This window comes from Notechis scutatus, chromosome Z (genome assembly GCF_049901735.1).
Source record: "Notechis scutatus isolate UNSWTSFEM ecotype Mainland chromosome Z, rNotScu1.2, whole genome shotgun sequence".
NCBI classification, from domain to species: Eukaryota; Metazoa; Chordata; class Lepidosauria; order Squamata; family Elapidae; genus Notechis; species Notechis scutatus.
In genome coordinates, this window is record NC_142025.1 from 45,836,444 (window position 1) to 46,336,155 (window position 499,712).

Sequence of the window (499,712 nt, forward strand, 5' to 3'; positions counted from 1 at the left end):
GTACCTTATGATTCTTGATGAATGTATCTTTTCTTGTATGTATACTGAGAGCATTTGCACCAAGACAAATTCCTTGTGTGTCTAATCACACTTGGCCAATAAAAAATTCTATTCTAGTCTATCCTCTCCACATAGCAAAAAGCACTTAGAAGATGGAAGGAAAATGAGAACTCAAGACTTTGTGCATCCCACTCTCCATATATACACCAGACTGAAACTGCTGCCTCTCTACTAGGCTAGGTGTGTAACTAATAAGTTCAACCCACACTGTGACTTGGGGATAAGATTTTTTGTTTTGGGAAGAACAGAGCCATGGAGACAAGACTGGTCATATTCTATTTATAGTCACTCAACTGCTGCAATTCAGAACACTCCAACAATTTTCTATTTACAGAAATGATTGAATATTTAATAAGTCAACCCAAGTTAAGGCAGGTGAATGAATGGATCTTCTCAGCTTTTCATGTAAATAACTCCAACATTTAAAAAAAAAGGGAGGGGGAGGAAACAGCAGGAACTTGCCTTCAGCAAATAAGGTGCAAGCAAGGTGATAACTTTATTACAGTAGAATGACTTTAAACCTAGAACTCTATACCTCTTTAACATGGGTTTTGTAGAGCAGGTCTTCTTGGAATAATGTAACTGCTGGGAATCCAATCCTTCCCAACCCATTATTATAAATCAGATAAGACACACAAATTAGATTTATATTCTCATTTATTAGATGATAAAGTAAAAAATGGTGAAATCAAATATATATTTTAAAAAAGGGCAAAACTGAAACACAAGCATATCTAAAAAGTGTAGAGCTATCTACAAAGATATGTTACAGTTAAACAAGCTCAACAGTTTTTATTGCACACGAACATGTAATGTTATCTAGAAAGTAAAAAGTCCATTTCTGTTTGATCAAACATATATCACAATTCCATTAAATAAAACCAGGAAAAAAGATCATCATATAGCCAAAGAAGCAAACATTTTATTTTCTTCTTCAATCCAGTTGATTGCCAAGTCTGTAATTATAGTTGAGTTGTTCTTTCTAGACTTTTAGCTGCATCTTTTAACTTTCCCACTAAATCCTAAAATATAAAATAAGAGCTTAAGAAATGTTTTGCTGTAAATAACTAATTATATGCAATACTTGAAGTTTTCTTTATACCAACATTTCCAAAGATTCCAAAATGCATTTTTTGCCATTTATATTTTTAAGAAATACTGAAACATCTTTATTAGAGTATATCATGAATGTGCTTTATTACATACAAAATTAAGGAGTTTAAACTGGGACAGATAGATTGATAATTAACATAAACTTTACTTTTCTTATTTCTCAAATAACACAGATAACAATATAAATTCTACTTTAATTGAATATAAAGAAGTAAACAATCCCAACAATTTTCTGAGCCTATATTCCTAAAGATATCTAATAAACCCAACAATTTTCTGAGCCTATATTCCTAAAGATATCTAATATTATCCATTGAAACATATGAAATTTTAGATAAATGTGATGTGTGTGTGTGTGTGTGTGTACACACACACACACACACATATAAACAAATTTTGAAACAATATGAAATTGTAGACAGTTGTTTATTTCTTATTTCTCTGGTTTTGACTAGTTTATTCCTTTTTTGTTATTAATAAGTTTTATTAGATAATGAAGCTTACTCCTAATACATGGGACTGCAATGTTACATTATTAATTATTCTCAGATTAGTTGCTTTGATTTTAGAGTAAATTAGCTGTGAATAATGGGGACTCAGATATCAATGTAATTTAAATAAAGCCAAATAAGTCAAATTTCATGTTCATATTATATTATATTACACATTCAAGTATTTATAATATAGGAAATGAAGTTCATCTAATTTAACACATTTGAAAGAGGTTCCACCCATTCTGCCAAAAATAATATTTTTGTGTGGTGCAGTCCCTTAATGTGAATAAACTTGAAATCTCATATTGAAAAAGTAGAAAAGCTAGTATTTTGGTAGCATTTTATATTTTAGAAGATGAGACACATTGAAGCATTTTATATTTTTAAAACTTTTATAAGAACTGGTACTACTGAATATTAGTACACAAAAAAGTGAGGAATAAATACCTGCAATTGCTCCATAGTACAACTAAAATTAATGTCCTGATGAGATCTTGAATCATTCTAAAATAACAAAATCCCAAACATTAATTCCTAATAAGTAACAAAAATTAAAACAATCATAATCTAATATTTGAAGTTCTGGATTGATGTAATACCTCTACTTTTAAGGTCATCAAATAGGCAGGGCGATAATTTTTATGAAGTTGATTAGTCTAAAATGGTAAGACAGAAAGAAAAAATTAAGTTTTGCAAAGAAAAAAGAAAAAAAGAAATGAATACACATTTTATTTAAATTACCTTGATTTGATATTCCAAACGCCAACGAACATCAGTTATATGTAGTGGACATCTGCCTATACTGAAAACATAATGAATATCTATTAGGCTGAGATATGTTGAACCACAAAACTGTAGAGATTTTACAGGTAACAAAGAACAGTAGGAACAATGTATTAATTGTGGTTTTATGGATTGTTACTCCAATTGGATAACTTGTGAAGACATTTATTATTTTTAAGATGCATTTGAAAGTTGGATGATCACTATAACTTCCTTGGACATACCTTCCCAATATGATTTCCAAAGTATCCTTATGTTTCTACAAAAAGGAAAAGAATAAAAATAGAGCATATAAACTACTACAGGTTAAACAAAACTTAATGGATGGTATTAAAAAGGATAAAATGTGTTTGAAAACCTGATATTCAGTGCAAAAGTTTTCAATTCTTTCTCTGTCAAGTTTACAATCTTCCAGATAGGTACTAAAAGGAAAAGTAAGATGTGTTAACCAATAAATCTAATATAAGTCAAACACATTTTTTTTTAAGTTGAAGAATTTTAGGATACCTTATAATAGATTGGTCAGCTTTTTGTTTTCCAGCTTCTATAATACAAGTGGTAGTTGCTGCATGGCAGTATTTTAATATTGCTGGATCAATATTGTCCAAATCTGGGTAATCTAAAAATAAATGAATGGTTGATGACATATTTCAGGATAGATAGATAGATAGATAGATAGATAGATAGATAGATAGATAGATAGATAGAATATCCCATATATACTCTCTCTCTCTCTCTCTCTCTCTCTCTCACACACACACACACACACATATATATATATATACACACACACACACACACACATACATCATGCAATTATAGCAGCTGAGCAAAAAACTATTATATTGACACAATTTACAGTTACCATTTTAAACACAAAATTGGGTGAAGGATTTCTTTTTATAGATTCCCCCTTATAAGGAATTAAAATATTGGAATTTGAGGTTCCCTTCATTTCAAATGTGAATAATTTCCCCAAGATCAGAAACATGATAGTTATTTCTAGCAACTAGATTTCAGTTTATCCCCCAACAGCCAGAAAGTATCGAAGAAAGGAAAGGAACTCAATACAGCAGTGCCCCCTGTTACTTTCCCACTCATTGCTTGAATTCTGGCAAACAGAATTTGGGAAGATTGATGAACATCAGTACACATTTATATTTTTAGAATATTGCGATCTTCTTGCTCTGGAGGAGAGGAAGAAGAGTAAAAAGCCTTTTGCTAACTAAGGAGGAGACTTTCTCGAAGTCTAGATAACAGTGTGAAAATATTGTTTCTGAGTAGTAGAAGAACTGTTAATTTCGCTTTTCTAACAATAGTGCTCAGAATACCGTGTCTCTACTCGCCCCCCTTCACAGCTCAACTTTTCCGATTTTTCCTTTCCTTTTTTTCGCCGCGTCCCATTTAAGAAATCCGAACTGCTTTTCCAAAGTTGCAGTTCAAACGAGCACCTATCGGAGGCCGCACGTATTCAGCCCCCGCTCCCGCAGAGCTCTTATCCAGGCAAACTCGAGCCGTTTTTCTCTTGCGAGAGACGGCCGGCCTACTATCAACAAGCCGCGCAGTTTGGCAAGCAGCTGACAAAGCCCAATCGCCGGAGAATTTCAATTCGAAGAAACAAAATAAATAAATAAAAACGAGAAACAAAAGCATCAAAACAAATGAGCGGCGCCTTTCAGCTGCGAGATTAAGAGCAATTCATGTATTACTGCCACTGAATAATTCGAAATAATATCACAGTATCACATGATCAAAACAAAGCCTGCAGGATCCAGGTCCCAAACCCAACTCGGTGCTTTCCTCAAGTCTATTCACCTGCTTGTTACTTTGACTTTTGCAAAAATTATTCCCGACTATCAATGTACCGGGAATGCCTCGTCACAGCAGGAAAAGTAGAAACAAAACGGCGGAAACTAACCGACCGCGGCCGCCAAGAAAGGCGATCTCCAAATGGCACCTTCTCTCTCGGTCTGCTTTCGGGAGAGTGAGAGGCTTTAGCTTCGCTTTTAGGCCATAAATAAGCGAGAGGCAACGCTTGCGTTTTGCAAGGAAGTGACAACCGCAGGGAAATGGAGGAAATCAGCAACGAGCAAAACCCCGAAAGAAACAAAAGGAGGGAGAGGGCGCAGCGCACCATCTGAGCCCGGCTCAGCGCGGGGGAGACTTCCTGCATTTGACGGGAAACGGCTGTGGCCACCGCAGCGAAGCAGCCAGGCATCAGGACTGGCTTTACAGAGCAGCACCGAAGCAAGCCACCAGCCGTGCCGCCGCCGCCACGCTTCCTTTGACAAGAGCCCAAGTCCCCTTTTCAGCGAGCAGCTAGCTCTCTTCCTTGCCGGCGGACGGAAGACAGAGCCCGGGATCTAGCACTCACCGAAAACGGCCTCCTCGGCCTGTCCAGTGAGCAAGCTTCGGAAGGCAGCCTGGAGCAGAGCCTGGAAAGCTCGTAGCGAGAAGCTACCCGGATCTGCCAGGATCTGTAAGCCGCTTTGCACAGGCTCCGAAAGCTCCATTGTGAGCCGAGCTGTGACCTTCGACACGCCGCCCACGTGATAGCCGCGCTCAGCTGATCCTGCAGCCGAAGGAAAGCAGCGGCGGCGGCCGTTTGTTGCAGATCCGGATGGGTGACTCCGGCTCTGCTTCCTTGCTGTGGCCTACATATAACTAAACCCTAAACCCTTTCCCTGCGATCTCATCTACCCGTTTCCATTAAGCTCTTCGGTAGTGTTGTATTACCTATCTCAAATGCAAGGTCAGCCATCTTCCTTTTCTTCTTGGTGCAAAAGACTTGTCTGGCTACATCTCTCACATTTTGACCTTTTAAAAAGGGTCGTGGTCGCGATGCAATAGATGAGGACGATGGAAACCTTAGTTTAGATTCTTTTATGGAATCGGCCCGGAAAATAATTCAAACAACGTGGCTCATAATGGCTATCTCTGAACGCTCAATAGGTTCCTCCATGCACGCAACAGGCCTTTTGTGTTTTCGTTCTGCAACTTTGGAACTGAATTTAGGGCAAACAATTTTATACGTTCAGAACGGTAAAATATATCCCACACCTCAAAAGACATTGCAAATTAAAAATGATAACTGTCGTTAAATATCTCCTTTCATTTTTTTGCGTCTAGTTGTTATTATTTACATACTATTTTCTTAGTCTCTTTTATATGCTGAAAGGTTATAACATAGAAATCCCAATAAATGACCATATTTCCTTATTTTCTTTTCTCTGAATAATACAAATATTTTGGTTATCATTTATCATCTAATAGCAGCATTTGAAATTTAGTTTTACATAGAACATTAAAGGGCAAGGTATTTTTGCATACAGTACTTAGTTTTTTTGAATTCACATACTCTGAATATAAAACTTTACTGATTTTTAAATAAAGATATTCTATGATTATGTCCTGCTTCATAGTTGCATTTAGGTTTACAGATAAATTGATATAATTAGTGAAATTAACACAGAAGTATGCTTGAAAATCAGGAGAGTAAAATTTATGTTCAGATTAAATTACTTACCTACCTTTTGGAACTATACTCCTAATTAAACTATTATGACCAATGTAGTTGAACATATAACTATGAAAACATTAAGGCAAGTTGACAGTTATATTTGATTATTTTTTATGAAGCATCTTAAGGACTTGCAAAGATGGTTAGTGAAATATTGTAATTAGAAAAAAAATGTTACATTAAAAATCAAATTATGAGGCACATTCAAGAGATAATAGTATTTGTTTCTTGCTAGAGCATGAATTATGTGGACTAACGCAATTCCCCTTAAATCACTTTTGTAAATTTCAAACTGGATTTTATAAGGGATTTATATATTTTTTTATTTGTATGACTACTCAGCTTGTTGACTTTTCAACAGGTAGCCCATCATGAAAAGTAGGGTGTCCTGATTGATATTTGGAGGGGTGCCCAAGGAAATTCCTTTTGATTGTAAGCTTTACTAGGAAAGTGAAATGAAGAGGGCGGTGACAAAGTACCTCCAAGAAAACTACACCAATATGTCCATGATGGAACTTGAATTGAAGAAGACATTTTTGTTGTGGTTGTTCTAAATAACTAAACTAACTTGGTAGAACCCTACTGGTGAATAAGTACATTGAATTATAAATAGCAATATCCACTATTTTCTTGTGGATGTGTGAAATCATTATTTTTATATTATGCAAACCTCAGGTATTATTTGATCCTTGTTGTTTATTTGTTTATTTCTTCATATTTATAGTAGCCCTGTAATAAACAGATGTCAAGGGCACTGAATAAATGTTGCTATACAAAATAATTCAGGCTGCTTTGGGAAGTCAATCCTGTTCAATTTAGTAGAACTTCTACCTAGTTCATTTAGTGATAAGCGTTTCATTACTTTGGAAGGGATCATGGATTCCACCATGATTAGGGTGTTCCCATGGCAAAGGTAACTCATTTTGCATTCCATATCTTAATGCATCTGATATATATAGTCTGTTTGTCTGTGTATGTGTGTATGTTTAAAATGTCATAGGTATACCTGCCAATACCCATCATAAATAAATCACAAATCCCCATGTTTTGCTGAAGCAAAATATCCTTTAGATGTGTTGGTTTAAGTTTCTGGGATTCAAAGACCTTTTGTTGTATTTGCGTTACCCTATTTTACCAATATTGTGACTAGTCTCTACAATGCATACTGTCTCTTTTGTTTTACGTATTGCTCTGCCTACAAAAGGAAAACAAGCCCTCCTTACATTATGACTACCACATGGAAATCCCCCGTAATGAAATATTTAATGCTACTTTGAAAACTTAATAAGACTGTTACACATCCTAAAATTCTTTCAGACAAGCCTAAGGAAATAAAAATAGACAATGGCTGCATTTATTGTTATTTAAAATTAACTATCAGCTTGCAGCCTGTTTTCTTCAAGGTAATTATGAAACAGAATCCATGCATTTCTATTGAAAATATTGCACGCATGAGCTGATTAAACAGTGTGGAATTGCCCATATCTGTAATTTTTAAAATGACTGTTTTGATTCTTTGCTAGTTAATAGGGAATTAATATTTCAGTAAATAGGATCTGACCTTCTAAGTATAAATAATGGCAGGGATTTTTGTTATTCAATTTTAGATTATTTCAATTTTTTTCATCTCCAAGGGAAATTTGTATTTAAGTTTTTATACTGTTATTGACACTGTTGAAATGGAACTAATAGGTTAAAAGAGAAGTTATCAGTCAGCAACAATTCTAGATACTCCATTTTAAATACAATACTGATTTGGGCTTTTGGTTCTTATTCATTCGGAGGACAAGAGGATCTATATAACTTGATTCTCAAACATTAATGAGTCATTGATGAATCAGTGATTCCATAAACTTTTAGCCACTGACTTAGTGATTTTATTTATATGTACATGGCATTGCTTTAATATTTAAAAACTATTTAACAACGTGGAACTTTTTAAGTTTTCTCTATCTCTACAATTGAGTGTTGAAATTATGAATAAAATAAAATCCCCCTTATAATTTATACTTTTTATTGGGAAGAACAGAGCAATTTTTAATATACACACATGTTCATAACTATAATTGCAGGATTTATAATTATAATTCTTTGATATTATACAAAGTGTGAAGTCTCTCACTATTAGTTATCCATAATATTTTCCTCAAATTAACATTATAAAAATATTAAAAATTATCCTTAACTTTGAAAATATTTGCCTTTCAAACTGTAGTGCAATTTAAATTCTGAAATGCTTACATTAAATTGATATAATTGGAACACAAGAAATTTTCCCAGAATTTTAATTTTTAATCTGAACTCATTATTTTTAATTTGTCAATTAATGTTTTATGTTAAATTTGGTTTTTGTAAGTAGCCTAGAAATACAGAGACCATAATAAAAATATTTGTAAACATAACAGTTTTAATTTCATTTTAAATTTTTGAAAGTGTAGCTTTGATTCTTAAAGAATAAAAGTATTGTTAATTACACAAAAGAGACCAGGTGAGAAAAAGGAATTTCAAGAGCAGGAAAAAGTGAATACTAGGGAACATAGGCTCAGATCTTACATAGGGATTCAGTAGAATAGGATCATGCTAATCTACTGAATAGGATCATGCTAATCTTAACTATTTTGAGATTATGGACCATAAACACACTTGTCTCATTTTCTATCTCTCAGTATATAGAATGAAGAATACCTATGACTGTTTAAAGAAATAAGGAGGGACAGTTTAAAGAAACGAGAGGCAATTTAAAGGAAATATTGATTGAAATTCAGCATTATTTATAATACCTTCTTATCTTTTCTTACATTTGATGCTTAACAATAAGAATGTCTGAGGTTATATATGATGGTATTTTTACTCACTGTCTGGAATGGATTTGGTTAAAGAGAATCCTAGAATTGGTGCAACTCTGAGCCTCTTTACTAGAGTGAATTCTAAAAACACCATTTTGTAAAGTTATTGTGAAGGAAATAGTGACATGAGCAAGCCAATTCATAGAACCTTCTCAGATTGTTCTAGGGCAGAAGGACCATGAAACACCATTTAAGAAATGCTCACCAGATCATTTCTAGCAAAGCATTTTAAAGTAGTTTTGAGGCTCAGAGTTCTTGGAAGGAAGTCAATAATAAAATAAAAGTATTATTCAGTGGATTTCCCCCCACATTATCAGAGATGGTGATTGTTCAACAATTTTGCTTAGACTGATACTTTTTGATATAAAGTATGTTCCTTATGATGTAGTTTATTCTTCATGCAAATCAACCAAGCCTTAGTACACGTGGATTATGTATTAGATTGCTTTGATATGTACATTTACCTTGAAATCAAATTTATAAAACATACAAGAGTGCTTTGTAATTTATCTTGGAGACAGTGCAAACTCTTTTTAAAAGATAACAAAATAACATTGTTATTATAGTATCTTAGATTTAATATGATTAAAGCTATTGGAGAAAAACATTTTACTATGATTAAAGGTAGAAAAAATATTAAGCATTTTTAAAGTTAAAAAAATATTCATTGTTTTTTTAGCTAGACCCTAGTGCCCATCTGTCCTGCCCAAGATCTTTATTTCTAAATACATATGGTGTAGCCACATTATATTTATGTGTCTCAAAAATAGATCCATTATGGGATTTTTTGTTAACTTTTTAATTTTTCCCACTTGAGGTTCTTTGATCCATAGGACATACTATGAAGGAATCTAATCATGAAAAAGTATGAGCACTCTTATTTTTATAATTACAATAGGAATATACTTCTGAAAGAAAAATGCAACTAAGTTGGCACAGTTGGAAGTCTGATTGTTCAAAGGTAGAAGTGACCAAGGATTGCCAGAAAAATTACATATACAAAGAATGTTCACAACTAAGAAATGCATCAAAGTTTCATATTCCATGTAGGACACAATTATTAAAATAATAATTAGCAAATCAGTGGCAGCTACTATTTTGCTAGTAAGTTATCCTGTTTTATAGTATTTGCTGCCATCATTTTTTCACTTGCCAGTGACTGTTGACAGGTTATTAGGGTTTTCTTTCAACAGATTAGTTTCCTTTCTGTGCAGCCTTTGAAATTTATCATTTTTATACAGATTCTTAAAGGAACTAGTCAGAAATATCAGAGAAACCATAACTGTTCAATTAGTAAATGGAAATTGTATTTTTTTTTACATGTTTAATGGGTTAAGTGTGGGAGCAATTTCTTACAGAAGTCTAAGAATTACAGTATATCTTATCTTTTAAGTAAAACCACAATATTGTGGCCTGTTTAAATACAACATTAATTGCAGTTGGAAAGCATCACTTTGTTCAGCACAGACACTAATTTGAAGGAGTTTAAGATAAATACTAAATAATGTTAGATTTGTTTGGAGAAGTGTGAGACCACACAGTAGCCACAATATTTTCTAGCAAAGACCAAACCTATTTGCACTATGAAGACAGTCTAATAATTATACATCAGCACAGAAAGTAACACACGCAATTATTTTTCAATAATCCATGAAGAATTGGCAGATTTCAAGGGTCATAATTTTTTAGAAAAATTATGGACCCTCTACAGAACATGAATTTACTTTCCTCTGTATCTTTTAATGGCTTACAAGAAAGCTTAGATTCCCATCTGTTTTTGCTAATGATCTCTGCACCAAAGAGAAGGTAATAATCATGGAGAATGTCCTACCCATAATAATTTATCCAAAGAGGAACAGTTCTCAACTCCAACATCTGGGACTTTATCTTCTCTGAATTAAACTTGGTGCACACAACATAATCTTTGTTTATTATAATTTCATGAAGCAAAAATATCACTTATACACATTGAAATAATATTTTTATTTTGATACTTTGTTGTCATCAAAATGCAAATTGAGGAGGGAAGGACTTTGAAGTCACAAATCTGTTGATGCTGCTGAGTTTTATTTTTTTACATCAGAAAGAAAAAGAAAAGAATCCTCCAAATATTACAGACCCTGTAATTCTGTACAAATGTACCCATGTAGGAAAAAAAGATAGGAAAATTGCAACTATAAATCAGAGATGTATAGAGTGGAATAGACATTATACAAAATTAATACAGCACATTGTTCTCAAATTTTGGGAGACCTAACATCTCTGTTTAAGTTTGTTGTTTAATAAAATGTTATATAGCATGTGTGCATGCTTTCCTAGTTGGGTGGGCCTGTTGCAGGATAAAACAAATGAAATACTGTATGATTGTGCACAAATTAGCCAATTGAGCAGAGCATTTTTCACACTCTAAGAAAACAGTGAAGTTAAAACTGAATATTTTGATACTTTGTATCAAAATATACAAATATAAGACATAAATGTTGAAATAAAATTACCACAAAGTAATAGCAATAAAGCTTATAAATCAAAATAAATATCTCTGAAAGGCTTATTTCTTATGTGTAATTGTATGGAAAAGAATTGGAGGAGCTAATTTTGGTAAAACAATTGCTATCATATAATATTTGAGAAAAAGACCATTTTTAACTGAATATGATTTCTTTCTGAGGAGACTTAATGAAAGATTCCACTATTAGTGATGTTTTAAAAGGCTTGATTTGACTGATGGAATGCTCTGTTCTTTTGGCTAGAAAATTCTTTCTCTCACTTTGTATTGTAAAAAGAAAAGGATGTCACTCTCCTAATCACTTGAAGCATAGCTAAACAAAGACAGAAACACAAGCCTATGAACAAATAAAATGAGTCAGATTGCATTCTTTTTTTCTTTAGAACATATGCATAAGATAGAAAACTTCTTCCTTTACCAAAATAATTTGGCAGCAGATAAATAGCAATTTCCCCCCGAAATATAAAATGTAAGACATGAGCCTAAAATCTTGGTTCTGTTTTTTTTTACTTTATATAAATGAACAATGAATCACTACAACTAGACATTTAGAAACATAATGTTATTCATCAATTTTTATTGAGTTTAATTCTTTGTGTCCTTTTATGAGTTAGACTACTCACTTAAATATTGCACAATATTTTCAAAATAATTAACTCCTATTCCACTTCATTTAATTTTTTACAATATCATTATTACTTTATGGCATACCAATAGAGAAAGGACATACAAGAGGTATTCTTTATTTACAAGCAATGGTCCCACACTTTATTTTCTCTTAGTTAAGGAAACTACATATAGATCTGTTTACTTTCTTGAATGGGAATAAAAATACTCTGGAAGAGGTGGTATGTATTCTTGAATTAGTTATTTTCTAGCTATTTTAGATATATTCTTTTTAACAATTTTTTAAACAAAACTCATGGGACCATTGTGAGTTTTAGAAATGTCAAAGTTATTTTCAGAGCTTAACAATGTAATTATATTACATTGCAAATAATGCATATGTTTTTGCTTAAAGAATTAATGTGAAACAGCAGAATAAATAAAGAATTAACAAAAATAAAATAGTTGAATTATTTTATTCAATTATAACAAATTCAACACAACTAAACTTTTAATAAAATTTAGTATACTTGTAAATATTTAGGCCTCATTTTGCAGTGGAGATATCAAAACAGATAAAATAATTTTCACTAGAAAGTTGTTATGAATATAGATGTACCTTCAAAATTAAAAGAAAAATTGAATTGTCAAGAGATTTTCCATGCAGGAAAAACAATAGAGCTGAAACCGTATTTGGGAAAAAAAATCCCTGTTTTATCCTCATGGTAACAATTTGAAGATCCACAGAAGTAAAAAAACATATATACATAATTATATTTATTGGTAATGCTATAAAATTCATGGGAGAACTAATTTTGGTGAACTTAAATGAAATATTTGCTTATGAAATAACTAGAAGTTGAAAACTCTTTAATGGAACATAATTAATACTTTTAAAAATAGTTGTTTATTAAGTTGTATATCTGACTGTTTCTTCTCTTCCCCTCAGCTTTGTAATTCATAGGTCGAATTTCTTAAAAGCAAAAATTCAGAGAATATCTGAATTTACAGAAAAGTTCCAGTGAGGCCTATAAGGTGCTCTAAACTTTCATTGGGATGAGAAAAAAAAAGATGTAAAGAGTTCTATTTTATATAAATGTTAAATTTCAAGTAAACACACATATGTTCTAAATATATGCTCATAAATTTTTCTCTTACATATTTAGCAGTATAATCTGAGCATATTTCAATACATTTAGAATAGTGAGCATAATGGTACGTTTTTATTTGCAAATAAGAACGACTCTGAATTAGCTCTGTCTAATTACAGTTCTTAAATCTCAGTATAATTAAGAATTCCTTCCATGTGCAATATTTTGTACATGTTGAATTATTGAGGGAAGTGTTTCAAAACAGTATCATGAATTTATATATGTTTATAACTTTGATATGTATAGTCATTTAGCTTTCTTCTAGTTAAAGTAAAAATAAAGGGACAACTAAAAAAAAAAGAGGGAAAGGCAGAGGAACCTCAAAGGGAGGAAACCATCACGCTTAAAATCTAGGTTTGTCATGGTGCTACAATGTGATTTAGCATTAGGCCAAGCTGGTAAAATAGTTTGTGTTTATATAATAAACAGAAACATTGTTTTCTTAACTCTGCTTCTAGTTAACTTTTGATCAAGTGACAGAATGGAGGATCTGCAATGCAGAAAATGAAGCTATGTTTTCATTAGTACTTTCATTGGGGCCAGTAAGCAAGAGTGTATAATTAGTAAAAACCATCGTAAAAGATTTTTCGTAAAATCGTAAAAGAACTTCCTAATAATTTTATTTTACTGAACTATTTAATAACTATTTATTTTGCAACCTGACTTTCTATGGATGTTTGATACTATCACATAATAAAATTTTAAAATGTGCATAATGACAAACCATTTATATCAATAGCAAAACAATGCTTCTAAATCAAATACTTAGGCCTATGCCACTGACCTGTAACCTAAATTATAAGTATAACAACTAGGAATTCTCAAGAATTTTGATCCCAACGTATCTGGGAGAGTACCAAGGTGAGAAAGGTTGTAGCAAAGGACTTTAATCTCAAAACTGAAAACAGGGTAACACCACAAATAAATAAGCCCAGATTTAGGTATATTTCATCTACCAGAAACTACCTGAATTCTGATGGAAGAGGTTAAACTGAATTGTCCTTGAAATAATACACAAATCATTGCAAAATAAGTGCGTGTATGCATTTTACAAAAGTGTATAATTGGTATAATTGGTTAGTCCAGAGATAAACTGCTTAATGGACAATGGGTAATTTAAGCATAGATATCGATAAGATGTGTGTATTCAAATTAAGGTAGGAGAATTGGATCTTGCAGACTGTCAAAAAGGATATTGTCTGTTTTAAACGCATCTTTTTTTTTCTTTTTTCTCTTTCTCTTCCTTTGTTTCTTTCTTTCTTTTACATCTCCTCTTCTCTTTTCTTTCCAGTTTGTAAGACCGAGTGTTCTTTTTTTGTTTTTTTCCTTTTGTGTATGTAATGTCGATATGTTTTTAATTGTAAATTTAATAAAATTTATTTAAAAAAAAAAAAAAAGAAATAATACACAAATCTTTGCAAAATAAGTGCGTGTATGCATTTTACAAAAGTGTATGTATTTGTTTTGCCTTTTTCTCATTTTTGTTTGAACAACAGAAAAATGAAAAGATGCAAATATTTGCAATAACTACCGGTACTATATATTACAGTACTGGAAAACCAATACTATGTCTTGTACAATGATCACGGTGGGTTTTTTTTGAGAATACTGTAATCTAGTTTCCACATTTTTGAAATGATTCACTTTAACAATTTCATACCAATCACAAAACATAATCTTGTATAAGTGGTTATTATTTAATAAAACAATCCACAAGGAATATGAGGTGAACACATTAGCTATCCTGTTATATTATTGCCTATATTTCATTTTATACCAGGCTTGTTTCACAGTGCATAGCTATTTGCTAGGCATAATCCCTAAAATGCAAATCATTAATGGTGGTGGAAATATTAAGATATAACATTTGTTTGAGAATATTATTTGCACACATGCTTACATTTTCTGCAAGAAAGACAGACATTTACAACCTAGTATAAAGCAGTAAGAATTCCCTAATCAGCTACTTGTCAAAATTAAGCTAATATATATACTGCAATTATAATACACTACATTTTTAAGCTCATTAAAATCAATAGTATAAAACAGTAACACAGCAAGTTCATGTTTAATTTTTTTAATTAGGTTGGACATTTAAAAAAAACTACATATAATAGGAGGGAAAGTACTGTAGAAATTTTCACTTTTTAAAAATTGGTGTTGAGCAATGATTTTTAATTGGTGTACTGCAGTATTTTCCAGAGTTTATTTGCAAAAAACTACCCTGACTTAACTGAATAGTTCTCTGTGCTGTGAAACAAGAAGTTTCCTGAAGTAAAATCTTCAGGATTTAAAAAATGCATCAGTTTCTCTATTTCTATATGGAATTATGAAAAACTGACAAAACCAGCAGCTTCACTAATGTGCTTTCCAAAATGAATATGCTTGAGTAGTTCTTTGAATAATTCAAATAATTATTTAACTATGCTTAATTCCTTGCCTGATTTTGAAACAAGAAAGTGATGACCATTTAAGTATATTTCTTTATAATCTTTCCAATGTTTCATTGTAAACTATAAAAATATAGAAAAGAGAGGGGGGGAGAGAGACAGAGAGGGAGAGAACTGCTAGATTTATTATTAGTATTAAACTATGGGCTAGCATCATCCATTTGAAGTAGCCAGATGAATATTTTTCCATCTCCAAAATAACTTTTTAAAAGAAAGTTACTTTTAAGACATTTCTGCCACAATATATATTTGCAATTGTTTAAATGTCAGGGAATTAGCCAAATGTGTATTATTACAATGGAAACCATAGAATAGTCAATTGAGTTTGTTTGCTTTTTTAACTATCCTGCCTTCATTAGTGGGGAAATCTCTCCAGGTGAGTTCTTCTTTTGGTAAAAGTTTTCCCATCTTTTGGTGCCTCTGGAAATTTGCAATAGAGATTGGGAAAAAATGAAAAAGTTACTGGATAAAGAAAAAGGCAGAAAAGGAGAAAGATTTGCATTTTTCTGTTCTGTCCTCCTGCTAGTAGGCTCCAGTGATAGATTTCAAGTTTTCTGAGAATAAAAGAAACTCTCATTTGCAACATTGAGGTTGAATTCAAGTTACTGAATTCAAATTGTAAGATACTTTGGGTTTGAATTCAGGTTAAGAAAAGTTGTGTATAAATTAGTAAGTATATAAATGCAACAAAACATTTGATAAATAATAATTGCTAAAAGTAGCCCTAGGCAAAATATTAGCAATACAACTAGGTGGGGTTCAATGAAAGGTAGTAAAATAATTTATGACATTTCATTCTATTAACTTCAGTTTGGCTGTGAACTCTAATTTCAGTATCTGCTGGGTCCCACTTAAAAGCCTTAATCAGGACCAGATGTAACCTGATTAGAGCCAATCTTTCTAAAGAGAACACATGAAAAATGCATGAAAAAATGAATCCTTCACACACACACACACACACACACACACACACACACACAATGTCCTGAAAAATCAACTTTTAATGAATTGAAAATCCTTGATGGATTTATTATTATTTACTGTTACTTTTATTCCGGAGGCAATGCTAATATAGTACACACAGAAAGAATAGAGAAAGGCCCACAGATCCCTCTTGTGCAGTGTTAGGCCTGTTCAAAAGCCTCGATGTTCCCAGAGCTTTGTTTAAATTTTCCTTGAATGTCAAGCTTCCCTCCCCTTTTTGCTGTTAGAAATTGTTAAAACTGTTTGTGTAGATGTAGGTGCATAGTTCTTTGAATCTCTAATGAGGCCGAAGTCCAATAGGCAATAATTTGAGAGCCTATTTTTGCTCAACTGATATTACTGAAAGGCATAAAAGGCATTTAAAAATAAAAATGTGACATGCAGTTCTGTTTGATACTTCAAGATTTTAATTCCTTTTAGACTGATTGCTTCTTTTTTTTCAAATTGGCCTCAAAGCTTTAATTATTGTTCTCAAGATCTATTCTTGGATTGCTCTATATGGGCCATCATTGGAAACAACACATTAGTCTGATGAAAAAGGGCTTTTCTTAGGTTACATTGCATATGATCTGATATTCCTTTTGTATAGTAATTAATTTTAAATATAGTTTGGTAGATATGGTCACCCTGCACTTTCCTTTATTGTCATACAAATACAGCCTGCCAAATAACTTAGTAAAGTGAACAATTAGCTTTGGGAAAAAAAGGACATGTGGGAACCCCTGCAAACATAGATGGCACAAAGAGTGATTAGGTATAGATGAAACTAAGACATGGCAGGACTAAGTATGTGGCATGTGACCTAGACTTTGGTTTCTGAGTCCTGGATCTTCAATGTGTTCCTATGATCAACTGCCACAGCCATTACCAGATTTCTTTTATCTCAATCTTTTTTATTTTGGATTTTATGCTTCAGACCAACGTATCAGCCTCAGATATAATTTGTATCTTCAAAAATATGAAAATGCCCATTTCCATCGATCTGAGAGGCATTCTTAGAAAACAAAGGTGGGAAATTACAATCCAGAAAAAGTTAAAGTAAGACAGTTGGCAGGATTCTGGTAAGCTTGAAAAAAAGGTTGGGGTATGACCTCAGTAGTTTGCTTTCCGGCAGGGGCACGCGCAGCAAAGGTGATGTGGCTGGTGGATGGAAACCCTGGTTGTTCTTATTTGCAAGCATAGCAAGTGAAGGGTGCTAAAATAGGGAGGGGCTTTCAACACCTAGTCATATTGATCATTTTGAAGCCAGTATTCTTTGCTATGAATGCCAATTTGAAATATTAATATGTGGCTACACACTACTATGGCAGCTATCTTATGAAAGTGCCCATAACATTCAGATGTGAGAATCACAGAAAGATTTGGGGATTTGCTCATAAAACAAGTGTTTACTGTCAGCTGAGATGATTTCTATATAGATTTTGTGAGATTGGCAAAATTTTGATAAGTATCTCCAAGGGATCCAATACTGTCAACTCTATTGATTTTCTTATTTTTGTATCATTAGGAAATGTTTGACTTTGGATTTACAGAGGGGATGTTTTCATATGCACGTTTCTTTGATTTTTTTTCTTAGGCCAAAACAATTTGGGGGAAAAATGAGTTCTAAAATCTCCCTGGTTAGCTACTGTTCCTTAGATTTAAGTCAGTTTTGCTCTAAAGCAGTATTCTTCAAACTTGGCAATTATAAGATGCATGGATTTCAATTCCCAGAATTCCCAGTCACCATAAGAGTAAAGTCCACATGTTTTAAAGTTGCCAAGTTTGAGAAACACTCAATCCTATTTAGACTGCTTTTGACCTATCTACATTTGGGAAGAGTTAGGAGTTGATTTTTCTAGCAAGGCCATGCTTTATTCAAATTTCTGTACAGTCTACTGTATACTTTCTATAAATAGTCTAATTAGTGTTGCCCTTCCCAAATGTTTTATTTCTCCTTCCATAGTCTGAGTTGCACTGAGAATTTTAGCAAGTATCCTTATTGATAAAGGATAGGCTGATGGTTGTTGTTTTTAGTCAAATTAAGGTTGTCTGGAGACTGAGGCATTGAAATGGTGCTACTCCAATGCATTGAGATAGAGGTATGGATCTTTCCCAGCATATGGTACCCAGATTCTTAATTGGAACAGCAACTGCCCAAAATGGACTGACTTGTGGGGGTGAAATCCAGTATGTAGAGTGACTTTGATCCAAATAACATCAATATAGGGAACTATTTTGTCGCACAAATGTCTTGTACATAAAACATTTTTACTTATAGTTTCAAACAACTTTTAGTATCTTTGCTACTTGCTGTCATGAAAGTAAAGTGTAAAGCAATTTTATAATGGAACATGAACCATAAATTCTGCATCTTATATGCATTTTAAAAGTTTGTGTTATGTTTAGATACAGCTGACTTTATTAGGTCACACACTTATAGTGGTTATATACTGGTCACTCCGGAATGAACTAAGCTATTCAAAAAATGATTATTTGTTGCTAAAACAAATGTTATGTGCAATTTTCTCAAAACTGTCCATTTGTCTAAAGCACCAACCAATGCTCAAAGGACAGAGACTGGGATTGTAACAATGTTGAATTCCGCTTTTTTTGTTTTGAAAAAACCCACCTGTTCATTATTGCTTACTAGCTTACATAGCTTCGCAGCTTCCAAAATAATTATAAATAGTATTGCATTTGGCTACCAACGAGTCCATGGTGAATTGCCCTTGATCTAATTCTAATCCAGAAAGTTGCGTTTTATGTGCTTAAATTCGGCCATATGGAAGCAGAATGTAGGAGTTCTCGTTTTCACATATGTTGGAAATCAGTACATCCAAGAAACAAACGTCTCCGGGCTGTAGCTGAAATGGCTCCAAAGGAAAAGAAACAATGCACTAGATAGGAAAGATGCGCCGACTAAGGCCATTTCGGAGAGCTGCTATGCGAAGTCCGGACTTTTCCAAAAAGCCAGTATTGGCAATAATTCTGTTGTAAATGGGTTGAAAGAAACCTCAAGCCGAACAAACCTGCAAAGGCGTCGAGCTCCCAAAAGATGGGAAAGGACGGATCGTTGGAAGCGAGGGCGAAAAAGCTCGGTTTTCCTTTAACCGAGTGCAAGAGCAGCAGGAGAAAAAACAAGCCAAAGAACTACGTAGGCAGGCGAGAGTGTGCGAAGAACAAAGGCAAGAAAGAGACAAAGGGGACCCAGGAAATGCTTCAGCACGGGGTGCAGGAGGCGGAGGCTGAGCTGGGGCGAGTGGAAAGGTGAGGCAAGCCAAGGCGCGCTGAATACTAACGGGACGGGTGGGATGAAGCTGTCTCTGCCCAATTTGCATGATAAAAGAAAGGTAGTATTTATGCGCCTAGATTTATTCACTCCTAAAGCTTGAATTTGTTAATCTGATCTTTGTCTAGCAAGATTGGAAAGGTACGATTTAGGATAAAGGCGGATGCAGTTCTTAGTTCCCCTTTGTTCCTGCAGCAAGCGGTGGCTCTTGCTTTTCCTGCCGGAGTCCTTGGCGCTCTCTAACCCTAGTTGTTCATTTGCAGATGTTTCATTTGTGTTTATCCTGCTGAAGCCCCCCCCGTGCCCCATTCAGACTCAGCCTTGCTGGCTACAGGTAATTGGTTTTCTTCCTAGACCAGCCGATTCTACACGTGTTAGCGAAGGTCCATGGTCTTTCATTTTAGATCTGCTTCTGATCAGGCCTGGCTGAGAAAGTCTGAAGGGCGTAAAAGAAGCCAGAGAAGGAAGTGAAACTTTTTGCGCCATGCTTCCGAGCCACGTGGTGGTCAATCCTTTGTTTCAAGCACCAAACAAAAATCGCTGCAAATAGGATAGGAAATGCATTTACTACATTAGATAAATCGGTCATTGGGACCTGAACTGTGGAACCCCTGGCATTTTCCCAGAATGTGCTTACTTAAAAAAGGTGGAATAATTTTCAGTTTTGGTTGTTCAGGCACTTTATTTTTTTGAAACATGCCACTTTCAACTAAAACATTCAAACCGCTTGCGTTGCACGCCACTTTTCTTCTGCCAAGGAAAGCGGGGGAGGGCGGAGTTAAGGATCTGATCAGCCTGAGGACACGTGGCAGGAGGGGCGAGGCCAAAGCCAAGAATGGGAAAGGCCAGCGTTTTTATTTACGCTTCTTTTCTCTCTGCTCCGCTTGCATCTTTGCAACTTCCATCTTTTTTTCCTCGCTGTTGCCATACAGAGGTGAACTTTGAAAACATGGATCGGTTTGATATATTCAGTTGAAGCAGAGAAGGCTCAAGTGCCGGTATTTGCATTCCTGGCCTCCAGATTTAAACCTATCAAGCACCACCTCTCCAGGTTTTCAAATAGTTACACCTGTGGGTATAATGCCTAATACAACATTTTGAAAGGCAGAACATCGGTGATCGCTTAGCTATCTTGTTATGACATGTTAAACTTTTCGAGTGAAATAATGCACTATTTAGTTCAGCTTTAAGCACCATACAACCCTTGTGGAACTAATTTCTTACTTTTTTTTTTGTTCACCATTTAAATCTGGAAATAAACAATGGGTTTTGACATCCTACTTCGAGGGAGGAAATTTTGTATGAGAGCTCTCCTCTCCTGCAGGAGTTCAAGACTTCCCACATATCTTCCTAATAATTAAACCTAAAAGATATGTGGCTGAGACTGCCTAACCAAAGGTCTTGGCTGAGAGTGAAACTGAGCTTGCCTTTCCCCAGTCCTGTTTCAACACACGAATTGCTTCAGTCCAATCCAATTCTACAGATGCCGTAGAACAAAAGAATCATCAAATCAGCTAGGCTACACAGAAAGAGCCTATATATTTTCAGGAGCATTTATCTGGCTCTCCCCAATCCCAACCCTTGATTATGTGTTATCAAGTTTGTATTGCCTATTAATGACAGCATAAATAGACTGTCTCAGGATAATCTTTCATCAATCCTTCCACTTTTCTGACAATGTTCCCATCTAATACAGTCTAATGTTTTGTCCCTGGTTGCCGTTATTTTTTTAAATTCCATGTTTCCTGGCATTACTGACTTCTCAAAAAAAAAAAAAATCCAAAATATGATTTCAGTCTGGTCATTTGTGCATTGAGTGAGAATTTTGGATTAATTTTTCTATGATTTAGATTTTCATGACTATATATGGTATTTTCTAGCATCAAAGTTCAAAAAGCCATAATCTTCGTGCTTTTTAAGGGCTCATGGGGATTATAATCGCATCTGTACTGTTTCCAGACCATTTAGATCCTATAGATCAAACATAGTTTACTGTGTTAGAATACGTTTTGAGGTAGCATCAAAGAAAAGTCACACTGAACAATGTTCATTAATTTATTCTAAAAAATATACAAAGGATTGCTAAATTTTCAATAAAAAGGATGCACTTTAAATATCAAATTTTGGAAAAAGAACTGAAGTAATGACAAGAATTAAAAAAAATTCTTAACAATTTATCTGGACTTCTTAACCTTCACCCAACTTAAAGTTACCCAGGTTGAGAAAAACTGGTCTACTTAAAATCTTATTTATTATATATGATGAAATAAATTTTCAGTCACAAAAAGGGTAAAAAATAGGAAAATAGATACTATGCCTTTGAATCATACTGTATAACTGTCAGAATGTATTGACTTCTGCACGGTCCTTACAAGAAGTTTGTCTATTTTTATTTATATCCTGCCTCTATTATTTTACAAATAATCCAAGGCAACAAACATATCCAACACATTTTCCTTCTCCTATTTCCCCCAAAATAATCCTGTGAGGTGAGTTGGGCTGAGAGAGAGTGACTAGTTTAAAGTCATCCAGTTGGGTTTCACAGTTAAAGTAGGATTAGTACTCATGGTCTCCCAGTTTATAGCCTGGTGCCTTAATCACTAGACCAAACTCTCTCTCCAGGTTGAAAAATAAAATTTAATATTGAAGTTTTATAAAGCTTTATGAGTAGGGGTGGGATGCTACCGGTTCGGCCTGGTTCTATAGAACTGGTAGCTCTGAAGAGCAGCAGACACCAAACCGGTTTGGTGTCTGCTGCTCTGTTTGGCCCAGCCACCTGCCCAGGCTCTTACCTGTCCTTTATTTCCTGCTTTTTCAACCTCAGCTACTTTGTGCGGTACAGCTGAGGTTGAAAAAGCAAGAAAGAAGAGGAGTTTCAAATGCTGTGTACCCGCACGCAGCGCTTGTCAGCTGTCTGGGTGGCACAGCTGAGTTTTTTGGAAACGGTCTACATGTGCACACAAAATGCACTCTCACCAGGGATGGGATTCTACGTGCTGGAGAACCAGCAAATCGCGCCGCTGGTCTGCCTGCTCTGCCTGATTTTGGGTAAAAGTTGCACTTTTTAAATAAAAAATTCAATATTTACATGCATGGTGTGTTGTGAGTTAATTTTGTGAGTTTGCATGCTAGCAAATTTTATGACTTTGCTAGCAAACACATTTTATGTGACTCAGGTAGCCAATTGCAGAAAGATAGATATCTCAATGAATCTGTGATTTGTAAGCAATTCAATCTGCCTGCCTGCTTTGCCTGATTTTGGGTAAAAGTTGCTCTTCAATATTTACATAAATATTTATAATATTTACATACAAGCCATGCCCAGCCAGTCACATGACCACCCAACCACACCCACAAATTAGGCCACACTCATAGAACCGGTTGTTAAGAAATTTGAATTCCACCCCTGTTTATGAGGCTAAAAAAACTCTTTTAAGGTCAGTTGGCTGATTATAAACCAGATTGTCTTATCAACGCTTTGATAAATACATCTTTAATCATGCAGACTTCTGGATGAACTCACCCAAAGTAATGAAATCAATCACTTTCTACCAAATTGTATGTGATTACTGATACTAGACAAAAACTCAACAATTATTCCTTACTCATGTTTTTCAAGAGTTTTGTAAGTTTTTAAAAATATATAGATTTTAAGATTTTATATGGTTATATAAATATATACATACATACCTGCGCGTGCGCGCACACAACACACACACATTGTGTGCATGTTTGTATGTGTATACACACATACAGAAATTTTAACTCATGTAGCATCAAATTTTTGCTTTGTCTTTATTTTGGATAAATTTTACAATGTACTATATTTCTTTGTTACAATTTGCTTTTATCATGCTTTGTTTTTGCTATGCTTTTAAGACAGCTTCAAGATATTAATTATACCACTAGTTATTAATTATTAATATTTTTTTATGTTTGAACCAAAATATAAAAAGATTTCATAGTTGTAATATTGTTAGAAAATAATGTGTCCATAAATAAGATAAACTGTAAAAATTATTCCTTTAGCCATATTAGGCCGGATGCGTCACGCTTTGGCCACCCATGCCCGGTTTAGTGAAGGGGAGAAAAGTCATGATATGTCACGTCACACCACCGTGATGATGCGAGTTTGACCCCCTTCTCCAGACCAGGGGTCTCCAACCTTGGCCACTTTAAGACTTGTGGACTTTAACTCCCAGAATTCTGGAAGTTGGTCCACAAAAGTGGCCAAGGTTGGAGACCCCTGCTCCAGACCACGGGGGCTTCAGTGCGCAGCCTGTGGGACATTCCTTGATTGAAGAATAATAAGAATATAGGCATTGGGACTATCCCACTTTTATTTCAACAGCATTTACCTTAAACGGTGGTGTTCTTTTTCAGAAAAAGAAAAAACTCATAAGTAGCAACCAGTGGATGGAGAAGCCAAAGGCAGATAACCAATTTTTATATGACTGAGTCAAGCTTTTTATTTTCCAAGTTTTCTAAGGTCATTTGAAATGGAGCAGGACTTAAACAGATTATTTGGATGATTACAATTCTACAATGCTCCAGGTCCTAGTTTGCTAAGAGTCTGTAATGCTTGTGGAGAACTATTACAGGTAGTACTGTTGAACTTATAGCCATTTGTTCAGCAACATTCAAAATTACAGTGACATTGCAAAAATTGCACTTATAACCATTGTAGCATCCCTACAATCACAATTTGAATGCTTGGCAACTGGCATCTGTTTAGTATGGTTGCAGTGTCCCAGGAACATGTGATCACCGTTTTGTGATTTTTCTAGCTGGCTTCTCACAAGCAAAGTCAGATACGCTTAATGACTGCATGATTCAATTAACACCTTCACTGATTTGCTTAACAACCATGGCAATAATGGATGTACAATTGGGTGTGATTCACTTAATAATTGCCTAGCTTAGCAATGGAAATTCTGGTTCAAATTTTGGTTGTAAATTGAGGACTACTTGTAATCATTTCCTCCTCAATATATATTTTACCCAACTCTGGGAAGCACTGAGTATTTCAACCCTATCTCCTCAATTTTGCCCTAAAATAAAAAACCTGTGAGTCTCTCATCTGTTCATTGTGATGGGAAGTCTCCTAGCGCATTGCTTCTGCATTTTGTTCTCTTGCCATATTCTGGCAACCTGTCAATTCATTAGAAGTGCAGGAACTGGAAACCAGCTATGCCCTCCTGTGTGGCTGCGTGACAGAGCAGTTAAACATAATACTGTGGACTGCTACAGCAGCAACAATTCTTGTTTACAAATAAAAACTCCCAGCTGGGACAAAACTTTGCAACTGCAGGGGGAAGGAGCTGGGATTGAATGTAATGTCAAATTATACAAGTTTTGTGCAGAGCTCAGTCTGCTAGAAGAATGGAGTGGTAGCAACCTCTTGAACTGACAAAATATGCTGTTTCCTTAGCTATTTCCTTATTTATTTGTTGTTTAAATTTTCTCATATTAAGTTTTGCATTTTGCAGAGATCTCACTTTTGCAGAGTTCTCTTTAGCTGCTGTGTGATCACAGAAGAAAAGGTTTTATTGTTCTTGTACACCACAGATCATCTTTTGGCCTTTGAAACTAAAAGTGCTGCACAGCTCTGAGGATATTTAAATATGCCAGCATAGGTGCCTCCAGAAAAGGAAGGAGAATATTCCAGAGGCCAAAATCCAGTTTAACAAGGATCTTCCTTCCTGCAAGTTAATAATGAAGGCAGCATTATGAAAAGGAGAGAATACTTTACAATAGAAACTAATTGTTTAGCCTCTGAAATACCCACAGCAGAGGAACTGCTGAAGATGACAATATTAGCAGAAATGGAAAAATTGACTTTTTGAGTAGAGAAAAGACAATAACTGCATTTATTAGTAACTGGAAATCTCTAATGAACTTTTTACTGAAAAAAGATGAACTTGAGATTTATGGGTTTGATATCAGAAAGGATAGACTGTTGAAAGAAATTATGTTGTAATGTTAGAGAGAAAGGGTAAATATAAAATATATAATGTACCTGTAACTTCTGTTAAGAAATTTGGAAGCTGCTTTTTTACCTCTTTTTCTCTCTTTTCCATCTCTATTTTGCACACACACACACACACACACCCTGATGATAGCAACATCAGGAAGAACTGGTATGAGAAGCTGTAGAAGTAAAAAGGGCTGAAGGAGGAATTACAGAGGAAAATGAAGGCCAAAAGCTAAGATTGCTCAAAACCCTCAAACTCCCAAACTTCTTGTAGGGGATCTGATATTGAGGAAGACTCATACCAGTCATAGATAAGAAGGAAATTTTTATACACTAATTTTAGGGTTTGTGGACTAATCTTTAAATCAATCTGTATTGCGCTTTATTTTCTAGATCAGCAATGTTTCCTCTTCGTTATTGTTCCTATATTCTGTTTCAGTCTGTATAGCAAGATTGTCTTGAGGAAGATACAAGAATTACAGCATTACAATGTTTCCTAGGATGCAGCCAACATAATCATCAACATACATTGCTCATTCTCTTTTCCACTGCTTTTTAAAAAAAATCTGACGAATCTTTCAGGTAAGGAAGATGCTTCCAAATGGTTGTTTACAACAATGTCTCCTAAATCCTTGTTAATCTGGTAACATACATTTACATACCTCTAGCATTGCTCTAATTCAACATTTTTCAAAACTAGCTTTTCTAAGAATCTACGACATCAACTTCTAAAATTTTCAAGGTAGCATGCTGGCTGGGGAATTCTGGGAGCTGAAGTGCATACATCTTAAAAATTGCTAAGTTTGAAAAACATTGTTCTAAATCATTGACAGTTTATTACTTGGTAAGTTTATTTCATAGCTGCAACGTGGTAGCTATCTAAAGCTCAGCCCTATCTAAAGCTCTATTATCACTCTTACTTAGCTCTTCAACATGTTCTGGCAAGTCATTATTAGCATTGAGATTTTTGATTTAAAAACAAAAAGTGAGTTCATTCATTCAATCTTTTAAAAAAACTGATTTTTAAAATGTATTTTTGTTTGATTCTTTAAGCAGCATATTTAACTAGAAAAGGGAGGTGATTTAATTTTTTTGTTTAGCTGAGATTGATCTTATTTGCCTGCTTGGCATGTGTATTACATGGAAATTTTAATAGAGGTAAAATTAAATGTTGGAAAAGAGGCTATTGTTCTTTAAAAAAAAAAAAAAACAAGATTCTTACAGATTCAGAAAAAAAATATTACCAGCACAGTCTCCAATCTCCTTCTTCCTCTCACAGAATTGGGGTGATTATGCTAATTTATTTTAAAAAAAAAAAACAGAAGACAGATCTCCAGCATTACTCTTTCATGTTTCATTTTTCATACATCATCTGCATTTTACTTGCCAAATTTATCTTTTCTCATTCTGCAAGCAGGTTAGTGTAACTTATTATGATACTCTACTTTCAAAGACTGTATTAACTTCCTGACTCTATAAAACAATGTGATACAGCTGGTTCAAATAACACTGTTACACAATTTTTATGTTTAATAATAAAGGCAATGTTAAGATGTTTTGTTTTTATGCAGAAGAAAATGTTTTTAAATGATAATTATATTTTATTAGTTCCCCCTCATCTTCTTAATTATAGGTGGATTATATTTTCCCAGCACACAAAACAAAGGGAGGGAGAAAAAGAGAAAAGGAAGAGTTCATATTAATTTTCATGCATTATTGCATAGATCAATTTCATTTAAACTCCATCTTTATTTTTTTCATATTTCAGATAAAATGTCCCATTTTTTTAGTACTTGTATCTATTTATGGAATTCTGGTTGCCTCTAATACTGTCTTAATAATAGAGAGTTGATGAGGCTAAAAAAATAATTCGTTTTGTGCATTCATGGAAACATTCTGCTCTAGCATCAGAATTTTGATTGACAGCTAATGTGCTTTTTAATATACCATCTTGTGAAAGAAACAGTCCTGTTGAACATGTTCTCTAAAGACAAACATGTTAGAAGTGTAAGAACTGGACTACCATCAGAAAACACGTTGAATCATTGTTTTTCATTAAACAATAACATCGACCTCAATAAATTCTGGGAAATATTCAGGGATTATTATAACATACAGCTGTCAAGAATTGATCTGCAACAATAAATGCCATAGAAAGCTGCAAATTTGAGTAATTTCTTGCATGGATCATTAATTTTTTCATAATTTAGCCATGTCAAAGCAGAATACCCTCAATCTGGTATCCTTCAGGTGATTTGTGAATGTAGCTCTTAGAATTTCCAGCCAGGATGACCAACGTCGTCTAGGAAGATTAGGCAACAGTAGCTCAGGATAGGCAATTAGGTGCCTTTCTGGTGTTCTGCCTTACAGGTGCCATCACACTTGCTCTTTGGTTGGCTGGTTTTTAGGTGATGAACCCAATTTGGCTAATATTGGCCTTCTGGCTTTGATATTATTTTCCTGCATTCTTACACAAGTTTTGTTGCCTAAGCCTGTAATGGTTGAACAAAAGATTCCCTGAACTCTTTTTAAATTAACTCTGAAGCAAAAACAAAACAAAAATAAACCCTCTCTGTGTTTGAAGAGAATACACACACACACACACACACACACACACACAAACACACACATGATCTATCTCCCATTCTTTTTTGGCATTTTCTTCATCTCCAAGTTAAACCCACAGTTGTACTGTATGGCCTGCATCCAATATTTTGCCTTCAACACAATACACTAGCCTAATCCAATTCTCAATACAGAATTTAGCCAGTACTCTATGTTTCTGGACTGAAAATTGGTTAACATGCTTTATATAGTTCATCTGGTGTATGCTGCATTTTGGGCCAACTAAATCAAGTGGCTTCTCAATGTTGCCATATTTGTGGGGATACAAGTATGCTGAAAAGATTCATATACAATATATTGTTGGGTGGTAGTGGTTATGATTTACACATATTTTCACATGAAATGCAATCATCTTTCCAAATGATCTCAGTGCAGCTGACACTTATAAGATGTTTAAAGTTTAATGAGTGTTTCCTGATTTTCCAATGTTATTGCTGGTTTTCTGGAAGACTCTATTCTGCAAGACTCAACATTTCTTTAATCTTTCTTCTCCAATTCTTTTTCTTTTCCCTTTGCTTTTTACAATTGAACATTACCCTTTAGTAGGTAAGCTGGTAAGTCCCCAGCATCCATCTTTGCGCTTAAAATGGCAATGCATTTAGAAAGGAAAACCAAATCTTGAAGGCTCTTTGAAGCATGTGCATGCTGTCTCTTTTACACACAGAATTCTAAAGCAAAGGAACATGATCGTACATTCTGCAGTTTTTGTGCTAATCCAAAATTGGAATGGAGAAAATAGCTGAAAACTACTAGTGTTAATGTTCCCTGCATCTTTACACAAAGAGATTAGGTTGCCAGCAAAATATGTCTTTAAATCAACACTGTTTTACTTAGTGAGGTATTTTTTATTTTCTGTTTATTTGCTTTGTTTAATGCATGTTTTTTCAAGCTACACTACAGGTGAAAGAGAAATACATTACCATTCAGTAATTCAATATAAATATTTAAGTCTGGATAAAGGCAACTTAGTTCCCATCTTATGGGAGCTCAGATAAAATGTTATAGGGGCTACAGATCTCTTCTTCAAAAGGTGAAGATGCAAATGAGATTTTTCCATTTCTTTGTTTTCCCCAGAATGTTTGGCACAACAGCATTTGCTATACAGAAAAGTGGATAAGTTTGAAATCTAATTTTATAATGTCATCAGACAATTTGTATTTGAATATATTTAAATGCTATTGTACATATTGATTTTTAATACATTTCTGAATTTTATTATATCTGCCAATTCTCGTTAAAAATAGAACATATTTAGAACAATCTCTATGATTGCAGCATAAACATCGGTTATATTTTACCATTTCAAAAGACACAAACGCAACAATGATAGAAGTATGCCTAGATAAAAATGGAGAATAAAATGAAACTTAGCAATCAGTTTCATAACCTCCCCCTGGAAGAAAGTATGTAGACATCTAGAAAAGAGGCATCATAAAATGTTCCTGTGATAGGAAAAAAAGTAGCCCAAACTTCCCTGGGGAAAAAAGGTGAGTGTTGGTGATAGGAAATTCAGTTCTTAATAGGTATGTTGTTTTCCTGGAGCAAAAATCAAAAGATGTGGCTGAAAAAAAAAACCTTTACTAAAATAATCAAATCACAGACTACTATCCCTTATTATGAACATCTTGTTAAAAAAGTTAAGGAGTTAGGAACTCAAGTGGTGTCTTCATCTGTACTTCCAACAAAAGGTCAGCATCCTATGAGGGAACAAAGGATTTTAGAAATGCTTAGCTTAAGAGTTGGTGTCACCAAGAGAACTTTGGATTCTTAGATTGTGGGCTGCAGCACCCTTCCATGCTCCATTTTGGGGTCTTCCTGGCCCCAGGGGAGCCTCTAGGGGGTGTTTTTTCTCCCAGAAGGCTCCCCTGGGGCTCAGGAAGAAAAAAAATGGAGCATAGGAGGGGCATACAGCACCCTTCAGCACTCCGTTTTGGGGCCTTCCAGGCCTCAGGGGAGCCTCTAGGGGGACATTTTTGCTCCCAGGAAGCCTCCCTGAGGCCCAAGAAGGCAAAAAATGGAGGGGAGGGCCCTCTCATTCATAATTCAGTTTTAAGCAGTAAGGCTTAAAAAGGGTTTTTAGACCCACACATAATTTTAAATCAAAGATTGATTAGATCCTTCCTCTTTTTCTTAGTATCACATACTCCAGTCATGACTTTGTTTCTCTCATTTATTCGTTTTTTCTTTAGTAAACATTTAAAGAAAGTCATAAACAAATGCAAGAGATATATGAAAAAAGAATAAAGGAATGTAATACAAATAAATAATTTTATTTAAAGTACCATGCAGATATTAATTTTCTAAAATATAATTAGTTATGAATAATTAAACATATTAAAATGATTAACAGTGCAAATCAAATGAAAGTTACCATTGGGAGTAAGTTCAGCAAATAGTACCAAAAATATATTCTGATTTAAATATCCATACAATTGAAATATAGATTCAATACACAAACAGTATCACATGTTGAATGCAACATTAGTTCTTTAGTTATAATCTAAAACTGGCTCCAAGTTCAAGTTGAAATCTCTGTCAGTTTTGCTTTTAAGATAGGAAATTATTGTAGAAGCAGATTCCCTTATTCTTCCTTCGAAAAGTTCAGACAATCTGAGACTATATAATATCCTTGCTAGGGCTGCCATATTTAAACCTAATAAGTATATTTTGATGGGGGAGGTGGTTTAGGGAAGTTTAGAAGAAGAAGGCTAGTAGGAAGACACTATGCACTTATTTTTCTGTTTATAAGAATCACCTCAGATAACATCTTAAGCATTAAAAAAAGTCCCTAAATTGTATAAAGGAAAAAGACTCTTAAAACATTTGGATTTCACTTTTTTTTTAAACTTTGCTAATTTAAAAAGTACAAAAGCCAACTTTATTGCCAATGAATCTGGTGATATAGCATTACTGACTTCTTTAAAAATAGATTCCCGGGTTGCAATTCCATCAGATTTTTCCAAGTTTTACATTTGGATATTGTTTCAGCATCAAACCAAATAAATATGTCAACTGAGCATCTTCTCTCTCAACCTCAGCTACACAATACCTGGTTTCTTATTTGCATCACCTTTCATCTCAACACATACTTCCTAGAATCAATTTTCTTTATTCCAATTTTTAAAAAATGAATTAATATCCAATGTGCAAATCCATTGTATCAGAGCTTATGTTCTGAATTGATTTTAAGAATGAAACAGCAAATGCTACAAAAAGCAGATAAGCTTATTTTATTTTGAGACAGAATCGAGAAAATTGTCTTGAATGAAAATAAAATTCCTTAGGCAAATCTCAAGGCTTGGAAACCATAGATATAAACTGTTGCATTATGCCTACATATCTGTGTAAATTTACCATTTTACAACTGTGACTTTTTAACTTTTCTTCAACATCTTTGGTAACAAATTTACTTCCCTTGTAATTTTTCCTCTCTGAGGCAACAAATAGCTTGGAAAGAAAATGCTGAAAGGACAAATAATGGAGGAAAGGATTAAACTGTCCCTTTTCTTGCCTCCCCCTCTCCCCTATGATAAACTGGCTACTTACTCTTCTGTAATTGATTTCCATTGCATTCATACATTGTTGCCTTTATAATCTGAGAATCCTGGCACATAGCAAAATGTAATTTTACTGGTATTTGACTAGGACTATGCAAACTCTTTTATAGCCTAATATTTTCCTTGGAGATTGAAGGCAGCCACATGGACCTCAGGTCAATGTGGGGTTCTGATTCATTCCTCACTTTGAGAAAAGACAGTCTTGGCTTTCCATTAACAGGAAAGTCTGCAATTTTATTTTTTTTAAAAAGGTGAAGATCCCACCATTGCACCTACTATTTTAAATCAAATCTAGCCTACAGCCTTGAATTTTGGGAGGAAGAAGTTGGGGAATCTGCCCAAGAAATAAGCAGAACAAACTCTTTTCAGATTTTCCAGACCATCCCAAAATTATTCTACTGCACTGTGACTTTGAGTTCTCATTGAACCTAAGCATTTTCCCAAGAAAAGCTAGTAGAAATTTATGATCATTTTCTGTGGAATTCTGTGGAACTGCAACAGTACACCATTTATTTATTTGATTGCTAGGCCAGTCAACTTCAAAGTAAGTCTGCATGGCTTTAAAAAGTTTACACTAATATTGCATTAAAACAACAGCAATATATAAAACTGTCCAAGGGATCAACAAAAAGTTATTAAAATGTAAAAATATGTATATGGTTGTATATGTAATACATTGGCCAAAATACCTCAAACTGTCTGATATTGTCCTTATATGCATGTGTCAGGAGTATGATTAAATCTAGTCTATATTTTCTGTATTTTAGAAAGCGTTGCCAAGGGTTCAATTGAGCAAAGCAATGACAAGCTGCAGAACTTAATATCTATGAGTCCAACTTGAAATGGAAGAGAAGTCAATGATAATGGGCATAAATTATCAAACAGCTTGCATTAATTTGTTTGGTTCAATGTAAACAAGAATAGGCTCTCTATGACAGATGATACAATAAGTAATACATTGTTTAGTAAAAGGTAAAGGTTTCCCATGTCCAGTCATATCTGATGCTAGGTAAGTTGCTCATCTCCATTTCTTAGCTGAGGGAGCCAGCATTGTCTGTAGATATTTCCATGGTCATATGGCCAACATGACACGGTACATGGAACAATTACCTTCCACCAAAGTGATAGTTATCTATTTACCTACTTACTTGTAATTGCATGCTTTTGAACTGCGAAGTGGGCAGGAGTTGGGGAAAGTAAGGGGAGCTCACCCCATTGTACAGCACTCGAATCTTGAACTTGGCTGTCAGCTTTCTAGTTCAGCCTCTAACTGTTGAGCCATTGTGCTCCCACTATATTGGTTACATTATTATAAATACAAGAACAGAATGAATCCAGTCCAGATGTCTCCTTTACAATATTGTTAAATTTTAGTTTTATGAAGCAGAAAGTACCAAGAAATTAGTTCAGTAGAGAGCCAACAATTTGTTCATATAGACAAAGATTAAAGATACTTGAAAATTCTAATCTCATAATAGCCTAGTTTGTGTGATAAGTTTCAGTATCTTCAAATATGTAGTATATAATATCAAAAGAATTGAAGAAACAAAAGTGAATATTAAGAGACTTGATTGAAAATCTTATTATATGTAACTCAGAACATTAGTTGGACTATGTATAGACTATTGGGATTTTTTATTCCGATACCAATCAAATGTACATTCAAATAGCTGCAGGACTTAAATATAGCAGTAGGGATGCAAAAGAAGTTTCAATGGAAGAAAACATTAAACTTACTCTGAACATTATATTTGAAAAAAACTAATATTAAGATGATTTATTGCTCACTTCTGATTAGTAAAAAGGATCATTTATTTTCAAAAATTGCATAAGATATAATTAAAATGTCAACTCATTTTTTAATATTTGGTAGCAATACCATAAAGCTCAATAGTTCTGGAAATTATTCTCATTCATATGTAACAAATATAAAAAATTGAATTCCCATTTCAAATATCTCGATAGTGTGAAATTTAAAAATCTTGCTTAGAATTCTTGTAGCTGTTTTCCCATTATTCCCAGTCTAAAGGAATGTGACTGCAGAAGTAAATGCAGTTAATTAAAATGGGCTGGCTATTAAAGTGCATAAAATGTACATATTGGTTAAATTGAAAAATAAGCCATATCAATGTTATGATCTGGTTTTAGAGAAAAGAGAGAGGAAACAAGATATGGGAAAACAAGATTAAATAAATTAAAAACATGAGATTTGAAGGCACCTGTCAAGTGAAGACATCCAGAGCTGTTGGATTCTGATCCCAAGTTTAGGCGCTCTCACTTACAGATTCTCATTTGTATGAAAAGTGGGTACAGTTAGCTGTTATATATAGTTTGAACCTGTGTATGTGATATTTGCTTACCATCAATGAATTCCATCATTTAAAATAGATATCAACTATTATTAAAAGTCAGCAATAAGATGATTTAAAAAAAGCTAAGTAGGTCCCCTGGTAAGTGTAAGGCAGGGAAATAAGAAATGACTGGTAGTTATTTTTTTCTGCCAACACAATATGAGTATTCTATGCGTTTGCTTTGTCTGAAGTATTCATTTGTCTTTTTATTAATTTACTATTCTTAAAGTTATTGTTAATGAAATTTTACTCCTGGTACATTATCTCAATATTCACTCAGAAAATATTGAGGCTGGATATTGGTGTAAATAAAATCAGCAGGTCTAATTTACTCATGTCTAAGCATTTCTACATTTCACATAAAGCTTATTTCAGGCTGAAAATGTTGAAGCACATTAACGATTTCTAGCTATATTACATTAGAGTTCTAGTATTTCTAGATACAATGGTTTGGCCATGTTAGCTGGACTTTGGTTAGTTTAGTACAAATATTATTCTGTTGAGAGAGGGCTGTTCCATTTTAACATAGATGACCTCTTTGACCCCTCTTGCAAACCAGTAGTCCTCTCAGTCCAGAATGTGGACTTTGCTGTCTTCAAAAGAGTGGTCCTTGTGTTTCAAATGCTGATGGTCTGCTGAATCTTGTCCTGATAGGTTTGTTTTCCAATGTTGTGCCATGCATTTGTGAAATGATTGTTTTGTTTCTCCAATGTATAGATTTTCACATGTGACACTGCATTGTACTGCATATATCACATTTCTCAGTTTATGCTTAGATGTTTTATAGACAAGCTTCTGCCTTAGTGTATTCTTGGGCTTAAAGTGTATTTGTATGTTTTGTTGGTTGAACAGACAAAGAAGAGAACAACAAATGAAGCAACATTGTCATTCCATACTTTGCAGAACTATCTGAAAAGGTCAGGAGGATTTTCAACCAACACAACATTCATACTAACTCTGCTGTTGTTCAGAAGGATGATGGAGGACTTTAGCAAGGGAGAGTGTGATCCCTCTCTTTTAGTTCATCTGACTATTACATTTGCCATTGTTTATTAATTTGATTATAATTTGTTTGATGTGAGCTACTTAGAATCATTGAGTGTCTGGTAGCATACAATTTTAGTTCATCATCTTCATCACTGAATGCATTGACGGGCTTACACATCACACTTAGAATATAAAAATATATAAAATATCAAACTGTCTACCGTGAATCTCACCCCATTCCTAAGAGGTCCATAAAAGGGACGTACATAAGTGCCCCAGCATGCCTACCGTCCCTGTCTTACTGTCCCCATTTATCTGTATTTACTTCCTTTCTTCATGTTTATGCTCATACCTATACTTGTTATCTTGTATATGTTTGACAAACAAACATGCAAATATGATAAAATGGTGAGAATATTATACCACATGTTTATTAAATGTGGACTTCAGTTGCCAGAAGTCTGAAGAACACCCAATTGAAACAGGCAACATTAAAATGTGTTTGTTGGTTAAAGTTATAATCTTCCTTTCCTCCAGAGCTCATGTGGGATTAATTATATTCTCTCCAGCATTTTCCCAGATAGTAAGATAGGTTCCAGAAGGTAGGTTGAACTATGAAAATGTCACTGGTCTGTTGTACTTCCATGACTGAAGGTGAATTTGAACTACTCCAGTCCTAAGCCAGCACCATATTATCAGATGGACTTAAGACTCCTACTCAAAAGTGAAGTTCACCTTAAGTGAATCACTATCTAAGCTTAATCTATCCCACAAGATTCTTGTGAAGATAAAATGGAAAAGGAAAGAGCAATGTAATGTGCTAGAAATAGCAAGTGTTCTTTAGGAAATAGTAAAGAGTTGTAAGAATCAGTTCCTAGATGACTTCCTTCTCATATGCATTCCTTATTTTTCTTTCTTTCTGTTTGTCTTTCTCTCTCCCTCTTTTACTTTCCTTGCTATTTCTTTCCTAATTCCTCTTTTTCAGATTAAGTAAGATGCTTTCCTAAAAGTGACCCATGTTAAATTATTAGAGCACAAATAAAAACTACCCTTGTACTAATCTTGTTTTATCTATCTAGGTCTATGGCACAAGAAGATAACCTATAGCTCTTTAGATATAGCTGGGCTTCAAATTCCATTAACCTTTACTACCACTAGTCAAAAGTAAGGGAATCTGGAAATTATATTGTGCAACATTTGGATTGCCACAGGTTATCACACCTGAGGTTATGCAATGAGGCTAAGTGAAGTCCCAAGTGATTGAGAGAGAACATTGACTTGAACTTCAAAAAAAAAAGGGGGTGAAGACGTGACAATTTCTAGACCAGTAATATTTGTATCTAAGGAAAATTTGAGTATACTTTATACCAAAAGAGGACTGCTTTTCCATCAATAAAGCATGTCCAAGAGCTAAAGCATTAACCAACCAAACTTGTTACAATTGTATTAACAAAATACATGTTGATGTTCTTTTAGAAGGCAAACCTTGCCAGATGGAGGTGGATACTGGCTCTCCCCTTTCCATCCTGTCCTGGAACAGCCTGAGGCACCTGGTTCCTAACATTTCAAGAAAACAACTGATACCTTGCAAGCTGTCACTGCAAGACTACCAAGATCAAGCCATCGGAAAAGGCAAGTTTCATATCCAATTTCAACACTTCAAAGGATACCTCCCTCTTGTTATAGTGGGTGGATGCTTACCAAGTTTGTTAGGACTTGATTGGTTTGCCTCCCTGGGCTTACAGGTGACTGGTATTAATTCAGTTACAACACAAGATTTAAACCAATTACTTTCTGACTTTGCTGAGGTTTTTGATTGCAAACTTGGTTGTTATAAAGGCACACCCATCTCACTTAATTTGGACCCCCAGGTGGCTCCAATCAGACTCAAACTGCACAGAATACCTTTAGCCCTGTGCCCCAAAGTTGATGCTCAGCTGGACAAGCTTATTGCCCAGGGAGTGCTAGAGCCTGTGGATTTTGCAAAATGGGAAACCCCCCATAGTCATTCCTTTAAAACCGGATGGCTATATCAGGATATGCGCAGATTATAAATCCACAATAAATAAGGGGCTCCAGCCCAATGCCTACCCAGTGCCCATTATACAACACCGCTTCATTCACTGGGCAAAAGTTCATTTTTTGTGAAATTAGTTATGACTCAGGCATACCAGCAATTCCCTGTGGATGATGAAACTGCTGAAGCACAGACAATAATAACACAGAGAGGCGCTTTCAGATGCAAGCGCCTCCAATTTGGCATAAGCATAGCAACAGACATCTTCCAATACATAATGGAACATTTATTATACAACATCCCAGGAGTTATCCCCTACTTTGATGACATCCTTATTGCAGCTGACAATACCAAAGATCTTTTAAGTCAATTAAAAAGAGTATTGTCTTGTTTCAAAAAGACAGGGCTTAAGATCAGCAGAAAAAAATGCAAATTTGTTACTGATCAGATAGACTTTTTGGGATACCACATTGATTCTGCTGGCATACACCCAATTGAATCTAAAGTTAGAGCCATTCAGGAAGCCCCTGTTCCTAGTACAAAAACTGAATTGCAAGCATTTTGGGGCCTCCTAAATTTTTACAGTTCATTTTTGCCCCATAAAGCAACTGTGGCAGAATCTTTACATAGGCTATTGGATGCTAAGAAATGGGGCACTAAGGAACAATCCTCTTTTGAACCCGTTAAGTCATTATTGACTTCACAAAAGTTCCAATTCAACAATTCACTCCCTTTAGTTTTGGTATGTGATGCTTCACTTTTTCGGATAGGTGCTGTTTTATGCCATAAGCTTCAAAATGGTCAAGAAGCTCCTATAGCATTTTTCTCTCAAACACTATCCCAAACAGAGAGAAACTACAGCCAAATAGATAAAGAGGCCTTCAGTTAAAAAGTTTCATGAATACCTTTATGGCCATCATTTTTAACCTGTCACAGATCACCAATCTTTGCTGGGCATTTTAGCTGGAAACAGACAAAGTCCTCCTATCCTATCTCCATAAATGACACGTTAGACTTTATTTTTGGCTGCCTAAGTTACACCCTTACTTACAGGCCTGGCAAGAATGTGGCACATGCAGATGCTTTAAGCAGGTGCCCTTTACCTGTTCCTGTATCTGACCCTGCCCCAACATCCTCTATTTTCCTCATTGATGAACTGCAATTGCCACTCAATGCTGCTGACATTGCTCAATTTACTTCCAAAGATACACAGTGGTGTCAAGCTTTGGACTGGGTGTGGTGTAAGAGGGCCTGTAGCAGTGGATTTGTGCCATTTTAAAACACACCAGTTTGAGCTGAGTGTTCAAGAAGGATGCCACCTATGAGGGAGCAGGGTAGTTGTTCCTTACAAATTTTAGGCCTCGTATTTTAGATGTGTTACATAAAGGGCATCCTGGGATAACCAGGATGAAAACTTTGGCCTAAAGGTATGTTTGGTGGCCTGGGTTAAACGAGACAGTAAACAAGAAGGTACAAGGGTGCCAAACATGTCAATTTTCAAGGCCAGTATCTCCTGCTGCCATGCCTGGGGAGTGGGAGAATACCAAGACTCCTTGGTCCCGAGACCATATAGATTTGTCAGGCCCCTTCCAATGGAAAACATTCTTAGTTTTGGTTGACTCCTATTCTAAATGGGTTGAGCTATCCCTGCTAAAGTCTACAACTTTAGAAGCTGTTGCCTAGGGCCCTTGATAGATTTTTGGGACTCATGGGTACCCAGATACCCTAGTTTCTGACAATGGCCTCCAGTTCATTTCCAGCCCCTTTGAACTATTCCTAGCCCAAAGGGGAATCAGACATGCCCTTATCTCTCCTTATCACCCAGCAATGAATGGCTTGGCTGAATGAGCTGTTAGATCAGCCAAAGAGGCTTTAGGCAGAATAACTGAAGGGGATTGGCCTTCCTGGGTTGCCCTATATCTCCTAACTCAACACACTACCTCCAGCTCTGCAACTAATCTCTCACCCGCGGAACTACTAATGGGCAGGCGGCTGAGAACCACCATTGACCATCTGCATCCGGCTTATGCCTCTGCAACCCCCTTAGATTCGAGCAGCAGAGTTAGAACCTTCAGCCTAAACAACCCAGTCTACATCAAAATTATGCGTGAAACCCACTGTGGCTGCCAGGGTGGATAGAGGGGGTTACTGGGCTAAAATCTTTATAGAATAAGATTGTCCGATGGGAGAATTTGATGATGGCACGTTGACCAACTGAGAAGTCATTGGAGTGCCCCTACAGATCCGTCCCTGGAAGAAGCCAAGGCCAAAGCAAGTGATGTGAATTCCCCAGTGACCTACGAGAAAGAACTGGAGCTGAATTCCGAAAAGTGGTGTCTTGAGGCAGGCCTACCTTTAGAAAACTCCCTGCCAGTTCCTGATGTACTCCCGTGTGAATTTTCAGCATCACCCCCAGTTCTGCAGCAGGTCCTCTCCCTTCAAATGCTCTGGCCGGAGTGAGGAGATCGGGGTGATAGTAGGCAATGTCCCGCCTACTATCCTACGTATAACTACAGGGAAGGAATGTAGCGTTCTACTGAAGTCTTCACTCCGGTCCGCTCTTTGAGCGGGAGCCAGAACCCTTCCTGATTGGCTGATTCCATTTGACAGCTGAGTATAAAAGGAGCTGTCAAATAGAATCAGCTGTTCTCTATCAGCCGGCCACCTGTTAGTTAGCAGCAAGCCGTGGCTGCTTTACAATGTTACAATAAACCTTGTTAGCCTTTCACTCTCGCCTCTGCCTCTTTATCCCCGTGCACCAAATACAAAAGTAACCTTTCTATCAGCCTTCATGAACACCCTATGATGACATTGTGGCTCACGAGAGATCCGCAGAGCACAGGTTGAGAACCACTGATGTACAGAATTTAACATCCAAAGTATCCCATGATATTCTAAATATATTTGTACTTATAACTGTGACGAATATTGAAAGCCACTTTTTAATATTTTTTTCTTTCTTCAATTTTTTTGACTTTTTACTGCTCTTTTGTTATATTTTTTCTTCCTTTCTGTTATTTTTAATGAAGTTTTAATAAATGTGTGTGTGTGTAGTATCTCATGATTGTTGAGTTCTGATTCTAATCCTATTTAACAATTTTTATTAAGGAAAAAAATAGAATATTTTTTTATAGATGATAAAAATATAGCATGCAGTTACTTAACACTCTAGTTGAAATGAAAATCAAAATTGTCTTGACTAAAAGACTGAAATTACCAGAATAAAGTTTAACAGAGAAAAATACAGACTTATTCATTTAAAAAAATGAAACCAAATGCATGAAAGGGTTTTGGGATTGTAGCTGATCACAAGCTGATTATGAGTCAGGTACAGGCATAATGTGGCTGCCAAAAATGCAATTTTATGTAATTTTTAAAAAAATATAAACACTGGGTTCTGAACAGATCAGATCTTCTTTAAATACTTTGTCCAGTTCTGAACCCCAACTGTTAAGGAAAACCCATAAAATAAGAATAGGTGCAGGATAGAGCAATAAGGAGATTGGAAAATTACAAGAAAAGTGTATTTTAGGAAGTGGAATATTTAGCCTTGAAAAGGGTGATGACAGAAAATATGATAGCTTTAAAAAAAATACCAAAAGGAGTATCACACAGAAGAAAGCTACAACCTCTTCTCTATCCTTTCAGAATGCAGGATGTGGAATAAAACTATTACTTTAGAGGAAAGAATAATCCAATTGTATGTTAGTTTAACAAAAAGAGTCAATTACTGAGAGAGCTGGTAGAGTCTCCATCACTGCAAGTGTTCAAGGAGAAGCAAACTAGCCATCTATCAGGGATGCTTTAGTTTGAATTTTTGCCCTAAACAGGATGTTGCAGTCAATTGTCCCTTCCAATTCTGTGATTCTATTTTGTACCCCAAACATTTTAGAAGAAGTACAGTTACATAAATGGATGAGGGTGGAATTGTGGAGAAATATAGGTAGGGTATTTATATGTACACTATTTCAGGATCTACATATTTACCTGCAGGATTTTAATATTGTAAAAACCTGAATCCAGTATTACATTTGAATTCAAGAACTTCCTAGGGGATTAGCAGGATTAGCTAGTTTGTGTAGAAATTTATGTAAATTAATTTCCAATCTACCTACAAAATTAATTTATAACCACCTATTTCACTGTAACACAATCTGAAATGTTAAGATGCTCCTCTTTTATTCTTTTTCCATATCATCCATCTTGATAAAGCAAAAATATTTAACACAGATTTTTGATCCACTAAAACAGGGGTCCCCAACCACCGGTCCGTGGACTGGTACCGGTCCATGGAACAACTCCTACCAGGCCGCTGGCTTGCTGGGCGCCGCCATCTTTTTGATGAAAAGTGCTTCCGGTGAGCTTTTCGGGTAGAAAGCTCACCGGAAGCACTTTTTCATCAAAAGATGGCGGCGCCAGCTGATGCCGATACCGGGCGCGGCGCCCAGCTGATGCCGGTACCGGGCCGCGGCATAAAAAAGGTTGGGGATCACTGCACTAAAATACACTTTAGGTTGCTCTTTAATAAAGAAAATATTGTAATATTATAGATGAATCATGTAACTGGGACTCAATGTGTACTTCATAAAAAGTGTATTTACTATATTAAAGATATGGTGTTGTTTATGTTCAATTTTGGGGAATTAATGGAAGTAATAAACAGAAATGTATGCATACCGAGGACTGAAATCTGAGTTCATTTATAACTCTGGGTAAAACAAAAAACATTTGCACTTTTTTATTTCTCCTCTTGATAATTGAAAATCTATGGGAGGGAGGTAGTTTCTTCTACTGCTATAATCATCAGATTTCTAGTTTTTAAAAATCCTTCTAAAAGCTGACCTTTAAAGCAAAACCTGTGGTCACTTTTCTGCCCTATTGATTGGTTGAATTTATATAGCTACCCATTTCACTTACATGTGACACCTGGTAACGTATACAATTTAAACACAAAATCAACTTATTCAACCATTAAAACCAATTAAAATGGTTAAAAACTGTATTTGGTAAGAAAAGACTCTAGTCTAGAGTACAGATGCCTTTGAGCGCAGAGAACTGAGACAGTGTCATGGGAAACAGTGAAGTTAAATGGTAGAATTTGCTGGAAAATCAAGAATCAATGTGTGCCTTTTGTCCAGATCATATGTGATTTGCATGAACCAATGAGAAGCAAAACTAATACAGAGCAAGCAACAGTGATCAGTGAGTGTCCTTGTGTATTTAAACTCAAACTTATACCATAGTTGCATCAGAGATTTTTTTAAAAGTTGACTAGAGCAGGGATCGCCAACCTTTTGGACCTCAGAGACCACCAAACTCATGATTTTAAATCCCGAGGACCGGAGACCTTGAGAAAATCCCCCCAAAAAGTCTGCAGGAAAATTCCCCATCCCGTTTTCCTACCAGTCGATCATTCTTTATTTGGGATCACAGGATACCATCTCCAGCTCTGTTCTCAGGGGGAGAAAGAGAGAGACTTTTAGCTTCATGCAAGGAAAGCAGCAGAAGTCTTTCTTCCTCTCTCCCAAACTCCACCAGACCAGGAGGCAGTCTTAAGAAATATAGAAAATAAGATATTAGAAATAAAACTGTATTTCATGTAGTTTGTTACTGAAGAGATAATGTCATCATTTTGAAGTGCATTCAACAAGATGTTGATAATCTCAAGCAAGTTCAAAATAAACAAATGTGTTCAGACCTAAATGCTTACTATCTACAAGAGAGCCACTTTTTTAAAAAGTGGATATATTAAAGATGTATACATTTCAAATAACAAAGCAATAATAATCTTACATTTTATATAATTTTAATATGTTCACTTCTCCGTGCACGCTTAAAGTGACTCGGTAACTAGGTTTTCTTTGGACGTTTTTCTGAACTAAGTAGACAGTAGTTTGTGTTTGAATACAAAAAGATATTTTTCATCTTGAAACCCGATCACATGGTTGGTTTTAAACATGTTTCTTTTAATTCACTTATTTAAATAGCGAATGCAGTGTAACGAATAAAAGCGGCCGAATTTATCCACGATAAATGGATATTTCATAATGAACATACCATAGAACTTTTTTTCGGGGGGGGGGGGAGTATCATTCTATCAGCAAACTTTTTGAAGCTAGAAAACACAGATGTCCCTGAGGCGCAATCGGTTAGTGCGTTCGGCTGTTAACCAGAAGGTTGGTGGTTCGAGCCCACCCAGGGACGCTTTCCACTGTTTTCATGTGCAGAACCATGAAAAAAATGCCTGTTTTATCGACTGAAGAGGATAATGCAGGGGGTTGATTTGATGCGCGCGCGCGCACACACAAGCTCTACACTCCCGTTTATTCGAAAGCGTGCATGAAATAAAAACCATACGGTGCAGGCATAGTATAGAATCTGCTCTGCAATAATTTAAAGGGTGGTTTTTGTTGAACCCCCTTTCCGTGCCTCGCCTTCTTCCTCGCAACACCTACGTGCTTTTTTGCAAATGCATTATAGAAAAGAGCCCCTCTCCGCCCAAGAAGCAGCATAAGTTACGTCTGCACTGTTGATTCTCGCCACTTTTCCAGCCGCAGCAGTCCTTTCAAAGAGGGGGCCCGCAAGGGGGATCCGGTTGCCGAAGCCCTCCCTGTTCTTGCCTGGCCACAGCGACCAACCCTCCCACTGCAAATTCTCCCTTTCGCAGCTCCTTTCTTTCCGGCCGCAGCATTGCAGCGCTTTCCCCCTGCCCAGTTCTCCCCAGTAAGGGAGGGGCTCTTCACAGTAGCCGTCGCCTCTTCTTTCGACTCTGGCAAGAGCCTCGCAGGGCCAGGAGGCTGCCGCTTCAGGCAGATTTATTCGCCTCCTTCCTTGGGGGTTTAAAAACAACAGAGTGGTGCAGCTGGGCATTGCGAAGGGACCGCAGCAGCGCCCGAGTTTCCTGCGAGAAACTGAGTCCAGCGGCAGCAGCGCCCAGCCAAATAATCAGTTACAGACCCCCCACCCCACTCCCGGTGGCCCTCTTGCGTCATACAGTTTCTCTCTTTAAAAAAAAACAACTTGTGGGGGGGTGGAGAAGACAACGCTGGGACAAATGCCAACAGGAGAAACAATTATGTAACAGCATCGAGAGGAAGGCAGATCCAAAACTGTATTTGCCTTTTAGTTTTGTGTTCCCTTCTCCTCCCCTCCCCCCTCTCCTAGTTTTTCTGCCGGAATAAGCTTGGATCTGGCTGCACTTTGCGCCCTGGAGTTGAATTTGTTTTCAGGGCCCGCCCGGTTGCAACATCTCCCTTCGTTCCCGCCGCAGAGTTGCTGAACGTCCTGGGAAAGAGGAATCTTTCCACCGAATTTGCCTAGCCTTTTCCCCGTCCTCTTTCTCTTGTAAAAAGTGCGGTGGACCCGCGAATCCTCCTCTATCATAAATTGCCTTCCGAGTCCAATCCACTTTTCCATCCAATGTTATAATTACCCCGATTGTAAGAGAGAAACCCGTCGGTTTCTTGCCGACATCGAATTCGTAATTCTCAACCCTTGAAACACTCAGCTGCTCTTCCTCCAAAAGATTTCTGGCACTCTCAGGATTACCCATGCAACCACCCCTCCCCCCCGCGCGTGCCTTTTTCTTATATCAAGCTGCCTCTGAATTTTATCCCTTTTTTTTGTTTAAAAATTAAGTTTTAAAACCAGGACCTGTCTTTCAAATAGAAACCTACCTGTAACAAAAATACATCTTAGCTGGGAGGGATTTTTTTTTTTTTTATGTTTTATAAGTTCAAAACGAAAACTTTGGCTTAGAATCTTTTTTAACTATTTCATTCTGTACAAAATGGCTTGGTGTTTCCAGAATCTGCTCAGGAAAAAGATACACTAGGCTTTCAAAAATCTAACTCAGATGTACTGTACTGTTTGCTCAACCAAACTGATCTAGGATCAAAACAGTAAAATTTGGTTAGTAGATGACAAATTGTTAAAGCACTACATTAGTAAAGCACCATTTAATAATGCACTATAATTAAAGCACTACATTGCTTTGTATTGTTAGCAAGAAAATTACATGAATGGCTCTAAGGTGGCAAAGTGGTTCCTCTTCAGGGAAGACTTTATTTTTCCTTTACTTTTTAGGTAAAGAGATCAGCCACTTGTTGCTACCTATAAGTAGCTCTCCTGCTTCTAAATTATAGAAATGGAGCAGGTGCCTGACCATGAGAGGAGGCTGACATAAGCTTTCTGAAGTCAAACTCCAGTTGGAGAGGATTCACTCAAATCTACCTTCTATTCATAAAGTGCTGTGTCCTTTCTGAATTCCTAAGGCATAATTAATTAAAATACAATGTTACACTCAAGTGCAGTGCATTTTTTAATTAATACATGTAAGAATCAAGCCTAAACATATATTTTTAAAGATATTAAAAGCTAAAAGTAGATGAATGCTTTTGAATGGAATTCATTTTTATTTTGATAGCAGAGATCTCTTCCCTATTTTATACAGGACTATAGTTTTATTTAAATCCCTGCAAATAATATGGTACTTCAGAGAAGTTGTGCAAAACAGTGAGCTGCTGAAGTGTTCACCTTTCTTGACTGACTGACTTTGGAGATAAAATGCTGGTCTTTGGCAGGATTATACTCATATTTTTCTGGAGGTTGTGTAGCATTGGAGGATATGGACACAGAGGTGCCTAATATTAAGTACTGAAATAATGTTTAAAAGATACTTGTAATCTTCAGCCTTTGTTTCTTGTGTCCCTTGATTCATTTCCATTGTTATCCCTCATCACATTTTCCAATGTTCCACTTCCAGCTAGTCACACACCCAGAATTCACCCTCTCCCGACCTCTTCTTTCAGCTGTCTTGGATCTCCAAATCAAAATCTCAAAAGACTTGAACTTCTCCTCTGCTTCCTGATTCTCTGACTCAGGAATACCATCCTTGAAAATTCTCAGAAGGGTGCAAAGGATGAAGATTGTACAGCAGTCATTCACAAAAGAGGCATTCTGTTCTCTGTACTGTTCTTAAGTGTACTTAAGATTGAAAGCAAGCTTCACTTTAAGCAACCTTAATCAGCTTTGCCTAATTTGGTGTCTTCTGGACAGAGACAGTTGTATATGATGGGGATTATAGGTTAACCCATTGAAAAGCTCTGCGGGAAAGCTGATCTATAGGAAGCTTGAGGCTTCTTCTGAGTGGTATGGTTCATTCTCTCCCTCCCTCCCTCTTTCCCTCCCTCCCTCTCTCTCTCACACACACTTTTTATAGTTAAACAAATGAACTAAAAGAGATCCTGAGTTCTAGTTCCCACAAGTTGGGTACTGGCTTGGGAGGAATGGATGATTTAAGACAGTTTGCAAGGCATGTTTGCTGACCCACAAGGACAGTAGTCTGAGCATAGTAACTCCCCCCCAGCATTAGACAGCTCTGCATCTTCCACATCTGCCAGGAAAGGAAAGGGAAAATGGGAAGGAAGGAAGAAGGAAAGCAAAAAGCAGGAAAAAGTGCAGAAAAGGAAAAAGGAGAGAAGAAGAGGTAAAAAGAGGAACAAAGGAAGGGAACAGAAAGGCAGAAAAAAGTACAGTAAAAAGAAATGGTGGAGAAAACAGGAAAGAAGAAATATGGAAAAAAAAAGGAATGGAGAGGAAACCAGGTAGGGGAAAAGAAAAAGAAAAAGAAGGAAGGGAAAGGAAGAATGGGGGGAAGACTGATGCAGAAAATATAGAAAAGAGGAAAGAAAAACAGAAGGAAGAAAAGAAGTGGGTGGAGAGGAGGAGGAGGAAATGAGAATAAAGCAGGCAGCGAGAAGAAGGAGAGAAAGGAATAAGGACCCTGGGAAGAAAGCATCTTCTCTCTGCCAATCCTCCCCGCTGGAACGGCGCAGCCATTCTCCCTATTTCTCCGGCCTCGATGAACCCTAGAGGACCGTGACCGAGGACCGAACATCAGGCGACAGCGAGGCAGAGAGCAGAGAGCCCCAGCGAAAGAGCGACTCGGGGTTAATTAGATCGGAAGAGGCTCTAGGGAAGCTGGGTGCAGGGGACTGGGATCTATTTTCTCTCAAAGGTCCGAGCTTTAGTCAAAGGAAATGAAAGCAGAAGTGAGCTTCGTACCCTACCGCTCGGGCTCGGAAAGCCAGGAACAACTCCCCACTGGCGATGGCTCAGCTTTAGTCGCCAGTCACGCGCTTACACGTCCCGCGGGACCCCGGAGCCCTGGGCCAGAATTTGTCCTGCCTCCTGTTGGGACGGGTGGAAACAGGCCGGTATCAATGCAAGGGGTTTAATCAAATGTCCTCTCCATCCATGAAAAGACGAAAGGGAAATAGTATTTTAGACGCTAGCGGATTGTTCCATGCCAAGAAGAAATACACTGTTATGATTGGCGGTACAGTCAGCCAGATGTTTAGATTTGGCATTTTGTCCACTTATCCAGTAGGATAAGGCAAATGTTATTTAATAATATTAAATGTATTATTATTACCGTGTATGTAGTACACGATAAAATTCACACTCGGATGAAAACTTAATAATTCAAGTCCTAATCAAAACATTTAAAAAAATATGAAAATAAAAAATAAAACTATTTCCCTGCATCGTTATGGCACCACATGGTTTGCAGGAAAAGTAAAGGCAAAGCAAAGCAAGGGCCTTGTAAAGCTCTTTTCAGAATACACCAGTACAAATAACTGGAACTTCAATTAACTATCTCTAAATTGAACTAATAACATCTGACTATTATTTTCTTCCAGGCCTGCCAAATGTGTGTGAGCAGGGAACCAGCATTTCCTGCAGCATTCATTATCCTACTCAATTTCATAAATATTGTTAATATAATAGTGGATCCCTATGAAAAAAAATCTGGGAGTTTATGATAAACAGTTTCTCTAACAGCAAGCAGGGTCCGCTAATTTTGGAATCCTTCTATTCCATTATTTGAAAGATTCAGTTAGCAAAGTGTAATGATTGAAAAGAAAAATACAGTTCTTCAAATTAAATATTGTAGTGCTAAATTAATATTAACAGAATTATAATATTAATTTTCTCTCAGTCTACAATTATTGGTTGTGATATGATCTATTTTCATTTCTATACATCTACACAGTGGACTCATAAGAATAAAAGCCATTTTAGAATGAGTCATGCCTATGAAACATTTTAACATCTGGTTTACTTAACCATGATTCACTGAATTAAGCCAGTGCTCAGGATTGCTTATTAACTTGGCCATAAACTAAAGTTTCTGGCTGAATTTGCATAACATTGAGCCACAAATAAACAACCTTAAATTAGGATTGTGATGTTGTTCAAATATAGGAAAAAGTGATTTTCCCTCAAATTTTCATCATATAGAGATTATAAACTGAATTTGTTTAAAATTTGAATTGCAGGTCTTGAATTTCAGATTTGATACAGAGCATTCCTCCTACCACCACAAGACCATAATGGGAATCAAAGTTTATATTGTTCAAGTATTAGATTATTTGCTTATCGGTGCAAAGTTTTGATCTACATTTAATTAAACCATGATTAGGGAACATGATATTTTCAATCTAGATATGCCCCTAGAGATCCAGGTTGAAAAGTTTGATCTGGAACAAAAATATTTTTATTTAGATACTATAGATAATAAAGCACAATTACATAGTTATCTAGGAATGTCATATGTGTTGACATCTAGGGTTTTAATCTGTGAAAACTAGAAAGTATTGGTGAAAATCTATACAAGTTCCCAGTTAATCTAAGATAGCTACATTTCTTTCTTCTTATCGATGAAAAATTGTGTGCTCCCAGAACATCTGCATATTTTGTAACTAATGTCCTTAATAAATTCAACTCAGCTTGCAATGGTTTGTAAGTTAGAAAGTTAAAAACCAAGAAACAAGAACAATGTACCTGAAATTCTAGGGATTAGAATCTGCATATGAAAATTCTTTTGTTTTTATATCTAAAGTTTCAATTCAGAAATAACAAATAGTGCTTTGTACATTTTAGTTTTAAAATAATGATTTCAAGTCAGGCATAGCTAACTTGGGTTCAAAATAAATAAATATAAAACTATGATTTAGCCTCATTCTATTTTTACATCTGTGGAAATGAATTATAAAAGGCAGTTTGGAATATATTGGTATGGTGGTTTGACATTGAAATGAGACACAGGGAACTGTCTCTGAGAAAAATGCCAACCCTGAGAGAACTCAGGTAGCAGTATTTATTGAGAAAAAACACAAGCAAAATACAGTATGCATATTCAGAAAACAATGACCTCAACAGGAGATTACTTCACCAGCATGAGAACACACAATCTTGGAAAGTCCCAGATGTTACCTTGCTAGGGTGAGATCATTCAGCCACGGAAAGTCTCATGGGAAAGTTTGGAAAGTCCCATGAGAAAGCACAACTGTGTATCTTGTACCTTGAACTTTCACCCATTTTCCTATTCCTTCTAAACTGGCAGAATCAAAACAGAATGAGGCACTCTGAGCAAAGATACTCCTACCCCCACCAAGAATGCCCACATCTTCCTAGACTTACTGCTAGTTATACAAAGGCCTTACAGAAAATGATAAAATGATCAATAGGTTATATTACCACATTCCCTCCTTTTTTATTTATTCAAAGATAGGGGGTGTTTAGTGGCATAGTACACAGTTCCCTCATGACCTGATCCCTCACGCCGGAAGACTGAGGTACACATTTGTAATAGATTAGGAATACATTGAATAAAACAACATAATAAGATACATATAGCAATAATAATAACAACCCCTTGCAATAAGGAGCGAAACCATGATCCATCAGGAAGCCAGGACCACAGACTGTCCCAGAATGATGCATTAAACCCATCAGCTCCAGATTGATGCTGAGCAATACGATCTTCCATGTCCTGAACAGTCTTTGTAATGTTTGGCTCATAATTATGTATAAAAACACAACAATGTGAATGAATTAAAGCACAAACTCCTCCTTGAGCAGCTAACATAATATCTAAAGCATATCGATTTTGCAAAGTAACTGTACGAATTTCAGACATTTCTACATTAATCATCTTAATATTCTTTATAGTATCATTAAACATAGCAACAGTAAAATTATTTAAAATATGAATATCTCTATAGTTCATAGCAATTCCCAAAGGCGGGATAAGACCTCGAGAAATTTGTGTCCATAGATTACCTCCCATGGTTAGGATCTGGAATTGCTCTGTTGTAGCACAAGACAACTGTTTTCTCCAGGTTGCATTCTTTATTAAATCTTTTTCCTCAAAAGGCACTCCATGCAATGTTAGTCCTTCTCCCACTCTCCCAGGAAGGTGCATACACAACCAACAATTGGTGATGTTCAAGTTTTTGGCAGTTGTGCGCAAATCTTTAATGTAATTATTATCTGTCCACAAATCATCGCCCAAATCTCCGGCACGCTGAACATGCTGTCGCTGCTCTCTCCGCACCCGAGCAGCCCAGGACAGATTAGGCAGAATCAACAGGATCAGGAACCACAGATGCGCCATCCTGCTCCTCCGAAACTTCCTTCACAGGTGCCTGCGAATGATCAGGCCGAACACACCGACCAGGAACCCAACGAATTTGACCAAGATGTTCAACTGCTGCATAACCACGTCCCCATGTTATCAACTCAGCAGGAACCCATGCCGGATCCGGAAGGAACCGCACCAACACCCGAGGTCTCACTGCATCTGTAGAAGGAGAAGAAAAATGCCTGCTGGCGCGCTGCAGGGGGTTACCAGACAAATTTAAAAATTTAAAGTATATAAAGCTAAATTTAATTGATCTTGAATCGCCGGAAGCCCCAGGAGCTTCCCTCCTTTTTTATTTAATTTAGTCAACATGGTCTTAAGCGTGGCATGTGAGCAACAAAACACACATTCACATGCTGCTCCAAACATCCTTGTAACAACAAAAGCAATCTTAAAATATCAGGTGATATTCCAGGAGACAAATAAGAACCTGCTACAAAGGGTAACAAATTATACACATACAATGAATCCACTATTAAATTAAAATCCTGATTGTGAAAATTTTGAAAAGCCAAAACTACAGCAGCAAGTTCTGCCTGCTGGGCAGACTTCTGCTCTGAAGTCACTTTTGTATGCCAAATTCCAGATTTATCTTTCCAAACACAAGCACCAAAAACTTTCCCTCCATCAGTAAAAACTGTAGGAGCATCTGATATGCCCAATGGTATCCTTTCTTACATTTTGGACACACTGATTTAGGACGAACACCCTGTCCCATTGATCTCTTATTCTGCTGACTTTGACCTCCTCCAGGAGCCCGACATTGCGCTTTAAAATGTCCAGGCTTCCCACAATTGAAACAATTCCCTTTTGAGCATGTCCTGTTTGTAAAGCCAGAGCTAAAGTTTCCATGTTAAAAGACTGACTCCCAACCTTCCTACATGCATTAATCAAATCGCGATTTCTCGCTCCCCACTTGCTACCAGTGGATTTAAAATCTTTTGCAATCTGTGTTAGCTTGTTCTACTGCTAACTTAAAAAGTAACTCTTTCTGGGCGAATTGATTATCAATTTGTCTTTCAATAGCCAATTTCAATCTGCTAATGAAATTTTCATAGGGTTCATTGTTCCCTTGTTTGATGTTAGTAAAGGTCTTCTCACCACCTTCGCCGTCAGGGAGAGACCCTATGGCTTGAAAAATTATTTGTGGGAGAAGAATGAACCCTTCCTCAGGCATACCATCTCTCTGTTGTTCCACTGTTGTAAAATTACCAGCTCCATAAAGCTGATCTGGGGTAACATTTGCTGTTCCCCTCTGGACTGCCAGCTGTCTCCATTTCTGATCTAACACCAAATATTGAGCTGGAGTTAAAATCATATTCAACAGAGCTTTCCAGTCAGCCGGAATCATTTTATTTCCATAACCAACTGCTTCTAACAATGCCTGAGTATATGGCGTTCTAACACCATATTCTTTTGCTGCTTGCTTAACTTCCCTCAAAATTCTGAGCTGTAAAGGCTTCCACTCCTGCTGCGGATTTAATGCAGCATCCATGACAATTTCCACTGGATTAAGTTGAACTTCTACTCCAAACTCCACCAAATCATCTCCTGATAATTCCCCTCTATTCTTTGCTTCTTGAATAGCTGCAGTAACAGCATCCACCTGAACCCTTAAAGGTAAACTCTTATCCTCTGACAAAGTATTTCTAGCGCCGGACAGTCCCCCAGATTTATCTGGAGGTGCCGTCGGCGGCAACAAACGTACCGCATGGTAAAGCGGCAAACCTTCTTCGGGGGGTGATAGGAGCGGTTGTTCATAAGTAGCTAATGCATCCATTATCACCCTCCAGGTTAACAAAATTGAAGAAGGGGCACGAGGTTCCTCGTGCAAAAATTTCCCTATCTTTTTCCAGGACTCTACTTTAATACTACCTCCCTCCGGATATGACTTAATATTTTTCCAAACATACTGTAGTAAGTCCTCAATTTCTTTCTTTCCTACAGCACAACCCCTACTGCCAATTCCAAACCCAAAACTATTCCCAATGATCCCTCTCAATTCCCTGATGTGCTCTTTCTGAGCCTTCGAGAGATCTCCCCCCATACTCACGAAAGAATCTATCTTCGTCCAGCGAAGAAGATGAGGGCCCAGTCGACGTCCGCGACGATGAGTATAGGATGCGGGAAACGTATAGCCTTCCAAGCTATCACGTCGGGGTCACCATTTATGGTGGTTTGACATTGAAATGAGACACAGGGAACTGTCTCTGAGAAAAATGCCAACCCTGAGAGAACTCAGGTAGCAGTATTTATTGAGAAAAAACACAAGCAAAATACAGTATGCATATTCAGAAAACAATGACCTCAACAGGAGATTACTTCACCAGCATGAGAACACACAATCTTGGAAAGTCCCAGATGTTACCTTGCTAGGGTGAGATCATTCAGCCACGGAAAGTCTCATGGGAAAGTTTGGAAAGTCCCATGAGAAAGCACAACTGTGTATCTTGTACCTTGAACTTTCACCCATTTTCCTATTCCTTCTAAACTGGCAGAATCAAAACAGAATGAGGCACTCTGAGCAAAGATACTCCTACCCCCACCAAGAATGCCCACATCTTCCTAGACTTACTGCTAGTTATACAAAGGCCTTACAGAAAATGATAAAATGATCAATAGGTTATATTACCACAATTGGTTCCTCTGTAAATGTAAGGATTTAATACCTGCAAATTGACAGCTAGAAGAAAAACCTTTCTTGCCACAAGTAGTCATTAAAAAAAGTTGTACTGAAAGGTTGCAGCCTGAACACTCTGGTAAGAGAAAGGAGGGGAGGAAGAATATATTAAGATGAACTAAACTCAACCAATTTTCTGGATAGCTTGTTTATGGAAATGGTTTGACATAGAAATATGAAACAAAGCTTTAAGCGAAGTATAGCATTCAAAGAACCTCTGAAAACTAAGTTGTTTTTTTTTTACATATATAAATTATTTAGGAAGGGAAGAAGGAAGGAAGGAGTAATTTCCTAGTATTGCATCTTTTCAACTATTCTATGTATATATAAAATAGAATTATCAAGCTCAATTACCTCTTAGATTTATTTTGGATTAATTTAGGAAACAATAATCCAGTTATTTAGATTATTTTCCTTCTTAAATATCACATTTCCTCCTGGATCATTAGGATAGCACTGGAGGCATGGACTACCCAATCCAGCCATATTGCCTCCAGAAATGGCCATCACCTGCCATTGGGAAGTTAATCAAATTGGTATGGTGAAACATTTTTTTCTTGAGTATGCTGATCTCAGATGTATTGCTTTCAAGCATAGAAAATCCATTTCAGACATGGCAATAATTAGCTATGTTTTCCGCATGATCAACAAATGTCACCTATCAAGAATTTTCCATAATCAATAACAATTGTTCTAATCCATTTCAAATTGCAGTCCTTAACTTTATCCAACCTAATATCCCACATATATGTTGGGCATTGATTCTCACTAAGTCTGTACAGGTAGGAATGATGAGAGCAAATGCCCAATGTGTTTGACGAAAGCTTTAGCGCACATTAACTTGGGAGGAAAAGCATTTTACTGGAAGAAGACTAGAGTGCAGTCTTCAGAATTATATTCTGTATTTAAATATGCTTTGATTCAGCGCAGTGAGGTACATTTATTGGATAAAGAATATATAAACTATAATTAATTCACAATATAGTAAATTAGATTATTTATTGCTCTTGTTGAATTCTGCTATGAGCATCATGTCAAATTGTCCATTTTACTACTCCAAATTAAAAAACAGTAGAAAAATATTACAGTGCTCTGTATAGTTTCAGATATACTGTAGTTTTCTTTGATTTTAATACAACTTTTTGCTATAGATTTCATTTTACTTAAAACTCTAACATTAAACATTTAGTTATTTCTTTGTACTCTTTTTTTTTGTTTAAAAGGTTGTACCTGGTGTTTCTCCATTGATGCAGATTGCAGTAAATTCCCTATCTCAAGATTATTAACCCAAATTGTGAATCATCTCTCACATCAAACCATATTTTGCTATTTTAGTTTCTAATTTAAATTTGTCTCTATAACCATCATAGACTAGGAATTTATGACTTTTTCATTTTTTATACATAAAACTTCTAGAAGCAGAACTGTTAAATCAATATTGTTTGATTTGGTCAATCAAAATGTATTAATTAGGAATTTAATGTAAAAAGATAGTAAGGTTTTTTGCAATAAATATCTTACGAGGCAGTGGAAAGTTATGTTAAGAACACCGTTATAGCTACATATTCCAGTTTAAAAAGTGGTGTTTGGAGAACTACTTAGATTTGCTGAGTGTTATTTACAAATTCTTACTGGAATAATTTATAAGAAATTCTAGAACTGCAACCAACTAAAGATATGGGATTGTTTGAATCTATTTCAGCGGCTAAAGGCTACATGAATGAATCCATGAAGTTTTCTTACAAACAGTTCAAAAGCAATTTGTATTGTCTTCTTCGGGATATTTTCTATTCCCCAGTTTAACCCAGTCCTATTTTCCTAATTATCTCCCACCCAAACACTAATCAGATTAATCCAGATTAATAAACCAAGATTAGTCATATCCTGAGTAGTATGCATTAACAACTCTTATTATAATTTCAACAGTTTTCCTTAGAAAGTTCCATTTATCTGAATTGGAATAAACTATATTTAGTAGCCTTTGACCATCTATTTTGTAAAATAACCTCTTTATGATGAGGTCAGAAATTGTGCTTAGTGTTTGTACATGGACACATGCATCCCTCCAAACATGCCCATGCGTACAGATTTACTCAGACAAAACCACTTTTAAATATTAGGTTGGATTTAGATACAATTAATTCAGAGTTATTAAATTATTTTAAAATATTAGCTGAAAAAGTACATGTATGCAGATCTGCATACCATAGAAGATTTTAAAATTGGATGTTAAAGGAGTAATGTCTAAACTTCTGAATCAGTTTGTCTGTGATGGCTTGAGGTTTCTTCTTTTCTTATCTTGAGAAAATAATCCAATTATGTTAAATTCAATGGTTGTTCTGTTGATTTCAACAGTGGGAAGTTTTAAAAAATAAAGCAATGTTTTAACTTTACATAAATAAAGAACCCTTTATTTACTCTTCTAGCATTATTTAGAGTGGAATGCTTTCTTTAATAACTCCTTAAATTACTGCACTACACATTTCATCCATTTTGGGTAAGTACAATGGAGTAGGCTTGTGGCACAATAATCTTAACCCCTCTCAAGTTTCCATTATTCTAAACCTCTGGCATTCTTATTTCTCAGCCAAGAACCACCTTGCTTAGCTTCCGAAGAAAGACAAGATCACCCAACTATTATGCTTAAAAACTGCAACAACGAATTCTTAGATTTATGAATTATCTGCAAGAAGAGCAAATTGGTTGGAATTAAAGTCAATAAAATACAGTATATAGCAACAGCCTAGTTATGACAAATCTGGATGACAGGACTACTTTGAGTTTGAATGGGATTGCCGAAATTTAGAAAAAAGTGAATTTATAATTGAATATATTCAAATTAAGAGCCAGTTTGGTGTAGTGATTAAAACTAGAAACCAGAAGAGCATGAGTTGAAACCTCACGTTGAGCACAGAGCCAGCTGGGTGATTTTGGGGTAATCACTTTCTCTCAATCCTATCTCTCTCAACTTTAGAAAAAAGGGAATGGCAGACCACTTCTAAAATCTGAGAATACTGCAGGAACTTGTCCAGGCAATTACCAAAAGTCATAATGACTTGAATGTGAAAGAAAGAAAGAAAAGAAGGAAGGAAGGAAGAAAGAAAGCAAAAAAAGAAAAAAGAAGGAAAGAAAAAGGAAGGAAGAAGGAAGAAAGAAAGGAAGGAAGAAAAATTTAATTTCAGCATTTAACTCTTTGGTTTTGGGTACTTTTTAATCTGCTTATATAGTCTATTTTTTTTCTTTTTTGTCATATATTTTATTCTTTACTAAGTTATAAAAATAGTTATGCCCAAAGTATTTGAAATCAAAATTATTCTTCTATCCATGACATTAAGTTGCTTCATATGTAACTTAAATAATACCAAATCTGCACAGTTTATTCAACTGCTGGAATAATATATGAAGAACGTTTTGAACATTTAAAAGGTGCTCTATAAGTGCTAGAGGCTCACAGATTTATTATCATTAATAATAATGATATCTTGAAAGGAAGATGATTTATTCCATCTATATTTGTGAAAGTGTTAACTGGGTTGATGAATATGGTAATAAAGAATAGATTGGTTTCAAATCCCCCTAAAATATGGGTCAATTCCTGAGTGATAAAGAGCCTAGCCCCACTTCTAAGCCAGAGACCCCAAAATGTTAGGATGGTGAATGTGTATGTACTATTGTTACCTGGCCTCGACCTAGCAAGTTCACCAGTTAGCAACAGACCCAGGGTTTTATTATTGCCTTCTTATTTAACTCTATCAATCTTTCGAAATCATTTTAATCATAAGCCAATCAATGTCATTCATTTCCGGTGTTTTACTCACTTCTCTGCCTTTCCTTTTATGCCTTTTTTTCTGGATTTTGCTGAGGAGGTCATGTGACGGAGGCACCCCTGCTGTTCCTATTTCCAGTGCCTGTGAATTAGCTCTTGTGGGGACAGCATTTCCTGTCAGTGAGTGACAAGAGATACTGTATTGGGGGGAGATGAATTCATTCTTTCTTTTCTCAATCCCTTTCTCTTTTCTTCTTTTTCTTTCTCTACCTATATCTCTCCTTTGTTTTTGAACATATTGCTTCTCTCCCTCCTTCTCTCTCTCTCTCCTTATAACCAATCTCTTTTTATCCCCCACCCCCTTTCTGTTTCCTCTCCTGTCCTCCTTTTGTATTTTTTTTTTCATTCCCAGCAGGGCTCATGCATACAAATTGAGCCCCCTCCTAGCCAGTAATAGGACTGGAGCTCTTTGTGGCTCCTACCATCTCTATGGAAACTAGGGGAGGGAGTGTCTCAAGAGTGTCAGGAGACCTAGCACTTAGGCCCAACTATTGTTGCCCTTGCTAAAATTGCAAAGCATCCCTTGGGATCATCTATATACTTTTTAAGAAAGCAGCTGTTTTGTTTTCACTAGGTATGTTAATGTTAACGCTAGCTTTTAAAAGAGAATAAAAGTGCAAGATTTCCATAGATAGGTATCTGAAATAGGGCAGAGGGGACCTTTTTTTTTTTTTTTTTGAAAAAATCTATTTTGTAGGATCATACTTAGAAAACCATTATGTTAAGTAGGTATTATCTGCAAAACCAACTACTGTAATTGTAAATTTTAAGCAGGAATGGCAGATTTTAATGTCAGTTGGAACCTACCTCCCAGTATTAACTTTTACTCAGAAAATACCATTGCAATCCTGATTTTACTTGCAAATACTTCTAATGAGCATCTAAATCAGTGCATGCAATATGAGGTTTTATTCTTTTTGGTTACTGCACCCAAATGATTAGATTTTTTTAAAGTATATGCATAGGCTACTGAACATTTCTCTATTTTAACTCAAATATGGGACTATGCCTTCAGCAATAATATCTAAAAGGAGCCAGCCTATATATAAAACTATAGAAGTGAAGATTTTATGGATTTATAGTTTTTGTTAATCTGCACATTCATTGTTAAGAACTAAATAATGGAGGCCTAAAATATGACATATGAAATATTGCAAATAATTTCTAAAATATAACAACCTTCAGGAGTGCTTATATAGATTAACTTTTAAACTCTCTTAATTTAGCCCTTCACAGTGATAACATTATCAATTACTTTCCTATGTTGTATAACATGTGAAAAGACACAGAGAAAGTTGAGATTATTATTAGTGAATCTAAGAATACAATCACAAGGTTATAATTACTTGACACTAATTACTAAGTAATATGGTAGTGAAACATGAAATATACCGTATTTGCCGGCGTATAAGACGACTTTTTTGCCCCGAAAAACATGCCTCCAAGTGGGGGGGTCGTCTTATACGCCGGTATATCCACTGCCGGCTTTCGGATGCTTGTTGGACGCAGCGAAGGCGCCTCTGGCTTCCTGGATCCCCTGCGTCGCTTCCGCTTCATCCCGCTCGCCTCGCTCCGCCCGAGGCTGCAGCCTTCCTGCTCTTCCCACGGCCCCTGGCACTCTGCCCTGCCGCTGCAGCCCCGGGGATTTCTGGAGGGCGTTTCCGGTGGTGGTGGGGGGTCGTCTTATACGCCGGGTCGTCTTATACGCCGGCAAATACGGTATCTCAAATTTTATTTAAGAGCTTTTCCACAATAAACTATTAATCTTGTAACATGCAGCTAAACAAGTGACAATTGAATTTTATTTCCAATGTATATAGATCAGACTGTTTGTATGTTGTTATAATTTATGTAGCAATATATTATCCATTGCAATCTTGCCAAAGCTGTTGCAACTTCACCCAAGTCCCTTTCGCCAAGCTGTTTCAAGGTGGCCTAGGAAGGCCTTCACAGCTGCTGTAGTTCAAGGCCATAGTTCACTCAATCCTTATTTTGTCCTGTTGCCAACAACGTCAGTTAACAATGGTTGAAGCTGTCAGAAGAGCAAGAGTCAGAAGTTTGTATCTCCCTCAACATCCAAAGTGGTAAAAGAGGAGGAGGAGGAGGAGGAGAGAAGGAGGAGGAGGATATATAGATTTCTGAAAGAAAAAAAATATAAACATAGCATGACCATTTCAAACCTATGTTTTATCTCTTAGAAATGTTGATTAAGGCATTCTAGATTTCAATTACAGATATGTCCTTGTTTTCACTTTATTTTTTAATCCTGATTTGGTTCTTATACTTTAATATCAAATATCACTGTAAGAAATGGATTATTTATTAGGCAATTGCATTTTATTGCCTCTACCACTGCTGGAAAAATATCTATTGGTAAATTCAAGAAAACTTCACTTCCTCTTCATATTATATGAACCATGGGTCATTCAGCATTTAATGTTTTTTACCTTAACTCTTAATTTAAAATGTTAATAAATATCAGTATTGTTAATATAATCTAAATATAATGGGAATATTTAATGTTGATATGGGAAAAAGAGGCAGGAGTTTAGGTATATTTGTTATCCTGAATGTCAACAATGAAAAGGTTAACATGGGCATTTAACTAATGATAATTGAGCATTTAGTAAAATGAATATGGAAATTTTCATTTTGGGTAGCTGTAGGTTCGTTCTAGTGTTTCAGGCTCCTAAAGACATAAAAGTATGTTGGTGCTAATTTGTACAAAAGAAAATAGTTAAAAGCCAAATTCAGTACTATCAGTTTTTGTACTTTTGAACATTACTATACAAAGTAGATGATCTGTGTTAACAACAGCCTTCTGATATCTTATATAGAGAGGCACTCTCTAGCCATCATTGGGTATCAGATCACTGCAGACATGATTGAACTTTGGACTTTCTGTGTACAAAGCAAGACTCTAGTGCAGTGTTGGCGAACCTTTTCGGCACCAAGTGCCGAAACAGGAGCACATGTGCACACGAAACCGGAAGAACAGCTCTCCAGCTGTGTAGTTTCCAGTGCGTGCGTGCATGCTGGCCACCTGGTCTTCTGGTTTCTGGCATGCATGTGCATGCGAAGACCAGCTGACCGGCACGCATGCATTTGCCAGAACACGGAAGAGCAACGGGCGATGGCTGGCATGCCCAGAGAGATGGCTCTCCATGCCACTTCTGGCACACGTGCCATAGGTTCGCCATCATGGCTCTAGTGTGTGTATTTCTCAGATAGAATTGTCAAATTATTTGTATAATGTCCTTAGAAAACTGTGGGCACGTCCAATTCTGGCTCTGACTCTTAAGTATTTTTAGACACAACTAATGGGCCTACTCTCTCATTAGCAGCTCTGGAGCAGCCATAGTAATATTGGGGAGCCTCAGAAAGTTCCTCGGGTTTCTGGGAAATTAGTGCAACCACAATACAGCTACTAGACTAATAGAACTAGTGAGGAGAACTTAAGCATCAGTTATGTAACTTCTCAAGATAATCTGCTGCTACTGATTGCCTTGGTTTGATAATCAAACAAACTTGATTGGGTTTATTTCATTTGCCCATTTTTTGAGCATGGCAGAATGACTTATTTTTATTGAGGGAGAGATATTTCATCTCTTCTAATCAGAAAAGATGAAGAATTTTGTGTTTGTTTGTTTTTCATTCCATTTCTATAACCTTTCTGAAAAGTTTTATTTTTCCTAATAATTAATTAGCTATCCTGCCTAGTTTTGCATCATCAGTAAATTTAATTAGAATTAAAAAAATGAATCTCAAACAATCATTTGCCAATTATGTATTAATAGCAAGAAAAAAAATGAATTATATTTGTTTTGTTAGATATACTTACAACCTGTCCTTCAATACAAAATAATTCAAGGATAAATTACATAATTGTTATAAAGCAATAAAATAAAAAGGAAATAGAACTATTATGGCAAAAAACTTAAGATTGAGGAAAGACAGCTTCCTAAACATCAAAAATTCAACATCTGCAACAGTATAAAATATGAAAATAGTTAAAAGACTGAGAAAGTAAAATATGTGATGCCAAAAGGACATCAGTAGATTCAACATATATCTTCTCCAGATTTATGTATTTATGGAATATTTCCTTAACAATATGAAGTTTGAGATTACAAATTAACAGAGTTGGAAGGACCTTGTAAATCATCCAGATTCTAGTCAGGGGTGGGATTCAACCAGTTCGCATCTATTCGGTAGAACCGGTTGTTAACATTCTAAGCAGTTCGGAGAACCAATTGTTAGAAGAAATTACTGGCCTAATCCTGTAAGGAAGGCAGGAAGGAAACATTCTGGTGTTGCTTACAGAAACTGCCTCTCTGTTAACCCTTATTACATTCTTGGCAGGACTAGACTTCCTGTCTCAGGAACATCACTGGAGTTTTTTTCCCTCCTTTGCTGGTACTTTGCTTGTGTGGAGTGACCATTTAAAGTTACAATGGCACTGAAAAAAGTGACTTATGACCGTTTTTCATACTTACGACTGTTGCAGCATCCCCACAGTCATGAAAGGCCAGGTGAGGAGATGCATGCCTCAATGATATTGAGTTGGCCACGCCCAGCCAATAACATGACCACCAAGCCATGCCCACCAACTAAGCCACGCCCACAGAACCGGTTAAAAAAATTTAATCCCATCACTGATTCTAGTCTAACCTCCCACCCAAGCAGGAAACTCTACACTATTTCTGACAAATGGCAGTCCAATCTCTTCTTGAAAGCTTCCAGAGCCAAGTGTTCTGTTGATTGATTGTTCTCACTGTCAGAAAATTTATCCTTATTTCTATGTTGAATTTTTCCTTGATTAGTTTCCATCCATTATTCCCTGTCTGGCCTTTGGGTGTTTTGGAAAATAACTTGACCCTTTCCTCTCTGTGGAAGCCCCTCAAGTATTGGAAGACTGCTATCATGTCTCCTCTGGTCCTTCTCTTCACTAGACTGTGCCCAGTTCCTGTACCTATTCTTCGTATGTTTTAATCTCCAGTCTTTTAATCATCCTGATTGCTCTTCTCTGTACTTTTTCTAGTCTCAACATCTTTTTTATTGTGTGGTAACCAAAATTGGATGCAATACTCTAGATGTGGTCTTACTAAGGCTTTATAGAATGGTGTTAGTACCTCACTTGATCTTGATTGTATTCCTCTGTTAATGCAATTTAGGACTATGTTGGCTTTTTGGCTGCCACCACACACTGCTAGCTCATATTTAACTGGTTGTCCACTAAGACTCCAAGATCCCTCTCACAGTTACTGCTATTAAACCTGGTTTCTCCCAGTTATATGTGTACTTTTGGTTTTTCTTGCCTAAGTGTAAGACTTTATGTTTCTCTACATTGAATTTCATTTTGTTAGATAGGGCCCGTGTTCCAGTTTGTCAAGATCCATCTGGATCTTGAGCCTGTCTTCTAGGGTGTTAGCTATTCCTGCCAGTTTAGTATCATCTGAAAATTTGGTAAGTACCCCTTCTATTCCTTCATCTAAGTAGTTTATGAAGATATTGAAGAGTACTGGGCCTAAGACGGAACCTTGTGGTACACCACTGCTTACTTCCCTCCATGAAGACATAGATTTATTAAGAACTACTACAGTTTGTCAGCTAGTTACAAATCCATCTGATGCTATCTATCCCACTTTTTTCCAGTTTACCAAGAAGTAGGTTGTAGTCTACTTTGTCGAATGCCTTGCTGAAGTCTAAGTATATTATGTCCACAGTATTTTGCTGGTCTACTAATTTAGTCACTACGTTGAAGAATAAAATAAGATTGTTTTGGCATGATCAGTTTTTAACAAACTGATGCTGACTGCTAGTTATTATTTTACTTGTTTCTAGATGTTGGCAGACCTGGTTTTTTATTATCTTTTTTTAAAAGAATTTTTTATTTTTGGACAAACATATACAAACAAAATATAAAACATAAAACCATCTTCCAGTTACATACATGCAGTGTGTCGGTCGGTTACAAATTTTTTGTGCATCCTCTCCATAGTCCTCACAATTGTTTGTATAAATTCTCAGATTATCAATCTAATATATATGTATACATTATTATCATTGTTTAATCATTTATTTGACTATTATTATTTCATTTTATGCGAGATATTCAAAATTTTAAATTTATTTATAGTATAACAATTCATATTATCATCCTAAATCCATCCAATAGTAATACATCTTTATATTATATCCTATATAATTCTATTATCCTTATATTGTAAAATTATCTAATATATTTCATTTCCATATTTTTGTTTCTAACCATTCACAAAATAAATCCCATATCTTATAAAATTGTTTATCTTCTTCTCTAATTTCAAATGTCAATTTACTCATTCCAGCACATTCCATTATTTTCCTGATAACTTCCTCCTGCATTATTTTCCTGATAACTTCCTCCTGCATCCTCTCATTTTTCCAAATTTTAGCAAATACAATCCTAGCTGCTGTTAATACATTTACAATCAAATATTTCAATTCCCTACTATATATTTCTGGTAAAATCCCCAATAAAAATATCTCTGGTCTATGTGTTTCTTTGTCATTTTTTCCAACCATGTGTGGATTTTAGTCCAATATCTTTTAGCTTCTGCACACATCCACCACATATGGTAATATGAACCCAGTATCTGATGACATTTCCAACATTTTCAGATTTATTCTTAAACATTCTTGCTATTCTTGTTGGGGATAAGTGCCACCTGTAAAACATCTTATAAAATTTTTCTTTATATGCTATTGACATTGTCATTTTATAATTTTGAGACCACAATTTTTGCCATTTCTCTAAATCAATCCCATATCCAAAAATTTTTTCCCCAAGCTATCGTTGCTTCTTTAACTTGTTCCTCTTCTAGCTTAACCTCTAATAAATGTCCATATAGTTTTTTAATCACCTTTTTATCAGTACCTGTCAAAATTTTATCTTGTCAGTCAGTTTATCATAGAAACCTTCTGTTTTAAAAACTTTGTCATATCTAGAGTGTATTTGCACATATGAAAACCAATTCATCCTTATACCTTGTTCTTCTAGTTCTTGCATAGATTTAAGTTCACCCTTTCCATTCAATACTTCACCATATCTAACTGTTTGTTCCTTTTTATATGTTATTGGATAAGAAAATGCTTCAATAGTCGATAACCAGACTGGAATTTTTAAGTAATATTGCTTTTTAATCTTCTCCCAGTTTAATAACAAAGCCTCTTGTATATAATGTCTTGTGTTTCGGTTCCCTTGTACCATAAGAAGGCGTGCCATCCCAACAACAAATCATGTCCTTCTGATGTCAATAATCTAGTATTTCTTAGTGTTATCCATTCCTTAACCCACATCAAGTTTGTTGCCTGATAATATAATTCCCATTTATTATCTTTTTCAGTATCTTTCTGAGTGTTGAAGTTAGGCTGATTGGTCTATAGTATCCTGGGTCTATTTTTTTCCTTTTTTGAAGATGGGAATCACGTCAGCTCTTTTCCAGTCCTCTAGTAGTTCCCTGGTGCTCCAGAATTTTTGAAAAATGTGGTACAGTGTTTCTGAGATGACATCTGCCATCTTCTTTAGAACTCTGGAATATAACCCATCAGATCCCAGTAATTTGTATTCATCAAGATCAGACAGATATTGTCTTACTATTTTTTTGCTTATTTTAACTTTTGTTTCCAGTCTGTCTTTTACAGTTATGTTTTTGGTAGGTTAGGCTATAGTTTCTTTTTGCACACCAATGCAAAGAATGAGTTAGAGTAGTTTTGAAGACTGATGCAAAGAATGAGTTAAGCAGCTGTGCTTTCTCTCTCTTGCCTGTTACTTCCTTGCTGTCTTCTCTCTTTAGTGGACTGACGGTTTCCTTGATTTTTTTTCTTGTTATTTATATGTTGGAAGAAACTTTTTTTATTATCTTTGACTTTTGTTGCAAGTCTTTGTTCATTCTGAGCCTTTGCTTTCCCAACTTCATCTTGCTATCTGCTGATATTCTGCCTTAGTTGTGTGTCCCTCTTTCCATTTTTTGTGCTTGTTCTTTTTGTCTTTCAATTTGTCAGAGAGATCTTGGTGAAGCCATGCTGGTTTCTTCTTGGATTTCTTTCTTTCTTTCTCAATGGTATTGTGTTGGACTGGGCTTTTATAATAATATTTTTCAGAATTTCCCAAGATTGAGTTGTTTTCCTCTTTAGGATTTTCCAAGTTCTCTCAGTTTATTAAAATCAGCTCTTTTAAAATCTAAGACTCTTGTATCATTATGTTCTATTGCTTGTGTTTGCATTATGTTGAATTCTAGTATGATATAGTCACTCTCACCCAAGGTTCCTGCAGTTTCAATCCATCACTTCTTGTCTGTTTGTAAGTCCAGTATGGCTGTCCTTCTAGTTTCCTCCTCTGCCTTTTGGACAACAAAGTTGTCAGCTAGGTTGGTTAAGAACTTATTTGATTTCTAGGTGATGTGGAACTATGAGCTGCTTTTTGTTTTTCATGTTGTAGCAGACGTTGACCTTGACCCAGGTGTCTTCAATCACCAGTTTAATGTATTAACTCATTGACTTTCATGTTATTTGGAATCTAATTCACATTACTCTCTAATTGTAGTCTTAACATACTGCATAGACCCAACTTAATGATATATTAACTCATGTTTTTGTTTAAGCATTATATGTGAACCTAGTCAATAATTGATTATTTAACAAGCTATGGCTTATATTGTATCTTCCTAATAAACAATGCTGATTATTGTTGTTGATGTTTTAGCTCTCCATGATACCCTGTCAAGCACAGCTTTTTTCAATTGTTGGATGTTCAACTTTGTATCAGATTTGATGTTATCAAGCCAGCGTGTTCTTTACTTGCCCCTTCTTGTTCCACTAACCATTCCTAGCATCAATGCCTTTTCCAATGAATTTCCAATGATTATAAATTACTAAAAAGCAGCTAGGAATATTTGTTTATGAAGATTTCTTGCTAAGGAAAGAGAAGGAGATAATACTAGTAATGAATGCAAATATGTCATAATTGCAGCTCATTTATGAAATTGGCATGCATTATTTTTTTACAAAACTCTATTTTGCATAGGGAACACAAGACCAGCTTTTAGAAACTGGGAAAGTTTGAAATGCTTTTGTGGTTTACCAGTGAAAAATCCTTTGAGCAAAGATTCATTATTTTACATTTTGTAAAGAGTCCTTCATATATAGATAATTAAATTAGTCTTATTTCAAAATTTCAGAAATTTCCAGGGGACTTTGAAGAGTCAGAATATATACTACTTCCAATGCAAGCCTTAGCTGTAATTGTAGTAAAGTACAATATACTTTACAAAATTCACCATAGAAACATATGAAGAATCATGAAATCTACAGAATACAGTGATAATAGATCTGGTGGAGCTGAATTGAAGTCAGTTGTTAGAATCAGAAAATAAATGACATACATTTTGGTTGTAGAGTTTGCAGACAATCCACAAGGTCACACTCTACAAAAGTTTGAATGATTACTATTGTGAAAACAATCTACTCATGTCAAAAATATTCATTCTAAGGCTATGTCTATTGGATAGAGACTTGGAAATGGAATTCAAAGGTCATGAATGAGATAATTCTCTTCATCAGCTGAATTCATGAAAGCCCATTGCATGAACTGAAAAAAACAGAAATCAATAATATATTGACAGTTTCCCCATAAGAAAAGCATTAATATTTGAGCCAGACAGAAGGACCTTTTTAAAAAGGGCTTTTCTGTGTTATCATGTCTATTCTTAAGCATACTGTTTGAGTTCCATAATAGAAGGGAGATGCCAAGTTGAAAATACATAAAACTGAGCAAGTTTTTATAACAGTATGATACAATGCAACATATACCTTTGACTACATGCTTTTGTTTTGGGACCTGTAGTCAACTTCCAGAGTGTTCAAGTGCAACCCATATTACGCATTGTGTAAGACAGTTCACATGCTTCCCTCTACCCACACATATAGGTCCACATACAGAAGTTATTTGGAAATACCCCAATCAATGGAATAACTACTTAGTGAATGGATCTTAGTCTTGGATCTTATTTGTGTATAAGAATTCTTGAATGGGGTAAACTGAATAACAGTGCAGACTGTCAAAGCTATGCCCTCTTGATTTCATTGATAAGAGAGCTGAATAAATAATTTGGAAATAATTAATGTGAATCATTTGCTTCTTTGCCTTTGTGAAAACAGTCCACTCATGCAAAAAAAATTTCATTTTAAGATTGTATGCTGGATGGATGATACGAAGACAAAAAAGAGATGTTCTCCTTTTGCTGGACATCTGGTAACCTTACTAGATCCTAATAACAAGTGAGTTCACATGACCATTGCCATATCCACCACATAAATCTAGAGTTTCCCACCATGCTTTCTTTGGTTTTATTTTGGTTATACATATCCCACATATATGAACACACACCTTATACAGAGCATACAAGTGTGAATTGCAGAAAAGATTTACAGCACAATAATGGTATACATCTGTGATGGCGAACCTATGGCACGTGTTCCACAGGTGGCATGCAGAGCCATTTGTGCTGGCATGTGAGCTGCAGGCAAACTTACCTCACTGTGCATGCACATGCCTCACAGTTGATTTTCGGCCAGTTTGAGGCCTTTTTCGGCCTCCCAAAGGCTTGAGGAAGGCTTCTGCAGGCTTCTTCAGGCTTTGCAGGCCGAAAACTAGCCCTATTTCATCATTTCCTGTTTTTCCAAAAATAACGGAAGTGATGAAATGAGGCTAGTTTTCAGCCTCCAAAGCCTGCAGAAGCCTTCCTTAAGCCTCTGGGAAGTCGAAAAAAGCCTCAAACTGGCCGAAAATCAACTGTGAGGAGCAGTGCAAGTAAAGGGGTGGCGGGAGTGGGTGGGTGGGGATTGTGCGTGCATGTGTAGGGGGTATGTGTGGGGCACACATTGCCTTCTGGGTGCTGGCACGCGAACGCGAGCATGCAAGCACATGCACAATTTTTGGCACAGGAGCCCAAAAAGATTAGCCACCACTGGTATACATCATCAAAGCAACCTACTTTTCTTCTGTGGAACAGCACAATGAAAGAACCCTTAAAAACAGTTGTAGAAAAGTCTTTATAACAAAGTTGAGCAACCCATCCTCCATTTTTCTTGCCCTTGTAATCATCATTGATCATTATTACTGAAACCTGACAACATAATTTCCTACATTTTGAGTGAGAAAATGATGAAAATAATAATGTAAGACCTAACATAGATATGACAGAAAAAATAATCATCAGTTTCCAGTATCTGCTACTAATGTCTTACTGACAGAGCTTAGCAAATTGGTAGATAGCAAAAGTACAATTTCATTGTGTGACAAACCTCAATCAACCTTGTTCTAAGATACATCTCTTTCCTGAAATATTGGATTTTCAGTCATTTTGCTTGCAACCCATTATGGTTAGCTAGTGTTTCACAGCATGCTCAATTTTCATTGGGATATTTTCGGTTTTTCCTTGTTTTATTCCATCTTCCCATCTCCCAAAAAGTTTCGGCTACTTATCCAAGCTGATGAGTCTGCCTCAAATATCTGGCAATATCTCTTTCTTAACTGTGGATGATCTTGTTTTGACTATAGAAGGATCTACACTGGAAGGGGTATTCTACTAGCAAAAAGAATTTTGAGCCATTCTAAGTAACAAAGTGCATGTTACAAAAATTCCTCACGACTGTATCAGCTTAACCCTTAAAGAAAAAAAATAGCCTAAAGAGATGAATTTGAGCTCAGATTCTGGTGATAGGCATAATTTTATATGGGTGCGGCAATGTTTTTCTGTGTCTGGTTGACATAAAGAATAGAGATTTTAGCTTGTTAGGAAAGATGTTACCTTTTTAAGGAAACACAATCCAATTTAATCTATACAATGCATCTGTTCAAGTGAAAGAGTATGTTATGCAAATAGCTCTTTAACTCTCTCCTCCCCCTCCTTGTGTGAACTGTGTGTTGATTTACATGTATCTATTACACTTACATGGACAGCCAGTTGTTCTCAAGACTATACAGGATAATTAATTCTTATGCCTGTGAAATACATTTGCTCTGTTTTGAGTATAATGTTTTACAGTTGAATTAAAGGGCTTCTGACCTCTTCACTGTAGGGAGATGAGACTGCAGCAGTTGCTAATGCAACCACCAGATCATAATTTGGGATTTATTAAGACTGCTCTAGCATCTGCTGTGCATTTGAGTCACACCAAGAATACTACGTTTCTTCCATACTAGATTTGTTTTCCAGACTGATGAATTGTGAAGAAAACATCTGCAATTTGTAATTCATGTTATAGAAGGCGGATGCTTTATACTAAACCAATACTATCTAATCTGGAAGCCAAATTGTTTTAGAATTTGATCCGGGTGAGATGTTTAAAAAACTTACTGTGGTGATTTAAAGCTGCTGTCCCTAACCTTTTGGGCTCTGTGGATCAGCAGTGGTGGCAATGAGGAAGGGAGTGGGGATAGTTTTGTGCATGTGTCGCTTGCACAAATGGAACTTTGCACACTTGCCTGCTCACCTGCCGCTTGTGTGATCTGGTTCCCAATAGACCATGGCCTGGCACCGGGCCACAGACCAGGGACTGGGGATCCTTGATTTAAAGCACCCACATTGCTCTTTAACGTGCACCCCAATGGAGAAATCAGTGGGATTATTTTGGCAGAAATGCAAGTTCTTGGTCTTGATGGGCTTGTGGACTGAAGTTCTTATTTTTTATTAGATAAGTTTATCAATTGGCACACTCCCAGTTTTTTTTATTGCTCACCTACTTAAAAGGCTCAGCTGCTGTTGCAAGGGAGGAAATAATTCACTTTTTAAAAAATTCCAAGTAAATATTTTTTATTCCTTTTCTTGATCTTTCAGCCATCTAGAACTTTTGGGAATGAAAATAGCTATTATATTTCATTTGATATTTAAATCAATGCATTAGCAAAATTCTTTTCCTTGTATATTTGATGCCATGGTTGTTATTTCTGTACCAAAGTCTCTTGGTACTAAGAACTGCTGAAGCAATTTTATTTATTATTAGAGCATGTCAGAAATTTAGTAAGTACAGCCCTGATTTTTTTCCAAGCACCTACAAGTACTGATCATGTCACTTTTCAAAATCTCCTTTTTACATGAGGTACCTGTGTCTTGGTTCTGTTTTACTCTTAACTCTTCACCGTTATTCTGAAAAGGTGACATGTTAATTATAGCAACATTTTACTCATAATTTGTGCTCATATGGTGCTACGCACTGACATAAAACTAAAAAGGATTAAAGAAAATTAAGTCATCTACTCAACGGCTTAATGATAATTTTTTTGTCCATATTTACTTTGTGGCTTAAGTAGTCTCATTTAACCCTCATAAAATGTAGTATATGTTTGGTTTGCTATTACTTACCAGTATGTTTTTTGTCAACTATTTATATAGCCATCTTAAGTTACAAATGAAGTGATATTTTATAATACTGGTATTAATACTAGTATTTTTACTTTAGCTACAGATAATCAGAGTTGAAAGGGACCTTGTAGGTCATCTAGTCCAACCCCCCCCCCCCGCACAAGCGGGAGACCCTACACCATTTCTGACAAATGGCAGTCCAATCACTTCTTGAAAGTCTCAACTGATGGCGCTCCCACAACTTCCGAGGGCAAGCTGTTCCATTGGTTGATTGTTCTCACTGTCAGAAAGTTTCTCCTTATTTCCAGGTTAAATCTCTCCTTGTTCAGTTTCCATCCATTATTCCTTGTCTGGCCTACAGGAGCTTTAGCAAATAGCTTGACCCCTTCCTCCCTGTGGCAGCCCCGCAAATTATTTCAATAGCTAGACTACACATTATACTGAATTATAATATTTTTAAATGTGACATATTGAGCAAGCATTAACACTTGGTTCAAATATATCACTTAATTGTATCACATGCTAAATGAAAACTATTGATTCATACTCAGCCACTAAGGATATATCACTTTCAGTCAAGTGAAAAAAGCTTGGGCAATCCTAATTATTTATTCTAAAAAAAAAACTCTCTCTGAATTTAACATGATATAATCTTTGAAATATATAGTTACAGCTATAGTCTGAGAATCATTTGCATACTTTCTACTGAGATAATTGACAGGTTTTTGATCAACTCGTGCTGGGTTTTATCTGGAGTTGGCTGTGTAATGCCAGTGCTATAAGTTGATATAGATTCTATTTTAAGTAAAAGCATGTTTTGGTTAATAACTGGAAAAACTTTCTAATAAAAAGTGCTGGAGTATAGAAAAGTGACATATTATGCTAATATAGTAGGTAGATAGCTACTGTACAATAACTTTTTATAAGATTGCTGTATGAGCATGGAGAATTCCAGTTTTGAATAGCTGTTGTTCTATTGCTTCTGTTGAAGGCTGTAATGAGAGGAACAATAGAGCATATTGATGATTTTTCAGCATTTTTATGTGGGACCCTAGGAATATTATTTTATGTAGGACTAATCCAACAGTGAGCTTTGCATTGCTGCTGAATTAAAGTGCTCTCTAGCCATCCTTAAGTGGACATGAAACAATTGTAGCATTACATTTGCTATTCACATTGCCTCTGTTCCCAGGCATTGCCATTCATCTTATGTTCCTCCCAAGTAATGGGTAACAAAGTCTAACAGATGTTATACACTATTGGACAGTTTTGGTCTATGGGGAAAACACTACTTTTATATGGATACATTTAAGGATGACTTAGTAGTGCCTCTATCTGGAACTGACAGTAAGAAGGCCATTCATGGAAGTATTGAACAAAAAGATGTTACCAGGTAATGCTTGTGTCATAATTAATCACAAGGGTGGAAAGACCCTTGGTGACTGACAATTTGCTGAAGAGAAATTAAACTAAGCACTTCTGTTTTTTGATTGATTTAGCACTCAGGACTATAGGACTCCCCAGCTTAGTCTTCAACTTAGATTATAATATTCTTTCAATTAAAAAAAAACTTGTCAGGGCACATGAATGCCATACAGTGGAACCTTCGGTCATGAACGCTTCTATTTGCCACCAAATCAGGTGACAACCAAAATTTTCTGAAAAGTTTTGCTTCTGGTCGCGAACACATCTTTGGGTGGCGACCGACACAGCCATGGCAATTTTCCCTGCTGCGGCGATTTCTCCTTTGGCGCTATATTTTTTTGGTCTGCGCATGCGCAATTTCCCCTTTGGTGCCAATTTTTTTGGTCCACGAATTTGCAGTCAGGAAGTTGTCCATGCTGGGACAGTTGTTGCCATAGGAAAATGCACAGATAGAAAGTTATTCCCAACCGAAACAAAGGTAAGTCACGTGGTTTGTTTGGCACTTATAGTTTTTAGTACTTGTTGTGCCTCCAGTAATTAATTAACAAGGTACTAAGTACCACTATTTGGAATGCCACATTTCAAAACTGTCCATTATCTGTTCTCGGCAGTTCCCTATGGTATCTAGCAGAAAGGATCTCTTCCATATATTTCTTTAATACAGCCTTCTTTACTCCAACTGACTGCCCTTATGGGTTGCAACTGTTTCTAGAATTCTAGAATTCCCCAGATGGCTGGGTAGCAATTTGAGGATATCCCAACACTTTAGAAGACAATAGGTTCTACAGCTTTGGAAAAGTCTTGATGGACATCCAAGTGATGTCCTGGATGCTGGCCATTAGTACCATCTTCAACAGTTTTAGAGCTCATCCTGGAAAGGAATAGGTATATTTAAATTAAATGTGGGGAAATGGCTTCCAGTTCAACCTGCCTTGTATGATTGGAAAGAATAAAATATCACTGCACAAACAATTCTGAAAAAATTATTGGCATAAGGCATACGCCCATATACTAGTCAATAAAGAAGCTGCATTGATATGATCTCTTCAGGAACATCATCTGTGGGATTAAGCTAGAATGAATTATTTATTTCTCACAAGCACTTAGATCCTCTCCAGATCTAAAATCAAAAAAAGAAAATATAGAACCATATAGAATTATTCATTTAGGGATAACACTGAAAAAATGACTTATGACTAACCTCATGATTATGACTGTTGCAGCATTCCCATGGTCACGGGCACTTGGTAATAGGAATGTATTTAGGATGGGTTGCAGTGGCCTTTGGCCATATGATCAATTTCCCACCCAGTTTCCAAAAGCAAAGTCAACAGGAAAAGTTGGATTTGCTTAATGACTGCATGATTCATCTAACACCCATAGCAGTTTGCTTAACAACAGTAACAAGGTAGGTTGTAAAACTGGATGCAATTCACTTAACAACTGTTTTACATAATAATGGAAATTCTTATTCCATTTATAGTCATAAATCAAAGACTACTTGTACCACAGTAGGTTTATGATATTTATTTATGATAATTTGTACAAAGCTATAATACTTCAGTATAATACAGGTAGTCTTTGATTAGTGGCTGCCTCATATAGTGATTGTTCAGTGATAGAGTCATTGATGACAAAATAACTTTGTGACGTCTTCATATTTATGTGACAAGGAAAGTGTCACAAGATTGTAAGCACAGTTGTAGTTTCATTTAACAGCTGCTTTGCTTAACAACTGAGTTGTCTATTCCAATTGTGGTCACTAAATAAGGATCACCCATAAAATCAACCAAACAGGAACATTAATTTGCATATATCCTAGAGGCATACATTCTCTAGATCTCAGTCTTCTTAAATAACCAAGAATTAAATAATCAAGAATTTTCTAAATACTAACCATGAGGAATGTGATCATATTTCTCCTGGGAGTTGATTCTATAGGAAAGGAATTGTTATAATGCTTATTTGTTAAGTACACAGAATATATTTTGCACTCCTACAGCTAGATATAGTTTATTTGGCTCAACAAAGTAGGAAATTAACTGGACTGATCAAAAGCAGCAAAACTTAATTTAAGTGAAGAATTGTTAATTAGTTCTCCTTCAAGACAGAACATTATAATTTAATGAGAATTAATAATTTCACAATGCATATTGCCTCTAGCCAAATATGCTGCAAGCACCATATTATAAATAGCTATTTAAAATTAATGTCCTGACACTATTACATTTTGTTAAATTACCCATAATGATTTTTGTGCCATACCTGTAGGTAAAATGTTTAGGTTCACAATGGACAGTAAGGAATTCTTTCCAGGGACTAATTGAAATTTCCATTGAAATCACTGGGACTTTGCTGATAGAAAATGTGGAAATGGGTCTGAGATTTCTAACAACAATTTATTTTCTACTGTTACAGTATCGTTAATGAATGGATATGTCAATTTTCTTTCATGCTAATTTCCCATATGTTCATTCCTAAATTCATTCTGTCATATTTCAGCACTAGTCTTAAATAATAATCAGATTCCCAATTGTAAAGATATATTCTAAACTATACAGTATTATCATGGCATATATTTACGTTTCTAGAAATATTTTTCTTGAAATATCTTTCTAAAGACCTTTTATCTTTATTTCAGAGAATAAACTGGTAAACTTTTTGAATTGAGAATGAGATTACAAAATTGGGATATACAATTTTCCAATTCTGGAAAAAGAAATTTCCAAAGAACACTAATTTTTTTTGCTCTAATTCTAGAGTATATTGATGTGACTATATTGACAACAGTCCAGTAATTTTTTGAAAATTCCAGAATCAAGAAGTAGTTTTTTAGGTCTGAATATTTTGGTGGCAGTAGACATTGGGTGAAGAAGGGTGATCTGATAATTAAAGGTAGTGCAGAAGTTGCATTTTAGTTACTCAGTGAACACTAGCTATTTATAAGAGACCTGTACTATCTGACAGTTAGTAATGGAGCTGTTTTGTCTGAGTTTTTATTTTATTTATTATTATATATTTATCACACTTTTATTGCTTTATAAGTAACTCAACAATGCATAAAACTAAATAATTTTGGATAGGTTCTTTAAGAAAATGCCCTTTTAATACATATGGCTACCCTGTTTTTTTCAATTGGAAAAAATGTCCTACTGATTGAATCACAATATGCTGAAATTGACTCAGTTGGGGTACGAAAATAGTTATGTTTTGTGGGGATATCTATCATACACCATGGTTCAACACAAATTCGCAATAGTTTTTAGGAAATTGAAAAGAGATGTATATGTGTAAAAATATGTCCTTAATTTCAACAGCTATCTTAATTGCTGTCTATATTTTACATTTTAATTTATTGATGCTTTTGACATTTTTGTATGCATTTCATTTTTAATTAATATTGTATGCTGCATTGATTTTTTAAAATCCCATCTTTATTATTTTTATAAACAACTGAAGGTGATGAACATATCTGATACTACTTTCTCCTCCTATTTTCCCACAGCAACAACCCTGCAAGCTGAATTGAACTGAAAGACAATAATTGGCCCAAAGTCATCTAGCCAGTTGTCATGTACCTAAGATGGGACTAGAATTCACAGTCCTACTCAACATCTCCCTAGCTCAAGTCCATAGGAAGGGCTTGATAGATGAACAAAAATGCCAAATCCAGTCTAAATATTTGTGTAACTAACAATAATAAACTCAAAATCCTTAGTGCTTTGGAGAGCATTAAATTAGGGTTGGCTGTACTAGCTACTGTAGCCAGTGATGTATTCTTTAACTGTGTTGGAGTGTACTGCTATTCAGATTATCCAGTAAAGATTTGGATTATAGATTAGACTCTCTTCAATTTTCTATTTTTCTTTCCTCAAGCATACAAATACATAACAAAAAACCTATTTGGGTAATAAACCAAGACTGTTTTTTTCTGTTCAATTTGAAACTGTTCTTTAATTTGGTTTATGTTGGTTCAGGATTTAATTAGCACTTTCTGGGAATCAGCAGTTGAACACTAAATCATCTGCTCACATCTATCTACTTAATCTTATAAAATGATTAGCATCTTATTACAGTCCTTTATTAAATATTGATGCCAAAGATTTCCATTCAGCATTTGCAAATCCTTTTAGTCAATTAACAGAGGAATAAAAAGCAGTCAATTCTCTGTAAGAGCTATTGTAACTATGTTCATTTTGTTCATTAGTTGGTATGCCAAAATGTGCATGGGTTTGTGTTTCTATGTATAAATTAACTTTAGGGTGTAAATGTTTCAGTTTTCTTACTTATCTCCAAATGTGTTTACTTACAGATTACCCTATACTTATGACTGTTTTATTATTTTTAATGCATTTGTACTTTTAAAAACCTTTGAGAATGTTGGAACATTTTATAAATTTTGTTTTCAACTCCAATTCCAATGTTTTTAAAATAAACCTGATAGGAGATCTGTATCTTATTAAATTGCAAAAAAATATTGGAAATTGTTTTAGGATTAATTTCTTCATGGGTAGTTTACAATGTTTTCTTTTCTTACTGGTCTCAGAGAGTTGGTTGTGTTGGTCATTTATAGCAAAATTGAGGAAGAATGTTGGGTGAGAAGGGGAAAAAGAAAAATATACCCATTCTTGAAAAATGGGCAAATCTGGAAAAAGTTCATAAGAATATTTTTTAGTTGCTTATAACTTTGCTTCACAAGGGAAAATTCAAGAGCAAGCCCAAGAAAATAAATAATTACATCAAATTAAATAAAAGACATCTTCCTGAAATGGACATATGGTCACTGAACACATATTATGTATCTTTTTAGCAAGCTCAGCAGGGCAAATGTACTTAAACGGAGATTTTTTTAAAGCATTCTTTGTAAACTCTTCAGGTTTTCCCATGGGAATAACTTTAGAGAACTGATAAAAATCTGAATTATGGATTGTCCAAAGAGGAGACTATTCACTGGTGTTATGGAGAAGAATCTTCCAAATATTTAGCTGCTTGGGAAGAAGGGAACTATGACATATAATATGGGGGGATGGAAAAGGCAATTGCTGTGTTTGTAACTGCTGCAAAGAAAGATGACAGTTGCTACTTTTGATACATTTCTTTTTCTTTCTCTTTCTTTTTGGTTATTCTTCAGCTTTCCCTTTTATAATCTTTTTGTTCTGTATTTTTATACTTTTAAAATCTTTAAATCTTTCTGATTTCTGATCAGGGCTTAGTTTTATGCAGTTTTAGGCTGGCCTTTGACTTTAAATTCACAATTGCCTCCTCAACTCCAAAAAATGACAATTATCATTTCTTGATTCAATCCTTGGAATGAGATGGGATAGGCAGCGTGGATAATCACAATCCAGCAAGACAAGCTTTTTTTTCTTCAGAGAGAAAATTAAATCATTAGCAAATACAAGGGCTCCCATAGTGGGCTACAAAAATATGAATGACCAGTAGATGGAAATAAGAGTTCAATTTTCTGTACCCTTTTGGTATCATTTTCTGAATATGTGTATTTTTTGCAGCCCCCATTGTGAGGCGTGCAAATTTCTAATGGAATGATATTCTCCCCGTTGCAGGTAGATTTCTTTATGCATACAATTCTTCTAAAATGGATGAAGTAAGAAACATTGTTGGCAGCTAAATCAGAAGCATGTTTACTCAGCAATTCATTCATAGACTTGTTCTATATATGAACAAAACGGATATTACAGAAATTGTTCTTGTGTGTATGTGTGTGTGTTTGTGTGCAAGTGTGTGGAAGTATCACCACTCACCTCATCAACACCCCAATCAACAAATAAAAAGCCACACACAAACAATGACCATATAAATACCACACACAAAAAAGCCAAAAACATCCACTCTGCTAGAGAGAAATTCCTGAGGATGGGTTCCAGCACACTTTCAAAAGCTTGGAAGATTAAACTCCTGGTCCCAGTGACTGATCTAGATTTTATCCTGGAACACGATATTGGGACATATATGTTTGCCTTCATTTGTGTGTAAGTATTCCACATATATAAGCCTAGGATGTTATGAAGGTTACCTATTATGATAATAAATTGTGATAGTCATAAAGAGAGTCATCATGTGATTTTACAATCTTTTTTTGTGGTAGTCATTAAGCAAATGCCACAATCATAAAGCAAATACCATTGCCATTTAAGCAAACTTAAGCAGTGTCAAGTGACAACATCATCAGAAAGGAGAAGAAGAAGAAGAAATTGGAGAAATGCCATAACCTGAAGGAGGAACTGGAGATGTGGAAAGTAAAGATCAAAGTAGCCCCACAAGTGGTAGGAGCACTGGGGCTGTGCCTCCTAAGCTGGGAGAGTGACTCCAACAGATCCCAGGATTGACATCAGAGCTCTCTATCCAGAAGAGTGCAGTGCTAGGAACAGCTAAGATCCTCTAACTCCCAGTCCTCTGGTGTAAGACCCGAGATTGAGGAAGATGCAGACAACACTTAAGGTTGAGAAGGGAATATGTATGTGTGTGTGTGTATGTCTGTTTTAAATGCTTTCAAATTTCTGTATTGGAGAAGAAGACTCTTCCTTGGACTGCAAAATCAGCCAACCTTAAAGGAAATTGACTTTTTTTGGAAAGACAGATTCTAAAGCTGAAGCTCAAATAACTTGCCCATCAAATGAGAAGAGAGGACTCATTATAAAAGATTCTAATGTTAGAAAAAAGGAGAAGGGATGGCAGAGGATGAGATGGTTAAACAGTGTCACTGACACAATGAATGCAAATTTGGGCAAACTTCAGTTGAGAATAAAGGACAGGGGGCCTGGCATACTATGGCCAATGGGTTCACAAAGAATCAAATATGACTTAGTGACTGAACAACAACAATTGATTTAAAATAACTGAGTAAGCATGTAGGTGATAAGTGTATGTAATCAGTATTTCAAATGATTATTTTAATAAGCTACATAATCAGAACTAACTCATTTCCAGTTTCAATAGAGATTGTTAAAAAAAATAATAAAATTCTACCTTGAATCATAATGGCAGGAAAGGAGAAATGAATAACAATAAATGTCCAAACTGGTACTTTACAAATGTGTTACTTGTGTTTCCCATAAATGGTTAAGTGTTGTGAACATCATACATAATGTATCTGGAAGCTTATTCTGGGAAAGTTGAATAGGACAATATGCCTTTAACAGAAAAAAAAAAACTTTTCTCTCCTGTTTTGCATGGCTATATTATTTTCTTTGTTGTTGAGAAGGGCAAGTGGCTCCTCTGCCAATGCATTGTTTAAAATCCCATTTACCATATCTATTATATCAGATATAAGAAAAACATATGTCTTTAATCTTTGCTTCTGTGGTAAAATATACAGGATTGCTAACAGGCTTCCCACATCCTTAAGAAACTGAAGGTGAGGAAAAAATGGTATAAACATTTTGCTTTCTTTCTTCTTCAAGAACCTGTAAGAGGAACAATGAACTTGACTCTGGTGCTTTTCCTTTGGGTATAATATGACCTGCAAGTGTTAATAAGCCTGAGGGTTTGCCTAAGGCTATCAGTTCTAGGAACTAGCAATTAATCCTGAGCCCTCATCATTACCCCTAAATGGGATCTTTGAATTGGAAATGATTTTAGAAAGTTGAGCTTCACTAATAATTAAGAACTGGTTTCTGCTGCGAGAACTTGGTGTATTTATTTTGCTGAATGAAATTGGTTGGAAATATCTTAAATAGTAAATAAAAGAGATTAAAGGATTGGAAGTCAATAAAAAGAGAGATTAAAGGATTGGAGAAGTAGAGACCCTTGCTGTAAGAATGTTTCACTGGTAATTTCAATCATTTAGCAGAATGTGTCAATGTCTTCATGACCATCCTATGGCAGCAAGGGAATCCTTGTTTATGAAACACTTCCTTAAGATCAGTTTACTAGTATGTCTGGATATAAGTATTTGGGACCTATACATTTCACTGTTGTCTGGAACACCTGATTATTACCTTTGCTAATCACAAATCTGTGTGTTTTTATTGTGAGTCAACATTAGTTACTATAATTTTTATCTTTATGTTTTATATGTATGCTGATAGGGTACTCTTAAGTATAATATTATTCAAGAATATGTATTTAAATAAAGAGAATAACTTTTATATTAGTTAAGAAAGAAGTAAGACAAATTATATAAAAATGCTTCACCTTCTGGATTGATATACCTATGATGTCCAAATTCTTACTGTACATTACACTTTCCTTAGGTAATAAAAGGTGAATTGCAGTTTATATTAATGTTTTCCCCCAAACTTACATTTATAGGATGTTGCTTTAGCATCTGAAACCAACTTAAACTATGACAAATCAAGTCCCATTGCTAGACTGGAAATAAAACAATGGTACATTATTGCTGCAAAACAAAACAACTATCCCTCAAGCCCTACAAAAATGTGTTATTGAAATAACAAAGAATCAAGACTAAGGGGTGCAATGTAGACTAGCCTCCTTGTGGTGCACATCCCCAAGAGGCTTATCCTGGGCAACGTGATTTTGTCATGGCTAAATATTCTACACATTCTGGCTGCTGGGCTCAGAAGCAGGGCATGAGTATTAAAAATAAAAATAGCAGTTCATGTTATATTCTGTTATGCCGTACAAAATAAATTAAAAAAAGACTAAGAGGCTTTTAACCTTTTACTCATTATTATCAGTAATAGGATATAAGTCACTATTGTTAGTACTATCAGAATAATTGTTTATTACCGGTAATGTTGTACATGTTAAGAATTAACATAGAGGTTAAGAATTTGACAAGGATTGTCAAAAACATAATTATCTTATTCATTTATACACATAAACCCTTATTACTGATGAATTTGAAACTCTCTTCCAGTTTTCATCTTTGCACAACAATTACTGCCTAATAATAGGTAATAATGCTTCCATTTGATGGGAAGGGCTCAATATTATAAAAAATAATAATAATAATTTAAAAAGTGACCAGAAAGACATACTTGGCAAATGCCACTCTTGGAGATGTGTATTTACCTAAAATGGAATTGCAATTTCATGATTAATGAAGAGTAGGGAGAATTAGTTTTTCCAGCTTCCAAAAGCCAGCTGGGAAAGAGTATTAATTGGTTGATCCTGATATCAACATCACCTAATTCACATTTCTTTTCCCTACTTGGTAGAATATTAACTGATCGGTCTCATCACCGTTTGTATGATTGGGATTGCTCTATTGGCACAAAACTAAGTGATTAAGAACATGTCACTATTTTTTCTGAATATGGTACAAGCCTTGGCAATATTTTTTTCTCTCCCGCCATGTCTCCTCAATGACGCCATTGCCTTGTTCCCAGCCCATGAATGACAGAGGCTTTAATTTCTTCGTAGCTGTTACTAGCATTGAAGAAGAACTGGTATTACCCCAATAGTCACTTATGCCACCTCTTTATTCCAAAACCACTAATAGCTACTGTAAGGGGTATACAATTTGTTAGGCTTTGTTGCCCATTGCCTTAGATGACAATCCAATGGTTGACAATACTGTAACTAGGAGAGATACTAAAGACAGAATGTGAAATTGTGACAGGGCCAGCTATAAGTGACCAAAGGAGGAACTAAGTGTCACGCCCATGTCAGAATCCAACTCAGAGGGTGAAACTGAACAGCTGACAGGGAGTGGGAGTGTGGCTCGGTTAGCTGTGAAAGGCTGGGGAAGGGCAAAGTCCAGCTGGGTAGAACAGGGGAGAGGTAGAGCAAGGGAGAGGGAATTCAGAGGAAGACCTAGGCCCACCCCCTCTTCAACCTAAGGCATGCAGGGAGGAATGGAGAAGGGAGCAATGTGAGTTGCATGGCTTATGGGGGAGGAAAGGGCCCTGATTCCCTTCATTAGCTGCAGCTGGGAACACAGTGTATAAAAAAGGAAGCTGTGCGCAGCAAGCTGTTGGAAGCAAACGTGAATTTATCTTGTATTATCATGGCTTATCTGTGTTCCTGGCGTCTTCCCAACTGTGTGAGTTTTGCCGTGCTTTCAAGTCTGAAATTCCTTCTCCTGCCCTGTCAAGCTAATTACTTCAGCTTGGTTTGTTTCGATTTTTAGTCACAGTTTGTATGTACCTTGTTTTGGACTGAATTTTCTACAGATAAAGGCTGTTCGTGGGAGAATTTTTCTCCAGCTGAAGGTAACCTGGACATTGGGGGCAAAGTTGGAGATAATAAAGGGATTCTTATTGCTTATTTGATTGTATTTGCCTTTGTGCCCCGCCCCGGGTCATCACACTAAGTGGTAAAATGTGCATTGTGAGTGTGACATCATAACATAAATTCTGTGCCTACATACTTGTGACATAAGGTAGTTACAAAGATGACCTTGTATGTATGCAGAGACAGACTCAACAACCATACTTTCCTCCTCTAGTTTTAAATATTAGTTAATTGTTTTGTTTTTGATTAAAATGAATTTATAAATCAAACAAAACGTACAAGAACATTTGGTAAACCTGAAAGCAAAGAAAATGTTACGAAGAAACTTATACTTGCACTCCCTTAATGTTCTGGAGTATAAACAGAAAGGAATAGAAAACACTCAGAGTTTTAAAGATATTTTAAAGATATCACTATACCCTGCATCAGTAATACAGCTTCAGTATTACTTTTGGAGTCTCTTTTCTGTCTGGCTTTCCTCTTAAGAACTGACACACAAGTACAACAGCAGAACATGCCCTGGAACACATATTTTAGTATGGTTATAAATAGGTATTTGTGGGGCTAGGAGAGACCATAGTAGCATAATTTTCTGTTGATTCAAAGGCTGATGGATAGCACTAACTGCTGGATAACTAAGAAAAAGCCATTAGTATGCTTGATAGAAGATCCCCCAGCAAAATAGGGATACCTGCTGGATATACTAGTGAAAAAGTCAAGATGGTAGTCACAACAATGTGATCAAAATGCAATATTTTATATGCCCTTAAACTGCACATTAAGAAAGGCAGAGCTTCAATCATATTGCTGCCATTGCCATTTTCAGTGGCATAGTTTGAAGACATTTATAAGCAATATTATAAATACAACAGAACTAGATTCTTCATATGCTTTGAAGATTCTTCAGAAGTTACACTGACCAATCGTAGATATGGAACTATACAATTTTCTATAATCAGTAAAAGAGCCAAGTACATGTTCAAGATTCACACTTTTTGTGCTAGTTCATTGACAGACAATGTGGCATCCCACCATTTGCTTTTTTTATAGATTAAAAAAATTGATTTTCTTTAATAAAAATAAATAAGAACTCATTACAAAGTAATCTTCGTTATAACATTTTTTGTGTAATATCTCAAAGCTCCCACTAGTATTGCAGTGACCTATTACTAAAATACTACTACTACTACTACTACTACTACTACTATTATTATTATTATTATTATTATTTATCATCCATGTTGTTTTGTGAACTGTCTTCTTACAGAATCATTTTGTGTGCCCTCTCATGCAATCCAAATTGGCTCCATTCAAAACAGCTTGTGAACCTGCCTATCCTGTGCTCAACTGAAACCAAACAAATCACACTTTGCAGCTTAGTGTGATATGCGAACTAGGCTTTGAATGGGAAAATATAAACTCCCTTTATGGTAAGATATTTAGGCATACTACCTTTGCAAATACGGTAGAATTCTTTCTTTAAAAATCTATCAGAGGACAGTCCTTGGTTAGAAAGTATCCTTTATTAGGGGGACTAACCGGGGATGGGATCCAACCGGTGTAACTACCGGTTCATTGATTTATGTTTTGCTGCACACATGTGTGAAACGTCGTCAGCTTGCAGCCTGGACAGCTGAGCAGCGCTGCACACAAGTGTGCAGCGTTTGAAAAAGCGCTTTTTTCCTGCTTTTTCAATCGCAGCTGTACTGTGCAAAGCAGCTGAGGTTGAAAAAGCAGGAAATGGATGACTGGATTAAAAAGTCATCCAAGTAACACTGCAGACATACTGGAATGGTATGTAAATATGCTGCTGCTGCCAACACCTTTGTAAAGACCTGAGGGCTGATGACAGCCCAAAGGGCAGGGCCCTGTACTGGTAATGTTGACCAGAGTAGCAGATATGAAGGAAGCACAGGTGTAATTGACAAATCAGATATGAAGGTACTATAGGCCTCAGTCAGGTCGATTGATATGAGGAAGTCATCCTCCTGAACACTCTCCAGAATTGTTTGGAGTGACTGCCCACAGTAGTCAACTGTAATTCTGCAGGGTCCTCAGCATCATCTGGGGACTAGGCCCGAGCATGAGGCCTACTCTGAGGAACAGGCCCTGCCTCTGCCTGTAGGCCACTGGCCTGGTGAGCTGAAGTTGAATCACTCATAGGAGAAGACTTTTTACTCCACCCACCTGCAGCTTTCTGATTTTTTTCAAGCTGCCTTTCTAGTGCCTTCTGGTGCCACATGGCATCCTTTGCCTCCATTTTGGAGGACTTTTTGGAGGCTGGAGCCTTTTTAGACACTCTGTTCCTAAATGTTCCTTTGGAAATTGAGGGGCTGTGGCTGCCCTCCCTTGGGAGCTTGCTTGAAGACTGGGCATCCACCATTATAACCTGAAGGATATGGATACATGTGGCAAAGGAGGAGAGGATGGATTTTGGAATGGATTGAAGCCCCCCAAGCCCCAGGCCCCCTGCTTGATGATTTGTCCTTAACAGTCCATCGACTGGTTTCAGGCCTTGCAAGGCCTGTAGCTAGGGCTGTGACCACGCCCTGCCAGATCCTGTCATTCAGGCCTTGGGCGGGCTCATGCCGAGCACTTCACACCCAAAGAGGCTCTTCAGAACCTGATCAATGAGGGCCAGGTCCTCAGAGGCTGACTGAAGCCATGTCGCTCGATCCCCTACCTCAGCGCTGGGTCATCTCCCCCTAGCACTGGCACTAACATAAAGAGTACAGCCGATCAACTATTCTGTGGGCTGATTCCTCCCCACAATGCAGGCTCATCACTACTACACAGCCACAGCCTGTGCTCCTGGGGCCAAAACCTGAGAACAGCTGGGGCATCTACAGCTCTAGCCGTCGGTCTGCAACACCAACCTCCTTAGCTCTCAATTTCCACAAAACTCACAGCGAAATTGAAAATAAGAGAAGCAAAACAACACGTCCGTCCTGGCTGAGGGACTGAGTTGAAGCTGGGGAAAGCCGGCAACAGAGGCGGAGCTAAAGCAGCTTTGACAGACTCAGTCCAATCAGCAAGGAGACAGAGTTAACCCTTGGACTGGACTCTCATAACCACATAAAGGAGAACAAGCAAGTTCACAGAGTACCAAGAGAGCCCAACAAATCAATGCAGTAGCCTCTTGACAGGGGGTGGTAATGAATAAGAAGTCACTTCAATGCATGAGTAGAAAACTTCTGAAAAGGAAGGATCCTGGGATTTATGATGCAAGACTCCTTGGCTATTTTATAGTACTACATGGTGTTTTAGAGTTCCTTTATTTTTCAATGTCACCTGAACAAACTATTTGCTAAATTTCTAACACCACTGCACTTATACTAAAGGGCTATTTTATAGAGATGCAGTTCTTTTGTTAAATTGGTTTGATGACTACATATAAATGAACAAAACTGAATCTATATAGGGTTACCTGAAAGGAATTCTCATTGTAGAATGAGACGTGAAACTATCTTGCTCAAATTTTCAATTATTCATAACACTTTAAATGGGAAAACTGTTTTCCAGTGATCCATTCTAAGTTATATAGCTTAGGTTTTACAAACTAAAATTTTAAATTCATTGTTCAGTATTTTCATTTTTGAAGCACCTGACTTCAAGAAATAGCAATTCATTTGGAGAAATGATGTCAAACTAAGTTTGCATAATTATAGACTATGGAGGTGATCTAGTCTTTGAAATATTACTAAATAAAACGTGTGAAGAAAGCAGTTATTACACTAATTGAAAATCATGGAACAAAGAAGAAAAAAATTATAGGAACAGAGAAAGGATCCTGAAATGCCTTATGCTTGGAGCTTAAAGAAAAGGCCACAATTCTTTAACAAAAATGGCTGAGATTAACAATTAGTCCTGAAAAGAGGGAGGGATTTGAAGAAGCATAAAAGCAAGGTATTTGAAATGTATTTAAATCAAAACATGGGCTTTTTCAAAGATTCTACAGCCTAGTTATTTGAACAAATAAAATGAATGGCACGTAAGCCAACAGCAATGCAATTGAGAGGTACCATCTTATAAAAAAAAATCAACTTTCAATCATTTCATTATTATTGTGAATAGAAATACTGTCCTATTCCCAAAGTACATTGACCCATAATAAACCACAATTATCTATGTTTCTATAGTATTGTAGAAAGCCCACCATTCCTATAAGAATGAAATATTTTGGGAAATATTAAAAAGGCAGGATAAAATATTTCCCCTAAAGGAGAAATATTTTTTTTAATGGAGGCAGAAACCAGCCCCAGTTTCCCTGCCCCAAGCAGAAACTGAGAATGCCAGTTTTTAGAAATGCAGATTTGGTAATCCATTCAGAAAAACTGGGTCAAGACAGAAACTCAGATAAGCAACAAAGAAAAGGTTGACAAAATCTCAACTCAAACACCTAGGATTTGCATTTCCTCTTTTGCCTATAGAGCCAGCTATGACCCCTACATGACCCCCATAGGAATCCAGAAGGTATAAAAACCCAACCACTCTAAATTCCATTTTGTCAGCTGCCCAGAATCACATATGGTTGGTGGTTTGCTTCATCAACAAAGAGAACCTTTCTTTCCAATCAGCCTCCAGCCTCCATGTTGTTTCCAGTGCCTTTCTCCCAGCTCGGAACTATGGATTTTTCTTCCAACAGTATTGTAACAGACAACATTTATATACTACAATAGCTGAGCTAACACAACACATAAACCAAAACTAAACAAGCCAGGCTGTAGGTCAATGTGCTTAATCATGATGTCACTTTTCTCAAAGAACTTCCAAATCATTGAGGATTTCAGTTGTCCAACTTCTTCCAGCATCACACAAAAAAAATTATTTCCATTTTCTTTGACTAATAGAATAGGAATCTAGCTAGTAGTAGTAGCAGCATGAAACTATTTTTCTTTAAAATGCCAGTTTCCAAGTAGTTAATGGAAAGGTACACTTACCAGCAATGTTTTGGCTTCTTATCCAAGTAGCTTTTTCAATCTGAACAAGTTGCTTAGGGAATTTGAGTAGGCAGAAAGTAATTGGAATGTACCAGCTCCTAAAATTCTTAGGGGTCATTAAATGTGGAATCTCTGATAAAACTATGAAGTGTTCTTGAACTGATAACAGAGCAGCATAAAAAATGGGGGACAAGTTGTTTTTGGGGCTGCTGCCTCTATTGCGGGAAGGATCTTCCACTTTTGCATAAATGGATTCCTTCACTCTTTTCTCAAACCATTTATTTTCTTTGCCCAAATGTGAATATTATTGTCCTCAAAAAAGTGTCCTTTTTCTTTTAAATGAAGGTATACTGCTGATTCTGGTCCTGTGTTGGTTTCTCCTGTGCTGAGCCATCCTCTTGTGTAAAGGCTGCTTAATTATGTTTTTTTCTTATGTTATTTATGATGGACACAGAAACACAAGAATAATGTAATGTATGCAGTCCGAAGCAGTGAGGAGTGTTCAGAACATTACATTGGAGAAGTCTTTACACAGGAGGATGACCCAGCACAGGAGGAACACCACCACAGGACCAGAATCATCAGCATACCTTCATCTAAAAGAAAAAGGACACCCTTTTGAGGACAATAATGTTCACATTTGAGAAAGAAGATAAATGGTTTGAGAGAGGAGTGAAGGAATCCATGTATGCCAAAGTGATGATGACAACATTATCCATTCAGTTTTGTCTGACTCTTGACAATTCTATGGCCAGATTTCTCCATTTCCTCTTATCTTGCACTTCTTATTTGAGTTGTTCTATGCTCTGGCTTTGATGGTGTCCAACCACCATGTTCTTTGGTGGCCTGGTTTCCTTTTATTACTAATTCTTCAAAGCATAATTCCTTCCTCCAGGAAACATGGCCAAAATAAGAGGGATTATTTCTTTTTTAAATTTTGCCTTCCAGTGAGCTGTGTGGTGTTACGTACTTCAATATTTGCTTATTAATTATCCTTGCTATCCTTGGAATATGCAACAGCCTTCTTCAGGATCATATCTCAAACCATTTATGAAAAACCTTGCTAAGAAAACTGCTGGGACATGTCAAGTAGTCTCTGATAAGTCCTGAACAGAAGAAAAAAAAAGATTATTTAAATTGTCAAGCTTAAAATAGGAGTCTGGTATTTCTTTTTTGTTTCTTTTTTCCTTCTGCTTTTTCTTCTTCCTAGTCCTCTCTTCATGATGTTTCTGTTCTTGGTGTCCTTCATTTTGACACCATTTCCATTTTCTAAAAAGAAAAACATGTTTCTTTTTCTACTGCTGCATCATATATAGTATTTTAACTTATAGCATCTGTGTATGTGTTAGATCATGGGAATGAGACTCAGGACACCAGCATGATCATCATTTGTCTTTACTTCCTTCTAGGATTGAGCGCCAAAGAAACCGCGGCAGCCCTTTTACAGTCGGGCTGCTCGTGGACGTGGCCAGTGACGGCTCTTCAAATTTCCTGCCACCACGGACCAACCAATTGCAGGTAAGTGTGTTAATACATAACACCCCTCCCCACCTGGTCCGGTCCAACCAATCTGAGCTTCGCCTACTGTACATAATCATGTAGGTAGGCAGGGCTTTTATGGGTTCAACTGGACCTGCGCAGCTCAGTCGCAGTTTGGCCTCTGGACTGCTCGGACGGATCTATTGTTCCTCCCATCTGTCTTCTTGGAACCTCCTGGAAGGTTGAATCGGCCATGCCACTCCCACCAGGAATTTCCTGGCTGGTTGAGTTGGCTTGGCCGCTCCCGCCAGGGCTGCTTTCTCACTTTCCTTCTGCATCTGTTTCTGTCTCCCCGACCTGCCTTCTTCCCTGGTCTCAGGTACGTGTTTGCGTTTCCCGACCGGGGCTAATGCTAGTAGTGGTTGTTGTGTAGTTGTCAGGGCTTGTTCTATTGTTTCTCTTGCTCGTGGAGGGTCCTCCCCTCCCTCTCTACTTGTGTTTTGTCTGTTTGAGGGTCCCCCCTTCTCTGGTTGTGTTTTGTTTGTTTCAGGGGTCTATCCCCCTCCCCTATGGTCATGTTTCAGGGGTCTCCCCCTTCTTCCCTGGGTTTGTTTTGTTTGTTTGAGGGGTCTCCCCCCTCTTCCGTTGGTTGGTTTGGGTCACCCTTGGTAACTCTAGTTCTGAGCTGGTCTATGTGCCTCTTCCAGCTCCTCCCATCCGCAAACAGGGTCCAGTTATCTGGGTCACCTTCGTTGGTATCCACAATGGTTCCCCCATAAGATTTTTTGCGTATACTAGGTCCCCTGTTTGAAATGTGCAGCAATTACTGGAGGAGTCTGCTGGTTTTTCTGGGCTATATGTGGGATGCAGTCTGTCTAGGTGTGATCTTAGTTTCCTCCCCATTAGTAACTCTGCTGAGCTTTTATTTGTTGTGGCACTGGGTGTCATGTGCTGTATGCTTAGTAGCTTATCTATCTTTTCTTGTGTGTCCCCAGGCCCCAGCTTTTGTAATGTTTCCTTTGTGTAACGTACCATGCATTCTGCCCATCTGTTCATGGATGGGTGTCCTGGCGCTGTCAGTGCATGGGATACCATGTTGTGCTAGAAATCCCTCGAATGTTGTTACCATGAATTGTGGCCTGTTGTTGGATACAATTAAATCCGGCTATCCATGTGTTGCAAAAAGTTTCCTGAGCTGTCTAATGACGGCTTCCATTGTGGTGGAGTGCATGATGCTTACCTCTAACCATTTGGAGTAAGCATCTACGACTATTAGAAATGTGTGCCCTTTGATTGAGCTCGCAAAATCAATGTGTAATCTTGACCACGGTCCCCTTGGTGTTTCCCATTCGTGTTTTGATGCTGTGGGGGGTGTTGGCCTGGATTCCTGGCAGTGTTTACACGTTGCTACCCAGTCCCCTATTTCCTTGTCGATCCCTGGCCACCATACATAACTCCTTGCCAGGGATTTCATTTTTACAATACCCGGGTGTCCCTCATGTAACATTTCTAGTATGCGTTTCCTTAAAATGACCGGTATGACCACCCGATCCCCCCACAGTATGCACCCCTTCAGCACTGAGAGTTCTGTTTGTCTATTCCAGAATGGTTTGCGGTCTCATCGATCTCAGTTTCTGGCCATCCTTTTCCTACCCAATTTAAAATTCGCACCAGGATTTTGTCTCTAGTTGTTTCCCTAGTGACGTCTGTTGCTGTTATGGGTAGGTTTTCTAATGTCTCTATTTGGAGGGTCAATGTGGTTGGTGCTGGGTCGGCTTCTATGTCAGGTAGAGGGCAACGGCTAAGCGCGTCAGCATGATTTATGTCCTTTCCGGGTCGGTAGGTTAATTTGTAATTGTAGGCAGCCAAGAATTCCGACCACCGCATCATTCGTGGTGACAGTATGTTAGGTGTAGCTTTGTTTCCTGTGATGATGCCCAGGAGTGGCCTGTGGTCTGTGACTAGTGTGAAAGTTCTTCCATAGATATATTTGTGGAAATGCTTTATTCTGGTGATAGCAGCCAATGCTTCTTTGTCTAGTTGGCTGTAGTACCGCTCCGGCTTTGACAGAGTCTTTGAATAGAATGCCATGGTTGCTTCTTTCCCATCTGGTAATACGTGGCTGAGTATAGCGCCGACGCCGAAAGGTAATGCATCGCAGGTTAGTGTTATTGGGAGTGTTTCGCTGTATTGTATTAGTACGCGGTCTGATATAATCAAATTTTTTATTTTCTGGAATGCCGTTTCTTCCCATCGCCCCCAGGCCCAGGTTGCTTTTTTGTCAAGCAACCTGTGTATTGGTTCCACAATGGTTGCTTTCTGTGGTAGGAATATATTATAAAAGTTAATGAGTCCTAAGAAAGCTTGTAGATCAGTTTTATTTGTGAGTCTGGGGTCTTCCTTGATTGCTCTGACTTTATTTTCTGTGGGGTGGATTCCTTCACTGTCTATAAGATATCCTAGGAATTCAACTTTGCTGGCAGCTAATTGGCACTTCTCCTTTTTTACTTTTAGTCCTGCCTCCTTGAATTTACTTAGGACTTCCCTTCAGCGATCTCGCAATTGTTCTTTGCCCTTGGCTGATACTAGGACATCATCAAAGTATGGTACCACCTCTTTTATCCCTTGCAATAGGTGTTCCATTAAGCTCTTGAACACCCCTGGGGCGACACTAATGCCAAATTGTAATCTGTTGCATTTGAATGCCCCCCATGCGTCACGATTGTCTGGGCTTCTGCTGTTTCAGGGTCAACGGGTAATTGTTGGTAGGGCTGTGCGAGGTCTAGTTTCATGAAGATTTCTCCCCCCAAGGGAATGTAATAGATTCTGTACCACTGGGACTGGGTATGCGCTTTGTTGGAGCATGTGGTTAAAGGTTGCTTTGTAGTCCCCACAGATGCACACAGACCCATCTGGTTTAATTGGTGTAACAATTGGGGTTTCCCACTGTGTGTGGTCAATTGGTTCTAAAACCCTTTGTGCGATGAGTTTATCCAATTGCTCATCGATTTTTGGTTTTAGTACGAAAGGAACCCACCTCGCCGTTAACCTTTTAGGAGCTATGGTTGGGTTTAGATTAAAGGAAATTGGGGACCCCCAGTACTTGCCCAGCTCTCCGTTGAACACATCTCGGAATTCTTCCACCAGGTCCTCTTCCCACTCTGTCTTGGTGATGCTGTTTATCCCTGTAACTTCAATTCCTAATGGTGCAAACCATTCGAGTCCCAGGAGGCTTGACCGATTCTGGTTGACTATTGTTAGTAGGAGGACTCTGGTGTATTTTTTGAATGTTACCTTGAATTGTCCGGTGCCCACTATGGGTATTTTGTTTCCTTGGTAGTCTTTCAGTGTCAGTGTTTGTCTTTTGAGTCCTTCCCAGTTTATGTTTGGTATCAATCTTTTTATAGTGTCCCATGATACCATTGATAAATATGACCCGGAATCCACTTCCATCCGACAGGGTTGGCCCTCTATGGTGACCTGGACATATACTTTCCTGGTGTTTGTTGTGTTGGAGTGTCCAATGGTCACCATCTGGTGTATTTCATCTCTTCCATTGCTAGTCTCTTTCCCTCGCCTGTTTCTGTTGTCTTGGTTCCAACAGCTCCCTCTCTTTGTTTCTCCCTCTCTCAGGGGGGTGTTCCATCTTTGTCTAGGGCCGTAGTTTTTTCTTGCTCAGCATGCCCTAGCAATATGTCCCTGCCGTTCACAATGTTTGCAGATTGCTTCTAGGAAACGACACTCAGAACGTGGATGGTTCCCCTCGCAGCTGGCACAATGAAATTCCTTCCTTTTTCGTTCTGGTCCCTTCTGCCTTGGTCCGAACCAAGTTGATTTACCCCTTTTTCTTCCTCACCATCTTATGATGAGGACTCGATGTCCTTGTGGTGGTGTTTTTAGGGGTTTCCGGTAGCGCTTTGTTCATTTTCTGTATGGCGGCCAACAATTTCTGCATTACTTCTGCTGCAGTAGCCTCTTCTATTGCTTCATTCAGTGTTATTTTGGGTTTCGTTAATAATCGACCTCAGATCTCTCAGCCCCAGGACCACTCGGTCTCTCATGGCTTCATCCATGTTTAGAAATTCGCATGCTCCTGTGATGTCCCTCAGAGTTGCAATGAAATAACTGATGCTCTCGCTTTCTTTTTGGTCATGCCGATAAAATTCATGTCTTTTGATGAGGCAGGAAATGGTTGGTGTGTAGTAAGCCCTTAGTGTTCTTTCCAGGTCTGGCCACACCATCATTTTCACATCGGTGGGTGCCACTAATGCTTTGGCCATCTTGAATACCACGGGACCGCAATGTGTGAGGACAACGGCTCTCTTCCTGTGTTTGGATATATTATTGAGGTCGCTCCCTTGGAGGAACATGAGGAATCGGTCGATGTACGATCCGCAGTCTTCGGTTGCTGGATCGAACGGTGCGGGTGGCATGTTGTTTCTGGCCATTTGTCTCGATTCATTGCCAGTGCTCGTCGGTCACCATGTGCTTGCTGGTTCCCTTTGTCCCAGTATCCCATCCTTGTTGCCAGTGTTAAATCGCAGGAATGAGACTCAGGACACCAGCATGATCATCAGTCGTCTTTACTTCCTTCTAGGATTGACCGCCAAAGAAACCGTGGCAGCCCTTTTACAGTCAGGTTGCTCGTGGCTGTGGCCAGTGATGGCTCTTCAAATTTCCCACCGCCACGGACCAACCAATTGCAGGTAAGTATGTTAATACATAACAGTATGGTTTGCCAACTGCACAGTGGCAGATAGGACAGTACTCCAGAGGGTTATCATCATTGGCCAGAGGTTCATTGGTTGCCCTCTCCTCTCTTTGAAAGAGCTTTATAGTTCCCGCTGCCTTAAGAAAGTTCAAAACATTCTTAAAGATCCATCTCATCCTGGGCATCCCTTTTTGAACTATTACCACCTGGCAGATAGTACAGGATAATAAAAACAAGGACAAATAGGCTGAAGAACAGCTTCTTTCCCAGGGCAGTAACTCCATTGAATTCTACTGTATAGTGCAATATTAAAGCAATATCAGGGGTTTTCAATTCAATGTATAGAATATGAAGGATGTGTGTTTGTGTTTATTTTCAGTCATAATGTACACTGAAGATGGTATTTAATTTCATTGTACAAGGTGCAATGACAATAAACTAAACTAAACTAATATTGAATTTTACTGTAGTGCAATATTAATGCAATATCTGGTTTTCAATACAATTGTATATAATGTGAGGGATGTTTGTGTTTTATTTTTATAGTGCTAGGCTTACTACCAAATATCATCAGCAACTTATATTTGTGAACCATCTGAAATACTACTACCATCAACCTGTTCAGTATTAAGGCAACAGGCTAGAAACTGGAAGACTGTGAGTTCTAGTCTCATTTTAGGCATGAAGTAAGCTGGGTAACATTGCACGCTCTCTCCCTCCTTCCCTCTCCCTCCCTCCCTTTCTCTCTCTCTTTCTCTCTCTCTCTCTCTCTCTCTTTCTCTCTCTCTATCAGACCATAGCCAGGAGCCAATACAGACTCGGGGGTACTAAACAAAAAAGCAAATAAGATACCTTCTTATTTAACTTAATCTCAGCTGCAGCAAAGCATGCTATAGGAAACTGCCAATGGCCATTGCGTATTTGAAAACTTCAATTATTTGTACATGTGAGTACTATCTGTGGCACATAAATGTTCAGTAATATTAGGAAGAAATATATATGTGGTCTCTGCATGCAATCTGAACCTGCTGACCTTCCTCATATTATGCATTCACAGAACTATTTTTCATACTCTAATCTGTAGCAGCAGCAGCAGCAACAACAACAACAACAACAATAATAGAAAAGTAGATAAGGAAAAGACCTGGTTATGGCTGACCAACAGAACACTGAAGAAAGAGACAGAAGGCCTGATTCTTGCAGCCCAAGAACAAGCCATTAGAACGAATGTAATCAAAGCCAGAATAGGAAAATCTGCTGATGATCCCAAATGCAGACTCTGCAAAGAAGCGGATGAAACCATTGATCACATACTGAGCTGTTGCAAGGCAATCACTCGGACTGACTACAAACAACATCACAACACAGTTGCTCAGATGGTCCATTGGAGATTGTGTCGCAACTACCATCTGCCTGTAGCAAAGAACTGGTGGAATCATAAGCCTGAAAAAGTGGTCGAAAATGAGCATGCAAAACTACTGTGGGACTTCCGAATACAGATTGACAAAGTTTTGGAACACAATACCCCGATACCACGATTGTGGAGAAGAAAAAGGTGTGGATCATCGATATTGCCATACTTGGTGACAGCAGAATCGACGAGAAACAACTTGAAAAAAATCACCAGATATCAAGACTTGAAAATTGAACTGCAGAGACTCTGGCAGTGCAGGTGGTTCCAGTGCTACTCAGCACACTGGGTGCTGGGTGCAAGCACTTAAAAACAATTGGCACTGACAAAGTACCATTGGTCAGCTGCAGAAGGCCACCTTACTGAGATATGCTCGTATAATCTGCCGATACATCACGCAGTCCTAAACCCTTGGGAAGTGTTTGACTAGTGATTTGTGATACGAAAGCCAGCATAGTTATCTCATTTGCTGTGTACACTGTCATTTTTTGTGTAGAATAATAATAATAATAATAATAATAATAATAATAATAATAATAATAATAATAATAATAATAATAATAATAATAATAATAATAATAATATGGCAGGATATTTTATTAATATGGTTTTATAGGTCAGGGCCCTCAAGCAAAGGGTATAATTTTCAAATGTGCTTTATTTTTGTCATCTCTGCTTTTACAAATTAAATGTTGGAGACACCCATTCGGATCAGTTGAATAAATAGATCATTAGGTTCTTGGAGTACAGAGTGTTCAGCACTTTCTGTGCTCAATTTTTCATAGTTTCATAGTTGCAAAAAAACAACAACCTAATGCTGGGAAGGATAGAAACAAGAAGAAACAGACAAGCAATGAAATGCAAATAAAAGGTGCTTTCATCATATAAATCCATCATATGGTGTAAAAAAGTCAGCATTTGGAGTCAGTCAGATGTACAAGATTACATTTCTGATAGAAACTGAAAGTAACTGAGATTGTTATAAAAGCTCTGGACATAATAAGTAACTAAAACAAGACAGCTTTTATTCAAGTTTTTTTTAGTCTCTTAGGAACAGAGCTCATATTACAAGCAGTGACTGCATAACCTCTTATTGGCTGGCATCCACTGTTTATTACATATATAGGCTTCAATTTTGAATTGGCCTGAAGCAGAGAAGGAAACAAAATTTTTGTTTCCTGGATAACATTTTAGAAAAACTGAGTCACCCTTTCTCATTTGGAAGACTTCATCTATAAGACATGCTACTCTGCTACTAAAGAAACCAGTTTGGAGGGTGCGCTCTTCCAAGTAAGAGGCAGTTTGGAGATTATTATTTTTATTTATCCAGTTTTAAAGTCTCCCATCTCCCTTATAGAGGATCTCTGGGAGATGTACAATGAAATATTAAAAACATAAAAACATTATATAAAATGTAAAGGAGACAAGCAATGTTAAACTTTAATTAAAAAGACAGGGGAGGGTTTTTAGGGGATGAACCAGCCAGCCCCATGGCTGTGTGCTCCAAGTCTGTGCTCCAAGTAAGGTCGCAGAGCCATGTTTTCATGCTTTTCTAGAAAATCAAGAGATGGAGAATGCCTCACTTCTGAGAGGAGGATGTTCCACAGTATGAAAACAACTGCAGATATGGCTTTCTTCCTGAATCCCTTCAGTCAAAATTTTTTGCCCGATGGGATCTGCAACATGCCTTCCCTGCCTGCCTGAAATGGGCTGGTGTAGGGCTTTATAGGTCACAATGAACATATTGGAATGGACTGAGAAATAGACTGAAGCCTAATGTAGGTTGCACAGCAGAGGTGTCACATGTACTATTTTTTCCCCTTTTTTTGTGCCCAGATGCTTTGTTTCAGCTGAGGCTTCCAGATACTTTTTTATGATAGCCCATGTGGACTGCGTTACGGTACTCCAAATAGGAAATGACCAGGGCATGAGTGACATGAGTGGACAGCCTCCCTATCCAGGACAGGGCATAACTGACACAAAAATAAAGTTCAGCAAAAAACATGGCAGCCATTTGCTCTTCTGCAGAAATTATGTACTATGTCTGGTTGGTAGTGAAACCCTATCAAAAATCAAAGATAATAAACTCCCAGAAACAAAGTGGGGCACTTGTGCAAGTTTCTCTGTCTTTACTTTTTTTTTTTTCTGTCTTGAAAACTATCTAAGAAAACTTGTGTTTGATTGTTTTTTTTTTACTAATCATTATAATCACATTAGCAGTAATGATAGCTGGATCAACAATCATCTACATTAAAAAGAGGGGCAGGACACAAGACCAATCCTGCTAGTAATTAATGTACTGTGATTTTAGTGATGTAGCTATTTCATGGGTGTCAAACTCGCAGCATCACATTGCTGTCACATGACATTTCATGATTTTTTACCCCTTTGCAGAGCTGGGGTGGGCATGGCTCGCACATGATGCATGCAGCCCAGGGGCCGCCAGTTTGACAACCCTGAGGTATTTCGAATAGAAACTCACAATTTCCTGTCATTCTGTCACTTTCAGTTTGGGCTCTAGAGTTTCTCCATAAGTTATAAACTAAAATTTAGTGCTGAATTGGGGGAACCCACACCTCCCACCTTTTTATTATTTGTTTTATATTGCGCTTTTATGATGTTGTAAGCCACCCAATATTGCTAAGCAGAGACGTGTAAATGTAATAAACAATACATTAGCGGAATCAGTTTATATCAACACAATTCACTATACCCTTCTGTCTTTGCGAACTATTTTTCTACCATGTCTGTAGATTGCTTTTAGTTTTTTAAACTTCTCACCTCTCTTTGAGGACCTCATTAACAATTTTCAATCACAATTCAATCAATTTCCCCCCTCCCTTTGACTTTATTCTTTCTTCATAAACTTATTTTGCAATTTCACTAAAATTCTTTTTTTTATATGACAAATTACTTCATACTGGTCATATGAGAATTAATGAGGATCAAATTGCAATCCAAGAACCAACCATCTTTAGGACCTCGAGACGGTTGTCAGAAGGATGGGGTAGCCTCCACGACGGAGAGATTACCGGGTTACCCAGGAATACCCAAAGAATATAAAATTTTAGCAGAAGCTTTCAGTGAGGAAGAATGCAACGTAGTCCCCCCTACCGACCTAGACTGCAGAATAGAGTTCGTCCCAGGGGCAAAACTACCCAAACCAAAAACGTACTCAATGTCCCCAAGAGAAATGAATGAACTTGAGAAAGTACAGTGACACCAACTTAGCTAGGGGTTTCATCGAACCAGCAAAATCACTGGTCACAGCCCCAATGCTCTTTAAAGAAAAGAAAGATGGAGTCGGTTGGGGGGAGGTGTTGATTTTCACGGAATAAATGCTGTCTGCAGACAAAATACCTTCTCTCTCTTATGAAGGATCTGCTCAATTATTTGGCAAAAGGCAAAGTATTTACCAAGCTAGACCCAAGGGAAGCATATTATTGGGTTCACATAAGAGAGGGCGATGAATGGAAGACTGCATTCAATTGTCTGCTAGGCAGTTTCGAATTCAAAGTGATGCCTTTTGGACTCCAAGGAGACCCCGCAGTATTTATGCAACTCATTAATGAGGTGCTACATGTGCACCTAGACCAGGGAGTCTTAGTTTACTTGAATGAGACATCTTCTGTGAGACATGGAGGATAGTATGGCAGGTTCTGAAAAAATCCTAGATGCCAAGCTTTATAGCAAACTGTCAAATGTGAATTACATAAGACCTCCTTAGACTATCTAGGCTACCGAGTGTCAAGTGATAACATAGAGATGGAGTTCGCCAAGGTCAAAGTGGTGCTCAACTGGCAGCCCCCTTGCGCCCAGAAACAGCTTCAAAATTTCTTGAGGTTTGAAAACTTTTACCAACAATTCATTCCCACATTTGCTGAGATAGCATTACCACTGACTGAACTGTCAAAAACCAAGGGATTCGGCCCCAGCCAAAACCTAGCCGGCCACTGAACTGGACCCATGAGTGTCAGCAAGTGTTTGAGGAGTTGAAGGGAATGCTTCTGAGGGAACCAATCCTTCTGCACTCTGACCCAGACAAGCCAGCAATGTCGCCATCGCTGCAGTGCTCCTACAGAAAAATTCCCTGGGCCAGTTGCAGCCTTGCGCTTATGTGTCCAAAAAGCTGGCCGATGCTGAGAGACAATGGGCCATATCAGAAAAAGAGGCCTTTGCAGGGAGGTGGGCTCTCTTCTCCTGGAGGCATTACTTGGAGGGGGGAGGGGCCTTTCAAAATCTGGACTGATCATAAGAACCTAGAAGCTCTAAAAACTCCTGGAAAACTGTACCCAAAACAAGTCTGCTGGGTGCAGTACTTCAAACATTTCAATTTTGAGCTGAAGCATATTCCAGATGAGAAGAATAAGTTAGCTGATGCACTATCAAGAAAACCTCCTTTTAACAGCAAGTGGGAGGAAGTAGTACATGCAGTCATACCCCAATCTCAGCCAATGGCTTGTCACCACCCGAAGCCAAGCTAGAAGTAGGGGTGACTACACAACACCCAATCACCACAAAGATGAAATTTGCAATTCCCATAGACCAGTGGTTAAAAGACAACCCCCTAATGCCCTCATGATGTAAGATGGGTTAGCCTGGAAGGGACCTAAGTTGTATGTTCCTGCCAGCCTAAGGCTGAAAGTACCACAGTAATACCATGACTCATGGTTGGCTGGGCACTTTGGATTCCTTGACTCTCTACTTGATGAGGTGATGGTTCTGGTGGCCAAAGATGAAAGCCAATGTTGAGGATTACATAAAGAGCTGCTCCACCTGTGTGGCGATGAAAATGTGGACTTTATAGTGAAACTTCCAGAGAGCGGCAGGAATACCATCATTTGGACACTGGTTGATCTATTCTCTAAGCAAGCACATTTCATTGTGTGTCCTAGATTACCATCAGCTAAGAAATTAGTGAAAATGTTCATCAAGCAGATTTATAGGCTCCATGGCATGCCGTGGTGGATCATCTCAGATCAGGGAGTGCAGTTTACTGCTCAGTTCTGGAGAGAGTTCCTACGATCCGTTGGGTCCTCTCAGGGGCTGAGATTTGTGTTTCATCTGAACATGAACGGGGCTGCAGAATGGACAAATGCATTGCTGGAACAATACCTGAGCTGCTACATAGACTATCAATAGGAGAATTGGGCTGATCTGCTGCCTTTTGCGGAAGTAGCCTACAACAACACTATCCATAGTAGCACCAGTTTAACCCCTTTCCAAATCACTAGCGGAATGGACTTCGTGCCTATGCCTGAGTTGCATAGAGAGCCTCCCACCTTGATGTCCTTGGCCGAGTGGATGGACTTGCTAAGAAAAGGGTGGGAAAACACCAAGCAGGCTCTTGCCCAAGCAGCTGAGAAGTACAAGCATCAAGCAGATAAACACCGGTCCCCACAAGCCCCTTTCAAAATGGGTGACCGGTTCTACCTGTCCACTAAATATCTTAGACAGGCTGCCCATGAAGAAGCTAGGTTCAAAATTCATAGGGCAGTTTCCAATAGTGAAAGTGATAAATCCCGTAACTGTGCAAGTAAGTCTTCCTTGCTTATTGGGGGCAATGCATCTGGTATTTCATAGCAGCTTATTGAAACCCAGCTGATACATCCCAATTAAGACCAAGAGATCAGCCAGCTTCCAAACCAATAGTGGTCCAGAGTGAAGAGCATTATGAAATGAAGAAAATCCTAGATTCTAGGTTACATAGGGGTCGATTACAATATCTCGTTCACTGGAAGGGATACCCTTTGTCTGAGGCAACTTGGGTAAAAAGTTGGGACATAAAAGCAGATAGATTGGTAAAACAGTTTCATGAAAAACTTCCCGATAAGCCAAAGGGGCCACCTGGGGTGGGGGAAAGAGGTAGTTAGTTGATGTTGATTCTAACCCCGTCACTTGAATCATTTCAGGATGTTATCGCTTGAGGGGAGGCAGCCTGTCAGCCTCAGATCCATCTTGATTCAGATTTAGGGCTGCCATAGTGTGGGGTGGGCACAGTGTGGGAACCGGAGAGTAGTGAAAAGGGAAGATAGCCACAACAACATTCTTTCACCAGAGCTCAAGTTCGAGCCCCTGGAGTTTGGAAGGGAGTGACTGGACTTGGTGGGAATTCAGAATTGAGGTGGATTGGAGAGTGTGACTTGAAGGTAATCAATAGGGGCAGGGTATGAGTTTTAGTGTAGAGGGGGCAAACCACAGGAATTCAGATTCGGATTTCCCCCAGACATGCCAATATGACTTCTGTGATGACCCGAGGCATGGCACAAAGGCAACACAACCAGAGAACAGGTATGAAGGTGTGAACAGGAGGGGGTGCGATTTTCATCTGAACCCCCTGTCCCTTGTTCTACCTCTTCCCTGCTCTGCCCAGCCTGACTTTGCCCTTTCCCAATTTCCTCCACAGCCAACGGAGCCACTCTCCTGCTCTCTGTCAGCTGTTTGTCTTTCCCCTCAGATTCAGACTCCAACGGGGGCATGACACTTCTCTAATAAATTCTTACTTGGATAGAGTAAGTAACTTTGTCTCTGAGTGCTTTAATTCAGGATGGAGAGTTTAATTGGAATGCTGACATTCTTTATGTGATTTTGTCGCTCCCTTTGTGGCTTACCCCAAAATGAAGTATCATGATGACTAAATATATATTTTTAAATTTTTGCTCTCAATCTAAACTGTCTTTATGTGGCCACATAACATTACAATGTCTTACCATTTGTTAAACAAATGATCATGTTGAGGATCATCTGTACATAGACAAGAATATGTATCCTTAGCCTCTATTTTTTTTTCTAATGAAGCATTTTGATGGATATCCCTAGCTAGATCAGTGAAACATTGCTTTACAATGATAGTCTGAAAAATCAAATCAAACCTACAGTAGCTTCTATCACCCCCACCGACATTCCGTTCTAAGTCCCTTCTTCATTCCCAAACCCTCTGCCTTTTAGAAAAGGAGAGTAGGTTCGAAAGCCAGTTCAGTTAGAAACAATCACTTCAAGGTAGCTGGAGTATTTCAGAAAGCTCATTTTTCATCACCCTTTTAGCTGAGTCTAAAATATTCTACTGTCCGTCAGCCAATGCAGGAAGTTGAACCTTCCTTTCCACCATCATTTTTAGTATAAATCAAAGGATTCTTCCTTTTAAATGCAAAAAAGAATATATTGAACTAGCAACAACTTTGTTAGAGTTGAAATGGGGCTTATAATTAAGAGATTACTTCACAACACAGAAGTATGAGTCTCTTTTTAAGATTCAGTTTTAAATCCTGAAACTTAGAGAAGTGAGGTGAAAACACTCAACAGTTTTTCTCCTCTAAATAACATCTGAGTAACCACTTGAAGGAAAATAGAACAGGAAATATAGTTTTTCACTCAGCAAATTACACACACACACACACACACACACACACACAATATTTGATTTAATATTATTTAATATTTAATATGAATGAATATGAAGAAGATATTAGAAACACCAATCAAGCAGAACACAGCAAACTCCAAGACCAATAAACACAGACCAAGACTCCTAACCAATCAGGATGAAGAAAAAAACATTCTAACTTAGCAATAGGCTAGCATCAAATTTAAAACAGAAACGGCTATGAAAGCCTGACTCACAGATGAACACAATACACAAGCCTGATGATGGCATATGAGATTCTGCCAAAATGTTGCTACAACTTTAAAAGCACAACTATAATGATGTGGGAAAATACCTGAACAAAGCTGAATACCATGCATATAAATACCAGCGAAAACTTAAGAAAACAAATATTAGACCTCTAAGGGGAGGAAATAAACAGCCAGACCAAAACCTACGAGAAGCTGGAAGTTAAAAGAGCAGGAATACTATGTGACCTCAAATTCCTACACAACTGCAGAGACAACAATGCAACACTGACCTGCTTCAAATTAACATTTCATCACAGCACAACAGCTACCAAACGTATCCTGAAAAGAACTGAAATGGCTCCACTCAGAAACAAACTCCACAGAAGGAGATTCCAACTCGACCAGTTAAACAAAGACCTCCTAACCCTACACCTGGAATTAAGCAACAAAATCCACGCTCTACTTTGGTACAAGATAAAGCAACTTACAACTTGGAGAGCTGAAACTGAAATCACTTACAAAAATGACAAACTCCTGAAGAAACTAAAGAAATTAGAACATGACAAGAAAGCCCCCAACAACTCACAACAACACCTGAAACAATCAGCATACAACATTTCCAATAGAGAATTCACCAAAACAGAAACAGATGTCCTAACCAAAGGATTCGATTATGCTATAACACCCAAAAAATCCCCACAGAATCCACCATATGCAGAGTGGAATCCAGCCTAACTAAATTAAATACAGATGAAACTGATAGAATAAGACACCAAGTCACTAACATCCTATGCACAAGCAAACCACCCAAAAGCAACTTACACAAAGAGGAACTAAAAGCCTTGCAAGCCCTAAGGAACGACAGCAGCATAATCATACTTCCAGCAGATAAAGGTAATGCCACAGTAGTAATGGATAGAAAAGACTACAAAACAAAATTGACAGACCTACTCCAAGACTCCACATACAAATCCATAAACATGGACCCAACCACATATCTGGAAAAAATAACCAAGAAGAAACATGAGCAAAGAGATCCAACAAGACGATCATCCCAAGAGAAAAATCTTCCAGATGCCCCAAACTATACGGCCACCCAAAAATACACAAAGAAGGCATACCTCTCAGACCCATAGTCAGCTCCAGAGGAGCACCACTACAAAAACTAGCCAAATACCTAGCAAAGCAGCTACAGCCCAATGCTGAAGCAGCAGCTTCACATGTACAAAACTCATACCACCTCTTGGAAATGATCAAAGATTTACACGTGGAACAAAAAGATCTGCTTGTAAGTTTCAACGTGGTTTCACTATTCACTCAAGTCCCGATAAAAGAAACCCTAGAAATCATCAAAAATAAATACCAACCACCGAAACACCTCACGGAATTAGCAGAACACTGCTTAACCAACACATATTTCATATACAAAGGACAAAGATACAAGCAAATTGAAGGAGCTCCTATGGGATCACCACTGTCACCAGTTATTGCAAACCTGTTCATGGAAGAATTCAAATCCAGAGCCCTAGCCAATGCCACCCACAAACCAAATTATGGTTAAGATACATCGATGACACAGTTCAGATAGCACAATAAGCCAACCAAAACCAAATAATTCTTTTTCTGGCTTAATATGATACCCAAGCCTACATTACCTATGTGTTTAATAAGGCTTATCCCTACATTTATAAAACTTTTAATAAAAGTTTTGTAAAAGTGTGCTAATATTCCAGGAAAGCTCACAAGAAAATAGTATCAAACCCACAATAACAATATTAATTAAAATAGTATAATAATATTAAGTAAAAGCCGCAATTGTGACAACATTGAGTCATTGCATGTTCCATGTTATGACCAAAAACAATGTAAATATTGTTGTGAGGTTGAGGTTAGCTGAGAGAAACTTCCCCTTGTCCCTTGTGGTCAAATGACATCTAAAAAATCTGCAAATATCTGTGAAATCTACAAAATTATTTGTGAAATTTAGCAATGAATAACTGGCATCACAATCTGTGAAGCTGGATACACATAAAAATCGAATTATTTAAATAAAATCAATAGCAGCAACAGGTTTGGGCCTGTTATAACACAATGACACTATATTTTTATTGACTGTTTTCTAGTATGATTTGATTGCTTATTTTACCCTATGACTATTATTAAGTGTTGTACCTTATGATTCTTGACTCTTGACGAATGTATCTTTTCTTTTATGTACACTGGGAACATAAGCACCAAGACAAATTCCTTGTGTGTCCAATCACACTTGGCCAATAAAGAATTATATTCTATTTGTTAAGTCTGAAATCTGCAAAGGAAAAAGAAACATTTACTAGAATGAGTATGTCTTATATAATTTTTATGGGAAAGAAAACCACAGTGAAAATTTGAGTCCTGTTGCTTGTTAAATTGTGGAATAAATTGTCCTATCAGAGTTGTATTATTCTGGGTAAAAAACTTTCTAACTATATTGCATAGTATGTACAATGCAGTTTACTCAAAATTGGCAACTTCCTTAAATACCTAAAGGGACTGTGGCACAGTTTGCCAACATGTTTTTCTTGTCAAGACTGAGCAATATATTGCTGTCATCACTGAATAAAGGAATTAAAGGGGAGAAATGCATAGAAAATATACACAGTATGAGTAAGCCTGGGCACTTTTTTTAAAACAAATTCATACCCCAAACCCCAAAAACTTTAACCTTAGACTGTCTACTATTGACCCCACCCCTTTCCTAAGAGGTCTGTAGGGGGCGTGCATAAGCGCACCAACGTGCCTACCGTCCCTGTCCTATTGTTTCTCTTATTCTTCTATTTTTCTTATATGTACCCATTTCATGTATTCACAACTATGTATACACTTATACTTATTATCTTGTAAACAATTGGCAAATCAAATAAATAAATAAATAAATAAATAAATAAATAAATAAATAAATAAAATAAAAACATTAAACAGCCTTTCTGGTCTAAGATGAATGTGATAGAAAGCCTAGCAGCTCCTAACTCTATGTGTCCCTTGGCTGTGTTTTCTTAGGAAAAGGAACTCAGACATTCAGGAGTAACTTTGTGAGAGGAGGGGGAGTGGGGAGGGTTGTAAAAAAAAATCAAGATGGAAATCATGACTAGTGATGGAAGTGCCAACTCTTTTTAAATCTGCTCTGGAAGCCTCTGAAGATCACATGAACCCAACTAGATGGTTGACAACTTACATGACGTATGTATTAACATGCATCCCCTCATAATTATTAGATTGAATAATATTTTATGTTAAGTGACAAGTGAATCTTTAAACTTTTCAAGGTGAAAGTTTTAGAAATCATAATGCTTTAGAACACTCTTAATTTTTAATCCTTAAAAGCAGTCTAGAGTTTTCCTAGGGGCAGCCTTTACATCTCTAAATTCACTCTTTATTGAACATTACATTATGACTGGACTCTGGAAGCTGTAAGGCCTAAATTTGTCATTTCTATAAGGTATACTAGACTGAGAAACCAATGTCATGTAACTCAGGGCTACTTTTATTGTAACAGCTATAATAACAGAACTTTGCAAATATGAATGTACTCTCCCTCCCTCCCTTTATTTTTATGTGAAGTAAGGAGGGGTTTATCGGAGACATTTTTTCAAATTACTTTCTTGGCCCCTGTTCAGGCTCATCTTATTTGACGATTGCTTTGAAGTGGCTTTTCTTCCTACTCTTTAAAGCCATCCCCTCTCCACTCTACTAAATTTAATTTTAACTATTGGTTAAAACAGAATTTAAGTCTACAGTGTATTGGATTTGATTCACCTTATATTGATACAGTGTTTTAAATATTCTTTGGAGGTAACATTATAATTGAATGGGTGTTTTCTTTTTCTTTCTTTTTCTGCTCTTGATTTAACCTTAGATTAACCAAATGTTAGAGCCGATCTTAAGAAAAAAAAAATAAGGGACACAGATCACTAATTAGATGTATCCCCGATTTCAAATTACTTTAAAACAGATAGAATCAAATGTTCAAGACAAATTATTTTTCAAATTACTGCCTTCATACTGGTAAGGTACAATATTGCCATGTTGTAAAAGACTTTGTCTTTGCAGCTCTGAGAATTTCAATCAATAAAATCTGTATTCTGTAAGAATATATAGTTCTTTATTATCAATCAGATTTTATGGTCCTTCTGATATTGCCTAATATTGTAGATTGTTTCCCAATCCAGTTATGTATGTGCTTACAGTGACTATCATCCAGTGACATGGACAATTAGAGAAGAAAAATATTGTGTTTTTTTCAACTGTTCATATAAGGTTTGCATTTTTGGCTTTGGTATATTTTATATTGCATTTTGCAAATATTTGTTTATGATCTGGCTGTTGACAAAATGAAGTGACTTGATCTGATTTAATACTGAGAAAATTAATTTAAAATAATTATATAGAATCCGCATATAAAGAATCCGCGTATATATGAATTGAACCCCAAGTTTGTGTGTGTGTGTGTGTGTGTGTGTGTGTAAACTGGTACATAGTTGCAAGTCTCACAGCAGTGACCCTGAGTGACACGCAGGTTAAAAATTCAAAATTCAAAATCCTTGCTCAAAATAATAGTAATGATTAATAATCTTAGCCCAAATACTAAAGGTATTTATTTTTGTAACGACATTTATAAATTTCTCCAATCCTAGTAGATCCTGTGCAAAGAAAAACAAAACAAAAATAAGAACTATAAAGACACAATAAAATAATTTTGTCTAGATCTTCATACATATGCATCAAAATAAGAAATATATTCAAATTTACTAGTTAGTGAAGTTTCAAGAGAATTATTTTACAAAGATAAATAAGGGAATTAGAACATAATCTAGAACCCAATTCTTAAAATTGTTTTAATTATTCATAACACCAGTACACATTAAGTCTAATATAATTTATATAATAATCAGGAAGAATTCAAAATTCAGATTAATTAAATGAATTGAGAAACAAAAAATTCTGGTCTAGCCATAATATATGTCATCTGCATATTACAGTATTGTCTATGCTCTATACAATTTGCCTATGGTATTCTCCACAGCATTTGAACACTGTAACCCCATCCATGTTACGGTGTTACCCACACACCAGCCCATGCTCTAGGCCAGTGATGGCTAACCTTTTCGGCACCAAGTGCCCAAAGTGTGTGTGTGTGTGTGCGTGCACCCCCAAAATGTAGTGCACGTGCACACCCTGCACATACATCCTGTCCCACATGCATGCATGGGTGACCCCATCCCCTGCGCATGCACATGGACTCCCCATGCATGTGTCCTGCTACCCACACATGCACGTGTGACCCCCAATGTGCCTTGACCCCTGCGGATACATGGCAGAGATCCAAAAATCAGCTGGCCGGTGGGAGGGGCACATGCACATGCGCACCGGTGCTGAGCTGGGTCGACAGTTCACGAGCCCAGAGAGAAGGCTCTGTGTGCCATCTCTGGCATGCGTGCCAGAGGTTTCCCATCATAGCTCTAGAGTGTCTACCTATGCCACTCCTGATTCCCAATGTCATCAGCCTGCTTGCTTGGGACTCCTACCTCTTCTTACTTAATGCCCAACATATTCCTGGAGATACAATGGAAATTGGGACTGCTGAGATTATAGTTGCTAAGTGATTGGTCATATGACATCACACTTTTCAACTGCATTGCTTAGTCATGGAAATTTTGCTCTCAATTGCTTGCCCCAACCTGAGGACTACTATAATAAAGCAAAGATCATAGAATTCCTATAGGTGATTTAGGGAGTGAAGAAGCAATTCATCTTAAAAACTTTAAAAAACTAACCCTTATAAAACCTTTTACAGAATTTAAATAGGTTGTGGCTGTTACACCTTGTTGATGTTAACTTTGAGCAAAACATTTATTCAAAATGGGTATTGTCAGAAGTTTTTTATGTTAGTATAAATACTGCCTTAACCGGGTGTTCAGCAGCTTGAATAATAAGTTGTAACCTCTATGATCAAAAATCTTTTAAAGCCTTAACATCCTCTTGGAAATAGCAAGAAAACAGATCTATAAAATATAGTAGGTCCTTTACCCTGATTAGGAATGAATTAATGGGGAGGGAAAGAGAGAGAAACACAGACATCATGTGTAGACCCAGCTCTCTGAAAAAAAGCTCTAATTCTTGGAAAAGCATAAAGAAAGATAAGAGGATGACTAGCAGCAAGATAGATGAATTTAGCTACAGTGGCCATGAGTGCATCGATGGAAGACCTGATACACCAGGTTAGGAGTAAATAGTCATGCAGAAAATCTATTCATGTGGTTGCTAAGAGTCAACAATGACTTGGTGGCATATAATCAATCAAAAAAAGCAACACACCTAGTAATGAACATATATTTAAAGGTTTGGGAAGGAAAAGCAAAGAAATAGGGAAAGGAAATAATAAGCTGTAAAAGAACCTGAAATCTGTAAACTTTTCTGTACCTCAAATATATAGATATAACAAGCAAAATGCATATAAAAGCTAGAGATAAATAAATGTAATAACTTGAATGTAAGCAAGCATAATAGCAAAATCTGATAGTTTTAAAAAGCATCTTCTTTCAATAGAAGTTTAACGAGATATAACTTATTTTAACTTTTATTCTTATGAGTGCCTTTAAAAAAATCAAAACAAAGAACTGGAAATCTGATAAAATTTGGAAGATTCTTCTTTGATATCATTCATTGTGTTGATCATCTTTCTCTGTATATCTATCTTCCTTACTGTGATATGGGAAAATATGAGTCTTTTATCTCCTCCCCATTCAATTATTTGATTACTTTTTGTTAAAAACATTCATTTTATCAAGGCAAAATCTAAGGAACTCCACAATGAGTGAGAGTGAGGCATATTAGTTGTACAAAAATGAAGTCTTCTCAAGAAGCCACTTAATATTTATCTGGTAATCTTTATACAAACCTTCCCATCTCAGAGTTTTCATAAAGAGAACCAGCTGGCCTTTCTCATTTTCTTTTGGAATTCTAAACACCCATAAACTGTTTCTAGTGAGAGTGAGACTTCCATTGTTTGATCATGAAGAATGTTCACAGCCTTTAGTCAATCAATTTTAGATGTATTCACTATCTTCCCATGATCTTTCAACTGAGATATTCTGTTTTTAGCTACATTCAATCTGATATTCAGTTGTTTACAATGCCTTTAATCGCTTTTATTTGTTCTCTTGGTTAGAATAGCCATCTGACTAAACTCAGTTTAGAACAGGAGTGTCAAACTGGGGGCTCGCAGGCCAGATGCATCATGCGCAGGCCATGCCCGCTCGTTCTGCAAAGGCAAAATACATCGCGATACGTCACAAGATATCAACGTGACACGCGAGTTTCACATCCGTGGTTTAAAAGGAAAAAAGATGATGGGATGCCATTCAGACAGATAAAATTAGCTATCTCCAATAAACAAAACACAAAATAATTACCTGTTTCTGGTTACAATAATAGCAACTTGAGTAGTAAATAAATGCTTATCAGAAAGAAAATATTCTAGGATCTGATAGAGAATATTGATACCTAATCTAAAAAATTACCATCTTCTCTGGAAGACTGTGGGTTGTACAAAATTGTATTCTCCAAGTCTAAAATAGTCCATCCATGTTAAACTAGTTTCATTTTTTTAAATCTACAAATATTATTTTTCTTCATGTTCCATTATGATGATGTCTGTGCCAGGCATAACAGTACATTCTTGGACTGGATATGATAGCATCCTATCTTTACATTAGAGTCCTGATCTAATTTGGATGTTTTAGAAGAAATACTGATATCAGTATAGTTAGATCCTATAGATGTGTTCAAGATTTTAAAAATCTGGCTAGAAAATCTCATGCTTTTTAAAGTCTCTTTAAGGAGTTATGAATGTGAAGTCTAAAATAGAGGTGAACCATTTCACACTTCTTTATGACAAGATATTTTTGAGGATGTAAGCCTAAATTCCTTAATAGTCCTGTAATAATAATGTCATATAATAATGAAGGGACAACAGAGACATGTCTAAGCTAACCCGTATCAGTTTTGATTCCCAGAAGTATTGTATGTACACAGGCATACAGGTACTACAGGTTTACAAATATGCCCCATTCATTGCATTAAGTGTGAGATGAAATTTGAGTATATTGTATCAAAAAAAAGGACGAATTTGTTTATTTTTTCTTCCATGTCCCCAACACTAGGCTAGGCTTTAACCAATAACTGCCAGGCTCATAAAAGTGAGGGCTCAAATGACAATTTTATAAACATTCAATTTAATGAGCAGAAGGGCTTCATGGATTAATATTATCTGTAGTATATTTTTAACATTTCAGAACAGCTTAAAAATTAAAGGCATATTATGGCATAGTCAGGGTTCTATTATAAATATTGTATTGTTTTTCTTGATAGTGGCTGATATATAAAAGATGTGCTATCTATTGTTAGCTGAGCCCTGAGGTTTTACAGCAAAATAAATATATACATTGCCAAATAACTTTATTTTTATAAAAATAAAAGTTATGAACTTGATTAAAAAGAGTGATATGTTTCAATTATGTGACACGTGAGTTTGATATCCGTGGGTAAATGTGAGTGAAAAAGCAACAAAAGAAGAATAATTTCTAGTACAGAAAAAAAAAACTAGAGAGAAAGGGAATTAAGAAAATGTGTCCCAATGTACTGGCAAAATTCATAGCGTGCAGAAGTTGTTTTTCATTTAATAATAAAGTTGGAAACATTAATTTTAATATTATTTGAATCACTTCATGAGGTCAGTCTACTTCTGTGTAGAGAAGGGTTATGGAATGCAGTTCAGCATCCACCAGATGTAAATGCTTGGGATCCAGAAAATGAGGATGATGCCAAGAAGCTTGCTGACTTTAAACAGAACAACGTACAAGCTCTTTGTATAATTGGACTAACACTGAGTGACTAGCACCTAGTCCATATTTGTGGAGAAGAGTCTGCTGCTAGGTGTTGGGAGAATTTGAAGAGGATTTATGTTTGTGACAGTGTAGGTGCACACATACATCTTACACGTAAACTGTTTAGAGCACGTCTTCTGAAAGGTGGAGATATGTTACCTCATTTGAACTTCATGAAAATAACTTTTCAGGAGCTACATGAAAAGGAACTGATATTTTCAGAGCTGCATCAAGTTTACATCATTCTTTCCTCATTGGATGAAAGTTATGATGATTATGTATCTTCACTGGAAGTCCTGCCCAGAGATAAACTGACATTGACTGACATAACCGGAAGGTTGTTAGAAGAAGCAAGAAGATGACCGGATAGGGACCAACTGAGAAAGAAACAACCACAAGAAGAGGATTTGTCTTCAACTTCCTATACTGTTAGGAAATGTTTTTCTTGTGGGGCTAGGAGACATATAGCTAGATTCTGTAAGAAAGGAAAATGACAGAATACTAGTAATCACCAGAAGGCTAAGAAGAATGTTAGTTTAGCTATGTCTAACAATTCAACTGTAAACCATGATTTGTGGGTTGTTGATAGTGGAGCATCGCAATGCATTACTAAAGATAGAAAGAGGTTTGTAAAGATGTCCACGAGTAAGCAACATGTATCATTGGCAAATGGATGGAAGATGAAGGCTTCTGGTGAAGGTACTGCATATTGTTCTTGTATAAACAACATTTAACTATGTTATATGTACTAAACTGAAATTTAATTTGTTATCAGTAAGGGCTTTAGCTAATATTGGTTATGTAGTAACCTTTAGGGGAGATAACTGTATAATAGAGAAAGAGGGTAAAAGTGTTACTGCTACTTTAGAAAATGATTTATATGTGATACATGATGATCAGTTGAAGATGGCTAACTCGGTTTATAACAATGTTAAGCCACATGATGAATGTATACATTTACTGCATAGATGTCTGGGGCACATTAATTTCAAAATGCTCAAACAAACTGTTGAATTGTCAGAGGGAGTAAAATTGAAACCCTGTAGCAAGTATTTAAACTGTAATGCTTGTAGCCAAGAGAAAAGTAAGGTTACTCCTGCAAACAGACTAAATGGGTTTAAGACCAAAGAACCTTTAGAGGTTGTTTTTGCTGACATAATTGGTCCTAAAAAACCTAGTTTGGGAGGTGCCTGCTATATTTTGAGTATTATGGACCATTACTCACGATATGGTTTCTGCTATCTCATGAAAAACAAAACAGAAACATTCCATCCTTTCTTTAACTGGCTAAGGTTTGCTGAAAGAAAAATGAGTAGTAAAGTAATTACTTTAGTTACTGATAATGGGACTGAGTTTGTTAACAAAAGATTCCAAACAATGCTGAAATTGGCTGGTGTTGAGCATAAACGTTCTGCACCTTACAGACCACAACATAACTCGTTTGTAGAATGAAGAGGGCAAACATTACAAGCCATGGCTCACACTATGTTATCTGATTCAGGTTTGCCTGAAACACTGTGGGGTGAGGCCATAATGTGTAGCAACCATGTTTTAAACAATGTAGTTAACACAACAACTGGAGAATTGCCATTCACTTGTTGGCATGGCAGCAAACCAAATTTAAGTTACCTACACACATTTGGAGCTCCAGCATGGGTGCATATTCCCTCACAAGTAAGACTGAAAGGGCAACATAGAGCTAAGAAGTTATTTTTTGTAGGTTACGAGGCCAACCATAGATGGTTTAGATTTTGGAATCAAGGAACAGCTCATGTTTATTGTAGTGCTAGTGCAAAATTTCTTGAGCACGTTGGGTGGGATAAACTGGAACAGGAATCCAGCAATTATATTATTATTGACACCCAAATAGTCCCTAAAGATGAAATAAGTAAACCACGAATAGCCATTAAAGAGGAAGCACAGGTGGAAGTAGTAGAACAGGCACAGGAAGAAGTAGAAGAACAGGAGCAAGTGGCACAGGAGAGTCCCCCAGTTAGCCCTGTATTACCAAGGCGTTCAACCCGAGTAACACGACCAGCTGATAGATATCAGGTTAGTGTTGTATGCCAAGTGAATACAGTTCCAAATAATTATAGTGAACTAAAACTGTATCCTGCTAAGGATCAGGCTGCTTGGCAGGAAGCAATGGATAAGGAATTGGAATCATTAAAAAAGTTGGAGGTATATGAAAATGTTAAGTTACCACCAGGTAAACATGCCATAGGATGTAAATGGATTTATAAACTGAAGACTAGTGTAGATGGGACTGTTACCAATAAAGCCAGGTTAGTAGCACAAGGATTCAATCAGACAGCAAATGACTATGATGAGGTGTTTGCACCTAGTCTGAAGGCTACTACATTAAGGGCAGCATTAGTGTGGGCAGCTAAGGAGAAATACATTTGGATGTAGAGATAGCTTATCTGCATGCACCGTTGCAACATGCTATTTATTTAAAGAAACCTTTAGGTATCAAAAATGACAATACAACTGATTGCTGGAGATTGAAAAAGAGTCCTTATGGCTTAAAGCAATCAGGATATGAGTGGAACCAATGTATAGTTAAAGCATTAACTAAGATAGGTTTTGTAGCTGGCATGGCTGATCCATGTTTGTTTAAAAGAGAAAGTAATGGTGTAATTTTATTGTTGCTATTGTTTACTGATGACATAGCATTAATCACCAAAACTGAACAAGAAGCTACTAAAATAATATCACTGTTAGATAAAAAATTTAAGATAAAAAGGTTAGGAGAAATTAAACAATATCTTGGTTTAAAGATAGATAGAACTAGGGGAGGATACAAGATCTCTCAGGCAGATAAAATTAACCAATTACTAAAAAGTTTTAAAATGGAACTTTGTAAACTGGCTAAAACACCGATGAGCCAGGAGTTTAGCAATGTTCAAAGCCCTATTTTTGATAAGAACATTTATCAGTCCTTGATTGGTAGTTTATCTTATCTCAGTAACTGGTCAAGGCCAAATATAGCATACGGTGTTAATCAATTAGCAAGATTTAATGCTGAGCCGACTGAAAGGCACCGGCAAGCTGCTAAGCGTGTGTTAAGATATCAGAAACAAACAATGCATTATGCATTGTATTTGGAGCCTAAAGATGAACTGAGTTTAACCGCATATGCTGATGCAAGTTTTGCTACAGACATAAATACACGAAAATCTACATCGGGTACAGTATAGTATTATTGGGAAAAGCATTGATTGGATAGAGATCTATTAGACAGAAACATCTAAGTTTGTCAACAATGGAGGCTAAATTCTCATGCTTATCTTTATTATGTACAGATTTAGTTTTGTATAAGCAACTACTAATTGACATGGGAATTGATGTAACAGATTACATTGTTGTTTATGAAGATAATCAGCAATACAGATGGCTTCAAATATTGCGGTTAAAACAAGAACGAAACACGGATTTAAGATATTTAAAAGTGAGACAATATGTGCAAAGTAAGATGATTAAGCTAGAATACTGTATGTCAGAAAACAATATAGTAGATCATTTTACAAAGGCCCAAGGCTCTATAAAGCATAAGGCTTGCTGTGAGGATTATGGACTTAGAATGTAAGGTTGTATATATTGTCCTACCCAAAGGGGAGAATGTTAGGAATGTAAGTCACCTAACAGTTATTTGGGTTGGAAATATATAAACTAGGATAGACATTTTAATACTATGTCTTTAAGAGAATCCTAAAACTGTAATTGGGTGTGGTTTCTCAAACGACCAAAAGATGGAGCCAGAAACCTGGGTTGTTTAGTCTCAGAAAAGAGTCTCAGTGAGTCTCTGTTACTTCTGTTGGAGAGAGTTGCTGTTCCTCCTAATGACTGTTACTGATCGTTGATGTAAGTCTGTTACTGAACTGTTTTTTGATATTTGGATTATCCCTGAACTGAACACTTACTGCTTTACCTGTGAATGACTTGGACTGCTTATCTTGGACTGTACTTAAACATTTATTGGAAGTAAAAACCTACATTTACTGTACAGTGTATCTGTGTGCTGTGTGTATGTTATTCAACATTACTCTCACTACGTCTCCCTGTATGCACTCATTCTCCTAACGGGGAATTACCTCAACAGTATGCCACTTTAACTACATAAGTTCGTGCTGGTTTGGCCAGTTTTTTATTTAGTTACAATATTAAATAACATAGGTAGATAACAATAGTAATTGGAACCACAATTTCTATTACTAAGCAATGCATTATAAAGTGCAATGTCACATGATGACTGTCAAGCACTGGAGAAATCAGGAAATTCAGGCAGTTTAAATGAGTATAAAGATTCACTGCAAACTTTATCTCTCTACAAGAATCTGAGCTACTAACACTCAAAGGAAATTAGCAGGAATTAAGAAAGGCATTCAAGGCAGGCTGGACTTAGATCTCTTGAAGGTGCATACTGTTTCATGACTGATGACATGTTTGACCGTTTCTCAGGCTTAGCCTGGTCATATCCTACATTACCCACCCCTCCATCTAAAAAGAAAAGAGCAATCAGACTTTCCAAGTTCTGGGGAGGAAACGATCTTGTGAAGTTGGAAGATATGATTGAACTTTTTTTTTTTTATCAGTAGTCCCACAATATTTTGTTGTCCTGCATATGGCAGCAGAGAACAGAGCTGGAAATCAGGTTAGTGAAGGGATGATCTGGGGAAGCGAGGGGAATTGGTTGGGAGCTGGAAACCAGGTGGCAGGGAAAACCCCCAAGGACTCCAGGACACTGGTGGTGAAATGGGAGTGGTAGCAGGAGGTGCCCCACTGGCCACCATCAGGTGAGACAGGGAGGGGACTGCTACAGCTGTCACCTTCTCATTCCACCAGAATCAGGGCTGCGCAGGCCGGGTGGCCAAGGATACTATTGGGGCTTCATCCTCCACCCTGCCACCACCACTTTGCTTAGTGGTCATGTCACCAGTGCATCGCTCAGCCTCCTGCTTTGTTGATGCAGGAGCAAGGAGAAGCTTTGTCCTCAAACCCCCTCCAACCCATCTTGCTTTGTCCTCCACCCCTCCACCGCCTCACTTAGTGATTGGAGCACCGGTGCATCACTCAGCCTCCTGTTCTGTTGCAGTGTTGAGTAAGGAGAAGCCGGTGATCTGCACAAGGCTGCTAGAACCACTGCCACAAGGCCAGGGATTTGTCAGCACATTGATGGCCTGGCTAGGGGCCCTCTGGTAAGCCGGTGTGGAGTACACCGGAAAACTCTGCACTGCCTGCTTTGCTTTATCCTCCACCTCTTACTGCCTTTTAGTGTCTCTGGCACCAGTGCACTGCTTCGTCATCCATCCCCCCCAGTGTCTCACTTTGTCCTCCACCTCCCTTGCCTTCTGCTCCACTGTGGCCATGAAAAAAAGACCTAGCTGAAAATAAGCCCCGGTGCTTATTTTGATGACCAAAAATATAAGACTGGGTCTTATTTTCAGAGAAACACTGGTACTATGGGTGTGCCTGTCAATGGGCATCTGGTAAGCCTGGTTTGCTTTGTTAAGTTGCTATTTCAAAAAATATTGGGCTGCAGGGTGTTCTTGTAAGAAATCAATTGCCCCTGGAACAATGGAGTCCATTGTTAGGGTGGTTTTGCAATCTTAGGGTATGTTCCAGACATGATTTGAAATGGCATCATTGAAGTTGATGAGTGCAGTAAATTGTTGTAAGAAAATTCTGTGAGTAGTAGTAATGATGGCCAGTTCTATTTGCTGCAGGTGCAGTAGCAACTCAAGTACTGCTGAAGGCTTTTTAGGCTTTTTAGCCTCCCCATTCATGCCAGAGTGATGAGCTGAGAACATTTAATAGCTGGAAAAATATTTTCCAAAATCTAGATTGGAATTCCGCATCTCTGTCTAATATGAGTGCTGAGAATATACCATGATAGCAAAGAAGAAAAAGTTGGGCTGCATCTTTGATATTGGGTAACCCCTTGCAGAGGATGAAATGGGTCATCTTGGTGAAAAAAATCTATCACCACTATTATGTTAGTGAAGCTTTGGACAGAGGGTAAATCAGTAATGAATGAATGAATTCTTTATTGGCCAAATGATTAGACACACAAGGAATTTGTCTTGGTGCATATGCTCTCAGTGTACATAAAAAGAAAAAGGGCATTGGTACTTACCTGACACGCCCGTTCTCCTTGAGCTGCGAAGAGCATACAGTAGTGGGAGGTGCTTCAGTCTCTGCTTATCTAGGCTGGGCTTAATTTGTGGAATACTCCTCCTCCTCCACAGAACTCCTCCCCAGTGTTCCCCAGTTTTGGCGAAGATGAGAGAAACAAACACCCTCGCCCTTAATACTGTAAAAATTCGTTGGCCAAAACAGGATCCCACCAGACGGAAGAGGGTGGGGCTGGATGCTCTTCTCAGCTCAAGGAGAACAGCGTGTCAGGTAAGTACCAACGCCCTTTCTCCCATGAGCTGCTCAGAGCATCCAGTAGTGCGACATACCAAAGCTTGGCCTGTCCTATGGGAGGGACTCCTTCTGTCTTGGGATCCCCTCCTGGTCCCTGTGGACCCATTGCATTCTGCCAAAGGAGGCCTCGGCTGATGCAAACACATCTATTTTATAATGCCTAATGAAAGGCGATGGAGAGTGCCAGGTTGCGGCATGACAGATGTCTGTGATTGATGCCTGCGTGGCCCATGCTGCCGATGTTGCAGCGCTCCTTGTTGAATGAGCTGTTATGCCCCATGGCACCCAAAGTGCTTGAGTCTGATACATTTTTGCTATTGCAGCCCGTAGCCAATGGCCTATTGTGGAGGATGAGACCTTGCATCCCTGATTGTTGGGCTGAAAAGACACAAAGCCTCCGTTTTTCTAAAAAAAGGCTGTGTGGTGAATATATATTCATAACACTCGCCTCACGTCCAGCCGATGCCATTGTCGTTCCAGCCCTTGGGATGGCCTGGGACAAAAATTAGGAAGTATCAGTTCTTATGACCTGTGAATGGCTGAATTAACTTTGGGTATGAATGTAGGATCGGGATGAAGGACGACCCTGTCAGAATGGAAGACGCAAAGATCTTGTCTGATCGACAAGGCTGCCAGTTCCAAAATACGACGAGCGGAAGTGATTGCTACAAGAAAAACTACTTTATACATCAGAAATTGGAGACTTGACGATTGCAAAGGCTCGAAAGGGCACTTAGTGAGTGCAAGAAGGACCTTGTTAAGGTCCCAAGTGGGATAACGGTGAACCGTTGGTGGGTATAAGTTTGTGGCTCCTCGAAGGAAACACTGTATGCATGGATGATGGGAAAGAGATAGGAGACCTTCATAAGTGACTGACGCCAAGGCTGCCACTTGTCTTTTCAACGTATTAGGTGAAAAACCCCTGTCAAGCCCCTCTTGTAAGAACTCTAGGATCTGAGCCACAGATGGAGAAATGGGATCAATTTGAGACTTGGTACACCATTTGCAGAAACTGGACCACGTGGCATTATAGATGCGAGTTGTTGAGGGGCGTCTGGCAGCTTGGATGGTGGCGATAACTCTGTTGGAAAACTTTTCGCTCTTCAGATGACTCCGCTCAACCTCCAGACAGTCAGGTGCAACCATTGAGGGTCCGGATGTTGAAGGGGTCCTTGGGTTAACAAGACCCTGTTTGGCGGAATTCTCCATGGTGGTGATATAGATAGACTGCGGAGGTCTGCAAACCATGGCCATCTGGGCAGGTAGGGAGCTACCAGAAGCAGTTCCGCCCTCTCGTCGAGCAGCTTCTAGATGACCTTGGGGATCACTGGAAGTGGTGGGAATGCGTACAGAATCCCCAGGGGCCAACAGCAATGGAGCGCATTGAAATTCTCCACTCCTTGCAAGGGGTATCTGGAAAGAAATCTTGGGAGCTGAGCATTGAGGGGCGAAGCGAACAGGTCTACTACTGGCTGCCCAAATGTCTTGACCACCTCTTGAAAGAGGGTCAGATGAAGGCACCACTCCGATGGATCTATTGTGGCCCTGCTTAGCCAATCTGCCTGTGTATTCAACAGTCCTGAAATGTGTTCTGCTCTGATGGAAATCAGGTTGCTCTCTGCCCAACGACACAAACGCTCCGCTTCTCGCATGAGGTGTTTCAACTGAATTCCCCCCTGTTTGTTTATGTGAGCTTTCACGGTTACATTGTCGGTCAATATTAATATGTGTTGGTTGTGTACCTGTGGAAGGAAGCTGCGGAGAGCCAGGTGTACTGCTCGAAGCTCCAGCCAGTTTATGCTGCGCGATCGTTCTATGGTTGACTAGTGGCCTTGGGCTGTGAGTGATTGAAAGTGAGCTCCCCATCCAATCAGGCTGGCATTCGTAGTGATGGTAAGTCTGTGGGGCTCTTTGAATAGGCAACTGTTTATGGCTGGTCTGGTCCACCAGAGGAGAGATATGAGGACTTGTGATGGAACTTTGACCTTGTATTTGTATTGCTTCGGCCGGTTCGCTGGTATGGGAGCAGGAACCACTGGAGGGATCTAGTGTGGAGCCGGGCCCAAGGAATAATAGATGTACATGAGATGATCTTGCCTAACAATTTTGATAGATCAGCTAGGGACAACCTCCTATGAACCCTGATCTCCTTAACTAATTGATGAATGCTGTTTTGTCTATCTGGTGACAGGAAAACTTTGCCTTCCACTGTATCTATGACTGCCCCCAGATGGATTAATCAAGTCGAAGGTGTTAAATGACTCTTTTCCCATTTGATTGAGAACCCGTGTAGTTGTAGGGAGTGTAATGTGGTCTGAGTATCTATGACTGATTGATGAACAGAAGATGACAAAATTAAGATATCATCGAGGTAGCACTGCAGTCGTATGGGGACACCCCGGAGATGAGCAACGAGGGCTGCGAGAACCTTTGTGAAGGTCCTGGGGGCAGAGATGAGTCCGAAGGGAAGAGCCACATATTCAAAATGGAGATTATTATAACAGAATCATAAAAATTTATAGTGGGAAGGCCGAATTGGAATATGTAAGTATGCCTCCATCAGATCTATAGATGGAAGGACGTCACCTTTTCTGATACCAAGTAAGATAGATTGTAGGGTGTGCATTTTAAATTTGCCATATACTAAAAATTGATTAAGGCGTTTCAAATCCAAGATTGCTCTCCACCCCCCTGAACTTTTGGGAACAATGAAAAGATGTGAATAGAAACCTTGCCCTCATTGGTCGGTAGCTACTGGTTGGATGGCTCATATGTCCAGTAGGTGCTGAATAGCTGTTTCCATAAGATTTTGTTTAACCGTATCTCTGGAAAGAGGGCATGACATAAAGAAGTCTGGGGGAGCGGACTGAAACTCCAGCGCAAGGCCGAATCTGATCATGTCTCTGACCCAGGAATCAGACGTTGAGGAGTCCCATTGGTCCACGAATAATTTAAGGCGGCCGCCAATGGGAGCCGGGTCCATGGGGTTATCTTGGACGCCGGAAAAATCTATTTCCCGCTCCTCGGAAGGATTTCTTGGGTTGGCCACCCCTTCTGTTCCTATTCCCAAAGTCTGACCTCTCTGGCTGTTGCCCTGGTCGGAAAGGTGGGGGTCTGGTATCTGTTGAGAATGGTCCCTGATAAAAGGACTGAAAGGATCCCCTCCGAAAGGACTGAGTGTTTCTAGGGTCTGACTTCCAAAAAAGGGAGGGTAAAATTTTCTTTTTGTTTTGAGTCTCGATGAGTAGTGGGTCAAGGGAAGGGCCAAACAGTCTGTCTCCCACTAGAGAAGATGAAGCAAGCTTGCATTTATGTTTAATATCCGCTTGCCAATTCTTTAACTATAGCAAGCATCGCGCTGTGACATGTGAAGTGATGGCTCTGGCTGAAAACTTAACTGCATGAAAGGCTGCGTCAGCTGAGAATTTGGCAGCTGCTATAAGCTTTGCAATGTCTTGGTGTGCTCTAGTGTTGGAATTGGGGACATGCTCCCGTAATAGCCGGAGCCATCTAAGGGAAGAACGGGTAAAGAAGGAAGCGGCCGTGGCCGCTCTGATGGCCCACGCATCAGACTGATGGGCCCTGCGTAGGGCTAGCTCGGCCCGTTTGTCCTCCGGCTTTAATGTCTCCAGCGCCTCCCTGGGAAAAGAGGACGAGGATCCTAATCCCACAATGGGTTCGTCTACCTCAGGAGTATTCAACAATTTTAAGAAATCTGGGGCCAAATTAAAGAATTTCCTGTTGTAACCAGTGGGGGCCGGGTACACTGCTGCAGAAGCCCACTGTTTCTGTACCAGGTCTGCAAACATGTGAGGGACTGGAATCATGTCTGCCTCAACTACAGGTTGGGTGAAAATGAGATCCTCTGGTCCCTCGTCTGACGGAGTTGGAATGGTAGAAGGGGCCGGCTTGTCCAGTAGCGCAGTGTTTTTGGCCTTGAACAATAGAGATTTGAAAAGTTGTGGCCAGAACAAGCCTGTAAATACAGGTTGGTCAGGAATGAGGCCCTCATCCTCAGACATCCCCCTTCCTAAGGGGTCTGCTTCTGACATGGCCGGGTCAGTATCATGCATTGATTCTGATTCACTCTGGTCCATGTGCTCAATGTGTTCCACCTTCCGCGTTCTCCTCCTGCTCCTCCTCCTGTGGCTCCTGTAGGAGCATACCCCCTTGACACTCTACCTGGGTATAGTGTAGCTCTGACTTGGCCAATGACCGAACGGATTGCGAATCATACTCAGCGAGTGCGGGATGATCCCTGGTCAGAACCACATGTTGCAGGCCTACTGCGATTCCCTGACGGATAGCCATCTCCATCCAGGTCTTCATTTGCTCTGGCACATCGTCTGGAAGAGATTGTTCCTGTCAAAGACCGGCAGCCGTTGGTGTGAACGTCGCTTCAGGTATTCTTCGCATGGTTGGTGATTGAGCTGACTGGGCCTATTGACTCGGGGAGCCACGCTGCGCCTGGATGAGAGGGAGAGATCTAGGGGGGTAGGAGGGAGGAAAGAGGATGGCTCTGGAGTATGGGGTGAGAAGGCTTGAGAGGTCCTGTGTGCCTCCCGTGTGCACTTATCTATTTGTTTCTCCAGTGCCTTGTGGTGCCTGTTGGCATCCTTTTGTGATGCCTTAGAAGTCCCCCCCTTTTTTTTGCTTAGGATTGTGTTGAGATTTGGACTTGCCCCTTGAAGTTGAGGAGTGTGAACCACTACCCCCTGCCATTGTGATTGTGGAAGGACCAGTACGCTTGTTATTTAATGCTATATTGTGTAGGCAGTTGGCGCTCCGAGGGACCTGGCCAAGAATGGACAGGATGCCCTGAAATCAAATCCCCCATTTTTTTTAATATGGATATCTGCTTCAAAATTGAGTAGTATCTCAACAAATAATTTATTATTGTTATGAAATTGCAAGTATTATTATATTGGTATGATTAATATTATCAGAGCGTATGGGTATGCAAATATATATCAAATTTGGATGTCCCAATCAGCCAAATTGAGAATGCCTAGCAGGCCAAATAATCACTCACAGGCCTTCAACAGCTTTCCTGCACAGGCGGATGCTGGCCTAGGTGCTCGCTGTTGTGCCGCTGGATAGGGAGAACTCTTAGGGTTGAGCCAACAACACAAATTAACAAAAGCCTCAAATATGTTAGAAACGAGGTTGTAATGATTCCTTGGGGTATTTTGTTTTAAAAACCCCTTCAATCCGGAATAAGGATTACCTCACACAGTCTATTGAATTAGCACTCAACACGGCCACGCGGTCCCTTTACAGTAAAAAAATGGTGACCAGACATTATTTGTGGTGCGCGCGCCAGCAGCAATCTCCCGCCAAGAAAAAGGGATAAGCTCCAACAGCCTTCCCTTAGGGCTAAACTGGTGGGGAGGGGTGAAATAACAAGGCGATTACACCTCCACCCCCAAACGGCGTTCTTGGGGGAAAAAAGAAACTGCGATATGACTCAGGAGAGAGCGGGGAAAAAAAAGCCTCGCCGTTTAAATGATAAAGTGGCTTGGCGATCGTAATGGCAAGGGTAGGGCTAGCGGTTGGGGGTGCGAAATGAAATCGAAGCCCCCCTGCACTTAGGAGTGCAAGGAGCGCTTCCTGATAATGTGATCCCCGGCGGCCAGATGGCAAGGGCAGCGTCGGTAAGAAAAGAACAATTGATTATCTGCAAACCTTAAAGAGAATTATCCTGTTTCGGCCAAGGATTAACGAGAAGCACTGCCTATTTCTCATGAGGCTGAGCCAAAACTGGGGAACGCTGGGGGAGAGTCCCATGGAGGAGGAGGAGCGTTCTGCAAATTAAGCCCAGCCTAGATAAGCAGAGACTGAAGCACCTCCCACTACTGGATGCTCTGAATAGCTCGTGGGAGAAGATACATTCCTGAAGAATCATAAGGTATAACACTTAATATAATCATAAGGTTCAAATAGGCAATCAAATCATACTAGGAAACAGTCAATAAAAATCATAAGGGTACAGGCAACAAAGTTACAGTCATACAATCACAAGTGGGAGGGGAAGGGTGATAGGAGTGATGAAAAAATTAATAGTGATAGTAATGCAGACTTAGTAAATAATTGGAAAAGTGTTGTGGGAATTATTTGTTTAGCAGAGTGATGGCGTTTGGGAAAAACTGTTCTTGTATCTGGTGTGCAGTGCTCTATAGCATTATTTGTTTAGCAGAGTGATGGCGTTTGGGAAAAACTGTTCTTGTATCTGGTGTGCAGAGCTCTATAGCATCATTTTGAGGGTAGAAGTTGAAACAGTTTATGTCCAAGTTGTGAGGGGTCTGTAAATATTTTCATATCCCTCTTTTTGACTCATGCAGTATACAGGTCCTCAATGGAAGGCAGGTTGGTAGCAATTGTTTTTTTCTGAAGTTCTAATTATCCACTGAAGTCTGTGTCTGTCTTGTTGGGTTGCAGAGCCAAACCAACAGTTATAGAGGTGCAGATGACAGACTCAATAATTCCTCTGTATCAGCAGCTCCTTGGGCTTTCTGAGTTGACACAGAAAGAACATTCTTTGTTGTGTTTTGATGACGTTTTGATGTTAGGTGTCCATTTTAGGTCTTGTGATATGAGAGAACCTAGAAATGTGGGAGGTAGTGTGGGAGGGTTTCTCCTAAATCCAAAGAGATTGTATGACAAAGATTGGAGGGGGCATAGGCACTGGCTGCAAAAGTCCTTCAGGCTTCTGATAGAGGGGTTTGGCCCACCTGGATGTGTGGCAAGAGATATCCCATATTCTTTGATGCCTGTAGCCATCTTAGGCCACCAAAGTCCCTCAATGTTCTGTGCAGGATTTTGAACATCTGCCATGCCCAGCCATTTGATTATAATGGCAAAATTATAGTACTTCTTCCCTGCATGGGGGAAACTATTATTCTGCCTTTGTGTTCAGGGCATCTGCAAACAGATTTATAGTACCTGCTGGGGGTCTCCTTGAAGTAATCTATCCTGGTCTATGAGAAGCAACCTAGTTGTTGCTGTGTCTTTATCTTTGTAACTAAATCCTGGTGCAATTAAACAGCCCCCAACCTCCCAGTGGTTGGTAGTGATTGGTGGAGCTGGAAATTGAAAGGTTGTGGGGTTTTATTGTTTTTGGAGTCTCTTGAACAAGGGAATATTATAGTTTGTAAGAGAGCACATCTGGCATTAAGTTCTTGGAGCCTGGGACATATTTAACATAAAAATCAAAATGTGAGAATTGGCTCCATTTGTTTGTCTGAGTGAAAATGGCTTGGATTTTTGCAGGATGTGTAGATTCTTGTGGTCAGTAGTGACTTCTGTTAGAAAGGAAATGCCTTCTAGGAAGTTTCTCCAGTATTGGAATGCTGATTTATTTGCAAGGGATTATTTATTAAAGATATCATAATTGTGTTCTGGACAGTCAGGGCTCTGGAGAAGAAGGGACAGGGCAAGAGGCTGTCTTTTGTGTTCCCCTCCTATAAAAGAACAGCTGTAATGGCAACATCTGAGGCATTGGTTTGGACAATAGATTTCTTTGGGTGCTGAAGGAGGGGATGGCAAGCAAAGAGCTGCTTTAACTCTTCAAATGCTGATTGACTGGAGAGATCCAAGCAAGTTTAACTCCCTTCTTCATCAGTTGCATCAGTGGTGTGGCTTTATGAGCAAAGCCTGGTATAAATTTTCTGTAGAAAGTAGCAAAACCCAGAAGCATTAGCTATCTTTGGGTGTTTGAGGAGCTTGCCAGTCTAGTACAGTTTGGATCTTTTGGGATCCAACTGAATGCCTCTTGTGAAATTATGATAGCTCAAGAAACCTATTGCTGCAAATCAAAGGCACACTTTTCTGGCTTGGCAAAGAGGTGGTTATCTCTTAGCCTAATGAGGACTGTACACAAGTGGTCTGTGTGCTGAGCTTCATTCTCAGAGTAGATTAATATATCTAAATATAAGACAACAAATTTATCTTGTAAATCTGCAAATATTTGATTTATGAATCTGGAAGATACGGCTTGGACATTACATAGTCTAAAAGGCAGCACTATGTATTCAAATTTGCTGTATCTGGTGTCACAGCAGGTGAAGTATTCATGGCCTTCTTTGATTTGAATGAGGTTGTAAGCATTGCAGAGCTCCAGTCTCAGAAAAATGCTTGCTTTCTGCAGTCTATCTAATAGGTCTGGAATTAACAGCAGTGGATAATTGTCTCTTACGATGAGATCATTACATTTAAAGCCTTGTAATCATGGACCACTCTCAGTGGGAGGAAGTTCTCATTGTTATTTGACTCACTGGGGTCTTACTTCTTGGGTATGAAGAAGGTGGGAGCCAAGGCAGGAAGCTGGAAGTGTCTTTTGCAAATTAAAGAGTCCAAACATTGTTTTAAAGTTACTAATTCTGTACAAGTAGCCCTTGAGTTATGACAATAGACCCCAAAATTTATGAAACACTTGTTAAATGAGTTTTGATCCATTTAATATTTCTTGTGGTAGTTGTTAAGTGAATCACTGCAGTTATTAAATAACATGGTTAAGTGAATCTGGTTTCTCCATTGATTTTGTCAGATCACAAAAAGGTGATCACATGACCCCAGGACACTGCCTCTGTCATAAACATGGACCAGCTGCTAAACATCTGAATTTTGATCATATGATCATGGAGATGCTGCAAAAACTGTTGTGTGAAAAACTGTCACTTTTTTCAGTGCCTTTATAACTTTGAACGGTCCCTAAATGAACTGTTGTAAATTGAAAACTATCTATAGTAAACATTGAGTATTGTTTTTTGGTGTGAATTTTAGTGCCAGGGACCAGATTTATGGTGCAATTGTAGTCTATATGTGGAGGGCCCAGGCTTCCTCCTCTCTGAAAACATCAACAAAGTCTGCATATTTAGTTGGCAGATTGGGAATCTCTCTGTGAACCTTTAGGGAAGGCTGATGAGAGACTTTGGAGGGCCGATTGCAATGAAAAAGGCATTCAGGATTTCCAAAGGCAATAGACTAGTCTTTCCACCTAAATAGTGTGGTCATCATGTTGTAACCAAAGGGGTTCCCAGCACTAGTGGAAGATCAATGTGTTCAGCTACGAAGAGGGTTAACTCTTCAGAATGCTATTTTGTTAACTTCAAAGGCACTGTGGCAGTAATGGGGCCCACTTTTAACATTTGGCCATCACTGGCAATGGACACTTCAGGGAAACCATGGAGATCTTAATCTTTTTGGGTGTGGCTAGACTTACAAAGTCAGAGGTTGAACCAAATTCTATCAAAACAGGGATGGTAGTTTCCTGACCACTGGAAAGTGTCAGGATAGAATCAAATTTTATTTATGTACCTGAGTTTGAAGGTAATTGAGCTCCGTTAGGTGTTTGGATAGTCCCCATGAGCTCATTTGTCTCACCTTGGGACATGTCCAGTTGGTGAGTAGTGGAGATATTGCTAGTCTGTCAGTTGCCTTTCCTGGGAGGTTTAGTAGGGCAATTCTTGACCATGTGGCCAGGCTCTCTGAAGTAGAAACAGAGGGCAACCTCTCTGTGCCTTTGCTGTTCTTTGGCTTTTTTGGCTGCTCCAATTTGCATCAGTTCTTAAGTGTCCAAATCAAGAGGTAAGGAGGCTAGAGGTAATGACAGAGGAAGTCAGCTTTGGTAGCGGTTGACAGGGGCTGCAAAAAAATGCTTTAAGTTCTGTGAATCAAAATGTGACCTAGGCTTCCCCAACAGCACGAAGCTGACTCCTCATCCCGATAAACCCCTTTTATTTAGTTTATAGCGAATTCCTCTCCAGCAAAGTCCCGGTCAACAGTCTTTCAAGATATTTCACAATTACAGACCTTTATCAGGCTTGGAGAGTTGCCAGGCCGATATCTTTCAGATGCCACACTGTAGCAGACAATACTTGGCAAGAATGCAGGGACAGATCTTCACCCAAATGAACTAATTATCTCCTGCAAAACTTCTCTCTTTTCACTCCTCTTTTATTCCCTATGGGAAGGGCCATTCACCATCCACCTGTGGCTTTACTCCCATTGACCCTTGTTCCTTGGCTGTTCCCTTCTTCTGGCAGCTTTGTGCGTGCGCACACTGGGAACAGGCTCCAGCTATTCTTCTGCTTCACTGATGTCTGACTCCAAAGGCAGCTGATAACTGTCAGATGGCCCTGGCTCCATCTCTGCCTCCAATGCAGAGCACTCATCAGTCTTCCCTAGAGTCCAGGACTGGCCCATGTTCCTCCCCAACCTCACTGTCTGAATCTGCTGCCAGCTCTGCTGACCACTGGTAGGCCACAACACAAGAAACAATTGCTATAGTGGCTATTAGAGGTCTTGTAGACCCTTGAGAATACCTTGTTGTATGATTATGGCCTTGTTAAGCTCCTTCTTGAATTATGCTCTTAAGGCTGTCTCATTCCAATCCAGATCTTCTGCAATTATCTTGAAATCTTCAATGTATGCTATCACAAAGTTGTTGCCCTGATGGAATTGGAAAATGTGTTGTCTGGCAGTTTCTTTCCGAATAGAGTCCAAAATACTCTCTAAATCTAGTGAGAACGTTTGGTTAACTACCTAGGGTGGGATCGTTGGTTTCAATCAGTGGAAGTGCCCATTTGGCAGCAAAGTCAATGAAAAGAATGAGGATGAGGGAAACTTTTGAACTGTCTGTTCGATATTCCCCAGGTTGGGTGCTGATGAACACATCACACTAGGAATGTTCTCATCTTATCAGGCTCACCAGTGAATCTTTGTGGAATCTTTATTGTCAGAGTACAACATATGTACAATGAGATTGGCTGAGCCTCCCTTCGAGCACCCCCCCCCCCCAATGATGGTAGGAGAGTGAAGAAGTGCTGACCGAAATGTGAGTTGTCCCTGAGAATTTTCCTCACTCTTCTAAGGCAGCGAGCCCGAGCGATGTCATTTAGTGGTATCAGGGAACAGCCCATGATGTTTTGTGCTGTGCTCACCACCCTCTGTAATGTCTTTCTATCCACGGCTGTCAAGCCAGCATACCACTCCGTAATGTAATATGTGAGGACGCTTTCTATTGTGGACCAGTAAGAGGAGGTCATCAGTTGTTGTTCCACTTTATTCCTTCACAAGACCTTAAGAAAATGGCCACCTAGTTGTGTTGATTTTCCAAGTAAGAGCTTCGCTGAGGTAGACTTGGTGTTCTGCATATTAATATTTGGATGGCATAAAGCAGACAGATCAACTCCACAAAGCATCCATACAAAGTCTTTTTAATTGGTTCATCAGGCATCCTGTCAACTCACATTTATGATGAGGTTCTTCTTAATGTCCAATCCTTTGCATATCGGAATTGTGGTGTAGAAAGATAATAAACTCTCATCCCCATGATGATGATTAAAACAGCTGCATGGTAATGGCTTCAGGCAAGAGTGAGGGAGCCTCCCCCAACCCAATAAGGGTCAACTTAGTGACCAATCAGGATTACAGATGTGACCACATGACATGGACTACATTTCCCAGGATACCTTAACTACATTTACCACGATACATTTCCTTAAGGAGACAGCTCTCAAATCCTAACTAACTATCCGAAATCCCACTAACTCTAAACTGTCTTGACAGCACACTCCCCGCCTGGAATTGTAAATTCCACTAAGTAAAGAGCAATTAACTAAGATAAACAGTAAAGAGTAATACTAACTGAATAGCAGATAACTATATAACTAAAATAAACAGTTAGCTATATAACTAAAGGAAACAGTGAATAGCAATAAAGCATCAAACAAACCAAAGCATGCAAAGCTTGAGGTTCAATCTTCAAGCTCAGCCGTTCTCCACAGCAACACTAGGTTGGTGACCTGTCAGGTGTAGAACTTCTTGGTGCAAGTCTGCTGGTCACCTCTGATGGCCTTTTAGGGTGGACAGGTACTCTTGGTGCCAATGGTTAAAGTCTGATGGTTGCTTCTGGTGGCCTTTTAGGGTTGACAGGTACTCTTGGTGCCAATGGTAAAAGTCTGGTGGTCGCTTCTGGCGGCCTTTTAGGGTTGGGGCGGTACTCTTGCTTCCACGGTGTCAAAGGGCACCAGGAAGCTGTTGGAAAGGGTGTTGCAGAGGCATATGCCCGTATAGAGTGTCTTAGTGGAAGTCTGGTGGTTGTTGGAGACCGTTTAGGGTGTCCTAGCAAAAGTGTACTGGTCACCAGCGGCCTTTTAGGGTGGAAGGGCAATCTTGTTTTCGACGGTGCTAAAGGGTGTCGGAAGGCTGTCGGAATGGATGGTGCTAAGGCATCTGCCTGGGTTGGGGCCTGCATTCGATCAACACTGACAAGTCCTGAGATTCCCCAACCCAGGTCTGTCTTGAAGAGTGAGTATCTCGGGCCTCTGACTACTTCAGTTTGCGCTAAGGTGTCAGGGGCATCGAATCACAGCAAGAGCAAAATCTTGGCTTCAGGATCTAGGGCGGGAAATAGATGAGCCATATGCTTCAGGTGAGGTATGTTGCTAGCTACCTCTGGTGTTGCAATGCGGCTGCGGTCATCTGGTATCCCGTTCCATTCCAGCATGGGTGGCAGTAGGAACTGGGAATTTCCATCTAATGACTCTAATACAGAGTCCAGTAGCTTCCCTCCCCTCCGTGCATCTTGGTGCGGTGCACATTGATATCATGAAGTGCACTTCTTCCTTCTGAATATCAAAGAGGTCGAAGAATGCAGAACTGGCTAGTGAGCGATCGCTTTGAGGATCCAGTATTACATACATCTTCACTGCTTCTTCTGGGTGTCCATCTGGGTATACTTTGGCTAAGCAGATCTGACGACACGGGCAAGGGATTGGTGTGCCATTGCACACCGCTATGCAATTGACACTCACCACTGGCTCTGGGTGTGCTTCTCTAGCACGTTGAGTCTCCTTGTTTAAAGGAGGACTATGAGATGTCTGCAGTGGATTGGCATCTGGATGCAGTGTGGTTGGGTGTGTCACTTTTGCAGATATTACATTGCACTTTGGCTGTGCAGTATTTGGGCGAGTGTTTGGATTTGCAACCCTTGTTGCAGAATTGGAGCTCTTTTATCAACTCTTTCCTTTTGGTCAGGGATTTCACTGCAAACCCGTGGCACCTGTTCAGTGAATGTTGAGTGTGGTGCAAAGGACAAAACTGGCTTCTCTTTGGAGTCAGAGAACTAAATTCGGTTGTGTCTGATGAGGTCTCTCCTGAACTGTGTACGGATGAGGAGTCAATCTCGGTTTTATGGACAATCATGAAGGGTTTTCCCCTTGCAGTGGGCGTAGGGCCTGTAGACGGTATATAGTTGCTGCCATTACGATGCAGCCGCTTCAATCATCATCATGGGGATGAGAGTTTATTATCTTTCTACTGTTCTGCATATCAATATTTGGATGGCATAAAGCAGACAAATCAACTCCACAAAGCATCCATACAAAGTCTTTTTTATTGGTTCATCAGGCATCCTGTCAACTCACATTTATGATGAGGTTCTTCTTAATATCTAATCCTTTGCATATCTGAATTGTGGTGTAGAAAGATAATAAACTCTCATCCCCATGATGATGACTGAAGCGGCTGCATTGTAATGGCTTCAAGCAAGAGTGAGGGAGCCTCCCTCAACCCAACAAGGGTCAATTTAGTGACCAATCAGGATTACAGATGTGACCACATGACATGGACTACATTTCCCAGGATACCTTAAGTACATTTACCATGATGCATTCCCTTAAGGAGACAGCTCTCAAATCCTAACTAACTATCCCAAATCCCATTAACTCTAAACTGTCTGGACAGCACACTTGGGGATGAGTGCGGTAGGAATAGGCAGTTATGACTAGATAGGTGGAGCAGGTGGTTGTAGTTTCAGAGGAATGTCTTGTTGAGTCCGGATCTGTATTTGCTGCAACATTTGTTGAAAATTGGCTGCAAGGTTCCTGATTTTGTTTTCAGTGCTGTCCTGGCATTTGCTGATAGACTGGAGGTTTGTTTGTCTGCTATTGCTGCAGCGTTGGGATCTGAGATCATGGCTAGGGTATTTCGGAGCTTGTGAAAATTTTTGGTGAAGATGAGTAATGTCGAGCACCAGGGAAATCAGGAGATTCAGGCAGTTTAAATGAGTATAAAGATTTATTGCAAGCTTAAGCTGTGTACAAGAATCTGAGCTACTAATAATCAAGGGAAATTATTAGGTGTTAAGATTTAAATTAGGCTGTACTTAGATCTCTTGAGGTGTGCAGAGACTCATGACTGATGATGCATTTGACCTCTCCTCTCCTACAATCACATTGCTTAATAATGGAAATCCTGGCATTCCTGTTTGTTATTAAGCAAGGATCATGAGTCGCTAAGTGAGACCCTCCCTTCAGTTTCCTATTGGCTTCCAAAAAGCAAAATCAGTGGGAAGGCAGTTCATATGGAGGCTGGTGGGCAGGTATGTGACTGCTATCCAGTGAAGGCAAGTCCTGGGGGATTGGTGAATTTTGGTGTAAGAGAAAGGGTTGCCTTCCACTGAACAAGGGAAAGTATGTGGATGGAGGGCAGCTATCCACAGAAGCAGAAGGTAAAAGATAGTTGTTGCTGAATGGGTGGGGGTATGAGTGACTTATTGGAGTGACTTGTGATCTGCCTTCCTGGACTCCTCATTGATTTTGTTTATTGGAAACTGGTTCGTAAAACTGTGGAACACTGCAATTTCTTTGGTCACAAAAGGTAGACATTTATTAGGTTTGATTCCTTATTTGAGATTAGAGAGAGTTCTTGAGTTACAATGCAATTAAAATGGTAATTTCTATTGCTAAATTATGCGGTTGTAATCTGCAATGTCACATGACCACAATTCCTGTAGTTCCCATTGCTAGTGTTAAACGTGCACCTCTTTGCAAAGTCCTGCCAGTTTCTAAAACCAAAATTAGTAGGGAAACCAAGAGGAAGTTGCAAGTCTCAGATACCTTGCAAGCAAGCCAACAGGCAAGTGCTCCTGCCGGGCGGCAAAGGGAGTGAGGGGGTTAGTACAATGGCCAGGAAGATGCTACACAGCTATGGTGGGGTTTGAAGTGGTTCTTGCTGGGTGAGAGAGGTTATGCGCGTGGGAAGTCATAAGCATAATGAGTCTTGGGATGGCTGCTGTTGGGTGGAGGGTGAATGAAGGTGCATGTTGGGTGGAGGGTGAATGAAGGTGCACAGATGGCTGTGGAGAATACCATGAGTGGCTGTAGTGGCATGGTGTAAGCACAACAACGCTCCGGAGGGTACACAGACTTACCAATTTGAAACCTTGCCTGCCAGTTTGACTTTGCTTGTGGCAAGCCAACAGGGAAGGTCACAAATAGAGATCACAGGACTGCAAGATGTTGCAGCTAGTTGCTCGTTGCCAAGTGGCCATTGCTATCATATGGTTATTTGACCAAGGGGTGCTGGGATGGCCAGAACTTCCAAGACCAATCATAACCATAACTTGTTGGGTAGTTATAATTTCAAACTGAATGATCACTGAATGAGTGATTGTTAACTGAGGACTTCCAGAGCTTTGGATAACAAAGTGTATAAATTCTTACAGTTCACTAGAATTTTTGACTTGTTTGTTGCTCATATCCAACCTTCTCTCATCTCACAGATGGCTTTAATCAATCATGGCTTCAAGGAAGGATACAATCCACACTGCAGAAGGCTGTGTCCAACAATGGGCTCAATATGATACCAGCTCATTTCAAAAGTTGGAGGTCAGCTTATCTGGATTCTGAGTGATTTTGCCCACCTAATGTGGCAAAAAAAATTTTTTACAGCAGACTTTCATATGGTTTGGTGAAGATCTTCAAGTCACCTTATAAAAGGTTTCTGGATAACACTTATGATGCAATTGGGACAGCAAAATATTTATTTTTGCCTCTTAAATTGTCACTGTGTAGCTGAAGAACTCTTACCAATGTTGGGTCAGGCTTGAAACAAATCCTTCTCCAGCAGCATTCCAGGTATCTGCCACATTATTTCTCCGAGATTCTCATCTTTCTGGTAACATATTTCAGACTAACAGATTATTGAAAATCATAAGCTTTCTTTAACTTCATCGGGTGCATGAAATGGTTACCCAGAACTTTTCCAGGATCGAATACGTACGTGCAAGTGGAACAGGGAATCCAGCAAGTTATCTCATGCGACTTCCAGTAGACTACAGGGTCGGTTTAGTTTACCACCCCGGAGGCCTCACTTCCAACCACCGCCCCAGTACCTTCCTTTTCTCCCAGCCTGGGCAGCCAAACGACAGCCTCTTTACAGGCCTCTTCCCGAGTCTTGTGGTTGTTCAGCTTCATGACGCACCGTATAACGATCGCCCATTGGCCGGGCCCGTCCTGGTTCTCCCTCGTGGGACTCACAGAGGGAGGAGCAGAACCGGCGTGGCGAGCGGAGCATGCGTAAGGCAGCCTCCTTTCTGGCCACGTCTGCCGGGTTGTGTTGTGTAGCTGCAGCGCAGCAGTAGCAGCTGCTCTGGGTTAAACTCAGCCTAGGATCGGGGATGCGGGAGAATCCTCTGGGCTGCCGTGCGCGCCCCTGGACGGGGTTGCATTGGCTGCAGCTGGTGGTGCTTGGTTTGCTCGTACTTCGTACCTTCGCCTGGGAGAGCGGCGACTTGGAGCTCTTCGACCTCGTGGAGGAAGTCCCGCAAAACTTCTATGCTTTCCTCGGCGTTGAGCAGGTGAAGAGAGAAGCGCGTCTAGGCTATTCGTGGCTTTAGGCTGGGCCTTGGAAGTTCCTTCGAGTCCCGGGGCGCCTAGAGGCACTGGAGAGACCAAAGCGGGTTCTGGGGCTTCTCCGCGGGACATGGCCTGCAATGTCTCTGGTATTAGACCACAAGTCTGTGGTTTCTTGTAACAGAGTGGGATCTTTAAAGTTGCTTTTTAACAAGCTCAACAATAAGTCTTCTGGAACTTTTCGTAGCTCATGTGCCCCACCCTGTAGCTGAACACTACTGAAAGGTGTTGGATTGAAGAAGGCCAGTGTTTAGTACAAGGGTCTTCAAACTCGGCAAGTTTAAGACTTTGTGGACTTCAACTCCCAGAATTCCTGAGCTTAACATGACTGGAGGAAGAATTCTGGGAGTTGAAGTCCACAAGTCTTAAAGCTGTCAAGTTTGAAGGCCCTTGGTTTAGTAGGAAGACATCATGTGTTTTTTTCCTGTTTATGTTTCCATTCACTGTATCCTGGCTCTTCTGATATTCTGTATACTCTGGTTTAATTGATTTCTTACTATTCAAACTTTCAGTGGTATTGCTGGTATTACTAAATGCAGAGTTTTCACTTTTTCTTGAATACTGGGACCAAATACAGTGTTGACCTTGAGTTACGACCACAATTGAGCCCAATATTTTTGTTGTTAAACAAGACATTTGTTAAGTGAGTATTGTCCCATTTTATGACCTTTCTTGCTACAATTGTTAAGTGAATGACTGCAGTTCATTACTTAGTAACCTGGTTGTTAAGTGAATCTGGCTTCCCAGTTGACTTTGCTTGTCAGAAAGTCGCAAAAGATGATCACATTACCTTGGGAAATACCAGCAGTCATAAATATGAACCAGTAATCAAGCATCTGAATTTTGATCACATGGTCATGAGGATGCTGAAAAGATCATAACTAAAAAACAGTAATAAATCTCTTTTTTTCAGTGCCATTGTAATTTTGAATGATCACAAAATGGACTGTTGTAAATTGAGGACTATATCAGTTTTGCCATTTTTACATACATGTCAAAGTGTAGCTGTCTCCACTTACCCCTTTCATATATTATCCCACCATTTTATTTATACATCACTGCAGTTTCTGCAGTTTACAGAATATAATGAAGTACAATAACATAGTAATATAAAACATAAACAAAGCTGATATGCTTATTTTTGAATGACTCTGCTCACTGTTAGCAAAGGGGGAGATGAATAATATTATTAATTATATTAATAATATTGCTCTATGGAGCAAGCTTGTTAGTGTCTTTAAGTTTATAACCTGCCCATCCACTGAGAACAACTTCGAAGGCTGGTCTCCCGAACTATTAAATGAAACTTGGACCTAATGCCTTTCCTGTTATCCTGTTTTGTAACTATCTAGAATTTCTTGTTCAAAGTTGCCTTCTGTTTTGAATTCCTTGATATTAGATTTAATGATTTTTTTTGTTTCCATACCTGGCTTTCGTACATAGTGCAATGGTTGCTGATTGTTTGGATATGGTTTCATTGATTTTATTTTTGATTTGATATTCTGCTGTTTTGTGTACTTTGACTACAGGTTACCATAGCCTGAAAATTGGATATAAATAAATACATAGCAAATGTGAAAGCTTTGGACCTGATTAGTTGGTGGTGAAACTGAAAGTTAAAAGGATTAAGGATTAACTAAATAGTGTTGAAGTTTGGGTTTATTGCTCTGAAAAAGATTTGTTATGTTGATATTTCTTAGAGAAGGGGATAGGAAAAGCTTCATCCAAACACTATGCCAATTTGTGAAAACTGCCAGTTTCTATTGTTTAAATTAGGATTTTTAAGTGAATTTTATCATATGAAGTAGTAGTATGAAACTGGAATTCTTGACAGATTACCATTAAACTTAATCGAAAACTGAATTAAAATATAACATTTATGCTCTTTCCCTTTTCTTTCTAAAAACCTTTTTAGTGGTTAAGTAATTGTTTTACTACTTTAAATATGTGATATTTCATCATTACAAAGAAAATAATGGAATATGTTTATGAGGGGGAATTCTACTGGGACTAGCCAGCCCCACGGTATTGTGGGCCTCTGAATCCCCCATGTAAGGTGTTATCCATGTCCTTCTTTGGGCACCCAATATGGCTTGTGTGGCTACATTCTGCACCAGTTGACACTTCCAGATACTTTTCAAGAGTAGCCTCATGTAGAGCACATTGCAATAGTCTAATCGGAAGATAACCAGGGAATGAGTGACCAAATGAGTGGCCTTCCTGTCCAGGAAGGGGTATAATTGGTGCACAACACGGAAATGGGCAAAGGCCCTCCTAGTCTCAGCTGCCACCTGCTTTTCAAGCAGGAGTCATGAGTCTAAAAGGACTTCCATGTTACGCTCTGTCTAGAATAGAGTAATCCCATCCAGGACCAAAGATGATAAACTCCTGTATACAACGGGACCAACTCACAGCCATTCTATCTTACAAGGGTTCATTTTAAATCTTCATTTATTTCACTTTGCATTTTGTTGAATTGTTCAGATCCTACTTTTGAAAATGTCCTTAAAATTAAAATGTCCCTAAATGTGTCGGTTTCCTTAATATTGTACAATTAAATGACCATAAATCTTTGTAAGTGGGAAATGGAGTCCAGTATGAATTTATATGGACATTGCTGTACAATTTTCTTCAGGTTTAGAAATAGATGTGCTTTCTTTATGCAGTGAGATTTATGTATACATTTATTTACTAGATTTTTGTGACTACCCAATTCACAGATGATATGGTAAAGAAAACTACTTAGTATTAGATTCAGGTGGATGGATTTAAATACCTTTAGGAATCAATATGCGGTGCAGTTATAGCAACTTTTCAGCAATCTTTTCTAATTTTTGTTTTGTATAGTTCCATTTTATTTATTCCATTCAATCTGTATAGTCTCTCATCTTACTATATGACTCTGACTGCCTTATAAGAGAAAACTGTATAGATATATAAATAGCATTCAAAACAAAATGATTAATCAAAAAAATATAAAAGACCAGGAGAGTGCCAAACACAATTCACAAGCAATATTTTAATATTGATAGTATAATATTTTTGTAATACATCCTGTGTCAGTGTATCACTATCTTGGGCTTATGTAGAATTTTAAAAACATGTAATGATGCTGATCTGTGATCTAGCACATAATACTAACTGAAAGGAAAATGGGTAAAGTTACACATTTCCTATAGCCCCCCCTCCCCAATTGCTTATAGAGCCCCTCTGACTGTTCATTTGGATAGCAGGAAGGACGTACATTCAGAAAGACTGTAGTGTGGCTATCTACCAGTTTTTTATTTTTGGGAGTGTAAGTGAACCCTTAAGCGTTCCTGAAAATATGGTATTTTGCAACAGATGCTTCTCTCTCACTCATACTTTTATACCTAGCAGAAACTTTAGGCATTTAATAAAAGCAACCACATGAAACATTAAAACAATAAACAGTAACGCTAAAATTAATTAAAAATTAAGGAGGAGGTGGAGTCTTCTCTTACGGTAGTTCATTAACCACCTCCAGAATGACATCCTCCATTGCGGCCCCGGGCCAGGTTTTCAGTTCCTTTAGGAAGGCCAAAAGGGTCAATACAGATTTTATCTTGGGAAACACAATTGTCCGGGGGTGAGAGCTATGGCAGAAAAAGACCCTACCAGCCACAGTTCCTTGACAGGTTCCATAGCGCCCCACTCTGCAGTGAGATAGTTCCTGAGGTAATCTGACCCATGCCCTGAAGAGCTTTAAAGGCAATGATTTCAATTGGGCCTGGAAGCAAACTGGCAAGTTGTGCTCCCAAGAACTGTCCATGTAATTGAATTCTGTGCTAGCTGCAGCTTCCCGATACTGTTCAAGAGTAGCCCCATATAAAGCACGTTCTAGTAGTCCAGGCGTCAGAAGATCAGGACTTGAGTGACTGAGCACAGGAATTCCTGATCCAGAAAAGAGAACAACTAGTGCATGACACGAAGTTGTGCAAAAGTTCTACTGCTATCTGCTCATTGAGCAAGAGTTGCAAGGCCAGGAGAATCCCCAAGTTATGTACCAAGCCTGTCTGGAGCAATGCAACTCCATCCAGAACTAAAGATATTAAATTCCTAGATCCCATTCAATTTTACCAAGGTTCAGCCAAAGCTAGTTGTCCCCCATCCAGACCCCCAAAGACCCCAGGGCAGCAACAGGATATCTTGAGTCACCGGAGATTTAAAGTTGAGATAATCAGCATACTGATGCTAATTTATTCCATGGTAACAAATGATCTCATACAGTGACTTAATGTAGATATTAAAAAGGAGTGGGGAGAATACTGACCCTTGCAATACATCATAAAGGAGTGACCATGAACTCGATTTCTCACTCTCTATCAACACCAGGTAGGGCTGGCGTTGAGAAAGGAATGCAGACTGTGCCACCCAGCCCCAAACCTCGTAGCCGACCCAAAAATATACGATAGTCAATGGTATCAAAGGCTGCTGAGAGGTCAAGGAAAGCAAGGAAGGATGCACTCTCTCCAATATGCTCTCACCGGATTTACTATGCAGGATGATTGGGTAAAGGCTCATTTTTAAAAAATTGTAATAAAGAAACCCTAGGAGGCATAGAACCTTGTAGGGCAAAAATGGGTCTTCCTGGATGAGTCAGTGCTCTCAGATATCCTGAATGGAACACTGGGATTGGGAAATTTAGTATTTATTACCATGAGTTAGTTAGCATGACCAGTGATCAAGGATATTGGGAACTGTAATTAAAAATGATGTTTTTGATCCTGTCCTAAGCAATTCTTGACAGGTATCTAAATTGGACTTATCCTGAAAGAAAATATCTTTATAAATGATATTTTAATTTGTAAAATAACTTCTGAACAGTACATGTAAAAAAAATAATCTTGAATTTTAAATAAATAATCATTCACTGAGCTCATTTCATTGACCATAGAACAGGATTGCCTCTGATTAATACTTGGTTGAGAAACCATTTGGAATGCCAAGAGTTGCAGATCAAATTGGGAAATCAGAAAATATTCTGCAAGAAGACAATGCTTAAACCACATTCATATTGCTGCTTCACCTGTGTCCAAATAAGTTACCAGAAGTTGAACTTGACTCAAAGAAGAGTTTATTTCTATGCAATAAAAAACCCAGAACTGCTTGGTCTTTCACACTCTTATTGTGCTTGCTCAGACAGCAGGGATTGAACAGTTCTTGAGTGTACTGAATGAATAACCTTCAATAGAACTAGACTGAAGTACCAATTATTGTAATTGTAAATTTCTCAAGCCTCCTGCTAAGTTACTTTGCATGAAATTTTAATTCTCAGGGTCTGAACCAGTGTATGAAAAACTCAGCAGGGTTCCTCCCCCCCTTTTGTGTTCCAAATTCATGAAAATGGATCGATTTCTTAAATTCTTCAATGCCTATCATACCCATTGATGCTTTTTTATTTAAGAAGGAGATTAATAGTACTCTGGTACATTATGGTAAATGTTTTATTATATATTTAGAAGTCAGCATTTGCAATACAGATGAATATTTTATGCTATGGTTCTTTACTTCATCCTGGACTTATTATAATGACTGAAACCCGAACTGCAAAATGTCTCACAATGAAATGTTGGTCTACTTTTTCCCCCGTCCCATATTCAGAAAATATAAGGTCAGAAGATGCACTAATTTTTTAACAAGGCCAATACTTGTAAACTTATTTTCTTCTATTCTGCATAGTCTTGTATAGTAGATGTATGTTTTTCTTTATAGAAATACGCACAACATTGAAGACTAGGACAATACACATCTATACATGCTTGTTGATTTAGCAGAATTGATTTTTAAAACACCAGATGTTTGTGCTGCTTTTTCTACCAACTATTGTTAGTCAAGACAGACTTTCAGTGAGAAAAGAGCCCTTTCCAAAGCAAGTTGGTAACTGCTTCAATCCAATATTAGAGTTGAAATATATCTGCTGTTATGTACTGAGAAAGATGAATACCAAGGTATGATTGTGATTTTTATACAGTATCTCACTGATTCTAGAAACAAAGCAACCTATTACATTGCTGTTATTTATTTAAAGCAGCTTGTCTTATGTGCAGTTACTAAAAACAAGATAGCTTCATGCATTTAACCAGTGCTTACCACGATTGGTAGGATTATCACATTCTGTGTCTGTGAATTCCTCCAATTAAATGTGTGAAAGAACCAGTGCTTTGGGGTTTTGACGAAAGGCAATGGTATTGGTACACGTATGAGTAGTTGCCTAGCAACTGCCTGCATGAATCCTCTAATTCCACCCTTGTATTATTAGAGCTTGTTTCATGTTCACAAGACATGGGAAACATACACTGGTCCAACTTGAAAAAGATGCTTGCTTGAGTTGACAGTCTGCTTGGATCATTTTTTTAAAAAAAATATGAGTCACTATAATTCATTATTAGCACAAAGAAAGTGTTTTCTCATCTTTCCTTTTGAATTGTGTATAATTTGTTCCTATTCTTTGCTATTTTTTAAGACCCAATGGAAGTGATTGCCGATAAAACGGGGTTTCAGTAAATACAGTTTTCAAATACTACACAGTACACATTTTCTGCCAGAGTTGGGTGTGGGGAGATAGCTTTTAAAAATTTGCTTTATGGATCCTGATGCCATGAATTAAGGAGAAGTGCACAAGGATGGATTTTTCTCCATCTTACTGTGCTGCTTTTAGGCAGGACTATGAGAAGCAAAGAACATTTTTTTTTTATTTTATTTGCAATATCTATCATGAACTATATTACTACATTAAACGGTATGGTTTAACTAATCCGAAGCACATTTAAGAAGCAACCGTTATTGATTGCTGATCTAGCTGAGGCCTCCTTAAGAGAGAATGTGGTCCTGTTGCTCAGCTTTTCTCATTGTACCTCTCATTGGTCAGCTTTTGAAAATTTGCTGCAAATAATACAACTGGAAGATCATTTTTCTACAGGGAAATTGATGCTGGGGGGATTTAAACTTTTTACTCCGCTACTTTTTCTTTTTTATGCTACAAATTTTATCCTTGGAAAAGACTGATGGGAGAGAAGTCATTATTTTAAAAATGGAAGTAGAGAAGCTAAATGATGATGATTTTATTCCAGGGCATCAATGACATTAATAGAACTTGAAGTCTCTCAGCCTCTAACCTGAACACTTTCAAACATATTAATTCCTCATATTTCTTTCCATTTATGCTATGCAATAATGGTTTTCACCCAAAAATATGTTGATGTTGCCATACTAGACAAGATACATTTCCATTTTCTACTAGTGGCAACATAACTTCCATCATGGAGATATGCAGCCTGAAGATGCTGTTTTAATAAAATCTAACAAAGATATAAGAATAGTTGTTCTTAATCATGCCAAGGATTTTGATAGTGTTCTATTATCCATGGTGACCAATCGTACACCTTTAGGAACATTATAAACAAAATATAAAGATACTGACAGTAAATATTAATCAAGATTACTTTATTGATTAGCCCATGGGCCATATCAAAATACAGAGTTCCAAACACAAATTACTAATAAAATCCTATAAAAACAATTTAAAATAAAATTGGAGTTAAAATACAATAATTTGATATATAGATAAGTAAAATAAGATAAAATTATATTTCAGTATCAGCAGTAAATATGAGATAAATGAATACATCTCTATCTCCCATATAAGGAAACGCTTCCTTTGGTCTAAGCTGAATCTCATGTAGTATCATTGCATTAGTTGCAAATTCTGATATTGTGAGAGAACTAGAAAAAAATGGCTATTCGCTTTCTCCACATAGTGCAAAAGTTTCAAGAATTTCTCTATCTTAACTGCATGCTGTATTTTCTATGGGAGTTTTTCCTTTCTGCATTCTTCTTGGCAGTGATTAGCAGTACTCATTAGCATACAAAGAAAGGCTCTTTTTGAATAGCCCCTGCTTTCTGTTTGATTAGTCTACATGAGAGAGGGCCTTTATAAGTTGCCCCAACTATAAGTTGCTTGGGATTTCCTTCCTAAGGTGACATGTACCTAGTCTTCCCAATTTAGTCGAGTGCTTAGAGTAGAAAATAATGGAAAAGATGTTCCTTTTGTTTAAAGGTGCTGTTAATTGAATTTCTAATTGGTCTACATGGTTAAAAAAAGAGGAAAATACATAATAAGTGATGTGCATTCAGCCTTACAGACAGCTGTCTTGCCTTGTTGAGACCTGTTGTTTGCATATAACGTGGTGGTGAACCTGTGGCATGCCTGACAGGTGGCGCGCAGACCCCTTTCTGTGGGCATGTGAGCCATTGCCCCAGTTCAGCTCCATCGTGGATGCATGTGCGCCTCCCACCAGCCAGCTGGTCGTTGGGTCTCTGCCACGCATGTATTGCATTTTGGGGATGCACAGGCACGCGGTGCCGAAAAAGTTAGCCATCACTGGCATATAATATTTGTGAGTGCATTCCTTTGGAAATTGATAAATTTAAAAAAATCTTTGAAGTTAGAATTCTTTGCTATATCATAAGTTCCAATGTAATGAGTTTTTATTAACTTATACTGAGTCTCATTTATATCTTTATTGGCTATTAAATATCATTTTAGCTTCATTTGTGAGCAAGATAAAACATTGGAATAAATATTGTGTTTAACATATGGATGCAAAGAAAAGAATGACCTCTATCAATTGCATTATGATTTAAAAAAAGCTAAGATTAGTATTATGGGTTAGTGATTTTATTTTCAATATGCAGCTTAAACATGGTTAAACAGAACTTTTTGAACTACTGAAACTTTCAACTTTACTCCTAGGGCATTGTTACATATTGGTATCTCTAGTTGTGCAGTTAAACTATGTATAAAGAGATTAATTTTTAAAGAATCAGTTTTGACTTCTTACCACTTGATGGCAGTGAAGGAGCTAAAGTTGGTAGGAAAAGTTCAGCCAAGATTCTTTTATGGATTACAAAATGTGGACCTAACAAAGGAAGTTTCTGACACTTTAATATTATCCCTAATTGTAGATGATCCTGCAAGTGAAATTAATGAAAAAGAACACCTCTAGATGGAGCTTCAGCACTTTCTAAAGGGAAAGCTGCTTCTTAGCCTTAAATTGATTTTTAAAACAAGTTCATTCAAAGTTATTTTTTCCTTCTTTGTGTGTAGAAAATAAGTCTGCAATATCTTCAGAAATATTGCTTGTTTTCCAATATAAATAGTCTCAAGAGAAAAAAACTGAAAGATTTAGATAGGAAGGAAAATGCATATAAAATTAATAGTATAGAGATTATTAAATGTTCAAATGAACTAGTTTTAAAGGCTTACATAATTCAGATTGAAGTTAGAAAATCAAAAGAAAGATATACTTCAATGGCATTTTGGAAAAAAAGATGGAACATATTTTAAAAATGTATTTTTAATTAATGAATTGTTTTAATTTTGGTTTCATTAAAAAATGGATTGGCATTTTACAAATTTGAATTAAGTTCAATTTCTTATTCCTGTACAATTTTGTTTTCTTTGTCCTGTTACTGTTTTTGTCATCCTTTTTTCTTTCTTGAAGACTAGGATTGAAAATGCTCTTTGCTCAAGTAAGCATTGCTCTAATAGCTTTATTTTCTGCTTGAAGATGGTCTGTACAAAACCACGCTACAGAAAAATATATATGGGAAAAAGACTCTTCTAATAATGAAGTCTTTATTACAAATAGGCACAAACTGATACTGAAACTAAAAATAAATTATATTATCAGATTTTTAAAGGATAAGTTTTGTGGATCTTTTGGTGACAAAAAGCAATGAAAAAAATCAAATTTATTTGTGCTGTGCTAACACTGGTAGTTACATAGAAATTCACTGTGGCTGCTGCAAAAGTCTTTTAAAAAAACCCCATTTAATTATACTGATAAAATAGCAAAACGGTAAATAACCATCATATTTAATGATACGAGATTGGCCTTAATGGAGAAAATGATTGATGTTGCCTTAGGGTACAGCCAACAATCCAAGGCAAAAGGCTCTAATAATAAATTATTTGGAAGTACTGGGGTAGGTTAACAACTGATCTCAGTGATGTGAAAGACATTAGAAAGGTATGAATTTTTTCAGAAGAACATTTCATATGCATCTGCCATTAACAGTTGAAGATACAACACCATAGTTGTGGACTCGGGTCTTTGCTAATAACATTCAAGAAAGTCTTCTTGCATTTGTAATTATATTAGTGTGTATGTTACAATATCATGCATCTTTTGTTACACCATCAACTTTTTTATAGCTTTTTCAGCAGCAAGAATTTTGTTTCAGAGCCATTCAATAAATTTAAAGATAAATTCCTGGATGGATCCTGAAGCAAACATAATTTCCACAGCAAATGTTTTTTCTTGTTTTAGTACATCCCTTTTCTTTCCCAGAGATGTTGCGTTGGCATTTTTAAATTACTGAAGGTATCAATATGTCTTCAGCCTTTGGATGAATGTTAAAATTCATCTTGACAGACTGATTTGGAAAATAGTGAAGTTTAGACTTTGGTGAATTTACAGGGAAGGGATCTTAGAAGACAACTTGATGATGAGAGTTTATTTCTGTCACCTTATAAAGTACAATTATTTAAGCAATAAACATAAATGATTATAAGGTCCCATTTATAGTGGTTACTTCTTGAGTGGCCTGTTAAAAGACTTAAGAAGAGTCTAGTTTTCTAGATCCACAATTAGAATTACCTAAATGTTGGAATCCTCGTAAAAAATGCTTTGCTGTAATGAAACTGGTGTAATATTCTGTCAGATTTCATAGCCTGTCAGCCCATTGATCTTCCTCTACAACGTAGATTTAGTTGTAGACTGTTTGCTCTTATGTTTTCCATTACAGAAGGAACTGAATTAATGCTCAGATGACAGGGCTGCTGGAAACAAAGAAACAAACAAACAAAACACCTCATCTGTGTGGACAGCATATCAACCTATCTGAATAAACTCCCATTTCTAGATTATAGTATATGAAGAATTAAAGAAAACAATTTAATTTAAACTAACATAAGGGGCTATTTGGAATAAGACTTTTATACATTTGTACTGCAGAATATTTATTCCTAAAATTAATTTTCTTCTTAGTACTTTCCACATGCTTCTTAGGTAGGTATTTTGTATCAGTGCCTTTTCTGGAAATATAGCATAATTGAAACAATATTGGACTTTAGCTATTAAGCTGTTTTCTTCAAATGTGTCACATGATATGGTGAATATTAGTGAATAGATTTATGGCTATGAAATATTCCTTACTAAGTTGTAGTAAAGGAAAAAGGGGGATATGCTAATTTTTAAAAACATGTTTGTGCATTATATTGAAAATTTGTTCCAGACATGCAGAATTATATTATATAGACTGCTTTTCTATAAATAAAATTTCAAAAGAGGTGGTGTGCAAATTGGAAATGGTGTTTTAAAGAGTGCATTACGTTTCAACAGCATGGAAATGATGGAGCAGCATCAGATGAACCAATAATAGTCTTTCAATTCATTTGCTGAAAAAAATTTCTTGCCACAAAAATGAAAGCAAATCTCCAAAACACCACTGTGTCTGAGCAGGGCTATATCTAAAAAAAACCAGGTGTAATAAAGCATTGTCATTGTGCTGTCCAGTCATGCTATTTGGTTGTACTAATGCTAATTCAGACATAAATATGAGTTGTTAATTCTATAGAGTTGAGTCAACTGACTACTAAAGTATTATGTACATTTGCACAAATATTTGAAAGGTTTTGGTAACTTCTTAACAATTCTAATGTCTTAATTCTGTGCTTTGGGGGATTTTGTAGGAAAAGAAACAGTGCTGTTTTATGAATCCTGATGAGGAGACATTTAGGTATCTAATGAAGTGGAATAAACTGTCACCTGCATGGGGTGCAGTGTCAGCTTATCTCCTCCAGAATGCAGATGAAATCCTTTGTGAGCATGACCTTTATGTTCATATTTATATTCCCTCCCACTAATTTTTTAAACAAAATAAAATCCATGAAAGGAACATCTGCAAATCTAGTGTTTTTATGCTCTTCATGCTTGAGTTAGTGCGTTCCATCAGAGTTCTTAAGCTAACAGAAAGCAATATTTGCATAAAATTTTCTACCTCTACTTGTGATGCTACTCTGTTTAAGACATATCTTAAAATAGAATTGTTCTTGTTTATGGGGTCTTGTACAGGACACTATACATGACAGACCCACTGGTATCTATTTGATACATCCATTGGTTTTTCTTCTAATCAAACTTCATCAGCTGGCAGACTTTGCCAATTACTATATTTGAGGCTGAGGGTAGAAGAAGCAAGTTTTAACAGATGCTTAGACAAGCATGTTTAATCTCCCAAATTTTGCTCAGGTTTCATGCAGGTATTTTGTGAAGGAACACTCAAAAAGAGTCCACTTATTAGTAAATTCAAATGTTTCATTTTCGAATAGCATTTAAATTGTATTCAAGAGCTGCCTGAACAGCATCTGACAGGCAGAGGGAGAGCTGAAGCATCAGAGAAACAACCATTCTTCTGTTTTCTAGTTTACCATGTAATGCTTTCCACCACTAATGTTTGTGTCAAATATCTAGTGGATAGAGGGGGATCCAGTTTGAAAGAATTGACAGTCCAGTTGCACAAAAAGCAGGGTATCCATGGAAGACAGTGGAGTGGAGGAGCTATGCCTGCATCAGCTTAATGTAGAAGTAGATGCCGGTCTGATCCTGCAACCTAGGAATCTGATTCTGATAACAGATTATATGACCATAAAATATATCCTTTGCAACCATCACATAATTTGCAGCCCACTTAAAGGAGAACACTATTTTATGGATTAACTAAGGACAACATTAAACAGTTTGAGACATCAGTGGAAGTTGAGATGAAGGCAATGTCATATCACAATGAGAGAAATTGTTGCAGTGGGTTTGTGTTATGGTAAGATACAAGTGGGGAAAAGCATTGAATGCGAAGAGACTGAGCTGTGGATAAAGAAATCTTGGTTGGAATTTTATCTCTGTAATAAACTCTGTATGGCTGCAGGCATCCTAAATATTATGTGGTGCTGCTATATTTTCTGGCTTGAGCTCTGCCCAAATCCTCAGACAATCTGTAAAGATGGATTGGGAGCAGCTAAAAAAGAAGGAAAGAGAATCAGGCATTGACTGAACATGAGATAACTACTTATGGTTGCTTGCAAAATTCATACTAATATTTCTGACTAATGCAGAAAAATATGTTTAGAGTAATCCAGGATGCTCTGCTTGGTTTCCTGGATCCTTTTTAAAAATAGAAAGTGTGTTTCATGTAATTATTAGACACAGAGGTTGTTTGAAGCAATGAATTTTGTATTAAAAAAACCTTCAGTGATATATGGAAATTTCTAATTTGTTATTTATTGACAAAAATTTTAGATGCCTTTCCAATTATAGTTTTGTGTTGGGAGGAATGGTAATGGGTAATTTTAATTCATTTGAATGTGAGATCAATTGAATCAATTGAATGTGTGATCCTTAATATAAAGTCTGTTTATTCCATTATTCTCCCATGTTCTGTAGTTTGTTTTAATGCATGCCACCAAAATGAAGAATAATCAGTTTTTGTGCTTAATAAATCCCCACTTTTGAGGGTGAATGAAGAAAATGATAAAAAGGGGGGGGGGAAATAGGGAAAAAAAGAGAGAGAGAGAGATTGAATTTTGTATTTACTTATAGTATATAAACACAGGTAATCTTCAATTTAAAATGAAATTGGCCCTGAAAATTTCATCACTAAGTGATGTGGTTGTAAAGTGAGTGTGAGAGATGCCAGTTGAGACTGGGATACCATTGTAATCAATGTTCAGTGCCATTATAATTTCAAATAGGGGGTTCTTGGTGCTCTCTGAGCTTATTTTCTTGCACATGTTTCATTACCCAAACTAGCTAATATCATCAGTGCTAGTTTGAGTAATGAAACATTTGCATTTCAACCCTGAGCTATGAATATTCTCCTTTATTGGTAACTTCAAGTGGTTGTGAACAAATGGTTATAAGTTGTGGACTGCCTGTAAAGACAACATTGAAGCATTCATACTTATGCTTACCCTATTGTTCTTTGATGGTGTAAGTAACGTTATACAGAGTGTAGAAAACTAAGCCAAGAAGTTAAAGGCATGAGATAAGAAAAGGAATTGCAATTGTCTGTGAATATTTTTAGTCATTCAAGTCAGAGTTGTCTCAAAGGTAGTTTTTCAAAAGGCAATTGGATTTTTTTTGGGGGGGTGGTGGTGGAAGAAAACGTTGCTTTCTCAGTGAGGATGAGAAGCAAAATATTTTCTTCCTCAAGAAAAACAGTTCAGTTGCCTTTTGAAAAAGCATATTTGAAACAAAAGGAAATATAGTTAAAATTTAATTAACAATCTCTCTTCATTTATTTCTAACCATATTGTTCTTGATTCCATCACATCTATACACTCTTTTGTTTCCCCTTTCTCTTTAAAGTTCTGTCATTTCTCTTTTTGAGGATTGTATTAACTTCATGCAACCACAGCTTTTTCAATATAAATTTAATAAATGAAGTAGCTCTTCCACTCAACTAATTCTTTCATATACTTCCTTTGCATTTTGCTCCTCTTTTTCTTATATGATCAAACTACCTGAATTGACTTATTACAGAAGATCACACTTTTATTTTTACATCGATTCAACATCTATTGTTTTGCCCTCTTTCTGATTTACTAAACATGTTTCTTAATTGCTTCATTCCAATGATGCTCAACTTTTTATGTTGCTTCTGACGTATTTCTCATCTTTATAGCAAAATGGTCAAAAGAATACTCTTACAAATTTTCTATTCTTCCAGTAAATAGTTATTCTTTGCAACAGATCACACCATTCTACCAACATTTTCATATCTTAAATTATCCCATATCTAGTTAAAATTTTATGAAGGCACATGAAGTAATCTTAAAATCATTTGTTCCATTTTTTTCCATCTAACATTACTGTTTGGTCTTTGACACCATTAATTATATTTATAATACTTGTTACAAAATGTAATCTCCTTAACATTTGCTGCAAATTATGCACACTCTCAGCTAAGAATTTAGCATCAATTGCACATAAAAACACATGTATCTTCATATCTCCAGAGGTGATATCTCTGATGTCACCTAAACATTCTTTATAATTTATCTGTAACTAAATTGGATAGTGAAGGAAACATCAAACATTTTTCTCTTAATCTCTGCTCAGTATTGAATAATTCTCTAAACTTTGCACTTGTTCCCGTGCCTGTTTTATTCCATCATATATCAATCTTCAATTCTATATTTGCACAAAACATTCCATGACTCAAGCCCTACTCAAGCAAATTTAGTTTTCATGCACATGTTGAACAAATTGTACTGATGCCTATTAAAAAAACCTAATCTGTACTTAAGAATTTCCAGTTTGAACACTTGAATCCATGCATACTTACCATGTATATTTTCGTAGCATTTATGTTTTCCGTTTCATCCATTCTATCTTCAGGTTCTTGTATACCTTAATCCAATCAGTAGTTAGATGAAGAAAAAGGCTTGAAAAAAGAAAGAAAAAAAAGGAAAAGGAAAAATTCTTCAGGTTCTTCAACACCTTAATCCAATTGAAAGGTCTCAAATAGAAAAGAGTGCATAAGAATAAACCATAAAGGTAGATGAAAAAACAAAAATACCAGAAAAGGAAAAAAAGGCTGTTCCCTTAAAAAAAAAACATTAATACTAAAGCTTTCCCTTTAAAATAAAAAGCAAACGTAGAGATTGGACTTCCAAAGAAAAAAAGAAAAACAAAGACAAGCTCCAACAAAGCCAAAAACCCAAATAGTTATTACAAGAAAAAAAAATACAATAAAGCTGGTGAGGGATAGCACAACTTAGAAAAAGTAAAAAGAGCACACTGCACTTTGTTTAATTATCCAAGGCTCTTATTATAGCTCTCTTCTCCAAAAATTTATCACCTTTTTTCCCCCTAGGTTTCAACACCAGACTCCAGCTGTTGATAGAAACCCAGAAGAGCACCTGCAATAATACTCTCCCATGCTCTTCCCTCTATCGTATCAAATAGTAATGTCCTTGAAAAAGAGTTTCAGTTCTTTCTTTCTCAGCTTTGTCTGGTCACAGGGAAACAGAATATTTTCAAGCCTCTAGTTGGCAGTGTTACAAAGTTTCTTTGCTCTCACTTTCCCCCTCCTTTTCCAAGCAAGATATAATAAGAATTAATATAAAAAAGAAAAAGATATTTTTAAAAAAGAAATAACTAAAAGGGAGCCTCTAGCCTAAAATATTACAAAATCAAAAAGGAGGGAAAAAAAAGATGTAAAAGAAAAAACCAGTCCAGTTTAAAAATATAAGATCGTGTATAGAAAATCCAGCAATGAGAAAAAAACATTACTTTGACATTCCTGTTTAAAATCGCCGCTTAATCACTTCTGTCAAAACTTTTACAGATTCTTTCTTTTCCTTAGGGTGTCCTTTCAGATCTTAGAATAAAGAAAAAGTTCTCACCAAACCGGCACACTCTCTCTTTCTGTTCTCTTCCGTTTCGGAGCTGTCCCAACTTCAGCAGCTTTAATGGCTGCCTCTTTGCCGCTGGCAAGAAGAGCTTCCTCTGGATCTACCAGGGACTTTGCGGTATCCCTGGGATCGACAGGATGTGCTCTTCACTTTCACCATCTCTTCGGGATGGTTTAGATCCGATAGGACCGTCCAGGAACAAAGATATCGGCAGCGATCTCAGACCTCCAAGATCGCATGTATCGTCGAGACGCCAGCTCCGCCCTCCAGTTTCTCATTTTTATTTCTATCTGGTGGGAACTCTAGTTTAGCCTTCTTCGCTTCCAACACTGTTTTTCTTTTAGTCAAGATTGCTCTGTATTTTTTTCTGCTTCCTTTGTTCTTAGCTATTCATTGGGGTCTTTAACCATATTCTTTGCAACTGTCTTTTTGTCTCTCTATACATACAATATTTTACTGTCATTTTTGAAGCAATAATTTTTATATGCCTGTTTCTCATTGATAGCCTCTTTTATCATCCCATCAAACATATTTTAATAATTTCCATTAGCATAATTCCATACTCTTCTGTGGCATACTATAACATAAATATTTTAGTTATGTTCTAAACTGCTTCAAAAACATGTTTCCTGGTGTCTGCTTTCCATTAATTGTGATAAGAAATTAACTTCTAATACTTTTTCTCTTCCTACGACAGTTCAATTCAACTCTAGTTTATTTTGTTTATTTCCTTCTATATTTCTTTCCAAGATCCAGTGTTGACACTACACTAAAAAGGGGTTTGTTCCTCATTTAAAAATCCTATTTTTTTCTATCTTTTATTAGGATAGAATCTCAATTTTACATAAACAGTTTAAAGATGTATGCTTTTCTATTTGAAATCATTTAGATATATTTTAAATTTCATTTTATTTTTTAATTCCTATTTTTCATTTACTCATTACAATGTTATTTATACTGAATTCATCATTAGATATTTATATATTTATCTTCTGCCCAACATGGCTTTGATCAATCAGGTTTTTACACAATGCTTAGGAAAGTTTTGTAAGTCAAGATGATATTGCCTATAATCTACCAGTTGAAAATACTAGTATACTGAACATGCGCTGAGAATGCAAACTCTATTTGCATTGATTAAGTTAAACTGATATTCTCAAATTTTCCATTCAGAGTTCCTCATTAGACAGAAATAAGGTACAGAATAAGAGACTATGGGTTAAGTGCTGGATTTGGTACAACATCCAATATATTTACTAAATGTAGAAAGCCATCCAGTTTCTAATGATCTGAGAAGTGGTCTGATTTGGATTTATAACAGTAGACATTAATGTCTTAATAATAGAAAAATAGTAAATAAATGAGGGACCTAGTGCTAGCTCAGTATGAACATTAATTAAATTCCTAATGTGAATTTATTTATCTATTAAACAAATTAATATGGCCACCTAACCTATACACAGGTGATTCCTGGCAGCTTACAACTTTAAAAAATGACAGCATAACAACCAGATGCAGCCACCCTTCCATGGACCAACTGCTTGATTTGGCATTGGTAAATTTACCTTTCTATCTATGCTGTTAGAGAGCCCAGGATGGGTTAGACTCCTCACGAGGACATTATCAAGCTAAGTGTCTTGTATAAAAGGAGCAGCCTATGGGAGTGACCCCAGCTTTGGCGAGGGTACTTGACAGACTTTAGTGAGTGTCTCTGAAATCCAAACAGAATCTTGAACAGTAACATATCTTACCATAGTCCAGACAAAACAAGGGAGGGGTTGGGCTCTCTAGCAGCATAGATAGAAAGGGCATTCTCAGATAAATTTACCAATGCCCATTCTCCTCCATGCTGCTGCGAGAGCCCAGGATGGGACATACCAAAGCCTGCATGTCCTCGGGAAGGCCCTCGTCCGGTTAATCACTCCAAAGTTGGAATCACTTGCTGAAGCACCTGTCTGCTGAAAACTGCACTCATTGAGGCATAGGAGTCCAGGTGGTAGTGTCTGATGAATGGAGACGGGGATGTCCATGTAGCCGCTCTGCAAATCTCTTCTAGGGGTGACTGGGTGGCCCAGGAAGCTGAAGTTGCAGCACTTCTAGTGGAGTGTACTGTCAGGCCCTGGGGCACCGGCGGAGCTCTGGCTTTGTAGGCCTGTGCGATATACGCCCTGATTCACCTACTTAAGGTGGGAGGTGAGGCCTTGTTTCCCCAGTGGGAAGGGGAAAAAGACACAAACATGGCCTCTGTCTTTCTAAACGTTGAAGTACGTTTGATGTAAATTCCAAGCGCCCTTTTAACATCTAGGGTGTGCTACTTGCGCTATAGGTCATGGTGCAGAAGGAGACAGAAATCAGGTAACACTATGTCCTGGAATCTGTGGAACATGATATTAATCTTAGGTACAAAGGTAGGGTCTAGACGGAGAACAACTCTGTTGTCGTGAAAGGTGCAGAGGTCCTGCCTTACTGAGAGAGCAGCCAACTCCGACACCCTTCTAGCTGATGTGATAGCTATTAAGAAAACCATCTTCAGGGTTAAGAATTGAAGGGACACCTTTCTGAGGGGTTCGAAGGGAGGTTCTGTTAGACCCTGGAGAACCTTGTGAAGGTCCCAGGATGGAAACCTGTGTACCATAGGAGGGCGGAGATTGGAAGCCCCTTTTAGAAATCTCCGTACTGAAGGGTGGTGAGACAAGGAAGGAAATGAGTCCCAGGAGAGGACTGAGGAAAAGCTGCTACTTGACGGTGTTAGGTGTGAGACCCTTCTCTAGGCCGTCTTGAAGAAAACGGAGGACTTCTGCTACCTCAGCTAATGTTGGAATGACACCCTCTTTCTGACACCAATGACAAAAAACCCTCCAGGTGGCATCATAGATGCGTGTCGTAGATGGTTTACGAGATGCCTGTATAGTAAGGATGACCCTTTCTGGGAGATTAGCCTCTCTTAACAGTTGCCGCTCAATCACCACATGGTCAGCTTGAACCACTGGGGATCCGGGTGGAGCAGGGCTCCCTGATGAAGGGAGATCTTGTGGTCTGGGATCCTCCAGGGAGTGGCTACAGACAGGTTCACCAGGTCTGCAAACCAGGGTCTCCTGGGCAAATGGAGGGCCAGGAGAATCAGCTCTGCCCGTTCCTCCAACATCTTCTGAATGACCGCTGGAATGATGGGAAGAGGGGGAAAGGCATAGAGACCAGTGGGCCATCTGCTCCAAAGTGCAGTGGTCCCCTCCGCTCCCTGACAAGGAAACCTGGTGAAGAACCTGTTTACTTGAGCGTTTTGGGAAGAGGCGAAGAGGTCTACCTCCAGGGTCCCGAACCTGAGGAAGAGATCTCTGAATATGGACTGAGGAAGGGACCATTCTGCATGGTCGACTAGGCTTCTGTTCAGCCAATCGGCTTGGGAGTTGTCGACTCCCGAGATGTGGTCTGCTGTGGTAGACAGCAGGTGTCTCTCTGCCCACCACCCCAACCATTCAGCTTCCTTCATAAGGGCCCTGGATCTTGTTCCCCCTTGCCTGTTGATGTGCGCCTTTGCGGCCATATTGTCTGTCAACAGTAGCACATGGGATCCAGCTATCCTGTCCCTGAAATGTTTCAGTGCTAGATATATGGCTTTGAGTTCTAGTCAGTCTATAGGGCCGGTCCTGTCCACCCAGGACCAAATCCCTTGAGCTATGTGCCCATCCATGTGGGCCCCCCAGCCCAGGAAACTTGTATCGGTGGTGATGAGCAGTCTGTCCGGTTCCTTGAACAGGAGTCCCTTCCAAAGGGCCGTGGAGAGTGACCACTTGAAGGAGTGACAGGTCTGAGTGAGCTGGACCCTAGCAGACATGTCGCTGGTTCCTGCTCATTGAAAGGGGAGCAGGAACCATTGTAGAGCTCGGAAGTGTTGCTATGCCCATGGAACGATGCCGATGCATGAGATCATTTTCCCTAATAGTTTGGACAACAGCAACAGGGAGACAGTGTGTTGATGTTGAGCCTGTCGAATGATCTTGGTAAGGCTCTTCCCTCAATCTGGAGACAGAAAAACTTAGCACAGAGTTGTGTCGATGACAGCTCTCAAGTGGAGCAATCTGGTTGGGGGCAAGAGATGGCTCTTCCTGGAGTTGATGGAAAAGCCATGGTTCTGAAGACAATAGAGTGTGGTTTGTAGATCTTGATGGGCAGAGTGGGTGGAGGACGACAGTATCAAAATGTTCAAGTAGCATTGGATCCTCACTGGAACAGGCCAGAGCGAAGCCACCATTGCCATTAGTATCTTTGTGAAGACTCTTGGAGCCGATGAGAGCCCAAAGGGAAGGGCTCAATACTGGTAGTGGGAATTCTGGTAACAGAAATGGAGAAACTGGTGATGATGAGGACAGATGGGAATGTGGAGGTAAGCCTCCGTGAGATCAATGGAAGAGAGATCGCCCTCCTGATGCTCTCTAGAATAGAATGCAGAGTCTGCATTTTAAAGCGCCTGTATGGGATAAACTCATTCAGAAATTTTAGGTCGAGAATGGCTCGCCACCCCCTCTTTAGGGACCATGAAAAGCCAAGAATAAAAGCCACGTCCCAGTTGGAGTTCAGGAACTGGTTGAATGGCCTTTATGTCGACCAGGTGTTGAATGGCTGATTCCATAAGGGCCCTTCATAAACTGTCCCTGGAAACAGGGCAGAACACAAAATTTTCTGGGGGGGATGATAGAAATTCTAGTTGTAACCCTGACTTTACTGTATTGAGTACCCAGGCATCCATCGTTGACTCCTCCCATCTGGAAGCGGAGAAGGCAAAATGACCTCCGATGGGAGGGGAGAATGAGGGATTATTTAGAGTGAAGAAAGGAGCGACCCCCTCCCCCACGAAAGGGCCATTTACCCGCAGTTTGCTGTTGTCTGCCGGGTGCCTCAGGGTGTTGCTCTTGGCACTGGGAATATGCTCTCTGCGGCCTGGAGAAGCGAGAAGTATTTTCGGGCCTGAATGGAGGTGGCCGGTATGGGGCCGGGCGGAAGTCTGCCCTCCTCCCTGTTGAGGAAAGAACTTTTCTTTTGTCCTTTGTTTCAACGATGAATGGATCAAGAGCATTGCTGAACAGCTTCTCACTGGTGCAGGGGGCTGAAGCCAGCTTCCACATACGCCGGGGCTCCGCTTGCCGATTTCATAACCATAGCAGTCTCCTCGGTGCCATGGACGATGCCATGGCCCTGGAGGAGAACTTGGCAGTGTTAAAGGTGGTGTCTGCTGTGAACTCTGCTGCTGCTATAATTTTATTGAGATCTTGATGTGATCTAAATTCTGATGGGGGTATGCGGCCTTGTAGTTGGTGCAGCCAGCGGATGGAAGACCTTGTAAAAAACAATGCAGCAGTTGAGGCCCGGATGGCCCAAGCAGAGGCTTGATGGTTACGCTTTAATGTTTGTTCAGAGCGTTTGTCCTCTGCCTTTAGTATGTCCTTGGGCTCAGTTGGAGTGCTTGAGGAGAAGGAAGCCATGACTGGGGTGTCTACTGAGGGAACTGCAAGAGTGGTAGCTAGGGATGGGCCCACGTTGTAAAACTGCCTATCATGGGATGATGGGTGGGGGCCTGAAGTGGGGGAGGCAAATTACTCCTTTATGTCCAGAAAAATGATGGGGGATGGAAGGACCTCCGAGTGAACAACGGGCTTGGAGAAAAGGGAATCCCCATGCCCCGATTGCACCACTTGAGGTTCGGGGACAGCTTCCTCCAAGGACAACTGGGCTGTGACCAGTGCCTTGTGGAGGATGGGTTTAAATAAGGCAGGTTTGAATACTGCGGCTGAGGGAGATTGATCAGGCCCCAGATCCTCCTCTTTCTCCGAGAGGTTGGGGTCCCAGATTTTACCCTCTTCCCATTCAGATGCAGAGGAGGGGCTACGCTCAGATGGTTCTGCATAGTCTCTCTGCTCGAAATCAGCCCATTCTGCGTGGGTAGGAGGGCCCTGTGCTCTACAAGGTAAATAGTCCCCTTTGGGGATCCGGGCCTGAGAGTAGGCTGGAAAAGTGGGCTGGGACCTGTCTGAGGGCCTAAAGTTGTGTTGAAGCCCTTCTGCTAGGCCCTGTCTGATGGCTATGGAGATTACATCATGGATGTCAGAGGGTCTTCGATGGAGGATCTGGGGGCCGAAGGCCTGCTGCTGTTGGGGCAAAATTAGCCTCTGGTCTTGGTTGAGAGCTACTTTGAGCCACAGATGGCAGAGAAGAAGAGAGGTCCCAAGGGGCCTGTATGAAGTTGGAGCCTGATCTGCTCAAGTCTTGAGGCCCAACTTGGGCCTCAAGCCTCTCTGGGGACCAGGATTGGAGGTGGCTAAGAGGGGCTGGAGTTTCCCCCACCCCCTAGAAGTACCTGCCTGAACCACCAGAGGATTGGCTGGTTGGGAAGCCTGTTGCAGTTGTCCCCTCATTTGTTCAATAGTCTGTTGAACTGTCTCTCCAAGGCTGCATGTCTTCGATTCTCTGCTTTTAGTTTGGCCTGGGAAGTTTTCTTGGGGCCCAAGGCTTTGGCCCTGATCTTGGCCGCTACCTCCCTTTGAACAGATTGAGAGCATTGTCTCCTTCTTTTTCTTTTGGCAGTCTTGAGGCCTTGGGTGTCTAGGCCCGAAAGTTCTGTGTGGATCTTGCCTTGATCCATAGTTGGCATAAGCAGACACAAGAGGTGTTGGGAGTGACCCTTGCTATGTGTTGCCTATGCAGTAGCCTGAATTAGGGCCCTTTTTGGGGATAGGAGCAGGCTGTTGGTAGATGAGGCCACCTAAAATGGCCGCTCGCTACATGCGTTGGAAGAGGAAGCTTTCAAAATGGCCTCTCACATGAATTGCAGGCTACAATGGCTGTTAGTTGCTCCCTAGGCTGAAAACAGCCTCAAGCGGCAAAATCGGCTAGAAAGGGAAATACTGTGGTTTTTTGATCAGCTGTGAGGCGTGGTTATCGCCAATATGATCTTTACAATTGCAGCGGCCGAAATCACAGAGGGAGAGCTGTAGGGGAGGGCCAGGGGCTTCTCCCTTACTTACAGTCTCCCTTGGGTTGAAAACATTGAATCCTCAGCATTGCAGGAGAGCGGAGCCCCACTCTCCTGAAGGCACAGCTGCACCAGGTCCCCGGGAGCTGTGCCAATGATCTAAGATCACTGTTGATTTTTGCTGCTGACTAAAACTGCTTTCAGAGACACCAGCTAATTGTCATCGAAAGAAGCCAAGTCAAAGCTAGGGTCACTCCCATAGGTTGCTCCTTTTATACAAGACAGACTCAGTTTGATGATGTCATCAGGAGGAGTCTAACCCATCCTGGGCTCTTGCAGCAGCATGGAGGAGAATGGATCCATCCCAATTCTAATTAATTGAAAAATATCAAAATAATACTCTGCATGGTTTGCTTTTATTTTCAGTTTGTCTAATTCTAATGATTTTTAAATTTTTATATGAATAAGAGAATTTTTACCATATACAGAAATTAATAGCAGACAGTGGAATTGGAAGTCTTTTAAAGCAAAATAGAAATTTAGAAAAAACAGTCATTCTCCTCAATGCTGCTGCGAGAGTCTTGGATAGGTTAGGCTCCTCCTGATGATGTCATTGAGCTGAGTCTGTTCTTACATAAGAGGCCAGCCTCTGGGAGTCTCCCCAGCTTTGACTCAGCTTCTTTCAATGACAATTAGCTGGTGTCTCTGAAAGCACTGCATGTAGCATAAGATTTCAAAAACATTCACAAGAAGCAATCAAGCTTCAGCCACAGCTCCTGGGTATCCAGTGCAGCTGTGCCTTCAGAAGAGAGGGGCTCCGCTCTCCTGCAATGCCGAGGACTCGACGTTGCCAGTCATTGAGAAGGCTGCAAGTAAGGGAAGCGTCCATCCAGACTCCCCCACAGCCTCTCATCGTGAACCCAGGTGGCTGCAATCGCAAAGATTGGCACAGTGATAAATGCCAGCCATGATAAATGCCAGCCATTTACTGCAACAGCTTTTTTCGACCAGATTTCACCGCTCAGGGCTCGTAGAGGCCTAAGGAGCGGTAGCCATTACTCCGGGGTCAGAGCAGGTGCGAACAGCCATTTTGGGGAGTAATCCTTCATCGCATGTGGCGAGCAGCCATTTTAAGTGGCCACACGACTTCGTTACCGGCCCTGAAGCAGCCATTCTTGATTTTTCCGGAGCAAGGCCCCTGCAATAGGCAGCACATACCGAGGGTTGCTTACAGCACCTCTTGTGCTTGACCTATTTTCACCATGGATCAAGATAGGGCCCAGGCAGAACTTTCTGGCCCAGAAGCCCAGGGTCTTCATCCAGCCAGGAGAAAGAGATGCAGACAGCACAATCAATCTGTGCAGAGAGAGGTGGCTGCCAAAATTAGAGCTAAGGCACTGGCCCCCAAGAAAACCTCACAGGCCGAACTCAAAACTGAGAAACGTAGGCATGCTGCCTTGGAGAGACAGTTCAACAAACCCATAGAACAAATGAGAGGGCAACTTCAACAGGCTTCCCAACCAGGTGAACCCCAGGGTTGCCATGGAGGGCCTTTCAGGGGGGTAGCAGAAATTCCAAGCTCCTTTGGCCACCTGCAATCTTGGTCCCCAGAGAGGCTTGAGGACCAACTTGGGCCTCAAGACCTAAGCAGGTCAGGGCCTAATTTCAAACAGGCCTCTTGGGGCTTCCCTCCCCCTCCTATTGCCCAGGGTATATCGCGGCCTAGGCCCGAGGCTACCTTTCCCCCCACCACTGCGGGCCTTCGCCCCACCAACACTTCCATGAGTGGCAGACCCAGTGAGATTCAAGATGTGGTCTCCATTGCCATCAGACAGGATTTGGCAGAAGGATTCCAGCAAATCCTTTGGCGTTTAGAAAGGGCTCACTCCTTTTTCCCGGCTTACTCCCATGTTTCTCTATCTCAGCAGAGGGGGTATTCTCAACCTCAGGAGCAAAGGGCCCGCTCCATCCACTCAGAGTGGGCAGGTTAAGGGGAAGGCAACTGCGCTAACCCATTCGAGCGCAGTCACTCCTCTGGTTCAGATCGGGAAGAAGGGGAGATCTGGGACCCGAATCTTTCAGAGGAGGAAGATCTGCAACCAGATCAACCACCCTCAGCTTCAGTCTTTAAACCAGCCTTATTTAAAACTCTCCTTCACAAGGCCCTGGTTACAGCTCAGCTGTCCCCTGAGGAGGTGGCATCAGAACCACAAGGGGAACCTTCTGGGCATGGAGATTCCCTCTTCTCCAAGCCGGTAGTCTACATGGAGGTCCTACCCTCACTTCTATTATTCCTCAGCCTGGTCAAGGAATAGTGTGCTTCCCCTGCAGCAGGTCCTCGCCACTCGTCTCAAGATAGGCAATTTTACAATGTGGCTCCTTCCCTAGCTAATGCTCTTGCAGTGCCCTCTGTTGGCGCTCCTGTCATCACCTCCTTCTCCTCTGGCACCCCCACCAAGCCAGAGGATGTACTTAAGGCTGATGATAAGCGCTCCAAAAAGACTCTCAAACACAACAACCAGGCAGCTGCGTGGGCTCTCCGGGCTTCAACTGCTGCATCGTTTTTCATGAGGTCTTCACTCTGTTGGCTGCACCAACTACAAGACTGTATACCAGCATCAGATTTCAGGTCATACCAGGACCTAAACAAGATTATAGCAGCAGTGGAATTTATGGCAGACACCACCCTTAACTCGCTTCCAAATTCGCTTCCAGAGCCATGGCCTCCTTGGTTGCAGCGAGAATGCTCTATGGCTTTGGAATTGGCAGGTAGAGTCTCGCCGGAAGTGGAAGCTGGCTTCGGCTTCCTGCACAAGCGAAAAGCTCTTCGGCAACACATTAGAGCCATACCTCATTGATACCAAGAACATAAGGAAGGTTCTTTCCTCGATGGGAAAGAAAACAGACTACCGTCCAGCTCCTTACCGTCCACCATCCTTTCAGGCCGAGACTACCCCTCATTTTTCCAGACCACCGAGGTCGTATTCCCAGCGCCAGGAGCAATGGCTTGATGTCCCCAGTGGACAACAACATGCGAGGGAATGGCCCTTTTGTGGGGGAGGGGCTCATTCCTTCCATCACTCTAAGTAACCCCTCGTTCTCCCCACCCATTGGAGGTCATTTGGCCTTCTTCACCTCCAGATGGGAGGAGTCAACGACAGACGCCTGAGTACTCGATACAATAAGGTTCGGTTTACAGCTGGAATTTCTCTTGCCACCCCCTGAAAATTTTGTGTTCTGTTCCATTTCACAGGACAGTTCAAAAAGGGTCCTAATGAAATCGGCCATCCAATACCTAGTGGACATAAGGGGCATTCAACCAGTCCCCGAACATCAATTGGGGGCGAGGGTTTTATTCCCAGCTTTTTGTGGTCCCTAAGGACTTGGGGGGGTAGCGAGTCATTCTCGACCTAAAATTGTTGAATGAGTTCATCCCATACAGGCGTTTTAAGATGCAGACTCTGCATTCTATTCTAGAGAGCATACGGGAGGGTGCTCTCCTTTTGCTCCAGCTGCCCGAAACCCCCCGTGGACCTTTCCCCCCCTTCTTTAAGTTTTCTTTACTCTCATTCCCTCCGTCAGTTCCCTAAGAATACAGACTGACCGGGCAGTTTTCTTCCCACCCCTCCTGATAGTTTTAAAAGAAACCATCTATCCACTTTGTCCTTCGAGCAGAGGCAAACCTTCCAGTCCAAACAGAAGAGAAAGGGAATCATCCTACAGACCCTTAGCACCAAGCTTCCCAGAAGATTCTCTCGGAGGATCCAATCCTCTCATGAATCCTCGTTTTGGGGGAATCCTCTGATGAATCCTCCTTTGGGGTTCTCCCAAAGGATCCACCCCAAAGGAGGATTCACCCCCTTAAATGCACCCCCCTCCTTTGGGGTGAATCCTCTGATGAATCCTCCTTTGGGGTGGATCCTTTGGGAGAACCCAATGGAGGATTCATGAGAGGATTCACCCCAAAGGAGGGGAGTGCATTTAAGGGGGTGAATCCTCCTTTGGGGTGGATCTGTTGGGAGAATCCTCTGGGAAGCTTGGTGCTAAGGATCTGTAGGATGATTCCCTTTCTCTTCTGTTTGGATTGAAGGTTTGCCTTTGCTTGAAGGGCAAAGTGGATAGATGGTTCCCTTTTAAAACTACCGGGAGGGGTGGGGAGGAAACTGCCCGGCCAGTCTGTATTCTTAGGGAATGGAGTAAAGGGAGGCAATGAGAGTAAAGAAAACTTAAAGAGGGGGGAAAAGGTCCACGGGGGGGTTCAGGTGGCTGGAGCAAGAGGAGAGCGCCCGACCGTACAAGGGACAAGACCACAACCCAAATCTCTGGGGCAGGAAGCAAAACGAGGCGTGTGGGGGGAGAGAAACGAGATAATGGAATCACCCTCCCACTGCCGCTTCCACCCACCCAACCCCTTGGAATTGGATGGTTTACAAATTCAAATAAATAAAATAAATATTTTTTGGATTTTGAATGACAAAAATTCTAAATCACAAATGTTAGAAGGACCAATGGGAACTATACCATATAGTTGGAAAATAGTAAGATGGGAAACTTGATAGGATTGCTGAAATTTTAAGAAAGGGATTGTAAAAGTTGAAATCCTTAAAAAAAATAGAGGACAAGGAATTGTCTACTTTGTCAAGATTTAGAATAAGAATAGTTTTCTTGGAGCAAGAAAAGCTGCAGTTCTGATAAGTATTTTTGGGTGAAAATTCCCTTGTAAAAAGTGTTTTGATTTATTTTCATTTGTCAAAGGCTGTTAATCCAAATTAGGTTTACTTTATCCTTTTGTATATGCAGAAAATATTAAATGGTTGAAATGATAAAAACCTATTCAGTGCTGGCTGTGTTATGGAAACAGATTATGTATGTTTGGCAGTAATATGATACACGAGAAAAGCAATTCAGTATTACAAAATTTGAATTTTACAGAGTTTGATATACACAAACGCTAGCGTTGATCAAAACATGACTGAGTACTAAATATGCATCTTCCCTAGTTTACCCTCATTCCCACCTTCCAACCTCCTTCCTCTTAGGATTTCATCACAATTAAGTGACAGGTGCTGAATGCAATTTGTCATAGTGTAATTGACTGCAAAGTCATGGTCAATATTGCCTTGGCTAACTCAACCTCATAGCCAAGTCCAAACATAATGAAATTGTGTTAGTGAGACATCTTGCCAAAGTAGTATGTGGAGAGTCAATTCTTAGCCTTTAAATTACTTAATTTACATATATTACAAATTGGCTTTCTATAAATAAGGTCATTTTTTACTTCATACTGACATGATTGGATATTAAAGTGAACTAACTTTGTTTCTTTTCCTCCTTTTTTGGCAATATGTAACTTTTTTTCCCCAAGTGCTATTACTGTTTGAATATTTGAATAAGAGAAGCCAAAGTCTTCTACAAATAGACATAAATTGGAATTATATTATAGGCAGTTGTCATAAAGATAGGTTGCAAATGTCTTTTAGTCCCATCATTTATACAAGTTTCTAGAAGCATATAAACTTCTTTAAAACCTATATTGGTAGAATATTCATTTATTTGCATGGAATTTAGTTTTTAGTGAGAACAAATTTATGTTCAAGTGCCTTCATAAATGTGCTTAGGAATCTAGATTTTCAGTAAATTTTTATTACTTAACTATTGGAGTTAGAAATTCTGTTTGAATTTTGGATACTTTTTTCTTTATCTAAAAGTTTTGGTACTCATTCTCTCCATTGATTAGTCAAAAATGCTTCAAACATTGTGCACTTCTTATATGAAAAACACTTCAGAGTAGGAGCTGCATGAATGAAATCTGCAGATGTGTAAATCATATATCTTTTTCAAGAATTTGTTTTCATGGCATATATATGATTATTGGATGTAGCTTTTCAATGTATGTATGCTACATGGATATAGACATTCCCTCACACTTAATACACCCCACCATACCATTCCCTTCTGGCCTCAAATATCTTATATTATCTTATATTATGCTATAAATCTGTAAAGTAAACATTGCTTTGTATTGGAAGGCTTGACAGACAAATTACAGTGTTGCTATAATTGCCTTAATTTTGGTTTACAGTTTTAGAGGATCTTTCTGCTTTGACCGATTATAGTTACTTTGCACATACAAACTTTATTTAAGAAAGTGTTCAGCATACATACATTGAGAATATATTAAGTATATTGACTGAAACTTAAATAAAAACATTTCTAAAATCAAAACCTTAATGCTTGATTTTCATGACAAAATTTTAATCCTGTTCCAAAATATCTTTAGGGCTTGTCTCAAAAGTGCTTTTTCAAAAGGCAGTTGGATTATGTTTTTTTCCTTGAGGAAGAAGACATTTCGCCACTCATCCAAGAAGCATCATCAGTTCATGATTCATGATTCACTGATAAAGTTTCTTGGATGAGAAGCAAAACAACTTTTTCCTCAAGGGAAAAAACATAGACTAGTTGCCTTTTGAAAAAGCATCTTAGAGACAATCATGACCTGAATGACTGAGAATTTTGTGCTTGAGATCCCAAAATACCAACTATTCATCAAGGACTCACCAATTGAGAAATATTTAACTAAATTGATGTGATGGTTCTGCATTCTACTCAGAATATTATATCTTTGAATATCTTTGACACAATGACTATTAAATAACCTTAATTTTTCCCCATAGTACATCCAATGATATTTTGATCAGTTGTGGAAGGCAACAGGCATAGTATCTCTTAAGAAAAGCACTAGGAGTTAGATTCAGATACTTCATTCTGTGCCTTTTTAGAAAAGAAGTTCAGAACTTTTAATGTAGTTAATAGGCCTTTTCAAGATTAAATAATAAAATAAAATTGAACTGCAATTTGGGAATTGCTTTTGTTAGTTTGTCTGAGTTGTTTTTTTAAAAAAAATGCAGCAGCACTCCTTACAAGTCCTCTTTAGCAGCATTAGTGTCGGTGGTTGTTTGAAAGTTCTGCAAGAAATTAAAAAGATATATACATTTAGTAATAAAGCCACAGCTTTAGCCTGTAGTGCAGTTTATATAAATAAGAAAAACCCTGATTAAAATATCATATTTTTGAAGACAGGCAGACATATATTTTAATTTATTTTAATTTAATTTAATTTGCCTCTGAAAATTTATTTGCTCATTTTAAGGAAATAAGTGTTTGAAAGTATCTTGCAAATACTGTCTTCTTGTAATGAGCACATGGTACTGAAACAAGTTAAGAGGAGAACGAAATTAGACTGACCGATTGTTCAGTCTTGTGGGCCTAACTGGCTGCATATCCTGGCTGTAAAGAATGATTGCTCAAATTACATTGCCTCAGGTCCCTGTGCTTGGTTGGCTGCCTTCTCCGATCTTAACAAGATTCTGGAAATTCATTTCTGACAAAGTTTGCTTTGTGTTTTGTAGGATGCTCCATCGGCAGATATTAGGAAAGCTTATCGCAAGCTTTCACTGATATTACATCCAGACAAGAATAAAGATGAAAATGCTGAAACCCAATTCAGACAAGTAAGTGAATAAGTACTATTAAAATTTAAATGATCATTAAAATATGAAAAAAAATGTGTCTCATTATGACTATGGTATTATATTTAGAAATGAATTCAGGATTTTGGAAGCGTTTTTCCTAAATATTTAAAACAGGGTTCAGATAAAACAAAAAGATGAAAGGTACATTGTATAAAATAGAACCTTCTTAGATGACGATTCTTAATTTGGGGAGTTAGACATTAAGGGATCCTTTTTTTGTTAGGACAAAGTCACAAGCTATATTTTTTAAGAAAAGGAAAGCAAATATTTGTACAAGATTGGTTTACTTTACATTAAAATTGAGTTCTAGTTATATTGAAATATTTTTTCCTCACCATTTCACATGGAATCTGTTGGTAGATTTTATGAATATTAGTGAACCAATAAAATGTTTTAAAATCTTTAATATTTTTATTTTAGGTTAAATAACAATTAAATTAATATTACCTTAATTGTGGAAAAAATATTTAGAACTGCCAAAGTTGGAATATTGGTAGAAATGTTTGAGAGTTTTAAATATTTTCAAGAAATGATTTGTATTGTTCTTTGTTTGATTTTTAAGAAAGATAGTCTAGCATTTTTGCAATTTTACAGCAAAACTCTATGGTTTTTCAGTGCAGAGTTTTTGAACATAAAAGTACCTTTTATTCTAGTTGGTGGCCATATACGAGGTTTTAAAGGATGAAGAGAGAAGGCATAGGTGAGTTTATCTTGAATATATTTCAGAACAATATTTTCAACTGATGTAGCCACTAACGTGAGCCAGGATTGTTACACATATTTCTAACTGTTACTGAATTCTCAGTAAGTATGAATGGGTTTCCTCTTAGGGAAATTGCTTACAATATGTATTTGTATTTTTTTTATTACTAACACATTCTTGTGTAACTGTTATTTTTCTGATTGTTAATTTGATCCTCAGAACAAGTCCCCATGCCATCTTCAGGGTTTCCTCTCTCCCACGCCTACTTTATCAAACTTAGCTTTCAATTGTTTTATGTTATTCAGTAATTTCTTTAATGGGCAAAACACAGTAAATATTTTTGCTCTCCATGAGAAAAGAACATAATCAGGCAATCACTTATGCTTGGTTTGCTTTTCTCAATTCTTGTGGAATAAGAATTGGGACTTGCACAGTTTGTTAAGATGCACAGTTTGTTAAATTTGCTCAATTTAATTATTGGTCACTCAGATATTTTGGAGGAAGGAAGAAAAGGCTTACTACCAGCATAGGAGATCTATTTGAAATATCTGTAGGTTTTCAATATTCTGAGCAGGGGTGCTGAATGTTCTCTAGGGGTTCTTGGCTTTGTAGACGCCTTGGCATGACTCCAGGTCTCATAGTAGAGATTATCTACTTTCAGATAATCCTCTGTGTTGAAAGAGCCAAGGAACAGCATTCAGAGGAGTTTTGGTGATTTTGTGTATGGTTTTTACCCTGCCTCCTACTGCACTCTTTCAGCTTGGAGTCATAGATCAAGGAAGTTTAGGAAGTTAAACAATGGGGGGGTGGGGGTGTCAATGTCTTATGTCATCCTTTTTGCTATTTTTTGTAGTGGCTCATTTTATATGCATATTGTTCTTTAAGCTAACTAATACTAAAGATATAGATTCTAAAATTTTCAGCCTTCTTTCTTTAATACAGCTAGAATGTCAAGGAATTGCCTTTTATAGTTGCTGTATATTAAGTTATTTAGAAGTTTCATGTAAATATTTACACATGTTCTTTTTAATGCACCTACTAAAAATTAGGTTAGAAATGTGTGGCATTACAGGAGTCAAATCTCTGCCCATTTTTAAGAATGAGTTACATTCTTAATTGAGTTACAATTAAACAAAAATTAAATTTTATGATAGTTTAAACGCCTCCTAACCTCTTATGATGATCTCTTCCATGAAGCTAGGAATGTGCAGTAGCAGCAGGTGTTTCCTCTTAAAAGCAACAAACAAAACATCCATTCTTCTATGAGAAATCTTTCCCCAGGTATTTGCCTGCAGGAATTTTTGACTTTGGTTCACTGATTCAGTTGAAAAACTGCTGGTGTTGATTACAATATGCAGGATATTTATCTTCCTTAAATAACAGCTAATCAAAAGACAACCAGTGCTTTTTAAAGGCCTTTTCCTTCTTAAAAGTATATTTTTCCCAATTGCACAATTTAATTAATATCCTCCCTAATAATATTAAAGTTTGAACATTATAAAATCTTCAGCTATTTCAATTTTCAGCCTCTTTTTTTCCTCATGAAACAAATATTTTGCTCAGGGTGCAGCAGTTCCATTTATTTTATATGCTGTAAACAACATTTTAAATTTTGCTTACCTATTGAATATCAATAGTGTAAAGAAAGCCAGAATATTTAAAATATATACCAGAATTTTAAAGAAAACTTGAGTTTCTGGTTCTAAATCTGTTTGTTCAGAATCCAGTTCCCAATTCACAAGAAATTTGAACCTTTGGTTCCAGAGCATGTGAAAGAGAAGCTGGTACAGAGGCTGAACTTTTGAATTTCCCTTTGAATTGTTTACGTGTCAAACAATCTGCATTCTGAAGTTGGAGGAAGATAAATACTAGTTTGTAAACTGTTGCACAAAGCCCAAATGTTTAATATCCTACTGCACATGGTAGTGAACAGCAGGTAAAATAATATTTAAAATTTCCATTATCTCTATTATATGTGGATTGATAGTAGGAATTACTTTCAAGATAGTTACTTTAGTTGCCAGGTTAGAATGTAAATTTGGTGTAACTTACTGCCTAGCTTTAATACGTAGATGAAATTGATTTCCAATAAATTACTTCTTTTTCATTAGAAAAACTTAAAAAAATATAACCCAAACTTGTTATTTATTTAAAAATGTTAATTATTAGAACAACATCATTTTGGTAATCTTTTCACAGTGTTCTTTTCAACATCAATAGCTTTTTAAAATTCTTGTGACCAAAATAATTGGTGGAGTACCAAACTCCACCAATTCAACACCAGGCTTGTATATCCTAGCACCTTTTTTGTAATGAATAGTTTTTTGCAACTACCATATGGAACATATAGAAGTGTTCTGAAACTCATTTACATTGTGTGTGTGTGTGTTTGTGTGTTTGCAAAACAAATGGAAGAAAAAACAATACAAAAGGAACAATATAAAAGGAAATATCCTTTCCCCACCCTGTAAATATATATTAACATCCTGTATACATCCTTGTGGAATGATGTTGAAGATTCAGTTAAATTTGGTGATAGGTTTTCAGTTCTAATCTTGTCACAATTTTAATTAAAAAGTAGGGACTATAGCTCTGGGTTGAGTGTTCATATGTGATAGCCAGTTACACTATAGTACCTTGAGCCACCTAAATAAGAAGAACCAAATTATTTGTTTAGTAACTGCATCTTTTGCAAAATAAATCTCTAGTTTGATGAAATAGTTTAGGGGGAATTTATTCTGATCTATATTAGTTATGAATGTAGTGAATTATTTTCTCTTTTTGTAATTCATAATTTGAAATGAGGAAATTAGGAGAATGGGCAAATGGAAAGAACAGAAAAACTGCTTTACAATCTGCTTATGTGTTTCATTCTCTTTGAAGATTCATTCTATGTGATAGATTGATTTCTACAAACAAGGGCTGTAATGAATTGTCTGTATACTTCCTAATTATCTAATTTCCTAAATGTGAAAAACAAGATTAAAATTATCAAAGCATTCTGACTAACTAAGGATCATTGTTTATATGTACTCCTAAAAATTGAGCAGATAGCTTAATTTTTAAATATAGTGCTTAATTGCCACAGAACACAGTGATTTATCTTTTGACAGTATATATTCCAAAAAGTGGGATATAATAGAAGCTATCTTCCCTTAAAATGGCCTGTCATGTGAGCCATAATGTTCATTGATAGTAAAATCAATAGAGCATTGATTCTGGAACTAAATCCTTGGAGACTTTTGTTCAAAATAGCAGACAGAGCTTGGTAAATACTTAGTGTTTAGTGTATTTTAAAAGCATGTGAAATTTTCTTGCATCAGATCTGGAAATATATTAAACATGTTTTAAGAGGTATAACTACTATGATTATTGTTTCTTTCTTTATAATTTTAATTGTTGAAATATGTTTCTGAAAAACTTGGCCTTGAAGAATGGCATATAAAATTTAAAAATACATGTTGTAAATTGTGCAATTTTAGAAAAACAACCTTCCTGGTTTCTTGCTTATTAGTGAACTATATTTGTTAGATATATTGGAATGAACTTTTGTTTTGGTTTAACTTCTGTAATTTTAATCTGAAATTTATAATTCATGTGCAAATTGTGCTATTTTTTGTTAAATGTGTGTCAATTTTAGATTTGATATAATCTAACAAATATTTGATTGTTTTTAAAAACTCATTTAACATTTTAAGATAGTTTGAATCTCAAAAAGTATTGAGATTCTTATTTTTGGAAGGAAATTATTTTTTGGTGAAAACTTATGCAAGTTTACTTGAAAGCATATCCATTTAATGCTATGGAAATTGCTGGGATGTGTATTATTGTAGGCTTAAACTACAATAATAAACACCAGCAATTTCCATAGCATTTTTAGTAGTGGTATCAGCTAGACTTCAAGTGAATTTATAAAGGTATATTTTATTCTATTTTTTTAATCTTATAGATAGCATGAAAATAAGGTAGTTTTATCATATGTGTTCTATTAACATTTAACTATAGAAATAAAATAAAAAACATTTTGCTTTGATGAACAGTATGAGTGTTTAGTTAAAATTTGATTTGATTTTTTAAAATAAAAATATATTTTAAAAGTTTGACTTTCTCTGTTAAGATATCTCTCTCCAAGGTATAAATTGAATAACTGTCAAAGTAGCTACTGCAGTTGTTGCATTTAAATTGATTTACATGTCAAGACTGGCAGTTTAGCAGCTGCACTATTATTCCTGGATCGGTCAATTTACTTGAGAAAAACCTACTACTGAGTCCTACTGACCTGCATGACAATATAGGCCCTATTGCTATTCCTGTAATTAGGCCTGCGACTAACTCAGAATATTTTTAATTAAAATATTTTGGTCAATGTGTTGCACCAAATTAGTCCTTTAGTGCAGATTTAATACTGGAAATAGTGTGATTAGAATATTCAATGAGCTGTGCTCTATTTAGGATTAATTTGAGCATTCAATATGTCTCCATTTGAACAGTTTTCAATAATAGACTTGTCTATTTTTTTTCAGAGAAAATTATTTTTATGCATGTAAGAAATTTATATTGTCTGGCGGGTGCTTAAATCATCCATTTAAAACACTTACAAGAGTAAATAAAAACAGAAATTATGCAAATTATTTTTTAATGTGAAGTAATGCACATTTCAGCCTTTAAATGAAAATTCGTACTAGGCTAAATTTATTCTTTTTTATATTTTTAAAATGACAGTTTTTTTTAAAAAAAATTTCACAATTAAATTACTAGTCATTCCTAAATTAGTTTCTACATCAAAGTTTTTAAAAACTGAATATGTTTTGGAGAATTAAGGCTGCTGCTCCCATGAGCTGTTCAGAGCATCCAGCAGTGGGGAGGTGCTTCAGTCTCTGCATGTCTAGGCTGGGCTTAATTTGTAGAATGCTCCTCCTCCTCCACAGGACTCCTCCCTAGCGTTCCCCAGTTTTTGCTCAGCCTCGTTGTGGATAGGCAGTGCTTTTTGTTCTTCCTTGGCCGAAACAGGAGTATTACTCAGCAGGTTTGGATATAGTCCAGTTCAGTTTTTCAGGCTTTTAGCCTCCAAATCACTTTACGATCTCCCGACATTAGCTCTCTCCATCTGGTCATCGGAGATCATTTGCATTTTCGGCCAGTGCTGTTTCGTGCCCGAAGCGGCGGGCAGCTTCGGCATTGCTCCTGTTTGTTCTACCCCCTGCCATTGTGATTCCGCATTGCCTTTCTCTATATTGGCAATAGCAGCATGGGCATTTTCGCTCTCATCCGAGTTGTATCATTGAGTTTTCCCCTCAGAATGCCGTCTTGGTGTGGAAAGCAGTAAGAATTCTTTCCACCCCTTCCCCCGCCATTCCTTTTAGCCACAAGGAGAAGCCGTTGGAGGCATTTCCCCACATGGCGGGAGTTTGTTGCTGGGAAGCGCGTGTGCGCCAAAAATAATGGCCATTGTTTTTGCCTTTACTTTAAAAAAAAAAACTGCCTGGCCACGCTATTTGTAACTTGAGCTGTGTGAGGTAGTTTTCCTTCCCAATCAGAGGTTTTTCCTTCTGATAACCTAAGGAATTATTACACCTCGTTTTCTTATTACATTCGAGGCCATCCGTGTATTATTGTTGGCTTAACCCTCACAGCCTTACCCAGCGGCACAACAGCGAGCACCCAGGCCCGTGTCCACCTGTGCAGGGAAGCTGTTGAAGGCCTCTCTTTATTATCTTGGCCTTTCAGGTGTTCTTAATTTGGCTGTTTGGATATTCACTCTATCAAGCTGTTTCTCTATTAATTTAGATATATATATATTTATATCTATGGTATTCAGCTTTGTTCGGGTATTTTCCCACGTCGTTATAGTTGTGCTTTTATATCTATATCTATATCTATCTATCTATCTATCTATCTATCTATCTATCTATCTATCTATCTATTGGTGACTTTCATTCATTCTAATAATAATAATAATAATAATAATAATAATAATAATAATAATAATAATAATAATAATAATAAATATCTTAATAAGAAAAGATATTATTACTGTGATACGACTCATATTATATATACATATATCTTAATTGAAAAAAACAAAACAAAACAAGGGGATTATTATCAAGCCAACCAGTCCCTTCTTGGATCAGGCCCCTGGGCGTGCCAACCGCCTCAACAGTATCGCTTTGAATAACGAGCATAATGCATCTCTTTCAATTCAAAATGGCAGGCGGTAGTAGGTTTCAACCCTCAACATCAAGGGTCAAAGCTAAATCTCAGCACAAATCCAAGCAGACAAAAGGTCATTCTAAAGCTTCAGAAAAGGATGCCAACAGGCGCCATAAAGCATTAGAAAAGCAAATAGATAGGTGTGCAAGGGAGGCACACAGGGCCTCACAGGACCTTCTGCCCCCAGTCCAGTACCGTCTACCTCTTCCCATCCTCCTCCTCCCCTAGATCTCTCCCTCTCATCCAGACACAGCTTGGTTTCCCAGAGTCAACAGGCCCAGTTACCTGGAACACAGACCACACAAAGGGCTCCTGAAGCTACACTCACTCCGACAGCTGCTGGTCTTCGACAGGACGACATTCTTCCAGAGGAAGTTACAGAGAGAATGAAGGCGTGGATGGAGCTGGCAATCCGCCAGGGAATTGCAGCAGGTCCTCAACACGCAGTTCTGACCAGGGAACACCCGGTAACCACTGACTATGATTCTCAATCTCTAAGATCATTGACCAGATCGGAGCAACACTATACCCAGGTACAGTTTCAGGGGGACATGCCCCTCCAGGGGCCGCAGGAGGAGGAGGAGGCAGAAGAAGTGGATCACATTGATCAAATGGAACAGATTGGGTCAGGATCAATACATGACAGTGACCCGGTCTTGTCAGAAGCAGACCCCCTAGAAAGTGGGATGTCTGAGGATGAGGACCTTATTCCTGATCAACCGGTATTTTCAGACTTATTCCGCCCACAACTATTCAGATCACTTTTGTTTAAGGCAAAAAACATTGCACGCCTGAACAAGTCGGCCCCTTCTACCACTCCAACTCCTTCAGAAGTGGGACCAGAAGATCTAATTTTCAACCAGCCGGTAGTCAAGGCAGATGTGATTCCAGTTCCTCACATGTTTGCAGACCTGGTATAGAAACAGTGGGCGTCTGCAGTGGTGTACCCTGCCCCCGCGGGATATGACAGGAAATATTGTAATTTGGCCCCTGATTTCTCAAAATTGTTGAATACTCCTGAGGTAGACGAACCTATAGTGGGATTAGCGTCCTCGTCCTCCATTCCCAGTGAAGCACTGGAGGCATTAAAGCCGGAGGAAAAACGAGCCGAGCTTGCCCTACGCAGGGCCCATCAGTCTGACACGTGGGCCATCAGAGCGGCCACGGCCGCTTCCTTCTTTACCCGTGCTTCTTTCAGGTGGCTCCATCTCTTATGGGAGCATGCCCCTAATTCCAACATTAGAGCGCACCAAGATATTGCAAAACTTATAGCAGCCGCTGAATTCTCAGCTGACGCAACTTATCATGCGGTCAAGTTTTCAGCCAGGGCCATTACCTCACATGTCACAGCGTGATGCTTACTATGGTTAAAACATTGGCAAGCAGACATTAAGCACAAATGCAAGCTGGCTTCATCTCCTATTGTGGGAGACAGACTCTTTGGCCCTGCCCTCGACCTGCTGCTAATCAAAACCCGAAACAAAAAGAAAATTCTACCTTCCCTTTTTCGGAAGTCAGATTCTAGAAACCCTCAGTCCTTTCGGAGGGGATCCTTTCGGCCCTTTTATCAGGGATTCTTCTCACCCAGATACCAGAGACCCCCATCTTTCCGACCAGGGCAATAGCCAGAGAGGTCCGACTTCGGGGATAGGAACAGAAGGGGTGGCCAATCAAAGAGATCCTTTCGAGGAGCAGGAAATAGGTCTTTCCGGCATCCAAGATAACTCCCCGGACCCGGCCTTAAATTATTTGCAGACCGATGGGACTCCTCAATGTCTGATTCCTGGGTCAGAGACATGATCAGATTTGGTCTTGCACTGGAGTTTCAATCCACTCCCCCAGACTTTTTCATGTCATGCCCTGTTTCCAGAGATCCGGTTAAACGTAATCTTATGGAAACAGCTATCCATCATCTACTGAACATATGAGCCATCCAACCAGTAGCTACCAATCAACGAGGGCGAGGTTTATATTCACATCTTCTTGTTGTTCCCAAAAGTTTGGGGGGGTGGGGGTGGGGGGGTGGAGAGCAATCTTGGATTTGAAACGCCTTAATCAATTTTTAGTATATCGCAAATTTAAAATGCACACCCTGCAATCTATCTTACTTTGCATCAGAAAGAATGATGTACTTACGTCCATAGATCTGATGGAGGCGTACCTACATATTACTATTCGGCCTTCCCACTATAAATTTCTGAGATTCTGTTATAATAACCACCATTTCGAATATGTGGCCCTTCCTTTCGGATTAGCTTCTGCCCCCAGGACCTTCACGAAGGTTCTCACAGCGCTAGCTGCTCATCTCCATGATATCCCCATACGACTCCAGTGTTATCTTGATGACATCTTGATTTTGTCATCTTCCTATCATCAAGCAGTCAGAGATACTCAGAACACATTACAATCCTTACAATAACACGGGTTCTCAATAAATTGGAAAAAGAGTCATTTAACACCACTGACTCCGTTAACCCATCTGGGGGCAGTCATAGATACAGTGGAAGGCAAAGTTTACCTGTCACTAGATAGACTAAATAGCATTCAGCAATTAGTTAAGGAGATCAGGGGTCTTAAGAGGGTGTCCCTAACGGAACTATCAAAATTGTTAGGCAAGATGATCTCATGTATATCTATCATCCCTTGGGCCCGGCTCCACACTTGATCCCTCCAGTGGTTCCTGCTCCCGTACCAGTGCTCTGGCCGAAGCAACTCCAAATACAAGGTCAGGGTACCATCAAAGGTCCTTATATCTCTCCTCTGGTGGACCAGACCAGTCATCAACAGAGGCTGCCTCTTCAAAGAGCCACACAGACTTACCATCACCACCGATGCCAGCCTGTTTGGATGGGGGCGCACGTTCAATCGCTCACAACCCAAGGCCGCTGGTCCGCCATAGAACAGTCGTGCAGCATAAACTGGCTGGAGCTTCGAGCAGTACACCTGTCTCTCCGCAGCTTCCTTCCACAGTGCACGCAATCAGCATATACTAATATTGACCGACAACATAATAGCCAAAGCTCACATAAACAAACGGGGTGCACACAGTCGAAACATCTCATGCGGGAAGCGGAGCGCTTGTGTCGTTGGGCGGAGAGCAACCTACTTTCCATCAGAGCAGAGCACATTTCGGGCCTGTCGAATACACAGGCAGACTGGCTAATCAGGGCCACGATCGATCAAGCGGAGTGGCGCCTCCACCCGACCCTGTTTCAAGAGGCGGTCAGGACATTTGGACAGCCGGTGGTGGATCTGTTTGCTTCCCCCCTCAACGCTCAGCTCCCGAGATTTTTTTTCCAGGTACCCCTCGCAAGGAGTGGAGAAGTTCAATTCACTCCGCTGTCATTGGCCCCCAGGACTTCTGTATGTATTCCCGCCATTTCCACTGCTTCCCAAGGTCATCCAGAAACTGCTAGACGAGAGGGTGGAGCTGCTTCTAGTAGCTCCTTACTGGCCCAGACGGCCGTGGTTTGCAGACCTCCGCAGTCTATCCATATCAACACCATGGAGAATTCCACCAGACAGGGTCTTGCTAACCCAGGGACCCCTTTAACATCCGGACCCTCAATGGTTGCACCTGACCGTCTGGAGGTTGAGCGGAGTTGTCTGAAGAGTGAAAAGTTTTCCAACAGAGTTATCGCCACTATCCAAGCCGCCAGACGCCCCTCAACAACTCGCATTTACAATGCCACATGGTCCAGTTTCTGCAAATGGTGTACCAAGTCTCGAATTGATCCCATCTCTCCATCTGTGGCTCAAATCCTCGAGTTCTTGCAAGAGGAACTTCACAAGGGATTATCACCTAATACGTTGAAAAGACAGGTGGCGGCCTTGGCGTCAGTTCTCACTTGTGAAGGTCTACTATCTCTTTCCCATCATCCACGCATACGGTGTTTCCTTCAAGGAGCCACAAATTTACGCCCTCCAGCGGTACACCGTTATCCCACCTGGGACCTTAACAGGATCCTCGTCGCACTCATTAAGGGCCCTTTTGAACCCTTGAAATCATCAAGTCCCCAATTTCTGATGTATAAAGTAGTTTTCCTTGTAGCGATCACTTCTGCTCGTCGTATTTCGGAACTTGCAGCTTTGTCTATCAGACAAGATCTTTGTGTTTTCCATTCTGACTGGGTGGTCCTTCGTCCTGATCCTACGTTTATTCCCAAAATTAACTCAGTTTTTCATAGGGCACAAGAGCTGATACTTCCTAATTTTTGTCCCAGACCATCCCAAGGGTTGGAACTACAATGGCATAGGCTTGATGTGAGGTGAGCATTGTGAATATATATTAACTGCACAGCAACTTTCAAAAAAATTGAAGCCTCAGGGATGCAAGGTCTCAACTTCTACAATAGGCCGTTGGCTACGGGCCGCGATAGCGAAAACGTATCAGATTCAATCACTGCAGGTGCCCAGGGGCATAACAGCTCATTCAACAAGGAGCGCTGTAACATTGGCAGCATGGGCCACACAGGCACCAATAACTGAAATTTGTTGAGCTGCAACCTGGGCCTCTCCATCGCCTTTCACTAGGCATTATAAAATAGATGTGTTTGCATCCGCTGAGGCCTCCTTTGGCAGAAGAGTTCTGCAACGGGTCCACAGGGACCAGGAGGGGTTTCCAGGCCAGACGGAGTCCCTCCTGTAGGACAGGCCAAGCTTTGGTATGTCCCACTACTGGATGCTCTGAACAGCTCATGGGAGAAAGGGCATTGGTACTTACCTGACACGCCCATTCTCTTTGAGCTGTGAAGAGCATCCAGCCCCACCCTTTTTCCGTCTGGTGGGGTCCTGTTTCGGCCAACAAATTTGTTAGGGAATTGAGGACGAGGGCCTTTATTTCTCTTGTCTTCACCAAAACTGGGGAAAGCTGGGGAGGAGTCCCGTGGAGGAGGAGGAGGAGCATTCCACAAATTAAGCCCAGCAGAGACTGAAGCACCTCCCACTACTGGATGCTCTTCACAGCTCAAAGAGAACGGGCGTGTCAGGTAAGTACCAACGCCCTTTCTACATATGGCTATAAATAAGGAAATATAGCCAATAAATGATTTTGGTAGTCTTTGCCTTTCCACTTACAATCATCCTTTTGTAATTCTTTTATTCTCACAACATGACCCTTGATTGGCAGGTAGGCTGAACACATGTGGTTTATTGTTGAGAAAAAACACTTCTCCCGTGAATCAATTGGGGGAGCTGTAAGAACAGTAGAGTCACCATTTTTAAAGTAATCAGTGGTAAACATTTCCATAGCAATCTGGTTCGAAATTTTATCCTAGGAACTCAGATTAAATGTCAACAAGGTATATAATTGTAGGAGTTTTCTGTTAAAAACAAAATATCTGATGAGTGAAACAAAATAGCCATATCTGTCTCATTAAAAAAGAAGGAAATAGGTTAATTTTAAATGCATTATGAGAGCTTGTTTGTTTTTACTGCCCTAGGTATGATGATATTCTGATCAATGGGCTACCAGATTGGCGACAGCCTGTATTTTATTACAGGCGAGTGAGGAAAATGAGCAATGAAGAGTTGGCATTACTTCTGTTCATTATCCTCACAGTAGGACATTATGCCGTGGTTTGGTCTATCTACCTGGAAAAACAACTGGTAAGCTTGCTCTAAAATCATCAAGAATTGTTCAGTGTTCTGAATTAAGCATTAATGTCTCATTATTAACACTAATAGTTAATCTGTTGGGAGGCAAAGAGAGAAACAGGTAGCTTTATCCGGGAAATGGGGGATGGAAGAGTGAGGATTGGAAGAGACAGCAGAGAGGGCTATAAATGCAATACTCCATTAGTGTAGTGGAGGACATTGATGATAGGACAATGTTGAAAATTAGATTCCTCTGTCTGTCCAGTCAGCTTCTTACTGTCTCTGTCACCATCTTGTTTATTGCTTCAAGCGGCAAAATGTCTTGGCACAGCTCAGGAATCTTGATCATGCTCTGTCTTTTATACATGCAGATATAAAGGCTCTTGTCTGAATTAGCCTTTCAGATTGCATGCTGACAACAATAGTCCTAAAAAGAAAAGAAAAAGTATTTTCTCCTTCCCTCCTCTAGAAGCTTTTTAAATGATTATGATCATTTTGAAGTACATAAATATTTTACTTTTTGTTCTAATATCAAGATCTGATGTCAGAGGAAGCAGAGTTGAAAAACCAATTCAAGCTTAATTCCCTTCCTTGATATTTAGTTTAAATTTTCTTTTTTTTTCTTTTCTTTCTTTTTTACTCCTTTCTCCCCCCCCCTTTTGAAATTTATACTCACTCTTAATGGAGGGTCCCCTCTACACCCCACAAATTGTACATAAATAGTCCGGGGTTCAAATGGAAAATGACAGAAGTAAAGAAATGTTTTAAATGCTGGTTCCTTCCTGATTACCAGAAAGAAAAAAAGAACATTCTTATTTATGTTTGAATTTGGTTTTGCATTTTCAATACTCTTCAGGAGTTAAGCTATCTATATATTTTTTAATATTTTCAGAACCACGTTATACAATTTTGAATGAGAAGAATATGTTAAAACTGTAAAAAAAGGGACAGTTTTGATTAATGTGAATATAACATACCTGACTGTTGGAGATCATATGTGTTTAAGAAAGTCCTACCCAAACTTGGGTAAATTATACAGAGTTGGATAAAAGTAATTTTTCTTTGGGTAATGACACATGAACACATCCAATTCCAACAGGGACATTTAAATTTACTTAAAGTTTTATCTACTTTAAGAACTTTCTGAAAAGTAGTTTTGGAAATGAAGAAAAAAGTTTGGGAAGCAGTGTTTTAAAGAGTGACTAACACGGAAACACTTATTGTTAATGATTTCTTTAAAATAATTAGCAGCCGCTGCCCTTTTTTATTTTTATTTGCAGAGTTTTCCTAACAATTTTGGAACCTTCTTTCTTTTCTTCTTTTCTTCCATAGGATGAGCTGCTTTGTAGAAAAAAGAAGGAGAAGAAGAAAAGATCTGGAGGGAAGAATAGTGATGAAGTGAAATTTGGTGTAGAGAAGAGTGAAAGGTGGGAACTTAGAAAATTCTTCTGGAAGAATGCTCCTTCCATACAAGAGGAACACACTAAAAATAAGATTTGGGAATGTTTTTGTTTTTCTTGAAATATGTTTTATATTTTATTTTTTAAAAGTGCTGAAGTTATAGATGATAATTGATAGAAATGAATTTTGAAAATATAAAGAAATGAATACAGATTTTGGAAGAATTTTCAGGAGGCACAAAAGTCTGTATAGAATTTTAATAAGAAATATTAATTTAGATTTTCTTTTAATTTCAGGAGAAGAATTAAGAGAAGGCTGATGTTCAGTGATATTACATAATACCTGATCCTTGCTATGGTCTTTGCTATGATCCTCTCATTACTTTAGTTTTGTTCGAAACAGTTTAGCTTTAAAAGTAAAAGATTAGTAAAATGTTTTACTTTTACTTCACTTTTGGAGCTAACAAACCATAGGGGAGGAAATAGTGACATTCAGAATGCTCCAGAAGATACCATATTTTCTTTTGTTGAATTATAGAAAGAAATAAAAGTCTTAAATAATTCACACAGCAGGAACATGAACTGAATCAATGCAGGGAAAAAGAGCAGAAAACATTCTTCCCATCCTCCATTCTTATGACATCATTAAGTAATGCTTCAGTGAATGGCAAATGACATTAATTTTTATGTATTGGCTTGCTTGTAGTACAGTCTTCATAACTGGTTGTCAACACTTGAAACTGGTTTGGTGAAGCGTAATATCCCTCCCTCCCTCTCTCCCTCCCTCCCTCTCTCTGCAATCATCAAAAAAAGCTGAATACTTTTTTTTTGAGAGATACAAACAAGCCTAATGTGCAAAACCAATCTTAAGAGAGATCTGTCTTTGTAGTTACACACTGAATAAAACTACCTACATATTCCCATGATATGCTGCTACTTACTTTGAATCTTTATTATTCCTAGTTGGCTGAAAAAGCACCACTGGTAATTTCTGTTTTTTTCTTTAAATGTATTTTCTGCAGACTGGTGGAAAAACCACAGTGGCGGGACCTACTTCCATGTAAAGTGGGAATATGGTGCTACACAATGGTAAAAGCATTGCCTCAATTATTTCAGGTAATAATCAAAATACCCTATTGCTGCTGTTTTTGTGGATTTGTGTTTTCAAAGTTGTCCCCATTTTTATACTCATTGTTTGTTGTAATGCCATTCTACTTTGATTGAAGAAATGTTTTGATGTTGGTGTTAAACACATGGAACTTCAATCATTCCTATACCTATAAATATGGGACACATTGAGAATTCTGCTGCATGCGTGGAAAGACAAAACTATCAAAATTAAATCTAAATAAAAGAAATTCAATAATTAGTTTGGCCTTCTTGCCTGCCTTATTGATTTAAATTATTTCAAGGATCTTTAAATGCTTAAAGCTGTACTATTTGGAAAATGGTGGCCACAGCCTCAAAAGCCTTTCCAAAAGCAGCACATACTATTTGAAGAAGGGTGCAGATGGCCTCTGGAAGAAGGCCTGATATAGCCAGCAGCTATTTCACATAGGTCCAAGTCAGGCACGTCTCAGCAGCAGCCAGAAAAAATGGGAAAGATTAGTTGGGTGTGATAGGCCTATGGAGGACAGGACAATGTGCTGGTGAGTCTTTGTGCTGTGGTGATAAAATGGCTGGCTACATGCAGTGCTTGAGATGGTATTCCTTGGTAGCAATGTTGAGGTTAAAGTAGAGGCCTTGGGTGCAGGGGCAGCTGGCTGAGATTGCTGAAAGCCCCAGGCCCATACTTCAATCCCAGCTGAGGAGTACCACTGTGCAGGGTGTCCAACAGAGTAGAGATCTGTGTGTGTATGTGGGGAGGGGATAGATAGACAGCTGGGGAAAGTTGATTGCTTTGGTTGTCATTGTATGCTGTTTGCCAAACATCCAAATTTTGGCCATATGACTGGGAGCCATAACTTTGAGGACTGGGCATAAGTACTATTTGTTCAGCATCTCCACAACTTGGAACAGTTGCTGAATGGTCATTAAAGGAAGATTACCTATTTAAAAAAAATCACCAGATCATTTTCTTGGTTTATCATTTACATTTCCTTTAATTTTAAATTTCATCCAGCTTCTTTTGTATATCCACTAAAAGTTCACAATACTCAGCAATCATCGTCTTGTTGAGAATTGTGGAATTAAAGTCCACAAACTAGTGAAGGCCTAGGTTCTCTGTTAAATTGACTTCTAAACTATTGATATTTGACAAAGCAAACTTTTGCTGGATGTCTTAAAAACAGTGTAGGACTGCCTTACTGAACATGACATCCTCCAGATATGCTGGGATGGGAATTCCCAGCCATGATGGATCGGAATTGTGGAATTGGAATGCCAAAAGATTAGAAAAGCATAGCGTTGAGGAAGGCTGGATTATAGAAATTTTGCCCTTTAGAAACAGGGTCACTACAGCTATTCCAGACTTCCTATTAAAATTAGAGGATTTGTCTTTTTTTGAAAAGAACATAAAATCTGGCAAAAGACAAAGGATGAACTTGATCAAACATGGGTAATAGCTGCTATTAAGCCTACCTTCTAGCAATTCATCCGTATAAATAACTCTCCACACTAATTGCCTCTGCAGATAATGGATAAGCAACCTGCTTTAAGGTGAGCCATCTCCACTTAGGGAAGGAGGAGATTGAGGTCCGTCTGAAGGGTGTGATGAGGAATTTGTGAATTTTATGGAAGACAGAATAACTCAACTTTTTCCCAGTTAAATGCCAGCATGATATTGGTCCAGTGGAGACCCCTGGGGGCAGGTACCTGCCCTGTTATCTGGGAACATTTACCCTGTTGTTCCTGAGGAAGTAGACAGGACCCATGTTCCCTCCTGGCTTGTGAAAGCTTCCTGGGAGGCGACATGCAGGTGGTGTTTGGCAGAGATTAATGCTTCCTTACAGGAGGGGAAAGTGCCCCAGCAGTTTAAGGAGGCTATGGCCACCCTATTTTAAAGAGGCCATTGTTGGATTCCACCCTGTTGGATAATTTCAGACCTGTCTCCAATCGTCCTTTTGGGACAAGGTGATTGAGAAGGTGGTTGCGCGGCAGCTTCAGAGGTTTCTAGATGAAACAGATTATTTAGTCTCCTACCAATTAGGATTCAGACCTGGATATGGACAGAAACGTCATTGGTCGCACATTTTGATTATCTCTGGTGGGAGCAGGATTGGTGTAGTGTATCCATCCTTGCTCTACTTGACCTTTCGATGGCTTTTGATGCCATGATCATGGTACCCTTCTGGAGCGACTTTGGGGGTTAGGAGTGGGAGATTTTTTGCTATCCTGGTTCACTTCTTTCCTCTGTACTCTCATTCTGTGTTAATAGGAGATGAGAGATCCAGCCTTTGCCCAGTGTTTTGCAGGGTCCCACAAAGATTGGTACTCTCTCCACTCCTATTCAACATCTACATGAAGCCGTTGAGTGAGATCATCCACCACCATGATTTGAGATATCATCTGTATGCTGATGATACTCAGCTGCATATATCAGTCCATGTTGAGTTAAGTGATGCCATGATTTCTCTCACAGTGCCTGGAGGCTGTTAGGGGCCAGATGGGGAATAATGGGTGGAAACTGAACCCTGGCTCTGGGTTTGGAGTTCTTGGTTCATGGAGAATTGCCATCTTTGGTCTTGGATGGGGTGGCACTGCCCCAAATAGACCCTATGTGTACTCTGAGGGTTCTCCTGGACTTGCAACTCCTACCCAAAGAGCAGGTGGCAGTCATGGCCAGGAGAACCTTTGTGCAACTGTGGGTTGTGAGCCAGTTACAGCCTTTCCTGGACCAACAATTCCTACTCGTGGTCAATTATGCCCTGGTCATCTTCTGTCTTGAATATCGCAACACCCACTGCAGGGAGCTACCCTGGGAAGTATCTGGAAGCTCCAGTTGGTGGAAATTGCAGCAACCTGCATGGTTTTGTGTAGACATTGGTGTGCATATGTATCACCTCTCCTGCTGGATTGGTTGCCAATTTGGTTGCCAATTTTCTTCCGGGTGCATTTCAAGGTGCTGGTTGGCAAAGAATGTTGTGAGTCCCATCCTCTAAGGAGATAATATCTGTCGGAACTCAGAAGAGGAGTTTCTCTGTGGTGGCTGCCTCCCTCTGGAACATCATCTCTCTGGACTCTGTCTTTCCGAAGGCCCTGGAGACATGGTTCTGCCCAGGAACCTAGGGTAGAGCCCATTAAATGGCTGTTATGAGTATGTGTTGTTGCCGGGGGTGGTGGTATTATGTTATTTTTTTTACTTTTCATTACTTTATATTTTGTTTTATTTCTGTAAGCCACTTTGAGCTACCATGGCGGCAATATACATTTCCCAAATACTATAGAAATATATTATATTTGGCAAATCAGAATGTTTTTTTTAGACTTCCGGTTTGCAAGCTTTTGGCGGCGGCAGGGATTCGCGACCGCGCGATCCCTGCTGCGTTCACCACCAAGGTTCCCCCGATCCATTTGGATCTGGGGGATATAGCTGCCCTGTAGAGCCAGCTGAAGACAGGGGGGATCCGGCAAGGGGTCTGGGGGGTGTCGCAAACCCCCTCCCCAGCCGGCTAAACCCCCTTTTCCTGAGGCGGAGGAATGGCGGTCAGTAATGGCCGCCACGAAGAAAGCTGCAGCTGGACAAGCAGGTGCAGGAGGGAGAAAGCTGGAAGAACAGTGAAAGTTGCTTCTAACCGGGACAAGACAAGAGAAAGTGACCTGGAAATTTGAAGGCTGCTAAGTATGTATTGTCCCTAGTGAGAGTTACAAGCTGCGGATACTTTACAAGGGAAAGTTTTTCTTTGTTCTACTCTCCTTCCTAAAGTGACAGCGGAGAAAAAAAAAACTTTTTTGGCTGTGAGTGGGAAGGGAGAGGAAAATAATTGGAGCAAAATTTGAAAATAAGGAGAAGATTGCCTAGAATTGCAAAGAGTTGTTAAACATTAAAAACTTCCAAAAATATATTTGAAAAGGAACTTTGTGATTACTTTAACCCCAGAAAGAGAAAGTGAAGAAGAAGAAGGTATCTAAAAGAAATAGTCTGTTTGGATTGTTTGGTGATTTTGGAACCTTTGAGAATTACTTCTGATTAAAACATCTGGGTGGTTGTTTGGAAAAACTTTTTCTCTACACAATAGCATCATCTGTGGATGGATTGAAACTTATATATCAAAAATATGAAAGAGAAAAACAAGGAGGGAAAGATGGTCTTGGCACTATTTTTCAATACTTAGAAATGGTGGTTTATACTTATGTGAAGCAGAATGAACAACAGGATGATGGGGACAAAGAAGAAGAAGAAGCCATCTTTGATGAACAAATGACTTTGATTGGAGAAGGGGAAAAGCAAGAGAAAAAGGAAAAGAGGTCTTTAAGATCTGAAAAAACAGCCCAAAAAGAGAAGAATAAGGTGAAAAGGGGACATTATGTTAAGAAACAACAGAAAGGGGGAAAGCAGAATAAAAGGGAGGTGGAGAGACAAGGGGTTAAAGAGGACAAGGAGAAGAAGAAGCAAGGGAGAAAGGAAGGGATGAGAAGTTCTAATGGTGGGGAGCAAGATGTTAAGAAGCAAAAGTTTTTCAGAGATAATGGATAAATCTTATTGTTAAAGGGATTCTAGAAAGGTACATAAGACTGCATTTTTATACCTGTATTTAGAAGTAATCATAGAAAATTAGAAATAATATGTAACTTAAAATGTGATAAAATATTTAACATAAACTAGTGAAATTTTTGTTAAGAAAAAGGGAGTACTGTAATGAAATATGATTCAAGATTGTGATGGGGGGGGGGGGTAATAATTTTTGGAAAGTATAAGTGTTCCCACAAAGGCATGATATTTAATTGAAATGGATAAAATGTTTAAGATATAAATGATTGTTAATATTAATGATTAGAATATGGTATATTAGCGAAATTTTTTGTGAAATGAGAGATTTGAAGTAGAAGAGGGAGGAACATTTTAATGAAATATTGAGCTATAATATGTGATGGGGGGGGGGGGAATAATTATGGAAAATAGGGCTCCCATAAAAGTATGTGATTTAATTGAAAAGCAATGAGTTAAACGTTTAAGATATGAATGAATATCAATACTAATGAATAGATTTGTATTATTTTTTGATAACATAGTATAATTTTAGAATGTACCAGACAGAATCCCAATGTATGTCATGTGTTTTATATTAAGTATTATAAATATAGGGGAAAGAGATAAAGGCATCATACTCCATATAGTGTACAGGAGAAGTCTTTCTTCTTTTTTTAAAGAAGAAAAATAAATGGTTGGCTGGAATAGAACAGACAAAGAATAATAAATATGATACGAATTGAGAGGAGATAAATAAAATAAAATAAAATTGAGAAAATTTAAAGGAGAGGAGAAGTCATATAGAAAATTGAAAATGTTAATAAGATATGAAATGGTATTTAAAAGGAATATGAATTTGAATTTGTGTCTGTACCAAGAGTTATAACCCGGGACTAAGCAACTTTCAGAAAAGAGATTTTTTATGCTTTTATGTTTTGTGTTTATGTGTATTTATGTATTGTCTGTCTTGAAAATAAAATTTGTTTAAAAAAGAAAAAAGAATGTTTTTAGAGGTTCACTCCTAGTCTTGGACAAGGTACAGCATGAAAGCATATATGTATTCTATCTGAATCAATGCCTAATTAAAACATATGGGGGGGTGCTTCAGAAAGGGAATACAAAGTTATTTTATTTCTTTAAACTTTTAAAGAGTTATATATATTACATTAAATAACAATAGAGACAATTTTTCACTCTTGAAGTCAAGAATTCACACTTTTTCCTTGCCCTCCAATTAAATTTGTTTTTTTCTTACTGCAGTTTCTGTTTCCATCATCTTTCCCTGATTAGCACCATTGTATCCCATATTATTTTTTGAAGATGTAGATAAAAACAAGTCTCAGGCCAAAGCAGGATTTGAAAATATATACTCTGATTGTGAGCAGAAGGCCTGTCTGTTTAGGCAGGGGTATGTTTTGATCCTACCCTGTATTTTTTTAATATTTACTGATATTAGCCATTAAATAGACTGACTAAATATCTATTTACACAAATCATATTGCAAAACTGCTATTCACATCTGTTTGTCATTTATGTATCTGAATATTTTCTATTACTCCTGTCCCTTCTGTTCCTTTCCCTTAACTCTAACACATGAAGGCACTTAAAATAATTAAGGTGGTTCTTTACCTCAGAAAACTGTTTTGTATGCATGTCCACAGGTTAGTTGTTGTCATTTTTCTCTTCTTTGCTATGCCAGCTGTTCTCTAGGGTTAGAAGAAAAATGGCGCAGTTTCAAAGCACAATATTTTTGAGAGCTTTATTTTTAATTATTTTTTGGATGATGGGAGGAAGTAGATTAAGATGGATTTTTGAAGTGAGGAGAGGTGATGTGAATATTGCCAAATGTCCCCAGCCAAAACTTGGTTTTGTACATATTTCCAGATGCCATTTCTAAACAGAATTCTAATGTCAGGACATATTTTTTTCTTTCAGAAATAACTTCTTTAGCACAGAGATATTTTTGTCATACAGGTGTAATACTAAGTATTTTTAAGTATGGTTATTGAACAAGCTACAGTGATGAATTTGCATATCATGATAAGCAAAAAGATGAACTATATAGCTAAATGTCCTCTGTGAATGAACCTACTATGAATGGCATTTGTAACCTGTTGATAGTGTTGGGCATTCATCTTTCAGCTCCAACAGCTGAGTGTGTTATATTTTTCTTTAGTTTTTGAAGATTAAATCTAGGATATTGTCTCTGGACAGAACTATTAAATCATGGTCTCTAGAAACAGGAATTCATTGCAAAGGCACGGTTGTTCCTGCAGTCCCTGTTCTGTAATGTATTATTCCAGTGGTCCCCAACCTTTTTTGTACCAGGGACCAGTTTCAAGCACAAACACTTTTCAAGGACCGGGGGGTGGGGGGGAGAGAATCCGAGTTTGGTGGTTTGCTTGCAGACATTTTATTACCTGACTAGGTAACATCTGATATTGTTACCTAGTCGGGTAATAAAACCACCAAGTTCAGGGAGTGCCTCAGCCCTGCCTCCCTCAGCCCCATCCCTCAGGTGTCTCCCTCCCTCCCTCAGGTGTCTGCCTCGTTCCTCTCTCAGTCGCTCTCTCGCTGCTCCACCAGCCCAGGAAGAAACTGCTTCAAAGAAGCCGGGGGTGAGTGGCTTTTCCTGTCGCCGCAGCTCCTCCGAAGCGTCCGTATACCCCCACCCCCGCCCGCCAGCGCGCGGTTCAACCCAGTGCTCCGTTCTGCCTGCCTGCCTGCCTGCCTTCGTTTGGGCAGCTTCGGCTGATAAAAAGAGGCGAATAGTTATTATTCTCAGCCGAAGCTGCTCCCAAACAACCAGACAGGCAGGCAGGCAGAACGGAGAACTGAATTGAAGCACACGTGCGCGGGGCGGGATGGGGGAAGCGGGCGCCGGAGGAGCTGCGGCGACAGGAAAAGCCACCACCACCCCGGCTTCTTTGAAGCAGTTTCTTCCTGGGCTGGTGGAGCAGCGAGAGAGCGACTGAGAGAGGAACAAGGCGGGAGGAAACCGAAGCTGCTGAGCCAGAGAGCAGGGCAGGCTTCGGTTGCTTCCTCCCTCCCCTTCTTTCATTTGTGTCCTTGATCCCGATCCCAGCAGCATTCACCGAAGGCGAAGAAAGCCGCCATTTTTCTTTGCGGCCCGGTACAGAGTGCTCCACGGACCGGTACCGGTCCATGCCCGGTGGTTGGGGACCCCTGTATTATTCAACTTGCATGTGTAATATTCTCTCTGAATTATTTGGATAGCTTGTTTTATCCTGGAATCATGCCAACTCTTCCAACTGTAATTAATTACTTAATAAAACTGCCCTGGTGTCTCAAACAGGACAGTCAACTCCAGTACCTATAACTACTGAAGCATTTTGTTAGCCAATCTAAATAGGAAAACTTTCTCCCTGATCCTGGATCTGGTTCTAATCTGTTGATTCATATATTTAGTAGCTTTCATGTACATTTAACTACTAACATGGATAGTGTATACTATGGGAGCATCATGTTTCCACTCAGTTTCCCAAAATGTAGCTTTTTCTCTGCATTTATACCTTATCTATCACCAATTTTCACTTTCAGGAGTTGCTAAGGAACCCCGGAATACAATCTGTGCAAGATTTTTATTCTGAAGAGAGAGTAGTCTTTTCTTGCTTTAAATTGTCTTCTTAATGAAATATTAAGTGCCACTAAAACCTTGTGCTGGCAGAATGATATGGAAATGGAAAAGCTGCTCTATATCAAATCTTATTTTGACCATGGTAAATGAGAACTCTCTTGACATGTGTAAAGATATGTCAGGGAAGCTCAGCACTTATCCAGTGTGGAATGAAATATGTCTGTCCTTAAAGAATCCAAAATCTTGCAGTAAAAAAAAAAAAGAATTGATTTTCTTTTATTTCTTAGGGAAGGAAGCAATTATAATACAATGAAAATAGTTTATTTTGAAAACTATACATAGAGTTATAAGATTGATTAATACTTCCTGAAAATTTCAAATGAAAAATTGAAGTATTTCATCAGATGTCATAAAAAGTTAAATTGGCTATCCTTTATATTATGTTATTGTGCATTAATATTACTCATCACCATTCTGAAATCTTCAAGGCTTTATAACATCTATGGCACATATATATTTGTGCGGAGGTTCTACTAAAAACAGAACTATAGATCCTGGAGAGAATTTGATGATCCTGAAGTGGGACCATTAGCAAAGAAGATAGTTTAAAGAACAATAAGTTAAGAACCTAAAGCTACTAAAAGTAAATCATATTATCTTATCCTAAAGAGTAAAAAGAAGCCCTATAAAATGCATGTTGATAGAATGGCTTACTTGCATGAACCATTGTTTTTAAGATGGATATTTTTTGTATTGTAGTTCTGCATTTTTCCTTTGTAGGGAGAAAGTTTCTTTCTTTCTTCAACTATTCGCACATCTTCCTGTATCTTTCATTTGTAAATCATAAACTTCCATTCACTTTTCTTTGAATTTCTGGAAAAGCGTTGTTATGTCTCTTATTTTAGCTTACATAGCTGAAACAATTAATCTTGAGGCATATACATTAGAAAGGTAGGACAGTAATTTTATATAAGTAATTAAAATAAAAATAAATAAATACAAATTGTTGAACCTACATATTGGAAAACATATAAATAATACCATGGGTACTGATACAAACATTACTGAATGAATAGAAGAACATTGGGCTGCTCTCTTCTCATTCATTACAGTTTCTGGATTATTGCTTGGTAGTATTTATATTAAATAAACATGCATATAAAAGCAAAATATTTTTGTACTTGAGAAGTTCTAAATCAGAATTTCCCAAGATTTCCAGCTTTGTGGATGGGTGAGGGGAGGGGATGGTTCTGTGTGAGCCAAGTGAACCAAGAACCAAGTGTGTGCGCAGCTCCATTTTTGTGAGTGATGAGTACACGAGCCTCCACTTAAATGGAGCATGTGCACACATCAGCTATTTCTACAGCCTGGTTGCACAGCCCACTAGCAGACTGCAGTCCACAGGTTGGAGAACCCTGTTCTAAATTTTATCTATCTGTCTATGCCTGTGTGTCTGTCTGTCTATATCTGTCTGCCTATCTGTCATCTATGTGCTTTGATTATCTTAAACATTTTTCTCTAGTGAAAAGATTTCGCTGTATTGTTTTGTATGAATTAAATAATTAGGAAAGGTAGCCTTTTTTTCACCGATTAAAAAATCATGTTAGCACATCTTTATTTGACATTCAAGTAAACTCTAAGGTGATAATAATTTTAATGATTTATTAGTTTTGATGCTGTTCAACTCTATAGCTTGTTCATTAATATGGGAGATACATGTGGCCAGTCAGCAGTGGTTTTAATTTTATTTAATTTTATTTGATCAGTTAAATTGCAAACAGATTCTCAGCGTTTATATGGAAGATTTTCATCCAGATTTGTCATTTTCCTTTTCATACACACATACCTATATACACACACACACACTGCATCAGACCTATCTGATAGATTATAACCCATAACCTTCAATGAAGAGATGTTTTGCAGTAAATTGATATAGAACAGTGATAATGAGAAGGAGGAAGAGGAGAAGGAGTTAGCTAGCAGTTCCTAGCCAACTTTGACCTATCCTAAAAAAGCAAAGCCCGGTGAGGCCTATTTAGCATATGAGTGGGGACAATAAAGCAATTTTAATGTGTCAGATGGGAAAGAAGACAGTGGCAAATCGCTTCTGTACTTCAGGCAAGAAATTTATACGGACATGTCCATTAAGTCACTAAGAATCAAGCTCAATTAAAAGAGATTTTGGGTTTATAGTTGTGAAATATTTTGAAGGATTATGTTTTATAATACATCATACTTACTACTGCATATATTTGTTGATAGATAGATAGATAGATAGATAGATAGATAGATAGATAGATAGATAGATAGATAGATAGATAGTCAGATAGATAGTCAGATAGATAGTCAGTCAGTCTTTCTTGCTTGGATTTTATAAATTAGATGCTCCAGGGAAAGTCATGTTATTTGAAATTTGATTAGTTGGCAGTTCAGCATAGAAATAATTGAATGTGGCTGATCAGCTTCATCCTATGAAAAAAACCATCCCTGGTAGCATTATTAATCTTTAATCATGGTGTGGTTACCTGGAAAGTATTTTGAATTTTTGTTTTTGAATATTTATAAACATAAATATCCTGTAGATTAAGAATATAAAAAAGTTGATAGTGAACTTCTGTTGGAGTGAAATGACTTCATTATAACACAAATGGCTATCCAGAGTTAATTTTGCAAAATAAATAAAAATATATATTCAAGGATGCATCTGAATTTTCAGATAAAAAAACTGAATAATAAATTAAAGATAAAAGAATAGCATCTGTTTGGTATTATTTTAAAAAATAAGTAACAATCACATTTAAAGTTGGGTTTGCAAATCAGGTTTTGAATGGAAAAAATAGTTTTAAGTGAGAAAATATTAAATGAAATATTTTAAGAAATTCAGTTAATTAGAAGAAAATAATGAAAAAGTCTGAATATAAACTACATACCATATTTTATGGATCTTTACCTACAAAAGTGTTTTGCTTACTATTTGTTATAATACTTTAGAATGATAACATTTGTGAATTTTCTATTTTTGGTTATTGCTTTGATGGCTACGTGCCAAATCAGTGTTGATTCTTAGCATTGTAGTATTATTGATTATCCTGTTACATCTTACTTTTATTATTTGTATAAATTAAGGTGGTGAGCACACCTAATATTCCTTCCTCTTTCTATTTTCCCACAACAGCTCTGTATGGTGGGTTGAGCTTAAAGAGAATATCAAAGTCATCCTGCTGACATTCATTCCTAAAGCCAGGTTAAAACTTATAGTCTCCCAGTTTCCAGCCTGGTGCCTTTAACCCTTAGACCAGACTAGTTCTCTCAATATAGAAGTAGAAAACTTTTTCTTGCCTTCCATCTTCCCCAGCATTACATGTATTTTTTGACAAGTAAGTCCTCACATGTATTTAAAGTACGATCCTGTTAATTGTGTCTGTAGGTTGATTTATTTAATGAACTATTTGTTTGTTTTCTTGGCTTCATTGTATTGACAGGAGTCTTCTCCAATATTAAAGTTCAAAAGTGTTATTTTTCTATCCTGCTTCTTTTAATTTCAATTAATCCCAAACAATTCATAACTTTTACCAATTCTGATTATTGAAAACTTTATTTGTTTTTCTCCTCTATTCTGTCATTTTCATCTGAGCCTTACTTCCAATTGCTGCATGATTGACACACTACTGAGATTGACAGATACCCCTTGGAGTCTGATGTTTAGAGGTCACATAAGCAGTAATAGATTCTGTTCCAGAATTTAGCATCAAATATTGGCTTTCGGTGTCAGAAGGGTTAGAGTTAAATGCCAATTAACTCTTTCTAACCTGAACTCACAGGCAAAGCATCCATGCCTTATTGGTTTTGTGCTTTTGATATACTCTCTAAACCTCATTGTGGATACTGATTTCTGATTGTGTTTTGGTAATTTGCTAACATGAATTAAGGCTCTATATTGTGTCCAAATACTCTTGTTTGAAATTGGTCAATTAAGAAAAGTAGTGCTGTATAACAGTGCTAATACATCTAAACAGCTTGAATTTGTCTTATTTGGGAAGTATAAACAACTATTAAACTTGTTATCTCAAATGTTTAATATACAATGTTATTCTTCTTGGATTGTACTTAATGTATATACTGTGGTTCTGTTTCTCTTTAGCTTGAAACATGTGATTTGTGAAGAGATGATTTGTATCAAATATCTCCATATGAGTTAAACATTCTGATGTAACCATGATAGGAAATCCCATTTTATAACCTGTTGCAGGAAAGCCTCAATCTGCAAAGACAGAATTACCTCTTTCTTACTGCTTAATGACTTTAAATGGACGTATTAGCCATTGTAATTTGTGTATAAGCTTGTATTTGCTGTTGGATTTACCCTCCCGGATGCCCTGGGCTATCCTTTTTCACTGCAGCTGAAACGAAAAGCTGGGTATATGCATTGGTGCAGGAGTGGGGCATAGGGGGTGGTGAAGAACCTGCAAGCTGGCTCCTCAATTTTTTTTCTTTTTTACCTGTTCTTTGTCTCTTAAAGAAACATTAATATAATTTTCTACTGACAGTAAAGGAATCTATAACTGGCCATTAGGGTGGCTAGATGACTGAGGCATTTGGGCTGTTGTGATACGTTAGCACTAAAACAAACACTATGAAAACCTTCATCATTCTCTAATAGAAAGGTTTCTTCTAGTTGGATATTAATCCTAAATGCATCAGCTAGATCAGTTTGATATATAGTTTTTTGCTGAATTTACTTACAATTGCAAGTGTGAGTGGCTTGACTGATCTGTGCTTTTAATTTCCAGCCAAGCAAGGAACTTTGCTGGGATGATTTGTTGAAGTGATAATTGATAGGACATCTTGCATACTGTAAAAACTAGTGGGCAATGTTGCATTTCAAATCTGCAGTTGAACCATTTCATTCATTTCCTTTTCAATAATTAGGACCATAGTAGCTTGTTGCTAAAATGCTTCTTTAGAATTTGTTTTCATTATGCTGCATTGTTATTAAGAAATATCACTCTTTAATCTTAAAAAATAAAATAAAATAATTGCCAGGCTTGAAATAAAGTGTAAAACTTCAATATTATGCTTTCCAGAGTTGGTCTCTCTGAAATGCTAATATCATTGCTTTCTCTTAAAGGAGGCCAGGCAACTCTACGTAGAATATAAAGAAACAAAAATAAAAGAGAAAGAAGAGGCTTTGGCAAGAGCTGAACTGGAAACACTTCAGAGTGAGTTTTTTTTTAGTGCAGTTTTTATTGCATTTATCCTTTCTAAAATGGTATGTGTGGGAGGCAGGGGGGTGGGTGGGTTTTCCACCTATCACAGCATGTCCCATTTTCTACACAGATGGAGTCTAACTGAAATCTAATTCTATAGATGGAGTCAGATTCCATCTGTGCAGAAAATGGGTTTACTAAGGATCAGATTAACTGCAATATGAAATTCCAAAAATTACTTCTGAATTCCTGTTGTCTTATTGCATTCAAATCAATTAATCAGGTAAGAAATAAGGCTGGATAAAACGCGCACAAATATATTAACAATTCCAAAAGATGTGACTTATATAATGTCTTGAAGAAATAGTAATCAGTTTTGTGCCTTCCTGGAGAAAAATAATTGTGGTAAACTTTATAATAGTTCCGAATGGATTTGATTACTAAGCACTATAAAATGTGCTCAAAATGATGTGAACCTACCAAAAATGATGTTATGCGTAACTTATTCACAAAAGATGTGGTCCTTTGATCATTTGAACATTTGAGACTTTTCTGTTTCATTTTTATTTAATTGCAATATGTAAACTGCTGTGTATAAAAGCTGTGAATTTATTTCTCATTTTCCTCATCTTATTTATTTTATAATTGTTCTGCATCATAAAATGCTTAGCAGTATTATTTTGCAGGTATTATTGCCTCTTAATGGTATTATAGATTTTCCAGTTTGCCCCATTTCTGTCATATTAAGGAGTAGGCAACATGATAATGTCAGGTATTCTTCCTTAGTGTTCAATTGACTCCATACCCAACTGACTTTTTAAAAAAGGTTATGATTTTTTATATTAAGCCAAAAGAAGAAGGGAATAGCAGAAGATGAGATGGTTAGATAGTGACATCAATGCAATGAACATGAATTTGACCAATCTCTGGCAGGCAGTAGAGAATGGGGGGCATCATGCTGTGGTCTGTAGGGTCATGGACACAATTTAGCAACTGAACAACAACAGTCTCTTATGAAATACAAATCCGGAAATTTGCAGAGCAAAACACTAGACTATAACATTGTAGGTTTTTCAGCCGTGCCCTTGGGCACTAGAATGATTTTTTTAATAGTAGAGAGTATCCTCTGGCAAATTGGTTTTTTTTTCTGATTAGGCATGTCCATTGTAGTTTTGGTCTTAGTAAATAAGCATTTTGCTGCAGCAGCTATTTTGTAAGTATATCTGCCATATGTTCTGAAAATGCCAAATGTGCTCAGTGCCCAAAATTTGTCTACTCCTCCAGTGAATTTATCTGTTTCCAGTCATATACATATTGTGTTAGCAAACCCCAGTACGAATTTATTTCATTATTGCTATCTTTTATCTTTCAATTCCTATCTAACCCCAGCTGGGTTTTTATTTATTTATTTTGTTTTATAGAAAGGAAAATAGGGGATCAGGCTATTAATTAATTTCAAGTATTTTTATATGCTACATTTCAAGATGGGTTTACAAATCAAAACAGCAAAATAATGAAAACCATAAACAAAATGTGACTGGTAGCTGACTGTTAGTCATATAGGGAACACAGAATAATCATCTCCAAAGAAAAACCATATTTCCATTGCTTTTTGGAAGCTGACTAAACTGGCTACCAGAAGAATCTTGGTATGGGAGTATACAGTATTCCAAAGAGTCTGATCAGCAGTGGGACTGCAGTGAAATATTAGGGAGTATTAATTGGGTTAATAATAACTTTGCAAGCAATTAGTAAATACATAAATTACTACTAAAGCTGTTGTCTGGTTTAATTACATTTTGATCCCACCTTTCTGCAAGCAGCTCACAATGACTTGACAGGGATTATCTCTATTTCTTTATTTTGTAAGGTCGATTAGCATGACAGTGAACTAACCATTCCAAAGTATAGCTGTGTAAGGCATTCTGCTTCAGGTGGTAGTTCTTGCTGAATTAGGATTATCCAACAGTAAAATGGAAGACAGATTTTGATTTCACTATATGAACAATGGCACATATCACAGTCCTTCACAGAAATAAACTTCAACTTTTCTTGTGTGGGAAAAAGTTAGGGACTCTTAAGAGAGCATTGGTGTGAAACCCATCTAATGAGAATCAAGCTTTCTGTTATCCATAAAACTTTTTGATGATCCACGTTTTGATATATGGAAGGTCAGTGGTAAGCAACCTGCTGACCTTCAGTTGTTTTGGACTTCTATTTCCTTGACCTTAATTGGCATTATTAATGCTAAGGAATTGTGGGAGTTGTAGTCAGAGGATCTCATATCTGATACCCTTTAAGTAGAATGTTCCAGAAAGTCTGTTTGCCCTCAAAAATAGAATTTAGTTTAATAGATAGAAAATGAAACATGCTTCTCTTTCTTTCCCTGGTTGTGAAGAGATCTAAAATATTTCTCTTCTCTAACGTTATGGAACCTATAATTTTGAATCAGATGAACTGTATTTAGTCTCCAATATAATTCAGAAAACTGGGCACTTTCAAGCATTAATTTCTGCATCATAAACATTTATTGCTTTTTTCTGTTTGAACTGAATTCCTAGATTGGGAGACCCCAATGATGGTCACTTATGTCTTACTCATCTCCCAATTGGATTATTGCCACATTCTCTATGTGACCTTGTGCTTGAAGAACGCTCAGCTCAGAAGCTTCTGGTGGTCTAAAGTGCAATGAATGGCACATGCAATTTGGGAAGTACAGGAGTCCTTAACTTATGACCACAATTGACCGAAAATTTCTGTTGCTAAACAAGATACAGTAGCTGTTAAATTAATTTTGCCCTATTTTACAACCTTTATTGCCACAGATATTAAGTGGAAACTGCAGTTATTAAGTTAGTAATACATCGTTAAATGAATCTGGCTTCCCCATTGACTTTGCTTGTTAGAAGGTAACGAAAGGTAATCCCATGACCCTAGGACACTACAACCTCGTAAATATGAATCAGTTTCTTAGTGTCTGAACTTTGATCATGTGACCACCACGGTTGCAATAGTCATAGATGTGAAAAACAGTCAAGTCTTTTTCCTGTGCTGTTATAACTTTGAACGGTAAGTTGATGACTATCTGTATCATGATACACTCACATAACAATGCTATTACTAGTGTTGCATTGGCTGCTAGTGAGCTTCTAGGTACAAGTTAAAGTATAAAGTATAAGTTAAGGTATATCTTTAGAGCCCTGCAAAGATTGTAACCAGATTATTGCAGAATTTATTTCCCTGTTGGCTTTTGTCACGTATTAATTCTAGCAAAGTGGATGTGATCTAGATCAGGGATCCCCAACCTTTTCGACGCCGCGGCCCGGTTCCGGCGTCAGCTGGGCGCCGCGGCCCGGTTCCGGCGTCAGCTGGGCGCCGCCATCTTTTGACGAAAAATCACTTCCGGTGACGTCACTGGAGTGATTTTTTCGTCAAATAAGCGGCGCCAGCGCTTTGGTGAGCTTTTCGGGTAGAAATGGCTTTCTACCCGGAAAAGCTCACCAGCGCTTGGCGCCGCCATCTTTTGACGAAAAATTGCTTTTTTACCAAAAAAGATGGCGGCGCCCAGCAACCAGCGGCCCGGTAAGGCTTGTTCCGCGGACCCGGTACCGGTCCGCGGACCGGCGGTTGGGGACCCCTGATCTAGATCCCTTTTGTGAAGCAGTATCACCTGTTGAATTTTCTCTGTCATACCTATCTTATTAATTTATTTTTATTTATTTAGAAAATATGTATTACTGGCTACTCCACATGGTAACTCAAGGCAGCTTATATAACATAAAGGTACAATATAAAAGAAATAACAACAACAACAAAAATAAATAAACAAACAAATAAACAAACAAGCAAACTCAAATCCCACCCTGGTGACAACACACATTCATACCAGCCATTTAATGGGCTCCATCTCGTTCTGGGTTCTCCAGGTCCACCGGCAAAATCACATAGTCAGGGCTTCCGAAAGAGAGTTAGAGTAGGCCCTATCTAATTTCCAGAGGAATGATGTTACAGAGGGAGGGAGCCACCACAGAAAAGGCCCTTCTTCTGGATCCTGCCAGGTGTATCTCCTTAGGAGACAGGACCTACAACATTCCTTGCCTCCCTGCTCTAGAGGGCATGATCTCTCAGATATCTTGGTCCCAAGCCCTGAAGGGCTTTAAAGGTGACAGCCAGCTCCTTGAATTGCACCATTTAGCAAATTGGCAACCAGTGCAGTTCCTGCAGAAGAGGTAATACATGTGTATACCGAGGTCTGCACAAAACCATGTGGGTGCTGCATTTTGCACCAACTGGAGCTTCCAGATGCTTTTCAGGGATAGTCCCATCTAGAGTGCGTTGCAATAGTCAAGATGGGAGGTGACTAGGGCATGAGTGACTGTAAGTAGGGATTGTTGGTCCAGGAAAGGGCGTAACTGGTTCATAACCCACAGTTGCACAAAGGCTCTTCTGGCCATGACTGCCACTTGCTGTTTGGGCAGGAGTCGTGAGTCCAGGAGAACCCCCAGATTACACACAGGGTCTATTTGGGGCAGTGCCATCCCACCTAAAACCAAAGGTAGTAATTCTCCCTGGGCCAAAGAATCCCAAACCCAGAGCCACTTGCTCTTGCCAAGGTTCAGTTTCAACCTGCTACTCCACATCCAGCCCCTAATAGCCTCCAGGGACTTCAAGAGGGAAGTCATGGCATCACTTAACTCACTATATACTGAGATATACAGCTGGGTATTGTCAACATATGGATGATATCTCAGACCATAGTGACAGATGATTTCACCCAAAACTGTTGAATAGGGGCAGAGAGAGCACCGATCCCTGCAGGACCTCACAAAGCAGCGGGTGAGGCCTGGATCTCTCACCTCCTATTAACACTAAGTGAAAATGGCCACAGAAGAAGGAAGTGAACCAGGATAGTACAGAGCCCCCCCCTCCCAATTTCCAAAGCTGCTCCAGAAGAATACCATGGTGAACTGTATCAAAAAACGCCAAGAGGTTAAGTAGAGCAAGGATGGATGCACTACTCCCATCCCGTTCCAACCGAGATAATCACAAAGGGGGACCAGTGCCATTTCTGTCACATATCCATTTCTGAATCCTGACTGGTAAGGGTCTACATAATCTGTTCATCCAGAAACCTCTGGAGCTGCTACACAATCACTTTTTCAACAACCTTCCCATAAAAAGGGAAGATTGGAGACAGGTTGGAAATTATCCACCCAACACAGTAGAATCCAGTGATGGCGTCTTGAAAAGAGGGTGGACCATAGCCTTTTTAAAGTGCTGGGGACTACGCCTTCTTGTAGGAAAGCATTAATTGCCGCCAGAATCCACCCACTTTTCACCTCCTGGGAAGCTTTCACAAGCCAGTAGGGACATGAGTCTAAAACACAGGTGCTTGCACACATATTCCCTAGGATCCTATCCACTTCCTCAGGAGCAACAGGGTCAAACTGTTCCCAGATAACAGGGCAAGAACCTGCCTCAGCCCCCCGACCAGCACCCATGCCAGCATCTAGCTGGGAACAATGTCCAGTGATTTTGCCTTCCAGAAAATCTGCAAATTCCTTAGTGCGCTCTCTCAGGTGGACCTCAGTCTCCTCTTTCCCCAGGAGGAGACAGCTCACTTTAAAAAGATTTGCTGATCAGTTATCAGCAAATGCAATTAGTGCAGAGAAGTATTTACACTTCACTGCATGAAACACCATGAGGTAGTCTCTTACCCATGTTTGATCAAGTTCATCCCTCGTCTTCTTCCAGCGGCGCTCTAGACATCTCTTCATCCATTTTATTCCTCTCTGTTCTTTTGTCTACCACGGAGGACAGAGAAGTCTATGAGTGAGGAGAGATCGTAGGGGTGTAAAGCACTATAAAGCGGTATATAAGTTAAGTGCTATTGCTGTATATGCACTGCTCTGACAAGAACACCAAATCGGCTATGTGAGCACTGTTCCTAATCGGTCCCTTGATAATCTGGGACAGGCCCATGGAAGTCATGGTTTCCATGAAATATTGGGCTACATCTGACCCCACCCCAGAGATGGCAGATTGAAATTCCTCAGAACTATAAGATTGGAGAACTCCACTGCCAACTCTGCAGTAAGATCTAGGAGTCTGGATAGGAAAACTGCTATGAAGCAGGGAAGGTGGTACCACAGCAGCAATCCTACCTGATCCCTTGAGCCCAACCTAATAAAAATGGTCTCACCAACTGGGTAGTTGTGGAGCCATGACCCAGAGGCAGCCAGAGAATCCCTGATAACAACAGCCATACCTCCTTCCCAGTCCTGAGGTCTAAGCTGGTGCCATGCTCAGTAAGCCACTGGGCACATTTCTAAGATGGAAACACCTCCCTCTGGGCCCAGCCAGGTCTCAGTTTATACAAGCCAGATCAGCCTTCTCTTCAAGAATCAAATCAGCAATAAGGGTAGGCTGATCTGACAATTAAAAGCAGCAGCCTAAGACCAGGGCCACCATGGATCTGCAAACATTCCATCCCCCATCTCATACTCTTTTTTGATATAAAAGGAGAACCTCCTCCAACTGACAAACAGTCAGGGGCAACATGAGCCCAACAGGCACTATAGCACTTGCTCTCAGCGCCCTCAAGCTCACACCACCCCTTCCTCACTTTTGCAGAGGGGCCGCATCCTGCAGCCCCTTATCCCCTAACACACTCATAATACATTGACTCAGTGCACAAACAGTACCCTGCCCTATTGCTCTCACCCACCAAGCAGGGAGCCACTCTTCCCCCGCAGCTTTCACCAGGGGAGAGGGACTAACACACTCACCTGGCTCTCACCCAACATATACCTATATTGGAACAGCCTCTGTCCAAAATATAAATAATTCCAACCATCTTTGCTTTTGAAAAGGCTGTGAAGACCTGACTCTTCTGTCAGCCATTGGAACCAGGATACTGATGGAGATCAGAGATGGATGTGATTTGTTGAGGACCTCAGACTGTGATTTTTAATGGGTTTATATAGTTGGTATGTTTTTATTTCTGTTCATCACCTCGATTTTCTTGGTTAGATGGGCAACTATATAAACTAGTTAAATAAATTATTATTCTATTAAATTATTAAAATCATTATTGTTTAAATTTTATTTAAGCATAATACAGTATCCAATTAATGTTGGATTGCTGAAGAAGAATGAAGAAAAAGAAGTGATGAAAACTGGTTTGAGTACATAATATGAAATTGTAGTTAAACATTCATAGTTGTTGAGAAGTTTTTTGTTATATGGAAGATATCTTTACCAACCAAATCCCGATGTTCTTAATTCATTTTCATGATAGGCCTTATTCATTACTCGAACAGAAATACTGTATATTTCAATTAGAAATCTAAGTGTGCATCTTTCTAGAAACTTGAAAGAGCTTATGATTTTAATTTTTTAAAAATGGTTTTAATTACTTTGCGTTATACTCAGGGGTGGGATTCAAATTTTTTAACAATCGGTTCTGTGGGCGTGGCTTAGTTGGTGGGCGTGGCTTGGTCGTGTTATTGGCTGGGTGTGGCCAACTCAATATCACTCACATTGAGGACGCAACAGTCATAAGTGTGAAAAATGGTCATGTCACTTTTTTCAGTGCCATTGTAACTTTGAATGGTCACTCCACACAAGCAAAGTACCAGCAAAGGAGAGGAAAAAAACCCAAGAGAAGTTCCTGAGACAGGAAGTCTAGTCCTGCCAAGAATGTAATAAGGGTTAACAGAGAGGCAGTTTCTGTAAGCAACACCAATGTTTCCTTCCTGGCTTCCTTACAGAATTAGACCAGTAATTTCTTCTAACAACTGGTTCTCTGAACTGCTTAGAATGTTAACAACTGGTTCTAGCAAATAGGTGCGACCTGATTATACTGTATACTGTTCCAGTACCCATTAAGAACTGGGTTTGCGATTTCCGGTTTGCAAGCTTTCGGCGGCGGCAGGGATTCGCGACACCGCACGATCCCTGCTGCGTTCGCCGCCAAGGTTCCCCGATCTGTTTGGATCTGGGGGATATAGCTGCCCGTAGAGGCAGCTGAAGACAGGGGATCCGGAAAGTGGTTTGGGGGTGTCGCAGACCCTCCCCAGCCGGCTAAACCCCCTTTTCCTGAGGGCGGAGGAACGGCGGTCAGCAATGGCCGCCACGAAGAAATCTGCAGCCGGACAAGCAGGTGCAGGAGGGAGAAAGTCGGAAGAATAGTGAAAGTTGCTTCTAACCGGGACAAGAGAAAGTGACCTGGAAACTTGAAGGCTGCTAAGTATGTATTGTCTCTAGTGAGAGTTACAAGCTGTGAATATTTTAAAAGGGAAAGTTTTTTCTTTGTTCCGCTCTCCTTCCTAAAGTGACAGCGGAGGGAAAAAATCCTTTTGGCTGTGAGTGGGAAGGGAGAGGGAAAAAAATTGGAGCAAAATTTGAAAATAAGGAGAAGATTGCCTAGAATTTTAAAGAATTACTAAACATCAATAAGACTTCCAAAAATATATATTTGAAAGGGAACTTTGTGATTAAACTTTAACTCCAGAAAGAGAAAGTGAAGAAGAAGAAGAAGGTATTTAAAAGAAACAGCCTGTTTGGATTGTTTGGTGATTTTGGAACTTTTGAGAATTATTTCTGATCAAAACATCTGGGAAAACTTTTTCTCTACACAATGGCATTACTTGTGGATGGATTGAAACTTGTATATCAAAAATATGAAAAAGAAAAACAAGAAGGGAAAGATGGTCTTGGCACTATTTTTCAATTTTTAGAAATGGCGGTTTATACTTATGTGAAGCAGAATGAACAACAGGATGATGGGGACAAAGAAGAAGAAGAAGCCATCTTTGATGAACAAATGACTTTGATTGGAGAAGGGGAAAAGCAAGAGAAAAAGGAAAAGAGGTCTTTAAGATCTGAAAAAACAGCCCAAAAAGAGAAGAATAAGGTGAAAAGGGGACATTATGTTAAGAAACAACAGAAAGGGGAAAGCAGAATAAAAGGGAGGTGGAGAGACAAGGGGTTAAAGAGGACAAGGAGAAGAAGAAGCAAGGGAGAAAGGAAGGGATGAGAAGTTCTAATGGTGGGGAGCAAGATGTTAAGAAGCAAAAGTTTTTCAGAGATAATGGATAAATATGATTCAAGATTCTGATGTGTGTGTGTGTGGGGGGTGTAATAATTTTTGGAAAGTATAAGTGTTCCCACAAAGGCATGATATTTAATTGAAATGGATAAAATGTTTAAGATATAAATGATTGTTAATATTAATGATTAGAATATGGTATATTAGCGAATTTTTTTGTGAAATGAGAGATTTGAAGTAGAAGAAGGAGGAAGGAGAAAGGAAGGGATGAGAAGCCCTAATGGTGGGGAGCAAGATGTTAAGAAGCAAAAGTTTTTTAGAGATAATGGATAAACTTTATTGATAAAGGGATTCTAGAAAGGTACATAAGACTGTATTTTTATATTTGTATTTAGAAATAACCATAGAAAATTGGAAATAATATGTAATTTAAAATGTGATAAAATATTTAACATAAACTAGTGAAATTTGTGTTAAGAAAAAAGGAGTACTGCAATGAAATATGATTTAAGATTGTGATTGGGGGGGTAATAATTTTGGAAAGCATAACTGTTCCCACAAAGGCATGATATTTAATTGAAATGGATAAAATGTTTAAGATATAAATGATTGTTAATATTAATGATCAGACTATGGTATATTAGCGAAATTTTTTGTGAAATGAGAGATTTGAAGTAGAAGAAGGAGGAATATTGTAATGAAATAATGAGCTATAATACGTGATGTGGGGGGGGAATAATTATGGAAAATAGGGCTCCCATAAAAGTATGTGATTTAATTGAAAAGCAATGAGTTAAACGTTCAAGATATAAATGAATATCAATACTAATGAATAGATTTGTATCATTTTTGATAACATAGTATAATTTTAGAATGTACCCGACAGAATCCCAATGTAAGTTATGTGTTTTATATTAAGTATTATAAATATAGGGGAGAGAGATAAAGGCATCATACTCCATATAGTGTACAGGAGAAGTTTTTCTTTTTTAAAGAAGAAAAATAAATGGATGGCTGGAAATAGAACAGACAAAGAATAATAAATATTATGATCTGAATTGAGAGGAGATAAATAAAATAAAATTGAGAAAATTTAAAAGAGAGGAGAAGTTATATAGAAAATTGAAAATGTTAATAAGATATGAAATGGTATATAAAAGGAATATGAATTTGAATTTGTGTCTGTACCAAGAGTTATAACCCGGGACTAAGCAACTTTCAGAAAAGAGATTTTTTACGCTTTTATGTTTTGTGTTTTTTTGTATGTATGTATTGTATGTTTTGAAGAATTAATAAAACCTGTTTAAAAAAAAAAAGAACTGGGTTTGCAAGGAACAATACTATAGAAGAAATATTTTAAGTACATAAAGTGGAAAACATTTGTCATTTTTAGTAGTTTTATCGCATTATATTTTGCAAGATAATCTGAATTATAATTATAATTTGAAAAGTGCTTTAATCTTAGCTCCATATTTCAGATTGTGTATGATTTAAATCCTGTAGGTTCAAATACTTAGCTTTTGTTTTTTTCTGATCTTCACCATATGGACAACTTATATTTGAAACATTAGATGTAACATTTATATTGTTTTTGTAATACGATATGTGGCCATTGAGAATAATTTTTATTTTCACTGTAACCTGTTTAATTAACATAATGAAGCTTATGGGGTATGTCACTCCTTTTACTAGTGTGCTAGTTTCTAGATTGAAATTCCTGTCACTCATCGTAACTTCTGTGATAGTACAGAGTCTCCAATTATTTATCTTGCCAAACATTTTTGAAACAAAAGTATGGAATCATAATTCCAGTGATACCAACATTCATTTCTGAAGGAACATAATGCTTTGATTAATGAAGTAAAACACCTCTGCTGATTTACTGTCTAAAATTCAGAGTGCAAACTAGCTGATCTCAAACAGCTCTTGTTAGGAATGATAGTCACCTAACAGTTGGGTTGGCAATATATAAACCAGGATAGTTGTTTAATGCTGTTGTATCTTTAAGAGAGTGCTGTAATTGTGATTGGCTGAGGTTCCTCTGACAGCCATAAGATGGAGCCAGAAACCTGGTTTGTTCTCTTCTTGAATTTTCCCTATTGCCTTTTGCCTGATCGTCGTTCTGCTGGAATTGCTGTGAGTCTTGCAAACTGTTAGCAAACTCCGTTTACTGAACTTTGTTTATGATACTGGACTTCATTTTTGGATTATCCCTGGACTGATTGTATTGAATGCTACCTGCTTTAACCGTGTATGATTTGGACTGTTTGTTGGACTTTGTTTACCCGTTTACAGGAAGTAAAACCTACATTGTACTATTCAGTGTATCTGTATGCTGGTTGTATGTTATTCCTCATCACTCTCACTACGTTTTCCTGAGTGCACTCATTCTCCTAACGGGGAATACTTCAACACTGGTTATGCGCCCAGTTCAGATAACTCAGATAATTGAGAGTTAGTGTGAATACACGATACTGTATATTTGAACTTTATGAAAATAACTTTTCAAGAACTACATGAAAAGGAACTGATTTTTTCAGAGCTACATCAGGTTTACATTATTCTTTACTCATTGGATGAAAGTTATGATGATCTTCACTGGAAGTCCTGACCAGAAATGAACTGACATTGAGTGACATAACCGGACGATTCTTAGAAGAGGCAATACGAAGGCAGGATAGAGACCAACTGAGAGAGAAACAACCACAAGAAGAGGATTTGTTTTCAACTGCCTATACTGTTAGGAAATGTTTTTCTTGTGGGGCTAGGAACATATAGCTAGATTCTGTAAGAAGGGAAAACGACAGAATATTGGTAATCACCAACTAAGAAAAATGTTAATTTAGCTATGTCTAGCAATTCAACTGTAAACCATAATTTGTGGGTAGTTGATAGTGGAGCATCACAGTGCATTACTAGAAATAGAGAGAGGTTAGGGTTAGGGTTAGAGTTATCTACGAGTAAGCAACATGTATCACTGGCAAATGGATGGAAGATGAAAGCATCTGGTGAAGGTATCGCATATTGTCCATGTGTAAATGAGCATTTACCTATGTTACATGTACCTAAACTGAAATTTAATTTGTTATCAGTAAGGGCTTTAATTAATATTGGTTATGTAGTAAGCATTAGTGGAGATAACTGTATAATAGAGAAAGAGGGTAAAAGTGTTACTGCTACTTTAAAGAATGATTTATATATTATACATGATGACCAGTTGCAGATGGCTAACTCAGTTTATAACAATGTTAAGCCACATGACGATTGTATACATTTACTGCATAGATGTCTGGGGCACATCAATTTCAAAATGCTGAAACAAACTGTTAAAATTGTTAGAGGGAGTAAAATTAAAACCCTGTAACAAGTACTTAAACTGTAATGCCTGTAGCCAGGAGAAAAGTAAGGTTACTCCAGCAAACAGACTGAATGGGTTTAAGACCAAAGAACCTTTAGAGGTTGTATTTGCTGACATAATTGGTCCTAAGAAACCCAGTTTGGGAGGTGCCTGCTATGTTTTGAGTACAATGGACCATTACTCATGGTACGGTTTCTGCTATCTAATGAAAAACAAAACAGAAACGTTCCAACGTTTCTTTAATTGGCTAAGATTTGCAGAAAGGAAAATGAGACATAAGGTAATTACTTTAGTTACAGATAACAGGACTGAGTTTATTAATAATAGATTCCAAACGATGTTGAAATTGGCTGGTATCGAGCATAAGCGTTCTGCACCTTAAAGGCCACAATATAACTCGTTTATAGAACGAAGAGGGCAAACGTTACAAGCCATGGCTCGTACTATGTTACCTGATTCAGATTTGCCTGAAACACTGTGGGGTGAAGCCATAATGTGTAGCAACCATGTGTTAAACAATGTGGTGAACACAACAACTGGTGAATTGCCATTCACTCGTTGGCATGGCAGAAAACCAAATTTAAGTTATGTACATACATTTGGAGCTTCAGCATGGGTGCATATTCCCTCACAAATATGACTAAAAGGGCAACATAGAGCTAGGAAATTATTTTTTGTAGGTTATGAGGTCAACGATAGATCGTTTAGATTTTGGGATCCAGGCACAGGTAATGTTTACTGTAGCACTAGTGCTAAATTTCTTGAGCACGTTGGGTGACATAAAGTAGAACAGGAATCTAACAATGATGTTGTTATCGACACCCAAGTAGTCCCTAATGATGAGATAGTTAAACCATCAATAGCCATTAAAGAGGAAGAACAGGCACAGGAGGAGGTAGAAGAACAGGAGCAGGTGGAACAGGAGAGTCCACCAGTAAGCCCTGAGTTACCTAGACGTTCAACCCGTGTAACACGACCACCAGATAGATATCAGGCTAGTATAGTATGCCAAGTAAATATAGTTCCTACTAACTATAATGAACTGAAACTGTATTCTGCTAAGGATCAGGCTGTTTGGCAGGAAGCAATGGATAAGGAACTGAAATCCTTACACAGTTTGGAGGTATGTGAAAATGTCAGGTTACCACCAGGTGAGCATGCCATAAGGTGTAAGTGGATTTATAAAATTAAGACAGGTATGGATGGGACTGTTACCCATAAAGCCAGGTTAATAGCACAAGGGTTCGATCAGTCAGCCAATGACTATGATGAGGTGTTTGCACCTAGTCTGAAGGCTACCACATTATGAGCAGCATTAGTGTGGGCAGCTAAGAAGAAATACACAATAAACCATTTAGATGTGGAGACGGCATATCTTCATGCACCGTTGCAATATACTATATATTTAAAGAAGCCTTTAGGGATAAAAACTGATAACAAAACTGATTGCTGGAGATTAAAAAGAGTCTATATGGCTTGAAGCAATCAGGCTATGAATGGAACCAATGCATAGTGAAGGAATTAACAGAGATAGGTTTTGTAGCTGGCATGGCTTATCCATGTTTATTCAAAAAGTAAAGTGATGGTGTAATTTCATTGTTACTATTGTTCACTGATGACATAGCATTAATCACTAAGACTGATCAAGAAACTACTGGGATTATTTCACTGTTAGAAAAGAAATTTAAAATAAAACATTTAGGTGAGATTAAACAGTATCTTGCTTTGAAAATAGATAAAATTAAGGGAGGCTACAAAATCTCACAGGCAGATAAAATTAACCAGTTACTGAAGAACTTTAAAATGGAACTTTGTAAGCCGGCTAAGACGCCAATGAGCCAGGAGTTTAGCCACAGTGATGTGCAGTGTCCTGTTTTTGATAAAGATATTTATCAATCATTGATTGGTAGCTTATCCTATCTCAGTAATTGGTCTAGGCCAAACATAGCATATAGTGTCAACCAATTAGCCAGGTTTAATGCTGAGCCTACTGAAAGGCACTGACAAGCTGCTAAGCATGTGTTGAGATATCTTAAACAAACGATGCATTATGCATTATATTTGGAGCTTAAGGATGAACTAAGTTTAACTGCATATGCTGATGCAAGTTTCGCTACAGACGTACCTACATGTAAATCAACGTCAGGTACTGTAGTGTTATTAGGAAAGGTGTTAATTGGATGGCGGTCTATTCGACAAAAACATCTAAGCTTATCAACAATGGAGGCTGAATTCTCATGTTTGTCTCTATTATGTACAGACTTAGTATGTTATAAACAACTAATGATGGGAATTGATGTAAAGGAACCTATTGTTGTATATGAAGAGAACCAATCAGCAATTCAGATGGCTTCCAATCTTGCGTAAAGACAAGATCAAAACACACCTATCTACGTTATCTAAATGTAAGACAATGTGTTCAAAGTAAAATGATTACACTGGAGTCCTGCATGTCAGAGAATAACATTGCAGATCATTTCACGAAAGCCCAAGGCACTGTAAAACATAAGACTTGTTGTGAGGAATATGGACTTAAACTGTAAGGTTTTATATATTGTCCTATACAAAGGGGAGAATGTTAGGAATGATAGTCACCCAACAGTTGGGTTGGCAATATATAAACCAGGATAGTTATTTAGTACTGTTGTATCTTTAAGAGAGTGCTGTAATTGTGATTAGCTGAAGTTCCTCCGATGGCCATAAGATGGAGCCAGAAACCTGGATTGTTCTCTTCTTGAATTTTCCCTATTGCCTTTTGCCTGATCGTCGTTCTGCTGGAATTGCTGTGAGTCTTGCAAACTGTTAGCAAACTCCGTTTACTGAACTTTGTTTATGATACTGGACTTCATTTTTGGATTATCTGTGGACTGATTGTATTGAATGCTACCTGCTTTAACCGTGTATGATTTGGACTGTTTGTTGGACTTTGTTTACCCGTTTACAGGAAGTAAAACCTACATTGTACTATTCAGTGTATCTGTATGCTGGTTGTGTGTTATTCCTCACCACTCTCACTACGTTTTCCTGAGTGCACTCATTCTCCTAACGGGGAATACCTCAACAGCTCTTTTTTCTTTAGTTGTTATCTGTATCTACAAAAATAACATCTTAGACATATTTGAGTGTAGTAGGTATTGTAAGCATGCTTTTCCCCAAAATTTGTCATTTAATTTTTTTCTTATTTTTCACAGAGGAAAAAAAACCTAAAATCAAGAAACCAAAAACTGAATTTCCTGTATATACTGTGGTTGAAACAAATGCATATATACCATCATATGATCATGGGACTTCTATTGAAGAAATTGAGGACCAGATGGATGATTGGTTGGAAGACAGGAACAAATCTCTTAAAAAAAAGGCAAGTATATATTTGTTCTAAAAGGATAAAGAAAATGAAGACCTGGCAAGGAATTATACATATTTATTCTAATATTTATAGGTTGCATTTGAGTAAGCAGTCAAAATAATGATTATCAATTCTGACAGAGGCAAAGTGTCTCTCATATAGCATGTCAGGGCTGAATTATTTAACATATATTTAATATTTATAATTATATGTCTGATCCCACTATTTTTTTAGAATAAATATATTATTAGAACAGCTGCTCTAATTCTGCACTTTGTTTTAGTTATCTTCTTTGTTGTCTTATGCAGATGAGAAGTAACATTGAATGAACACTCCTTTCTTCCTGGCCCCAAAAAGAAGTATATACATTGAGCTCTGTGTAACCAAGTTGTTACCTGAAACGAGTTAGGGTTCAGTCCTTTAAGTGCTGGGTTTATAGTATATAAATTCTGATTTCCTTGTATTTATTTTTCTAATTCTCTTTATATATCAGAAAAGTCCTCAAGACAATGCAAATGTCAAAGCTGTTTCTATTATGCTTTGCTACCATATGCTTTATATTGTAATTTGTTACTATATACATACTATTTTATATCTGGCATGTTAATCCGGCCCCTGTAAAAATGCATGGGTCCAAGGTGAAGTGCTAAGAAGTGGAAACGTGTTGGGTGAATCATTTATTTGTCATTAGAAAAATTGGCATTTCTAAAAGATGAAAGACAAGTGAATTCTACATGTCTAAATCTACTGTATATAAGCACAATAAGAGAACCATAATTGGCAGCAGTTAATTTATCACACATTGAGGAAATGAATCTTGGCTTCTGCAAGGAAGCCAAAATGACTATTATCTTAGATTTCCAGAGCACACTGCCAGTTACCAATGCATGAAAAAAACTCCTAACTTTTCAAAATTTAAAAACTGTTAATGAACTATATGTCTTTCTGAAGATTACAATATGTCATCTGGGTCTAATCTTGATGACCAGTGATATTCTTGGAGAGTTTCATTAAAATATTTCTAAACACAGTGAACTTTTAAAAGATTATGTATTGCTTTTTCTCACATGGAAAATTTCATGGCTGTAATTCTTAGCCAAATTCTTAGCCACATGCTCCAACACTGGAAGTTTTTAAGAAGAGATTGGATAACCATTTGTCTGAAATAGTATAAGGTTTACTGCCTAAGCAGAGGGTTGGACTAGAAGACCTCCAAGGTCCCTTCCAACTCTGTTATTCTATTCTAAATATATAGAAAGGAGTCTTGATAAAATAAAATTTAAAATAAAATAAATTTACTGTTAAATGTGTAACTGGTGAGAAAAAAATCTAAATGGGCAAAATCTTTGCATTTAAGTTTATGTAAATCTTTGAATTATTTTAAATAATTAAAATATATTAAAATATATTTCTATGCTTATATTCAGTCTTTCTTTGTTGATTGAATACAGTGCAGCAATCTGACCAATAATTTGTTTCAGAATATTACAAATTGATGAGCAAAGGACACATGGGTGTGTGGGGTCTCTAATGTTTTGAGCTCTAAGCACATAGCGCTTATAAGCAAGCTTCCTGTAATCTTCTTGATTATCCTTACCAGTCTCTGTGGTAAGATATTTCCTTAATGTGACTTCAGAAGCTACTTTTAAAGTTCTCTGATCTGCTAGGTGCCATTTCAGACAAGCTGGTGTTTGTGTACATTCTTCCATTCCAACCAGAATTGATCCATTTATGAAAAAACATTAAAATGAACCCTCCTATAGCTATAATGCATATGCATTTTCATGAAATAAGAGCAGTTTTGAAACTCAATCTGTGGTCCACAAACCTGGGTGCCATGATGTCATCACAGGAGATTTGCAAAAGCTTGTAGCGATGTTATGATTTAACTATTGAGTTGTTGTGGTGTCTATGACCACAAAAGGTATTTAACAGGTCTGTAGTAAAGAAAAGGTTGAGAACCACTGCTCTAGAGTATCTGTGACAGATAGTGATTCAGACTTCGTTTGAAGACCTATTATATCACATCATATGACAACCTGTTTCGCTGGTTGATCAGTCAACGTAGCTAGGAAGTACTCTGGGATCTAGCCCGAAATTCCTTCTTTTTAGTGGGGTAATAGCGAATGAGCCCATTTCTTCTATGGGATAGTTCTTCAGATATTTGAAGATTGCTATCATATTTTTCCTTAGTCATTTTTCCTGACGGCTAAACATATCTGTATCATTGAACTGTTCCTTATAGGACTTGGTTTCCAGACCAATCACTGACTTGAGGGCTCTCATCTGAAGTCACCTCAGTTTGTCCTTAACCTTTTTTGAACTGTCTTACCTATATCTGGGCATAGTACTCTAAATAATATTGACTAGAATGGACTAAATTAATTACATCTGTAAACCAGATTCTTTACTCCTGTTCATGCACCTGAAGGTAGCGCTGCCATTTTAGCAGCTGCATCACACAGCTGGCTCATATTTAATGTGAAGATGACAAGGATACTCAGATTCTTTCCACATGTTTTACTGCCAAGTCAGGTTATCCAATGCTATACTTGTGCCTTTCATTTTTCCTATCCAAATGCAGAACCCTACATTTCTCCCTACTAAATGCCACACTATTTATTTCAGCCATTGGCCATGCCTGCCCCGATTTTTTTGAAACTTTGGTCATTCATTTAAAACTCTGTTCATCAAACTTGACAATGTTAAATAGGCAGACTTCAACTCCTAGTGGGAATTGGTTGGCTGGGGGGTTCTGGAAGTTGGAAGTCCACACATCTTAAAGTTGCCAAAATTAAGAAATATTGATTTAAAGTTTTAGCCATGGTCCTTAGTTTTGTATCACCTGCAGATCTGAGAAGTTCCTCTTCAATTCCCAAGTCATTTTCAAAGGTTACTGAGAGTAGGTCCATGAATTCCTCTGTTATTGCTTTTAGTGCCTTAACATGTAATATATTTGGTTCTGGAGATTTGAATTTAAATCCATAATATCTTGTCCAGTGTTTTGGAATAACTCTAAAAAGTTTTGCCCTGGCTTCTACATGACAGTCTTTCATACACTTAAAGACAGTTCTCATATCTCCCTATGGTATTCTCTATTTTTCTTAATCTTTTTTCCAGGCCCCTCTAAATACTCTCTGTACATTAATTTCTTTTTAAAATGTGTTTCCCAGAACTGAATACAATATCCTAAGTATAGTCTGATCAATGCAGAATAGAGAGGAACAGTGACTTGGCTTCATTTAACTAGCTTCCTATTCTGACAGAGTTTTTTATACTTAAAAGTAGCCTAACCCAACTTAAAAATAAGTAAGCTATAAGAAATTTTGTTTCAACCAATAAGGTTAGCAATTAAATATTTTACAAAATTAAGAAAAAAATCCAACATGTTATAGATGTGTATATAATAAATCCATACTTTATTGGACAAAATTTATATGAAGATTTCTGGGACTTCCGGTTGCAAGGCTTCGGCGGCGGCAGTAATCCGCTTCTCTGCGGGTCCCTGCTGCGCTCGCTGCTGAGGTACCCCCGATCCAACTGGATTTGGGGGTTGTCGCTGCCCTGAAGAGGCAGCGGAAGACAGAGGAGATCCGGGCAGGGGTCTGGGGATATCGCACCCCCTTTCCCCAGCCAGCTAGACTCCTTTTTCCTGAGGCGGTGGAGCGGCTGTCAGAAATGGCAGCCACAAAGGAATCTTCAACCGGATAAGACTGTGCAGGAGGAAGACAGAAGGAGAAGTTTTCTTGGCTGAACTGGGACATTAAGTTACTTTTAAAACACCCTGGAAGCCTGACTTTCGGATTGATACATTTATTTCCAAAAGAAGTTTGTTACGGGCGGCGAAAGTGCTGAAAGAAAGTTCACTCCCCTTCCTTACGGTGAAAGCAAATGAGCACAGAAAAACCTGCTGTTTTGAGGTAAAAACAAGCTCTTTGTTATAAGTGGGAAGGAGAGGACTAAAAAAAAAATTCTTTAAAAACTTGTTGGAGGAGACGCTTTGAAGATTATAAGACCAACAACTAATTGTAATACGGCTTTAAAATATATTTGGGATTTTGCCCCAGGAGGAAAAGTTGCAAAGAGAAGAAGAAGAAATAATTTCTGTCTGTTTGGATTGTTTGATAACTTTGACATTTGCAAATTACTTTAAGATTAAAAACATCTGGGTTGTTCTTAAAAATTTACAATGGCACCATCTGTGGATCAACTAAAAATGGAATATGAAAAATTAAAAGAAAGAGAACAAAATGGCAAGAATTCATTGGGAGCTGTCTTCCACTTTTTAGAAATGGCAGTTTCTACGTACCAGCAAATACTTGAGGAAGAAGGAGAAGGAGAAGAAGAAGAAGAAAAGGAAGCCATTTTTAATGGACAAAAAGTTCGATTAAGAAAGAAAATAGGAAGAGAGGAAGGAAAAATGAGAATTTAAGATTCAATAAAACAACCAAGAAAAAGAAAAATAAGGTGAAAAAAAAGGTATAATGTTAGAAAGCAATTGAAAAGAGAATTACAACAGAGAGGGAAGCTAAAAAGGTGGAGGTTAGGAGAGGGGGGCAAAAGATCAGACTGGAGAAGAAAGGGAGGGAAAAAGGAAAAAAAGCCACGGTCTGAAACAAGATATCTTTTTAGAGATAAAGGATAAAGGACAGTGTATAATTTAAGAAAGATTCTGCAAGAGTACATAAGATAGTATTGTAGTATTTGCATTTGAAATAGTCTATTGGAATATTATAAGATTTAACAAAATATTAAAATATTAAAATGTTTTATAATGATAGATTTCAATATTTAATAAAATATCAAAGAGAATGTGTAAAATGATTAATGCTTAGTTATACTATTAATTAGAATTAGAATGGAAATTATATACTTAACTATATTATAAGTTTATTATTCTTTTTTTCCAAAATGCAATATGTAGAATGTACTAAGCAGAATCAGAATAGAAATTATGTATTATTTTAAGTGTTACTTTAGGGAAAGGCGTCACACCTTAAAAGTGATTACAGGGGAAATTCTTTGCTAAAGACAAGAGATAAATAGATGATTGGAAAAGAACGGACAAAAGATACAAACATAATGATTTTGAAATAAGATGAAATAAATAAAATATAATTAAGAGAGTGAAAAGAAGGGAGAAGTTATATAGAAAATATAGAATGGTTAATAAGATATGAATGGTATATAAGGTGAGCATGAACTTGATTTAGGTCTGTAAAAAAAGATGTAACCCGGGGCTAAGCCACTTTTCAAAAGAAGTTTTATGTTTTATGTTTTGTGTTTTGGTTAACTATGTTTTGATTGTGAATTAATAAAACCTTGGAAGAATAAAACTAAAGGGAGAGAAATTTGGAAAAGACATGTATAAATGATAATTAAGGAGGTTTTATCTTTTTATGTCTTGTTTTATGTTTTGTATTTTGTGTGTTTATGCTTGTTTGAGAATTAACAAAACCTTGATAGAAAGAAATATAATTGAATAAAAGTGAAGGGAGAAACAATGAGAAATTTGGAAAAGATATATACGTGTTTAAATGGAAATGTGATAATGTGGAACTATGCCTTAAAAAATAATGCTTTATTTGCCTTGTTAAAACTTATAAGTAATTTTTGAGAAAGGAGGTTTTATACTTTGATGTCTTATGTTTTGTTTGTCTTTAAAACCAATAAAACTTGTTTTATTAAAAAAAAAATTATATGAAGATTTCTGAATTTCACCAATGGCCTGGATGTAACTGCTGAGTTAAATAATTGCTCAAAATTTAACAAAAGATGAAGGAAATGTAATGGCTAGAATCACAAGCTAATTCTAATTAATGAAATCTGGTTTCTTTAATACTACTTTAATATAAATTAAACACTATTTATCACTTCTTTATTCCACTCCTAAAAGAAGTTTAGGTTTCCCCCTCCCCCTCTCTTTAAACCTCCAACAACCCTACTGTGTGGTTTAGTCATCTGAAGAGATTTTGACTAGAAATTACATTCTTATAGTGTGAGCATTCCTAGTGTTCTAACAATTATAATTATAACAATTACATTCCATGGTATCTTTTTTTTTCTTGGCCAAATACAATATTTTACTAGAAAATCAAGTTTTTCTTGAGTTTCTTCATCAACTTTTTTTTTTAATTTTATTTGGGTTTTCACAAAAAGAACATAATACAAATAAAACATCTTTTTTTAAAAATAGCATGGTCCCGGGTTACACTTCTTCATACAGACACAAACTCAATTTCATGCTCATTTTTATGTTCTATTCCATATCTTATTACCGTTTTATATTTTCTACATAGTTTTTCCCCTCTTTTAATTTTCTCAACTTTATTTTAATTATCTCATCTCAATCAAATCATTATATTTATACTTTTGTCTGTCCTGTTTCAATTTCATATTATCTTTTCTTATCAAACAAATTTTTCCCTGTAGTTACCAATTGGGGTATGACACCTTTATATCTTTTAATTTTATCCATTCAACTCTTATTTAAGCATCAATGTATACCTTTAACATTATAACATTCAATATAATACATAACTTCCAATTGAATTCTGCTTGGTACATTCTTAAAATACACACTATATTCTTAAAAAAGATTATATATATGTGTGTAAATAAAACACTCATTCCATTCCAATTCAATACTATCATTAATATTCATTAAAATCTTAACATCTTTAACCTTTCTTTTCAATTAAATATCATACTTCCTTGGGAACACTTATAAGCTTTCCATAATTAATTTTTCCCCTATTTCTTTTCACTTATATTTTATAAATCATTAAATAATTAAAATGTTCCCATCCTTTCCTAATTTAATTCTCTCATTCACTTTATTTCATTTGTTTATTAACAAACATTCCACGAGATTATGATAAATATTTTATCCATCATTTTAAGCATATTTTCAAAAATTATTTCTATTTATAATATAACAATACTATCTTGTGTACCTTTGCAGAATCCCTTTTACAGTTAAGTTTTCACCCATTATCTCTAAACAGGCTTATACTTTCGATTCTTGTACCTCTGCCCTGTTTCTCTATATCTTGTTTCTGTCCTTTGTAACTTCTTTTCCTTTCCTTCTTCCCTCTCTTCTTCTCCCTCCCCTTTTTACCCCCTTGTCTCTCTACTTCTAATTCTCTCTTCTGTAATCCCCTCTTCTGTTTCTTTCTAATATTATACTTATTTTTCAAACTATTCTCTTTTTTTTGGTTGTTTTTTCAAATCTTAAACTTTTCATTCTCTTTCCGCCCTTTCCTTTTTTCCCCCACATAAAGTTACTTGATCATTAAAGATGGCTTCTTCTTTGCCCCAATCTTCTTGATCTGCAAGCATTTCTTGTTGCTTCTCATAGTTCCAGATCTCTATTTCTAAGAGTTGAAATACGAAGCCAAAAGAACCTCTCCCTTCTTGTGCATCTTTGTACTTTTTAAGTTCCATTTTCAATTTTTCTAAAAGTGGTGCCATTTTAAACACTTTTAAACAACCACCCAATTGATTTTAGTCATTTAAATGCAATAACCAAAAATCCAGAGATCACCAAGTAATCCAAATAATCCCAAGATGTTTCTTCTTACTTCTTTTTTCCACTTTATCTTCCTGGGGCTCTACTATTTTGTTGTCAAGTTTCAGTTAAAAAGTATCTTTTAAGAATCTTGTTGAGGTTTTAGTTCCAGGCAGTCTCTTCCATTTTTCCAGATCCTGCACTTTTATTCTTTTTCTCTCCTTTCCTGCTTTTAAAAGGTTTTATTATCCCTTTAATAATAATAATTATAATAATAATTATTATTATTTATAATAATAATCTTTATTATCCCTTTGACATTTTATTTTCAGCTTAAATGCCTGTTGATGTCAAAGTGGATTTTTTTTCAATTTCTTGCTTAAGTCTCTTAGCTGTCAGTATATGGAAGGGAAGAGGGAAAAAAAATCAAATCCTTTCCCTTCCCTCTCTCCTTCACTGCTTCAAAATCTTCTTTGGGAACAGTGTTATTTTTTTTATAGTTTAAATTCCAGTTTACCTTGCATTGTTGCTTTTGCAGTTTAACCCGGTCAACCAAGACTTTCTATTCTTATCTTCCTCCTGCACATTCTTTTCCAGTCGAGTTCTTCTTTGAGGTGGCCATTTCTGACCACTGCTGCAACCGCCTTCAGGAAAGGGAGTAATGGCCAGCTGAGGAGAAGAGATGCGGCTCTCCTCAACCCTGCTGGCAGTCTCCCCCTTCTTCACCACCTCTACGGGGTGGCTTAGCCCCAATACCAGCTGGCTCGGGGCGCTCTGGCGGCGAGCACGAATTGAAACCACGCATGATTGCGGTTTCGGTCTGTCAGCGAAGGAACTCAAGCCGGAAGCTTCATCAACTTATTTTTGTTTTGCTATGGGTGATCGTGTAAAAACATTAACTGGATGTAACCTATCTGGCAGGCACCGGTTTGATGCAGACCATGTAACAGTTAGTCTAGATACAGGTGATCAGACTGAAATGAGAAGGAGGATTTTTTTGGAAACTATACTAGCAATTGTGCTATAATTATCACTGAGACTGGTAATATTTTATAAGTATGAAATAAATAATACATAAACGAAAATCATTGATGAGCACATAGTTTATTAATAGTATTTCAGCTGATTAATATTGAATTATATGTATGCATAAAAAATAAGCAGGACAAACAGTTTTCTGAAAAGGAAGATAAACAAATGTCTTGAATGTTTATGAAATGATAAAATGCATCATAGAAGAGGAAAGGGAGAAGGGAAGGAAGGAAACATACATTTGAAAAATATTAAAAGTCAAAAGTCTTTACAAGATAGATAAAATTTGTTCATGCATAACTTTTAAAGGAGGTTTCTTGAAAACTTACTAACCATCTCTAAGGCACATCAACATGTAAAATAAATAATGGAATGATGCAACAGAAAAGAATATTACCAATATTATATGTGAAATCAGAAGCTTTTACAGAACCATATTGTGGTTCAATAATTTCAGCTGGCAGGGCCCAGGAAAAGGGCCATATCTGCCATGGCTCTCAATCTTTGGAACATATTACTCCCTAAGGTGAGATTGTCTTCCCTGACTTAGGGCCCCAATGGGGGAATATCACACTGAAGTGGTTGATGAATTAAGAGGCAATCCCACCAACCCTCCTCCGCATCTTACCCACTCCCTCCCTATTTTTTAACCCTAATTTTATCTTTGATTTCCATTTTTATTATTTTATATATAATTATCTTTTATGATTTTATTACTTTCAATACTGTCAGTCACCCAGAGTCACTTTGAAATTAGATGGACAGCAAATAAATTTATAATAAATAAAAATAAAATAAAAACTTTCAGATTATGGATGGGTAATTGAACATGATGCTACCATTTTAAGGGAATGAAGATCCATATAGCTTTCCTCTTGGTTTCTTTTTTGGTGGAAATGCAATTATTGCCATTTTGTAGTTTTAATATATTTTAATGTGCCTTGTGAAGAACAAGGAGTGTATGTAATTTGTGGTACATAAACAGTGTGAATTAAAATATACCAATTAAATAATCTAGTATTGTGTGCATCATGTGCTTTAACTGCTTATTCCTACCAAAGCAAAATGATGTTTAATCAAAAGATAGAAATTAGCATTACAGATAAACAAATGCTTTCATTAACCAAAACATTTGTATTTTGAAAACACATCATTTGCCTTAGTCTCCTCACAACTAATGATTTTGCCAGTGAAATTCTACATGCCTCAGTGCTTTATAAAGAAATTTTATGCAGAGAACTTCTCTTCTTTACTGAATTGATTTCTATACAATTGTCCTAATCAGAAAAGAAATAAGTTAATGTTTTTTCCTAAGTTGCCACCAATTGCATTGGCCTTTCAATTAAAAATTGCATTTTAATTTCTTTTTTTCCATAAAAGAGATTTAGGTCTTTATGAATTGTAGTTAATTGGGATGCTGTTGTCTTCTTGACAATTTTTTCATCATAGGATGATAATCCTGATGCACAGGCCAACTAAATCTTTTTTTTTTCTTTTCGCAATTGTATTGCAGTTCATAGGCTGAACTCTGCATGCAGTCACATTTTTTGGAAGCTGCTTTATTTGAAAATGAAAATTTTAACCTTTCAGGACATGTGCATACAAATGATCTGTTTCATTGAAGATAACTATTCCATGAATTGCTTATAATTATTTACTCCAAGTAAATTTGGATCTTAAAAGATTTTACCCTCTGTGGTTAAAAGATTGGTTAAAAGATTAGCAGACAAGCGTATAAACTAGTTTTAATTTTGTATTTATGCTGAAAACCAAAATGAAGCATTCATACTTTTCTTCAGCCCTTGCTGTGAACTTAAGTTAATATTAAGTAAAAAAAACTCTGTGTGCGATTTCCCCACCTCTGTTCGTTATTAAACAGTGGACTTCCTATTTATTTTTGTTGTTTTCCAAAACCAACTATTGTTAAAGAGTTCTCTTGTCAACAGTGCTAAATGAGAATTTGACTAGCAAATGTTTAGATTGGTATTGCAAGAGAAGGGAAGCTATATGAGTTTGAGAAGCAGATAGTGAAAACAAAAAAGAAGAAGCTTTTAAACTGAAAATATTTAGCTGTTTGTGTATACCTTAGGGTGGTAATTTTCCTGACATTTGTTCACTCATAAATTTTGTTTTGTTCACAATCATAAATCATAGCCTCTTTGAAGTCACTGATTCTTTTTCTATGGTAATACATTGTATAAATTATATGGAAAGAAATAATATTATTGGATTTCTGTGCTGCCCATCTCACTGATAACAGTGATTCTGAGCAACTTATACTATAATAAAAGTAAGTGAAAAAAGCAATTAAAATAGAATAAAAAGTTAAAAATTAAAATTAAAAACCAAGATGATAGGTAGCCTGGAGTAAGGTAGTTCCTCAAATACCCTAATTTCATGCCATAAGGATTTTAAAGGTAGTGACCAAGGCCTTAAATTGGACCTGGAAGCAAACTGGGAACCAGTTTAACAACAGTGTCACATGTATCACCCATGGGGCCTTCAGAACTGTCCGTACCAGTGCATTCTCTCCCAGTTGTAGCTGGTACAGAATAGAGATAATAATAATATGGCTAATAATATTGCTGTTGGTGGGGATGCCATATCTAGGCAGCACAAATTCAGATGATCATTAGAGAACATGAAAGAAATACTGAACTTGGATATTGACATCTAAAGATGGTTAATATATTTTAACATTTACAATAGAGTTAATCACATGAAACTTCATTTTCATTGTGATTAGAAATTGTTTTAGAATTGCAAAAAGGAGATTTTGGTTCTAAGATTGTTTGTTTTAAGGATGGTGCTATTTTTATATTTTATATTAAATGAAAAAAAAAATGATTCAAGAGCTTCTTTTTTTGTTTTGACATTGCTAACGAAATCCTTCCTTCCTTTTGGAAGAAAGTAAAATGCTCTGTATGAACTCCAACAATATAAAATGTACCATAAAATTAATGTAAATAGAATTATGAGTATAGTAAATCTAAGTAATGTTATTAATGGATTGATCATCAATATCTTAAACAGTTGTAGGTGAAAATATGGTTATATTTTATGCAGTTGAAAACACTGCAAATTAATCTAGTCAATATTGTCAAGTTTGCAGAAATGGGAAAGATCAGAAATAATCATCTTAATTGTGGTCCATCTAGAGACCTGGTGATGATACTCAGGAGATAGGAATGTCAGAATTGATATGTTATTAATTGGACTAGTTAATAATAACCTCAGAGTAAAATGTGATGGTAATCTCTGTTTTAATAGATTAAAAAAAGCAGAATATTCTTCATAGAATCTGCTCATATCAATCACATTTGTTGTACCAAGCTACATCAAAGATGACTGAATGGGGAATTTTTATTCAGCAGCGTTCTCTTTCTGTCATTTGATGGTTGAGGTGTTCAGAGGATCTGTTGAGGGGGACGGTGGCTGGGAAATTGTTTGAGTGACAGAGAAAGCAATAATTCTTCCTCTGACTAGAGCTGGATGAATTTTGTTACGTTGCAGTAATCTCCCTTTTTTCTTATCCTGATTCATTGGCTCCATCTCTTTTTCTTTCTATTTCTAAGAAAAGACAGCTTGACTTGTTCTGCATACAAGGCTTGTTAGATAAGCTCTGTTCTGTTCTAGTCCTAGCATTTTTATAAAAAATGATTGTTCAATTGTACTAATATAATGCAAAAGTTATGTGACTGTGTGACAGTTGAGCTTTGCTGTTAAAGTTGTTGATATAGAAAGTTAACAAAATTAAGTTGTTGATTAATATGATCAAATACATTAAACACCTGTGTCATTTCTTTAAATATGCTTTCAGAGAGTGAGATGTTATAGGGTAAAACAACAAATCATTTGGGAGAGTCATATGCTTACTATGCTAAACTAGTAAACCAATTTCTTTGTTTAAATGGTGGTAATCCCAATTTTTCATCTGTTGTGATCTACCTTATTTCAAAGGTGGGTCTGACATTTTAAGGAACCATTATATTTAACATACAGGTGCAACTGAATTTAGAGTTAAGATGTATATGAAACACCTGGTACTGAAAACTGGATTCAGATTTCAGGTCAAATAATCATACTTTACATTTCACCCATGGATTCCCATTATTGCCCAAAAAGTCCTAAAACAAGAAGGAGATCATGAGTAAATTAGAACAAATTAAAACAACTGCAGTGGAGGGGAAAATGTTAATTTGATTATGGTGAATGATAACATGCCACCATTCACCAACACCAACAGAACTATTCTCAAACTTTTACTTGTTATCATGTGATTATTGGAGGCTGGACGCCAGATAGGAATGGGCGAGTTCTTGCATGGCTTCAGGAGCTTCTGAAAACCGCAAGAGTACAGGGTTTACTTCCAGAAGGGTTTGGAGGCTGCAGAGGCTGTGGGACAGCATTTTTCAAAGCTGCTTTAAAAATGAAAAATGAAGGCCTTAGGCGACCAGGAGCAGTCTCAAGTAGGCCACAGAAAGAGTAGCATGGCAGATCCTTGAAAGCATTGGTCTCTGCAGGCAATAGTGCTAGACCCAAGGCTCATGCTTGGATAATGATGCCAAGTGGCTTTTTAGACTGGCAGTGATGGCACTAGGGCTGAAATCAAGGCCTGGGCCTCCACTTCAGACCCAATTTTGGGAATGTCAAGTGAGTGCTGCTATTTAAGATAGCCTAGGGTTGGGGAAGATAAAGAATTGGATTTTTTGTTCTGGTGTGTGTGTGAGAGAGGTGGGGGGAGCAAAATCACATTTTTGACCAAAAAAGTTTGCAATCACTATAAACCAAATAAACGGGGGGTGGGATGGGGGGAGTTTAAGAATGACAGAATTCAATTGTTTTTAAAACAAGTTCAGAAGTATCAGAATGTTAACAAGGAGTGTAATGAGTCCATTGCTGAGCATCTGCCATTTTCATAGGATCTGTGTCATAAATTAATTTGCTTAACAAGAAGCAAATGGAATGAATTTGTAACAAGAAGCAACCAAAACTATCAGGTGGCTCAGGCACCTTTTCCTAGGTGAAAAAGCCAGAACTCTGCCTGTTGAGTGAATCGAACATCACATTAAACTGTAATTCAGCTTTTATTAGTTTAAATATAGCACTTATAGCAGAGTATATGAATATATCAATTGTACTGTGTTAATTATGGATTAGGATTAAGTGTTAATGGAAACCCAGTGGAGATATTCATGCAGACAAGCGTCCTTCATTGTCAAAAGGTTCTATTTGCTTAAAAGCTTCCGCACATAGAGCTCCCACTTGCCTCTCCTGTGGATGCTTGTGGAGAATTGTGTATATGCATCTCATCTTGTCCAATCAAATAACACACGGAATATTCTTATAAATCCTCTAACTCAAGAACAAAAATGGAGAAAATTGGATTTGTGATTCTGTTTTCTGCTCTTAACTCTTGCTTTATTTCAAAGCATTTGTTTAAAGAAGATACAAGTATATCTTGAATAGATAAAACTATTCGGATTTTGGCATTTTGCACAGAACTTCCATTATCTTTTCTTGTATATTCAATCAAAAGTTTAATATGTTGGAGCTTTAATCTTTTTTTTTTTTTTGCATAATATGGAAGAAAAACATGTTTAAAAGCCTTATTTATTAATTCCTTTTTATTTAATTGTTTTAATTGATTTTCCTTTAATTGGTTAGCCAGCAGAGGGTAAGGTGCTGAACTAGAAACCAAGAGGTTCTGTGCTCTAATTCTGCCTTAGGCATGAAAGCAGACTGGGTGACTTTGGGCCAGTTGCTCTCTTAGCCCAACCAACTTCACATGACTGCTGTTATGTTCACTGCCTTGAATTATTAAAAAAGTAATAGAAGAATAAAATCAATAAATCAATAAAATAATAAAATTGGGATATGGTCATACACACTGTTCTGTTACTGTATACACATAGAATGTAAATTAGTTCACTTTTACTAGCACTAGACTCCTAGCTACTTGCAAAATCTCCAGATTTATTATTTTTTTCTTTAAAAATATTATTGTATCATCATTAACATCAAACAATTACATCCTAAACAACAAATTAACATCTGCCTTCCCATGCCCATTCAGTAGACACAAATACCAAATCCTGTCTAACATTTGGCTGACTGTGTGACCAACCATAATAATAATCAACAACTTGTATGTCTCCTGACTGTGGGTGGTATTTGCTTTGTTGATACCATTTAGAACAGTGATCCCCAACCTTTCTTATGCCGCGGCCCGGTATCCCCAACCTTTTTATGGCGCGCCCGGTACCGGCATTAGCTGGGTGCCGCCATCTTTTTTGATGAAAAAGTGCTTCCGGTGACCTCACCGGAAGCACTTTTCATCAAAAGATGGTGGCGCCAGCGCTTCGATGAGCTTTCCAGGTAGAAATGGCTTTCTACCCGGAAAAGCTCACGAGAAGCTGGCGCCGCTCATCTTTTGATGAAAAGTGCTTCGGTGAGCTTTCTACCCGGAAAAGCTCACCGGAAGCACTTTTTCATCAAAAAGATGGCGCACCAGCAAACCAGCGCCCGGTAGGACTTGTTCCACGGACCGGTACCGGTCCGCGGACCGGTGTTTGGGGACCCCTGATTTAGAAGATATCCAAGTTAAATAAATGCTGATTTAGACATTTACTAATATGTTCTCTTGATAAATGATCTGACTAGGTGATGTATTTGCTCCTGAGCATTAAATCCCATTTTATGATCCCATCTATTGGATTTTTAGAGAACTTCAATGAAATAAGTAAAAAATACTTCGTAAGAAATTTCATTTTTCTGACTACATTGGGATTTTTCCCCATCTAAGTGATCTGAGGATTGCTAAAGTTTAACTGTGAAGTGCTGGTAGATGACTTTCTATTATTATGACCAATTTAGTAAACATTTAATGTCTTTTATCTGTTCTAATTCAACTTGGTGCTGAATGTCATTTTGGTAGATATACTCAGAGAGAATGCTTGGGGATTAGTTAATTTTTTTAGTGGGACCCTTTAGAGTTTATTATTAACCTTTTCCAAAAAATATGACTAGTCCCCAAACTGTCATCTGTTTAATGCTTAATGGTGATAAAGTTAGCATACTTTTCAGTTGTAAATAAGCTTTCCATTTCTCCAGAATAGAGGCTTGTGCTGACCTCGACCTTCTTTTTCTTGTTAGGAATCATTTATCCACTCCTATATTGGGTGACTATTTAACAGTGAGTAGGTTGATTCCCTTGATCTGTTGTGGTGCACAGAAAACTGCCAGCAATTGCTTTTACCACACTTCTGCACTTTGAACAGCTGTGACCAAAATCCACTTCTTTTGATTAGAGTCAATTTGTCACAGATGTACATCCATCCTCTGTGACTTCTACTGCCAGTTTTAAAAGATTCTCTTATTTTGGAATTTATAAAGAAATTGCTTATTAAACTAAAATACAGCCTCACTTAAAGCATCTTCTTTCCAATTTCATACAACCTCCTCCTTTTGTGCCAACCAACAATGGAGAATATTCTTTATCTTGTCAACCATAGTGTGAGGTTAAGCTGTTCCCTTCTTGACCATAGGACTCTTCCATTTACAATTGTATCTGGCTGAAGGCAAGCAGCCTTGGGATAATACATAGAATAGAATAGAAGAGAAGAGAAGAGAAGAGAAGAGAAGAGAAGAGAAGAGAAGAGAAGAGAAGAGAATTCTTTATTGGCCAATTGTGGTTGGACACACAAGGAATTTGTCTTGGTGCAAATACTCTCAGTATACATAAAAGAAAAGATATATTCACCAAGAATCATAAGGTACAACACTTAATGATAGTCATAGGGTACAATAAGCTATCAAATCATACTAGGAAACAGTCAATATAAATCGTAAGGATACAAGCGACAAAGTTACAATCATATAGTCACATGTGGGAAGGGATGGGTGATAAGGAGTGATGAAAAGATTAATAGTAATAGTAGTGCAGACTTTGTAATAATTGAACAGTATTGAGGGAATTATTTGTTTATCAGAGTGATGGCTTTTGGGAAAAAAATGTTCTTGTGTTCTAGTTGTTCTGGTGTGCAGTGCTCTATAGCGTCGTTTTGAGGGAAGGAGTTGAAACAGTTTATGCCTGGGATGTGAGGGGTCTGTAAATATTTTCACAGCCCTCTTTTTGACTCGATTGAATACAGGTCCTCGATTGAAGGCAGGTTGGTAGTAATTGTTTTTTCATGAACAGTTTGTTGCAAAGACAACATCATACAACCCAATTGCAAAAAACTTTAGTATTATTCTCCCCCAAATTTTCAGAATCAAAATTTACAAAGAAGAAAATCAATGCATATTTAGTGCTTGAATTGCTTCCACAACCAAAAAACTGTTTAATTTTTTTTCAGATAAACTATAGGAGGCTCTATCAAACATTGCCTAAAATCTATTTTCTTTTCATTTTTGTTCATTATATGCCATATTGAGGTACAAATAAAATCTAAAAAAAACTTCATATGATCTATGTTGAGTTTAAAAGTTAAAACACAAGAAGCCTCAGTGGTTACAGCTGATCGCATGGCGATTGAGTGGGGCTCTTTGACAGAGCACATTTCAGAGAGGGTAATTTACACAATCCAAGTGGCCAGGAATCCCTCTACTATGCATTTATGATGTCATCTGGAAGACCTTTTGTCAGTGGTGTGACAAGGCTGGTCTTCACTCTATGGCTGCTTCAAAAGCCAAGATCTTGGATTTTCTGCAGGATGGCCTGGACAGAGGACTCTCAGCCAATACACTTCGTAGGCAAGTAGCGGCCCTATCTTCTGTGCTTCACATTCACTGGAAGGGGTCCTTGTCCCTCAATCACTCTATTCGTAGGTTCCTAAAAGGAGCATACAATATTAGGCCTCTAGCGGTCCATAGGTTCCCAACTTGGGACCTCCCTAAGGTACACTAAGCTTTGACTTGGGCTCCCTTTGAGCCTCTTAGATCCTTTAGCCTACATATGTTGTCCATTAAGGTAGCATTCCTAGTGGCTATCACTTCGGCCAGGAGAATTTCTGAAATGGCAGCTCTGTCTGTTAGGGAAGATCTCTGTATCTTCAACCTGGATAGGGTTGTTCTTAGATTAGATTCCACCTTCCTGCCCAAGATCAGTTCCTGGTTCTATAGAGCTCAGGAGCTTACCTTGCCAAATTTCTGCCCTAATCCTTCTCATGCCTTCAAATGGGCATAGCATACTCTGGATGTTTGCAGAGCGTTAAAGATCTATATTTGTAGAACGGCAGCTCTTCGTAGAACAGAGGCACTTTTTGTATCATTTCAACCGGCCACCTTGGGTGGCAAAGTCACGCCATCGACAGTGGGCAGATGGATTCGTTCTGCATCTCCAGAGCCTATGACAGTAGGTCTCTTCCGGTGCCTCAGGGTGCGACTGCTCATTCTATGCAGAGCGCAGCTACGACAGCAGCCTGGAACACACAGGCACCTATTGAAGAAATCTGCAGGGCTGCTACATGGTCAACACCCTCTCCATTCATCAGACATTATTGATTGGACGCCTTCACATTGGCTGATGCGGCGTTTGGCAGAAGGGTTCTGCAAAGCGTTCATAGACAACGGCATGAGCAAAACCAGACTTGAGCCCTCCCATGGACAGTCCAGCGTTGGTATGTTCCACTCACTGGACTCTCGTATCCATGGAAAGAAGAATGAGCATTGGTCTTGCCCGAATGTTCTTTCTCTTTCAATGGTGAGAGAGTCCAGGCCCACTCTTTATATGTCTGGGCATGGTCGTGGGTTGGGGGGAGTGATGATATGTGTTTTGTTTTTTCTTGTTGAATCTACATGTCCAGTCTGTCAAGTGCTTCTCCAAAAGCTGGGGCGTGGCCAACAGCGCAGAGTGGAGCTTAATCAATTAGGCAGACTCAGTCCAATCAACAAGGACAGGAGTCATCCCCTACTCACTCATTGGACTCTCTTACCACTGAAAGAGAAAGAACATTCAGGCAAGATCAATGTTCATTCCCAGTTTCTAGCCTGGGAATCACCATACCAAAATGTCTGTCTACCGAACAAAAAACAAAAAAACGGTAGCCCTTCATTTCCTCAATTTAAAAAAAAAAAAAAAGGAAGGGAGAGAGAGGGAAAAATACATATATTTGACAATAACCTGCCACACATTTTGCAATGGCAAGGGGTTCCAAATGCAGACACTGAATTATATTTTAAAGCTCACAAAGTAAGAGCACACCAAACTTCATCTCTTTTATTCCTTTGTCCAAAATGCCCCAAAATACATTCCTAAGCACAATAAAAATACAATAACCCCTCAATTTTTATAACAACTGTATAAAATTTCCAGGCACATTGTCATCTTCACCAGCAAATTGGAGGCACCTCCCCAGTACCTTAAACTGGGTTTCTCAGAATCCCACATATGACCATCCCAGATTTCTATATTCCACTCCCAGGATAAGATGAAAAAGAGCTTTAACTTTGCAAGGTTGGGTATGCACCTTTTCTTTGCCTGTTTATAATGTTTTAATCTTGCAAACCAAACAGCCATAGTTACAGTTAGTTCCTCTGCTAATCGATTCCTTTCCAATCTTGAGCATGTTCCAGTGCCACTCTCAAGAGAAAGACTGCTAATATTTATAAGCAATAATTTCTTCATCTTGCTGCTGTACCTTTCTCTAACTAGCTTTTAATTGCTCCCAGATGTTCTAGAGCACAATGAGAAAGACCCATCCTAGTTCACCCATTGATTCCTGCTCCTCCGAGTACCTATATACCTTTAAGCATTGCATTGGAAGTTGGATCTCCAATTTGTGCCAATTCATACTGTCGTAACACTGGTGAGATCATCTGCTTTAATATTTGAGCCTCTGGCCCCAGAACCTTGTGCTGGATCAACCAGAGATATAATTCTGGTCACTAATCACATTGCCTAGCAGATTTTCTTTCCCAGGAGGGCATTGTCACTGGATCCAACCTTTGTGGCTAATTATGTTTTGCCAAGTGTCAGGGCAGTGATTAGGTGCCCAGACAACTAATTCTTTTGGATCCAGCAATGAACAAACATCCCGGTAAATAAAGAATTTTAAGCTTTCTTATTAGCTCAAGCAAATAGTTTGAAAAGCATAACGTAAGTATTTATACCAAGGAAGATAACACCCAAATCTTTTACAAGCTGCTAGAAACTCCTTAATAACAACAGCATTCCTAAGTTTTCCCTCCATACCTACATACTCCTCTTGAAGATTTTTACCAGTTTAATGCAGACAAGATGGGGATTCCTCTGGTCAACTGAAAAAGCCAAACCTGCATGGGACCAAACCTGCATGGGATCAAGCTGAGCTTGCCTTAAAGATTTGTAGTTTGGGTGTCCTCTTGGATTCAGCCCTGATATCCAGAGCTTACTTTAGTCCTATTTTTAATGAAGAAATGGGTATAAGTTTAATATTTTTCAAAACAAATTAAACTTTGGGACTATTTCAGACTTATGGGCAGTTGGCTGATGACACCAAGATAATTTAGAGTATTGTTTATCTTTACTTTGATCTTGTGAGACAGTATAAATTATTGCTCATTTTAATTTGATCTTTATGCTATTATTAACTGGATGCCACACTCAGTAATTAAAAAAATCTTTGATTTTTAAGGTGATATTGTAAAATGATCACAATTTCCATCAGTTCTTAAAAACCTGGGAGATTAAAATATAAGTCAAGAATCTGTGCCTTATGAATTTTAAAGACTTTATTCTCTCATATATATTATGATTGTTTTATAGTTCAGGGAGTGATGATATTCAGCAGGTTCGCACCGGATCAGGCAAACTGGTAGGAAAGATTTGGCATGGGTCGCTGAACCAGTAGTAACTTCTGGCTGGCCAAGCCCCCTACCTGGTCGCCGCTCGCTTGCTTGCCCTGCCCGCCCGATGCTTGCTCATGCGGCTCGCCCCGCCCAGTCACTCCTCCCCTCCTATGAGGCATGCTGGATCCTTGTGGCTTGCCATTCTAGCCTTCCCACACGGTGCCTGCGCCTCAACTGAGCAGCCCTGATCTACTTGCTGGTACAGGTAAGCCTGTGAGTTACGTTAGCCCCCCCAGATCTAGTTCCCAGATCTTGGTGGGGCCCCCACTGTTCCCAGACTCGGCTGGCTTCCACGCCGGCGTGGCCCCATCCTAGGCAACACTCGTGGTCTAGCAAGCTTTCCCCTCCCAACAGCCCCTGGCCTCCAGCTAACCTAGCTTGCTGGTGGCAGACAGGAAGATGAGCCAGGGTTGACCCATTGCCACTTGGGTCCCCACCAGCCTGGATCTCGTTCCCTGTCTGGATTCTCCACAGCTGCTGGGTCTTGACTGCTAGGGGCAGATGGGAGGAGGTGGGCAACCAGGGAGCATGACGCTATGCTGCCCACATCACCCCTTTTCCTGGCGCCCCTTCCCTCTCCAGCCCACCGACCTGCGCGCTTTGGGCAAGTGCAGGCAGCCACTGAAAATGCTATGAGCGAGCACTTATGCTTATTGTGGGGAAGGAAGACCCACACCAGGTTTGCTACGATCAGCCAAAGGGCTGCCTGGGAGGGCATGGCGAGGATCGGCTGCCTTTTGGGCCCAGCTTTGGCTTCTGTGGGGCCTTCCATGTGGGAGGCCTGAGGGAAAATGGCTCTCCCGAGGGTCATCTGCTGGCCCATCCTCCGGCCATGCTGGCCTTGAAGCAGAGGTCCCCTTGTCGCGGGCTGATGTGGGACCCAAGGCGGGGTGGAGGTTGAGTGGGTGGCAGCCCAGAGCAGGGCCCAAAAGGCAGTCAAATCTTGCCAGAGCAGATCTTCCTTCCCCGCCATCAGCTGTACCTTCCAGCCCATGGAGCTCGCACCAATGTCATAGCGGTGGCCCGCACTCTGCCAAAATGCTCGGCCCGGGGACAGAGGGGTGGCTGCTCTGGGTGATGCAGGCGGCATAGCCACGTGCTTTCTGGTCACCTCTCTCCCCCTGCGCCTCCTGACAGGTGAGCCCCAGCAGCTCACAGGTGTGGGTGAGCACTAAGAGAAAGGGTGAGCGTGGCAACAGTTTCCCACCTTTTCAGGTATCCTTGATACTCCTCATTGCCCAAAGAGGCTGTAACTAAACACCCAAACAGAAATAACTCTAGAAATTTAATACTACTGCTGCTTGAGCAGTGGGCCAATATGGGAGCTCGCTGGTGGGGTCATGTGGGGGAAGTTTGTGTGGAAAGACTATTGGGAAACCAAGGAAATGGTCAGCAGGAGTGAAGCAGTGGGATGGGTGGCAGTGTCGAGCGCACGTGGCAGGTGAGGGGCTTTGTGTGGGAGTGTAGACTTGGCTTTGCTTTCTGGCTTCACTTCTTGCATCTTCCCTACTGCTCTTATTAACCCCCTCCTTTTTTGTGGTGCCTAATGGTGCAATAGGTAGAAATTGAACAAATGAAGCTCCCCTGTCCCCCCAACAATTGCCAAAATGCTCATTCGGCAAGGGAGGGGCGGCTGCCCTGGGTGATGCAGGCAGAGGAGCGTCATGCTTCCTGGTTGCCACTTCTCCGCGCCTCCCAGCAGGCGAGACCCAGAAGCTGCTGGAGAATCCGGGCAGGGAATGAGTGGCAACAACTCTGACCTCGCTGGCTTGCCTTTCCCTCTGCCACCAGTTGCAGGAGCAATGTAACATTTCAGGCAGTCGAGAAAGCCAAATTGCTCCCTAGCCCAGAGCTGCCGGTGGGAGTGCGGGGGCACAAGGCTGCAGCAGCACACACCTCACTTGAAATTCCCAGCCCTTTCCTTTCCCCAAAAATGGGAGGGGAGGAAGTCTTTGAAAGTCTTTGTCCCCTTTGTCTTTGTCCCCTTTGTTGGATCCAGAAGCCTTGCCTGCCAGGCAACGCGGGACAGGAGACTGGCCAGGAAGAACCCTCGTAAGGAGCGATGCTGCCGGGCGCTTGAAAGTTTGTGTGTGTGTATGTTTGTTTCAGCTTTAGAAGGAGAGAGGGAAGGAGGAAGGGAAAGGAGAGAAAGGGGGGGGGAGAGAGAAAGAGAGAGAGGAAAAGAGAGAGAGAAGGAAGAGACAAAGAAAAGAAAAAAGGGAAAGAATGAAAAAGGGAGAAAGAAAAAGAAAGGGATAGACAAAGAAAGATGGGATGGAAGGAAGGGAGAGAAAGAAAGAGAGAGCAGGAGGGAGGAGAAAGTAAATGGGATATATGGATGAATGGATGGATAGATACATAGAAGGAGGGAAGGAGAGAGAAAAAAAAGGAGGTGGGGGAAGGACACAAACCCTGGCTTCAGAAGACTTTTTGAAATAGAACAGGACTCTAGGGCTTGGAAGGGATCTCAGAGGTCATCTTCTAGCCCAAGGGTCTTCAAACTTTGTAAGTTTAAGATTTGTGGACTTCAACTCCCAGAATTCCTGAGCTAACATGAGTGGAGGAGGAAGTTGAAGTCCACAAGTCTTAAAGCTGTCAAGTTTGAAGACCCCTGTTCTAGTCCAACCCCCTGCTCCAGCAGGAGATCCTTACAGAATCATAGAAGAGCAGAGCTAGAAGGGTCCTTGGAGGCCATCTAGTCCAACCCCCTGCTCCAGCAGGAGACCTTATATCATCTGGAATCTGGATTATTTTGGTGCCTCTAACAGAGGGGGAAATTGGTAGAGGAATTTTCTAGGACAAGGCTGCCATGCAGAGAAAGGCAGATAATCCTTCACTTATGACCACAATTGAGCCCAAAATTTTGGTTGCTAAGCAAGAGCATTGTTAAGTGAGTTTCACCACATTTTACTCAATCCATGACATCTCCTGGGTCTAACAGTCATATGCAGGCTAGGGAAGTAAATCTGAAGGCATGTGCAATGTTCTAATGAACAGAACTTATAGTTAAATGTGTGGCAGAAAGTAGACTATGGGTATGTTTTTCCAAATGCAGTAAGGTTGAATGTATATAGTTTTAGAAGAGCTCTGTGTGTGTGTGTGTGTGTGTGTGTGTGTGTGTGTGTGTGTACATACACATACAGTAGATATAGTAGATAATGTATTTTTTGTGTGCCTATACACACACTATACCATGTAATATGTATGTAAACGTATGGCATATATACATAGGATTAAATAGTGTATTTTGAATGTTCAGTAGTAGTAAATAAATAGAGAGGGAAATTGTATCTATGAGGCAAGGAGAGGCCAGGCAAGGCAACTCTTGACGTGAGTGATGACAAATTAGCCACGCCCACCCAATCACATGACCACCCAGCATTCCCACCCAGTCACATGATCACCAAGCCACACCCACCCAGTAACATGACCACCAAGCCACATCCACCAAATAAGCCATGCCCACTGAACTGGTAGTAAAAAAAATTGAATACCACCACTGGTTCTGGCTTAGTAGGCCTTAATCTCCTAGGTCTTTAGGTCTGGGAGAGATGGATGAGACAGACGTTCAACAGGTGCTGGGTCACCAGACAATTGACAGAACGATCCTTAAAGAATATGGGAATGTTGCAAAGTATTTCTCCCAAACACTGTCTACTATATTTCTCTGAATGTCCTGTTTTAAATGTCAATAGTGTCAATTAAATTTACACTATTGACATGCAACAGTACAGTACTTTCAGAACAATTAATGCTAACTTTGCTTTGGAATGAGTAGCATTAACATACCTATCTCAGACAGCTACCCTCTGCTTCTTCTATTTCAGGCTTTAGAATGTTTAGAAAAAATAATGGAAACTCTCTTCTTTTCTGTGATTTTCTATCTTTTTGTCCCCTTTCTTCTTCAGGTAGATAGATTATGGATTCATGGGTAGGCCAAAGTATCATGAGAAATTCAGTTGGAATTGCACAAAGAGAACTGCAGCTGTCCATTCTCTGCTGTCAAGTATGGGTATCCATGACTTGCTCAGAGCTCAGTTTTATTATATTGGCCTTTGCTTATTTAATTGCCATTACAGTACGGAAGGACACAGATAAATGCACTACTGAGTGGTTTTGGCAACTTTAATATATGTGTACTTCATCTCTCAGAGTTCTCTCAGCCAACATGTTGGTTGGGGAATTCTGGGAGTTGAGTTCATATAGCTTAAAAGTTGGCAAGTTTGAAAACATCATGATAGAATATTGGGAAGTTCTTAAAGAACTATTATTAATCAAAAATCAAAGTTTGATTTTCTTAATAAGTAAACAAATAATTTATAGCAAGAATTTTATAATAATCTTAGACTTTTACTCTAAACAATCCATACCGTTCTAATTGTAAAGACTGCTTACTTCAAGTGTGCTGAATGATATGATACTAAAATAAATAATTTTAAATCAAGAGCAATAGAATTTTCTGAATGAAAATGAATAACAGAACACTAAAAATTCAGGTAGACTTTGATGGGTCAACAAAATCCATATGCATGCTCATGTAAATAAGCGCTGTGTTTTAATTACTTTCAATTATTACAGATTAGAACCACCTGAGTAGAAAATATTATATATAATAACATTTGCTTAAAACAGCAATAAACATAATAAGCTAATAGAAGTTGATATGCATTATTGAAATGTAATATGGTAACCTCCTTCTGTTCTTTCACCAAATCATACGAATATTTATGAACTGCACAAATCCCTTTTAATTTTTGTGTTAAAATAGGGCCTCTTGTTTCTCGCTTTTCTTTTTGACTGCACAGCATTCAATGTGGGGACTTAATCCCAAAGCACAGCTTTTCTGATGTAAAATCTGGATGCTTGTGTAGATACAACAGCTGTCCCCTCGCTATGTGGCATTTTCTATTACTTTACCATAGAAATGAATTCTGGCCAGGTTTTGGGTAATATTGGACAAATGTAGTTTGAAGTGATAAAGGCTTATGCATATGCATTCATTTAACTCTCATAGTATTGGCTTTGGAGCAGGAAAATAAATTTACACTGTGGCCACCCTCCTAGATGATTGTAGCAGTTGAATTGTAGGAGGTTCTGCTGCATCTAAAAGCCCAATTAACTGTTGCCTAAGAGTTGTAAATTCAGCAAACCTTTAAAAAAAAGAACAAAGCTGTGGCTCTTCACCAACAAACAAGGATTGTGGAGGGCTGATTTCTAACATAAAATTGTTTGCAGTTTTACATTTTAGTTACCTAAACTTCTCTCAGAAGGGAGAAATTTTGATAGGGAAACTTCTGGACTCTTGCTTAAAGATGGCTGCTATAGATGAATATTTGAAATGTTTCCCAAAATATCAGTTGTGGACATTTCTAAGAACAATGTGAGTTTTGGAGAGAAAAGCTCAATTATGCTTTTAGTAGCATTCTAATTATAATGGGTGCTTTTCTGCTGTTGGTATCTAAATTTTATCTTGGCATTTAAAGAGTCGCTTCTCAGATCTGTATGAAATTCTCCAGATTGTATGTCTACTGTCCATGTAAAGCATTAGATATTCTGCAAAGCTGGCTGCAGTCTAATTCCTTTGACTTAACTCTAGGTGTAACGATTATGGAAATGTGGAAGATGCTATTTTCAAGAAACATGGAACATTATTTATCATTCTTAAAGTGTCTTATTAAATTCAGCATGAAAATGATTTGGCACATTACAGTTATCTTAATAGAAGAGAAATTCCAAATTGAAAGAAAGCATATTAAGTTCATGCTTTCAGTTTATGTTGATATTCATGAATTTCTTTTACTCTTTCAAAAGTTTCAAAGGAAAATTGCAAATTTTATCTATTTCATGGACCCTTCTCTCCAGGCTGCTATTACTCTGACTAAAAATAATTACACAGGAATCTAGTATGCCTGGAAAGATATAATTGAAAAATAAAGATCTTTTATGAAACCAAATATTAAATTAAAATTTTGCTTTATTGTAAATTCATCCACCTGCTTCTCAAAAAGCAGAGATACAATGTAGCACTAGAAAAAAGAAACCAGGTTGCCTTCTGGCTACACTAATCATTTCCTTTTCCACAAGACCTTCATGGCAACCACTTTGTGAATGTAACCAGTAACCAGATGCTTTAACTGGCCCGTGGCTCAGAGGTGTAAAAATTGTAGCCACAATAATATTATTTATTGTATTATATTATTATAAAACATAATACATCATGTTAGTTGGCTACAGTGATGTTTATACAATATTGGCTACAGATTATTAGCATTCTAATGTTTAGATAACTTAAATCTTTGGAGATAAAAAATAAGTTTATATCAGTATTGACTACCAGTGTGATTTCTAAAATATCAATGTTGATAAACAAAATTATTTAAATGTTATTTAAATGTTTCACTCAAAGCTAATTAAACAGTGCATCAGACTATTTTTGATAAGAAATGTTTCTGTCTTAGGCTTTAAAGTTTGTGCCCAATACATCTATAAGGCCTCTAGTGTAGTTAACTATTAAGATAATACTTTTAGACTGAAAAAGAGGCAGATCTTAACAATAAACAACCCTGTGTGATAGATAAATATATGTACTGAGAATCTAAAAGTGAGATTTTTAAAATAAATTTTGAACATTTACATGTATGAAGGGGTGTGGATGTATGTATATATAAATATGTATGCTTGTATGTGCATCAAAGCATGTACAAGTAGCCCTCAATCTGCAACAGTTTGTTTAATAATTGTTCGAAATTACAGTGGCACTGAAAAAACTGATTTATGAGTGCTTTTCAGACTTGCAACCATTGCAGCACCTTCATGGTCACATGATCAAAATTTGGATGCTTGGCAACTGGTTCATATTAATGATGGTTGCAGTCTCCCAAAGTCATGTGATTGAAACATAAATCAATGGGAAAGGCAGAGTCACTTATCAACTGTGTTACTAACTTAACAACATAGACATTCACTTAACAACTGTGGCAAGAGAGGTCATAAAATGGGGCAAAATTTACTTAACAAATGTCTCTCTTATCAATAGAAATGTTAGGCTCAATTGTTGTAAATCAAGGACTATCTATGCGCAAATGCTTATATTTAATCTTTTATATATACAAGAGAATTTGGGGGATTGTTCCTCTTTCCTGTTCTACCACTCTACTCAATTTCAAAGGATTCAAAACTTTTTGGATTTTCAAAGCACTTGAATATCTGTTGACTATGCTATACAATGCCATTCTCGGTATTGATAGCAAATCAGTTGCTGAGACCATCATCTGTGAACTATCCTTAAATATCACAATTCGATTCTTACTATGTTACAGAGCACCTGATTATGACATCGAACATGTAAACAAGCTAAATACACTACTAACATGGGCTGCATCCTGCCCATACCCTTTTATCTTTCTTGGTGACTTCAATCTACCTCATATTGACTGGATCCTAAATGAATGTACAACTGAAACCATACACGCAACCTTCTACAATGCTATTACAAATCTGGGACTGGAACAACTAATAACCAACAACTCTAGACTAAACAACTGCCTCGATCTCATCTTCTGCAATAGTTTGAATTTAATTTACGGAATACAAACTAAAGAACCCTTTTCCAGCAGTGACCACAATATGATTGACTTTTGTCTCAACATACGCCCACACAAAAATCACCACAATGATATAATCCCCAATTATAACTTCAAAAAAGGCAACTATGATCTTATAGACAACGATATCTCATCTCTTGATTGGCAATTTCTATTCACTGGATGCAATACTGTTGAAGACCATTACAACATATTTTTACTTGAAGTCAAAAGAGTCATGAAACTATATGTACCAACAACAACTCCCCCCCCCCAAAAAAAGCAGATTACCCATAACAATAAGGAAACTTCAATCCAAAAAGAGATCACTCTGGCGGAAAAACAAATCTGGTCACGTTGCCAATTTCAAAAGCCGATACAAAAATTTATGCCACCAGATAAAGACCGAATGCACCAATTATCACATTAAACAAGAGGAAAACCTTCTAAGCACCAATTCCACCCGTGCTTTTTACAATTTTGTAAACAACAAACTAAAAGACTCAAGGTCCATCCCACCCTTGATAGGACCTGATGGTAAAGACTGCAACGACGACACCATTAAAGCCAACCTCTTTAACACATTCTTCGCTCAGTATTTGTAAACAGCAATGGATCATGCCCAGTATTTCCTAGCCGTACCACAGATAACCACAATGATCTAATACATATCGATTTTACAGAAGACAATGTTGAAAAAGCACTACGCAATCTAAAACCATCTCTATCTATTGGACCGGATGGAATATGTGCCTACTTCTTTAAAAAGCTATCCACTGCCATAGCCAAACCTCTAAGCATAATCTTTGAAAAATCTTTCAGGACCAGCTCCTTGCCTAACCTATGGTCACAAGCCACAGTCATCCCCATCTTCAAAAGGGGAGACCCCAGCCTAGTTGAAAATTACAGACCAATCTCCTTATGCTGCGTCACCTGTAAAGTCATGGAATCAATTATTAACCAATCCATCATCCTCCACTTAGAGACAAACAACCTACTCTCCAATAAACAATTTGGTTTCAGAAAAAAACTATCCTGTAATCTGCAACTCTTACACTGCAAAAACATATGGACGACACAACTCGATCAGAGCAAAGCAATAGACGCAATCTACATAGACTTCTGTAAAGCCTTTGATTCAGTGGTACACGACAAACTACTCCTAAAAATAAAATCCTATGGTATCTCTGGACAACTGCATAACTGGATAGAAGCATTCCTGGAAAACAGACAACAAATGGTCAAAATTGGGAGCGTCCTATCAAATTCTGTACCTGTCAATAGTGGTGTCCCCCAAGGCAGTGTTCTAGGACCAACTCTCTTCATACTCTACCTAAATGACCTCTGTGATCATATTAAGAGCAACTGCGTTCTTTTCGCTGATGATGTAAAACTTTTCAATACCACAGACAATACTGCTACCCTACAAAAAGATCTTGACTATGTATCTGAATGGTCAAACAAATGGCAACTTCAAATCTCAACAAATAAATGCTCTGTCTTACATATTGGCAAAAAAAATCAGAAAATAAAATACAAGCTGAATAGTCAAGATCTTGTTGATGACCCAAGCTCTGTAAAGGACCTTGGAATACGCACCTCTAATGATCTAAGTGCTAGAGCCCACTGCAACTACATAGCCAAAAAGGCATTAAGAGTTGTTAACCTAATCCTACGTAGCTTTTTCTCTGGTAATATCACACTACTAACTAGAGCATACAAAACATTTACTAGACCAATACTCGAATACAGCTCATCAGTCTGGAACCCACATTACGTATCTGATATTAGCACAATTGAGAAAGTCCAGAAATATTTCACAAGAAGAGTTCTCCACTCCTCTACTCGTTGTAGAATACCTTATGCCACCAGACTTGAAATTCTAGAACTAGAAAACCTTGAATTATGCCGTCTTCGGTCTGATTTAAGCATGTTATATAAAATCATACATTGCAATGTCCTACCTGTCAATGAATACTTCAGCTTCAACCATAACAACACAAGAGCACACAATAGATACAAACTCAAAGTTAACCGTACCAAACTTGATTGCAGGAAATACGACTTCAGCAATAGAGTGGTCAATGTCTGGAATACTCTACCTGACTCTGTGGTTTCTTCCCCAAACCCCAAAAACTTTAACCTTAGACTGTCTACTATTGACCTCACCCCTTTCCTAAGAAGTCTGTAGGGGGCGTGCATAAGCGCACCAACGTGCCTACCGTCCCTGTCCTATTGTTTCTCTTATTCTTCTTTTATTTTTCTTATATGTACCCATTTCATGTATTCACAACTATGTATACACTTATACTTATTGTAAACAATTGGCAAATCAAATAAATAAATAAATAAATAAATAAAACAAATCCCAGATTAGCTTACTGGACATCATAGGCTGTCTCCATTTCATGCAGAAGAATCTTTCACTTTTCAGCTTCTCTTCTGATAATTTATAACATCTTCTAAAGATGTTATCTTTATATATTGATTTGAGGCAATGGGATCTTCAGAACCCCATTTGATGTATAATAGATGGCACGCAGTATACTGAAAAGGGTTTCCAGTTGTGTGCATTTGATACTCTGCTACTTGGATCGTCAATTTTACCTTGCATAACTCTTAAGTGGTGCTTTGGGGAAACTGGTTAGTAGAACCTTGTCACTGAAGGCTATGATTACTGTATAATGGAAATTAGCTCCTCCTTTTTATAGGCCAAACCAATGCCACTTTGTACATGTATGGGTGTTCTTCAGCTGAAAAAGGGACATTCTGTGTTAGGTTATGATAGTGCATGTCTTCATCTACTTTGTGCTCCTGCATTGTATTTTGATCAGTGATAATGGTACAATAATTCAGGTAGATTTGATTTTGGCATTGGGTGGACAAAGACATGCATGGACACAAGAGAAGGATGACTGGAAAAAAAAACCTTCCAATGATTATTTACTGTCTTTTAAGCAGCAGGCTGTATATTTATGCCGATTTCTCTGCTTCAGGGAGCATTCCTGATCGCCCTGAACAAAGTGAATAAGAGTAGTTTGCTTTGCAAATGAATGCAAATGGGAGTGCCTTTGGGGAGCCCCTTTAAACAAGGGGCAAGGCCCTCTGACGATGAGTGAAGCTGCCATTTGGACATGGTGAAAAGAGCACGCTGGAGCCATTGATTGGGGGAGACAGTAAAAAGTCAGGGCCCCGTTTCTGCTTGCAGTGCAGCAGGCGGATGTCAGTGCAGTTCGAGCACAGTGGGAAAATGACAGGCAGGATTAGTGTCAGGCAGAAGCTTTGCTGTAGCTGTGGAGATGGTCCCAGGGGTCATTCACCTCTGACTGTTGTTTAGCACTGATGGCTCTGTAATGCAAACTGCTTGATGCCTCCCTGTTCATTATCAGAAATAGTGATTAGGGGGAGGTATTTGTCATAAAAGGCTCCTTTTAGAAATAAAAGAGAAATGGGAAGCTGTTGCTCACTGCCTGTATCGGTGCAGAGGAAGCCTGATCCAGATGGTGTTTTGATAGGAAAGGACAGTGGAAATTGCTCTTTGGGTGCTTGTGAAGGCTTTTTCATACAGTTCCTTTTGCTTGGAGAAAGGTTTCAAAAAGGAAGAAATTGTTCACAATGGGTGTGTCATGTTAGTGCCTGGAAGTTATATGTATCCATGTATTCATAACTATGTTTTACTTATACCTATTATTTTGTAAGCAATTGACAAAAAGAAAGAAAGAAAGAAAGAAAGAGAGAGAGAGAGAGAGAGAAAGAAAGAAAGAAAGAAAGAAAGAAAGAAAGAAAGAAAGAAAGAAAGAAAGAAAGAAAGTAAGTAAGTAAGTAAGTAAGTAAGTAAGTAAGAAAGTAAGTAAGTAAGAAAGAAAGAAAGAAAGAAAGAAAGAAAGAAAAAGAAAATTGATGGGTGTGTTTTCTACCCTCCCTAATGAATGCACTGTGCTTAGGAGCTATGCAGGCTTGGCTGTTTTTAACACATTATTCACAATCTCTCAAAAACTCTTTTCTGCCAGAGCAATTTATAACTTAACAAATATATCTATTTTGTTAAATAAGGGCCTGGTTCGTCATTTCTAAATATGCTTTCCCAAGGAATATATTTTCTGTGCTTTTTTTTATAGTGCCTGTAAGTTAAAACATTTGTTCATGAAACATATTTTTAACATACTGTAGTGCTTTTTTATTTTATTTTATTTTATTTTTCTCCTTGTATGTGAACATGGGTGCATTGACACTCAGAAAAAGATAGAATTATTGTGTTAAGTAGATAGGCTTGGTCTTCAAGGTATAGGTGTACAGCACCTATGACATAAGTCGGATAAGTTGGATCTTCTATAAGTAGGCGCCATTCAAAAACTGTAAAAACATTCTTATTGCTTAACAGATTTTATTGGACTGCTTTGCTTAAGGATTCTTGTTTGGTGTTTTTAGTTACTATAAAAACCCTTCTAGTTTCTTGGTATAATAAATGTTTTGCAAATATTTTACAGGACCCTGAATGGATAGAAGAGGATCTTAGCCAACTGACAAGAAGTATGGTTAAGTTCCCAGGGGGGACGCCTGGTCGATGGGAAAAGATTGCTCACGAATTGGGTCGATCCGTGGCAGATGTGAGTTCGCTCAAATTTGCATTGTATGAACAAACCAGCACAAGATAAGCAGGATAGAGGGCAGACCTTGGCAGAGTTAGACATTGTCTTTGGATGAAGGGTACTACCTTTTTAAGACCTGGAAATGAACCATTAGGTAACTGGGCAAGAAACAGATGTCAGCTGGCCTTCCCACTCCACAATTAACAGCTGTAACTGATCAGCTATATGGAGATTCTAGTGCTTAGAGACTTAAGCTACTGTAACCTGATAACCAAAAAAACAATACTGGTTTTAGTCTTTGTGATAAACCTCGTTGCTGGAAGAGAACATTTGTCAGACTTAAATAAAGATTATATTTCTGCATAACCTTAAAAGAAATGAAAAAGCAGCAGAGAGGGGGGAAAAAGAAACCTCATTAGCTAATAGTATTTAGACAGGTGGTATCCATTAATTAGAACCTGAGGTGCTTGCCCTGGACTGAGGTCTGTATATATGGTGATGTAAAAATGACTAATTTGTCAGATTGTGAAATAAAAGAGTGTTTAATTTAATATGGATTTTAAAAAAGTTTGTGTTTCTAAGAAAAGAAATAGGATTATATTCAGATGCTTTCCTGATAAGGAAAGTCAATGAGGGTGCTTGTCAGTGGCTGTTTGGCACTTGCTGGCATATGGTATCTCTGATTATTAATCGACAATTGAAATACTGCACTAGGAAAATGCAAGGAAAGAAGTTCTGTTTACTTCAATGTAGCTTTGTTCCACTTGAGCTGTTTCTGTTTCTCATTTCCAAGTGCTAGGCAGAACCACAAAAGTATAACTGTCAAGCATGATAAATCAGGAAATCCAGGAAATTCAAATGAATATAAAGATTTATTGCAAGCTTAAGATCTCTACAACAATCTGAACTACTAATGGTCAAAGCAAATTGGTGGTACATAAGAGTCAATGGAATTCAAGGTGGGCTGGACTTCGATCTTTTGTGGGTTCAAAGGGACTCAAGACTGATGATGTGTTTGAACCCTTCCTCAGCCTCAGCCTGGTCATCTCCTGCAGACTGTTTTCCAACACAGACACACATCTTTCCTGATGGGCTAGTTTTCTATTATTTATTTTTATTTTTACTATGTTGTTTACTACATGTGAAAACTAGACTGATATCTGCAAAAGTGAAAAAAAAAGATTTTTGTAGAAGAGAAGGGCTAATAATTAAATCTCTGCTTTGTGCCCATGTCAGAGTTAGCTAAATACCACAACCCCTAGCCACACACGCTCTCCCTTCTCCAGCATGCACTTACTTTCCTTAATCTTGCCTGTGCCTTTAGCCCAAACTAGTGTCTCCTTGTGGCATTCTGTACAAAGTGTCTCTCAGGCCCCTGAGCTTTTTCCAGTAGTTCTGCAGCTGCTGGCCCTGGTTGCTCAGCCAACAGTCCTGTAGCCCATTTTTCATCAGATATCCAGGAGTGCCAAGATCTAGCACGAACCTTGTTAACCTGGGGGACATCTGAGATGATACGGCTTTCTGAAATTTAAGCCTCACCATATTTTTTAGGGGAGAGGCAATCTTTATCTGATTCTTTATCGGATGAGATTTTTCTGGCATAGTTCTCAACTTCCTCAGGAAACAGAAGCCCCACAACCATGTCAAAGTAGTGCCCCACTGGGGTATTATTTTTATTTAAGATTTAATCTTCAATTTGATTCACAGTCTGGGACTGGTAAAAACTTAACATTTCAAGTTCTAACAAAGAACTTCTAAGAACTATTAAGGTAGTTCTGAGTAAGGGTATTATTATTATTATTATTATTATTATTATTATTATTATTATTATTATTATTATTATTAATTGCACAATCAGTGAGGTGTTCAGACTGAGTTTGGCATTTTTGTCTACCTATCATGTCCTTACCAAGGACCTGGGATAGGCAGGTCTGGATATTTGACAGTATTATCGTTGCAAGATGGAAGCTGTTCTCAGTAAATCTGCCTTTTGTAATTGATTGAATGACAAATTTGTCAATGCCAATGATGTTCAAATGGTGCTCCACTTATTTTGAATTGCAGCTGAGGCACCTATTACTATTGGTACTAGTATTTTGCTTGCTTTTTCATTCTAGTTCTATTTGTAGGTCCTTGTATTTTGTTATCTTCTCCATTTTTTTCTCTTCTGTTCTGCTGTCTCCAGGAAAAGCAATATCCACTATCCAGACTCTTTTGCCTTTCTTATCAATAGTCTGAGGTGTTATGTGGCAGGTGCTTGTCTGTTTGAATTCTAAAGTCCCAGAGCAATTTAAGTTCTTTATTTTCTATGACTTCCTGTATTTTATGGTCCCATCAATTCTTGCTTGCAGGCCAATGATATTTCTTGCAGATCTTCCAATCCACTATTGTTGCTACTTTGTCATGCTGCTATTTCTAGTCAGTCTGGGTGATTTCCCAGCATACTATCTTCAGTGCATCATCTTCATTGTAGTTCAAGTCTTGCCCAGGTGTTGATTGCCTCCATTAGTATTTCCTCCATTGAGTTTGGACTTTAAGGTCTTCTTCACACTCTTGACCTCTAATCTTTTTCTTGACTTCAGTGTGCTTGATGTTGTCAGCTTGAAGAATACCCAGGTATTTCTAGTAACCATCTTTATCCAGACTCTTAATCTTATTTTTATGGGGCATCTTGATTCTTTCAGTTTGCACTATTTTTCTTTGTTTGATAATGAGTCTGGCACATTGCAAAGTCTTGACTCTATATACTGTACGGACAGTATTGAGCAGCAATTCTATTTCAGATGGTGTTTTTTCCTACAGCTTCTGATTATTCGTGTAAAGTAGGTGGGATAGTTGTCAGGTGTTTTTTATTTTTGATAGCCTTGGCCTGAGTTATTCAGTATTGTTGACATAGGAAACAATGCAATGACAAATAGTAGTGGTGACAGTGCATCTCTTTGAAATATTCCTCTCTTGATATTAACCTCTCCCAGTCTCTCAGCATTGACCTGCAACTGTGTCTTCCATTGTGTCATCAATCTTTGCACAAAGCTTCTGGTGTTTCTTCTGATTCCTGTTATTTCTAAGCACTTGATTCTAAGTCATGTGGCATAGAGTTGAATGCCTTTTTGAAGTCAATCCATGGTACATTCAGGTTAGTCTTCCTTCTCTTGCAGTTTTCTAAAATCATTTTGTTAATTAAGAGTTGATCTTTTGTTCCTCTGCTATTGGGGTGGTTTCGTTTCTGCTCAGCTGAAAATAGATTGTTTTCAATTGGATGCTGTTGGACTGTATCAGCTACCACGTCTGTTAACAATTTGAAAATTGTTGGTAAGCAGGTAATTGGCCTGTAGTTGCCTGGTGCTGCCCCTTTTGGTGGATCTTTCATTATCACGTAGGTTTTGCCAGATGTTAGCCACTTTTCAATTTCACCTTCTTGTAGCACGTTGTTAAACCAGAGGTGGTATTCAGAAGGTTCTGACCAGTTCTGGAGAACCGGTAGCAGAAATTTTGAGTAGTTCGAAGAACCGGCAAATACCACCTCTGACTGGGGATTTTACAGTGTCCTTCCCCTGCCATGCCCACCAAGCCACGCCCACAGAACCTGTGGTAAAAAAAAATTGAATCCCACCACTGTGTTAAACTGCTTGGCAATGAGTGGGTACAAATCAGTTAGATATTTCAACTAAAAACCATGCAGTTATCTTCACCTGGTGCTGACCAGTTCTTGATCTTCCTTGCTCTTTTCTCTACCATTTCTGCTGTTATTACTAGTTCTTTCATTTCAACTTCTTTTTTATTCTTATCCACCTCTTTTAACCAAGCTGCATCCTTGTCGTATTTCTGGGTTATCCCATATCTGCACCCAGAACTGCACTGTTTCTTCCTTGTCAGGTACTAATTGATTCACTGCAGTTTCTCCATTGATGGATTGGTAGAAAAATTTCTGATTGGAGGTTTTGCTTATAAGTTGCAATTCGAACTTCATATCTGCTTATCTTCTTGGCTACAACCATTATTTCCTGCTTTATTATTTCCAATGCTTCCTTAATCTTCCTTATTTCTAGGTGGTATTTCTTGATTAAGTATTCTTTGGTCTTCTTGTTTTTCAGTTTTTATTTTATCTATTGTAGCTTGCTTGCATCTGATCTCAATTTGCTGATCTTATTTTCCAGTCTAATCTTTTTGTGGTGCACTGTTTTTCCCCTCTTCTTTGTTGATTTTACATCCCAGGTATTCGGTTATAACTGCAGCTGTGCTGTATATTAGTTGGTTTCTTTCTTGCAGTGAGTTGATGCTTGATATTGCAGTATTTGCATCTTTTAGTGCTTGTGCTAATGTTTCTTTGAAACAAGCTTCAATGCAGTCAACTTTATTCTGGTGGTCTTATTTTTTTCTTTTTTCTTTGCTATTCTAGGTGCTCAGTTATTCTTTGTTTCAGTTCTTTAACTTCTTTAGTTAGAGGGCGTTGTTCTTCCTGAGGCAGAGGAGAGTGCCTGGTTTCCAAATGAAAACAGTTGTATATATCATGTTAGTTTTGTATCTTCCTTTCCTTCAATGTCCTTCAAGTATTGACTGTGCATAGCCTTCTTTTTCCACTTAGGAACTCGAAGCTCAATTGTTTCTTTTCAATATTCTGCTTTCAATCTTGTTGTTTTCAAGAGGTTTCCCTTGTTCACCTCCTTCAGCAGAGGCTCTTTTGCTTTTTTTATGTAGTCATTTAAGCCGTGTTTTCCCTCTTCCACAGTTTGTTTCACCTATAAGAGTCCTCTGCAATGCTGAGATCTTGGCAGGTATAATAGATCAGTATCATTTTTGAGTGCAGAGTATGGTGCATTGTCATTAGTTTTTTTTTTCTTTCGATCCAAATTATCAAATTCTAGCTGAATCCAATCAATTATTCCAGCTGAGTATTGTATTACAGGCACTGCCCAGATGTTAATTGCTTTTATGATATTTCTTCCGCTCAGCTTTTATCTCAAAATTTTCCAGGCTTGTTTTATGTATTTTGTTGAAGTAGTTTCCTTCATTTGGTTGTGCAACAGATCAGAAGCTTCCACAACTCCTAAATACTTGCATCCTTTTTCTGGTGCTACTGCTTTTATCAACTCTTCATTATTAAGTTCAAATCCATCATCATTTTAGCAGTTTGTCCTGCATTAACAGCAATTGTTGCACGTTTGTCAATGCCAGATTGAATTTCAATGTTAAGCTCCTCAGTGGTTTTCAACAATGAGCTCATTTCAATTTTTGTTTTTCCAAACAGTTTTAAATTATCCATGTAGAGCAAATAGGAAATTCCCAGTCCTTTTTAGCCAATTCATAGCCACAGTTTGTCTTGCTCAAAATGCTTGTTAGTGGCACCATCAAAAATAGAAACAACAGAGATGACAATGAGTCCTCTTGGAAGATTCCTTGTTTGATTTCAACTTCACCAAATTCTTTTCCATAGCCCATCAACTTAGTTTGCCATAGCTTAATGGAAGTCTTCAGGAATTTCTGGATGTTGCTGCTAATTCCAAAAATGTCTAAGCATTTCTCAATCTAGCTGTGTGGAACATAATCAAATGCTTTCTTATAATCAATCCAGGCCATGAACAAATTTTTGTCTTTTCTCTGAATTCTTCAAAACTGGTTTATCAATCAATTGGTCTTTGGCTCCTCTTGAATTTTTGCAGCACCCTTTCTCTTCTGTTTTACAAGCAGCAAGTCCTTATTTTCCAAATATCTATAAATTTGGTTTGCACTAATGCCTATAAGTAACTTATATTTTACTGGCAGACAAGTTATTGGCCTGTAATTTTTAGGTTTCTTTCTCTTTTCTGCATCCTTCTGAATCAAAAAAGTTCTTCTGCTTGTTAGCCATTTTTCACTTTCTGGTGTTTCCAGAACCTGAATCATCTAATTTGCTAACCTTCCATGCAAACTTGTTAGTAATTTCGATCAGAATCAATCAATCAATTTCAATCAATTTATTACAGTCTTAGACCAGAGACCAGAATAAATAAAAATGCTCAGTATATATACAATTAAAAATTCTAGTATAAAATAATAAAAAACAAGTAAAATCTATAATCAAATCAAATCTATCAATTATACATGGTGAACTATACTAAAATTACCATCCATAAACTGTGTGGCCATTGTAGGTTCAACATTAAAAGGGAAAGGACTAAGCAGTACACAGGGTTTACCACAATTATTATATAATATCACTATGGTGGTGAAGACATGTGTTTGCGACGAATCCCCGATGTTGCTCTCCCTAAGTCCACCTGCAGCTCATCCAAATCAGGCCATTCCAGTTTTAGACCTTTGTTTGTTTTTGCACCATTTCTATCGTTATGTGAACATCTTCCATTCTAGTCACTTTTGCAGTGCTTTCATTATTATTCAAGATTCAATCTTCATTTTGATTCACAGTCTGGGACTGGTAAAAACTTAACAGTTCAAGTTCTAACCAAGAATCTAAGAGCTGTTGGGGTAACGTCATAAAAGCAGTTTCAAGTAGGGTGGTTTTTTGCAAAGTCAGAATATTGAGGTTTAATAAGTTCAAAATTCAAAAATCATGTATCTAGCATTCCTTTGAGTATTGCTCCAAGGACTCCTATTACTATTGGTACAACCATGGATTTCTTCCTCCACAATTGCTCAACTTCAATTGCAGATCATAATATTTCATTATTTTTTCTAGTTATTTCTCTTCAATTTGTGCATCACCTGTTGCTGTTGCTGTTGTGTTGTTATTCATTGCAGTCAGTGAGATGTTCAGACTGGGTTTGGCATTTTTGTCTACCTACCAAGTCCTTACCAAGGACTTGGAATAGGCAGATGTGGATATTTGATGGTATTATCGTTGCAGAATGGAAGCTGTTCCCAGTAAAGCCATCTTTTGCAATTGACTGGTGGCTAATTTGTCAATGTCAATGGTATTCAGGTGGTGCTCCAGTTGTTTTGAATTGTGCCCAAGCCACCTATTATTATTGGTACTACCTTTTCTTGCTTTTGCCACAGTCATTCTATTTATATTTATTTATATCTATTTATATTTATATGTCTTTGCATTTTGTTATCTTCTCCAGTTCTTTCTCTTCTCTTCTGCTATCTCTACATCCACTATGCAGACCTTTTTATCTTTCTTACTGACTATTGCTAAGTCTGGGGTGATATGTGGCGGGTGCCTGACTGTTTGAATTCTAAAGTCCCAGAACAATTTAACTTCTTCATTTTCTATTACGTTCTCTATGTTATGGTCCCACCAATTCTTGTTTGCAGGCAAATTATATTTCTTGCAGATCTTCCAATGCACCATTGTTGCTACTTTGTCATGCCCCTTCTTGTAGTCAGTCTGTGTGATCTTCTTGTAGCAGCTCACCACGTGGTCCACTATTTCTTCAGCTTCATTGCATAGGCAACACTTACTGTCTGTTATTTTCTTCTCAATTCTGACTTTGTATTTTTCCTTCGTCTTGTGCAGCCAGAATTAGTCCTTTGGTCTCTTTCTTCAATGTTCCTGTTCTTATCCACTGCCAGGTCTCGTTATTATCTGCTTTCACTGCTATTTTTTTTTTAATGTACTGGCTATAAAGTGATGTAGTTGTACCTGTTCTGCCCACCTATTTGCCTTGGTAGGTAGAGTCTGTCAACGTCGCTGCGACAATGAAAGGGATGATTCATTGTCACTATTTTTCTGCTCTCCCTATCCATTATTTTTTAGTTATGCTTGAATCCACTATTCCTCCTGTGTGTCTAATGACTGGAATTACTCAGCGGGCATCTGGCAAGAAAAGTCAATAGGGAAAGCTACACTCTCTTAAAAAAAAATCTCATGATTCACTTAACAACCACAGTGGTTTGTTTAACAACCATGGCAAAAAGGTGGTAAAATTGGGTGCGACTCACTTAACAACCACCTTGCTTAACTATGTAAATTCTAATCTCAATTGTGGTCATAAGTCAAGGATTACCTGTATTCAAATCTTTTGTGTTCAGGCTGATGTCTATTTATTTGTTCAATTTATTTGCCACCTGTCTTTCTGTGGGGCTACACATTACTCTATTTGGCAGCATCAGATGCAGGGATCAAAGCGTCTAGATATTTTAACTAATCCGTATGCTTAGTTGCTCATCTTTTAAGGCAAAGTTAATTTGTGTGATTTCAATTGCATGGCCTTGATCTTTTTTGAATTAATCCATAATGTGGATAATAATTTGTCTAAGAGCCTCTTGGCTCTTTTGTTTATGACATCTAATAGCTTCCGAACCTACATTTCTGATTGCTATATGAAAACAATGTCATTGGTTAATGGCTCCATCTGTGAGTTCAGTTGATCCATGTCACATTCAACTCCATAAATGTCCAACCAAGGTTTTTTCCATCACCCAATTTGTCACTACCTTGAACAACATTGGTAATAGAACACATCCTTATTTCCCTTCTGTTTTGACTGTGAAGGTACTGGATTTCAATATGTAATGAATATCATAAAAGAAAGCAATGACTTGGATGATTGTTTAGGTACACTGATCACCAAAATAATTTGTATATCTGTAGACTTTGTAGACCTTGTCAAAGGCAATTTATTTATTTTTTAAAATAAATTTTATTGATTTTACAATTAAAACAAACCAACAACACATACATAAATGAAAGAGAGAAAAAGAAGAAAGGGAGAAGAAAATAGAAAGAAAAAAATAGAAAACAATTAAAAACATTCTCATCTTCAACAGTTTGTAAGACCTCTTTTTTATCCTTATTTTATGCCATATACACACGCCTAATCCTTACATCTATCTGTATATCACTACTATGGATTTATCCTATCCTCTTTTGCCTTTTAGTGTGAAGTCTATCTTTTGGTCTATCCATTTGTACCAGCAGTTCCAGCTGTTGTAGTATATTGAAGTGTCTTTATTTTTTAATGCCACAGTTAATTTGTCTATTTCTGCACAACTTGAAATTTTTTGAATGATCATCTCCTCTGATGGAACATGAGGCTGCTTCTAACATTGTGCAAAAGCCAATCTGTCCGCTGTCAAAATGTGTATTATTATATATTTCACTTTTTTTGATATTTGATAAGTACTTATACTCCAGTAACCAGTTAAAGAGCACAGCTATCCAGCAGATAGATAGATTAAGTAATTAGATACTGGTCAATCCTAATACAGAGATTCTATCACTGAATGTTAATTTGGGATATAATTAATATAGTCAAAGGCAATTTAAATACAGGGACAATATCAGCAGGGTCCAATTAAGGAGGACTTGTTCTTTCCATAATATTGAGGATAACCTGTGACTATAATTGACTGCTACAATTATCTTGCCTTGAGCACCTCCACATTGACTCGGTTAGGATCTGCAACTTTTCTATTTTTAAGTTGTTTGATAGCTGCAATTTCTGGTTTCTTTGGTTGTCAGTTGGCAGGTTCCTTGATTGACATTGATAGTTTCCAGGATCCAGGTGGTCAGATTATCCCTAGTCCCTCCACCCTGCCCTCCAGAAAAGTCAAGGTTGAAGTGAAAAAAATAATAATTTGGATAATGCTCTGCTCATGTCCTTGGAGTCCATGGGGCAGAAGGACTTCCAGGTAATATAACAAAATAATGCCCACTCATGATCAAATACTGGCCATGAAGAGTCGGGTTTCTGAAAAATGTAAGCAACAAAATTATGTGACGATTGGTCACAGTGACCTGACAAGAAACCTTGTATTGCATGTCTTTTTTTCCCATCATTTCAGCCATGTTTTCTTTTAAAATGTAGATATTATAAATTCTATTGCCTTAATTATATTTTTGAAATGTGCTAAAACATTAATTATGAAAAAGTGGCTTTTAGTCTCTTCTTGAAGTGCCATATTAAGCAAGGCTACTTAAATGTTGGCCTAAAATGGTTTATACAACAGTTTTATGTAGAGAAGCAACATCAACTTGAATCCACTTGAGCCCCAACTTTCCCATGTCTGTATGAGTGTAAGAACTGCTGCTCTGTAAACAACTTCGCTTTGTTTTGACCCCAAGCAAGCAAAGATTTTCTTAAACCAATCAGAGTAATGGGATCTTATTTTTATTTGTCAGTGAAAAGGTAATGCAACCTTTATTACATTACTTTTCTGGTTAGATTGATCCCGCCACCCCAGGTCCTTCCATATGTTTCAATTATGAAAGGAATTTAATTCAGTTTTCTTTAATGAGGATTCCTGCCACGTAATCTAGTTAGCTGAACTGGTATTCCATGTCTATCTCTACATATCTGTTTTTGGGCCCATTTCCCCCCTTGTTGAATTTGGAACTCTCATTCCTTTCTTTTACTATTTAAAGAAATAATTGAACAAACTCCCTCCATTCACACATACAGGGAAGGGTGAGTTATCCTGGATTCAATTAACAAATGAGCACTCCTTCCAAATTTTTGATAGGACAAGTTATATTTTTTCCAAGACCTCCATAGATTTGTAGTGCTGGAATATGCATTGATGCTATCCAAAATATATATTTTCATGGCTGCCTAGAATTGGCATTGGAACTCACTGCAAACGGGTCTATTATCTTCTGAACGTTTTAGTGCATGGTTGGAGAACCAAAATCCCTTCCATATTATTCTGGGATACAAATTTCAGCTATAATTTTTTAAAGTAAGGCAAGGTAAGCATGCAATGTGTTCAGATAGATAAGTTGGTCAGAGAAGCCATAGGAGGAAAGCTTAGTCATATAGGTAGCTTTCAACTAATCTCTGTGCTCCTGTTTTCAGGGTAGAGGTAATGGGCTAAGATTTAATTTGCATGTATGGGGCGTATTTCTTATTTTTATATGCTCTATTCCAGGGGTCCCTTACCCCTGGACCACGGCCCATTACATGCACATGCAACTTAAATTGTGCATGTCAAGCTGTGCATGTATGTGCATGCGTACCGGTCTGCCAGTCTATCCCTTCTCTCCACCCCCCACCCCACCAGTGTAGCCCAGACTTCTGACTTTATTACCCCTGCTGCTTTGGTTTATTTGTAAAAGTGGGTAGTTGTGATTCCTCTTTGGGAGATGTTTCACAGGAAAGTTGAGGTTTAGATAATGGTGATTCTCATGTGTTTATTTGTTCATTTATGAACTGCTCTCCTATGACATGTTGTACCTCTTCCAAATTTTATCCTCTGAAAGGAAGTTAAATGAAAAGAAAATGATTGGCCAAAATCACTCAATGGTTTCATAGCTGTCATAATTGCCTACTATTGTTAATAATTATATTATCAACGTCCTGAGGTTAAAACCCAATTTGGAAGCTGTAATTTCCAAGCTGGGAGACTGGATGACTTTGGGTCAGTCATGCTTTTTTAACAACTTAAAAGGTTGTTGTTGTGGGAAAAATAAGAGGTACTAATATAATGGAAAGGAATAAATAGAATAGAATAAATAGAGTCGAATAGAAGTAGAGTAGAATAGATTGGAATAGAACACTACACTCATCTACACTTTACTGGCCATGTGTGATTGGACATACAAGGAATTTATCTCCAGTGCATAAGCTCTCAGTGTACATACAAGCAATAACTGATAAATCATGAACATAGTCATCGTAAAAATACATTCATAAATCATAAGATACCACACTTAGTGATAGTTATAAAATACTAAATAAGCAATCAACATAAATCATACTAGCATACTAAATAAAATAATATAAATTGTAAGGTACAAGCAACAAAGTTATATCATAAGAAAATAAGAGATAGGTAATAGGAAAGACGAGAATAATAATAGAAATACAGCCTTACTACATAGTTTGACGGTGTTGTGGAAATTAGTTGTTTAGCAGAGTGATGGCATGGGATGAAAAACTGTCCTTGTGTCTAGTTGTTCTGGCATACAATGCCCCATAGTGTTGCTTTGTGGATAGAAGTTGGAACAATTTAGGTTTAGGGTGTGAGAGGTCTGTAGATATTTTCACAGCCCTCTTTTTAGCTCCTCTCAAGCTAGCTACCTGCCTTCCTCAATGGAAGGCAGGTTGGTAGCAATTGTTTTTATTGCAGTTCTAATTATCCGTTGAAGTCTGTGTTTGTCTTGTTTAGTTGCAGTGCCAAACCAGACAGTTATACAGGTGCAGATGACAGACTCAATAATTCCTATGTAGAACTGTATCAGCAGCTCCTTGGGCAGTTCGAGCTTTCTGCATTGGCTCAGGAAGAACATTTCTTTGTTGTGCTCTTTTGATGAAGTTTTTGATTGTTGGATATCTATTTTAAGTCTTGAGATATTATAGAAACTAGAAACTTGAAAGTCTCAATTGTTGATAATATGTTATCTAGTATTGTAAGAGGTGGTAGTATTGGAGGGTTTCTCCTAAAATATACTATCATTTCTACAGTTTTGAGTGTGTTTAATTCAAGATTCTTCTGTCTGCACCACAAGGTTAATTGTTCAACCTCCTGTCTATATGCAGATTCCAGACTCATTGTTGTCTCGAATGAGACCAATCACTGTTATATCATCTGCAAACTTCAGTACTTTAACAGAGGGATCCTTTGAGATGCAGTCATTGGTATATAAAGAGAAGAGAAGTGAAGAGAGTACAGGGGGGGGGGGGAGTGCCGTGCTAATTGTACAGGTATCTGATGTGATTTTTGCCTAGCTTCACCTACTACTTCCTCTCTGTTAGAAAGCTTATAATCCACTTACAAGTGTGGTCAGGCACCGCTAGCTGATTTAGTTTAGTTAGAAGAATATCTGGTATGATAGTATTGAATACTGATTTGAAGTCTACAAAAAGAACCCTTGCATAGGTCTTTGGAGATTCAAGATGTAGGATGAAGTGCAGAGTCATATTAACAGCATCATCTGCTGATCTATTTGCTCAGAAGGCAAATTGCAAGGGATCTAACAGTGGGCCCATAATGGTTTTCAGGTGGGCCAGCATTAATCTTTCAAAGGTTTTCATAACTATGGATGTCAGAGCAACTTGTCTGTATTAGTATTAGTTATGGTCCGCCAGCGGCCTGTGGAGCTGGCAGCAGAATTGGACAGTGGGGAGGAACATGGGCCAGTCTTGCAGTCTGGGGAGGGCCCAGACAAGGGATCTGCGTCTGACACAGAGATGGGGCCAAGGCCACCTGAGAGTTATGTGCTGACTCCGGAGCCTCCAGAATCTGATATCAGCGAGGCAGAGGAACAGGGGGAGCCTGTTCCCAGTGCGTGCTTGCGCAGAGCTGTAAGAAGGCAAGAACAGTTAAGACAAAAGGGGCGACTCGGAAGTAAGGCTTGGAGAGGATTTGCCCCTCCCATAAAACATAAAGGAGGAGCAAAGGGACATGAACTTTGTTCGTTCTGGTCGGTTTAAACTCTGAAGCTCCATGTTGACTTTGTGCTCCGTTTGGCCTTGTACAGTTAATTGGCAATTTAGTTGTTGGCAGAATTTCAAGGGAGATAAAGGTGGGTACTGAGTGCATATAATTCACAGCCATTGAAATAAAAAAAAAAAAGGTTTTTGGGAACAGGGTGGATTGCTACTGTCTCAGGAAGTCTTGGTCAGAACAGTATATTAGGCATGATTGCCACTTTGAGTTGACCAAACATATAAAAAAGGCAGCATGCTAATAATAATACAGGTAGTCCTTTGGTTATGATGGAAATTGGGTCAGTGTTTCTAGTTGCTGTGTGATATAGTCAGAAAGCACAATACCGCATAACCACATTGCTTAGTGACTGCAATCCCAGAAGTCCCAATTGCCATTGTAACTCCAATGACTCTGATCATTAAACAGAAAGAGAGCAGGAATTCCAGACAAACAGGCAATGGAGCACAGAGCAGGCATTACAAAATGCAGGTTGGCAAAAAAAAAGTAGTGGGAGTGATTTTCTGGTCTCCCTATTGATTTTCTTTTGGGGAAGCTAGCAACCAATGCCAGAAACCACAATCATACAACTGCATATCATTGTAACAATGTAATCATGAACCAGACATTCAGCACCTGGATCACAATCAAATGTCAACAACTGGAACTCTGAGGACTGGCCTTACATGCCCCCTTGTTCAGCGCCATTGTAAATTTGAATAGTCACTGAATATAACGAGAACAAAATTAACAAAAATAATGAACAAATCCTGTCTTTATTTTTGTTACTTTTTTCAGGTGGGTAACTTGAAGTATTACTTAATTTGCCAGCCTTTTTTTAAAAAAAAAAAATGGAATTTCTGCAACAAATTGTACTGAAATTTTGAAAGGAAAATCAAACAGGGTAGATAAAGTATGTTATAATCTTGCGTAGTATATGTTGGTGCAGGCTAATTTCTATGTGCAGGATTTTATACCTGCATGGTAGTCTTTTCCTGCTGATTCTCTTGGTCTCCTTGGCGGTACAAAGGTTGTAGGCTCTTCTGGAATAGAGGCACACAACTGCTGCTGAAAGTAAAGCAGGATGGAAATGTTTTATGAATGTGGAAATGGGTTTCTGGATCCAGTTCATTATTTTCAGAAACGTAAAAGGGAATAAAAATTGTGAAAATAAAATAGACTGCTCTGCAAAAAAACACAGATTTTAATATGGTTATTAGCTGCAGTGACAGCAAAGAACACTACAATTCCACCCTCATGAAATAATATCATTTCCTCGGAGGTAAACCGATTCTGTAGTCTCTGTTATCACTAATCTCTTGTATTCAGGTTGCAATAGCAGACGGATGGGGGATTTGCTTTCTGTGTGGAAAAGGCCCAAGTAAGCCATGAAAAAATAGGCAGGTGGATAGACAGAAACACATTTTTCTAATTAGCTGATGCCTGCCGCTCTAAGTGTAAACGGGTACAATTATAATAGTATCCCATTTTACCTCTCATTGAGTTTGAGGGTTACAGGGAGAAAAAACATTATCAGTTAGTTTGACATGAGGGGAGGTGTTAACATTCAAACAGTCCAGGATTTATGTTAAACATACTTAGATGGATTACTATTATGACTTCAGGGAGTTTTTTCTAGCCAAAGAGATCCCTAAAGAGAGATTGATATATTGATCGTATTGAAGAAAAGCAGAGTAACTTAAAGATACATCTGTCATTTTAAAAAGGACCCATTACAGGATATTATGGCTTGCAAATGATGTGTTATTTTCTTTTTTGAAAGGCAAGTTTAGATGCTTGACCCGGATTGTGTCAGGAATAGGACAAGTGAAAATGTAAGCTTATCTTGAACATATGAGAAGATCTGATGTAATGTAATTCATTGATCTATTGCAAGGAAATATATTTACTTTTTTCCTCCTCTTCCCACTCACCCAGCACTAATTTTATTCTTATGACAACCCTCAAAGGCTAAAAGAGAGTGACTTGGAGTTTCATAGCTGAGTGGTTCTTTGAGTCTACTTCATAATCCATCAGACCAAACCACTAAACCATTTGTTTATGAGGCTCAAGTTCAATTCTGTACTCACATGCCTAACTCACCAGACTTTTCCTGCCCATGGCTCTATCTTGTGTTTTATAACTATTGCTGAACTCTCTTCAGTCCCAGGCAGAGTTGAATAGGGATGATCAGATTTCAGAACATCTAATTCAGCAAATGAGTGTTTACAAGGTTCCAAGGCACAAGAAGAGTTCTAAGCCAGAGCAATCTGGTCTTCATATTATATCAGCTGCTTGACAATAGTTTTAGACAGTGTAAAATTGCTGTTGGATGCTTTACAGTTGGAGGGAGCATAGGGGAGAACATTCCTGACTCTAATAGAGTGGCCTTACAAATGATGGACAAGAGTGTTTCTTCTGTGCTGATCTCTCTTTCTCTGGGTATATATAGAAGTATGAAGAACAGTGTTTTTCAAACTTGACAATGTTAAGATGTATGGACTTGGACTCCCAGAATTCTCCCAACAGCATGCTGGCTAGAGAGATTCACTGACCAAAATGTATTAGGACGCATAATAATCTGTCAAATAATTTATTGTCTCTAGAACATTGGTGTTCCAGTTGCTATTGGATGCCAATTCCTATTGACCCCAGCAGGTTCTGTCTCGTGGTTATAAAGGCATCATCTGAAAAACCAATTTCCTCACTTCTGTTGTAGAAATTGTAAGAAATGAGAAACTGGGTATATTCCAATATTGAGGGCTGCATTTTAAACTTTATGAATAAACAGATCAATTCACAGGATGGTTATTTAGTTCTAGACTAATGACACCTTTCTTTAAAAATTATCAAGGGCTGATTTCAGCTGCTTGCTGAAGCATTATAATTACATTTTGAGTTTTTAGAGTTGCTAGCCACAAGTGTATGTCTCTTTAATGTGCAGGTATCCATCAAATTCAATATACAGCATATTTGTAATGGTAGGTGGGAATGAACGTGGGAGAGAGGAGCAGGAACTGCAGACTGGAAATAATCAGATAAAAAGCAGCTTAGTTCACTGGTGAAACAATGAAGTGGTGATGAACGTGTCAGAAAGATCTTTCTTGACCATGGAGAGAGATGTTCTTTTAATATAATACCATAATAAAGGTTCTTCTTGTCTACTTCTGGGTGTGCTTATTGTCCGGACTTCCTTACAAGGGTGACCTCAATCATCCAAGTCTGAAAGATACATGAATATCCAGAGCAATTGTAGTATCACAATGCAAGTACAAAAGGAACAGTTTATATCATGACACACATTTGATCATTTGTCCCCCTTACCATGGATACCTATTACTGATAATTTTCAAATGGAACTAGATTGATCCTTTCAAAAAACATCTTTCAAAATTCTTACCAAAACTATTGAAAATCAAATGGCTTCTTTTTCTTCCCAAACAGGTTACAATGAAGGCCAAGCAGATTAAAGATTCAGTTTCAAGTGCTCCAGGTAATGTCTAATGTACCTACATTGTATATCTCAGGATGGTTAAAGAAAATATTTATTTGCCTTGAAAGATTAGTAGCTGGACTTGTTTTTCTCTCTCTCTTCATTCCTCATGAATTTTCAGTTGCATGCCCCCCGCCCCCCTTTGGGTTGTATATTAATTTGTAGGGTGGCTTTGCTGAAGAGCAAGTTTAGAATACTATAATGCACAGGCTGTATTGTGGCTCTTCAAGATTGGCAAAATGTTGATGGTCAAATGGCCAAAATTTTGGTGGCTCTGTAGAGTAGAAGCTCATTTAGAAATAAGCATGGAGATGGAACTAGTTTGCCTTCTAGATGCCGCCTGCTGTTACCTGTTCTAGCAACAATGTGCCACGCAACAAACAAACCCCTGAAATCACTGTTTTCATGGCAGTTGTGTCCTCGGAGGATGGATTTAGAAATTTAAGAATGAGAACAGGGCAGAATATTTTGAAAGGCAAACTGTTCCCATTCCTACTGTGGAACTATCACACTTCCAGAAAATCCACTTCCAAATAGGGACTTTTTAATGAAAATTATGGAGATATTGGTAGAGGTGATAATTTCTCAAAGACTTCTTATTCCTATTCTTAAAAATAGCATTTAAAAATGAGCCCCAAATTCTCCGGATGGCTCTGTGCAATCCTCCAAAACAGAGTTGCAACACATAATATTTCAATTGTTTCCACTTCTGTGGCTAAGCATATACTGTAAATGTACTGAAGATCGTGTCTTCAACTAATATCTTAATTCAGTGTTATTTGCAAAATAAAATATAACGGGCCTTAGTTTCTTGGCACTTAGCCTAGCACTCTGCCCATCTTCTGGAAAGTGGTTCTTTTTATGGCGTGATGGTTACACTTGGCCTTTGACTGAATTGCCCGATAATCCTCAAAATCTGGTGAATTGAGGATCAAACCTATATTTAATTTTATTTCAGTCATATTTAAAATGAATAATAGGCAATGACTGCTTGCCTCTTAAGTATTTAATATTTTTCATTCCATCAATTTTAGTAATTCATTAAAAAAAAAAAAACCAAAGCTTTTAGGAAGTTGTGGAGTTCTCCTCTACACTCATGGGAAAGTGGCAACCTCCAGAATTTCTGACTCCTACTTAAAAGATTGTAGAGGCTAGAGAGTAAATATCCATATTGGCTAGAGTAGTGGTGGACAAAAGGTGGTCCTAGGTATTACTAAGCCATTACTAAGCATACTGGCTGCTTCTTTTGAAAACAAATAACAGGCAGAAAAGGAGCTTCTATGCATATATGCCTTCATTAAGTGGATAATGTGAAACTCTGCCTCAAATTGTCAGCAGTGTAAAGAAAACAAAAATATGTGACATCTGTTCCAGAGAACCAAGAGATGAATTAAAATAAATAAGGGTACCATTGATTAAACACCGTGGCAGTGCATTATTCTTCCATTTCAATGGGAGCGCTGCAGTTCATTCATTTCAGTGTATCAGTGCATAGAGGAGTGCATGTTAACAAAAGAGCCAGAATATAACGGAAGACCTCTTAACATCGTACCTAATTGATGCTATTTCTGGATTGTTTAAACTAAGTGTGACTACCATGGAAACATACAAGTAAAAATGAAAGCCTGACTTTATTAGCTTGGAATCAGACTTATATTTGACTAAGTCTGGATTTAATCTATTATGTTCTTCAAGTCTGATTTTTGAATACAGGTGTCAGATATTTTCAAGGCTGGTTCAACACACTCATAAAGCATACTTTAAACAAAAATCTGTTTGGAATATTGATTCCCCTCATCTTCTCTCTTATTATACGCATGTTAATCTGATTTTTCAATAGGTACTATTAAATTCTCAGAGTTGAAAACTTTGGCTCAAAGCTCAAGATCCAGCAAGGTCAGTATTAACTTACCTGATCTTATAATCACTCAACGGGATAAAGAAGAAGATGACCAGGAGGAAAAGTCAAAGTACAATTTCGATCCAGAAACAATAAATAAGATCACAACAGATGAACAAGAGACTGGGTTAAATGAAGCCCGACATCGCAAGCGGAAAACAATACCAAAGGCTGCTGAAACAATATTCCCAGGGACAAAAGAGACAACAGAGGACAAGTATAGAGGGAAGCGCCAGAAGGACTTTGACACTGCAGAACAAGAGGAATATAGTGATGATGAGGTCAGGAAAAAAGAGAGATGTCGTAGTTCAGATGACTTATGGACTCAGAATCAACAGAAGCTTCTAGAGCTGGCTTTGCAACAGTATCCAAAGGGAATGCTGGAACGTTGGGATAAAATTGCCAAGTGTGTTCCAGGAAAAAGCAAGGTGAAGCCATAGATTTGGGGTTGGGTAATGTATTGATTTTTTCTTGTAAGTTTAGTTTTAGAAGATTAACTTTCTTAACGTTTAATGCAATTGACAGGGTATTTTTAAAGATAATGATAAATAAGGTTTTTGCCAGCATTTGTGACAAACAGTAGCCTGCCCTTTTAATATTTTCTTAATATTTTCTACCACCTGTCTCTGAAAGAATAATAGAAGATCATTCAACTGTGTTGACTTAATGTGCAGAAAGCACATTAAGCCAAATAAATGTTGTAGTCTTATATACAGGATACCACTGAGGCCATGAAATCATAATCCTGGAAAATACTGATTGTATTCCTACTCTGCCATGTAATCTGTTCAAGCAAAGTTTTAAAGGTTTTTCACAAGAGGCTTCAAATTAATGAATAGCTTCCTTGATTATATTAGAAGGTCTATCTGAAGGGGGAAAGCATGTTCTTCAGTTTTCAAGCAGTGCTAGAAAACTACCTGTGGGTGGTGATTAATTTCTTTCCATTTATATTCTTTGGTACTTCCAATGCAGGATTTTCCAGTGCTTGCAATCTATATTGTAGATTCCAAGTTACTGAGGAAATCTATGTTCTTCCTTGTAAGGCTGCAATAGGCCAGGAAGGGGTTGCTGTAATTAGTTTAGCTCTGCCCCCTGTGGCTGGCCACTCCTAGCTTTCAACTCAGTCCTCAGCCAAGACAGATGTAGTTGATTGCCTCTCCTCCTTTGCTTTGCAAAGGCAACTTCAAACAAGAAAAAAAAAAAAACTTTAAAAATTGTGGCTCCAATCATCAGCTGTTTTGCAGAGCCACGAAACATCTGATTGCTGTTCCGGCAGTTCGGAGCAGCTGGCAAGGCCACGGAGCCATTTTTGGGCTCCTGCAGTGAAGAAGGAGGCCATGTGGTCAGGTGGCCAGCTTAGACGCTGCTCCAACAACACTGGAGCACAGGAAAAGGCCACAGAGCCGGTTTCCAGCCTCAGTGGTAAAGCAAGAGGACTGCGTGGCTGGCAGCTATCTTGAATTTGGTGGGCGGTGTCAGCCCAGTTCTCCAGGCCACTCCCAGAAAAAGGACCAGAGCTGGGCCATCGGCCTCTGGTAGCTGCTGGATCCTGAAAACTACGAAGATGAGGTGCTTAGTTCCGGTGGGGAACTGGTCCCTTTCTCCGATGTAGACCTGGCCCTACAGACCTCAAGGCCGGGCCTGGTCTGTGTTTTACGCCCTATTAGGCTCCAATGGGTTTGAGTCCCAGCAGGATGTGTTAAAACATCCTGCTGAAGTAAAAATAGGGCTGAAGAGGAGGAGTGGCTGAAGCAGTGAGGACAAGGAAAGGTAATTACCCTTTTTGATTTCCCTCATGTGTTTCTCCTCCTTCCATAGGCTTGCAAACTCCTAGAGGCCTCCTACATTCAAAATGGCGGGCACCCCTAGAGGGAGTAGGGCCTCCAGAGCAGATACCCATAGCACAGCTTCCTCCGCTCTGATTCCAAAGAGCAAGCAAGGGAAGCAGGTCTTACCACCGAAGAAGGCCTCAAAGGTAGAGGAGAAGGATGTATCTAGGTGTCAGAAGGCCCTAGGAAAGCAAATTGCCAAAACCCAAAAGGCCTTAAGGGGAAGAAACATCAGATCTCCATCCAAAGGTGGCTCTTCTGCTTCTCAACATAGTGGGGAAGTTCCTTTGGAACAAGAGCCTGGCCCTTCTTCTAGGACTAGAGAACTCAGGCTTGGTCTCCAGGTGTAGCTGAAAGTAGCACAGTGCAACAACTTACTGCAGAGAGCAGGTCTTCAGGGCATCCATAAGTGGTATTTCGTGCTGAACCTTGGCAGGAGCAGTCTGGCACTAGGCCTGGAGTGGAGGCTACTTTTACCTCTACAGCTACAGGCCTCAGGCCCTCTGAGTCTGCTGAATCAGAGATTCCAGTTTTGATAGATAGAGCTATCAGGAAGCGAATTGCTGAAGGCATTCAAAGATTTGTGCATCACTCTTCAGAGGCTTCAGAGTTTCTCTGCTTCCATCTAGAGAACAGGTGGCTTATTTCTCAGAAAGGGGTTCCTTATCACAGGAATGGGAATCTCCAGCTCCTTCAGTTTATGCTCCCTCAGTTTATGCTCCTTCCTCCCTGGTACAGGAAGCAGATAAATGTGAGTCTGACCTCTTGGAAGACGAAGGTCTGGCTCCTTAGATCCCTGCCTTTTCAGGCCTGTTTCACCCAAATCTGTTTAAGTACCTGCTTTTCAAAGCCAGGAATACAGCAAATTTGGGCCCAGATGCAGATGGTGAAGATCCCAGCAGTCTTATAGGGAATCTGGTACTCTTTTTGATGAACCTACCATCAGAAAGGAAGTGGTACCATCCCCTAAGCTCTTTCTCAAGGTGGTACATAAGCAGCTAGATATTCCTGTTTCTATCGTCTTCAGGCTGTAGATTCTTTAATATGGGGTTGGAATTCACCAAGAGCCTCCAGATCCTCATAGTAGATGCCCCTGTATCAGCCTTGGCTTCCACTTCATCTGCACCTTCTGATCCGGAAGGATCCTCAAGACCGATGAGAAGAGAATTGAGCAGTCTTTGCAGAGGGACCATCAGGCAGCTGCTTGGGCCGTAAAAGCATCCACAACTGCTTCCTTTTTTACCAGGGCCTCTCTTAGATGGTTGAGACAACTACAAGACAGGCTTCCTGTCTCTGATATCAGAGCACATCAAGATATTAACAAGTTAGTTGCAGCTGCTGAGTTCACAGCAGATGCCACCCTGCATGGAGCCAGGTTTGCTACTGAGACCATTGCTGCTTATGTAGCAGCTAGACGCATGTGGTGGCTTTGAAATTGGCGGGCGGATGGCAAGAGGAAATGGAAGGTGGTATCAACTCCTGTCCAAGGAGACCGACTGTTTGGTGAAGCCTTAGATCCATTCCTTGTGGAGTCCAAGAACAAGAGGAAGATGCTTCTGACCCTCTACAAAAGTCCTACCCCATACTATTGACACCCATCCTTCAGGATGGAGCCGGGACCCAGGTTTCATCGGTCCCCAAGACTCCTTACCAACACCCTGATCCACCTTCATATTGAGCAGACAAGGGCAGACAACAATATTCAGGCAAGCAGCTCTTTCAAGGAGGAGGAAGTCGCCCATTCCATCACCAATGCTGACTGCATTCACAGTTCCCCTATCGGTGGTCATTTAGCCATGTTTGCAGATAGATGGGAAATTACATCAGACACCTGGGTATTAAGTACTGTGCCTTTCCTTGGAGTTCTACTCCGCTCCTCTGAGGTTTTTCATCTCCTGTCCTATTTCAAGGGACAGTGTGAGAAGGGGACTCATGAAATCAAACATCCAGCATCTACTGGATCTAAGGGCCATCCAAGGGGTTCCCATAGACCAGTGGTTCTCAAAGTGGGAGGTACTGCCCCTGGGTGGCGTTGAAATGCCTTAGGGGGGCATTAATAGGAAAAGGGCCAGCAAGGGGGCGCTAAGAGGCAGCAGGGGGGCACTGGAGGTAGGTCCCTCACAGGGCACAATTCAGGGGTGGAATTCTACTGATTCATTACTGTTCGTGTTAGTTCGGAGAACTGGTAAAATGGGCCTCTGGCTGGCCCTGCTCCTCTCCGCCCACTCCTCCGTTCCCTGCCCAGTCAGTCCTTATTGCACATGCGCGACATCACGCGCATGCGCAACAATCGCTGATGGTCACAGCGGCGTGCTGGAGAAGCGGAGCAAGTAAAGCTGGAGGTCGATAATTTTCGCTGCAAAAAGCATGCAGATGCCATGTGGTTTTTTTGGTGCAGCTGCAGTCCAGCCACACCAATAAAACCATGCGACAGCTGGAGGTCTTTTGCAGTGAAAATTATTGACATCCAGCTTTGCACTGCTTCTCCAATGCGCCACCTCCGCCGCGTTCCGGCACCAGCCATGCAGGCTCATCCCATTGCTGCAGCACTCTGCTCAGACTTGCTTGGGCAAGTCCCTCCAGGGCAGCGGGCTCAATGCGGTGGAGCTGAGAGGCCGGCACCTAGAATGCAGCAGCAGCGGAGAAGCAGGGCAAAACCGGAGGTCGGTAATTTTTGCTGCAAAAAACCTCCAGCCACCGCATGTTTTTGTGATGTGGCTGCAGTCTAGCCGCACCGAAAAAATTACATGGTGACTGCAGGCATTTGTGACAAGGGCGATGTGGGCTGGCAGGGAGCCCAGCAACAACAATGGCTCAGCCCTGGCTTGCCTTCCCTGGCAGCCAGCCGCAGGAAGAAGGTAAAGTCATGGTCGTGGGAGGATGAAAGAGGCAGTTGTGGGGGAGGAAATGGAGAGATTAAGGGCTGGGACCTCTGAAAGATGCAGGATTAGCCCAGGCATTTGACAGATTAGGCCACGCCTGCCTGGGCAGAAAATAGGTAGATAGGTTAAGGAAAGGATAGAGAGAGAGGAAAGAGAGAGAAGGGGAAAAGAGAGATGGAAAGAGAGAGAGAGAAAAGAAAGAGAGAGGGAAACAGAGAGAAGGAACAGACAAAGTAAAGAAAAAGGAAGAGAAAGGGGAAGAGAAAGGAAGAAAAGGGATAGACAAAGAAAGAGGGGATGGAGGGAAGGGACAGAAAGAAAGATAGAGAAAGAGAGGGAGGGAGAAAGAGAAAAAGAGAGGGAACAGACAAGAAAGTAAAGAAAGAAAAAGGGAGAGAGAAAGGAAGAGAAAGGAAGAAAAAGGATAGACAAAGAAAGAGAAGGGATGGAAGGAAGGGACAGAAAGAAAGAGGAAAGAGAAAGACAAAGAGAAAAGAGAGAAAGAGAGGGAATGAGAGAGAAAGAAAAAGGGAGGGAGGGAGGAGAAAGTGAATGGGACATGGAGGAAGGGAGAGAGAGAAAGAGGGAAAGAGAGAAGGAAGAGACAAGAAAGAAAAGAAAGAGAAAAGGGAGAGAAAAAGGGAGAGAAAGGAATAAAAAGGATGGACAAAGAAAGAGAGGGGATGGAAGGAAGGGACAGAAAGAAAGAAAGAGAAAGAAAGAGAAAGAAAGAAAGAAAGAAAGAAAGAAAGAAAGAAAGAAAGAAAGAAAGAAAGAAAGAAAGAAAGAATGGTAAAGTGAATGAGATATCTAGTCCAACCACCTGCTCCAGCAGGGTTAGGAGGGTGTGTGTGTGTGTGTGTGTGTGTGCGTGCGTGCATATGTGCATTGCTGTCAAAACTCCCAAAACAGGTCAAGTAGCTCTAGGAAGGTCAGTCATAAATTAGAACACTTACTAAGTAACCGGCCATTAAGCGAGGACCATTTATATTTGGTTTGCCAGTCACATGGCCACCTGGCCATGCCCACCCAGTCACATGACCACCAAACCATGCCCATCCAGTAAGCTACACCACCCAGTCACGACCACCAAGCCACACCCTCAAATTAGGCCATGCCCACAGAAATTTGAATCCCACCCCTGGGGTGGGGTGCACTGAGGATGAGTTTGTAGCACCAAGGGGGCGGTGGACTTAAAAAGTTTGGGAACCACTGCCATAGACCAACAAGAAAGGGGATTTTATTCTAGACTGTTTGTAATTCCCAAGGCCTTGTCTTCACATATGGCTCAGGGCATATGGTCAACAGAGGTCAACAATATTAATTGGCTGGAACTCAGGGCTGTTTGCCTGGCTCTCAGAAAATTCAGTCAGTATCTGAGTGGTAGACATGTCCTTGTCATGACTGATAATGTGGCTACCAAAGCCCACATCAACAGGCAGGGAGGAACCAGGTCCCGATCCCTCATGTCAGAAGCTGAGGCTTTAGGTAGATGGGCAGAACAACATCTCCTATCCATCTGGACTGAACATATTTCAGGCAGTGATAATGTGCAGGCAAACTGGCTCAGCAAAGCCACCATTGACCATGCTGAATGGAGACTGCATCCTTCCCTATTTCTACAAATAACTCAGAGATTCGGCCTTCCTGTGGTGGGTTTGTTTGCCACCCCAGTAAATACACAGTTGACAAGATATTTTACTAGGTTTGTTACCCCAGGAGCTGAAGGGACCAACGTTGTCCACAGCAGATGGCCCCAGGGATTGTTGTATGCTTTTCCTCCCATGCCTCTGCTGTCAGCTATGGTGTGTAATATACTGACAGAAAGGGCGGAGATTATCTTATTGACTTCTTATTGGCCTTGATGCCCTTGGTTCGTGGATTTGGTGAACCTATCAGTAGATCATCCTTGGTGGATTCCTAAGGAAGATGAACCTCTCCTTCAGGGGTCCTGAAACATCCAGAGCCCCAGTGGCCACAGCTGACAGCTTGGCGATTGAGTGGAGTGTTTTAAAATGCACCTAATTATCCAGCACAGTTATCAGGACCATTCAGGCCTCCAGGAGACCTTCCATAATCTGCATCTATGATGCTACTTGGCAAGCTTTTTCCCTTTGGTGCTCTAAGTCAAAGATTCAGCCTCTAGAGGCTTCAATAGTACAGATTTTGGAATTCTTACAGGCAGATTTGGATACAGGCCTTTCTCCAAATACTCTTTGTCATCAGGTGGTGGCCCTATCTTCTGTGCTAACTTGCGGAAAGTTGGAATTGTTGGTGCATCACCCTACTGTCTGCAGGTTCCTCAGAGGTGCTTCTAACCTTTGACCTGCAGTGGTCCACAGGTATCTTATGTGGGACCTGTTGAAGGTTTTGCAGTCTCTGACAAAGGCTCCATTTGAACCGCTCAGGTTGGCAAGTTTGCATCTCCTGACAGTTAAGGTAGCATTTTTGGTTGCTATAACTTCAGCCAGGAGAGTATCTGAGTTGGTGGCTCTTTCAGTGTCTCCAGTCCTATGCATATTCCACCCTCACTGGGTGATTTTGAGGCTGGACCCAGCCTTCACCCCAAAAGTCAACAACACCTTGTTTCACAGAGCACAAGAATTGGTCCTTCCAGATTTTTGCCCCAACCTGGCCCATGACTTGGAAAAAGCTTGGCACACTCTAGATGTTTGTAGGGCCTTAAAGGTTTTTATCAAGATGACTTCAGAATTCCCTATTTGTTTCCTTCCAACCTGCCACGTTTGGGGGAGCAAGGTAACTCCCTCTATGGTTAGCAGATGGATCAAGTCCTGTATCTCCAGGGCATACACAAGTCATTCCCTCCCAGTGCCTAGAGGTATTACAGCTCATTCTACTCATAGTGCTGCTATAACAGTGGCCTGGGCGACACAGGTTTCAACTGAAGAAGTCTGCAAGCAGCCATTTGGACACCCCCATCACCTTTCATTCAGAACTACTGTCTGCTTTCGCTTCGGTGGACACTGCACTTGGGAAACAGGTTTTGCAAAGTCGTTACGGAGCATGGGGACCGGGACCAGACATGAACCCTCCCGTGGACACTCCAGCTTTGGTATGTCCCATTCCTGGCCTATCACAGCCTTACAAGGGGGAATGGGCATTGTCTTACCTGAACGCCTCTTCTTCTTGTAGACTAGATAGGCCAGCTCCACCCTGAGTGGTCTAGTCCGCAGTGTGGGCCAACGGGGCCCCTGATAACCTGGTCTTGATTATGTGTTTCAGAGGCAGTCCTGTCTGTCATGAAGTCTTCCGCCGAAAGCTGGGAGTGGCCAGCTACAGGGGTGGAGCTAAGATAATCAGCTTTGACAGACTCTGTCCAATCAGCTAGGACACTGCGTAACCCATTCCTGGCCTATCTAGCCTACAAGGAGAAGAGGCATTCAAGTAAGACAATGCCCATTTTTTTTACAAAACTTAGTTCTCTAGTGTATTCTTGACCGAAAATTTGTGGACACATATTGTGGCAGACATCTTGCAATTAGTTAATCAATACATTGCTTCCTAAGTTCACTCATTTTTCCCAGACAAGTCAGGAAGCAGGTGAAGCAGTATATTCAATAGGAAAATAACCAAGTAAGGTGGGAAATTATGTTCTGTCTCTTTCTCCCCTCCCCCAACTTGCTGATAATTTAATGTTTTTAATTATCAAAGCATGACAGATGAGGAAGGTGATAAAGGCACTCTATCTATTTCCTGAAGTGTAGTTGAATTGTAACTGTTGGAAGCAAAAAGCTGCCTACTGCTTGGTCAGGCTTGTGAATTTTGAAAATATTTTAGTTATATATTCTGGGCAGCAGCAGATATACATTGGAAAAAAATGAACAACTATATTTCTATATGCAGTGAACAGGGGCTTATAGCCATCAATATGTCAGAATAGGATTTTTGAGGCGCTACAGATTCCAGTATCTTGACCTGATGCTTGGAAGCTAGGAGGGAATGGATGGATTGAAGCACATGCTTTCTGAATCCCAGCAAGACACATTCATTATTAGTGCAAAACCCTTATGGATATATAGACAGCTCTGTTGACTTTGATGGCACTATTCTAGAAGCAGGTATGCAATGTAATGTCCTGGTCTCCAGAGCATCAGGGGAATCTTTGACTGGGTCCCACTCGTCTTAACAATCGCAACCTACCTTGATTATAGGAATACTGGCAATGAATCAGGCTCTTGTTAATTCAGTTAAGACTTCAGCCATTCATTTTACATAGGAAAGCCCTTGAAGATAACCTGAATCTGCAGCTGCCATGGATTGAACAGGCTTAATAACCGACATGTCTGTTCTTTGAGAGCAGCACTGGTTACTCATTCCAAGTCCAATTTTAAGATGGTGGGAAATGTATATAAAAACCTGTTACCTTTGGGGCTGTCTGATCCATATAGAATCTGCCAGCTCGACCTGCAGGTACTGGCCAATAAGAGCTTGAGTGCACGGAGGCGTGCAAGACAGCCTTCTCATTAGCAGTGTTCTCATATGGAATACTTTGCCTGGCAAAGTAAGGCTCCCACTTTTGGGACATTTAGCAATGGATGCAGTTATTTGCAGGGTCCTTGGAATGGTAAATCTTCAGTAGTTGAATAGTTCAGCAGTGGAGGAAGATACACTTTGTTTATAACTTTATTATCTTTTAATTTTGGAAGCTGCCTAGTGTTCAGTGAATGTAGGTAGTCCTCAAGATATAGCTGTAATGGAGTCTGTCCATTATGGCTTCTTGTTGTGATGACCATTAAATAGATTGTCTCACTTGATCTTCCCATTCCTGCTCTCTCCAATGCAGTTGTTAAACAAACTTACAGGTGGAGCTTGGGGTGCCTCAGGTGGGAAAGGCCCTTGTAGGCATAACATAGCCCCAGGCCTATCCGCTCTGGTCCTACCAAGGTCTCTCCCACCCTGAGGTTCTTTGTTCTTTGCTTCCTGACCCTTGGGTCTCCGTGGGCCTTTCCCCATGCCCCTCAGGTCTCCCCTAGGCCTGATTCCCACTCCACTATGCCAAACACGCTCCTCCTCACTTACCTTTTGCTGAGCTCCAAGGTCTTCCAGTGTGCTGGAATAGATTGCTTTATCGCAAAGCCATGTGGCATGATTCCAGAAGTGGCAGCAATATTTACAATACCAGAATGATGCCTTGTAGCCATGGGACAAACCACTGTTTTGCTACCTTAATGTGATTTGCACTTTCAAAAATTTTCCATAGTGCTGTCCAACCTTGATAAGGTAGCAAAATGGAACAGTTTATCTCATGGTGCCATTCTGTCCTCACCCACAATTGGACAGGAGCAAAATGCTGACCATTTCCAGGTTGCCACCATGTGGCCCAGAGATGAGCACACCAAGCAGTGGAGGGACAAAGCAACCTGTACTATCATTATAGAAGGCTTCAGAACTCTTCAAAAAGTGAGGAATGCATGGGGCTTGGTAGGGTGGAAATCAAGTCAAAGGCTAAGGGGGAATCATTGGGGGAAGAAATATTTACAGGGACCCAGTGCCAGGGGGTGCTGCATCTTCCTTACAATCAGCCATAAGGGTAAATGAATGTGGGAATACTTCAGCAGCCATAACATCAGGCCATAGCATGAGTAGCTTTCGGGAGGAGGGGGCAACTTCAAATGGCTCTTAAAGGTTCCCCTTGCACATACGTGCTAGTCGTTTCTGGCTCTAGGGGGGTGATGCTCATCTCCGTAACAAAGCCGAAGAGCCAGCACTGTCCTAAGACGTCTCTGGGGTCATGTGGCCGGAATCACTAAACGCTGAAGGCGCATGCAACGCTGTTACCTTCCCACCAAAGTGGTCCCTATTTTTCTACTTGCATTTTTAACATGCTTTCAAACTGCTAGGTTGGCAGAAACTGGGACAAGTAACGGGCGCTCACTCTTTTACACAGTACTAGGGATTTGAACCGCCAAACTACCAACCTTTCTGATCGACAAGCTCAGTGTCTTTGCCGCTGAGCAACCATGTCCCTTTAATGGCTCTTAGGTGACTGTTAGTTGTGGAGTAACTGTGCACGATACTGTATAGAGTTTGCGATAATAATAGATACTACTTTCTCCCATAGACTCCAAAAATGTTTTTCCCTTTCTTTCTTGCCTAGTGTAAATTGTCAATAATACTTTTAAAAATGAATATTACACATTAATACTCCATGTTTTCTTCTTTTTTCTACAGGAAGAATGTATGACTAGATACAAACTGTTGGTTGAACTTATACAAAAGAAAAAAATGGCCAAAAGTTGAACATTTTGAAGATTATTCATCAAAATGAGAAACATTAAACATCATATGCAGTGACTTGTATTTTTGTACCTCAGTATTTCAGTATGTCATGTGCCTTAGTAAAAAAAATCTGTAAAATTTTACACCTTCAATTTGAAATATGTTTTAATAGAATCAGAGTATTTTTGTACAGGAGGGTTTTTTTGCCACTATGACAACTGGTATTATAAGAAATGTCATTTGGAATACATATTGGAACAGCTGAGGAAATATCTTTTAATATAAAGTCATATTGCAGGATGGGAAACATTGTGTTTTCTAAGTATCTTACATTTCAGTTTTCATTAATAACCACTCATTCCCTAAGAATATTACACTTTGTTTTATTATCATATAACATTGGCATTACATTCATCCTATTCCAATGAAACATGCAGAGGTAGGGAAGTGAAAATTTAGTCAATTCTGAAATAGAACATTCCACAAAAGTTCCATTCCTGGGTCAACAAATTTTGTATATCCCAGAGCATGATGGCGCAGTGGTTGGAATACAGTATTGCAGGTTAATTCTGCTCACATTGCCAGGAGTTCGATTCCTTCGTTCCTGACCAGCTCAAGATTGATTCAGCCTTACATCCTTGTGAGGTTGGTAATATGAAGATCCAGATTCCTGGGGACAATATACTGACACTGTATACAGCTTAGAGAGGACTGTAAAACACAGTGAAGTGGTATGTCTAAGTGCTATTGCTATGGCTGCTTTGGAGATTTATGGAGAACCAACAAATGGAAACTGAATTTCTAATTTCATTCTATTTGCCTTCATTGTGGATCCTATTAATATTTAGCTTCAGACCATACTGTTCAATACAGCAAATTCTATCTATTGCCTTACATTATAACAATTGGTCCTCCAGTTAATCCTTGACTGCAGCTTCTTCCCCAGAACTGACCTTGCTGCCTCAAACCTGTAAAGTCAGTTTCAGGTGGGCAGAGTTGCCCATTTTTCTTTCTACACAGAGCACAGTTGGACAGCATTAATAATCGAGAAATAACTAACTTTTAAAAAAATCACAATAGTTGGGAAACCTCAATTGAAGAACAAAAGAATGATCAGTCCTAGTCAGTAAATTCATCAAAAGTGGATTCCCTCCCCCCAATGGCAGGTACATTATCTCAAGATATATTAGATGTCAGACTATGTGTGACATTTCAGGCATTCTTACACTCTATATATAGAAGCAGCCACAACTTAAAGTATATATTTTAGTTGTGAATTATGAGTAAAAGAGCAAAAATATTTGCATTTATATAGTCCAAGCTCTGTCTGCTGGTGGCTGGTGCTAATGATGAAGGCAAGTCTTCATTCCAAATAATTCTACTATACCAGAAGAATCCTCAAGTTTTCGGCCTTGCGGGGAGGATTGGAAAATATGTAAGGGATAAAACTATTGCTTTCAGCCTAAAAAAATCTACATATTTCATACTAATGCCATGATAGGATGAGGATGTCAATCTTTTTTTTAAAGTGCTAAAATCTTATGTTTCTCAAAATTTAAGAAATCAATTGTGCCTGTTTTCCTTGTGGTGACATGGAGTGGTAGCACATTTTTCCTTATAACTAAAACACAATTTTTCCTATTGGGTGAAAGGATATCAAACATTGTAAAATGACCTTTTTCTTAAGAAAGATAACTCTTTCATGTCAAGGCACTTTCTGCTGCAGCAGGAACTGGACTTTCCATTCTGGCTATATATTTTGTTAGAGAAGCCACATTAGAATAGGCCTGTTTAAATTCCATTTAAAACACCATGATTTGAACAGTATGCATTAAAAGCATGCTTGTAATAGGACTTGGCTTAGACAGTGATTAATGCATTCCTCTGATGAAAGTCTGTATTCATATATTGCAATTTACAGCCATAAACAATATTAAAATTTATTAACCAAAGCTTTGTACATATCTTTATATAAATTGGCAATTTTACATCTAGGCAAAACAACATTTATACAAATTATTACAGAATATTAAACAAGTGGTTTAAATAAATTAAACCACACTGATTTACTTTAGTAAATTTATCTACAAAAGTGATTTGTGACTTTAAAACTTGCCATTAATATATAAAAATAAATTATTCTTACCTTTCAATTAGAACTACCAGTTAGAAATTTTACAAATCAAAATATCCACATTTTATGAATTCGTCACAATACAAAACGGTCACAAAAACTTATTTACAGAAATGAGGTAAGAACTGTGCAATGTTTAACCTAACAATATTGCAGAAACAATAGGTTCTTCCAATTAAGTACACAGTGAAGGTCTAAGTATACTTGAGTATTTTCCACTAATAACTCACAGACTCAAATTAGTGGTTATTAACTCTCAAAACTATTCCCTGTTTTACTGCATAGTCATACAATGAAATTAACACTTCAAAATGAAATATATCTTTTTTACCCATTAACATTTCATAGCAATGGAAAAAAATTTCTTTCTTTTTTTGGTAATTTATTAGTGGAAAGCAACCCAGGTAACGATTTGCCTGAGCTATTGATAGTGACAAACATTTCTAGTAAAGGCAGATCAGAAAGGAAGGCTGCTGGTGCAAAGTTGAATATGCTTGCGGCTTTTTTATCTCATTTTAGTGCATGCCCAGCTGTCTAAAGCCATCCCTAACCCAACAGAGGGAAGCAACAGGCACTTGGGTTACATTAAATACTACCAGAACAGGAGTTACTTTCTCATCTGGTAAAAGTTCTATGACTTTCAACAGATCCGTTTTTCCAGTGATCTTGAAAAAATCCATCTCAAAATTATAGGTGAAACTCAAAAAATTAGAATATCGTGCAAAAGTTCATTTATTTCAGTAATGCAACTTAAAAGGTGAAACTAATATATGAGATAGACTCATTACATGCAAAGCAAGATAGTTCAAACCATGATTTGCATAATTGAGATGATTATGGTTTACAGCTCATGAAAACCCCAAATCCACAATCTCAGAAAATTAGAATATTACATGCAATCAATAAAACAAGGATTGTACATAGAACATTATCAGACTGAAAAGTATAAGCATGCATATGTATTCAGTAGTTGGTTTGGGCCCCCTTTGCAGCAATTACTGCCTCAGTGCAACGTGGCATGGAAGCTATCAGCCTGTGGCACTGCTGAGGTGTTATGAAAGACCAGGATGCTTCAATAGCGGCCTTCAGCTCTTCTGCATTATTCGGTCTCATGTCTCTGATCTTTCTCTTGGCAATGCCCCATAGATTCTCTATGGGGTTCAGGTCAGGCGAGTTTGCTGGCCAATCAAGCACAGTAATCCCATGGTCATTGAACCAGGGTTTGATGCTTTTGGCAGTGTGGGCAGGTGCCAAGTCCTGCTGGAAAATGAAGTCAGCATCCCCATAAAGCTCTTCTGCAGAAGGAAGCATGAAGTGCTCCAAAATCTCCTGGTGTTGACCCTAGACTTAATGAAGCACAGTGGACCAACACCAGCAGATGACATGGCTCCTCAAATCAACACAGACTGTGGAAACTTCACACTGGACTTCAAGCATCTTGCAGTGTGCGCCTCTCCATTCTTCCTCCAGATTCTGGGTCCTTGGTTTCCAAATGAGATGCAAAAGTTGCTCTCATCAGAAAAGAGGACTTTGGACCGCTGAGCAACAGACCAGTTCTGTTTTTCTTTAGCTCAAGTAAGATGCTTCTGGCGTTTGTTGTTCAGGAGTGGCTTGACAAGAGGAATACGACATTTGAAACCCATATCCAGGATCTGTCTGTGTCTGGTGGCTGTTGATGCACTGACTCCAGCCTTAGTCCACTCCTTGTGAAAGTCCTCAACACTTTTGAATGGCCTTTTCCTGACAATCCTCTCCAGGCTGAGGTCATCCCTGCTGCTTGTGCACTTTTTCCCCCCACACTTTTCCCTTCCACATAATGTTCTATTAATGTGCTTTGATACAGCACTTTGGGAACATCCAACTTCTTTTGCAATTACCTTTTGAGGCTTTCCCTCCTTATGGGAGGGTGTCAATGATGGTTTTCTGCACAACTGTCAAGTCAGCAGTCTTTCCCATGATTGTGATTCCTACTGAACCAGACTGAGAGACCATTTAAAGGCTCAGGAACCCTTTGCAGGTTTTATGGCTTAATTAGCTGATTAAAGTGGGACACTTTGAGCCTAGAATATTGAACCTTTTCACACTATTCTAATTTTCTGAGATTGTGGATTTGGGGTTTTTATGAGCTGTAAGCCATAATCATCTCAATTATGACACATCATGGCTTGAACTATCTTGCTTTGCATGTAATGAGTCTATCTCATATATTAGGTTCACCTTTTAAATTGCATTACTGAAATAAATGAACTTTTGCACGATATTCTAATTTTTTTAGTTTTACCTGTAAATATTACTTGTCTTTTCTTAAAAGTTTCATTCTAGCAAAACATTTTAAAAACTAGTAAGACAAAATAAATGACTTAAAACCTGTTATTTTTCTGAAGAAAAAGATGGTGCTTCTAAAACACTGATGACAAATCACCATGTCATTGGCAAAATTTTCCTATTTTCTTTGCTTGCTTCAAAGAAGTGATGGAACTAAATATCTGATTTTTAGCACTGCAGTTTGTGTAAAGTCAGCAACTGAATTCCGATCAGTTGCCTGAACTGACAGTGCTCTAATCTGAAATCCAAACTTCCAGGCAATTTGATGGAAACTGTTCAGTTTCAGTGCAACACAATGCAACAAAAGGTCAAATTTTACAATAAACAACTTCAGGTAGATTCACTTTTCCAGTGTGCAGTTAGCTCATTGATGTGTCTCATCATACCTGCAGAGAGAGAGTGCAGCCAGATGAAGTGCTATCAGCAGGATTTGCAATTTTACATACACTTCCAAGTGTTAATTTTTTTCCGGTGCAAGGGATCCACTTTTATCACTAAGCCTCTGGAGAAAAAAAAAAAAGTATATATACTATTTTACAATGCTAAAATTGCCAGTGCTTTTGTTAATAAACAATTTATACAGCTAGCCACAATATATCCGCACAGAAAATAATTTTTAACGGATTGAGCTTCCCGCCCATATACCCATATCTGGAAATACTTTCTAAGGCTCGGAAGCAATACTACAACTGATATTTTGAACTGAGAGTGCTTGGCCTCCAAAGCTGCTGCCAAAGTAAATCTCCATCTGCTAATTGTTCGCTTTTCTGACTGCTTAGCCTCTTTTGCAAGTCCAAAGGGCACAGAAAGCAGCATGTGGTCTTTGCTTTTTGTTCCCTGCTGTTGAGTGAGGGGGAATTTTATCTGCATTGAGTACACTCACTCCTGGGGAGGGAGTGGAGAGGTCATCCCAAATCAAAGCTAGAAGCCTCTTATCCTGCTCCTCAGATTCAGCCAGCTTCTGCTTTTGCATACTAGCGGTATACAAAATGGGAAATAATATTGAAAAGGAAGCTCAGGACACATCCTATTCTGAACAGCCAAGAGAAAGTTCTACATTCATTTGGCCTGTTATTGAAATAGAAAAGCAGCAAATGTGAATGATTTAGGTTTAGCTGTGCGAGAATAAGAAATTCAAAACAATTTAACAAAAACATTTAAAACTTTTGGTTGACCACGAGTACAATCCTTAATTCTAACACTTCCTTAAATTAAGTTTGACTAAAATACCAATCCAGTAAATACTGTTGGCTGATTAGGGAATTTAAAAATAATTACTGGACAGATCTTATTTCAGAACAGTGATTAGTAGCTAAAGAAAAGAAAAAAAGAATTGAGAAACAAGACTATCTTCAAGCCACTCTCTTCAATCAAAATTCCTGCCCATTCATGCATATATGTGAGGCATCTTTACTTAATGCTCACAATACTTTTTATTGTTTTACTAGATATTCCAGAGGTGGGTCCTTTCACTGAAACCATATTTGGTATCATTAAACTTCTGTATGCAAATCACACTGCATGTAATGATAAGTTTATACAATGGAACATTGTGCTAGAATTAATCTGGTTTTAAGACTGTACACTAGAAGAAAAAATAGTTCCTGTGCCCCTTGCCAGTGGTTAATACCAGAGAAGTAAATGAACTTTAAAAAAAATATAAAATGTTTGTGCATTTTAGCTTTCTGACCAGATTCTGACCAGATTCTAACTGCTTGGGTAAGGTTTAGAAACTTGCTGCAACTATTGGTATGAAGCCAGCATAGATCACCAACAATGTGACTATAATGTGACTCTTTCTACTTTGTAAAGATGGAGGACCTACAATATCCTAGAAGTCAAAAATACTGAACTATAATTAGAAACTGGGAAAGTTTCATGCTAATTTTCATTGAAGTTCACTTTGTCAGCTTTACCAAGAGAGAGATTAGAGTTACTTGGTTCATTCAGTGACCAGCTACCAAAATAACTGATCGTATAAGCCAGTTGCTTTAAGTTGCACTTCTGCTATAAACAGGAACACTTTTTTCCCTTTTTAAGTCTTTTTTATTACAAACCCAAACTCTATATACTTACAGAGACTTTTGGAGCTGCATTATCCCCATGAACTGCAAGGAATGGGTTAGTAGCAGCTGTGTGAAGCGGAGACGCCTGAGAGACTGCCAGCAAGTTATTAATGGGAATCTGTGTAGCTCCTGAAAGCTGCAGTTGCTGTACTTCGGGTTGATGCTGTTGCACTAGTTGATACAGAAGAGCCTGATGCTGTTCCTTTAGCACAATAGAGGAGGCACATTGCAGTTATTATCTTGTAGATTACTATATTTTTCCAAGTAGTTAAATATGGACGAAAGCTAAACTTTCAAATGGTTCTCACTCGGATAGCATTTATAGCTCTTTCATTGTATTCTGAGGAATCATTTTTTAATAGTTTGGAGTACAAAAAAAGTGACTATTATTTCATTGTTCAAGGGAAGAAAGCTAAAAATATTATTCTGAAAGCACCTCATTGCAGAAGGATTCCATGCCTGATCAGACACGGTAGAGAATATTCAGATTCAAATTCATGACCAACTAAAAAGTTCACTTGGCCCAAATCATAATCTCTTAAAGGTTATTGTAAGAACAATACCTCATTCTAAGCAGACAACTTTGAGAGAACAAATGTAACAGCCACAAAAAGGGAATGAAAACAAGCAGCAAACCTCTCACTCATCCTGTGAACTATAAAACAAAAAGAGAAAAAGTTGAAAGGGCAAGGCAAGAAAAAATTGTCAGCTGTCTACTGACATAATCAATGCAAACATTCAAATTACAACTGATGAATGTGGTGTGTCAAAAATCAAAATACTGGTGAGATAAGGTACAAGCAAACTTCTGTTTTTGGAGAACCATTCTGACAAGAACTTATTGAACAATTACAGATATAATAGCATCTCAAAGAGGAGTGTCCCATAAATGCTTTTTCCAATAGGGAGAGTTCAGTTCATTCTTCAGAACTGAAGAAACTTCTTGGGTGAGAAGTGAAACGTTTTCAAAGAGAGAGGAAAAAAGAAAGTCCAGTTGCCTTTTGGAAAAGCAGCTTTAGGACAACCACAACTGAATGACTGAGAATTTCCACAGACACTCTCAAAGATGTGGGTGTGTCTGTTCTCTTTAGAGAAATTCTGAAAAATGCAAATAATTTTTCTTTGCACAAACGCGCCTTTTTGGATTCCAGATTTAGAAAATGAGTGGTGTGTTAACGTTTGCTGAAATGTATTTCCCAACTTTAGTTTCTCAACTGGCTAGCATACCCAGTAATTCAGGATGATGAAATTTGTTCTTCAGAAACATGTACTGGGTAACAGATCCTCCTGATTTAGACCAAGAAATGAACAACTGGGCAAGATTCAGTAAACTTGATGAATTCAAAATGTAATATGACATATTTTCTTGATCATGAAGTCCTTTCTATAGGAAAATTGTAGTTAGTTTTCTATCACATTTGCATGGGAAAGGATCAGACAGTATCCCCAGCAAACAGTTACACATATATACAACATCATCCTCTCCAGCCAACAAGATAAAAAAATTAAATTGGTCAAAATGGCAGCTGCCATATTTTAAGGCAAGAGCTACACTGCTTTTAGTGGTATTTCACTTTGTTTTTTGAAGACAACAGTGTTAACTGGGAATTCATCCTTCCATCTTCTAAACTCTCAATTATAAGCACTATAAAACAGGCTCTACAAGGATACACCCATGGAAAAATAGAATTTTTTAAATCTTTTTAGAAAAAACGGTAATGGATCTCTGAAGGTATTTACTGGGAATGCTAAGAATTTAAATAATTTTCAAATGTATTCCAGTGAGGTTACTTCTAAGATCTAGATTAAGGATGAATCAGAGAGATAATCACCAAGTTGAAAAATATTGGCATGAGCTCTGATGGAGAATGAATCAACATGATGTCATCTTATTAGTGACAGTAGACCAAAAATGTGGCCAAATTATCTCAGCAGATGCAAGGTTCTCTGACTAGGGCAAGATAGTGCTGGACACGAAATCACATCAACTTGAATTCAGATGTGAGATTTACTTTGAAAGAACATATCTGAGGAGGAAAGTTACGAGAATGCAACACGTGCAAAAGCTATATATCATGTTATCAATCTACAAATATGAGGTGATAGAATTTGAAAAGAATATGGAGTTACAATACATGCGAAGTTTTAACATTATATCTTGAACTATTCCAGGAAATACAGGTACAATAATTGGAATTATGAAAAACTTGGTAAGAAATTATACGTCCTAGAAGAGTGGGAAAGAATGGAGCCAAGGAATTTGGAGAGATATGTCCTTTAGAAACAGAATAGGCATGAGGTACGAGTTAAGTGATTTTTCCCAATAAGAGAAAATTTTGGTTTTGACTATCCCAGTGGGTAGTAGTAGTTCTGCAAAAGTAGGTTTTTAGAGGGACCTGTCCTAAATATATGTTTCTGAGATCATGTGCTTGAACAAAAATTGGTAAAGACTGGACAGTATAAATTAAATTCAGCAACAGCAGGAACAGTAGAAGGATAATTCAAGAAGGCAGGAAACAAAAGCTTTTTCCTATTGCCCTGACTGAAATATGAAACCACTGAAAAAGTTCTGAATTTTTAATGAGATATGTTGATGGTGGTGCAATAGAGACCTGTGTGATCCCTCCAGATTGTGAAAAGTTCAATCAACCTTTGAAAAAATGAGATGATCACCAGGTAATTTGGGAGACAACAAAACTATTTAGTAAATGCATGGAACAGATAATAGAAGTCTATTTCACCAAGGAAAAAAAGTCCAATTCATAAGGCTGAAAGTTGGATGTCCGTGAGAGAAAAAAATGTCATGATGAAAAATTCTAAGGATTTTTTAAAAAAATGCTAAAAAGACTTAAAAAAATAAAAATAAGGAATGAAATTATTTTCAGTAAAGTGGAAGAACACAAATGTTAAAGTTAATGACAGAAAACATACTGAAAGGAATCAATGGGAACTATGTCTTGGAGCCTGCAATCAAACAAATCTGAAAGTCTTAGACAAGTCTGAATGGACTCTGTGCAGGCAAATAACCCAGATGCGTAGATCAGAAATCACAATGATATATAAATTTATTTATTTATTTATATCCTGCATTTGTTTTTACAAATATCCCAAAGCAGTGAACATATCCAACATATCTTCTTTCTCCTATTTTTCCTACAATAACAACCACCCTATAAGTTATTTTGGGGCTGAGAGAGGGTGACTGGCCAAAAGTTATCCTGTTGGTCTTCATGGTTAAGGCAGGACTTGAACTCATGGTCTCCCCCTTTATAGCCTGGTGCCGACCACTAGAGCAAACTGGCTCTCGAGCTAATAGTGTGTACGTTTTCCTATTCCTCTTTTATTTTTTGATGCAGTAAGTGGACATGCCAAACCTTTTAAGGTGGTGATAGGGCCTACATTTTTTTAATCCCATTCTTTTTCTTTTTTTTTTTTTGAAACTGCAGATCTCTAGTTTATCTATGAACATTCTGATATTACAGCCTATCAGTGACAGGCTGAAATATATAAGCATCAACACTCATTCCTGAACATTGAAAATATAATGATAAAATAGAAATGCTTACTGATGTGAATTGTTGAGTATTTAGTAAGTGGTGAAATTGCTGCTGCTGTTGATGTAGCAGCAGTTGTCTCTGCTGGTCAGGAAGAAATCCAAGTCCAGAAGTTCTGCGAAATAGCAAGGTGCATTTTACTGAGCAAACATGCTTAGATCACTTCTATACCATACTTTCTGAAAAATTAAACTATTTAAAACTAAAATATATACAGATTTGTGTGTATAGGCTGATCATGTATTTCTAAGCATATACTCAATTTTTATCTTAAAAGTTTATTTATACAACATTTACTGATGAAACATTAGAAAATAAGTACAACTGAACTAGCAAAGTACTTAATATCACTGATATACTAACAAAATAATTTAATCATACAAATATTGAAAATCTCATCCACATTTTCAGTGGCATGCTGAGCTATGCTCAGAAGCAAGGACGAGAGACATTAAATGCCTCTTTATCACTTTAAAAAATATAGGGAGTTTTAAAATTCCTATAGTGCAGGAAAACTACCTGCACCACAACTGTTCCTCAATTTATGACCATACTGGAGTCCAGAATTTCAGTCATAAATCTTTGTGGTTGTATGTTGAGGCATTGCTGACCAGACTTGATTTTATGACCTTTTTATGATAGTTGCAAAGATAATCACCACAGCTGTTAAACAAACTGTGTGGTCATTAAGTGAATCCAGCATGTCAAATGGGCTTTCAACCTTCTGCTGGAAAATGGCAAAATATGTTGCAAATTATGGTCATGAGATTGCATGGTGTACATGGTGTACAGAGTTGTAAATATGAGCCAGTTGCAAGGCTCAAGATGCAATCATATGTTGGGGGGGGGTGCCTGTAATCAGGAACTTTTGAGGATGGATTGTAAGTAGCTTTTAAAAATCCATCGTAACTTCAACCAATCATTAAGCAACCAGTTGTATATGCAGTCATACATACCTGCATATTAAAAAAACAGCACATATTTGACAAAATAAAATATACATTAATACATACCAGGGTCAATATAGAATGTTTTCAAATTAAGCATTAAAAACTGTTACTGTCTGTCATTTCTAAGTTTCAGACATTCTTTATTTCAATGGACAATTCTGTCATCCTTTGCAAACATTTTAACTATTTCATTCTAGAATTCCTCATTCAGTATTTCAAATTCCATGTTTCCTTTCACTCAATCACTAACTATGGACTTTTCACCACTTTTTCTGGAAAATTAATTTTGTTCATGTCTCAATTTTCATATAATTTAACAACTACTTCTATATAAACACTGTATCATTAAATAAATTTGATATTTAGCTTTTCCTATGAAGAACATTAACAAACTGATATTTTACAGGCCATCTGGCAACCTAATTTTAAGAGTAAATGGGAGTAATTGAAGGAAACACTATATGAAAAGCAACTGATGAAATTAAACATTGGTAATGCTGCCTGTTGCGCCTATGTTATTTATGTGACTGCAAAACATGGGGACTCATACATGTTTTATACAAAGCATCACTAGCCAAACAATGAATGCTGTATGGAAAACCTACATTTTTTACATCAATCTTAAAATTTGAGTCCCCATTTCCCTTTCCAAAGTAGCTTTGAAGATTGTTGATCAGTGAAGCAGCTTTGAGTGGTATGAAATCTAAATATCATAGGATAGCTGTGATTAGTTTTGTTTTATTTTTATATGGCTGCTTTACTTGTAAAAGTGACTCTATGTTATATTCTGAAATAAAACAGCTCATGGAAATGGAACAACTGTTTCCTGGAACCTTGGGCTTCCTACTTGTCTTCTAAGTACCGGTATTTGCTGATTCTTATTAATTCAGTTAGCCAAACAATTTACTGTCAGCATTGCTGGGTTATTGTCTTACCTAGAAAACAAGTTCCTCCTATTACCTTAAAAAGATTAACTATTTTTCTTAAATAAACTAAATGAAACATTTATAGTTTTGAGGCAATAACCACTCTCTATCAAGCATACCGATTTTAAACTTCAGTAGAGGATAGTGGAATCTTAAATTGAAGCCATCTGAATAACTACAGGTGTGTTTGACAAAGGTATCAAAAGATTTGATTAAAGAGTCATCAATATGCAGATCAAATAACCATTTTTATCTATTAATTTAAGACAACTATGGAATTTCTGAGCAAGAATTTGGAAACAATAGGTGAGGCTGAAATAAACTGAAACTTAATTCTGATATTTAAACTGGCCTAGGATAGTACCAAAGGATAACAGATTGATCTAGACAGAGAACCTCAACTGCTTTTGGATGCCATTGCACTTTCTGAAGGTCTAATGTTACAATTTGAGATGCTCTTTAAAAGACTATTTTGGTGATGATAATGTAGATGATGCCAACAGCAAGAGTGCCTTTAAACAACTTATGATAAAAGACTATGTCTCTTACTTGTCACTGGTGGTTTGGAATCACCAATTAACACAACTCTACTGTTGGCATGCAAGTAGGAAGAAAGCTAGGCCAAGCGTTCAGAATGTCATTTCAGTATTGTAAGAATCCAGTTTAGTCTTCCCTCTAAAATTTTAAATCATTTGGATCTTGGATGCCTGATGAAGTGGAACCTTCATGGAAACTTACATTTGAGAACCTAGGACCTACTTGAGACAGGAATTTTTTGAAGATGCTCATCATTCTGTGGAGCATCCTCTATGATTTTAATATAGACTGATTTATTATGCCTCTATGCTGCTTAATTTGCACAACATGAATGCATGCTGGGATTGAGACCAAATTGCTAAATTGTTTCAGGAAACAATCTGACTTTTCTCTTTTCCACACACATATTACTAATTTTGAATTCTCATGAACATTTAAAGGTCAAGGGCAGGCTATGAGATGGGAAGGAAGAGAAGAGAATACAGTTCAGGATGTATTTATTTATTGTTTATTGATTGAACCTATATGACACCAAATCCAAACATACTTTGGTAAATTACTTGTGTAATGCAGGATGAATATAAGTAATATACTTATACTTTCATCATTAGAATATTACATCCAAATATACCTATTTATATATCTATTTGGCAAAAAGATTTACCTGTTACTGAGTGTGGTTGGCAGAGGATGCACTGCATTTGGTGGCACAGCTGTGTGAGCTAGAGGAGAAGGATTCTGTGATATTGTAGCAGAAGTCTGAATTACTCCATTTAAAGCCCCAACGATTCCATTGATTGCCAGCTGGTTACCTGGCAGAGTTCCAATTATTCCACCCACTGTGGGAATGTTGGACGTTACAGTTTGCATTCCACTGGCAAGTGCCCCCACTGTCACACCATTGACCTGTTGAACTCCTCCAACTCCTGGGCCTTGCTGAGCTGGACTTTGCCCAGCAGGTGGTGGAGTGGAAAGAGCAGAGGAACTGCTTGTGCTTTGTCCACTGGAATGTACTTCCTAATAAAAATACAAAGACTCAGCTGTATCAAACTTCACAAAATGGCAAAATAATAGGAAATTAGTATTAACCAATAAGATATATAAAAGCTACTAAAAAACAGTACCTGATTTAATACAGGAAGGGAGTTCTCAGGTAGAAAACTGCTTCCCAGGTTAGGGCTTTTGCTGCTGTTCAGAGAATCAGAGCTAACAGCTAGAGTGACAATTGAAAAACAATTTTAATAAGGTTTTATGCTTTTTGATGCAGAAATTATGCAAGGATATTTAATAAAATCTAAACTTTGAAACTAATAAATCAAGCTATGTCCACAAATTTTATTGCTGGTAATGAATTCAATCACAGCTGGAAGACAAAGTTAAAAAGAAACTGCAGTTTTTATAATATTTAGGGGGGGAAATCCCATTACTCGTGAGTGATTTTTGACATCATAAAGGTGCATAAACTGATAACTTAAGTCAATTTCCTTTTTGGTCATCCTCAAAAGTTTAAACATATCTAATATGTATGTGCCTTTCTCTTTGAAAAAGTTCTCAGGCTTTATTCATTTTGGAAGACATATTATAGAAAAAAAGAAGAGTAAAATTATTTCCCCCACAGAGATAACATTCATCATTTATTTAGGTAAAATAGCCTATAAGCCTTTTAGAAATTGTTGTAAAACTCAATTTAAAAGGAAGACTTACTTACCAGTCTGTGCTGAAAATGTAGCCATTTGATAAGAAGAACTTGAGTTGGTTATTGTTGGGAAAGGAACTGAAAGCTGGGCGTTTAAGAGCTGGAGGCGCTCCTTTTTAGCAGTTAGATTTTTAATCTGTTCTTCTAAGTGGCGATTTTCAACTTGAAGCTGGTGTAAAGATTTTAGCATGCCTAAAACTGAACAAAAACATTTTAAAACTCTGAAAGTTGCAGCTAAAAATGGCTTGTGCATCATTCTGTATATGCAAGTAATTAGTACATTATTGTAATTACTTATTTGCTAATAAATTACTGGAGAATATTTCTTTGCAATGTAAATTATGCCTATATAAAATATTAAAGAAGTAGAAAATATTTCAAATGTCCCTTGAAATTACCCATGATGAGAATTAAATTAATGTATTATTTCTAGATAAGACGGACAGACCCTATCTGTGCACCAGAACTGTTCATCCAAATATATAGCCTAAGTTTCCTCCCTTGCTGGAAGTACAGTACCAACGCCACTGTGGAAAGAGCAGTATCTTTATTGTTATATCAAAAATATTGTGAAATTCTTATTTTTTAAAAATTCTTCTGGAGATATTTAACAGTTCAAAGTTTCAGTTCAGAGTCTTTGAAGCACAGGCAATCATTTGCCCTACCAAAGTTTGTGAACACATTGTACATATGTTTTCCACTTTATTCAATTTGAAATGGAGAATTAAAAAAAACAGGCTGGGAGAAAATATTCCTTCTATTAACAAATAGTAACAATAGTTTCAGAAAAGAAAATACACTGAATTATAAAGTTTAATGAATCATTATAACCACAAGACAATTTTGTGTTTTTTAATTGCCAATGTAAAAAAAAAACAACCCACAGAATTTCTGTAATCAATGGGAACTTTCTATTGCATCTAAATCAACAGAATCCAGCTGTTTCCAATGTCCATTTAAAGAGCACCCAGCAGGGATCATTAAGGCTCCTGCAGCCCTTTCCCTCTTCCTGCAAATAAAGCACATCCTCGATCACTTCTCAAATTTGAATTTTGGATAAATTTTGGAACTTTCTTCAACTAGCGCATAAAGACAGTTTAGCCAATATGGCATCATAAAAGCTGCTTTTAAAATTCTAAATTGTATTTGTTTAATGTGACCTTTAGGCCTAGTACAGACACAAGTATAGCAGTGCAGACACATCTGGTCATTTCCCAAGGATTTAGCTTTTTATCCCTCCTCTTCAAGAATATACAAAGGAACTCTCAGTGTGCCCAAATGAGATGCAATAAGACTTAGCTAAACCTGTCCTCCAGCTATCATGTTTAAAGGATTATCCCTGCATGAATTTCCTCACAATTAGCATTTTTGTCAGGATACCATTCATAAAAACACACACAAAGTACACACACACACACACACACACACACACACGTGCATACATACCTCTAGATGGCATGATCGGTACTCATGATCGGTAATCAAGAAAATATACTAAAGGAACTTTTTGTAAAATAGTAAAATAATTTTAAAATGATTCAAATATTTAATGCAATTATATGCATATGTAATCAGAATAATACTAGTCATATCACTAGATTCAGACAAGCTTTAATTACATCTTTTCAAAATAAATTGATGATCTCATCTTTCATTATCAATTTCTTTCTTATCACCATCCTCCCACTTCAGAATAATTCTGCATAATAATTAAAGTAAATGACTAACATTTTAGGCAGGTCTTTACATACCAGGAATGAAACAGATGATTAGAATCTTATTTTAACATATGGGTACATTCCAGGAATGATGATCATCTTTCAAACATAAAATTTACAAACATCAATAATACTTTTCTGATGGATATTAGATTACATAGTAAGGCCATCAATGTATATTGTTAATAGCAATCAAAAATTAATTAGGACAGGATGAAAAACTTACTGTCACTGGGGGTTCCTTGTTCCAGCAAGAACTGTTGCCCCTCACTCCACTGCCTCTCCAGAAGTTGTTCTATAGTAGATGGTGTTGGAGGCAAATGTTCTACACTGCTATTTCCAGACTGATCGTAACGAATCTGTAAGTTACTTACAGGAGACCTGTAGAAAGGTTATGAATTACACTAAAAGAACAAAGGGAGAGGAGATATATACAACATACACATATCAGTTTTCTTGGCTATTCTTAACTCCTTTAATCAATACTCCTTAAGATACCTATAGGTCTCAGCACCAAATAGTTTAATGATGTTCCCACGTGTCAATTCTTTAAGGAGAGTTTTGCACTAAAATCAAAACTTCAATTATTTAGGTGAACTAATTTAATGTTACATAGATAATTGAAATTGTACTAATTTACAGGATATTTTAATAACATATAAACATAATGAGAAATATGTACATATATAATGAAATTAACTATAATACACTTAGAAAACATCAGACCAAATAAGTACGTTGATAAAATGCTACAGCCATATAGCACAAAGAAAGAGCAAAATTGTCTCTTTCAATTAAATATCTACAGAAGATATAACAAAAGAAAATTATCATGCCTCAGACATCTTCACTTAAATGCATATTTTTGGTAAGATTCCATCTGACATCACTGTATAACTGAATTCAGAAATTAATAACAGAAAAAATCCTTTGGAGTATAACAGAAGTCATAATGATGTGCAGGAAAGTATTAAATATTTATATAGCCAGTACACTAATTTAGGAAATCTTGACCAACAATTTACAGAGGGCTTAACAATTTGGAAAGTTTGAAAATGCACACAAACCAAGATTACTAATTATTTGATGACAATGACTTTAAACTAAAATGTCAAATGTGAAGCATTTTATATCTGTGTTTAGAAATATTATATCAGCATAATGTATCAAAATAATGAAAATAATGTACAGAACTTGTACATAAATATTTTGAAATTAAATAAATTTAGCAACCCTTTTCTGTTGGTGAACTGTAATTGTTCCCTTGCTTCACTGTAAAAATATATAACATTATTTTCCCATGTTCCCAGTCGTCATTGAAAATACACATATTCACTCACTCACACACACACACACACACACACACACACACACACACACACAGCCAGCACTCTAGTTGTTTTTTTACACAATAGAAGGTATATACCAAGCAATCGGTGGTGAGGGTAGAGATGGAATGATGGATAAATGATATTCATATATGATACAAATGTACTTAAATCATGATTTAATGTTGTAGTATATGTACTAGAATTATCTCTGTTACTAAAAAGAACCATTCTTTTCTTAGTTTTTAGGATTAAAATTTCAAATAGATCATAACCCCTCACCAGTTGTTTTTTTGTTTTGTTTTATTTTGGCATGCACTCAAATTACAGTGTTAAGCAATCATTCTTCTCTTTAATATCAGAATTCATCCAACAGTAAATTGCTCTTCCATATGGTTAATCAACCACATCATCCATATCTAGAATGAGATAATATACTGTACTGAATTATACAATTATTAAATTAAGATAAAATATTTATGGATTTTATTAGCCAATGGCTAGCAAATTACTGACATATTTTCAAAAGGTATTGTATTCTTCAAGCAGTACTGCTACACAATATCATTTGTTGCCCTGAATGCATTGCTGAATCCTAGTATAAACTTTATGGAAATACTTGGAGATTATATAGCTACAGATGTATAAGAGAATGCAGTAAAACTAAAATCTCTTGGATACTTGGCTATGTGTATGTATAAGGAAAAAGTGACAGAGAACAAATCACCCATACCTATGTATTTCTTGAATAATTCTTCTGAAAAACAGTCTTAGCCTTTGCTGGATTTTTGGTACTAGATTCACTGAAGGTCACTAGCTAGATATAATTCTGACAGCTTTTATATTAAAAGTAGGTGAATATGATTAAAATAAAGAGGATTCTGCTATGTTTAATATGTACCTTTCTGATACATGTACTTCTGTCTTAGATTACTTCTGCCTCATTTGAGGAATAAAAATCTTTACATACATTCTATAGTACTATGTCTCTTCTAAATTCTTCCTCTATATATCGATAAACATGTTTATTAAGTAGTATGCTTATATTAATACTAGCAGTGTATATAAATTTGGCAGTTCTGTGCTATTTCAATCCATGTATATTTATTTTATTTTATAATTGACAAAATCCAAAGGACAACAAAATAATTTTTCTCTGTATTATGCCTTGATTCTGATTCCTTAATTCTCTTATCTACTTAACAGCTTTAAAACAGTGGGAAAAATCCTTCTCAAAAGCTAAAATAAAAAGTTAACTGTCTTAAACATTGTTCACAGGGCTTACTTTAAAATTAAGATTTTAACAAATTTGAGAAGGAGCATGAAGAACAAAGAAATATTAATCCTCAATTTAATTTAATTTTAAATGAGTTACTAGGAACTGGTAATAATGTATAAAAGCCGTTCAAACTAAACCATTTTAACGTAGAGATCTACTTTCTTATATAACTTTATATTTCAGTAAGTAGAGGTAAATTTCTACAACACTTTAATTAGCAGTCAATCACACTCAGCTTCAAAAGATTTTAAAGGATTTGTTCCTAAGATGATCATTGGCCTAATTTGCAGAGTGGATATATTTTTCAGTCAATTTTTGAGATCCCCAGGTTCTTGAAAATCTGACCACAGATCACTAACACACTCTTTATCCATGACATAGCAATTTATAAGCTAAAGTGGCACACTGCCATTCTTTTTTAAGTTTATTACCCATGCTTTAACTATTTGCAGACTAAAATAGAAATGTAATTATACATTAAAATGAAAGTTTTAAAATGATACCCAATAATTATTAGAAAACCTTCCACACTCAAACTATGCAGTACCCATGGTTTTATGCTAGTGACCTATCAACAACTGATTTGAATCCTGGTTGTTTTAAATTTTAAAAAATATTTATTTCATTACTTATACAAGATTCTTCCCTTTCTTTAGTGTGGTTACACTCTAAACAGATAAAAATACTTGCATTTAATATTCTTATAGCATCCATGTGAAAATTGCTTTTCTGTAAAATTAACTATATAAATGAGACAATATAATGTAAAAAATGTACCTAATTCTTCAATAATTTATATGCATGAGAAAAAGACATAGCTTTATTATGTTATTTAAAGTAATCTAAAAAAAATTCTTACTCCAACTGAACATATCTACATAATTTTATTCAACTTAAAAGGACACCTTATACAAGTTTATGTAGTTTAAAAATATTTTTTTTCCTTAAATGATTGTAAATTTTGCTTACCGTGGTGAAATACTTCCTTTGGGTGAACCTCCCCTTCCAACCAGGCTCCGGCTATTGTCTCCAATATCTTGATCTACACAGCAAATATTTTACAGCCAAAAGTGACTTTTTCTGAATTAAGATTTTAAAATGTTGCAGACTGAGATAATTTCAAAATGTCCTTCACTATTAGCAATTATTCCAGAAGCAATATCAGAGGGAACTTCTATTTTAAAGCTGCTAACTGCAATGCATAAAGTATTCTCCGTACAAATTTCTGTGGGTGAAGCAGGCCATGGATTAGCCTTAGTCTTTTCTTTGCTTTCAGTTTTACAGCACACAAGCATGGTTTGTATTTCTAGTACCCTCCCCTCAGCCACTTTTAATTTCTGCAGTGAAAGTAATGAATCACAGCTGCGGACAGCTAATCTGTATGCTTATCACAGCAAATCCTCAGGCTTTGTATTTTTTAACACTTTGCATCCCAGGAAAATTCACAAACCATACTCCATAGTCACTTCTACCAGTAACTTTTTCTCACAAAATTTTAGCAACAAATGCTAGGAAACTTTCTCTTCTATTAAAGCAAGAGTAAGTATTTAGTAATCTCCAATTTTATGTAAAAAGAAAAAAACAAGAGATTAAAAGATTAAAAAAAACATTTTGTTAAATATACTGAAATGTCTTGCATGGCATGACTCAAAAGGGTTATTTTTCCCTATGGCCTCTCAATAAAATAACCCTATCTGCCCCTTTCAAGGCAACCCTCCCCCTATTCTGCAGCAAATGACCCTTGGCCTTTTAGAGGGCAAGACATGACTGATCCATTCTTGGTAAACTGCTAAACTCATTCCCTTCCCCCAGATAGGCATGACTATTAGGACATGTCAACAAATCCTTAAAGATAGAATGAAACAAAGCAAATCCAGGAGCTCATTAATTTTTTAAAAAACTAGTACTATGAAAAAGACCAACTAGTATTCATTCAGTTACTGGTGAATTTATGTATCTGGATCTCAGCTATATACCAGCTGGGTGATCATGTAATTCCATAAATTATGCAAATAAAGATTTGAACAATTCACAACAAAAACCCAATGCTACTTTCATTGCATAGAACTAAAGCAACTGAACACATCAATCACAAAAAGTCACAAGAGACATTGTTGCATTCCTGCCTGCTCATTGCTCTGCTTAAACATTTACATTTCACATACACTTTGGTGTAAAACATTATTTGTATGTAAAATGCAGCTAGCAGTTGAGCATGCAAATAAATAAAAAGAAATATTTTTTAAGAAATACATATACTATTAAAAGAAAATTAACTTGCCTAACTGAATGTTTTCAGCTTGGGTAGTATGTGATGCCATTGTTGAGTTAGAATTTAATCTATTGCCATAGACATGTGAGGGAGGAAGGCCAAAGGAAGATCCAGCTAATGCCTGCCAAAACACAGAATTATTGAAATTTTATTGAAATTTGAAATATGCAAAGGAAAATCTTAAAAGATATCTCTGACATATTAAATTAAAATTTGATCTAGTCAATCCAATACAGTTATCAAGTATCCTGTTAATAGAAGTTTAAAAGCACAGTAAAATGCATCTGCAGGTTTTTCTTTATAGTGAAATTAAGATGAGAAATTTCAAAATATTGCTGACACAAAGAATTGCCCACATTTCTAAATCACACTGGGAATATAAGGATTTTGCTTCTTGATGTCCATGTGCTCACACTAATTGTTTAATCTTTTAAAACCATTTACAAAATAAGGGCAGGTAGACAACAGATGTCTCACAAATGCTCCTGGCTCCTTACATCACAAAAATGCTACGGGGTCAAAAGATCCCATTTCAGTTGTAACCAAGTCATATTTTCTTAGTTGTTCTCTGTCCTCAGGACAACCTGCTTATTGTTTAGTAACTTCCTATTTTTTATACACAAGAAAGCTTATTTTTCCCATACAAGAAAAACAGCTCTGCTTCCAAGTATGTTTTCTATATAATAAAGGTCACACCAAAATCACAGCTCTGCCCTGAACCTCATAATAAGGAATAGATTTTTGCAGATAGCCAGCTTGACTTACTGGAACTCTGTATCCATCCATCCATCCATCCATCCATCCATCCATCCATCCATCCGTCTATCCATTTATCCATCCTGCTAACAATTTTTATGGGATTTCACTCAAGCAGGAAAAGATGAACCCTCAACGACTTAAACTGAATTCTGCCAGTTCTAAGCCTGACAAAATCTTTGCTTAATCCAGTGTATTAAAAACATCTTCTCACCTTGACTACATTACTCTCAATTAATTTACGGCATTTGAAAACTTAATTCAGAAGTGTAATGGTCAGATGTAATACTATTATTTTTCAGAATAGAATTGCTAAAAAAGATATCACCTTATTGCTTTGAAACCATTAAAATGACTGAAATTATAAGCACTTTTCAATTTGAAAAAACATATATATACTTTACAAACAAGTTACTACCAAATGCAGTCCAAAACAGTGAAGAACACTTAGCAGAAACTAATTCCCATTAAACAAAGGAGGCAGTATTTAAATAGTATGCTAAGGACTGCACTTTATAGCTTAGTGGATTTAGGGGCAAAAAAGGCAATCATAATTTTCACTTTTGTGATCAACAAAACTTTAAATGCTTCAAAGTAGTTGTCAAAGTTGCACAAGTGCAACAAACAGAAAGACATTCCTGTACTTCTAGAAGTATCATACTCTGCCATGAGGATCTGCCCATACTCCATACTTAAACAAATATAGAAGGAGGAATGGCAGAATCTGGAAGCAGAGTGAAAAGGGGGATCAGCCTAGAACTCTTACTTAGCCACAAAAGAACTACAGGTGTGTGAAAAAATCCTGCACGCTTTATGGTTTACGGTTTATGAAATTTTTTGGATAGGCCATTGAATTTATAATATTTTATGCTAACTGCTATGCAAATATTGTTATATTTAAATGAATACTGGTGGTTTTTAAGTGAAAAGCATACGCTTTTTGCAATTTGGTGCTGTTTGGATGGGGATTGTGAATTTTCTTCCATGCTTACAATGCATGCTTACAATGACTATGAAACAGTTTAACTGATGCATACCCAGTGGCATACATGTTGCAGTTACTAAGGCCGATGCTAGTGTTTTGTTAACATTTTTATTGTTTGCGGCCCTGAAAAGGACCATTTAGGTAACCAAACTTGGTTACTAAAATGAAATTGTCCAGCCCTTATTGCTTATCAACAGGCGGCATCGCTTCAGCATAGACTGTACAGTATGCCAAGTGGACCAACAAATAGTGGGCCAAGGTCATCTTCAGTGACAAGAACAACTTCTACTTGACTGCGAATCAGTGCAATAAGTATGTCAGAAGATTCCAGCTGAAGAATTTAAGCCGTACTGTCTGAATCTATCTGTGAAGCATCCATTGCACGTGATGATCAAGGGCTGTATCACTGCTTCTGGTATTGGTCGGATACAAATTGTGCAGGGAATCATGAATCCCAAGCAGTATGTTGAAGTCCTGGAAAAGACCATGCTTCCTTCAGCTGAACAACTTGTAGGGAAGGACTTTTACTTCCAGGATGACAACGCTCCTTGTCATCGAGCCAAGTCTGTCCAGCAGTGGATGAAGAAGCATGGTGTTCGACTCCTGGATTGGCCAGCTCAGAGCCTGGATTTGAACCCAATTGAGAACTTGGTTATGAAATAAGTAAGAAGCAGCCAAAGACCAAGCAGGAGCTGATTGAATCCATTATTGCAGGCTGGCACCACACTTTAACCAAAGATCACATGCAAAGGCTTATACAGTCTATGCAGAAGTGATGCTGCCTGGTGATAAGCAATAAGGGCTATTAGTAACCATGTTTGGTTACCTAACGGTCCTTTTCAGGGCCACAAACAATAAAAATGTTAACAAAACACTAGCATCGGCCTTAGTAATTGCAACATGTATGCCACTGGGTATGCATCAGTTAATCTGTTTTCATAGTCATTGTAAGCATGCAAGAAAATTCACAATCCCCATCCAAACAGCACCAAATTGCAAAAAGCCTATGCTTTTACTTAAAAACCACCAGTATTTATTTAAATATAATATTTGCATAGCAGTTAGTATAAAATATCATATAATCAATGGTCTATCCAAAAAATGTCATAAACCGTAAAGCATAAAGCATGCAGGACTTTTTCACACAGCTGTAAGTACAACTCTCCTTGAATGCCACTGACCCTGATCTAACTCTAGCCAGGTACTGACTATTAGTTGAGACAATTCCTGTTCATAAGCTTTTAGCAATAAATCAGCTTAACTAAACCTTCACTTCTGGACCTGGTCTGTTACTCCTGAAACCAACTTTTAAAGTGATAATTGATAAATCTTGCTTATAAACCACTAGGAATTACTTCTTATATATTTCCCTATTAGGAAGTGAGAATAAAGCACTGACAGGTTTATCCTCAATCAAGACAATTTTTTTAACAGTTGTACCAAGAAACATTTTTACAGAGACAATAAGAAAGAAAAATCAGTCCTTTATCTCTTTCTAGTTTCCCCCTTTCTCAAAACAAGGCAAGTACGAGATCTAGCAAATCAAAATCAAGGATGGGAGGAGTTTGTGAAATTTCACTTGAAAAGACTGATGTTTTAATTGTTGTTTTGGGGGATGCCACGAACCAGATCCATAGAATAAGGCTCCCTGCTAATAAAGTATTTTTCCCATTGCATAGTATCTATTCATTCATAAACCTCATGATTAATGAATAATTAACCAGTAATTCAATTCTCACAAGTAAGATACACAACAGCACAAAAATTTAACACCAAAAGGAGAAGTGAGATCATATAAATTAGAGATGCTTCTAGTATCTCCACAGAACATCCTATGTCTCAACTTTTTAAAAGCTGAAGCATGTTTACAAACATATAATTTCAACAGGAATAATGTGAATTTGAGCACCTGAAACCTGTAAATGTCCTATGAAACTTTCTATAACCCTGCATATATCAAATGGTTGTACAGAACAAAAACATGTTCCCATCACATCTTCTGTAACCATTATTCTCGTAAGTATGCTGGGTACTATAGTTACTTGTTTTTACATTAGAGCAGGGGTCTTCAAATTTGACAGCTTTAAGACTTTTGGACTTCAACTCCCAGAATTCCTCCTCCAGTCATGTTAGCTCAGGAATTCTGGGAGTTGAAGTCCACAAGTCTTAAACTTGCCAAGTTTGAAGACCTTGCATTAGAGCCATCAGTGAACAAGCACTACATGAACAAAATCAGTAGAGGTGTGGAGGTTTTTTTTATATATATATATTACTAGAGATCATGAAAAATTTTGAATTCATTTGTACATTCCTCCATGTAAACAAATCATTTTTCAGGTGACAGTTCAAGGCATAAAAGGGAGGATTTTATAGAATTATTAATTTACTTATTGTCCTTTTAGTTACTCTAGCAGATAAAAGTTTAAAACTTTTTTAAAAGCTAAACAGGACACAGGTATTTTAACAGAATAATTGTGCTATTTAAATAAACCTGTGGAAAATGGCAACTTTCATTTCTTACCAATTGTTTCCCCAAACATAAGAAAAACATTAAACCAAGGCAGTAGCATTCTCTGATCAAGATAAAATATCACTGGTTTCTTCTATCATTACCTATACATTATAATAGTATCTTTGCATTGGGATACTTTTTTTAAATTATGAAACTAGAACAGTACCATAAACAAAAAAGTTTTTATTTTTAAAAAGTTAAAAGGGGGCATTTAGCTCTCACAGTATAAATTGTTATACTGTGTATCTAAGATACACAGTATAACAATTTCACATATTGAGATAAATATTCAATTTTGGTATTATTTAAAAGTAAAAAAGAACAATTTACAATGTATTTCAACTTTATTAAAAAGCATGTATTAACAATGTAGAATAAGTTGAATAATATGATAACGGTCAAATCAAGGCAAAACTTTTAACACTTTTAGAAGTATGATACATCTTATTTCGTTTGGATCAATCTAATGAAAATCATTAAGAACTGAAATATACTACTAAAATTATAACATTGAAATTAAAACAAACTGATTGTATGTGTTGCTTGTGTATCTATTTGTATATATGTTTGTGTATGTGACTTTGTCTATTTTCTATGTATATATCTATAGATTCCCATAATCCCTTTGATTATAAAAAATGTACCACTGGAACACAGTTACAAATCACATAAATATTATTTTAATGCTTATATTGATAGGCTGAATATTTTGCCTTCATTACCTACGTTTAAAAAATAAAATAGAAAAACATAGACATTTTGATGCACTTAATATATATTAATTAATTTACTAAATACATTGCAGTATAATGCATCTGATCTGCTGTTACTGAAGCACAAAGATTTTACACAACTTCACTAAACAATTCACCAATCTGGGTGTGCTGGGAGTCTGAGACTTCTAGTCTTTCCGTAGGCATGAAGTCAGCTGGGTGACTTTAGGCCAGTCATTCCATGTTAGCCCTAGGAAAAAGGTAATGACAAACTACTTCCGAAAATCTTGGTAATACAATTGTGTGGATTAGTTTAGGCAGACACTAGGATCAGAAATGTCTTGAAGTTTGGGGGGGGGGGGGAATTCTGCTGAGCTATGCATTGCATTTCAAAATTTACTTTTAAACAGATGCACTGATAGAAAAATTGCCCTGCTGTATATTACTGAATCTTACACAAATTCTCAGTCATCTCAACTTTTAAGATACTAAATATTTTCTGATATACACCTCATTTACGTTTAAGACACCTTCCAGTAAGGTTTTAATACTCAGCATGTGATGAGAGATGAAACCAAGTGTGAACAATTTTGAGATCCCATGAGAGGACTGACTGTTAAAGCTGTCAGTTTCAATTGCATCATTCCACATTATTCAATGCCCCAAACTTCTCTCTAATTGTTAGGGGCTTAACATATTCAAACCCATTGTTTAGGCTAATGCTAAAATGCCCACAGTTGAATTTCCATAAAGAAGAAGGAGGGATTTAATTGTATAAGAAATGACTGGGCCACCAATTCCAGTTGCTTCATAATCAGTTTATATCTAATCAATATTCTTCTTGAGAATTAGTTTTTGTTGTTGCTGTTAAAGAAGAGAGAAATATACTTAAAATGAAATAAAGAACAATTTATCTGTTTGCTTCAACTTGGAAATAAGTGCTCACTATAAATGTTCTTTCTTAAAAGTTACATGTATTTTTTTAGATTCATCAATACTTTCTATTTGTATGAATTTATTCAAAAGTTAATTTTGCTCATTTTTCCAATGTACATTTATCAACAAAATTCTGATATGCACTCAATATTTAACTTATGAAAAACAGGAACTAATATTTATAAACAACAGGACAATATAAATATTTATGAAAAAGAAGAAAATATTTCCCAATTACTATAATTTATATTCAACATAACACCAGCAGAAATACAGTTGCTGTATAAAATGCTGGCAGCACATCATTAGTAGTTCGTGTCTGCTATCTACTGCACAAGTACCTAGGTTTAGTTAAGGACATAGCACAAGCCTAGTTTAATGAAGAATTGAACAAGTTTGCAAAAAAAAAAGTGTGCAAGGGGAATCAAATGTTTCACTTGAATTAAACAGTAGCAAAGAGACTCAATAGGATACCATCCAAATCTTCTGATCAACAAAATACAAATATGGAATATAAAGATGACCAAGGTAAACTAAGAAACATTATATAATGCAAGTCATGAAGGAGCTCTTGCAACACTGCTCATTACAGAACTCCAGAAGAAATTTTGGCTCACCGGAGTCAACTTTTCATGTAGCCATATAAGTACTGGACTCACTCACCTGGATACTGAGGTACAAAATCAGAATGCATTGCACAATTTTATTTTCAGAAACAGTTGTCTCTCAGCAGAAGTAAAAGAATGATAAAAGGAGCCCAGCAGTATTAACCTTTTTCAGCACTTAGAACAGACAAATCAACATTTCAAAAGATGCACAGAATAATATAAAATATCCTAGAGATTCTATAGCAATCTTATACAAAATTTCTCCCTTAATCAGAAACATAAGGATATTTTTTCTCAGTTTTTTTTAAACTACTCTTAGCATATTTGAGGGTTTACATTAGAGTAAGTTATTTGTCCAAAAAAAGCATTCCTAAGAATAATTTGTGTGGGTGTGAGGATGGGGAGGATTAAGTGACTATTCATCTGCCATTTATAAAATTAACCTCAGGTGTTAGGGTGGAGCATCAATTTTTTTCTTCTTCTCCAGGGATTTTCTCCTCTTTTCTTTCCCCATGGATTTAATTAAATACCTATGCCACTCTATCAGATATAGGACCACCTCCAACTTCCTGACCCTGGAATGCCACATTTCAAAGTCTATTACCAAGGGAAACTCTGCTGGTCATAAATCTACACCATAGAATTTTCTGAGGACACATTACAGGCTGCCAAGACAGATGTGTCTTTCCACCTTTAGAGGGCCCACAGCAACCACCCAAATCAGAAGATCTAGAGGAAGGACATAATTTCAAATTGTATTGTCCATTTTTATTACTAATTTTCAAGAATAGTAGAGGCAATTGAAATAAAGATACAACTGAAATAAACTGACAAGCCATTACATTTTATTTCAGTGCTCTTGAAGACCCTTAACTGTTTGAACTTTAAAAGGACAACACCATTTTTTTAAAAAAAAATCATAAAATCGGTTAAACGTATTTTTGTCAGGTGTTTGTTTTATGAGATAGATATTTTTAATGCGCATAGCCAAATATAAGAAGTATAAACTATCTGATACTATAAAATCCCTGTCAAATTTAATGCATTCATGTTGATTTAAAAATAAAAATATTAAAACCTAACAGTTAAAAGCCAAGATAGTAACAGCATGTGTAAAGAAATGAATATCTATCACTGTCCTATATAGAAGGATAAAACATAAAATGTAAGGACAAATAGTTTAATTTTTAATTATATGGAAGAACTCTAAATCTCAGCACGGTTATTGCTTTATTACCTGGTCTTGAACATGTCATAATTTTACCAGGCAACTTTTAAAACAGAACCTTTTAAAATTGTTTTTTAAAAAACCTGAAAAAATATGAAATATGAATATAATTGCCTATTATTTAAAAGATTAAACAGACTTTTATCCTATAAAATATTTTGTACTAGCTTGCTTAAAGTGTTCCTACATTTATTACCTTAGCATCCTTTCAGAGGGATATTGCATATTGTGTTATGAACTCTATGTGTGTACCTACACGTGGATTTATGAACATATATATAAATTCACCACCAGTAATTGTCTTAGGAAGCTAAATTGAAGTGGTGCTTCTCTCAGTTCATCAGAGAGGTCAATGTGCCTCAGTTGCCTGGAGACTGATGGTTGCTACAGCAGCATCAGATAAGCCCGACTAAATAAGCTTCAGCTTGAAGGCAGAAACCATTTACTGCCGGACTGAAGCCCTGATGCAGCTGTCTCAGCATGCAGTGGTGTGCAAAAGATTACACAGCTCTTTAACAGCCTTACTGAATTATATTTATAAGGAGTCATATGTTACTGAAATCAGATTACTGAGCAGTAAATGTTTTAACTGAACCAAGGATCATTATCAGAAGTTGCTATGATTCTTTTATTCTTATAGTGGAATCTCAAGTTTGTTTGAAATGTCCCTTTGGGTTATTAATTCTACTCTTTACCCAAGAATCTATAGTCAAAATGATGATCTCAAAAAGATGATTTTGCTTAATTTTATCTAGTAACAGATATTCAAGTTAGATATTATGAAATGTGATCATAGAAACATTTTACTATTTGTTGGGTAAGCTTTCACAGAAATATAAATGTAAGCTAGCAAAAGCATTTTAGTTGATATCAGTATATATGTGATCATTTAGGAATCCTTGTGATAACAGAAACAGGAAAAATTGATTAGATATCACTGTTTTAATACTATCTGCCAGCAGGGGTCACTCTGGAACGTTACAAATGCAATACTTTTCAAAAACAGAAAATCAGGACAAAGTTCAGATCATAACAATTCTCCCACAATGCTCTATGCTCTCATAGTTAAATTATGAAAAACAGAATTGTTGTCCAAATATTGTAAATGTCCACTGTGGTTAATCTGTGAATATTGTTCTCCAAAGAAAAACTTTCCCATTGCACAATTTTAATTATCTACTGAGAAGCAGATCCCCATGCCTTTACAGCTAGGCAAATAGTTAAGACATTCTAGCCTTTCTGATAAATTTGGATTTACTAGCTTATTGCTGTATTTCCAGGATAATAAAGCTCATGATAATCCATGACTACGAATTACAATTTCTTCTCTGGTAATGTTAATAATGTAATTCCTGGAATATATACTTTATTTGGGACTATGCCTGGATCCGAAATTATGGATGAGATATGATCATTTCCCAACCTACTTTTAAATAAATGGTCTTACATAATTCACATTGAAGCTCATATTTTAATTTAAAAAAATCTGGATTTATTCTGATGGAAAAAGGGGCTCTGCTAAAAAACAATTAGTATTAATTGGCGGAGCATGGCGGTGCAGTGGTTACAATGCAGTATTTTAGGCTAATTCACCTCACTGTTAGGAATTCAATCCTCATCAGCTCAAGGTTGACTCAGCCTTTCATCCTTCCGTAGTTGGTAAAATGAGATTGTTGGGGGCAATATACTGACTTTGTAAACTGCTTAGAGATGGCTGTAAAGCACTGTGAAGCAGTATGTAAGTCTACATGCTATTGCTATTTTAAAACAAAACAAAACAGGAAGGCAAGAATTCACATAATTTGAATTCCAAAGAAAAAAACTCAAGAAAGAGAAAAAAAGAAATTGCTATATAAATAGGTTAAAAAAAAGAAAAACAGGATAACACTGATTCATAATTATGGAAATAAAAAAAAACTGTATGCCTCAGATGGATGATAGTTTCACATAATATAAACAGACCTGAACAGATTTTACAGGTATTTACTTAAAAATAAATAAATTAAAAATATTAGATAATTATGACTCTACACTCACATCTTTCAGCAGCAACCTTCTTCCATTTGCTGGTTCTTATAGCCAAACATCCCAGCAGAGTACAAAAATATTACCATACTCAAGAAATACTGAGGTTTCCAGAAATATCAAAAAAGGCTTTTAGAAAATATCCCAAAATAGTTCCGTGAAGTATAACAATGTTCAGTAACCATGGAGTGTTGATTTATTATTGGGGAAGGGAAAATGAAACAGCATGTCTTGGAAAAGAACGTGTCTAGAGTCAAACACCTGCAAATTGCTTCTATATACAAATTATACAGATTATAATTAAATAATTTAATGCAAGCAACTTGTTTCTTTGAACTTTTCCTTTTCACCTTAGGAAGAATCGGGAACTCCAAGAACTAAAAGAATGTGTGGAAGACATAGCTTAAATATGGAAAATATAAAAATAAATCACAGTTTATAAACAGCACAATATAGTTTAGACAACAAACATCAGCTTTCTCTTTTTCAAAAAAGAAAGGAAAGCCATCTAATATGCAACAAATGAAATATATTTTAAGAATTAAAAAGTGGCACTGAAGATAAAAGAGAAGGCAAAACCACACAGTATGAGCTTATATAAAATGGGATGTAACACTCATTTTAGGAATAAATGTGTGGAAAGGAGCTAGAAGTGGAAAATAAACTAAATATTTTAAGATATTAATTGTAAAACTAAACTATAGCAGTAAGCCTGCTAATATGTTAACATTAATTACTTACAGTGCAATCCTGTTTTGCTTTTCTATGGAGTTTATTTTCAAGTAAATGTACAACAGATTACACCAGTAGCATTACACAAACAACTTGTCAAAAATCTAACATCACTTTTTCAGAAGCATTAAGGAACAAATAATGAGCAATTATTATTCAACATGTGCCACCTATTCTCTTTCTTTGGAATAATGAGGTTAAAAATACTAATGCCTTTCTAAAAATGTATTTATCCAATGTTAGCACATAAGTAATAAAAATACAAGCTATTGATATATGACATCATCTAACTAAATTCCAACAGATATTCAAAACAATTACAGTATGTGTACAATTAAATGTACGTGTGCATATAGAGAATACTAGAGAGAATTCAAAAGTAGAAACATACAATTGAAAGCACTATTATATAATCACATATACAGGTAGTCCTCGACATGACTACAATTGAGCCCAAATGTCTAAGCAAGACATTTGCTAAATGAATTTTGCCCCACCTTTCTTGCCACAGTTAAGTGAATCACTGCAGTTGTTAAATTGAATCTGGGTTCCCCATTGACTTCGCTAAGAAAGTTGCAAAAGGGGATCATATGACCCCAGGATACTGCAACCATTATAAATATGAGTTAGTGGCCAAGTGTCTGAATTTTGACCACATGACAATTGGTATAAGTGTGAAAAATAGTCATGACACTTTTTCACTGCTGTTGTAACTTTGAACGGTCACTAAATGAAGTGTTGTAAGTTGAAGACTACCTATATAATTGAAAAATTAGTTAAAATATTTTCTCATGTACTCTCATTTCTGTTTCTTAAGAAAGAAAACTATATGCCTGAAGAAATTATATTTTTACTTAAAAATAAATTATTGCAGAGTTTTGTTTTAACGATGACACTATTTACTACTGGCATTAAATGAAAGCTTCAGTAAATACTTCAATGTATCTCACCTGTAAAGCTGGAATTTATGAAGGATTCTTAAAGGATTAACAGACTTTAATCCTATGCAGACTTACCAGAGACTCTACTGCAATCAATGGGACTTATTTTTGAACCATTAAGTATAGCATTTCACTTAAATGTTGAAGTTCAAAAGTTTCTTTTAGTTCTAATAATCTAATAGGATATTTAATCTTTAAAACAAAGAATTTTGCCTTTTGGGAATTCCTGATGTATAAAAATGACTGTTGGAATAGTTATGATGACAGAAGATCAGAAGCTTTTTCACCTAATTTAGTGGATAAAAGGTTAATGTAGTAAGGAATTTTCCTAAAATAAAACTAAGATGCAATTTAGCTTTATTAGATCTATGCTCTATAGGTGAATAATTAAAGAACTACGTATTATAATTAAGCATGAGTTGTCTTCATTATTTTTGGAAAGAGACCATGAATAATTTATGTAAGTAAAAATGTTCATGTAACAAAATAGTTTAAAATAAAGAAATAAATAGTTTGCTACTACCTCATGTATTTATATATGTGTGTGTGTTTACCTTTATACTGCTATGGTTATGATTAATATACTAGTTTTTATATCTCATTACAGCATTTCTGCTAAGACTGTAATATGTTATTCAACAAGTGATTACATTAAAAAAAATCATAGCAACTTCACTGGATTTCAAATCTGCTTACAAATTTAAAGATACATTCATCAAATTATTATGCACATTAGATATGCCAAAGTAAGACTCTAAGTAATTAATAGTAATTACTAACTACAATTCAGTGAAGTTTTTCAAGTATATTCATTAGCTGGGTTTACAAATATAATGTAAACACTGTTTAACCAAAGTATACAGACTCATAATTGACTGGACTAACATACCATGTTAAGTCACAATCAAGCAAACAAAATTAGTTTAATATAATGAATGGATCCTGTCAGAAGATAAAGCTAGCAGAAGAATGAATACCAAAACAGAAAAAGTCAATTTTTGAAAAATATCTAATTTTATAGTGTGCAAATTCTGAACATTAAATCCTTTTGTGAAACGAATCAGAAGTGAAACAATTAGAAGTTAGCCTAGTCTTCTTTATAACACACTAAAAGAAATGAAATATACATGTACGGTTCATTCTTTCTTTAGATACATTTGTCTGAAAAAGCATATACAAAATGCCAGTATGTCCCATTTACCACACCAATATTGATCATCAAATACTTCTAACAACCTACTTGAGTTGCAGCAACAGCTGTAGCTACAGAAGATGTAGAAGACAAAGTTCCCACTTGCTGCACAAGACTAGAAGATGGTTGAGGTAAATGTGAACTGGAAACAGGAGTGCTAGATCCTGAGCCAGAGACTACATTTGGAAAAGATACTGCTACTTCATTACTGCTATAGATGCCTGTTAAAAGAAAGAAGAAAAACAAATATGAACTAAACTATTACAGAAACTGCAGCTAAAAAAACATCATGCCCCTAAGCAATTTATGTAAAACAATAAAACAGTTATAACAAGCTTTATGGGGAAAAAGGATTGGTGACTATTCTAAAGCAAAACTTTGCCCTTCTGTAAACTGTTCAAGAAAATATTCAGAAAAAATATAATATATTGATGGTGGGATTTCTTTGGAATTAAATGAATCTGAAGTGATGAAGCAAAAAGTTTTAAACGCAACAACAGAAACTGAAATATAAAGGGAACACAAAACATAACTACAAACTTAGTATATTCCTGATCCTGAAGTGCACAGTTTATTGATTCAAACTAATCATGTCAGCAGGCTGTAAAAGAGATTGTATATGAAAACCAATTTTCTATATCAGGCAACTATGCAAAATGCAAATGATGCAAGGAAACTAACCAAAAGCTCATTGTTCAAATAAAGCATAATTACAAGAAATTTAAGATTGCATGCCTGATCATCAGGTTATAAACAATTTTACATTGTTATACTTCTCCTTTCTTACAAACTGTTTTTCTGAACATTTATAGTTTACAAACATACAATTATTTCATTATGATTAAATCAGCAAACATATATTTACTATTTCATTTCTGTTAATGTATTCAGTCAATAATTCTAAAGAAGTCAAAATGTGCAATAATTACATCTATTTCTTTTCTTTGGGTGACTGTCCAAATTCTGATGTCTGTCTCCCATATTTAATTGTTCATCAACGACCACATCTACCAATTATAATAGCAGTGATCCATAAATAATATTATTAAATAATACTGAAATATTTTGTGTATCAGCCCCAAAGCTGCAAACAAATTATCTTACAGGAATAGACATAGATAATGCTACATATAGCTTCAATATACAAAGCTTAGAAGGAGTTCTCAAATTAATAGTATACACTTGGAATACTCTTTTGCTGCAAAAAAACAGTTACTATAGTTGTTGCAAAGTATTTCACAATAATCAATTTGTATAAGAAGAAATGAAGAAAGTGTGGGATGTGGAAGACACATCAAACCTTCCAACAAAATGTCTGATGGAATAGATTAATAAACTTATGTGTATTTTTTTCACAGACATTTGTGAATAAAAATGTGAAGATATGAATAGAACTAGCAGAGCCAAAATTTACATTGGCCTCTTTATTGGACACATCAAGGAAAGCTCAGTTGACCTAGGCAAGTATCTATTGGGAGAGGAAGTATAACTACAGTTACATAGGGTTAATTCGGTTGGATATCTTGTGGGAACCTCTCTGTCAGATCAGTTGAACCATATTTCATACCTAGTTCTTAAGCTCAAGAGAAAGAGCAATCAAAATAGTCTCCCCATATCAGGACTCACTGCAAAGATTTGTAAAAATGGACACATATCCCAAACAGTGATTAGGTGCAAAGCCAAGCTTTCCTGTTATTTATTCATCCACAGAAGCTCACTATATGATTTTGAGCCAGTCACTCTCAGTTAAATCAATTCAAAAAGTTGTTGTTAAAAAAAAATCTGCAACCTTTAGAAACAAGATATTAGATAAATATTGCCAGTCAATTTTCATACTTTCACTTACATGAGCTAGTTTCTGAAAATGTCTGAAAAAAATAGTCATCAACCTCACAAGAATAGTAATCTGGATTACTATCCTAGAACGTATTAAAATTGGAAATGCACCCCTAGTCATAAATGGGGTTTTGATGCAATTTTGGATGTAGCAGCAACTGCAGTCTAACCACTTGTTAAGTCAACTATCCAACAATCAATGGTTTCTTTTCAATTAATTGTAGTGGAATTTAGTTAATCAGTTTCCTATATCAATTCAAGAACTTTTTAAATCTAGGTAACAGAAAGGGCTAAAGCATATTTAAAAATTTTATTCACTTCATCCAATAATATCATGTAACTGTTAAGAAAGATTTGATTAAGTGGCACCATGCTGAATAATTCAGATTTATATAAATGCTGAAATCAAAATTGATCTAAGAAACTGAGAGAAGTGAGGAATCAAAAGCAGAGAAAATCAATTGGTCAACTGGATATTTTGAATAACAAACTTATAGTCATTATAGTGCTTGGAATTCACCAGTTCTGTTTTCAAAGTGCAGTACATTGTTAAGAATTCCATATCATCTCATTTAGCTACATCAACTACAAAAGTTTGGAATATTTCTTCTGTGATTACAAACTGGATTGTGGCACCATGAAATAGCAAAATGAACAATTATAGTTTTAATGTATAGAAAATACTGGTTCTATTCAGGATTTTTACAATTTTAAAAAGAATTGTACCAAATCTTAAAAGCATACATTTCTTATACAGCCAAAATACAAAAGGATTGTGTTTTATACCGTGACACAAAAAAGTATTTTCAAATAATAATAAACCCTGCCCCAAAATGTTCCAGGCACCTGCTGCTGTCTTCCACTAGGACACACTGATAGAGAAGAATATAAGAACCATGCTGTCTTTGCTAGTGCATGATTAGTGAGCCACGGTGGTGCAGTGATTAGAGTTCAGTACTGCAGACTACTTCTGCTGACTACCAGCTGCCTGCAATTTGGCAGTTCAAATCTCACCAAGCTCAAGATGGAAGCTCAGCCTTCCATCCTTCCAAGGTGGGTAAAATGAGGACCTGAATTGCTGGGGGCAATATGCTGACTCTGTAAACTGCTTACAGAGGTCTGTAAAGCACTATAAAATAGTATATAAGTTTAAGTGCTATTGCTATTAGGAAAGGTAGCAGCAAATAAGAGATGTGAAGGCAAGAAGATGGAGTTGACATAAAAACAAAAACAAAATATCTGAAGGAAGATTAAGAATATATTTGTGCACATATGAACATCAGAAATAAAGACTCAGAGAGCCTCTGAATATCACTGAAATAGAGGAATGTAGGTAGGATGGAAAAGTTGAAAAAATACCAATAGAAACGGCTTTGTTGCATGAAGTTCTATGGCAAAAAGAAAAAAACATTAATAAAACATTGATACAAAAATCTACAGGATTGCAAAAATGCTTCTTTGTTAGGACAGAGATGGGCAATACAATACATTAAAATCTATATGAGAAAATCCACAGCACATGACCATGCAAAAGATTTAATGTACCAAATTTATTCTATAAAGCAGTTCAACATATGTCCTCCCATTGAAGAAAAGATGCCAAACAAACTTAATCCCTTTGGTGCTCATCATATGTTCCCTATAGCCTATGTCAATGGGCAACCACTCCATGTTAAAGGGGTGTTGGTACTTACCTGATACGCCCATTCTCTGTGAGCTGTGAAGAGCATCCAGGCATGGGAGGAATGGGGCTGGATGCTCTTCACAGCTCACAGAGAATGGTGTATCAGGTAAGTACCAACATCCCTTCTCCAGATGAGCTGTTCAGAGCATCCAGGCATGGGACACACCAAAACTGGTGTGTCCAACAGGAGGGTCTCCGTCTGGTTTGGAGTCCCCTTTTTATGTGTGGACCAGTTGTAATATCCATTTGCCGAATGCTGCTTCAGCAGAAGCAAAAACATCCAGTTTATAGTGCCTTATGAAAGGCGAATGGAGAAGGCCATGTTGCCGCCCTACAGATCTTGTCGACTGATGCTTGAGTAACCCAAGCTGCCGAAGTTGCAGCACTCCTAGTTGAGTGTGCTGTAATGCCTGTAGGCAAGGGCAATGACTGTGTTTCATAAGTCTTTGCAATCGTGGTTTACAGCCACCTGCCAACAGATGATGAGGGGACTTTTCTTCCTTGGGTAAAAGGTTGAAAGGAGATGAAGAGGGCCTCCGTCTTCCTAGGAGACCTCAAGGCCAGCAACAGCATAGAGTGTTGACTACCTCCATTCCTTGTGTTGGAAATCCGGAAAAGAACCTTGGGAACTGTGTGTTGAGGGGCGAGGCAAAGAAGTCCAGGATCGGATGGCTAAATTGATGTGATATCTCCTGGAACAGTCTCGGGTGCAGGCGCCACTCGGAATGATCGACAGTGGCCCTGCTCAACCAGTCTGCCTGGATGTTGGACTGTCCCGAGATGTGTTCCGTTTTGATGGAGATTAAATTCCTCTCTACCCAGCGGCACCGTCTCTCTGTCTCTCTCATTAGTGATCTTGAATGCATGTCCCCCTGCCTGTTTATGTGGGCCTTTGTGGACATGTTGTCAGTCAAGTGGAGGATATGCTGTCCCTGGATCAGTGGTAGAAATTTATGGAGGGCCAGATGGGCTGCCCTCAATTCTAGCCAGTTTATGCTGCAAGCTTGTTCTGTCGTAGAGCAGCAACCCTGAGCTACAAGGGACTGACAGTGTGCCCCCATCCAAATAGAGCTGAGTCTGTTGTGATAGTCTGTCTGTGAGAGTCTTTGAAAAGACAGCCCCCCTTGTTGATGTTTGTTGTGGTCCACCAGTGAAGCAATATGAGAACCTTTGATGGAACAGTGACCTTGGATATGGTATTGGTCCTTCCTGATCATTGCTACGGGAGCAGAAATCATTGCAGGGTTCTGGCATGGAGCCGTGCCCAGGGAACAACAGAAATATAGGAGATCATTTTTCCTAGAAATTCGGATAATTGGGCAGGGGTACTCGTTTAAGAATCCTAATCTCTTTTGACAACTGCCTAATGCTATTCTGCCTATCCAGTGAAAAGGAAACCTTTCCTGCCACTGTATCAATGATGCCTCCCAAATGCATGAGACAAATTGAGGGTGTCAAATGACTCTTGGCCCAATTTATTGAAAATCCGTGTTACTGGAAAGGCTGTAGGGTGACTTGGGTGTCTAGTTCCACCTGCCGACAGGACGATAACAAAATTAATATGTCATCGAGACAGCATTGTAGCCAGACCAGCTGAGTCCTAAAATGGGCTACTAATGCTGCCAGAACCTTTATAAGGGTTTGGGGAGCTGAGGCCAGGCCAAATGGAAGGGCTCTGCACTCGTAGTGATGGCCATTGTAACAGAATCTCAAGAATCTATTATGCGAGGGTCTAATGGGTATATATAAATAAGCCTCTGTTAAGTCTATTGACAATAAGACATCTCCCTGTCTGATGCTGAGGAGGATTGATTGTAGGGAGCTCATTTTAAACGTCCTGTAGACAAGGAAGCAATTCAGGCATTTTAGATCTAAAATTGTCCTCCACCCCCCTGAACTCTTTGGGACCACAGTAAGTGTGAATAAAAACTCTGTCTACATTGATCCTTGATACAGGTTGGATCTCCAGCAAGTGCTGAATAGCAGTCTCCATAAGGGCTCTTTTGGTAGGGTCCCTTGAGACAGGGCACTGCATAAAGAAGTTCAGGGGTGTGGAGAGGAATTCCAGAGAGATCCGATCTTATGGTCTCTCTGACCCAGGCATCTGACGTAGTGACTCCCATTGATCGGCAAATAGCTTTAATTGTCCTCCTATGGGAGGGCCGGGTATGAGATTATTTGGTGTGCCGAAATGATCTATTTCCTGCCCCATGAAAGGACATTTTTTTCTGTCCTCCCCGCCGATTTCTATCCCCAAAGTCAGATATTTCTGCCTGCTGTCCTTGTCAGTACCCAGAGGGCCTTTGTGGTCTCTGGGAATAGGTTCCTTAATAGAAGGGATGAAAGGAATTCCTCCAAAAGGACTGGGATGGTCTATTTTCAGGCTTACGAAACAGGGAGGGAAGTATCTTCTTCTTATTCCGAGATTCTAACAGGAGCAGATCCAGGGCAGATCCAAACAGTTTGTTCTCTTCAAAAGGGGCAGGTGCCAGCTTCCACTTATGTTTGGTATCCAGTGGCCAATGGCGGAGCCAAAGTAAGCATTGCGCTGTGACTGGGACGCTATGGCTCTTGAAGGAATTTTACCAAATTAAACTTTGCCTGGATGCTCTGGAGAATTTTAAATCACAAAGTTGGTATATGCCATATTCATGCATAGCAGTAGCATTTAGACTTATATACTGCTTTACAGTGCTTTATAGCCCTCTCTAAGCAGTTTACAGAGTAAGTATATTGCCCCCAAAAATCTGGGTCCTCATTTTACCAGCCTTGGAAAGGTGGAAGGCTGAGTCAACCTTGAGCCTGGTGAGATTTGAACTGCCAAATTGCAGGCAGCTGGCAGTCAGCAGAAGTAGCCTGCAGTACTGCATTCTAACCACTGTGCCATCGCGGCTGCATGTTTGTATGGAAGTTCTCTGAAAGAGAAATAATCCTTAATGCCTGAAAAGTATAAATAAATTACAATGTGCACACTCTTATGGCATTTATCCATCATTTTCAAGACATTTTAATTATAAACATATTTTTAAGTTTGTGAAGAAATTGTTTTAGATAATGAATTTGAATTCCTCCAATGTAAGCATCTAATGTGCAGGTACTTGAACATTCTGGCTGAAGAAAAAAGAAAAATTGTAGTGTAACAGACATAAATATCTGAAAAAAAATGAAAAAAAATTATGTGCTCAAAAAGTGTTAAGGAAGAACAGGAAAGAGTGATTTCTTGAAATTATTTTACATATTTGAGTAATAGCTAACTAGAAAAACAATAATTTGAAACAACTCAAACATAAAGGCACAAAAAAACAAAGAAGCCGTTATATCCACCAGAGAAACAGTTGCAATTTTAAGGAAGAAACAACACATTCAGGAAGGATAGTGACTTTAAAAAGTCACACCACAATCCTATTGCCTGCTCTCGTCTAGAGAAAAGGAAATCGTGTACTTCAAAACAAAGACTCTTGCTTTTCCAATTACATTATATCCACAATTTCACTAGCATCTGAAAGGAATTCAAACAACTATTGCTTATTGCAATTGCTCTGTACTGTTTTCCTTTAAAAATGCTGCTTCTAAACTTTTCTGTAAAAATTACATCTAAAATTGATGCAGAATCTGCTTTCAAGAAAGTATGTCAACCTATTATTTTAAAAATCAAAATGAGGTAAGCTGAAATATTTTTAAGAAGAATATAAAATAAATGACATAAACATCTTTCACATATTACATCCAAAAAACATTCAGAATTCTAAATATTGTAAATGCAGACTTCTCAATAATATAATCTTCTCCTGTAGAATTATAAAAATTGAAAGAACAGAAAACTATTTATACTGTACTAATAAAGGAGAATATTTGTAATTCAGGGTTGACATAGTGCTCTCTGAGCTTGCTTGTTTTCTTGCAGATGTTTCATTATCCAAACTAGGTAACATCATCAGTGCTAGTTTGGGTAATGAAGTGTCTACAAAAAACAAGCAAGCTCAGAGAGCACCAAGGACCTCTCATATTTATACTGTCATATATTCTGGGTGATTATGCATAAATAGCTGCTTTTTCTATCCCCTTCACTCAATTAATATACTAGATTAGCAACAGCATCCTGATATATCTATACAATTGCAATCATAGGACTCAGCAGGCTGTAATTTAACTTGGCAGGATGAAAAAGCAGCACTCGTGCATATGTAGTGATCACTTCCACTCATTATATACTCTGTCCACAGTTTGTTTTAATGTCATTTGAATGAATGATTTTGATTTGTTTTTTTGAGCATGTCTACAAAGTTTTATGATCAAATACTAAGAGTCACCTGGAAAATATTTAACAACTTGCTTTTAAATTACCATAATCTAGAATTTCATTCATTCCAGAACTGCCCAAATAGATACGTATCAGTCATTTTTCACATCAATAATTTAACTTTCAGAAACCATTTCCAGAACTGGAAAATTTACTATTTCTAGCAATATCAATGGCTCAGTAACTTTTTAGTATTTGGTGAGGAACTATTCTTCAATTATATATTTAAAAATGTATTGTTTAATCTATTATATGGCAATAGCCCAATAGCAGAACCATGAAATTATATCCTTCTAATAGTTAAGCAGTTTATAATTTTCCTCATAACTGATAAAAAATCTTATTTATATATTTTGGACTTATTAACCGTAGACTAAGTCAGGGGTATCAAACTCAAGGCCTGGGGGGCAGATGGTGCTTAGATCTGGCCCACAGGCCCACCTTGGAAACAGTAAAGGATCGGCCTGTGGTGCCTCTGCCAGCAGAAAGGGAGCTTGGGAGAGCCATGTTTCCATTGGCAAAGGGCTGCAGGAGGCCATTGCAGCCAAAAATGGAGTCCAGGAGGGCCCGCACAGCTGAAAAGAGCACCCGGAGGGGCCAGTTTCTACCGATGGGCTGTCAGAATTCTGAACGGAAAATAACTTCATGTCAACATAGTATGACTTGCCAGGCTGGCGCGTTGTGCAACAAGGTCACACAGAGTAATAAGATTGGGACTAGATTAGGGACTTCTGTCCTCACTGTGAGTTGTGTTGGAGGGGTGCACAAAGGGTGGCTCAGCCAATCTTATTTTACACATGTTGTATTCTGACAATAAAGGTAGTAATAATGTGTGGCATCCCGAGCTCCTTTTTTTTGCTGGCAGAGGGCTGCAGGAGGCTGTTGTGGCCAAAAATGGAGCCTTGATGAGTGACATCAACCTGGCCACATCCCTCCGGCCAGCTTCCCTGGCCCTCCGAGATCAAACACAACCCTCAATGAAATTGAGATTGACACCCCTGGACTAAATGATCTCCAAGATCATTTTCAACTATTACGTTATGTGATTTTAATATATGATCTAAAATCCATACATATTGAATTGATGAGAAAGAAGCAAAACAGAGCACTGAAAAGCAACAAATACAGAAAATCAGGAGAAGATGGGTGACGGAAATAGGCAGGGGAAGGGGGCACTGTAGGGGCCCTGCAATCAGTTGTAAGGGTCAACTGTAGGAGCACTGCATCAGATGTAACTTTGAAACTGGGTAATAAGTAGTTTTTTGAGTGTGTGTGTCTTGTCATAACTTTGAATGATTGCTAAGAAACCAAACAAGTGGACATCTGTCTATATGTGAAATGTAAGATTGAATGGATAGGAGCACTTGTCTAAGTTGACTTCAATAATTCTCTCCTGTATATGATTAAAAATGCAACAAAAATATTAAACAAGTTTGAGATCTTTTTATTAATTCAGTAAAAAGTAAATAGCCACTTAAAAGTTTTCCCTCTTTTCAGTTAGTCTTGAATAGCTTTTGTATAAAATAAACCAATTATATATACTGCGAATTTTATTTTTCTAGTCATTGTCAATATAGGAGATGGTGCTCATCTCCATTTCAAAGCCATTGAGCCAGCACTGTCTGAAGACATTTCCAGTCAGTAGGGCAATATTACCTCACAGAGTGCTGTTACCTTCCCACTGAAATGAGATCTATTTTTCTATTCGCAATTGCATACTTTCGAACTGATAGGTTGGCAGGAGCTGAAGCAAGAACAGGAGTTCACCTGTAGTGTAGCATTCACCTGGGCTGCCAATAAGCCCAGCATCTTAATTGCTGAGCCACTATGCCACCCCAACCAAGTTAGAGGTGTTAAAAAAAAAAACTGTTTTAGAAACACATTGCTCTCTCATCACCAAATGTTCCAATTACCAAATTATAACAACTGGTGCTAGGCATTCAAGAACATTAGTAACTTAATTATGCAATATTTCAAACTTAAGTCTCCAAATCACTATTGATAATCTTTCACAATCAATATGATTATTACTTCAATTTGATAAAAGTAAATTAATCAATACTAATTTTAGAAAGTATCAAGTCTTGCCTCCCTACATATGAAGTGCTGCATGTCCTACTTTCTATTTGTATCTTAATGGGGGAAAGTATTTTGGAGCATGTGGGAGCACTTGCCAACACATGCTACAAACTCCTTGAAAAGCTTGGCATTAGCATCTCAATTCTTTAAACAGATTATAGGATTGTTGCAGATGCATTGTAGGTTCCCACATGTAATCCAAAGCATTTTTTATCTCATTGAAACTGAGTGCTCACCTCTAATAAACTAGGAAAACAGAATGTATCACTTGGTAAATAGCAATAAAGATAAAAACTTGAAAAAAATTCTCATTTCGCTTTTAAATATTTATAAAAAGGAAACTAGAAAATGTAGCTTAAAACAGAGTGGAATCAAACACCAAGGATATTATTACTATGAAGTAAAGCAAAATTCAATCATGTATCTTTTAAAATAATTCTAAATGCCTACCTGAACCAATAGGAGAGGAACCCACACTGAGACTTTGTAGACTTCCATTTCTGAGCAATGTTGGAGACTTCTGCAGATTAGAGCTTGTTATGCTTCCTGCAGCAGATGCTACTGATGATGTTGGGGAGGCTGAACAAACTGATAGGTGAGAAACATTCTCCTGACTTTTATTTCCTTTGGGCCGACCAGGCCCATGCTTACATTGCTTATTTCCTTTTCGTTTCTTTTCCTTTATGGTTTCGTCTTCTATCCCAGATGACTCAGCACGTTTGTATCCTGTTGGTGTAAGGTTTGAACTACCTAACTCTCCAGGTGAACTGTCAAAAATAGTAGGCTGGGAGGAAACAGTGGAGGTTGAAGGAAGATTAATTAAGGAAGTAAAGCAATTCAATCCACCTTCCTGACTTCCAATCTCTCCTTTATATACATCTTTGGTTGACAAAGTTTGTTGAGAATGAATATAGCTGTCATTACGTAGATCTGAGTCTGTAAAGCTCAAAAAATCCTGGGGAGATTGAACAGAACTTCCAGAGGATGACTTTGTACTGTTTGGAGTTCCCAAAAAATTTCCTGCAGAAAAGAGATGGGGAGAACTGTTGATTGTTGAAAACAGATGTTTATCAGCAAATATGTAAGTATAGTATTAAAAGAAAAATTTTACTGGCATTATGAATTTTGAGTTATTCAGGAAATTCTGGACATGCATATAGTTTTGTCTGTTTTCCAGAATTAACCAACCTCGTTAATTACATATATTTATGGTTTACATATATATATTTTTTAAATTACAATTTAGGGAACTTTCTTGGCAGGTTTTCTAACTAGTCACTAAAGCTCTTCTTAATATTATTGCTAATGTATTATTTTTTAAGCTAGCAACCAACAAAAAACATCTTCAAATTAATTTATGCTAAACCAGCCAGAGTCACTTGTTCTCTGAGAATGCCATTTATGTGAATTAGACAAATGAAATAAAAATAAAAATAATATCTCTCCAATTGCTGGTTCTTTGGGCAGAAAAATATGTAAGAAAGAAATCAAGATAATCCTGGGAAAGCTAAAACAAGCAGTAGCTTGTTTTTATCACATGTCCCTGATATGTCCTTTCTAGGCAGAACAAAGATCAAGAGTCAAATATACAGGTAATTTCTCCTCCTCTAAAAAAAATTATCTCTCCCTTACTCTTATTAAACTTACTTAACTCTTACTACACTTTCCCATGATATCTAGATTAGGGAATTAAGAGGAAGCCTGATTTGATAAATGTTTTTTTGTTGATTACAAACACATTTTTAAATCAAAAGGGAAGAATAATATTCCAGATTTCATATAGACAAATAAAACAATCCATTATATGTAATATGTTACAGTAAATATAATAGGAAATATTCCAATATGAGAAATACCTTTTTCAACTATAAAATCATTCCAAGAAAACCAAAGAATTCAATTTATACGGGAAGATATTCTTCTCAGTACTATTGTACATTCAACGAATTCTTGATAAAAAAAAATGCAGTGCTTTCTTTGATATATTGCTTCTCAAAATATTTTCTCTTCCATAGATTAGTATAAAATATATTTCTTATATTAATAAAGTATAAGATTTCACAGTTATTTGTCAGGACAATTACTTCTAGATCATGCTACATAAGATACCGAGCATGTGCTGAAATTTTGCTGCTGCTAGCTTTTCCAGGGAAATTCTGAAGCTACTTATATTCTTCACATACTAAATATGAAAAATATATTTCATCTAAATTTATTATTTTTAATTTAAATTTCACTTGGCACTGAAGAAGGCAATAGAGTACCCTCCAATAATACCTTGTTGAAAAGTACAAGCTGCTGATACTGCAGTTCCAGGAGTCCTGGCAGCACCAGGCTTTCTTCCCCTTTGACCTGAATTATGACCTGCTGACTTCTTCCCTTTGCTCTCTGAACCTCTGGCCTCTGAAACATCTTTGCCACTTGAAGCATGTGCAGAGACTTCCTGGAAATTTGCATTTGTAAAACGAGCTGTGGTATCTTCCAGCCTCTTCAATGACCCTGTCATAGAGTTGTTGGTAGTGCTTGTGTAAGTCTTAACAGTATTAAATTGGGAAAAGGGAAGTTGAGAGAGACAGTTAGACCACAAGGAACTGACATAAAACTTTGAAGCAATCAGTGGTAGTGTACATATTAACCTGTCCTTAAATTATACTTAACTGGTCTCTCCACAATACCTATAAGCAGTTCCTATTTAATTACTTTCTTTCACTCCTTCTTGGAAGGTTCTGAAAACTTCTTCAATGTAACTCAATGACATAACCCCAAAAGCTTCATTTCTTGCTTTTTTAAAAAAAGCCACTAACATTTGTTTTTAACTGTTGTGCCTTAAATCTTTACTATTATTGATTTGATATTCTGACTAAAGAGAAAGTTTAAAAAATGCATTATTTTAATATATGCAGCACAGTGACAAATAGAGTCCATCACCTTAGCTTTACAAATAAAAGTATATGTAAAATAGAGCACAAAAATCTACCCAGAAAAAGCCATTTAATTTTAAAATAAAAAAAAACTCTTTGCCTTAATTCAGAAAATACAGTGTTGCAAAATATAATGCTTCTATATGCACAATGTCATCTCGCAGCACATTCATGAAACTTATTGCCATCTGACGTTTAAAAAATTAGCATCTAAAATTAATTTTATTCTTTTTCGTTTTAGCAACAATCAAGATGACTTTTTTTCACAAAAAAATTGGAACACTAGTTTTCAGGGTTGCAATGCCTAAAGCAAACAGCCCAAATTACATGTAATATTAAGCTACTAAATCTTTACAAGAATAAGCAAGAATTGGAAAAGCTCTCTGAAACATATATGTACACGTATGTTCTCACATATGTATAAATCAGTTGGAGATGTTCCTCTGCAATTGCTTCCCTTTCAGCAACTTCAAATATAATTGTTTTTTTGTCCTGATTCTTATCACTTTTTAGAATTTGCCACTAAAATTCAAAGATTAAAATGGTCTTCATCAAAATGGCCTTCCAGAAGGTCCTTAAAAACTGGTTTTGCTGATTGGCTTGCTGCCCTGGGAAGGGATGCTCTTTGCTAGAGGTATCTGATGGGATAAGAGAGAAGAGCCTATCCCCATGTTATCCATTGCTTTGGTTTTAGTTCTTATTTAAGTCTTATTACTTTTAACTCTTTTTATATTTATTTTTTAACTAATGTGTAAGCCAGCCAGAGTCACTGTATCAGTGAGATGGATGCCATATACATTTAAATCAGTCTAGTATTATTTAATCTGCTTTATGAAATAAATTACAATAATTCTATTTAGATTTTTTTAAAAATTAAAACCCTAATCAATGATGACAAAAATCCATATAACATTAAAAAGGAAGTTGTAGCATTTCATATATCTGAGGGAAGAGATTATAATTTAAAGCCAGATTCACTGTAGCTTTTCTTCACTGTAGCATGCTGGGGGGGAAAGACCTGAAATCTAACATCCAATCCACTTGCAATCTTCCTTATCAGCTTCCCCACTGACTTTCTGGGGAAGCCAGTAGAGATTGGAAATGGCGATCACACGATCACAGGGAACTTGGCACTTGGCAACCAATTATAAATACAAACAGCTTGCCAAGTACGGAAATAAAAATCTTTGACTGGGAAAACCATGACTTTTACAATAGCTGGAAGTGCCTTACAAACTGTAAAGCATCTGTCCCAAGCCCTTTGTGACTGTGAACAGCTGTTAACCAAGTTGTGAACTACCAGTATTCCATATTATTTTAACCCCGATTGCTCAGTTCCAAAGCAGTAACTGACACATTTTCAAAGAAAGTATACAACTTGCCAGCACCAATAACTAATTCTAGGTCAGAATATTACACATAATCTTTTCTTGATTTTTCAATATTAAACAAACGGTCCAGCATTTTATTTTACTAGATATATTATTATTCTAGTAATAATAAAAATATGTACCATCCAAAATTCTTGGTATTTTTTATAATTTATAATAATGACTGGGCCATCAGCATCCTGACAACTGCCTAGTCTTGCGGCACCTCCAACAGCTCTATCAAGGACCTCATGTATGTCATTCAGCCTCCTGCTCCATTGCGGTGTCAAGCAAGGAGAAGCAGGCCTGTGGTCATGTGGGGTCTGGATGGGGTTTCTGAAGCTGCTACTGCAAGGCCAGGCAGTTATCAGAACATTTTTGGCCTGGCTGCAGGGCCTTCAGATAAGCTGGTGTGGGGTGCATGGGGCAGCTCTGCACCCCCTCATTTCATCCTCCACCCCCGCAACTTTTATCCTCTACCTCCACCCCATCTTGTTTCATCCTCCATACCCCCGCCTTGTTTCGTCCTCTACCCCACCACCTCATTTTGTCTTCCACCCCCGCCACTGTCTTATTTCATCCTCCACTCCATCCCCACCTCGCTTCATCCTCCAACCCCTCCACCCTAGCTTGATTTTTATGGTTGCACCTCGCCCCACTTCATACAATCAGAAGGTGGGAAGGGCTTAACTAGGCATTTTTGTGGATAAGGCTTATTTGAGGTGCAGGCATGAAAATCGGGCGTCCGCTTCTTTTCAGGGTAGGTCATATTTTCGGAAAAACACAGCATGCAGTTATTTTGTGTAAAAACGTGAAACATGCTATAAAAGTTTGAAACACACCACTGATATAAAAAGGTACATCTTCCACAAAATTAAAAAACCTGTATTAGAAAAATATAACATTACTGATTTAATATAATCCCTTAGTTTTCTTCCACATACATTCCAATCAATTAAACAGTAAAACAGTTTAAAAAGTTAAAATATTTATTTTTTATTTAAATATTTTATTTAAATTTAATAAATAAAAATAAATAAATAAAAATAAATTTTAGATTTTATTATACAAGACTATCCTTAAATGCCAATATTATTACTTACTCTTTCCCAAAAGTTGTGCTTAAATAATAGCAGGTGTTCACATTTGAAACATAAAACTAGATTATAGACACAATATAATTATTTATTTAGTAAAGTGAGAAAAAAGGCTGATAAACAGTTTTTTTTCTTATTGCAAGGACATATTGTAAGTTTCAGTGACATCCTTAGATGTCACATGTAACAGTCGTAAAAGAGTTAATTTACTCGAAAACTTTAGTCTCTTAAATATCAACTAAAATCAAACAATTTTGTTCAAAGGTGCTTCTTCTTTAATTTCAGCTGTTCTAAGAATAGCTCCTCTGTGGAAAGATCCAACTGAAATAAATATGAATTTATTATTGCAAACAATTAATAATTTAAAAATCAAGTTTATTTTATCACACATGTCTATTAAAATTGTTTAATACAAAGCACTATTTATTATCAAAAGAGATCTATAATGAAGTTTGGCCACTATTGAAATCCTCATTTCATAAATATAAAAAATGTACACATCATTTTAAAAAATTGCAAGAAAAATTCACTTACTTTCTCTGTAGTTACAGTAAGGGAAGGAACCAACAAGCATGGCGAAGAATCTGTTTGCTTCTTATGTTTTTGTCTATGCTTTTCCTTTTCTTTATATTTCTAGAAAATAATTAAAGATAAAAGCAATATCAGAGAATTATCTGCATTTTAACCACAGGTGGTCCTTGATTTATAGCCATAATTGGGATCTGAATTTCCGTTTCTAAGTAAGGTAAAACTGCTAGGAGAATTTCATCACATTTTATGACTTTTTCCCATGGTTAAAGCGAATCACTGCAGTTACTGAATAATCATACAGTCATGAAGCAAATCGAGTTTCTCTCAATGACTTTGTTTATCAGAAACTCACTAGGATGGTCGTAGGTTGCGATCACAGGACTCCGGGGAGCTTCCATCATTGTAAATACATGAAGTTTCCAGGTACCTGAATTTTAATCATGTGACCATCAGAATACTATGCTAATTCTAAGTACAAAAATGTGTTGTCTTTTTTTCAGTGCCATTGTAACTTCAAATGCTAACTAAAAGAATGGTTATAAGTTGAGGACTACCTATATTAATAAATTACTGTTCTAACATTAGCTGAAAATTTATGATGTATACAAAATAAATATTTTATTTACTAATGTTCAGTTCAAGCAACACTATTAATGAAGTTATTTTCTTCCAAAGTTGGTTGTTTCTTCCCAAAGCTGGGAATGTACTTTTTTTTCCTGCTTAGTACAGGCAGTCCTTGACTTATGACCACAACGAAGATCAAAATTTCTGTAGCTAAGTGAGATATTTGTTAAGTGAGTCTTGCCCCTTTTTATGACCTTTCTTGCTTCAGTTCTTAATGATCACTGCAGTTGCGTTAGTAACCTGACTATTAAGTGAATCTGGCTTCCCCATTGACTTTGCTTGTCAAAAGGTTGCAAAAAGGGAATCACACGACCCTGGGACACTGCAACCGTCATAAATATGAGTCAGTTGTCAAGCATTTGAATTTTGATCAGGTGAAGACAGGGATGCTGCAAAGTTCGTAAGTGTGAAAAACAATCAGAACTCACTTTTTTCAGTGCCGTTGTAATTTTGAACAGTTACTAAACAAATTGCTGTAAGTCAAGGACTTTCTGTAAGAAATAACTACATCTCTACAGAGAGCAAAACAATGATGAAAACTGTCTTGAATGCATTGGGTCAAGGGAGGGAAATGATATTGCCATAGGTGTATACTATGGGCCACTCAACAGAGGGAATAGATGACTTTTTTGTTAATCAGTTAACTCAGACATATCACAGAAGTACCGTATTTGCCGGCGTATAAGACGACTGGGCGTATAAGACGACCCCCCAACATTTCCACTCAAAATATAGAGTTTGTTATATACTCGCCGTATAAGACTACCCCCCCTTCCACACACCTTCCACTTTTGCACTTTTTTTTTTTTTGACGCACTTTTCTGCTTTGGACAATTTTGAAATGAGCTAATCCAATTTTGAACCAAGAATATGCAAATAGCTATGGAGTTTAGAAATGAGTTTTAAAAATATTTTTCATTGCTTACCATTAAGCGTAAAATATGTTGTAAATAAAATGAGAACACAGGAAACGTTCTCTTCTCAATACAGCTGATTCTCTCTCTCTCTCTCTCTCTCTCACACACACACACAACCAAAAACCCGGACACTGAAAAGGCTGCCAAGGAACAGTATATTCAATGCCTTCTCTTTAATCAAGAAACAAGGAATTCCTTAGAATCTTTTTTTTTCCCCAAGTGGCCCTCTTTAAAAAAAAAAAATGGAGGTAACACTTTCATTCAAAAAGTCTTCCAGTATCTGGAGTCGCTCAGACATATTGAAGTGAGGCAGGAGAGTAAGTGAAATTTGAAATGATCCAGCTACAGTTTTCTTCCCCTCCCGCCCGAAGGCCATTATCTCCACGTCAAAACGAACGAGGGGAGGCAAAGAAGCCAAACACGCTAAAAAGGATCTCTTTATTTTCCTACACAAGGTCACACCTACTTTTCCGCATTCAAAGGACAACCTCTCCTCACCACCACCACACACACACACACCCCAATACCCGCAAACAATGTTCTGGGCATTAATCACCATTGCTACATTAACCTGGTAAATTTATACCCTGCCTCCCCAGTGTTGCTTTGACGGCAGGATTTCACACAGCGGGCGCTCGTCGCTCTCTTCTCCGCTCTCCCACCGTTCGCACATGTTGGAAGCACTGTAAAACCTGATAACCCACCCGGGGGCTCCCCCATCCTTAACCTACAGCCGCGCGCGCACACACACACACACACACCCCGCTCCCCCAGCCTCCTCCCGGCTGCAACTCAAGCTCGAAGTGGGAGTCGGAGTCCTCCCGGCGTATAAGACGACCCCCCACTTGGAGGCATGTTTTTCAGGGCAAAAAAGTCGTCTTATACGCCGGCAAATACGGTAATGGGGGACTTTAACTACCCTGACATCAACTGGAAGACAAACTCTGCTACAAATGGAAGATCAAACAGGTTCCTGACAAACCTAGCAGACAACTTTGTCTTCCAAAAAGCAGAGAAGGGGAATCAGCCATATTGGACTTAATTCTCACTAACAGATAAAATGATAGAAGGTGTTGAAGATAAGGAACCTTAGGAAGGAGTGATCATGCGATACTGAAATTCAATATTATGCAATCACAAGCAACAGGACAAATGCAAACTACAATCTTGTTTTAAGAGAACTAATTTCAATAAACTTAGAGAGTGGTTGGGAAGGATTCCATGGATGAGAATACTTAAGGGGAAAACAACTTAAGAAGCTTGGGAAATTTTGAAAACTGAAATTATAAAAGTCCAATCTAGCACAATGTCAATGAAGAAGAAAAATAACAGCTCTCAAAAGAAACCAGCATGGCTGCAGAAAGAACTCTCTGATAAATTGAAAGACAAAAAGGACAAGTATAAAAAGTGGAAAGAGGGGCACATAACTAAGGCAGAATATCCACAAATAGTGTAAGCCTGCAAAGATGAAGTGAGGAATGCTAAGGCTTAAAATGAACTAAGACTTGCAACAAAAGTAAGAGGGGGGAGGGGGAGAGGGAGGGAGAGATTCTTTCAACATGTAAAAAACAAGAAAAAAGTCAAGGAAACAAATTGGTTCACTAGTGGAAGAAAGTGGCAAGAAGGTGACAAGGAACAGAGAAAAGCAGAACTATTTAACACATTTTTTGTATCCGTTTTTATACAAAGGGAAAAAACAATTTAACCTATCAAAAACAGTAACATAAAAAACAGATTAGAAACACAAGTTAAAATAGACAAGTAAGTGAGCACCTGTCTACCCTGGGCAAGTTTAAATCACTGGGACCAGCTGGATTACATCCCAAGGTTCTGAACCACTTAACTATATCTTCCAAAGATACTGGAGTCTGGAAAAGAGCTGATGTAGTTCCCATCTTCAAAAAAGGAAAAAAAAATAGATCAAGGAAACTACAGACCTATCAGCCTGATCTCTATACCTGGGAAGATTCTGGAAAAGATTATCAAGCCACGAATCAGGGAATACCTAGAGGCAAACAAAGTCATAACCAAAAGCCAAGAGTACAGAGAAGAATAACAAAGATGATTAGAGAACTGAAGGTTAAAACATATAAAGAAAGGTTGCTAGAATTGGATATGGCTAGTTTAATGAAAAGGACTGGGGTGACAAAATAGCAGTCTTCCGAAATCTCAGGGGTTGCCGCAAAGAGGGAGTCAAAGCTATTCTCCAAAGCATCTGAGGGCAGGACAAGAAGCAATAGGTGGAAATTAATCAAGGAGAAAAGGAACCTAGAACTAAGAAGAAATTTCTGACAGTTAGAACAATTTAACCAGTGGAACAACTTGCCTCCAGAAATTGTAAATTCTCCAACACTGGAAGTTTTTAAGAAGAGATTGGATAACCATTTGTCTGAAATGGTATAGGGCCGTGATGGCAAACCTACGGCACACGTGCCACAGGTGGCATGCAGAGCCATTTGTGTGGGCACATGAGTCCCAGCCAAACTTACCTGCGCTGTGCATGTGCGCGCCTCCCAGCTGATTTTCGGCTTGTTTGAGGCCTTTTTCGGCCTCCCAGATGCTCAAGAAAAGTCTCTGCAGCCTTTGGATGCCGAAAAACAGGCCTTTTTTGTCACTATACCAGAAGTGACAAAATGGGCCCATTTTTCGGCTTCCAAAGGCTGCAGAGGCTTCCCTCAAGCCTCTGGGAGGCCAAAAAAGGCCTCAAATGGGCTGAAAATCAGGTGGGAGGTGCACACATGCGCAGGGCAGGTAAGGGAATGGTGTGGGGGGATCATGCGTGCATGCGCTGGGGGCTTGGGGGTGCACATATTGCCTTCTGGGTGTGGCATGTGAGTGCGCACACACGAGCGTGCAATTTTTAGCACAGCAGCCCAAAAAGGTTAGCCACCGCTGGTATAGGGTTTCCTGCCTGAACAGCGGGTTGGACTAGAAGACCTCCTAGGTCTCTTCCAACCATTCTATTCCATTCCATTCTTGTATCCTACACATCTTTTATTTGCGATTTATATTAATTCCATGCTATTAGCTTGTTTAGAATTTTATATCCTGCTGGGATTCAAATAGTAAAATTAATGGGTATGTTGGTTCAAATTCTCCCTTATTTATGTTAAGATATGATGGGAAAAGAATTCATGGTTTGCCTTCTCCCATATAGTATAGAAAATGAAATGGGGTAAGGCTGTATCATTAAGGCCTAGATAAGTATCATAAATATCCATTATGGGCTACTTAAATAAACCAAGCATATAAGCAATCCATGGTTTTAAAAATCATAATTAAATAATCTATAGCTCAGAATTTGAAAATGACACTCTGCTGTAATTAATTAATCTGAAGCAGAAGCATTTAACTACTTCTTTGCATCTATTATTCTTCTAATGCTAAACCACTGTTTAGTATTATATTTGAATTCAGCTAGTGACAATTTGATATATCAATAATTCCATACCATTTAAAATGAATTTCAATCACTAAAATACCATTTTTAATCACTAAAATAATGTCTATTTACTTTTTAAAATTAACTCGACAAAAGAATGAGAAAAACAAACCATGATTTGAATTGAAAGTTGCAGCAATTTTTCTCATATAAACTGGTCAGATGGAAATGTACGATTTGTTACAAACTGTATTTATTACAAATAGTGACACAAAAGGTAATTATTACAAACAAGCTGATCATCTGTTAATATTGCTAGATGATTCCAGACTAAAAACCTGTACTTTACTTTTACAAAACTTTACCAAATATAGGTAAACTGTCCATGTGTGTGCGCCTTCACACATACATAGACACTTGGTTTAAAGCCTCAAAAATTATTAAATGTTCATAATAAAGGTAGTTGACTTACAACCAAAATTGAGCACAAAATTTCTGTTGTTAAGCGTGATATTTGTGAAGTGAGTTTTGCCCATTTATGACCTTTCTTGCCATAGTTGTTAAGTGAATTATTGGAGTTGAGAAGTTACTAAGTTAAGTGAATCTGGCTTCCCCCATTGACTTTGCTTGTCAAGAGGTTGCAAAAGGTGATCACATGATCTTGGGACACAGCAACAGTCATAAGCATGAATCAGTTGCCAAGCATGTGAATTCTGACTGCATGATCATAGGGATGCTGCAAAGGTCATAACTGTGAAAAACATAAGTCTTTTTTTTTCAGTACCATTGTAACTTGAATGGTCACAAAATGAACTGTTGTAAGTCAAGGACTAATTGTACAATCTGAGTAATAACAGCAGCCATCAGTGGTTGAGGAACAGTTTGCTACATAGACTGTGTGTTTTTATTGAGGTATAACCTGTTGTTTCTCCCCTTTCTACTGGCCATTTTCATGGGAAAATACAATTTGAAAATATTAAAAATTGGTATTTAATATTACTTATACATTCAATCCACCAAAGGTCTGCTAAATAATAGTAAAACTCTGTATGCATGTTTATTAAAATTCAAATGTAGCTCAAGATTTCAACCAACTTCACCAGGCCTTATTTCGAGGCACAATATTTGCAGATTTAATTTTAAAAAGACTTAATAAATTAAGCTGCAGTCTAAAAATATTTGTCGTGAAAAATAATTAGCAAAGGATCCAATGAATAAATAGTATTATCATATAAGCATAGCTACAAATAATACATTCTCTCCATCATTCTTTTCTTCTTTTGGGAGACAATTTTTCGCCATCCTTCTGAACACCTGAATGTTGCAAACCTAAACGTTACTTAACAGAATGCTTTATAAAGGCTAAACGTATTCCTTATCTAAGATCACTTCATCAGAATCAAACTATATTGAAATAGGTACCAACTCTAATGTTTACACATTGCATGTTTCACTACCTATCTTGAAAATAATTACCGATTATTTTTAAATTAATGTCCTAAAGCAATGCTGTAACTTGTAAATGGTGAAAACTAACCAGCTAACTAGATTCATACATTCATTCTCAGAGTCACCCAACATCATATAACAATGCTGAGCAGCTTATAGTAAGATAAAAAAAAACATAGGGAAGAGAAAACCTGAAGAACTTAGATAATACATTAGATACAGTTGACATAAAACAAACTTTTCTCCAATATATTTTTGTTTCATTTTAGAATTTCTAGAGAAATAAAACCATAGCCTGGGAGGAAAACTGATGAAGCTGTTCTCAATCAAAATTGTTTCTAGAGTTCCAGCTCTGCCCTCCTTTATCCCAACATGATTTTATCCAATTTTTTGGAGGATTTCAGGCATTCTTAAAGCAGCACACTGCCTCTGTCCACCATTTCTATTTTCCAATAATGCCCAAATGGCGCACAGAGCATTCTTGGATGTAAGGATGATGCTAGAAATCTGGTGCAGTTTCATCTGATTGATCTAAAAACAAATATCTAAGAGGATTGTGACCATCACTGGTACCATAAGAACAATTCAAGATGATTTTTTTCTCACCAGTATAATTGCACAATTGCACAATTATTTTCACAATTAGAAAAATAAAACATGTATCAGTCTCAAATGACTACATATATTTATCTCCACATATATTTAATTTATTCAATTTCAAAAACTTGATATAGAAATATATGTAACTTCCAAATATAGCTCAAAATGCTAGTAGCCAAACAAAATAAGTATCTCTCCTTCAATGGCTATTCAAAAGCCTTTAAATCTTTTCTTCCATGGAAAGCACTGTTTGCATGATTATAGATTTCTATGAAGATTCATGGAAGGATTACATAGCAAAAACTATAGGCGGAAAAGGGTTATTTATTTCTCATCATGCCTGCAGTTTTTCCTCCAAACATCTTATCCCCTTCGAAGTCTGCAGCTTTTTAGTCATAGGAACATTTTTAAAAAAAATTATGAATTATCCCATACTTATATATTAGTGCCCTGCTAAGAAAGCTGATATTCCCATAGGATGAGAATCAACTACTACAATCAATTAAGATTGTTCCATTCTACAAATGCCTCAAAAACAGTATTGTTGCTATAACTAATAATATAAACCATAGCTAATAATATCATGAACGCTCAAGATATAATTTAAGTATGTATTTTCTGGCTGTTAAATTTAAAATTCAGGTGAAAGCATTCACTGGAACTAGTAGAAGTACTGAAATAATCAGGCAAAGGATACAAAAGAGAACTATTCATGACATCTGGAAGTACATATCCCACACAAGTAAATATGAGGAGTGTGGTCATAATAGTCAAACATAAATCATCACAGAATCTTCCAGGGTTAAGCAACCGCAGAGATAATAATCATATAGGTATTCTTCTTCTATTTGAATAGCATCATAGTACATATCCATATCAAGAAAGCTTTACTAGAACAACTCATTGAGATATGTATATATTTCACAGTATTCAACTAGTCACAACTGCAAATACATATTGTTATGGATATCGAAGACTTTCACCAGAGGATAGTTAAAAAAAAACATGACTTTCCAAACACATCTTGTTATGTTCTTTGTTAAGGAGAAATTCTCAGAGTAGACTTTCAAGATGGTGAAATCAGCAAGTTGATAAGGATCCTGACCAATGGTAAAGTAATATGAAGCCTTGAAAGTCAAATCTTAAACAAAAGTCTGAAAAACCCAATCTATGGAAATGCTGAAATTGTCTTGTGGAATTAGAGGTCAGGAAGTAGAGATAGAAAAACACTATAGAAAAACACCTGGCATAGACCAGTCTACATAGCAGTAACCAGGTACTATAAAGAAAGATTTATCTATACTCAAATGAAGTTTCAAGAATTTAATGCCCCATCTGATTACAATCTTGTGTTGGAACAATTCTCCATTACAGCCGCATTTTAAAATTTAGGTCAAATAATGTAAATTCAGTATTTAGCTTTAGCTGTGAAATCTTCTTAGAAACCATAATCTCACTTACACTGACAACAAACAGGACTTTGCCCTGTGAACTCAAGCTACTGGTTGGAGAACTCTATTCCCTTTGAAATCAAGAGTATATTTATGACTATGCCTACTGGATTTATGATCCTTAAATTACTAGTTAAATGATTGCAGCCTCAGGGGTCCAAAAGATACCTGAATCATGAATCAGTTTTGTTCGAGCCTGAAGAACCATGTATTAGAGCACGTACAGTGGCAGTATTCTGGGTCATGTTCTCAATAAAATAAAAAAACCTTCTAAGCACCAATTCCACCCGTGCTTTTTACAATTTTGTAAACAACAAACTAAAAGACTCAAGGTCCATCCCTCCCTTGATAGGACCTGATGGTAAAGACTGCAACGACGACACCATTAAAGCCAACATCTTTAACACATTCTTCGGCTCAGTATTTGTAAACAGCAATGGATCATGCCCAGTATTTCCTAGCCGTACCACAGATAACAATAATGATCTTATACATATCGATTCCACAGAAGACAATGTTGAAAAATCACTACGCAATCTAAAACCATCTCTATCTATTGGACCGGATGGAATATGTGCCTACTTCTTAAGAAAGCTATCCACTGCCATAGCCAAACCTCTAAGCATAATCTTTGAAAAATCTTTCAGGACCAGCTCCTTGCCTAACCTATGGTCACAAGCCACAGTCATCCCCATCTTCAAAAAGGGAGACCCAAGCCTAGTTGAAAATTACAGGCCAATCTCCTTATGCTGCGTCACCTGTAAAGTCATGGAATCAATTATTAACCAATCCATCATCCTCCACTTAGAGACAAATAACCTACTCTCCAATAAACAATTTGGTTTCAGAAAAAAACTATCCTGTAATCTACAACTCTTACACTGCAAAAACATATGGACGACACAACTCGACCAGAGCAAAGCAATAGACGCAATCTACATAGACTTCTGTAAAGCCTTTGATTCAGTGGTACACAACAAACTACTCCTAAAAATAAAATCCTATGGTATCTCTGGACAACTGAATAACTGGATAGAAGCATTCCTGTCAAACAGACAACAAATGGTCAAAATCGGGAGCGTCCTATCAAATCCAGTACCTGTCAATAGTGGTGTCCCCAAGGCAGTGTTCTAGGACCAACTCTCTTCATACTCTACATAAACGACCTCTGTGATCATATTAAGAGCAATTGCGTTCTCTTCGCTGATGATGTAAAGCTGTTCAATACCACAGACAATACTGCTACCCTACAAAAAGATCTTGACTATGTATCAGTATGGTCAAACAAATGGCAACTTCAAATCTCAACAAATAAATGCTCTGTCTTACATATTGGCAAAAAAAAATCAGAAAATAAAATACAAGCTGAATAGTCAAGAACTTGTTGATGACCCAAGCTCTGTAAAGGACCTTGGAATACTCACCTCTAATGATCTAAGTGCTAGAGCCCACTGCAACTACATAGCCAAAAAGGCATTAAGAGTTGTTAACCTAATCCTACGTAGCTTTTTCTCTGGTAATATCACACTACTAACCAGAGCATACAAAACATTTGCTAGACCAATACTCGAATACAGTTCATCAGTCTGGAACCCACATTACGTATCTGATATTAGCACAATTGAGAAAGTCCAGAAATATTTCACAAGAAGAGTTCTCCACTCCTCTACTACGTTGTAGAATACCTTATGCCACCAGACTTGAAATTCTAGAACTAGAAAACCTTGAATTACGCCGTCTTCGGTCTGACTTAAGCATGGTATATAAAATCATACATTGCAATGTCCTACCTGTCAGTGAATACTTCAGCTTCAACCATAACAACACAAGAGCACACAATAGATACAAACTCAAAGTAAACCGCACCAAACTTGATTGCAGGAAATACGACTTCAGCAATAGAGTGGTCAATGTCTGGAATACTCTACCCGACTCTGTAGTTTCTTCCCCAAACCCCAAAAACTTTAACCTTAGACTGTCTACTATTGACCTCACCCCTTTCCTAAGAGGTCTGTAGGGGGCGTGCATAAGCGCACCAACGTGCCTACCGTCCCTGTCCTATTGTTTCTCTTATTCTTTTATTTTTCTTATATGTACCCATTTCATGTATTCACAACTATGTATACACTTATACTTATTATCTTGTAAACAATTGGCAAATCAAATAAATAAATAAATAAATAAATAAATACCCAAGAATAACTTCAGAGTATTACAACTTTAAGGATATGCATAGCACATGTTCTTGATACCCTGTTTCTGGGGCAATCTTAGGCAACATATGTTTATCATTCCCACATCAACTGTCCATTTGCACCCAAAATGACCATTGTATTATCAGAAGCACACCTATCTACACACAGGTGCCATGTAGTTCTGAATACAGCTTGCTGGTGAAAATGATTTCCACCACAACCTGCATCCTTTTTCTATAGCTAACAGAAATATGCTCATAGCATTCAAAAAACTTAGTTCAGGGATGTCAAAATCAAGGCACACAGGATAGATTTGGCCTGTGGGGTGCTTAATTCTGACCCATGGGGCAGCCGTAGAAACAGCAAAGGACCGGCCTGAAATGCCTCTGTCAGTGAAAATGGAGACGGGAAGGTGCACGCAGCCACAGGCTTCATGATACTGTCCACACTGAAAACAGGGCTGGCAGAGGGCTTCAAGAGGCTGTCCAGACTGAAAACGGGGCTGGCAGGAGACCATCCAGGCTGAATACGGGACCCAGGGGGCTGCACGTGGTCCCCTGGGCTCTGTTTTCACTGGCTGAGGGATAGCAAAGTAAACTTAAAAGCAAAACAAAATAAAAAGAGAAATGTTTCCCCTTTTACATTTGAGCATCCAAGAAGGAAAGGAGAAAGAGGAAAGATAAAGAAACAGAAGAGAAGATGGGAAGAGAACAAGGAAAGAAAAAGAAGGAAAGAGGGAAGGAAGAGAGAAGGGAGGGGGGGAGGGAGGTCCTGCCTTAGCACTTGGCCACCAGCATGCCAAGGCTCCTCTGGAGGACAAGGGTTTGGCGCTCTCCCTGGTCTCGCCCTCCTCTGCTAGAGACAATGGATCCCACCCAGTTCTGCCCGGGCCATCACAGGGGCCACCAATATGAGTGAGCTGGCCACGCCCATCCAGCCATGCCCATCCAGCCCCTCAAGGTCAAACACAACCCTGGCGCGCACTCAATGAAATCAAGTTTGACACCCCTGACTTAGTTTAATATTCCATTAGAAAGTCCATTTTCTCTTTAACAAAGTGATTGTGAAAACAGAGTTAGCATTATTTTATGGAATGAATGAGACATCTAGGAAACTTGACTTTCCTCTGTGGAGTCAATACTATCTGTAATGAAGTTATTAGCTTCTGTGATATTATCTAGAAAACTAACAGATTTTTATGGAATTTAATTAAGCAAGTATTATATAGGGTGCTCCAAGAATGACATTAAGCCCAGCTAAACAGTTGGAAGCAATGTTGTTACTCTGATGTTTTGTTCTATTTTTGGATTATAAATTCATGCTTTGATTGTTTAACTTTAGTGAGTTTGTTACTGGATGTTTTTTCCTTCATTTAGAAAAAAGTGCAGTTTAGTAACTTTTCTTTCCTCTTATTCTCTCATTGCAAAGTCCTCCAATGTTTGGATCAACTGTGAGTTTACTTTCCAGTTGATATAGCCAATGAACCAGAAATATCCTTCCCTATATGTAAACAATGTTATAGTAGCATTGTTTAGTGCAGGGATGGGCAATTATGGCCATACTGGCTCAGGAATTTTGAGAGCTTAAGTCCACATGTCATAAAGGGACCATAGTTGCCCACCTTCTTTAGTAGATCATGTTTCTCTAAAACAACTCATTGCACAGCAGAAAAACTAGTATAGCTTTAAGCAGAGCAAACTAACAAAATGAGAACATTTGAGATTAAGATTGATTCTTAATTTTCCATTTCCATTGTAGTTTTGAATTCAACTACAGCTCCACTTTGAATACACAAAGTGTATCAGATCAAATAACTTTTTTATACAATCATAGAATTGTGAGGGAGGGACCATAGAGATAAACCTGTCCAACTTCTTGAATAGTGCAGAATCTGTGAAATGAATGACCTACAGTCCCTTCCATCTCTATTAATCTGTATACCTGAAAGATAAATATCTAATCTATATGATTCCTTTCACTAATCAGTGAAAGAACTTATCATTTCATATTGCAGTCTGTTCCATAGGTGACAGCTCATTAATGTCAAGATATTCTTGCTGACATGTAATATGAACCTATGTCACTGAAGTTTTAATGCAGTGCTTCTGTTCCTTCATTCTGGTCAATAAAGTGTTAGTCCACTCCCTCTTTTATGTGACAGATATTACAGCCCTTCAGATATTTCCCCTTCATTTATACATAAGCTAAACATAACCAGATCTTTTCTATTAATGCATCATAAGATAGCCTGTTTTTTTTAACAATTAAACTACTGGCTCATATTTAACTTACAGTTGACAAGAAACGCAGATGTTTCTGCAAACTTGATAGGTATCTCTTGATTCAATACTGATATTGAAAAGCACCAGGCCTAGACAAATCGCTGTGCGTTCCACTAAATACTTCCTTTCATTAAAATGGAGCCATAAGTGAACGCCCTTGTTACTCAGCCAATTTTGAGTCCATCTGAGATTACGATCCCATTTACCCTTTTATTAAGAATTTCATGAGATAATCCATCAAAGAATTTAGTGAGATCCAGATACACTATAAACGTCCATGCATGAATGTGCCAGTGCAATGCTCACTGCGATGCTAGCACCCATGTGACACCTTGCAGCGATGCTAATACCTGCGCAATGCTCATGGCAATGTTAGCGCCTATGTGATGCTCACGACAACGCTAGCATTCACGTGATGCTCACGGCGACACTAGTATGAGTGAGGGGGTGCACACGTACACAGTGGCCAGCCACTCATGGAGCCAAATAGCCAACAGGCTACAGCTAGTAGTGGGCTGTGGCCCACAGGTTGGGGACCCCTGCTCTAATCTATTAAAACTAGTAATTCTACCAAAAGGTTAGTGACACTATATATTCTATTTCTGTTTGCATTTCCAGGAGAGGATTTTTTTTCCTCTTTAATAACTATTGAAACTGTTGGTAAACTAAAAATACTGTTATCATAACTATTTGTAAAGATTCAATGATCTATAACATATAGTCATCTGCACCCCTTTCAATAATCCCAGTTTTTCTCAATAAAAGGAGAGGATATTTAAAGATAGAACGTAGCTGGCTACTGGTTAAGTTGAGTAGCTCATTCATTAATTAAGACACTTGCTCAAATCTAGGATAAATCATGGTTTGAGAAGGGGGGCGCTAACCCTTTTGTACTATGTAATTTTATACCACATAGAACACAATTCTGTAAAGCATTAATTTTCAGGAATCGTTTCACATTTGCACCTTTCAAAAGCATTCTCTTAGGACTGAGTCTGTACATTAGCAGACTGGTCTCTCAGATGTTGTATGGAACCCATACCAAAACGATGAACATATGGTAACTGCTCCCCACCATATGTTCGCTGTTTCATTAACATTCCTCTCCATCTATCCTAGTAATGAGCTCCTGAAAAAATGATTGAGCCCGTAACATTCACTTTATCTGAGAATTTGCTAGGCATTTTTTTTAAGCTCTTTTAGATTCAGTTGGAATCAAAATACAGCCATATGCAAGGAGACCTGCCCTCATGAAATCCCTTCTTATTGTCCCAAAACAGAATGCATAAAGTAGATATGGATGCACCGGTAGAGACTCTTGCAAAATTATGATGTATATATTAATATAATTCCATGTATTACTGGTAGTTTGACTAATATTATTGTAGAACTCAGAGCTGGGGCCTTGGGTGCCAAGGAAGTAAGAATTAATTCCAAAAGGAGGTATCATTTTCTACCAATTTGTTATAGAAAATTCAAGTCATTATTTCCCCCCAAGCTTATGATCTTCTCTACACAATAGTGAATGGTATATTAGAAACTGTATACAGTTTGTCTCTTTATACATCCATAAAAGGACAACCTCATTCTCATTTCAACCTCATATATTTCAAAATTTTTGCTGTTCACTGATCCATGAAGACCCTCCCCCATACTTCTTTCAGTCCAGAATTGATCTATGTACGCTCTTGAATATCCATCTAGCATTCTTAGACATAGAAACCTGGGAAGCAGATGACAGAAAGCCCTAAATGCATTTGTCAGGTACCAGCAAAAAATATGATAAATATGATAAATATCAACATATGACAGAGACTAGAATGGAACCTCTTAGAAAATAAATTGGGGTAGGCAATTGCTTCAACTTTTTAAACTCTTCTCAAGGAAGACTGAGATATTTTTTGTAACGGGAATGGAATTTTGGGGTGAAAAAACCTACCAAGAGGGTTTTTTGCATACTTTGCAAACCTGAATTTCCAAGGATTTCCCAAAATATACAATACTGTGAAGAGACAAATTGAGAAGGAATCCCTCACATTCCAATACATTTATATACCCTTAATGTCTAGGCAGATGTTAACATTTCTTTTGAATTAGCACTTTTGCTGAGAAGCTCTGATACCATATCATGCTCTGCATTGAGATAGAGAGCTTTCAGAAAATACCTGCCAGGAAAAGACTATTATGCAGATGAAAGCAGCCAAAGTGTTTTTAAAAAGGATTGGCACCTGTTATTTTTAGTCACTTTTAACAGATGATTGGGGTAAAGGTAACCTGAAACATATAACTAAACAATAAACCACAGCTTTCAACAATTGGAAAGCAAATATTGTCTTTATGAATACATTATGTACAGCAGATACAGTTTTGTACAGGATGACAATACCACAAAAGGAAACTATTTACAATTGGTTTATTTCTTTTGAACAAGGATCAATATAATTTAATTTTTTTTTAAAAAAACTGTACTGTTCAAGAAAAACAATCCCTCTCATTCTCTCTCTCCCCCCTCTCCCCCACTTATCTTCTTCTATCCAAATGGAGCCAAGTATCTCCCTTGAATTGGGGAGGGAGAGGGAAAGGTAAGGGCTAGAAGAAAAAGCACAAAGATAAAGCCGTTGACACCTATTGTTTTCTATAATCCTCTCTCTCTAAAACTGCTCACCCTGTAAAATTGCAGAAATGTTACCAACTAAACTAAAGCTTAAACTACATAATCTGTAACTTCACAAGAGGCACAAAGGTAGATTTCAAACTTAATTATATATTAATCTGAGTTTTTTATTACCAATTAAAAACTTTAACCACAGAACAGCCCACCTGATGCATGTTTGCAAATACCATATTTTTATGTTTTATTAACATGTTTATTTTGGATATGTTATGTGACTTGAAAACTACTACAAAAGATATACTAAAGCTCATATGGCTGAGCTGACTATAGTGAACATAACTGACTCATTGTATAAGTTGTGAGGAAGGAAGGAAGGAAGGAAGGAAGGAAGGAAGGAAGGAAGGAAGGAAGGAAGGAAGGAAGGAAGGAAGGAAGGAAGGAAGGAAGGAAGGAAGGAAGGAAGGAAGGAAGGAAGGAAAAAAAAGAAAAAGAAAGGATAGAGGGAGGGAGGGAGGGAGAGAGGAATTCAAATTCTGAATTAGTCTATATCCTTTCATTCATTCAGTCAGTCACAGATCATTACTTTACACAGAGAACTTCAAAGCTGTTTACAACTAGTAAAACAAACATTAAAAACAACCATCAGTGATTCTACACTGCAGATGCTTCATCTTCAGTTTTAGTATAAAGTACAAGTTCCAGCCACACAATAGGTATCTGCTGACCCACTACAGCTATTTCTTAATTCCAGTAGGTGACAGCAGTTGCAGGCAGCTTTCTAGTTACTGTTTCCTAGTTACTGTTTGCTGTTATGTGGTACAATCGGCATGTCACCAAGGTTACCTGAAATTCAACCTGTATTTTCTCAGAATATCTTGTAAGATTTTTATCAGTGCTGTTGTAACTTTGTAGTCAGAAAACTGTTGTAAGTCGAGGACTACCTGCATATTTAACTGTGTGCTTACCAGTCAGTGGAAAATAGTTCTTTTTGTTGAGAAATGTGTCTAGCAGTACTAACCAAAGTTGACGAGCACAAGAGACATAACAAAATATAAGACACAACAACAAATAATATTTTTATTACTGTTAAAATTAAGATAATCAATTTTAGCATGCTCAAGGATGTAAATGATTTTGCTATCTATTAAGATACTGGAAGCATCTTCCTTATTATTTCCAAATCAAACCAATGCAAATTTAATGCAGAATTGTTCAAGCCACTGCTTTTTGATTAAAAAGTTCTACCTGCAACAAGGGTATGGCCAACTTGTTTTACTACATTTTTAATAACTATGCATGCAACTAATAAAATGAAGAACTATTTAAATTGATAATGCAGCAAATGTATTATTTATTTTATGAAAAAACACATCTAGACTATTCTCAAGAAAAAAGATGATATTATTTTAAAACTGATAAAAGAGGAGTCAAATTGGTTTATGTCTTCATGAACAAATCAATATTGTTAAATTTGGTTTGAAAAGCCAAGTTCTGTCATCAGTAAATGGGCGTTGGTAGAAGTTACCCTGAACGCTCTTTCTATCTATGCTGCGAGAGAGCCCAGGATGGGTTGACTCCTTCCTATGATGTCATTTAGCTGAGTCTGTACTAAGATATAAAAGCCAGCCCCCAGAAGAGACCCCAGCTTTGGCAAAGATACTTGACAGACTGAAAGGTGTCTCTGAAAGCACAAATGAATACAGAAATATGACTTACCCTCTCTGGACGAATCAAGGGAGGGGCTAGGCTCTCTCGCAGCATAGATAGAAAGGGCGTTCAGGGTAACTTCTACCAACGCCCATTCTCCTCCATGCTGCATCGAGAGCCCAGGATGGGACATACCAAAGCCTGCATGTCCACAGGTGGGTCCTCGTCTGGCTCATCACACTGATTGTTGAACCACTCGTTGAAGCACCCGTCTGCCGAAGGCTGCAGTTGCCGAGGCAAAGACATCCAGATGGTAGTATCTGATGAAAGGAGACGGAGATGTCCACGTGGCCGCACGACAAATCTCCTCCAAGGATGCTTGGGTCGCCCAGGCAGCCGAAGTGGCCGCGTTTCTGGTAGAGTGTGCCATCAGACCTCGAGGAACCGGAAGGGCCGCAGCTTTGTAGGCCTGCTCAATGCAAGATGTGACCCACCTGCTAATAGTAGGAGAAGAGGCCTTGCGCCCCAAGTGACAAGGGAAAAGGAAAGAAAATGGCTTCAGACTTCCTGAAGGAGGAAGTGCGCTTAATGTATATTCTAAGAGCCCTACCTACGTCTAGCGAGTGCCACTGCTGCTCTAAGTCATGGTGCGGGAGGGGGCAGAAGCCAGGCAACATAATGTCCTGGGACCTGTGAAACAGGTGTTAACACTTGGAATAAATGAGGGGTCCAGACTGAGGACAACCCTATCATCGTAAAAGGAACAAAGGTCCTGTCTGATGGAAAGAGCAGCGAGCTTGGGTACCCACCTGGCTGAAGTGATGGAAACGGGGAACACTACCTTCAGAGTCAGGAAACGGAGAGACAATGTTCTAAGGGGTTCAAAAGGGGGCTGTGTAAGGGCATAAAGGACCACATGAAGATTCCAGGAAGGATACCTGTGAACCACCAGAGGGTGCAGGTTTGAAGCCCCTTTCGAAAACCTCCTGACTGAAGGGTGATGGGATAAGGAAGGAAGCGAACCCCATGAAAGAACCGAGGAGAGGGCCTCAACCTGCCTGAGTAAGGTGTTGGGGACCAAACCTTTCTCCAGATTATGCTGAAGGAATGTAAGAACCTCTGCCAACTGGGCTAAAGCGGGAGAGAGAGACCCTCCCTAAGGCACCATCGGGAAGGGCCTTCCAGGTGGCATCATAGATGCGCCTTGTGGGAGGTTTGCGAGATGCCAGGATAGTGATGATGACCCTTTCAGGAAGATCAGCCACCTCTAGCTGCTGCCGCTCAAGTGCCACATGGTCAGCTTGAGCCACTGGGGCTCCGGGTGGAGCAGAATCCCCTGATGAAGAAAGATTAGATGGGCTGGGATTCTCCAAGGAGAAGCCACCGACAGGTTGACCAGGTCCGCAAACCAGGGCGTCCTTGGCCAATAGGGTGCCAAGGGAGGAGCTCCGCTCGTTCCTCCAACATCTTCCGAATTACTGCCGGAATAATGGGAGCGGGGGGAAGGCATAGAGGAGACTTTTGGGCCATCTGCACCGAAGGGCATTGGTCCCCTCCGCTCCCTGGCAAGGAAACCTGGTGAAGAATCTGGTGACCTGGGCAATTTGAGGAGTGGAGAAGATCCACCTCCAGCGTTCCGAATCTGAGGGAAAGGTCCCTGAATAGAGAAGGAGGAATAGACCATTCTGCCTGTTCGACTAGGCTCCTGCTGAGCCAGTCGGCCTGGGAGTTGTTGATCCCAGAGAAGTGGTCCGCCGAGATCGACAACAGGTATTGCTCTGCCCATAACCCCAACCGTAGAGCCTCTCCCATGAGGGCTCTGGACCTCATCCCCCCCGCCGGTTGACATGAGCCATGGCGGCCATGTTGTCCATAAGGATTAGAACATGAGAGCCGGTCACTGAGTGCCTGAAATGCTTGAGAGCTAGAAAAATGGCTCTGAGCTCCAGCCAATTTATGGGAAGGGCCTGCTCTGACCTGGACCAAGGTCCTGAGCTATCTGGCCATGCATATGGGAACCCCAACCCAGGAGGCTGGCATCAGTGATTATCACTAGCCTGTCTGGGACCCTGAAAAGGAGTCCCTTCCAGATTAACGGGGAACACCACCAACTGAGAGATCTCCGGATTTGTGGCGGGAGCGGGACCTTGATGGATGAGTGGCTGGTTCCTGCTCGTTGGTAGGGAAGCAGGAACCATTAGAGTGGACAGGAGTGGAAAAATCCGTGGCTCTGCAGATATGATAGGATAATTTGCAGATCCCGATGGGCTGCATGGATGAAGGAGGACAGAATCAAAATGTTGTCTAAGTAGTGTTGGATCCTCACTGGAACAGAAAGCAGAGATGCCATCAATGCTGCCAGAACCTTCGTGAAGACCCTTGAAGCCGATGAGAGGCCGAAGGGAAGTGCTCGATACTGGTAATGGGTATTCTGATAACAGAAATGGAAAAACTGGCGATGATGAGGCCATATGGGGATGTGGAGGTAAGCCTCCATGAGATCAGTGGAAGAGAGGAGATCGCCCTCCCGAACGCTCTCTAAAATAGAATGCAGAGTCTGCATTTTAAATAGCTTGTATTTTACAAATTGGTTGTGAAATTTTAGATCCAGGATGGTTCGCTCTCCCCCGAGGCTTTGGGAACGATGAAAGGCAAGAATAAAGCCCACGTCCCCATTGAGAGGGGGGAACAGGTTTGAATAGCTCGGATTTCAAGGAGTTGAATGGCCTGATTCATGAGGTCTTGCATTGAAATGTCCTGAGAGACAGGACAGATCAATTTTTTTTTGGGGGGGGGGTGCATTAGGAAGTCCAATTGTAATCCTGACCTAATAGTGCTGAGCACGCAGGCATCCGCCGTTGACTCCTCCCATTTGGAGGCAAAGAAGGCTAGGCGACCTCCGATGGGTAGGGAGAATGAGGGATTACTTAGAGCGACGGCAGGAACGACCCCCACCCTCCCGAAAGGGCTGTTTTTTCAGTATAAGGAGCTGGGCGATAGTCGGCTCTCTTCCCAGAGGAAGAGATAATTTTACGTTTATCTCTGGTTTCGATAAAGTTCCAGAGCATCGCCAAAAAGCTTATCACCCGCGAATGGAACTGAAACCAGCTTCCATTTATGGCGTACTCCGCCTGCCAATTTCTGAGCCATAACAGTCTTCTTGCTGCTACTGAAGATGCCATGGCCCTAGATGCAAATTTGGCGGAATTGAGAGTGGCATCTACAGTGAATTCCGCTGCTGCGATAATCTTATTAAGGCCTTGGTGAGACCGAAGGTCAGATGTAGGCAATCTAATCTGGAGTTGGTGCAGCCACCGTATGGATGCCCACATGAGAGTGCCAGAAAATGGGAATGAGGCCAGAACCAGAATGTCAACAGAAGGCACTGCCAGGGAATTGTCCAGGGCTGCGCTGACGTTGTAGAAACGCTTATCCAGAGAAGATGGGCGAGAACCTGCCGAAGGGGAAGCACACTGTTCCTTGACCATGTCCAGGAACAAAATGGGAGAAAGCAAAACCCCTGCATGCACTACAGGCTTGGAGAAGAATGAGTCTCCCTGGCTAGAGGGAATTCCTTATGGCTCGGGAGCCACTTTCTCTGGCGACAGCTTGGCAGTGACTAAGGCCATGCTGAGTAATGGCCTGAAGAGAGAAGGATTGAAGACCAATGCAGAGGATGTCTGCTCTGGGCGAGAGTCCTCTTCCTCTGAAAGATTTTGGTCAAAGGTCTCGCCCTCTTCACGTTCTGAACAAGGGGAGTAACTGTGTTCAGATGGTGAAGCCCTTCCCTCCTCATCAACCTTCTCCCATTCTGGTACAGAAGAATGGACCCTGAGGTCCTGGGGCCTGCGTAAATCAGGGTGATGAGGCAACTTATAGATTGAGGAGGGAGGAGGGCCTGAACCCTTTCCGGAGGTCGAAGGATTTGCTTGAAGCCTTCAGCCAATCCCTGCCTAATGGCCAAAGAGACAACATCTTGGATATCCCCTGGTCTATGCTCAAAGGTAGGGGCAGACGGCCGAAGGCCTGCTGCTGAGGGAGTGAAGGTGGCTTCAGGCCTAGACTGAGAAGAGGTTCGAGGCCTGGAGAGAGGGGGAGGAGCATAGGGCTCAGAAGCCTGTTGGAAATAAGGCCCAGATCTGCTTAGATCCTGAGGATCATTGTACTGCAAAAGCCTCAGGAGACAGGCTCATAGATAAACTTCTCCTCCCCTGGGAGGGCTTGGCTGGGGCCCACAGGTATCACCTGAAACATGCTGTAGTTGCACTCCCTTCTGTTGAATAGTTCTGTTGAACTGCCTCTCTAGGGCTGCATGTCTGCACTTTTCTGCCCTCAACTCAGCCTGAGTTGCCTTCTTAGGGGCTAGAGCCTTAGCTCTGATTTTAGCAGCCACCTCCCTCTGGACTGATTGGGTGCGTTGCCTTCAACTTTTTCTCTTATTGGCTTAAGAGACTGTTCCACTGTGGGGGGAAACTCTGCCTGACCCTTATCTTGCTCCATTTGAAGAATAAAGCCTTTTACGATGGAAAGAAACTGTTTGTAAACTTTTTGTATTAAGCCCCTTAGGGTATAAATTGGCCCCCGGGCTTACAAAATGGCCGCTCACCTCATGGTGGAAGGCTTCAATCCAAGATGGCCACTGACTATGGGAAACAGGCTCCGAGATAAAATAATTTCTCCTTAGGCTATAAAGAGCCCTGAGTGAAGTCAGCAAAGGAAAGGGCAGCCTCTGGCCACACGATCAGCTGGCTGACGCTGGTATCGGTTTGCCGATTGCTTTTTACGGCCGCTCAAACCGCAGGCGTGGGGGAGGTCTACAGACGCTGCCCAACTTGCCTGAACAGCACTCTGGCAACGCTGTTCCCAATGCTGCAGGAGAGAGCCCTGCTCTCCTGGAAGAGCAGCTGCCCAGATCCTAGGAGCTGCTGAAGCGAGCAAAAAAGGTACTGAAGATCGCTGGTGAGTGCTATCTACAGAACCTCAGCTGGCTGAAGCTGTTATCAGTTTGCCAATTGCTTTTTGCGGCCACTCAAACCGCAGGCGTGGGGGGAGGTCTACAGACGTTGCCCAACTTGCCTGAACAGCACTCTGGCAACGCTGTTCCCAATGCTGCAGGAGAGAGCCCTGCTCTCCTGGAAGAGCAGCTGCCCAGATCCTAGGAGCTGCTGAAGCGAGCAAAAAGGTACTGAAGATCGCTGGTGAGTGCTATCTACAGAACCTCAGCTGGCTGAAGCTGTTATCAGTTTGCCAATTGCTTTTTGCGGCCACTCAAACCGCAGGCGTGGGGGAGGTCTACAGACGTTGCCCAACTTGCCTGAACAGCACTCTGGCAATGCTGCTCCCAACCTTGCTTGAAACGAGGAAAAACGGCACTGAAGATTGCTGGTGAGTGTTATCTAACAGAAGCTTTCAGAGACAAAGCTACTGACTGAAAGGAGCTGAGTCAAAAGCTGGGGTCTCTCCTGGGGGCTGGCTTTTATATCTTAGTACAGACTCAGCTAAATGACGTCATAGGAAGGAGTCAACCCATCCTGGGCTCTCGATGCAGCATGGAGGAGAAATGAATATCTCACAAAAGCCTAAATATGGAGGCCTGAATTATATTATAAAGATATGTTGCTTTAATCCTATACAATAGAAAAATATAATTTTAAACAATTGTAAATTTGGTAATGTTAGCCAAAAATTTGCAAATACTCATTTATTAACACAGAATTAACCTTCTTCCTAAACAATCTAAAATTAAAGTATTAGAAGAATAAATTAATAGGAATGTAATGATGCCTTAGTGGATTCTTTATTTTTATGATTTGCTGAAATATTACAAATTTTCATATTAAAGATAATATTCTAGAATTGCAATACAGAAAGAATGCTAGCACCACCAAAAGATCAGTCAACGATGTTCACTTTGCTTTTTTCAGCTACGAAGTGAAATAGGTATAAAAGATTTTTATAAAGTGTAAGGTACAGCTGTGAAAAATATACTAATTACTATGCTTAATACTGAAATGAAAAAGTTCACAAATTTTTTTTGGCAAGAAATCAACTGCATACAAGAAAACTTGCTCTGGTTCTGTTCAATTTGCCCAAATACTGAAATGAGAACACTAGTAAAATAAAATTTAAAGAACGAAAAGGAGAGCTTCTTCATTAGTTCTCATTATTTCTTAATCAACATGAATAGTGTTAACGTAGTTATTTCACACAACTATTTAAACCAAAGACCTCTACACATTTATTGTTTCCTGATGAAACTTCTGAAAGTACTAAAATGATAAATTAGATGTGTTATGTAACAGACCCATTTTTTTCTCCTTCTCATGGCACTTATATTGAGTGAGAGAAACAATTAGTTAAAACTTTGATCATATGACCTATTAGATCCCTGTTTGTTCTTTTTCTAAAAAGATAAAATATATATTCATGGAATGGATATAGATAAAAGCTATCTAATTAAGTCTGACAGCCACATCACTCAAAACATATCTGGTCTAAACAAAACTATGCAAAGAATAACTGAAAGCCAAAATTTTGTTATTTTATACACAACTTGATTAAAATAATATAAAATTATAATTTTATTTTGCAATGTATTGATGCATTACTATCATAGTTCATCTTCTATGTGTAAGGCTATCATTTTATAGTTTAATAAATTTGTACTGGACTAATAATTTCCATGTGTCCTCTAATTAACACTGACTGGTAAAATAACTGAAGAAAGTAAGATGACCAAAATTGAAGCAAAAGTGGTCATGCATTGCAATCTATCAAGACTCAATTATGTGAAACAGCAATAGTTTATGAAGCTTAAACACAGCAACAGGCAGGCTTTTACTTCTTTGTGCAACATTCATAATCAGAATTTCTACTTGCTTGTAACATCTGGAGCAGTGGTGGCTAACCTTTTTGGGCTCCTGTGCCGATAACTGCATGCATGCTTGTCTGTTCGTGCTTGCGTGCCATCACCCAGAAGGCAATGTGTGCAGGCCCCCCCCCGCAACCCACATGATCCAACGCTGTGTGCTTCTGCGCATGCGCGCACGACCCCTCCATGCGCCACGTGCTTTTGCGCATGCATGAGTGTCTCCTCCGCACCTCCGCACCAGATACCCGACAATCAGCTGGCGGGCAGGTGGCGCGCACACATGTGCAGTAGACCTTTTCTGGGCGAGGGCTCACGTGCCGGCAGTAATGGCTCTGCGTGCCACTTCCGACACGCGTGCCATACGTTCACCACTACGGATCTAGGGTATCCACAAATACAAGTTGGCAACTTGTATAGTATCAATAATTCCTAACAAAGTGCCAGCATGTAGATCAGTGGTCCCCAACCTTTTCAGTTCCACAGAATGGCAGCGGCAGGGGAGAGGAGATGTTTTCGTGCATGCAACCTAATACTGCACATATGCAAATAAAGCTTTACATGCTCAACGCTGACTGTGCAGCCCAGTTCCCACCAGGCTCTGGACTGGTACTGGGGACCTCTGATGTGGATTATCTGTTAATAAAACTAGAAATCATAATGAGTATTTCCACTTCTTTGTTAAACTATTTTGCCAAAGTTTTACGTATTATAATAAGGAGAGGGCCTTTTTAACTGAAATTAACTTTATAAAGCTTTACAACTTAATAATCTCCATATCAAGATATCCAGAGAACTAGAGATGAGAAAGTTATTTAAATATAATTTTAGCTCATCAAATATTTCTCTAGAAATACAGCTTTTGCATTTGCAGAGACCTTTGTTTTGAAGCTGAAGTGCATCTGGCAGGAGACTTGCTCCCACATTCAGAGTACATGCTTTTAGGTGATATTTCCTTCTTTTCCTGCTTAGTTTCTGAATGTGCACATAATACACAATTCCTGGAAAACAACTAACAGTGGTACCTCAGTAGTTGATTGATTCAAAATTTATCAAATTTGATACTGGACACATTTTGATGCAACAATGTTGTCCCAGTACTCGTCGAGTACTTGTTTAGTACTCAATGAGCTACAATAGAAAGAGGGGAATTGCTATGGAGAATGGATAGGAAATCAGTAATGTTGAGAAAGTAACTCCAAAATGAGGGGGATGGCCACAGAAGCTGGACAGGAAGTTGGGCACGCTGGGAAGATCAGTAACATAGGAAAAGGGACAGAAAGTTATTACTGGTCAAAATAAAGGTTCTCATGATTAATCACATGGTTTGCATGGGATTCTTTTTTTCTTTCTAGTATTCATCATACCTCTTAGAACCAATTAACGATGACTGCTGAGATACCACTATATGACACTACATGGATGATCATCTAAAGAATTACAGATTAACTTAAATAATTAGTTCTTCTCAATCTTTGTGAAAATCTAGTTACTATGCATTAGGAAAATCCTATCAAGAAGGAAGCTAAGATAGGACTGTTCAAAATAGTGGAATCCAATCTTCTCATCAAATCAAATCAATAGGGTCAGGCACAAATGTGCAACTACAATCAGCTAACTATTCCGAAACTCTCATAAGTAGCTCTTCTTCTAGGAAAGCGATAATCTTAATGAGGTGATAGCTAACCTTTTCAGCATTGAGTGCCCAAAGCACGCGTGCATATCCCCAAAATGCAATGCGCGTGCATCCCCGTGCATGCACCTGCATCACCTGTGTATGCACACCCCCACTCTGTGCATATGCCCTGCCCCTGGGCAGGTGCTCCCGCATGCACGGAAGACCCAAAGACCAGCTAGCTGGCGGAAGGCGCACGCGCATCAGAGCTGAGCTGGGGCAATGGTTCACATACCCACAGAGAGGGCTCTTGCGTGCCACCTCTGGCACATGTGCCATAGGTTTGCCACCATTAATGGAATGATCTTTATGACCCTGACATAGATAATTTGGTAATATGGCATAATGTGATTGGATAAATTTCCATTTGCCAACTGTCAGAAAAAGACAAGGAACTCCACTTTGGATTTTGAGACCAGATAATGAATTGTTGTAATTTTTCAAAAGAAGTAATCCTATTTATATAGAAAATAATGGCACTATAAGCATTCAGGCAGCAGAAAGAAATATTCTAAGTATGGATGAGTGGAAATATTAGAAGTAAGGTAGTTAGAGTGAAAAGCAATGATCAGAACATGGTAATATCTGCATCAAGAACCATTATAACTCTATGTAAAGCATGCTAGGTTAATGTAAAAACTACAGTTCACTAGCATAGCAGGCAAAAATAAGAACATGGAATGAACATTCAAACTCCCTGGAAGTATATATTACTGGGGTTTTAACAGACCTGGACATTAAATGATCAAATGCATAAATTCCATTGACTTGCTAATTTAGCCATTATAGGTCAAAATTTAAAACTTAAAACTATCAAACAAATACTAATAAAAGTAGTATCACCCCCCTTCATGCAGAGTAAGTACAGCAAGACAGAACAATTACTCAGGCTCCCAGATGCATATCCTAATGCAAAAGATAACCAATTTCTGAGTAGCTTTCTACAAGTTAATGAGAAGAATATTAACTATGCATCCAATAGAACAGAATTTTTAAATAGATGTGGTGGCACTGTGGTTAGAATGCAATATATTGCAGGCTAACTCTGACGAATGCCTACAGTTCAATCCTGACCGATTTGAAATTATTTCGCCCTTCCATCCTTCAGAGGTCGATAAAATGAGGACCCGATTGTTGGGGGCAATATCCCTAAACTGCTTAGAAAGGGCTGTAAAGCACTATGAAGTAGTATATAAATCTGAGTGCTGTTGCAAATTATACACTTCAACATATCTAACATAATTAAGGCAGAAAGAACTGCATTGATTTCCCTTCTTATGTTTTCATTCCCCTGCACTCAGGATTCAGGAATCTCACATTCCAGTTAGGCTCTCCCTTTCACGTTCCCAAAACCTGTCACTCCATCACATTCTGCTGGAAACAAATATGGACCTGTGTTCTTTTTCACATTGGCGGAACCTTAATAAGGAAAGTTTTTCATACCTTTGGCCCTGTATTGATTTTTTTGAATGGCATAAAAATATGAATAGAGTTAACATGATAATATGTCCTTTATATGAATAAGCAAGGATGTATGAAGTCCTGAAACGTAATGGAGCTCATATCCTTTGTAGGAATGGTGAATTTTCTTTCCCGTATACCAGCAAAAGAACACTTGAAAATAACAGTGGTGATAAAGCAAGAACCAAATAGTAATTGTAACAGTTATTAATTAGATCCTTGGGAAGTGGATAGTAAAGAATATTGCACACTCGACTGTCAGTGCTTGCTACCCAATGTAACTCTCTATTCTAGCACTTGAAGTAAAGATATTTGTTTGCTGCCCACCTCCCTGCAAGGCAACTCTGGGCAGCTTACAACTTCTAAATAAAACTAGATAGGTAGGTAAGTATTTGGGTAAATAGATGAAAAACCCACATTTATCTCCTGCACCTGGTACAGATTTTAGTAACATCTGAAAGATAAAAGGGCCATATTTGTGAAGATTCCATCTCATGGTAAATTAATGAGAGGTCTGTGGTAAACAGAGAAGTGCCCAACTGGAGTACTTCATCTCTGATAAAAGGGAACGGTTCTTAATCAATTGGCAAAAGGTATGCCACATACACAATCAAATCTACTTATAACAGTCTTCATGGAATAAAAAGTTTAATCCCTTTGGCTGAGAAAAGTCTTTATTTTTTACTTATTTGTTAAATTTATTTAGTAAAATGAGGAAACTACAGTTGAACATGCAGAATTGATCTGGATTGAACTGGTGTAAATCAGTACCAACTCTCAAATCATTCTTAATATCAGAACCCCAAACTGCAGTTGTAGAAGTGCAACCGACTGTTATTTGACATGAAAAAGAGAACAATGAGTAAAACCTTTCGTGAATTCAAGGGTGACAGGTTGATATCACAAGCCAAGAAGAAACTCAGAATGTACGGTCATGTGAAAAAGAAAGTACACCCTCCTTGAGTTGTATGGTTTTATATGCCAGGGCATAGTAAAAATCATCTGGTCCTTAGCAATTCCTAGAAGTACGTAAGTACAACCAAAGATGAATAATAACACATAACATATTACACTATGTTATCATTTATTTTACAAAAAATAAACGTGTGAAAAAACTAAGTACACCCTTACTGCTTCCATAGGTATGAAGAGGCTAAGTAGCAACCAAGGTGCTGCTAATACTTGCCCTTGACCAATTGATCATAACAAAATAACAAAGTTGCAAGAGACCTTAGAAGTCTTCTAGTCCAGCCTGCTGCTCAGGCCCTGTATCACTTCAGACAAATGATTATTCAATCTCTTCTTAAAAACTCCATTGTTGGAGCACTAACAGCTTCTGGAGGCAAGTCATTCCATTAATTAATTGCTCTGTCAGGAAATTTCTCCTTATTTTCAGTTTGCTTCTCTTCTTGATTTGTTTCCATCCATTGCTTCTTGTCTTGATTCATGTCCTTTGGAGAATAGGTTGACACTCTCTTCTTTGTGACAGCCCCATCACAAGTACGACTACCTCTATAAAAGCTTACATTTTAGGAATTTGCTGGTCTCCATCATTGAAGACCTTGGAGTTCTAGTAGCCAAAAAAGCTAATGTAATCCTTGGTTGTATAAACAGAGGCACAGAATCAAAATCACATAAGTATTAGTACCACTTTATCAAACCTTAGTTGGACCACACCTGGAATAATGCATTCAGATTTGGTTACCACATTACAAAAAAGATGGTGAGACTTTAGAAAAAGTGCAGAGAAGAGCAACTAAGATGATTAAAGGCCTGGAGACTAAAACATATGAAGAACAGTTGCAGGATTTCCATTTGGCTAGCTTAGAGAAAAGAAGAACCAAGAGTGACATGATAACAGTATTCCAGTATTTGAGAGGCTGCCACAAAAAGGAGGGGTCAATTTGTTTTACAAAGCACCAGAGGGCAGAACAAGAAACAATGGATGGAAACTAATAAAGGGTGAAGCAACCTGGAATTAAGGAGAAATTTCCTAACAGTGAGGACAATTAACTAGTGGAACAGCTCGTCTTCAGAAGTAGTGGGTGCTTCATCACTGGTGGTTTTAAAGAAGAGATTGGATGGTCACTTGTTTGAAATACTACAGGACAGGGGTGTCAAACTCATGTCACGGCAGCATCACGTGACATATCAGGACTTTTTTCCCCTTCGCTAAACTGGGTGTGGATGTGGCCAGCACATGACAAATCTGGCTCATGGGCCGGGAGTTTGACAACCCTGCTATAGGGTCTCCTGCTTGAGCAGGGGGCTGTCCTAGGAGACCTCCAAGATCCTTTCCAGCTCTATTCTGATTCTGAAAGTGTGTGTTAACACAATTCCAAAGAGAAAAAACATCAGCAATGATTTTAGAAAAACGATTATTGATGCCCATCAATCTAGAAGGGCTATAAGGCCATTTCCAAACAATTTAAAGTCCATCAGTCTACAGTGAGGAAGATTATTCACATTAGAATAATGGAAAACATTCAAGACAGTTGCCAATCTTCCTAGGAATTAATATCCAAGCAAATTAAGCCCAAGCCTAGACCATAAAATTCTCAGAGAAACTGCAAAAAATCAAAGAGTTACATCTCAGACTCTATAGAACTCAATTAGCATCTTAAATTTCATGACATTATATTTAGAAAAAAGACTGAATAAGATTTATTTGGAAGATTGCCAGGAGAATGTCTCTTCTCTCTAAAAGAGACATGGCAGCTTAGCTTAGGTATGCAAAGTTGCATCTGAACAAATCAATAAACTTCTGGAACTTATCCTTTGAACGAATGAGATCAAATTAGAGATATTTGGTCATAATGCACAGTGCCATGTTTGGCGAAAACCCAACAAAGCATATCAGCAGACACATCTCATACCATCAAGCACATTGGTGAAGGGATAATGATTTGCTTGTTTTGCAGCCATGGAACCTGGGCACCTTGCAGTCATTGAGTTGACCATAAACACCTCAGTATATCGAAGTATTATAGAGTCAAATGTGAGGCCTTATGTCTGATAGCTAAAGCTTGGCTGACTTTGGATTTTGTAACAGGACAATAATCCCTAGCACACCAGCAAATCTACAACAGAATAACTGAAAAAGAAAAGAATCAAGATGTTTTCAATGGGCCAATCAAAGTCCAGATTTCAACCTGATTGAAATACTGTGATGGGAACTCGAGACAGTTCTGCATGAACAAATACCCACAAATCTCAATGGAGCAATGTTGTAAAGAACAGTGGCCCAAAATTCCTCCACAATGATGTGAGAGACTGATAAAGTCATACGGAAAATGATTACTTCAAATTATTGCTGCTAAAAGATGGTTGATTGAATCGTAAGATTTAATTTCACACATGACTTCTCCACTTTGACTTTCTTTTTGTAAAATAAATGATGACATAGTATAATATATCATGTGTTGTTGTTCATTTGAGATTGTATTTATCTACTTTTAAGAACTGCTAAGGACCAGGTGCTTTTTATTATATCCTGATACATAAAACCACAGAACTCAAAAAGAATGTAGTGCCTTTTTCACATGACTGTATCTATCAAAGTGACACTAGAAAAAAAAGTATACTAGATGATATCAAAATATTAGTACTGGAACAAGTCTGCAAGCAAAGTAAGGGACAAGTCAGTATTATAAACATTCATTAATTTAATTAATAATTAAATCAAACCACTGGCACTAATAAAAAGAGTAGCATTTTCTTCACTAGAAGGTTCATCTAGGAAAGTGTGATGTGAACTACTGCTGTAACCAGAATTGCAGGTATAACAGACAGAATCATATCCAATAATGCCTACACATTGGACAGTTCTGTAACTTACATGGACTCTAATTATGGTCTGTTATCAATGTGATTCTTATAAACTAAAACTGAGGAATTATTGATGAATAATAATGAGATGCTCATTGTGGATGATAACATTCTGGCTCTCCTATACTGAGTTTCTAGACATTCTAATCAATGTTTTATTTTTCTTTAAAAGCAAAATGAAATTCCATTTCTGTCCAGTTGAATAGCTTTTTATAAAGTCCTCCTATGACATCAAGTTAAAAGAAGCAACCTGAAAAATGATCTTTTAAAGCAAGGGTCGCCAACCTTTTGGACCTCAGGGACCACCAAACTCATAATTTTAGATCCCAGGGACCACTAACCAGTTCTGTAGGTGTGGCCTAATTTGTGGGTGTGGCTTGGTGGTCATGTGACTGGCTGGGCATGGCTTGTATGTAAATATTATAAATATTTATATAAATATTGAATTTTTGATAAAAAAGAGCAACTTTACCCAAAATCAGGCAAAGCAGGCAGGCAGATTGAGTTGCTCACAGAATCACAAATTCATTCAGAAATCTATCTATCTGCCATTGGCTAGCTCAGTCTGTCAAATAAATTTGGCTTGTAAGCAAACTCATAAAATTTGCCAGCAAGCAAACTCACAAAATTAACTCACAACACACCATGTATGTAAATATTGATTTTTTTTATAAAAAAAAGCAATTTTTACCCAAAATCAGGCAAAGCAGACTGAGTTGCTCACAGAATCATTCAGTGATCTATCTATCTGCCATCGGCTAGCTCAGTCTCTCAAATTGCTTGCTGTGAGTCTGCACTGAATTTGCTTGCAAGCAAACCTTCAGTCCTAAGGGAAGCAGAGCCGAAGATCTAAAGACTAGCTAGAAAGCAAAAAATCCAACCATTTTCTGCTTCCTAGCTAATCTAAATCTCCCGGCACAGCAGAACAGATAATGGTTGGAAAAAGGAAAAAATCACAATTTTAGCAGGCAAGTTTGTCGGGTAAGGAGTGAGTGGGTGGGAGCATTCCTGTGGGCCATGTGGGCGGCACAGCCTTGTGTTTCTGTGCAGCCTGGATTAATTGCTTTGGGAGATTTCTCTGCGGCCCACCAAAATTTTCTCGTGGCCCACCAGTTGGCAACCACTGTTTTTAAGCACTTTTTTTCATAGAAAAGGCCATTATGTCAGAAATGAAGCACATGTGAACTTTCACAATTTTCTTTTCAAAATAAGCCAAATAATCTATACATCATTAGAAGTATGTCTTAAAATCGTCTATATTTTATTATTTCAACTAAAGGAAGTTACACTGCATTTAAATTCATACTACACAGCCAGTCATTAGAGAAGTATTTTCTTGATGCACCATGGTTAAAGCTATTCCAAGTAGCAATGTTGATAGCTAATTATGGAAATGACTGTTTCCTTTTCACATTTCTTTCTATTGTTGCTATCTAGCAAAATGACTGCCTACTTTCACTTCCATAAATATGATGAAAAGAAAGCATTAACCTAAGATATCATTAGAGTTTGGAGACCCAGAGGACTGTTGGTATTCCTATCATAATATCAATGTGAATAATCTTATAAAAAATCCAGAATAGAAATGCTGGAGCTGGGTTTAGAATAAGATTTGTGATTATTTAATATTGTTCCATATCAAAGAAAAAGAGCATTGTCTTACCTGAATGCTTCTTCTCATCACTACGATTGGAGAATCCATAGCATGGTTGACACATGCCATTCTGCCTGGAGACCGAGTCCATAATTTTAGCAACACCGCTTGTCAACTGTCACTTTCCCCATTCACAACAAAGGCGCGGCATCTGAAGGACTTGTTGCTAGCGCTGGCTCCTCCGGTGCTACTGTGCTGGATGAAGACCTAACTGCCTCTTAGGGAGGGAATGGATTCTCCATTGTCGTGATGAGAAGAAGAGTTCAGGTAAGACAACGCTCTTTCTCCAGCACGATGATTGGAGAATCCAGAGCTGGGACATACCAAAGCCTGGTTTCCCTATGGGCGGGGATTGTGGTCCTGAGTTCCCCTAGCTAAATGCACTCGCTGAACTCCCCTCCTTCCAAAGGCAGCCTCAGAAGAGGCAAAGGAGTCCAACTTACAGTGGCGCACAAAGGGTGAGGACCATGTTGCTACCCTAAAGATTTCCTTGATCGAAGCATGTGATGCCCATGCAGCGCTTTGAGTCGAGTGAGTAGTCAATCATCTGGGGGCCAGAATCGACTCTGTCTCGTAGGCCTTTGCAATACACACCCCTATCCAATGGCCTATGGTCAATGGAGTGACCTTTGAACCCAGAAAGGAAGGTTGAAATGAGACAAACAGTGATTCAGATTTTTGGTGAGGCAAAGTCTGTTTTATGTACCTGCGTAAGGCCCTCTTTACGTCCAGAGTGTGCCATCTCTGTTCCAGCGGATGGGACAGAGCTGGACAGAAATTGGGCAACACTATCTCCTGGGCCTGGTGGAACCAGGAGTTGATCTTGGGGATGAAGGAGGAATCCAGAGGTAGAACCACCCTGTCTGCGTGGAAGGTGCAGAGTTCCTCTCTTACAGAGAGAGCAGCTAGTTCTGAAATTCGCCTGGCTGATGTGATGGCGACTAAAAAGGCGACTTTAAAGGACAAAAACCGCAGACTCGTAGACCTGAGAGGTTTGAAGGGTGGTAAGGTAAGGGCATGTAAAACCTTAGCTAAGTACCAGGTTGGATACCTGTGAACAACAGGTGGCTTTAAATTAGCCGCCCCCCTCAAAAAGGAGCACACGCTATGGAGTCTAAGTCCCCATAAGTCAATACTGAAGACAAGGCTGCTACTTGTCTTTGGATAGTATTAGGGGCTAACCCTTTATCCAGACTCTCTTGCAAGAAGTGCAGGATCTGAGGGTGGAGATTGCTGTGGGATCCAGACCTGACTTAACACCAACTACAGAATGCCTTCCAAGTAAAATTGTAAATTATGTTGGTGGAAGGCCTCCTGGAAGCCTGTATCATTTGAATCACCCTTCTTGAGAAGTTGTCCCTCGTCAGGAGCTGCCTCTCAAGTGCCAGGAGGTCAGTTGGAGCCACTGAGGCTCCAGATAGACCAAGACCCCCTGGCTGAGAGAGATCTGTCTTGAGGGATTCTCCAAGGCTGGGACACAGAGTCTGATGAGGTCTGCAAACCATGGCCATCTGGGCCAATGGGGCAGTCACCACTCTGAGTGATCCACCATGCTCCAGCTGAGAAAGTCTGCCTGCACGTGTGCCAACCCCGAGATGTATTCCACCTTGATGGAACTCAGGTGAGTCTCTGCCCAGAGAAATAGTTGGTCCACCTCGTGCATGAGAGACCTCGAATGGGTGCCCCCCTGGCGGTTGATATGCGCTTTTGCGGCCACATTGTCTGTCAAAATCAATAGGTGTTGTCCCTCTACCGTGGCTTCAAAGTGACAAAGGGCAAGGTGGATAGCTCGGAGCTCCAGCCTGTTGATGTTGTTCTTCAGATCTGCCTGAGACCATTGTCCTTGAGCCAATTGTTGTTGGAGATGGGCCCCCGATCTGAAAAGGCTGGCACCTGCGGTCAAGGTCAGATGGCTGGGCTCCTTGAATAGTGTTTCCCTGGCTATCGCTGAGGATACTCACCACCACCCGCGATGAGGGACTCTGAGGGACCTGAGAGTCTCTAATGGAACCCTGACTTTGACTCTGGAATTGCTGCTCCCTTTCCTCTGGAATGGTAGGAGGAACCATTGCAGAGTCCTTAGGCAATCTGGCCCATAGAACAATGGCTATGCAAGATACCATCTTTCCCAGGAGTTGAGAGAGAACTAACAATGGAACCAAGCATTCCGTCCTGATTTGAGTGACCAAGGACTTGATACTGTCCTGTCACTCCTAGGAAAGGTAGACCTCACACAGCCTGGTGTCTATCACTGCTTCTAAACGGAGCAGTCGAGTGGTCAGAACCAGGTGACTTTTCTGAAAATATATGGAGAATCCATGTTCCTGAAGAATATGGATTGTAGTCTCTAGATCCTGCTGGGCAAACTGGGATGAGAACGATTGGATGAGAATATCATCCAGGTAGCACTGGAGACAGCACCGGGATGGATCTGAGGTGTGCCACCAGTGCCACCAGGATCTTTGTGAATGACCTGGGAGCTAAGGCTAAACCGTAGAGCTCTGTACTGGAAGTGAAGATCCGAGTAACAGAACCTGAGATATCGTCAATGCCAGGGATGGATGGGGATGTGGAGATAAAGCCACAATGACAGGAGGTTGCTCTCTGATGCTGTCCAAGATTTACTGCAGAGAGTGCATTTTGAACCTCTTGTACATCAAATGGACATTTAACCTTTTGAGGTCCAGAATTGGCCTCCATCCCCCGAGGCCTTTTGAACAAGGACAATTGAGTAGAATCCATGCCCCCGTTGATCTTCCGGAATTGGCTCGATGGCCTGGATCTATACACCAAGTCATCCAAAGAAATAGTCGAAGTATAATAAATAGAAAAAAATGATAGAGATGAAGGACAGGAAATCAAATCTAATTAAATCAAAGCAATATTTGATAAATAGATTGGTTGAGATGAATGTTTCTGCCATGGTCAAGAGGAAGAAAATTATGCTTTTTGCTTTTGTGAATGTCCTTTTTTTAAAAAAAGAATGAGTTACTTTTTTAATATGAGAATGGAAGCATGTCTCCCACCAAAATTTATTTCTGCTCAAGAGTTTTCCAAATGGAACTCTATGCCGAAACAGATGCTATATACATTGTGCACAAACAATATGAAGAAAACATTTTGATAGAGGTTTTTAGAGACATTGAACTGAAAATAATTCACTGAAATAAATCTTAATCTTACTCCATTTTTTTCTCTGTTCTCCTTGATGTTTATTGTATACGGTTCCAATCAGTTGCATTTTTAGTTATCAGTACCATAGCAACAGCACAAATTATTGATATTTCTAATTTTAAAATCACAACTCTAATTTTGAAATTCAATGCCCTTAATATATATTGAAACTATACTCAACATCTGGTTGAATAAATAAGGGAGAGTATATAAGACCCTGTTGTTAATACCTCATGCAAGGCGGTGATAATGCAGGTTTATAATGTATGGTACTACATATGTGTTTAAAGAAACATGCATCATGTAAAGGAATTGGGTCATCTTAATTTTTGAATTACAGACTATTATATTAATGTAGGAAAATACAGATCAATTGCAATTTGTAAGATTCAGGTTTTATCATGTGTAGTCATATACTTGTGACTTATGTGTGTTGGATTGTGTACATATAAGCTAAGTTCCTTTGCAAATGGGACTGTCATCCAGATGCTGAATGTATTATTACTTACGGTCTCAAAATAACTGCATAGAGCCAGACTAATACTTGGTAGGGTAACAATGAAGGTCATGGAAAAGATATACAGATTCCATTACATGTCTACATCTAGCAATTGTTTGCTAGCAATGGTTTTCCCTTGATACTCTATGGAAGCATATGTTGGATTCTGATGAAGCAGGATAGAAAGAGCACTGAAGCTTTTGAATATTGATGTTAGAGCCTGGGAATACTATGGAGATAAAAAAAAAAGGGAGCATAAAAACTAATCAATCTTCCCACTCAAGGCATAAATGACCAAATTATTAAATTTTGGACACAATATATGAAAACTAGTCCCTTGATAAATCTATAATGAGAAAGATAGAAGGAAAGAGCAGAAGAGGCGACTGCTACTAAGGTAGATGGGCTATTTACAATGGCAACTGATTCACCACTGGAAGATCTGAAGGGCCATGTTGGGAGAAGATCATTTAGTTGCATCATCTGATTCTAGCAGAAAGTCTATGTTGCTACTAATAGATATCAACTTGATGGAATATAATCAATATTTATGCACACAGTTTAAAGAGTTAATGACAATCAAATTGGATAAGGAGAGTAACTAAATGAAATGTATTAAATGTTTGATCCAAATATAAACTGAAACAAATACCTTTTGTCAGCAATGCACACGAGAACAAAATCCAAGCTAAAGATTATCAAGAGGGATGACAGTGGCATAAAGTGAAATTTCAGAAAGAAAAATTAACTATGGACCTAGAAATAAAGGATGCTGTATGAGGAAAAAAGATGCAATATGTATAAATATTAGAAATTTTGGAAGGTTCAAAACCAGGAATAAGAAATACCAAATTATTTAAACTTTCAATTTCCTATTGTGGTAAACAGAACCTGTGTATACATCAGAAATACACGAGTTCTATGTATAACGCTTATAAAGTTTCATTCTAAGACCCCAAGTCTATTCAAATTCCATATTAAAATAGAAGGCTATTAGTTATAGATCTTTAGAATACTTTTACATTGCATTCTAAGGATCATGCACTTTACAATTTCTCATCTTTTTTAGTGGATTTTTGAATTTTCACAGCAAAGGTAGAATAAAACAATAAATATTAAACTTGTAAGAATCCATCATGACAATTTAAATATTATTTGAAAAAAGTACAAATTAAGAGAGGTTGAAAGTACAGTGGTACCTCGGTACTCATCGTTAATTAGTTCTGGGAGGCATGATGAGTACCAAAAATGTAGCACACCAAACAAACTTTTCCCACAAGGAATAATGTAATGAGTAACAAGGTAGCCAACACCAATAAATTTGTGTATTGAGTACCAAACAAATGATGAGTACCAGGACAAAATTTTCACATCAATAGTGTTGAGTGTCAAGTTTGATGAGTTTCAAAGCAGTTGAATACCAAGGTATCACTGTAAAAGCAAATGTAGCTATATCCTTCATATTAAAATGAAGGACACAATTGAAAAAAAATGAATTAGACCTATGACTGATACCAATTTATAAAATCTGTAACAATAGAGAATGTTATGTGAAAATTGTTTTGAACTCTCATAAAATCAATATTCATTAACTAATGGAATCTATCATAAATATTTACACCCAACAATGCTACAATTTGAAATTCAAAGAAAAAAAACAGTAATATTACCTCCACAATCAAGACAATAACAATAATTCTAAGGCAAACTAAGAAAAGCAAAATAAAATACTTTAAGCAAAAAATTTAAATTCCCTGGATACTTGTAAATTCATATTAGACAGGTTTATAAAAAAAAATCAGTCAATCACAAAATGTTATCTCTTCAAGGTTTAATGCTACATAGAATCTGACAAAAGATATACACAAGTTAATCTGAGAAACAAAAACCACAGTTTGGTCAGATTTTTGAGGAAACCCCCCAATTCAGATTTACAGAATAAATATCTCCAAAATAAAATATCATAATTTAAAAGTAAATTGAAACTTACAGGCTGGGAGAGACAAAATTTTAATGAATTATAGAAAATAAATGTAAGACAGCTATTATTGCAAATGAATTTCAAAAGGATTTTTATTAAAATATGATATCTTCAATTACTAGATACAAACATCAAGGATCATAGACTAGATTAACTTTTTTATATAAAACAAATATTATGCTACATTTACACAATAGCAAAAAAATATCTGGGTGACATTTGTCCAAATATATTTTGGCTAAAATTATGGATATTCTTCAGGATATTCCCAAAATGAAAACCCACCTCTTTATTGTATAAAATTGGAGAATGAAACTCCAATCTTTAAACATTATGATGCACTGAATTTTATATGACTGTTAAAAAAAACACATTAAACAGTTCAAAAGATTAAATTTTAATCACTACTTGCATAAATGCAACCAGCCCAAAAGTAAAATTATGTATTTATGAAATGGAGGAATTGCAGTGTTGAATTCAACAAGTTCTTACCAGTTTACTGAAATGGTATTTACAATAACCACAGTATTGGACATTGTCTGCACCGTTACCTTCTTCTTCACAAAGAAGTCCTGCAAACTGTGCACTGAAAAAAACAAAATGAAAACAAAGAAAAACAGGAAGGGTCAGCTGCTGAAGATTGCAAGCATGGCTGCTTAACAAAATTCTGCAATTTGGTTGTTAACTGACCTTTTAATTTGGAGCAATTAAGCTGTAAAACTAATCAATAAAGTATCTATATGATATGTAAAAGGAAGCAGCATTTGAAGATAAATGGGGGGGGGAGGAAAGTTCCTTGAGATATTGCAACAGTAAAATACATCTATTATATGTAACTTGTCTAAATAACGCTGGGTGACTTGTGGCAACATAAACAGTCTGGCTTTCCACAACGGAAGCATTGATACATCCTAATGTTATTTATATGGAAAAAATTGTAAGATATAAAGATATTCTGAATGTAAAGGGGGAATTAAGAATTAAGCAGGAACTTAGTAGTCAAGGGATGGACATTGCACGGTGGCCACAAATGCAGATACAATCTCAATATGAGAAAGATGCTAAAATGTATGGTTTTAACAAAGAATTAACAGAATTGGACCAGATATTAACTGGAACGGATGAAAAACTGATTAAAAAATATATTGTTACTTATTAGGTATTAAACTTGAAAGTGAGCAAGTAAAGCAGACAATAATTGTTTGGGCTAAAAAATTTGGATATTCAACAGAATTAGACAAATGGCAGAAATTGTGGAACAGAAATGTTAAATTGACTATATCAACTGCAAATAAAGAACATTTTTATAAATGTTCTATAGATGGCATTTTGCACCAGCAAGACTAGCAAAAATGTAAGGATAGATCTGCTAAATGTTTGAAGTACAATCAAATACCTGGTTCATATTACCTATGTGGTGGACATGTCCAAAAGCCAAAAAATGGACAAAAATAAATAGTTGGTTGGAAAAAATGATAAAACAGCATATAGATATGAAACCAGAAATATTTTTATTGGGGATTCTGCTGGGAAAATATGACGAAGGGATTATATACTTGATTTTACACGTGTTAACTGCAGCTAGAATTGTATATGCTCAACAATGGAAGTATGATGAGATCCCAACAGATGAGAGAGTGTAATTAAGAAAATATTGGAATGTGCAGAAATGGATAGACTGACGCTTACTATTAAAGACAAAGAAGAAACTGAATACTTTTTGACATGGGACTTATTTTATCAATGGCTAGACAATAAAAACAGAAGTTAGAAATGTGGGGACATAAAAAGGATAAACGTTAAAACAGAAATTTGTTGTTAAAGTAGACGTTAAATATTATTGTTATTATAGTATTAATGTTTTGTGACAAATGCTATTGTAAACATTTTGATTACGATTGCCTAAAAACAATTGTACCCAGACAACACAGTTTGATTGAAATGGAATTTTTATGTTATACAAATAAAGTAAATAAAACATGGGGAAAAAAATAAACATATAAATTTATCTAGGTAACAAAGATAGCACAGGAAAAAAAAGGACTGTCCTTTCTGTTTACTTACCATGTAACATGGAAAGCTTGACGACATCCATGTTTATTACAGGTCATGCAAGCACCTGAAGCTGCTTTGCTCTCTCTGCCTTGCTCTTCACATATATAACATGTCTATTGGGAAAAAATAATACTGTAATTAGTATGCAATTTGCTTTAAGCAGGCTAAAACTTGACAACAAAACTAAAGAGTAAACACTGAACAGTTCTTCTGATTTCAAATATGTTACTTTACATTGAATGCAACCTCCATCTCATTATTCTGTAAGTGTTCCCAGTTGTGTATCACATAGGAATCTCCACACAATAAACTGTTTCTACTACTGACCCCACCTAGCACCGGCAAATACATCCATTTACTTGATCGTATGGTAGATTTCCACACTTAAATATATAGTCCAAGAATCCCAGACATCTGTAGTTATGAAAATCTTTGAAAGATTAATGCTGGCCCACTTGAAAATCATATGGATCCACTATTAGACCCCTTGCAGTTTTCCTACTGTGCAAATAGATTGGCAGATAATGCTGTCAATATGGCACTGCACTATACCTTGCAACATTTTGAATCCCCAGAGACCTATCCAAGAGTCCCTTTTGTAGGCTTCATCTCACCTTTCAATACCATCATTCCAGAAATTCTTCATCCAAACTGATGCAGCTAGCTGTGCTTGCCCTTACTTGTAGGTGGATTACAAGCTTTCTGACACATATAAAGCAGAAAGTGAAGCTAAGGAAAATCACACTGAATATCTGAACAATAAGCACAGGCACCCCTCAGGGCTGTGTGCTCTATCCCTTACTCTTTTCTCTCTATACTGATGACTGCATCTCTAAGGATCCCTCTGTTAAAGTACCGAAGTTTATAGACGATACAACAATCATTGGTCTCATTTAAGACAGTGATGGGTCTGAATATAGACAGGAGGTTGAACAACTGGCCTGTGGTGCAGCCTGAACAATCTGGAGCTGAACATGCTTAAAACTGTAGAAATGAGGGTGAATTTTAGGAGCCCTCCTATTCTATCATCTCTTACTATATTAGACAATACAACATCAACAGTAGAGTGCTTCAGGTTTTGGGATTCTATAATTTCCTAGGATTTAAAATGGACACCTAATATTAAAACCATCATTAAAAAGGCACAACAAAGAATAGAAGAGAATAACAGAGTTGGAAGGGACCTTGGAGGTCTTCGAGTCCAACCCCCTGCTTAGGCAGGAAACCCTACACCACTTCAGACAAATGGTTATCCAATCTCTTCTTAAAAACTTCCAGTGTTGGGCCATTTACAACTTCTGGAGGCAAGGAGTTCCACTGATTACCTGTTCTAACTGTCAGGAAATGTCGCCTTAGTTCAAAGTTGCTTCTCTCCTTGATTAGTTTCCACTCATTACTTCTTATCCTACTCTCAGGTGCTTTGGAGAATAGCTTGACTCCCTCTTCTCTGTGGTAGACCTTGAGATATCATAACACTGCTATCATGTCACCCCTAGACTGTGATGATCCAGGGTGGGATACAAAATAAACACAGTCACAAAAACAGGTGAAGCCCCTTTTATTCCTTCACTTTGCTTCAAAGCTCCAAATATCCTTGACTGGAAACAAAACCTCCCCCACAAGCAGTTATGAAAAGGAGAAAATGCTGTTTAAACTAAAAATGCCTATAAATTATAAAGAGTACAAACAACACAAACCAAACTGAAGCAATTAAGGGAACCAGGCAAGATAAGGGCTTGAAGACATCCACAGATATCGGAACACACACTGGGACACCAAACTCAGAGAGGAACGACAGACTAGAAATATTTCCACGCTTTGTTTCCAGCACTGGCCCATACAAATGTCTGTCTTTTTAACCAGTACTCACAGTTGCAGCCCATGAAGAGGATCAAGGCCCTTTCCTCCCCCGTAAACCATGCCATTCATGTCTCTCTCTTATCCTCTCCTCCCTTTGTGCCCTAGGATGGAGAGGGAATGGGCCTAGGTCTTCCTCTGACTGCCCAGCTGGCCTCTGCCCTTCCCCAGCCTCCTCCACAACCTCTGGAGCCACACTCCCACTCCCTGTCGGCTGTTCCTCCTCTCCCTCGGAGTCAGTCTCCAACAGGGGCATGACATAGTTCTTCTTTTCATAAGACAAGACATATCCAGTTCCAGCAATTATTCTTTGTCTTTTAGCCTCCTGTCTCCTAATCCCCTTTGTTGCTCTTCTCTGCACTCTTTCTAGAGTCTCAATATCTTTTTTACATCGTGGCGACCAAAACTGTCCTTGTGTGGCCTTACCAAGGAATTATAAAGTGGTATTAACCCTTAAGTAATCTTGATTCTATCCCTCTATTTATGCAGCCTAGAACTGTATTAGCTTTTTTGGCAGTTGCAGCACACTGCTGGCTCATATTTAAGTAATTGTCCACTAGGACTCCAAGATCCCTCTCACAGTTACTACTAATGAGCAAGGTGCCACATGTACACCTGTGCATTTTGTTTTTCTTGCCTAAATGTAGAACCTTCACTTTTTTCACCATTGAATTTCATTTTGTTAGATAATGCCCAATGTTCAAGAATCTCATGATTCTTCTGTATCTTAAGCCTATCTTCTGGGGTGTTGGCTATTCCTGCTAGCCTGGTGTCATCTGCAAATTTGATGAATGTTCTTCTTGCATCAACTCAGAAAATTCAGACTGCCCCAGGACCTGCTGATACATTTCTGCAGAGGATTTATTGAGTTTGTCATTTGTATGTCTATAACTGTAAGGAGAGGAACAGACTTAAACAAATAGTTAGGATGCAGAAAAAGTAATTGCAACCAGCTGGCCTTCCATTGAAGGCCTGTATATTACGTGCGTCAGGAGGGATGAAAATGTATCTACAGACCTCTTATATCCTGGATATAAACTGTTTCAATTCCTCTCCTTGGGACACTGCTACAGGAAACTGCATGCCAAAACAACTACAGAGACATTTTTTTCTTCATGCCATCACTCTGCTGAACTCATTCCCAGTGTATTGTCTTATATATGAGTATATTTACCCATGTAATATAGCTGTATACCTTCTCATCTTTTCTATTACTTTCTCTTTTTGTCATATTATTACTCTGTTGTTTTTCCATCTACACTGAGAGCATAGCATAGCAGAGCAGAGCAGAGCATTAGAATGGGTCCTCGGCCCACAAGTCATGGCTCACTATTGAACCATGGCCTATTGAAGCCATGGGAGAAATGGGCAAGTGCACGTGTGTGAAAGTCCACTTGTGCAAGCGGCAGGCAGAAGAATCTTGCATTTGTGGGTAAGATTCGTGTGAGTGGAGGGCGCTTGTGCTCATGCATGAAGTTTCATTCGTGTAAATGGAGCTTCATGCACAAGTACACTCTACTCATATGAGTGGAGCTTTGCGTGTGAGTGTAAATTTCTGTTGCTCACACAAGTAGAGCTTTGCACACGAGCACAAGCACCCTCCACTTGCACATGAAGCAGTATTCTCACAAGTGGATCCGGCACAGGAAGCCAGGAAAGCTGGTAACCTCCAAGGAGCTATAACCTCATGTATGCTCATAGCAGAAGATGCCACAAGGGCCGCACAAATGCCTCCAGACAGCAGTCTGGACTCAGGGGACTGAGGCTACGAGCGCTTTCCATCGGGTCCGACCCTCGGCAGCAAGATAGAAACAGGGCTTGGGGGACGGGAAAGATAGTCTCTAGGTGACTTACTTGGTGCCTCAGCTCTTTCCATCTCCGGGAGAAAGCACCGAAGATGCGGGATGGGGAAAGGAGGAAAAGAGGTGCGAGAAAGCCCAGGAAAGCAAGCGGAAGGGGGAGACACCACATTTGCTCAAGGACGGTTGCTTTGCACCGCTACGGAAACACAAGTCATGTCTCGGCACTTAATTCAGTGGCCAGTCTCCCCCCACCCTCCTCAAGGCGCGCTCTCTCTCTCTCTCTCTCTCTCACACACACACACACCTGGTCTGACTGGAATAAAATGATCCGGCGAGCTCCAGAGCAGCAGGCGGCACAAGAAGGCAGAAAGCAGGCGGTGCAGCCATGCCTTTCTTCCTTTCCCCCGGGAAAAGGAGGACATGGGCGTGAAGGCCAGAGCATGCTGCAGCCGCACCTTTCTTCCTTTCACCCCCAGGAGAAGGAGGATACAGGCGATGGAGGCCGGAGCATGCTGCTGCCGTGCCTTTCTTCCTTTTCCCCTGGGAGGAAGACGCAAGTGGTGGCGGTCCTGGGGGGATGAAAGAAAGAAAGCGAATGTCCGCAGCGGTGATATTCCGGGAGGGCAGGATGGGCGGAAATACCGGGCTGCTGCACATGGGCACTTCCGCCGCCCCTCTCAGCCCCTCTCAGCGCAGTAGAGATGCCCCCCAAGGGCCGGCTGCCCACCCACTGGCCAGACCAGGCCAGACTGGAAGTGGCACATCCCCTGGGAGAAGGAAGAAAACAAGCGGCGCTGCTACTCCGGCCTCCATCGTCCTTCTCCCGGGGAAAGGAAGAAAGGTGCAGACACAGCAAATTGCTCACATGTGCAGCCCGGGACATCCGCCTTCCCAGTCCCACCAGGTGAGCCCAGGGATTGGGGGACAACAGCTAGCTAGGCCGCAACCAGCGCTCCCACCTGGGATGGGGCTGTGCCAGCAATGAAGCTAGCCAAGCGAACCCGGGAACGGTGGGGGGGCCTTGGGAAGCTCGGGGGACAGTGGGGGAGGGGGAGGAAAGCTCCTGGGACTAGTGTGACTCACAGGCTTACCTGTGAGTAGGAAGATCAAAGCTGCTCAGTTGGGGCACTGGGCCAGGCACCATGTGGGAAGGCAGGTTAAGCCATGAGGACCCGGCCAGGTACCATGTGGGAAAGCAGGTTATGCCATGAGGACCAAGTGTGGAGTGAGGAGTGACTGGGCAGAGCAAGCAAGAATCGAGTGGGTGGGGCAAGTGAGCGACCGGTGACTGAGTAATCAGTTCGTGGGCATGGCCAGCCAGAAGTCGCTACTGGTTCGGCGACCCACACCAAATTATCGCTGCCAGTTCTCCCGATCCGGTGTGAACCGGCTGAATACCACCACTGGTCTAAACCTCATCAAATAACAAGGGAGAATATTTGTAGCTTGTCAGATAAGTTGGATGAATTTTCTCTTTGGAAGAAAAAAAGTTTTATTAGGTATATAGGTATGTGCTTTCTTTATTTATTTGGTCTGCTTCTTAGTGCAGTTCAAGGTATTGTTCTGACCTTTAAAGCTCTTAATGGCAGAGGTCCTGATGAAAGGGCCTACTTCTCTTCGGTCAAAGGACTCTGACTATCAGGAACCAGAAAAGTCTTCTCAGCTGCAGTGTCTGCCTTTTGGAACAGATCTAAGTTAAGTTCTGCCCCCGTCCTTCTGCAATAGCTAAAATCTTAGCTTTACTGGGTGGCCTGGGGACCAAATGGTGAAGTTCCATGCTGGAGGTGGCTGCTGGATTGATGGCAAATTCCACTCCCTCCACTTTGCGATCTGGTCTCCATCCATCCATCTTCTTGGTTATCATATTGATGTATGGTTGTTGTGTTCCTTTTCATTTATTTTATTGTTCTATTATTTAATTTCTGTTCTGTTTACACTCCTTTCATTTTCTTCCTTTTTCTTATTGCAAGTCACGTAGAGTAGCTCCACAGGAAGAAGTGTGGCAAATAAATTAAAGAAATATATAAATTTGTAACATGTAAATAATTTAAGAATGAAAATTTCAAAGAAATTTCTAAAAAAATTTTTTTTTAATGGTAACACGCTATTTGAAAGTGCTCAAATATTGGAACTCTCAATAATATACATCTCATTTAATTGTTTCATTACATGAACAATAAATGTTGATTGCAGCAGGCAGCATAACTTTTTTCTTAAAAATATGCTATATTTCTATTGTAACTTATAATTAGATATTCGTCAAATGCATTATGTCTTCTTATAGTAACTGACTAATCTATACCTATTTTTATATTATGAAATGTAAATAAACACTTGTGCCTACTTTTCTGATATTAAAAAATCTAATTTATAAGGAAGTTTTTCAAATATCATAAGATGAATTCGTTGCAGGCCTACCTTATGAATTTGAAAGTAATTATTGAGAAGTACTATAGCAAAAGATCAAGATCAGTGGTGGAATTCAAATTTTTTTACTACCGGTTCTGTGGACGTGGCTTGGTGGGCGTAGCAGGGGAAGGATACTATAAAATCTCCAGTCAGAGTGGTATTTGTTGGTTCTCTGAACTACTCAAAATTTCCACTACCGTTCTCCAGAACTGGTCAGAACCTGCTGAATACCACCTCTGATCAAGATGTAATTATGTTCCTTGAGCATATACAAATATTCCCTAAATTACATAGATCAACATATTGTAAACTCAATGTAATGCAAATGTAGCTACGATGCATTAAAGTTTCCACTGTACACACAATGCACTATAATACAGTAGACAGATGAATACCAATGTAGGCAAAAATTGGATTATACAAGGCTTTCTGAAATAAAATGACAACATAATCAGAGAGATCCTATAGGATTATGCTAGTGGTTTAAAACTGGACAACAATTCATAAGAATATAATAATTTTTCAATTAGACTAAGAAAGCATATAATATAGAATATCATTTATCACAAAAGCCCATCAGACTTCTATGAAGTGATCCATAACTAAGGCATGAGGCAATAGCCATCTCTTATTATAGGTAGTCTTCGACTTACAGGCACAATTGAATCCAAAATTTTCTGTTGCTAACCAAGACAGTTATGTTTTGTCAGATTTTGCAACCTTTGTTGCCACAGTTATTAAGTGAATCATTTCAGTTGCTAAGCATCACTTCAGTTGCTAAGCAGTAACACAACTATAAAGTGAATCTGGCTTCCCTACTGACTTTGACTGTCAGCAGATCACAAAATGTGATCACAAGATTTGGGACACAACAACCATCATAAATATGCGTCAGTTGCTAAGCATCCAGATTTTGATCATGTGACCATGGGAATGTTGCAATGGTTGTTTCAGTGAAAGTCATGTCACATTTTTCAATGCTGTTGTTACTTCGAACAATCACTAAATAAATGGCTGCTAGTCAAGGGCTACCTGTATTATTGCCATCTCTTAGTGTTACCTTTAAAACTCAAGCACTCAAGTTGGAATGGAGGTAATAAGGACTTGTTCCTTGAATTCAAGAGACGCCCACTTTGCAAAGTGGCTTCCCCCCCCTTTCCATCTCAGTAATATAAATACTTCAACAAAGTGAAGGGGAGAGGTTAATTTTTTTGTAGGATACAGAAACAAATGATACATACATACAATATATGTGATGCATCAAAAGCAACAATAAAAGACACTGATTAGATGTGAGAAAATTTAGACACCCTTTAAAATTGCTACATTTTCCCTTTCCCCATTTAGGATTGTTTCTTTAATACCTACAGCACTCAGGGACTCCAGAATAAGTTCCCTGTCATTTGATTTATAAATAGTCTTATGAATAGGCTAGTATTCGCATATATAAATTAAAAAAAAGAATGGCTTTGGCTAAAAATAAAATATTGTTTCTCAAAACAAAATGAGAGGTCATGCTAAAATGCTAATATCATTTTTATGAAAAGGCTAATAGTGAAGCCTTAAATTCCAGGTAACATTAATAATAATTTGAGACATTACCATAAACTATTATGAATAGTTGCCTCATCTGCAAATTTAGCAATAGAGGGAGTCCTTTTCTCTCTAGGAATTGGTTGCAAGCACCCATGCTATGAAGACTCTGTTCCAAAATCCTATTTGGATTTTGGGACAAATCTTTTTCAATCAGTCCTCAAAGACAATTCAAGGAGTTTGGCATAGAGTGTTTGCAGCAAAAGGTCCTACAGGTGTCAAACTCAAAGAGTTGGAGGGGAGGCACGTGATGCGGACCACTGGCTGCGCCTGCTCCATTCCATGTGGTTGGGACAGGGAAAGTGGCTACCCAGTGCATCTAGCAGGCCGGACCACATGCCTCTTCCCTGTGCCTCTGCCTGCGACTACTGCCACCGCCGCGGGCCAAGACAAGCTGCCTGCTCCATCCCGTCTGTTTTGGCTTGCAGTTGGAGAGCAAGTGCACGAGGGGAACACATCCATGCAGGGCCAGGGAGTTGACCAGCAGTGCTGGTCAACTCCCCTGGCCCGTGCATGGATGTGTTCCCCTCATGCACCTGATGCACCTTGGCATCGCTATGGGCTGTAGCCACCACCAAGGCTGCCAGCAGTTCGCAAAGGTCTATTAGGCTGCTGCCATTGCCACCTGGAGCACCAAGCCTGCCCAGCTCAAAGGAGGCAAAGCGGCCAGCTAGAAAGCCCAAGTAGAGGTGGTAGAGCATGCCCAGGCCCAGCAGGCAAAAGGCAACTACCACAACCAAGGAAAGCCAGATCCCCATCAGTGCCATGGCCGCCCAGGCAGGACTGCGTCCATCCCCTCTGCTGGGCCTGGGTGGCCATGGCACCAATGGGGATTTGGCTTTCCCCACTCACGGCCTTTCTACCTGGCCGCTTCACCACCTTCAGGCTGGGCGGGTCTGCCGAACAATGGCAGTGGGTTTGCCAGGTGGTGGCGGCAGTGGATCTGCCAGGCAGCAGCAGCCTGCAACAGGTCCAAGATGCATTCGGTGAATGAGGAGAACATGCTCCATGCACAGGCCAAGAGCAAGACCCGTGAGGGGGCTGAAGAGAAGATGACCAGCGGTGGCCTGCTCTCCAGCTGCAAGCCAAAACAGATAGTGGGACGAGTAAGCATGTCCAGCGGTCTGCATTACATGCCTCCCCCACTGCCTGCTGCTGGTGCCACTGTCATGCATGCTGCTGTGACAGTGAGCCCAGTGGAATGGACTCTACAACCGCAGAATTCTCCAGCTGAGGGCTGGAAAATATTGGGTCCTATACACAAAGGATGGTGAGCGAGCGATGCCTGATGGTTTCTGGCATCACCTTGAAGCATCATCGCCTTGCAGCAGCAGCACCCCCACCCTACCCCTTGTTGCTCACCTCCTATGAGACGAGCCTCCCACCCACCACCCCACCCACTGGAGACCCCTAATTCCCTCTCCAACACTGCCTGGCCCACGTGAGTTACATCAAGCTGGCCACACCCCTTGGCCCACACCCCTCAGGCCACACCCAATCATCCATGACCACCCCGACTACACTCCCCACCCCCATCCCAACCCCCCGAGGACAACCACAATGCTGATGCAGACAGCAATGCAATTGAGTTTGATATCCCTGCCTTAGAAGGAGTCCTCTTGTCTTGGGGGCTGGCTGAAAAGTCTGTTCTGAAATTCAAGCAGGATTTTCAGCCATAGAAGAGTCTACAATCCCAAGTAGAAAAACTGTGGAGAGTTAGTATAGCAAAGTAAGAAACAAGAGATGCCATAGGCGGGTTGGAGAGACCTAATACAGGAAGCTTTTTTCCCTCACTCAGAGGCTAAAAATCATGGATTTCAGCAAAGAGAATTTTCAGTGCCTAACACAGTGGCCCCCAACCTTTTTTGTGCCACGGCCCGGTACCGGCATCACAAAATGATCCGCAGACCGGTACCGGCATCAGCATGCATGACAAGGCAAGGCGAGCCGAGCGACCGGCCAGCTAGCCGTCCCCCACTTCTCCCCGCCACCTTCAACTCCTCCTTTGTACCGTTGTCGATGGGCTTCGCTTTGGGACGGCTTGGGACGGTCGCTCGCTTCGCCTTGCCTTGGGTGCTGAAAGAATCCTCGCGCCTTAGTTTCGCTGAAGCCCCCTTCGATGAAACTAAGGCGCGAGGATTCTTTCAGCACCCAAACGCCGCTTTCCAACCGGAAAAGCTCACCCGGAAGCACTTTCTCGTCAAACAAGATGGCGACGCCCAGCAAACCAGCGGCCCGGTAGGAAATGTTCCACGGACCGGTCCGTGGCCCGGTGGTTGGGGACCCCTGCACTAACAGACTGCAGCAGGCCTCTCATGCCTCCCCCCCCAGGCAGTCCACACTCCTTGAGAATCCATTTACTTAACAACCCAAAAGTTAACAACCACAACAACTAGGTAATCCTTGCTTAACACCATTTGTTTAGTGACCATTTCAAATTACAATGGCACTGAAAAAATGACTTACAACTGTTCTTCTACTTATGGTTATCATAGCATCTCCATAATACATGATCCTGCTTCTGAATCTTATCATCTAGCTCATACTTACAATAGTTTCCGTGTCCTGCAGTCCATGTATTCATCATCTGCAACAGTCCCAGCCAACTTCCAAAAAGTCTGAACATCTGGCAGACAGTGTGATGAACCATAATATTTGAATACCACTGGCATTGACAAAATCACTATCAATCTATTGTAAAAGGCAGCTTTACTTTGAACAGTTAACATCCTTCAACAATATTTTTAACTATTAAACAATATCATCTGCCTATTCCAGGTTTTTTATCCACCTATTCCATGATAGGTGGATAACAATGCCAAATCCAATCTCAACATCTGGCTGACTATGCAATTAATCATCATCATATGATTTTCTGACCATGTATGCATTTACAACCAAAATTTGTGTGCCTGACAATAAAAGACTTCAGCATGAAACTCAATTAAAGTCTGGAAGGTTCTAATTAACTAATTAAGTTCTGATCTTGTTGATGTTATAAATTTGCACTTAGTAGTTTTTATTTCTTTTCTGGAAAATGAATTTTGGTGCCAGCAACAAAATTGTACCCCCAATAGATTAGACCAGGGGTCACCAACCTTTCAGACTTCAGGGACTACTAAATTCATAATTTTAAATCCCACGGACTACAAATATGAATCCAGAGTGCTGCTCTCTGAAGCGCCTGGACTCCAGTGACGGGATGGGGTCCTTCAGGCACTTAGCTTGGCTGCCTGTTTCTGCAACCTTAAACACTCAAAGAGCCATTTGGACCAGTTTCCCACAGAAAACAAAACACCAGGAGCCATAAAACCTGGGTGGGCGTGGCCAACTCGACGTCACTCCCTCCCACCCAGTTACATGACTCCCCCCAGCCACGCCTACCCAGGTTTTGTGGCTCCCAATAAGTGGTGGGATTCAAAAAAAAATTATTACGGGTTCTGTGGGCATGGCCTGGTAGTCATGTGACTGGGTGGGCGTGGCCAATTCAATGTCACTCACATCAAGGGGTGCCTCGCCTGGTCCCTCCCCTCCCAGCCATTCCTTGTCACACCCAGCCTCAATGTACCTATAGTTCTGTAAAAATTTTCACCTTTTTTTGACTTTATTATCTATTATCTTACATATTATAGGTGTACTTTCATGGACCACTGAAAGGAGGAAATGGCTCACTGCTTTGCCCAAGAGTGTGATAGGGCACAGGCTTTTAAGGGGCTGCCAGAAAGAGGGGGGGACAATATATTTTTCAAAGTTCCAGAAGGCAAACAAGAAGCAATGGATGGAAACTGAACAAAGAGAGAAGCAACCTAAAACTAAGGAGAAACTTCCTGACAGTGAGATCAATTAACCAGTGGATCTGCTTGTTTCCAGAAGTTCTGGGTGCTCAATCACTGGAAGTTTTTAACAAAAGACTGGACAGCCATTTCTCTGAAATGGTATAAGGTTCCTCCCAAGATCCCTTCTGTGTTATTCTGTTATTCTGACACCTTTCCCAGGATCTCTACTGAGAGTTTGATATCCTCAGTTTTTCTGCCTGAGCAGAGGGTTAGTGTCCATAGTCCCTTTCAACTCTGTTAAACACACGTGTATTTATGTTCTGGACTATAGACATTGAATGCATGAATTGTAAACCCTGAAAAATATCTGGGCAAAAGAAAGGCAGTAAAATCACTCTAGGTCAGTGATGGCGAACCTATGGTACATGTGCTGGAAGTGACACACAGAGCCATCTGTCCAGACATGCCAGTCGTTGCCTGTTGCTCTTCTGGGATCCAGAGCACAGGCCAGCTGATCTTTGTGCGTGCATACGTGCAAGAAACTGGAAGACTAGGCGGTCTTGTGCATGCCGGAAATCAGAATGTCAGCTTCCTGGTGTGACCTGCTCTTCCGGTTTTCGGCACTCCTTCGCACATGCACCAGGGAACTGCTCTTCCTGTTTCTGGTGCTCCCCCCTGTGCGCTCATGCGCTCCCATTTCGGCACTCGGTGCTGAAAAGGTTAGCCAACACTGCTCTAGGCGTAGGGACAGTGTAAAGTATTAATATATCATAAATAATGGAACAATTAAAAATAAAAGCACAGAGTTTTCTCTCTCTCTCTCTCCCTTCCTTCCTATTTCTTTTCTTTCTTTCTTTCTTCCTATTTGTTTTCTTTGTTTCTTTCTCTCCCTTTCTTTCTTTCTTTCTTTCTTCCTATTTCTTTCTTTCTTTTTCTCCCTTCCTTTCTTTCTTGCTCTTTCTTTCTATTTTTCTTTCTGTTTTTCTCTAATTCTTTCTCTCCCTTCCCTTTCTTGCTCTTCCTTGTCTCTTTCTCTCACACACAGACAGACACCCCACTCTCTCCCTTCCTTCCTATTTTTTTCTTCCTCTCCCTTTCTTTCTTGCTCTTTCTTTCATGCTTTCTTTCTTTTCCTTCCTTCCTCCTTCCTTCCTTTCTTCCCTCTAACTCACATACATACACCAAACTCTCTCTCTTGAAACACACACATCTGGTCGGGAACAAACTGATCCGTTGCGCTCCAGAACAGCGGGTGACGGGAGAACGAAGCAGCAGCCCCAGAACATCCATCCACCCTCCCTTTCGAAGTACCGTGGCGGTGGTGGTAGTGGTGGGGCGGCTACAGGAAGCAGCCTCAGAAGTTTCCTCCCTTCCTTTCAGGGCACCTCCACTGCTCCTCTCAGTCCCAGCTCAGCAGAGAAGATGAACAGCTGTGGCATGCTCTGGCCGCTGCCAGATCACCCTGAGGACTGCCTGCTTGCCCATCCGCCACCTGGACTGGCCCGGAAACTGCGTCCCACCTTGGCCTCTTCCCACCTGGCTGCTGGTTTCTTCTGCGAGGGCTGAGGGCATAGGTAGAATTGGAATAAAAGGCTGTGGCAAAAAGAACTGGGCAACACCCGGCCTGAGAATGTGCAAGTGAGGCAGCGGCTCTCTCATGTCAAGAAGCTCTGCTTCTTTCCACCAGAGATGCACAACCTTTTCTTCCAATTCTAGCTATGCCCTTGGCACTCGCTGCCACAGGAGCCCAGCACTGCGGTTTCCCTCACTCCAACCAACATCCTCTGCTAATGTCAAGAAGCCGGCAGCCAGACAGGAGGCGGCCCAGGATGGGCGCAAGGTGGGAAGGCCCGGCAAGGCCCTGGGGCATTAGGGGAGGGGCTAGTGTGACTCACAGGCTTACCTGTGAGCAGGCAGATCGGGGCTGCTCAATTTGGGCACAGGCACCATATAGAGAAGGCAGGTTAGAAAGGAAAGCCACGAGGAACCAGCATGCCGGATAGGAGGGAGGAGTGACTGGATGGGGCAAGCGAGTATCGGGTAGGCGGGGCAAGCAAGAGAGCAGTGAGCGGGTGACCAGATTGGGGGGCGTGGCCAGCCAGATGTCACTACCAGTTCAGCGACCCACACCAAATCATCGCTACCTGTTCTCCTGAACGGTGCAAACCAGTTGAATACCACCTCTGTTCCCAATGTTTTCTTTTCTATGGGAAACTGGTATCTATCTATCTATCTATCTATCTATCTATCTATCTATCTATCTATCTATCTATCTATCTATCTATCTATCTATCTATCTATCTATCTATCTATCTATCTATCTATCATCTAATTATCTATCTATCTATCTATCTATCTATCTATCTACCTACCTACCTACCTACCTACCTCTCTGTCTATCCCCCCTCTCTCTGTATCACTCTGTGTATGTGTGTGTGTCTCTGTCTCTGTTTCTTTCTGTATCTCTCTGCATCTCTCTCTTTCTCTCATATCTCTCTCTCTCTCTCTCATTCTGATTCTCTGGAGCTCTCTGGATCTCGTGGGCGCTTCTCCAGCTTTTGCTGCTGCTGGGCGCACCTCAGTCACTGAGGGAGACACACCACCTGCTCTCCACCCTGAGACACTCGCCCGACACGGCTGCAGCCAATGAAGGGGAGGAGGAGACAACGTCTCCTTCATTGTGAAGTGTGCTAAATTTAACTGTGCTGCACAAACAGATATGAGAGGAGTGGGTAGGCCATGGAGGCACCAACAGCAGTGTCAGAGAGAAACAGGCAGGCCAGGCCAGGCCAGGCCAGTGTCTTGGGGCAGAGAGAAAGTCATGTGTCTCCCTGAGCGACTGAGATGTGCGGAGAACCAAAAAGGGCCAGAAGAAGTGCCCACAAGACCCAGCAAGAGATGAAGCAAGCACAGCGGTGCTTTGCTCCCGCTCTGGAATATGGAGTGAACAGAGGGAACAACAGCAGAGGGACGAAAGAACCACGGGTTGCCGATGCCCGTTGCTTTGGCCCACCTGCGCTGCCGCCCCTTTGCTGCAACAGCACCATTACATCATTCCAGCTGGTGAGGGCTGCACTTCTCTTTGTACATTGCACCACCTGCAAAGTACCACCCTCTACAGCTGCCTGGCCGTTTCCATATTCCTGAGCTCTTGCACAAGACTGCCCATTGGTCATCCCTGAGCAGCTCCTCCACCCAGGTGCTCTGTGGACCACCAAAACATTTTCATGGACCACCATTGGTCCGCGGACCCACTGGTTGATGATCTCTGGATTAGACAATAGAATGTTTAAATTCAGATATTTACAGAAACTATACAAAACAAGTGTCATGTTTCAGGGGCAACTTTCTTCTGTTTGAGAAATACCTATAGTGTCAATGGGCCAATCTATATCCAGAAAATACTAAAGCAATTACCATTCCTATATACACATTAGATTTTAAACTATATTTCTTGAACTACTCTCACATGGTATTAAAATATCAATTATAGTTCACTCATTACACTAATTCAAAAACAAACAACATTTTTTTTTTCATTTTAGAGATAGGCCTTATTTATCTAAATTGCACCAAATCCATTCTGTGGAAACAATTATGGTAGCATCAAAAATGCTGGGAAAAGCTATTTTTGAGTTCTGACCTGTGAGATAGACTGTGCCAGGACAGAATGACAGATCCAAGTCCCTCAATAATTCTCCATAGCTAAATGGAAACTTCTCTAGACGAGATAAGTGGTCCTACCACATAGGAAAAGTGTGGCATATCTCCTCAAAAGGCTTTCTTTGAATTCAGAAAATCTGGAGAACTATAGACTATAGTCTAGTTTCCAAACTTTATTATATAGGCATTATAACTTCTTTCACTAAATCAAATGGATCATCTGGATTCTTTCCAAACTGCATTGGGGACAGATATGGGGCAGAAAAAGCATTCCTTCGATCTAATGAATGGCTTTTGTTAGTATGTGGATTGGGGGGGTCCCTCTTGATCCTTTTAGATCTCTTACCTGTTTTAAGTGCAAATCAACCATGCTAACCTTCTGGTATGCTTGTGAGAATTGGCGGGAGCGGCACTATGCTTCAGTGATTGTGCTCTCATTTAAGTGAGCAGTTTCAGTTGAAGGGAAACAGGTTCATCCTAGCAGTGATTCTTTTGCAGGCTTTGTCTTTTTCACTCCTATTCTTTAACAACCACACTGAATTTGCTAGGTCAGATTTTGGGTAAGGTGCCATCAAAATGCTGATAATACCTGATACATATAAATCTAAAAACTATGAGAGATTGGATGGGAAGAAACAAATAGGTCATGTTAGTTTAGAAATTTTTTAAAAGGTTTTTGTTGACTTTGTTGTTAGCCTGGACAGGACAGCAAGCTTCCTGAAGGAGGAAATCCACAAAATGAGAGTCATTCTAGATTATCAGCTGAAGGGGGGTTTTGCCCAACCTGTGTTCTAACTGGAGTAAGAAGTTGTGGCAACAGTCATCCATGTCCTTATCATTTTTAGAATGGCTTAGTGATGTCGTTTGCACACAGTCTTTTAGAATTACTCAGAAACTGACATTGGTTTAGAACACAGCAAACTACTACACACCCATTAGGCTTAGCTAACAACAGCACTTGGGATGCAGAACAATTCAAAATGCCAGCTATCGTATAGTAAAGTCCTATATAGTTTAGCACCAAGGTATCTGCAGACTACCTTCTCTTACATGTATGAGAATCAACACATTCAAAGAGTTATTTCTGACTAAGAAGGTTAAGAAATATCTTCATGTTGTGAAGGAAGGCAACATAGTTTATTTCTACAGAATACCATATTACCAAGAATTCAGACAACAATCTTCTTGATGGTCTTTAGAAGGCTCTAAAAAGAATTGTTTTAAGCCATTGGGCAACTAATAGTGCTACAGTGGATTTTAAAGTCGGTAATTGTTAGTTTTTATTATAGATTTGCTGAATTAATATTGAATTGTTTTCAATCCTATCTTTATTACTTTATTATAACAAAAGGAATTCAAGGTGGCAAGCACACATTAATCTTCCTCCTCCTCTTATTTTAAAGTAATAAACCCATGTCTCCCCAACTAAATCCAATATCTTAATCATTATACCATATTAGCAATTGCTTTCTTTTCTCCATTTTGAAAGTATTTTTAACCCCCTCCTTTGTTTTCAATATTCCCTCTGTCACAATGTTATTTACTTTTAATAATACATTTTAATCTAGAATTGTGATCCTTCAGAAGCTGCTGGAGTAGCCCCAGCCAATCTGGCCATTCTTAAACATGCCAGAAAATATAAACTAGTACTATAAATTAATCTAAGATTGTCTGCTACAAATAAGCAAACCCATTTCAACCATATTGTAGTCAAAGGAAAACATAAGATTAAAAAAAAAACCACATTTATTTTTGCATCCTCTTCTGCTGAATTATTTGTAGTCAAATTCCTAAGCCTTTTGATACTGGAGGCAAAAATGTAACAAGTATACAGCAAGATTCTTTCCCAATCCTCACTTCACTCATTTAATAGGACCAATTGATCAGGTAGTTGCATCTTTCTGCCTCTTTAGAACCACAGCCCCCTCCCCCCAAAAAATCTACTGCAGTTTTTACTTTGCTACTTATCCATCTGATAAACTCGCACAAAAAGATTCTAAGCTATTTTGGTTAACTCTTTCAGCAAATAGAACCCCAGGTGATGTTCTAGTTCTGATTGTCTTATGATGTCTTCTCCTTGCTCCTTCCCTTCTGGCAAATGAGGAAATTGCTATGTTGCCATTGTTTCAGCTTAGCCCTGGGTAGACCATACTGCTATTTTGTCTGGACCAGCACTTGCATTTGCAACCTTAAAATTTTTGCAATTCTCCGAAAGATGCTCATGAATTCCTATGGGTTGCAACCTACAGTTTGAGGAATATTTGTTAAGTTTTATTTGTTTTATTTACTTATTAAATGTATATGCTATCCATCACACAATTCAGAGATTAGCTAGGTGGCTGAGTGTGAGCTTGATGACATGACAATTAAATTGAAATATAGCTATCTAAAAAACACTACTCAAGGAACAGTCATTAATGTATTAAAATCAAAACTGGATACCAGTAAGACATACAGATATGTAAGAAACACTTTTGTTTAAATGAAGGGAATTCTTATCCAATACTGCATATGGATGATACAAAATTGTTTGCACACCTTAAACCACACAAACCAAAAACAATATTAAAAGACATAATGTAAAGCTTAGTCAAATAAGCTGGGAGTAACAGTATTAAATTTAACATTAAAAAATGAAAAATATCTTCAATTAGCAAACAACCATCAAATTCAACTACCAAATAGCATATGCGGTGGTCATAGCACTCCAAACAGTTGACTGTAAATTTAATATGAGCCAGCAGTGGGACATGGCCGCAAAAAATATAATGCAACTTTAGACTATATTAGCATAAGAATAATTTCCAAATCACAGGAAATAATTCAATTCCATTCTACTTATTTAGGTTCCACTTCAGGTACTGTGTCCAGTTCAGAGCTTTAAAAAGAATTCAGATAAATTTGAAAAGGCCCCAATAACATGTCTCAGAAAGTTCAGACTGCCCCAGGACCTGTTCTACATAGGAATTATTGAGTTTGTTATTTGTATTTCTATAACGGCCTGGTTTTGTACAACAACCAAGCAGGACACATATAAATTTCAACAGATAGTTTAGGAACTGCAGAAAAAACAATTTCAACCAGCCTGCCTTCTATTGAGAACCTGTATATTAAAGGGTCAGAAGGAGGACTGAGAAAATACATTTAGACCACTCATATTGTAGACATAAACTGTTGCAACTCCTCCCCTTGGGACACTGCTACAGGACACTACATGCCAAAACAACTATACATAGAGTGTTTTTTCCCCTCATGCCATCACTCTGCTGAATATCTAATTCCCACAGGACTGTCTTATGCCTAAGGATATTTACCCATGCAGTAGAGCTATATTCTTCTTCTCATCTTTTCTACTATTTTTCTATTAGTGTTATATTACTTTATTACTTGTATGTACACTGAGAGCACCAAAGACAGGGTCCAATCACACTTGGCCAAAAAAAAAAATCTATTTCTATATCTACTCTACTACATTCTATTTTCAATAAGAACAATTCAAGAACAAGAAACTAAATCCTATGAAGAAAGATTGAGAGAAATGGATATGTTTACCGTGTTTCTCATATAATAAGGCCGGGACTTATTTTTTTTTGAGCCCCGAAAAAATGGCTAGGTCGTCTTTTCAGGGGTGACTTAATTCCCTCCCCCCTTGCATCATCGGGCGGGCGGCGACGGTTTGGATGTTGACCTCGGTGTTGGTGGGGCACTTCGTATCGGGGTCAATGCAGGCAGCACCATATCCGGGTGTGCAACAAAAGTACTTCCTAACGGCAAGCCCTCCCACCATTCCCCCCATTTCGCATGTTTTAATATAGGCCTTAATTTGGGGGGAGGGGCTTAATTTCATTTCATGCCTATAAAACATGCTGGGACTTCCTATTGGGGGAGGCCGTATTGTTGGAGAAACAGGGTAGCATTAAGCATTTTTCAAATACCAAATACCGTATTTGCCGGCGTATAAGACGACTTTTTTGCCCTAAAAAACATGCCTCCAAGTGGGGGGTCGTCTTATACGCCGGTAAATACATTGTCACTCGGTGCAAGAGCGACGGGGCGGAGCTCCGCAACTTGCGAAGCCCCTTCAAGCCCAGCCGAGTCTCTTCCTCCTCCTCCCACCCACCCACCCACCCTCCGCCCGGCTCGGGCGCTGCGGAGGCCAATCTGGAGGTGGGGTGGGGGTGGAGCGGGAGGGTCTCTGGCGGGGCCGCTCGCCCAGCCAGCCCCGAGCGGCGTAATGGCCCAGGGAGTGGGGGGAGAAGGTGGTGGGGGTGGACTGTGGCGCCCCTCCTTCTGGGCAGCGGGGCGGGGGCGGCGCATTTGCTCCTCCCGCTTCTCCCTCCCTCTTTGAAAGACCGGGAGGGCTGTGCTTGGGGGGGGGGATGTCCTCAGGAAGTTCCTGATGGGACCCCGCTGGGCAGGGCCACCCAGCTCCCGAGCTGCTTTCCAGGGTCCCCTTGGGAAGAAAAGGGTCCGGTGGGCGGTGGAAGAAGGCGGCGCCCTCCTCCTGCCCCCTGTCCCGTCCCTCCTCTTGTCCCCTCCTCCCCTCCCCGCTTAAGAGAGAAAGATCTGCCTCCCTGCACCGGCCAGCGCTCGACTTGGGAACCGGCCAAGCGACTTTAAACCGAGCGGAGGCCAGAGATAGCCGGAATTACCCTCCACACACACACACACACACACACACAGAGAGAGAGAGAGAGAGAGAGAGAGAGAGAGAGAGAGAGAGAGAGAGAGAGAGAGAGAGAGAGAGAGAGGAGTTGGCAGCTGTCCATCCCCACCCTTGGAGTCCCGATGGCACGCACGCTGGGGCTGTCACAAAGAAAGGAGAGGAATTGAGTGCCAGCCTGAGAAAGGCGAAGCTGCCTCTCTAAAGCATTTTGGTGGCTTTGTAAGTTTGGGGGAAAGGGGTTGGGGTGTCAATCAAGAATTATATCCAGAATACCCCAAGTGTTACAACTTACATCGTATTTGCCGGCGTATGAGACGACTTTTTGCCTTGAAAAGCATGCCTCCAAGTGGGGGGTCGTCTTATACGGCGAGTATATAACAAAAACTATATTTTGAGTGGAAATGTTGGGGGCTCGTCTTATACGCCCAGTCGTCTTATACGCCGGCAAATACGGTAAGTCTTATACAGTAACTTACTTATTTTAGAGTACAGAATATGGAACCATTGATAAAGGAGAATATTTATAGTTCAGGGTTGAAATGAGGAGTCCTTGGTGCTCTCTGAGCTTAGTTGTTTTTTGCAGATGTTTCATTACTCAATTTAAATAATATCTGTTAACAGGCAGTAGGATTTGCTCTCAATTCATATTCTAGTGGCTTGCCTGTCAATTGGTGGGAGAGGTCTTAATCATTCTTTGCTTGGTCTGTTTACTGTTGGCTTGTTTGGAAATTTCTTGATTGGGATATTATTTACTTCGGTCCGATGTTAATCTGCGTGTTGACTGCTGGAGGGGAGGTGTTTTGGGTTTTTTTGTTCACTTTCTGGCTTGTTGATTATCTCTTTTGCACAGTATATAGATGTTGTTCAGGTTTATATTATTGATTTGATATTAATATTGATTTGACATTGATAGCATTTTTGGACATAGCTTAGTTTAGGATGGTCAGTTTCCCCATGAAACTATGGTTAAATCTGTCCATATGCTCCTGGACCCCATCAATGGACATTCCTTGACTTACAAGGTTTGTAGCATGCTCCCTCTGCCAGCAAGGCTGGGGTGGGCCAATCCCATTGTGGTAAGATGGTTCTTCAGATAGCCTGGATTGTCATGAAGGGCTTTAAAGGCGATAACCAATACCTTGAATTGCACTGTAAGCAAGCCAGCAACTAATGCAACTGAGCAATGATATTATCATGGGCCACCCTTGGAACCCCAACAACAGCCTGTGCCTTTTGCACCAGTTACACCTTTTGCAACCAATTGTAGCTTCCAAATACACTTCAAGGCCAATATACATAGTAAATTACAATAGTCTAGGTCTGAAATGACCAAGGCTTGAGTAATTGAGCATAAATACTTCCAATCCAAGAAAGGTTGTAACTGATGCACAGCATTTAATTGTGCAAATGGTCTCCTAGCTATGACTTCTGCCTGCTCTTACAGCAGGAATCTCAAGTCCAGGAGAACCCCCAAGTTGCGCATCAGGTCTATTTGGGGTTGTATAAACCCATCCAGAATTAGATATGTGAAACTTCTGGATCTCAACACTCCAAGCACTCGAAGTCATTTGGCCTTGCCAGGGTTCAGTCAAAGTATTTTGTGCCCCATTGAGATGCTCACAAGCTCCAGGCAACACAAGAGGGCAGAAATAGTATCACTTGGGGCACCATGGGTGAAAATATAGAGTTCACTATCATCTGTGCATTGATGATACTTCAATCCGTGGTGACAAATAAAGAGTACTGAGCCCTGCAACATGCCATAAAGGAATGGCCCTGGATTTCTCACTGTCTATCAACACCAATTGGGACCGGCTTTGGAGAAAGAATTCAGACCAATGAAGGACTGCGCTCTCTAGCCCCAAACTGAACAGACAGCCCAAAAAGGTACCTGATAGTGTGAAGGCTGCTGAACCATCAAGGATAGCAAGTATGGTTGTACCACCACCCACATCCTGCTCTCACCAAACATCATCAGCAAGTGTGACCAATGCTATTTCTATCCCATAACGGCCTATATTTTGACTGGAAGGGTTCCAGATAATCAGTTTCATCCATGACTCTCTGAAACTGCCAAACAACCACATTCTCTACCACCTTCCCTAGGAAAGAAAGATTAGAAACTGGATGAAAACTGTCAAGGTAGGTGAGTTCGAGATGAATTTTTTTTAGAAATGGGCAAACCAGGACCACTTTTTAAAAGCCCTGAGAAACTGTCCTTCAACAGTGAGGAATTAATAACTACCTGAACTCACCTGGCAGTCACTATTCTGAAAGTTTTCAACAAGCAAACGAACAAGGAATCAGTTGACATGTGATTGCACTGACAGCAGCGAGGACCCTGTCCACTTCATCACATCTAGAAGGACTGAACTGTTCTCAGGTATCTGAGTAAAACTGTTCCTCGGATATCTCATATGAACTAACACCACTGACAGGTTCCAGCTGAGAGAGAATCCAAATGACTTTGTATCTCCAGCACCCTTTCCAAGGCCAATGTAACTCCAAACAATTGTAATGTGATCAGTTGTAGTCAAGGGCTACCTACACCTTTAAAAATATTTTGTTCCATATGTTTAAAAAATGAGACCTAATTATTAATTGAAACCAGCATCATTTGATGAAATTTAAGTTTAAACACTTTAAAACTTATCTAAAGAGGATGCCATAGCCTTATTTTAGTTTTCAAAAATTTTACAACTCAAAACTCTTCACAATCCAGCAAAAAAAAAAAAAGATTATATATTACTTTTTAATAAATAGCAAAAAAATGAACAAACTTCAAATTTATTTAGGTATTTATTCATATGCTTGGTCAATCTAATATCAAATAGAAAACTATATTTTACAATACCAAGAGAGAGAACTGCTGATACCACATTGACCTTCTCAATGACAAAACCAGTGAACAAAGAAGCTTGACTTTTGTAAGAAATAAAATATATAAATATTATATTAAATGTAAATGACAAGCTGACATTCTGTTCTCAACTAGCATTACTAATAATCTTCATTTCTTTATAACAGTACTAAGTACAATTATTACTAATAACACTGAAAATATTACAAAATACTTTTTATTTATTTTAATAATATATTTAAATAAAATATTTCAGGTTATGCTGAAATATTAACTAAACAAAAAAATCACTTCATGTTACAAATTATATTATAGTATTATTATAGAAGAATTTTTCTAATTTACTTGTTTCAGTAAAAAAGTATAAGAGGTCACAGAACTATTTTAATAAATTCTAAAATATTTTAAAATTTTCAAATAACAATGTTATATAAAGAAAGAAAGTCATAATTTAATTATACCTTATTATAACGATCATGAGGAACAGACTGCAACACGATAGGTTCCATTGTAGAAACATTTGCAAACTGCACCTCGGGAATGTACAGAGCACAAACCACATGAGCCCAACCTATAAAGAGTTAATTTAATTTTATTTTTAACATTTTTGACAATGTAAATAGAATAAATTCATATCAAGAAGCTTCCATATGATTTGCATGTAATTTTAATTATTTAACATTCATTCTTTAGCACATAACATATACAGACAGGATAAGATTATAAGATTCTTCACAGAGCTACAAGCCTAACTTTTAAACAATGAAAATTATGATTAGACAACAAAAACCATGGTCTCATACTTTATTAACTCTTTTATTAATTACCATTAAAATCAATGTGCTTTTTTTATTCATATATTGCAGAAACTGGAGCATCATAATCAGGAAACACAAAGGCCTTTTAAAATAAAAACCTATTTCCAAACAGATTTTTCTATAAAAGACATTATTACATTCCTAGGTAGTTATCTAGAATAATATTTCACGCCATAAATCAAGACATGTTTTAGTGCTATTTCAATAGTATTCAGCATATTACACAGAGAAATAAATTTAATTCCTAGGTTACTTGCTATAGGCATACAGGTACAGATCTGCCTTATTTCATACCTCCTGCAGTTCCTGAAAAGGTCACAAATTTGTGCTAGAACAAGTGTAAAAATCTGGTATTGTCTCTTTATATCTGTAGCTTACTCTACAACTTTGCTAATTTATAAATTCCCTATATTATATCCTGAATTGCTTCATATGAGGAATTTCCCAGGCAGTTTTATGTAATAATTTCCTAAAATAAAAAAATAATAACAGAATTGTGGAAATTTCAAAAAGCAACATAATTATTTCACAAAAAAATAAAGTTCCATTTCCACTAAATATATATTCTAATATTTCCCTGAATAGAAAACATTACATATTAGAAGAACATAACAAGTATGACAGAATGATGGAAACAACTTTACGTATTCCATGTTCTATGTGCTTCCTTCGTCTATCATAGTTTGCTGTCATACTGCACTTATTTCTGTTCCAGCTCTGTTTTTATAGATTCCTCTCCTTCAAATTATCCCTTTTAGTAAAAATTTCTTTGACTTCCAGTTTTACTAATTCATGCTAATTATTCCAAATCTTAGTCTTATTTCTATAATGAAATTCTAGAAAATGCCTGTTTCATTTTTCAAAAAATAGAATGTTTAAGCACCAATGACCATATCTTATATAAAATTATTTTAACAGATGAATTAAAATGTTAACGATTATGGAGACTCCTAAGATATAAAACAAAGACCACTTAGTCATACAATAAACACCTCTACTAAAAAGCTGGGATGCACTCATTTCATTAGGTACTTTACTGTATAAGAATACTGTATTTTAGAATTATATAAAATGCAAGATAATAATCTTACAACCAAATTAAATAAGAAATGGATGTCATGTTTGGTTTTTATCTTCTTTAAGACCTTTTGTAAAAACTCTAATCTGAACTGAATTGTAATGATAATGCTTTGCCACTGCATGACCTCATGCAGACAAGGTTATCCAGTGACTGCTGTTTGCTTTGTGACATTGTACCATCATGATATTCCCTTTGTGATAAGCAATATTTTATGAAAAGCTGCATTTTATTCCAATGTAAAATAAATAAGCAAAAGCCACCCATAAGTATATTACTTCTCTTTGAGTCTCCGTGACTTATCCATTTTCCCTGAAGAAATCCACCAATACCTCTTTTGAAGAGAGCTTGATATGTGAAAGAGAGAGCTTGATATGTGAAATTAGAATATTGCTTCTATAATATGGCACATCTCCAAAGATTGTAACTTTGTGTTATATTGTATGCTATTATCTTTAACGAAGCCCTTATAATACAACAGGAAAACCGAGCTATTTCACTGAATCTGTACTATATATAAGGTCCACTTTTGACCTACTATTCAGATAAGAGCTACTTTTAGATGCTTACATATTCTGTCACATATACAATCAGTCCCAGGTTTTAAAAAATGAGACCTCCCCCTTTTCTGTGTGTCTATGTGTACAGAAAAAAACCCAGTAACATTCCCTACAGTTGGTATACCTACAGAAACTTAATAATTTCTTCAAAATTTCAGCTACTTAAAGCTATAAACTTCTCAGTTGGAAGTTCCAACCTATTTTCATTAAATTCAAAGTCTTCAAAATCTTATTTCTCTGCTTATATTTCTTTGCTTTATCAATTGAAAAACTGCAGTTTCTAAAGCCTAATTTAAGAAATTGTACCACACTAAATGAAAAAAACATTTATGTTATTTCTGTATCTATAACATCCAACTATAAATTATATAGTGGTGACTAATCCTTTCAAATCTTCAATATTTCTGCATAATATGACCTACAATGCGATCTTTTCTCCACATGTTCTAAAACTAGATAAAGAGAAACCATTGTTTTTAAAAATGAGTCAAAAACATACATATTCAGTGATTTATTGAGGAAAATGATCCAAAGCTATATATTTTTGTGTGATAAAAGTATGTGTAATTTTGCTTTCAGTAACTGGAATACAGCAATAACTGCAACTAAATGTATCCACTAACTGCGATTAATCCTACTCAACTTCTTGGAAGAATTATAACCATTCCCCCTTATACAACAGCTTCAATTCAGGGATGTTAGTAGGCTTGCACTTCAGGCCCCTCCACAATATTTCTATACAGTTAAGGTCAGGATTTTGACATGGCCAAAACATTAAATTTCTTCTGCTTCCTTGGTTGCACAATTTGTTTTGCAAAATTGTCTTGCTGCATTCCTTTGAGCTTCAGTTCATAGACAAATACTCTGACATTCTCCTATAGAAATTGCTAGTACAATTCAGAATTCATAGTTCCATCAGTGTTGTCAGGCCATCCTGGTCCAGAGCCAAGCACAAATCTTTACTGCCACCAGCATATTTCACAAATAGGATAAAGTTTCTGATACTGGAATGCAGTGTTTTCCCCTTCAGCCAAATATAACATTTTTAATTCAAGCCAAAAATTCTATTTCAGTGTCATCCGTCACATAACATTCTTCCAATGGCCTTCTGGCTTATCCATGTGGTCTTTTGCAAACTATAGGTGGCCAGCAGTTTTCTTTTTGGAGAATAGCAGCTGTCTTCTTGCAACCTTGCCATGTTGTTGTTCAGTTTCTCCCGATGATTTTGCCATGAACAGTGATAGTGATATTCACCAATGCAAGAAAGGCCTTTAGTTCCTTAGACATTAGCCTGGACCTCTCTGATACCTCCTAGACCTAGAGTATTACACACCTTGCTCTTGGTATGATATTGATTGGTCAATCACTGCTGAATTGTCTGCATTTGTACACAATCTTCTGAGAGTGGACTGGTAAAATCCAAAACTTTAGAAATAGATTTGTAAACTTTTCCAGCTTGGTAAAAGCATTAATCATTGTTTGTCAGAGATTCCTGGGAATCTCCAAATGTGTGTTATAAACATTAGACTTGTATATACCCAAATTCTATTCTTGAAATAAGACAGGACCTTCCTCATTCACACCTGATTACAAATGCACAGAAATATGTAGTTTGGGAATACATTCCTCAGTAAATAAATAAAATGATTTTTACTCATTTGTATTTTTTTCATTCAGTTTTCGGATTTTGAGAACAGATTGCAGTTTATATTTTATTTCTGCAAGATTTATACAGAAATATTGAAAAATTAAAATAGTTCATAACATTTAAGCAGCCCTATAATTGTCGTAACACATTGGTCTATCATCTCCTGGTTTATGACAGCACAGGGCTGATATAGTTTATATATATCAACCCAAAAGGAAAAATGCACATTGCAGCATTTGCAGGAAACAGCAAGAGACATTAAAATATTCTGAGATCTGAGATGCTTTATTATAAAGATATCTGAGAAGAAACCTCTGCACCATGAGGTTTATTTGCCTTGATTTTTCCTTAAAGTAACAGAATAACAGGGTTGGCAAGAACCTTGAAGATCTAGTCCAACCGTCTGCTCAAGGAGGAAACCCTATACCATTTCAGACAAATGGCTGTCCAATCTCTTCTTAAAAACCTCCAGTGGTGGAGCACTCACAATTTCTGGAGGCAAATCATTCTATTGATTAATTGTTCTAACTATCAGGAAAATTTTCCTTAGTAAGAAGTTATCAAAGAGCTGGAAAGGGGGCTTCTAATCATTTGGAGGTAGGTAACAAAGTGCAAGTAATACCTATATGACTTTACGCATGTGGCTTCCAAGTTATTTTCAGTGGCTACAATCCAATTAAATATTAGACATAAATTCAAATGGTATTACAAGCTGCAAAGGATAAGTGTAAGTGGCTATTATATAACTGGGAATGTTAATTATTTTTTTATTTATTTGTAAAGATAAAGGTAAAGTTTTTTCTTGTCTAGTTATGTTTTATTCCCAGGGGGCAGTGCTCATCACCAATTCTTAACTGAGGGAGCCAGAGTTGTCCAAAGACACTTCTGTGGTGATGTGGCTAACATAACCATATGCCGAGAGACACAGGGAATGCTGTTACATTATCATCGAAGTGGCAGCTATTTATCACTCTCATTTGCATGCTTTCAACTATTAGGTTGGCAGGAGCTGGGGCAAGTAACAGGAGCTGACTCCATTATGTGGTCCTGGAGTTTTTAACTGCTGAGCCATTCCACCACCACCCTGGCTTATTTGTATCAATCTTTATTAATTTTACAAATAATTCAAGGCAATACACACATTTTCCTTCTACTATTTCCCCCTCAATCTTGTCAGGTGGGCTGGGCTGAGACAGTGACTGACCCAAAGTCACCTAGCTGGCTTTCATGACTAAGGCAGGATTTCAACTCACAGTCTTCTGCTTTCTAACCTGGTGTCTTAACCATTTGACCAAACTGGCTCTAAATATACACAATATATACAAGTACCAATGTCAACATGGCTTCAAACATACTTTGAAGAAAGTAACCATCTATTTATCTCAAACTTGACAACAGAGAGCACTTCCTATCATAAATTTCTACCAAGCCCAATTGTGCATATTTTATTAATAATTTCAGTGTAATAAGTGGAACTGTAAGAACTTGTTTGACATAAAATACATTTAAATGTAGAATATATCAGGGATTCCCAACCCCCAAGGCCACTATCAGGCTGTGAGCTATTCAGAACCGGGCTGCCTAAAGCGGCGGGCAAGCAAAAGCATGGGCAAGCATATGCATGTGCACTCCATTTGCATGAGTAGCAGGTACACATGCCCAACACTCATGCAGAACCATCCCCACTCCCTCCACCAACCCACCAGTCCACAAAGCTGCAATATATTATTTCAGTGTGAAGACAACATAATAAAATATCCAAAATGGTGTCAGTTTTTCCCATCATTTTATCGTAACTTTTTATTAGTGCATCATTTAATAGAGAAATGTAAAAAACATCTACTGCAATATAAAATATTCATATAAAATACTCAGTCTGTTGTAAGAAAGGGTTTTATAGAAATTTAGCTTTATATGAGAAATATTTTAAGGCACCCTCTGATGTTAACCAATAATGATAAAGATAAAAGTAGTTAAAATATCCTTCTATTTACTAAGAGCACAAAGCTATAATTTCGAACAGAAAATTATAAAGTTACATTCAAATCAAGTTTACCAAAACTCAACAACTGAACAGTCAGTGTGCAGCACAGAAAGTGTACAGAATGTAATAAATAAAGCTTATAGCTTGCTTTGGGGTTCCAGAAAAGCCACTGATACAATTTTTCTTTCCTTAAAAAAATCATAACCATTTACAATAGGCGTTTGCATTAATGCATCCCACCCTTTTTCTACAATAGAAAGCAATGGTTTTTTTCTGCTGAGGATCCAAAAGGTAAATCAGCCATGTTCTTGAATAAAACTGTATATGTACACTTCTTTTTACTTGTCAATTAAACATTTTCACAATTTCCAAGTAGTTCTCAGTTAACAACTATGCTGAAGTTGCAACAGCAATGAATGAGTGCTACTTACAACCGATCTTCAAAATTCTGGCTGGCGCAGCACCTCCCTAGTCATATGATCATCATTTATTACTTTTCCTGCCAGTTTCCTACAAGCAAACTCAGTGGGGAAATAGGCAGGGAAGGTTGCAAATCACTTCTGAAAGTAGCTCCTGCTGCTTTTCTCCCAAGGAACCACATTGCCTCTCTTCGCATCTGCTTTTTTTAAATACTCTCTTTTCATCTATTTACTAAATGCACATCATTTTTATCAAAACAGTATATTTATGCTGATCTTATGCATGTAGTCTAAGAAAAATATTTAAACATTTAATGAATTCCTAAATATGCTTATATTTTTCTCTATTCTAAATCTCAGTGTATTTGATCACCAGAGTCCTACATCCAGCCATATTAACAAATAAAGAGTAAGAGATCTAGTCTCTGTGTCATGCTGCAGAGCTCAGTGTTCTCTCTACTCTTTTTAAGATTTACATGAAGCCATTGAGCAGGATCATCCACCATTACCATGGGATAAGGTATCATCAGTATATTGATGATACTCAACTCTGTGACTCCGGCTAAGGTGACACAAGTGTTACTGGTACCGCCATCTCATGGTACCTAGAGGCTGTGGGGCCTGAATGGAGAACCAAAAGCTTCAGCTAAACTGTGGTAAAACCAAGTAACTTTGGGTACATGTCGCCTCAGGAACCAGGAGTTTAATATATTGCACTTCCCCAGACAAAACCCAGTATCAATTAGGTTGCCCTTCTAGACTTAAGATTCCTGCTTGAAGAGCAGATTGAAATCCTGGATAGAAGAGCCTTTGGAAGGAATATAATCCCTCTTGAGGTGAAATCTGCTGCACCTCTTAGCCTTCCCAAAAAACTTGAAAACTGGCTTTGTCAACTGGCTTGGATCCCAGAAGGAGGTGGCTAGTAGATTAATAGAAGATCCCTCCTTCACCCCATCTATTTATTTATTCTTTTTATCCATTTTAATATTAGTTTTAAGATTTTATTTTTAATGTCTAAAGTTTTAATTCTGGAATTTTTCTCCTTTATGGTGTTGTAAGTACACAGGGTTGCTTGGTAGCGATGGATGGTATAAAACTAATTAAACAAACAAACAAATGTAGGCTCTTGCAGGATATAGCTATGAAACTGAATCTAAAATTAGTTAAATGTGATCCTTTCTTATTGTTTGCAGACTGCAGGAAATATTAAAAGCAATCCTGAAATAATTGATTCTGAAATGTATCAGCTAATGTTGATTAGCTGATCCCATGTTTTATCACTTTGAATATTTACAAGTATTTTAAAAGAATACAAATTGCAGATTGCAGTCCAGCTAATCCCACTCAATGTTCATTCAAGCAATTTAGCACAATCCCAGACATCTTCTAAATAAGGAATGAACAGCTATGCCTAAGAGCCAAAAATGGCTCCCTCTCACTAAGTTCCCTGACATTATGCTGTCATATTTCAGGATTTCAGAACTAGGCCCTGAAGTTTTCTCATATTTCAGAAGTAGCTTGCCATTTCCTTCTTCTAGGGCTGAAAGAGAGTGACTGGCGCTCGGTCATCCAGATGGCTTCATGACTAAAGCAGGACTAGAACTTACAGTCTTCCAAGTTGTAGCTTGGTTTTGATTAATGTCATATTAATTAATGGTCATAAAGTCTAATAGGAATATCTGAAGAAGACTAGGTACAAATGAAATCCATTTAACCAACTCATGCTGCAGACCAACCCCAACAATCTGGGTAGTAGCAAGAACAGAGCTAATCTCAACCTTATTAGGATTGCCACTGGCAAAGAAAAACAAGCAACTGGCTAGCTGCTATAAAAAGGTAAGCGTCAAAATACTTCTTCTGGAGAATTTGTCATGAGTGTTCTTATCAAAACTACTTTTTGGGGAGAACCTATGCAGTTTATATGATGCAATTATGATAGAGGGAGTTAAGGACAGATCATTTTGTCATGTAACTACTAAACCATACAGACACAGTAATGCATTTACTGATCTATCATTGAACACGACACGTAGTCAAACTGTAAAACTTCCCTGGGATCCAGCCTCACACTACCAAAAGGCTTGATGCTGACCAATACCACCAATACCCACATTTGAACAATCCCACACTTGAAACAGATTGTTCTAATATCCAAAAGTAATAATGTTATTTCATGTACTCAAAAGACACAGATTTTGAAAAATACTGATCAATTCCACACTGTATACCACTATTTCATGGTTTCAGAGTAGATCTTTTAGACTTTAAGAAAGAGTGCTATTGGTATGTTTAAATGTGCAATGGTGTATTTACAAATGGTTCAAAGAATAAGGCTTAAACCTACATATCAAAATCTATAATGTTTTTTTCTACATAAGTCCTGCGATGGGATACTTTATTTATAAATCTTCAAAAAAACCTGAGAGGTTTGATCCAATTTTATTCATACACAAGGTGAATGCCTATGTTGAATATGTAAACAATAGTTACAAAGTTACAGATCTACCAACATTTAAAATGTTACTTTTGAAAATGGGAATCTTTTTCAAAATAAGTTTACATTAGTTTATTTATATCAAAACCTAATACATAGCAAACCTAGCCTCTTGAAACTCAATGTGGAGACTTATTAAATATTAAAAAATAAACACACACACATATATGTTGTATGTATATGTATGTATACTTATTTTCTAAGAATAACGGTTTAGCATCCTAATTTTGCACTGGGATTTTTATAAATAAAAGTATATTGTAGATTTAAAGGAACTCATGGTTAGAAAAATGCTGACTCAAAAGCATTTTGAATGTCAAAAGGTGTGACATTCTTTATAAGCTAGGAGATTCCCCAGTCAAATCTTTAAAAATGACAACAAAACCATCGCATTGTTAAGTTGATTTCAACTGAGCAGATGCTTTTCAGAAATCCTGCTATAAAACTAACAAAGAATGCTGTTCCACAGCATTCCTGATCATCATCCAGTTGGAGTAGATTTCAATCCCAACAAAACCTTTACGTTTAACAAAACTAAAGAACTTCAGTGTGTATACTGTAGGCTTCCATACAAATTAAAAACAAGATTACCACAAAACAACACACACACACATACACACACAGAGGTGGTGGGGGGAAGAGATTAGAAAATTATAAGTTTCCCTTACAAAGAATCTGTAAATTAAATAAAAGGAAAACATGTTATAAAAAGGAAAGCATGTTATATGGTATATATACTAATTTTGTCTTTAAATTGCCAATAGTCAAATAAGGCATTTGAAATATGCAAGTTGGAACAAGACTAACAAACTGACATGTACATAGTGATTATTTTTGTTGAAATCTGGCAATATGCTATCAACTACGGAAATATTTTGGAATTTAAATTAGAATGAAATGTTATATAAAAAAGATTAACATGCTTTCGCTAGTTCCTCAGATGAAAAATAATTATAGAATACAACAAGATGAAGTGAAACAATTTACTGAAAGTGGAAGGATAGTAACTAAGAACACAAAAGGTGGGAAAAATCACCACAGTCTAAGGACAATTACAAACAAATAATCAAGATATATCCTTTGCATTCATATTTAGCAATTCTGCTAACTAGATTTCTGTATTTTATCTTTAAAATAGTTTACAATTTTTCAAGATTTTAATCTGAAATTTGGTCATTCAAAACACACAAACAATGTGTAACAATTTTGTTGTGATTTCTTTTCCTGGCCCGCCCAAAAAAGTTTTTTCCTGTCAAAAAACCCCGAGAGCTGAAGAAGCTTCTTGGATTAAAAGAGCAATGTCTTCAAAGAAAAAACAGAAAATCCAGTTGCCTCTTGAAAAAGCACCTTTTGGACACCTAGGAAAACCTAGGAATGATTTTCATGTTTACCCATGCATTATTAAGAAGAGACTTCTGACAATATTTCTAAATGTTATCTCTTCTAATAATACAAAACTATTAACATGAATAAATAATGCAATATTTGATAGATCACTTATATTATTTAAAATGTGTGTGCAGACATATCTGGCAAATATGTATCCCGTAGGATATCTAAAAACATATATTAACATAAAATACTTTCCATATAAGTCATGAAAAACACATGAGTATATATCTAGAAAAATCTCAAAGTAAACATCAAGTTAGATAGGTTGCAACACATTATCTGCAGCTCACTGAAGCTCCACTAGATGGCATTGGGCAGATAAATGGTGTTTTTTTTTTAAAAAAGGGGGGGGAGGTAAGAGAAGAAGAAAGAAAGATTATAATCACCATACAACTTTACTCATTATCATACAAGATTCTTTGGATGGATCTGCTTTCCTTGCCCAAGAGGATCAGTTGCCCATGGTAAAATTTCCTTAAGAGAGGGCTTCTTGACAGAAATCTAGATTCCCCTATCATCCTAGGATAATTATCACCATCTCTCTTATGAAAAGCATCATGGAAGATAATTTGTTTTTAAATAACATTTTACTTTCTAAACTCTTTGGAGGTAGGATAGAATTGTAAAAATAAATATATTCAACTATCTCAAAAGAATAACCCTTAACATAGATTTAAAACTATGCTCAGCTTGACTTGCCCCAACTTTTATTTTATCTTTCCATATCACATTCTAATTTTTACAAAGTATCTAACATACCAGAATATTCACAAGAGTACATTTTCTAAAGCAAACTTCTCAAATGAGTTATCCTTTTTATTTCAGTTTACAATTCATATCACCTCTAGACTGTGGAATATGTATGCAAGGATCAAGGCAATTATAGAATAAAGCATGTGGAAGACATCAGATTATTGTAAGTCTTCTCCAGGACCATCATCTGGTGTTACTCTGCTTTCTAGAAATCAATCAGAGTTCCAATAGAACAGCAGAAACCATTCAAAAAAAAAAAATCTACTGCATCCATAGAATCCAGAGGGAAAGTCTTATTCATTATCAGAAAACTTGGTGCTTGTGTTCTTCCATTATAATTGGTTACAATTACAGCATTCATTACAGCATCCGCTCAAGCATTAACTAAAGGATTCATTCATGGAGTGGCAACATTGCACATACAAACAGCAAAGTTTAAGTGAAAATTATTAAAAGCAGCATTAAAAAACACCATCCAACTTTTACTTAAAGATAGAATTTGTGTAAACATCCAACCTTTAATCCATATTCGAATTCATGAAAAAATATCATATGCTAATAAAATCACTAAACAAACAAAAAATAATTATGAAAAGGGTTGACTTCTAATAAAGCACATTTTGAAGTCTTAAATAATATAATTAAAAATTTATAAGTTCTGTATTATAACCACTAAGCAAGCAAAGCAATATAATTACAAACCTAGGAGATAACACTGTAAAAATATCATATGCATATAGGAGCCAATGGGGGGAGAGTTGTGCGCGTATGTATGTATACCTCTCAGACACACACTTGCATGCATATATATGTAAATCATACATAAAATTTATTACTTTAATCTTAACTGACTTTTGTATATTTTATCAAAAGAAATTCTGGAACAGGTATATTAAATGCATTATATTTCAGGAAGCCATGACAAAAGAAATGTGAAGTAAGAAAACTGTAATTCTGCACTTACAAGCTAATAAAATTATTTTTAATAATTCTACTAGGATTATAAATATCAGATTAATTGAAATTAGGAAATGCAAGAAGTCCGATTTTTGCAAAGTGAACTACTTAGAAATTCTTCATTCTTCGCTACTTCAAGTATTTGCTCTGTGCTAGATACAGTGTTTGGCTATATGATAAGCCAAACATGGACTTCTCAGCAATGGCACTGCAACTATCAGTTTCCTATTATGTTTGGCTTTAAACTAGCATTGCTATTTTTATAAGGAAGTAGTTGTAATTACTAAGTATGCTGTGGATTTTTAAATAGAAAGTTAGAGTAGAATGCAGAGTTTAATGCTTTGTTATGAAGTTTATATTTAAAAAGCAAACCTCAATTTATTTTCATTTGTAAGGATCAGTTGTAGGAAAAGAAAGGTTTTCATCTCTTTCCACAATTTGCCAAAGCAGAAATGGAAAATAATAATTTTAAAGTAGTTTTACATTACTGTATCATTGAATATTTGCACCTCATTTTACATATGCAACTTGAGAACAGTAAATTAAAGCTTCAGATGGAAATATAAAGTTCACTAAAGAATTTCTGCATCAATTCAAAGTACAATTTATATTCAGTCCTCTAACATAATACTATTCTCTTATTTACCATGTATAAGAAAATACGAATTAAGGAAGTAAATGATTTTCTCTAATTCATGCTCATATGTAAAATTAAACATTCATCAGTTATACTGATGAATATTTACATTACCAAATACAATAAACAGTATAAAAAATTTAAGAGATTTTTACTGTCTCAAAAAAATCTATAGATTATAACCTAAAAGCTTTTACCAGTTAATTGTATTATTTCTTTTTTAATTTGATTTATATGGCTGTTCAACTAACAAAAATGACTCTGACCAAGTTATAAGTGGTTAAAAGCATAAATGTAAAGGAGCTAAAATAACATTCAGACAGAACAATAGAACAATCAAGGCAGGTATCGCATATTCCGTTCAAGAAGTTCCACTTCTAGACATGTTTATATATGTCCAGAAACAGAACTAAAGAAAAACAGGTAAGCAGTTATTTAAAATGTAATTTCATAAGCAAAGCATTTTAAAGAAAAGTTTTGAAATACTTACCCCCACCATCAGTCCTCTTTAAAGCACCATCTTTGTGGGGGCACAACTCACATTTCTAAAGGAAAATAAACACAATTATTAACAGCAAAAAAAGGAAAACATAATGTATGAAATATCTTTAAATTGTAATTTAGTTTTTCCAGTTAGGAAAAGACTTTAGTAAGAAAATTTTTCATGCATTAAAAACCTTCATCTTAATCAGAGATCCATATTTTCCCATTATTGTTACTTGTTCCATATGAATTTACACTGATCCATTGGAGATGAGAAAAGTCTGAAGTTTTTTAGTTATGTGTGTACACAACTCCAACATGAGATAGATTAGATATTACCATATAAGAAAAACCAGTGAAGATACCGGTGTAAAGCATTTTGAGATCTCTTAGATATTTATATTGCTTCATTTTCAATATTTTGAAAGATAATTTTAAAAACTAAATAAAATACATCTTCCATATTTTATAACTATCTTCCCCAAACCTATATCCCTCAAATCTACAATTTCAATCTTTTCAACCAACCATACCAATGCCCACTGGAAACAATGAGAGGAATAATTCATTATATCCGCAATGGGGAAGAACCCTCCACAGGGTAAATTGTAGATAATGATTATTGCACTTAAGACACAGACATTTTCCTTTGCAGTTGCTCTCACCTAATATTCATTTCATTTTCATTTTTTTCCATTTGGCCAGGCATATTTCAAAGAGAAAAAGGAAAGATCAGACTTTATTACCATTGGCCAGTAAAAGGGAATGCTGTGTGTGACTCAAAAGGAAGTGAAGGAAGATAAGTACAGTTTAGATGAAAAAAGGTAACACAGCCAAGATATAAGGGTCAGGCAAAGGAAACATCTGAAAGAGACTCCACCTTAATTAATCTATTAGTAGTCTGACTGTGAATTTACTCTTTTTTCTTAGACTAGCATTAAAGAGGCCTTTTTGAAAAGCACATGATTCTTGCTCTTTGGTGTGCCAGGTATGTGGAACTCAGGAATCACACTACAGCATCTAGGACAAGACTTTGGAGCAAGTCTGCACAACGTGGGATTTGCCAGCCAAATAGCTTTGTGCGGTCTGCTGGAATTTTCTGAAATTCATTAAATCCCCTGCTGCCAACATTCCCATGGCAAGGACCCACCAAGACATATTACTGAGCACCTCAACACTTCAATGGTTCATCAACATTTCCAGCATTCTCCCTATCACTGTGCTTACAGCTGCCAAACAACTGACTGGCATACCAGGTATTCCTTTGTGGCCTCTGATTATTTTTAATTTATCTATGTGGCTTTTTCCTCTCTAGAAGTTCTGCAAGTCTAGTGTAGATAATATTATAAGAAAAAGAAGCTATGTGACCCAAAAAGTAAATGGAAAAAGAAAAATAGTGTTAAGCAACAGAAAATTGAGAAACTGACATATGGAAGAGCAATAAGGAAGGTCTTATGAGATGATCCAAAGTTTTAAAATGCTTAGATTAGATTTGAAAAGGAAAGATTTTTGGAAGACTAGATAAAAAGTACTAAATAAGATAATTAAATTAAATTTGCATTTATTTTAAACTTCCATTTTCATGTATCTCACCTATATTGAATCTTAATAAAATTAATTTTCATCCAGCCTTAACTAATCATACTCATTAAAGAAACTATTTTATGTAAGAATGTTCTATGATACTTGGAATCCTACATTTTAATAAAGCTGAATATTGTGTTGTTAAAATATGCTAATTACTTTTGTTTCAAGAGAGAAGTATGATTACACTGATCTAGATTTCTAACCCAAAATACAAGGCTCTGAATTCCACTAAGTGTAGCTCTTCCGCTGAAGGAATTTCAAACTCCTTTTGTTCTTTCTGACATGGGATACAGTACAGGGGAGCCTATGGGTGGTTATCAGGGCATTCTAACAAATGTCTGAGACTCCAGGTTCTTACTTTCAGTTTGTATGACTATGGTTAGTTTTTGTAATTTATCACAGTTATGAACCACCCAGAGATGTGCTCTAAGATGGGCAGTTATACAAATACAGATAGTCCTCATATTTATAACCTTGAAGTACAAAGCAAAGGAAAGCTGAAATAAGATCATGAATAGTGGCAATTTCACTTAGTGATCACTTCACTTAATAACCAAGTTGCCAGGCCCAGTTAAATGAAAACCACCTGCATTTTAAACTAAATATATACTGGTATATACATTTACTCAAAATGTAAATTGTTTGCTTAGTGCAATCTTTCCATATAGTAGAGATTTATACAAATACAGCGAGGACCCCATTGTGTTTTCTATTCCTTTCCTAATGCTTTCTCACGTTATCTTTTCACATACTATATTATTAAATACAGATTTATTTTTCTATAAGACAGTACTTCAGGTGGCTTTGCGTTACTTATATTCCTCTAATTACAATCATTCTTTAAATAATTTTTACAACTTCACATTCAAGGCTTATGTCCCTGTACAAAGTCTCAAACTGCAAATACCTTAAGCTAAAGATTCTAACCTTGAGTTGCTAATGTAGCAGAACCAAAGGAACAATAGTCATCTGACACCTAGTGGTGTAGTAGGGTGGTGGTGTAAATTCACAGACAACCAATCAAAGAACTGAAGCGATACCTAAGCAACCAGTTTTTCACTGTGGTCTGTGAGATTCACGTACATGGATTAGTAACAACTTCTTACCTGGAAGAGAGTCTTGCCATAATAGGGATAGCCCTTCCAAACTTGCGACTCCATTGAAATAGAGATCCAGTCTACAAAAAGATATGAATGGGGGAAAACTGGACCCATGTGGCTACCCAGCATAAGTTCACTATACAATCGCCATAAGGGAAAGATACTAATGCTACCATCAGTTTTGAAAAGTGAGCACAAGAAAAAAGGAAGCATGGCAGTTTTGCTAACTCATAACAAAACATGATTGCCACTTATATTTGGAGAATGCTAAGGGATAAACTGTGGCCTTTAAATGGCGTAAAAAAACCAGAAATAAAATTTGCTTCCAGCAAAAGAATATCTTGCACTCCAAGTAAAATATGAGAACATTGTAGACATAAAAAACTCAGTGACTTGAATGAATGGCAAAATGTGGCACTATAATGTTCTGATTCAGTTGGAAGATTAATACTGATTTTGGAAGGAAAGAACTTTATGGATAAAGATAATCCTATCATACTGCCTGCCTTATGAAACAGCATTCTCATGGGAGTTCCAGATAGTTTGACCTTATTAGCCTTTCTTAAAGTATTAAAAGCCAAGCTATTCCCCCAAACTTTGGACCCCAGAGGTTAAGAAGGTCCTGATTTGTGTAGTTCAATTTATTTATTTATTATTGGTTCTGGCTGGAATGGGCATTGGTATAATTACCTGAAACGCCCTTTCTATCTATGGTGCAAGAGAGTCCAGGATGGGTTAGACTCCTCCCTATTACATCATAGAGCTGAGTCTGCCATATAAAAGACCAGCCTCTAACCAGGTCCCCCAGCTTTGGCGAAGATACAGACTCAGACTCTGAGTGTCTAAGGAAGCAAGGAACAATATTGTTAGAAAAAAACCCTGCGCCCAACAGTACTGGATATAATAAGGATGGGGCTGGACTCTCTTGCAGCGTAGATAGAAAAGGCGTTCTCAGGTAATTAAACCAATGCCCATTCTCCTATACGCTGCTTCGAGAGTCCAGGATGGGACATACCAAAGCCAACATGTCCACAGGAGGGCCCATGTCCGGGGGTTTATTTCATCTGAGGGACAACTCTTTGAAGCACCTTTCTTCCGAAGGCCGCATTTGCCGAAGCGAAGGAATCAATTCACTAATGTCTAATGAAGGGAGATGGAGATGCTCAGGAAGCCGCTCTACATATTTCCTCTAGCAAAGCTTGAGTAGCCCAAGCCCAAGTAGCAGCACTCCTGGTGGAATGCACTGTGAGTCTAGCCGGCACTGGAATGGAAAGAGTGATGTAGGCTTTGGCAATACAGGATCTAATTCACCTGCTTAAGGTGGGAGGGCAGGCCTTGCAATCCATTGAATTATGGGAGAAACAAATAAGGCTTCGGTTTTCTGGAATGTGGACGTACATTTGATGTAAATACATAAAGCCGTTTTAACATCTAGCTTATGCCATTTGTGTTCTAGATCATGGGTAGGATTAGGGCAGAAATCTGGTAGCATGATTTCTTGGGCCCTATGAAACCAGGTATTAACTTTAGGGACAAAGGTGGGGTCCAAACGCAGGAACATCCCGTTGTCATGGAAGGAACAGAGATCCTCCCTGATTGATAGAGTTGCAAGCTCAGACACCCTCCTCCTAGCCAAATAATGGCGACCAGAAAAACTACCTTATAAGTTAGGAACTGAAGTGAAACTGATCTGAGGGGTTCAAAAGGTGATCCTGTTAATGCCTGCAGCACCTTGGGTAACTCCCATGGGGGATATTAGTGGATCGCCGGTGGGCAGATATTAGCAGCTCCTATCAGGAACCTCCGCACAGAAGGGTGATGTGACAGGGATGAAAAATGATCCCAGTGGATAACGGTCGATAGCATCGCCACCTGGCGGCGGAGAGTATTGGGTGAAAACCCCCTATCCAACCTGTCCTGAAACAACATTAGAACATCAGCTACAGACGCTGTGGTGGGAACCCAGTCCTCCTTTTGGCACCACTGGCAGAAAACCTTCCATGTGGCATCATAAATGCATGTCGTGGGAAGTTTATGTGAGGCCTGAATAGTGAGGATGACTCAATCCGGAATGTTCGAATCTCTCAGGAGTTGCCACTCAAATGCCACACGATTAGATGGAACCACTGTGGCTCCGGATGCACCAGGGATCCCTGGAGAAGCGAGACCCTTTGGTCTGGGATTCTCCAATGGTGGGCAACCGATAGGTTCACCAGATCCACAAACCAGGTCTCCTGGGCCAATAGGTGCCAGGAGAATTAGCTCTGCCTTCTCCTCCAACATCTTCCGAATGACCGCTGGAATGATTGGAAGAGGGGGGAAGGCGTAGAGGAGACCAGGGGGCCATCTGTTCCGAAGCGCATTGGCCCCCTCCGCTCCCTGAGTGTAGAATCTGGTGAAGTATCTGCTTACCTGAGCATTCAGGGGAGATGCAAACAGGTCTACAGAGGAAGTACCAAACCTGATGGACAGTTCCCTGAACAGAGAGGGGTGGAGACTCCACTCCAAATGGTCGACCACACTCCAACTCAGCCAATCGGCCTGAGAGCTGTCGATCCCGGAAATGTGATCCACCCTGATGGACAGAAAGTTCCTCTCCGCCCAACGCCCTAGACGTTCGGCTTCCCTCATCAAGGCCCTGGACTTTGTTTCCCCCATCTGTTGACGTGTGCCTTTGCAGCCACATTGTCTGTCATCACCAATACATGTCACCCTTGAACAGAAGTGTTTGAGGGCCAGGAAGATAGCCCTGAGTTCCAACCAGTTTATCGGACAAGACCCCTCTGCCAATGACCAATGTCTCTGGGCCATCTCGCTGTCCAGCAAGGCCCCCCAGTCCTGGAGGCTGGCATCTGTTGTGATTATCAATCTGTCTGGCTCTTTGAATGGATGCTCCCTGCAAAGTGCTGGAGACTGCCACCAGCGGAACGAGTGTAGAACATCTACACCCTGAAGAGTCAGTGAGTGCAATCTTGCCCACGGGACGATACCAATGCAAGAGATCATCTTTCCCAGCAGTCTGGAAAGAAAAGGCAAGGGGAGATTGTAGGACAGATTGGTATGATGTGGACTGGATTAAGATGTCGTCCAGGTAACACTGACGTCTGACAGGAACCGCTCGAAGGATAGCCACCAATGCTGCCAGTACTTTGGTGAAAACTCTGGGAGCCGACGACAGCCCAAAAGAAAGGGTCCGGTACTGGAAATGCCTACACTGATAAGAAAAATGAAGAAACTGGCAGTGATGATGCCAGATAGGCATGTGGAGGTAGGCTTCCGTAAGGTCTATGGAAGAGAGGAGGTCGCCCCGAATGGTTTCTAGGATGGAATGCAAGGTCTGCATTTTGAAACGTCTGTATGGGATGAACCTGTTTAAAAACTTCAGATCTAGGATTGCCCGCCACCCCCCAGATGCCCTTGGATCCACAAAAAAGCCTGTAATAAAATCCTCGCCCTTACTGGTGCACAGGAACTGGTTGAATGGCCCTAATATCAACAAGATGCTAGATGGCTGATTCCATTAGGGCCCTTTTGGCCCCATCCCGTGATACGGGGCAGGTCACAAAATACTCTGGATGAAGTGAAAGGAATTCTAGTTGCAGACCCGATCTGATTGTATTGAGGAACCAGGCATCCGATGTAGACTCCTCCCATCTGGTGATAAAGAAGGCCAGACGATCTCCGATGGGAGGGGGGAACAGGAGATTATTTGGAGTGTCAGAAGGCATGGCCCCCTCCTCCTCGAAAGGGCCGTCTACCTGTATATTGGTGCTGTTATCAGTTATTCGCCTCAGGGCACTGCTCCTGGCTGTGAGGAAAGGCCCTCTGATGACAGGAGAAGCAAGGGGAAGGTTGGGCCCGGAAAGATGAGGGACAGAAGTAAGGGGTTGGGTGGGAATACGCCCTCTTACCCATCAAGGAGAGGACCTTCCTCTTATCCCTGGTCTCGATCAAATATGGATCCAGGCCCTCACCGAAGAGTTTCTCACTCACATAAGGACCCGATGCCAGCTTCCACTTAGAGCATGATTCGGATTGCCAGTTCTGGAGCTAAAGTAGTCATCTAGCTGTGGTCGAAGATAGCTCCGGAGGCGAATTTTGCTGAATTCAGAGTGGCATCCGCCGTAAATTCAGCCGCTGCAATAATTTTGTTTAGATCTTGGTGATGTCTAAAATCAGATGGAGGAAGGTGCTTCTGTAACTGATGCAGCCAGCGGAGTGAGGCTCTGGTAAAAAATGATGCTGCTGTCGATGCTCGGACAGCCCAAGCTGAGGCCTGATGGTTACGTTTGAGCATTTGCTCTGATCTTTTGTCCTCAAGCTTGAGCACGTCCTCTGTTTCGGTGGGGGTGCCAGATGAGGAGAAGGAGGCCACTACTGGAGCATCCACCAAAGGGACTACCAGGGTAGATGCCAAGGCTGATCCTAATTATAGAAACGCCTATCGTATGATGAAGGTCTAGGCCCAGCAGCAGGGGTGGCACACTGTTCTTCAACAAGGTCCAAAAATAACAGAGGAGAGGAAGAACCTCTGTGTGGACCATAGGTTTAGAGAAAAGAGTATCCCCTTGGGTTGAAGGATCCCTCTGGGGTTCAGGTACCACCTCTTCTGGGGTGAATTGGGCAGTGACCAAGGCTTTCTCTAATAGGGGTTTAAATAAGGCTGGCTTAAAGACCGCCATTGAGGAGGGCTGGTCCTGGAGGAAAGTTTCAGCCTCAGAGATATATAGATCTCTGATCTCACCCTCTTCCTCCTCTGACCCGGAGGAGTGGCTATGTCTGAGGGGAGTGAGTAATCCCTTTCCCCATAACCCCACCAATCAGATTGAGTAGAGGGCCTACCAACCTCCTGAGGTCTAAGGTATTCCCTGTGTCTAGGAGGGGCTCCTAAAGAGGGATTGGGGAACCAATCTTGTTCACTCCCCAGAGGGTGAAAGAGCTGTTGAAAGCCCTGTGCTAATCCTTATTGAAGAGACTACTAGGGAAATGCTGGAGGAACCACTGCCTGAGTGGGCTTCTCCAGAAAGTGGGCCAGCAGCAGTGGGGGTGAAGGTAGCTTCAAGCCTACGTCTAATGCTACTCTAAGTGGGCTGGTTGGGAGGTGGAATTGTAGTGGCCTGAAGAAAATGGGGTCCTGATTTGCTAAGGTCTTGAGGACCCCCTTCCTCCTCTGTTACCATAGCAGACCAGGTTTGGGTACAGGAGAAGGAAGAAGAATGGACTCCCTCTTTCCTGGGCCCCACAATTTGGCCAACCTGTGCTTCCATTGGAAGGGAAGCCTGCTGCAAACGTCCCCTCATTTGGTCCAAAGTTTTAGTAAACTGCCTCTCAAGGGCAGCATGCCTCCTTCTTTCAGCCTTTAGTTCAGCTTGGGAAACTTTCTTTGGAGCAAAGGTTTTGGCCCTGATTTTTTGCCACTGCTTTCCTTTGAGCTGACTGGCCATGCTGCCTCTTCCTCCCTCCCCCTTCCTTCTGGGCCGGGGTGTGTGTGCCTCTAATCCAGAGGCTTCTGTCTGCTTGAAGCCTCCATAATCAAACAAAGGGTACACTAGAGGTGCTGGAAGCAACACTCAATATGTGTCCCCTGATCTCACTCGGATAGTTCTCAGAAATATTGCCACAAGATAAGACAAACCAATGCTTCTGGCCAATTAAAATGGCCCTTGTGCTTTGTGCTGAGGTAATAAAATGGCTGCCTGCACTAGGAGAAATTGTTGGAGGGCCGTTGTCACTTTATAGGCTCTAAGAGCCCCAAGCGAAGAGAGAAACCCAGGAGCGAACGTTTTAGCCTCAGAGCAGCTGTGTGTCAGAGGCTTGACATCAAACCTGCAACCTTTTCCAGCTAATTGCTAGCTACGATCCTTAACTATGCTTCCAAGACACAAGGCTCGTTTTGACTAGGAGCTGAGTCAAAGCTGGGGGACCTGGCTAGAGGCTGGTCTTTTATACGGCAGATTCAGCTCTGTGACATAATAGGGAGGAGTCAAACCCATCCTGGACTCTCAAAGCAGCTTATAGGAGAATGAGGCAGTGTAGGCTTTTTAGAAAGTTTTGAATCTTAAAGAGGAATTTTTTGAGGCCAACAATAGTGCAACACAAACATAAGTATCTTCTACAGGAGACAGAGATCAAGCAGATCTCTCAGACAAGGAAGCTGCCAGGCAATTTTGGAGATATAGTGGGAGGTATAAAGAAGAACAAAGGAGTTACGATAATTTTGGACTGAAACAATGATTTTGATGAGCCTGTTTAATACATGCCCAACAATGCTGATAAGTAAATGAGTCCTGAGAGTCATGACACTGAAAACTTGCAGTAGAAGGATATTCTGACCTGTTGAACATATATATGGAGTTTTGAAGATAATTTTAAGAATTCTGAAGAAAAAAAGTTTTTAAAAGAAAGAATTTATGCAAAGGAGAAAAATAATAATCTCAAGCATAAATATGCAAATACTGTGATGGTTAAAGCAATCAAAAAGCTTGGCAGGAGCCATACCTTGTTGAGTGACATATTTGTCGGATGGACTTGCCACCAAGCAACACAAGAACTCTAAAGGTTCTGAGCAGGATTCTGCATAATTGTATCCACAATAATACATGTAATAAAAACATGGAACAGAACTTAAAATCAAACCATGTACACTACATATAAAAATTAAATCAAGAACTAGTTACAAGCAAAATAGATTAATATTTACAAGTACATCTTGACCGAAGGCTACAGTATATAAATGGAAATGATGACAGTAAAAAAAATGCAAGTAATTCAGCATTCTTCCTTGCAAACTTGAACATCTATTGTTACAATAATATTTCAGGTACTGAAATTAATCTGTATAAGGACCTTTACATTTACAGTTCTAATTTATTCTTAGAAGATGAAATGGAACAAATATTAGTATGGGAATAGACAAAACCACTACAAAAATAGTTACCTTGACCCAAGTCCTGTTGAGGATCCTTTCAAAAGCTTTACAAAAATGATCAAAATGGATTACAGTAACTATAGTTATTATACTACATTTAAAGTTCTTTTTCTAATCATGGATAAAATGCAAGACTCAGCCAGAAATCTGTATTTATTGTATCAGCTATCTAAATATCCAACTTTATAAAAATAAAAGAGTGATGCATTTTAAAAAAAACTGAGAGGCATACATGCATTCCAAATCATTATTACTGTCCTTTCTCTGAAAATTGCTTGATTTAGTAAACCATCTACATTTCCATAAATGTTTCATCTCTCTTTGAGCAAAGAGCTTTTCAAAACAGAAAAACCATAAAGAATGCAGTATTCAGCATCACTACACAAAAAGATCATACAGATCCACATTTCAGCTCTCTTTCAATGTCCATATTGCTAACCACAATCAGACTGTCCCCAAAGGAACAGGAATTGAGCTCTAACACCACAATCAATCTTGTCCACAGTGAAAATAAAGCATAGCATAGCATGATGTGTGAACCCAGCCTATTGTTTCATCTGTTTGAGTAAGAAGCTACTATAATTCATCTAAAGCAACACCATACCATATACACTAAAAATGCATGCCACCAAAGAACTTAACTGACTCACAAGAAAACAATGAGCTAAACTGCATCTAGATGTAGTAGATATCAAGTCCATCAAAACATCAAATAATTGGAAAAAATACAATATTAAATCACCCATTTAATACAGTAACAAATATAAAAAATAGCAATCAACTGCAATAGAACTGAGCTGAATTCTTAAGCTTCATTGCATCCTCACTTATTTCTTATTAAATAAATATGGTAAATAAATCAGTCAACGAATCTATTGCCAATAATAGGCTAAGTATTCTTTCAGATTTATATAAGACAATGAGAATGTTACAGAAACCTACTATATAGTAGACAAAGAGAAATCATAAAGAAAGAGCTCTGTTCTTGTACATAGAAAATGTAAATCTAGAAAATAGAAAGCAAATCCTACAATATAACCTAATATTTATAATTGTATCTTACATCATGCACTAAAGTAACCTTTTTCAATTAAGTATAATCCCAACATAATAGTAACCCAATTCTCAGTAATGTAATTATATAATTTAGAAACTATAGTACCAATGCATCTATGTAGCATAGATTGGTGAAATACTGCAGATCAGAAAACAGAAAACAGCTTCCACTATGTAAGCTGTTAGCTATGTAAGTTATTTCAGAATTTATATTAAACTAACATAATTACAAAACCAGTTTCAGAAGTTTGAAATTAACCTACTTTAACATAACTCTCAATTTGCATAAATAAAAAGATAATTATTTCTCCCATTAATACACTAAAGAAGGGAAAACAGAACAGAAGACCTACTGAGATTCTTTCTATTTGTGTATGCTATATTAAGTTATGGTTTAGCATGATGTACAAGTACAAGCATCTTTAAAATTTTATTAGTTTTTCCCAAACATTTCAGTGCTATAATTTTGAAGTTACAGATTCTGATCTACCACAACAGTGGATCTTCTTTGCCAGTTTCAAAAAAAATAGTTTAAAAGAAAATAGGAATTTAACATTCCATGCATATATCCAGTCAAAATTAGCTCTTTTTTTATACCACTTCCAACAATAAACTATCAGAATGCATTGACATATTAGCAGAAGTTATCTTTTGGAACTGTGATTCTTATGCCCAAGTATCCATATGCCCATTACAGCCATTACAGAGTTCCATAATGTATTTATAATAGTCTCAGTTTTTATGCAAAAACCAGAAACTACAAAAACCAGAAGTTACAAGATGCTTCCATATTTTCAAGTTCTAATAGATTTGGCATCTAGATTATTTTTCAATTTATAGCAGAAATTCAAAGAAAAAGGAAATGAAAATTGCACTTTTACTCTCAAATCATTTTCCCCTCTGAAGGGGTAGGGGTAGAGATAGGAAGGAATATAGCCATGGAATATATATATTGTTTAAAGTAAAAATGGGTGTCCTGTCTAATTTTCTATACTCTGAAATTAAAACAAGAACTAATTAAAACATCCAGGGAAAAATAGAAAAATAGAATGTTTACTCTAGAATGTTTACTCTTTGAAACTTATTTACTCCCATTATTGACTAATGAAAGGGAAACTATCATTCCCTGATAAATATAATTCATTTTCAATATGCATATATATCTGCCAGTAGAAATAATTATAAATATGCTGTAAGTTATACCAAATAATTCAGACTTACCACTCTGGCTGCTCTTTCCTGAGATTCACATTTTCTACAAAACCAAGGTCCAGTGGGTACTTGCACAATTCCGTAGCATGCTGTTTTGGGGACAAAAACCAATATATGCAGATATATTACTGACCTATACCCAAAATATACCACTGAATTAAATTACCTGCAATATAATTTATTTATATATAAATATTGAGGAAGGCAAGTAATTTATACATATTAAATACATATTTAGAAATTTCTTGTTAATTCTATTTAAAATGTTACAATTATTCTATGTACACTAATACAAGGTGTTTTACCTTGAAAATTATTTTGATAAATAAATTTTTTGCCCTTGAAATAAACATTTTCCCCTTGGAATTTGATTAGTCCTTTTTTTAATAGAGCATGTTAATAGATACCGTATAACAAATTCTAACTAAAGAAATAGTTTAAATCAAATCCTCAGCTTTAATTTAAGTTGTTAAATTGAGGGTTCCCCCAACAAAGGGCTTCTTTTTTTAGATCTATCAAAGCATATAATCTAATAACCCATCCCCTAAGCTAGTTTTTTTGTAGGGATTGGGTTTTTTTTTTCTGTTCAATTGTTTCCAATTCTCGGAAACTGCTGTTTTCTTGGCAAAGTTTTGCCATTGCCTTCTTTCTAGGGCTGAGAAAAGTGATTGACAAGGGTTTCTCAACTGGCTTTATGCCTAAACTCACTGTCTCCTGGTTTCTGGCCTTAACCACTACATGAAATTAAGAGTGAGAATAAGAAAGAGTATGTTGAAAGTCACAAGAATACTGTGGAGCTAAAATGGAGACAAATGTTTGAAAGGGGAAATCAAACCATTATAAGACTAATAATGGATAAAAAATTCAATTTGATGAATTGATTTTTAATCAAGTAATCTGGTACAAAAAGCAGAGGAAGAAAAACAGATGTGTTCATTTATAGGTCTTCAAGTTATACATGATACTATTCTCAATTGTAGCTTTAGCATTAATAAACATCATCTTTGTCTACTAGTATTATTATGCTCATGTTTCTGATAATCTATTAAACAGTATTGCTGATTATTCTTCAAAATCCCTTGTATATATATATATATATATATATATATGTTCCAAAATCTCATTGTACAACAATCAAATTTAACAAACCTATATTCCTACATGTCTTTTACCTTCCAACTAGCTACTTATACTTCCATCAGTATTATAATATTGTAAGTTCCATTAATAAGTATACCACAATAAAACTATTGTAATCAATGTATTGGTGCTACTACAGAATGCTGTTCCCAGCATTAGGAAACAGGTTGTCCCATATATACTTTATCACATTTCATCATGAAAGTAACATCTGCCAATTCTATTTATTCCTTTTATGTTTGTAGACACACCACTCTTTTAGTTGTAGGTTTTAAATTGAGGGTATGTATGTATGTATACATGTATGCAAATAAATGCTCTGAAATTCATATGCCATTGGTATAACTGAGTATAGAAATCGCTACTGTGAAGATTGAAGATTATGGAATATCTGGACCATGACAATTGTACAGCATAAAATCCAACAATCTCATAAAGCAAAAGTAATTGTGATGTGACTAAAAACATCTAGTTTAGTTATACAGATGATACCTTGGTACTCATCATTAAATGGTTTCAGGAGGCACAAAGAAAACAAAAAACAATGAGTACCAAACATTTTTTTTCCCATAATGTAGTGAGTCACAAGGCAGCTGCCAACAGGTTCTAGTTTGTGCACTGAATAGCAAACAAACTATATAGTTCAAAGACTAAATTTTTGCATCAAAATGTGTTGAGTTTCAAAGCAATTGAGAATCAAGGTACCACTGTATAGATTTTACAGCAGTTTTAATTTATCACTTGGCATCATAATAGCATTTGAATCAAATGCATATTAATTTGAAAATTAAGTTGGAATGAATTCATTTGAATTTACCACTAAAGTTTACATAACTTGTTCAGTTATACCTACACCTTATATTACTCTATTTTCATTTCTAGCTCCCCTTCTCTTTATCTAATAGAATAGTGATGGTCTTACATGCAGACTGATCTGAAAATAAGATCAGTAGGTTGAGCAAGTCTGCTTTTTGTAAATACGATTAAATAATAAAATAACATCAGACATGACAATGATGTGGACTGCACAAAGAAGTTAAAGTGCTTGTATCTCTACTGTTGCCTTCAGAAAACAACATATTTACTAAATACTTGAAAATAAAAAATGGATACATAAATTAGGAAGTGGTTACAAAGGAAACATACAGACAAGTAGTCAGGAATTGTAATATGGAATTGGAGTCAGAAAACAAAAGAATAAACTGAGTCAGAGAAGGATGCTATTAATAATTTCCTAGCACACTTAAGATACTAACTGATGTTTTAGTTGAATACTTAGTTATTATTTTTGAGAAATCTTAAATAATTGACAAAATGCCAAATGTCTGAAAAGCAGCAAATGCTGCCCATCATCAAAAGGGGAAAAACAGATATAGAAAACTGACCTAGATCTAATATCACATCTGAGTTCAATATCTGTTTAATCTGGCATCAACATTTGGAAAAAGTTTTGAAATTATTGTAAAAAGATTATAAGGTTCTTGAAAACTATGTAGCAATTATCAAAAGTTAGATAAATACTAAATCTAAATATAGAAATAACTTCCTTAATAGATTATGGGAATTCTGTGAACATAATATATCATGATTTCAGCAAATCATTAGATAAAATAACACGTGACATGCTGATGAGCAACCAAAGCATGATGATTATTATTATTAATCAGATATATTACAGCTGCCCCATTCCGAAAGCATGGGCTGGATGACATATAATTAAGGGGGATACAAAGCTGACTCAAAATTGAACTCAACAAAGCACTCAATGCTTTCCTTAGCAAATTGGATAGTGTATCTACAGCACTTGGACACCACACAGGGAAAAAAATAATCTTGGCAAGTTAGATATTGGCTGAGTGTAAAATAATGAGAATTAACAGAAACAAGAGCAAATTTCATCACTTAGAAAAAGGATTCTCTGCACAAGCACTGAATAGAGAATATCTGGCATGGTACATGCGAGAAAGTACTTGATAAAGTGTTTAACTGTAAATTAAATATAAGCCAGCTGTGGGATATAATTGCAAAAAAGTATAATGCAACTTAGGTTACATCAACAGAAATATAATTTCTGAATCACAGCAAATAACCATTCCAATGTATTCTGCTTTGTATAGGCATTACTTAAAGCACTTGTACAGTTCTGGGCACACACGTTAAATATTCATAAAAATTGAACAGATCCAGAGAAGGCAACAAGGATGATCAGGGGAATAGAAAACGTTACATGAAGAAAGACTGAAGGACTTGGGTAAGGTCAGCCATAAGAAAGCCAGCTGAGGGGTGCTGATAGCATTCCTAAAAGATGTTACATAAAAAAAGTTAAGATTTGTTTTCTTTGATATCAGAGTACATATTTGGAATAATAGATTTAAGTTATAGGAGGGCATAATTCCACTAAATGATAGGAAAAAAATTCAAACAGCAAAGGCAGTTTGATAATGGATCTAATTATCCAGATAGGTTAATGGGTTTCTTGACTAGATAACTACCAGTCCTTTTTTGGATACTGTAGTGAATAGGTGAGTAAAGGCAATTACTTAAGCAATTCCTCCAAACTCCAGCATTCCAACCAATGACAACCATCAAGTGATCAAAAAGCCAATCAAAATTATCTGCAATTGTATGTCACAAAATATACTTGGGAATTCAAGCAAAAAATGGTAAGATATGATTAGGAGAGAAAATTCTGCCTATTCTACTTTCTGAACATTAAAAAAAAACATGTTAATGTAATTATGAGAATTGCAGATGTCATCTTTCAGGCAACAGGTATCAAATGACAGCCCACAGCCATACTCTATACATAGGTAGACTGTTCTGAATTTCCTTCTTTGCCAGTCACTCCACAATATTTCTGCAGTTTTATATTAACTTTCTTCAACTTCAAATTTCTTTAATTTTCCTACAATGGAAGATTAGAATATCAAAAGGATAACTACTCATCAGTGAAGAAATTCTTCCCTTCACCCATTAATTCCCTTAAGGAATTAATTCCTGCTACAGGAATCACTGGTTCTTAAGATGAACTTTCTCAAAAACTCTCTCTGAAGAGATACTTCATAAGGAATTTTTAAAATGCATTCTCACATTTACAATGAATTTAATTTTTCATTAGGAAAATCTTGACTATTCTGTAAATCATGAGAATGTTTTTGAAACCAAATGATGAATTAATGGAACAAACACCTCAGGCTATTTTCTAATGATACAAACTATTTCCAATTAAATTAATTGAACTTATTAATTGGACTTATTTTGAAAAACCATAGAATATATATATTTTTCAGCACAAAGTATTGTATGCAAAAAAATATTGAAGCACATAAAAATCAAATTACAGTATGCTGCAAGAGTTAGTATCATTCTCATTGTATTTTCTATTTAATTATTCTGTAGTTCCCACTGTTGGATTACATCTCAAGTATGATACATATTGCAATTTACTATAACACAGTAAGAAAATATAGACATAAATGTCTCTATAGGAGAAAAACATAAATCGTAACCATTTGCATCAAACATTAATATTTATAAAAAATGTAATATATTATTCTCACATTACTCAATATTGAGAAAATTCCCAGCAATATGCTTTCAGATGAAGCTATTTAATTTTCATTAAGGTGGGGTAAGAAACATACCTACACCACATTTATATAAGGTCACCATTTCCTCATTTCCTACCATGAAATGTCATGTTATTAAAAATGTATAGGCTTTTGGAAAATTAATAAAGACTGAAATTTCAATATCAGTTCTTCAACCTTGTTCATTATCAAGAATACATACAGCAGTTTTCAAAAAATTCTTCTACATCATTTGGAAAATTTCTCCGAAAATATCTCTTTTCTCCCAGATTATATAAAATATACAAATTTAAATTGTATAACTGCTATTTAGCAATTGCTGTTAAAAATGAGCCAACCTGCTAAAAAGACTACATATACATATATACATACAGAATATATATATATATATATATGTATGTATGTATGTATGTATGTATATGTATATGTATATGTATATGTATATATGTATATATACATATATACATATATATATACATACATACATACAAAGACATTTTGTTTACAGGAAGGGCATCCTGTCAAAAGTTCTAACAAATGTTTTTAATACAACTAAATTCCTTATACCTTTTGTGCTGTGATATACAGCTATAAGTGAACCCAACTTCTTCCAAAAGTAAAAGAAACAAGAACACCAAAATACAGACAGATGCACACTGTGCTCATTATAGCCAGAAAAACAGCAACACAGCTGGTCACCAGCCAATTGCACTCCCTCCAGTAATCCAAACAAATCTATCATCAAAGGCTAAGTAATTCTACAGCGGCCCTTTTTCTCCCTTCCTCCATCAAGCTCCAACCACAAACAGGAAGTCTTCCTATCCAGCCGACGCGATCCAGCTTAATGACACTTTGGCAAGCGTGGAATAGAAGGAGGGGGAATGGGGGGAGATGTCACATGATATCTAACTCTCCCTTGGACGAACACTTTACCTAGTTCCACGTCTCGTTTAAGAATAGAAGTCTGCGTAAGGGAAGGAGCAAGCTTTCTATCGGCACGCAAACGGGAAAACGTATTCCAATTGAGGGGGCGCAGTCCGAGAATTGCAAATCGGTCTTCCCCTACGCCTAACTCTGCATTCGTGGACTATTTTGCTAATGACCAGCCCTTTCCTACCCTGCCTGCTTTCTAACCAGAGGGCGGAGGAAGGGGCAGGCACATGCAGGATAAGGAAGTAGCGACCTAAGACGACACGCGCAACTGACTCGTGCAATTCCCGAACAGAAGGAAAGCGAACCCTTCCCAACTGTTGCACAACACACAACGTCCTACCATTGTTGTTGTTGTTGTTGTTTAAAAAAAAAACCACCCTAAAACACTTCTTGCGAGCAGGCAAGAGACAAGCCACTCGATCTTTGCTATAGGGCGCAGACAGCAATAACGCGCATAGGTATACATACTCCAAAAAGGGTAATCGGGGCTAAGATGAGGCTGAAGGGTTGTGAGGGCGAAGGAAGAAAGGAAGGCCGCAGGAAGCAGCTTGCCCGTGTAAATGGGCGGCGGAACGGGGGTGGCCGAGGCGGGCCCTCTCACTCACCTTGATGCACTGCGACATTGCAGCCATGCCCGTCGCAGTAAACCAGCGGGTTCTCGGCCCAGCCCCTCTCGTCGGAGCACACGCAGCAGCCGCCGATCATCTCCTTCATGCTATTGGAGAACTCGCCCTCCAGTGACACAGGCAGCAACAACGGCTCGCTAGAGACCATCTAAGGGTTAAAAACACCGTCAGCACGACACCACACACCGCCAGAGAGAGACCCCCGTGGCCTCCGGTGCCTTTTCCCCCAACAGCACTCGGTTTTCAGTCACTCAGCCACCGCCGCCGCCAGTACCGCCTCCATAACAGGGATGTCGGACCCATGGCCGCTGGAAGCAGCAGTGGTGCTGGCGGCGGGGAGGCGAGGAAAAAAAAAAGCAGCGATGAAGAAGCTTCTTTGAAGTTCTTCCCGTGCGCGGGCTCGGCCGGGCCACTATCCGTCAGTCTTTCAGCTCAGGCAACAGGAAAGAGGCTGAAGTTACAGGCCAGCGTCGCGGCAAAAACCCTGCGGTCCACGAAGCGAGGCAATAAAGCGAGAGCAAGGCCCGTTCTACGCAGGCGCACTGCAAACCTTCCTCAGAGAAGGCCCAACTACGCGCCAGCGGCCGCAGAACCGAAGGCCTTTTCACTCCCCGGTCTTCTCTTTTTCCTCCTCCCCGCTCTTCCTCCCTCCACGCGAGAATCATGGGCCGTCTGTAGAGAGCGAGCGACTTTAACTCCAGAGTCGCGCGCACGGTGCCCACGAGCCTTCCTCTTTTTTTTTTTTTTTTTTTTGCCGTTTCCTATACGGATGCACATTCGGAGCCTGCGCGGGGAGGGAAAGAAGGGAGGGAGGAATGCACAGTCGCCCTCCCTCTTGTCTGAGGAAGTCATGCTGTGTGGAGGGACTAGGCCCCGGACAAGACGCATTCATTTTTTTACGTTTCTTGGCTGCCATACAAAGATGACACCACGCTCTTCTCCCGAGAGATGCGGGGGAGGGGGAGGAATGTTGCGCGCGCGCGTGTTTTCATTCATCTCACTTCCCCCCTTAGGCCGTTGTGATTCTTGGGGCCAACGGAGCTGATGGATTCTTGGCCCTTGGCACGGTAACACCCGCGCTGCATTTTTCCCCTCCGTGTATCTCAGATTCCTCGCAGTGGAGAGAGCGCTTCGGGCAACCAAACCTAAGGTTAGGTCAGTTGCTATCATCTGGGGCCAGCCCTAGAGATGTGATCAGACGCAGCTTTCTATTTTTGTCATCACAAGCACCCGTGCACAAGCAAAGCTCATATTTCTTATTCTGGGATATACTTTAAAAATTCAAAATAGGCTTATAATAATCTCACTGGTTCAGTTCTTTCTAATATCAGATATATGAAATTAGCAATAATTTCAGATATCTTTAATAAGAAATGACTAGCTTTTTCATGGTCACAATTAAATCTGCAAGATTCTGCTTTTTAAAAAATGTTTTGATTTTGAAAATGTGCTACATTTATAAAGAACAAGAGTCCAATGGCCTTTTATTCTAGCATAAGCTTTTCTTTATTCTATTGTACTCTTTAATCTTAATCATGTCTGCATGACACGCTTTGTCAGACTAAGGATGCAACATTAAGGAATTCCAGCAAGATTTATTTTTACCTCTTTCCCATTCATAGTCATCTCAAATTTATTTTATTCTGCTTCATCTGCAGAATTTACACATTTCGTAGTTTTTTGTTTTTTTTCATTTGTTCCAGGAAAACTACCTTCAATTAAATTACCAACAACTCAATTTGATTTGGATGCTTTTTACTTCCTTCACTTTAATTCATTCATATTTCCTAAATTCACAGGACCCTATTACATTTATTATTTTCACCCTGGTTTCACTGTATCACAGCATATCAATATGCATTTAAATTGCTAACCAAAAAAAAGAGAGAAACCAACAAATCTGCCTCAGACTCTTAAGATACCTGACTTTTCTTGCTACCTAAGGTAATTTGAAAGGGCATATTTTTCAGTTTTTAATAAATACTTTATTTGTTTATATATAAAAATATCAGGAGAAATTGAAGGTAATCAGCTTTAATAGTGGGTGATCTGAGGAGGCAGGGTGGGGGTGGGGTGTAAAGGGGCCTGCACATCTCTACTTTGTATAGCAGCTTTTTAAAAGCTCACAATGTATGTGATGATTATTTTGTATCTATTATGAGCAGTTATGACTTAAAAAAAGGAATTGTAAAACTACATGATTAGATTGGTATGCAAAAGCATTAATATATGTCTGGAATAAGTCTTGAATTTAATGAAACATCAAAAAATGCTCAGTAAAGAGCTGCAGCTTTACAGCATTCTCTCTTCTCTGCTATTTCAAGCTTACCACTTTCAACTTTTCTATTTAAAGGCTGCTAATTTTATACAGAAGATGAAAGGAAAAACACAAGATACCACTGATCTGACCATCACATTAAATGATAAGCAGGACAATTTTCTGCATCACTTGGCAATGTTTATGTTTTTGCAAACCTGCCTTATTTACCAATAGTTTAGTTACAGTATTAAATAAAGTATCGTCCTATAACATTGCCCTAAATATATTAAATGGATTGCCCTCTTTTAGGTACATACATTGTGAGTACATACATTTACATACATTGTGAGCTTTTAAAAAGCTGCTATACAAAGTAGAGATGTGCAGGCCCCTTTACACCCCACCCCCACCCTGCCTCCTCAGATCACCCACTATTAAAGCTTGTACTTTGCATGTAGGGTATCTTGGCTAAAGTTTTGCTGTCCTTGAAAATCTAAAGTGAATGTTTCTAAATAGATGACGGAAGACAAGGAAAGGAAAACAATGAGTGTCATTTCCTTCAGAAAGCATTACTGAACAGTGATTAACATAGCAATTTGTCATTTAAATATTCCCCAATATAATGCATAGCAGAAATCTTTTGGGGGAACTTGAAACATAGTAATTTTCTTATAAATTACTTTTCTGTATTAGTGCACCAGCATGCAGAGCAGTAAGAAAATTCTATAAATGAAAAATGATACTTAAAACCATATAGCATTGTTTTAAAGAGTGTTTTAGCCCTTAAAGAAAATTATTTGGACATTACAAATATGTGATATTTATTATCGTAAGTAAGCATCAATTTTAATAAAATATTTTTAAAATATTAGATTGCTGGGATCCTATTAACATGCTTGCATGTACACAAGCACATTATGCACATTTACTACAAAATAAGTCCCATTTAGCAGAAATTTCTGAGTAAACTATGCACTGCCAGTTCCATGACTGGGGGATTAAATCCATTTACATCTAAATGTTTCCATATGAAGTCTAGTCCTGTGCATATTGACTCAGAAGTAAATCCTACTACATTAAATCCTACAGTATTTTCAAGTACATATACTACATAGCATTACTTCCTGTATTTATGTAAACAGTAATTCCATAATCCTAATTTCTATAAAGATATTTTTATTATTTAGCACCAACAAGATAATGGTTCAAATGAGATTGTAATCTTAAATACTGTGGTACTTAAATATTAACTGATTTATTTATATTTCTTTTCTACATCAAATCCACATATATTCTGTGGTTTTTAATTGAGATCAACACAAAAACAATCACTTTGCTACAAAGTAGCCCTAGTGTCACCAGGACAATGTTCTTAAACAAGTCATTCTTTTCTAGAGGGGACTATTTACAAAGACTAATTGCAGAAAAAAATAAGGATAGATAGATGTACAAGAGACCTAAAGAAACTGGGATTTGAGGCACAAAAGAGAATGGCCATCAGGGATAATGATGACTGGAAACTTACAGAATAATACAAAAAAATACAAAAGAAACGCAATCTTTATTCCTGAACAGTGAGGATTGCCAAGATAAAAAATACAGTGTAATCAGTGAATCTAAGGACTATTGTAAGAAATTAGTCTGTACCTTTCTAATTTAAAAGGAAATTAGAAACACTGGTAAGTTTCATAGGTCTTTAAATGTCACAACTCACATTTCTTGCAAAGACAATGTTAAATTAAAATCTAATCCTTGCCAAAATGTATGATGTCAACTGTAATATATATCAAAACAAAAACAAAAAAAATAAGTTTTTTGTTTTATGTAGTTCAAATATATGTCATTGTTACTATACAGCAAAGGAATATTTAAGAATCAATTAAAACTCGGTATAAATCAAAGAACGCTATAATCATTAATACATTACAATATTATTTTAAATAGGATGCTATTAATTTTAGCTTTAGTGATGAAAGTAAACTGACCAGGATCACTAGTTTATAACTGCAGGAAACTTGATGGCAAGTTGTAGGTAAGTCACTTGGTGGTTTTGGAAAACAATACATTTTGAGGGAACCATTGAAATGCAAAACAGAAAACAGAAAGGCTTTATTACAAAGAGGTACATAGAGCAAGCCATTAACATCCATATGATATGAATGTATAAACCTTTTACATCCCACTTCTAAGCACAGTACTTGGGAGTAAGATTGACTGAAATCAATGTTAATTACTTTGAAGTTATATTTCTAGGATTGGAAGTGTTAGTTTGTGTTTTTAAGGATTCAGTTGTTCTAAATGCTAGTGCAATATGGAGGCATGCTGCTAAAATTCATTTTATATTGATTTACTCAGAAGAATATTAATACTGGAAAAAGAATTATTGCAACTTTATGTTTTATAATTTGTAAGCAACACTTTTCTTAAAATTAAACTACAGAAAAGCATTTAAAACTTAAAATGAAATATGCATACTTTCTGTACTTTTATCAGTTCAAGTACTGGCTTATATGCAAATCCTCTAGCTTTCAAGGAATTCCATGCGATTTCTTAGACATGTATAAGACTGCTATGTTATGCACATAGAAGTATATATTACTGAAAACAATAATTCCATTTACTTTTATTTTCAAAGAGACTAAGCATTAGGAAAAGAAACCATTATGTTCAGTGAAATAAAATTAAAACAGCATTTGCCTTTTTAATGTTTAAAAAACAAATACTATTAACTAAAATTTGATTAAAGTAATTTTTTTCCTCCTGTGGGTTATCTTAAAATAGAATCAACATCACATCTTCTGATTAACAGAGAGTCTACACTGTATAATCATCTTTCCCACATACATATGAAGCAATTTTAGTACATATTGTGCAAGGTTAATAGTTAAAACAAATATATAAAATGATTTCTTGCAACATTGTTTCTTTTTCATCTTGTACTACAAATAATTAGAAAGATTAATGAGAAGGAAAATATAAATTTTGTGTGAGGACAATTTGTTTCTCTTTGGAGGTGTGGAATTGGGTTGTTGTTTTTTTTCATTAAGGCTTTTCTTAACAACTTTTAGCAAGATCTTCAGAATTAATCAGTGTAAAAATTTATTTTTATTGTTTACATGGGCACCAGAAGCTATGTAACACAAGACATATCAAAAATGCTTGTAGAAACATGTTTATAAAGTATGGGTGCTGTAAGTATTTATATAAATATATTACATTCTCTTTGCCTTTCTATGTTTACTGAACTTGAAAATAGTATTAATAGAAATAAAAGTTAATGATGCTTTGTTTAATCCTAGAAAATGAAAATATAATAGCTGTTCTACACAATGTATGACACTTGTGTTATGACCCATGTACATTAATATGTTTTAGATGTTGCTCTATTGAAACTAAGAGAAATGTATATAGGCATGGAATCATTAATTATCTCAAGTTTTAAGATACATATTCTGCCATTAAAAAAAACTCCATGTTGATTCTGTCAAATGTACTTCAAGCTAGACTGCTTTCCATCTTAATTTGCTAAACTTAATTCAGGTAAATGTCTTTTGAATTTGAGTAAAGTTTAGTTCTGTGATATAGCTTTCATTTTATCTTACGTATTTGTATACACAAAATCATGTCTGTTGGCTATTCTATTGAAGTTAAGTATAAACTTATTTAAAACTATGACTGTTAAAATCCCTTAAACTGTACCAGTTAAAACACTAATTTAACTGGGAAATTGTTTTTAAAGCATCCATTATATTGTTTTAAATTGCTCTATCACCTCAGGAGGCTTTTGGCAAATGCCACTTAACTAGAAGCACCAGTGGATGAAATAGTTGTTCTCAAGTACTCTTTCTATTACATTAATTCTAGTATTTAATTATTACTCCTACCCTGTAATTTTATATACATCCATGAAAAGGGATTGTAGTTTTGCATTAAAATCTTTATGTTCAAATATAATTTATAAATAAATAAATTATAGAACTTTTCCTTTAAAGCAATATGAATGAACTTTTCCACAGCAGAAGCCTAAAGCTTTAAATTTAGGAATAATGCATCATGCCCTATACTACAATGCAGTTTATAGTGTATTTTATTTTTGTGTAAAAATACATGCTAAATGGCATTTCATTAATGCTATGGTAGTCTTTAGAAATAGTAAAAAAATGGTTAAGCTAAATGTGAAATACAGATCTTAGTAAGAAAAGTTCACTGAAAAATTAGAAATTGTTCCTTTCCTTTTGCAATAAAGTACTTTTTAAAGCAATCTCTTTCAACTTCCCTCCCTTCCCCTACACTTTTGATATTTGCATATATCTTCTGTAAAAAGCCACTCATTTGTTTTGCAAGGGTGGGGGGTTATGAGTTGTCCCATTTTCTCCCTTCCTCGTTCTAATATTTTTACTTTATTGAAAATGTGTTTTAGATTCTACACAATCACTGATGATCAGTTTAAAAATTCTTTCAGATTAATTTTAAGGCATAAAATTACTTTTGGAAAGATGAAAGGAGTTTTCAATATGAAGCATCCATGTATACATCAGATTAAATAATCATGATTTTTCCACACACAAATTAAGTGTTTTCCTATGAAACAGGAATTACCATTTTCCAGTCACAAAAATATACCTAGAATTTCAGTTAATGGAATTGTACTCATTAATGGAATTATAAATAGTTCCATTTAAAAACAGTATTTCTAGCAACATTATATATCTCACAATGTTTATTTTTATATCTCAATTTTACAATTGTTAAAACATACATCAGGATTGTTACTCCCATATATGAATTTTATACCATTAAAATTACCTACTAATCCAGAGAAAAGCTAACAGGGCCACATAGGCGGTGAGCGTCTTGAGGGCTTAAGATTCTGAATGAATTAAAGTCACAAGCGCTGGATCACTTTTTTGTCATCTCACTATGGCATTTAAGACTTGAAATGTATTTTTTTACCAAAAAAATGCTACTTTTTTCTGCTTTTAAATGATTCATTTGGCTAGAAGACAATGAGAGAAATCGTATGAAACATAAGAGAAGAACATGCAGGAAAAAGAGGCACAAAGTTTGCTTTATATTTCAAACACTTTCTCTATTATAACATATTTACTATTTATTTATACAAGTCTGTAAAAATTATACACTTGTGAAAAGTATGTTCTTCAGAGGCATATTTCAAAAACTAATTCTCATCATTAGTAAATAAAAAGAATGAAGACAAAATCAGGAGTTTTAAACTAATTCCTTTAATTATCTGTAGATTTCTTAACATTTAAATTTTAAACGTTGTAGTATCTTTCAGGATATAAAGCTTCCCAGGATCATACAGTACGTATTTGCATTTTCTGTTTGAAAACCCAAAGACAAAATTCTTACAAAGAAAAAGGACAAAGGGATTCCATGTTGTATCCTGAAAAATTAGCAAATGTTTTGTTTCACAGAATTCGGTAATAGAACGCTGTTTTCTTTCAGAATTGCAGAAAAACCATTCTTTTTTCTCCTGAGAATCTCAAGTTTGCTTCTGTACTTTTTTTCTCATAAAGTGTCCACCTTATTTTCCTCTCGAAGATTGTTTGTTGTAAAAAGCAGGTACAGCATGTCTCAACCATGTTTTTAAAGGCAGCCTAGACAAGGCCTGTCACCTCCAACTCCTTCAATTCAATAACTTTAACCCTCCACTTTCTTTCCTTTTAAGAAAGACACTTGTTGGACTTCTTTCTTAGTCAAGTTATTTTGTTTTGTTCATATAGCCCAGCTCCAAATCACACGATAAAGGATCTTCATTAAAAAACAATGTTCCTCCCTCGAAAATAATTATTTTTAAACAGAACAGACTAATCGATGTGTATGTAAAAGCATTAATTTTATTTCTGGAAGAATTCAAAGCGAAATCCGAAATTATAAAATTACCCCTTTCTCCATTCCAGTTCCTTATTTTAACCCTTTCTTTGTTTTAGTTAATTATTTCAGCATTCAATTATTTTCGTGTTATTTCCTGCCGCTCCCTCTTCCCCCCATCCCCGCCAGAAAGTCTTGCTCTAAAAATTCACCACCAAACAGATGTTTCCCTTTGTATCAGTCGAGCGCTCGCCCGGGTGCGTTCTTCATCTTCGCCATCCCACGTGAGCTTTACAGAACTTTCTTCGGTGAAGAGAAATAAAAGGGAGCCCCAAATAAAAGGCGCAGGGAGAGAGGCGGGGAGGGAGTCCCTCCTACTTATTTACCAGCGTTGCTTGCTGGAAACTCACGAGCTGCGCAGGGATGAGAGTTACAAACTCGCGCTGTTTCCCAACTGGGCGCTTGCGGAAGCTTAGTGTGGCATCAGCTCCTGCAGCCCCTTCGCAGTTGCGGTAGAACAAGACGAATCTTGGGCTAAAAGTGCAAAGGCGGCCAACAGCTGCGATGGCTTTCTCGCGAACAATGGGGCGGCTGGAGGAAAAGGCTCGGCGGCTCCACTTCCTCTCCTCGCACGGCCCAACCCACTCCCCTGCCTTGGCCGGGCTGCTTGCAACTTATGCGCGATCTTTCCAGCGGCACTTCCTGCCTGAACGATCCCCGAGGTATTCGGGCGCAGCTGCTGCCTTGGGGAATCCGCTGTCCTGCTCGCGCCTCCTCTGTTCTCCTCCACAACCAACAGGCATTTCCCCAACTACCCCAGCACTCTTGACGCCCCTCGCGGCTTCTTCGGTGTGGACCAGCCCCCGTGTTCTCGCTAGCCGGCGCAGCTAGGCCCAGCCGCCGCCTCGCCGAGGTTCCCTTCGAGGCGCGGTTTCTTCTTTTAAGCCCTCCCGCTAGCTAGCTTAGTCCTGCACAAGCAGGCCCCTCAGTTGACTCTCATTTTGTAAGTGACACCCGCGAATTCATTCTTTCACCTGCTCACGCTCAACCTCTCTCATCAAGTACAACGCAAAGGGCTTTGAGGAGGGAAGGGGATGGGATTATGGGACTTGGCTGCTCGCCAGCAACAGCTCAGCTTCTCTCTTCCTGCCTAAGGTCCGGGGTTCCAATTAGGACCAGCTTCATAGCCCCTGCGAAAACCCAGCCATTGCCTTGCCCGCCCGCCCCGGTCCTGCTTTTTATCTTCTCCCTGCACTAGCGCTGCCTACAGGAAAATCAATGCTTCTGCCCACTTCTCAACGCCTTGGGTATCTTCCTGCAGCTCTGTGTGCTGGTCAAAAACTATTATCAGTAGCAGTATTCTCACTGTAGCCGCTCTTGAACAGAAGGTAAAGTCTTGAACTAAACAAGACAAATCCAAGCATTGAGAGTGCAGCAGAATTCCCCAGATATTACAAATCACTAGAAAGGATTTGTGAATCCATAACTGAACTAGAACCAGGCCCTTACTCTGAAGAAGACACTTGTACTGCTTGAGGTCTATTGCCATTCTTCAAATTATCCTGTTCATAAATCCTCTTTAACTGAGTCTTTTTGCTCAATAATAATGCTCTGGCACTTATAAAAAAAGTCCCACTGAGTTCAATAGGACTTAGGTGTTGGTACTTTTACTACTACTCATTAGATCTATAACTTGACACTTTCAAAGCCACAACAGTTATTGAGTGTAATATAGATCTATTTTTTGAAGTGCAATTCAGTACTATTACAGTTGAGACTATAAATATATTTTGACTTTTAGTGGGTTTATTACATTTTGAAGGAAGAGATAGAATGGTTTTGTCAGTGACTTTTTTTGTAAGCAATTCTTCTCTTTATTTATAAAATTCAGTTTAATGATATTGGTAGCATTATCAGGATACTTTGATATTTATTTGATGCTAACTGGTTGCTTATATTCCAATGAAAATCCATATTTGTAAATGTGCTTGTCTCTGATACATGTGAATTATAGGACATTATGGACATTTAGTCGGCAACCTTTCATAATGTTTCCGTGATTATTTGGAAGAAGTAGCCGGTGAGGTTGGTGAGAAGTCTTCAAGGAAAAATGTCCAAATGATTCCAAATGAATTCAAGCTGATCACACAATCAGGAATATTGGATCTTAAATGCATTAAATTGGTTATTTCATGTATTGGTGCTTTATTTCCAAGCAGTTATCAGGACAGCAAGTTTAAGTTGCAAAGACCAAATAATCAAACAAGATTGATTTAGAATAAATAAATTATGAATGACAGAATAATTATTATCAGATAGTAAATTCTTTACCGGTAGATATCAGTCTTGGAATTTGCTTTCAAATAATACATATAGGATCAGAAGCATAATCAATTTAACTCAAGGAGATTTAACACTAATTAGAAGTTGGGCTGAAATTCTCTTATATGGGAGAAGATAAGAGTGACTAATATTAATGCTCTGTCTATATACTGTCTTATTTTTTTATTTTCCCTTAGCACAAATTGTTTTAGAGCAATAGCATTCTATGAATTTGTTAAGTATCTTTTCTGATCTTAGATACTGACTCTATTAATAGGCCACTACTAACATTGAATTAAAAAAAATTCTTGTCTGGTCAAGAAAACACTTGTCAATCATATTCAACAGGCAACAAGCAGGTCTAAATGTCCCTGCTGGCCTGTGGACAAGAGCTTCGACAAAACATTTAAAGGGATTTGAAGAGTCATAGAGTATGTGCCTTTTATTGCATCTTAAAGGTGGAGGGATCTTTTTGTTCTTTCTACATGATTTGCTTGTATTGATTATAGCGCCAGCAGCAAGGATGTGCTAAATAAGCCCTAAGGTAATGCCTTTACACTCCTTACTGTTATGTGCCAATGCTTCTAAGTTAAAACCTGCCCCATTACAGTTTTCCATTTAAAATGGAGCATAACTTCTTGGCTGTTAGGGAGAATTTCTGTCTTTGCAATTACCTTCGGCTCTGTTGCAGAAGGTCACCATTTAGTTCATACTGCCGAAACAAAGAAAAGGGAAGTCATGATTTTTGGAGAATGTCTCCAGAAGTATCTCTTCTCCTTCACCCGCTCTTGCAGGGTCTCCAGACCCCTGAAAGCTCAACTCCACATGCTTGGAGTGCTGCATTTTGTTCCTGTTCACAATCTCCCACATTTGAAAGACTTAAGCAAATAAATAAATAAATCAGGCAATGACCTGAAGATGTTCCAGATGCGGTTGCCGTTGCACATAATTTGAACCCTCAACTTTGGAGCTATTCAGCATCCTCCGCAAAGACTGAAGGGGTGGGAAAACAAGTGAGAGGCAAGGGAAGGAATACCCTGCAGAAACTACTGGGGAAAGAGCATCGTCAGCCCAAATTAGGAAGATTGCGTGTAACTGAAGCACTCGAAGAAAGAAGTTGTGTGCCGTCCCAGACTCCCAAGGAAGTTGTTTTTAAAAAAAAAAAAAAGCCATTTTTTGTAATTCAAGGTGGTACCAGATAATATTTTTATTTGCTTTTAACTGGAGGTGCAGAATTAAATTATAGTAGTTCTTACTACTATAGTCACTCGTCTTTTTTTGTACCTTTAAAATATTCTAGGTTTTTTTTTAAAGAGAGATATAGGAGTGCCATTCTTTCTAAGGATGAGAAAAGATGGGCTAAAATGCTGAAGCAGTCACCCACTGACCTGCTTTTGCTGCTCCCCCTCTCCAGTCAGGAAGAAGAAAAGCAGAAACAAAGAGTTCTAAACCTTTGCTTCAAAGGCTTTTTGAGGAAAGGGGGAGGGGAGATGACCAGGGTCCAGGAAATGCTGAGTAGGAAATGCCTTGACTCATCACAACCCACACATTTTCCAAGGACCAAACCTTCAACTATGATCCTGGGATCTATTAGGGGGCTTTTTTTAGTGCCAGCCTCTCATTTCTATATTTCAGATAGCAGGCGCTTGCTTTTCCCCTTTCCAATACTTCCCCCCTTAACATTGTGGCCTGGTTTGATCTGCTTCTCTGTAGTTTAAGGAACGCCTGTGTTTCTTCAAACCTGCTGTTGCTATTAAAAAATAATCTTGGTTTATTACAAGTATTAACTGATTTCAATAAATTCAATTAATTATTGCAGTTGGGAATTATCATTAATAATTACTTATAATCATGTACCCCATCATGCCGGCTCTGAATCTGAATAAGAATAAGCCTTGCTGGAACCAAAATAGTTTTCAAGTTGTGTGTTTGAAACATTACTGTTCATCATCATCATCATCATCATCATCATCATCATCACCTATGGAAAGGTTCTCCGGGGATGCTCAACTGAGCCTTCCTTGCAAGCGGCTGCCCCCAGCGGCAGAGCAGGGCGGAACAGTTTTAGAATTTAAACCTCACGAAAAGGAGGGGGAAAGCGAAGAGGGCGGGATTGAGAGAGCGATTATGAGAGGCTCGAGCTCGGCACGAGTGCGCCCCTGGCGCAATGGATTCTGGGTAAGCAAGTGGCCGCGCGGCAAAAGGAAGCGCCGAGGGGGTGAGGGGGAGAAAGAGGGGGGGGCAGGCAAGAGGTGAAAGGTTAGCGGCCTGGAGGCCCCGCCCTTTGCGCCTGGATGCTTGAATGAATGGAAGGACTGCGAGGGTTGAAGATTAGTGCTGCGGCGGTGGCGGCAGCGCTAGTATTGCATAGTGTTCTATGTGCAGCTTCCAGAGATTTTCTCTCCCTCCCTCCTGGCGGGGCAAGCAGGCAGTGGTGCATTGCATTTGTATAAGAAGTAGTTGAGCTCAACAATCTCCTCCTCCCAACGTGTCTGTCGGACAATGCTACCAAGAATTGCAATCATGGGGAATTTGCTCTTCTCTGCTTCCCTCGCCACGGTACAAGCTAGGACGAGGGCCAGCACCTCGGTCTCGCATATGAGGCTAAGATAATGCTGGAGACACTGACCTCCCTCAGCCTGCAAGGCGGTGATCTCTCTTTTTCTCCCTCCCACCAACCATCACCATTTACTTTTTCCCTTCTTTGCCTTAAACGCGCACACACATACCCACACAGATATCTACAGAGAGAGAAATAACGTAGTACAAGAACTGAAATCATTTTTTGTAGCGCCCCACCATCTACCTCACAGCCTTTTTCTATTCCCGTTCAGAGCTCTGTTGTTGTACGCCACAAAAAAGGCTTTTTGTTGTTCATTTAATTCCCCTTTCGGGCAGGTTTCCTGAGGATAGCCCCTTAGTCGCCCCAGAATTTGCTTTACATTTCCAAGCCTCCCAGCCCACCTCTTTCTTATCCTTAGGTCATCAGTCACCCTAGAAGGTCCTTGAGTATGCTGTACCCTTGGCCCAAAAGAACAAGCTACTCTGCTGCCTCTTAGCGTAGTCCGGGAGGGCGTCCCCATGCTCGAAACCTCTGGGTTACAGCTTCGATTTAAGCCGCCGCTGTTCTCTTCGTATGGTACCGTTTGGTGGGGTCTCTTCGCCGACAAGTTTTCATTTAAATCCGCGCGCCGCCACCCTATTCCTCAAATATTGTACAGCCTTCGCTACATCATTTCTAAAAGCAACAAAGTTGGGCGAGTTCTACGCCTTTTTTCCTCTTAATTCTCCCACCCACTCAGCCAGCTCTTGCATCTCGCGGAGAAATGGAGGAAGAAATGTAAAACGCTTCACCGGGGAAGTGATTCCCTTTGTTCTTTCATTGTTTCTCCCCGAAATGGCAGCAATAATCACTAACACTTACCTTCTCTCTTTTTTGCTGCGAAATCCAGGCGTTCCCATCAGCTGTAAATATACAATCCACTTTGGAAAGAAATTAGAAATGTTGGGAGAGTTTCTTTTGCACACCCTTCTCTTTTTGGTGCAAGATTAAGTTGCCGAGCACGTTGTTGCAAGCTGGAGGCCCCCCCTCTCTTTAGTGAATGGTCACGTTTAGGGCCCTCCAAGGCCATCCTAATTCTGCCAGTAGAATCGAGGATATTGAAGGTCTAAACTTTCAAAAGAGAAGGGGGCCTTCGACTAGCCTGCTCACAAATGCTCTTGGGTTTGCAGGGGAGGGGGCTCCCTGCTTTCCCCATGCATGCAATAAGGGAACTGCTAGAAAAGGAAAGAAGGAAAGTTTTTACTTTATTGATTCTTCATGAATGCTAGGTTAAAAGAGAAGCACAGAATACATTTGAAATCTACCACCACATTCTGTTACGTTTTCTATACACATAGCGAACCTTAAGCGACTTGAAAAATAAAATGATCTAGTTGTAGAGGTCTTGGATAGAAAGTTTTGTTGCATGGGAAACTGAAAAAAATATGATGAAAGGAAAAAAGGATTGCTGTTTTTAAAAATACACGAGTGCGTCTTTATTTAATGCAATGATCAATTGAGCAAGGCCAGCTTGTTTTCAAGGGTTTCTACCTATTTTGTTTGATGCTTAAGGCCCAGCTTTACAGTCTCAGTGCACAAACCTTTTAATCTAAATAGGATGAGGTTTGCTGATGCAGTGGCTGTTTGAACAAATGAGAGGGATTTGTAGCCTCCTTTGGTTTCTGCAGCTCTCAGATACATTAAAAGAAGGCACTCTCTGCCAACCTCCATCTTCATCTGGGGACTGACTTGAGTAGTACCTTGCTTTTCATCCTCATGTTTTAAAACCCCACTGAGTACCCACAAACATTGACTTGGACTATTTCTCTGAAAAATTTCCTTGCCAACCTTTTTAATTTCTGTACCTGGGCTATTAATAAAATAAATATCACGCTCTCAAAAGGGAAGGGATAATGTTGCCAATGTCTTTCCTGCCTCCCTTATAGCTTTTCCTGCTTTCTCTTAATGACTCTTCTTCCTCTCCACTTTCCCAGAATGACTGTTCTCCCCCAAAAGAAAAACAAAACAAAGATTCCAATAATAATAGGAATAGTCAAGCCAAGTAATATGTGGGACAGGTGAAGAGATTTTTCTAGGCCCATATTTAATTGACATAAAAATGTTCTGGGATTGTAGACATTCCTTATGAATGCAGCCAAAATAGGCAGGCATTGTCTTGCTTTTATCACAATTGTAATTATAATGTCCTTGTAACTGCCTCATAGCAAGTGAGATAAAGGAATTAGCCTGTAGCTTCAGATTAAATCTTTCTTTCCCTCTCCCTCCCTCTGGGTGCAGGTCATCAGGAACCTCAGATACCTGGGAAATTGCACCATGGAAATAAATTGTACTACACTGTAATTTGGTGAAATCTATAACCTTTGGATCTTCTACATTTGTAATTGCCATTTGCTACTCCTTTCAAAAAAAAATTTCTTGATTTTCAGTGGTCTTCCAGGGTGGGGGATAAATAATGATGGGAGGAGGGTTAAACTTAGGGTACTCCTTTGCCATGCAGTCTAGGCTTTTGCCCACCTGTATATAAGAAATGCCAGTCTGTTCTTTTTGTTTACTGCACCTTTGTGTCTAATTAAAAATGCCCACTTTTAGGAACCTTGCAGAACAAAGCCTCCCCAAATCCTCTTTACATCCAAGGATTTGCAAATTTATAAAGGCTGCATTGAATTTGGGATGGGTCAAGGGGCAAAAAAAGGGTAGAAGGTCACTGCATTTTGATTATGGGTCAGTAGGCAACATGGCACACAGTTTGTGTCCCAAAAACTCTTTTTAAAATTTAAAAACAAAGATGAGCCAAATTTCTAGGGAGAAATAAATAATTAAAAATGGAAAAAGTCTTCTCTTTCTAGGGCCTGTCAGATAGAAAAGATATTCCATGGGAGTAGATAAAGCTTGGGAAATGCTGAAGGGAAAAGCAGCTTTTAGTACCATGATAAATCATGACTTTGTTTACAAAGGAATAATCCAAGAGCCTTATGTTATGTTAGGAAAACATTATTATGGCTTTTAGACTATTTTTTTAATAGTAGTAGTTTTAATGTGTTAAAAAGTACCAATGCTTGCTATGTTTTTTTTTTTAATTTGAAGCTTTTAATTTATAGTTACATAGTCTTTTAATTATTGTCTCATCCTTCACATGCCATCACCCTAACTACTTTGGATATATTATTAAGGGTGATAAGTACAGCATATGTACTTACTGTGAATACCTATTTTGGACTAGAAAATGATTTGTTATTTTTTCTGGTGTACACTTACATACTCGCTCCCATATACACACAAAACACAAAGTGGTATTCAGGCTAGCTCTGGAAGACTAAGCTACATCAAGCAGAAAGAGATAATAATACAGAATAAATAAACAAACAATAGGATTGCATGAAGAAGGGCATTGTAGTGTGAAAATGTTTCAAGATAGAGTGAATTTAAAGACTTATTGAAACAGAGGTTTAAAGTGCTGTTGCATTTCACAAGTAAATCTTTAAAAGGCTATAAATGGTTCTGGGTAATTCTGCCAAGAAAGAAGAGGTCAGCATGGATTGTCCTGCTGTTTTAACACCATCCTGATAATTTTATGAAAATATATCAGTACTATCTGAAGGAGCAGTTTCAAATGGAAACACAGTCCTTCAAATTCATGCAACAATCCAATATATTTTTACATCAAAACAAAAATTATTGAAGTGCTCATAGGGATATATTTACACCATTAGGCGAATAATACTATTTTTCTCTGTTATTTTCTAATTAGCTTTTATCATTTTCCAAGAGTGCTTCAAAATGACATATGAACTAATGTTAAAAAAAAAACATTAACTCTACTGCATGAGTAAGAAGCACATTTGACTGATCATCTATCTACTATATATGTAAGCTAGTCAGGATCCTGTGAATCACAGATCTTTCCATCTCACAATTCAGGTAAACTGACCTGCAAAGATTAGAATAATTCATCTATGCCACTGTGTGTTTGTTTTTTCATTTATTTGTAACATTTATTTGTTTTTTCATTTATTTGCGGGAATTAAGAAGATGGTCCTTGGTTCTCATGAAATAAGATTTTCAAAAGAACTGAAAATGCCAATGCCCCACTACAGTAGCTCAGTTTGCAAAATGCTTAAAAGTTAGGAGCTTCTACTCCTGCATAGATCCCCACACGGTGTAAGCCTGTTATTCCACAAAGAAACGGGAGGCCCAGTTCCACGCCTTTAGCACCTTAAGTACTTTCCCAGCAGCGCCCATAATTCAGTGGAGTTAAAGTGAACCTTATTACTGGCCCAGCTTTTCAGAAGTTTTTGCCAGGATTTAGGCAAAGAATTACCCAGCATTCAGGAATAAATCCCAGTATGCTGGTCTTCCCAGGGACTTATGTGATAGGAAGGTGAAGAACTGAGGGCTTGGAAGTCACTCACAGTCAGCTAGAAGGCAGATCCTACAGGAGGGAGGAGGTTGCTTCAGACTGGAACCCAACAGCCAGAATTGGAGCATGTTGCTTTAGCTGGGCTGAAAGATCATAACCCAGCAGAGGGCGGGGTGGTGGGGGGTGGCTGCATTGCTTTTCGTCTAAGAATGTCTCTCTGGAAATGACCGGAAATAAACACCTTAATTTTTCACTGGCTCACTCATGTAACATGCACAAACATGGACATGGTCTTTATATGGGGGCGGGTGTGGGGGCGTATGGAAGTGAGGAAAAGGAGGTGATTTTTCATGTGAATAATATGGATTCTAAATGCAGCTCCCAGATTGCAGCAGGCGATCTATGATCCTTAGGACAGCCGCAGTATTTCTTTCTTTTTCTTTCTTTCTTTCTTTCTTTCTTTTTTTCTTTCCTCACTTAGGGGTCTCTGAGCTATTGTTTATAAATCCAGCTTGCCTCCAAACATGCTGCCAGAATGATCCTATAAGGGCATCTTGTTTTGATGATCACAAGAAAACCAGCAGCTCTCTTCCCCAAAAAAAAAAAAAAAAAATCAAGAAGAGGAAGAATTAAGAAACAAAAAACCTAAAAAAAATCTGGTGGGAGAGACTTAAATCCAATTCACTGGCTGAACTAGGCATCTTCTTTTTAAATGCTGTGACTTGAGTTGCGCTTGTGTATTTATTTACTTCTTCATTTGTTTACCCCCCTCCCACATCTCCATCTCTCTGCCTGCCTGCCTGGCCCCTCCCTCTCTTTCTCTCTCTCTCTCTCACACACACACACAAACACACATGGTGGGTGGGAGAGAGACTGCTATGACCATGACTTACATAAAATAAATAAGAATGTACTTTGGAAGAAATTTGGATTCATACCAATTCTTAATAACTATGCACGTGCAGGAGGGTATGCTTTTAAGGCCAATGCTTATAGCAAACAAAACCCTTTGAGAGTTTGAACTTTTCTAAAGGGTGCAAGTAATCTGGCAAATTTTAAAGTGTGTATGTGTGGCTTGTGTGTGAGGGGGGAGGAAGGTAGGATGAGGGGAGAGAACAAGAAAGATTCTTACACCCCATTTATCCCTGAGTACTTCACAGCTGTAAAGGGAATGTTGGTTTGGCTTGTGTTCAATGGCAGCCCAAAGGAATTGAGCTGCACCAGGTCAAACCAAAGCTTCAGAACTCAACTTTATGGAGGAAACAAATATCCTGCTACCAGAGAGGAGAGAACTTTGGACCTTGGGTCACAGCTTCTTTCTTTTGTGCTTTCATCTACAAAGATTCCAGAATCATCAACCTCAAAGCAAAAGGGAATAGAGGAAGGAGGAATGGGATGAGCCTTCTGCTATCCTACAGAAAAAGATGAAGAAAAGATCTCCCTCCCTTGTTTCTGCTACAAATAGCTGTTTATCCTCAAAAAATAGGCTTGCAGCTCCAGAATCTGTCTCTTGGGCAAGAGGAAGAGGAGTCTGTCTATAGACAAGATGGAGAACTCAGCTTGAGCTGTGCAACATACACCCGTTCCTTGTTTACCTTTGCCTTTAGATTCTGCTGAAGAGGCTGGGAATTCAGGCAGCTCTTGAGAAGCCAAAGGAAAGCAAGAAGTCACCCAGGGGTGCTTAGTTAGGTTTTCAAAGGACTCTTAATTTCCGGATGCCTCCTTGCACATGCAAAGAAAGACAAAGTCAGCCTTCTTGGGGAATTATATGTTTGGGGGGGAAAAGAGGTAAAAGGATGTAGTCATGCAAAACTGCCATGAAAATTAATTACAAAAAAAGATGGGGAAAAGCAGTGATGTGTGTATGCGTGTATAGGGGGTGTGTGTATTTATTTATTGCAGTGCCAGTATAATAAGAAGCCCCTTTTCTGTACCTGCAGGTCTATATCAAGGGGAGGGATTGAGGAGCAGAACCATGAATTAGAAGAGAGGATTTATTCTCTTCCCCCCCGCCCCCCATGGGTTTTCTGCAGAGGAGGGATGTATTTCATTTTGACTCTGGCCCTGAGCTATGGGAAACCTGATTTGTTCATCCAGCCAAGAAGGGATCTTAAAATCAATGGATGCCTCCATCCACCATCCTCCAGAAGCTTTGGAGAATTCCAATTGAAGCCCATTGACTGGACTTCCATTGGAAGACCAGCCATTGGCCTGATTCCACACCTAGGAACTTTCCCTTCAGACTGAATGTATTTGGTTTTTCATGCATTTGATGATGGAAAGAGTCCTTACTCTTGAAAAGGTAAAAGGGGATACCTTGCTGGTTGGTGGTGCAGGAAGAATAGTGTTCACCTCTAAAACAATCCTGCAAGTTTTTTCATGAGACCAAGATATTAAATATTGGGAGGTCATTAATAGGAACTACAAGAGGACACATGAAAGGCAATTTCAATCTGTAGTCTGGCAAATTCACTGTCCCACACAGGAGTTATGTACCTCATCTCGTGAGATTGCAGCCCTGTCTCGTGAGATTGCAGCCCTGGGAGTAGAAGGCAAAATCGAACCTGTAGATGTGTCCTGCAATGGCAGCTGGGGCCAGAAGCTGTAGACGAGAAGCATCCTTTTGACTCACCACAACCTTCCTTCTCAAAGTACTTCTCTTGAATCTGTTACCATTTCCCCCCTCTCTCTCTATACACACACTCCCGCCAAACAATCAACGCTCAGGCGATCCTGGCACTGACTCGGAAACTTAAAGCTTCTACCTTGAGAAGCCGCCCCACAAACTATAGAAAGTGGATGCAGTTCTAGCTTATCTCTGCTTTGTTACGGGTCTGACGTGAGCCCACGTCCTGATCTCTCCCCCTTCCTCTTCCCCCTCTGCTTCCCCTCCCCTCAATATCACAGGCAGAATTTCATCGAAAAGTGTTACAGTATAACGGAGCTGGAGCTCTAGAGAAGCGCACTGCCCCAAAGAAATCCTAGGAGGGGAGCAACAACTTAGCTCGGGGGGCGAAAAGGGGGGGGGGGAAATAGAGAGGAGCGAGAAGGAGGAAAGAAGAGGCACCTCTAGTGAACGTGAGTATGTTCGTTCTCTCAGTCGGAGGGGGTGGGTGGGGAGAAAGGAGAAATCCAAATAACAACAAATACGCCCCAGCTCTTAAAACAAAGGGAAAACTTTAACGCCCGCGGAAGGACCCGCCAGACGAGCAAGCCTCCTTTGACTCGTTAGGCAGAATAAACGCCCCTTTAAAATGATTGCTTAAAATGGTTACTCTGCGGTTCGGACACACAGGCACACACAGGCATACACACACACACACACCTCAGTCATCTGTCCATCCCTAGAACTCTTGCAGTGTCTTGGTGGGAGAAACAGCCCCCCTTTAATTATACTAAATGGCTGGATGAAGCTTTCGCACTGGTATTTATTTTGGGAGGTGGGCTTTGTAAAAGAAAAAAGAGAAGGAGGAGGAAGAAGAGGAGGAGGAAGAAAAGGAGAGGAGGAGGAGGAAAAGGAGAGGAGGAGGAGGAGGAGAAAGAAGAGAGGAAGGAGAGAAGAAAGAGGAGGAAAAGGGAGGAGGAAGAGGAGAAGGAGAAACAAGGAGGAAGGAGGGAGAAAGAGGAGGAAGAGGAAGAAGAAAAGAAGAAGAAAAAAGAACTAAAACAGTGTCAGTAATCCAATTCCAATCCGTTCCTTTAATAGCCAAGCGCCGTCGAGCTGCCTTTGGGCTGGCGGAGAACCTCTGGATTGTTTAATAGAAAGATTTATATACTAACAGTATTATTTACTTTGGGAGGGAAGGTGGCAGTCTAAGAGTATGCTAATTAGCCAAAGATTGGGGAGGGGGGCACGAAGGGGTGGAATATCAATTTTTATTGCATCACCTGTCAGGAGTGTCCAATCAGCGCTGGCTTTAGGGGAATTAATTGATGAAGGTGTCTCCGGACGAGCTCACTTCACTCTGTCATTTGATTTGGAGCGAAAGCAGCGGCGGGAAGAACGGCTGCGTGGCTCTTCTGCCTCCTTCAGCAGCCCTCTGGCTTTACATTCCTTTATCCTGGGCTGGACAGGGGGAAGAGCCGCCAGCCCAAGGACACAGGTAGTGAGCCTGCCTCCTCAGCTACGTCGCGAAAAAGGCCGGGGCCACCAAACTGATATATTCCCTCCCACTCCCCAGGACACGATTTTTTTTTTTTTATTTCCACCCTCCAGGGCTCTTTCCATTTCTCCTCCTCTCTGCCTTCTGATCTTCTTCTTTTTGGTTAGTCCTCCGAAGTTTGATCAGGAATAACACGCTTTGTTCTTTTCCATTCAGTAGGATGCCTTGAGACCAAATCCAGCATCTGGCTAAGGATTTTTAAAATTGCCTTTTCGTCTGTGGATTTCTTTTTTCCCCTCTCTCTATCTCTGCCGCCCCACCCGCCCGACATCGCACCTTTTCTTCCTGCTGCTGATCGCTGTTCCAACTTGTGGGGTGCACGGCGGGCCGTCGCCCATCCATTTTCCGCTTCCCCAGCCCAGATGCTAGACTTAATTTAAGGCGCACCATGGAAGATTTGAAGTCGGGTTTCGAAGAGGTGGATGGCGTACGCCTGGGCTACCTGATGATCCAGGGCAAGCAGATGTTCCCCCTCTCGCAGGTCTTCACAGATCTTCTGAAGAACATCCCGCGCACCACCGTGCACAAGCGCATGGACCACCTGAAAGTCCAAAAGCACCAGTGTGACCTGGAGGAACTGCGGAAGCTCAAGTCCATCAACTCCATAGCGTTCCACGCTGCCAAATGCACCCTGATTTCCCGCGAGGACGTAGAGGCGCTTTATACCTCGTGCAAGACCGAACGGGTCCTGAGAACCAAGCGTCGGGGAGGCGCCAAGCCGGGCCAGGGCACCCTGCGCCCCGACCCCTATGCGGCTTTTTGGAAAGACGGCGGCAAACTTTGCCTGAGCTTGAAAGAAGGGACTACAAGCCAAGCCAGCAGCAGAAAGAAAGCAGCCTGGCGCAAGGCGGCGGCGGCGGCGGCGGCTGCACAAGCAGGAGCTTTCCTACCGGCCTCGGATCTACCTCATTTTTGGAGCAAATCCGCCGGGCGCAGTTTGCCAAGCTTTTCCCGATCGCCTAGCAATGAGGCTATAAACTATGAAACGGCCCAGCTTGGCCCCGGTTATGTCTCCCTGGCCACAGAACCCGCTTGTTTTCGGAGCCTGCTTTGCTCCAAGCATCCTCATTACTACTACCATTCCTCGGCCGCCATTGCCATTCAGCCTAAGCTCGCGGCGGCGGCGGCGGCAGCAGCAGCGGCGGCGGCGGCGGCGGCAGCAGCAGCAGCAGTCTCTAGAAGCAAACCGCTGGGTCTGGGCTGCAGGACGAAGCGGAAAAAGAGTACCGAGAGGCGTTTCTCTACCGGGTGCGGGCGGCGTGTGGTGATCCTGCCCCGGGCTTGCAAAGCAGCTCGGAGCGCCGTGGCGGAGAGGCTGCCTGGACTGCGCGGTTTTTTGACCCCGCAGCCTGCCCCGGCTTTCCCGGAACCTTACAGTAGCGACTCGGAATCCAGCTCCTATTCGAATCATGCAGACAACGATTCCGACTTCTGCTCCAGCCTGAGCAGCACCAGCAATTCCGGTTCTTCTGAAGAAGAGGATGAAGGCAGCTGCGCCTCTGATTCCAGTGAGCTCAGCTCTGACGAGGAAGAGCAAGAAGAGGAGGAAGACGAGGAGGAGGGGGAGGAGGAGGAGGAGGAGGAGGAGGAAGAAGAAGAAGAAGAAGAAGAAGAAGAAGGAGAGGAGGAAGAAGAAGAAGAAGAAGAAGAGACCAGCTCGGAATCTGATTCCAGCTCCGGGTCCAGCCACGTCTCGGTCCAGAGTATCCGCTTCAGGCGCACTAGCTTCTGCAGATCGCCCACTCTCCAGACTTCAGCCAGCTTCGTGCCCGATCCGCCTCATTTTGCCAACCACGAGGAGCTCCCAGGTCCAGCGCAATTCATCAAATGTGAAGCGTCGGAAGAACCTGAGGACTGGAAGACCCCGGCTGGCTGGCTTTCAAAAGCTGAGCTGGGCTTGGACTGCACCACTCATCCTGCCGGCAGCGCGTACTTAGGATTGCTGGAGCAGCCCACGGAAGCAGCCAGAGGCGGCGAGGGAAGATCCCTCTTGACTGGCGAGGACCACTCCACACTCGTGCCTGAGGTAAAGTCTCTTGACCTGCCTGGGGTCCCCTGGTTAGCCTGCGGTGACTCTTCTCCTAGCTCAAAGCCAAACCTCATTTTGCCCCAAGCAAAATTATTCGGAGAAGGCCAGATCTGCCAGCCTGCCCTTGCCTCTCACCCTTATCCTTCTCCTCTTTCTCCAACTGGTGCAGACAGCACCACTGCTGCCCTAACCCACCTGTCCAAGGGGCTTCCTGGAAATGCCCAGTTTAATGGAAGATCAGCCACTTTCCAGGGAACTGCTGCTGTTGCAAGTCCAGATCTCCAAAGCCATGTCCAGCTCCCATCTTTTGTGCCCATTGCCCAGATCAAAGTTGAGGACAGCAGTGCTAATGCTGAGTATGGAGCTCTCCCAGTACAGATACCACTCAAATGGGAAGGGAGTGACCAGGAGACCAAGATGGAGGCAGAAGACCAGTCATTACCACTGCCAGGTCCCACCCAGCATCCTGGAACTCTTCTGCTGTCAGTCAAGGCAGACCCTACCTGCCTAGAGGACTCTCCTAGCCCTCCCAAGAGCACTCTGTGTCCAGCATCTTTGAGCCGGACCCTTGCTGCATGCACTTTAGGCACTGCTTCTGCTGCCAAACCTGAGGATGGGGATTACAAATTTGGAGCACGGGTGAGGAAGAACTACCGCACCTTGGTGCTGGGCAAACGAGCCACCATACCCAGCCCAGCACCACTCAAGCCAAATCTGAAATCTGCACGCAACCCCCGGCCACCTCCAGGGAAACTCCCAGAGGCTCAGGAAGGAGCTTTGGATGACTTAACTGTTCTTAACCGACGCAAGAGGGTGGCCAGTAATGTCACCTCCACTCTCAAGAGGCCATTCAGTTTTATGGGCAACTTTCCCTGCCCTCCTTCCTTGGTGGTTGGCCCTGATGGAGATCTCTCACCAGCCTATACCTTAAGCACTGCCAAGAGTGCCCAACCACCACCTAAAGCCCATCCTATCTGGAAATGGCAGCTGGGTGGGTCACCAATACCTCTTCCACCCAGCCACAAGTTCAGGAAACTGAACTAATGAAAGGGCTAGGGTGGGAATTCTACTTTTATGGTTGATGTGAGGATGGCTTGAGTTTCTGAATTCATCCTAATAATAATAGTAATAACTAATGTCATTTTGATTCTCCCCCTTTCCCAACACCTTCTTTTCACTACAGTTCACTACTCTGGTTTTTCTTCTATCGCATCTGCTTGCATTTTGATTTTGGAATTCTAATTTTTGAAATTCTTCCTCCCAGTCACTGGGGGAAGAAGACAGCAAAAATTGGATTATTATTATTTTTGCCATGAAAACAGATCATGGGGGGAAGAGGGTAGGTAGCGTGCATGAAAGGAGAGAGATCTAACATTCCACAGACTACTTCAAGCAAAAGTCTCAAGTTAATTAAAAACAAACAAACAAACACCTCAGTGGAGTCTCTCAGAGCTGGAACACTTTCCTGTCTCAGATTGCTTATAATGCACCTGGTACCTCAATTCAATTGTTTCAAGTAAATGCTTGGGATTTGGGATTTTATTAGTTGAAAGATTATTTGAACGAGCCATTAATATGTAATGCACTAGATCTGGAACCTGGAAGTCTGTACAATTCTATTCAGTTTGCTTCAGCAAAAAGTTGCACAGGGACTTTATTATTCAGTTGTTGGGGGGGAGGGGGTGCAAGCTTCTTCTTCTTAACTTCTAAGTATTTCCCCACCTCTTAATCCCCACCCTATCTCCTTTCTATCAAAATAACTAACATGCCTACATTTATCATAGAGTGTATGTTTCTAGATCATTGCTGGGACAATTGTTTCTTTCACAGCTGAAAATCAATAGAAGCAGTTAAATTTAGTGTGATTCTTGTTAAAATTAAAAATAAAAGAATCCAGGACAAGTCAGTTTTAACAAAGTAAGGGAACAACATTCTATCCCTTCCCATAATAAATTGTTCAGAATGTCCACATATCATATCTTGGTTACAGCATTGTCTCCTGTATCACAGACCAGACTTGTGCACATTTAATTTAGAAAGCCGCTTTCCCACATCAGCCCCTGAATGATTGATAAGAACTGCAGTCTTCTTTGAAGAATTAGGATTGCAGTGGAGTAGACTGAAGCTATGTTTTATTGGAAAGATGAAGGAGTATCCACAACTGTGTCTCTCAGATTGAAAAAAATAAAATACTATTTTTTTTTCAGATTTCCATTGCAGGAAAATGCAATCACCCTCTCCCCCATTTTTAATACAACAGAAGCCCCAAATTCCTTGCTTTCAGTAGCTGCTGTGATTACCCAAACTCAGGTGTCTGAAACCAGGATGTGACACTGTTTTCTTACATACCTGGAAATTTCAGTTTTCCCAACTGTCCTATCTTTGTAACAAGACCATTTTTACTGCACATGACAATCAGAGGCAATTGTCTATATTTGCACTTAAAATTTGTCATAATTGAAGCAAGGGGACTTCTAGATGTTGTGATAATGGAGACAGTAAATCAAAATGATGGAAATTTGCACTCTTGAAAAAGCATGCTTTAGCTTTATTTTCAAATAAAACACTGTTTTAAAAAGAAAATGTGCATCTATTTCTTGCAGGATTATCCTTGTTTTCATTCTTTTGTGAAATAGGTGCATGAGAAGAATGTAAAGTTTTGGTTGGAAGGGCAGATACTTCTAGAGATTGTTGTTCCTATAAAACTGTGATGTCTCAAATGTTATAACTGTGGGATAAGAAAACAGCTTTTACAACATTAGTTACATCCCCCTAAAAGCTGTTGAATCAGAACTTTGGATCTGGTTTTTTATCCTGGGTTATTTTCCTTCAACAGATTTTGAAAGCACATCTTTCTTTTAAATTAAAAATGCTCAAGGATATCATTTAAGAGGCAGTCCCAAGAGAATATATCTTCAATTGCAAAATAATAAAAACAATAAGCCTTTGTTTTCGGTGAGCATCAGAGTCAACTTTTCTTATGGAGATGTGATACATATGTTATTATTTACAATGTTGACATTTCTGCCCTATATCTTCCTTTTTTACTTCTATATATTCTAAATAGACTGAGCTAATTTCTTCTTTATCTCATACAGACCCAGGAAGGAAGATAAAGAAATGTCTTTTTCTTTCTGTAAATTATGTGCAAGAGTCAAATATATTTAGAAATACCTTCACCTGCTTGCATAGTCAGGCTCCTCTTACCAGCTTATATTTCTAATTTAAAGGGCTGCATTATGTGTTTTAATTGCTTTGCTAAAATGTGATGCTTTTAAAAAGAGGAGATGAGAATGCAAATGAAATTGTTCTGGCAGAAATGTTACCCTGGATGTATGTGTATCTAGATGTGTGTCATCCAATCTCGAATGAATGAACATCTTTTGGCTGAGAACATCCTTCCTTTTCTTCTTTTGCTTTTTCAGCAACCCCTAAGTGATTTGCAAAAGGCCTTTTACTCCTTTGGGAAGAGAGACCTGCCAAAAGACACAACCTAAGACCTGCCATTCCTTCATCTAGATAAACTCACACAGGCTTTCCCCACTAGGCAATGCTTTCACAAATGGAAGGATTGTTTTTTTTTGTTTCTGCATTAACAAGGGTAGGCAAATGTCAACGTTCCACATTGGTTTTTATAAATGTTTTTATATTGCCTTTATTATTTATAAATAATTCAAGACAGTGAATACTCCTTCCTTCCTCCTATTTTCTACTTAACAATCACCCTGTAAGGTGAGTTGGGCTGGGAAAGAGTAAACAAAGTCACCCAGCTGGCTTTCATACTTAAGGCAGGATTAAAACCCACAGACCTGGAATTCTGGGCCAGCATCTTAACCACTATACCAAATTGGACTAGCTTAAATTTCAAATGTGAGAATATTTTTTTAAAAAATAAATTAAGACTAAAATTGGTTTGTTGTTATAATCTCACTTTAGGGTTTTCAAAGTTAATTTGCTGGTTATAATTTTTAAAAGTTGCAAGATAAAGAACATGAAGCTTTTCAGGCCTTTTCCAGTGGCTATTGTCTCAGTAAAAAAAAAAAAAAATCTCTACAAAAACCACCCACCCTTGAATCTTTCCAAATCCTAGAGAGGTCACTTACTTTCACATGTGTAACTAAGGCCTTTTAAGTTTCTGACAATCTAGTGGGCAAAACATCCATTTATTCCCTTTTCCTTCACTCTTTATTGCTTTCTTTTCCTCCTCTATGCATTTTTTCTTCCATTGGTTTTATCCACTGAAGTCAGTGGCCGGTAAATATGGGAACATAGGAAAACCCCAAATGCTGAAATTATTCTTCACTATATATTAATTGATTTTACAGCTTTGGATCAAAGATATTGATCCATCTGATCACTTCAACGACTAAATCATATATTGGATGATGGCAACCTAGGGGCAAATTGCTTCCGTGCTTATTTTTGGAATTTTTTAAAGCCCTTGTTTTTAAGAGAAAAAAGAGGCCAGCCCTTTTTAGTTAAACAAATTAAAGAGTCACCTTTAAAAATAAATAAATGTAAGGAGAAAAAGAGAGGCCCTAAGTCCAATTGGTTGTTTTCATGTTTTATTCTAACAATTCCTGTAGGTCCAAGAGATTCTTGTCCTATTAAGAATGCTGAGGAAAACATAAAGCCTCACCCTCCTTGTCTGGCTGCGGAGCAACCCCCTGTCTTCTGTTGGTCTGCTTTGGAGCAGAGAATTTTATAGAGTGCATCCCAAATTAATGACCTGAGGAATGTCTGCTTGTCCTCCCCAGAAACCAAGACCTTCTTAGCATTCACAGAAGGCATTCTTCATTTTTCAACAATGCTTGAATGTAGGTGAAATGTTCTTATTTTAACACTCCCACATGCCAATATACCCACCAGAAACCCCCACCCCCTTATTCATAGGGAGGCATACAAACATATAATCCTTGGGGGCTAAATCAAACTGATAAAAATAGTCTCCTAACACATACTAAGCTTCACCTTGGAAGCCCACACCAGAGAAATTCTTCCCATGCTAGGTAACTGAGAAGTGATATCCTCACTCTTCAACACAAAAAAAGGACTTTATATATCTAGTATTCAAAAGGAATGGATGTAAAAATGATTTTCAGGCATTTGCCATCAACTCCTGGTTTGAAAAAGGAAATAGCATCTAGAAACTCGATCATTTTTAATTGAAGGGGTAAAATTATATTAATAAATGAAAAACAAAATAAATCTGTTTATTCTAAACACTGGGAAGTAACAAAGAAAAAAAACATGATTTATGGAAGACTCTTCATGTATTTTTGCATGTGTGTATGTGTCTCTTTCAACAAAAACTATAGTATTTTGGCAATAATAGCAAAGTTGGGAGAGGGTGTACACTCACTACCTGCCCCCAATTGTGCTGTTATTGCCAAAATATTCAGATTTTTATAAGAAGACACTTGAAACCATATCTTCTTTCATTTTACACAAGTTAAGATCAAAAGTGGTCTTTGGGAAATACAGATACAAGACAGGAAGCGCTTGCTTACTGTGGTTTCTTACAGTTAAGACACTTGTGTTAAAAAAAGAAAGAGGGGAAAGATAAGAAAGAAAAGTTCATGATTCAACTGCATCTCCATTTGGTGGCAGAAAATTTCCTTTCAGATATTGTTGAAGTTTTCCCTTTCCTTACCAGCATGAAAAAGGCAGGATTTTACTTAATTCAGTTGCTTTTATAATAATCAAACATTGGTAAAATATTTCCCTAGGAATTCCATAGATCAGCTCTGCAAAAAAAGAAAAAAGAAAAAAAAACCCACCATTCATATGGAGTTGGGATATTTAAGGGATAGAACAGCTGGCTTCCTTAATTGACAAAGATTGCATATATTCCTGTTTTGACTAAATACATTTCCCCTAGATTCACATCCGATGAAAGTGTCCGTGCGTATATGTGTGCTCATGCACACGCATTGCAGAGCATGTTGTAATTTCTGTGCGTGTCTATTCTGATATGATTATTTGCGTTGCCCTGCTTCTTCCCCCTCCTCTCCTCTTCCTTTCCTTTCCAACCCGAGGCAATCTCACAAGGCCCTACGTTAAAAGGGGCTGAGATGTTTTGCATGAAGCTCTCACAATAGGGGTTGAGAGAATTGACAGTTTCAAAAACAAGGCGCTCCGTCCTTTCCAGATGCCGAGATCACCTCCCCCCTTCCTTTTCCTGCACCTTCTCTCGCTGCTGGTGGCTTTAGGGTGCATTGCGAAGCTACGGCAACAGCTGTGTTTGTAAACAGGGGAGGGCAAGGGTTGAGAGCCGGTAGAATTGGGGGAGACGGCCGACTCAGGAACAGTCCCACATGTCGATTTCCGAGCCAGGAAGGAACAGGAAATGAATCTCCCCATTCCGCGGCTTCACTAGGGGGCACGGCCCCTGCGTGCATCTCAGGAGTTGGGAAGGGTGGAGGTGGTGGGGCGAAGAGGCTCCCCGTTCACCAGCCGCGGCGTCGCCATCTTGCCTGCTTTTTAAAAAGGACCTCGCGCCGTTTCTTCGCCCCGGCTGGCCTCTCCTTGTGTCTCCGGCCTTTCTCTTTCCCTTTTCTTCCCCCCTCGGTCTCTGAATGTGTTACCAGCTCATTAGGCGAAGCGGAAGGGCCTCTTGGAGGAGTCGTCCAGAGACCCACTTCAAGGTGGCCTTTCAGAGGCTAGAGGGGAAGGCCTAAGCGCCGCCTTGGAGGCCTTGCCTGGACCTGGGCTCTCTCGCCTCCGCTTCCCGCAAGCTCCTCTCCTTTGTCTCCTTCCTCAGCGCCGCCGCCGCTGCTGCCGCCCACCCCCAAGCTTTCCAGTTTCCCCGCAAGACCTGCCCTTCGCCAGCCTCCCGGCCCTTGTGCCTTTTCCGGGCCAGCCACAGAGCGCCGGGAAGCTCAAAATGCAGGGTCTTCTCTCGGTGAAAGCCGAGAGGAACGCAGCTGCCCAGGATGTCCCAATGAGGCCACTCCAAAGAGAGAGAAAGAGAGAGAGCTCAGGGAAAGGCAGGGCGACCCTTTGGTAGCCTTTCACCTCAGCGAGCAGAACGGCCCGGGACCTCTTCTGGCTCTCGGCCCTTTCTGCCCAGGGGCAAAATCATGCAAGTCCGGCTAAGATCTCGGGTTGGGGCCCAGGCTTGCAAGTCAAAGGACGCAGTTGCCCAGCTGGCTTTAGCCCTATCAGATCCGTCATAAGAAACGCAAAGGCCCTGGGATGGCCATCAGATGCCAGGGATCAGTTTGGTGTCTTTTTATTGTTTAGGGGTCATAGTCCCTCCTCAACCACCCCGCTATTTAAAACGAGTTTAATGATGACGGGGCGTGTGAATTGGGGGGTTGGGGGTGGAGGTTGGGGAAGGAAAGAAATCACCCCAGACGGTGGGGGCGACAGCGGGGGCCAAAAACTGCACCCAGGTTGTTTACTCTGTCGTTGGAATATGCGCTGGGGAGCTGTAAAGTGTGTGAAATTACGCACTAGTCTCTTAAAGAGTGCCTAATTTCTAGTAAATAGCCAGGCCTTTGTCAATGGCTTTATTATGTTGTTTCTTGTTAATTGTTGAGAAAATCTCCTTTGTGGCGTGTGAATAGCTTTATGAGCTAACCTGGTCAGTGGGGCAATAAGGGGCAGTAAATGGCTGCCTGTTTTAAAGAGCTGAGGCAGGGATCGGTCATGGCCGAAAGGAGATAGCAGGGACCTTTCTTCACAGCTCCCTCCTCCAAGGTGTGTCACCCCACCCCCAAGGCTCATGCAGGATTAGAATCTGACACATGTAAGTATGTACACACATGCACATGTAAATGCTGGGACATGCATTATTTCCAACTCTTCATGGCTATTCCTTTATTTGGCTTCCTAGAAAAGATACAGGAAAATCTGCTCTTGTAATCTTTACAGCAGAAGACATTTTGAAATGGCAACAACTCTTTTAAGCAAAGACATATTTCTACATTTACTTACAAAGCAGGGTCAAGTATATTCTATGTGAACTAATGCTATCTTCACACACACACACACACTCACTCACACACACACACTTTACTTTGAGGGAAGTTGCTTCAAAATGTAAAGATTCCCCAGGCCGCCTCCTCATTGTATAAGATAAAGCCAGCGGAGGAGATGTCGAAGCCAATACTGGTGGGGTTGATACAGGAAATGTCCTTGGGAAATGGAGGCTGACTGTTGCAAAAGCAACCCCACACTCTGCTGCTTGGGTTCTCTCACACTTCAAATGTTTTTCAAATCCCCGATCTCTAGAAATGTAGACAAATAAAGATTACAGCCTGTGGCAGCCTTTCCCGAAGTTCAGTTGTTTTTTTTTAAGAGAAAGATTAACTTACTTTTAAAGAAGGAGGAAGAGAAGAAAGGTATTAGAGGAGAAAAGGGCGAAAATGTACCCATTTCTTTCATTATGAAACTAATGTCCACCAAGCAAATAAATACAATTCTTAACAATCACCTTTGGGGATTGCTAAACATCTCCAAAGAGAAAAAAAAACACTAACATTATGAGGGGAAGGTGATTGCAGATATTCAGCATTCAGTTGTTTCCATTCATCTTTTTAATAATCTATGTGTCTTTTATTTTATTTTGTTTTTTAATCAAAGCGTTTTTTACTTGGGGGGCAGAAAAGATCTCATGAGGGTAGGATTTGGACTCCAGTTGCAGGCAAGGGCTGGCGAAAGCGACAGTTTCAACGAGATCCAGGCGAGGATAAACCTGGCGAGGCTGCTAGCGAGAGCTTTTCACTCTCTGGTTTTCAAAGGAAAATGAAAGGGCAGTTTGGCGCAGCGGCAGCTGAGCGGCGACGCCACATACCAGATTCTCCGCGCACGTGGGTCCGTATATTATAAACAGCACTTTTGATGCAATGGAAATACCGGAACTGAGACTTTGAATATAAGCGAATAGGCACTTTCTTTGGGCTTTTTTTTTTTCGTCGTTCTCCGATTCGAGAGGTGCCAATAACATGCAGGCCAGCAGGAGATACGCTTCGGGGCTGCTTCTTGCTTCCCTCCGAGTCTAAACGTTAGGCCTAGGAAACATTCACAGATTTTACGAAAACAAAGCCGAACAAAAAACGGAAGGAAATATAATTAACACGCTACCACTTAGCCTTATTTATTTACTTTTCGATCGTAGTTAGTCGCTGCCCGGGCGCTAAAGTCCACAAGCCTTTCTCTTTAAAGCACTTTATGATTCGAGGGAGAGTTTTGTGAACACACTCCTTTCCTCAGAAATCAAGGAAACGCGCAGCTTTTACAATTTCCCCTCCCCTCTCCTTCTAAGGTTTAATTTCTCATTTCCTCCTGGCAAAACCCGGGGTGCTTCTATCAAACTCTATTTGATTTTCATCATTATGGATGCATTCTGAAGAACGTCCCAAACTCTAGTTGAGAAGCAAGATACTGAGATACGTTGAGATAAACCATCCCACTTAAAGGATCGCTCGGGTCAATTCACATTTCCCCTCTCTCCCTGCTTCCTTTTGCATTTCAAACAACGATCTCCTTCGTCCTCCCCACCCCCACCCCCGCTTTGTGTCCAAGCAAACGGGGAGAGAACGACACTGGGCTTCTCTTTTAAAATCTCCATCCCAAAGATCCATGCAAGGCTGCAGCATCTCTCTAAATCTGAGGGGTTTGATCTGTCTCTATAGATTCACAGCATGCTGGAGTCAATCTGGAGCGATTCCTTTTTCCAGTTTTACAGATTAAGTGATACGAAAGTAAATGTAGATAGAGTGAATGAGTAGGGAAAGAAAGAAAGATAGAAAGAAAGAATGTATATGACTTCAGGCTAGTTTATATAATTTGGAAACAGAGTTCAAACACAAAAATTAAAAGCTCAGACTTTGGAAATTCTCAGATCAAAGTATTAAAAGGGTTTATGATTTATTTAGCACTAGGACAAGCTTTGATATTTTATGTAATTGTTCTATTAAAGGACAGAAAAAAACTTGACTATATATTCATATTATCTTATATAAAGTATATATAAAACTTTATACTCCTTGTATTAAGTAACCAATGTCCTAATTTCTTGAACCTGCACCTTGACTTCTTTAGCATAAATATCCATTTTTAACTTTTCTTCATCAGAAAAAATAAAATGTGTGGTAAAGCTGACAAAGGGAATGAGAAGGGTTTTGGGACTGAGTACCTCACACCATGTCCATCCGAGAAATATGAACATGATGGATTCTTGAAGCAGAAAAGCTAAGATCCCCAAGGGAAATGGGTGTTGGCCCAAAGGTTAGGGTTAGGAGGAACTTGATGGAAAAGCAGCTTATGAGTTTTTCATTCTCTCAGTCACTTGGTTAAAATATGTGTATTTTTTTTCAGATAAGAACTCAGTATAGATCATTTAAAAAGCCTTAGCTGCCTTTTGAAGAAGCAGGACTATTTTTCCTCCTGGAAGACCAATTCAGTGATCTCCTGTCACTATCCTGTCACTGTCCTGCTGAAAGGGAACTGTGCTTCAGCACATATTGGGGACAACTAATATCCATATGATGAACCAGTACAAGCAAGCCATCCTGGAAGGTATTTCATCTTATTGAGGAAATGAGTTGGGGCCTAGTAACTGCACAAATGCACTTTCAGTCAAAGACTTGAGGAAACCAACTAAATTAGAATCTGATCTAGAAAAGAGTTCCTCATTCCAACCTGGTTGCTTGACAAGCCAATTTAGAGGCTGGCCTGAAATGCCCCTTTGTCTTACATCTTGCAGGACATTTGACTGGACAGGTCTTTGCTTTACTTTCCTCTTAATCCTGATCAAAATGAAACTGCCTCCCTGCATCTTAAACTCATTGGTTAGGATGGAAGGAATTTCCTTACAAAGGGAAAAGGCAATGGAGATTTTTATATGTGACTTCTACTGGAAATTGTAGGTTTGGGGGAATTAACTATTATATACATTTTCTGCAACACTTCTTCTGGCACATGGGGAAAGTATAGTATAATGTTAAACAATGTTGAAATATGTTTGTATGCAGTTGGCTGTTTTTCTTCTCTAATTACGTATTTATTTCCTTAATTGCTAGGGGTTATATGCCTGACCAATCCTGGGGGATTCTGAGCAGTTTACATTCTCTTCTTGTAAAAAGGATAATATTCAAAAAGAGTGTCATAAAATTACAAACTCAGGTTAGAAATACTACAGTAATAAAAGTTACTATAAAATAAAATAAGATGGAGGGGGGGCATCACACTAGAATTCATATAATTGATGCCATTTTTATTGGGATTGTTCTATTATCTCAATGTAGCCAAAGAACAAATTGAATGTTGTTGCATCTTTAAGATTGCTTCATGATTTATCACTCAAACATCCACTAAATCGTATATATGATAAGATGAACCAACAAGTTAAGACCATACTCTTTCTTGTATTTATCCCATGTCTAATATAATGTATCTATATACACTGGGAAAAGGCATTATTATTCCGCAATGTTGCACCTACTTCTTATATCCACCTTACTTCCCATTCTCTCTCTCCTCCCATTTTCAGGAGCAATTAAATAAAGGACTTGCTCATTCTGAAATAATCGCTTGTGAAAGTGCAATTTGTACAGCCAATGTCCTGAGCCAATGTCCTCCAGCAAAGACAGGAAAAACAGTGATTTCTGATGGGGCTGGGTGAAAACCAGGCTGCTCTCATGCCTTTAAAAATCAGCATCTTTGCTGACTTTCCAGTTTGGCTGGTAGCTTTGAGGGGACTTCCTAGACAAGGGATTGGAGCTTGGCTTGACTGAAGAGATGTCTCTGTGTTTGTGTGTTTACGTGTGTAGTGGCGGCGGGGGAGGGGGAGGGTGCAGGCTAGATTCCTCCTGCTCTCTGGCTCTCAGATTTGTTGCTGTAGAAAGATGCACAAAGCCAAAAAAATTATATGGTTCAAGAAAGTGTGACTAGAAAACCTGGGGGTGGGGTAACAGAGTTGAAACACTCTGCTGCTGTTTTGGCTTCTCATCCCCGGGCACATTTCCTGAACAGCAACGGTTGAAGAAAAGGAAGATAAGGGCTGCTGTTTAGGCTGTGGGAGGCGGTTGGTTCCCAGGCGATTCCCAGGCTTCACCCAGTTCCACCTATCTGTATGCCTATGGTTGCAATCAATACCCTGGGAGACTAGTCCTGTTGTCGAAAAGGCGAGGAGTAAACATGAAAACAGTTGCCGGCTCTAGGCTCGTGGTTTTCGAGATTTCTTGAAAAGCCTTCCTAATGGTTTCCTAGTTAATTGATACCCTCCTGTTATCTCTCGATTGTGTTTTTATAAATTCCAACTCAAGCAAAAGCCATCAGGAAGCTTTTTGAATTTTTACAGATTTCAGTTCCAAAGATCACCAAATATCATCTGGAATAGATTGGATTATGTATGAACGTTCAATTTATGTATCTATGTCAATGGGAGTGAATAGCAATTTTATAGCAAGCTTTAAGGAGGAAGGGAACGAGGTAACAATTTGGGGAAGGCCACGAAGAATCGTAGTCCCAGCTCTTTTCTATGTTCCTTCTTGAATAGCAAGGCTAAGCAGGATGATGCAGCAATCTGCAGTCCAGTAAAAAAAAGGACGGGAATAAGGACCACCAAAGAATTGAGTTATTGGGGTGAAGGAGTGTCATAAACTCCTTGCGTGGGACATGCAAACAAGCCTGGGATTTTCAAATTAAATAGTGATCCTTAGTGTTGTTTGTGGTGATCGCCTGAAAAACAATTACGAATAGCAGGGAATTACACTCAACCCTCTTCACTTTTCCTCGAAAAGAACCCAGAGACCACCGTTGCCGAGTTTTTCCAAGTGAAGAACATTTTCCTAGAAAAAGTAAACAACTGCATTAAAATGTTGAAATTATCATTTTTAAATTAAGCTATGCTTAAAATATAGCACGTTTTCTTGATCGAACAATCCATCGCTCACAGAACCTTTCATAGACTCTTGGGAGCGTGGAAAAAGCTATTAATTTTGCTCTCCGGCTACCAGCCATTTTAATGGTTTCTCTGTTGCCTATTTATTTCTTTTTCTTCCACTAATGTCACTAAACAGGAACACCCAGATATAACAATTTTATCTATTTATTTCAAATGCTAAATAATACTTTTGATTCGTCTGCTCTGTATTTAAATCATTGGGCAATTCTCTCTCTCTCTCTCTCTCTCTCTGTGTGTGTGTGTGTGTGTGTGGTGGAACAGTAATGGTGGAACAAGATGGCCTCTTCCCCAAATCCTCAAAATTAGAAAGAAAGTACGTTTAACCTTGGCCAATGTGTTCATCTGCGTTTTTAAAAAAATTAAACTTAAGTACAAAGAGATGAACCTGTAAAATAATCAGAGTTGATTACATGTCCTGGGACCTAATTATTAAGCACTTTCACAATCAAAGTAAGCGGGGGAAGAGTTGTGCTCGCCGTGGGTGGATCTATATGCCTCTGTAAAACTCTAAAGAGATTTTCTTGGAGCTGAATCCTCTCCGTTTCTGTAGGATCGTGTTGGCATAGGTTGGAAATCTATCTGGTTTACAAGCAAGAGAATGTTCACTTCCAGATCTAAAGATTTCCGGCAGAGGTTCTGGACTCGGAAGAAGATTCAGGCTGGCTTGGAGGAAATCCAAAGTGCTTATTTTCGAGAAGATCTGACTAAGATCGTGCTAAGACTCTCCCCATGCCCCCCCCTGCCTTATTGCCAGCAGATGTTGGAAAAACCTGGGCAAAGGATGGGTGAAGGCATGGCTGTGGAAAGAAGGAAAGAAGCCCTTGCTGAGGGAAATTCAGTATTTTGTAATGGTCGGAGTCCATATTCGGAGTGGCGGGCGGTGGAGATCCCAACTTGACACTTTCTGCCCAGATCCGCTGTTCCCAAGCGAAATCGCTCTTTGGTGGGGGGAGTACTTTGAGCCTGGAGGTGGAGAGAACTGCTGGCAGGCCCAACTCCACCCAGATCCAGGCCTGTATTTCTAGAGGGTGAAGAAGTGGCTGGCTTTGTGCTAAGAAAGGCAGATGCTGGAAGGACCACCGTACGTGCTGAGGCTGCCCCCCCTCCCCGCCATCTCCACCCCTAAGGAAGGGGAATCATTGGGGGCTTTCTTTTCTTCTGCTAGTTTTCTCCTACAGGGCTCGCCCTTTGTTCTGGCTGGGGCCAAACAGCTGCCTCTGAGCCCAGCGGACTGGGCAGCTCCCGCTGCGTGCTGCAGGGGTGGGGGGTGCTGTAGTAGCTTGGATCCTCAGGAAGGCCAATGGAGGGGAACCCTGAGAAGGGAAGTCTTGGAGGGTCTTCTTTTTTCCTAATCGGAGAATACCTTATCAATTAGGAGAAGGGACTCCATCAAACCATGGTGTGTGTGTGTGTGTGTTTGGGGTGGGTGGGGGTCAGTTGCCTGGCTGCTATGATGAATTGATGTCCCATTCAAGATTAGAATAATGATTAGAATTTCAATACTTATTTTTATAGTTTTCATACATCAGTAGACAAAAGAAATACAGTATAAAGGGGAAAATCACATCTACAGAGACTGCAGAGAGAAAAGAGAGGTAGTGATTAAAGGAACACTTGGCTCCAGAGCCCCAAGTACCTCAAAAAGGCCTGGGGACTGTCATCTAGCCCCTGTCTTCTCATCCCCCATCTCCAAATTCCTCCCTTTGCTTTATGTTTTCAGTGTTTTTTTGTCTTGCATTGAGGACATGTCAGTTGGGATGGTCAGAATCTACAACTACAGGGAATTATCTGAAATCTTTTAATATGTTGTAGTCAGGAATGGGGTGACCCTAATTTGACACACACATACACAAACACACCTTGATTTAATTATGAAACTTCTAGGCCAGGATTAGCAACTTTAAGATGAATGGACATCCAGGAATTCCCCAACCACCTTGTAGAAAATTACTGTGGAGAAATACTGGTTTAGCCTGAACAGCCTCCAGAATCTTCTCAGTTTAAACTTACAATTTCACAGGGTTGTTGTGAAAATAAAATAGAAATATTCATCTGGAGCTCCTTTGGAGAAATCTGAGAAACAGAGAGAGAAATAAATGATTTCCACTCCTCCATAAAGCAATAAAAGTAGTTCTCAACTTATAACCACAATTGAGTTGAAAATTTATGTTGTTAAGTGAGAAATTTGTTAAATGAATTTTGCTCTATGATTTTTCTTGCCATATTTGTTAAGTGTCCATTGCAGCTCTTAAATTAGTAAGACAGTTGTTAAGTGAATCTGGTTTCCCCATTTATTTTGCTTATCAGAAGATTAAAAAGGGGGGGAATCATATGACTCCGGAAAGCTGCAACTGTCATAAATGTGAGTCAGTTGTCAAGCATACAAATATAAATCATGGGAATGCTTCAATAGTCATAAGTGTGAGAAATGGTCATATCACTTTTTTCAGTGCCATTGTAACTTTGAATGGTCATTAAATCAAGGACTACCTGTATAATGCCATTGTAACTTTGAATGGTCATTGTAAGTCAAGGACTACCTGTATAGGGTTGAGGGGAGCCATTACTGGATGCATTATCTGTTTTTCTTCCCATGCTTGAGTGCTAGCATCTTGAACATTCCTTCCTCCTAAATCAGCTGCACTCTGCAAGAATTTCATATTTGCCCTCTTGTAAATATTTCCTACGTGATGGTATACAAAAGACAATAAATCACAAACTAAAGAAATTAAAAGCAAGAGATAAGCAAAAGAAATAAAGCTATCACTGATGCACAACAGCACTACTCACAATATCTCTCCATGCTTTTCTATTTTGGCAAACCACATCAGTTTTCCTGATATCCATTCCCTGCTTCATATATTACCTTTTTATTTCAAGTATTTAATTATTGTTCCTCAACATTTAGTGCCAGAAGCCTTCCTCTCATAACCAGGCTATAAATTGTGCCATATACTGAAACACAACAAATAAACATAGAAATTTTTATTTTAGCTATGCTGGCAAAAGTTGGACAGGACACTTTTACCAGAATATATGGAGAACCTTATTGCCTCTGGGCATTTTAGCCCAACACATGCTTTGAAAACATTCAATTTCTTTTTAGTTTTCATAGATTCCTTCTCCCAGCCTGTGAGTATAGATGCAGCCTTAATTTCACATGAGAAGTCCTGTTTAAAATAATAGGTGCTTCCCCCTTAAGCAGATACCACATGCTTCAAAGTGTGTAAAGTATGTCACTCATTATCTTGAAGCAGAGGTCATGTGACCCACTGGTGTGTGTGGCTGGAGGTATGTTTTTGGAGTGTTGGGAGACAGGGACACCCCCTCCCATTCCTCTGGTCACTAGCCAGCCTTCCTGCAACCATTTTTCTCCCAGCCTTTGCCTTTCCATTAACACTTTTCTTTCCATATCTATCAACTTCCCACCCAATCCTGCCCCGTTTGGATGTCATCTTATCTCGACTTTTAACAAGCTAGAAGAAAAGAGAGAGATTTGAGGAAGGGGAAAATATGTTTTTGAGCCATTCTGCATTAATAGTATTTAAAAATCTAGCTTTTCTTTCCAGTCAATGGCCCTGCTTTTGCTCACTGCGCTATCCATTCAAAAATAATAAGGAGTGTTGGTAAACTGGGGATATGTTGATTATTTGCCAGTTTATGGGTTCCTTTTTTCACTTGTAACTTAAGAGAAGCAGCCAACCTGCAGCTATTTCATAGGATCTTGCTTGTTGTCCAATCTCTTTCCCCCTGGGTCTGCGTCTTTCATTTTCTTATTTCACTTAAAAGAAAGGAGACAAACCATTCCAGGGAAGCCAGACAGAATCCTACAATTAGACCTTCCCTATTCCAGATGCAGTGTTCGTTCGACTGATGGATGTTTTCCCCCTTAGCTGATGATGTGTTGAAAGGGAAGGGCAGGAAAGTCAAACATCTTACCTACACAGATGTACTGTAAGTGGCCAGCTCACAATCAGAACAAGGCCATCTGGCAGTTCTTCCAAACTAGTAGAGGGTATTGGAGTCAGCAAGTGTTGTCCTGGCATTACTTTATGCCACCTCAAAGATGGCTAGAGAATATCAGCTCAGTAGGAGGGAAATATCTGAAGCTGTTTGCAAGGCAATCCTACAAATGTTGACTCATAAATTACTCCCATTGAGTTCAGTGGAGGTTACTCCCACACATGAAAGTTTCTAAGCATTGCCCAAATGTCTTAAGTCAGAATCCATGTAATAGGCCCTTGCTTGTATTTTCTAGAAGTCTGGATTTCCAAAAGTGCCAACTGAAATTCCCCCATCCAGAGCTAAATCAGAGCTTGGCATCTGGGAAGAACATTTTTAGAATGAATTGCAGAGATGGAAGGGTTAAACATTCTTTCCCCCACAGGCTGCAATTCTTAGACAATCTCCCCATGTGGCAATCAAGATTAGGGAAAAAAAGCTTCCACGTGTGCTAACACAAAACATTTCTCTAAATTTAATTGCCATATGGGAGGGTGAGAGGGGGTGCTTCCATGAGAGGTTAATTAGGAGGGAAGTATTAACCCTATTTTCTATGCATGCTGTGGCACCCCAAATCCTCCCCACATAGTAATTAGGTTAGGAAGAAAACCTTCCATTGATTTCATGTGTTGCATGAGTCTCTTGAGGTTGGAAGAACTTTGTTCATGCTCAAAGGCACTGTGTCCTTCTGTTTGTGAAAACTGCTTCCAGTCACAAAATGAAAGCAATGATCAGAAGTGCCTTCAGGAAATGTTGATGTGCATTTTTATTAAAATTCTAATTTACTCAGGAGGCAAGGCATTTGCCAATCCAGGCAAATTGGACCATTGAAAATAAGATTTTTTTAAAAAACCTCTTTCAATTCAATAATTATTTCAAGAATACCTACACATCCACATGCAGCAAATGCAAATCAACAACCAATTTTCTCAGATCCAAAGAAGGAAATAATGTCACACCAGATGCTGCCTATCTAAAAGTATTAAAGCAGTTTGTATTGAAGGGGTTACATCATATAAATATAGATAACAAGTACCACAACAGTAGTAGGCCAGCTGGTGGAAAAACAGAAAGGAAATCAAGAGAAGGTCTGGGCAAACAAGTAGGTTTTAATTTATGGTAGAAACTGTTCCTAGTGAGAGCCCACTTAATCTCCATGGGGAGATTGTTTGATATAGATGTCTGTACAAAATTAAAAACAGGCAAAATATCCTGTTGCACTTTAAATACCAATTAACACATTTAATTTAATGTTGCATAAGATTTCTATACCAAGCCCTTACTTTAAATACTCCCCTAAGTGTTGAATATTATCTGCTTAGCTGTACATAATAGAATACAAAGAACATAAGGTGCAAAGGTTAAGCAAAAAGGAACTGTCCTTCATCTACAGTTTTTATATAATCTTGCAACATTCATGTAAAGCAGGCCAATTTTATTCTGTATAAAATTATAGAGGACCTAATTTATATTTGGCTCCAGAAAATTCTACTGCCATTCCCACACATGTATGTTTCTAAGCCTTGCCCAAATGTCTTAACTCAGAATCCATTTTATAGGCCCTTGTATTTTCTAGAAGTCTGGATTTCCAAAAGCGCCAAATGAAATTCCCCCATCCAGAGCTAAATCAGAACTTGGCATCTTTAAAGCATCCTTGCTTTAAAATAAGCTTTGGACATCAAAAACCAAAGGTGGGATTTCAGTAACAGTTCCAAACTAGCATCTATCCATCCAGGCATAGCTTATGCAAATTTGTCTCTAGGACAAGTCCCTAATTTCCTCCCCAAAGCATCTAGCAGGATTCTGTTCCCATGTAGGATTCCAGCTGTAGATCATTGTCTGTCAATATATTTTTGTGTCCATCCAACCATCAATCCACCATCCATCCATATGTATAAAATGGCTGGGGAATTGTGGGAGTTGAAGTCCACACATTTTAAAAATACCAGTTTTGAGAAACACTGTCTAAACTTTCTGATTCACTATTTGCAACTTGATCTGCTCTAACATTTCCCCCTCACCTGTCTTCTATCGATTGGGTATTATTTGCACAGGGCTGAATATATCACTCTAAACCAGGGGATTGCAACCTCATAACCTTCAGATGGACCTTAAAACCCACAAGTCTCAGTAGATATAACCAAGGGTCAGTAGTATTGGGAGTTGTAGAGCAAAGCATCTGGTGATAACATGGTGCTTCCTGTTTTCAGCTTTCAGAAGATTTGGGTGGGAGGGAAATGAAGCTTTAAGCAACTGAGCCAAAGAGAGCAGAAATGGATTGCAGTCTACCAGTTACCAGTAATTCATGGGAGTCCTACAACTATTTAATTTGGATTATTTGTCTAAAAAGTACAAGAAGTATTACCATTCTGGTACTTTATTTCTGATTAGGTGGCTATAGAAATTGTTCACTTCTGGACAAGAAGGACATGGCCCATGGATAGACCAAAGTGCTATTTTGGCAAGCTATATTGAGCGCTATGTGCACTGGGACAATGTCAAAAGTTCTGCAGCTTTCCCAGGCTTGTAGCCTTGAGCAAGAATCCCTGTCCTGATTTGCACAAGGGTGGGCTTCTCTGTGTGAGTGTTTTTCTTTTGAAGATTCTCTTGGCTCATATTTACTTATTCAGAAATGTGCTGTGGTGGTTCAGTTGTTCACATCAACCTTGAAGATGGGCCATATCTACCTCTCATTTCCCCCAAGTATGGTCCAAGTTCCTGAAACAGCTTGCATAAATCAAACAAAAGTGACATTTTGCATCTGGAAAGATTCTTCTGTTTTGACTAATAATGAGCTTACTGTTTGTGCTTCTGTGATGTTTTGTCTATTAAAAAAAATTGGCTGAAAAATAAAATATTAGGATTTTTATTAGAGATGTTTTTGTCTGCATGGCAGTTTGTTACAAGATCATGACAGACTCTTATCATTTATTAAAAGAAAACACCCATGTATACAATCCCAACTTAAAAAACAACAGCAATATTCGCTTCTACTCCCTTGGTGGGACAACCTTGGTGATGACACAGCAAGAGCCTTCAGTTCACCTTCTCCTTTCCAAGCTGTCCCTGAGAAGCTCAGGCCCACTAGTTTTTCCTAGTGAATAGGAACCAAAGACAGGGTACCTTTGCATCCTAGTTGTAACTTATAGCTTTTGTGCTTAGCCACAAATGGCCTTAGTCAGTATTAGCACTATTTAAAACCAAAAGTTTTGTGCACATGCTCCAAAATCCTGTTATAACTTCTAACACAGATCATTATGGCCACTTCTTAAGTGCAATCATGCTGAACCCATCTATTCACAGTGTTTTTGGAATAAGAGGAAAAGCAGCAAATTTGGACAGAGAAAAAATTAGGAGGCCAACAGTAGTCAAGTATTCCTACAGTTACTGGGCAAGGTTTACCAATTCCTTATTACTATTCCATTTTCAGGCACATTTAATATCTTGAAAGAGCAGGAGATGTAAACTCTAATCTGCCCTGACTATAGGAATACTACAAAGAAAATAACTCTTTTAAAAGATAACTAATCCAGATTATACACTTTTAATTAGCAGAATTTTAGCATTAACAAGCTAATTGAATGCATTTAATGCAATCTAATATCTGCTCAAAGGTAAAGCACATTGAAGATAATCATGCTTAAATGATTTTCCTTTTATTTCATACAAAAATGAACAGAAAAAAGTTAATAAAGTTATGAAGAAAAAAATAAAACACCTAACCTAAATGTAAACAAGACTGTGAAAGGATTTTTTCTGCTTTGTGAATATGCAAAACAGTTTTTTGAAATTAGCAAATAACCAATAAACAATCAGATTAATAAGACAAAGTTTCTTGTTTAAAAATGTAGTCTTGAATGTAATTATTGTTTTTTTTTAAATCTTCTTATATATACCTCTTCATCTAGGAACTTAAATATTACATCATCCTCTTATTTTCTAATATTTGGTAGTGATGGACAAACTCAACCTACTTTGAATTTGTTTGTCTATCACAAATCATATAACATGTTATCCATTACCCTTTGAATATATGCAGTATCCATGGAAATCACAACTGCAATATTAAAGTTAATATATAAATGTATAAATATGTATGTGTATTAAATATATTACATGTAAATCATCTCCATTCTGACTTAACAGATCTTCATTTTCATATATTCCTTGTAATCCCAGCTCTTCTTCAGAGTCTGAGATCAAGGAAAGTTTTTGAATTGATATTTTTCATGTTGGGTTCTTTTTGGATTATGTTGTTCTGTTGTTTTCTGGTTTAATTTCTTGTTTGCTGCCCAGACTCCCAACAAATTGTTTAAATAAATAGAAAAAAGCACTTATGGCACAATCAAACGCTGATAGAATCAATCAATTAATAAATAAGGATCAGTCTGACCCAAGTGAAGGATATAGTCTTAGCCTGAATTCAGCTTACAGTATGAAGCAAATCAGATTCTTATCTTTCCCCCATCTATGAAGAAAATGCATACTTTATAAAGCTGCATAAAGTTTTCTGAGAATTCAAGGAAACCATTTCCAATACAATTCCATTTTGTGGTAAGCTCCACCAACTCAGAGCCTTCTGTTCATATTACACTGCAGACTATCATTGTTTTCCCAAGTTAGGGACCTGGCAGGGAAATTGTAGCATAACAGATGGGGGTGGGGGAAGCCATGGCAAAGGGTGGGATTGGTTTTATTGCTACCTGGTGTAAAGCACAGCTAGAGCACCTGCTGCTCTTCAGATGTTTAGTTCAGGTGCAATTTTCATAATATGCTCTTGGTATAGTGGTTACAAAGTGATGGAGACTGAAGTCATTCTTGAATTTCTGATTATAAACAGAATTAATTAACAGCCACCTCTTCTCTTGTTCCATCTCATTTTTCCCCTCTATGGGTCCTTATCTTCCAATTTAAAATAACAAATGGAAGAGGTAGAGGATTCCAGCTGCCAGCTTTTGGCAGAAGAGGTAGCAATGTAGCAATCCGTAAACCAACCTGAGCAACCCCTCCGCATCTGCAAGTAAAGTCTCTTTCTCTTAGAAAGAAAATACCCCCTTGCAGAAAGGGGAAAAAGTGCTTTTAGAGTTCCAGTTCCCCAAGACTCCATCCGAACAGGGAACTGGAAATTTTGGCTAGCTTCTTCTTGGGGTCCAGCTGGCTCACTCCTTTGAAGCTGCAGCTGGGGGAGTTCATCCTTTAGACTTTGCTCTCTCCTTCGCTTCCCTTTTATCTCCCATGCAAGGTCTCCTTATCACAGGCCTGGATGAAGTGCCTCAGCTGGGGTGGGTGGCTGAGAATGAAAGTTCATCATTGCTTCTTTGCAATCTCTTTCAGCCTAGGCCCTAGGGGACTGGAGGAAGTGGAGAAAAGGGGTGGCTGCAGCCATGCTCAGACAAGCTGGTCACTCCTGGCAGCCTGGCCCATGCCTTTGTGTTTAACTTGTCTGGCCAATTTAGTCAGACCAGTGAGGCAAAAGTGAGGCCCAGGAAGGAATCCAAGAAGAGATAGTAGGTCTTCCGATCAGCCAGCTGCAGGCAAGGCCTAGCCCCAGGCTTGTCACTGTCCCAGTGAGAAAGGAGATGGTGGGGCTATTTCTGAGTCTATTGGTTGCCCTGTTGGCTTCTAATGGGGCTGAAAAAGAAGTGAGGAGGAGGAAGATGTTGGTGCTGCTGAATTTGCAAACTCCTGTTGCACAAGATGCTTAGCTAAAATGTAGTTTCCTCTTTTGTGGCTTAATGAGATAGACCTACCTATCATGATTTCTTTAAGAAACTAGGATTAAACAAATTCATGCTTAAGGATATCTAAGCACAGCCAACTACATGAGAAAAACTGATTACATGTGCAGAGGTGATATTGTTGAGGCAATTTGATGCTCCTGAATTCAGCCTTGAAAGAAATGTATAGTTTGCACTGCTGTAAATATTAAATAGTGTTCCTTCATCCAGTACACTGGGATGGTTCCTGAGGTCCTCAAGGAAATAATCTCACTCCCCCCCCTCTCTCTGTGTGTGTGTGGGGGGGGGGAGGTGGTGGTGGAGTGGGAAGAAAGCAGGAAGCCATTCAAAGGAAGATTCCGAAATACAGACAATCTGGTTTACTGCACTTCAAAGCAGATCTATTAATCCACAAATTTTGTCTTTAAAAGGATCCCAAAAGACTACTTCAAACTTCATTCAATTGAAGACTACTTCAAAAATCCATCCAACTCTTACAGATTTCCACAATGGAAGTTTTAGGGTGCATAAACAGGCTCCATTATCAGTAAAGTGAAAGGCCAAGTTTTATTTCAGAGAGGTAAACAGTTTTCAGAGCAATTGATTTGATAATAAAAAAATCCAAAGTCAATCCCCTTGATATTTTATGCACATGTTAAGCTTCCCTACCAAACTGATGGGAATTAAATTATTTCACAATGGATCTTGTCCTCGCAGTTCAAAATTCCCAAAGGAAGGAAAACTGCTTATGAAAGCTATTTCAATTATTAAAGTACCAAACAACTGAGAATAGGCAAGAATAAAGACTGATTAATGGTGAATCAATGTGTCATCCTAATATTTACTTCAAATAAGAACTGAAGAAAATTGTTTCTTGATCTCTTTTCTCCCCTACTCACCAATTAATAGAACATGGCAACTAATAACAAACTCTGGACATTTATGAAACGAAGAGACAAAAGATCTTTGAGGATTGGAAAGTGTGTGTGTGTGTGTGTGTGTGTGTGTGTGTGTGTGTGTCTGAGCCTAAAGAGGAAACCTGCTTCAGACATTTGAAATCAACAAGATTTTACTAGTTTGCAAACTTCCTTTGAGATCTTATGAAACTTCCCTTGGGAAAATTCAGTTAAATATTAAATTTAAAGATCCTTCCTTCCTTCCTTCCTTCCTTCCTTCCTTCCTTCCTTCCTTCCTTCCTTCCTTCCTTCCTTCCTTCCTTCCTTCCTTCCTTCCTTCTTGGCATTTTGTACAAAAGTCAGAAATTACACTCATATTACTGACACAACATAGGACTTACTTTAAAGTGGAATTTTATTTAAACATTTATTTCAAGAGCAAATTGGCCAAGCTATGTAAGCTTACAAAATGCAAGACTTTACATTTTGCATATAAGCCAGAAATGGAGTCTAAGGCTTGAAATGCTGCACACCTTCGCTTTGGAAACGGAACAAGACCATTTACGAAACTCAACCCTTTCAATAATTAAGCCAGATGGACTTATTGCATTTGAAATATGTAGTGGATCTCTAAAAAGATGGTGCGAAGTGATGGAATGGCCTGGAAGCATTCGCTTTCTTTGCTGCGGGCTGCAAAGACGGAAAATTCTACCTTGGTTGCTGAGAAATTCCGGCAAAGCGCCCTGCGGTGCTCGAAATCTCGCCTAAAGAGAGAGCGGTAGAGTTATGGAGTCGGGGGACCGCCTGTCATTTCAGGGAGGTGGGGCGTCTAAGGATTAAGAGGATGATCAGATCTCCCAGGAGGGCCGTGGGGGTGGGGGTGGAATAATCATTCTAGGAAAACTTGTTGCTTTCATTTCTGATGGCTTTAACCAAGATAGTATGCTGTCCTTGCTATATGGACAATTTGAGGGACCTTGAACGGAAGAGACAGCCAAAAGGGTATCCGTTTCCACTATCCGTTTCGCTTTATGGCGGCGGGAATGGGGCAATGAGCGCCGTTTCTGCACAATTTCGATCTCGGCCAAACATCAACGGGCAGGTGTGCTGCGAGAAGAGCGCGCGCCAATCTGCAGCCAAGCCAGAGCGGCGGCGGCGGCGGGTGGGGGAGGGGGCTTAGGGATCTTCCGACGCCTCTTCTAGTGACACATCATAAAGTTGGGGCAGGAAGAGTGGGTATTTGTGCGTGTGCGTGTGCGTGTGACTTTCTTTCATCGAGAAATAATCCCCCCCCCTTCTGATGGATAAATTATGGCGTGGAGGAATTGATGGCCCAGCGCTCTGGTCTTTAATAATATTCCTTCCTCTCTGGAGGTCCGAAGTCCGTCCATCGCCAGGAAAGGGGAGGCAGCGGCGCCGGGTCTGGCGCTCTTTTGCTGCCCAGCAGAGAAGTAGGCTTGAGGCTCAGTGATCAGTTAAGTGGTGGGACATCGGAGCGCAAAAGAAAGGCTCATATTCCCAACCGAGTGAGAATCGAAAAAGTGGGGTTTGCTTCTGGGTAGAAGAACGAAGCGCCTAAAAGACAAAAACCCCACGCGACAGGGTGCCGAAATTTCGTGGTGCCGGTGTCTGACTAAAAAAAACCAAAGTTCCTTGCTCAAATTCTGGGAACCGTTCCAAAATCGAATCACATTCCCAATTATTCTTTAAGGACCCGTCGTCCTCTGGACAAGCAAAATCTCTATTCTGGTATTGAGCGCTGGGCAAACAATGCACAGGAATGGCAGAATAGCCAAGGTTGGAATCCTGGATCCTCCGCCCCCGCCCATTTCCAAATCTTGATCAGGTCACCCGAATCTACAAAAATCTTTCTACCTGAATCCCCATCACTCGTGAGGAATTTGTCTCGTGGCAAATTTGGGGGATTAGAGAAAAAGCGACACCCTTTGATAAGTTGATAAGGAAAGCATCTAGGTGACCCGAGAACGGCCCCCGAGGTGGGACACTTATAAAGGGAAGTGAAGAAAAATCTTTTTTTTTTTTTTTTTTTTTTTGTGGCAGGGTCAGAGAGTTATCTAGGCATCCCGGGGGAAGAGAAGCTGCAAAGGCGCCTCTCGATCTTGTTTGCTCTTTTCCCACCGCGGAACTCCAAGGCTAGAGACGGGGGAATGCGGAGGCCAATGCCTCCCGTTTAGTCTGCTCTGTGCTCCGAGGTTTCGAGACTTCGTGCCTCAATGAACCATCCAGAGCTGGAGACCTTCGCTGGGTCCTCCCCGAGTTTTTATTTGGCAGAATATCGGTCTCATTGCAGGACATAGGGATGGGGGGTGGGGTGGGGAATGTTTCAGAGTGTATATTCGGGTTTAGGACAACCTTGCAAGGACTCTATTAGAATGAGAAATAAACCTGCTGAATTCAACGGGGCTCCCTGTACTGGCAACCCATTCAAATCTTACGCGTCTAGGAAGTGAATACAAGCACAATCACTTCGGAAAACGCATGCTACCGCCCTTCCCCCGCTCAGAATTTGAACCCAGGGCCGGCAGCGAGAAGTCCAAATCTGTTCATTTGGATAATTTTATTTACAATAAATTTTCTTTTTCAGAGATCCACCTCCCTGCCCCGAGTTCGTATCAAATGGAATCTCTCTGTCTTGAGCTGCTTCTCCTCCTCCTCCTCCTCCTCCTCCTCCCCCTCCTCCCTCCTCCTCTCTCTCTCTCTCTCTCTCCCTCCCTCCCTCCCTCCCTCCCCTCTCTCCCCCTTCCCCAGCCCAAGTCACGTAACTGTGTTCTGAATCAGTGAAGAAACTAAGACTCTCTTTATTCAGCCTTGGAAAAACGGCCGCAATCGCCCTCTTCCTCTCCCCCAATCCCCTTTGGCTGGCTGGACACTCGCCTCTGAGGCTCGCACATCTTGACTTTCTAGCCCCTGAGAAAGGAAAGGCTCTCAGGTTCAGAGTCTGTGGGGTACGGCAAGGGCATTGTTTCGATCCCTAGAAGAGAAGCTGGCATGGCAATGTGGTTTGACTGACTTTCTGGTGGGCCCCAATGAAAGATGCTCACTTGCCCGATGGGCCTGGAATTTCGCCTTGGGCTCTGAATGGGGACTGCGCCTGGGGACTGACCGGCGAAGGTCTCCCGTTTTCTTCCTTCCTCCTGTTCAGGGTGGCAGGGTGGTGCCCTTTCCTACTTTTCCCCAGACCGAGCGATTCCAGTCAGGAACTCCCAGGGGGACATTTGCCCTCGGGCAAGATCGTCCCTGAGAAACGACGCTGGGAGCCCGCATTGGCGCCTACCCTTTCTCCCTCTTCCCGCAACACAACGGCTACTCCTCGGGGGAAGCAGGGAAGGGGAGACACCCTGACCCCTTTTCCGCGGTTGCTAGCCTGCAGTTTGCGCAAGCCTAAAGTTCACCCTGGCTTCAAAATTTGTCCTACCCAGTCCCCCTGCCAATCCATTTTCATTCAAAGAGAGGAAGATCTCTGACCCAAGAAAGGGGGGGGGCGGCGGATTCCCTGCTCCCGGTTAAGAGGCTAAGAGAGAGAGAGCACAAGGGGGTGGGGGAATCTTCTTCTACCCCCTCCTTCCTGAGCTGTGCCTGAAATGCTGCTCGTGGAAGCAGAGGCAAGACGCCAACTGCGGGAAACGTTTCCCCCCGCGGAAACCCGCTCCGCGGAAACCCGCCGCGCTTCTTCGTGGAGGCGTCGTCGAACACCACAGACGTTTTCGTGCAAATTCTTGAAGGGAGTCGTTGCCTTTGCTTCCCCTCCACCCTGGCACTTCAGCTCCCATGGGGCTAGCTGGAGAGCGAAAGAGCTGTAATAAGCTCTTCGGAACGGCGCCAAGCGTAGGTAGTGGAAGTTGAATAAAGGAAAGCGCGCTTTTAACCAACTTGATGAATATAGGACTTGGTGGGTTTGTTGCCCCAAGGGGTTTATCCATCTGATTTCCAAGATATTCCCCCCCCCTTTTCAAATGGTGGTCTGGATATTTCTGGATAGTCACTTACTCTGGACTAGCAAATTATGCGGTGCCTCTCAAAAGCCAGGCACGATTTCATCCGCCATCGTGGATTTTTTTTTTTAATATTTTTTTTAAAAAACATCCTTGTAACCCAATCTATTTTCTCTTTTTTTAAAAGCTGACAAAATGGCTAACAATAGCCATTTCAGCTGGAACTGAAGGAAAGGAACTCGAAGGTCAAGTCCTTAAATCTGTGATCCTGCAGGGCTATGGGATTTAGTAATCAATCGATCGATCAAAGTGAGCATTAATGAGATCCTATACACCCCTCAGTAAGCCCTATTGCTCTGCGATCCTGCGGGACTATGGATCTAATATGAAATAACTAGATCTATAAATCGATAGAGGTGGTCGTTATTGGGATCCTATGCAGGCTTTTACAGGAGTAAGCCCCATTGCTCTGGCTAGATTTCCTTCTCCTTGGATACGTCCCGTGCAAATGTTTTTGGGAGGTTTTGTTCATTTATGGAGACTTTTGGCATACTGAACTTTCCCTTATGCAAGCAAGATAAATTAAGCGAGATCGGGTGGAAACTGGAGGAAAGGTGAGGCATGAGGCGAATCCAAGCTCCGCTTTCCGAATACTCAAATCTCCTTACTCCGTGTGGATTGCAGCTGACGGCCGGCACTTCACTTTTATTACTGAAATAAACGGAAGCTACACTTAAAACGATCAGGGGTTATTTTTAATACTCCCTTGAAGCCTGTTTCAGTGGCTGTACAGCGGAAATAGATTGAAAAATTGTGAGGATTTAGTTCGAGGAGTTTTTTGACGCCAAATTTGATTAAACGGGGGTGGGGGGGTGGCAGAAGGAGGGCTCGCTTCCCTTCCTTTCCAGATGCTCTGGGAACAGCTCCTGGAATCCCTAGTCAGCCAGTTTGGTCCCAACGAGTAGTTTAAAAAAAAAAAGGAACAGACCAAACGGAACAAAACTACAGATGTGATTTAGGGTCCTCCTATCCGTAGTTTCCACACAGTTGTGCAAAGTTTCCCCCGTTAGCAGAGTCTAGGCCTTTTATTTCTTTGCTTTCCAGCACGCGGGTTCAGCGCCACCGGCCAAAAGGAAACACGGCTGCGGCCCTCAGTTTTTGGCCCTATGATGCAACCCTAGAAAACACCGGGATGTTCTTGATTTGGGACTGGGATTCCGATTCGCTTTTTATTCAAGTGAGAGCGGTGAACAGGCTGCAAGCAGGAAATATGGACCTGCAGCGCCTCCTAGGGGCGATATGTTTCGTTGCAAAAATAATTTTTATCTTCAGGTAGATAGCTGGAGAATCTCAGCTGCCTTTGATTTTTCTTTCTTTCTTTCCTTTTTAAAAAGATACCTTCCTTTTCATTAGACCACGTTCAGTAAGACTAATTGTATTAGTATTGATCATCTCAAGGAATCTATCCGTCCGCTTTCGATAGGATTCTGTTTCTCACCTTTCCTATTCGCATATCTCTAAATATTTGCAGCGTCTGCATATATTGTCGCCGCTCTGGTGCATTTTATTACGCTGGTTCAGTCTGCTGCCTCGCTTGGTCCTCGGCCGGATTTAAATCAAGAACGGCAGATACAATAAGGTGCTATTCTTTAAGAAATGACAGGCTAATCCATCGTTTTTCAATCTCAGCAACTTTAAGAAGCGTGGACATATTGGCTGAGGAATTCTGGGAATTGAAGTCCACATTTCTTAAAGATGGTAAGGTTGAAATATTGGGATAATCTATCGCTAATTTTTTTTTCTTAGACGGGGAAAATTGCAAAATAACCCCACATGCGTGAGAATTTTTTTGCGCACCGAAGAAGCATTTTACTTGCTTACTGGACTACTTCTCCCAGTTTCACCAGAAATCACATCTTGGGGGCAGGCTGAGGTTGATGAGAGGTGTTCAATTTCTCTGAATGTTAATGGGGGATGGCTACCGGCCCGCATTCTTGGAAATTTTTACATTCCGGCAGATCCTCTATTATTCAGTTGGCACGATACATTTTGAAGTATCTGAACTATAATAGACTTCACCGGGATCCCACAAACCCGAAGCGTAAACGAATCACAGGCTCAGAGGTGAGTTCCTAATACCGGAATATCTAGCACTGATCGATAAGCTTAGAGTTCGGTATGTCGTTGGGACAACTCGTGCTTGGCAAATCGATTCAGTAGGTCCCTAGATTTTTTTTTTTTTGTCCCCTCCTGCTGGTCTTCTATATCTGCTTCCCGAGGGGCGCTTCCCTTGGCCAATGCGGGAAAGCAGAGGCTATTACAGGATAACAGATAGGACCGGTTCGGAATGAGGCGTTTCCTTTCAACGAAGAGGTTCTTTTTTTCTTTTTCTTTCCTGCTTTGGATTTGCTCACGGCGTGTTGTTAGGATCAGAGTCATCCCCTATTTTTCGACCTAGGATTTCCTTGTGGTCTCCCTTCGAAATACCATTCATCAGACCTCGCTTAATTATTCGAGTTCAGCCAGAATGTCAGACGCAGACCAAACATCCTCAAAATCGGCCGGATGCAGGAGAGCTAGGGCTTTGTGTTTTTTGTGTTGTTTTGTGTTTTGGTGTTAGATCTGCCGCCGCCGTCCTCCTCCTCCGAGCGCTGTCGAAGATAAAAACACGCCCGGCGATCGGTTAGAGTTCGCGCCAACCGGTGATCTTGGGAAAAGGAATCTGTCCCCGCGAGCTCTCGCGCTTCGATAGTGCTGCGCCGGATTTGGGGCGCTCCGGCGCCCCAGCCTGATCAGGGGCTTGCTGGCTAACCGAGCAGCAATCGATTCCTTCCCGCTTCTCACAGGAATCCTCGGATCAGGGAACTCTTTTTTTCCTGATGCGCTGCTGATCGCCGCCTTTGGCATTCGGAGCAGCTGCCTTTTGGTGTGGCTGTCAGCAGGCGGGAGCAGGTAGCTACGTTAGCTGCATCGCTCTGCTACTTTTTGAAGCTTGCTTGTTCTGGTATCCAGCAACTTCAGGGCTCGATTTTCCCTAGCCGGTATCTTTTTTTTTTTTCCTTCAGAGGAGAGGGAAAGCCGCTTTCCAAGAAACAGCGCCACAGAGAAGGTGCTTTCCATCACAGGAGCCATAGTCTCTTCACACGAGGAGGGTGTAGCGCTGGAGTATGGGGACGTAGGTTTCAGTTGGTCGTCTGTGGGAGGGGGCAGTGGTAAGAAAATAATGATGAGCCTCCATTCCTGTTAAAAAGAGTTAAGCTTGGTATTTGTAACTTTCTTTTTGGGTCTCAATGGACTTGTTTATATTTTAGGATTCACCTCTCCCTTTTCAAAACTGATATGGATGCTATTTGGATCCTCTTTCTCACCCACAAGTGGGACCGCACAATGGCCAGGTCGACGTATTTCCAGGGCAATATATCAAAAACAGCACCTATAATACAATTATGTTAAAGTTTTTCCCTGCGTTTAAGAATGGGAAGATTGAACTGCCTTCTAAAAGATTTAGTAGCAGCAGCAGGAGGTGTGAATTCACCTATTAATTAGTTGACTCTTAAAATGTTCTTATATTTTGTTGAATGGCACAAGGAATGAAAGTCATATGAGCTATATTAATTTCTAATAGATGGTTCTTTTTTAATTCTCAGAATGTACATAGCTTGACTTGTTGTAATGTAGTTTACTGGATCATCCTGGATTATTGCAAATAGATGTGCATGAGGCTGCCTTCAAAGATCACTTGAAGCTATAGCGGGTCCAAAATGTAGCAGTCCAGACAGTACTGGCCATATCTTAGGATGCTCATGTGACACTACTGCTTTGCAAACTGCATGGTTACTGATAAACTTCCAGGTGCAGTCTGGGCAACTGCCGAATCCAATTAATAAATAAGTAAATATCTATATTCTCCCCAAAGACACCAAATAATAAACTAAACACACTGACTTTGCATAATGGACTAAACCAGAAAACTCTAGCCAAGACTAAGAGATTTGTATTGCTGAGTAATAGGAATAGCTCTCCATCCATTCTTGAATAGGTAAAAATCTATCTTTTGAGAATGCCTTTTAATAATGTAAGGATGCAAGATATGGATTTATAGGGGAAAACTTTAATACCCCTGTACTCAAGGATGCTTTAAGGTTGTCTCACTAATGGTCTAGTAACACCATGGAGCATAGCAGAATAAAGGAAGTGTCATGCAACAGCTTATATTGTGGCTAGGGAAAAGCTCTTAAACTAAGGAAGATTGTTGTGTGAATACAAGCATAAGCCTTTGGGTGGAATGAAGACAGAAGTTTCTAAAAACATATTGACTAGGAAGCAGATTTTTTGGTAATTTTAATCATGCTCATCTCTAAGGAAACGAGTTCAGCTTTCTCTTGCAGTTTTAATACAACTCTCTGGGAATAAGTCCAAGAGAATTCAATGAGATTTTCTTTTCAGCAGAACTGCCTCAATTTTCACTGTTAAAATTACAACCCAATCTAACCACATAGACACAAAAGTAAAACCTTTCAAATCCAGTGAGGCTTAATCCCATGAAAATCTGATACTCTTGTACACTGGCTTGGAGGAATAGCCCCACCGAAATCAGTAAGACTTTTTTTCTGAGTAAATATATATCAGATTGCACACTTTGTACTTGAAGAGAAAGGCCAGGATTAAGTGTTCACTTGGTATTGCTAGAAATATAATTATTTTCGATACTGTGTTTCTTTGGGAAAGCTGTTATTTAATCTCCACAAACTACTGAAGTCTCTAGAGAGTTTAAACAAAGTAAAAACTAAGAATATTAAAAATGAATTTAAATGATCAACAATAAGGCATGCTTTTAAGGCTCTCTGATGTTACTTTCCCTCTACTCATCTTGTCAGTAACGTTGCTTCCAACCAAATATTACCAAAAGCCTTTTATCACTCAGAAGTTATTTGTGGTGTTCCCAGACCAGTGGACAGAGCAAATCCTGTGCCTCATCACTTCCTAATCATAGCTTGCCCATCTGCTGTTACTTTGCTTGTTAGGATGGAGAAAGAAAGGACACCTCCTACTTGGTGGATTATTGTCTTACAGATTTTAGGCCATATTTTGAAAGTAACAATACATTTAAGAAGAGAAAAATCAGGGTGGCATATTATTAAATAAATGAAATTTAATTAAAGACCAAATACCTTTTTAAAGGAGACCTATTATGGGAGAAATAACAAGTCCCCATTTATTTGGGGCCTTCTCTATCAACTTGCACTTCGAAGTCAGCCCCCAAACAACCTGAAGCTTATTTCACACTCAATGTAATTTTATTATTCTTTTCCATGGACAATCTCTTCGAGGACCCAGTCAAAAGTGGGAAAGCACTTTTGGTCTGCTCTTTGTTTGCTTGATTTATTTTTAATTAAAGTTTTCTTGAATATTCAGCACAGCTTCTTTTTGGCAGAACAGAGTTTTAGCCCAGTCGTGTTTTTCTATTCATACTATTTAAATTGCTAGTCCCTCAGCAAAATGTAGCTTTTAGGTATCTTACTGCTAAGATTTGAAGGTTTCTTGTCTCAGTGCATGAAAGCCTTAACCAAACAAAGCCTTTTCTTCTTCCTTTCTAACAGGTCTTTCTTTGTAACCTGATTGGTTAGAGTTGCTTTTCTGCCTTCCCACCAGGGTTTGCCTATATGGTTTCTGCAGCCAAGTGAATGTCAATAAAATACCAGACCAGATGCTTATGATGACTCTATAAATCTCCCTTTTGCAGAATCAGTTTTAACAAGGATTCTTTTTAAAATAATTTTATTAAAATTACATCATATAGCAATAGTACTTAGACTTATATGCTTTACAGCCCCTTTCTAAGCTGTTTTACTGAGTCAGCATATTGTCTCCAACAGCCAGTTCTGAGTCCTCATTTTATCCACCTTGGAAAGGTGGAAGGCTGAGTCAACCTTGAGCCTGGTGGGATTTGAACTGCCAAATTGCAGGCAGCTAATAGTCAGCAGAAGTGGTCTGCAGTGCAGCACTCTAACCACTGCACCACAGAAGGCTATTGATAAAACTACAGTAATACAAACGACAAAAAATAAAGAAAAGAAAAAATAGAAAATGCACAAAAAAGAATATAAAGAGAATGTAGAAAGGATTCTGTTGATTAGTTTCAAATTTTTATTTCAATCCATAAGGATTCTTAGTCCACTTATATGTTTCCAGAATCAGTTTTCCATTCATTATTTTTCTGGTTATTACAAAGCAGTAATCATATTCTAAGTACTGCAGCCTCATTGAATTTAGTGGGATTTCTAGCTGAACAAATAGATGTAGAGCTTTAACTAAGCAACCAAATAAAACAAGTGTGTTATAATGCAGGAAAACACAAGAATTTATGAATTGTGGACTATGTTTGATACAAGTCTAAATCCCAGATGATGCTGGAACAAAAACGTTTATTTTAATTTAATGAGTTTGTATCATACAACTGAATGCATTTTATAATTTCTTTTCTCTCACAATAGAAATAACAATTGAATACTGTAGTCCAGGAGTATCAGATTTTGGGTGAAAAAATCTAGATGACTACTAGATGGCAGCAAATCTACCAGTATTCTTTTTTTTTTTTTTTGGTGATATTGAAAAGGGGGAAAAGTGAGGTGATAAAGAGAAGGAATACAAGGGACACCTTTGAAAAAAAAAATGGTGAGTTTCTGGTATATTTGACTACCACCCAATCATCCCCATAGTTCATTCTAGAAAGATCTAGAACAGATAGACAACCTCTTCCTTCTCATAAGGTAGAAACCAATTTTATAACATTGACTTACATTGGCTGAATTGTCAAGAAACTAAAGTCTTTCTGGAATTCTGATACTTACAGAGTGAGAATTGCTTTATTCAGATTAATCTTGATGAGTTTTTGTTCTACAGATGTTGTCCTTTCCTTATGATATGCAAGGACCTGAAGACAGAGGAAGCTAGCTAAAATAGCAATAAACTTTATACCTTATTATTGACTGCTCTTCCAAATAACTCCCAAGTGCACTATAGCATTATTGATTGAGCAATGGGCTGAATAGCAAGGAGCAAAATCCATTTGTTGTCTGCTTACATATATCTTGCTGTTAAGCATATTGCTGACTAAAGAAATAATAATTACAATTAGTATTAAGTTAACAAATCAATTAATAAAAGTCAGGAATCTGATGCAAACAACAATTATATTGCAGACCTTTATATGTTTACTATTTTTATAGCAAGTCTAGACACTTTTTACTTTCTAATATTTACAAAGCTTTTTAAACAACTACTCATAGAACATGATCTTCCTTATAACTTTTCTCACTGTGTTCAGCTGGTCATGACTTCCCGCCCCCCACTTTTCCAAAATAAAAAAAAATTGTCTGGCATAACTTTGTAGCACAGCTTAAAAATATTTGGGTTATTATGTTCTCATCTTTTATACACTCTAAGTCCTAAGGCACTTTTTGCATCACTTCTAGGCTAGTCCATTGTTCTGAATTTATGAAAAAAAAATTATAGGAACTACGAATAGAAAATCCCTAAAAAGAAAACATTTATTTCCTCATCTATAAAAATCAAATCAATAAATCTTTTAGCTCCTAACTTGACTTTTAGCACTTTAATCAATCCATTATCTTAATAAAGTTGGCATTCTTAGGCATTTCAAGTTATTTAGCAATAATTGTAAGTATTTAAATAGATAAACACTGGGCAATTTTCAGGGGGCTGAGTTTATGATTAACAATTTCATTGTAATTAGTGATGGGTAGAAGATAATTGCATAAGCTATCTTGTAGATTCTTTGTAGAAAGCATCTTGCTGTATATTGAAAAATGAAGTCATGTACAGACAGTTTTGGAGAAACTAGCTGCAAGGAGAAAATAATCAAGAAGAGGTATTTGGAAGGAGGAAGTAGTCAACATTGTTTTTACAAATGACTATCCTGAATGCAAAAGAAAAAAGAATATGCTTCCCCCCCACATTAAAAATGAATAGATGTATTATTAAATATTCTAAGCTTAAAAATATATGGCACTAAAAGAGGAGGAAGCAAGAAGGAATTGGAAGATTCTGAAAAAGGTCTTGCCAGAAAAATCATGAAAAATATATGATTCAATTACTGTCTCAAGAATTGCATTCAAGTCAATAAATAAAGCAGGTTTGGAATGGCAACTGAAGACAGAAAGAAAAGTAACTCATTGGTTTCAAAAATAAATTTCCTCCTCCTATAATCAATGCTGTACAATTAAAATCAGTAATATGGATGCAAAACAAAGCTAACTCCAATAAAAAATGTATTTTCTTTTTAAAAAGGAAGAAGGACTATTATACATGAAAAAAAATACTATTAAAATTGTTACTAGCAAATAAGTACCCAAGGATTTATCAGCTACTTGCTAATAAAGAAACAGTGACTTTAATTCAGGACAAAAAGGAAATGTACTTTGTGCCACACCTGGCCTCTTTTCTGAACAGGCTGCCAAAATAGCATGATTTTCCTTCATGGCCAGTGACCAGACACAGGTAACGCTTTGCAAATTATCTAAACCAGCTCAGATGTTTGCAAGATAAAGGTCTGGGATCTCTTTGAGGGATACTGAAAAGACAATTCTAGCAGGCTGTAAAGAGATCTTTTGAGAATGCCTTTTAATAATATAAGGATGAGAGATAGGGTTGTCCCTGAATGACAGATGGGATGAATAGAAGCTAGGAACAATGAAGTCATTGATACACTATTGTTACTCAATAACCTATTGAGCCTCTTCTGAGATTTCTCTTGACCTGCCACTGGGATATGCCCCAGATGGGGATGCTGTTCCTCTTGGAGAGAAGCTTGGAAAGGGGGAATTTGAAGAGTGATTTATTAACCAACTTTCTCCAAGCTCATGCCCTCCAGATGTGTTGGACTTAAACTTTCCAAATAACAATTGAGGGCCACTGTAATTGCTGCCTATCAAGCTGGGGAGGCTATCTTTGTGAATGGCTAAAAGTTTCCCATAATTCACCATATAAGGGGGTTTACCGTATTTTTTTTTGGAAGAATTAGGTTATCGTTGCGTTTGTCAAGTTGAAGTGCTTATCATGGTACAAGATAGTGCAAACCAGTCCTTATTCAGGAATGTTGGAGAAGACTTCTTCAGAAATACATTTGTTATTTGGCTCACAAGGCAAGGAAGAAACTAGAAAGGGTTTCATTAACCATTCAGGAGGATCAGTTTTTAGCATTAGATATAAATTAGGATAATGGGTAACAAATGGTATCCATAGGGACAGTCAAGAGTACTGTATAGCATTACATTTATTTAAATGTAGCCTTTTGTTTGATTGAACAATTTAGAGGAATAATGGTTACATCATTTAGCCTCCTGTAGTTTGTGTTTTTGTAGGGGAAAGCAAGAAACTGACTAGAATGGTGGAAACTGTACTTCATCTGATATGGAAAGCATCAAATTGAGAGGAGTGCTGCAGATCCCAACATTTTTATATATATTTTTCCACTCCTTTACTTGTTTTCTTAATTCCCCAGAAATCAAAGTAAATACAGTAATTCTGAGATAATATTCACCTAGAACATATAAACATACCTCCATTATATTTCCACTTATCTTCAGATTTCATAAATCTTTTACCTTAAATGCATTCTATTGTACTTATCTCACATTTGAAATGGAATGTAAATAAATAAATCTTGAATGTTAGATGTTAGGCAGCTGCAAAGATCTTCATAGACCTCCTAAGCCTAACCTTTTCTTTCTCTAAAATGCTATCATTATCCTAACATAGCTCTTAAAAACAGCTCCCTGCTGCTGACATGCACTGTCCATTTTTAACAGAATGAAATGTGTTGAGCTATCTTTGACTGAGCACTTATAGAGAAATTATGCACTCTTATGGCTTATTCTACACAGCTTTTATATTCTTCAGAAACCATTCTTGCCCTGTGAAACATCTTTCCAAATCATAATCACCTTGGATGAGTATCTAGCTACATTAACTCTTAAAAGAGTAATGCTGCTGTAAAATTGTTCTGACTTTTAGATAGAACATTCATAGTGAGGCTGCTGTTTTGTCTCTCAGAATACATAGTGCAGAGAAATGGTTTGAATATTTTGATTTTTTTCAGAAAAGTGCTTAATAGATTTGACTTACCTGGGAACTTCTGAGAAGATATTGTAGCATTTCCTATTCTGCTTTTCCCCTATTCCACTCTAGCCCTTTTGTGTGGGATTTTAATACCAATATTCCTTACATCAGTGTGATATTTAATGTTAAGGCAAAATCAACTAGTTCGCTATAGCTATTAGCAAAATTTTGCAGTTTCAAGAATCTAACACATTCAATTTGCCTCCAGCTTCAAATCTTCATTACAGAAGATATGAATCTGCAAACAAGCAGATCTGAAATCTTGTGTGTTATCTTCCAGAGGCATTTTGGAAAGCCACACCTCAATTCCAGTTGGGTTGCCAAAACTGTTAGAAGATTTCTGAGTTTTGCACAAGAGAAGGAAATTGAGATATATGTGCATAATACATCCAGCAAAATCTGGAACTAATCATGGGTAAGGATTACTTTGGATTTTCTATAAAATATCACAACTAAATGTAGTCTCTTGATTAGCAGACTTTTTGTCTGCTTTTCTAAAGTCTTCCTTTTTGATGGGTCCTTGGTGTTCTCTGAGCTTTGTTGTAATGACGAGGCAGTCGAGTTGTTTGATCATGAACAACTGAATCATGATGATCTTTATTGGAGTCTAGTCTTGCATTTATACACATTTTTAGTTATCCTCCATCACTGGTTAACTTTGGTTACTGCTTAACTTTCGTTACTGTTTAGCACAGTAATCCATACAATTAATTATCTCTAGTTAAAGTCTAACATATGTTTACTTCTTCTCTCTAATCCTTCTTTAGATTAGTGACTTTGTTTACCTGAGTTGTATTTGCTTGGAAACATTCTTTATCTGATGTTTGCCATCCGAGATTGGAACATTCCTGCAATTACAACTCTACATATCCTCGTTTTTTATTTTAAATGGAGGATTCAAAGATTTATGAATGTATCACAATTGTAGAGGATTAAGAGAGGGGGAAGCAGGATGAAACAATGCGATTAATTTGGAATACATTGAATAAAACAACAGGTTGCAATTAGTACAATAATAATAATTATAGCATAAAAGAAAAACTGTCTGAGCCAAGACCAATCAGAGAGCCAATTGGTTAGCCACTCAAAAGGTGAGTAATGAGCAAGGATATTATTTTGAATGTATGATTGTAAATTGGCAAGCTCATCCTCAATAGTTTTATTCAAAGAATGAAAATGTACAGCACATCCACGGCGTCCAACTAACGTACAGAACCCTCCCTGACGAGCTAAAAGATAGTCTATGGCAAAACGCTGCTGTAAGACATCTTGATTTAAGTCTTCTATTTCATGCTGCAAATCACAAATAATAGCAGCGGTAGCATTGATGGATTTTTCAAGTCTGCAGGTGAGACCAAGAATAGATCGTCTGTTTTCTTGAGCAATTATGCCAGGATAAGAGCCTAGAGAGTAAGGACTCCTGTAACAGCCCCTGCCAATGCACGGCCAAATGTAGAACCAGAAGACAATTGTGTGTCAATAATGACTTCATCATTACATGTAGGCCCCAGAGAGGAACGCCGCTGTCGAGTTGATGGGAGTGTACCTATTTGAACAGGTAGAGTAAAATAACCTATAGTTGCACATTGATAATTCTGAGGATGAACATTAGTAGCATATTTATCAAAAAAGAACCACATATTAGGATCCTTAAGCTGCCAACCAGCGCATATCGATCCTGTATTAGATTGATCAGAGGCATTAAAAATAGGAAAATTGTCAGGATACATATCAGGAGCTATATTAATTCCATGCAAAGAAGAATTAAAGGTACCTGACAACCAATAGTAGTCAGAACAATAACTATAATTCCCTAGCTTTTTAAATATGTGCTGAGCAGCATCATAATCAGACCAATTATGAAGCCAAGTGTGTTTAGCGTGACAACAGAAACACAGACCCCTTGTAAATTGACTAACTTTCAAGTAACGCCAACGGACAGAATTCAATTGCATAGGGGGTGTAGAAAATAGCCAGGAGTGTGAAATAGATTGTAGTTGTGAGACAATAAATGTAGAAGACATGATCAAGTTAGAGGTAAAAGAAATTTGACCAAATGCCATTGGGGGCTCATAGTATAAAGTAATATTTGTGCCATGGGTCATAAACATGTATTGGGCATGACAAACCCACAAATTAGGGTTAAGACAAACCACAGAAGTGTCATTTTGAGCAGAAACACTATTAACCATAAACAAGAAAATACAAAGTAAAATGGTAACAGAGTTAGTAGTAATAATAGCAAAAACAGCAGCAACAAGATTTTAAGGAGTCTGAGGTAATGAGGCCTGTTGCAGTTGTTGTTGAGCTTGATATGTAGTAGATTTAACCTGGCCCCAAGTGATGGGTTGCGGGCGCATTGACCTTGGAAGATGGACTTCCGTGTTCAGATGAAGATTGAAATCTGGAATCGGGTTGTGAAGGCCCTGATGCCATGCCATGATACGGACGAACACAGTGCGCTGGAACTCACACTGCTTGTTGAGTTGAAGGATCTTCCACGGTGGCGTAACCACGACCCCAGGTGATCAGCGGTGTAGGGCCTTTCCAGGTTGGATCTGGAGCTTGGCGATACTTTACCAAAGGCCTTGCTAAAGATTCAGTAGTTCAAAAATGCAAATTAACATGTGAGTCTGCAAGACAATCTAAAAAGGTTAAATAATTCCAAGTATATAATGCTACAGCAATGAGATTTTGAATCTTTTGCAGATGGTAAGGGCCAGACTCAGTTTGTAATTGTTTCTGAAGCAATGCCTTAAAAGTACGATGAGCTCGCTCAACTATATCTGAGAGTTGTAAGGAATTCCGTGCACTAAAGTAATATTCCATTTCTGACAAAAGGTTTGAAATTCCTTACTAATATAACGGGCAATTGTTAGTTTTAAACTGAGAAGGCCGACTCATTACAGCAAAAGATGATAGGCAATGAGGAATAACATCTGAAGTACGTTCATGTTTTGAAGCAGTAACCCAAAGGAAGTGTGAATGAGTGTCAATAGACGTATGAAGATAACAGTATGGCTTAAAGGTTGAAAATTGAGTTACATCCATTTGCCAAATTTGATTAGCTTGGGTTCCTCGTGGGTTGACACCTACTGGAAAGGGAACTGCCAGTTGCTGACAAGCTGGACAAGCACGGACAATATCCTGGGCTTGAGATAATGAAATTTTAAATTGCTTTGCAAGCGATTTGGCATTTTGATGAAAATAAGAATGACTAGCAACAGGATCAGCAAACAAAGACGCAACATCCTTTAAGGATTCACCTGCCTTCCAATTTCCTTCAGTCAAGGCATTAGTAAAGGGAGTATGACTTCGAATGTGTTCTACATACAAAGAATACAAGCGAGTTTCCAAACTATTCTTTAAAGGTAAAAACAAGGATAACAAATTCTTATCCAAAGAGAGAGCACAATAAGAAAAGGGAAGAGATTGCATAGCTAAATACACATATTGAGTATCAACGATCAAGTTAATAGGTTGGTCATTGAACAATCATAAAGCCAAAATCACAGCAGCCAGCTCAGCACGTTGAGCTGAAGTCTGCATGGCAGTAAATTTAGAATACCATTGTTGTTGAATCTACCAGACAACCACACCTGTTGTAGGTGATCCATCAGTAAAGACTGTAAGAGCTTTAGAAATAGGATTTCGCACAAAAATGGAAGAAAAGGCCAGATTTAAAGTAGTAGTAATCACTATTCTAGGATCCTTGGGTAAAGAATACAACAAGTTTCCCACATATTGAGAAAAGGCTATCTGATATGATTCTGAAATCATAATCAAATGCTCATGTTCAACTTTTGTACGAGTGAAAGCTATGCTAATGAGATCCTGTCCTGTAAGATGTAAGGCTCGTTTACGACCTTTAATAATCAACTCCTTTAATGCTGATTGATAAGGATAAATGTTTCTAGGTGGAGTAGCTGACAAATTAATCCATTCATGAATGTTGACCGCTTGCGGGGACGCATTAGAATAAAGACATCCCATGGGTAAGGGTGTAGTGGGAAGAATAGCTAAGCAAAGTCCTATTGTTAAGGATGTTATCCTGTCCACATATCAATGCTTAAACTTGTTCAATATTTCTTGAAGGCATGTTCTTTGAGGACCAGTTAATACAAGTAGATCTCCTGGTGATTGTGCTCCCTTCAAAGACTGAAATAAGGGCAACATATCACCAGTTGTAATGTAGAAGAATGGGCGTGCCCAATTAATAATGCCAAGTAATTTTTGCCATTGTACTAATGTATATGATTTCTGTACTTGTAATTCAGGAAGAATTGGAATAGAGGAATTGTGCAACATTCTATGTCCTAAGTAGGTATAAGGTTCTACCTTTTGAATTTTGTCTGAGGCTATATACAATCCCTGTTGTGCCACAATATCCGTTAACTCTTTTAACAACTTAGATTCATCAAAATCCGGGGCTGCTATCAATATATCATCCATATAATGATAGACTAAATAGGAAGGAAATTTATTCCGAAAGGGTTGAAGGGCATTATCCACGAAATATTGACAAAGTGTAGGGGAATTAAACATTCCCTGAGGCAACACTCACCAATGATATCGTTTTGTGGGCATGCTATTATTAAAAACTGGGACAGTAACATCGGCTCCAGTATCCAATAACCCTTGAAATGGTTGTTTATTAAGGAAGAATGTTAACAAAGGACGAAAGGAGTTCAACTGATGAAGTAAGCCTACAGATAAAGAAGTTGATCCAAATCCTGCATCCCCACAATTACCTATACCAGGAGATGGATTTTCATATGGAAGAAGAAGCAATTGAGCAACAGAAGAATTACAAGGAAGAACTTGAGGAAGATTCACCCAAATCTGAATCATGAGGATACCGGTATAATCTGAATCTATTACCCCAGGCACAACAAAACAGCCCTTTTTGTGTGCAGAAGAACGAGGCAAAATTAAGCCAACTAATCCCGAAAGAAGAGGACCTTTAAATTGAGATGGAACTATTTTAACTTCCATGGGAAATTTAAACTCAATTTCCTCTTGAGTGATTAAATCGATCCCAGCGCTACCGGCTGTGGCTGGGGAGGAGTGAGAGAGACTGCTGGTGGAGTCAGAGTGATGGGAAAGGCACGCTTTGGATTCTGGGTGGGTGCCACAAAGCTTCCCGACTGAAACCGACATTGATTGGCCCAATGAAATCCCCTTTTACAAATAGGGCACTTCTTAGAAGGACGATTCTGAGGCATAGAAGGTGTAGAACGACAGTCCTTCTGAAAGTGGCCAGGCTTCTTACATTTAAAACAGTTACCAATTGGTCACTGTCCTTTCTGAATAGCAGCTGCTAACATATGCATTTTATAAGTTTGTGATCCAATATCCTGGCAGACTCGCAGCATATCGGCAGTAGCCTTTAACAGCTGTAAATCTCTTTTACAATCTGCAATAGCTAACTGGCGAAGAAGTTCACCAGCAGCTTCCTGATGATCAAACTGCTGTCTAATTGCTTTGGACAGATGCTCAACAAAGTCAGCATAAGGCTCATTGGCATTCTGTCAAATGTTTGAAAAATTTGCTCTAGGTTCTCCAGCTTGGGGTACCTTAAGAAAAGCACGAAAGGCACATTCAGAAACAATAGTTAACGTAGCTGGAGGAAGAACAACTTGAGTAGGAATTCTACCAAATGGTCCAGAACCAAATAGCTGCTCAACTGTATATGCTCCTCCCCCTCCTAAAGCAGCAGCTTGAGCATGTCTCATATATTCACTCTCCCAAACCACATATTGCATGGATGTTAAAATCATGCGAAATATTTGCTTCCAATCTTCAGGGATCATTGTATAACCATTTTTTATTCCTTCTACAAGTCCTCTTGTAAAATTACCACTAATCCCATAGTCTGTAACTGCCTTTTTTTAACTCTCTTAAGATCTGATAAGGCAGACCCTCCCATTCTGCTACTTGCAGTCCAAGCTGTGGCTCCTGACCAGGACGATATTGTACTGGACAAACAGACAGTAATTCTGCAGTTCTGTTCCTGAGACAGAGGCATCCCTTTTACAAGTCTCTACCATTTTCTGAAAAGAAGACTGAAGGAGGCTTTTGCCCTGTATCTGCAGGAGCTGAGGGAATTGAAGACATATATTCAGGTGAAGAAGGGGGACAAATGACAGCATTAGTATAATGTGAAGGTGGAGGTGTTAAAAGAGAAAGTTCATTGTGACCAAATTTTTCAATTGCATGCCTACATAAATGCCACACATGCAAAACTTCTATTTTTGCTCGAGGTTCAGTATGCAATGTTTTCCCAATACGTTCCCAATCAGTTAATTTTAAAGACCCCTTTTCTGGGTACCATAGGCACTGAGCTGCAATCTCCTGGACCAGCCTTAAGAGATTGTTCCTCAGAAAGCGAAGACCCCATACTTACAGAAACCAAAAGGTTGAAGAAACCACAAAGGGTTGAAGGTGCACCAAATCCTTGCTGGACGAAGTAAGAGGGTCCCTGTTCATGCGCCACTTGTTGTAATGATGAAGCAGTCGAGTTGTTTGATCATGAACAACTGAATCATGATGATCTTTATTGGAGTCTAGTCTTGCATTTATACACATTTTTAGTTATCCTCCATCACTGGTTAACTTTGGTTACTGCTTAACTTTCATTACTGTTTAGCACAGTAATCCATACAATTAATTATCTCTAGTTAAAGTCTAACATATGTTTACTTCCTCTCTCTAATCCTCCTTTAGATTAGTGACTTTGTTTACCTGAGTTGTATTTGCTTGGAAACATTCTTTATCTGAGGTTTGCCATCCGAGATTGGAACATTCCTGCAATTACAACTCTACAGAGCTTGCTTGTTTTTTGTTTTTTTTTCCAGAGGTTTCATTATCCAGAATAGGTAAAATCAGAGAGTGGGGCTGGCTCACTCAAATAAATGATAGCTTGTTTGGTTATTGCTTGATTTGGGTATTGTTTACTTCTTGATTGTTGTTCTGATGTTAATCTTAGTATTACCGTATTTATCGGCGTATAACACGCACAGGCGTATAACACGCATCTTCATTTTAAGGGGGAAATTTCAGGAAAAAATTTAAAAAATTCTGCCTGCCTGCCTTAGTTTCTGGTTGTTTGGGAGCAGCTTCGGCTGAGAATAATAACTATTCGCCTCTTTTACTCAGCGAAGCTGTTCCGATTCAACCATTAACGAAGGCAGGCAGGCAGGCAGAACGGAGCACTGCGGGTGGGCGGGCGGACGGGGTGGGGGTGGGGGAGAGGCGACAGGAAAAGCCCCCGCTTCTTTGAAGCAGTTTCTTCCTGTGCTGGTGGAGGAGCGAGAGAGCAACTGAGAGAGCTGACCCAGAGAGAAGGACAGGCTTGGTTGCTTCCTCCCTCCCCTTCTTTCATTTGTGTCCTTGATCCCGATCCCAGCAGCATTCACCGAAGGCTTCTTAACATTATATCGGCGTATAACACGCATACATCATTTGCCCCCTATTTTCAGGGGGAAAAAGTGCGTGTTATACGCCGATAAATCTGGTAATTTATGCTCATCTAGGTGCTGATTGCTGATGAGGAATTTTTTCAGTCCTTTTGTTTCCTTTTTGGCTTATTGATTGCCTCTTTTGTGTAGTATGTAGATGTTGTTTATGTCTATGTACCATTGATGGCCGATTTGTCAGAGTACCAATCTTCTAGGAATTCTCTAGTGTGGATTTTTGGGACCTGGCTTGATCAAGGATTATTATAATTTCCCAGCTGAAACTATGGCTAAGTCTGTCCACGTATTGTGAAATTAGAGTTGTCATCCTGTCTTCTGAGTGCTTCTGAGTGTTTATAATGTATTCTGTTAGTCTTCTGCTTGTTTCTCCTATGTAGTAGCATTTTTATACTATATGTTGTAGATTATTCCTGCTTGTCAGTAAGAACATGGATGAACAATATCTCTTTTAATTGATTATATATTATTTTGAATTATTCCATCTTTATTGTTTGTATGAATAACTCAAGGCAGTGAACAAACCTAATATTCCTTCCTCCTCCTATTTCCCCCACAACAACCACCCTGTGAAGTGGGTTGGGGTAAGTGGGTTGGGGTGGGAGAGAGGGACCATGTCACCCAGCTAGCTTAAGGCAGGGCTAGAACTCACTACTTCTTGACTTCTAGCCTGCTGCCTTAACCACTAGACTAAACTGGCTCTCTTAATGGTGCCCCAAGTTATTAAAATGTCATTGGCTTCCAAGGCAAAGACCATAACTAATTGTACCCTAAACTCAGAACTGCTAAAGGGGAATATAACCCTACCCACAAGCCATATCTGATAAACATTTGTTACTGTTGGTGATGGTGTACAAGCAACTTTCTTTCTATGAAGCATTGTGCACATCCTTTTTGATGTAGTGGTTAGAAAGGCAGGCTAGAAAAGGATAGATTGATAAATTCTAGCTGTACCTTAGATGCAAAACCAGCTGCGTGACTTTGGGCCAGCCAGTCACTCTATCTCATCTCATCTCATCTCACAGAGTTATTATTGTGCGGTAAAATAGGAGGAAAGAGTTTTAAGTATTAAGTAATCATATTTGCATGGAAGTTATTTATAAACACAATAAAAGTGGAATTTAAAAAAATCTAAAAATTACAACAATTTTGGATACATTTTTCCTAATGTTTTTGTGTAAACAGAGTAGATGTGTGTGTGTGTTCCGCTCACAGTAACATCATCCCTCCTGAGATGAGGTTAACCCCAACTCTTATGGTCTCCCATAAAGCTCTCAAGCTGTTTTTTTTTTTCTTAGCATGCCTGGGAATCCCATGTGTATGTGTGTTTGTGTGTGTGAATATACACCCCTTCCCACTTGTGGTTTTGTTTGTATTTGTTGTTTTAAGGATTTACAAAATGTTTTAATAAATCATTTGATTATACGCTTTCCAGAGTCACTTTAACTGGGATGGGTAGCAATACAAATATGATAAATAATAAATAGGAAATGACCCTAGCTATTCCAGTTCCATCTGTTGCCCAAGAGACCAATCTCTTGTATTTGATATTTTATCTTTTTTTAAAATAGCAAGTTCATTCAGCACAGTAGCTTGACATGTCTATTTGGTGAAAAAAAAAATTGAGGAAGCTACTACACAAATTATATTTGCTGATTGTTGTGTAAAGGAAAAAATCATTTCATATAAATCTGTTCAAATAGGTAATAAAATAAGTAGTATATTTATCACGGTTGTATTTATCAAACCTCTCAGTTGCCAATTATATAAAACCCCCTTTTTTGGTAGTCAGTTTGTGGGATAGGATGGAAGACCACTATAGCAGAGTGATAATGTTGGCAATTTACTGTAGTTTGATAATGACTAATGTGGGTGACTACAGATAGTTTGCTTTAAGGCATTCTTTGTGGTGTTTTCTATGCTCAGCCTTGCAAAGAGTTCAGGTGTTTCATTGCAGCTGCCTTCTGAAACAGATTAGATTAATGCAAACTTCAAAACTAGTCCTGTCCTCCTTCACAAAACACTTCAAACATAGCAAATTGTGTCCTCTCTCAGATGATGGAGACTAATCCAGTTAATCCACTCCCTCCCCCTTGCATTTGAATGCAAGCCACTGGGACATGCCCAATTACACAGCCATAGTCAAAATAAATGGCTTATTCCAAGTACTCCACTCAGACAACTAAGCTTCATTATTTCCTCCCTTCAAAATTCTCAAAATTACAGAGAAGAGGAATGGCACATCTATTGATTACTGTCAGGATACTATCAACAGCCACCCATTAAAAGATTTTTAGACAAATCCTGTTTAGATTTCTGCTTGTTTTTAACAGCAGTACTGAAATTTGGATGTTAGTTGGTCAGATGATCACTTGGACTTCTGTGTTTTTTCCTGAAATGTTCTAGCTATAATGTTGACTGAAGTAATTTAATTCCTCAGTTATTTCTCAACCTTAAATGGACTAGCACAGAAATACCGTTAAGAAAGAAATCCACCCAAACCATTACCCACAAAGTGAAGTTAGACATTACAAATGTTTATTGTTATTATTTATCTAATATTGTCTGGACTTATTTTAATGAGGAATGTATTGATTTGTATTGCTCTAAAGAAGAGCAAATAATTCTTAACATTGAGATTTCAGTTTTCCTTTCTTAAAAATGGATGTGTGTGTGTGTGTGTGTGTGTGTTTCAGCATAACTCTGGAACACCTCAAGCAATTTCAACCAAACTTGGTACAAATTTGGTATGACTTACCCTCTAAAAACAAATATTGTGGAGGTAAGACACCCCCGACACTCCTCGATATGTGTGTGTGTGCCTCAAAATGGCTTCTACTGTACAGCACAGTGGACTTGCATGGTAACGGCTTCACAGTACTCCACAAGGGAGCTCCCTCTTGTGGAGGAATAGAAGAATTGCTATGCTGCGTGAGAGACAGTGCAATCGCATGAGTCCTGACTGCAGGATTTTCCTGTCAAATACAGGATTGGGATAAATAAATACCCAGGCAATGTTGGGTTATCAGCTAGTATAAAATATAAATATATAATTTTTCACTTCTTATTCTCTTAAACCAATTTTGCTGTTGATTTATGACCTTTGTAAGACCTAATTATGAAATCCTGGATGTATTTATAATATATATAACCATATAGATAATATAATATATATATAATATATATAACCATATAGTGCTAGAGCCCACTGCAACTACATAGCCAAAAAGGCATTAAGAGTTGTTAACCTAATCCTACGTAGCTTTTTCTCTGGTAATATCACACTACTAACAGAGCATACAAAACATTTGCTAGACCAATACTCGAATACAGTTCATCAGTCTGGAACCCTCATTACGTATCTGATATTAGCACAATTGAGAAAGTCCAGAAATATTTCACAAGGAGAGTTCTCCACTCTTCTACTCGTTGTAGAATACCTTATGCCACCAGACTTGAAATTCTAGAACTAGAAAACCTTGAATTACGCCGTCTTCGGTCTGACTTAAGCATGGTATATAAAATCATACATTGCAATGTCCTACCTGTCAATGAATACTTCAGCTTCAACCATAACAACACAAGAGCACACAATAGATACAAACTCAAAGTAAACCGCACCAAACTTGATTGCAGGAAATACGACTTCAGCAACAGAGTGGTCAACGTCTGGAATACTCTACCCGACTCTGTAGTCTCTTCCCCAAACCCCAAAAACTTTAACCTTAGACTGTCTACTATTGACCTCACCCCTTCCTAAGAGGTCTGTAGGGGCGTGCATAAGCGCACCAACGTGCCTACCGTCCCTGTCCTATTGTTTCTCTTATTCTTTTATTTTTCTTATATGTACCCATTTCATGTATTCACAACTATGTATACGCTTATACTTATTATCTTGTAAACAATTGGCAAATCAAATAAATAAATAAATAAATAAAATAAAAATATAGTTTTCCTAGTTAAATAGGCCATCAGGGATTGTTATGTACAGTTTGGTGGCTCCTAACTAAAATTCTATTGGAGTTTGACACCACAGTTCTACAGTGATGAAAGAGGAAATTATTAAAGAAGTGGGAGTCATTCTATTAATTCTATTTCATTAAATATAAATAAATATTAAATAAATCCAATCTAGTTTTAGGGCTTGGCTCCACCCACTTCTTCATTTAGATCCCAACTCTTTGGAAGTGTGGTCATTGATGTGTCACTTAAAAGATAAATGCAGCTTTGGGTCCTCCCAAAGTTTCACAGCTGTGCCTTAAAGATTCTTGAAGGCTTCTTTAAAACTGTCTTCAATAACTATAACTAATAAAAGTTTCATTTCACTAAAATAAATAAATGAAAACACCATTTTCAGTCTCAAAGGAAATAGGTTGATCTTGCAGTAGCTAAAGTTCACTGCTTCCTTTGAAATGAAAGTGAGATTTGCTCCACGAGACATCTGGGAGATCAGGAAAGTATATCATGAAAAGGTTTCCTTATTATTGTCTTTGATGTGATCATTAAAGGATAAATTAGGATTTTTTTTTTTTTAAATAATCTCTTTGGATTCTGAATAGACATGGAAGAAAGAGGTATCTCATCATTAACTCAAAGAAAAAGCCAGGTGTCAGAATTGGATAAATAAGAAAGAAGGAAATGCAAAACACTTATCAAAGAATGAATTTGTGATGATATGTTTTCTTGTAACCCCATCTCCCCACCTAGTAGTAGAAACGGTTTAAACAAATCACAGCATTAAAAGTTGCATTATAGAATATTGTATTATAGTTTCTCCAATCTTGTGCCCTCTAGGTTAAGGGTTGCCAACCTTTTGGACCTCAAGAATCACCAAACTCATAATTTTAAATCCTGCAGACCACTAATATGAATTTTGACTGAGGGTGGCTTGCTGACGTTGGTGGGAAAGTCAGTCCCATATTTCAGAGCTGCAGTAGTCACAGGACTGGCCCTTTGGTCATCCTGGAGCAACTGCTCCTCCATCCGGGTGCACCGGCCTGCCATGGACTGGAGCAGTTGCTCCAGGATGACCAAAGGGCCAGTCCTGTGACTACTGCAGCTCTGGAATATGGGACTGACTTTCCCACCAACGTCAGCAAGCTACCCGCAGATTTCCCTCCCCGCCATTGGACTTACCTTCCAGTTCCAGATTGCATAGCTCTACTTAAGGGAAGGTTTGCACTCTGCCGAAGGGTGGGGGCCAGCAGGTGGGTAGGCCATGTGGGCGGCACAGCCTTGTATTCCCACACAGCCTGGATTAATTGCTTTGGAAGGAACATTTCTCTGTGGACCACCAAAATTTTCTCTCAGACCACCAGTGGTCCCCAGCCCACCGGTTGGCGACCAGTGCTCTAGATCAGGGGTCTCCAACCTTGTCGACTTTATGCCTGATGGACTTCAAGCTTTGCTGGCTGGGAAATTCTGGGAGTTGAAGTCGCCAAGCTTAAATTTGCCAAGGTTGGAGATCCTTGCTCTAGATTTCTTGGACTTCCACACCAGAACTCTCAATCAATTTAGACCACAGGACTTCCAAAACATTTGAAAAGCATTGTTTGGAGAAATGGGCTATAAATATTTTGAGAGGTAATAGTATGAGTTACAAACTATGCACACAATTATTTTACCTCTGTAACAGAGAATCACATTGAACTTGTTCTGTTAAATTAATTCAATACTGTATAAACTCCTTCAAAAAGTGACTGGCAATCATAATTTTTAGTTTTCAATTAATTAAAAAAAAAGATAGATTTCCACATTGTCAGACTCACAAGCTATCACCATGAAAAACTACATGTTATAGAATAGGAAGGGTTCATATTTTGCATTTCATCTTCTTCCCTATGACTGGACAACCTTGTTTAAGTATTCTGCCTGAGCAAATATGCAAGAGGGACAACTGAGGATACACATCAGCTCTGTAGGAATAGCAATAACACTTAGTCTTATATACTACTTTACAGTGCTTTATAGCCCTCTTTAAGTGGTTTACTGAGTCATCATGTTGCCCTCAACAATTTTGGGTCCTCATTTTACCTACCTCAGAAGGATGGAAGACTGAGTCAGCCTTGAGCCTGCTGAGATTTGAACTGAAAAATTGCAGGTAGCTGACAGTCAGAAGAAATAGCCTGCAATACTCCACTCTAACCACTGTGCCACTGTGGCTCATGTACGTAGTTGCCACCCATATTTAAGGGGGGATTTTCTGCAACAGTGGACATTAATTTTCTAAGATTTTAATTTTTGTCAGCAACCAACATGAATATAAGCCTACTGCTATATGTGAAGAGGTTTGAACATGAAGACTGGAGCTGGTGGCATTTTTATCATGTCTTTCTTCAAGGATATAGTAATATAATACAAGTTTACAAAGCCTCTTAACACCCTTGTAAAAAATGTTGACATTCTGAATTGGATTTCTGTAAAATGATTTTTAAAGCAAGACACAACAGATCTATGGTGTCAGTCTGTCCCACCTTCTCTTTCCTTTGATCCAGCCATTAATGTGGGTTCATATCATTTTTCAGAATGGAGAAAGAGACTTTAGTATTTGCTTTTAAGCCAGCCTTGTTTACCTAAAGTAAAATGTCTCAAAGAGGGTAAGTTGCTGCTAGATGAGTTGAGGAACTAAGAAAAGTAGTCAGAATGACTTAAGGTGAGGTTAGCAAAAGAAAACTGGTGAACATCAATAGAAGGAAAGGAAAAAATATCAAAACCAGCAGCTGGAAAGAAAGTCTGGTACAACCTTGGAGAAGGGGAGGGAGGATGTATGAATGAGATGGATAAATTCAGGAAGAGATCCATTTACTTACAGTATGTAGAACACATTGCAATAGTACACATGTGAGAGGGCCAAAATAAACTAACTATTAATAGCAAAAGCAATAGCACTTAGACTTACATACTGTCTCACAGTGCTTTATAGCCTTCTCTACGTGGTTTATAGAGTCAACCTATTGTCCCCAACAATCTGGGTCCTCATTTTACCCCCTTGGAAGGATCGAAGGCTGAGTCAACCTTGAGCCTGGTGAGATTTGATTTGCCAAATTGCAGTCAGTCAGTAGAAGTAGCCTGCAAACCTGCACTCTACCCACTGTGCCACTGTGACTCATTAAGAGGGCCAGAAAAAGTTAAAATATCATATCAGCCCAAAGTTGGATAATGTCACCCAAGTAGGGATTAATGAATTCTAGATCCAGGGGAACAAAATAACACCTACTTGATTTTATCAGGATTGAGCTTCAGTTCGTTTCTCTTCACCCAGGCCCTCATGGCTTCCAGACACTGGAATAGCCAACTGACAGTATTGGTTAATTTGAGATAGAGATGTACAGTGGATATTATTAGTAGTCTGGTGGTGCCTAACTAATGACACTCGGTGTTAAGTCCTGGTCTGAAACTTGATGAAATGGATCTAAATAATCTGTTTCTTCCAAAGTCCGTGGAAGTTGCAACCTTCTCAAAAACATTTTTTAAGAATAGAAGATTGAGGACTGGATGAAAGTTGCCTAGATCTGTAGAATCCAGCAATGGCTTCTTGAGAAAAGGTTGTATCATTGCCTCCTTCAAGCTGACAGGACTACCCTTTCCTTCCAAAACAACTGACACTGCAGCATGGATTTGGTTAATGGATTAGCAAGCAAGGATAGGGATGGGATCTAATAAAAACAAAATCAGATTAACAGTTTTCAGGATTTTCTCCATTTTGTTTGCCAAGCCAGAGTCCAACTTTCAGTAAGTCCAAGTGACTTCATGCCCAGAATATTTTTCATTGTACACCCATAGATGTCTCCCAGAGAAAACCCGAGGTTAAAAATGTACCTGAGAGATTCAAAAATGTATTGAGAGATTCAATAAGAGCAGAAAAAAATAGGCTTATGCTCTTACAGTATTGTTATGATATAATTCCTAAAGTGGCGTTTTACTTGTTCTTTCTTTAATGGTGTTAGGCACTTCACCTCTCAATAGTCCTAACTTTGCCCTCCTCGAAGGATCACACAGGGATTGATTTATTGTAAGAGGCATATGAGCAGGTCCAAGGTCTCTGTCACCTGTCTATTCTAAGCAGCTTCAGAGATTCACGTAAACTGCCAGCAAGTTTCTGCAGAGGAAACTGCTGCTTCCTACCAGATTCATCAGTTGCCTGGCAGACCAATCTAACAGGACTCCCCCCTTTGCAAATGTGAGGGAGCACTGGTGAGCTCTCTGTAGCAAAGGACTGATAGGACATTCCTATATATCAGTTCACATGACAACTACTAAGAGAGGGATCTTGGAGTCCTAGTGGACAATCACTTAAATATGAGCCAGCAATGTGCTGCAGCTGCCCAAAAAGCCAACACAGCCCTAGGTTGCATTAACAGAGGGATAGAATTAAGATCACATGAAATGTTTATACCACTTTATAATGCCTTGGTAAGACCACACTTGGAAAATTACATCCAGATTTGGTCTCTACAATATAAAAAAGATGTGGAGACTCTAGAAAGAGTGCAGAGAAGAGTAACAAAGATGCTTAGGGAACTGAAGGCTAAAACATATAAAAACGATGGCAGGGATTGGGTATTTCTAGTCTAATAATAATAAAAAAAGGACTAGGGATAACATGATAGCAGTAGTACAATAGCTAATGCGCTGCTACAAAGAAGGGAGGGGTCAATCTATTCTCTAAAGCATCTGAAAGCAGGATAAGAACAAGGGATGGAAACTAATCAAAGAGAGAATCAGTTTAGAACTGAGAAATTTACTGATATATCAATTAATCGGTGGAACGATCTGTCTCCAAAAGTTGTGGATGTTCCTACACTGGAAGTTTTTAAAGAAGAGATTGGACAACCATGCATCTAAGAAGAGATTGGACAACCATTTTTATTGTATAGGGTCTCCTGCTTGAGCGGGGAATTGGACAAGAAGACCTCCATGTTCCCTTCCAACTCTGCAAGAGAAAACAAACAAACAGAGCTAATGTGCAATTCCTGGCATGTGTTAGGCCATATTTAATTTGAGGCAGATCTATGGTTGGCACAGAGGTCATGAACTGGTTCTAGGTTAGCTGAAGACTGAAATTCCAAAAACTATCAGCTGGATAATTCAACTGTCAAAATGACATTGGAATTCAACAATTTAGGCAGACATTTTGCCCAATAGCAGGAAGGCTGATACATTAGCCATCATCTATATGTTCTCTAATGCCCAGATTCAGCTAAAAGACCTCATATCTAGTCATTGAAGAGCAGAACAAATCTTTGAGGTTTCTTAGATCACAACTGTCACCCCATATTCTAGGCTCATGTCTGGTGACAAACATGAGGCAAGCATAACTCCAGGATGTATTTTTAGGTGCTGGAGAAAACACAAGAGAGGTTTGTTTATGTGAATTCATTTGTTTGTTGTGTCCGAGAAGAATAGTTTTAGGATGAACTTCAGTTTTCTTGTTTTATTATGAGAAAAATAGTTGCAACTCTTGTTGAAGCAAGAAAATGAAATTCAAATGAACGGGTGTGCATTGGTGTTTTTATTCCAGTAGTAACATTTGTAATGTCCCACCCTCTGTGGTAGCATTCACTAATTTCAAAAATCCATATTTATTCATGGGGTCAAATAGGGTCGGAGAAAAAAAACATTGACATGTTACTGTTTTATTTTCTCAAAAAGAAATAACTTTTTGCAACTCTTGAGATTCTTTGTCAGTCAATGAATTCTTATATCCACCAGATGGTGCCACTAATCAACAGAAATACTTTGTTTTTTTTTTTTCATTTTTATTTTTAACATGGCTCCAAGCTCAAAAGTTGTATTTCCTATAAAACTACACTTACAAGCCTCAAATCAGAGAGATATTAGAGATGTCATGCTTTCTTTGATCTGTTACTTATATAATAGGATATGAGAATAAAGACTTTTACTATTGTTTTTGTTGTTATCCTGTTAGAAATTTAATAGTTGCTCTTTATTTAGACATGTACCAACACAATAAATCCTTTGTTATATAACCTAGCAAAAAAAAAATTTAATCTATAAGACAAAAGCAAACTCATCTGATCCTTTGTGAACAGCATTATTAATAGTATTCTAATATAGATATAATACTAATTTTTGCGTGCAAGAGACCATAAAGATCAGGGCAATAAAAATGTGAATTGCAGTGTATTCAATACTGAAATCCATACATACCAAAAAGCAGTACTGTTTTTAAAGAACAGTGCGATGTAGTTCTATCCTTTAGATTCATATAAGCAAGCTGTTTTAAACATATCAAATATACCTTCCTGATTGCATACTTTCACTCCATGAAGTTCACAGAACTTTCACAAAAGTTCTTAATCTTTCACTTTTAATTAAGGTAAAGTTTCCCTCCCATTGAATATAATATCAAGGATTATGTGGATTATATGGATACATTCATATTAAGCTTTTTGGCAACAGTATGGATGTAGTTTGTCACTGCCTTTTTTGTTCTTTGAGCTTAGCCAGGTTTGCTAGTGGTTGCCATCTGCAGTGATTGGTTTTAATTAAAAATTAATACGTCACAGAAAGGGAAATGGACTCTTGATGTTTTCTCTATTTTCTTATTTCATTTATTATGATGATGGAGCCCAAGATTAATATTTGCTGTGATTGTTACATCTGAAGGCCGTAGTGGATATAATAATAGCAAGGCTGTCAAACTGGATGCATCACATGCTGGCCACACTCATACTCAGTTTAGCAAAGGGGAGGAAAGTCCCAATAGGTCACGTGACGCTGCATGATGACATAAGTTTGACACTCCTGATAATAATAAGTAAATTGATGCAAGGTTGGCCCAAAGCATTTTCCTTCTTAGCCAGAACATTAACTGTTTCTTCACTTGTATATAATGCACAACAGCAGTTATGTTTTATATATGCCTAAGATGTATACATATTCCTCAATTACTTCTCCAGGAAAAATACCATAGAAAAAGAACTAAAGTTTATGCTATCATTTCATGACACCAAAAATCCTTAGGAGACTGCCTGTCTGGCATGCTGGCTTTTTGGGATAATCTCCCAACCAAGTACTATCAAGATCTGGTTCAGTAAATGTCAACTAGCAGTTGCTATCTGCTCTAAGTATGAGCTAGAGCAAAGAGGCTCTGTTAGCTATGCCATATTTCTACCAGATGGCTGCCATATTTCTACCAGATGTCCTTGAGCTGTGTTCACCTGTATTCTCCTCCAGTTATATTATTCATTTGCTATATATTCTATACTAACTTAGTTGGAATTCTGCATAAAAGCTTTATCTGATAGAAGATACCCCATCTGGCATTGATCTTTTGGTTTTGTTGATCGCATATGGTTCCTTTCAATTACATTTATCTTTACATAATCCTGTCCTGGGAAAGCGGCGGCGGTGGCTTTTCCCAACGTGCTGCCGCATTCGAAGCGCCGGCTTCGGAGTGGTGCTGGTCAATAGGTGAAACTGCAGGGCCGGCCGGTGCCTTGAACGCTCCCCTGCCGCCTCTTAGCGCCCCTCTGCCGGCCCCCTTGGGGAAGCTAAGAGGCGGCAGGGGGGTGTTCAAGGCACCAGCCCTGCAGGCTCAGCCCATTGACTGTTGTACCGCACCAGAACTGGTAATGCAGCAGCACATTGGGAAAAGCCACTGCCACTGCTTTCCCAAAGTGCCGCCGCTGTCACATTCTGTCTGTCTGTCTGTCTGTCAGTCCATCCATCGATCCATCCATCCATCCAAAAGATCTGTTTGCCTGCCTGCCTTCCTGCCTTCTACCTGTCTGTCTTTCTGTCTACCTACCTACCTACCTACCTACCTACATCTATCTATCTATCTATCTATCTATCTATCTATCTATCTATCTATCTATCTATCTATCTATCTATCTATCTATCTATCTATCTATCTATCTATCTATCTATCTATCTAACCAATATATCTATCTGCCTGCCAGCCAGCCTGTGTGTCTCTCTATCTATCCATCCATCCATTCATCCATCCATGTACGAAGCACTGGCCCTGCAGGCGCATCGGGAAAGTAGAGCAAAGCCAGTCTGGGAGGGAGGGAGAGAAAGAGAGAGACCTGATGCATCAGATTGAATGAGGCCTAGTTTAGATTGAGGCCCTTTTCCACATTGAAACATCTTTGGCTTCTATTAAAGGTTTTGTGGATGAAACATGGTCAAGACTATCAGGAAGCTCTCACATTTTGTTGAGGCTTTAAACAGGATCCATTGGACCAGATCTCCACCCTATAAATTACTTTTCTCCAATGTATTACAGTGCCAATTCTGAAGAAGGCAAAACCAAAATGTACTGGTAAATTACAAAGAGAACACATGCACACACACACACACTCCCTTCTAACCCTGCTGGAGCAGGTGATTGGACTAGAATAGATATCTCATTATCTTTCTTCTCCCTCCCTCCTTCTTTATTTCTTTTTCTTTCTGTCCCTTTTCTCTTTCTTTTCTTTCTCTCTTTCTCTCTTTCTTTCTTTTCTCTCTCTCTTTTCCTCTCTCAGGCTCACCCCTTTAGATCAGGGGTTGCCAAACTTTCGGACCTCAGGGACCACCAAACTCATAATTTTAAATCCCGGAGACCACTAATATGAATTTTGACTGACAGTGGCTTTCTGATGTTGGTGGGAGAGAGAGAGAGAGAGAGAGATCTGATCCAACCTCTCTCTCTCCCTCTCTCTCACACACACAGGCAAGGGTGGGATTTAGACCCCTGATCTAAAGCTGTCAAAAGTCCAAAAACAGGTCAAGTAGCTCTGGGGAGGCCAGTCATAAATTAGAACACTTGCTAAACAACCGGCCATTAAGTGACGACCACCTGGCCACGCACACCCAGTCACATGACCAGCAAGCCACACCCACCCAGTCACATGTCCAGCAAGCCACACCCTCAAATTAGGCCATGCCCACAGAAATTTGAATCCCACCCCTGGGTGGGGGGCACTGAGGATGAGTATGTAGCACCAAGGGGGCGGTGGACTTAAAAAGTTTGGGAACCACTGCTCTAGATAATAAACATACTGTTAGCATATTAGAATGAGTATTAGAATATTTATATTGTTAAGACTGAGAAACTACATCTCATTTTGTTTAAGATATTGACCTTCTTTTCATTTTCACAAGTCTTACCTAAGGAAATAAGATAAGGTGTATATTCCAAGGATAGCTTTTTATTAGATAAGGAGGGTTAATAGTAATGTATATAATCTATGCTGGAAGGAGAGGGTTTTGTGACTTGCCCACCTAACAGCTTGCAGCCATTGCTATTGGGTGAAGAATAAAGAACTTAATTTCAAACACTGTTTTTTCCCCTCAGCTCAGAACTGACTTGGCAAGAAATAAAAATATTCACAAAATACCTAATTGTCCTGTCTCCTATTTTCCCCACAATAAACCTGTGAGGTGGGTTGGGCTGAGAGTGATTGGCCCAATCTATGTGGTTAAATTCATGAAGTCACTAGAATTTAAATTGGAATTGAAGGAGACTTTATCAAGTTTTAGAACTGTAAATCTGATAATTTCTAGATAAGTCCTCTAAATAAAATTATTTGTAGAGGTGAAAGTTTGCATGTTATAAACATAATTATCAATATGTGACTTTTGTGCAATGTTTTTTTAATGTGTTTGCTTAGCCATAATCCATATTTACTACTTTGTTTACTTCTTATGGAGTCCTAGAAACATTTGTGGTTGTTCTTCCAGAATAAAAAACCAGGCATCAGCCATCTGCATCAAGGAACATTTCTAAAAATGTACTCTTAACTTAAAAGGTAGCTATTATTTAATTTGGACATTTTTTTCATGCTCTTTAAAAACACTTGTGGTGATTTGAAGCTTTTTATTTACATGGTGCATTAGGAACACAGCATTCTGCCAAAAATCTAGCCTCTAGCTAGCATGTTCTGTGCCAGCTGCTCCAGTTTGCCTAAGAAATGAGCACCATGTGACCTTAGTTAAAAAATAAATGGTACTCATCTATTTTAATGGTTCTTTGAAATTATCAAAACCTGACTCCAGACTTCTCCAGGTATCGGACTTATTAGCTCAAGTTCAGTCGCTTCTGACATATACAGTTTGTTCCCTGGGTTATTCCTCCCCCTCAGATGTTTCCACCAAGTCTGCTCTTTCACACTTTTGTTCATTTGATTAGTTTCCATAGTGACACTCCCTTGTGAAGTTTAGAGGTCCCTCCCAGCAGGTTCTCTCAAATGAAGCTGCTGATCACCAGGTTTTTGTGCCAGGTTAACAAGACAAACTCAGCCTTATTTCAAAGCCTATTTTCATGGAATGCCTTCTGTGTCATTTTATTTTATACTTCATTTTGAATTCACTTGAGAAGCTTCTTCAGCTTGGGGAGGCCATTTGCAAAACAACTTGACTGATAATACTCTTCACTGAATTGCAGTTGCCCAACTGCTCAAGATTACATAAACCGAAGGAATTTCTTTTTAACTTCCAGTATGTTTTCAAAGGACACAAATGCCTCACTTGTTTGTGTTTCAAGTATGATTTGGCTGCTCAGTGACTTTACTTCAGGATAAATAAACAGTTAAAGCATTCTGTCCATATAAGTAGACAACACAATGTATTTAATAGACTCAAAACTTTAATAAATTGGAGGTGTCTGTGTTGCTGCATATACTTTGATTGGAACTATTTCAGGAGGCATCTCCCATATAGTCAGTCAGACAAGAGCAGTTTATAGGTTTGGAGCTACATTGAGATCCAAGCTGAAATCTTCACCAAGATTTCCTTTGATTTTCAAGCAAACAGACAAATGCATATAGTATATATAGTCTGATACAGTACATATAGTCTAATTAGACAAAGTACATAATCAACTCTATTGAGTATTTTTACTAACAATATATTTTTGTTACTGTATTTATACCCAGTCTATAGGACAGGGGTACAAATAGTGCAATATCACCTTAATTCTTTTGTAGCCAGGATCTCTCAGTGGATGAAATCATCTTTTGGGGTGGTTTTATTGGACCAGCTTAGAAGTCTTTTAAGAGTAAAATGAGGTAATCCTTCAGGAAATTCAAAGTAGCATCTTAGAAATCAGGGCCACAGTATCCTTTTCCCATCCAGTTTGGGAGTTTTGCTCTCAGTTCTTGAGTTGAGGTATGTGTGCAGTTCTGTTCTGGGCATTCAAGATGGCATTTGGGATATTTTATTGTATGAAGAACAACTCTGCAAGTGAGTTAGATTTATGAAGGGCTGAATTGCATAGAAATTTGAACCTGAGCTTCAGAAGTCCCAATCCATCACAATTTATGATGGCATTGCTTAGTGACAGAAATTTTGGTATCCAGTGCTGTTGTAACTTGAAGACTACCTGTAAATAAATAGGAATATTAACTTCTGAAAAAATCATACCAACTTTACAAACTTTAAAAAAGATGACTCAGAGGTGCTTCACAGCATCTGTAGAAGGAAAAAGCAGATTTCCCCATACCCCAGAGATTTTGGTGGAAATCAGTTAACTTCAAAGAACACACATTAAATCCTGTTATCTGGGGTTACATATCGTGTCATGTTAACATGCTCTTGACGTAAAAGCTCTTAACCTGACACCCTTGAAAATTTCACACAGGGCTCCCAAAACTCTCAAATGCGTCCTTCAGAGACTTTCAGAAGTTATTTTTAAATTGGCATTTTTAATGAGATGGAAGGAGAAATATTAAACTCAAG

The 499,712-nt window shown here is 38.5% G+C and overlaps 4 protein-coding genes, 2 long non-coding RNA genes and 1 other non-coding gene across 18 annotated transcripts; 4 read left to right on the forward strand and 3 right to left on the reverse strand.

Moving 5' to 3' along the window:
- Positions 1–699: 699 nt before the first annotated feature.
- Positions 700–6,738, reverse strand: COMMD3 (COMM domain containing 3). 3 transcript variants are annotated; one of them, XM_026675713.2, is made up of 8 exons: positions 4,825–6,738; positions 2,958–3,069; positions 2,809–2,872; positions 2,675–2,709; positions 2,409–2,469; positions 2,267–2,323; positions 2,115–2,171; positions 700–1,082 (listed from the first exon to the last, which is right to left on the reverse strand). In XM_026675713.2, the coding sequence occupies exons 1-8, from the start codon at positions 4,961–4,963 to the stop codon at positions 1,023–1,025; spliced, it is 585 nt and encodes a 194-aa protein (XP_026531498.1). In that variant the 5' UTR covers positions 4,964–6,738; the 3' UTR covers positions 700–1,022. The 3 variants fall into 3 exon arrangements, with proteins under 3 accessions (XP_026531498.1, XP_087804443.1, XP_087804444.1); XM_087948317.1 differs by lacking the exon at positions 2,267–2,323; XM_087948318.1 differs by lacking the exons at positions 2,115–2,171; positions 2,267–2,323.
- A 12,921-nt stretch (positions 6,739–19,659) lies between these two features.
- Positions 19,660–36,910, forward strand: LOC148128841 (uncharacterized). Its single transcript, XR_015745569.1, has 2 exons — positions 19,660–19,762; positions 36,755–36,910. It is a non-coding gene; the product is annotated as an uncharacterized LOC148128841 (long non-coding RNA).
- Positions 36,911–43,425: 6,515 nt separating this feature from the next.
- TRNAN-GUU (transfer RNA asparagine (anticodon GUU)) lies at positions 43,426–43,499 on the forward strand. The gene has a single exon. It is a non-coding gene; the product is annotated as a tRNA-Asn (tRNA).
- A 15,513-nt stretch (positions 43,500–59,012) lies between these two features.
- LOC148128842 (uncharacterized) lies at positions 59,013–134,087 on the reverse strand. The gene is made up of 3 exons (XR_015746125.1): positions 133,663–134,087; positions 104,610–104,745; positions 59,013–59,428 (listed from the first exon to the last, which is right to left on the reverse strand). It is a non-coding gene; the product is annotated as an uncharacterized LOC148128842 (long non-coding RNA).
- An 87-nt stretch (positions 134,088–134,174) lies between these two features.
- On the forward strand, positions 134,175–272,093 carry DNAJC1 (DnaJ heat shock protein family (Hsp40) member C1). 5 transcript variants are annotated; one of them, XR_015746124.1, is made up of 13 exons: positions 134,175–134,432; positions 165,362–165,463; positions 166,138–166,184; positions 177,842–178,007; positions 179,328–179,422; positions 180,418–180,511; positions 193,754–193,844; positions 209,434–209,600; positions 242,030–242,149; positions 258,887–258,935; positions 260,776–261,292; positions 268,827–268,951; positions 271,739–272,093. XR_015746124.1 is itself a non-coding variant. In XM_087948324.1 (13 exons), the coding sequence occupies exons 1-12, from the start codon at positions 134,253–134,255 to the stop codon at positions 268,591–268,593; spliced, it is 1,692 nt and encodes a 563-aa protein (XP_087804450.1). In that variant the 5' UTR covers positions 134,175–134,252; the 3' UTR covers positions 268,594–268,619; positions 271,739–272,093. The 5 variants fall into 5 exon arrangements, 3 of the variants coding, with proteins under 3 accessions (XP_087804450.1, XP_087804449.1, XP_026531503.1); XR_003371607.2 differs by having other exon boundaries at positions 260,776–261,263; positions 268,790–268,951; XM_087948324.1 differs by lacking the exon at positions 268,827–268,951 and adding an exon at positions 268,501–268,619 and having other exon boundaries at positions 260,776–261,263.
- On the reverse strand, positions 271,934–416,238 carry MLLT10 (MLLT10 histone lysine methyltransferase DOT1L cofactor). Of its 6 annotated transcripts, none has more exons than XM_026675715.2 (20): positions 415,374–416,238; positions 409,115–409,194; positions 397,230–397,284; positions 384,461–384,570; positions 361,383–361,486; positions 359,811–359,904; positions 321,021–321,119; positions 317,376–317,631; positions 315,549–316,118; positions 305,248–305,420; positions 292,581–292,692; positions 291,269–291,341; positions 287,919–288,073; positions 285,987–286,172; positions 285,403–285,491; positions 285,091–285,295; positions 284,943–285,000; positions 281,878–281,980; positions 278,322–278,513; positions 271,934–276,747 (listed from the first exon to the last, which is right to left on the reverse strand). In XM_026675715.2, the coding sequence occupies exons 1-20, from the start codon at positions 415,540–415,542 to the stop codon at positions 276,703–276,705; spliced, it is 2,928 nt and encodes a 975-aa protein (XP_026531500.1). In that variant the 5' UTR covers positions 415,543–416,238; the 3' UTR covers positions 271,934–276,702. The 6 variants fall into 6 exon arrangements, with proteins under 6 accessions (XP_026531500.1, XP_087804445.1, XP_026531499.1 ...); XM_087948319.1 differs by adding an exon at positions 399,916–399,986 and having other exon boundaries at positions 284,943–285,295; positions 415,374–416,237; XM_026675714.2 differs by having other exon boundaries at positions 284,943–285,295; positions 415,374–416,236.
- Positions 416,239–436,600: 20,362 nt separating this feature from the next.
- SKIDA1 (SKI/DACH domain containing 1) lies at positions 436,601–441,490 on the forward strand. Its single transcript, XM_087945222.1, has one exon. The coding sequence runs from the start codon at positions 437,283–437,285 to the stop codon at positions 439,965–439,967; it is 2,685 nt and encodes an 894-aa protein (XP_087801348.1). The 5' UTR covers positions 436,601–437,282; the 3' UTR covers positions 439,968–441,490.
- Positions 441,491–499,712: the final 58,222 nt, after the last annotated feature.

Excerpts from the sequence above, each read along its gene's own strand:
- COMMD3 (XM_026675713.2), bottom strand. The coding sequence starts at position 4,963 with ATGGAGCTTTCGGAGCCTGTGCAAAGCGGCTTACAGATCCTGGCAGAT. Across the intron at positions 2,324-2,408 it reads GTTTGGAATATCAAATCAAG|ACTAATCAACTTCATAAAAA; the intron begins GTAATTTAAATA and ends TTACCATTTTAG. Across the intron at positions 2,172-2,266 it reads TGATGACCTTAAAAGTAGAG|AATGATTCAAGATCTCATCA; the intron begins GTATTACATCAA and ends TTGTTATTTTAG.
- DNAJC1 (XM_087948323.1), top strand. The coding sequence starts at position 134,253 with ATGCGGGAGAATCCTCTGGGCTGCCGTGCGCGCCCCTGGACGGGGTTG. Across the intron at positions 165,464-166,137 it reads CTGAAACCCAATTCAGACAA|TTGGTGGCCATATACGAGGT; the intron begins GTAAGTGAATAA and ends CTTTTATTCTAG. Across the intron at positions 166,185-177,841 it reads GATGAAGAGAGAAGGCATAG|GTATGATGATATTCTGATCA; the intron begins GTGAGTTTATCT and ends TTACTGCCCTAG.
- MLLT10 (XM_026675714.2), bottom strand. The coding sequence starts at position 415,542 with ATGGTCTCTAGCGAGCCGTTGTTGCTGCCTGTGTCACTGGAGGGCGAG. Across the intron at positions 281,981-284,942 it reads CCAACCACACTCAGTAACAG|AACTTCTGGACTTGGATTTC; the intron begins GTAAATCTTTTT and ends GCTATTTCGCAG. Across the intron at positions 276,748-278,321 it reads ATGCAGCTCCAAAAGTCTCT|AGGCTTAGTGATAAAAGTGG; the intron begins GTAAGTATATAG and ends TTTTTTCTCCAG.
- SKIDA1 (XM_087945222.1), top strand. The coding sequence starts at position 437,283 with ATGGAAGATTTGAAGTCGGGTTTCGAAGAGGTGGATGGCGTACGCCTG.